Raw genomic sequence first — 561,722 nt, forward strand, 5'->3', positions numbered from 1 at the left:
TGGGAACCTCCATATGCTGCAGGTGCAGCCCTAAAAAGACAAAAGATAACAACAACCAAAAAAAACATGGTGGGAGTTCCCGTCATGGAGCAGTGGTTAAACGAATCTGACTAGGAACCATGAGGTTGCGGGTTCGATCCCTGATCTTGTTCAGTGGGTTGAGGATCTGACGTTGCCGTGAGCTATGGTGTAGGTTGCAGACGCGGCTCAGATCCCACGTTGCTGTGGCTCTGGCATAGGCCAGTGGCTATGGCTCCAATTAGACCCCTAGCCTGGGAACCTCCATATGCCTTGGAAGAGGTCCTAGAAAAGGCAAAAAAAAAAAAAAAAAAAAAAAAATGCCTTTTAAATGTCTTGTTGATGTTGGTTGTAACAGGATTTGCCATGTATCTTTCACCCCTTAATCATCTTTTGGGTTGTCCTTTGAATCTCTACATTTTCTCTAAATGTCCTTGAATGTTAAGGAAGCCTCAAAGGGTCAAGAGTGAGCTCTGAGGAGCTCCCCTGTGCACCTCCATATGATTCACTGTCTGTCTTCCCAGTGGGAAAGTGGACTTGGGGAACAGGCAGTCTGCAGTTGAGGTCCTCATTCTAAACTCAGAGCCCAGCACTCCCTGGGGGTTCCGACTTGGAAGTGTAATCTTGGGCGCACTGCCCTCCGTGCTGTGCCTAATGCTTCACATTCCTGGGACAGTGATTTCTAACTGGCTGTGGAGCTGCTGCCCTGCTTTTTTCTCCAGGGTCCTTGGAGGCTCCTTTTTTCCTGTGCTAGGCTGACAGATAAAATGATCGCTGGGGCATCTGGGGTCATTTCCACTGCTGTGGTTGGAGCTGTGAACCCAGGCTGTGTCAGAGAAGACTTGCTTAAGTATAAATGAACCTGTCAGAGCTGAACCCAAGGTCCCAGGGTCATCTGCAGAGGAGAGGTGGAACTCCTCCATCAGTGCCTGCTCCCTCTCCCCCTTGAGAAATCTAAACCAACTTGACATTGAAATGGGGTGGTAAATCGGGAGTGGGTGTGGTTTAGGGGAAGCAGCATCTGTCCCTGGTGACATGGGAGGCCTGAGAGAGTGGTCTGAACAGACCTGAAGTCTGATTTCACTGTGACGTCTGGACAAGTGACTCAACCTCTGAGCCTGTTTCCAGCTATAAAATGAGGAGAGATAAACCTACCAAATAAGGTTCCTTCAGGCGTTTAAGTGAGGCAGCACTCAATCCCATCTCCTAATTTCTGTGACAGAGGACGCAAGAAGATAGGATGGGTGTGTGCTTGATGCAGGAGAGGGAGGAGATCGAAAAGAGAAGGTGATAAGAGCTATATCTGTACACCATGGCTAAGCAGTGACAAGAATACAGAGAGGTGTAAATGCCAAGGTGGGAGATGAGAAGAAGGAGATTGGGAAAAAAGCCTGGGCTGGAAATGAAGTATGCTTGTCCTGAGCTTCTGGGAGCTCAGCATGACAACCAGCTTCTCCAACACGCTTCCCCTTTTAAGATGGTGATCCACAGAGCTAGCAGGCCTTATTGAGCTGGATATGCAAGAGTAATAATAGTAATACCATTATCGAGCCAGACTGGGGAGTAGGTTCTGTCCCTGCCACACCAAAGTGTTTCTGAGAAGAGTCGAGAGCCCAGGAGTTGGTCCATATCCTTCCTCCACCATTCACTCCTTTTGTACTGTCTCTCCAATGAGATGGTAAACTCTTGTCTCCCCTAGCATAGTGCCCTGAACTTTGGTGTTTAGTAACCATTCAAGCAAAAGCAAGTGCATTATTCTGGAACATCAAGTGCATCTTCTCCTATTCATTAAGTGTTGCCACTGACCTAAAAGTTCTTTCCAAGACAAGTCTGGAGAGCTCCCTGGGAGGAGGAGGGTGCTGAATGTGAGAGAGTCCTATAGGTCTGTTGCTTCCTGCCACAAAATAATTGGGCTACAAAATGTCAATTTATTAAAAAATAGGACACTGTGGCTATTCCCATTTTACAATTGAAGAAGGTGAGGGTCAAAGAGGTCACAGATCTTTGTATACGGACTCCTGGCTTAGTGCTCTTCACTCCCCTGACCCAGAAATCTGCCTCCTGGCCAACTGATGGGCCGAGTTCCCCCGAGCAGGGCTTGGGTCGGGAGGACCCCCGCCATCCATCATTCTGCATGCGCATCCCGAGCACCTGCAGTGATTTGCAGAGACCTGGTGAGTGCTGGCTGTGAGAGAGCAGAGACCGGGTGAACACGGTCAGATTCCCCGGGAGGGAAAGCTGACAGGCATTTTATGGAGCTCCTTTGGTGCCTGGCACTTTGCTGGGCACCGTAACGCCTGTTACATGGGAGGAGGCGTCCTTACCCCTATTTCTACCCTGAGAGAGAGAAAGTAACCATTTTACTGAAAAGCCAAGAACCACTGGGAGTGGCGAGGAAGGGCGGGGCCAGCTCCTCAGTTTAAGGTGGTGGGCTTGGGTCGGAACGCCCGAGGCAGCAGTGCCCACATGGGGGCAGCGGTGCGGACCGGCGGGCGGTGGAGGGGCCCCAGACCTGCACCCCTGCCCAAGGGCTTCGGGGAGGGCGGGGAAGGGGCGGCATCCGGCGCTCCAGGGGCGGGTTCCTTCGGAGCAGGCTCCGCCTCCAGGAGCGCGGGTTTAAAAGGAGGGAAGGCGCGCACCAAGGACTGGAGCTGCGGCCAAGTGCACCTGAGCAGAGGTTGCGGCCGGGGCCCAGCCATGACCCTGCGGGCTAGGGGCGCTCGGCTGCTGGGCGGCCTCCTGTTCTTCACTCTGCTCGCTGCCGGCGCCGCCCCGCTCAGCTGGGATCTCCCGGAGCCTCGCAGCCGAGCCGGCAAGATCCGAGTGCACCCGCGAGGCAATCTCTGGGCCACCGGTAAGTCTTCGGGGACCAGGCAAGCGCATCCCATCCTGCCCTGACCCTATTTAAAAATCTCTGGCCTCTCCTCAGCTAGGGACACTAGTGCCCAGGCTAATGGGGACCCTGGAACTCATCTAGTCTAACAAGTGGGGAACTTGAGACTCAGACAGGTCAGTGACTTGGCTAAGATCACTCACTCATCCAGTTTAAAGCAGAGCTGGGGCTGGATCCTAGATCTGCCTGCCAGCCTGTGCCCCTTCTCTTAGACAAGTTTCCACTGAATCCTCTAGCCTCTGGTGGGTCCCCTCTGCATCTTCACCTCCCAGACCGCTCTTGTTCTCCACTTCTGCCGTCTCCCTGTCCCTCTTCTATGCAGGCAGCACAATTGGCAGAGTTTCTTCCGGCCCTGGGCCATTCCACCCTCCTTCCAGCTGTGCCATCTCCTCCACACCCCCTCCACCTGTTGCCACCACCCAGGGTCTCTGGCTTCTTGGTATCGTGGAGCAGGAAGGTTGTGTATCTTCCTGCCATGAGAACTGAAAGGTGGGAGAGATGGGGAACTTTCCCACTGCAGAAGGATCCTTGTTTTGTGACTTCCTTGTGTCTCGGTACCTACTTTCTAGGTCACTTCATGGGCAAGAAGAGTCTGGAGCCCCCCAATCCATCCCTACTGGGGACAACGCACCACATCTCTCTGAGGGACCAGAGACTGCAGCTGAGTCATGATCTGCTCAGGATCCTCCTGCAAAAGAAAGCTCTGGGCTTGAGCCTCAGCGGCCCAGCATCTCACACCCCGGTGAGCCAGCCACCCCACCCCCACCCCACCCCCCGCGCGCCCCGCCCCACCTCAGGCCCAGGAGAGGCTCAGCCACTCATATCCAGCATTGGGCTTAGGGTTTGAGTGCCCAGCCTGGGTGTGATAGGCCCAGGAAAGTCAGGGATCCCAGGCTCTCCTTGTGATCCAGAGCTCAAAGGGAGAGGATTCCCAAGAAAGGAAGCTGACCTTCCCAGCAAACCCCACGGAACAAAAAGTAGGGGAAGATGTTTCCTCACCCATTGCCCAGTCTAAAGTCACAGCCTGGGATCATCCAGCTTCTTTGCAGCAGGATCCGCACCTCCCCCACAATCTACGCAGACTTGCCTCACCCCACCTGTCTATCTTTGCTGTGCCCTGTATGTGCTTGTATGGACCCTGAGGCCCAGAGAAGGGATGAAGAGAATTAGACAGCAGCCAAGATAGAGTCTAGACCTTCCCAGTCTCTCATCTGCCTCAGTGACCAATGGCAGGTCACTCAACCCTAGCACTCTTGACCTTCTGGGCTGGACAGTTCTTTGTTGCAGGGGTTGTCCTGTGCCTTGCAGGAGGTTCAGCAGCATCCTTGGTCTCTATGCATTAGAGTATCCTCTTTCTCCCTCCCCAGTTATGACAATGAAAAATGCCTCCAGGGGAGTTCCCGCTGTGGCGCAGCAGACAAGAATCTGACTAGGAACCATGAGGCTGTGGGTTCGATTCCTGGCCTCGCTCAGTGGGTTAAGGATCCAGCATTGCCATGAGCTGTGGTGTAGGTCGCAGATGCAACTCAGATCTGGTGTTGCTGTAGCTGTGGCATAGGCTGGCAGCTGTAGCTCCAATTCGACCCTTAGCCTGGGAACCTCAATGTACCGTGGGTGTGGCCTTAAAAAGAAAAAAAGAAAAGAAAAATGCCTCCGGACATTGCCAGAGGTTTTCTGGTGAAGGGACAGGGAAGGGAGGCAAAAATCACCCTTGGTTGTAAACCACTGACCTATGGGGCTCAAGGCCCCAAAGTTGGAGCCAAGCCAGCCTTAGTATCCATCCAAGTTCCTCTATTCTCTACTCCTGGTTCTCTCCCCATCCGTTTGCCGTGTGAAGAAGCCTGTGGTGTGGTAGAATGTGGGCTCTGGTGAAAGCATGCAGGCTCGTAATCTAGCTACTTAGTAGCTGTCTAACCTTAGAAATATTTAGCCTTTCAAAACCTCATCATCCTCATCCATAAAATGGAAACAACAGTGCCCATATCCCTTTAAATGAGACCGTTTATGTCACATGCTCAGCATGATGCCTAAGACATAGAAAGCGCTTTAGTAAGCAGGAGATATTACCAGTCTGTGAGCTCCCTGGCAGCACCTGTGACCGACTTAACTTTGTGTTCCCTACTGTGTGCCTAGCATACAGTATGTACATTTTGAAAGAAAGGAGGGGCATTCCCTAGAGAAGGTCCATCCCCAGCCCCGGTCAACCACCTGATGACCAGAACCATCAGCTCCTGGAGACCTCAGATGTAAGGGCCAGGAGCTTGGACTGGCCAAGTCTGAAGGAAGATCATGTTCCCTCTGGGACCACTGGTTTTGAAGGCCTGAAACAAGAAGTCTAACTGGAGAATCTCAGAGGAAGCAGTGCCTAGCCCTCAGGGATGAGACTTTAGCAGCAAGGTCCAGGGCAGAGCTGGAAGCAGGGGAGTCAAAACACTGAGACTGGCCCAGGGCCAGGCATGGTACTTGGACCTGACTTCTATGATCTTTGACTATCACGATCACTTGTGAGGTTGAGGGTTTTTGTTTGTTTGTTTGTCTTTTTCCCTTTTCTAGGGCCGCTCCCACGGCATAAGGAGGTTCCCAGGCTAGGGGTCTAATCGGAGCTGTAGCCACCGGCCTACGCCAGAGCCACAGCAGCAACTCGGGATCCAAGGTGCATCTTCGACCTACACCACAGCTCATGGCAACGCTGGATCCTTAACTCACTGAGCGAGGCCAGGGATAGAACCCGAGACCTCATGGTTCCTAGTCGGATTCGTTCACCACTGTGCCACAATGGGAACTCTGAAGTTGAGGTTCTTATACTCAGAAAACCACTTCCCTGACCCTTCCAAGAGCCTACCTCCGCCTACCTCCGTGGATGCCTAGATTTAGGAATGGCAGGATGCCCCTAACATTTTCCCCCTCTGCCCAGGTCAATTACTCTGTATGTTCCCCTTCAGTACAGGAGGCTGCTGGTGCAAACGCTGGAGAAGTGATGCCACGAATCAGGAAGACTCCACAACATGGCTTAGGCTGTGCACCCCAGAGAAGGCTCTGAATGGGACCCTGGTGGTCCCATCTGGATGTAAATCATGGGCTTAAATATCTGTAACTCCATTACTGTGATTTCTGGTTGAGTTGCCAGGAATATCACCAATGCAGATGCAAATGACGTCCCTGCTGTATGTCTTGCTTCCCTGTTGAAGTTGTGAATAAAATCCTGCTCTTTACATAGACTGTCTAGTCCTCTCCTTCTAGCCATGTTTGAGGGATCAGTAGGGGAGGGGGACTGGAGGACCCGGTGTTCCGTGGGATGGGGCTGACCCCAAAGAGCCCAGAACACCAAATGACACTAGCCTAACACTGACTCTGGACTCCTCCTCATTCACTCATTCAGCAGATACTCAAGGCCCGCTATAAGCTAGGACCTGTGCCAGGAGCTTTTCTGTTCTTGCGTCTGCCACCTACTGGCAGAGGTTAAGAGGCTTCTGTTTCCCTCCTGTGAAAGGAAGTTGCCTACACTACAGGATAGGGCTTTGCTTACCCCTTCTGATTTCACTCTCATGCTACGCTTTGACGGGAGTGCCCAGCGCACACTCAGGAGATCTGAGTTGGGATCCAGACTCCAATGTCCCCTTACTCTCTTCTCTGGCATTGTGGGGTTGCCAGTTAGTGATAAAAATACAGGACATCCAGTTATCGTCGAACTTCGTATATAATATCCTAAATATTGCAGGAGAATACTTAAAATATTATTCATTGTTTACCTAAAATTCGCATTTAACTGGGCGTCCTGTATTTTATCTGGCTTTTTCCAACGATCTGCACAACCCGGTCATAAAACGGGCGGGTATATGGTCCCTCAGACCCCGCCTGGAACTGACATCTTGGAAATCCCTGGCTTTATGTCACTTTTCTGGGAGATTTTACACGGAGAATCGCGGACCTAGCCTGGCAAGCGCACCCCCGCAAGCGCGCAGCAGCGCTAAGACATGTCTAGGGTCCCCTGGCATGAGACCCGCCCCCGATCAGAGCAAGCCGCGCCCACTTCTCGCGAGATGGCTGCCCCTGCCCAGGAAGGTTCAGAAGCGGAAGTGCGGTACCGGAAGCAACAGTTGCCATGGATCCCGCGGAGGACTGGCTGGTGGAATCTTTACGCTTGTAAGTCGTGTGGGCCTGGGGACGTGGAATCCGTGCCTGAAGCTGGCCTAGGGGCGGATGGGCGCGGGGTGGGGCGCGAAGAGAATCTTGGTGTGGGGCGGGACGGATGCGCATGGGCCTGGGCTCCCCCATCTGGGAAATGGCACCTTCTGGTGTGTGCAAATTTTGTGAAGTACTCGTAGGAGCAGTGCTTGTGAAGGATAATAACATAAGTGATTGTTTATTTTGCTCCAGACTCTGCGTTCAATCTTAAAAATTATCTCATTGGAGTTACCGTTGTGGCGCGGCGGAAACGAACCCGACTAGTATCCATGAGGATGCGGGTTCAATCCCAGGCCCGGCTCAGTGGGTTAAGGATCTGGCGTTGCCTTGACCTGTGGTGCAGGTCGAAGACAGGGCTCGGATTCCGCGTTGCTGTGGCTGTGGTGAAGGCCAGCAGCTGTAGCTCCGATTGGACCCCTAGCCTGGGAACTTCCATATGCAGCCTTTAAAAAAAGGAAAAAAAATTATCTCATTGATTCCTCATATCAACCCTGGGAAGCCTGGGTACTTTGGGAGTTGCATTTTACAGATGAGGACAAAGCCAGGGAAATTTGACTGGTCTGTTCCCATTCACACAGAGGGTAAAAAGTGTAACAAGACTCCATCCAGTTCTGCCTGATTCCAGAGCCAGGTCCCCAACCACCAAACCATGCTGCCATCTCGGAGTTCTTTAACAGTTGTAAAAGTGCCATGCATCGCGTGACCTTGTGTCCCTATCATGCAGGTACCAGGATTTCCATGAATTCGACCTCTCGGGAGCCACTCGAGTCCTTGAATGGATTGGTGACAAAGGTGATATGTCCTGCATGACCCTGAAAGAAAGAATCCCATTCCTCAAGTCTGAACTCAGGGGCTCAGCCCAGAAGGATCCAATCACTCTTCTGGGAGCTTGAGAGCCTCTCGGTCACTTGTAGCAATTTCATGCCCCATCAGCATTTAATATTCCTCCTTTCGTTGTTGTTGTTATGGTATCGCTTTACTTTTTTAATTAAAAAAGGCAATATAAGATTATTTTTTAAATTCTCTGCAAACTGCCCACAATCCCACTGCAAATGTTCTTACAGAACATTTTCCTCTTCCCTCCTTCAGATATATTTTGTTAATATTCCTCTTATTAATATAAGATCTAGATCTCGTCCATCCCCCAATACAAGGCTTCATACCAATAGCAAAGGAGTTTATGTTTTCTTTGGAGAATTTGGCAAAGAGTCTAGACCCAGTCATGGACCAGAATATTTCCAACAGTTTGTCACAGCTACTTCTGCTTCTTTTTCCAGGAATCTTGGTTGCTGGCTATGAAAGCCTGAAAAAAAATGAGATTCTTCATCTGATATTACCTCTCAGACTTTCTGTAAAAGAAAACCAGGTAACTTGAAATATATATGGGCCATACCCATGGCATATGGAAGTTCCCAGGCTAGGTGTCGAATGGGAGCTGTAGCTACCGGACCACATCATAGCCACAGCAACACAAGATCCTTAACTCACTGAGCAAGGCTCAGGATCGAACCCACAACCTCATGGTTCCTAGTCGGATTAATTTCCATTGCACCACGATGGGAATTCCTACTTCTACTTATTTATTAAACTTTTACAAAGCTCCTATTGTCTACTAAATATTGTCCTGGATACTAGCGAGAGACTAGAAGTACTGGACCTGCCCCTGTAATCCAATACAGGGAGGGAAATATGGATAGAAATAAGTGCTCCTGTGATTTGCAGAGGGCTACTAGAGCAAGAAGTCAATTATACTTTATCAAAAATAGACTTAGGGTGGAGTTCCCGTCGTGGTGCAGTGGTTAACGAATCAGACTAGGAACCATGAGGTTGCGGGTTCAATCCCTGGCCTTGCCCAGTGGGTTGGGGATCTGGTGTTGCCGTGAGCTGTGGGTAGGTTGCGGACTCGGCTTGGATCCTCTGTTGCTGTGGCTCTGGCATAGACCAGCAGCTATAGCTCCAATTAGACCCCTAGCCTGGGAACATCCATTTGCCGCAGGAGCAGCCCTAGAAAAGGCAAAAGACAAAAAAAAAAAAAAAAAAAAAAAAAATAGACTTAGGGAGCCATTAGGGTACAGAGAATGGTTGAAACCTTAGGATGGTTAAGATCACCTAGGATGAACGTGTAGTGTGTAAGGAGTAAGGAGAAGATGGCTAAAGACAGAACCTCAGAAAATACATTTAAGGAATGGGTAGAGAAGATGAACCTACAGGCAATACTAAGAAGGAACAGTCTTTTTTCTAAAAGTTTTTATTATAGTTGATTTACAATGTTCTTTCAGTTTCTGCTGTACAGTACTGTGCCCCAATTATACATATATATACACATTTTTTTCTCCTATTATTAAGAAGGAATAGTCTTTGAAGTAGGAGGAGTCTCAGAAAAGGCCAGAGTTTCAGAAGCCAAGAGAAAAGAATGTCAGGAAGAGAAGAGGGGAGTTCCCGTTGTGGTGCAGTGGAAATGAATCCGACTAGGAACCAAGAGGTTGTGGGTTCGATCCCTGGCCTCACTCAGTGGGTTAAGGATCTGGCATTGCTGTGGCTGTAGTGTAGCCCACAGCTGTAGCTCCGATTCGACTCCTAGCCTAGGAACTTCCATATGCCGAAAATGTGGCCCTAAAAAGCAAAAAAAAGAAGAGTTGGTGGTTCCTGTTGTGTTGCAGCAGAAATAAATCCAACTAGGATCCATGAGGATGCAGGTTTGATCCCTGGCCTTGCCCAGTGGGTTGGGGATCTGGCGTGAGCTGTGGTGTAGGTCGTAGTCGCGGCTCAGATCCCACGTGGCTGTGGCTGTGGCTGTGGTGTAGGCCAGCAGCTGTAGCTCCGATTAGACCCCTAGCCTGGGAACCTCCGTGTGCCGCAGGTGCGGCCCTAAGAAGACAAAAGACAAAAAAAAAAAAGGAGGAAGAAGAGTTGCCTAATGTTGCCTGTAATGGCGTAATGTTGCTATAAAGTCCCTCAGACTCCTCAGCTAGGTCAGTCTGGCCTTTGTTGCCTTGGGTAAATTTCCTTCCTAGTGCTCTTATCTCCCTCAACCCCATCACTCAAACTTGACCCAGGAGTTCACTCAAATTGGGCCTAGTGAAAGGTTAGGAGAGAGGTTTTGGATGTGCAGGACAGAAGGAAGCTGTCTACGTAGGTGGCCGAGACCAACATTTACAAACAGCACCCTGAGGCCCTGCCCAGAGAAGCATCTTTGCCATCTGAGCGGCTCCCATGGCTTCCTGCAGGGCTGGGGTGTCACTCCTTACTTAGAGCTCATCCAAAACATTCTTCTCGAGAGCAGCCCCTATCTGATTGGCCACCCCTTTGTATTTTAGGGTTTATTCCCTGAAAGAGATTTCAAGGTACGCCATGGAGGATTTTCAGACAGGTCTGTCTTTGATCTGAAGCACGTGCCAGACACCAGGTATGGTCAGCTCTGTGACCCAGACCTTCCACTCAGGATGGAGTGGCTAGAAATATCACAGCTATCCTTCCTCTTTATCACCACTCCTCCCCCAGCCCCCTCAGCCCGCGGCCACATGGGAGCACCCGCACACACGGAGATCTGGAAGGCAAAGACCCCATCGCTCAGTGGCTTCACGGCCCTCACGAACCTTTTTGTTATTGTAACCTACGGGTTGCTGAAGTTGTCCAGGGAATAGACACAGAGTAGAAGGGATGCTTTTAGTTTCTCAAAGAGCCGATGGCGGGTAGTTGGGATTAACAGCTCAGCTGGCAGAGGCTGAGAGCCTCTGGTCAGGGTTATGTGTTCAGGGTTTCTGCTGGGTCCTCTAGGTCACACCATGCCCCGTGGAAGCCAGGGCTCAGTCCCATGACCCTCTGTGAGCTGTGGGCCTGTCCCTAAAGGGGAGTGAGCTACTCCTCATCTGTTAAACAAGGGTGACTGGTCTTGATGATTCTTCCATTCAAGAAGCTCTCCTAATATGGGGAGATTCAGAATCCCAAGCTGAGTAGGCTGGAGAGGTTGAGGGGAATGTGGGTTGAGATTTCTTCTCCATCCTGACTAGGTTGCTGGTGACCAGTGGCCTTCCTGGTTGTTACCTGCAGGTGTGGCAAGTCGCTGAGGACAGTGGTGAGTGACTTTGACTTGGTGGGGGTTGGGGTTGTAGGAAAGCCTGTTACTCCCATACCCCCCAGTCCCAATCCAAGCCAGTTAAGATGTAGACTCAGAGCCAGGTGGGAATTAAAATGCAGTATCTACTTTTTTTTCAGGGCCACACCTGCAGCATATGGAGGTTCCCAGGCTGGGGGTCAGTCGGAGCTGCAGCTGCCGGCCTGCACCACAGCCACAGCAATGTGGGATCCAAGCCGCATCTGTGACCTACACCACAGTTCATGGCAACGCCAGATCCTTAACCCACTGAGCAAGGCCAGGGATCGAACCCGTGTCCTCGTGGATACTAGTCAGGTTGTTACTGCTGAACCGCAATGGGAACTCCTCACTATAAATCAGTTTTAGAACATTTTTATGACCCAGTAAGATCCCTCATGCCAGTTACTATTAATTCTCATGCCCACACCCTGCCCTAATCTATTTCTGTTGTATAATAGATTTGCCTTTTCTGGATATTTCGTGTCTTTGAAGTCATACAGTATGTGGTCTCTTGTATCTGGCTGCTTTCACTGAGCATAAAACTTATGAGGTCCCCATGTCATATAGTGTCGTAACATGTATTAGCGGTGTATTCCTTTTTGTGGCTGAGCGGTATTCATTCCATCGTGTGGATGTACCACATTTGTCTATCTGTTCACCAGGTGATGGATCTCATTTTGGTTGTTATGAATAATGCAGCTAAGAATACACGTGGACATAGGGTTTTATTTTGCTTGGATAGGCATTAGGAGTGAAATTGCTGGATCATCTGGTAAATTTAGGTTTGTTTATCTCGTTTTTAATTTTTATGGCTGCACCCATGGCGTATGGAAGTTCCCAAGCCAGGAATTGAATCCAGGCTATGCCACAGCTGTGGCAATGCCACATCCTTTAACCCACTGCACCAGGCTGGGGACCAAACCCACACCTCTGCAGCGACCCGAGCCACTGCAGTTGGATTCTTAACCTGTGAACCACAACGGGAACTCCATGTGTTTGATTTTTTTTTTTTTTAAATCCAAACTATTTTCCAGAATAGCTTCATCTTTTACATTCCTGCCAGTAATGTCTGAGAGTTCTTATTTCTCCATGTCCTCACCAACATTTGTTATTGTTTGTCTTTTTTATTAAAGCCGTCCTAATGGATGAAATTGTATATTACGTGGCTTTCATTTGCAGTTCCTTAATGAATAATAATGTCGAGCATCTTTGCTATTCCTATACCTTTGGTGAAATGCCTATTCAAATATCATGAGGGTTTTTGGTTGTTTTGTTTTTTTTCCCCTGTAGCAAGCTGAGATAACATGCTGTCACAAGCCCCTTGATAATGTAATTTCACTGCACTTTTTTTTTTTTTTTTTTTTGGTCTTTTTAGGGCCACTCCTGCAGCATATGAAGTTTCCAGGCTAGGGGTCGAATTGGAGCTGTAGCCACTGGCCTATACCACAGCTCACAGCAACGCCAGATCCTTAACCCACTGAGCAAGGCCAGGGATGGAACCTGCATCCTCACATAAGCTAGTCAGATTCGTTTCCCCTGAGCCATGACAGGAACTCCTCACTGTACATTTTCATGATACTTGTTCAGATTAAACAACAATCTGTAAGATGCAACAGTAATATTGAATGAATATTATATTCCAGTCACTGTACTAATGACTTTCTGTGTGTGATCTTGTTAAATTCTGAGGACAAACTGTCCAAGAGAGGCTAACCTGTTCAAAGTCACAAAGATGGTAACAGAACCAATACCGAAATCCGATCCTACCTCAGAGTCTGCTTATGACCATGCCTGGTGGTAACTATATAGTTGTTGGATAATAATAATTGCTCTTAGGAGTTCCCATCGTGACTCAGTGATTAACGAACCCGACTAGTATCCACGAGGACGTGAGTTCGATCCCCGGCCTTGCTCAGTGGGTTAAGAATCTGGTGTTGCTGTGGCTCTGCTATAGGCTGGCAGCTGCAGCTCCAATTCACCCCCTAGCCTGGGAACCTCCATATGCTGTGGGTGCAGCCCCAAAAACAAAATAATAATAATAATAATTGATCTCAGTATTGTATGTAGAGGCTCTGAAAAAAAAGGTGTTTTAGGGCATTTACTGACTGGCACATAGTCTCTGGCACCATTTTGCTTAGAGCTGGTTCCCGGAGATAAGCTCTACTTATGAAAGGACATATAATAGTTATTATTGCTATTATTATTACTAATATTTGTAGCAGTTGCTAGCATTTCAATCAACAAATATTCATTGAATGCTTCTGATATTTCAAGCATTGGGCAAGTGTTACAAATACATAAGTGTTCCTTGCTTTTGGTGCTTATATTTTATCAAATATTTTGCCTATTTATTTTTTGGCCATGCCCGCAGCATGTAGGAAGTTCCTGGGCCAGGGATTGAACCTGTGCCCTGTGCCACAGCATTGACCCAAGGCACAGTAGTGACAGCACCAGGTCCTTAGCCCTCTAGGCCACCAGGGAACTCTCTGCCCATTTTTTGATTGGCTATTTTGTCTTTAGAGTGATAAGTGTTCTTTATACATTCTGAATACAAGTTATTTGTTGGGTATGGGTTTTGCTAATATTTTCTCCTAGTCTCTTATTTTCTTTTCATTTTCTATATAGTGGCCTTTGAAGCAGAAAAGTTTTAAATTTTGTTAAGATGTTTTATTATTTCTTTTAGGAATTGTGCTTTTTGTGTCATATCTAAGAAGTCTACCTAATCCATAGATTTTCTCCTGTGTTTTTTTTTTTCTAAAAGTTATATTGTTTCAGCTCCAGCATTTAAGTGTATGGTCTCTTCAGAGGCAGCCTTTGTGTATGGTATGAGGGAAGGGCCTAAGGGCATCTTTTTTTTTTTTTTTTTTTTGCTTTTTTAGGGCCGCACCTGCAGCATATGTAAGTTCCCAGGCTAGGGGTTGAATCAGAGCTGTAGCTGCTGACCTGTGCCACAGCTCATGGCAATGCCGGATCCTTAACCCATTGAGCAAAGCCAGGGATTGAACCCGCATCCTCATGGATGCCAGCTGGATTCATTTCTGTTGCATCACAACAGGAATTCCCCTAAGTTCATCTTTTTACAGATGATTATCTGGTTGCCCCAGCACCATTTTTCAAAAGGCCTAACCTTTCTTCACTAATCTGCCGTGGTGTCTTCATGAGAAATCAGTTGACCATGAATATAAGGATTTATTTCTGGACTCTGGGTTCTGTTCCCATGATCTCTGTGTCTGTCTTTAGGCAGGTAACTTATAATTGTTTTTTATCTTCCTCTAATAATAGGCTGTGTGGGGCAGCAATGGTTTAAAGATGAAGGGGCGCCCTGGAGCTGCCTTTTGTCCTGACAGTGCCTGGGGAACCAGCTGCCATACAGAACCTGTAGCCCCGGGTCTAGCAGAGCTGGTCCCAAGGAGACTTGCTCTGACACTCATGCGAATGTAGGAAATCAAATGGTTATCTTCTACATTATTAGCATAGAATGTTCCAGGGTCTGGGAAAGGCCGACCAGCTGTTTTTCTTAGGTGCCTAAAAGCATGGCCTTATCTTGGTGAATTTTCCAAGGTTCAAGTTTGACCCCCAGCTTTGGTGTTATAGAAAGCTGATTTTTGTCAGCACACCCAGAACAAATCTAATCTGCTTACAGGGGCAGGTGCTCACCAGATTCGCAGGACCGCCGTATAAACCAGAGTGCAGTTTTATTAGTTTATAATGAAAAAAATAAGTATTCCTAAAAGTGGAGTATTCCAGATGCTTATTCTTTCCCTGTAGAAGACCTAACAGAAGCAAAGGCTGCAGATAAACCTAACCACAGCAAGAAGAATCAGGTCAGAGGGTTCCCAGTTGTGTTTCCATTCTCTTGGGCAGTGAGCATGACTGGTGGAGGTGTGGCTCCTGAGCTTAGATGCCGTCCAGGGCCCTGGGGCAGGGTCTCTGGCCTCTCCTTTCAGCTCTGGGGCTGAGAAAGATCTCAGCTGAGTGTCACCTGAGGCTTCCTCTTTGAAGTTAGGCCTTCAGTCTGGAGTGGCTCTGCCCTGACAGTGTTTCCATTGCCTTTGGGGCTGAACAGCCCCCTCTTATTTGCTCAGTGCAGTGGGTCTGGAGCCTTATGACTCCTTTTTTTTTTTTTTTTTTTGTCTTTTTGTCTTTTCTAGGGCCGCTTCCCACAGCATATGGAGCTTCCCAGCCTAGGGGTCTAATCGGTGCTGTAGATGCTGGCCTACACCAGAGCCACAGCAACGTGGGATCCGAGCCGCATCTGCAACCTATACCACAGTTCATTGCAACGCCGGATCCTTAACCCACTGAGCGAGGCCACGGATCAAACCCACAACCTCATGGTTTCTAGTCAGATTCACTAACCACTGCGCCACGACGGGAACCCCAGGAGCCTTCTGACTCCTTAAAGGGTGTGCCTACCCCTGCTCTAACCCTGCTCTCGGTTTAATCTTCAAATAACCTTCTTTTACTGACCAGTTCTTGAAGTGCCTTCTAGTATCTTTTGCTCTGATTTCGTAGTATTACTCTTCAGTTGCAGGCTGGTTTGGTAAAGGTGTGTGGAGTCCCGAGAGGGGACATTTTACCACTGACAAGAGGGAGGAGGAAGAACCTGCATTTCTTGCCTGTTGTATCAATGGAGCAACTCCAGTCAGGAGCTCTGAAGTCTTTGGTTTCTACTGCATCTTTTTTCTTTTTTCTTTTTTTTTTTTTTTTGGTCTTTTATCCTTTTAGGGCCACACCTGCAGCACATGGAGGTTCCCAGGCTAGGGGTCAAATGGGAGCTGTAGCCACCGGCCTATGCTAGAGTCACAGCAACGCAGGATTCAAGCTGCATCTGCAACCTACACCACAGCACACAGCAACGCCGGACCCTTAACCCAGTGAGCAAGGCCAGCGATCGAACCTTCAACCTCGTGGTTCCTATTTGGATTCATTAACCACTGAGCCATGACGGGAACTCCTGAAATAGGCCTTCTCTGGGACTCCTCCTTCCCCCTGTCAGAGGACTAATCGCATCTGAGAATCCCCCCTGTCTCAGGGTCCTCAGGGTCTTTGGAAGGGGAGGAGGGAGCCCCTGAGTGGGGCCCAGGAGAGTCAGGCAAGCTCTGACGGGTGGCTCCAATCCCAGCCTCATTGGCGCCCCCTGGGGACAGGCTGGTCCTGAGGCTCAGTTGTTGGGTCACCTCTGACCTCCGCAGCTCCTGGGGTAAAGCAGTTAAAAGTTCAGCAAGTCTGGAGTAAGTGCCCGTGAGAGCCTGTGGCTTTGGCAGCAGTACTCCAGGGGCCTCGGCAGCCGTCCTCTCTGCCTCCTTGTATGCAGTCTGTGTCCAGGGAACCAGCTGCCACAGGCTTGCTTGATAAGCCATGTTCGTCTTCCTTCCCTCATCCATCCCTTCCTCAGTCTGACATTTATCTCTCCATTAGAATTTAAAAATACATAGATTTGGAGTTCCCATCATGGCTCTGTGGAAATGAATCTGACTAGCATCCATGAGGATGCAGATTCGATCCCTGGCCTCGATCAGTGGGTTAAGGATCTCATGTTGCTGTGAGCTGTGGTGTAGGTCACAGACATGGCTTGGATCCCTCGTTTGTGGCTGTGGTGTAAGCTGACAGATGTAACTCTGATTTGACCCTTAGCCTGGGAACCTCCATATGCCCTGGGTGCAGCCCTGAAAAAGCAAAAAAAAAAAAAAAGAAAGAAAGAAAAACAAAAGAAAAATAGTGACTGGGAGGAACAGATCAATAGAAAGCAAGAATGTCATTTTTAAAAAAATATTTAGATTTCCATCTTCTTCCTTTTTTTTTTTTTTTTTTTGCCACATCTGAGGCATGCAGAAGTTCTTGGGTCAGGGATAGAACCCGCACCATAGCAGTGACTGGAGCTGCTGCAGTGACAATGCTGGATCCTTAACCCACTGAGCCACAAAGGAACTCCTCCTCCCCATTTTCTCTAGAGAGTATAGAAACCAAATAGGGACCCCCCTCTTGGAGCAAGAAAATACAAAGTGGAAAATATGCTTCTCCTTTAAGTTGTTTGTTCAGTAAACTACTTGAACTATGTTATAAATGTAGAATGCAGAGATGAGAACCTGCCTTCTCTCCAAGCAGGCTGAGAGAGAAAAAGCTAAAACCTCATTTAACTTAGTCAACTACATGCCAGTAAATTTTATTTTTAAAAAATAAAATAGGAGTTCCCCTCGTGGCTCAGCAGTAACAAACCTGACTAGTAACCATGAGAATGTGGGTTCGATCCCTGGCTTCATTCAGCAGGTTAAGGATCGCGTATTGCCATGAGCTGTGGTGTAGGCCGGTGGCTACAGCTCCAGATTTGACCCATAGTCTAGGAAGCTCTGTATGCCATGGATGTGGCCTAAAAAGACCAAAAGCGAAAGAGAGACATAATGGCTGATGCAAGACAGTGCTGATTTGTTAAATAAAATAAAATAATAATAAAATTTAAAAGTGAAGTTAATATATAATTGCAAAAATAAAATATAATTTGCTTTAACTTGAGGTCAAGTACATATAATCAGTATAAAAAAAGACATGGATTTCTTGCCCAAGTTATGTTTTTTTTTAAATTTTATAGCATTTTTTATTACTCAATTACATTTATAGTTGTACAATGATCATCACAACCCAATTTTACAGCATTTCCATCCCAAACCCTCAGCACATCCCCCTACCCCCTAACCTGTCTCATTTGGAAACTAAAAGTTTTTCAAAGTCTGTGAGTCAGTATCTGTTCTGCAAAGAAGTTCATTGTGTCCTTTATTTATTTATTTATTTACTTACTTACTTATTTATTTATTTATCTTTTTGCCTTTTCTAGGGCCTCTTGTGAGGCATGTGGAGGTTCCCAGGATAGGGGTCTAATCAGAGCTGTAGCCGTCAGCCTATGCCAGAGCCACGGCAACACGGAATCCGAGCTGCATCTGCAACCTACACCACAGCTCATGGCAACGCCAGATCCTTAACCCACTGAGCGAGGCCAGGGATGGAACCTGCAACTTCATGGTTCCTAGTCGGATTCATTAACCACTGAGCCATGAACGGGAACTCCATTGTGTCCTTTTTTTAGATTACACATGTAAGTGATAGCATTTGATGCTGGTCTCACTGTCTGACTGACTTCACTTAACATGATAATTTCTAGGTCCATTCATGTTGCTGCAAATGCAGTTACCTCTTTCCTTTTAATGGCTGAGTAATATTCCACTGTGTATATGTACCACTTCTTTTTGTGTGTGTGTGTGTTTGTCTTTTTAGGGCTGCACCTGTGGCATATGGAGGTTCCCTGGCTAGTGGTCTAATCGAAGCTACAGCTGCTGGCCTACACCACAGCTCACAGCAATGCCAGATTCTTAACCCACTGAGCGAGGCCAGGGATCAAACCTGCAACCTCATGGTTCCTAATCAAATTTGTTTCCACTGCACCACGACGGGAACTCCAGTACCACATCTTGATCCATTCCTCTGTTGGTGGACATTTAGGTTGTTTCCATGTCTTGGCTATTGTATATAGTGCTGCAGTGAACGCTGGAGTACACGTGTCTTTTCGAGTCATGGTTTTCTCTGGATAGATGCCCGGGAGTGGGCCAATTTATATTTGAAGACAAAGACATCTGTGTCGTAATCCTTACATGTTAGGCTTCAGCAAGTCGCTTGAGGTCATGGAACATGTTTTTGAGGAAATGATATTTGTTCATGAATAGATTCGTTCCTGTTATTTTCACTTAAGGCATAAACAACATCATCAGTGTGTTCTTTCCTTTTTCTCTGCCTTTGTTTGTTCTCCATGAAACTATAAAAAGCCAGGACTGCTTTCGGCTTTTTTGAAATGGCTGCAGTGATTCATTTTCTCCCATGTGCACGACAGTTCATCATAAGACAAATTATAAAGAAATTAGAGCACGTCTGACAGTTCCGCAAATGTGAACAGAATGCAGAGTGTTTGTGTCTCCACATCCTCTCCTGCCCGCTGTCAGCTCCTTTTCTCCCCTGGCCTTCTGGCCGGCCTCCCCCAGGTAAGGTTGCAAACCAGCATCAACATTCTAGACTTCAGCCTCTTCCACTTGCCCCCCAGATGTCATTAAAGCTGTCAGCACCATCGATGCACATGAGAAGGAGGGACATCCCTGGCCCAGGCTGGCCATCTTCTCGTCTCCGGCGCCTGGGGTCCTCCACGGGGCGAGGCTTAGCAGCCTGAAGGTGGTGGACCTGGAGTCGCACAAGAGCACATACACCTCAGGTACCATGGCCCCTTGGTGGCTCGTCCAGCCAGTGTCCACCTCCCAGCCCCACTCAGCCATGCTGGAAACAAAACCCCACCCTGTGTGCCAGAGGCTGGGGAAGCAGGATGAGGGAGGGCCAGGCCTGGACTCCAGGGCCCCTGTTCTGGCTTGGGGGTGGCAGGTCCTGGGACCAGCACACAGCCAGCTGAGTGGTTCATTTTGCCTGGGGCTAGGGGGGAGCTTCTCGGACGAAGGGACTTGTGACCCGCCAGCCCGACCAAATCACCAGCCCCATGTGACTGCAGCAGTTTCTCTTTTGCCCCATTGTCCAGGTATTAGCGAGGATGAGCTGCTGAGTAGCCTGCAGGTCCTGGATGCAAACACCTTTGCCTTCTGCTGCACCTCAGGCCGCCTGGGCCTTGTTGACACCCGCCAGAAGTGGGCCCCATCAGAGAACCTCAGGCCCAGCCCTGGGTCCGCTGGAGGGAGGTGGTATGCAGAAGTCGGCGGCCGGGGCCCTGGGCCTCGCATCGCCAGCCTTGGCTCGGACGGGCAGCTCTGTCTTCTTGACCTGCGGGATCTCAGCCAGCCTGTGAGCTCAGTCCAGTGCCCAGTGTCCACACCCAGCCCTGACCCAGAGCTGCTGCGAGTGACTTGGGCTCCAGGCCTAGACAACTGCTTGGCTATCTCAGGTACTGCTGAGCAGGATCTCGTGTCTGTCTTTGGATCTGTCTCTCCCAGGGTACTCTAGGGTGCTCAGGAAGGGGCCTGTAGCCCCACAATAAATCTGGCCTAAGAGGTTAAAGTAGCTTGGAAATGCTCCAGTGTAGCTCTCCAGGTCCTTCAGTGCTGGCTCTTCCCCATCCGGCTACCAAACTTCCATACCTTGGCGGCAGGCCTTTCTGTCCCAGCAGAAATTCAATTCTGAGGTTGGTCAAGAGGCCTAGAACAGCCATGGGGTGCAGCAGGCAGGGGTGATAGGACCTCAGGGGTGCGTCTCAGTCCACTCGCTTTCAAAAGTAGAGCAAGCCAGCTAAGTCAGCAGGCTTCTGGGTCTGGCCTGGCAGCATCTAGCTGAATGAGGGTATTGAATGAAGTATCAAAAAGCCAACGGAAGGATCCTCTGAGAGGGGGAGAGGTTTTTTTATTTTTTATTATTATTATTGGCCACCCCAAGGCATATGGAGTTCCCAGGCCAGGGATCAGACCCAAGCCGCAGTTGCAACCTACACCACAGCTGTGGCAATGCACTGTGCTGGGCCCGGAATCGAACCTGCATCACAGCGCTCCCAAGATACTGTTGATCCTGTTGGGCCACAGTGGGAACTCCTAGAGGGGGAGAGGTAGAAAGAATAGTTGAGAGAGCAGGAAAGATCATTAGTAATAGCAGGATCCAGATGAGAAGAACCAAGCTTGGCTATTCCTCCTTAAAGGTTCCTGCTTCCCCATCAAATAGGAGACACGGCCATCTGTTGAGAGGGACATCTGTTGAGAGGGACTCAGTACAGAGGGATTAGAAATTTGGGGGCAAGTGGAAAGGGTTTGAGATGTCCCTTAAGGGAGTTCTCATTGTGGCTCGGCGGTTTAAGAACCCAACTAGTATCCGTGAGGATGCAGGTTCCACCCCTGGCCTCACCCAGTGGGTTAAGGATCCAGCATTGCCATGAGCTGTGGTGTAAGTTGGCAGCTCTGATCTGGTGTTGCTGTGGCTTTGGTGGAGGCTGGCAGCTGCAGCTCTGATTCGACCCCAGCCCAGGAACCTCCATATGCCAGAAGTGTGGCCCTTAAGAAAAGGAAAAAAAGTCTCTTAAAGCTCAGTTTCTTGGGGAAAATAACAGTACCTGCTTCATGCAGCTGTGAGGACTAAAAGAGTGAATGCAGGATTAGCCTCGGGCCTGGCACATAGCAGATGGCTGACAGGTGCTCACCGTCCCCTGCCCCATAGTGTCATCAGCTGCCGACACTGAGGCTGGATGTTACATGCTCTGTCGTTGGCCTTTAAATATCTCATTACTATTTGATTTTTTTATCCTGTAGCCAGTTTGGGTTCCATAGAGCAAATTATGAAAATTACTCCAGGGATTCAGTGTCAGTGCTCCCTTTTCTTCTTTTTCCTCAGGTTTTTTTGTTTTGTTTTTAATGATTTTTATTTTTTCCTTCCTCAGGTTTTGATGGGACGGTCCAGGTCTATGATGTCACGTCTTGGAATGGAGTGGGGGGCCAAGTGGAACCTCTCTTCACTCACAGAGGTCACATCTTCCTAGATGACAGTGGCGTAGACACTGCTCCACTGGTCACCACCCATACCTGGCACCCCTGCAAACCAAGGACTTTGCTGTCGGCAGCAAGTGATGCCTCACTGCACGTGTGGGACTGGGTGGACCTCCGTGCTTCGCACTGACACGAGCATCTTTCCACCCGGGCCCTGGGAAGAGGAGGTGCTGCTGGATAGCAAGGATTCAAGTGACCACAGGGCCCTGTTCCAGCTGAGTGGCCATGGGCAAGTTAACCAGCCTCCTGGCCCCACTTTCTTTCTTTGTAAAATGAGATTGGTCATCAACTGTCTGGCAGGGTTGTTGGGAAAGTTAGAAGTAACATATTTAAAAATAATGGGTAGGGTGCATGGCACAATACATGTTTGGTGGCTACTGTTAGATCTGGGAGCCCCGTTTCCCTCAAGTTTTACCCCTGTCTGTATTCACAATATCATACAATCTAAAGAGTTAGTGAATGTAAACAGGTCCTGTGATTTTTTTTTTTTTTTTTTTTTTTTTTTTTTTTGTCTTTTTGCCTTTTCTAGGGCCTCTCCTGTGGCATATGGAGGTTCCCAGAATAGGGGTCAACTCGGAGCTGTAGCCGCCGGCCTAAGCCAGAGCCACAGCAACGAGGGATCCGAGCCACGTCTGCGACCCACACCACAGCTCACGGCAACGCCGGATCGTTAACCTACTGAGCAAGGGCAGGGACCGAACCCGCAACCTCATGGTTCCTAGTCGGATTTGTTAACCACTGAGCCATGACGGGAACTCCTGTGAATTTTTTAAAGAACTAAAAATGGGCAAATGAACATGAAAAGTCAACCCCAGTGGCAGTAAAGGAAATAGTTAAGATTATGCCATTTTTGCCTACTAAATGTCAAATTTTAAAACATCTTTGGAGTTCTCTGGTGGTGCATCAGGTTAAGATCTGACATTGTCACTACTGTGGTGCAGGTTTGATCCCTGGCCTGGGAACTTCTGCATGCCACAGGCATGGCCGAAAAGAGAAAAATAAATAAATAAAACATTTTTGCTCTCAACAGCTGATAGAGGTTACAAGGTACACAGTTCAGAAGGCACAAAGGAACAGCATGGTTCTTTATCCCAGTTGTGTGATGAACTGTTGTGTAGTTGAAGCATAATTTATATATCCAGGCTCCTGTTAAATGGCAATTAAAATTTTCTAATCTTTTTCAGTAATATGTACAACTTTTGTATCCATGACATTTCTAAAAATAAAATTCTGGGAGTTCCCCTTGTGGCTCAGTGGTAATGAACTCAACTAGTATCGTGAGGATGCAGATCCAATCCCTGGCCTCACTCAGTGGGTTAAGGATCTAACATTGCTGCAAGGTGCAGCATGGGTAGAGAAGCAGATTGGATCCCATGTGGCTGTGGCTGTGGCTGTGGCACAGGCCAGGAGCTGTGTCTCTAATTTGACCCCTCCTTTGGGAACTTCCATATGCCGCAGGTGGGGCCCTAAAAAAAAAACTATATATATATATTTAAATAAATATATTGGAGTTCCTGTCATGACTCAGTGGTTAGTGAACCCAGCTAGCATCCATGAGGACACAGGTTCAATCCCTGGCCTCACTTGGTGGGTTAAGGATCTGGCGTTGCCATGAGCTGTGGTGTAGGTCGCAGATACAGCTCGGATCTGGTGTTGCTGTGGCTGTGGCACAGGCTGGTGGCTACAGTTCCGATTCGACCCCCTATATGTATAGTATGTGTGTGTGTAGATATAGATATATAAAATTGCTGAGGCAGAGGATGTGTGCATTTTTAGTGTTTATAAATACTGTCCAAATGCCCTCTGTGGAGATTGTGCCACATTATGACAGCAATAGTAATGATCTGTTTCTCTTACCTTAACAGCAGTCCCTTTAGTGGCTTTTTTACTTGTGCCAGTCTGATAAATAAAAAAATCATTATTTGTACTTTTAGTCTGCATTTCTCTTATGTGCGAAGTTGAGACTCTTCATATATTTAAAAGTTTGGGGCGGCTGTTTTTAAAGGTGCTAACAGCCAAGGTGGGGACATGGGCATCCTCACCAGTAACACCTGCGGCGCTGGGCCTTCAGGCAGAGACTGGCCTCCCTACCCCGGGCTCTCACTGGAACCCGACTCTCCCCAGGGTGGTACTTTCCCATCCCTGGGCCTGTAGCAAACATGAAAGTGAATCTGCATCCTGCTGCATAGAATTTCTTTCTTTTCCTTTTTTTTTTTTTTTTTTTTTTTTTGGCATCTTAGGGCTGCATTTGCGGCATGTGGATGTTCCCAGGCTAGGGGTCGAATTGGAGCTGTAGCCGCCAGCCTAGGTCACAGCCACAGCAACACAGGATCTGAGTTGTGTCTGCAACCTTCACCACAGCTCACAGCAACGCCAGATCCTTAACCCACTGAGCAAGGCCAGGGATCCAATCCACATCCTCACGGTTCCTAGTCAGATTCACTAACCACTGCGCCATGACAGGAACTCCCGGGAGGGATGTCATTATGTGGTGTCTGAAGGAGGAGGCAAGGGAAGGAAAGCCCTAAAGAAGGTGCTGGCTGGGTGTGACCAGAGCCCAGGAATGGGCCTCCTGGTGGGAAGTGAGCACAGTAATCCTGTCTGGCTGGGGCTGGGCTGTGGGCAGGGGCTGCCTAGCAGGTGCCGAGACAGTAGAGGAAACGGCTGCAGACTGCAGAAGTACAGAGGAAGAAACCCCAGACTTCTCTCCTTCAGATATCCTGCCTGTACCATGGACCAAACCTGTCAGGAGCTTGTCACTAAGAGAGCCTGGGAAACGCAGTGAGCAGGGGGCAGACCTGGGATGGATCTGGGGACACACAGGCAAATGACAGCCGAACTTCTATAAATTAAGCAAGAAAAAGGAAAAGAAATGATTAAAGAAAACAGAACAAGGCTGTCACAACAGATCTGGAAAACAAATATTAAAAGACTGTGCACAGGAGTTCCCTTGTGGTGCAGTGGGTTATGGATTTGTCACTGCAGTGGCTTGGGTTGCTGCTGTGGGGGTTCCACCCCTGGCCTGGGAACTTCCAAATGCTGCAGGTGAAACCGAAAAAAAAAGAAGAAAAACAATAGTGAGCACAATGATGTTGATTTGAAAATCTTAAGATAGTTAATTTTCTTGAAAATATACATTAATGATTGAACCTGCATTTTCATGGATAGTTGGGTTCTTAACCCACTGAACCATAATGGGTACTCCTCAAAATGCTTTTTTCAGAATTGACACCTTCTACAGGAAGGAAATCCTGGGGTTCTTTCAGCAATCCCAGGAAGATGTCCCAGAGAAACTCTAAAGAAGCCCAAAGAGAACCAGGTATTCACGTTGACATCTGCGCAGGAGCCGCTCTGGTTCAGCTGTGGGCAGGGAAAGTGGAAGCAGAGAACATTCAGGAACTGTTTCGGCCTCAATTCAAAATTCAAGAGAAAGATGAAGCAGCTATTTGGAGAGGAGGAAAGAAGAGGAAGCAAGAAACCCAGCAAATAGCAACATAGAGAACGGGAGTAATTTTTTTTTTTTTTTTCGGCTGCACCTGCGGCACATGGAAGTTCCTGAGCCAGGGGTTGAACCTGCTTCACAGCAACAACCCGAGCTGCTGCAGTGACGATACTGAAACCTTAACCCTCTGTGCCAAAGTGGGAACTCCCAAGAACATGAGTAACTCAATTTGGGGCAGCTCTTGCACGTGCGTGCTCAGAAGGGTGTGTTCCAGAACAGGACGTGTCCAGGTGAGAAAGGAGTCACTGGGCCAGAGGAGGAGACGTGTCTGGGGGGTGAAGGACCACCTTAAAGGCCGTGTCCTCAGGAGCTCAGCCCCTGTCCCTTCTCTGGAGCTGCCGGTCACTCTTCAATTCCTCTGAAAGGGTGAGTCAGCCACCCCCACCTGGCCACAGGTGGTTGCCCCAGGGAGAGACACGTGACCCAGGTGAACCCACACAACTCCATTTGGGACTCGAACCTGGTATCTTTTAATTAAAAGACACACCTGGTCTTGGGACTTCACAAAGCTCAGGGTGGAATTATTCAGAGCTACACACTCCACAGACAGAATGTGGTCTGTCACAAAAGGTGACAGTGGCCCTGAAACATGGGGTGGTTAGTTTTTAGGGGCTGGGTAATTTCACAGGCTAATAAGTGAGAGGATTATTCCACCACTTAGGGGGAAGGGGCAGGATTTCCAGGAATTGGGCTACCGCCAACTTTCCCCTTTTATGGTCCGCCTCGGAACTGTCACACGCTGGTGGCGTGTCACTTAGCTAATGCGTTACAATGAGCGTATAATGAGGCTCAGGGTCCTCTGGAAGCCAAATCTTCTGCCGTCTTGGGCCTAGTTGGTTCTAACCGGTTTCTGTCATGTCCTTAACAACCACCACCTGCTTCCTTCCCTCCTGTTTCACAGGGACCTGGATCCCTTCCCTGGGATGAGCCCGTCGGAACTGCTCTCAGAGAATTTGAACCACAGGCCAGCAAGGAGAAAGGAGTCAGCGCCAAGGTCAGCTCCATGGAGGTAGGGCTGGGTGTCTGGAGAGCAGAATAAGGGTCTGTGGAAGGAGTCATGCCACAGAGATGGGCACGAGTGGAAAAAAAGCAGAGGTGAGAAAGAAACTGGGTGGCCAGAGGGCACAGCACAGGCGGAATGAGGAATGAAACAAGAACAGGCCCTCCCATGTGTCTTTGTGGTTTGTGTGCTGCTCTGGATTCATTTCAGGGTAACCAGTCAGTGAGTGGCTTAGATCTTCTCTGCCTAGTGGTACCCTTAGACCTGGGCAAAATGGATGCCAAGAAGTAAACGAGACTCAAAAGGACAAATACATGATTCCACCTAAAATAAGCCAATTCAGAGAGACAGAAAACAAAATGGTGCTCGCCAGGGTTGGGGGAGGTGGGAGTGGGAAGTTACAGTTTAATGGGTACAGAGTTTAACTGGGATGATAAAAAAAAGTTCTGGGAGTTCCTGTTGAAGCTCAGTGGTAACAAATCCAACTGGTATCCATGAGGATGTGGATTCAATCCCTGGCCTCACTCAGTGGGTTAAGGATCCGGTGTTGCCATGAACTGTGGTGTAGATCACAGACACAGCTCAGATCTGGCATTGCTGTGGCTGTGGCGTAGGCCAGTAGCTGTACTCTGATTCAACCCCTAGCCTGGGAACCTCCATATGCCTCAGATGTGGCCCTAAAAAGAAAAAAAAAAAAAAAAAAAGCCCTGGAATTGGGCAGTGGTGATAGTTGCACAGAGTGTAAATGTACTTAATGTCCCTGAATTATAACACTTAAAAGTGGTTAAAATGGTAAATTTTTTTCTTTGGCAGCGCCTGAGACATGCTGATGTTCCCAGGCCAGGGATTGAACCCATGCTACAGCTGTAACCAGAACCACAGCAGTGACAGTCTGGATCCTCAACCTACTGAACCACAAGGGAACTCCCTAAAATGGTAACTTTTATGTAATGTGTATTTTATCACAACTCTTTTTAAAGCGGATGCCAGGACTCTGTGCTTAGAGGACCTTGCCCCACTCCAATCCTCCTCCTGCTGTGTGAGGAGAGGTAAAGGGAGCAGGTCATGCTCTCCGAGGGTGGAGGAAAGGTACCCAAGCAGGTAAGTGGCTCTACTCTGGGCTGGGTCGGCTGCGAGGCCTGGGCCGTGCTCACCAGGCAGGGGCCTTTGCAAGTCATATCCGACCTGTTATACTCTTTGCAGACATCAGTCTCACACAAGCATCACACAGTCTCACACAAGACATCAGTCTCCAGCCTGGGGTTTAGAGTCTAGTGATAAATTTGATTAAAATGTCTCTCCCTTTGACCATTCCGCTCACAGGACTCACTTAGGATACATTTATTTAATGGAATGATATATTAGCATCAGCTTTGGCTAAGCAGGATTGGTGCCCTGAAACCCAGCTGAGGTGTTTCTTGCTATTTGTAAAAGAATGAGGACCAATATTTTTGCTTGAGTGTCTCTGATAAAAATTTTGCAGTGCATAATGTGTGTCATCCATCTACTGAAACTTTCATAATAACATAAGTGAATTTCATGCCTTCCCACTTATAAATTTCATTATTATTTTTTTCTTGAGGGATTTCCAAGTAAACGGCTTCCAAAAGCCACTCTGCTTGTCTGGTTCAGACACTCTGGAGCCATAATTGTGAGTCTGAATTGAGTTAAAAGAGCCTCCAGAGTTAGTTCATGCTTAGGTCATGCTGAGTACAGTGGTAGACAAAAAGGTAAATCAAAATACTTTTCAGGGGTTCCCGTTCAACAGGACTGGTGGCTTAGGAGTGCTGGGGTGCGGGTGTGATTCTCAGCCCGGCACAGTGGGTTAAGGATCCAGCATTGCCACCACTGTGGCTTAGATTGCAGCTATGGTTTAGATCTGAAAACTGGCCTGGAAATTCCATATGCCAAAAACTAAAAATAAATAAATAAATAAATAAATAAATCACTTCTGAGCAAGAGAATGGATGACTCCAATTTCAAATCCAAAGTTAGAACACTGTAGGAGTTCCCGTTGCGGTGCAGCAGAAACGAATCTGACTAGGAACCATGAGGTTGCAGGTTTGGTCCCTGGCCTTGATCAGTGGGTTAAGGATCTGGCACTGCCATGAGCTGTGACATAGGTCGCAGCCACGGCTTGGATCCTATGTTGCTGTGGCTGTGGTGGAGGCTGGCAGCTGCAGCTCTGATTTGACCCCTAGCCTGGGAACTTTCATATGCCCCGAGTGTGGCCCTACAAAAAAAAAAAAAATTGAGGACACTGTAAATATTATCGTATTACATTTGGTTCACAGGGAAATATATCAATGTGACTTCTCTCCACATTTGACTCACTGTTGTGAGTGTTCCATGTAGGGGTACTGACAGCAAACCATCTAGCATGTCACATCTAAGGACAGTAAAATCCACAGGAAATATTTTCTTTTTTTTTTTTTTTGCTATTTCTTGGGCCGCTCCCATGGCATATGGAGGTTCCCAGGCTAGGGATCGAATCGGAGCTGTAGCCGCCGGCCTACGCCAGAGCTACAGCAACTCAGGATCTGAGCCGCGTCTGCAACCTACATCACAGCTCACAACACCGGATCGTTAACGCACTGAGCAAGGGCAGGGACCGAACTCGCCACCTCATGGTTCCTAGTCGGATTCGTTAACCACTGCACCACGACGGGAACTCCTACAGGAAATATTTTCAATCTCTAGCTCAATTTTCCATTACTTTGGTAAAATCCATAGGAAATATCTTTGATCTCCAACTCAATTTCCCATTACTTTGCTAAGAGGAAAAATACATGTGAGATGAAGTCATATGGATATTATATTTGAATCTTCTGGGTCCATTCCAAAGAAGGTATGGTGGCAAATACTCTAAAAGGGAAGCTGGTTATTTCTCAAGTCTTTTTATGATGCAGCGCCACATTACAGTGTGATGAATTTCCATTTAAGCCTTTCTCATTGAAAAGAGTGAAATGATTGAAAACAGTCCATATTGGATTTATTTCCTGGCTGTACAAAGAATGCTAAACTCAAATTTCTGGGCTGTCTCTTTGAAAACCATTCCTAAAAATGGGCTCTTTGAAAAGTCTCCTCAATGGCAGCAGACTGACATCCTTTGACGGGATTCTCTTTTGGGAAAGGAGCTAATGGGCAGAGCCACCTCTCTGTGGACAAGGGAGGCGACCAGGCCAGATAATAAGCAGGCTGTCTTTCTGTCAGTGTTTATCAAGGCTTCCCCACGTGCAAGAAGACACTGCTCTGTGTGCTGGAGATGCACGGACAGGAGGCTTGCTATGATGGCTCGACGGCAGTTCTTAAAAGAAAATGCAAAGTATGTCTTCAATAATGGCCACCACATGTAAAGTCCACAACCCAGTGAAATGACTCCTTTTGACAGACGCTTATTTTGATGAGTTCTTTTATGTTTTTGTTTTGTTTTGTCTTTTTGCCATTTCTTGGGCCGCTCCCGCGGCATATGGAGGTTCCAAGGCTAGGGGTCAAATCGGAGCTGGAGCCGCCAGCCTAAGCCAGAGCCATGGCAATGCGGGATCTGAGCCACATCTGCAACCTATACCACAATGCCAGATCCTTAACCACTGAGCAAGGCCAGGGACTGAACCCGCAACCTCATGGTTCTAGTCAGATTCGTTAACCACTGAGCCACCACGGGAACTCCTCTTTTATGTTTTGTTTTTTTTTTTAAACTCACTACTTCATATTTTATATATCTACTTAGATAAAACTGTACTATGTGCAGACAGTGCTTTGTTTTATAATTGATGGGTTTCTGGAAAATTGTGGGAAATACTTTATTTTTGTCTTTTTATGGCCACACTTGTGGTATATGGAAGGTCCTAGGCTAGGGGTCCAATTGGAGCTGTAGCCGCCAGCCTACACCACAACCATAGCAATGCCAGATCCGAGATGTGTCTTCGACCTACACCACAGCTCACGGCAACACTGGATCCTTAACCCACTGAGTGAGGCCAGGGATCGAACCCACAACCTCATTGTTCCTAGTTGGATTCGTTTCAGCTGTGCCATGATGGGAACTCCAGTTTTGTTTTGTTTTATTTTTTTGGTGAAATACTTTAAATCAATCATACAGATGACATCATTTCAAGAGGAAGAGACTGTGTTCCATTTATTTCCCAGCACCATTTGCTCTGTATGTCAGAGCTCCTTCAAGGACTCTGCTTCTGCAGAGATGCTGCTCATGGCCTCACCCATGAGGACATCTGAGCACAGACGGGAACCAGCACACTTGTCAGAGGCAGGTCATATAGGGAGAGGTAAGCCCTCCACCCTGGAGTCTTCTTGACAATGCCATGGTTCTCAGTAACTGAGCTGGACACAGTTACAAACAGAGAAGACTTTACCCACTTCACCATCTTGGTTCATGACCTCTAGACCTGCTCTCACATTTTTAGGATACGGTAGAAATCCTGCAAAGTCGGGGTTGGCAATCTAGAGAAATTCAGTTGTGCAAAAATTCACCTTCGGTTGAATCATGAGATTGCTAATTTGTTTGTTTCTTTTGCTGCCACACCCTTAGCAGGTGGAAGTTCCAGGGCCAGGGGTTGAATCCGAGCTGGAACTGTGACACCACAGCTGCTGCAACGCTGGATCCTTAACCTACGGAGCCCGGCCAGGGATTGAAGAGAGACAAGCCAGATCATTAATCTACTGTGCCACAGTGGGGACTCCTGAGCTTGCTAGTTTTACAGACCAAAAAAATGGCATCTCACACGGTTCAGTCTAACATGCTGAGAGGAAGAGAAGGTTATGGCTTAGAAAGTCAATTGCTAATATTGATCTCCCCTCTTTTTCTCTCCTCCAAATAACACAGTAGAATGCTTTCCTCTCAGGTAAGGCTGCATAAGTCTTAAGAAAGGCCATGTGAGGAAATGCAGACCATTTCTGGGCTCCGATCCTCCCATACGGAGAACAGGGAAAGACCTTTAAAGATGTATATAGTGAATAAATAATCCTCATCTAGCTGCACAGAGGACACAGCTCAGCAGCTGCTGGTTCTACAGCCGACCTGACCACCATTAATGCTGTCAGCACAGGAGCACAGGAGGGCAGAGCTTGCCAAGCCATGAAAATTAAGGCACAGAATCACAGCGAAGACACACTGACATGGTGACACAGTCAAATTCAGAAGTAGTCTCTGGGGAGTTCCCATTGTGGCTCAGCGGATTAAGAACCCGACTAGGATCCACAAGGATGCAGGTTCGATCCCTGGCCTCACTCAGTGGGTTGAGGATCCAGCATTGCCGTGAGCTGTGGTGTAGGGTGCAGACGCTGCTCAGATCCTGAGTTTCTGTGGCTGTGGTGTAGGCCAGTGGCTACAGCTCCAATTCCGCCCTTAGCCTGGGAACCTCCATATGCCCGGGGTGTGGCGCTAAAAAGACGAAAAACAGAAATCGTCATCTCTGAATCCCCTGGAAATTAGCTTCCATTTTAACGGCCTGGCCTAGAAAGCCCCGAGGAGTATTTCACAATCCGAATGTGTATTTATGAGAAATAAATTCAGCCTGTTGGGCAGAGACCTGAATTCTCTCTCCATCTCCTGTGGGGGTCATGGTACGGAACACAAACCCCTTTGGAGGAGGATTCCAGTGTTTTCAGACCTGATGCTTGAAAGACACGCGTGTTCTCCGACGTGCACTAAAACGTGAGCAGTTGTTGAGTTGCCTCCCGCATGCCGCACAGTCCCAGGGTTTCTCCCCACGTGGCTTCTCTGGTGAAGAATAAGACCTGAGCTCTGACCAAGGCCTTTCCCACACTCCCCGCACCTGCAGGGGCTCTCCCTTGGGGATTTGCCCCTGGGTACGAGGTGTGAGCAGTCACTGAAACTTGCCCACGCTCCAGACATCCACAGGGTTTCTCTCGTGATGGCCGGGGAGGGTGGAACTCTTATTTTTTTTTCCTGATGACTTTTATTTTTTCCATTATAGCTGGTTTACAGTGCTCTGAGGGTGGAACTCTTACTGAACCTTTTCCCACAGTCAGGGCACCGGCGGGGTGTTTGCCAGTGTGCGTTCACCAGTGTGCCCCGAAGTGCGAGCTGCTGGTGAAACGCTCTCCACACTCACCACACTTAGGGGGTTTCTCTCCCGTGTGGATTCTCTGATGCGTAATAAGGCTGGAGCTCTGGCTGAAGCTTCTCCAGCGCTCCCCACACTTACAGCGCGTCTCCCCAGTATGGAGGTGGGCTAATCTGAGGACAGCTAAGTGGGAACTCAGGCTGAAACGTTTCCCACAGGCACAGCAGATACTGGGTTTTTCGCCAACATGGGTTCCCTGAGGACAGGAGAGAGGGACTCTTGTCCATTGTCTAAGGCCATTTCCCATTGCGTCTCTGCCCCATATTCACTTCCCCCATCTTTCCTCCAGCAAAGGTATTGGGAAAGGTCCATTTTGGATCTTCCTAACAACACTCCGGGTAGCTCTGCTTCCTCCGAAATGTCCTGGCTTGAATTCTCCTCATTCTGTCCTTGCTTCAAGATCTGAAAGAATGAAATGAAACTGCAAATGTACATTTTTTTTTTTTGTCTTTTTAGGGCCACACCCAAGGCATATGGAAGTTCCAGGCTAGGGGTTGAATTGGAGCTGTAGCTGCTACCCTATACCACAGTTGCAGCAACGCCAGATCCAAGCCACATCTGCAACCTACACTATAGCTTGAGACCATGCCGGATCCTTAACCCACTGAGCGAGGCCAGGGATCAAATCTGCATCCTCAAGGATACTAGTCGTATTTGTAATCTGCTGAGCCCTAACAGGAACTTCCCCATTTTCTGGTTTCAGAAGGACACAGTGTGAAAGAGATCCTTACTGGACACTTAAAAACAGGTTATTGATGATGACAGACAGAACACAGTCAATTTTCCATTAACCAGGAACAAATAAGCTGGGATATGACTGAGCCATGGTTCAGGCCAGCAGACTCCCAGCCTCACTCACTCCACCAGCTTCTAAGTAGGAAGGTCAGGTGGAGAAAACCCATCGACAGGATCCAGGCCCCACTCCTCCCTCTTCAATCAGAGCAGCTCTGCCTCTGCGCTTGGCTCCCGTCTCCTCCCATCACCTATGCACTGGCAGTTGGTACTAAAAGCCACGTTTCTCTTCCTGATAGTGCTCTCTGGGCAGAGGGACGTGCCTTAGGATAATCTGCAGGGCTTTCTCCAACCCCTTCCTTATGAGTGGGAGGAACGCCTCTCTGATTAACACAGAGCTGGCCCACACGGCTCAGGAGATCAGCAGTATAGGCTCTGTCCCTGCAGGACAAGGCTGTGGTTGTCCAGTGCTGCTGGGGACTCAGCTCTGGAGGCTGGTATTAGGAAGCTTACTGTAGCCACACAGCCAGACATGTCCTCCAACAGCGCCAGCAATGAGAAAGCTGCCATTTCCATCTCAGCATCTGACTGTCTCCCTCCACCGGTCTAGAACCTGAGCGGGAGAACAATGCTATTTATCAGATCCCCTGAAATTCCAACAAAATGACTGAGCCCTGCCTTGGAGGGAAGCTCATCTTAACCATGAGAAAATTCATGCTTCCAATAATTTAAGGTTGACTGCAGGTCTAACTTGGGGTCATCCATGCTCCCTTTTTCTACTAACCTGTTCAGTGATGGCTAATGATAACTACAATTCAGATAGAACTTTAAGAAGGGGGAGTTCTCGTCACGGCTCAGTGGGTAATGAACCCGACCAGGATCCATGAGGACATGGGTTCAATTCCTGGCCTTGCTCAGTGGGTTAAGGATCAGGCACTGTCGTGAGCTGTGGTGTAGGTTGGAGACACAGCTTGGATCCCGTGTTGCTGTGGCTGTGGCTGTGGTGTAGGCCAGCAACTACAGCTCTGATTCGACCCCTAGTCTGGGAACCTCCCTGTGCCACAGGTGCGGCCCTAAAAAGCAAAAATAAAAATAAAAAAAGAGAGAAAAAAAAGAAATTTAAGAAGGGAATCGTAAACACTAGTACTCTCTATATCTATATGATCCAAGGTAACAAAGGGACCAGGCCTGCCTGAGTGTGACCTGCTTCTCTTCTTCTCTCAGCTCCTGTGGTTTTGGCACCACAGAACAATAGCCCAGGAAGGCCAAGTGCCTGGGTTCCCACCAAGCCTTGCTCAGTGCTCATCCACGTTCAGAATTCCAGGGCTGACTTCTCTATTGGGGGCATATTGGCTTTCACTTGCTTCCACTCATTTCCCACCTGCACAGGAAGTCTTCCAAATCTCCTCGGGATCCTGGAGACTGTCATTCCAGAGTTCTTTGCTTCTCCCCAGACTCGAAAGCCCATCTGGCAGGGGAACTGGGAGTCCTGCTCAAGGACGAGCGAGGAGAGACATGGGGTCCTTAGGTAATGCGCCTTCTGTCCTCATATCTGCACGTGGCAGGTGGGATGAGAAAGGAAGGTCCCAGAAGGTCTAGTTTTCAGAAGAAAAAGCTTAGTTATTAACTCCAAAAATTTGCCCCTTTAGAGAACAGGGCAATGTGCTTCTGTATTTTAACAATAACTGCAAACACTGTAACAGCCCAGGGAGCTAGACATGGTCACTGTGTGCATTTTGCAGAGGAGAAAGTGGAAGCTCAGGGTGTGTAACCAAAGTACCAGGAACAGACAAATCTTCAAAGCCACAGACTGTTGGATATGATACACACAAGAGTTCACATCTACAGGGACTTTTTTTTTTTTTTTTTTTTGCCACAGCATGCAGCAGCTTGATACGGGATCTCAGTTCCTAGACCAGGGATTGAACCCCAGGCCATAGTGGTGAAAGCGCCAAATCCTAACCACTAGGAGCTCCCATTGTGGCTCGGCAGAAAGGAATCTGACTAGCATGCATGAGAACGCAGGTTCCATCCCTGGCCTTGCTCTGTAGATTAAGGATCCTGCGTTGCCATGAGCTATGGTGTAGGTCACAGATGTGGCTTGGATCCTGTGTTGCTGTGGCTGTGGGGTAGGCTGGCAGCTACAGCTCTAATTTGATCCCTAGCCTGGGAACCTCCATTCACTGCAGGTGCAGTCCTAAAAAGCAAAAAAAAATTTTTAAATATAAATAGGAGTTCCCATCGTGGCGCAGTGGTTAAAGAATCTGACTAGGAACCATGAGGTTGCAGGTTCGATCCCTGGCCTTGCTCAGTGGGTTAACGATCTGGCGTTGCCGTGAGCTATGGTGTAGGCTGCAGACGTGGCTCAGATCCCACGTTGCTGTGGTTCTGGCGTAGGCCGGCAGCTACAGTTCCGATTGGACCCCTAGCCTGGGAACCTCCATATGCCGCAGGAGCGGCCCAAGAAATGGCAAAAAGACAAAAAATAATAAATAAATAAAAATATAAATAAATAAAAGCAGGCTGGGAGATTCCTTTGCTATCCAGCAGAGCTAGACCCTCAAAAAGTTGCCTTGGACTGTTGGTTTCTAACAATACTTGATGATAGGACATAACTAGTATTCCTCCACAGAAATCAACAATTTTCCTCCTGACAAGGCCATTCCAGGTACAGACCAGTGACAGCAGAGTGACGGCTCGTAAGCCTGTCTCCTGATTCCTGGTCCCCGTCTTCCCACAGGACTGCTTCCCCACTATTTCGAGGCACATGTGGGGAGGGGGGCTTACCACTGGGATTCTCCTCCAAGCCTGGGGGCCAAGACTCCTGGGCTCCCCTTGGGGTTCCATCATTTCACTACCATCCCTGTCCCTGCTTTCTGGTTCTCTCTGGAGACTCCTCTAATCCACAGAATGCCTCCTGCCACCTCCAAGATGTCAGGTGATGGCAAAGGTCCAGGGACTCATCAGGGCATCCACCTCATCACCGAAGGGGCAGGTGCCTGGGGTGTGGGTGCTCCTGACTTTGCGGTACTTGGTCTGGAGGATTTTGAACTGGTAGAGATACTGTTCCAGGGTCTGTAGGAAACCACGTTCCCGCAGCCGCACAGCCACAATCCGGTACACCCGGCAGTTCCAATGGCAGGTGCAGTTTTTCATGAATCCAGGAATCACTGAGAATTCCCAAAAAAGTTTTGGTTTCCTCATCGCCCCAGTGCACCCCTGCCATCTCTCATCCTCCGGGCCCTGCTCTCCAGCCCATCCTGGGTCTTGGCTTTTCTCAAGACAGGCACCTGGCCAGGCTCGACTCTCCCCTGACCCACCGGGGAGTCTCTCACACTCTCCTCTCCAGAGCACGGAAGATCTGGGCTCTGTGGTTTTGCCTCCTGCAACATGTGGAAGCTCACATCCGGTCTGTGGGTTGGAAAATCTGTTTGCAGGGAGACAAGACATAATGTTGGTGGTGAATCAGATCCCACCCACTCCATATGCCAGAAGGGGAGATACTAACTTTTTTAAAAGTCTAAGGGGGAAGTTCCCATTGTGGCTCAGTGGTAATGAACTTGACCAGTATCTATAAAGACTAGTATCTATCTCTGGCCTCGCTCAGTGGGTTAAGGATCCAGTGTTGCCATGAGCTGTGGTGTAGGTCACCGATGTGGCTTGGATCCCGTGTTGCTGTGGCTGTGGTGTAGGCCAGCAGCTGTAGCTCTGATTCCACCCCTAGCCTGGGAACTTCCATATGCCGTGGTAACGGCCCTAAAAATAAAAATTAAATTAAAAACAAAAGGTCTAAGGGGATTCTTGGGAAGGCTCAGTGAAAGTAATATTAAGGACTGTGAGGGAACAAAATGAAAAAAATCAGGGGAGCTCCTGTTGTGGCTCAGTGGTAATGGACCCAACTAGAATCCATGAGGATGCGGGTTCAATTCCTGGCCTTGCTCAGTGGGTTAAGGATCCCAAGTTGCCGTGGCTGAGGCATAGGTTGGCAGCTGCAGCTCCGACTCAACCCCTAGCTTGGGAACTTCCATATGCCACAGCCCTTTAAAAAAAAAGAAGAAGAAAAAATTCAGGCCCAAATTCATCTGTCCATGTTCATCCATCCTGTAACAGGTAAAATTCAGGCACCTGCCAAAGCTTTTACTGACCTTCCTGTAACACAATATCCTTTCTGGACTCTGGTAACTCATCCTTGACAGCACTGACTATGGTATTAGATTTTCAAGTGGGACTGAAGAAAGGAATGCACTTGAAAAATTAAAGCCCTAAGGATCTGGAGTGGTGAATACTATAAAAACGCAACAGCTAATTTTGATTCAAAGGAAAAGGCCATTCTTACCTAGTGAGGCCCCATCTGCAGATCTCTCCCAACTTATTTCCAGGTGGTTCCTCTAGCAAGGTTCCAGCTGCCTCTGTGCCTTCTGGGGGACATGCACAGCCACACTGCCAAGTGTCACCAACTCCTGAGAAAACATGCCACCCCTGCTCAAAACACAGTGCCTTAGGGCAAAATGCCACGGTACTGCACTAGTCAGAGGGCAGGTGACAAACCACACTTAGAAGAAACTAAAAAGTGAGTTTCTTTTGGCTTTTATTTATTTATTTATTTTTGTCTTTTGTTCTTTTAGGGCCTCGCCCGCAGCATATGGAGGTTCCCAGGCTAGGAGTCGAATCGGAGCTGTAGTCACCAGCCTACTCCAGAGCCACAGCAATGCCAAATCTGAGCTGTGTCTGCAACCTACACCACAGTTCACGGCAACGTTGGATCCTTAACCCACTGAGCAGGCCAGGGATCGAACCCACAACCTCATGGTTCCTAGTCAGATTCATTTCCACTGAGCCATGACAGGAACTCCTCTTTTGGCTTTTAAATGCAAGAAGCAAGGGAAGGGCGGGGAAGAGAAAGCAAAGGAAAAACTAAGCTACCAGTTATGGGAAACCCAGGCAGTGCACTGGAAACTTCACAGCTGCTCATAGCTACAGTTAGGATGTGGAAGTGCTGGGATTTGAACTCAGAACTCTTGAATCTGAAGCTTTTGTTTTTCTCCCACTACACAATCCTGCATACCACAAGGGCAAGATCCAGATACAGAAAAAGGAGTTCCCTTTGTGGCTCAGCAGCAAACAGTATCCATGAAGATGTGGGTTCAATCTCTGGCCCTGCTCAGTGGGTTAAGGATCTCGTGTTGCCGTGAGCTGTGGTGTAGGTCGGCAGCTGTAGCTCCGATTCAACTCCTAGCCTGGGAACTTCCATGTGCCGAGAATGCAGCCCTAAAAAGACAGGGGGAAAAAAAAAGAGGCAGATATGGAAAGGAATAATGATTACTTTTAAGACAAAACAACTCGAAGAAAAGAATGCCTTTAATACATCCAACTCCTCAATCCCTCAGCTGTGGCGCTGTCTTACACAAGGAAGGAGACCGGGTAACAATTCATAGGGTGGTGACATTTTGGAGCATGATGTATGAAGTTACTGGGCCTCCCTGCTGGGTAAAATTCCTTTGAAATTTCTGCTAGGCAAGAGAATTGGTTGCAGAGTGTCCCACTTGGTGATCTGAGTAAGAGCAAAGGCTGGCCCACCTGGGAGCTGCTCATGGGCCCCTGATCACCACTGTTCTTCACAGAAAGACCCAGAGCCTGAGGGTCAGGCAGGCCTGGGGAGAGAGAAAGGAGCCATGAGAGGCAAGGCTTCTCGACTCCTCTCAGGGACCAGCCCAGCTGGGTTTGGAAACAGAAGAGTCTTCCTTCTCTTCGGGTCTGCCTTGTTCCATTAAAAAATGGTTGGTGAAAAGCCAAATCAACACATTTCTATCTTTATTCTTTTTTTTTTTTTTTTTGCCTTTTCTAGGGCCACTCCATGGCATACGGAGGTTCCTAGGCTAGGGGTCTAATTGGAGCTGTAGCCGCCCGCCTACACCACAGCCACACCAACGCCAAATCCGAGCCGCATCTGTGACCTACATCACAGTGCACAGCAACGCCGGATCCTTAACCCACTGAGCAAGGCCAGGGATCAAACCTGTAACCTCATGGTTCCTAGTTGGATTCGTTAACCACTGCACCACAATGGGAACTCCTCAACACATTTCTTTTTTTTTTTTTTTTTTTTTTTTTTTTTGTCTTTTTGCTATTTCTTTGGGCCGCTCCTACGGCATATGGAGGTTCCCAGGCTAGGGGTCGAATCGGAGCTGTAGCCACCAGCCTACGCCAGAGCCACAGCAACGCAGGATCCGAGCTGCATCTGCAACCTACACCACAGCTCATGGCAACGCCAGATCGTTAACCCACTGAGCAAGGGCAGGGACCGAACCCTCAACCTCATGGTTCCTAGTCGGATTCGTTAACCACTGCGCCACGACGGGAACTCCTCAACACATTTCTAAAAGAAGAGTTCCAGGGAGTGCCTGTCGTGGCTCAGTGGTTAATGAACCCGACTAGTAACCATGAGGATGCGGGTTCCATCCCTGGCCTTGCTCAGTGGGTTAAGGATCTGGCGTTGCCGTGATCTGTGGTGTACGTCGCAGACGCAGCTCGGATTCCATGTTGCTGTGGCTGTGGTGTAGGCCAGTGGCTACAGCTCTGATTCAATCCCTAGAAGAGTTTCAGATTTTTCTCTTCCATATCCATCCAGGTTACTGACTGTCAGAGTTTTATGATTTCATTCTGCAGGGGTTTTTTGTTGTTGTTGTTTTTGTTTGTTTGTTTGGCCACCCCACAGCATATGGAGTTCCTGGGGCCAAGAATCAGATCTGAGCCGCAGTTGTGATTTACACTGCAGCTGCGGCAATGCTGGATCCTTTATTTCTTTATTTTTGTCTTTTGTCTTTTTAGGGCGGCACTCTCAGCATATGGAGGTTCTCAGGCTAGGGGTCAAGCCAGAGCCACAGCAATGCCAGATCTGAGCCATGTCTGCAACCTACACCACAGCTCATGGCAACGCCAGATCCTTAACCCACTGAGCGAGGCCAGGAATTGAACCCGCATCCTCATGGACACTAGTTAGGTTCGTATCCACTGTGCCACTGCGGGAACTCCTAATTTTGATAACACATGTGAATCATCTGAATTGGTCTGGGGACACCCACCTGTCTTGAGAATTACTCTGCTCCAGTGTAGCCCTACCTGTGCCTTTCCTACCAAGCAGGCTTAAAATTGTTACCCACACCTTGTGTACTAGGACTAGCAGTGCCTCATTCTCAACAGGAGCCACAGGCTCTGCTGCGTAGTTTTACAAAACATGCCAACCAAAGCCCTTCTTCCTTTTGGAGGGGCCTGTGGTCAGCCTCAGCTCATTACCACATCCTCCGAGGGGAAGGCGCTGTACCCTCTACCCCACTTCCTGCAGTCGGAAGGGGTTTCACATTCTCCCCACGGAAGGGTCCCTTCTCTCTCCCCACACTGTTGCTGCTTACTGATCTTGTGGAAGGGTCCGAGTTTCACTTTGGGATTGTGGATCATCTGGTCTTCTGGTTCTGACTGTGAGATCGCCACCACTGCCTGGAACAGACACATGGAAGAGATGCATGCTTCAGATGAAGGCTTAAGGGAACCCAGTACTGATCCTGAGGGTTCCTCCTCCTCTGATAGTACCTCCCGCCCCTGTTCAAGGACCGGAAGTGGTCAAAATTCTGTAGGCACTAAAAGTTAATCATCTCAAGCCACAAAGAAGCAAGAAGGGAACTCAGTCTTAGGTGACCCACAGAAGGGGCAGTAGAAGTGTGGAGGTGTGGAAGACTCCATAGAGGTTAAGATCTAAGAATTTAGGCCCACTTCAATCTGGCCACTCGGCTCTCCTAGGGCTGCTTTTGTCAACCCCTAGGAAAACTTACAACAGAGAGAGCAAGCAACGAAGCAGCTATTTTGCAACAGAACCCAGAGGTTCAACAATGTCAATAAAGACCAGTGAAGTCCCTTGCTTCAGGCTAGCTGCTGCTGATGAATGAGAGCTGTTCTCCAATGAGAAAATAGTTTGTATGGGCTCCTCCTGGATCAGAGTAGTGCTCAAGCTATTTTAAGCAAATCTCGTTTAATAATGGGGACCAACACTCAGAGCAACCAATGTTGCAGATTCTCTAAAGAGTGAGTCTGAAAAATGGACAGTTGCAGCTATTAGGCCCACGGAATAAGCAAATTCCACTTTGACTCAAACAGCAGTCTGCACATCACTCACTGCGGGCACCTTAAGGTAGCTCTGTCTCTCAGATTCCTCTGTTCTAACTACTCAGAACTAAGTTCCCATATCTCACCTGCCGCTCCTGTCTTCCAGGTTCTTCCTGCCAATCTTCCACCAGGGCAGATTCCTGCCTCCTCTCCACTCTGTGGATGCTTTTATCTAACCCAGATCTAGATCTCCTGGGGAAGGACAGGAACTGTTCCAGGACTAGCAAGTCCAGGAACTGCTCTTTCATACACTTCTCTGGTCTCAGCCATTGATGATAGAACTCCAGGTGTTGAGGGCCTCCCGGGGTCCAGATGCTTCTTGATAGTGAAAATACCAAAAGCGCTGGCACGTCTCAGGTCCAGGGTCATGCCTTTGAAGGAAAACTTTCTGTTCCCAGTGGGAATCTTCGGGCTTCACTCTTTGAAGCTCTTCTTGTACTTGAGGAGTCTGGATTTGGGGAGCCACAGCTATAGCCATTGTTCAGATCAGAAAAGACCTGTGCATTGTGCTCTTAAGTTCAAACCTCTTCTTTTACCTCAATGGGGAGCCGCCTTCAGATAGGAGTCTAAGTAGAACTTGAAATTCTAGAGCCAGAAACATACAGTACAGAGTGAACTCTAGTGACCATCCCAAGTGTTAGCCCAGTGGGATTGAGGTGAAGAAAAGAGCCTTCCTGTTCCTCTCTCCTTATGTCCTGATGCCCATGGAGTCTGGTCCTCTGTGACTAGGGAGGCAGCTCCAGAAATTTGACAGGAGGAGTCAAGGACTGGTGGTCTGGTTGGAGAGCAATGGAGCTTGGTGTGTTTGCCTATCAATTTCCTTAACACGGAGATAATACCAATTAACACGCACTGAAGAATGAAGATGGGCTGGCGGAGATAATAAGGGCAATAAACCCCCCACTGTCCCAAGCCACTGGTCTTCAGAGTGTTGCAAAGTGTGTGCAGTCCAAGAAGGACAGCGCACACAAGGTAGCAGCACCTTGGAGAGCAGCGCCTGGGTGGGTGCCCTGCTCTAAGGCTCAGAGATTCAATTGCTCCAACTCTTCTCTGGCTGGGTTTCAGATGTGGGCGGGCCCTCTCAGGATTCCTCAGCCCTGGCGTCAAAACTCTCTCCCAAACAGGGAGATTTACTCAGGTTAAAGTAAATTTTGTACTCAGTAAAGATTGTACTCAGATTTAAGTACAAGGATAATAAGATCACAGACGCACAGATGTCACAGTTGGAAGTAAAGAGATACTGAGGCTTCAGTTCCCTCAAAGCTGAGGCATTCACGGCTCAGAGACCCTCCACGACCTTGCCCAAGGTCACGAGGCTGGCAGGAAATGGGCAGTGGCTCAGTCTGGTGACACTGTTCTGGGTGTCTGGCACGAAGAGCATGACTTACACTGAAACGCTACTCTGCTCCGCGGACGACCTCCTCTGGAAGCTTTATGGGGGTAAACGCGGGCCCTGGGGACGGGGTCGTCCCCACCGGGCCGGGTGGGCTGTGAAATGGGCTCTACAAGCAGGAGGGGCGCATCCTGCCCCCGGGTCCGCTCGCGGGGAGGCGGGGCCTGGCTCGAAGTGGGGTCACAGCCACCTGGCGAGGGCGGCCCGGGCCCGAGGTGAGACCCACTCCCGCCCGCCGGGGCCCTGTGACCACTGGAGGCCCGACTCCGCGGTACCTTCTCTGTGACCACGCAAGGCCTCAACACTATACTCCCACCCGGAACCCAGACCCCGGGTCTGAGCCTTCGGATAGTCACCAAACAACGGAAGCGGAAACACAAGCCCCAGAAGGACTCTGGCTTGGACGGACTACATTTCCCATGGGCCTCCGCCAGCGCCTGCAGACTGACGGCAGCATTAACCAATAATATATGGGGAGGCTTCGGCGCCTGTTTTAGACGAATCATTGACGATGGGTGGGACTTTAGCACCAGCTGGTTGGGGGGGGTGGAGCCAAACTTATAATAGACCCAGGTGGAGTGATTGTAAGTGGTCCTGTCTCGCCTCTCCCATCCCTAAGGGAATTAGGGGAAGTGACCACCTCTCGCCCTATGTGGCCCCGGGGACCACTGAGAGAGAGGGCCCTTTTCCAAAGCGTTATCCCTTGCAGCTGAAAGAGGGTGTTTATCCCTGTTAAGCCCTGTTTATCCCTATTATACAGGTTAATAAACCCAGGCAGCTTGGACCTCAGGTCTTTCTTACAGTGGCACTGAGACTCCAGTTCAGATCTTTTGCCACTTAAAGTACTTTTCTAGCATAGTTGCCCACTGTGGTAATACTTCACCACTATCCTTCCCCTTGCCCAACATACACACGTGCTTCCTCACTTCCTGCGAGCACGGTCCTGGGTGATTCAAGATGAATGTCACTGAAATCAATTGTGGAGCATCGACTTTAGGCCAAGCAAAACAATCTCTCCTCTGAAGGAGTGCAATCTCTCAGAGGATGCATTTTCTAAAATGAGATGACGAGCAACTCAAATAACTCCAATGCAGGGTGATAAGTGCCAAGTGGAGGGGCCTTCAAAGTAAATGACACAGAGTAAGTACTGGGGAGCAACTGGGAGAGTCCAGGAGGGAAGGAGGTGAACCCTCAGTGAAAGGGAGCAGGAAACTACACTTTACCTTTGCATATTTTATCTGGCTTGGTTCTGATAACAAATTTTGCATAGAAGGTCTCACTCCCTATTTAGCAGACTAAAGGTCGAAAATTTAACGTAAAGTGGATTAAGCTGCAATCTCCTTCCCAGGAGAGGCAGCTGTGATGGGGAGAGGGAAGGACAGGACAAGAGGTGCTCTCTACAAAGTCCTAAATCCAGTTGCAAGTCTGAGCCATGGAGATTTCTTCTAGCTTCTTGTTCTTAAGAGTTCCGAGAGGGTTAATGAGGAAATCTCAGGTCAGCACTTTCAGCATGCACAAATATCTAGCTTTCAAACCAGCCCAGCCCAGAAGTTCCACAGAGCTGCCGCAGGAACCTGTGAAGTGGGGCAAAGACCCAGCTCAGGAGAGAGCCTTGTTTGGGTTCTCACCATTGAGTCACCAGAGCATCTGTTTTTTACATGTTTTCTATTGTAAGGTTTCACTTGAAAAAGTGGTTCCACTGTTAAAAAAGGAAAATTGAAAATTAATAATCCAAGCCCATGCCCCATTCCCTTAACTTGGGGATCTTCCGTGCCAATGGAACTTGCACTGGAAGCAAAATCAAGCCTGGAAAGTGTAGCCCCAACACAACTCATGTCACCTTCACCATCAACACCACATCCAGTACTCCAAAGAAGACCTGTATACGTTCCCTTGAGCTGTGAGCCGCACTCCCCAAGGACTGGGACTAGAGTCTACAAAGATGAGATGTTTTCTCAGTTGCAGCTTCCTGGGCCCTCAGAAGACAGTTGGTCTCAGAAACCTAAAAAGATCCATTTTGGGTGAAAATGAAGCAGGAGATAGATGGGTCTCAGACAACTGTAATCTGTTCCCTATGGACAGATAACTTCAAGATAAAAACTGCATCCTGCTTGGATAAAAGACAGAGACCATCTATTTCTCTTTCTTGAGATCAGGGAGACCTCTGGAACTACACACTCGCAAAAGTTTTCTCAGGGTCAGAGGGAGGGGCACCGGATCGCTGTAGCACATCCTGTCAACCTCCCAGAGACCCCTGTGCTAAAATACATCCTAAGGGCAGGGCCAGGTCAGGCCAAAGCCAAATGAAGGAAGACAACTGATTAGAGGAAGCCCGGGAGAACTGCCCCCATAGGAGTGATTTACTTATTTATTTTTAGGGCCACGCCACCATAAATGGAGGTTCCCAGGCTAACCGATCTGAGCCTCCGTCTGCGACCTACACCACAGCTCACTGCAACACTGGATCCTCAAGCCACTGAATGAGGCCAGGGATCGAACCTGCGTCCTCATGGATACTAGTAGGGTTCGTTTCTGCTTAGACACAAGGGGAACTCCCCCCACAGGAGTGATTTAAAGGACCTCTAAAGCATATGTGGCTCTCTTCCTCTTTTGCTCTCTTTCTCTCTCCCTTCCACCCCCCATGCCTGTGCCTGTTTCTTCTCCACACCGATCCTCTCTTTCTTCTTTCTTTAAACAAACACGTAATTGTCGCCTGTGGGACTTCAAGGCTTCTTCATGGACATAAAACTCAAAAAGCCTCCCGGTGAGATAATATCAGCCCACCTGTCCCACTGTAATTGTTACAATGTTCCTTAGGACCTCCTTACCCCAGCAACTTGGTCTACTCCTTCCTGTCCCCCACTAGAAAAGGTATAGGGGCAACATATTCCTCCAACCAACCAGCAAGTGTATCCAAAGACCCCACTCTTCCCCACTCAACCAGCAGGTCAACAGGTGTATGGCAAGACCACGCCTCACACTCCTTTGTCTTTGGGCTATAAAAACAGACATGACCACGAGCCCAGGGCTGGCTCTCCTGATTATCAGGAAGTCGGCCCACTATGTTACAGTGTCTCTTGCCTAATAAACTTGTCTTTTCTACACCTTGGATTAAATCCAGCAAATTCTTTTTCCACCTGCGTGCAGAGACCACAACACTACCCTGTCTCTTTGCCGAATTCTTTCTCCAAAGGGACAAAGTTCTGGGGACCTACATTAAGTGGTCAGAGTTCAGCATTCTCACCCGACAGCTACCTGAGAACAAAAGCAGGTTCCGTCTTAGGTCCAAGTTAGCAATATTACCATCGAGAACAGGAGTTCAGTGTCCACTGCCACACAGCGTGACGTCCCTCCTCTTCCCAGCAGCCTCTGGAAGGGGCAGAGCAAGCACCCCGGCCTCAGCTTAGCAGGTGAGGAAGAGGAGGCCTCCAGAAGCACTCTGCCCCAGTCTCGCTGCTAGGTAGCGGCACAGGTGTGTCTAGAACCAGCCTGGCAGGCCTCTTTGGCTCCCCACACCCTCTCCACTACTCCACACACTAGGACCAGGCGGGAAACAAGCAGGAGCTGGTGACATGGAAGGGCGGCACCACATGGGACAACTGAGAGGTAACAGTTAGGAGGGTGGTTACAGCAAGAGTGTGGTTTCTAGATCACCGATATGTTCTTAAAAACATGGCACAGGAGTTCCCATGCTGGCAGCAGAAAACAAATCTGACCAGCATCCATGAGGACACAGGTTCAATCCTTGGCCTCACTCAGTGGGTTAAGGATCCAGTGTTGCCGTGAGCTGTGGTGTAGGTCGCAGACATGGCTCGGATCTGGCACTGCCCTGGCTGTGGTGTAGGCCAGCAGATGCAGCTCCAATTCGACCCCTAGCCTGGGAACATCCATATGCTGCGGGTGTGGCCCTAAAAAGACAAAAATAAATAAATAAATAAAATAATAAAAAACATGGCACAGGGCAGTTTACAAGCTGTAAGGAGACAAGGGTTTTTGTTTTGTTTTGTTTTTAAATGGCTGCACCTGCAGCATATGGATGTTTCTGCGCCAGAGATCCAAGCTGCACCTGTGACCTACGCTGATCCTTTAACCCACTGCACCCGGCTGGGAATAGAACTCACACCTCTGCAGCGACCCAAACTGCTACAGTTGGATTCTTAACCCACTGTGCCACATCAGGAACTCCAGACACAAAGATTTTAAGATGAAGGAAATAAGCTTGTTCTCCAAGAATTCAACTAATTACAGCCACACATGCTGAGAGGAGACCAATGCCTCCTAAGCCCACTGGATTTAACTCCAACTTAACCAGTGATACTAACCTATCTGCAGAGGGGGCGTGTTCAGCAGGGAAACCCGAAAAGAGTTAAGGAAGCAATCTTGGGCTCTGAGTGGACACCACAGCGGGTGGGGAATAGAAAGGCACTTTTTTTGTTTTGTTTTGTTTTTGTCTTTTTAGGGTCGCACCTGCGGCATATAGAGGTTCCCAGGCTAGGAGTCAAATCGGAGCTGTAGCCACTGGCCTATGCCACAACCACACCAACGCCAGATCCGAGCCACGTCTGTGACCTACACCACAGCTCATGGTAACACTGGATCCTTAACCCACTGAGAGAGGCCAGGGATCAAACCCACGACCTCATGTTTCCTAGTCAGATCCATTTCCACTGTGCCACTACAGGAACTCCCACTTTGTTTATTTTGCTTTTTACGGCCGCACTGCGGCATATGGAAGTTCACAAGCTAGGGGTCAAATTGGAGCTGTAGCTGCCAGCCTACACCACAGCCACATCAATGCCAGATCCGAGGTCTGCGACCTACACCACAGCTCACGGCAATACCAGATCCCCGACCCACTGAGCGAGGCCAGGGATCAAACCCGCATCCTCATGGATACTAGTCAGATTCGTTTCTGCTGCACCACAATGGGACCTACCTAGAGGGGACTCTGAAGTGCAGCATTCGTCACCTGATGGGGATGTGCCACATGAACCCTTTATTTCACTCTGTGCTCGCCAGCCACCATCTGGCCACAAAGCCACCATTTCAGTCACTGGAGACCAGGAATAAGGGGTGCTCTGAAAGTGGCTTGGGATAGGAGATCCCCACTGTAAATGAATAATAATTGGGGTTCTGGGATATTGATCCCTTGGAAATTTAGTGACCAGGAATCTTCCACTCAGTGTCCAGTTATCTCTGGGTGTCTGCACCAGAAAACCTGGGGACTGGAACTCGTGTGTGATAAATCTGCCAAGAAGTGCTAGCCCCTGAAGCATTCTGGCAGGCTTCTGGCTGGACACAGTGTAAACAAACAGCAGAGACACCGTGCCTGCCAAGACCTGTGACCTGTGAGGGGCCCGGGCAAAGTGTTGCCTTGGAGCCAGACCCTCCTCCCAGCAGCCATTCTTCTACAGCTGCCCCAGGTCCGTGCACACGTGGAAAATTCTGAGTTGGGACACTGGCAAGAGCGAGCAGGAGAGAGGGAGGCAGGGGTGGGTAGGCCCTGGAGCCACAGCTTCTGCTATGCCAGAGGCATGAGCTCAGTTGCACCAGTGATTGGGTGGAAGGCCAAAGGGAACTAGCCATCAGGCCTTCCTCTCCACCAGGCTCTCAGTCTTCTATCTCAAAGTTTGACCTTCATCCATGCAATTCTACTTCCACTTCCTCTATGGCCATGGCTATTTCATCAAGCCAAGAGGATGAGAGAAAGTCTCTAATATTCTATGCAGACATTTGAAATGGCTTAACGGGGCCAGACAGCAGGAAGGTTAAAAAGACTTTGCATTTGACAAACTCCAGGTCTGTCTATGGGAGACTGCAGGTGAGGCAAGACCAGCACACACCTGCCCAACTCCCTGGTTATGAGACAGGGCTCCCATCGGGGGATAAAGGGTTGGGGAGGATGACCGCCAGGCACATGCAAGGAAGGACCATTTACAGTTGTGGACTGTGATGCTAGGTAGGGAGAAGACTAAAAGGAGTAACCAATATGCTGGGGGGTTTTCTTGAGGGGGAAGGGGGTTCAGGCTGTACTTGTGGCATGCAGAAGGTCTGGGGCCAGGGATCAAACCCGCACCACAGCAGTGACAACACCAAATCCTTAACCCGCTGAGCCACCAGAGAACTCCCCAATACGTCCTTTTTATTTGCATATTTTGTGTTTCTTTCCATGTTTTCCTTAGGTGTTTCTCATGCCTTTAATAAGGCAGTTGGGTTAACTGACTTCAGCAGTAGAGCTGCTAAGCATCAGGTACTGCCTACTTACTGAACTTCTAAGATTCCACTTCCTCAGTGGGATTCGTACCTACCTCAAAGGGCTGTTGTCAAGATTGAGACAGGAGTTCCCGTTGTGGCTCAGTGGAAATGAATCCAACTAGTATCCATGAGGATGCAGGTTTGATCCCCGGATTAAGTGGGTTAAGGATCTGGCATGGCCATGAGCTGTGGTGCGGGGCGCAGATGTGGCTCAGATCTCAAGTTGCTGTGGTTGTGGTGTAGGCTGGCAGCTGCAGCTCCAATTCGACCCCTGGCCTGGGAACTTCCATGTGCCACAGGTGCGGCCCTGAAAAGCAAAAAAAAAAAAAGACAGGCATGTAGAGAGCCGAGCACAGTGCCTGTGCAGAGTAACAGTTCTATAAATTGTTACTCTAAGTGATCATAGCTTAGTGTCAACCAGAAACGCAACCCCAAAAGGAAGTAAAATTCCACGGGTAACAAGAGGAACACTCACTATGATCCGCCTCAAACTGCAAACTCTCTATTAAAAGAGAAGGTGTGTGGTTAGCAGCACGTGTGTATTGACCCACGATGGTCCAGCTTCCAACATTCCATCTGCCACAGCACAACCTGCAGAGCAGGGTCAGGTGGAGACAAAGTACTGACCAGGAGGGGACCTGACAGGGGACGTCTGGGGCGTTGCCACGTTGTTTTTTTTGACAAGGGTGCTGGTGACACAGGTGTGTACAGTTTGTAAAAACTTTACGAGCTGTACACTTTTGTGCTCTCATCTGTTATATTTCAACAAAGAGGTGAAAACGAGAGCAACCTTCTCAGGATACAGGCATATGGATACCCTGAGATTAAAAGGGTTAAGAGTGAGATAAATTCTCTACACTTCACTGCTTGCCCAGAGAAGAGAAATAGATGGTGCACTACAGACTCAGCTACAAGAAGGAAGATGCATGATCTTTCACCAGCTTTTGATAATCTGTGACATTTTGAAAGTAAAAGTTGGAGTTCCCGTCATGGCTCAGTAGTAACGCACCCAACTAGTATCCTTGAGGATGTGGGTTTGATCCCTGGCCCCGTTAGTCAGTTAAGGATCTGGTATTGCCGTTAGCTGTGGTGTAGGCCGGTCCTGGCCTGGAAACTTCTATCTGCTGCAGGTATGGCTCTAAAAAGACAAAATGAACAAAAAACAAACAAAAAAGAAAGTGAAAGCTTTTTCATTAGGATTCTGGCTGGTTGATTTTTGCTTTTTGGCTGTGCCTGCAGCATGTGGAAGTTTGGGCCAGGGATAGAACCCTTGCCACGGCAGTGAGCCGGGCCACAGCAGTGACAATGCTGGATTCTCAACCTGAGGCGTCACAAGAGAACGCCTGGTTGGTTGGTTTTTATAAACGTGTCTCCATTGACCAAGACCAATAAATTGTACCTGAGGTGAAAAGGAACTGAAGTTAAAACTAACAATCATCTTATCAAAAGGAAGCGTAAGAAACCTAACCCATTTTCCAGGTCAGAATTTCGGGCTCCAATACAATGAGACACCAAGGTCAAATGTTTTCACTGACATGTGGAATCTGAAAAAAAGGACAGACTGAACTTCTTTGCAGAACAGATGCTGACTCACAGACATTGAAAAGCTTATGGTCTCTGGAGGAGACAGTTTGGGGGGTGGGGGGATGTGCTTGGGCTGTGGGATGGAAATCCTGTGACAATGGATTGTGATGATCATTATACAACTACAGATGTGATAAATTCATTTGAGTAATAAAAAAAACAATAAAAAATTAAAAAATTAAAAAAAGAATTTCAGGCTCCATCTGCCTCTTGCATGCCTCTCTGGAGAGAACCCAATTGGCAAATATTTACTGAGTTCCTATCACATGCCAGGCCCTGCTCTGGGTGTAGAAGTTGGAGTTTGGAACCTCAGTATGGGTGTGAACCCAACAGCTCAAAGAGGGACAGGGCAGAATCATGTAACAGGTCAATGCCATGAGAGTGACAGGCAATGACGTCAGAGAGCTCACGTTGCGGCAGGCATGGTCATGTCCGCCAGGCAAGTGCAGGGAAGGCCTCGTGACAGGGGTGGTACCCACGCTGAGTCTTCCAAGATGTGCAGGTGTGTCCTAGGCAGGCAGGGAGGTACAGCATTCCAGAAGAGGAGCAGAGTGGACAGACAGATGGGGAAAGGCTCAGTGGGGCACACTGAGGGGAGCTGCCAGGGGGCAAGGATGGTCAAGGGCAAGGCCAGGTATGAATGTGAGGTTCCAGAGAGACCCCCCTCAGGAAGGCCTTATTTGTCCTCCAAGGAGTGTGGCCTTCTGTGGGTGATGGGAGATCCCCCAAGGGCTTAAGCTAGGACATGACAGGCTCAGTTCTGCGTTGTGGAAGAACGCTCACTCTGGCTACAACACAGAGGATGGAGTAGCTGGAAGCAGTGCCAGAGGGAGCTTGGGGCACCAGTAAGGGGGTTTTGCAGTTGTCGGGCAAGGGTTTGAACTATGCCAGGGGAGTTGGGGCTTGATTCCCGAATGGCTAAGAATCTGTAGGGCTTGGTTCCCAAATGGCCCTAGGGGATTTGAGGGAGGAAAGAATCTTGGATGACCCCAGGTTTTTCACTTGGGTGACACTGAGTGACATTGGTGGTGCTACTCACAAGGATGAAATACACCTGTCAACCAGCACCCTGATCAAGGGAGGCAGGTGGTGGCCTTAGGTTCTGGACATGCAAATTTGAGACACCAGGAACCAGAGTAGCAGGTGAGTAAGTTGCAAGAAGAAGTCAGTAGAGGAAATCAGGAGAGGAGATAGCTGATTAGCAAGGTCCTGAGTCCTGGAGGGAGGTGGAGGCAAGCAATAGGTAGAGATAGATTTACCCTTAAACTGAAAGCATGGAGTTCCTTGGTGACCTAATGGGTTAAAGACCCAGTGCTGTCACTGCTATGGCTTGGATCACTGCTCTGGTGCAGGTTCAATCCCTGACCCAGGAACTTCTCCATGCTGTGAGTATGGCCAAAAAACCAAAACCAAAAGCACAGCTCTAGGCTGAGCCCAGAGGCAAAGAAGTGAGTGGCTTTATATACAGGAGTTTGCTGGTCTGGGGTTGGGATGCTGAGGCCACATCTGGCAGGTTGAAGGTTCTTAGAGGTGAGCAGAGCCTGGGAGCGAGCATGGGTCTGAGGACCACAGGGTACCAGGTGGCCATAGTGGGACCTGGGAGAGGAAACTGACCAAAGTCACATAAAAGACTTGCTGAGGTGGGCCTGGGGGCCACGATAAGGATAAATTCTATTTTTTAAAAAAATTTACTGTAGGTTTTTAATTGTGCTACAGCTGTTTCCATCAACTTGGAAACAAATTGGTAACAAAAACTCAGTCCCTAAATACAGGTACCTTTAAGGGGAAATAGACTTTGTTACAGAGACACAGGTGTAATTCAGTTTGGTGCAAAGATGTGGCAGTAGTAGACCTGCCAGGAGTTCCCTCCGTGGCTTGGCAGTTAAAGAACCCGACTAGGACCCATGAGGATGTGGGTTCAATCCCTGGACTCGCTCAGTGGGTTAAGGATCTGGTGTTGCCATGAGCTCTGGTGTAGGTCACATACATGGCTGGCACCTGGTTGCTGTGGCTGTGGTATAGGCTGGCAGCTGTAGCTCTGATTCAACCCCCTAGCCTGGGAACTTCCACGTGCGGTGGGTGTGGCCCTAAAAAGAAAAAAAGAAGTAGATCTGCCAAGGAGGCTGGGGCTTCTTGATATTTTCTAGGGGAAGAAGGCAGTGCTCTTCCATCCAACACCATCCAACATATCCAGCGTGAGGACCCCTCCTTGCCTCTGCAGACCCACTCTAGGTGCAAGTGGGACAGAAAGTGATGAACTCTCAACCTTTCTAGAACCACCATTTGTTATTTTCCCAACCTGGTTCCAGCCTAATTCCGCAATTCCAGCTAATCTTATTTCCTTTTTTTAAGGATATTTTGTGTTTCTAGCAGGTAAGGAAGAATGAAAAAGAATTTAGTTAGAATGGTTTTAAGAGTTTAATATAAACTCCCCCCCCTTTTTTTTTCATCTTTTTAGGGCTGCACCCACAGCATATGGAGGTTCCCAGGCTAGGAGTTAAATCGGAGCTGCAGCTGCCGGCCTACACAACAGCCACAGCAACGTAGGATCTGAGCTGAGTCTGTGACCTACATCACAGCAATGCCGGATCCTTAACCCACTGAGTGAGGCCAGGGATCTAACCTGCATTCTCATGCTTACTAGTCAGATTCATTTTCACTGGGCCATAAGGGAACTCCTCAATTCCCCTTTCAAGTTGAGACTTAAAGAGAGGGCCAGTATCCTCTTTAACCCAAGTTCCAGAATTGGCAGTCACCTAGGAAACCAACCCATGTACTCTCCCTTATGGGCAGGACGGCTCTTGTATCCTCCCAGACAGATGGGAATCTGCCTCCTAGTAAAATGGCATGAAGTCGGGTCATGGGACTTCCTGTTCACAACCTTTCCCCAGTACCCAGGTCTTCAGTAAAGTCTTGCCAAGGAGTGAGGAATGCAATCAGTGATGGAGATTTCGTAGCCTGTGTGGTTTGGTATAACAACTGCCACTTCCTTATGTCAGTTGATTTTGGATACAGACGATCCTCCTTGGGAGACCATTTGGCACCTTAGCCAAAGCTGCCGCTCCAAGTGCCGTTTGACACATAGGATGCAGAGTTAGCAAAGGGCAGTGGAGAGGCATGTACACTGGTCATGCACACAAGACAGGGTTCACCCGAGGGTGTGCTCTGTGAAGCATGTGGTTTTCTTTTCCTGTATGTCTTGGATCACTTCCAGCCTGGGGCAGGAGGTGGATGGGGTGGGGAAATGAAATGTGGGTTGACTAATAATCAAGTTCAAGTTTTGTTTGTTTTTTGTGTGTGTGTTGCTTGTTTGTTTTTAATGGTTGCACCCACAGCATATGGAAGTTCCAGGGCCAGGGACTGAATCCAAGTGGCGGCTGCAGCCTACCCTGCAGCTGTAGCAATGCCAGATCCTTTAGCCCACCGTGCCAGGTGGGGGATCAAACCTCTGCAGCCACCCGAGCCACTGCAGTTGGATTCTTAACTCACTGTGCCACAGCGGGAACTCCAAGTTCAGGTTTTTAACACATGTGAAAAGACAGACTGAAGAGAAGAATGGGACTCTACTTTATTAGGCAAAATGGAGCATCCACCTGTAAGAACCAAGGTGCCTTCTGAGGGCAGGCCCCATGCATAGGAGAGAAAAGCCTTATTTACCCTCCTCTTCCCTCCTAACCCCTTCACCTGCTATCATCCCCCGTCTTTACTGTTTCACGGCTCAAAGACTCAAGAACAAAGCCCTGGTGGCATCACAAGATCAAGTGCAATGTGTATAGGATAACTCTGAAGCCCAAATCTCTCCAGGGGACAGATGATGTGTCCTGCTTAAAAACAATGTTCTCTGTATACAAATGCTACCAGAATTCTAGATGTGCACATAGAAGATAAAAATCTAAGAACAGGGGAATGACAAGTGAACAGAACAAAGAATATGGGCTGTGTATTGGCGGGGTGGGGGGTAAAGACACAAGGCCACCCTGAAGAGTGTGGAACTGTTTCACCTTTGATGAGACAGAAATACAGTCCATTGGGGGGAGGCAGCTTGGTGGGGGATGGGGGGTGGGGGCTCTGACTTCATCTGATACTCACAATAGGAAACCCTGAAAGAATAAGTGGGACACCCCTCCCCGTCCCCCCACAGCCAACTTACCCCAGGATGGTAAGCAGAGGCAAGATCAAACACATACAGCTCCTCCGTTTATGCCTTTCCTGGCAGGCCCTGCACAACCCATATCAATGGAAAGGTTCCGGGACACTGGTTCCGGGCCAGACTCCCTCGTGTCTCTCGGTGTTCCTGATGCTTTCTAGAACTAGAAAAGGGCTTTACCGTCACGTGGATGACTCAGAACTGGAAAAGCCCCTCCACTTTCCCCCGAAATCAAAGCCCCGGACAGGAGGGCAGGAAGAGCCGTTTCTGCCATGGCAGGGGACAGGGGAGGCAGCAGCTCGGGTAAAGGCATCTTAGCCCAGTGAGTGGCCGTGGAACCACCCCACCACCACACCAGCAGATTTCTGGTATTTCTCGGAAATGTGGGCCATGCTGTCTTCTATTCCACATGAGGAAACAGTTCCCCCTGGGTTCTACCAAAGAGGAAAGGAGGCACAGAGGGTCAGGAGAGAGGGAGCCAGTCAGCTTGAGAAATGTCAAGAGTCAAAGAGTGAAAGCCCCAGCTTTCCCACCTTCCACTCCTATGCTCTGTCCTCGGGGTCTGCCTCTGACCACTATGATGACCACGATGGGATCCTAGAAGTGAGGATGAACAGGGGTAGGATTCTGGAAAAAAAAACCCCACAAGCCTTTGGGAAGAATGCGGGCACTGTGGCAAGTCCCTCTCTCAGGCCAGTCCCCTAGCTTTCCCTCTCCGCCCCTTCAGTAAAGCTTCTCCTTCATGTGAGTCCTCTGATGGGTAATGAAATTGGAGCTGTTGCTGAAGCCTTTGCCGCACTCGGGGCATTTGTAGGGCTTCTCCCCCGTGTGGATTCGCTGGTGTATGATGAGGACTGAGTTCCAGCTGAAGCCCTTCCCACACTCGGGACACCTGTACGGCTTGTCCCCCAAGTGGGCCCTCTGGTGCATGACCAGGATGGAGCCCCGGCTGAAGCTCTTGCCGCACATGAGGCATTTGTAGGGCTTCTCGCCCGTGTGGGTCCGCTGGTGCACCACCAGCTGCGAGCGCTGGCTGAAGCCCTTCCCGCACTCGCTGCATTTGTAGGGCTTCTCGCCCGTGTGGATCCGCTGGTGCTTGATGAGGTTGGAGCTCCAGCTAAAGCTCTCCCCGCACGTCAGGCACTCGTAGGGCTTCTCCCCCGTGTGCATCCCCTGGTGCGCGATCAGGCTGGAGCTCTGGCTGAAGCTCTTGCCGCACTCGCCGCACTTGTAGGGCTTTTCCACCAGGTGCGTCCGCCGGTGCGTGGCCAGGTTGGAGCTGCGGCTGAAGCTCTTGCCGCACTCACCGCACTGGTAGGGTTTCTCTCCCGTGTGAGTTCTCCGGTGGGTGATGAGCGCCGAGCTCTGGCTGAACCTCTGCCCGCAGTCGGGACACTTGTAGGGCTTCTCCCCTGTGTGGATCCTCTGATGCCTGATGAGGTTGGAGTTGTAACTGAAGCTTTCGCCACATTCTTTGCACTCGTAGGGCTTTTCGCCCGTGTGGATGCCCTGATGCGTGTTGAGGCTGGACCGGTTCCCGAAGCTCTTCCCGCACTCGGGGCACGAGTAGGGCTTCTCCCCTGTGTGAGTCCGCTGGTGGGCGATGAGGTTGGGGCTCCGGCTGAAACTCTTGCCGCACTCCGCGCACTGAAAGGGCTTCTCCCCCGTGTGGATCCTCTGGTGGGTGATGAGGTTGGCGCTCCGGCTGAAGCTCTTCCCGCAGTCCCGGCACTTGTACGGCTTCTCCCCCGTGTGAGTAGTCTGGTGTCTACTGAAGTTGGAACCATCGCTAAAGCTCTTTCCGCACTCGTCGCATTTGTAGTATTTCTCTCCCGTGTGGGTCCGCTCGTGCGTGATGAGGTGGGACTTCCGGCTGAAGGTTTTCCCACACTGGGGACATTCATAGGGCTTCTCACCCAGGTAGGTGCCCTGAAGGCCTATGAGCTGCCCAGCCTCCCTGCCCTGGGGTGGCACCTCCCCACGGGCCCCCCGGGGGGCACGTCCCCGGGCCCCCCGGGAGCCACAGTGTCTCTCCAGGTCACTTTCCCAGTCAGCCTGTGGGATGCCTCCCCCATCAGGCAATTCTGAGAACACCACATGTGATTCCACATCCTCAAAGATATCTTGGTTAGAGTTCTCCCCGTTTTCACTCTGGATCTCAAAATCTGGAACAATGAAGACAAACGTGCAGTTTATACTCAACTTTCTACAATGACGAGAAAAGGAAGCCAAAGGGGAAATTAAAAAAAAAAATTAAACTTCTAGGGAAAATAAGGAGGCTAGAGAACCCTGAAAACTTTTTTTTTTTTAAAGAGAGGTTTGTTTCCTTCTAATCTGTTACCCAATTGGTTAGGCCTCCCCTCTTTGTGGTGATCACCCAAAATTTCTAAGTCTTAGAGATATAGGTTCTGTGTCTCTACCTGTTTCTCCACTGGGAAATGAGGTCAAGTGGAAATGTGAAAATCCTCATCAAAGGAAAGCCACAGGCTATATAATCTCCAGTACTCACCAAGCTGCCTGATACTTAGCATGTGCTCAGTTAAATTTTTTTAAATTGAAGTGTAGTTGATTTACAGTATTGTGTCAGTTTCAGGTGTATTGAATAGTGATTATTTTTTTTTTTTAAAGATTCTACACAAGCGATTATCATATATTGGTCTTTGGCTGGCACCATTTAGCATGATAATATCTAGGTCCATCTATGTTGCTGGGAATGGCATTATTTCATTCTTTTTTTAATAGCTAAATAATATTCCATTGCTTGTGTGTGTGTGTGTATCTCATCTTTATCCATGATCGGTCAATGGGCACTTAGGTTGCTTCCATGTCTTGGCTATTGTAAACAATGCTGTGATGAACACCAGGGTGCATGTAGCTTTTCAGATTATAGTTTTCTCTGGTGCTCAACTAAATTTGATGAATGAATGAATGAGTTTCTTATTGGTGCCACAGAATCTTCCCTAAAGCTCAGTCTCCTTTCAAATAGAGCTTATACAATAATTTTGTGCATTAAAATACATCTTGGAGTTCCCACTGTGGCACAGTGGGTTGACAGTCTGACTGCAGTGGCTCAGGTCACGAGTTCGATACCTGGACCTTGTGCAGTGAGTTAAAGGATGGTGTTGCTGCAGCTGTGGCGCAGGTCACAACTGTGGCTCAAATTCAATCCCTGGCCCAGAAACTTCCATGTGTCTTGAATATTGCCATAGAAAGGTCTAGTGTTTATAATCATATTCGCTTTTAAGTAAGACAGACAAGGTGACAAGGCACCTGCCATAAGGACTCCATCTGCAGTGGGAACCTACAGATAGACCTCTTGTCAGTAAGACAAAATACCTACCTTCCAGAGACTTGTCAAACTTTCTACCTAGCAAACATTTGGGTGAAACAAATCATGAGAGAGGACTACTGGAAGAATATGCATTCCCTTCCTTAAATGAGAGACTCTGAAGTCTATCCCAGGGAGTTCCCATTGTGGCTCAGTGGTAAAGAACCTGACTAGGATTCATGAGGATGTGGGTTCGATCCCCGGCCTTGCTCAGTGGGTTAAGGATCCGGCACTGCCGTGAGCTGTGGTGTAGGTTGTAGACATGGCTTGAATCCAGCGTTACTGTGGCTGTGGCCTAGGCCAGCAGCTACAGCTCCAATTCGACCTCTAGCCTGGGAACTTCCATATGCTATGGGCGTGCCTAAAAAAATAAAGTCTACCCTGGGATTAAGCCAGAACATCGGAGAGCTGTGAGCCTGGATCACACTATTCTGATGCCAGCAGAACTGTGTTCACTGAACTGCCTGTTGGTTTAATGGCCCTGGCTCACATGGATGAACATCTAAGAAGTGTCATTAGAACTTAATGGCTGTCAGGAACATTAATGCTACCAGGAAATTGTTGATGACATTGTTTATACCTTGTAATGTCCTCTTGATCAGCCAGAGGAGGGAATTTCACTCTGATGGAAATACCAAAAGGAACTGTTCTCCTGAATAATCTGTGTCTGCATCAGGCCCTGAGTGTGGCTCCCTTGTTGCCTTGCCTGCTTGGAAGCTTGGAGTCAAAAGCTCAGAGTAGGATTGGTGTAGGCCGGAAGCAACAGCTCCGATTAGACCCCTAGCCTGGGAACCTCTGTATGCCTTGGGTGCAGCCCTAAAAGGACAAAAGACAAAAGACAAAAAAAAAAAAAAAGGGTCAGAGCAGGAATACTGGATATTTTTACAGCATGCTATTTGTGTGTGTGTGTTTTTTTTTCTTTTAGGGCCATAACCACAGCACATGGAGGTTTCCAGGCTAGGGGTCAAATCAGAGGTATAGCTGCCAGCCTATACCACAGGAACACAGGATCTGAACTACGTTTGTGACCCACACTGCAGCTCACAGCAATGTTAGATCCTTAACCCACTGAGCAAGGCCAGGGATCAAACCTGCCACCTCATGGTTACTAATCAGATTCATTTCCGCTGTGCCACAACAGGAACTCCAATTTGTGTTCTTTCATTTCATTTTTTTCCCCCCAAGATTTTCTTCTTTTCTATAATTTCTTTGTGTTCTATTTCTGTAAGGTATCTTCAACCCTTTTTTAAAACTGTAGCATATACAGAAGTCAATGCTTTCATTAATAAAGATGATAGCCTTATTATTATAAGACCTAACATCAGATATCAGACCTCCTGAGAAAGTAGTTCCATCCATAATAATAATTAGCAGAGTTATTACAAAGTCCTAGTGACATTTCCATGGTTAATGCTGATTAACTATTTGAGGTTAGGTGCTCAATTCACTGATTATTAGTCTCTATAAGTTAAAGTAAATTTCCATGTATACACAGGATAAAACGTGGCATGTGTCTCTCAGGTAGGACTTAGGTTCTGCTCATGCCTTTAATCAATATAAGATCGTATTTAAACTTGCAAATAAGCAAATTTACATTTCATGCTCACACTAACATATATGCTGCTGGGAATCTGCGGTCCTCCGGCCCCCCTCCCATAGATCTCCAGGGGATGGAGGTCAGCATGAGGGGCACCAGCAAGCTCCAGCTTGGCTAGGGCCAGGGATTCTGTGCTTCCTTCATGCCCTACAAGGCTGTTCTTTTGCAAATTTCTAGCATAGAGCTCTGCAGTCGTATCTCTTCTTTTTTTTTTTTTTTTTTTTTGGTCTTTTCTAGGGCCGCACCCGCAGCATGTGGAGGTTCCCAGGCTAGGGGTCTAATTGGAGCTGTAGCTGCCCAGCCTACGCCACAGCCACAGCAACGCAGGATCCGAGCCAAGTCTACAACCTACACCACAGCTCAACACCAGATCCTTAGCCCACTGAGTGAGGCCAGGGATCGAACCCGCAACCTCAATGTTCCTAGTCGGATTTGTTAACCACCGAGCCCCGACAGGAACTCCCATATCTCTTCTATAAGGACCTCCAGACTGAGGCCCTGATTCATTTTCTTCAGGCTAACATGACTCCAAACCCTTTTGTGATGACTTCAATAGTTGTTCTCTTCTGAATAGGGACAACAGTTAATGAGATTTTTCACCTTAAATCAGAAGAACTGCTATGTTCCTGGCTGAGCTCAGAAGGAGCAGAAAGAAAACAACAACAAAAAGTCAAATTTTGTTTTCAGTGAGATTAGAAGGAGATGAATTTGCAGGCAACAAAATACACATAAGGACTTCCAAAACTAGCAGAGACTGGCAGAAGCCAATGAGGGAAAAAGTGAAGAGAACAGCTTGGAAAGTAGGAGGCGGGGGGTGGGGGTGGGGTGCTGGGATGGGGGCATGCAGGCAGTGTATCTCAAAAAGCTCAGGCAGAAAATAAGTTCCTGCGGGTCAGGGGCTCACCCTCAAGGGCACGGGTGCATTTGGGGACCGGGGTAAGTCTGTGGTTTAGAGAAGCAAGGGAGGTAAGGCTACAATTAGAATCATAAGGATGAGCCATGTACGCAGGAAGCTTTCTGTTTTCTTTTCTTTCTTTTTTTTTTTTTTTTTTTTTTTTGTCTTTTTGCCTTTTCTAGGGCCGCACTCGCAGCTCATGGAGGTTCCCAGGCTAGGGGTCCAATCAGAGCTGCAGCCGCTGGCCTACACCAGAGCCACAGCAACGCGGGATCCGAGCCGCGTCTGCGACCTACACCACAGCTCATGGCAACACTGGATCCTTAACCCACTAAGCAAGGCCAGGGATCGAACCCACAACCCCATGGCTCCCAGTCGGATTCGTCAACCACTGTGCCACGATGGGAACTCCCACTTTCTGTTTCTATAAAGCAGAGGAGAGACCCTTGACTCCCACACACGAATAATGGGAAGTACTGCTATTGAGAACTGTGACCACTTTTCATCCCTACAAAATGTTAAGTGAAGCAACCACTTCTATGAGGGAAGACCCAAAGTAGTTGATGAAGAGACAATAGAAAGAGAGGAAATTCGAGCTGGGAAGAAGGGAACAAATCCAGAGAAACGAGGACAAGATGGGGAGGAACACAAACGAAAACAGGCGCCTTGGAAACACAGGAAGAGGAAAGGAGAACGCGAGAAAAGCAATGACGGGAGATGGAAACAAAGATGGACTATGGATTTTCCATTGTGGCTCAGTAGTAATGAACCCAGCTAGCATCAATGAGGATGTGGGTTTGATCCCTGGCCTTACTCAGTGGGTTAAGGATCCGGTGCTGCTGCGAGCTGTGGTGCAGGTTGCAGATGTGGCTCGGATCTGGTGTTGCTGTGGCTGTGGCATAGGCCAGCAGCTCTGGCTCTGATTCGACCCCTAGCCTGGGAAACTCCATATGCCACAGGTGCAGCCATAAAAAGAAAAAAAAAAAGTGGAAAAAAAAAAAGAATGAAGGACTAAAGAGGATGATAGAGGAGTTTCCTTGTGGCACAGCAGCTTAAGAATCCAGCGTTGTCACTGCTGTGGCGAGGATTCAATCCCTGGCCTAGGAACTTCCACGTGCTGTAGGCACAGCCAAAAAAAAAAAAAAAAAAAAAAAAAAAAAAAGGAAAAAAGACAGAGAGACAGAGGGAATGACAGAAATCAAAGTGAGACAAAAGGAGAATCAATACATATACAACTAGAGTTGTCAAAAAAGGACACTAAACCAAAGGAGTAGAACAAATCCTTGAAATACAAAATAGACACTGTACACAGAAAGGTACACTGTGTGCCAAGGAATACTAACCCAGGGTGGTTAATAATGAGAAGGTACAAAGCAAAAAGCTGGCATCACTTATATGAGGGAGGAGAAGCAAATGGTTTCAGATTTCTCTCCAGTAACATTCAACACCCACAGAGAGTGCAGCAGGAGCTACCAGACATGCAAGAAGAGAATAAGCATGCCAAGGGTTTTATGTTCAGCAAAGCTGTCCTTCAAGTATAAAGTTTACAGGCCAAGAGCTTTGAAGATACACAAATTTGCAGAATATTGTTCCTATGGTCCTTCCTGAGAAAACTATTAGGAGAGGAATTTCAGTCAACTACGAGATAAGGCAAATTCTAGAGCAAAAGGACTGGAGCTGAACACTTGATAAATTCAACTTTAGAACGTCTAGAACCGCTGTGATGAACATATAAGGGAAAAGAATCTGAAAAAGGATACATATTTAAAGAATACATATTTATATATAAAAAGCTGAATCACTACTTGCCCACCTGAAACTAACATGACATGGTAAATCAACTATACTTCAATAAAAAATAAAAAATAGAACAACTGTAGCGATTAGGGTGATATAAGAATGTAGATGTAGAATTTCTACAGCGATGTAGAAATGACATCCTAACCGAGATTGGGGTTGCAGGAAAGAAGGTGGGATGTAGGATATATTTGTTGACTGTCTCATCTGTATACCTGGGAATTCAAAGAACTGCCATTCAAAATTGGCAGTTCCTGTCGTGGCTTAGTGGGTTAAGGACCCAGCATTGCCATGAGCTGTGGTGTAGGTCAAAGATGTGGCTTGGATCCAGTGTGGCTGTGCCTGTGGCGGAGGCCTGCAGGGGCAGCTCTGATTCGACCCCTAGCCTGAGAACATCCATATGCCATGGATGTGGCCATAAAAAGAAAACATTTTTAAATAAAAAACAAAATTGGCAAGTTATACTCATATAACTGAAGTATAGGAGTCTTAAATGGTATAAGATAAACATTAGTGTAGATAAGATTACTGATGGAACTAGGGGAGTAGGGAGGCAGGCAACTACTTCTGTCCGATGTTAAAGCAAATTGTAAAATCTCAATCAGTAAAACATTAATAGATAATCAGACCAATGAAACAAAACCAAAACTCCAGACTCAATACACAGGCGAACTCAGAATGTTATACATGTGAATTCCAAATTTAATACAAGTGGCACATGAATAGACAGATCGGTGGAACAGAACAAATAATCTATATGACCATGGGAATTTAATGTTAATGTGTGATAAGGGTGGCCTCTCATATCCATGGAAAAAAGACACCACATTCCATAAATGATGCTAGACCTAGAAAATTTCAGGTGGACCCCTACTAGGACAAAGCTCAAAGAGATCAAAAGTTTTAAAGGGAAAAAAATCAGTATTGAACTATTAGACAAAAATACAATAGAGGCACTCCCACTGTGGCTCAGCAGTAATGAACCCAACTAGTATCTATGAGGATGTGGGTTTGATCTCTGGCCTTACTCAGTGGGTTAAGGATCCGGCGTTGCTGTGAGCTGTGGTGTAGGTCACAGATGTGGCTCCGATCTGGCGTTGCTGTGGCTGTGGCGTAGGCCGGCAGCTGTAGCTCTGATTTGACCCCTAGCCTTCGAACTTCCATATGCCGTGGGTGTGGCCCTAAAAAGACAAAAAACAAAGAGAATTTCTGTCATTTGGGGGCCTTTAAATGTGATACGTCATAATTTGTGTGACTATCTTCTATTATCTCATTGCAGAGGCCCCTCTGGGCAGAATCCAGACCCAATAATGCCCTCACTGTCTGCTGCTTAAGGACCAGTCCTATCCTCCTTTATGTAGACAAAGATGCCAAGACTTACACTCCAAAGACCAAATGGAGGCCGAAAGTTCTTTTAAGGTTGACCTCTGACAACACAGAGGCACAGGAGCCATTCTAAAGGACAGGAAAGAGTACCCATCAGGCTTTCTCCCTTAACAACGACCTCCAAAAGAAGTCACTGAATGGGGAAGGATGAAGAAGCCTGGCCCCTTCCAAGCTCCTCCTCAAGAAAGGCTGACACTGGTGAAATCAAGAGTACAGAGTACACTCAACCGCAGCCAATTTCCTCCTTTTTTGTTTTTTTTTGTTTTGTTTTGGGTTTTTTTTTTTTTTTTTTTTTTTTTTTTTTTGCTATTTCTTGGGCCACTCCCACGGCATATGGAGGGTCCCAGGCTAGGGGTTGAATCGGAGCTGTAGCCACCGGCCTACGCCAGAGCCACAGCAACACTGGATCCAAGCCGCGTCTGCAACCTACACTACAGCTCACAGCAACGCCAGATCGTTAACCCACTGAGCAAGGGCAGGGACCGAACCCGCAATCTCATGTTTCCTAGTCGGATTCGTTAACCACTGCGCCACGATGGGAACTCCTCCCTCCTTTTTTTGGTGGGTAGTCAATTAAGAAAGTGAAAACTCAGAAGCTGGTGTGGCCAGATACAAGAGGAATATCTTCATCAGTATGCAATGAGTAGAGATAGGATAAGAAGGTAGGAACTGGGAATTTTCTTTAGAAAGGAACTTCACCAGGAGTTCCCTGGTGGCTCAGTGGGTTAAGGACCCAGTGTTGTCAATGCTGTGGCACGGGTTTGATCCCTGGCCTGGGAACTACTACATACTGAGGGTGTGCCAAAAAAAAAAAAAAAAAAAAAGAACTTCATCTGTAGAAATAGTGTTTGCTACATCAAGATAAGTATATTTTGTCACTGAATGCAGGGAGACAGGCTTCTGAGGAAGCCAGCTTGTGCAAGTGGTAAGAAGGCTCAGATCTCTGGTAGAGGAAACTCAGAGATGAGTCAGGCATTAAGGAAATAGAGAAAGAAGGGGTCTCATTTTCTAAATGTCTTGATCACCTCCAAGACTCTGTGGCAGGGAAAAAGTTCCCTTATCTACACAGAGACTTCAATTTTTTTTTAAACTTTTTTTAAGGGCCGTACCCACAGCACATGGAAGTTCCCAGGCTAGGGGTCAAATCAGAGCTACAGCTACCAGCATACACCACAGCCACAGTAATGCGGGATCTGAGCTCCGACTGCAACCTACACCATAGCTCATAGAAACGCCGGATCCTGAACCCACTGAACGAAGCCAGGGATCGAACCCGCGTCCTCATGGATACTAGTCTGGTTCGTTACCATTGAGCCACAGGGGAACTCCTACACAGAGACTTTGAGCCAAGGGTTTTGCACTGTGCAGTATAGTTTAAAAGATGATGACATATACTCATCTTATGTGTATACATATATTATAAGTATACATAATATATACTCTTTATTCAGATTGTTATTTTCAGACAGTGTAAGTATTGTGAAGGAAGTAAAATAGGGTGAAGAGCGAGCAAGCAGGGGTGCCGTCAGAGTCTACAAAGACAGCTCTTCTCAGAAGGTAACACTGGGTGAAGATGGGAATGCTGTTCTAACTGATTGTGCAATTGTCTATATGATACCAATCTACTTTATTCATTCACATGCTCCACTGTAAGCTCAATTAACAAGCTTGTTCCTTTTGGGTAGAAGACTTAATTATCCACTTACTCATAGAAAGAGCCATCTATACTTGACTGAGATTAACTTCAGGTTTTAGAAAGTATAAACAGATTGTCAACAGATTGTTTACATTTTTGTTTGCCACAGGATTTTTTTTTTTTTTTTTTTTGTCTTTTTGCCTTTTCTGGGGCCCCTTCCGCGGCATATGGAGGTTCCCAGGCTAGGGGTCTAATCCCAGCTGTAGCCACCGGCCTACGCCAGAGCCAGGGCAACGCGGGATCCGAGCCGCATCTGCAACCTATACCACAGCTCACGGCAACGCCAGATCCTTAACCCACTGAGCAAGGCCAGGGATCGAATCCACATCCTCTTGGTTCCTAGTCGGATTCGTTAACCACTGCGCCACGACGAGAAATCCTATAGATCAGGATTTTGACTCTTCTGCTACACTGCAATACTTCCTCCCAGACTGTACAGTATCTTTGAACTTTGTTCACAGTATCTTTTTTATATAAAACACTTTTTTCCCCTGTTTCCTTGAGTTCGATTTAGCTTTGAAGATTTCTTATTTAAAATTAAGAAGTCCTAGATATATTTCCCTGTGCTGTCTAGTCACTTATGATAGAACATGATGGAGGATAATGTGAGAAAAAGAATGTATATACATGTGTGACTGGGTCACTTTGCTGTACGGTAGAATTGACAGAACACTGTAAACCAACTATCAGGGAAAAAATAAAAATCATTTAAAAAAATTAAGAAGGTCTATCCCACTGCAAGATTGCAACAATATTCTTATAGGTGACTCCAGATTTTTCACAGTAGAGTTCTATAATTTATCTGGAATTTATTTCTGTGTAACTTAGGAAGCATGGATCTATTTCTGTGTAAGTTACAAGGTAGGGATCCAATTTTAGTTTTTCCAAAATGGTTAAGCCCGCTGACCAAATACCATTCACTGAGTGGTTCCTAACTGCCAGAGGACCCTTACTGGTTAGTAGACAATTGTGGCTTAGTCTAAACCAACGGTTTCTGTATTTCCTGCCCTCGACATGGACTCTAGACTCCTGTGCACAGCACAGTCCCGTGGATTTCACAGGGCACACGTGTCCCCCTGCCTGGCCCTTCTCTCCCATGCTAGAAAGCATATCAGAATAAGTGTGAGGAAGATTCATGTCAATATGGGGATAAAACCTGAGTCTGCTGTAATTTATTTATAATGATGAGATAACTGGTCACAAACTTTGGCACTTTTTTTTTTTTTTTGACTTTCTGCCATTTCTTGGGCCGCTCCCGTAGCATATGGAGGTTCCCAGGCTAGGGGTCGAATCGGAGCTGGAGCCACCGGCCTACGCCAGAGCCACAGCAATGCCAGATCCAAGCCGCATCTGTAGCCTACACCACAGCTCACGGCAACACCGGATCCTTAACCCACTGAGCAAGGCCAGGGATCGAACCCACAACCTCATGGTTCCTAGTCAGATTCATTAACCACTGTGCCACGACGGGAACTCCAACTTTGGCACTTTAATGTGCATTAGACTCAGAATTCTTATAAGGCTCCTCCCACCTGATTGTGACATAACGCTGTGTCTCAACACCACAGTCAGACCACTGGTCTACAATGTAGAAGTGGAGTTCCCACTGTAGCTCAGTGGTAATGAACCTGACTAGTATCCATAAGGACACAGGTTTGATTCCTGACCTCGCTCCGTGGTATTGCCGTGTGCTATGGTGTAGGTCACAGATGCAGCTTGGATCCCAAGTTTCTGTGGCTGTGGCAGAGGCTGGCAGCTGCAGCTCCGATTCAACCCCTAGTCTGGGAACCTCCATGTGCTGCAAATACAGCCCTAAAAAAAAATAAAATAAAATGCAGAAATGATTCTGTAATTCTGATACAGCTGATGCCCAAGTGGGATTCTCCCCATCTGGCTGCTGCCCTGGCAAGCCTGGTGGGAACCTGATAGCACCTGAGTGACTGGCAGAACTCTGACTTCTTGAAAGATGAACTGGTGATGAAAACAGCAAGGAGCTGTTATCACTTTAAATGAATGACCGCCAAACATTTTACAATTCTAATGTTCCATCTCTCTCAGCGTTATGTATGGTATACACCACAAATATTTTTTTTTTTTTTTTTTGCCTTTTTGTCTTTTTGTTGTTGTTGTTGTTGTTGTTGCTATTTCTTGGGCCGCTCCCGCGGCATATGGAGGTTCCCAGGCTAGGGGTCGAATCGGAGCTGTAGCCACCGGCCTATGCCAGAGCCACAGCAACGCAGGATCCGAGCCGCGTCTGCAACCTACACCACAGCTCACGGCAACGCCGGATCGTTAACCCACTGAGCAAGGGCAGGGACCGAACCCGCAACCTCATGGTTCCTAGTCAGATTCGTTAACCACTGCGCCACCACGGGAACTCCCACCACAAATATTTAAGCGAATTAAAAGGGATTGTTTTGAACTTGACAATTGTAGCTTTAAAGACATATGCCTTTACAAGCCTGCAACACTCTCCAATCCCATTCTCATTAAGAAAAAGGACTGTTATTTGTTATCTGTCATTGAGGGAGCACTTTGCTGAGGCAGCAAGGTCAAGATAGGTAAGCTGCTGCTTATGTCCACCAAGAACCAGATGTGTCACTGGGGATGGCGGGACAGCTCAGCTGTGACTCTTCACCTCACCTGTTGGACAAGAGTGGGTTTGAAGTCACTTGGTGTTTGAAGGAGATCTTGTTAAATTCTGCTACGGTTTTTTTTTTTTTTTTTTTTTTGCTTTTTAGGAAGGCATATGGAAGTTCTCAGGCTAGGGGTTGAATCAGAGCTACAGCTGGGGGCCTACACCACAGCCACGGCAATGCCAGATCCGAGCTGAGTCTGTGACCTACAATACAGCTCATGGCAATACCAGATCCTTAACCCACTGAGCGAGGCCAGGTATTGAACCCACAACCTCATGGTTTCTAGTCGGATTTGTTTCCACTGTGCCATGACGGGAACTCTGAGCCATGGTGCTGCATCTTAGAACCACCAGCTTTCAAAACTCCCTCACTGGGCCACACCCCAAGCCAAGTAAATCAGAAAATCAGAGTCTCTGGGAATAGGATCCAAGACCCCCTTGATTCTGATGTGTGGCCAAGTCTGAGAACCAGAGGTCTAGTGCTATGGTTCTCAAAGTGGAGACGGAATCAGGATTGGCTGCAGGGCTTGTTAACCCCACTGGCTGGACCCTGCCCCCAGAGTTTCTGGTTCAGTAGGTCTGAAGGGGGACCCAGGAATTTCATTCTTAACACAGTTCCACATGAGACTGACAATGCTGGCACAGGGACCCCACAATGCACTAATGGTTAAGGACTTACATGTCAGGAATTTATCGATTTTAAGCCCCATGATTTTCCCTATGCTCCCCCTTGATGGCCAGTTTTTCTTCTTTTTTTTTTTTTTTTGCTTTTTAGGGCTGCACCTGCGGCATATGGAAGTTCCCAGGCTAAGGGTCAAGTCAGAGCTATAGCTGCCAGCCTACACCACAGCCACAGCAACGCCAGATTCAAGCCATGTCTGTGACCTACACCACAGCTCACGGGCAACATCGGATCCTTAATCCACTGGGCGAGGCCAGGAATTGAACCCACATCCTCATGAATCCTAGTTGGGTTTGTTAACTACTGAGCCACGAAGGGAATTCCCGGCAGCAGTTTCTTTCTCAGGTGATGGGGCTTCTATGAGATAAAATCAATCTGTTGGGAGAGGAATATTTCCCTTTTCACCCTGACGCTGCAACCACACTGGTCTGGGATTATCTGGCAGATGCCACTGTAGCATGAGCCCCCTGGTCTCCAAGTTCTAAGGGTATTTTTCTGCTTGCTTCTTACAGAAAGTTAGTTAAATCAGAGAACAGTTTTGGGGAAAAGCTGTCTCAACTCTAATGACTACACTTTCTGAACCAAAAATTGGGTCACATAACTTGAGAAATGACTCTTGGCCCCAGGGTCCAGGCCTCTTAGGGAAAAGATATGAGACATTCTGAGAGGTATGGCTTGGCTGCCAGCTATTGGCATTTTGAGATACTTTGATGCTTTACAAGGACAAAGTTTTGTTTTGTTCTTTTTTTTTAGGGCTGCACCCACAGCGTATGGGAGGGTACCAGGTCAATTCGGGGTGGCAGCTGCCAGCCTACACCACAGCCACAGCAATACAGGATTCAAGCCATGTCTTTGACCTACACCACAGCTCACGGCAACACTGGATCCTTAATTCACTGAGCAAGGCCAGGGATCAAACCCGAGTCCTCATGGATACTAGCCAGGTTCGTTACAGCTGAGCCACAATGGGAACTCCTAGGACAAAGATTTTTATATCCAGGATTGCCCTGGAAAATTTGGGTTGCCATTTCCCAAATCACCAGGAAAAAATGGAAGTGTATGGAGTTTTTCATGAGTAATTTGTAACAAGAAACAGAGATAACTGGTGCTCTTCATGAGTGGTCTTTCAATAGGCCTGTGAGATGCAGGCTGAAAACACAGCTGCCAGACATGAACTCTGTGGGCCAATCTCATCTAAGCGAAAGAGCGCATCACTGGACGGATGATCTCTACCGGACCAGTAATGCCCTACTGAGGCTTCCAAGTCCAGCCTGCAACAAGTCCATTTTCTCTGGCGTTTGCACCCTGGGGTGCTTCCAAGACCAGCTCCTCAGGGCAGATGCGGCTTGAATCTGGCATTGCTGTGGCTATGGTGTAGGTTGGCAGCTACAGCTCTGATTTGACGCCTAGCCTGGGAACCTCTATATGTTGAGGGGGCAGCCCTAAAAAGACAAAAAAAAAAACAACAACAACAACATTATTATTATTAATGCATAATAATAATAATTAAAAGCATAAGTATGATAATATTCATCGAGTTTGCTAAATATAAGCAAAGGATTAACATGGAGCTTCCAAGAGTGAAAACCTAAGAGTAGGTGCTCTTTTGCTGGACTAAGCTGCCTGGCTCACCTACTGGTCTGAGAATTCTCCCAGGTCTAAGCTGCAATCTTATCTCTTCTTCCTTTCTAGATTTTGAAGTGCCCCTGGCTGTGTTCTGCCAAATTTGGGCTTGACCCACTATTTTGTTTTAAAATGAAAGCTTGGGAGTTCCCGTTGTGGCTCAGCGGTTAACGAATCTGACTAGGAACCATGAGGTTGCGGGTTCGATCCCTGGCCTTGCTCAGTGGGTTAAAGATCCGGCGTTGCCATGAGCTGTGGTGTAGGTTGCAGACACGGCTCGGATCCCGCACTGCTGTGACTGTGGCGTAGGCTGGTGGCTACAGCTCCGATTCAACCCCTAGCCTGGGAACCTCATATGCCGTAGGAGCAGCCCAAGAAATGGCAAAAAGACAAAAAAACAAGAAACAAAAATGAAAGCTTAGGAGTTTCTGCTATGGCACAATGGGATCAGCAGCATCTCTGCAGGTTTGATCCCTAGCCTGGCACAATGGGTTAAAGAATCTGGCATTGATGCCGCTTTGGCATAGGTCACAACTGTGGCTTGGATCTGATCCCTGGCCCGGGAACTCCATATGCTGTGAGGTGGCCAAAAAAGAAAAAAAGGGGGGGGGGCAGTTTAGCTTGGCTTTCTCAAGGAAAGGCAGATAAGTCTGGCATGAAGCAGCTGTCTGCCTCCTTCATGTACCCAGCAGATGAACTGCTCCGCACCTGCACGGAGGCAGGAAGGATTCATTTCCTCATCCCAACAATACTTACTGGGTCCACTATGTGCAGGGCATTGTGCCAGGTGCTGTGAGAGGTTTAAAGAGAAGAAAGAAAAAAAAAAAAGACAGGTTCTTTGACTTTGGGGATATTATAGGTTCCTAAAAGAAAGAAGACAAGTCTTCATATAAATAGAAAACAAGATGCAGTATGATAAAAAGTCAAAACAAGAAGGAGAATCCGAATGTTCTCGGGGAGATGACTTCTGGCAGAGGTCGTCAGAGATGCTCTTAGGTGGAAGAGGAGACAGGAAAGAGGAGCTGGCAGTAAGGACAGCTTTATGGAGCAGGACTCCAAAGTCAGGAACTCAAAGACAACCAAGATTTTATCACATAGGGATGCACAAGGCCATTCCACATCAAAATTCAGGAGCACAGGTGGCTGCTGGAAAGTACAGGCTGTGTTCAAAAAAACAGCAAGATCTGGTCTGAATGGAACAAAGAGCTGTGGCAAGTGGTGAGTCAGGGGAGGACCAGCCAGGGGCTGTCTGGGCCACAGGCTGCAAGCAGAACAAACCAATCCTGCTTGATGTGGAGACACTGGGAAACTCAAGAAAACATTTGAGCAGGACAGTGCCTGACCACTAGGGGAGGAGTGGAACAGCTGCAATGAAGGGGAAGGGGCTGAAGGCAGGTTCCCTTTGCAGGCTGCTGCAAGACATCAGGTGAAATACAGAGAGCCTGAGTGAAGGCGGGGTATGGGGATGAAAACGTCCATGGGAAATGCAAAGAGAGATGAGCTTTACCACGTTAACCCATTAATTCATATCCCATCTCAACTGGAATCACAAGATATTTTAACTGTGAGCACCTAGAGGTGCCTGCTAGTCAAATATTAAACAACTGCTGTCTAACCAGGCCTTGAAATGCCCTGTGGTGGAAAAGTGCGGCCAAAGGTCCTGAGCTGGACAAACAGACTAGAGGTCAAGCGGTCTTATGTTGAGTAAACGTTTTGAGAAGGGATGGAGTTAACTGCAGAGGTTTCTCTTGAGCAATCACAAGGAAGGTCGGGAGCATGGGTTAAACAAATGCAAACCAACAAAGACAGCAATCAGGGCCCTGACAAACCCACTCAGTCTGGGACATTCCTCATCTGAGATGTCCCATGGAAGATGAATGGCACAAGGCCCCTCCAGCAAGCCAGACAGGGAGGGCTGGCACGGTGGGGAGCCTGTCATTGCCTCAGAGACACCAGATGAGACCTGCAGCCCTCCAGGCCTCTGCCCTCTCTTTGGTGTCTGATCCTGAGGTTCACTACAAACTCGCTACATCCATCAGGAGAAAAGTAAAGGTTTTTAATAGGTTGAGAGGTTTTTGCTTTTTTAAGTAGGAAGAATAAAAGTAAAAGTTATTTTTCAGGGTGAAGAAAATCGGGTACTTTGCTTAAAACAAAACCTGGGATCTACCAAACACAAACTCAGCAAACAGGCTGAGTTTGAATCCCGGCTCCATCACTAACCAGCTGTGTGACCTCAAGGAGGAGCTTGAACTTCCATTTCCACATCTGTAAAATGATGGATCCTTGCTAGCTCATGGGATTGTCAGTGAGATGGACATGGAGGTGCTCAGGGCAGTGCTGGGCTCACAGCAGGCCCCCCAAGACCCTTTATTCACATCTCACAAGTCCCTGGGCATTGTCACAATTCTGCCCCCAAACTACCTGCCCTTTCCAGCCTCTGAAACCTCCAGACTAGATGCCTCTGAGTTTGTCATCTTAGTCCTCATCAACATCCCCCCCCTTTTTTTTGCTTTGCTTTGTAGGGCCATATCCACGGCACATGGACATTCCCAGGCTAGGGGTCCAATCAGAGCTGCAGCTGCTGGCCTACACCACAGTCACAGCAATGCCAGATCCTTAACCCACTGAGCGAGGCCAGGGATCAAACCCATGTCCTCATAGATACTAGCTGGGTCTGTTACCGCTGAGCCATCATGGGAACTCCAGTATCAGTCCTATCTCACACGTGCCCAATCTCCGCCCCTGCCATCCCCAACTCAGCTCCACCCCCATCACTGCCCGCCCAGCGCCCAGCGTATAGGCGGCTTCCTGGCTGCTCTCCTACCTCCAGCCTCTTCCTACTCTAATCAAACCTGCATCCTGTTGCTAAACCCAGCTTCCTCTCATGCCCTTCGGGTTCTAATTTAGAACCTGCTGAGGCCAAAGACATTCAGTCCAAAACTCCACCCACCTTTCCCCTAGACTTTACTTCCGCCACCTCCTAAAGACACACTCTGCTAGAGTTCCCTGGTGGCCTGGTGGTTAAGGATCTGGTGTTGTCACTGCTGCAGGCATGGGTTCAGTCCCTGGCCCGGGAACTTCCCCATGCTGCAGGCACAGCCAAACACAACAACGACAACAAAAAAAGGCCAAACCAAAACAAAAAACACTTTCCACTCCCATCAGCTAGGCTCCCTTACTGTTACCCAAACCATCCTACGCTGGCCCACCCTTCCGAGCCTCTGCTTAGCATAGCTCCGCTGGGGTGCCACACCCTTCCCTGCCCTGCGCCCTCCCAAAACCTGCTCCAGCTTCGACACCTGCTCAGGCTTCACGTCCTCCAAGAAGCCTTCTCTGACTTCTCCTCTCCTCTCCCCACTCCTTTCCCTGATCTTCACAGTTCTCATCAGCAAAAAGGTAGCCATCACTTCCCACGAGTCCTGAAACAGTCCTAGGGACCCAGGTAGGTCCCAATATCTGGTGATAGGGAGTCCAATTGACAAGTGAAGACCAGAATGGAGGCAGAGCAGTCAAGTGGCATGTGTGGACCCCACAACGTATTAATAACACAAGAGATGTTATATTTTGTATATATGTATATGTATATATGTATAAATATAAATATATGTATATATTTTTAGGACCGCACCCTTGGCATATGCAAGTTCCTAGGCTAGGGGTCAAATTAGAGCTACAGCCGCCAGCCTATACCACAGCCACATCAACATGGGATCCGAGCCGCATCCGCAACCTACACTGCAGCTCACAGCAATGCCAGATCCTTAACCCACAGGGTGACGCCAGGAACTAAACCTGTGCCCTCATCGATACTAGTTGGGTTTGTTTCCACTATACCACAATGAGAACTCCAAGAGACAAATACATCAACTGTTGCAAAAAGAGCACTCAAGTTTGGAATTAATCTTTTTTTTTTTTTTTTTTTTTTTGTCTTTTTAGGACCGCACCCACAGCATATGGAGGTTCCCAAGCTAGGGGTCTAATTAGAGCTATAGCTGCCGGCCTACACCACAGCAACTCAGGATTCGAGCCACGTCTGCAACCCACACCACAGCTCACGGCAATGCCAGATCCTTAATCCACTGAGCGAGACCAAGGATCGAACCTGCAACCTCGTGGTTCCTAGCTGGATTTGTTTTCGCTACACCACTATGGGAACTCCAAAAATAATCACTTTTTTAAGAAAAAAGGACTTTTTTTTTTTTAACTGCTAGAATGTAAATATTTAGATGTTTATTGTACAACAGGGTGAAAGTGCCAAGGAGTGATTTTTGGGGTCTTCAGCCCCTGCCCCTACAAAACTCCATCACTTTCCCAACCATTCTAAAGAAACACAGAAGTAAAAAGTGTGTTAACTAAATGCAGCTTCATGAGTAGACCTCTTAAGCCACTCTTATCCTGAGATCCTGGGACTGTCACTGCACATAACCAGGGCACTGTGGGATGACAATGTGCTGACTGCCTGCAGACAGAGTAGAGGGGTGGGGCTGACCCAAACTCAGTCCTGGTATCACCTTCTCCTCCTCCGCAAACACCACACTCCTCCATCTCAGAGGGGCGCTCCCACTCCCTCCCTATGAGGTTCCGCATCTCACCACTGTCCCGAAGAGTCTGGGTCAGGTCTTCCACCAGGGCCACCGCCTCCTCGCTGCTTTCGGGGCGGTGCTCTTGCAGCCAGGCCTGAATCTCCTTTGGCAGCATGGTCAGCATTTGCTCCTTGGTGTGGACTTCTGGCCTCAGCCAGCGCCGACAGAGCTCTCGAAGACGGCCAAGGGCACCCTGAGGCCCTCCGGCCCCCTCCTCGTGGGGGCTGCCCTTGCCAGCACTCTGGGCGAAGGGCTCGGAATCAGGGCCGTCCTCCTGCAGCACAGCTTCCTGCACCCAGGAGTCATCCTCCAGGATCATGGTAGCAACCTCCTCTTCCTGCTCGTCTTCCTCTTGAGGCACCTGGACTAAGGGGCTCAGAGGATTGGTTACTCTCGGTACCTCTGAGGCCATCATCCACGTTCTCTGGGGAATCACTCAGGCTTCTAACCTTGACCTTCAGTCTTCTCCAGCCCAGCTCTCTGAGAAGATAGATCCCTCCTCAAATTTCAATAAGGTGTCTGGCTAAGAATGAGAAAGAGAACTAGAATCAATACGCAATCTGTCCTAAAGCAATCTAACTCATAGCGGCCCAGAACAGGTCACCAAGTGATTCATACATCCGCAAGTCAATAGAAGTTTCCTGACCTTCTAAAAGGAAAAATGGCTTATTCCTGAGAATACCTCTATAACACAGGAAGTTAAGAAGAATCACAAGCACAAAAAATACAGTATTTTTCTTTCCCAAAGATGAAAGCATGAGCATCAGAAATTCACAGTCCTCCCACGAACCCAGGACTGACTTATCTTGCCCTAAGTCAGTTCAGACTTACTGCAGAGAGGGTGACCTTGCCCTAACATACAACTCAATCACACAACCTCACTGACCACCTAATAAGTTGAGATAATAACACCCAGCCTTCTTATCTGAAGGGGTCATCTGAAGGATTAGCAATGGTTCAAATGTCAAGGCACTTTGAGCCTCACTGGAAGGAAGGCAATTATCTCAATTGCTTTATTACCATATTTTATTTTATTTTTTATTACCATATTTTAAACCATGAAGTTTTAAAATGGTCATACTCTTAGATCCGGCCTTGGCCCTTCAGGAATTTATTTTTTTTAATCATCTTTGCAAACAGAAATTTGTTTGAAGGATGCACAACCATAACATTGTTTCTAAAAACAAACCCCAAAGAAAACACCTGACACCTTAAGAATCCAGCAACAGGAGAAGAGTTAATAAATTATGACACATGCATACAGTAAAATGTATTAAAAACTATGCTGGAGTTCCCGTCGTGGCGCAGTGGTTAACGAATCCGACTAGGAACAATGAGGTTGTGGGTTCGATCCCTGCCCTTGCTCAGTGGGTTAACGATCCGGCGTTGCCAGTGAGCTGTGGTGTAGGTTGCAGACGCGGCTCGGATCCAGCGTTGCTGTGGCTCTGGCATAGGCCGGTGGCTACAGCTCCGATTCAACCCCTAGCCTGGGAACCTCCATATGCCACGGGAGCGGCCCAAGAAATAGCAACAACGACAAAAAGACAAAAAAAAAAAAAAAAAAAAAAAAAAAAAAACTATGCTGATGTAATAATGACTACTTTTAGGGCTTTGGGAGGGTAACTGAGAGGGGTGTTTCAAAGAAGCTAGAAATGTTCCAGATCTTGATTTGACAATGGTTGCATAAGCGTGTACATATTAAAGATCTGTGCACTCTGCTGTATGTATTTTAAAATATTTTTAAAATTATGCTCCACAAGAATTATTAATCATTAATGATTTAAGATAATCCTCATAATATAAAATAAATGGATTAAAAACAAACCTGGCAAGGCAGAAAAACCAGACACAGTATGACCCCAATTCCTTTTAGAAAAGAACATATATACACAAGGAAAAAAATATGTATAGAAATTCTACAAAACGTTGACAGCAGTGAAACTACAAATTCTTTAAAATAAAGACTAAAAGGCAAAAGTTATTTTTAAAAATCATCACATCATAAATATTCAGATAACGCTCCTCCTCCCCCAAGAAAAGAAAATAGGGAAGGAAAAAGTTTTTTAAAAGAAAAAGAAAAGCTAGTGGAAACACCGAAGATCTCAATGTGCATTTACCAACTGGCGAGAAGAAACACAGGTATAACACCACTCTTTAATCTGGGAGCCCGGGAAACCGTTTTTAATCAGTTTAATTCGCTGCTTGACCCGGAGCAAGACACGCCCCCTCTGAAGCTCAGTTTCCCCATCCGTAAAATGAGGGGCTGCGCGGGATCGCGTCCAATGTGCCTTCCAAACCCTGCGACCAAGGCTGGACGTTCAAAGAGCTCACTGATAGGGAGAAGAGTCCACATCTCGTCGGTCTCTCAGCGGACCCCGCGCCTAAACCGGGACAGCTGGGCGCGCGGGACGCGGACAGCGCCCCCAACGCCCCTCCCCCAGCAGGGCTGCCCGCACTGGCTCCAGGCCCGTTATTCCCTCGCCTCGGGCTACTTCCTCGGCCGCGTGGCTCCAGCCCTGTCTCTCCGGGCTCACCTCTCCAGAGACCAGATCCTGCTCCTGCAGTCCCTCCGCGCGCAAAAGCGCCCCCGGGCACTGCCCGGCCCCTCCGGAGTTGCGGCGGCTCAAGCCCGAGGGGCACCGAGAACAATGGACGGGAGAGGCCTGCCCCCCACCGCGCTCATTGGCCACCGAGAACGGCCCCTGGAAACTCTCCTTTTCTACTGGCGGATCCGGGCCCAGCCGGGTGGCGGGAGGGAGACTGGGCCGAAGGCATTGTGGGAGATGTAGTCCACCTGGCAGACGCCCGACCCCGCCAAGGAACGGAGTTTGGGCTTGATAGCCTGCGCTGTGCGGGAGGGCCAGTGGCGGGACAAGCGGTTGACTGCAAGTCAGGCAACCTAGTGTGGACCAGAGCTGTGACCCGGGACAGGTCATTTCACTTCTTTAAGTCTTCCAGTTGTCTGCAAAAAAGGAAAGTTGGATGGAAGAGAACTGTGAACTGTGAACTGTGTGGCAAGTAGTATTGTAAGGCCCCTCGACGGCCGAAAGCAGTGCTTGAGCTGGAAAGGAATCTTCACCAGAGAAACCCCTTCTTGTGAGGCCGGCGCCCCTCCCCCAACTTGCAGATCTACTCTCGCACCTGGCTGTTGCACACCCCTTTGTTCCTGCGTCTGGAGGAAAGCCCTGTCTCGCCTCTTCTGCCGCGCACCTCCGATTCTTTCTTCATCTCCTTTTGTGTGGAACCTGCTTAGGCAGAGACACCGCCCGTGGCACACCTGCTCCATGTCTCCATTTTAGTACCTATCCCAGTGTTACTTATTGTTAATCTCAGCACTGGGAGGTGAGAATGGGAGATTAGCCTCTATTGTGATGTTCCCACGGTTGGCGCTCTTGAAGAATGGCTGCTCCATCACCATATGACAACAGGTGAGTAACTAACTGCCTGGAAACCCAAGGGGAAAATATAAGAATGAAGAGAAAGACAGTAATGGTTTGTGATAGAACAATCTGGTGTTTTTGTACAGAACAATTTTTGGGGGCACCCACAATCAAGTGACTGCATTTAATTTTCATTTAAATTTCACGTTCATGAAAATTTAATGTTCATTTCATGAGTGTTTGAGAAATGTTTCATGATTATTAGTGGGTTTTTTTTTTTTTTTTTTTGTCTTTTTTCTATTTCTTTGGGCCGCTCCCTCGGCATATGGAGGTTCCCAGGCTAGGGGTTGAATCGGAGCTGTAGCCACCGGCCTACGCCAGAGCCACAGCAACGCAGGATCCGAGCCGCGTCTGCAACCTACACCACAGCTCACGGCAACGCCAGATCGTTAACCCACTGAGCAAGGGCAGGGACCGAACCCACAACCTCATTGTTCCTAGTCGGATTCGTTAACCACTGCGCCAGGACGGGAACTCCTATCTTCCAATTTTTTTAATGGAATATACTCATAAACGCTCTTAGTATATTAAGAAAATGGTTTTTTGTCACAAAAGTTGCTATTATTTTTCTCAGTTTACTGTTCCCTTTTTGCTGTTTTTTTACATGTCTATGCTCTCCAAATTGTCAGTCTTGTCTTTTCATAGCTTCTGAATTTTTTGTCACTCTTAGAAAGTTTTTTGCACTACTCCGAAGATTATTTGAATTTCACGAATTTTTCACTAACTAACCTCTTGAACTAATTTAAGTATAAAGATGCAAAGCGAGGTTCAGCAGTTGAGTGCTGCATACTTGGTAGGATAGCATCTTAATTAGCCCAAAGTGACTACATGCAAACAGCACCACCTCCAGGCTGGCCTGAGAAGTCTGCACTGAGATCCTGGATGCAGAATTCCCAGCCACGATCTCTCCAATGACTAGCATTCCTAGACAACAAGATCTCCAAAATGATTGAGGATGATAATTCTTGGACACGATCCTGTATTAACAAAAATTTGTTTTTCCACTTTTCCATTCGCACTGGGAATGGAATTTACACAAAAGGGAAAATATTTGTTTGGTTGGGGTGGGAGGTTAGGGGGTCGGATATAGCCGAAAGCTCCCAGCAGCCTAAGAGTTCCTTTTCCTCTGCTCCTATCCCAAGCCAACCCATGACCACAAGAAACTGGCACTATGTTGTCACAGGAGAATCCTGGAACTGGCCATGTCTGTCCTCTGCCTTATTCTCTGAGAAGTCGGCCCTGGCCAATGTCAGCTTCCCCCTTATTGAGATAGAGAGCAAATCACATTTAAAACAAATTCCTTGTTGCCATTGTGGTTCAGAGGGTTAAGGACCTGACATTGTCTCTGTGAGATTTCAGGTTCGACCCCCAGCCTTGCTCAGTGGGTTAAGGATCCAGCATTGCCATAAACTGTGGCATAGGTCACAGATGCAGCTTGGATCTGGTGTTGCTGTGGCTGTGATGTAGGCCGGCAACTGCAGCTCCAATTCCACCTCTAGCCTGGGAACTTCCATATGCCTTAGGTTCGGCCCTAAAAGAAAAAAGAAAAAAAAAAAAAAAAAAAAGACCAATCCCTGGCATAATGGTCCTGGTACCCAAGCCAGTGCCCTAAGACCAGCTTGGGACAGTGAGCGAGCCCAGACACAGCCCAGTTCAGCGAATAGGGTTGCTCCTCCAAATGATGACAGAGGCTCTGATCTACTAGTGAGCACTCTTGGTTCGAAGCGTCAAAGGACTATTCCAGTTAATTTAAAAGGAACTTATTGAAAGAATGTCAGGGAGCTTACAGAGTACATGGGAGCTGAACCATCAAGCTTGAAAATAGTTAAGGACTAGAGTTCCCTGGTGGTTCATCGTTAAGAAGCGGTATTGTCACTGCTGTGGCTCAGGTTGCTACTATGGCTTGGGTTTAACCCCTGGCCTGGGAACTTCCATATGCCATGGATGTGGCCAAAAAAAAGAGGAAATAGTTAAGGACCAAGAAAAAGAGTAAGGCCCCCTAAAACCACAGCAGCAATCTCTTAGCAGAAACAACCGGGTCTGCCCACCCCAGAAGCCCTGGTGATGCTCCAGCCATCTCTGTTTGTCTGCCTTCTTCTCAAGGTTCCAAGACAAGGGAAAGTGCTTTTGGTTGAGTCTATCAAGCCTGCTCCCTGGACCCACCAGGATGAGGGGGGATTGGATAGAGCTCCTAGATTTCCCTACTAATAACCCCCACAAAGGTAAGTTCTCCAATCTGGAGATTGAAGGCCTCCGGGAAAAACTGGACAGAAACCGCATGTGTCACTACTTGTCTTTAGATGCTGAGCAAGAAGGAAACGCCCCAAGGAATGCTCAGCCTCAGGCCTTTGGGGAGCTCCCAGCTGATCTCAAGGTGATGGGGATGATAAAGATGGGGACGGGCAGATCCTGCTTTCCAGTCACCTCATCACCGTCAGGGCCCACAGCATCTGAGCAGATGAGCCCCCGCATTGAGGCAGGGGGGCCTTTGGGCCTTGAGGATGCAGGAAGGAACTCCCCCTCGCCAAGACCCCCATCATTGCTTAATCCAATCTACTTCCTCAATGACAGAACACGGTTGTACGAAAGGTGTGTCCCATTTTTGCTAATTATACCCCAGAGCCTGGCCACTGAGTGTGATTAGGAAAAGGGACAGTGTTGTAGGCATACCCGTCATGGCTCAGCTGCTAAAGAACCTGACGAGTATCCATGAGGACAAGTGTTGGATCCTTGGTCTCGCTCAGTGGGTTACAGATCTGGCGTTGCCGTGAGCTGTGGTGTAGGTTGCAGACAAGGCTCGGATTTGGCATTGCTGTGGCTATGGCCTAGGCTGGTGGCTACAGCTCCAGTTGGATCCCTAGCCTGGGAACCTCCATTTGCCTAAAAAAAATAAAATAAAATAAAAAAGGGACGGTGTTGTAGGATGCTGTAAGACCAGCCTAAAGAGAAGCGAAGGACTAAAGAGGGGCTTCATCATAGGAGTGACCAGACAGCAAGAGAAGCTGGAGAACAGGGTCAGGGAGATGTTTATTTTACAGAAGGAAGAGTGAACTGGCCCAGGAAGTGTCACTGAACAATTATGAAATTAAGCAAGTACATGACACATACCCTTGTGAAAAGAAGAGCTAGAGTGGGATTTCTTTTTAGAATGGAATTTTTTTTTATCCCCCAAGATCAGTATCATTTCCTGTTTTGTTGTTGTTGTTGTTTGTTTATTTGTTTTTAATAAATAGTTTGCATTTAGTGTGGCAGAGGGACACCCTTTGAACCTCATGTTGTCCCTTGGGGATTCGGGCTTTTCTCCTTCTCTGCTGGCCTGTGCTGGTCTGAGCTCCTCTGGCCCCCTTTGTGCCAAGGAGGAAAAATTTACAACCTCCGGCCAGTTCCCATGCCCTGTTCTGAACTGCTCTATTCAAGGATATTTCTGGGAAGACCAAGTGTGCTCTGGGCTGGACCAAATGACTCTGGAGGCAGCCTTAGTGTGGGAAGTGCTTGCCAAGACACAGAGGCACGCGTCACGCCAGGGGTGGCTTGAGAGGGAGGGGTGTTTTCGAGATCTAGCTCCATAATCTTCAGTGTCTCCCAAGCTAATACAAGTAAAGACTAATTATAAAAATAGAAAGAGGCGTTCCTGTTGTGGCTTAGCGGGTTAAGAACCCAACATAGTGTCCATAAGGATGCGGGTTTGATCCTTAGCCTCGCTCAGTGGGTTAAGGATGGGGCCTTGACACAAACTGTGGCGTAAGTTGCAGATGCCGCTTGGATCTGGGGTGATGCCGTGGCTGGGATGTAGGCTGGCAGCTGCAGCTCTGATTCCATCCCTAGCTGGGGAATTTCCATATGCCACAGGTGTGGCCATAAAAAGAGAGAAAAAAAAAAAAAAAAGGAATAAAATGTGGCTTAGGATCCAGCATTGTCACTGTTGTGGCACAGGTTCAATCCCTGGTCCAGAAACATGCTGTGGACACAGCCAAACAAACAAAAAAGAAGTAGGTCAGAGTTCCTATTGTGGCTCAGGATTGAGAACCTGAGTAATATCCATGAGGATGGCAAGCCATGGCCTCACTCAGTGGGTTAAGGACCTAGCGTTGCCATGAGCTGTGGCATAGGTTGCAGATGTGGCTTGGATCCAGTGCTGCTGTGGCTGCGGTATAGGCTGGCAGCTGCAGCTCCTATTTGACCCATAGTCTGGGAACTTCCATATACCTCAGGTGGGGTTGTGAAAAGAAAAAAAAAAAAGAAAAAGAAAAAATTTAAATATGTGCATGTTTGTACACACCACACACACACACAGTCCCTAGGCTGCTTAGTTCTTAGGCAAAAAAATTATCCCTAGAATATTTAGTTGACTATTGGAAACAGATAAAAAAAGGTTTTTTTTTGGAAGCCTCTAGTAAAAGGCATGCAAAAGAGGCTATAGAGCCTAATTTGCCTGTCAAATCAGATTACTGCTTCTAAAATAGTCCTTTACAAAATGATCAAAGTCGCTAACTATGAAATTTACTGAGCCCCATGACCTGGGAGGTAGAGACATCCCCAGGGAGTGATTTGGTGCCATAGACTTTCCCCTAACGGGCTTTTTTTTTTTTTTTTGTCTTTTTGTCTTTTGCCTTTTCTAGGGCCGCTCCTTCGGCATATGGAGGTTCCCAGGCTAGGGGTCTAATCAGAGCTGTAGCCGCCGGCCTACACCAGAGCCACAGCAACACGGGATCTGAGCCGCATCTGTGACCTACACTACAGCTCACGGCAACGCCAGATCCTTAACCCACTGAGCAAGGCCAGGGACCGAACCGGCAACCTCATGGTTCCTAGTCGGACTCGTTAACCACTGCGCCATGACAGGAACTCCTCCCCTAATGGGCTTTTACTATAGCATTTCACATGATTTACACACATACACACACACACACACACACACACACCTTGAATTTTTTTAAATTCTAAAACTAATGCATTCAGAAGTCAGAAGGAAAAATAAAGATGTATTTGAACACACAAAATTAAAAACATCTGCAAAGCGTAATAGGCCATAAATGAAGTCAAAAAAGAAATGGCAAAGTGGAGGAAATGTTTCTAACATGTGTGACAAACCAAGGGTTAAAGGTTAATTTCTCTTTTCTTTTTTTTGGCAGTGCCCACGGCATGTGGAAGCTCCCAGGCCAGGAATGGAACCTGCACTAAAACAGCAACCTGAGTCACTGCAATAACAATGCTGGATCCTTAACTCACTGTGCCACAAGGGAACTCCAAGGGTTAATTTCTAATTTACTATGGGTTTATACAAATGAGTATGAAAAAGACTGAGAACTCAATAGGAAAGTGGGTAAAGGATAAGGATAAAAATAGGCAGGTCACAGAGAGAGAGAGAGAGAGGGAGGGAATTCCCCTTGCGGCTCAGCAGTAACAAACCCAGCATATATCCATGAAGACTCAGGTTTAATCCCTGGCCTTGCTCAGTGGGTTAAGGATCTGGCATTGCTGTGAGCTTCGGTGTAGGTTGCAGATGCAGCTCGAATCCTCCATTGCTGTGGCTGTGGTGTAGGCCGGCGACTACAGCTCTGATTGGACCTCTAGCCTGGGAACTTCCATATGCCACATGTGGCCCTAAAAAAACCAAAAAAAAAAAAAGGGGGGGGGAGAGGAAACTCTCAACCCCACCAATAATTTTTCAAATGCAAATCAAATATAAATGCCATTTTCTGCTATGGTATTGGCAATTTAAGATTTTTTAAAATCAAATAGTTGATTTACAGTGTTCTGTCACTTTCTGCTATATAGCAAAGTGGCCCAGGGCAAAAAAAAATTAAGTGTCATAATACACAGTAGTGTTGACAGTGAGGAAAATAATTCACTCTCCTACTGTTCGTGGTAGTATAAATTGGTGCAGTCATTTTGGAAGGATAACCAGTAATTTCTGTTGCTAGGAATATAGCCTATAGATATTTTAAAATGTCAAGATATTTATAAGAAATATTTATAACAAAAATGTGAGATAATTTCAATTTTTTTGGCACGTGGAAGTTCCTGGACTAGGGATCAAACCCATGCCACAGCAGTGACCCTAGCCACAGTAGTGACAATGCTGGATCCTTTAACTGCTAAGCCACCAGGGAACTCTGAAGTAATTTAAATTTTTATAGATAGACACCTAGATAAATAATGTATGGAACATATTTCCTTGGAATTCTATTCGCTTTTTAAAAATGAGGTTGATCTCTATCTGCTAATATAGAAAGATCTCCAGGTGGGTGAAAAAGCAAGGTGTAAAATGGTATGCATATAGTATGATGTATTTTGTGAAAAGAAATTTAATATATATGCCAAGAGATAACCTAATAAATTTTTCTTTTTGCCTACATGAGAAAGTGTGAATGGTGATTAGATTTACCAAGAGGTACTAAAAAATAGGATCGAGATTTTTTTACTTTTAATGTTATACTTTCCTAAAATGTTTAACATTTTACCACGTGTGTGCCTTTATTTTTTAATAATAATAATGTTGAGGAATTTTTTGCTGTTTCCTCTTAAAACTTTTTGTATTAAAAAAAAAAAAAAGGGACTTCCCGTTGTGGCTAGGTGGTTAATGAGTCTGACTAGGAACCATGAGGTTGCGGGTTCAATCCCTGGCCTTGTCCAGTGGGTTAAGGATCTGGTATTGCTGTGAGCTGTGGTGTAGGTCACAGACAAGGCTTGGATCTGGCGTGGTTGTGGCTCTGGCGTAGGCTGGCAGCAACAGCTCTGATTTGACCCCTAGCCTGGGAACCTCCATATGCCATGGGAGCAGCTCTAGAAAAGGCAAAAAGACCAAAGGAAAAAAAAAAAAAGATTGAACAAGGAGTTCCCGTCGTGGTGTACTGGAAACAAATCCAACTAGGAACAATGAGATTGCGGGTTCGATCCCTGGCCTCGCTCAGCGGGTTAAGGATCCGGTGTAGGTCACAGACGTGGCTTGGATTTGGCTTTGCTGTGGCTGGCAGCAACAGCTCTGATTAGACCCCTACCCTGGGAACCTCCATATGCCACAGGTTCAGCCCTAAAAAGGACAAAAAGACAAAAAAAAAAAAAAAAAAAAAAGGCAATAGGAATTTTCATTCATTCTGGTGGGAATGCAAAATAGTAGAGCTATTTTGGAAGATGGTTTGGTGGTTTCTTAAAAAACTAAACATAGTCTAGGAGTTCCCATCATGGCTCAGTGATTAACAAACTTGACTAGTATCCATGAGGATTTGGGTTCAATCCCTGGCCTTGCTCAGTGGGTTAAGGATCCAGTATTACCATGACATGGGGTATAGGTTGCAGATGTGGCTCGGATCTGGCATTGCTGTGGCTATGGCTTAGGTCAGCAGCTACAGCTCCAATTCAACCCCTAGCCTGGGAACCTCCATATGCCTCGAGTGCAGCCCTAAAAAGACAAAAGACAAAAAAACAAAAAACAAAAAAAAAAAAAAAACCCTGAACTTAGTTTTACCATATGATCCATCAATCACACTCTTTGGTATTTACCCAAAGGAGTTGAAAACTTAGGTCCACCATAAAAACCTGCCCAGAGATGTTTATAGCAACTTCATTCATAATTGCCCAAACTTGGAAGCAACCAAGATGTCCTTCAGTAAGTGGGTGGATAAATAAGCTGTGGTCCATCCAGACAATGGGATCTGATTCAACACGAAAAAGAAATGAGCTATCGAGCCAGGGAAAGAAACAGAGGAGCCTTAAGTGCATATTATTAAGTGAAAGAAGCCAATTTGAAAAGGTTACATACTGTGTTATTCCAACTATATGACAGTCTGGAAAAGGCAAAACTATGGAGAGAGTAAAAAAGATCAGTGGTTGCCTGAGCCTGGGGCCAGGGAGGACAGGAAGGGATGACTAGGTGGCGCACGGAAGATTTTTAGGGCAGTGAAAAGCCTCTATATGGTATTATAATGAGGGACACATGTCATTAAACATTTCTCCAAACTCCTAGGACATGCAGCACCATGAGTGAACTTGAAGGTAAATTTTGGGCTTTGGTGATTATGATGTGTCCTTTCGCTACTTATAACAAATGTACCACTTTAGTGGGGGGATGTTGATAATGGGAGAGGTTGTGCACATGGCGGGGTAGAGGATGTACAGGAAATCTTTGTACCTTCCTTTTAATTTTGCTGTGAACTTAAAACTGCTCTTAAAAAAATTGTCTTCAAAAACAAAAATAATTTAAAAGTCATAGTAGCTCATTGTACAACTACAGGTGTGATAAATTCATTGAGTAATAAAAAAAGAAAAATAAATAAATAAAAGTCATAGTAGTATACCATTGTACACCCTTTAGGAGAAAAAGATATTTCTATCAGAACAGAACAAAAAAACAGTAAAGGGATATATGCTTACTGTTGAAATTTGGAAAATACAGAAAAATTTTAAAAGGTAATAAAAACATGTATAATCTCAGCCTCAGTGTAACCTGTTATCACTGTGGTGGATTTCCTTTCATTCTTTTTTCTGTGCATATGAATGTGGCCAATAGGAAGTGTCCACAACAATCAGGATGCTTTTAAATTTTTCCGAAGTAAATGAAACTAAAACTAGTTCTAGCTTCTAACTACTGAATTAACCAATTCCCTACTTCTTGGAGCTTCCCCTTCTCCTGGACTGCTCAGGACCCTGGGGTTTGTGTAAACCCACAAAGGAATCCTATGGACACCTTCCTTCATCAGTGGGAGAAAAGCCTAAAGAGCCCAGAGTCCGGATGGTGGCTGTTTCTGCAATTGCTCTTCATCACCACAAGGTGTCACTCTCCGACGCCCCTGCACCGAAAAATTGCGGTAACATTGTAGGCCAGTCCTTCAGACTTAGGCCTGTTAGGTGCTTCCACTCCCTTAGCACCAGGAGGCTTTTACTATTTCCCAAGGCCTCATGCTTGGTGCCCAACCTTTTCAGGCCCCACCAGTTTCAGTGTATTGCTTAATTTTTAATTTTATTCATAATATTTTTGATGTCTACAAGTTTTCTCAAGTTGTAATTATTTTAAGATTAAAAGAATATTTTTAACTGAGGTAAAATTTATATGCAATGAAATACACAGATCTTTTTCTTTATCTTTTTAGGGATGCACTCACAGCATATGGAGGTTCCCAGGCTAGGGGTGAAATTGGAGCTGTAGCTGCTGGCCTACACCACAGCTCACAGCAATGCCGAATCGTTAACCCACTGAGTAAGGCCAGGGATCGAACCTGCGTTCTCATGTATGCTATCCAGATTCATTTCCACTGAGCCACGATGTTGCTGTGGCTCTGGCATAGGCTGGCAGCTCTAGCTCCGATTAGACCCCTAACCTGGGAACCTCCATATACTGAGGATAAGGCCCTCAAAAGACTATATATATATATATATATATATGTTGTTCAGTAACAGAATGATTAGGAGTTCCCTTGTGGCTCAGCAGGTTAAGGATCCAGCCTTGTCATTGCAGTGGCCCAGGTTGCTATTGTGGCCCAGGTTCAGCCCCTGGCCTGGGAACTTCCACATGCCACAGGCATAGCCAAAAAAAAAAAAAAGGTGATTAAATTCATTATGGCGGAGGCATATTGTTTAATTCTAAGTACAGTCCATTCTTATTACTTACAGTATTTTAAAAAGAGACCATAGGATCTCTCTGGTAGCTCATCAGGTTAAACATCCAGTGTTGTCATTGCAGCGGCTCAGGTTACTGCTGTGGTGTGACTTCCATCCCTGTCCCAGGAACTTCACAGCCCATGCGTGTGGCCAAAAAAAAAAAAAAAAAGACAGAGAGAGAGAGAAAGAGAGACCATAGGCCCAAAATTGAGTCACTTGTGCTAAGCCCACATCACCAACCAAAACTTCATACTTAACCTAATTGCAATTTCAATCTCCCACAGGAATGTCAGCTTAACCAGTCAGGTTTAAGAATTTCATTAATTCTTGGAATTTCCTGGTCAACAGTAGTGAGCTAATCCGCCTGATAGACCTTTTCCATCCCCCAGAGAAAGATGATTCATCCACTTTTTTTCTTTTTCTCTGCCCCACTTTTGTCTACAAAAACTTTTCTTTTTTTGCAGCTCTTTGGTGCTCTTTTCTCTCTGCAGGACGGGATGCTGCTTGATTCACAAAACGTTAAATAAAACCAATGTGATGATCTCTCTCTCTTTTTTTTTTTCCCTCGTACAACTGCACCCGCAGGATATGGAGGTTCCTAGACTAACAGTCTAATCGGAGCTGTAGCTACTGGCCTACACCACAGCCACAGCAGCTCCAGATCCGAGCCACGTCTGCAATCTACACCACAGCTCATGGCAATGCCGGATCCTTAACCCACTGAGCGAGGCCAGGGATTGAACCTGCAACCTCATGGTTCCTAGTCAGATTCGTTTCCACTGCCCCATGACGAGAACTCCGTGATCATCTCTTAACAACATTTATTGTGTTCTGTAAAGTCATCACAAACCTGAATTAGAAAAACCAGAACCATTACTCCGAGAGCAAATAGAGAGTTAGGTTCCTAGGAGCCTCTAGTCACATTTTCGACAACGAATCCGCATATACCTTTGTTTTACATGTGTTTCTATTTAAAGACACTTTGTTTAACATATATCTCTTACAAATAAATTGATTGCGTAGTCTTTCAATGATTTAAAGACAGGGCTTTGGAAGCTCTTTGTGTTCTATGGGTTTATTTGCCACTGTCCTTATAAAAACAAGCCAGCTTCATCAGCATTGTGAACCTGCTCTTCCACATAACCCTTTTCCAGTATAACATTTAGCAGGTATTTTTAAAATTCTTCCATAGCCTCTTGATCTGCAAAACCAGCCTTGCCTGGAAATTTAACATTTTTCATTCCCTTAGTGCTTTTTGAAATGTTTCAGTCGGTCAGCACTCACTGAAAGGATTTTTCTCTTGACTCAGTGTGACTGTAAATTTGCCTTTCGAGCCTCACAACAATGCTGTCAGCTGTGCCTGTCATCTCACGAATCTACAAATTTAGCCACTTGTCTATCTTTTCCATAGCTTCATCACACACCGTAATTGTTATTTTGGCACTTTCCGGGGCAGCCTCAGTACAGATCAGCCGATTTCCTCTTCCTTTTTCTAGGTACAAGGCTTTGTTGACTCATTAACACAGAACTCACAGCCAAGGGCACCATGACTCATGCCTGAAGGAAGCTTATCTAACTTACTTGTTTTCTCCATAAGGCACATTCCAGCCTTCTTGACCCTATGAACACTAGGAAGCACTACTGCACTACTCTTGGGAGCCATTTAAAAAGCGAAATTGGAGTTCCCATTGTGGCTGAGTGGTTAACGAATCTGACTAGGAACCACGAGGTTGAGGGTTCCATCCCTGGCCTCAACCAGTGGGTTAAGGATCCGACATTGCCATGAGCTGTGGTGTAGGTTGCAGACGAGGCTTGGATCCCGCATTGCTGTGGCTGTGGTGTAGGCCAGCAGCTTCCGCTTGGATTAGACCCCTAGCCTGGGGGACCTCCATATGCCATGGGTGTGGCCCTAGAAAAGACAAAAAGATTAAAAAAAAAAAAAATCAACAACAAAAATCACAAAAATACAAAAAATGTGGCATTAAATAGACCACACAGACACTCATTTGCAGTATGAGAGCTAAAGCAGGAAGGCAGAGAATGGCCTTGTTCAACCTCAGCTGGGAACATGTTTGTTAAGCACGTTAAGTGTGTTAAGCATGTGCTTTGTTAAGCAACTCAATTTTTTTGCAGCTCTGTACGTGTCCACAAATGACCCCAGAAGTGCCATGAATATTGATTTGGGGGTTAGAAATTTTCAAGAGTAGGCAAATTCACAAATATGGCATCCGCAGCTGAGGATGGATTGTGCCTAGTAAAAAGAATATGACAGGTGTTCCCTGGTGGTTCTGTGGGTTAAGAATCTAACATTGTCACTGCTGTGGCTCCAGTCACTGCTGTGGCGTGGGTTCAAACCTTAACCCGGGAGCTTCCGCATGCCATTGGCATGGCCAAAAAATAAAATAAAAAATAAAAAAAAAAGAGAGATTAGTATGTATTTGCACACCAGGATGCCTGCGATTCATTTTTAAGTGGAAAAAAGAGAGTTACAGAATACCACGTATAAAGGTGAAAAAAGAGAATGCTTCTAAGGGCCATGTAGGTAGCTAAAATAGTGAGGTGGGCTGGGGGAAGGCATCTGAGAAGAGCGGGGAGTAGAGAGCTCATCCCACCTGCAGGGGGCAGCCCGCTGCTCAGCGCTGGTCAACTGTTTCCAGGCAGAAGTGTGGGTCCAGTGATGCCTTATCGTCCAGGTTTTTAAGATTCTCAGGAAATATCCCAATTTAAGATGTTGGCAACTAATTCAAAAGTTTAAAAATTCTATGTGGGTCAAACAAAACCCAGTACGTCCTCCAGTGTGTGGTAGTATTTATGAGAAAAGCACACATGTAAATAGGAAAAAGTCTGAATGAATACACATCCACCAGGCCATTCACGGAAAAGAATAGTGTTGAAGGCAGGGGTTAGGTCTTCATCTTTTCTGTATTGTTTGAGACCTTGGTCATGAAAGGATAGTTATGTATTATCTACCTTTTTTTTTTTTTTTTTTTTTTGCTTTTTATGGCTGCACTTGCAGCCTATGGAGGTTCCCCGGCTAGGGGTCACATTGGAGCTGCAGCTGCCAAGGTCACATTGGAGCTGCAGCTGCCAGCCTACACCACAGCCACAGCAACGTGTGATCTAAGCCGCTTTTGCAATCTACACCACAGCTCCTGGCAATGCCAGATACTTAACCTACTGCTCAAGACCAGGAATTGAACCTGCATCCTCATGGATACTAGTCAGGTTTGTTACTACTGAGCCACAGTGGGAACTCCCTGTATTATCTGCTTTAAAAGGGAAAAAAGAGCCCTATGGATTGAAAGAGTGAAGGGTATTATTTGTAGGGCCCCCAAGGTTGGGCAATATTAATGTCCTCTGCCATGAATTGCAAAGATTATATTTCTAACTTGTTTTTTAAGTTACCATTGTTTTGCTTTTGTTGTTGTTGTTGTCTTTTTAGGGCCACACCCATGGCATATGGAAGTTCCCAGGCTAGGAGTTAAATCAAAGCCACAGCTGCTGGCCTACGACACAGCCACAGCAATGTGGGATCTGAGCTGCGTCTGTAACCAACACCACAGCTCATGACAATGCCAAATCCTTAAGCCACTGAGTGAGGCCAAGTATCAAACCTGAGTCCTCATGGATTCTAGTCAGGTTCGTTACTGCTGAGCCATGATGGGAACTTCCAGAGTAGTTTTTAGGGGTTTTCCAGGATGTGGGATATTCACTGCTAAAACTGGGAAAAATCCAGGCAAATCAGAATGAGTTGTGCCCCCCCCAGATTTTAGAGTTAGATTTGGTTTTGAATCCTGGCTCAGCTGCTATAGCTGTGTGACCCTGGGCAAGTCACTTTATCTCTTACACTTCAGTTTCCTCCTTGTAAAATGAGAATAATAGTTCCCACCTCATAGACTGAGATAACTACTTCGCACTCAGAGAATTAGGCAATTAAGTAATAATACATATGGTTAAGAAACAGAAATAAAATGAACAGTGAAAAATTGTCTCATTCCTCCCTCTGTCCCTCAGGATGCAGGCCACCAGTGCTCCCCAGAAGTAACCACTCATCACAGTCTCTTTTTTTTTTTTTTTTTTCGTCTTTTTGCCTTTTCTAGGGTCCCACCCACGGCATATGGAGGTTCCCAGGCTAGGGGTCTAATTGGAGCTGTAGCCGTCCGCCTACACCACAGCCACAGCAACTCAGGATCCAAGCCACATCTGTGACCTACACCACAGCTCACGGCAACGCCGGATCCTTAACCCACTGAGCAAGGCCAGGGATCGAACCCACAACCTCATGGTTCCTAGTCGGATTTGTTAACCACTGAGCCACGACGGGAACTCCTCATCACAGTTTCTTGTGTATCAATCCAGAAGTAGTCTGTGAATTACATGAGGATGTATACAGATCCTTTTTTAAAAATATAAATATTAGTAGAGTACACATTCTGTTCTGCTGAGAGCTATTTTTTTCTTTTTTTATTTTTTTTGTCTTTTGTCTTTTTAGGGCCACACTTAAAAAGGGATCAAACCCTTGTCCTTGTGCATAGTAGTCAGGTCCATTAACCACTGAGCCACAACAGGAACTCCCTTTTCCCTTTTTTTTTTTTTTTCATGTAATACTATATCTCGGAAGACATTCCACATCAGGACATTGAGATCTATCTTGTTATTTTTAATGATTACATAGTATTTCCTGGCCCAAGGATTGATTTATTTGTTTATTTATTTTGCTTTTTTTTAGGGCCTCACCCGTTGCATATGGAGGTTCCCAGGCTAGGGGTCAAATCAGAGCTACAGCTGCCAGCCTGCACCACAGCCACAGCAACACAGGATTCAAGCCACAACTCATGGCAATGCCAGACCTTTAACCCACTGAGTGAGGCCAGGGATCAAACCTGAAACCTCATGGTTCTTAGTCGGATTCGTTTCTGCTGTGCCACACAGGAACTCCTATTTATTTGTTTTTAAATAATTTTTTTTTTCTGTTTGCTAGGGCTGTACCCTCAGCATATGGAGCTTCCCAGGCTAGGGGTCAAATCAGAGCTGTAGCTGCCGGCCTACACCACAGCCACAGCAATGCCAGATCTGAGCCACATCTGCGACCTACACCACAGCTCACAGCTACGCCGGATCCTTAACCCACTGAGCAAGGCCAGGGATCGAACCCACATCCTCATGGATCCTAGTCGGGTTAGTTAACTGCTGAGCCATGATGGGAACTCCCTGGGGATTTATAATTCATTTAGCTGGTCTTCTATTGATTAACATTAAGGTTGTTTCTGATCTTTTATTAATATAAACATTATGACAAACAATATGGGTACATCTTTGTGCACATTCATAAAGGTGTCTGTAGGATAAATTCCTGGATATAGAATTGCTGAGTCAACAGAGCCATTATCATTAATTATTATTGCTATTATTAATTTCTAAGTCAGATGTTGGATCCACTCTTCCATTCTAAAGGCAGATAGTAGCTGTACCTAAGCATAGAGATCTATGTCTAGTGCCTTTTGTAAGAAGTCATTAAGTCCTTGGAGTTCGAGTCATGGCACAGAGGAAACAAATCCAACTAGGAACCATGAGGACCTGGGTTTGACCCCTGGCCTCACTCAGTGGGTTGAGGATCCGGTGTTGCCGCGAGCTGTGGTGTAGGTTGCAGACGAAGCTTGGATCTGGTGTGGCTGTGGCTGTGGCGAAGGCTGGCAGCTGTAGCTCCGATTGGACCCCTAGCCTGGGAATCTCCATCTGCCGAGGAACCATTAAGTCCTGGTGCTGATGCCTTGGAAAATTCTAGAATGCCTCTGCTACTTCTCCTCTCCTTTCACACCCCGCTTCTTTCCCTGTTCACATTGGCACATGACTCCATTCCCACAGAATTCCTCAGCTCCATCACTCAACTCATGTTGAGATGGTCTCTCCGCCTTAGTTCCTTAGAAAAACAGAGCTTGAGGCAATGTTTATATACTAGCACTTTATGGGCATCTAAATGCCAAGGAAGCAGGAGTGAAGGGAAAAGGGAGTAAAGGAATGAGGAAGAGCTAATATAAGAGCACACATTACTGTGCTGGCTACTGCTTTTGCTTCCTGGGAATCACAGGACATCTTTGAGAAGCCAGATAAAGCGTCTGCATCTCTGATCGGTTTGTGGGACGGGGGCAGGGGACACGTGTAAGGGAGGGCAAGGACGAGGGATGAATTTATCTATCGGTTGCCATCTCCCACTGGTCAAAGTTTGCCCCTCATTGTGTCAATTCCTCCTCTTTTATGAGTTGAGCAGCCCTACCTGAGTAGGCAGCCACAGAGAAAGCTAGAACCCAAGACAGCAGTGGCAGCCTCTGTGGTCAATGCCAGCCTGCAGGGTGAGTCAGTGTGCATCCATGGACTTTGCGGTGGTCCACTGAGTCCCTTACATCAGCAGCAATAGGGAACCCACATGGCAGAGGATAGAAGCATAGATGCTGGTACAAGGCCAGGGCGCTGTTGCTTTATGACCTCATGTCACATGAGGGAACTTGGGGCAGCCACCGCAAAGGAGTTAATTGCTAGCCTTCCGGCCAGAAACCAAGGCAAGTGCCAGACCTGTGACTGCATGTAACCTGAGAGTGGTACCCATGGGGACATTGCTATATTTCACTGACTCTGAGAAGCACATTTATTCCCTTTTAGCATCATTGAAATCAGGATGCATCTTTCAACTGACCACACGTCAGAGTATAATTTGGAGGTGTTTGTTTGTTTCTTTGGCCTCACCCATGGCATGTGTAATTTCCCAGGCCAGGGATCAAACCAACACCCCAGTTGTGGTCTGCACGACACAGCTGCGGCAACACCAGATCCTTAACCCACTGCACCACAAGGGAATTTCCCGTAATTGGCAGTTTTATTCCCTTTCTGGGTGGCACATAAGTGGCAGGTTAGATGAAATATATTAATTTCTTTAGGCTGATGTGTAGCAACATGTCCCTTGATATCTCGGGCCCAGAAATGTTCTCACAAAAGAGGCATTCTCATCTCTTATGGGAAAGACCCATAACAAGGAAGAGCAATTAGTGAATTCATATTTCCACTGTTGATAATAAACATTCCTTACAGTTAATATGACCATTTGTAGTTTATAAGTATAAGTGCCTGAAAATGTTTGCTAAGGTCAAGTTCAGGCTGTGAAACAAAAGTTCTTTCATGTGTTCATGATGAGTAATGGCTTTAATGAAGGCAGAACTCCATGCTAAAGATTAATGAATACTTCACTAGCCTTGACAAAACAAGTGTAACAGCATGATTCCACTCTTTTTTTTTTTTAAAGTGTGTATGTGTATGAGTGTGTTTAACCAGTGTGTTTATACTAATATCCTAAATTGTGATGCTTTAAAGTGTGGTCTTTAGCATCTAAATCCTCAGTACTCAAAGTACGGTCCTTAAACCAGCAGTGTTGGGCAATATCCGGGAACTTGCTAGAAGTGCCAAATTTCAGGTCCTATCTAGACCTGCTGAATCAGAATATGTTTTTAAAATGCAAGCTCCCAGGAGTTCCCTGTTGGTGCAACAGGTTAAAGATCCAGTGTTGTCTCTGCTGTGGCATAGGTTGCTGCTGTGGTGTGGGTTCAATCCCTAGGCTGGGAACTTCTGCCTGGGAACCTCGGGCACAGTCAAAAAATAAAAAATAAAAATAAAATAAAATGCAAACTGCCACACCAGCTGCTGTGTGGATAAACAAAATATGGTAAATCCACACAATGGAATATTATTCAGCCATAGAAAGCAATGAAGTATTGATACATGCTATGATGTGGATAAACTTTGAAAACATTATGCTAAGGGAAAGAAACCAGACACAAAAGGCCATGTAGGCCACATATTGTATGATCCCATTCATATTAAATGTCCAGGATAGGCAAATCCATAAGACAGAAGGTAGATTAGTGTTTGCTTAGGGAATGGGAGAGGGGAGGCATTGGGGGTCCCTGCTAATGGGTAAGGTGTTTTTTTTCTTTTTCTTTTCTTTTCTTTTTTTTGTTTCTTTTTTCTTTTCCTTTTTTTTTTTTTTTTTTTGCTTTTTAGGGCCACAGCCACAGCACATAGAAGTTCCCAGGCTAGGGGTCCAATTGGAGCTATAGGGGCTGACCTACGCCACAGCCACAGCAACGTGAGATCCGAGCCTCATCTGCAACCTACAGCACATCTCGTGGCAACACCAGATCCTTAACCCACTGAGAAAGGCCAGAGATCAAACCCGAATCCTCATGGATACTGGTCAGGTTCATTAACACTGAGCTACGACAGGAACTCCCTAAGGGGTTTCTTTTTGAGGTGGTGGAAATGTTCTGAAATTAGGTTGCTCAACATTGTGAATATACTAAAAACCACTGTGTTGTACACTTAAATCTGTGAACATTATGTTACATGAACTTTATCCCCAAAAAGTTTTTCAAATGAAGCCTAGGGAGTTCCCATCATGGCTCAGTGGTTAGCAAACCCGACTAGTATCCATGAGGATGTGGGTTCAATTCCTGGCCCTGCTCAGTGGGTTAAGGATCCAGCATTGCCTTGAACTGTGGTGTAGGTCGAAGATGAGGCTTGGATCCTGCGATGCTATGGCTGTGGTGTTAGGCTGGCAGCTACAGCCCTGATTCAACCCCTAGCCTGGGAACCTCCATATGCCACGAGTGCAGCCCTAAAAAGACAAAAGACCAAAAAAAAAAAAAAAAAAAAAAGAAGAAGAAGAAGAAGAAGAAAAAGCCAAATATAGCACATTGCCTGAAACCTTTTAAAAAAAAAAAAAAACTATGGAGTTCCCATTGTGGCTCAGTTGTAACGAGTCCGACTAATATCCTTGAAGATGAGGGTTTGACACCTGGCCTAGCTCAGTGGGTTATGAATCCAGCATTGCCTTGAGCTGTGGTGTAGGTCACAGATATGGCTTGGAACCTGCGTTGCTGTGGTTGTGTCATAGGCTGGCAGCTGAAGCTCCAATTAGACCCCTAGCCTGGGAACTTCCATATGCCTCAGGTGTGGCCCTAAAAAAAAAAAAAAAAAAAAAAATCATGTATTTTTTAAAAGGAGTTCTCTGGTGGCCTAGCAATTAAGGATCTGGCAGTGTCACTGCTATGGCATGGGTTCCTGTGCTGGGACCTTACACACGCTGCAGGCACAGTCAAAAAAAAAAAAAAAGAAAAAAGAAAAATCATATATTGCTTTCTTTTTTCCTCCCTGCAGTCTGGGAAAAGAAAATGCTGCTTCAATCCTTAGAAATGCCATCCCATACTTATTGTTCCACAAATAATGCAACTTAAAAATCTTTGAGGGTTTTTGTTTTGTTTTTGTTTTTGTTTTTGTCTTTTTAGGTCTTCACCCTTGGCATATGGAAGTTCTCAGGCTAGAGGTTGAATCAGAGCTGCAACTGCCAGCCTACACCACAACCACAGCACCTCAGGATCTGAGCTGCATCTGCAACCCACACCACAGCCCACGGCAATGCCAGATCCTTAACCCACTGAGCAAGGCCAGGGATCGAACCCACGTCCTCATGGATACTGGTCAGGTTCATTACCACTGAGCCACAGTGGGAACACCTGAGATTTATTTTGGATCATCCACATAAGTGAATGTAAAGTTCACTTACATGTAAATTGAATGCTGGCATTAATGTCATGGAAGGAAAAATGATCAAAACATTAAAGATGTTTAAAAGTGGAAAATATAAAAAACAAACAAACAAAAAAAAAAAACCCTTGCTCCCCAGGTTATTCATATGAGTGCTCAAGTTTGAGAGTGTTGCTCTAAATCCCATCTCCTTGACTACAAGACCTCAGTGTCCTTCCCCACCCTCACCCAGAAAACTCTTCCTTTTTTTCCCTTGGAATCCCCAGATGTGGCACTATTTCATTTGTTTTGCTCAATCCACATCCTCCTCACTGCTCCTGGACTGTCCGAAGCGGCCCTGAGTCAGATGGCTGCTCCACCAGGCAGCATCACTGTCACCACGGGTTAGGAGAGGACTCTCACCCCCCGCCCCCCAGGTCTTGGTTGCGTGTGTCCTGAAGAGCCCTGCCAGTGGCCAAGGTCAGGATCAGCCTCTGTTGAACACACTTCTCTCACTCTGCTGTCATGTGGTGGCAGAAGAAATAAGGCAGATGCCAGACACTTCCCTAAATTGTCTTCTTCTCTTCTCCTCCCCCAGCACCACTACATCAAAAATCTCCTCTTTCCTCCTTTGAATAAAAAAGGAAAAGACATCAGATACCCACATACTTAAGAAGAAATGGAGTAGGGAAAGGAAGGAAGGAGTTTCCTCTTCTCCCCAGAAATGTCTGAACTCTAGCTACGGCCCAGCCAAAATTTTCTATCACACATCACACCACACACACACACACACACACACACACAAACACACGTAAATATGCCGTAATAAATTAACAGTGGTTTTTTTAAGTGGGTGGTAGGATTTCTATTTCTAGTTTTTCAAAAATGAACGAATGCCTATTACTTAGATACTCATTAAAATAAATAAAAGCATTTTGTTAGAGGAAATAAGAAACTCCCCATGGTGATAGAATATGTGATTTCAACATGCATATTTATTTATTTATTTATTTTATTTTTTTAGGTATTTCTTTTTTAATTACTCAATGAATTTTTTTACATTTATAGTTGTACAACAATCATCACAACCAAATTTTATAGCATTTCCATCCCAAACCCTCAGTGCGCCCCTCCCCCCCATCCTGTCTCATTTGGAAACCATAAGTTTTTCAAAGTCTGTGAGTCAGTATCTTCAACATGCATAGTTAAATAGAGAATTTCTGTCTTGCAAAACTAGCCTCTGAGGGTCACAAAGACTTCCTCATATGGTTCACAGCACACAGAAAAGTCTTTTATAAGGGATGTTGGATTACCAGAGCCAGGAAATGAAATTGGTTCCCAGATCTTGGCAGGAGGTGGTGGGGAGGCCCTCTAGAAATCTCAGGCCTCATTCCAAGTGGGGACATGCTGAACTCCATCTTCTGTAAAGACAGGTTCTTAAAGAACCACCTCATTGTTATACCAATTGGTGATAATCCCCACCTGATCCTTTTTATCACGTAGACCTAAGCATTAGATGCTTTGTTTTGAATCTCTAACAAGAAGTTGAAATGGTTAATTATCCTGGAAATGATTCAGCCTAAAAGGACTTAAAATAATTTTGCTATTTGTTATTATTAACAAGCATGGAAGTTGCTCATCTTGCTTCTCATTTTATTGCCTTTTATGTGAGTTATCCAAACTTTTTTCACTAAGTTTAGATGGGTTATTCTAAAATATGGCATTAAAACTGGAGTTCCTGTCATGGCTCAGGGGAAATGAATCCGACTAGGAACCATGAGGTTGCAGGTTCGGATCCTGGCCTCGCTCATGGAATGCCAGAGCATTGCCATGAGCTGTGGTGTAGGCCACAGACGCAGCTCAGATCTGGCATTGCTGTGGCTGTGGTATAAGCTGGCAGCTGTGGCTCCGATTAGACTCCTAACCTGGGAACCTCCATATGCCATGGGTGTGGCCCTGAAAAGCAAGAAATAAAAATAAAAATAAATGATAAAAATAATGTGTTCATTAAGGGATATTTAAAATACAGATCGGCAAAATGTATTTCTGTGTGTGTGTGTGTGTGTGTGTGTCTGTGTATGTATGTTATGATTAGGTACTTTTTAAAAATAGAAATGAGGAGATCCCATCGTGCGGCAGTGGTTAACGAATCCGACTAGGAACCACGAGGTTGCGGGTTCGGTCCCTGCCCTTGCTCAGTGGGTTAAGGATCCGGCGTTGCCGTGAGCTGTGGTGTAGGTTGCAGACGCAGCTCGGATCCCGCATTGCTGTGGCTCTGGCGTAGGCTGGTGGCTACAGCTCCGATTCGACCCCTAGCCTGGGAACCTCCACATGCCGCAGGAGTGGCCCAAAGAAATAGCAAAAAGACCAAAAAAAATAAAAATAAAAATAGAAATGATTCATTAATGGGGAATTTTAAATTTTTGAGTGCCTGAACTTTACCTCTCCAGCTAACTTACTCTGGAATATTTGGAGTTTCCGTCGTGTTTCATTGGTATCGAACCTGACTGATATCCACGAGGATGTGGGTTCGATCCCTGGCCTCACTCAGTGGGTTAAGGATCCAGCATTGCCATGAGTTGTGGTGTAGGTCACAGACGTGGCTTGGATCCCACGTTCCTGTGGCTGCGGCGTAGGCCAGCAGATATAGCTCTGATTTGACCCCCAGCCTGGGAACTTCCATATGTCGCGGGTGCAGCCCTAAAAAAGCAAAGAGAGAGGGAGAGAGAAAGGAATATTTATTGACTCATAAAACAAGCCTAAGAAAAGTCAAGGTTATTTCTGGCCTCAGTGACCAAAGACCCAAATATTCTCAGGACCGTCTCCGGGCTTCTGCTCTCTGCTTCCCTCTCTCTGTGTTTACCTCATTCTCTCAGACTACAGAGCGGCTGGTGGGAAACAGCTGCTGGTAGCCTGCAACTCCTCATCTTATTTTCATCTCCAGGGAGGAAAACGTCTTTTCCCTTTGGTTCCAGCTTAAAACGTCCTAGGGAAAGTCCGTGTCAGGCGTAGCTTGGGTTACCCACACACTTCCTGACAAATTGTCACACGCAAGGTGGCCTTGTTCTGCGATGGCCTCAGTGTTGGTCAATTGCCACCTCTAATCCAAACCCTGGGACCGAGGGAGGGCCACATAATCAGATGACAGTTCCCATCTGAGCCCCTGGGAGCTGTTTTCTAAAGAAAGATCATGTGTCATTTCCCATGGAAGGACACTGTGCTGGTAGACAGATGACACCTAGTCTCTATGTACGAATGGGATTGTATTTCAGTAATTGTTTCACCACTCAAAAAAAATTTATTTTTCCATGTTCTGCAACATAATTTCAGTGATAATCGCATTTAATGGCAGAATAGTATTCTATTCTGGAACACAGACGTGATGATTGGAAGTGACCAGGAAGGCAAGAGGCTCACACTAGGGACCACAGAACAGGAAGGCAGAGGACCCCTGGGCCCTTGATGTCATCCCAGAGTTACTGCACAGCCCAGTTCTGCCTGCTTCTATACTTCTCCATACATGAGAAAAATAATCCCTGATTTGGCTGAACCACAGTGATTCTCTTACACATGGCCAAGTGCAGTTCCTTATTGAGGTAATTTATACCCATTAAAAGTAGGTCAAATGGCTGTGGTGTAGGCTGGCAGCTGTAGCTCCGATTGGACCCCTAGCCTGGGAACTTCCATATACTGCAGGTTCAGCCGTAAAAAGAAAAAAAAAAAAAAAAAGTAAGTCAGGAAATTTATCATCACTAAGGGGGATGGGGAGTGATGATAAGAACCCCTGGGAGGTTGAAAGGGAAGCTAAAATAAAGGAAATTGTAGCCTGTTTATTTTCCCAAATGTTAAGGGAAAGTGACCCTAGGGCATCCCTGAGTCAATAGCAGGGTGGAAATGGCAGCTACAGCTGAAAAGAGCAGGCGGAGGGTTAGAGGTGTACCCAAGGCTTCCTTGATGCTATGTAGCGTGAAGGGTTCCAGAAGTCCCTAAAAGCTCCCAGTGACGGAGTAGGGGCAGCAGAAGTTGCAGCTAGGAAGCCCCCCCAAAGAGTCACTGTGTGGCCAAGGCTTCTGAGTAGTAGCTAAAGAAGCCACTAGACAAAGACCACCCAGCTTGGGTGGGTCAGGAGGGAAAATGACAGGTACAGAGGATAAAGCAGAGATCTGGTAAGGTGAGCTGCACCTCGAGTGGAGTGAGCTGGAGCCCCTGGAGACGGTCAGCTTCGCTTGCACCTAAATAACGTCTTGGAGGAAGTTCCCTTGTGGTGCAGCAGTTTAAGGATCCAGCGTTGCCGCACTTGTGGCTCAGGTTGCAACTGTAGTATGATGGGTTCAATCCCTGGCCTGGGAACTTCCACACGCCACAGGTGGGGCCAATAAATAAATAAACAGGAGTTCCTATTGTGGCTCAGGGGTAATGAACCCGACTGGTATCCATGAGGATTAGAGTTCAATCCCTGGCCCCACTCAGTGGGTCAAGGATCCAGTGTTGCTGTGAGCTGTAGTGTATGTGGCAAATGCGGCTTGGATCTGGTATTGCTATGGCTGTGGTGTAGGCTGGCAGCTGTAGCTCCGATTTGACTCCTGGCCAGGGAACTTCCATATGACATGGTTGCAGCCCTAAAGAGACAATAAATAAATAAATAAATAAACAAACAAATAAATAAAATCTTGGAAGGAGTGAGTGGAGGAAAGACCTTTGCAAGAGACAGCTCTTACAGGGAGTCTGAACTCCAAATTGAGGAAGATTTACCCAAAGTAGATTGTTTTTTAAACCCAAAGAGACTTGTTATTTTTATCTAGTAAGTTGAAGAACTGCTCAGTGAAGAGGATCTCCTGAGGAATCTAAGTTGGTTATGGAGACTTTTTTTTTTTTTAATTTTGTACATCTGGCTCATAGTATATGCACCGTGACTGCCCCCCTCCCAGTTTCCCATACATATAGATCCCCACTGTAAGTCTCCTTAACGAGGTGTCACAGGAGTTTGACAGAATATCTCCCAAGGAACATGTCCTAAAATCTGCTTTAGATCTGGGAGAGCCAGCCACAATGATTCCTGCCTCCTCCTGGTCATGTCCTGTGTAGTCCTCACCCTGTTCCAGGGTTGGTCTGGGTGACCACGAGCCTGTGGCAAAGGGGGTGGTGGATCACTTCCAAGATTAGGGTAGTTTCTGTTCCTATCTCTCTTAGATCACTCACTCTGGGGAAACCAGCCCCATGCTAGGAAGAGAGGCCTCCATATGAGGAAACAGCCATATGAGTGATTTTGGAAGCAGATCCAGCTCCAGGCGAGCCTTCAGATAATTGCAACCTCAAACAAGATCTAGACTGAAGGAGAGACCTTCAATTAGAGACACTCCACTAAGGTTGTTCTACATTCCTAACTCACAGGAACTGTGAGATAATAATGTTTGCTGTTTTAAACTACTAGGTTTGAGGATAATTTGTTAAGTAGCAGTAGTTAACCAATATACTCCCTCTCCTAAAAATTTCCATTACAGCACCTGCCGAAAATCTTTCTCTCTTTTCATTACCCATGAAGTCCTTACACAATTTCTCTCCCGTTCTCCACTTTTTCCTCTCTGCCAAACTCTCAAGCACCCAAATTCCAACAGGTCATGGTCCTCTCTCCACGTGGCCACCTAAGGTACATGGTCTTATTTCCTCTACTGACTTCTCCTGCAGAGGCCAAGCTTCTCTGCTCCCAATACCCACCTTCTCTCCACACACCTGATGATGGTGAATAAAAGACTGGGGCAGACACGGGAACAACCTAAATGTTCATCAACAAATGAATAGATAAAGATGTGGTACATATATACAATGGAATACTACTCAGCCATAAAAAAGAACAAATTAGAATCAATGCCATTTACAGCAACTTGGATACAACTAGAGACTCTCATATTAAGTGAAGTAAGTCAGAAAGAGAAAGACATATACATATGATATCACTTATATGAGAAATCTAAAATAGGACACAAATGAACTTATCTACAAACCAGAAACAGACTCACAGATATGGAGAACAGACCTGTGGCTTCCAAGGGGGAGAGGAAAGGAAGTGGGATGGATAGTAGATGCAAACTATTATATTTAGAATGCATAAGCAATGAGGTCCAACTATATAGCACAGGGAACTATATTCAATATCCTGAGATAAACCATAATGGAAAAGAATATGAAAAAGAATATATGTATGTATAACTGAATCACTTTGTTGTACAGCAGAAATTGACACATCATAAATCAACTTTGCTTAAAAAAAAAAAAGGCCAGGGCAAAAGAAACAAGCGGTGTGGGGGTGGGGAGGGGCGGCAGGAGATAACTGTCAGCCAAATTCTGTGATTCTTCATTCATCCTCCCTCCACTCTTCCTGCTTATTGGTTGAAGAGCTACAGAACTCCCACCCATGGCAGAACACCGGAAAGACTCCTAAGAGGACTTGAGATGCCTTTGACTCCCTAGGGCCTGCTAAACTATGTTCTGGTCACATGAGGCCTGGAAACCTCAAGCTTTTCTGGATGTTCCTTGCTCTTCCTGCTAAGCAAAACCAGATATTAGTCTATAGGAGACAGAATTCCCCAAACTGCTGTTGTGGTTATCTTGCAGATGTCTAAATTATGTAGTAAATGCTAACCAAGATGCCCCTGGTTATATGAGCAAAAGGAGAAAAGACAAAATATTACTTCGTATTTTAGTCTTTTGTAGATTATCTCCTCTGTTGGACTGTGAACGTCATGAAAGCAAGAATCATGTGGAATTCATGTGGGTAACCACAGTGCCAGAACAGTCTTGAGTACAGAACATTACTGATGAAAATTCGTTAGAAGATGCACCATACATGTTTGTTGAAGAAATGGTTGAATTAGCATCAGAGTCTTCCGCATTAGCCCATTGGCTGGTAATTCTAAGCTTTTTACAGTCCATCACAAAATATACTTTCCTTTTTTAAATTGCAGTAAATCAACAGAGTAGACAGGCATATTTTTTTGATGGTAAGGAAAGTCTTCCATTATTGGCTAGACATCCCCCACCCCCTCAAAGTGAATACGGGCTCTCAGGTGAGATCCAGGAGTCTCCACAGTTTGGAACCTAATACCACATTTCCTAGAATACTTGACACTCTCGCTGGCCTCCTCTGGCCATTAACAGGTGTACTGACCAATGGAAAGGGGATATGCCTGGCAACTGTGCTAAGAGAAGGAAGCTGATGGTCTGTTTTCCACTAACGGTTCCTGATGGGGTTTGTTATGCCCAGTCCGAGTTGGCCTGGAACTTGTAAAGAGGCAGACACCATTCAGGCCATGGCCGCCGCGGGGTAGGGGGAGAGAGGGACCCGGCGGAGGAGGCTGCACAGCAAGGCCGAATCGACGAGCTGCTCCGCGCTCTGGAAGGTCTAGGTGCCAGAGCGCGGGCGATGCAGAAATTGGTACAAGGCTGCTCTGCGATAGTCAGGTGAGGCCCGGAGGTTCGAATCTCAGATCCCTCTCTGGATGTACGGTCTTTGGATCCCCTTCTTAGCTCTGAAGAGGCGGTTCCAGCGGCCGGGCAGCTCGGGAACTGGGTGTTAACACTTGTCACCGCAGGGAATTGGGCGTCCCGGTACTCGCAGTTCTTTGGGACTACGTCTCCCAAAAGACTCAGCTGTGATTGACAGCTCTAACAGCCTATGGACGAGGAATACCTCTCGTCCCAGAAACCGAGAAGCCAATGGAAAAAGGACAGGGGCGGTGTTTTCCGGCTGCTGGCTGTCCAGCCCAGAGTCCCACCTGTGTCCCCACAGCCCTGTCACGAGTCCCGGTCGGGTTCTGGGCGGCACCGCCACGGCGTTGCTGACCAGTTTGGCTTGGCGGTGGAGGACCCTCCCTTCGTGCTCCATCCTCGGCTGGGTCTCTGGGTGGTGAGTGAGCCGGGGAAGGAGATCACTGCGGCTGCCGCTCGTGCGATGCTGAGGGACGTGGATAGGGCTTGCCCGCCGCCCCGCCAACGCCCCTGCGGGATCCCCCCGGTTGCCTTTCGGAGCCCGCGGGTCTTGCTGAGGACTGGGGAGAGGTAGCCGCGGTTTTCTCCGCCTGCATCTGGAGAGCTCATACTCTTAATTTTTTGCTCCTTGTGGCTGGTCCCCTGGTTTCAGCTTAGTTTTGCGACCCTCTGACCGCTGCACCCAGATTGGGGCCTGCAGCACGGAGGGAGGAGAATGGGTGTCAGCCCTACCCATGTGGTCATGTTCCTATTAATAAACCCAGTGAACAAACTGGTGCTTCTCACAATGGCACTTAGTCACCGCACCTCCGAGCTCTAGGTCCTTGAGGTCACTCTCAAAAGGGGGCAGGGGCAAGAGACTGGGTGGGAAATCGGGTTTCTCTAGCTCTGGCTAAGAACTCTCACCCGCTCAATCCTGCTGTCTCCTGCAGGTGGGCCCTTCTGTTGGGTTTTATAATGGATATAGAAATAAAATTTCAAAACTCATAACAGTTTTCACTTCCTAATGACTTTATTTTAATTTGTTAAGGTTTTAAGCCAGAGAGATGAAAGGTATTACCTAAGGTTTTTAGGTTGTTAAAAATCCAGTACTTGATAAGTGACCAATAATAAATGCATAAATGTTTCCATGAAAAGTGGTTTTGTGTGTACCCGAGTAGTAGCCAGGTTCTTTGGTGAGACAAAGATGTGAAACTTCTTCATACCATTCTGGTCCATCCTCCACTGAAATGCAGAATTCTTTGTAGCAGGTTCAGCTGGATGACTTGTATTTGTTTCTATTGGAAACTCTTTTTTAAGTGGGAAAACAAACAAGTATTATCACATGTCTTTGTCACCCCTAATCTTACAACATATTAGCTACTCAATAAATTACTGATTTGTCCAGTAACCTGACCATCTCCCCCCAAATAATTTTTTCATAATACTTATGATCATTTTATTAGTGTGTTAATGGTTGTTTTTAGCCCCCAAGTATTTTGTTTTGTCCTTATCCTCATTGAATTTCACTTAATTTTACAGCTTGTCCATATTGTTTTTTTCATTTTAAATACATGTCCTTTTAAGTTCCATTTCTGACTGCATTAAACCTTGAAATAGAGTGGTACCTAGGGCAATTCCCTTTGAGCTTCTGCATAGTCTGTTCCCTGAGGTTGACATCAAATCTACAAGCCACGAAAAGTCAGCTATTCTAACTGATATAAGTATAATTAAAACCGCAGTTTCCTACTTAGACGAGGAAAATGTAGTTGGAGAGAGTTCAAAACTTTCCAGAAATCAAGTTATACCTGCACATTCTCTCCTCTGTTTATCTTGTCCATCATGGACAATTTATTCCTCAAAAAATTAATGTCTCCAAAGACTGAAGTTTCCATAGATGTGTTTGGGAGGCTCAGGCTTCACTTGGCGATGAGCAAGTTGGTTAAGGGAAAGATGATGTAAAAACAGAGAAAGAAAAGCAACACTTCTGTGGTTGACAGCACACAGAGCTATTCTGGCCTGGGGAGGGGGGTTGGTTGGATATGTTGCATGGCTGTAGTGTCTGTCTTATGATTTTGAGACAGTGGTGAGAATATCTAAAGAGCTACTGATACATACTGAGGTCTCTTGCTTTAGGAACTGATGACGCTCAGTGATGTGGCTGGGAACTTCAGGGAAGAGTGGGTTACCTGGCCACTGCTTAGAGAGTCCTCTTCGGGGATACTACCCTGCACAGTTAGAAGAATGGGCTCTCAATGGGTAAGAATACTACTCTCCTTTAGACTTAGATATCTTGAGCAGGCCCAGATCTGAGTGGTCTCTAGGGATGCTGGTCTCTTAGAGTTCCAGATCTCTGTAAGAGTAATTGTTGCCTCCCTGGCAGAAAAGGAATGACTTCCATTTTTATGGCACTTAGTAATTTGCAGATCTCTTTGATATTTATTGTTTTATTGATATTTTGCCATTCCCCCTTTGATATATATGTTTTCATCCTCCTTTTCCAGCTTAGGACCCTGAGACTCATAAGTGGCAGAGATGAGAGTCCAATCCAGGTCTTTGTGGAAAGGGGGGAGCTCTCCTCATAGGTTTTTTTTTTTCCCCTGTCACTTAAAAACAAAACAAAACAAAACGAAAACAGGAGTTCCCACCGTGGCTTAATGGTTAACGAACCTGACTAGTATCCATGAAGACAAGAGTTTGATTCCTGGCCTCGCTCAGTGGGTTAAGGATCTAGCATTGCCATGAGCTGTGGTGTAGGTCGAAGACACTGCTCGGATCTGGCGTTGCTGTGGCTGTGGCAACCCCTGGTAGTTGACCCCTAGCCTGGGAACCTCTATAAAGACAAAAAAAAAAACAAAAACAAAACCAAAAAACCGCCAGAGCTCTTTCTAAAATACCATGGCTTCCCCTTCTCCCTGCTTTACTTCATGTCTATTACACAAGTAACATTTTGTAATTGACACGTTTTCTTCATACTCATTGAAGAAAAAGACAAGCAAAATGAAAACCAAAGTCATTCATCCTACTGCTGAAGGATTATGATCCTTCCAGTCATTTTCTTAAGCATATACGCAATTAAGAAAATAAAAATAAATAAATTTAAAAAAGGAGTTCCTGTCATGGTGTAGTGGAAATGAATCCGACTAGGAACCATGAGGTTTCAGGTTTGATCCCTGGCCTTGCTAGTGGGTTAACGATCCCGCGTTGCGGTGAGCTGTGGTGTAGGTTTGCAGATGTGGCTCGGATCTGGTGTGGCTGTGGCTGTGGCAAAGGCCTGCGGCTGTAGTTTCCTTTAGACCCCACCTCCGTATGCCGGGGGTACGGCCCTAAAGGAAAAGAAGAAACCTGGGATCATACCAAATTTTTCAATTGCACATTTTATTTTCTTAAACATTGTATTATGAATATATTTGACAACAATAAATATCTTTCTGGGAGTTCCCGTCGTGGCACAGTGGTTAATGAATCCGACTAGGAACCATGAGGTTGCGGGTTTGATCCCTGGCCTTGCTCAGTATGTTAAGGATCTGGTGTTGCCATGAGCTGTGGTGTAGGTTGCAGACGTGGCTCGGATCCCGTGTTGCTGTAGCTCTAGTGTAGGCCGGTGGCTACAGCTCTGATTAGACCCCTAGCCTGGGAACCTCCATATGCTGCGGGAGCGGCCCAAGAAATGGCAGAAAAACAAAAAAAAATTTTTTTTAATTAAAAAAATAAAAAATGAACCATCTTTCTGTATATTACTTAAAATGACAACTTAGTATTTTGTTGTATAGAATACAGTAATTTACATTAAATTGAACCATATATGTGGGGTTTTTTTTGCCACATCCTTGGCATGCAGAAGTTCCTGAGCCAGGGGTGGAGCCCATGCTACAGTAGCAACTCCAGCCATTACAGTGACAATGCTGGATCCTTGACCTGCTGCATAGGTGGCCATTTTTTGACAATTTTTTACCTATAAAATGGCAATTTCATATGGCTCGATCAAAAGTAATTATTTTTTGAGGGACATGTAGGTCATTTCAAATTTTTACCGGTATTGTGATGAACATCTCTTAGCTAATTGTCTTTTTAAAAGTCTTGTTTATTTTATTTTATTTTATTTTTTTTCAGGGCCGTACCTGTGGTATATGGAGGTTCCCAGACTAGGGGTCGAATTGGAGCTATAGGTGCCAGCCTACTCCACAGCCACAGCAACAGAGGATCTAAGCCGAGTCTGCAACCTACACCACAGCTCATGGCAATGCCGGATCCTTAACCCACTGAGCAAGGCTGGGGATCCAACCTGAGTCCTTATGGATGCTAGTTGGATTCGTCTCCACCGAGCCACAATGGGTACTCCAGAAGTCTTGTTTATTGAAGTGTAATTAGTTAATAATTAGCTAATACACCTTTTGCATAACTTTCTTCTCCTTCTTCTTTTTTAACTTTTTTCATTTCCTTTGAATTCCCAGAATTAGAATTGCTGGGCCAGAGAATAGATACATTTCTAAGGTCTTTGGTGTTTTTGTTAAATATCTTCCAAAATGATTGAATCAATTTATTTAGTTATGTGAGCATTATATGAAAGTGTCCATTTCTTCATATTCTATCTATCATGTGGGTATTATAATCTATGAGTCCGGGTAAAATAATAGTGATAGCTAACATTTATTGAGGGCTTATCACTTAATCCTTACAACTCTCACAACAACTCTGTAAGGTAAGTCTTATCATTATCCCTATTTTATACATGAAGACACTGACAGAAACACAGAGAGTTTAAGTAACTTTCCTGAGGTCACACAGCTAGTAAGAGGAAGGGTTAGGATTCAAACTCAGGCAATATGACTCTTTTTTGTTGTTGTTGTTAATTTTTATTGTTACCAAGTTACTGCCCCCCACCACACACGCACACCACAGGGAGACAAGCCAAGCCAATGATAGCACCTGATGGCAACAAAAAAGACATCAGATAACAGTCCATCACGGTGACAGGGGAAACTTCAAGGATGGTCAGAGTGATGGAAAGTGTTGGTTATCACTATTTTAAATTCATCTTTGAACAAGATTTGTCATGCATACAAAAGTTGCATCAAATAAATCATTTGTTTCAAAGAAATACATCTATTTTCCCCTTTCAGCACTGAATTTAAAAAATAAATAAAAACAGTAGATATTTTTACCCACATCTGGTTCCTATATTAACCACATGTAATCAAATCAATTATTTAGTGGTTCATTAGCAAAGAGTGTTTTTTCCCTTCCACAATGAAACATCTCCACATGTTCAGATCAGCAAGCAGATATCACAAGAATATAATAATTCTACCCAGGAAAGACATCCCCCTTACTCAAAGGGATCCGGTTCTGCCCCCACAGTCTGCAGTTTGCCACTGGAAAATCTCACTATCAGCCTTTTGGGGGAGGCTGGGGGTACTGACTCCTGGGAACTAGGTCTCCTGATGCTCTTGGACCTACAGTGAAAAAATGTGTGCTGGGGACTGGAGTGTAAGGACCCCATCCTGCTGGGCTGGAGAGTGCGGAGGCGGGGCCATGTGTGTGGTCAGGCAATATGACTCTTGAGTTTGCATTCTTCTTCACTATATTGTCTGTGTCTCATTGTTGTAATTTGAATTTCTTGGCATAATGGTGAGGTTAGGCTGCTTTTATTTTTTTATTTTTGTGAACCTGTTCATGTCCTTTTCCTTTTTTTGCTTTCCCTAAGGCAGTGTTTATCTTTTTTCTCATGACTGTATTGACTGCTGCCCTTCTGGGAAAATGTAAAAACCAAACATTATAGTTAACTTCCTTGATTCTTTCCAAGGGTGAGGTCATGACAGCTTTGTTTCTGATAAAATTATCTCTCCACATGGGTTTAGCCTTGTGCCTTCAGAAATGAGTTATTGTGCTTATTCTAGAGTTTCTATCACTCAATCTAAATGTTTTTTTTGGCCTCACGCGTGGCATGTGGAAGTTCCTGAGCCAGGGATTGAACCCGTGCCACAGCAGTAACCCAAGCTGCTGTGGTAACAATGCCAGATCCTTTAACCCACTGTGCCATGGGAGAATATATACATATATATATATATATATATATATATATATATATATATATTTTTTTTTTTTTTTTTAAATGGGAGGAAAATAGCTTTTTCTCAGCCTCCTGGGAAGATCACCCTGTTTATCGATTCATTGTGGCTGCTGCCCCCTTTTCTTTACTTTTTAGGACCACACCCATGGTACATGGAGGTTCCCAGGCTGGGGGTCACATAGGAGCTGTAGCTGCTGGCCTACACCACAACCACAGCAACACCAGATCCAAGCCATATCTGCAACCTACACCATAGCTCACAGCAATGCCAGATCCTCAACCCACTGAGCAAGGCCAGGGATTGAACCTGCGTCCTCATGGATACTAGTCATGTTCATTCACTGCTGAGCCATGAAGGGAACTCCATGGCTGCCCTTTTAACGAGACCAAACACATGTTAGAGTTTTGCTGGGTGTTCTCCTCTACCCAGGGAAGAAGGAGGGCTTGCATTTTGATCAGGCCTTGTGTGATTGGCTCAAATTAACATCCTGTGTTCGCTTTCCTTGTAGGATTTCTAGACCAAGTGTAATTTCCCATCTGGAGCAGAAAGAAGAGCCATGGATTTTACCACTCCAAAATTTTGAGGCGAGCAAGATCCAAAGGGAAAGTCACACAGGTGAGATGTGTTACCTGATGGGCAGAAATCTAGCATTTCAGCCCTTGCCTATCTTCTTCTTTTTTTTTTTTTTTTTGTCTTTTTGCCATTTATTGGGCTGCTCTCGCGGCATATGGAGGTTCCCAGGCTAGGGGTCTAACCAGAGCTGTAGCCACCGGCCTACGTCAGAGCCACAGCAACGCGGGATCCGAGCCACGTCTGCAACCTACACCACAGCTCACGGCAACGCCGGATCTTTAACCCACTGAGCAAGGCCAGCGATCGAACCCGCAACCTCATGGTTCCTAGTCGTACTCGTTAACCACTGCCACGACGGGAACTCCCCTTTGTTTATCTTTTTTAGATTTTTTTACTTTTTAGGGCCACACCCCCGGCATATGGAAGTTCCCAGGCTAGGGGTCAAATCGGAGCCGCAGCTGCCAGCCTACACCACGGCTCACAGCAATGCCAGATCCTTAACCCACTGAGCGAGGCCAGGGATTGAACCCAAAACCTTGGGGTTCCTAGTCAGATTCGTTTCCACTGTGACACGGCAGGAACTCCTCAGCCCTTGTTTAAATGAGGAATTTGGAATGCTGCCCTAGACTTCGGCTCTTACTAATGGAAGTTTAAATTTGAGTTTTTGGCAAGTTAGTAACTGACCAAATATAGCTTTCATCCTAAGTAAATATTTCATAGTCTAGAACATCTTTGAAAGAAGTTGCCCAATTTCAATAATATGTGGTATACTCTTGAAGGATAGCCAGGTCACTCAAGATTCATCTGACCATCTCAAAATAAAAGGGCTGCGAAATTTACGTGTTCCATACGCTCAATGATCTTCAATGAACTTTTCACAAAGTCAAAATGAGAGTCATCAAATTCACTGTGGTCTGTTGCCAGAACACAAATTTTAATCTTTCTCGCTGCTTTCGGATGATCTTTCCTGATAAGCGATAACTTTATTCTCTGTTACTGCTGTTAATTTTTCAGACTTTAAGAATCAGGTCGTAAAACTCAATCAGGACATCATCTCTGAAACGGCAGAACCAGGTGGAACATCCACGGAAAGGGCCAATAAAGATATTTCTCATATGCCTATTTGGGGAGGCAATTGGGAGAGGGGTCTTAAATTCGAAGGGCAGCATGGAACCCTTCCAGGAGAGGGCCGGCAGGAGCCCTTTTCACAGGAGAAGGAATTAAACAACCTCCTGGAAGGATATATAGGAAAGAAGCCCATGTGTACAGAATGTGGAAAGAGCTTTAACCAGAGCTCCTATCTCATAAGACACCTAAGAACTCATACTGGCGAGAGGCCTTATACATGCATGGAGTGTGGGAAAAGCTTCAAGCAGAGTTCAGACCTTGTCACTCACCGCAGAACACACACGGGAGAGAAACCCTACCAGTGCAATGGATGTGAGAAAAAATTCAGCGACAGCTCAACCCTCATCAAACATCAGAGAACCCACACAGGGGAGAGACCCCATGAGTGCCCTGAGTGTGGGAAGACTTTTGGACGGAAGCCACACCTCACAATGCACCGACGAACCCATACAGGAGAGAAGCCCTACACGTGCCTCGAGTGTCATAAGAGCTTTAGTCGTAGCTCAAATTTCATCACCCATCAGAGGACCCACACGGGAGTGAAGCCTTATCGGTGCAAGGACTGTGGTGAGCATTTCAGCCAGAGCTCGGATTTGATTAAACACCAGCGAACCCACACGGGGGAAAGGCCCTTTCAATGCCCGGAGTGCGGGAAGGGCTTTAGAGATAGTTCTCATTTTGGAGCTCACATGAGCACGCACTCGGGAGAAAGGCCTTTCAGTTGTCCTTACTGCCACAAAAGTTTCAATCAGAGCTCGCATCTGGTCACGCACCAGAGGACACACACCGGTGAGAGGCCTTTTAAGTGTGACGGCTGTGGGAAAGGATTTGCCGACAGCTCTGCCCTCATTAAGCACCAGCGGATCCACACGGGAGAAAGACCCTATAAATGTGATGAGTGTGGGAAGAGCTTCAGTCAGAGCTCTCACTTCATTACCCACCAACGAATCCACTTAGGAGACAGACCATACTGCTGTCCTGAGTGTGGCAAAACCTTCAACCAGCACTCCCACTTTCTCACACACCAGAGAACACACACAGGAGAAAAACCATTTCGCTGTAGTCAGTGTGACAAGAGCTTCCGACAGAAAGCACATCTTTTATGCCATCAAAACACCCACTTGATCTAATAAATAGTCTTTAGTGGCTCTGCTGCTCCCTTCCAGATTTCCATCAATATTACCTTCAAGTTTTCCAGAGAGAGAAAATCTGCACTTAGGCATCAGAGGCTCGAGGGGGGCCTGATCTGTTTGCTTTTTTCCATGCTTTAATGGTAAGGGTAAACCTTTAGGGTCCAAATAATATTCTGAACCTAAAAGGCATTCCTTCAGGATTTTTGACTGACTCTTAGGGAAATGTGAGTTTACTGGTTGATGCCTTGTTACTGAAAAAGAAGGGAGATAAATGTAGTTGCATTACCATCCTTCATGTCAATCCTGAGTCTTATTTACTATAATGCCTGGCCCTTAAAAGATATTCATTATAGGGTTGGTTGCTTTTATCATCTTTATTATTCAACAAGGAATTTATTAGTGCATCCCCACAAGCCCGGAACTTGCAAGCAATCAGACTGGAGGTAGGAGATTTGGGGTGTGAATGCATAGATTTAAAAAAACAGAAGGAGTTCCCATTGTGGCTCAGTGGAAATGAATCTGACTAGGAACCATGAGGTTGCGGGTTCAATCCCTGGCCTCCCTCAATGGGTTGAGGATCTGGCATTGCCATGAGCTGTGGTGCAGGTCACAGACGTGGCTTGGATCTGGCATTGCTGTGGCTGTGGGGTAGGCCGGCGGCTACAGCTCCGATTGGACCCGCTAGCCTGGGAAACTCCATGTGCTTTGGGTGCAGCCCTAAAAAGACAAAAGACAAAAAAAACCCCAAAACAGAAAATGCTCTCCTAATCCAGTTCTATGCAGGCATTAGTCACCAGATGTCTCATTGCCATGACAAGACAGAATTATTGTAGGGGATGTCTGCAGTCCTGTGACTTCGAGGCTGAAGGAATTTCAGGAGCTCTTTGTACAGCAGTGTACGGGGGCACTGCCTCTGGAGGTTCTGAGGCACAGAACATACCCAGTGATGAACAAGCCACGGGGACCTGGAAAAGGACTGTAGGACTATATAAGCAAAATTTCTGACAATGTTAAATGATATCGCAGGGATCCTTCCTGGCGTTTAGCTGAGGGAAATAATTCTTGTTTTCTCAGGTGCTGGATCATTGGACCTTTAGATTTAAGTTACTGCCATTCTCTGATCCTTTTAGTGTCATTTGTTTTACTCACTCGTACAGTCCTCTATTTGATTGAAAGAAACTGAGGGAAAGCTGCGTGTTGGAAGGAATACCTACCTCATTGAGAAGGTGAGATGTTTTGAGTCTTGGTCCTGACCCCTCATTTGGCCAGACGTTCACCTTCTCACAGGCCCTACCTTACCTGCCTCACAAGGTTGTGAGGATCTAATACACATATGTGAAGACACGAACACACGCAAGCACTTTGTTGTTAAACTATAACATGTAATATCTCTAAAGTTAAATGTTAGACTGTTGTTGCTAATGCCTTTTTTTCCAGAGAACTCTGGCTAATATTTCTCCAGGTGTCCTGTTCTCTCTCATATTGAGGGACATCTTTTTTACCTACCGAAAACCTAAGGCCTTTGGAGTTCCCGTCATGGCACAGCGGAAAGGAATCCAACTAGGAACCATGAGGTTTCGGGTTCAATTCCTGGCCTTGCTCAGTGGGTTGAGGATCCGGCGTTGCTGTGAGCCGTGGTGTAGGCTGGCAACTGTAGCTCTGATTAGGCCTCTAGCCTGGGAACCTCTATATGCTTCAGGTGTGGCCCTAAAAAAGCCAAAAAAAAAAAGGAAAAGAAAACCTAAGGCCTTCAAATGCTAAACCACTTGTTTGTGGGTCACAGAGTTAATGGTGTGTCTGGGGTGTGTTGGAGCATCTCTGAGACATCAAAGGACTGAAAGACCTGTATAATGTCCATCAGATCACTCTGAATTTGGAAATGGTGGAGGGATGTAGCCTAAGTTCCTGAGAGTTTATGGGGTCCTGTGCTGGGAGTCCTTGATCCTCATGGAGTAAGAGGCAAGGGCTAAGGACAGATGTAAGTGGTTAGGGAAGCAGCAGGGAGTTTAACACTCTGGAGAGAAAAGTGTGGACTGAAGGCTTTTTCTTTCAAGCCTTCCTATGTCAATACAGACTTAATACATTGGCCTTGGAACGCTAGTTCTCTTCTATTATGTGGAATCCCATCTGAGGGCTGTAGCTCGTGGGGAATAGAACTCAGCTGATAACCTAAATTCCCTCTTTAATAAGATGATGAAGGAAAAAAAAATTATCTAGTGCTGTGAGTTCTCTTTTTTTTTTTTTTTTTGCTTTTTTTAGAGCCACTCTGGTGGCATATGGAAGTTCCCAGGCTATGGGTCCGCCAGCCTACTCCAGAGCCACATCTGCAACCTACACCACAGCTCACGGCAATGCTGGATCCTTAACCCACTGAGTGAGGCCAGGGATCAAACCTGCATCCTCATGGATACTAGTCAGGTTGGTTTCCACTGAGCCACAAAAGGAACTCCAGTGCTGTGAGTTCTTACAATATGAGCCCAGACTGGTTGCATTGTCATTACCTGGGAACTTGTTAGAAATGCAAATTCTAAGCCCCTACCTGAGACTTATTGAAATGGAAACTCTGGGGCAGGGGACGAGGTGGCAATATGTGTTTCTTTTTTCCTTTTTTTTTTTTTTTTTTGCCACACAACCCAGGGCATGTGGAAGTTCCCGGGCCAGGGATTGAACCCAAGACACAGCAGCGACTTGAGCTGATGCAGTGACAATGCTGGATCTTTAACTTGCTGCTCCACAAGAGAACTCCTGCAGATTTTTTTTTTTAAAGGAATGGTATATGTATGTCTGTTTGAATCGTACCAGTGGTCCTGAGGGAATCAGTCCAAAACAAAACCCCTCACGTATTGCATTGTTCTAAATTAAATATGATCAGTATGTTAAATGACAAATCATGTGTAAAAATCAGATGAGATGATAAGGGAAAGGCTGACAGGCAGAGCTACGGGGTAATTCATGTGAAATCCAGGGGTACCATCTCTGCAGGAGTGGAAGTGTTTTGGCTGGAGGGGGAGGGGGAGGATGTGGAACGTGAAAGATAGGGGTTGATGCTGATCTTCCTCAGAAGTGACATTTTGAGAATTTTGCCCTGGATTAATGTGAAATGTCCTAGAAGAGCGTCCCATGAGAAGGAGCCAGTTAGAGAACAGAAAGACACAAAACGGCATTATTAGCACAGGCAGACATAATCCTCATCCCAGCTAGGAATGTGATGTGTGCTCATTGAGAGCGACCCCTGATTCAGGAGGCAGAGTGTGGAGGCAGCACAGAACCAGGGGTCAGAAGAGCCAGCCTCTGCTTTGGGTATGGTTACTTACTAGCCAACTGTTTTTGGACAGGTCAGTTGATCCCTCTAGGCATCAGTCTACCCGAGAAATCAGAAAAAAAATCTGTCTGCACTTCACGAACTGGGGGCTCTCACAGGCCTCAGGACTGTCCACATTGTGAGCAGACTCTTCCACGTGGGCAGCTTCACGCTCTGAGCAGATGAAGCCGGTAGTCTACAGCCTGGATCCCTCAGAGATCCCAAGGCTCCAGCCCCCTGCCATCTCAACTTCCTACTAGCATTTAACAGACACAGGTCCCTGGCTTGTAACATCTATTGTGTCTTTTTCTATCACCTTGTTTCTCATGTTGTACAGATATGTCTACCTTATAAGATGTGAGCTCTTTTTTTTTTTTTTTTTTTTTTTTTTTTCCTTTAGGGCCACACATGCAGTATATGGAGGTTCCCAGGCTAGGAGTCGAGTCAGAGCTACAGCTGCCAGCCTACACCACCGACACAGGAACGTGGGATCTGAGCCAAGTTTGTGAACTACACCGCAGCTCACGGCAATGCCGGGTCCTTACTCCACTGATCGAGGCCAGGGATCAAACCCACATTCTCATGGGTATCCATGAGGGTTTGTTACCACTGAGCTACAATGGGGATGCCGTGAGCTCTGGACAGGTGATGTGTGACTCGCTTTGTGGCACTGACACCTGCTTCCTACCCCACCCTCCGCCATGAGCAGGGAATACTTAAATGGTATTAGTAAGAGCTGAGGTCACTGACTTTCCGCAGTTTCCTCTATTTCTACCCTATGGTGGGCCATTAGCTTCTTGCACATTCTCCACACTTCCTCTCTCCCTCACTTCAAAATCCACGTCACCACCAAGCCCTGTCCACTTTACCCCTCAGATTGCTCTCAACCCTGTATATCAACCACTCCATCTCCACCATCACTCGCTAGTCCCAAATGACCCCACCTCCCTGAATTCCTGCAGTGGCCTCCTAACTGATCTCCTAGATTTTATTTTTGCTCTAATTTTTCCTTGCAGAAGGCAGTGATTTTTTAAAACCCTAAATTTAATCACATCACCTATATGCTTAAAAATGGCAGTTCCCCATTGCTGTAGGATAAGACTCTAATCTTTATCCAGACCGTACAAGGCTGCTCACTTCAGTTTGAGCCACCTTCCAGCAGCTTCCTTTTTTTTTTTTTTTGTCTTTTTTGTCTTTTCTAGGGCCACACCCACAGCATATGAGGTTCCCGGGCTAGGGGTCGAATCGGAGCTATAGCCGCCGGCCTTTGTGGGCAGATCCTTAACCCACTGAGTGAGGCCAGGGATCGAACCTGCAACCTCATGGTTCCTAGTTGGATTCGTTAACCACTGAACCACAATGGGAACTCCCCAGCATCTTCTGATATCACCTTCCCTCTCACTCCCTGTGCTTCAGCCCACTTGCATTCTCTCTGTTCCTTGATCCCACCAAGGTCCTTCACACCTTAGAGCCTTGGTACTGTTGGCTCTGTTCAGAATGTCCCTCATCCTGATCTTTGCTTAGGCTCCTATTTGACAACCAGGTTTCGGCCTAAATCTCACCTCTTAAGAGAGACTTTCCCATCTAAATTAATTCTTGGGAGTTCCTGTTATGGCTCAGTGTTAACAAACCCAACTAGTATCCATGAGGACTCGGGTTTGGTCTCTGGCCCCGATCAGTTGGTTAAGGATCTGGTGTTTCCATGAGGTCACACAATCTCCAATTTGACTGCTAGCTTGGGAACTTTCATATGCCTAGGATTCAGCCCTAAAAAAGAAAAAAAAATAAAAATAAAATAAATAAATAAATAAATAGGAGTTCCCATCATGGTGCAGCGGAAATGAATCCGACCAGGAACCATGAGATTTCAGGTTTGATCCCTGGTCTTTCTCATTGGATTAGGGATCCAGCGTTGCCAGGAACTGTGGTGTAGTTCACAGATGCAGCTCGGATCTGGCATTGCTATGGCTGTGGCGTAGACTGGCAGCTGTGGTTAACAAATCTGACTAGGAACCATGGGGTTGCGGGTTCGATCCCTGGCCTTGCTCAGTGGGTTGAGGATCTGGTGTTACCGTGAGCTGTGGTGTAGGTCAAAGATGTGGCTCAGATCCTGTGTTGCTGTGGCTGCGGTGTAGGCCTGCGGCTTCAGCTCTGATTAGACCCCTAGCCTGGGAACCTCCATATGCCATGGATGTGGCCCTAGAAAAGACAAAAGGACAAAATAAATAAATAAATTAGTTCTTCTCCCCAACAGTCACTCTCTATCACATTATCCTCTTTTATTTTCATCAAAGTCCTTACAGCAGTCTGATATTTTCTCGTTTACTTATTTGTTTGGGTAAACTTCATGGTGGGGGGACGAGGGGCTATTTCTCCTGTTTATCATTCTTTACCTGACACCTAAAACAGTGCCTGGCAGGTAGCAGATGCTCAGTCAGTGTTCACTGGATGAATCAATGAATGCACACCCACAGGCAAGGAACTCATGCTGAAAAAGCCACAGTGTGAGGTGAAGCTGGACAGGTAAGTGAGAGTCACAGCAAGGAAGCTCTTAGTTGCGAGACCAAATTTGGATATTATTCTCTGGAGAGTGGAGGGTCTGTCACTGATGGTTTTCTAGTAGAGGAGAGACACCATCAGCATCTCAGGAAGTTTGATTTAGCAGCCATGTGTATTCCAGAGAGAAATTAAAGGCACTGATTCAATACATGTCATAAAGGGCTTAGCACAGTGTCTGGCACACAGTAAGTCTCCAATAATTGATGTCATCAGCAAATGCCATAACAGGCCTGGGGAGATACAGAAAAAAATACAGGAAAATAAAACCTTTCTGCTTCAAAATAATTCTTCCTAAAGCCTATTGTCACATTCCTTTCCTCCCCCTTTTGTCAAACTTCTATTAATATGTGTTGTGTTCTCAGGCTATCATGTCGAGGCTCTTTTAATTGGGCTTCCCACCTCCAGCCTGCCTCCAGCTTAGATCTCTCTTTCCCCCTTGTTTCCTGTATTTTGCTGCTGCCAAGTCACATAGCTTCTGCCCCCACACTGTATCTCTCTCTCCCTCTTTTTAATTGTAAAAGTACCACATGCTTTCTGTAAAATGTTCCAAAAAACACAAAAGCACCCAAAGGAGAGGAAAAAAAAAAAAAAAAAGGAAACATCTTGTCTGTCTTTTGCTCATTTCTTCCCCTCACTCCCCAGATTTCAACTCTGTAATAGTCTGGTATGCCATTTTTTTTTTTCTCTTTAGGGCTGCACCTGCAGCACATGGAGCTTCCCAGGCTCGGGGTCTAATCAGAGCTACAGCTGCCAGCCTACACCACAGCCACAGCAATGCAGGATCCGAGCCGTGTCTTCGACCTACACCACGGCTCATGGCAACACCAGATCCTTAACCCGCTGAGCAAGGCCAGGGATCAAACCCGAAATATCATGGTTCCTAGTTGGATTCGTTTCCACTGTGCTAAGATGGGAACTCCCTGGCATGCCAAATCTTGTACCTAGCCCCTCTTTTCCATCCCCACTCCATCACATGAACTAAAGGGATGGTTTTCCATCTCATCTCTTTGACTTTTCCCTTCAGTTCAGCTCAACAAACATTTATTGAGCGCCATACAAGTCCTACGCCAGACGCCTGAGGTATAAAGACAAAACAGTGAAAGAGGGCCACATTTAAAAGCTGTTGGACTTCAGGCAAGTTACCTACTCTCTCTGACCCTTATTTCCTTATCTGTAAAATAAGAATAAGCCCAGTACCCTCTTCATTGGGTTTGGTGAGGATTAATGAGATGATACATAGAAAACTCTTTTCATAGTAGCTGGTACATTGTATCTGTTCTGTAAATGTCAATGACAACAATAATAATGATGATAATCTTTGCTTTGGAGTTTATAGTTTTTGTTTTTGTGGGTTTTTTTTCCCTGTCTTTTTGTCTTTTTAGGGCTGCACTCATGGCATATGGAGGTTCCCAGGCTAGGGGTGTAATCGGAGCTGTAGCCACCAGCCTACACCACAGCCACAGCAATGCCAGATCCTTGACCCACTGAGCAAGGCCAGGGATCAAACCACAACCTCATGGTTTCTAGTTGGATTTGTTTCCACTGTGCCACGATGGGACCTCCAAAGAGTTTATAGTTTAATGAGGAAACTTGAAGAATAAGAATTATCTAGGTGAAGATAGATGGGAAAATATTTTTGAAAAAGGGCTTAAATGAAATTAGCAGGTAGAAGTAGAGAGTTGAAAGACCAAAAAGAGCTTGGACTTGTCTAAGAAGTTCTCAAAGTGAGCCAAGGACAACCTGCATTAGTCCTACCTGGGGTCTTTCTTTTTTGGCTGCCCTGCAGCCTATGGAGTTCCTGGGCCAGCAGTTTGCTACCTATGCCAGAGCTGCAGCAATGAGGGCTCCTTAACCCACTATGCCAGGCCAGGATTGAACGTGTGTCCCAATGCTCCAGAGTGGGAACTCCTGGGGTGCTTGTTTAAAATGCAGATTTAGGAGTTCCCATGTGGCTCAGTGGAAATGAATCTGACTAGCATCCATGAGGTCGCAGCTTCGATCCCTGTCCTTGCTCAGTGGGATAAAGATCTGGCATTGCCGTGAACTATGGTGTAGGCTGCAGATGTGGCTCAGATCTAGAATAGCTGTGGCTATGGTGTAGACCAGTGGCTACAGCTCTGATTGGATCCCTAGCATGGGAACCTCAATATGCTGCGGGTGTGGCCCTAAAAAGACAAAAAAAAAAAGTGCAGATTTAGTGGCCCCACCTCTAGAAAATTTGGTAAATTCACAGTGGAATTGAATACATCAGGAAAAATGAACAAACAACAGTTATATGCATTAACACAGATAAGCCTCAAAAACTCAATACTGAATGCAAAAATGACACAAAACAAATACAGTAAGAGTGAAAATACGATAAAGATTAAAACAGGCAAAACCAAACTTTTTTTGGTTTTTGCTTAAGCAATAAGGACACAAACTGTAATGAAAAGCAAAGGATTTGTCAATATAAAATTCAGGGTAGAGGTTAACTGAAGAAGGATGCTAAGTTTTCTGAAGCTGGTACTGAGTGCACAGATTTTTTTAATTTATTTTTTTGGTCTTTTTTTAAGGCCGCACCAGAAGCATATGGAGGTTCCCAGGCTAGGGGCTGAATCAGAGCTGTAGACGATGGCCACAGCCACGGCAACACCAGATCCAACAGCAACAGCTCATGGAAATACTGGATCCTTAACCCACTGATGAGGCCAGGGATCAAACCTGTGTCCTCATGGATACTAGTCAGATTTGTTTCTGCTAAGCCATGACAGGAACTCTGGGATTTTCTTTTTATTATAATTCTTTAAATTCATATGGATCACTTATTAATTTAAATTATTTGAGGGGGGCAATACCCACAGCATGTGGAAATTCCCTGGCCAGGAACTGAAACTGAGCTACAGCAGCAACCCCAGCCACAGCAGCGACAATGCCAAGTCCTTAACTACTGGGGGACTCCTACATATTTTTTTCTTATAGGATATTTTGCAAGAAAAAAAGAAAATAGGAAAACAGAATACTCTTTCAGAAACTGACTTTCTCCACTTTTTATTTATTTATTTATTTATTTATTTATTTATTTATTTATTTTTGTCTTTTTGCTATTTCTTGGGCCGCTCCCACGGCATATGGAGGTTCCCAGGCTAAGGGTCTAATCGGAGCTGTAGTCTCTGGCCTACGCCAGAGCCACAGCAACTCGGGATCCGAGCCGCGTCTGCAACCTACACCACAGCTCACGGCAACGCCGGATCATTAACCCACTGAGCAAGCGCAGGGACCGAACCCACAACCTCATGGTTCCTAGTCAGATTCATTAACTACTGCACCACGACAGGAACTCCCCACTTTCTCCACTTTAATCTCATAGAGTTGAATTATACTAAAAAAGGAAAAAAAAAAAAAAAAAAAAGATGATTCAAATGCCTGGGTCTGAACAGACACCAGGCCAAACCTCTCTATTCCTTCTCAGTCAGGTACTCACACTGTCTCATTTTTCCTTCAGCTAAAAAATACCCCCTCCCTTTATGAATGTCAATTAGTACAAACAAGTGTCCAGAAGATTACAAGCCTACCTCCTATAAACAACCAAACTGCGACCCCCTCTCTGAATGGAGGATGCCTTGGTACCCTAATAGTGCCTCTTTTTTCTCTCTCAGAAGAAAAGTTTCCACATTTTAGATTATTTCCACAGGGTGTGAACATTTTGACAGCTCTTGTTACTTGCTGCCCAATCGTTTTCCAAGAGAACTGTACCAGTTTACAAGGCTACTAAGCCATAAATGACTGCCAGGTTCACCACGCCCGCATCCTTAAAAAACACGTTTTTGCTAATTTAATAGAGGTGATTCTTATATATTGTTTTAATTTGCATTTCTTTATCAGTGAAGCGGAACTTTTTTTTCATATGTTAGTGTCTTTATTTCTTCTGTCGTTTGTCTCTGTGTACTTAGGGTATAGGATCAGAATCAAAGAACTTCAACTACCTAACTTTGAGGAAGTCATTGACTTTTTTCCAGCTTCTTTCCCTTCCCCTCCCTGCTTTATTACTTTTTCGCTTCATGAGTTATACGTGTTCATTTGAGAAATATCAGAAAATATAATTATGCCAACAAGAAAGGTAAAATCACCAATTATCCCACCTTCCAGAGACAAGCACTGCTGTTTACTGTACAGCCTTCTTTACTTTTTTTACTAACAAAATTATTCATAAACATGTCACCTCACTTTTCTGAGCTTGTTTCCTCATCTATAAAAAGGGAATACTTGTCTCTCAAGTTGATAATTAAATGAGCTGGTGTATGTAAAAGTGATTTATAAGGTGCAGGATGGTATACAAATACAAGTCGCTGTACTCATGACATAAAATATCCTTTACTCTACCAAATAGAATGATGACGCTTTGTTCCCTGAATGTAGCCTGCCCTCTCCAGTACATTCTTCTCTCTAGAATGCCTTTCTGCCCCAATTCTTCTGACTAAACAAGTATCCACTACATTAAAAAAAATTCAATATGTAAGATATACGAATGGTATAAAGAGTAGAGCAAAGAACAACCATGTACCTACCGTACAGCTTAAGAAATTTAGAATAAAATAAAAGGAGTTCCTGCTGTGGTGCAACAGGATCTGCAGAGTCTTGGGAGCGCTGGGATGCAGGTTTAATCCCCTACCTGGCACAGTGGGTTAAGGATCCTGCATTGCCACAGCTGCAGCTTAGATCACAGCTGTGGCTGGGATCAGATCCCTGGCCTGGGAACTCCATATGCCAAGGGTACAGCCAAAAAAGAATAAATACATAAAATAAAATAAAACAAAAATCTATCTTTACCCTTTAAAAAAAAAGAGAGATCTGGTGTTGTCACTGTAGCAGCCAGCTTGCAGCTGTGGCGATGGGTTAGATCCCTGGCCTGGGAACTTCCACATGCCTTAGGGTGCAGCCAAAAATAAGTAAGTTAATTAATTGATTAACATCTGGAATCTGATAACTGAAAAAAGTGTAGTTGATTTTCAATGTTGTGCTAAGTTCTGCTGTACAGCAAAGTGGCTTGGCTATACACATATATACACTTCTAAAAATGCTTCTTTCTTTTATGATTTAGCCCAGGCAACTGGATGTACCTCCCTTTGCTATAGTAGAACCTTGTTGTCTATCCATCCTAAATGTACTTGTTTGCATCTACTAACCCCAAACTCCCAGTCCCTTCTCCCTCCCCTCTTTATATGTATTCATATGGAAATAATGATATATATCCCTAAGCAATGTATAATATCAGTTTGCATAAACTTGTTTAAATTGTATATGAGTGAGTATTCAAGACAAGCATTCTACAGTCCCCCTGCCCATGTTATGTTTGTGATATTCATCCATGTTATTATGTATTTGTAATTGATTTCCTTGCTTTAATATTCAGTATATAATCACACCACAATTCATCTGTTTTCCTGATGACGGCCATTAGGTCATTTCTGGGTTTTGCTGTCACAGGTGTTTCTGAGTATTTTGGCACATCCCCTTGGGTGCATGTGTAGGAGTGTTTCTGGGTATACGTACCTAGAAGTGGAATTCTGAGGTCACAGGGTGAGTACATCTTTAGCTAGATAGTGCCAAATTATTCTCCAAAGTGGTTGTGCTAATTTCCATTCTCACGAAGTGCCTAAATATTTCCTTTACTCTTCTTTATTGTCAACCCTTTGTTTTATTAGTCTCTTGGATTTTTCCAATCTAATGGGTATTAAAGAACATCTCATCATGGTTTTAACATGAGTTTCCCTGATTAGGGAAGTTGAACAACTTTTACGAGTTTATATGCCGATTGTACTGCCATTTCAGTGAATTCTATGTTCATAAAGTATCCATCTTTAAATCCACTTTTAAAATGCTCTCTCTCCAGGAAATAATTCCAGGTCTCCCTTATCAAGCAGATGGGATCTCCTTTGGATCTCTATAATCCCTTGCATATCTTGGATTTCACTCACTTTTGACTTTTTTTTTTTTTTTTTTTTTTTTTTTGCGTTTTAGAGCCACACCAGGCATATGGAAGTTCCCAGGCTAAGGGCTGAATCATAGCTGCAGCTGCCGGCCTATACCACAGCCATAGCAATGCAGGATTGAGCGTCACCTGCAATCTTTTTTTTTTTTTTTTTTGTCTTTTTGCCTTTTCTAGGGCCGCTCCCGAGGCATAAGGAGATTCCCAAGCTATGGGTCTAATCGGAGCTGTAGCCGCCAGCCTACGTCAGAGCCACAGCAATGCGAGATCTGAGCTGCATTTGCAACCTACACCACAGCTCACGGCAACACCAGATCCTTAACCCACTGAGCAAGGCCAGGGATGGAACCCACACCCTCATGGATACTAGGTGGGTTTGTTACTGCTGAGACACAAAACTCCACTTTTTTACTTCATCTCGTACTGTCATTTGTGTCCTTGTCTAAAGGGCAGGGAATATGTTTCATTCAACTTTATGACCTCATCAGTACCTAGTAAAAAGTAAACATTTCATAAATCTTTGTTCAATCAAATCATACTCCTTCCCTGCTTATAAAATCTTAAACAGTTTCCTGTTGTCTACGGGGAGAGTCGAATCTCCTTAGTGTAGAACTTAAGTCCCTCACAGACTTTGGCCACAACTTTCCTTTCCTCACTCTTCTCCTGGTGTGACCCTGCCTTCTGCCCCAGATACTAGATTCTTTGTCCACAATGAAGTCCCAGAAGCTAACTCAAATGGTTAGCTTCTCTCCTTGCACTCAGCATGACAGGTTTGATCCCACCTCTTTTAGCTGCCCATCAGATTATTTAAGAGAAAATCTAGGGATCCTTAAGTTAGAAGTTTGCCTTTTTTCCTGAGCAGGGAGTTTTCCCTGAATCTGTCATATGTATACCAAGAGTACATACATTTCTTTATCCTGGTGACTTGTTTCAGTGGAAGAAAACCCAGAGCACTTAACTTCAGCACCTTAGCCTTGAGTCTAGGCCCAGACACAGCCTGTCCTACCTCTTCAGAGTCAGAGGCATATCACGAACAGAATATACGTAGACATGCCCAACCCACATTGTATCTCCCCAACTGATTCAATTTAATTCAGTAAACATGTATTATATACCTATTACATCCATGCTTAGTCCAAGGTGCTAGGGATACAGGTATAAACACAACAATTCTCTCAAGGAGCACATAGAGTAGTTGAGAGAGACAGACAAACAGATACATAGTTTCAGTACAAAGAAGAATATGGGGGCCACAGAAGGTCTAAGCTTGAGAGTCAAGGAAGACTCCCTGGAGGTGTTGTCTATTGGGCAGTTGGTGCATAAACGAGTAGATGACCACAAGGCAGGACCTTGAAATTAACCTTTCTTTACGTTCACATGTGAATTCTGCCATACAAGACATTCTGATACATGGGAATGATTCCACTGAACTGAACATGATTGATACTTATGATTTAGAAAGCCCATCTCTGTATTGCGAGGAAGGAATTTGAACCTGGCCATCTTCCTACCAGACTGGATATGGGTCTGACCCATGAGGAACATGGCTGCATATGTGTGTGTCTCTCCCATTTTTGGGTGATAGTTTACATATCTTTGGATTCTTCACATTCTTCTCCATTGCCCTGTTCTGTAAATACAAATGGTAGTAGAAATGCCCCTAGTTTGTCTGTAATCTCATGAGATACCCAGGAATATCTTCCACACTCTCCTTCTGGAGGTGCCCATAGGAAAGTGCCATGCCACAAAAGACGTGAGCATTCTGCCAAGTGCATGCCAATCTTTTTTTTTTTTTTTTAATTTTTTTTTTTTTTGTGTGTGTGTTTCGTCTTTTTGTTGTTGTTGTTGTTGTTGTTGTTGCTATTTCTTGGGCCGCTCCCGCGGCATATGGAGGTTCCCAGGCCAGGGGTTGAATCGGAGCTGTAGCCACCGGCCTACGCCAGAGCCACAGCAACGCGGGATCCGAGCCGCGTCTGCAACCTACACCACAGCTCACGGCAACGCCGGATCGTTAACCCACTGAGCAAGGGCAGCGATCGAACCCGCAACCTCATGGTTCCTAGTCGGATTCGTTAACCACTGCGCCATGACGGGAACTCCTTTTTTTTTTTTATTTTTATTTTTTTGTCTTTTGTCTTTTTTTTTGTTGTTGTTGCATACCAATCTTAAAATGCATACGTGACAAAGGAAGAGAGTATTTATAATGCCTCTCACCAAAAGTGTCTACTGATTCCCCAAGCAGCAACCCTTTGTACCAAAGGAAAGAGAAGGTCATACCCCCTGTAAGGATGGGACATCTTCTCAAAGAGGTACTGTGTGGACTTTTTTTTTTTTTTTTTTTTTTAGGGCCGAACCTGTGGCATATGGAGATTCCCAGGCTAGGGGTCTAATCAGAGCTACAGCTGCCGGCCTACACCACAGTCACAGCAATGCAGGATCCAAGCCACGTCTGCAGCCTGCACCACAGCTCACAGAAACACCAGATCCTTAACCCACTGAGCAAGGCCAGGGAGCAAGCCCGCAACCTCATGGTTTCTAGTAGGATTTGTTTCCACTGAGCCACAACGGCAACTCCTGCTTGGACTTTTCGAAGCATCATGTGGCCTCTGCTCTTTTTTTTCTTTAATATATATATATAATGATTTTTATTTTTTCCATTATAGCTGGTTTACAGTGTTCTGTCAATTTTAGAAGGCTGGAATGACATGAGCTAGGAAGTAAGCAGGGCACACACACACACACACACACACACACACACACACACGCCCATACATCATACATTTTCACAATTTCCTGACTTTGTTTACACTGTTTCTCCAACTTGTGCTTTCTCACCCTTTCCCCTGCTGTTCCCTGGAAGGCTTACTTAAATGACACCCATTCTAGGAAATCATCATATATCATCTAGTAAAAATCATTTGTTCTCTGACTGGTGCTACCTCTTCTGTCTTGATGTCTGAAGAGCTCCTTGGGAGTTGCTTTGTTGTATCTGTGCATCATTTCCTTTGACAGATGGGGCTTCACAAATCTTTCAGCTTGGCTCACGAGGTGGCCACTACCACGGACTAGGATGGGCACATCCACACACAGCAGTGTTCATATATATACACAGGCTTTGGGTCAAACGCAATTTGAATCCTGGCTATGTCACTAAGTATGTGTGTAATCTTTGGAAAATTAGTTTGCCTTTCTGAGTCTCAGTTTTCTCATCCTTAAATTGGAGAATTTTAGTATAATTGACCCTCGAATAACTCTCAGGTTAATCTTCATGCAATTTTTTTCTTTTTTGGCTGCACCCACGGCATGTAAAATTTCCTGGGGAGTTCCTGCTGTGGCGCAGTGGAAATAAACCCGACTAGTGTCTTATGAGGGTGTAGGTTTGATCCCTGGCCTCTCTCAGTGGGTTAAGGGTCCAATGTTGCAGTGAACTGTGGTGTAGGTTGCCGATGCGGCTCAGACCCTGCGTTGCTGTAGCTGTGGCGTAGGCCAGTGGCTACAGCTCTGATTCCACCCCTAGGCCAGGGATTGAACTGTGCTGCCACAGAGACAATGCCAGGTCTTTAACCTGCTGCTCCACAGTGGGAATTCCACTCTTCATGTAATGTACAGTTGGCCCTTTGTTTTTTTTTTTGTTTTTTTTTTGTCTTTTTGTCTTTTTTTGTCTTTTGTTGTTGTTGTTGCTATTTCTTGGGCCGCTCCCGCGGCATATGGAGGTTCCCAGGCTAGGGGTCGAATCGGAGCTGTAGCCACCGGCCTACGCCAGAGCCACAGCAACGCGGGATCCGAGCCGCGTCTGCAACCTACACCACAGCTCACGGCAACGCCGGATCGTTAACCCACTGAACAAGGGCAGGGACCGAACCTGCAACCTCATGGTTCCTAGTCGGATTTGTTAACCACTGTGCCACGACGGGAACTCCCCAGTTGGCCCTTTGTATCCCCGGTTCCTCCATATCTGAGGGTTCAACCAATCACCAACCATGTAGTTCTGTGGTATTTATTATTGAAAAATATCCACATGTAAATGGATCTATGCATTTCAAACCCATGTTGTTCAAGGGTTAACTGCAGCCTGCCTCATACACCTGTTGTGAAGAGCAAAAAGGTAAGGCACATCAAACATTTAGAACTGGACCCGAAGGGCACTCATTACAAGTTGCCTTTTGTTACCGATAAGCTATTGTCATCCTTGTAGATGTCTAAGTGTCATGCCATGACGGGATCCTACTCATGCAGGCTTGTTTCAGGATCCTGTCCCTTGAAGGAATGGCTTGTTTAGTCCTCTTTTCTCCATACTTTGATCTGGACACCTCCTGAGCTCATGGTTCCTAAAATTACTTTTTTTTCCTTTTTAGGGCTGCACTTGTGGCATATGGAAGTTCCCAGGCTAGGGGTCGAATTGGAGCTGCAGCTGCTAGGCTATGCCACAGCCACAGCAACTCAGGATCAGAGCCATGTAACGTCTGCAAGCTACACCGCAGCTCACGGCAATGCCGGATCCTTTACACACTGATCGAGGCCAGGGATCAAACTGACATCCTCATGGATCCTAGTTGGGTTCATTACTGCTGAACCACAATGGGAACTCCCCTAACATGACTCTTGATGTGTCTTTGTATCGCCCTTTGGCTATAGCTTTGAGACTGTAGTAATGCCTTGTGGCTTATTCTAACCCCAGCCAGGAAACCAAGGCCCCAACTCCTTTCTGGGCTGACTTCCTGGCTCTCTTCTGCAACTTCTGAGCCTATTGTTGTCAGCTATCCCTACACCAGGCCACAGGTGTGCAGCAATGTTTGTTGAAAGGTTTCCAGAGTCTATTAGGCATGTGCAAGAAGTGAATGAATACCTTCTCATTGATATGATGTCTATAAATGTGAGCTGGTGTTGAAAACTTATTTGCCAGTGATTTTTCTTTTCTTTTCACGGATATGCCTGGGGCATATGGATGTTCCCAGGCTAGGGGAACAGCACAGCCACAGCAAGGTGGGACACCAGCCTCATCTGCTACTACGCACCAGTTTGCAGCCACACTGGATTCCTAACCCACTGAATGAGGCCTGGGATTGAACCCAAGTCCTCACAAACACTATGTCAGGTTCTTAACCTGCTAAGCCAGAATGGGAGCTCCCGGAATGGTTATTTGCCAGAGATTTTAGAATCAGAAAGATCTAGGCTTGATTCTCAATTCTGAATCTTTGGAGTTCCTGTCCTGGCTGGAGTTCCCATCGTGGTTCAGTGGAAACGAATTTGACTAGTATCCATGAGGATGCAGGTTCGATACTTGGCCTTGCTCAGTGGGTTAAAGATCCAGTGTTGCGGTGAGCTGTGGTGTAGGTCTCAGACCCGGCTTGGGTCCTGCCTTGCTGTGGCTGTGGTTGTAGGCCAGCGGCTCTAGCTCTGATTTAACCCTAGCTTAGGAACCTCCATATACCTTGGTTGTGGCCCTAAAAAGACCAAAAAACCCCCCAAAACAAAACAAAACAAAAACCTAATTCTGAATCTTACAACCTTTAACAAAGTTCCTAACTTCTCTGTGCCTATTTCCTCATTTATAAAATGGGAATAACTATCTCTTTGTCATAGGGTTATTGTGAGGATTAAATGAGACAATATATATAAAATAACTAGCATGTTTTGGAGCATGCTGAACAGTTGGTAAATGGTTGCAATTATACACAGCTAAAAATTTTGCTTCTTTCTGAAAAACCATGAAGTCAAAATGTCAAAAGTCAAAATACCTAGCGCAAAATATGCTCAGATACAAGGTCCAGGATATCTGAATACTTGAAGTACAAGGCAAAACAAATTTTCTTCACATGAAAATGTAAAGAAGAGTTAAACAGTGATAAATAATACTTAAAGCTTAATGAAGATAGAAATTGGCTTTTAACAGAGACCCACATCATGGTATTCTGTTATTGGCTATATGTTGTCTCCTTTGTTCTAGCTCTAGCCTTAGTTTACTTAATCAGATTGTTTAGTCTATAGGAAGACAGAGAAAGGAGGTCAGAGACTGCATAGATCAAATAGAGTACTCACTTTATTAATGGTTACATCTGCTCAAAAGGCTCACTCACTATAAGGAGATGGTCTTGTCGGAGGATTAGGGTGTACAGCTAGCTCATAGTTCTTTTTTTTTTTTTTTTTTTTTTTTTTTGTCTTTTCTAGGGCCGCACCCGCGGCATATGGAGGTTCCCAGCCTAGGGGTCTAATCAGAGCTGTAGCCACTGGCTTACGCCACAGCCACAGCAATGCCAGATCCTTAACCCACTGAGTGAGGCCAGGGATCGAACCTGCAACCTCATGGATCCTAGTTGGATTCGTTAACCACTGAGCCACGACGGGAACTCCTCATAGTTCTTTTAATGCAAAATTTTATAATCAGCAGGTTTGGCAATACTACCAAATAAGGGGAACCACCTTATTCCCCTCTGCATACACCCAAATGTCCCTGGGCCTGTGTATTAGTTTTCTGTTGATGTCTGAGCAAGCTTGACTGGATTCTTTGCTCAAGGTCTTACAAGACCAAAGTAAAAATGTCCACTGGACTAGGCTCTTATCTTGAGGATCTTGGGAAGAATCCACTCCCAAGCTCATTTAGGTTGTTGACAGAATCAAAGTTTCTTGCATTTATAGATTTAAGATCTCCGTTTTCTTGCTGGCTTTTGGTCAGGGGTCACTCTCAGCTCCTCAAGGATGCTTTCCAGTCCTTTCCACGTGCCCTCTCACTCCATCTTTAAAGCTGGCAATGTTCCATCAAATACTTTCAGCCCTTTGAGTGTCTTTGACTTCTGCTCACAGCTAAAGAAACTCTCTTCTTTTAAAGGGCTCATGTGATTTCCTGGATAATCTCCCTATCTATTTTTTTCAGTCATACTTATAGCAGGCAGAAATTCCTGGGCCTGGGATTGAACCCATGTCACAGCAGTAACCAGAGCCACAGTGATGACAATGTTGGATCCTTAATCCTCTGAGCCATCAGGAAACTCCTAGTCTATCTTAAGATCAATTGATTAGTAACCTTAATTACACCTGCAAGGTCTCTTCAAAATAGTACCTCGATTAGTGTTCGAATGGATAACCAGGGACAGAATCTTGGGCAACAAGCTTAGAAAACTGCCTACCACAGCATAGCCACAACCCCCCTGCCCCCCAAAAGGCAATCCCTCAAAGTCCTTGACATTTGATCTTTAAGAGTGCTGAGAAGCTATAGCCTCAAAATTTTCAGCCTCTTCTATGAGATGCTGAGATGCTGGTATCCAGAGCCCTATATGTATTCATACAAGACAAGGGACCAAATCAAACTGTTATTGTCTGTCCTAGGGAATCCATTCTTTTGTAAAATTTTTCCTTCTTTCTTTCTTTCTTTCTTTCTTTCTTTCTTTCTTTCTTTCTTTCTTTCTTTCTTTCTTTCTTTCTTTCTTTTTTCTTTCTTTCTCTTTCTTTCTTTCTCTCTCTTTCTTTCTTTCTTTCTTTCTTTCTTTCTTTCTTTCTTTCTTTCCTTTTTTTTTGGCTTTTTTAGGGCTGCACTGGTGGCATATGGAGTTTCCCAGCCTAGGGGTCCAATCGGAGCTGTTGCTACCAGCCTATGCCACAGCCACAGCAATGCTGGATCCAAGCCTCATCTGTGACCTACACCACAGCTCATGGCAATGCTGGATCCTAACCCACTAAGCAAGGTCAGGGATGGAACCCACATCCTCATGGATGCTAGTCGGGTTTGTTAACTGCTGAGCCATGATGGAAATCCCTCTTCCAGAAAATTTCTATATGAACTATATAAAAAGTAAATCTTAAAATTCCAACAGTAAGGATGCTACATTTGTTAACTATTCACACTGAGTTTATTCACCCAAATTTCTATCTTTGAGATGTTAATGATCTGTCTGGAAAGACGGACAGGTAAATAACTAATTGTAATTCTATGAGTTAAGTGCTGTAATAGAGCTATGTAAAGGTACACAATTCCTAGAATTGAAGACACTTTTGATTGTGTGGTGTGCAAATTCCAACAGCTTTTTGAGAACAATTATCAAATGTGTATATTTTAAAAATCTTTATTGACCATAGAGTACATTAATCACTGGGGTTATTTACTAGCCTCTTCTCTAAATCAAAGTTGGAGCCAAGCTTTTTGTGAAGAGGCTAACTCCATTTGGGACCACTTAGCCATTCCAAAAGCATGAATTTGTCATCAGTTTTAGTTCTGAAAGTTCTCTGACATTTCCTGAGAAATTAGTTAAATTAACATATCTGCCATGACAATTATATTACTTTCCCATCTACTTCTCCACCTGGCAGCTGGCTAGTTTCTTTTAATACTGATTATAAGTCTGTCCTTAAAAAAAAAAAAAGAAAAGAAAAACCAAACCACCAAAAAAAACAAAAAACAACCTAACTGGGAGTTCCCATCGTGGCTCAGTGGAAAAGAATCTGACTAGTATTCATGAGGGCACAGGTTCCATCCCTGGCCTTGCTCAGTGGGTTAAGGATCTGGTGTTGCTGTGAGCTGTGGTGTAGGTTGCAACACTGCTCAGATCCTACATTGCTGTGGCTGTGGCATAAACCTGCAGCTGTAGCTCAAATTCGACCCCTACCCTGGGAACCTCCATACGCCCAGGGATACAGCCCTAAAAAGACAATACATAAATAAATGAGGCTGTCCTGATTTCAGAAGTATTAAAATGTGGAAAAACTTGGTACTTATTTTTGAAGACATATGGTTTCTAAGAGCTATGGGAAATAAATGAGGAAGTGATTAATTTTGCTTAGGGAGGAGGTGACATTTGAGTCGAGGCTGGGAAGTTGAGTAGGAGTTTCCCAGGCAGATAAGAGGCTAAAAGTTATTCAAGGCCAAGAGAAATCTCTATTATGGTGCTTATCTGAAGCTATTCTGTCAGTATTGCTCCACTCCCATGAGTCTAAATTCCTTGAGGTCACGAACCAATTCTATCTCCAAAATGGCCCACCAGGTCATAATTTTGCCATTTAGTTTTTGTTTTTTCATTTCTTATTTACTAGCTTTATTCATATATATACTTATTAACAAAATAGTATTTTGATTAGCTCATTGTAGAAAACTTGATAAATACAAAGAAGCAAATAAACACATCCCCTATAAATCCACTGTAATTCCCCATTTGGAGAAACCGCTGTAAATATATTGGTGTGTATGCTTCAAGCCTTTTTTTCTGTTCATATATACATCTAAATCGGTCTACCTATACCTTTTTTTTTGCCATGTTCTTGGCATGAGGAGGTTCCCAGGCCAAGGATCTAACTCATGCCACAGTAGTGACCTGAGCCATAGCAATAACAAGGCGGGATCCTTAACCTGCTACGCCACCAGGAAACTCCAACCTATACTATATTTTAAAACTATACTATACTTTAAAACTACCTATACTTTTTTTTTTTTTTTTTTTTGTCTTTTTGCTATTTCTTGGGCCGCTCCCGCGGCATATGGAGGTTCCCAGGCTAGGGGTCCAATCGGAGCTGTAGCCACCGGCCTACGCCAGAGCCACAGCAACGCGGGATCCGAGCCGCGTCTGCAACCTACACCACAGCTCACGGCAACGCCGGATCGTTAACCCACTGAACAAGGGCAGGGACCGAACCTGCAACCTCATGGTTCCTAGTCGGATTCGTTAACCACTGTGCCACGACGGGAACTCCTACCTATACTTTTAAAACAAAAGTGGTATCATAAGTGGGATGGACTTGGAATTTGGGGTTCATAGATACAAACTATTACATTTAGAATGGATAGACAATAAGGTCCTACTGTATAGCACAGGGAACTATATCCAATCTCCTGGGATAGACCATGATGGAAAATAATAAAAATTTATATAAAAAAGGATTGTATGTATATGTATGACTGAGTCACTTTGCTGTACAGCAGAAATTGGCACAACATTGAACATCAACTATAATTTTGAAAATATCAAATCACTGTATTGTAAAAAAAAAAAAAGGGAGCGAAAGATCTCTATGGAAATGCAAACTTGACCACAAAAAAGTAGTATCATAATATATTTATTAGTTGATAGTATTATTTTCTCTTAACTATCATATTAAAAATCATTGTTGGAGTTCCTGTTGTGGCTCAGCAGAAATGAATCTGACTAGTATCTATAAGGATGCAGCTTCCATCCTTGGCCCCCATGATGGGTGGGGGGGTTCAGTGTTGCCGTGAGCTGTGATGTAGGTTGACTATGTGACTCAGATTCCACGTTGCTGTGGCTGTGGGGTAGGCTGGCAGCTGCAGCTCTGATTTGACCGCTAGCCTGGGAACTTCCATATGCCTCAGGTGCTGCCCTAAAAATAAAAACAAACAAACAAACAAACAAACAAACCTTGTTTGTCTACATACACTCCCATGGAAGGAAAAAATGCCAGCTTCCAATTTTCTATTTTTATTTGGCTGATCTCCTAACCCCAGCTAATTGAGCTAGAGGCTTGGCATCTGATCCAAGGACAGCCCACCTGTAGGCAGTCAGAGACATACTCATGGGGTGAAAAGATGAACTGGGCCAATCAGATTTCACTGGATAATGCAATTGAGCAACATATCCTCAGTAGAGCTGATGCTGTAAGGATGCCAAAGTCTTGCCTCAAACAAAAGCCAGAGTTGTGAGAGGGCAGAAGATATTAGAATGGAGGAAGCTGGTTGTCAAAGAGAGGAGGGCAGAGCAGACCTGTGTAAAAGCAGGGATGCCCAGGCGGAGAGAGTCATGCCTTCAAGCTTCTGTTAATGCTGCTTTTTCTTGCTCCAGTTTCAGTCTATACATATATTTATTATAAATGCCTCTCTTCTAGACTTTTCCCACTAAAATAAAAAGAGTAGGTCACTATTCCTTTTTTTTTTTTTTTTTTGTCTTTTTGGCTTTTCTAGGGCAGCTCCCTCGGCATATGGAGGTTCCCAGACCAGGGGTCAAATCAGAGCTTTTGCTGCTGGCCTACGCCTGCGCCACAGCAACGCTGGATCCAAGCTAAGTCTGCGACCTACACCACGGCTCATGGCAACACCGGATCCTTAATCCACTAAGCAAGGCCAGGGATCGAACCCCGAAACCTCATGGTTCCTAGTCAGATTCATTAACCACTGCACCACGATGGGAACTCCTAGATCTCTGTTCCTTGTCAAACCTTTTCAGAACCACAAATCATCGCTCTTATGGCTGTATAACATTCCATCGTTTGGAGGTGCCATAACAGAGTAAAAAACAATACCCCTCCCTGCCCCCCAGGGATGGGCATTTAAGGCATTTCCAATGAGCAGCTTCATTACTAATTTTTGCATATTAAAAGATAACTTTGTTATGATACATTCCAAGAAGTGAAATTGTTTGAATGATGGCTGCATAATGCAAAGTTGGACTTCAGAAAGATTGTCCAACCAGAAGCGTCTTTCACCCTTTTGCCAATACTATCAATTAAAAAACCAAACCGTTACCACTCTTATGCCAGTTATATCCTTAATGTGCATTTCTATGAAACTTGTGTTTATTGATCTGGCATGTGGGTTCGGTCATTAGACAGACCTGGGTTTGAGCTCTGCCTCTTGCTATGTGTTCTACTTAATTCTCCATTTTCTCATCGTGGAGATAAGAATAGTTCTTTTTTTTTTTTTGTCTTTTTGCTATTTCTTTGGGCCACTTCTGCGGCGTATGGAAGTTCCCAGGCTAGGGGTCTAATCGGAGCTGTAGTCGCTGGCCTATGCCAGAGCCACAGCAACGCGGGATCCGAGCCGCGTCTGCAACCTACACCACAGCTCACGGCAACACCGGATCGTTAACCCACTAAGCATGAGCAGGGACCGAACCCGCAACCTCATGGTTCCTAGTCAGATTCATTAACCACTGCGCCACGACGGGAACTCCAGAATAGTTCGTTATAGGATCATTATAAGGCTCAGATGAGAAAATAAATACAAAACAGAGTCCAGTAAAGCCTCAGTACATCTCAGTTATTATAGCTATGCAGAATGACTTAATTTGTAACCATGAGATAAAGCTGTGTGAGACATCTGAAACTCAGTGGGATATTAATTTAAATACCTGTTAGAAATACAGGGTCCTAGAAATAAGAAAGAATGAAAGAGCCCATTCGTTTTACAACCTTTATGATTCAAGAGAAAGTACATTTACGTATTTGAATTTTATCCATTGAAAAGCTCTTTTGAATGAAAATAAGAACATATATATGTATTTTAAAGGCCAAGAAATATAAAATAAAATCAAAAGATAAGCTGGGTAGGACTCGCATATTTCTAAGAGTAGTCAGAAGAGGTAATGAGTTTTGAAGTCCATGGCATAATATAAAAAGGGGCTCAAAATGACAGTTGGTACAGTGAGAAGAATGGCTCTGAAAATCTGCAGCTCCAGAACTTATGTTTGGCAGAAATCTCTGATCAAAAGTAGTCTTAGTTAACTAGGCTGAAACTGTCTTTCTTAGCAGCTCTGTGTCTTTCAACTCAGACGCTTTAGAACTAAGCACTAAGTTTTTTCTTGGACAAAAACTATGGGATTAATATGTGGAATTTAGAAGAAATGTGTGCTTATTTCACATTTAATGCACTTGCGATGTTTAAGAAAGTTTGTCTTGTTTGGCTTATTATTATAATAAACTTATTAAATTTAAAAATGAGTTATAATAATTATATAATTGTTATATTACTATAATTCTTATTTTAAATAAAATTGAGTTAGCTTCAGACTTAAGATCTTGAGTTGGAATTTTACCAAGTTTACAAATGGAACTGGGTCATCTAAGAAAACTGAAGATTCATTATATTTGTATGTTTATTTCATTTATAGGGATTATTAAGGCTTGAAAAGATTCTAGGCTAAACAATTGAAGAAATTAAAAAGACAAGCTAATAAATTAAGTTTATAGACATAATTTTAAATGTTGGAAGATGTTGAATTAACTGTTTGTGAATGGGACCAAAAATCATTCAAAGTTTTTGAAAAGTGATTGGTAAAATATGCCAATATGGCAATATGACTTATAAACAGAATAAAATTTGTATGGTAAACTTAAGAGCTTAAGCACTAATTTCTGATTTTGTAATAAACTTTTGCCTGTTTTTCAATGAGGGTATTTTGTTTTCATAGGTTTTCAAGTATCTCACTTTAATATTTTGAAGGAAGAGTGGATAAACTAAAAATTGCTTGAGCAAAAAGCCCGGGGCCAGGTTGTGAAGTAGCTTATTTGGCATGCTAAGGAAGTTGGACCACATCCTGAAGGGAGTATTAGCAAAAGACTATAAAATGGAGGAACACGGCCGTGTTTGCACTTTAGAAAGAACAGGGAGTTGGTTGGCATGAGGGAAAACAGAGGTGATGACAATCTAAACAATGTAATCACAGTAGTGATGGAGACAAAATCAAGACACTTCAGAAAAAAATACCGATTGCCTGTAGGGCGTGAACCAAGCGCGAAGTTTCGACTGAGAACTGAGCACCATTAACAGATTTTAACAGGAGGAGGGTCAGTGTTTGACACGTTTAAAATGTTCGTGGGCTTCACAGGTTAAAATGTCCATTACACAGCGGAAAACGATGAGCCAGGGCTTCTAGAAAGTCTGGTCTGAGAATTACATTTAGAGTTCCTTAGCATTTTAAGGTGAGCGTGGATAAAGCGGGCAAAGAAAAAACAGAAGAGGGCTGAGCACAAAATTCCGTTGAATTCCAATATTTTCAGGGCAGGCCACAAGTTGCAAGGGAAGAGGCATCCCTAAAAGAGGCAAAGAGTGCCCTAAAAAGAACTTGCAAAGAATAGTGGCAAGGAAACTAAGGGAAGGAAGTCTGGACAATTCTCCTGCTCTAGCATCCACTTCTCAAATACTTAGGGGAGTTAAGCAGTTCAAATCTGGCGACTGCTGGCGAATCTGGGAGAAGACTGAGTCAGACTGCCAGACTGTGCAGCCCCTTAAGGCAGTTTGGGTCTTGCCTCTGTTCACAACAACACGCTGAGCCACTTCAAAGGAGGCCTTCCCTGAGCACTCGGGTGCAGAAGAGTTTGGCTAGGCAAGCAGGAGAAGGAGGGTGCCCACATTTTTTATTTCAAGCTACCGACACTGGTGGCCTTTTTGTAGGAGGTGCGGTTGGGGCGGCGGCCGGCGAGGGCAGGGATCCAGAACGGGTCGGGGCCTTGTCAGTGGAGCGGAGCTGACAGCAAGATTGGCGGGCAGGCTCCACCTTCTTCCTTCCGCCTCTTGAGGGCGTAGCGGGCGCAGGGCGGGGGCTAGTGGAGGCGTTGGGAGGGTCAGGCCCCGCCTCCTTTCGCTCACTCTGGTCAGCGCGGCAAGGCGGGGCCGCTGGGGCGGGGCCTGCGGGTGGGGCCGGCGGTGTGGGGCGTGGCCTTCGGGTGGGGCCGGTGGCGTGGGGCGGGGCCTGCGGGACCAGGGCAGCCCGCGCACTGTGCAGGAGCAGCAGCCGCCGCCGCCCTCGCCTCCAAGGTTTTGCTGCTTCCTGAGCAGAGACCCGGGCTCGGCCGCCATGTCCGCCACGGACGAAGTTGACGGACTGGGCGTGGCTCGGCCACACTATGGCTGTGAGTGCGGGCTCCGCAGCGCGGGGGTCTCGGGGCCGGGCTCGCTGCTTCCGAGGCGCCGTTTACCCGGGGGCTCGCTGGGCGGGTGGGGCAGGGTGGCTGTGGGCCGCGCGTACCCGGAAGAGCCGGTGTCGCGGGGTGGCGGACGGCAAGGACCCTAACCCGCGCCCCCTCGGTCTCCGAGGCGGCGGCGGGGGGGACCCAGGCGACCTCCCCGCCTTCTCCCGGGCGCTGCGGCTGGAGGGCCCCACCCAGCGCCTCCCGCTACTCAGCTTGGCCAAGATTGGGGAGACGGCCTAGGGTGAGGTGGCAGGAGGACGGGGCAGGGCGTGTCCCAGGGACCGGAGACGCGGGCTCTGCACGGGCGTAGTGAGAAGGTGCTGCCCGAGTGCTGCCTGCGAGGTAGACTCAGGGTCCAGACCTGCCCGGCCCCAGGCTAGCTGAAAGGTGCGGTCTTGGGCAGGTCACTTCAGCTTTCTCGGGATCCCTCTGCAGGATTTCAAAAGTGGAGGGGAAAAAACCCCAAACCTCCGACTTCCTCATTTTCCGAACCTCATTTTCTGTACCTGTCCCACTGAACTGCGGGCGGATTAGTTACCACTGGGCAAAGGAGAGGCCTTTGGAGTCTGGAGGTTTTCGATTTTATTTTATATTCTATGAATAATGTTGTGTTTTCAGATACTTTCACTCAACAGTTATATACGACGAGGTATTGTGTCACGTTGGTGACAAAGATGAGTAAGACCAGACCCTGCCTTGAAAGAATGTTTTTATCAGAGAGACAGGCAGGTGTACTATCTAATGATAATAAGGAGTGATAGAGATGCCCTGCACCAGCTGGACTTACACTATAAGGTGGGGGTGGGGGAGGGGCCTGGGGAAGGCAGGAGGAACCCAGAGAGGACTTTTGAACAGAGCCCTGCAGGATGCTGTGCGTTTTGACAGGGCAGGGTGGGGCCTGAGACGTGACCTGAAGAGGAAGAGTGTGAACTAAGGTATTGACGAGCAGAAGAGCCCTGTGCGGGTTGGGAACTGAGCGGTGTGGAGTGCACAGTGGTAGGGGGAGGGGAGGGAGAGGAGTTTCCCAAAGCAGTCCGGCTAAACTGGGACAGGCATTGAATGCCAACCCCAGGAATTTGGAGTTTATTCCATATCCTGGGTGCCCATAAAGGGAAGCAGATTCCTTTGAAGTTAAGCTCATAGGCTTTTGAGACAGACTGGGTGTGAATCCAGGCCCCACCATTTAGAAGCCATGGGGCTAAGATCACCCAGCCTCACTTTCCTCATTTGTAAAATGGGAGTGATAATCACAGGATTGTTGTGGGGCTTCCCTAAGAGAATGCATGTAAAATGCAGATCACAATTACACCACTTAGTTTCTCAATGACTGCTGGCTGTAATTATTAATACAAGAGGGAAAAACATGAAGAGCTCTGGATTTAGAAGGAGTCTGGCGGATAGACCAGCACAGATTTGGACCAAAATCTCAAGTCAGTATTTTTCAAGTCACCCTGAAATTTAGTACATGTTCATAATATTGTAGTTTTAAACAAAGATTAGGATGCATATGGTCGAACTCTGTGGTTCCTGTCTTAGGAAAGTCCCTGTAGGATGCCTGGCTGTGCACACATTACCCTGACTCTAGGTGGCTAGCAGGAATTTGATGCTGTGGCATTCTTTTATCACTCAGGAAGGGTACAGATTCTTGTGCTGACCTTCTTTCTTTCATGTTCTAGCTGTCCTGGATAATGAGAGACTTACTGCAGAGGAGATGGATGAAAGGAGACGTCAAAATGTGGCTTATGAGTACCTGTGTCATTTGGAAGAAGCAAAGAGGTAAAGATTGGCTGGCTGGAGAGAAGATTGGGAGAAGGGAGCTGATAATGGTGTGAACAAAAATAAAGATCTCTGGGTATGTTGTAGATGTGCCTGTAGGAGGCTGGTAGTTGGAAGAAATAAGTAAGTATAGATAGGATAGGGTATTTTTCTTTGTTTCTTTTTTTTTTGTCTTTTTGCCTTTTCTTGGGCTGCTCCCATGGCATATGGAGGTCCCCAGGCTAGGGGTCTAATCGGAGCTGTTGCTGCCAGCCTACGCCACAGCCACAGCAACAGCAACGTGGGATCTGAGCCTTACCTTTGACCTACACCACAGCTCATGGCAATGCCAGATCCTCAACCCACTGAGCAAGGCCAGGGATTGAACCGCAACCCCATGGTTCCTAGTCGGATTTGTTAACTATTGAGCCACGATGGGAACTCCGAGGATACGGTATTTTTCACAGGAGCAAGTAGCCTTCATGGCACTTTATCATGAAACAATCTGATGGGCACATACGTATCCTAAAAATTTCCATATTTGTGTTTTGCAGTTTTATGCTTATGGTGCATGTTTTGGGCACTACCAGCTCTAGGGGAGAAATAGCATTTTTAAGATTTGAAGTTTTTGGCCTTACCATTTCACTGGTTCTTCACCGGTTTTGTTTTATATATGAATTGGGTCTCTTCTCCCCTTGGTAGTGCTCTGGGTATAGGTCCATCCATTTGGCAATATTCAAAGGCTGTTTACCAAGGGCAATGTCCTCTGCATTCTTTGTGAAGTAAATGTACAACTGCTGTTTTCCTTTTTCACATGCTCCAAGACCTTGTGGTCTTATTCTTAAAAGTGTGGATTTGCTGTCAGTGGTTCATTTCTTTTGTTCTGGTGCTTAAGTTTCTTTCAAGGCCCCAGGGTAGACAGATGTAATTACAGATCATGTACCCTATAAGTGAGCTTTGGTAGAGAAGGCCAGCAAGGGATAGTGGGAGGTTTTTGTTGTTAAGTCTAATGAAAATCAAGGATGTTTCAAACAGTGCTAATAAACAAGAGTGTTTTTGTCTTATTTTGTCTTTTTAATCCTAAATATCTTAAAACGCTGCAGGAAAGTCCAGAGAACAATACAACAAAATCCATGTATTTCAAAACACGCAGATGTTAGCCCTTCAGATTTTTCCATTTTTCTCTCAAAAGACACAATTGGAGTTCCCTTTGCACCCTTTCCTGGTCCCAGTCCCCTCAGTTCCATTCCTGGAGGTACCACTAACATGCATTTGATGCATCTTTTTGAATCCAGGCTTCTTTTCTGAGCTTACAGTCCTTCCATTAGACTGGGGGCGGGTTGTGAGGGGATTAGTGGTGATTTAGGTGGAGAGAATGATAATAGCACTTGTTTCTCTAAATAGAAGGTTAGACCCTAGGAGCTGAATATGTTGTTAGAAACGGGGATGTTTCTCATACAAGGTTTGTAAGGGTCCTGTGAGCAAAAATATTAAGTCTTTTGCTACTTAATCTGTGGACTAGATAAAGTCCACAGTTTGGAAGGTAAAGAATTTGAAAGCTGCAGCTGATGTGAGAGGCCATCTTGTGCTCTGTGAAGTCTTGGTGTCTTTGTTGCGGTGACCTGGGAGTGAGAGAGAAGGTCCTCACCCTGCCTAAAGCATATCTATTTTTTTGGCTTTTTGCCATTTCTTGGGCCGCTTCCGCGGCATAAGGAGTTTCCCAGGCTAGGGGTCGAATCGGAGCTGTAGCCACAGCAACTCTGGATCTGAGCCGCGTCTGCGACCTACACCACAGCTCACGGCAATGCCAGATCCTTAACCCACTGAGCAAGGCCAGGGATGGAACCCGCAACCTCATGGTTCCTAGTCGGATTCGTTAACCACTGCTCCACGACGGGAACTCCAAGCATTTCTATTTTTAATAATAGATTTCCACAGTAAAATTTCCTTTCTACAGAGGGTATCCTGACTAACATCTCCTTGCTACCACTAATAGTTCCGTTTCTAATCTATTTCAACCATCCTATTTCAGCAAGTAAACTGAGGCCTGCCTTTTCATAGTCTACTATAGTTTTCTTGATTGAAGAATAGCTGTCAACATTTTATACAATGGTTTTTTTTTTTTAGTCTTTTTTAGGGCTGTACCTGTGGCATATATGGAGTTCCCAGGCTGGGGGGTCAAATTGGAGCTGTAGCTGCGGCCTACACCACAGTCACAGCAACGCCAGATCCAAGCCGCATCTGCAATCTACGCCACAGCTCACGCCAATGCCAGATCCTTAACCTTGAGCAAGGCCAGGGATTGAACCTGCGACCCTCATGGATACTAGTCAGATTCTTTTCCGTTGAGCCACAGCAGGAACTCCCAGTATAGTGGTTCTTAACTGGGGTTATACGTTAGAATCACCTGGGGAACTTTAAAAAAAAAAATAGACCCAGAATCTCTGGGTCTTGCCACAGAGATTCTGGTATAGTAGATCTGGGCTGGAAGGTCTAGATACCTGTATATTTTATTTGTTTACTCATTCATTTATTTATTTTTAAAATTATAGTTGATTTATGATTGCCTCCATAAAATAAACCTTGTATAATTTCTGCTGTACAAAGTGATCCAGTTATACATTTATGTACTTTTTTCCCCACATTATCCTCCATCCTGTTCCATTGTTAAATGATTAGATATAGTTCCCTGTGCTCTACAGCAGGATCTCATTGCTTATCCATTCTAAATGCAATAGTTTGCATCTACCTGTATGGTTTTTTTTTTTTTTGTCTTTTTGCCATTTCTTGGGCTGCTCCCTCGGCATATGGAGGTTCCCATGCTAGGGGTCTAATCGGAGCTGTAGCCGCCAGCCTCCGCCAGAGCCACAGCAACGCAGGATCGGAGCCGCGTCTGCAACCTACACCACAGCTCACTGCAACGCCGGACCCTTAACCCACTGAGCAAGGCCAGGGATCAAACCCGCAACCTCATGGTTCCTAGTCGGATTCGCTAACCACTGCGCCACGACAGGAACTCCCCTACCTGTATATTTTAAATGCGTTTAGTGGTTCCGATGGTCCCATTTCTCACCTGCCCCTCCCCCCACTCTCACCCAGTAGAGAAACAAGATTTAAAACATTTTTGGAACTCTACCTTATGCTGGGTTATGATAGCCTGAATAGGATGGTTCTCTTCATCATGTTTCCTTCAAGTGCTGTACTAGAAAGGTCGTTCATTTCCGTCTCCTCTAGAGCATGTTCCTTGCTGTCAGGTATAAAAATTTTTTGCCCAGAATAGAAATGGAGCCTATTTCTTTTAAAATCCATCCAGGGCAGTCCACAGTCCCCTGGGACTAAAAAAGTTGGGTGCTTTTGCATACTTAGGAAGTGACTAAGGCAGTGAGACATTTATGACTTATTTTTTATACTTTGCGTTTTGGCCTTGCATTGAGGAAATTGTGCCTGGTTTATTTTATGGAGGCAATCATAAAATCCGGATGCAGTGTTTTTGTTTTTGTTTAAGGCTTTGATTAGAAAATCAACTGGGGAAGCACCTATTTAGACTTTACAACCAGAGTGGGCTAGAACAAGAAGCCAAGGAATGTCATGCTGAGAAAAGAAGAGGGGGATTCCTCCTGGCCACCTGATGTGGCCACTGCCACTCTAAGAAGTATTGGAGGTGTACCACAGCCAGATCACATGCTCTTCCTTATTAGCTGGGGCTTCAGCACCCAGTCATGTCTCCTACCCTGGTGAGCTGCACTGTACCTTGTGTGCTGCTGGGTCCCCCTTTCCTCTCTAGCACAAGTCCATTTTGCCTTTTTGGATTGGCCCCATCTCATTTCCTTCATAACCTCCACCCCTCCCAAGTTGGAGGAGTCCCAAGGTTTGGAATTTATACCAGTTCCAAAGCCAGGAAGAAAGATCAGAGAGCTCCTAGGGAGAAAAGGTTCCCCTCTTTAGTTCTATTTATAATACTGCTACTCCTCCCACTGAAAGCTCCACCTTCTAGCACAGTGGCCCCATTGTGCGTCCTAGGCCACTCCATTTTCTCTGTACCTGTAACAGAGCCCTTACGTGGGAAGAGAGGAGAGTGTGGAGAAAAAGAGCATATAAATGTGTGCAGACAGGGAGTGTAAGTAAGAGTGTAAATAGAGAAATGAGAGTGTGCTCTGGTGTGAGTTTCTGTTTCCCCAAAAGGTCAAGTGGGAAAGTTTAGGAGTGATTCCGTAAAAATATGCACTGGGAGTGGTTGGGAAATAGAAAATGCAGATATTCTGCTTTTCTTTATCGTTTGAAGAGTAGCTTTAATATGGAAGTTAAGTTAGTCTAATGAAATATCATCTAAAGCTTCAGGGTTTTAAGCTAAGGGCTGCAGAGCAGACCAAGAACTTATAAGCAGGATATCTTAAATTATGTATTTATGTTTAAATATGAGTTTATTTTTATCCTTTGGTCCTTTCTGATTGGGCTTTATGTTTGGGCTAAGGAGCAGTTGTATTATAGAGAGGAATGGCATTTTCACTCAGTTGAAGGAGGCGAGGTTTAAATATGTGAGGCGTGGTAGGTGCCCAGGTCTTGGACAAGAGGAAGTAATAGATCAGCAGGTTCAGGTGAAAAGAACCAAGAAAAGACCATAACAGGTAGAGCAGGACAGGGCAGTCTGCAGGTGAGGAGAATTTATGTGTATTATTAGAAATGGAAAAAAATTCAGTTAAAGGTCCTAGTAGGAAGGTGAATTCCAGCACCCCCCAAATTTGACAATTTAGGATTCCTTCTTTCAGAGGCTGGCTAGTGTGCCTCTTTGAGCCTGTTATGGGCCACCTTCCTTCTGCTCAGTGTCCAGACCCCAGCTCAAGGGGCTGGACACATCCCCCTTATAGAAGGGAAAGTGAGGGCTAGGGCTGACTGGAGACTGTCAGAAACCACGTGATATTGACAAGCAGTTAGCACTAAATAGAGGCGCTTTACCTTCTGTAATTTAGGGGAATTAAAAAAGTATCTTGGAAAGAAATCATGGAAACAAATTCCCTTTTGTGCACATGTCTTTGTTACTGGCATCAAATGCTTTCCAGGATGGGCTCTTCAGATCTCTTTCCCTTTAAGTGGGGTCAGAATTCCAGTAACATCTGGATATATCCAGACTGGCACACCGTGATCATGAAAAGAGACGTTAAAGACATTTAACTAGAAGCTTGCCTACCAGCTCCCATAATTCTCAAATGGAGGAATATTGCTTAAAGATCGAGGAGGATCATTTTTAGGAGCTTGACTCAAAAGTTTCCTTTTACAGATGAGAAAACTAATTTAATTGCTTCATGAGATCCAGTGTGGTTAGTAAACATAGCTTTTTAATGGTACTTTGGGATTACAAGCTGGATGCATTTATGTATTTATGATTATCAAGGAGAAATATGGGGTGGGACTTATTTTTAACTTTTAAAATGGTGACAAAGATGACAATCTTTTTTTCTGCAACTTGCCTTAGTGCAGCTGCTTTGGACAGACTCCATGGTAAGAAGTGGGTTGTGTTTAAAAGTGATAAAAATGATTCAAACTAAGAGTGCTTTTTCACTTTGTAATAATGTTACAAACGGGAGGATTAGTTCCTAGTATGGCCATGAGAAGCTATCCTACAGTGTAGCTGGGACACTTAGCAAAATTTACAGTTAAGAAATGTGGAGACGGAGTTCCCGTCGTGGCGCAGTGGTTAACGAATCCGACTAGGAACCATGAGGTTGCGGGTTCGATCCCTGCCCTTGCTCAGTGGGTTAACGATCCGGCGTTGCCGTGAGCTGTGGTGTAGGTTGCAGACACGGCTCGGATCCCGCGTTGCTGTGGCTCTGGCGTAGGCCGGTGGCTACAGCTCCGATTCAACCCCTAGCCTGGGAACCTCCATATGCCGCGGGAGCGGCCCAAGAAATAGCAACAATAACAACAACAACAACAAAAAGACAAAAGACAAAAAAAAAAAAAAAAAGAAATGTGGAGAGTAATATGGTATACATGAGGCAGTCAACTAGTTAGTAGCTCTCCTAATTACTAACAAAAGTCACATGGCTATAAAACTTTAGTGAAACAAATTTTAAAAGCCTGAATAAAACGTCTTTGAAAATCCTGACTGTTGAGGTATATGAAGTGTAAAGAACAAAGACTTTCAGTTTTGGCAGGTGTGAGTTCTGATTTTGGTTTTGCAAGTTGCTTAACCTTAAGTAGTATAGCCTAAATTTGTACTTTGCAGAATGGAGATACTGTGCATCTTAGAGAGTAACTGTGAAGGTTAAGCACCTGGCACAGTGTCTGAAATACAGTAGGCACCCCATAAATGTATCTTTATCCTGGTCCTTGGGGCAAGAGCAGATTTTATATGAAGATGATGAGGCATGTGTAAAGTTTTCTGGGGAATTTTCTGGATACTTTCAAGGTCCTAAAGGTTGGTAGCTTTAGTTTTTTCACTTCAGATTTAAGCTCTTGTCTGAAAGGAAACACCAGAAACAGAGAATACCTCTGGGGATTGGAGGGTGCGAGAAGACTTTTCCTTTTTACTTACTGCTTTTCCTTATATTTAAAAATGTGGGAGGTCCTGTCCTGACTCAGTGGAAATGAATCTGACTAGTATCCATGAGGATGCAGTTTCCATCCCTGACTTTGCTCAGTGGGATCCAGCATTGCCATGAGCTGTGGTGAAGTTTGCAAATGTGGCTCGGATCTGGCATTGCTGTGGCTGTGGTGTAGGCCGGCGGCTACAGCTCTGATTTGACCCCTAGCTTGGGAACCTCCATGTGCCACAGGTACAGCCCTAAAACGACCAATAAAATAAAATAAAAATAAAAACATGCTTTTTAGGAGTTCCTGTTGTAGCTCAGCAGTTAACAAACCCGATTAGCATCCATGAGGATGTGGGTTCGATCCCTCACCTCATTTGGTGGGTTAAGGATCTGGCGTTGCTGTGAGCTGTGGTGTAGGCTGCAGACGAGGCTCAGATCTTGCATCGCTGTGGCTGGGAACTTCCATAATACTGTGGGTACGACCCTTAAAAAAAAAAAAAAATGCTTTTTACAACGATCATGAATGTTATAATAAAGAAAAAAGGAATAGAATAAGGAAACAGAAAAACTGTCCAAGTATATAACTTTTAGAGATAATCACAAATTTAGATTTTTAAATTGCTGTATTGTCATCTTAATTTTCAGTTGATAAATGATAATGTCTATCATTTATTTAGGCTTATCCCAAAAGTTATATTGCTTTGATTTCTGGAAGAATTAAACATTTCCCCATATTTGCTTACTGTTTTTTTATTTTATTATGCAAATTGTTGATGAGGTATGTCTGTCTTCTAGGGTCATGATGTTGACTTTCATGAGCTCTCTTATGAGTCTCAACCTGTCTTATTGCTACATTTTCTCTTGATTTTCCATTTTATTTGTTACAGTACAGAAGTTTTAAATTTTATGCAGTTTGTGTTAATCTTTCTCTGTGTAATTTCTTCTATCTATCTAGATAGTTTAATTTCTGTAAAAACCTTGCTAAAATTTGAAGTTTTATATTCTGTTAGCTTTTGATTTAGTTATTGAATTTTTAAAGCATCTTAGTCTTTAAAATTCCATGGTGTTTCTAAATTATTCTGATATACTTAAAAATAGTCTTTCAGAGTTCCCTTGTGTCTTAGTAGGTTAAGGATCCAGCTTGTCACTGCTGTAGCTCAGGTCACTGCTGTGGCGTGGCTTCAGTCCGTGGCCCAGGAATTTGCACATGCCACGGGCATGGCCAAAAAGAGGGGGAAAAAATCTACTACTTATTAGCATTTGATAACTACTAAGTCAAGTATTGAATTGCACATAGTTTTATTTTCAGACCTTTTATTCTGTTATGGCGAACTGTTTTTTCATTTTTCTTGAAAGAATGTGTTATTTCATTTTCTTGTACTTGCTATTGAGAAACAATGTTTGATTTTTAGCTCCAAGACAAGTAGCCTTTTTAAAATTCATTTTCACTATTTGAAACTTGTAAAATTCTTGTTTTTTGAAGTTTACCCCGTGTTTCATATTAGAGTTGATATAGGCTTACCTGTAAAGTGGACACTCTTCTTATTTATTTTTTTGTTTATTTTAGCTTTAGGAAATTGTTATGCTTTTAATAATTGGTTCTGATTCATTAGTTCTGTCTTGGGGAGTGGTGCCTCTTGGTAGGTTAGATCTGTACATTGTTTTATGGCTGATCTTCCTTTTGTGCATTAAGTCAGCATTCTAGATATGTGTTACATATATATTTCCTGTTTCACTAACTTGATTTTCTGCCTTCTTGATTTTTTTCCTTTGTTCTGTTAATGCTAGTTTCTTTGTCTTTTTACAGTTTTCGTTTTGAACTAACTCCTTTTTCCCTCTCTACTCTTGTTAATAGATCAAGTGTTCTCTGAATATTTCATGAAGAAAAGTGTGACACCTATAGGATCCTATCAGGTGGAAAAAAGGAGCTTGTAGCCAAGAGAGTTATTTACTTATTTTCCATTTACTTATTTTTCAGTAAGTTTTGGAGTGAATATGACTACAGGAGATCAGTATTAACTGGATTGCCCATCAGTCAAAGTTAGGAAAGTCTGGTTGGGCTAAGTAGATCATTAATTTGACCTGACGTATATTTCTTTTGGTCTTAGATATCTAAGCAATATATGTGTTTATATATTTTGATGTTGCCAGTTGAAAAAAAAAATACTTGAGGACCTAAGTTGTCTTGTTCTAGGGATGTGATTTTCTGGCTTTGCATGATGATCTGTCTCTGTTTATAATTCGTTCTCTTTCACAGTTTAGCAATTAGGGATACCTGTTGATAGCAGGACCTGTTTTAAACATTTTAAAGCCATGCAGTATTTGATTGACGCGCTGTTGTTTCCACCTAGGGCTGCTGAATAAACCCGTTCACAGGAAGTGTTTGTGTAAGAAAGTGCTGGTAGGCAAAGTGAGACCATCCGGAAGTGATTCATAAGACTGGGGTTGTTTGTTTAATTCCGGACTTGGTTGCCTAGAGACCATATCTTTGAGCTAGCTGAGTGAAGTGCTACTTCAGTGCAGAGCTCCCCATTGCCTTGCCTTTTACCTGATCAAATCAGGACTCTTCCATTTGATTTTTCTTCTGGAAGAGCTTCTGGTAATCTGATTGATGCCTGTGCTTTTGCAGTGTGTGAATCAAAAAATATTAAGTATATGAATGAGGAGTTCCTGCTGTGGCGCAGTGGGATTGGAGGCATCTTGGGAGTGCTGGGACGCAGACTGTATCCCCAATCGGGCACAGCGGGTTAAGGATCTGGTGTTGCCCCAGCTTCAGCTTAGGTCGCAACTGAAGCTCGGATCTGATCCCTGGTCCCAGAACTCCAGCTTGGATCTGGTGTTGCTGTGGCTGTGGTGTAGGCCAGCAGTTGCACCTTGATTCTACCCCCAGCCTGGGATCTTCCATGTGCCGCACCTGTGGCCCTAAGAAGCAAAAAAAAGAGAGAGAGAGAGAACAATGCTTACGTAAAGTTTGAATGTTTAACATTTTTTTTACTCTTGTAATTGTTGGCAAGAATTAATTTATTTTTCAATTAGGTATATTATTATGGAAACCTCAAAACCTCAAATACAACAGCTAAGAGGAGGCAAAACAGAACAAAAGCCCCCAAACCATAAACCAACCCTGCAGTTTGCAAGAGCATTATGATATGCATTGTTTCCTGTCTGCCCTAAGATCAGTGTCCTCCTGCTTTCTCCCTCTCCATCATCCTCATCATCAGTACCATTTACTGAGCACTTAGCAAGTACCAGGCACTGTGCTAAGCACCTTATATGCATTGTCTAATTAGCTATTCTAGAAGTCCCATGAGGTGCTTTCTTATCTACATTTAACAAAAAAGAAAGGAAAGCTCAGAGAGGTTGACTCACCCATCTCTTAAGTGGTAGATCTAGATTTCAGACTTGGTGAGGACTCCAAAGCCCTTGCTGTTCCCCAGATTAGTCTGTCACTGCAGTACTTACTATTTCTGCTTTTAAAAATAATAATGACAGCAACAGTAATTACCAATAATTAAGCAGAACGATCATGTACTTTATATGCAGCATTACTCTGCAATATGCATTTTTTTTTTTTTATTTTAAAGAGGGAGAAACTGACTTAGTATCACGTTTTGAGGTCATGTAACTGTCTGTGGAATTAAAGCCCAGACCAGTTTGACACCATTGCTACTGCTGTCAACTTCTCCAGGCACCGAAGGGACATTTAATACCAAAATTAAGTCAGGTAGATTCCAGAGACATTTAACAATTGCTTAGCTGTCAAGTGGGTGAGGGAACATGAGCTATTTCCTGCTTTTTATTGCAGGATCTCTTTTCCTTGCCATTCTGCCTATGCATGAAGGCAGTTCTCTGAATGGTCTCATGTATTTTTGCAGCTAACAAATTGTTGGACGCCCTTCTTAACTTTTTCTTACTGCAGAGCTAAAGATGGTGATAGATAAGTAACTGTTAACTGTTGATTGATGAAAAATTTGTGCATGAATCCTTCCAAGAAATACAGTAAATATAAAATCCAAGTTAAGTGATTTGTTATAGGAGTCTAGAAACATGACTGGTCTGTGATATATGTGTATATTAACTTTTTTGACCTGAGTCCTGCTCACTGAGACCGTCTCCTGGAATTGAAAATGGATGAAGAGATCATATGGTTACATATAGTGACTCTGGGGAGACTAAAGAGTGCCTGATTGGTTTTCTTCTTTATAACCTGGCACCTACTTTTGATTAAACTTACAAAATCTTTGCTTCTTCCCAGTTGCTTGTTTTTTAACTAGTGACCTCATGCAGACAGGAGTGGCAAATTGGATTGGAAATTGCCTTGGATTGTTTGGCAAGAATTGTACTTTTTGGTGTTGTGGGTGGAGGAAAGTCCTGTCTGAAGACTTCTATTTCTTCTTTACTCTGAATACCTTCCTGTTGACTCATTGGAAATCATAACGAAAAGCAGAAGGAGCGTTGGAGAGGCAGCTGCCAGGCCAGAGCTTGGCTTCTTTTGGGGCAGATGTTTGGGGACTGAGAGAACTCTGGCTTTAAGAAAAATTGCAAGACTTTAGTAGAAGGAAATGCTATTATTTTGATAGGTATTGTCCATAAGGTAGAAAGTATCAGCCTGTTATTAGAGATCATTAATCAGCAACATAAAAAACTAAAAATATTCTCGCTCGCTCTTTTTTTTTTTTTTTTTGTCTTTTTGTCTTTTTTTTAGGGCCGCACCTGGTGCATATGGAGTTTCCCAGGCTAGGAGTCGAATTGGAGCTATAGCTGCCAGCCTATGCCAGGGCCACAGCAACGCCAGATCCGAGCTGTGTCTGCGACCTGCACCACAGCTCACGGCAACGCCGGATCCTTAACCCACTGAGCAAGGCTAGGGATCAAACCCACAACCTCATGGTTATTAGTCGGGTTCGTTAACCACTGAGCCACTATGGGAACTCCTAAAAATATTTGCTTGACTAGGATTAATTAGTATTCCTAAAAATAGCAGCAGAGGAACTGAAGTATGAAAAGAGGGAATGGGGCAAAATTAGAAAATTGAAAAGAAGGAAAAAAACTATGATCATTAAATTAGAAAAATGATATAGGAGTTCCCGTCGTGGAGCAGTGGTTAATGAGTCTGACTAGGAACCATGAGGCTGCCGGTTCGATCCCTGCCCTTGCTCAGTGGGTTAACAATCCAGTATTGCCGTGAGCTGTGGTGTAGGTGGCAGACGAGGCTCGGATCCCGCGTTGCTGTGTCTCTGGTGTAGGCCAGCGGCTACAGCTCCGATTAGACCCCTAGCCTAGGAACCTCCATATGCCTCGGGATCGGCCCAAGAAATGGCAGAAAGAAAAAAAAAAAAAAGATATAAAAATAAATTTTCGGAGTTCCCATTGTGGCGCAGTGGTTAATGAATCCGACTAGGAACCATGAGGTTGTGGGTCGATCCCTGGCCTTGCTCAGTGGGTTAATGATCCGGCGTTGCCGTGAGCTGTGGTGTAGGTTGCAGATGCGGCTTGGATCCTTCGTTGCTGTGGCTCTGGCTTAGGCCGGTGGCTACAGCTCCAATTCGACCCCTAGCCTGGGAACCTCCATATGCCTCAGGAGTGGCTCAAGAAAAAATGCAAAAAGACAAAAAAATAATAATAATAATAAAATAAAATAAATAAATTTTAAATAGAAAAAGTATCATAGTATAGTAGATCATTTTATTACAAATAACATATCTCAGATGACCTTTAAAATTTTTTTTATTAAAGTATACTTGATTTGCAATGTCAGATGACCTGTAAAACAGATAAAAGTAGACAAAAGTTACTTAGTTGCTTACCATTTACATGACTGTTATAACAAAATATTTTTCCGCCCTGAAGACATAATACTGTGTCATTACTTTGGACAGTGTTTTTTATTTTTGCTTTTTTTTTGCTTTTCAGGGCTGCACCTGTGGCCTGTGGAAGTTTCCAGGCTAGGGGTCGAATCAGAGCTACAGCTGCTGGCCTGCAGCACAGCTAAAGCAATGCAGGATCCTTAACCCACTAAGCGAGGCCAGGGATTGAACCCAGGTCCTCATGGGTACTAGTTTGGTTCGTTACCGCTGAGCCACAACGGGAACTCCTGGACAGTGCTTCTTAATCATTCAGAGTTTGAAGAGGTGGTGCTTGACAACAGCTTGACTTTGGGGATTTTCCTTTAAAAACTCAGGAATAACCACAAAAATGTTTTTAGACAGATTTAGTCTTAGTTTTTTTTAATTAAAACTTTTTCCCTTTATCATTTAAAAAATAGATAATATGCGGACATGATACTTAATTCAGAGGCTCTTCCCCGCAGACAGCCCCAAAACAAACAGCCCCCCCCCCCCCCGCAGACAGCCCAAAACAAACAGCACCCCCCCCCCCCCCCCCGCCCCAGTCCTGTTTCCCAGCCACCCAAATTTCCCGACTGGAATCACTATTACGATTGTGTGTCCTTCCAGAGAGAGTCCATGCATATGAATACAAATTGCATTTGTTTCTTTGTGTAGCTAGCACTATACATTCTGCTTTGTATCTTGTAGCATATTCCAGGTGAATACATTATAATGCTTCATTTTTTTCCTTTCACAGTTACATAGTTTTTCAGTGCAAAGGTTTAGCCTGTCAGTGGAGTTTTTACTCTTTTTTTTTTTTTTTTTGTCTTTTGTCTTTTTTGGTGGTTGTTGTTGTTATTGTTGCTATTTCTTGGGCCGCTCCCACAGCATATGGAGGTTCCCAGGCTAGGGGTCGAATCGGAGCTGTAGCCACCGGCCTACGCCAGAGCCACAGCAATGCGGGATCCGAGCCGCGTCTGCAATCTACACCACAGCTCACGGCAACGCCGGATCGTTAACCCACTGACCAAGGGCAGGGACCGAACCCGCAACCTCATGGTTCCTAGTCGGATTCGTTAACCACTGCGCCACGACGGGAACTCCTGGAGTTTTTACTCTTATAGTGTTATAGTTAGCATACAGTCTGCCCTCTTGCACTTATGAGTAGTGTAGGATAAATTTCTAAAAGTAGAATTTCTAAGTCAACAGGAATATATACATTTAATATTGTCAACTTGCTCTCTCTGGAGGTTGTACCAGTTTATATATCCATCAATCTATGAGACGGCTCCCTTCCCTATGATTTCACTAACCTAGAGTATCATATATTTTTTTTCATATTTGTGAATTTCATAGGTGAAAATGGTATTTTGATTATTGTTTAATTTTCAGATTATCTTATTCTGAGTGAAGCTGAACATCTTTACATATGTTTAAAACAATTTGTATTTCCTTTTCTGTCAATTGTTTTGGCAGAATCCTTTGCTCATTTTTCTATTATGTTATTGGTCTTATCCATATAAGAACTTTTTTTTTGCTTTTTAGGGCTACACTGCGGTGTATGGAGGTTCCCAGGCTAAGGGTCTAATCGGAGCTGTAGCTGCCTGCCTACACCACAGCCACAGCAATGCCAGATCCGAGCCAAGCAGGTCTGCGACCTACACCACAGCTCAAGGCAACGCTGGATCTTTAACCCACTGAGCGAAGCCAGGGATCGAACCTGCAACCTCATGGTTCCTAGTTGGATTCATTTCTGCTGCGCCCTGATGGGAACTCCAAAACTCTTTTATATTGAGGAGGTCAATCCTTTGGATGCCATACATGTAGGAAATAATTATTCCAGCTTATCTTTTAACTTTTGCTTTTAAGGTGTTTAAAATAATTTAGAGTTTTAAACCATATTTGATTTCACTGATCCTTTATTTTTAGCTTTGGAACTTTGTATCATTTTAAGAGAGATCTTATCTGTACTGAGATTATACAAAAACATTCCCCCAGGCTTTCTTCTAGTATTTTTAGGATGTAAAGAATTTTAACATTTGACCCTTTGATCCATTTGGAATTTATTTTTTTGTGAGGAATGAAGTAGAGCTTTTTTTTCTTTTTTTCTTTAGATGATGTTGGGTAGTGTCTTTAATATTGAGCATCAGCAAAGGCTCTCTTAGGAAACGTACTCTGGAGTTTGCCATACTCTCTGGTCTTAACTTTTTTTTTTCCAGAACAAAGCAGCTTCAACTTTTGAGCTTTTTGAAACATGTGGCTTAAGTATCCTTTTAGAAAAGTCAGCTAGAAGTTTCCAGAGTGCTTTCAAGCAAGTTGTATTATGTTAAAGAGATTAATAGTATAATGAAGTTGACATTGAGAGAACAGGTTTTGGATTAACAGCTTTGACATATGCACTGTGAAGAAATGAATAAACTTGTCAAACTAACATAATATATTCTTTGTGGTAAAGGAGAGTATAGTTTTGAAGAACTTTGAAATCTGTGTAGCTTACTCCTGTATCACTATTTTTCGAGGTGTGTTCTATTAATGTCACATTAAGGAGGAATTTGGTGGTCAAATGTGTTTCAGAAATAATTGGATTAAAACAAGTGCGACAGATTATTTAACCGATGGGCTATTTAGACTATCAGGGGCTGTAAATTCTGAATCTCCAAGGGAGAGGGTAGTATAAGCAATATTCCTCGAACCTAGTTTATTATCAGACTCTTTCCTCAAAGATCATCTTTCTCAGGACTAGTGTTCCAGGGTCTTCTTGTGTGGGAAACACTATTCTCTATCAGAATAGTGGATTTGAGAGGCTATTTCAGTAAGAATTTGAAATCTGTTCATGGTCAGTTCTTAACTGTTTTTTGTTTTATTTGTAGTTTCTTTCCTTTCTCCATTGAATTCCCATATTCTTGGTTTATAGAGCTTAAATTAAAGCCATTAGGAGTTCCCATTGTGGCACAGCGGAAACGAATCCGACTAGGAATCATGAGGTTGTGGGTTTGATCCCTGGCCTCCCTCAGTGGGTTAGGGATCCGGCGTTGCCATGAGCTGTGGTGTAGGTCACAGACATGGCTAGGATCTGGCATTGCTGTAGCTGTGGCATAGGCTGGCAGCAACATCTCCGATTAGACCCCTAGCCTGGGAACCTCCATATGCTGTGGGTACAGCCCTGAAAAGACAAAAAGGACCAAAAAAAAAAAAAATTAAAGCCATTATTGTACTGATTGTGTAGGTATAGTTGCTGAACTATCACCAGTTATCTTTAAGACATTGTGAAGCACAGGAGTGTGGTTTTTAAAAAAGAGGGATTGCAAATGTACTTGTTATTAAAAAGGAGAAGATATCACAAATTCTAGTCTAGTGAACTAGTCTCTGGCAAAATTCCATTGCATATATTTTGTGAAATAGATGGCTTATGAGCACTTGGTGAGAAAAGAAGGGATTCTTTGGAGTCAACCAGGATTCCCTGAGGAAGGCCCTGTCACAGTAGCATCATTGCCTTTTGGTCAGGGTCACCAGATTGGTGAATCAGAGAAAGGGAGTAATGTCTGGATTTCGGTAAGGCATTTAAAAGTATGTCTTGTGATACTTTTGCAGACAGATTGGATAAATATGGACTTCATGGTAATGTAATTAAGATTTGTAGCCAGTTGAGTAAATCATATTCAAAAAGACCTGCTAGATGAGTGACTGCTTACTGGGTGTGGGGTTCCTTTTTGAGTGGTGAACATTTTCTGGAGTTAGGTAGTCATGGTGGTTGCACAACATTATGAATACACTAAAAACCACTGAATTGCATACTTTAAAAAGGTTTAAAATAGTAGATTTATGTTTTATAAATTTTATCTCAGGAGCTCCCTCATAACTCTGCAGGTTAAGGATCTGGTGTTATAACTGTTGTGGCTCTGGTTACATCCACGGATCAGGTTGAATCCCTGGCCTGGGAACTTCTGCATGCCTTTGGTGTGGCCAAAAAAAGTTTTTTAGCTTAAAAAAGGAGCTGCTAGGTTTTCTTACTTCCTTCCTTCCTTTCTTTCTTTTTTTTTTTTGTCTTTTTAGGGCCATACCCACAGCATATGGAGACTCCCGGGCTACGGATCGAATCGGAGCTATAACTGCAACATCAGATTTGAGCCACATCTTCGACCTGCACCATAGCTCATGGCAATGCCAGATCCTTAACACACTGAGCTAGGCCAGGGATTGAACCCCCATCCTCATGGATACTACTCAGATTTGTTTCTGCTGAGCCACAATGGAAACTCTGAGCTGCTAGGTTTTTAACTCAAAAGAGTTCTTCAAGGCATGTTACATGTAAAACATTTGCATTGGTACTTATGAATCCATATACCATCAGTGGTATATGGATCAAACTTCTTTTGTGTGGTTGGGATGGTTAAATAGACTGCATGACATAGTTTGCTTTCAGAAGAACTTGACTCTAATGATGAGATTCAATAGTGATAAATGTGACATCCTGCATTAGGATTCAAAAACTGAAGTGTCTAAATACAGAATAGAGAGAGAAGTAGCATTAGTGGGAATAGGATTAGTGGGAAAATAGGATGAATCAAACCATAAGATGTTTATTAACTCACTAATAGAAATGTGGTATATGCAGCAAAGGAAGAGATGGTTCCATTGTCATTGGAACTGATCAGAGCCTGGTTTTCAGTTCCGGAGGCTATGCTTTCAGAGGAACCTTGATGGTCTAGAGCAGGGGTCATAGGTGTGTGGTGGGATTCTTTCACACCCACAGCAGGTGCTGCTAATAGTTCAGAATCCTTACCTGAGGAAGCATTCCCAATTAGTGGGTGTCCATCCACTAGTTGAGACTTGGTTATTGCTCCAGGCCTAGAGCATATTGGATGAGCATGACCAGGATTAAAAAGGGTCTATAGATGATGATGTGTGAAGAATAATTGAAAAGACCGAGATTATTTAATATGGAAACAAGATTTAGAGCGAATCAGAATCTCAGATCAGTCTCTCATCCAGTATAGGAATTCATTCAACTGTTAACATTTTGCCTATATTTTAAAATTCCTAAGAAATGGAGGAGGGTTTCAGTTTATCATGTGTGGTACCGAAGGAACAGAACTAGGCAATGGAAATCTACTTAATATGAGGAAAAACTTTATAGCAATAAGAAATTTACAAAAAAATTTCTCCAAAGCTTGCTTTGGGAAAACCCACGTTGCAGAGATTTTCAAGCACAGACTGCATAATAGTTAATGGAAGATTATGTTCTAACCTAAGTGCTTTCTCAAGTTACTTAAAACGGTTTTTTGTTTTTATTTTTTGTCTGCCTCCATGATGGCATGTGGAAGTTTCCAGGCCAGGGATTGAACCCAAGCCTACAGCTGTAACCAAAATCATAGCAGTGACAACACCAGATCCTTAACCCACTGTGCCATGAAGGAACTCCTTAAAATAGTTTTTATTTATTGTATTATTAAAAGAGTATTTTTAAATTTTTAAAATTTATTTTTATTAAAGTATAATTGATTTATAGTGTTGTGTCAATTTCTGCTGTAGTGATCCAGTCATGCTATCTTCCATTATGTTCTCTCCCAGGAGATTGGATATAGTTCCCTGTGATTGAACATAGTAGGACCTCATTGCTTATTCATTCTAAAAGTAATAGTTTGCGTCTATTAATCCCAAACTCTCAGTCCATCCCACTCCCTCCCCCTTGTCAACCACAAGTCTGTTCTCTATGTCTGTGAGTGTTTTCTGTTTTGTAGATAGGTTCATTTGTGCCATATTTTAGAATCCACATATAAGTGATATCATAGGGTATTTGTCCTTCTCTTTCTGACTTAGTTCACTTAGTATGAGAGTTTCTAGTTGCATCCATGTTCCCACAAATGGCATTATTTCATTCCTTTTTAATGGCTGAGTTGTATATATGTACCACATCTTCTTAGTCCATTCATCTGTTGGAGATTTTTATTTTGAATGATTTGATACTATTCCATTGCTCTTTTTTTTTTTCTGACTTGCCAAAAAAAGTTGGAGAAAACACCTCCAATACAGTAAAGCAGGTAAAAAATGTTTTAGTACCTCTGTTTTTTAGGTCTCTTTAGTGGAACTAGAGAAGATGTGAAAGTATAACCCAGTCCTGCCCTTATGGGGCTTACAGATTAATTGGACAGACAGGGCATAACCATTTGAAAAGTTACTCAGCATCAGAGGATGAAAAATCTAATGTCACAAGGCAATATAGATTGCCAAGGAAATGATGCAAACCGCTCATTTTTGAGGGTTTAGCTAAGGGAAAGATTATTTTATGGCTGAGTTTTGAAATATAGTCTGAAATTATATGGGTGAAAAGGGAAGGCATAACAATATGTGTATTTGTCTTGTTCTTGTGTCCTCCTTTGGAGGTGAGACTGTCATTTTCTACTTCTTGGTATCCAACGGCACCTCCTTCCACAGTGCTTTCCCCAAAGCAGATGCCTAGAATATCAGTCAGTTGAATTGGTGCAAAGTTGTGTGGAATGTTGGGGCTGTGTGGTTGAGAGAGTTTCAGTATTGATGGTGATGAGCGTTTAGGGTAATTTCTTTTTCTTTTATTACTTGGTTGTAGTTGAGACCAGGATTTTGGTCCTTAAGAAAGAAGAGTTTGTGTCATTCAGCTTCAAATTAAATCAGAAAAGGATTCCACTCTTTTACTTTAATAACAAAAAGAGGTAAAGAGATACAAAGTGCCATAAGAAAGCTTTGAGGAAGTCTGGAGGAAGAAGAGATTATTTCCAGTGGTAGATTATGGAAGAATTCATGGAAGAGGTGATTTTTGGAAGTAGCATTTGAATTGTCAGAGATGGGTGGGCTGATCAAAAGTTTTACCCACCTTCATTCCTAGTAGACATCTTCGTCCCTAGCTTCTCATATCACAACTCGATGACCTCTAATTTCTCTACAAACTCCCTCAATTTTTCTGGCCCTAACAAATTTATCCCATCTCATTTAACATGCCGACTTGACCTCCTTCCCTGTAGCAACAGGAGAACTATTTTTCTTCCTTTTTCTTCTCTCTGTGGGCTGCATCCTATCCCTTCTTGTCTTCTAGGATTCTTATCTGCTATTATTTTCTTAACTATAACTTGAACTTTATCCTGACAATTCGGTCTCTTTAGCACATAAACATCATCACCCATTCAAGATATATTCCCTTAATCCTAGACCCTTGCCTGGTTATTGTCCCTTCTTTTCTCCTTCAAGGAAAACTTGTCTTTATTCCCTCTATCCACTGTTTTATCTTAACTCTTGTGGGGGTGATTCATGGGCCCTGCTTTCCCTCGCTGAAATCTTTCTTGCACAGATCTCCAGTGACTTAATTGCTGTGCCCATTGGAAAACTTTCAGTACTTATCTTACTTAATCTCTGCAGCACATGACACTCTTATCTATTCACCTCCTGAGGTTTTCTTCCTTTTTAACTATCTTTTTATTTATTATTTTTTTGCTTTTCACTGTTCTATTATACTTCATTCATCAAGTACATGTTGAATATCTATATATATCAGGCACTGATTTGGTGCTGGGCATGCAGCATCCATTATTATTATTTTAAATTATTATTTCCGTAGATCCCAAAGTGGCTCAGTGGTTAACGAATCTGACTAGGAACCATGAGGTTGCGGGTTCGATCCCTGCCCTTGCTCAGTGGGTTAACAATCCGGCGTTGCCGTGAGCTGTGGTGTGGGTTGCAGACGCAGCTCGGATTCCACGTTGCTGTAGCTCTGGTATAGGCCTGCGGCTACAGCTCCGATTCAACTCCTAGCCTGGGAACCTCCATATACTGCAGGAGCGGTCTAGCAATGGCAAAAAGACAAAAAGACAAAAAGACAAAAAAAAAAAAATTATTTCCCCAATACAATTTTTTTTCTACTGTACAGCATGGTGACCCAGTTAAACATACATGTACACATTCTATTTTCGCACATTATCATGCTCCATCATAAATGACTAGACATAGTTCCCAGGGCTACACAGCAGGATCTCATTGTTAATCCATTCCAAAGGCAATAGTTTGTACCTATTAACCCTAAGCTCCCCAACCACCCCACTCCCTCCCCCTCCCCCTTGGCAACCACAAGTCTATTCTCCAAGTCCATGATTTTCTTTTCTGTGGAAAGGTTCAATTGTGCCTCATATTAGATTCCAGATATAGGTGATATCATATGGTATTTGTCTTTCTCTTTCTGACTTCACTCAGTATGAGAATCTCTAGTTCCATCCATGTTGCTGGAAGTGGCATTATTTTGTTCTTTTTTTTTTTTTTTTTTTTTTGTCTTTTTGCCTTTTCTTGAGTGCTCCTGCAGCATATGGAGGTTCCCAGGCTAGGGGTCTAATCGGAACTGTAGCCACCAGCCTACATCACAGCCACAGCAACGCGAGATCCGAGCCATGTCTGCGACCTACACCATAGCTCATGGCAATGCTGATCCTTAACGCACTGAGCAAGGCCAGGGATCGAACCTGCAACCTCATGGTTCCTAGTTGGATTCATTTCCACTGTGCCACAATGGGAACTCCTATTTCGTTCTTTTTTAATGGCTGAGTAGCATTCCATTGTGTATATATACTACATCTTCCCAATCCAATCGTCTGTTGATGGACATTTGGGTTGTTTCCATGTCTTGGCTATTGTGAATAGAGCTGCAGTGAACATGTGGGTGCATGTGTCTTTTTTAAGGAATATTTTGTCCAGGTATATGCCCAAGAGTGGGATTCCTGGGTCATATGGTAGTTCTATGTATAGATTTCTAAGGTATCTCCATACTGATCTCCATAGTGGTTGTACAACTATCTTTTTATACTTTTAAAATTTTGACCTGTGTAGATATATTGCCTATATAAGAAAACAAATCCATGCGGTACCTCCTTTAGGAAGCTTATCTGGACACCCACTCTTACCCTAGGTCCTAGTTAGATACCCGTCTCTTGTGTCTCTATAGCCTATACACCCCACCCTGGCCCATATATTTTTATTGTAGCTTTTCACAATATGTTGTAAGTGCTTTATATTTTTCTCTTCCCTAATTTACTGTAGGCTTAGAGGGCAAGGGCTATGTCCTCAATGATTATCATAGTTAATCCCACTTCCTGACATGTTCTCACTAAAGACTAGATCTGGAAAATTAATTTTTTGGCATATTTCTTGCTCTACAGGCTTTCTTTGTTTCCCCGGGCTCTAGCAGCTGTGGCATTTGGCAGTGACTCAGAGAATTGTTTTTTGCAAAGGAATACGTACCTGTTTTCCACCTAGTTGGGGACGCTCACCTTTTCTCTCCTCAAGATCTGCTCACATCCAGCAGTTGTGAGCAGATAAAGGCTTAGACTTTTTTTTTTTTTTTTGTCTTTTTGCCATTTCTTGGACCGCTCCCACGGCATATGGAGGTTCCCAGGCTAGGGGTCTAATCGGAGCGGTAGCTGCCAGCCCACGCCAGAGCCACAGCAACATGGGATCCGAGCCACGTCTGCGACCTACACCACAGCTCACGGCAACGCCGGATTGTTAACCCACTGAGCAAGGGCAGGGATCGAACCCGCAACCTCATGGTTCCTAGTCAGATTCGTTAACCACTGCGCCACGACGGGAACTCCAAGGCTTAGACTTTAACTCACTTTGAAAAAAAAATTTTTTTCCCCGTTTAGGGTTAAAGGGTCTTTCATGCTTCTTGATATGGTAGAGAGGGATGGGATGGATTGACCGTGGTAATGTCTCACTAGGCTCTGCACGTGAAGACTTGGTCTGGGAGTAAGTTAATCCTGTTTACCCAGGGACCTTTTTTTAAAAACTTCATTGAAGTGTAATTTATGTATCATAAAATTCTCTCATTTTAAAATGTAACTCAGGAGTTCCCGTCATGGCGCAGTGGTTAACGAATCCAACTAGGAACCATGAGGTTGTGGGTTCAATTCCTGGCCTTGCTCAGTGGGTTAACGATCTGGCGTTGCCGTGAGCTGTGGTGTAGGTTGCAGACGTGGCTCGGATCCAGCATTGCTGTGGCTCTGGCGTAGGCCGGTGGCTACAGCTCCGATTGGACCCCTAGCCTGGGAACCTCCATATGCCGCAGGAGCGGCCCAAGAAATAGCAACAACAACAACAAAAGACAAAAAGACAAAAAAAAAAAAAAAATGTAACTCAATGATTTTTAGTAATTTTACCAAGTGGTACAGCCATCATCATAGTCTAGTTTCTACCACTCTAGCAAGACCAGGGACTCTTTTTAAATATGATAGCAATTAGACATTTAATTTTGGCAAATAAATTTGACATACTTTATCCAACTCAGCAGGGTGAGATGATTTGCTTGGGAGGGTCTCTATTTGGTAACAAGAAGCACAGAGGTTAAATAAGTTGCTTAAGATGAAGAAAAAAAAATTCCCTTCCATTTCTCATTTATTCCTATAACTGTTCAGATTGACTTAATCATACTCAGAAGCTTCTTGTAAAACAGATTCTATCAAGATTTCCATTTTGGAGTTCCCTGGTAGCCTAGTGGTTGAGGATTCAGAGTTGTCACAGATGTGGCACGGGTTTGATCCCTGGTCTGGGAACTTCTGTATGCCGGGGATGTGACCAAAAAAAAGTTTGTTTGTTTGTTTTTAATGTATCTAGGATTTGTTTTAAAAAAATTTCTCATTTTGCTTGTATGGCTTGAAAGAACTAGCCTTTATCATTTCTTGCCTGAATTTCTGCCACTCTTTCTTTGGTACTTCCTCACCCTGTGTAGTCTCCCCTCCTTATCCATTCTGCTTAGAGGGATCTTTTAAATCAGATCTGATTACTTCCTTCCCATTTCAGATCCTTCAAAGGGTCTGTACATTCTCTTCCCTTGGCTTGACATGTTCTCCCCTGTCAACACACACACACACACACTTCAAGACCTAACACACACACACACACACACACACACACACACACACACCCACACACCCTTCAAGACCTAAATGCCATTTTCTCTGGGAAACCAGCCCTAATTCCTCTCCCTTGTCATGTGCTGGGGAATGCTTTATTGAATATTGTACACCTTTTTCTCAAGACTTAGTCTTACCACACGATGTTGCAAACACTAGGCTGTTTCTAGTCCTCAGATGTGTTACTGGCTAGTAAAATCCTTAATAATGAGAGACGGCCCAACTTGGGGACTTTTAGCAGTGAGTAACGCTGGCATGAGGGGGCATTTGGTCTGCAAGCTGGGTGTGGTGCCCGCAGAGCTGCTCCTGGAGGAACTGAATCTCGGTGGTTTGGAGTAGTCAGTTCCGGCATTGGTGTGTTCCTCTTCTGTATTGCACAGAGCTGGGAAACCACTGAGGTCATGTGCTCTGCAGAACTTGTTCAACTGGTTTCCTCTTCACAGACCCCTAATTCAGATTCCCACCCCGATTCTTTTCTCCATATGCTCTTGGTCTGGGCTTGTCTTAAGGCTTACCACACTAGGATTCTCTCAAGAGTCGTTTCTTTGTCTTGCTGAGTGGTGGAATGGGTAGGGCTGAGTCTATGCTCCCTTTGACAAATGTTATCAGTGAGACAAGGTAGACAGATATTACGCAAGTTACTGAGTGTCAGACTGTAGAGGCAGGTTTATTTCTGGGACCTAGCTGTCCCACACATACATAAACACATGTTGTTTAGAGCCTATCAGTGCCTCGTATAGGTTATCTCAGTTAATCTTAACAGCAATCTGCTGAGAGTAGGTGCTGCTCCTAATCCTGTTTTACAGACAGGAAACTGAAGCTCAGAGAGGTTAGTTAGATATCATTGTTGCTCATTCTTATTTCCTTCCCTCTTTTCTCAAGGAAGAAGCAGGTATGTTCCTCTCCATAGCTGACTGCCTACTGTGTTCTTCAGAACCTTATTATTATTTTTTTAATTCCCTATTTCTTGTGTCTTTAGTCCCTCATTCTTTTCTTGCAGGGTGCAAATGTGTGCCTGTTATTCAATTATTTAAAAAAAGAGACAGAGACACACCTTCCCTTAGATTGTGAGGCCAGGGATCAAACCCGCATCCATGTGGGTACTAGTTGGGTTCTTAACTTGCTGAGCTACAACAGGAACTCCTAGATTTCTTTAAAAACTCTACATTTGCTGTCTCTAGTTGCCCAGTTGTAGTTACTCTTTTGGTTTTAGTAATCTGATCCTCCTTCCTCACTGCTCCACTGAGACTCCCCCACTGGGGTCCCAGAAGACTTTTCTTCCTTATTTGCTGCCCATCCCTCCACAGCATTTGAAGTTGAAGTTGACCTCTCCTAGCTTCCTAAAAATTTTTTCTTCCTTGATTGCCATCATGTGATTCTTTCATAGTTCTCATTTTACCGTAGTAAACTGTTCTTTCTCTGTAATATTTGCCTCTGAATTTTGGGTATTTTCTAAGGCCAACATTAACATTTTTCTGTGCAGTCTTTCTCTAGTGAGTTCATCAACTCCTGTGGCACCGCTTTTCAAATCTGGGTCTCCAACCTGGTCTCTCTCCTGAGTTTTTCAGACTTACATTTCTAACGGCTTGCAGAATGTCTTTACCTGGATGTCTCATTGGCTTTTCAAGCTAAACATGTTTCAGGCATGAATTTATCATTTTGGCCTCCTTCTCCTGGTGCTCCCAGCCTTGTTTAATGACATCATCTTTTAGCCATCCATGCCACAAGTCACCAAGTCATCTTTTAAAACAACTTTTTTTTTCCTTATGTAGAAGTTTTTGCAAGTTTGCTATAGAGGGTACATGTTGCCAGATTTTCTTCTGGAACAGTGTGAGAATGTGGAGTTTCCCCACATACTGCACAATAAGTTATAACATTCTTTTTTTTTTTTTTTTTTTTCCTTTTTTTCTTTTTTTCTTTTTAGGGCCACACCCGAGGCATCTGGAGGTTCCTGGGCTAGGGGTCCAATCGGAGCTACAGTTGCTGGTCTACACCACAGCCACAGCAACTAAGCATCCGAGCCACATCTGGGATCTATACCACAGCTCACGGCAGCACTGGATCCCTAACCCACTGAGCGACACCAGGGATGGAACTGATATCTTCATGGATCCTAGTCAGGTTTGTTAGCTGATGAGCTACAAAGGGAACTCCAATTATATCATTTTTTTTTTTTTATCTTTGCCAGTCTCATAGCTGAAAATAGTGTTATTGTTACTTTAATTTGCATTCCTTTGATTAGTAGTGAGATTGAGAACTTTTCCTATAATTACTTAGTATTTATATTCTTTTGTGACTTGCCTGTTTGTGCTTCTAGTACATTTTCCTAGGGAAATATTTGTCATTTTATTTATTTCAAGCATTAAAATATCTACATGTACACACAAAGATTATGGGACATTATTAGCTCCTTGTTGTGTGTTGCAAAAATTTCCTCCTATTTATCCAATTTATTTCCCTCTTTTTATTGTTTAAAATGATTTCTGCCTCCACAATACTTTTTATTTTTTCCTTATTTTTTTTTCTTTTTTGGCTGCCCTGCGGCATATGGAGTTCCCAGGCCAGGGATCAGATCCGAGCTGCAGTTTTTTTTTGTTTTTGTTTTTTTTTGTCTTTTTGCCATTTCTTGGACCGCTCCCACGGCACATGGAGGTTCCCAGGCTTGGGGTCGAATCGGAGCTGTAGCTACCAGCCTACGCCAGAGCCACAGCAATGCGGGATCTGAGCCGTGTCTGCGACCTACACCACAGCTCACGGCAACGCCGGATCCTTAACCCACTGAGCAAGGCCAGGGACTGAACCAGCAACCTCATGGTTCCTCGTCAAATTTGTTAACCACTGCGCCACGATGGGAACTCCCCAAGCTGCAGTTTTGGCTACACTGCAGCAGTGCTAGACCCTTAACCTGGATGTTGAACCTGCATCTTCGTGCTGCAGAGATGCCACTAATCCTCTTGCACCATAGTGGGAACTCTGTCCACCGGCTTTTTTGGAAAGGCCTTTCTCATTTCAAGAGTATACAACCATTCATTTATATTTTTTCCTCCTCTTTTTTTTTTTTTTTTGTTTTTATTTTTAAATTATTTATTTTTTTCTTTTTAGGGCCATACCTGTGGCATATGGAAGTTCTCAGGCTTGGGGCTGAATCGGAGCTGTAGCTGCCAGGCTACATTACAGCCACAGCAATGCAGGATCCGAGCTGCATCTGTGACCTATACTCCTGCTTGCAGCATTGCCAGATCCTCAACCCACTGAGCAAGGCCAGGGATCAAACCCGCATTCTTACAGACATTATGTTGAGTTCTTAACCTGCTGAGCCACAGCTTCTTTTTATGTTTTTAAATCTCTAATCTACTTGATGTTTAATGTCAGTAGCAAAATGTGAGGTCAGGAGCTAACTCTGCTTTTTCTATTTTTTCTTTTCCTATTGTCTGTTAACTCTTCATCTTCCCTAGTGTCCTTCTGACCCCCACTCCCAGCCATCTAACAGATTGTCAGATGGGGTCAGTTCTTCCTTTGAAATTACTCATTTTTCTTTCTTTCTCTTTTTTTTTTTTTTTTTTGCCTTTTTTTAAGGGCCACACCCACGGCATATGGAGGTTCCCAGGCTAGGGGTCCAGTCGGAGCTGCAGCTGCCTGCCTACACCAGAGCCACAACAATGCAGGATCTGAGCCATGTCTGCAACCTACACCACAGCTCTTGACAATGCCAGATCCTTAACCCACTGAGTAAGGCCAGGGATGGAACTCATGTCCTCATGGATGCTAGTTGGGTTTGTTAACCTCTGAACTACGACAGGAACTCTCATTTTTCTTTCTTTCTTTCACCGTTGTCCTAGTTGAAGACCTTATTATCTCTCTCACCTGGATTCCTGAAGTAGTTGCCTAATATTTCTCTCGAATCTGTCTTCCCTGCTCTTGTCCTAGTTACTGTGTTAATCGTTATATATGATCAAGCCACTTTTCTGTTGGAAAACTTTTGTGGTTCCCATTGCCTGCAGATTAAAATTCTAATATTCTGGGAGTGTCCTGGTAGCCTAACAGTTAAGGATCTGGTGTTGTCACTGCTGTGGCTTGGGTCACTGCTCTGGCGTGAGTTTGATTCCTGGCCCGGGAACTTCCCCATGCCTGGGGTTACAGCTAAAAAATAAAAAATGAAATAAAATTCTAACATTCCAGATACCACCCCCCCACTCCTCTACCGTAATGATTTGTCATTCCCTAAATAAGCCTTGTTTTCATGTCTTTTTGCTCTTTTTTATGCTGTCTCCATTATCTTAAATGTCTTTTTCCTATTTTCACCTCTCCAAATAAAATTTATCTTACAAAGTCTAGCTAGTAATTTAAGCATCTCTGTTCCCATAGAGTGATCTCCAGGTATTCAGCACATTTTATGTCACTGATAAGTGTCGCACAGAGTGATCCATTAGAAATGTCTCCTGGAGTTCCCATTGTGGCGCGTTGGAGATGAATCCGACTAGGAACCATAAGGTTGAGGGTTTGATCCCTGGCCTCGATCAGTGGGTTAAGGATCTGGCGTTGTCCTGAGCTGTGGTGTAGGTCGCAGATGTGGCTTGGATCTTGCGTTGCTGTGGCTGTGGTGTAGGCTGGCAGCTGTAGCTCTGATTGGACCCCTAGCCTGGTTACCTCCATGTGCTGCAGGTGCAGCCCCCCTCCCCCCAAAAAAAGAAAAAAAAAAGAAACATTTCCTATGAATGAATATGTAGCTGTCGGAGTAGAATTTTTTTTTTTTTTTGGAAAATTGCTTGAAAATAGATATAAAACAAAGCTTTTTCAACATAGGTTAAATATGAAAGGTATATCAGGACTATTTATAAGAATTATTATGCAAATAAAGATAGGCTTTTATATGCACACTCATTTTTCACACTACTGTGTCACCTTCAATGTTTAATGTTAATAGGCCTCTCTCGGTACTTGAGGTCATGTGATGTAGTTTAGGGTGCTTCAGGAAGCCCAGCTTCAGAATGTGAGCTTTTATTAGTGAGTATTAAGTAGGTGGTAGCTGTTATTATTTCTGAAGGAGGCAATATATTGTAGCAATTGAGTTTAGGCTTTAGAATTATACCAACTTGGGTTCAGGTGTGAGCTTAGCCTTTTACTAATGGAGTAATCTTGGACAGGTTGTTTTACTTTGAGGAGCCCCTGGTTTTCTTGTCAGTAAAATAGGAATAATGTGACTACTTACCTTATGGGGTTTTTGCAAGGATCAAGTGAGATGATGCATGTGAAGTATTTAGCTTAATATCTGCCAAGTGGTCTTTTAGTGTTATTTATATTGAAAACAAATCACTCCAATGTTACTGTTTTCCTCTTTGATAGTTGTATTTCAGATCAAATATCACTTAACATTTTTAAAAATAGTTTTTATTTGAGTAAGATTTGTTAAAGCAGTTCTGGGGTTGAACTTGAGGAGAACTTTTTGTGAGAGGAAGGACTCAGGACCCTAGTTTCCATTTCCTTCGTGTGAGAGTTTTGTTGCTGAGTTCTATTTGTGGCCATGGCTTGTCCTGATCACAGATATGGTGTGCTGATGTCACCACTTGGTATCATATTCTCAGAACTTTTTTTTTTTTTAAGTGACTTATGTGTTAAAACTTTTGTGCTTGTCAGAGTTCCCGTCGTGGCAGCGGAAAAGAATCCAACTAGGAACCAATGGTTGGCGTTGCAGGTTTGATCCTTGGCCTCGCTCAGTGAGTTAAGGATCTGGTGTTGCCGTGAGCTGTGGTGTAAGTCGCAGACGTGGTTCGGATCCCACATTGCTGTGGCTGTGGTGTAGGCCAGCAGCTGTAGCTTCAATTCAACCCCTAGCCTGGGAACCTCCTCCATATGCAGCGGGCATGGCCCTTAAAAGCAAAACAAAAACAAAAACAAAAAACCCAAAAAACAAAAGCAAACAAACAAAAAAACACTTTCGTGTTTGTAGAAACATTTGTTCTTGAAGAAAAAAATTTAAAACTCCACATTGTTGCTAAGGTGATTTTCTGAAACCCACAGATCTGATCAGGTCACCTCCCACTTAAAACCCTTCAGTGTCTCTCATGACAAGGGTGAAGGAAAGGTTTCTTAGCATGACAGACAGGCCTTGCACCATCCAGCCTGATCATCTTTTTCCATCTTCACCTCCCATTGTTCCTCATACTTTCCCTTCCAGCAATGGCAGTGCTGGCGACTGGCCTGGTTTTCTCAGGTCTCCCTGCCTTTGTTCATAGTATTTCTTCTGTTTGGAGGCCTTCTTTGCCTTGGCCATTTAGTTAACTGATCATTCTTTAAAACCCATCAGTATTTGTAGATGATGTGGAACTGGAGGAGAAATTAATATTTTGGATATTAGACTCAGGGTCCGCCAAAGATGTTGGCATTCAGAATAATGGGCTGAATCAAACATGAAGAAATACAATAGATATGAGTGCAAATAATGGTTCTAATATGGAATTGTAGAGAGAGGGCTTAGCAGCTATGTATTTAGGAGAAAATATTAAGAACCTCTGTTGATTCTAAGGGTGTTATAAAATAATTTGAGACTTTGTCTGTGGTTGTGGAGTGTTCGGAATGAAGTTCAGGCCAGCCAAACCACACCTGAGACACAGTGTTCAGAGGTGAGTGAGAAAGAGGCGAGGGGAGTCATGTCAGACACTCTAGTAGTACCTGCTAATGTTCTGAGTGCTCACTCTCTTTCAGGCCCTGTCCTTAACGCTTTGTGTTATCTCTTTTAATCCTCACAGTGGTCTTAGGAGGTAGGTGCTTTTCTTCCTCCCTTTTTATGAAGAGTACTTGATGGAACTGGAATCATTTTAATGTGTCAGCATGTGACTCATCATATGAGGGGAAAGGAGGAAAAGCACAAATATTTTAAAAATATGTAGCCAAGCACTGTGCTAATTAGCACTGCATTATAGGTGTAATCTTGTTTAATCCTCAACAACAGACCTATTTGGAAAATACTGTTATTCACTTTTAACCAACGAAGACACTGGCTGAGTGATTTGCTATCTTGATAACTAACAGAGACAGGATGTAAATTTAGGTCTTTTAAGGTCCCTAGTCAGTGCTTATTTTTAATTCCATATGTTGTCTTGCTTCAGAAGGCACCTTAGGGTGCCAGTGGGGAACTGGTGCTGGCTTAATAAAAAACTTTCTGGCTACCAGAATCCAGAAATGAAATGGGTTAACTTGAATATGTGATTCCATGTCAGCATCAGTGTTCAGGGTCAGCTTACATTGTGATTTGGCCGAGATGTTTTGGGAGCATTCAGACACTGAGATGGGGAAAGGAGTGGTAGATGAGAGGGAAGTAGAGGAGTTGGGATAGACTGGGAGTGATTCTTTGTTTGTTTGTTTATTTGTTTGTTTGTTTTTGCTGTGCCTGTGGCAAGTGGAAGTTCCTGGACCGGGGATCAACCCCCCCCACAGCAGTGACTTGAGCCATGACAGTGACAATGCTGGATCCTTAACCCTCTGAGCCACAAGAGAATTCCTGGAAGATCTTTAATGAGCTTCCAACTATGAAATTCTATGGATATATGAAAGTTTTAAACATGAGAATTGATAACATGAGAATTGTATTGGCGAATGACTTTTGTGCATAGATTGATTTTTTTTTTTTTTTTTTTTTTTTTTTTTTGTCTTTTGTCTTTTGTTGTTGTTGTTGTTGTTGCTATTTCTTGGGCAGCTCCCGCGGCATATGGAGGTTCCCAGGCTAGGGGTTGAATCGGAGCTGTAGCCACCGGCCCACGCCAGAGCCACAGCAACGCGGGATCCAAGCCACGTCTGCAACCTACACCACAGCTCACGGCAACGCCGGATCGTTAACCCACTGAGCAAGGGCAGGGACCGAACCCGCAACCTCATGGTTCCTAGTCGGATTCGTTAACCACTGAGCCACGACAGGAACTCCTGATTTATTTTTTAATGTCAGCTTTATCAAGGTATAAATAGCATATGAAATTGTAAGATATTTGAAGTAAGTATGTTATGGTGATTAGATGTATGTATACATTATGAAGGGGTTCCCTCCATCTAGTTAGTTAACATATCCATCACCTCACATATTTATCTTTTTTATTTTTTTGGTGTAAGAACATTTAAGTTCTACTCTTAGTAAATTTCAATTATACAATACTGTTATCAACTATAGTCACTGTTTTACCTTAGATCCTCAGATCTTACTCATCTTTTTTTTTTTAAATGTTTTCAACCTTATTAGAAAGTTTATAGATTTTTATTTAGTTTAAAACAGAGGTACTACCAAATTCAATCTGCTTACCTGCTGATAAGGATTTTAGTTTTTGTTTGTTTTTTTCTTTTTAGGGCCTCACCTCTGGCATATGGAAGTTCCCAGGTTAGGGGTCAAATGGGAGCTATAGCTACCGGCCTATACCACAGCCACAGCAACGCAGGATCTGAGCCTTGTCTGTGACTTATGCCACAGCTCACAATAATGCCAGATCCTTAACCCAATGAATGAGGCCAAGGATCGAACCTGCATCCTCATGGATCCTAGTTGGGTTTGTTAAAGGCTGAGCCATGAAGGGAATTCCCAGATCTTCCTCATCTTATAGCTGAAAGTTTGTATCCTCTCACTACTTTCCCTACCCGCTACCCCTGGCAACCACTAAAAATTTGGCTTTTTTTTTTAGATTCCAATATAGGTGATACCATGTAGTATTTGTCTTTCTTGGTATGGTTTATTTCACTTGGCATAATGCCCTCAAGGTCCATCCATATTGTCACAAATGGCAGGATTTCCTTTCTCATGGCTGAGTAATATTTCTTTGTATGCACATGCAATGACTTTATTCATTTATCCATTTATGGTCAGTTAGGTTGTTTCCATATCTTGTCTGCTATGAATAATGCTGTAAAGAACATGAGAGTGCAGATATAGCTTGACTGTCCTGTTTTCATTTCCTTTGGCTATACAGTCATCCCTCCATAGCCATAGGTTCAGCATCTGTGGATTCAACCAACTGTGGATTGAAAATATTCAGGGAAAAAAATGATTCCACAAAGTTCCAAAAAGTAAAATTTGAATTTGCAGTCTGACATCATCTATTTAAATAGCATGTACATTGTATTTATAACTATTTACATCATATTAGGTGTTATAAGTAAGCTACAGATCATTTGAAGTATATAGGAGGGTGTGTTTAGGTTGTATGGACACACTATGACATTTTATATATGGGACTTGAGCATCCTTGGATTTTGGTGCCCATTCACCTGGAACCATCCCATGCTGATAACCAGGGGTGACTGTATACCCAGAAGTGGGATTGCTGGATGATATGGCAGTTCTATTTTTAATTTTTTGAGGAATCTCCATATTGCCTCCACAGTGGCTGTGCCAATTTGCATTCCCATTGTCAACTGGGAGAAAAAAGGAAAACCTAAAAATTGAGAATTGTATTTTATTTGATGGACTTGATGAAGACTTACACCCAGGAGGCAGCCTCTCAGATAGCTCTGTAGGACTGATCTGAAGCGGTAAGGGAGGAGCAAGGACAAATAGGGGTTTTGAAAAATACCCAAGTAGTGAACATCAAAAGATTACTGCTATTTAAAGAGAACCAGACATCTTAAGTTAATGAATTTAGTGCTTTTCTACGTATGGGAAGATGCAAGGGTTTATTGAAATTATTCCTTTGATATGCACCTAATCTAGGGCCAGTATCTCCTATTTTCTCTATCCTCAATCTCCTCAAGTTGTACGGTTGGGGGTGGCTGCAGAGGCTGATGGCTCGGTGGCAGGTAACCTGTTTTTCTCCTTCCTCAGTTCCCCTCAGGGTATAAGTCAGGGGTGGCTGCAGTGGCTGATGGCTCCATGGCCTCAACATTCTTTGTTTACTGAAGTGGTAGGTGATGTTCTTTGTCCACACCACCAGCGGTACACAAGGGTTCCCTTTTCTTCACGTCCTCACCAACACTTGTTTTCTTGATAATAGCTATTCTAACAGGTGTGAGGTGATAGCTCATTGTGGTTTTGATTTGCATTTCCCTGATGATTTAATGATGTTGAGTATCTTTATGTGCCTTTTGGCCATTTGTATGTCTTCTTTGGAAAATTTATCTATCCAGTTCCTTTGCCCATTTAAAAATTGGATTGCTTGGAAGTTTGTTTGTTTGTTTTTCTGTTTTGTGAGTTCCTCATATATTTTGGATGTTAACCCCTTATCAGATATGATTTGCAAATATTTTCTGTCACCTTTTCATTTTGCTGTAGTTTCTTTTTCTTTTCAGAACCCTTTTAGTTTGATATAGTCTTCTTTGTTTATTTTTGCTTTTGATGCCTCTGCTTTTGGTAACAAATCAGAAAAATCATCTCCACAATGGATGTCAGGGTCCTTTCCTCTGTGTTGTTTTTTTTTTTTCTTTTTTCTTTTTTCTTTTTTCTTTTTTAGGGCCACACCTGCAGCATATGGAGTTTTCCAGGCTAGGTGTCGAATCAGAGCTGAAGCCACCGGCCTACGCACAGCCGCAGCAACGCGGGATCCAAGCCACGTCTGTGACCTACACCACAGCTCACGGCAACACCGGATCCTTAACACACTGAGTGGGGCCAGGAATTAAACCCGCAATCTCATGGTTCCCAGTCGGATTCATTTCTGCTATTCCACGACGGGAACTTTCCCCTGTGTTTTCTTAAAGGGGTTTATTGTCTTGCATTCAAGTCTTTAATCCATTTCAGGTTGATTTTCATGTCTGGTTTAAGATAGGAATCAATGCAAAGATTTATTTTTTAATGTATTTATAAAGTTAAATGCTCAAATTTTATAAGGAGGCTTTGTATCTTAAGTTGAGAATGATGGGTAGGCTTAACAGTTAAATTTTTTAAAGCCCTATTAAGTGGACTGAACATGGAGAGATACCAACCTTTTTCCTGCATGTAATATCTGAAACTTTGTCCTGTTTAGATGGCTCTGGGGAGTTCAGCCCGATTAGGCTTCTGGGGTGATGTGGTAAGAGCAACAGTGGTACAGTAAGGATTCTAAACTGGGAAATCAGGGTCCTCTTATCCCACCTTTGCCACTAGCTAGCAGGTAACCTTGGATAGGCCTTACTCTTATTTGTAAAATGAGAGGGTTGCGCAGATAGGTACAGCCTCTGGGTAAGCATTTGGGCAAGACAATGTTTTGTTTTGGAGTTACACTTCTAAGATCTCTCCAAAGGAATTAATTATAGGTACAGAAGAACATTGTGTACAAAGACCTTCCTTGCACAATTATTCTATGATTGAAAACATTCAGAAGTGGAGTTCCCATCGTGGCTCAGTGGTTAACGAATCCAACTAACAACCACGAGGTGGTGGGTTCAATCCTTGGCCTCGCTCAGTGGGTTAAGGATCTGGCGTTGCTGTGAACTGTGGCGTAGGCCGGCAGCTACAGCTCCGATTAGACCCCTAGCCTGGGAACCTCCACAGGAGTGGCCCTAGGAAAGGCAAAAAGACAAAAAAAAAAAAAAATTCAGAAGTGATATAAATGTCCAACATAGGTGACTGTTTAAGCACTTGGTAGAATTTTAACATAACTTAGAGTCTTCATGAACTATATGATAACATGAAAAATATTCATAAAATATTGAGAACTGTTTTGTAATGTTCTTTAATGGATATGTGTTGCACTGGGGGGAAAACCCCAAAGAGATTTGACCTGGAAGTACATTTGGTTCCTCACCGTCACATTTTGTGGTTCTCTGAGTTAGTGGCAGAAGGGGAATCTCAGGTGTGTTACAGAGGACAGGAGGGTTTGTTGTACCTTCTTGGAGTTAGAGTAGAATCCAAACTTCTCTTAAGATTAAAAATTATAGTAATACAGCACCCTATGTAATGCTCTTAATTTTTCAAAGCAGTTTCGTCCTAATTAAACTTTTTTGGGGGGGAGGGGCTATATCCTCTGCATGTGGAAGTTCCTGGGCCACAGATTGAACCCATGCCACAGCAGTGACAATGCTGACTCCTTAACCACTAAACCACCAGGGAGCTCCTAACTAACTTTAGTCTTATAAACAAACCAGGTGATACTCTGTTGTGGAGCAGAGCTTAGTTAGAATGGAGGATGTGCCACATCTGGTAACTGGAGGGCAGTTTGGGGCTTGGCAGTTGTTTAGAGACACTTTGCTTCGACTCTTTCTTCTAGCTCTGCCTCTCTACTGATTCTTTTTCATCAGATCAAAGTTGGCTTTTCTTCTGGCCTGACATGTGTGTGATATCCAGGGTATTCTACTACACTGTAGAAAACTTGTCATCAGTCAGGACTCTTCTGGCGTAGCTGGACAAGAGAAGGCAAAGATGAGGGATTAGGGGAGATGTGATTCTGGTCCCTTGTTTTCTTCTGATTTTAGACTAGTGATCTTAGAGGAGAACCTAAACAAGCCTGGTAGCTGCCTCTAATTCAAGGCAAAACCACTGCTGTGCTGTTTTTTTTTTTTTTTTTTTTTAAAGGTTCTTACTTTTTATATTATAGTTGATTTTCAATGTTCTGTCAATTTCAGTTGTACAGCAGAGTGACCCAATCATGCATATGTATGTGCATTCTTTTTCTCACATTATCCTCCATCATGTTCCATCACAAGTGACAAGATATAGTTCCTTGTGTTACACAGCAGAATCCCATTGCTTATCCACTCCCAAATGCTATAGTTTGCATCTACTAACCCCAAACCCCCAGTCCATCCCCCCCCCCTTGGCAGCCACAAGTCTGTTCTCCAAGTCCATGGGTTTGTTTTTTTTTTTTTTTTTTTTTTTGGTCTTTTTGCCATTTCTTGGGCCACTCCCGCGGCATATGGAGGTTCCCAGGCTAGGGGTCGAATCGGAGCTGTAGCTGCCAGCCTACGCCAGAGCCATAGCAACGTGGGATCCGAGCCGAGTCTGTGACCTACACCACAGCTCATGGCAACGCCAGATTGTCAACCCACTGAGCAAGGGCAGGGATCGAACCCGCAACCTCATGGTTCCTAGTCGGATTCGTTAACCACTGCGCCATGACAGGAACTCCGGGTTTGTTTCTTTTAACAGTGCTGTGCTGTTAATCCATGATCTTTCCCTTGTGTTCACCTCATTTTCAGAGAAAAATAAGTAACTTTTTCTTCATACTAATATGTGATAAAGGACTGGTTTTGGCTTAGAATTGTTCTGTGTTTGTTCCTGTTAATGAGAATGCAAGTTAGACTGTCCCCTGAGAGCTGGGGTTGCCAGGAGCTATTTGCTGTATCCTTTCTATCAGTAAAATATTGGAGGAATGGTCGTATGAGATGTGTTCTTAGACTACGGCTGTTTCCCATACCATTGACCTACGTTCTTTTTCACATTGCCATTCTGGTCTTTAGGCTCTTGAAGGAGTACAGTTTGGACTTTGTAGCTTTTACAAATTGGTATCTAATTTAGTTACTATGGCAGTTCTTCTGGAAAATTCATCTGTTTCTTCTTTTTCCCCTTATGATATACCAGTTCTACTACCTAAAAGAAAAGCCGGAGGAGAAAAATGTGTTGTCATTGGGTATAGGAAATAACCAGAAAATTCTCTAGCAACATTCATCTATCCAGCCTGTATTTTTTTATTTTTATATTTTATTTTTATTATTATTTTTTTATGGCCACACCTGTTGCATATGGAAGTTCCCAGGCTAGGGGTCAAATCAGAGCCACAGTTTGCAGCCTAAGCCACAGCCACAGCTGCTCAGGAGCTGTATCTATGACCTGTGGTGCCGCAGCTTGCAGCAATGCCAGGTCCTTAACCCACTGAGTGAGGCCAAGGATAGAACCTGCGTCCTCATGGATACTAGTCGTGTTCTTAACCCACTGAGCTGCAATGGGAACTCCCAGACTGTACTTTTTTTTTTTTTGAGTACATACTATGTGTAAGACAGTCACAGAGCAGCTTTAGAAGTAGAATAGATTTGAAAGTGAGGTTGAGTAACTATTATATAGAGCTTGAAGAAAATTGTTGCTTATTTTTTAAAAGATTCTGAGTGGTAATCTCAGTTTGAAAAGATAGAATTAATATGAGAAATTTTATTCTGAATTATGAAAGTAATAATTTTTAAAAGTATGATACCTTCAAGCTCTATTGTAGGTCTTTCAGGTAAGTTTACTAATATAAATATTTATACAGAAACACTTATAAGTGAAATTATAAATACATTTACATATGATTTGGCCTGTTTTTCTATTGCATATTAGTGTTTTCTTATAATTTTTCAAGGATGCCTGTGCGTGTATGTATAAAGTATATGGCATATTTAAATGTTTCTTCCAGTTTTATTTGTCTTAATATAAACTTCTGTGTATCAGTGAACATTATAAGTATTTCCTTCTTATGTTGTCCTACCCTATTTGGCAGTTACTCCAGAATGTCGTATGTTTGAATGTTTTTTTTTGTTTGTTTGATTTTTCAAAGATTTATCATCAGTGAAACAGACCAGGCATCATTCAGTGGGTTTGCCTTTTTGTTTTTTTCCCCCAAGTATGGTGAAGAGTGTGGGGATAACAGAAGCCTTGTAAAATTGTAGTAGAGTAATTTTAAATTAGGAGGTTTTAACTGAGATCAATGAAATCTCTGAAATTATATATTAAATGTATAAATATATATATTTATACATTTGGGGGGGTTATCTGTAGCTTTCCTTAGATAATCAAATGATTCTGTGACTGAAGAGAAGTTTAAAACTATTACCCTAAATGATTTTTTAGTTACCTGTGTTTTTGTTCATAGAAAATATTTGCAAATAATCTTTGCTTTGTTTTATCTTGGGGTTCCCTGAAAATCTTGTGAGAGGTGTTCTAGGGGAACAATATAGTTTTCTTTTCCTTTACAACTTCCTCTCCCCTCTAAAAAAAACACTTAAGAATTCATTTTTAGGAGTTCCCGTCATGGCGCAGTGGTTAACGAATCTGACTAGGAACCATGAGGTTGCGGGTTCGGTCCCTGCCCTTGCTCAGTGGGTTAACGATCCGGCGTTGCTGTGAGCTCTGGTGTAGGTTGCAGACGCGGCTCGGATCCTGCGTTGCTGTGGCTCTGGCATAGGCTAGTGGCTACAGCTCCAATTCCACCATATGCTGCAGGAGCGGCCCAAGAAATAGCAAAAAAAAGACAAAAAAAAAAAAAAAAAAAAAAAAGGAATTCATTTTTACTGCTTCCATTGGAGTTTCCTTCAGCATTTTAGGTGAGATGATTGACTATTTTGGTAACCCCAAAACAACTTTAAAATCTGAACCTAGGAATTCACTGTGGATGCTGAATTCTCAAACCAGAAAAGAACATCAGCTACAAATTTAAGTTTCTGAGCAGATGGTGTCTTTAGTTACAAATGGTTTTTCTTAGGTGTTCTTGAGGAACCACCGAAGGAGTGAGGGAGGGAGTAGGGGTCATGAGGCAATTAGGACCTGGGGAGCCAGTTGGCGCTCTTGCTGCAGGAGAGGAGAGTAGGGTAGAGAAGAGAGTGGCATTTATACAGCTTCCTGCCTCTGAGATCTGACTGGGCCAGGACAAGAATATGTGTGAAACTGAATCTTTTTTTTTTTTTTTTTTTTTTTTTGTCTTTATGCCTTTTCTAGGGCTGATTCCCATGGCATATGGAGGTTCCCAGGCTAGGGGTGGAATCGGAGCTGTAGCCGCTAGCCTATGCCAGAGCCACAGCAACGCTGGATCCAAGCGATGTCTGCGACCTACACCACAGCTCACGGCAACGCTGGATCCTTAACCCACTGAGCAAGGCCAGGGATCGAACCTGCAACCTCATGGTTCCTAGTCAGATTCGTTAACCACTGAGCTACGACAGGAACTCCTGAAACTGAATCTTAAAAGAGTATTTCTTATGTTCAATTTAAACTTCTCCAAGGAAAATAGGTTAAGGTTGAAACCTCTAAGGAAGAGGTCTGACCTTCTCTCTCTTTTCTCATCTGCAGGTGGATGGAAGCATGCCTTGGGGAAGATCTGCCTCCCACCACAGAACTGGAAGAGGGGCTTAGGAATGGGGTCTACCTTGCCAAACTAGGAAACTTCTTCTCCCCCAAAGTGGTGTCCCTGAAGAAGATCTATGACCGAGAACAGACCAGATACAAGGTGAGTCCTTCCTAGCTTCGTGCTTAAATATCTGTAAACTTGAGAGAGAAGGTTAGCATACTTTATTCTGTGAAAGAGTTATTGAGAAATATGTATAAGTGTGTTTGTTCCGACAAAATAAAGTACCTGACAGAATGGAGAAAATAGTGCAAAGTCAAGATACAGTAATAAAAGAACTTCAGCTGTATGTATTTCTGGCTCAATTCTAATGAGTACTTTGTATCTAGAATTTTCATGGTCCTTAATGAATTTCTTTATTTCCTAGAAGGTAGAGGAAGTAACTTGGGGAACTGCTACTTTACATCTAATTTTTTTTTTTTGGCTGCATCTTCAGCATGTGGAAGTTCCCGGGCCAGGGATAGAACCTGCGCTGCACTTGTGGCCTGCGCCTCAGCTGTGGTGATAATGCCAGATCCTTAATCTGCTACGCCACAAGAGGATGTCTACTCTAAATCTAATGTTAACCAAGCACTGAGATTTGTTGACAAATTGAAAGCAATAGCAACTTTGGGGGGAAAAAATCACCTCATGATATTAAAGTTCAAGATAATATGGGAAAGTCATCTGATTTCAGGAAAATTGAGATAAGTGAAATAGTTTGATTCTTGTGGCCCAGGGCCCTCAAAAAGAAGACTGCTTTAATTAAGCTGGGAGGTTGATGAGGACCAAATTCCATTGTCTGCAGAGCTTCTGTGGGGAAGCTCTTTCCTAAGGACTCTTATCTGAATAAGGATGAGTTTAAAAGATAGTGGAAGATTTCGAAACCAAGAGCAAATGCAAGAGGGGTCAACCATAATTGGGCCAGAGCTCAGAATGAGTTAAGGACGAAGGCAGAATTAAAAGAGATTTTTGTTTCATGTTTAAATTCAAAGAAAAACAAAGAGAGTGTAGGTCTTAAGCCAAAATGAACACCCTAAACAGAAACTTTTCTTCATCAGAAAGCAGAGGCTTATGTATTGAGTTTTATTTTTTATTTTTATTTTTTTGCTTTTTAGGACCACACCTGCAGCATATGGACATTCCCAGGCTAGGGGTTGAATCAGAGCTGTAGCTGCCGGCCTCCTCCACAACCATAGCAATGCCAGATCATCAACCCACTGAGCAAGACCAGGGATCAAACCCTCGTCTTCGTGGTTACTAGTTGGGTTCATTAACCACTGAGCCATGATGGAAACTCCATATTGAGTTTTAAATAAGTGGTTATTCTCTCTCTCTCTTTTTTTTTTTTTGTCTTTTGTCTTTGTTGTTGTTGTTGTTGTTGTTGCTATTTCTTGGGCCGCTCCCTCGGCATATGGAGGTTCCCAGGCTAGGGGTTGAATCGGAGCTGTAGCCACCGGCCTACGCCAGAGCCACAGCAACGTGGGATCTGAGCCGCGTCTGCAACCTACACCACAGCTCACGGCAACGCCGGATCGTTAACCCACTGAGCAAGGGCAGGGACCGAACCCACAACCTCATGGTTCCTAGTCGGATTCGTTAACCACTGCGCCACGATGGGAACTCCTCTTTTTTTTTTTTTTTTTAGCTTTTTTGCTTTTAAGGGCCTCACCTGCAGCATATGGAGATTACCAGGCTAGGGGTTGAATTAGAGCTACAGCTGCCGGCCTATGCCACAGCCACAGCAATGCCAGATCCGAGCCATGTCTGTGAACTACACCACAGCTCACGGCAACATGGGATCCTTAACCCACTGAACAAGGCTAGGGATCGGACCCACAACCTCATGGTTCCCAGTCGGATTCATATCTGCTGTGCCACGTTGGGAACTCCTAAGTGGTTGTTCTGAAGACACCTCCCGTGCTGTTCTGTGGAGAGTCTACAAAATGTGTGGCAGAACAGGCAGACATCAAAGAGGAGTGGATACTGCCGCAACAGTAAAAATAGTAGCCCACCCCCTACCCCTCTTGAAAGTGAGCCTTCCCTCAAAATAACAGGCGTAGAGGTTTAAGGAGGGATATTTAAAGTTGGTATGAAAAAACCCTTATTTGGGGAGTCTTCTGCCTGCCAGACACCATACTGAGTGCTGTATGTACATTTTCTCAGTTAATCTTTCCATCATAGAGTGCTGTTAAAGTTGGGGAAACTCAGACTCAAATGCATCCCCATTAGATGGCTGAGTCAGGTGTTGAATCCAAGATAATTGAATTTCAGTGACTGTGGCGATGTTGAGCACAGGACCCGGAGGATTCTGCAAATGGTTCTCTGTTTTTGTTTGGTTTTTTTTTTTTTTTGGCTGAGCCACATCAATGACAACACCGGATCCTTAACTCACTAGGCCACCCAGGAATTCCTTCCAAATGGTCCTGAAATGAGAAGAGCTAAGATGCGGATTTGGCTTTTTGGGATTAGAATATGAACATAATGTTACTGATAGACTTTAAGCGGACCATGTAAAGTATCACAGGGCAACTTTTATGAGGAGTTTTCATTGAGTATTTGCTTCAGTATCACCAACAGTGCCTAATGGTCTTTTGTTTGTTCTAGGCAACTGGCCTCCACTTTAGACACACTGATAATGTGATTCAGTGGTTGAATGCCATGGGTGAGATTGGATTGCCTAAGGTAATTTACGTGATATTCCTAGTTCTGGGTTAATTCTGGCTATTTTGGCATACTGGTTCCCATTCTACCTGTAAAATGATTCTCAACTGATTGATTCTTTGGTGATTTTTTTCCTTTTAATATGAAAAGATCTCTTTCTTCAGTGTGTTTAGGGAAGTAACTTTGTTCTTTTTCTCTTATATATATTTCTCATCTCTGCTTCACTTTACCCTAGAAAAATTCCCTATGATATTATTATTTTTACTATACCATATTGTAAACATTAAAATTCACATACTGTGACATTCACCATTTTAAAAGGTATATATAATTCAGTGGTTTTTAACTGGTTGACAGAGTTGCTACGTTCATATTTGATTCTAGGAAACATGAAAGAGCTACATAATAACCAAATCTGTAAGGAGTTTGAAGCATTATTTTATTTTTCAAAGAGTAGATGCAATGTAATAATCTTTACTTCTTACATCTAGTTTTGGTGACGACTGTAATTTTTGGTTTCTTTTTCTGACTGTTTTATTGAGGTGTAATTGATTACAGAGGAACCACACATATTTAGACAACTCGATGAGTTTGGAAAGATGACTGTAGTTTTGATATGAGAGTGTGCATCCTTGAACATTTTGCCAAGAATTTATTTAGTGCTGCTCTTAGTGCAGTTGCCATCTCTAAGTGTTGAGCTGCACCTCACAGGCCTGCAAGCCTTATAGTTCCCCCCTGCTTGACATTGAGGGAAAAGCCCAGAGCCAGCAACAGAGACGTCACTGGTTTATGGGGTAGGGAATCTTACATGTCCAAAGCAAGGCCCTGGAGTGATGCCCCACTGTGGATGATGGATGGCAGGAACGGCAGGCAGAACACGGCCTCACTCTTTGCTACCGTGGGGGCAGTATACCAGTAATGGGAGAATTGACGTCAGTTTGGCTCATCAGTTACTGGGGAAGCAGCAGAGGGGCTTTTCCCTCATGGCCCCCAGGCAGCTGTCTCCCCTTTAAATAAGCTATCGTAGTGGAGCCATGCTGATCTAAAGATTAGAACAATCACTAGCACGCACTGATCAGGTTCTGTAATTAAGAGGGAAGGCCACGCATGTGAGGAGGGTGTAGGTGAAGCAGGGACTAGTTGAACAGATGTACAGAGAGCAAGAAAACAGCCATCTCAGGGGGCCTGACCATGTGTCCAGCTACCTAGTCTTACCTTGAAGCCATAGAGGCCATGATGTAATGTCAGTCTTAGAGCCATGGTCAGCTTTCCCCCCTCCCACTCCATATCCTTTGACCTAAGAATTCTACTTCTAGGAACTTATCTCTCCCCTACCCCACTGAAAAAGAAAAAGAAGCAGAAAAAATTGGATAAGCACAAAAAGATATATATGTAAGGATTTTTTCAGCATGGCTTATGGTAGAAAAACTTGAGTTTTTAAGCCATTAAGAAGGGATAATGTCAGCCTTTGTTGACAAAGGAAGTTGTCTGTGATGTGTAAGTCAAAACAAAACAAAAATAAGCTAAGATTTTAAGAGTTTGTGTCTGGCTAAGATGAGATCACTATTGTTGTCTAAAAATAAAGTGAGTATTCTTGGGGAAAACCTGCAAGGAGAAATTGTTTTCATTTCTATGTGATCGGTGAAGGGGAGGTTTTTATTTTCTTTATACTTTCTTGTGGAATCTAAATTTTTGTAACCAAAAAAAAAAAAAAAAAAGATTAAAAATAAGTGAGACATGGAGTATCAGAAAATGGCTAAAACCAAAGGGGAATGAACATTTGGCATTTAGCAGAGTGCTCTGCTCACTTTTGCATACATACCTGTTGAAGTGAGTTAAATTCAGAGCTAAGTCTTTGCAGAAGACTAGCTTTTGTCCTCTTTTTTTCAGAGCAGAGTGCTGAAGTTCTGTTCCTTGCAGTGGTATGTTTGAGAATTAAGCCCCTACAAATGTCAGAAATGCAGTGCAATAAGTTCTTACAGCTACTTGGCCTTTCTGTGCACCTGTAACCTCCTGTTCCTGTTTTGTATGTAGTATGCCCAATGGGCAATGATGATTTCACCTCTTTTGAATGGATACGAAGAGCTTTGTTAATATTTGCTGTTGCTAATAGTATTGCTACTATGAAATGCCTTTTTAATCATTTATTTTTATTACCTTTTTTTGTTTACTAGCAGTCGTGCATTGTTCTGCTCCACAATCTCAGCAAACATACAATTTCCCAAAGGCTCTCAGGAACAATAGGATTATTATAACTGTCAGTCTTGAATTGTCTGCTCTATATGATTGAAGTCCAGAACTCTTCTGAGTAATGTAGACTAAAGATGCTTAGCCTGAAAATGTGTTGTAGTCCATAAGATAATGTGTGATCTATAAATGACATGTATAGTATTTATTGGGATGTCTTCCCTAATCTCTTTATGTGGCACCTAGAGATTAATTATAGAAATTTAACATGCTAATATTTTTGGATTTTGTCCATTTGACTCTTTATTATAATTGGTGCTGTTGGCCAACTCCTCCATGAGAGGTTATTCTGATTTGTAAAGTTGTTTTTAATCTTCAGCTATTCTACCTTCTATATCCTAGTGGTGGGCCTTCTTTAAGTTACAGTTCTTATTTTAGCTACATTCTCTCATTTTCATGGTTTCAGTTGTTTTGAAGGCTCTTTGCTATAAGATAAACACAGTGTCCTCAATTGGCTGTCGGACATATCTTCTTGGATAGCTTTCTATCTTCTATAATTTCGCATGTCAAAACTAAACCTACCTCAGGAGTTCCTGTTGTGGCTCAGCGGTAATGAACCTGACTAGTATCCATGAAGGATGCAGTTTCTATCCCTGGCCTCGCTCAGTGGGTTAAGGATCCGGCACTGCCGTGAGCTGTGGTGTAGGTCGCAGTTGCAGCTCGGATCCCATTATTGCTGTGGCTGTGGTGTAGGCTGGCAGCTGTAGCTCCAATTCCACCCCTAGCTGGGAACTTCTATATGCCACATGCCCTAAGGAAAAAAAAAAAAAGTAAAAAACTAAACATGCCTTTCCCCTCATGTGAACTTAGCCTCCTCTATAATAAGTAGTACCATGTCATCATTTTTCCAGTCATTCAGTCTCAAAACCTTGGAGTTACCTTGGGCTCCTAAATGCAGTCATTCCCCAAGCCTCCTCAGTTATTTGAAATGTCTCTTTTATCTGTTGAAGCAGCCTCCCAGCTTGCCTTTTTAGCTTCAGTCTCTTTGCTATTCGGTATATCCTGTGTCCTGTCTCCAGTCAGATCTTCCTGAGGCTCTCGTTTTAGCCTTGGCTCCAAACCTAGGACTTCTCTAAGGCCTGCATATCAAGTTCATACTTTTTCTACTTTTAAGGTCCTCCTGATCTCAGTTCCGTCCTACCTGCCTAAGCTTATTTTTCAATTACCTTCTAAAATGTATTTTGTACTAATTTTGGGAAAAGCGATGGACTTTGATCATGATTTTCACCTTTCAGGAGAAGACATTTCAATCTTAGAATTTGAAAAATAATCCAAAAAGATGATTCTGTTACATGCATCTCTCTTGTTGGGGTGGGGGAGTGCAATTCTTTCTCATTGGGAGTCATAGGTATTGTGGAGGAAACAAGCATAAAAGCAAGTAATTAATGTGTTAAATGCTAAATAGAGTTAGATACAAAGTGCTGTAGTATTCTTCTCACTGCCTTAGTTAAGGCCTTTTATTGCTGATCCAAATTCTTCTAATCACCTCATAATTCAGTCTCACTTCTCTAATCCACTGTTACCCTCTCTCTCTCTAAATTACAGATCGAGTTGTGTGTTCAGCACATTACCATGACACTAGGTCTTGAAATTCAAGGCTGTTCTCCATTTAAACCTACCCTGTCCTATCCTACCTCATTCATTGATTCACTAAGTATAGAGCTCCTTCCATGACCTTGACTCTGGGGTTGGCATTGACGATAGAGCTGTGAACAACATAGACCTGGTCCTTGCTTTCAGGTGACTTAGAGTCCATTGGAGAAGCCAAATTACAGCACACATAACTGATTAATTGTAGTTAGTGCTTCCAAGGAAAATGACCCATCTCTCATTTCCATACGCATCCTCTATTCTTCCTACTTCATCTGTGTATCTTTCCACTTCCCCTCAAGCATTTATAACTCATTTTAATATTTTGTAGCTTTTTCAACATCTAATAGTGGTGATTTACACATTCTGAAGCACATAGTAGATATTCGTTGTTATTATTACTCTGTCTAGGCATGGAGATAGTAACTAGGAAGATTGCAGTCCTTCAGAGCCTAGTACCCTTGCCAGTGATTTAAGCTGGATAGGAACTTGGGTTTCGTTTGCCCAGGTCTGTGTCTGCAGTAAGTAAATCACTTTCACACACTTAATTGAAATGCAGTGTGCTGACCAAATAAGGCTTTTCCACATGGTGCTTTTCATTGTGTAGTGTAGCATTCTATTCCTTACATTACTTATGATGAAATGTCTGTTCACCCTAATGAAGTTATTTGCCAAATGCCAATAATATTTTTCTGTCTGAAGTTTTACTTGTATTATTGATGATGGTGAATGATTAAATGGATCCTAGTGGGTGGATACTTAACTCTACTTTTTTTATTTCCCCTTAGATTTTTTACCCAGAAACTACAGACATCTATGATCGAAAGAACATGCCAAGATGTATCTACTGTATCCATGCACTTAGGTAATCAGATTTTCCTGGTAAAATAAGCAGTAGATAATGGATTAGTAGTTGTCAGAGATAGAGATTTGGGAGTGGGCAAGTGGGTGAAGGTGGTCAAAAGGTACAAGCTTCCAGTTATAAAATAAGTCCTGGGACTACAGTTAATAACACTGGATTAGTATTTGAAAGTGGCTAAGAGAGTAGATCTTAAAAGTTCTTATCACAAGAAGGAAAATTGTTAACTGTACGTAGTGATGGATCTTAACTAGACTTATGGTGATCATATTATTGTATACCTGGAACTAATATTATATGTCAGTTATATCTCAGTGTTTAAAAAAATATATTTAAGAGTTACATCTGAATTGGAGTGTAGCTTTTTGTCCAGGGTGTAATGAAAAAGTTTTTACATTTGCTTCAGAATTTTCAGATAGAATAAGGCACTATTATCTTAACAAAATAGGGAGAAACAGCTGGTTTTTCTAGGGAGTAGGGAGAAGGGATTTATTTATTCCTATAATAATAGAAAATTTTGCTCTAAAAACATAGTGCAATCTTTCATTATTGATCTAGGGTTTCTGTGAACTCTGCAGTTCTCTTGGGATATAGTCTGTTTCTTTTTAATTAAAATTGCTTAAAAATGATAAAAACTATATCCATTTGAAAACTTTTATTGCTTACCATTTTGATTCAACCGATAAACTGAATTACAAAATACTGTCTTGATACTTTTTGGTATAAATTTAGGCAACATCTTCAGATAACACCAGTAAATATCAAATGGTTGGTTGATAATTTATTTAGTTGTCTGGGTTCTTTTTTTTTTTAGGGCCACGCCTGTGACATATGAAAGTTCCCAGGCTAGTTAGGGGTCGAATGGAGCTAGAGTTGCTGGCCTATACAACAGCCACAGCAGCACCAGATCCGAGCTGCATCTGTGACCTACACCACAGCTCCCGTCAACACCAGATTCTTAACCCACTGAGTGAGGCCAGGGATTGAACCCGCATCCTCATGGATACTAGTCGGGTTCATTTCCACTGAGCCACAGTGGGAGCTCCCATTATTTAGTTGTCTAGGTTCTTGACAAGCCATTTGTTCATTAAATAATTTTATGCCTATGCAAACATAATAAATAGGAACTGAACAGGGTGTAATTTTTTCACAGTTTCATAGTAAATTTGGGAGATAACTTAATTTCAGATCCCCAGCTCTTAGAATCAGCAAAGTACTACATTGGAGGGAGGAGGGGATATCTGGAGGGAAGGTGGAGTGGGAGGGAAGTAGGTGCTACTGGTCTAGCATTTCAGAGTATGCAAATTTACTTGATGGCCACAAGACTAAAGCAGAAGGTAGGGGAAGTGAGTGTGAGAAGACATGAGTGTGCGGTTTCTTTGCTTGGGCCGCTCTTTTTATATAGCATCCTATATATATGTATACTTAATAAATGTTAATTATATATTTGAATGTATGTATAATATTAACCCATAAGAATCCTGTCGTCTCCAGTTTCGTGATCAATTGTGTGCTGGGTCCTTGGTATCACTAGAGTCAACGTGAAACCCACAAAGGAATGAATATAACTGAGGACTAATAGATCTCTTGTTCGGACTAATGCATTCACCTCTTTGGAGGGTTCCCTCTCTAGGCTGTTTCCCTTCTGGTCCATCTGTCATGCTTGTCATCTTTCCCAAACAGCTATAATCACATTGGGTACTTCATAAAATGTTTTGATGGCTCCTTTCTAATCTCACCTCCAGCTATTACCTCCTGTTGACCTATGCTCTAATATTTTCAGTAAATGAGAGGCCATGTGCTCTCGTGCAGTTGGTTATGCTGTTTCCTCTGCCAAAGTGCCTTTTTCTCCCTGGTTTAACCTATACTCTTCGCCAGTACCCCTCAGGATGCTACCTCTTCATTAATATCCTCTCTTTTTCTCTCTGGGAGGGAATTAGCTACTTACCATCTGTGTACTCCTTTAGCATTTTGTAACATACCTCTTCAATATAGTGCTTGTTACATTGTACTCTGGTTACTATTTGTTCTTAAAGCTTGCTTTTTTTTTTTTTTTTTTGTGGACTTGCAGGCAAGAACTGTTTCCTTGTTCTTTATCTTTGTGTCTATAGTACTTAGATGCCTAGCATATAATCACAATAAATGTGTCCAAATTATACATCGTAACAAATCTTCCCCTTCCTCCAACTTAAGGGGATATTTTATTCCCTATAAATAAAAAAGGAAATGGTAGTTTCTCTTCCTCAGACAGCTCTTCATGTTTGTCTCTACTTATCCAGTCCTTTTGCTCAGTTTCCATCTTCTTGGTGAAGTTTCTCCAGTGACTTCAGCTCATTCCTTTGTCTAAACTCCTAGAGTTTTTTTTAAGTTATATATTGCTTCTTTCGTATATTTAATCTTTTCTCCCTATTACATTTATTAGCATTGTAGGTCAGAAGTCATTTCTCCCCCCCCCCCCCTCGCCAAGGTGCATAGCATAATGTTGGACAAACAGTGGTAACATGAGAATTTTTAAAAAATTGTTTAGGAATAGGTGATGTATAGGGAATTTTCAGAATGTATCAATTTCAAATGCGTATGTCTGAGCCAAAATCAGATTAATTCTGAGTATCGTGATTGGCTTAGTGTTCTGTGAGTTCTGTCTCTGTTGATAACCTTGCAAAGGCTGTACCTACCATGGGTATCTGAACTTGGTAGGCACAGAAACTAAGTTGGCAGAATTTCTCTGTGCTAGTTCTGCAGCACTACTCTCTGCAACATAGCCAGGGCCCAGGCCCTCTCATTCTCTAAAGAGAGACTGAAGCATTAACTGCCTTTCTAATGATGGCGTCAGAGTGAGAAAGGGAGGAAGCCTGCTATTGTTCTCCATTTCTCTTCAATATACAGTTTGTGCTTAGGAAGTTTATACTTTCTGGTCAGTGATTTATGATTTCTTCCTCCCTCGCGGTGTTTTTCCTAAAGGCTGGGTTGGCAACACCTGATAATATGTAGGAAGTGCTTCTACCTGCTTGAGCCTCTTCTTTCCCTTTACATAACAGTGTTCAAGGCAGGCTCTTTACGCCACTCTCTTGGGCTAGCCCCTTTCCTTTTTGGATTAACAGTTTCAGAGAAGCATTATTTCCTGCTGTCTTTTTTTTTTTTTTTTTTTTTTTTTTTTAAGTCTTGACCGGCATTATTCCGGATAGTCACTGTACTTGAGTCATACTAAATTACTCTTGTAGTTTACATTTCACCCTCAGATAAGACCTCAGTTCTCCATTATTCTGAATATATATGTGTATTTCCTTTCCATTTCCTCTGATATTTTATCTTTCTAAGAATCGGTTTTGGGACTAAATAGGCCCAAATTCCTTTATTCCACATTTGAAAATATCCTAAAAGCTCTGAAAGTTGAGTTTAGGTTTAGTTCAGACTCTATTATTAGCAAAATCTGATCAGTATTAATTGAGGTTACTTGGAATGTTTATCTGCTTAATATGATTATTCATGTGTCTCTGTAGGAAAATAATGAATTTGATTAGGGCTCTGCCCCAAAGCTTGCTGGGTGCTTTATAATACTACATAGACAATAAAACCTTTTATAATATCTGAGAAGTCCTAAATTCATATTTGCCCAAAGAATTTAGGTAAGGGATGTGGGCCTGTACTAGATTCTGTTTCCTAATCAACTGCTGTATTTAAAAGAATTTATTAGTAATCATTGAGGTTAGCATAGTGATTCTTTTCATGGGTTGTTCTGCAGTCAGTAAAGATGGAATCCAGATAGGCTAACACAACCTCTTTTCTCCCATTGCTATAAATAGAGAAATATTTATTATAGAAATATTTATTATACAGCTTAAATAGAGAAAAAGAAAGAAAAGAAAAAGGAATTTAAGCTCAATTACAGACTGTTATGGGTACCTAACAGTTTATTTGCAAAGGCTGACCTGAGAGACTAGCAACAAAGATTGAAAGTTATGTTTCAGTTTCACCTGTTAGGATTTTTAAATTTCAGCTGTCAAGATTTTTAAGTTTGAGTTGTGAGGTTAAGTACTTTTGATTCTGGGGAAGAGGATCCAAGTGGCCATTATGATTCCATTTATAACTTCAGAATATCCTTAAAATATTCCTAGTAATTAAAATGAGATAAAAGGGAAATGGTGCCCACCTGCTTTCTGCTTACCTTCTCTGCTTTTTATCACAGGTAGTGATATCATTGTAACACCTCTAATTTGCCTAAAGACACTAAAAGACATTAAACACCAACTCACTCTTTTTGGGGCTCTGAAAGTGACATGCTCAAGCTTTTGTTAAAGTGTGGCAGTCACTTTTCTGTTTTAAAATAGGAATAAAAGGGAAGAAGCTTCTGGAGATAATTTTTTTCCCAATTTAGATTGCAGCTGCAACAAATTTTATGTGGGAAAATATATAAGGAAACATATTATATGTATAGAAGGTAATTAGCTATTTGGCTTTGGGAACTTTATTGAATGGATATAAAATCTTTGGAGAGAGGAACTTTATATATTTCCATTTTGAGCATTTTATTCCAAGGAAAATTCTCTAATCATATAAATATGATTTGTATCTGTTTATCTCAGAAAATAATCAAATTTACTCTGGGTGTATTTCAGAATACCTGATTCTTTTAAATTGTACATTTGGGTTTATTATATACAGTTGGAGTTCTTATAAGTTCTGTGAGTGCAGTTTGCATGATACATATTTGTATTTGGATGATATTGAGGTTTATAGATTATTTTCAAAAACTGTAGGCCACTCTATTGAGTTTCTGTGATTTGTTTTTTAGATAATTTTTATTTCCTCCCTCATTGCTAGGCTGTCTGTGTTTTGTGCCTATTCATCCCTGTGGAATGCCCTTCTGATCTCTTCTAATTTACTGAGTCTGACTTCCTAGAGCCTTAGATTCCAGTTAACCTAACTCAGATTTACAGACATCTGTCCATCTGTCTATGAGCTATTGATTAACGGTTATTAATAGATGCTAGGCCCCGGGTAGCATTGGTAAACAAGACTTTTACTGTCCCTGCCTTCATGGAGCGTAGAGTCCAGGAGATTTTTATTTAAAAAGTAAAGATTTTTAATTTATACTTTTTTATTTAAAACTCTTTTAAAGTACCCAAATTAAATTTTTCCATCAGTAATATGAATTCAGCTTAAGTGTGTCTGAATCATTTTCATGAGATTTTCTGAAATGTCTTGTTACTTAAATATTTGATCACAGGAAGGTAAACGGAAGTGAAGAGACTTGGCTTATATTCATTATATCAACATTTGATCACACGTTGGACTTGTGCCAGAACTGGGATTTGAAACTTGTGCCTGCTGATTCCCAGTTCTGTGCTTTTTGCATTACATCATGTGACTTTTTAGGACCTCGTAGTTAGGTGAAACTAGAAAAAGGCTCTGGGGTGAAGTATTGTAACTGCAGAGTGGAATATGGTAGAGTACTGGGGGGTCTCTGTGTTCAGAATGTTTCTGTTCTTTATGCTGATGTTCCCCTTTGAACTAAGAGCCTCCGCGAGTTTCAGTTGGGAGGCCTAACTCTTTTGCATATTTTATTTTCTAGTTTGTACCTGTTCAAACTAGGCCTGGCTCCTCAGATTCAAGACCTATATGGAAAGGTTGACTTCACAGGTAAGAAGTTACAGACTTGGCAGGAAATGCTTGATTTATGTGGAAATAGCCTGGAGAGTCAAGAATACCAATCTTAAAGATGTTGGGCTTTAAAAACACTGTACCAACAGAGACAAAAAAGTACAAGCAAGTTGCTTCTCCTGGTGTGGTGGAAAGAACACTAACCTTGAAATTTCAGGCTCTGTTCTCTCAGTTATGACATAGTTTTCTTGTATGTGGATTAGAATAATAACATACAGTATATAAAGTAATAAAATATGTCAACATCTAACATTAACTGTTCATGTATGGTGGGGAAACTTTATAACAGTTTTTCCCCTTCCCTTCCAGTGAGCACCAACTGCAGGCAAAGGAAGGGAAGTGAGGTGATACAAAGATGACAGTTTACTAATTTTAAAACTTTAGCTTATTTGGGTGGCTGTTTCTCTGTGTATTTGCTGCAGTTCATATGCTTGAAGAGATAGGGGCTTGGGGAGTGAAAGAACAGTGGTAAAATTAGGTGTAAGATAGATTCAAATCTTTCGAACCAGTGATTATTTTGTAGGCCTGGGAATTTAAAAAACTGATAATATAAGTTTTATCAGTGATATTTTTCCTTCCAGGGAAGTTGTTTCCTAGACTTGGGGCAAGGGCCAAACCTTACTTGTTGTTTTCTTTATCATTTGGCTTCTTGCCTTGGAAATGAAATTATTTCATAGTAGCTTGTGACTTAGATTGTAAGGACTGAGATGGCTTGTGATTCACTTGTTCACGCTCCCTTGAAAGCTGCTCCATTCATCAAGAGGGGAAAGGAAAAGCTGCTCTGATCTTAAGTCCGTTATCAGAAATGCCAGAAGTAGCAGTTTTGAAAAACTGTTTTCTGTAGAGTCATTTTCAAGTTATAGTTATTTTCGATGCTCTCGATAATACTAGTATTAGTTACTGTGCCTATTGAGTGCATGTTATGTGCCAGGTATCATGTTAAGTGCTTTCAATATATTATCTTATTTAAATTATTATCTACCCTAAGAGGTAGATATCATTTTATCCAGTGCATTTTATAGTTGAGGAATCTGTTTCCTTCTCTGAGGTTTTTTTGTTTTGTTTTGTTTTGTTTTTTGTCTTTTTGCCTTTTCTAGGGCTGCTCCCACAGCATATGGAGGTTCCCAGGCTAAGGGTCTAATCGGAGCTGTAGCCACCAGCCTATGCCACAGCCAGAGCAACGCGGGATCCGAGCCGCGTTTGCGACCTACACCATAGCTCATGGCAATGCCGGATCCTTAACCCACTGAGCAAGGCCAGGGATGGAACCTGCAACCTCATGGTTCCTAGTCGGATTCGTTAACCACTGCGCCACGACGGGAACTCCTTCTCTGAGTTTTTGAAAGGTGTTCAACTTGTTTGTTTGGGTCTTAATTCTTTCCTGTAGAAGAAGAAATCAACAACATGAAGATTGAACTGGAAAAGTATGGGATTCAGATGCCTGCCTTCAGCAAGATCGGGGGCATTCTGGCTAATGAACTGTCAGTGGATGAAGCTGCATGTAAGAAAAAAGAAATTTTGTGGGTTCAGTTGGGGTTGTTGCTACCACTTTCAGGCATTAATACTATAATGATGGTCTTGGACATTAGGAATTTTGCTAGCAAGTTTTAAACACTGCTATACAGTCTTCTATGCTATTGTTATTTGGAAATAAGTGATTTCAATTAAAATAAAAGCACTACCCAGCTATAACAGAAAAAATAAAAATCACTTATTAAAAAAGTAAATAAAATAAAAGTACTACAAAGTGAATTCTACATTTCAGTGACCTGTTGAATTTCTTACTTTTTGATGATTTTTACATGATGATTAAGGGTGAACATTTCCATGACAAATGTTCAAATGCTCCTTACTAAGTCTCTTAAGGATATTTCCCTGAGAGATTCCAGTCTCAGCATTTCAGACTTGGATCACAGGCAAAGCTGTAGCTTTGTGCAAAAAGTCTGGGCTTGCAAGATCTGGGGAGCCATTCTTCTAACCCCAGTCATTTCTCTGTCTGTGAAAAGGAGCTTCTCTCTGTAATAGAGGGTGGCAGTATTGTTCTGAATGTGAGTAATACACCCATTACTTTGTATAACCTCAGTGTTCTATGTTTTGAAATTTTTTTTAGTACATGCTGCCGTTATTGCTATTAATGAAGCCATTGATCATAGAATTCCAGCTGACACGTTTACAGCTTTGAAAAACCCCAATGCCATGCTTGTGAATCTTGAAGAGCCTTTGGCTTCCACTTACCAGGATGTACTTTACCAGGCCAAGCAGGACAAAATGACAAATGCTAAAAACAGGGTAAAAATGGAACATTGTTCTTCCTGATTTGTATTCTTTCATTGTTTGATATGACACTTACAAAATCAGTTTTATTGAGGTAAATTTACATACAATAAAATTGGTTCATTTTAAGTGTACAGTTTGATGGGTTTTGACAAATGTATACACATATGTAACCATCACCCCCAAAATTTCCATGTCACCTTCACAGTCAGTTTCTGCTGTTCCCCACTTCCTACCCGTGACCATGGCAACCACTAATCTGTTTTCTCTTACTGTGGTTTACTTTTAAAGAATTTTATATGAATGAAATGGAGTTACCCAATATGTAGTCTTTTGGTACTAGATTCCATTTTTGGACCTACTTTCTTCTTAAATTTTGTGCAACCCATTGAGGGGCTCTACTCTCTGGATCCTGGATGTGTCCATTTTTTTTTTTTTTTTTTTTAGGGCCTCACTTGCAGCATATGGAAGTTCCCAGGCTAGGGGTTAAATCAGAGCTGCAACTGCCAGCCTATACCACAGCCACAGCAACCCCAGATCTGAGCTGCATCTTAAACCTGTGCCACAGCTCACAGTTACACCGGATCCTTAACCAGCTGAGTGGGGCCAGGGATCCAACCTGTGTCCTCATGGATACTAGCCACAGTGGAAACTCTGGATGTGTCCATTCTGCTCAGGTCTGGGGCAAGGATGCAGGTTCATAAGTGAGCAGGGCAGACTTCACCAGTACCTCCCTTTCTTGCCCCACTCTGGAAGAACCCCTGGGTTTGACCTTTGCAGAAGGATTTGCTCTCTGTTTTTAGTTAAAATTGTGTAGCATTCCACTTTGTCCTTTACCAAGGATTTTTAAGCTACACCCTTACTTGCTCTAGGTTCTGTCTTCAAGGGGGAGGAGCCCAAATGTATTTCTTTGGTCTTCTTCAAGACTGAGCTAATTTAATTATACTTTTTACTCACCTTCAGACAGAAAGCTCTGAGAGAGAAAGGGACGTCTATGAAGAGCTGCTCACTCAAGCTGAAATTCAAGGCAATATAAACAAAGTCAATAGTAAGTATGTCCCCATGTCAGGCACCTAAGGGAATGTTACAGGATAATGTGACTGTTGATCTGTTCTTGGACCAATGACCTCATTTAAGTTTATTTCAGACATTCAAGGATTTGCTTAGGAACAGTTGCCTAAATGAACAAAAAATGGTAAATATGCAGTCGTTCTTAAGCAAATCCAGTGGGCTACCATTGTCCTCAGGCAGGCCCCTTACTCCTCCATCTGCTCATCTGTTGTAAGTTCCAGACTGATGTTTTTGGCTACAGTTTTACTGTTTTCATATTTTTTTAGACACCTGAAAAAAACTCTGAATAGAGATTTTGTTTTCCTATTTTTACAGTAATAATAGTTCTGTTTTTCTTTTAAAGAGTAATACGAGTTATCCAGAAATAGACAACAAACAAAAAATTAGAGCCCCATCACCTAGAATTACCACTATTGATATTTTTAAATATCCTTCAAAACATATATTTAAACAAAAATGAGATTATACTGTTCATATTGATCTTGTGTGTTACACACCTTTGAGAAATTAATTTCTTGAAAACGTCATTTTCATTTTGTCACTCTTCTGCAAAGGAACCTTCATTAATTCCTTATTACTTGCCAGACAAAATGCAGATCCCTAACCTAGTGGAGTTCATTATGGAGTATTTTACGAACACAACTCTCAATAGAAACTCATGTGCCAAATTTTCTCCCATATTCATTGTGCTCTTCTCATAACTCATGAAGAGTAGCTCTGGGAGTTCCTTTGTGGCTCAGTGGGTTAAGGATCTGGCATTGTCACTGCTGTGGCACTGGTTACAGCTATGGCACGGGTTCCATCCCTGGCCTGGGAACTTCCACATGCTGCTGGTGTGGCCAAAAAAAGAAAAAGGTTGACTCCTGAGTGGTCAGACCTGGAATTTGATCTCTTGCCCCTGTATTAATAGCTGTGGGAATTAGGCACCTGTGGCATAGAGTCATTATTCAAATGATGAGATAATGTATGTAAATTACCTAGTATTTAGTAAGCATCCAATAAACAGTATTATTATCACTTGTGTTAATCGTGTAATTTTACCACTGTGATGCCCTCATGCCTCATGTCTTACCTCACCCACATCATACCCATCATTCAAGGTTTAGCCCGCTTCTCACCTCCATGCCTGTTCTAGCTTACAGTAGCCTGGGAATGCACCCTAGCCTGGGGATCTCCATGTGCCACAGGTGCGGCCCTAAAAAGCAATAATAATAATAATAATAATAATGACTGATTGTATATTCCAAGTATGCTTGCCTTTCACATCTCCTACAGGCTTTATTTGCTAAGCTGCACAATTTTGTATTTAATTATGATTGTCTTACATTGCTTGCTTTTTGTTTGTGACATCTTTATAAACATAGAATTTACTTATGAGTTCTGCTTCTTTTCAAACCCTCATAATTCCTAGCATAGGGATAGACATACCAGAAGAACTAAAAACGCTTATTTGATTCGTCCAAACTTGATCTTATCTTGCTCAAGATGATGATGATGATGATGATGATGATGATGATAATTGGTGTCCTCTCTGCTTATTTGAAGATCGCAGTTTCTAACTTGAATACTCGGAACAGCTGGAGAGAATTTATAAGATTTTGCCAATTCCGTATGATAATGAGATCCAAATCCTAACCAAGAGTCTTTGTATTCTGTTCCGTTCTGGTTCATTTAGGAAAATGACTTTCTGAACAGAGTAATAGTTCGTTCAGCGTGGGTGATTTGTGCTATATCCGTATGAATACCACTTAAGTCAGCAAGCGTAAACTAGAATGTCCTTGAACTTACTCTCTGTGTGAGAAGAAAGTCCAGCACATTTCCTGTTGCATACTGTGCATACAGTACTCTTTTTAATTTCCTAAGGGATTTTTCCCTACTGTGCTGTTTGGGATTTTATAGCCTTTTTAGCTTTACCTGGCTAATTATATGAGAGTCAGTTGTAAACGTATAAGGAAAGAACTATATATATATATATTGAAAGTATTCCATGCGTACTGTTCTCACATGGCCAGAGGAGCAAAATAGTAAAATTCCCTCAAATAGCTTTCAATATAGTGAGGAAGGTAGTCCAGTGACTAATTTTATGACAACTTGATTAGAACAATACAGTGAGTAATTTCAGTGCAGCCAAAGGTGTGTGAAGTATAATCACAAGACAATGAGAACTTCTGCTGCAGGTTTATATGTGCACCTTCACAGGGATTCTTAAGGTAGATAAGAAGGTGAGGATAAGGCACAGTTCCCCATAAAGGGACAGTCTTAATACTAGAGAATGCCTGAGAAAAGGGAAATTTGTAAGCTAGGAAGATAGGAGGCTTTATGTCCCAGGAATCATCTGAATGTAATTATAAATAAGAATCTTTCTCTAGGGCTTGAGAACCAGTAGGGAAGCCCTTAACCCTGCCCCAGAAGAAAGCTGCAGGCCAAAGAGTTAAAATGAGAAAAAGTTTTTATTTTACTTTTTGTTAAGTAGAATAAAAATTAGAGTTAGGTAATTAAAACGTAGCGGGAGAAAGTATTTCAATAATGTTCTAAACTTTTTCATCTTTATAGTACAAATGTTAGTAAATGTTCATTTAAGTATTTACATATTTAGTTAAGTATACATTTATGTTTCTAATAAAAGCATGATTGACTCCATACCTTTGCAGATAGGTAGTCTGAGATTCTGCCTTGTATACCTGGAGGAAGCCTGGATATTATCAATATTGCATTTATTTTCTGTCCTCCACTAGTACAAAAGCTCCCTGAGGAGGGAGAAAACCTGTCTGTTTTGTACACAGTTCCATCTGCAGCAGGTGTGTGGTCCATGTTGAAAAATGCTTGGTTAGTTGGCTGATGGCCACAGAAGCCTGCAGCCATGATTCAAGGAGCTGCTCACCACCTTCGTGTGGTGATCAGTGAGTAAAATGATAGGGGAGAATGTCGGGAAGAAGAGAATAGTCTCTTAGAAATCTAATCTTTGTATCCTTTTACTTCTTGGTGTTATTTATTGTTCTACTCTTCCCCATTGTCTAGTTTGACACTTCATTTTCTCTTGGGATATTTTGTTTTCTTTCTAACAGTTTACATTAATCCATCCATCTTCCTCCCTCCCTTCCTTCATTTTTTTAACCAATGAAAACGTTTTAAATTGATTTGTACTACTGTGTCCCAAATAGTTTGGTTTTTTTAGTATTCTGTTATTGATTTGTTTTGCTACTTTGGTGATAAAATCAGGTGCTGATCCCTGGGTGGAGTGTGGGAGGGAGAACTATTATTTTCTCTTCTAAAAATAGAAACTGAAAATAATAGCAATAATTATGACTTTCCAGTGGCTGTCATTTCTGAAATGAGAAGAACTTTAGCAGTATGTTATTTTACAATATACAGAGTGTTTTCATGTCTATGATTTCGTTTAATCTTAACAACCCTATGAGGAAGTTATCATTATTATCATTTTCAGATGAAGGAAAGTATGCATTTTTACTGTCAGATGATGTATTAAGAGACCTTGTGTGACCTCAGGTCCTGTGACTAGAAGTGGAGAATACTGAGGGGGCATAGAGAGCCCTTTCCACTCTACGTGATCAGACCAGCCTTGCTGTCTGGGCACGGACTGCCTTGGGCAGAGGGTGTTCAGGAGGTGCCAGGATAGTGAAGGGATTCAGAATGATGCTGTATAAGAAATAGCTGAAGGAACTAGGGCTCTCTAGTCAGGAGTAGACTGTCACAGGGAAAGGGGGAGTTGGGTGTATTCAGGTAGCAACTCTAAGGGTGAGAGCTTTAACAATATTTATTTTGGAAACAAAATTGTCCAAAGATGTAGTGAGTTGCTGTGGGAAATACCTTCTCCTGTGTAATGGTTTAGCCTGGACAATGACTTGGCATTTTAGAAGGAATTTACCCATGTATCATTGGTGTCTTGTATGTTGCTACCCGTGTTGGTGCCAAACTGTCTGCATCTAGGAGCTTTTAAGTAGGCCTGGGATGTGGTCCAAGAACCTGTTAAAATCTGAACACCCTGGGAACCCCTGGACTTGATGACGTCAAGGTTCTCTTCCAACCCCAAGGTCTTATGCTTCTGTAACACTCCAGAGTAAAGGCTGTCTGAATTATATTTCCCCAATCTAGAACTGAGATTGGTTTGGGGGAAGAAAAAACATTCTAGGCTAAAAGATTAGCATGTTTTTTTCTTAAGCTTTTGATTTTTTTCCTCCTTAGTGATTGCTGCATTAGCAAATGTAGACCAGGCTTTGGAGCAGGGGTCTGCACTGGCCTTGTTCAAAATTCTGCAGTCCCCAGCTCTGGGCCTTCGAGGACTGCAGCAGCAGAACAGTGACTGGTACCTCAAGCAGCTCCTGAGTGACAGACAGCAGAAGAGAGAGGTAAAAGTATCCTGCATTGCACCTGCAAAGGTTTATGTATATCCGTTTGAATCATCGCATGCTACTGTGTAAATCTTTACGGGGCTTTTTCCCCCTAGATTAACTTTTTCCCCTGCATATACATGAGGTTGTTTAACATCCTCAGGTAAAGTATACATTGACTTCAGCTCTTTTGTTTTTAGAGTTGTAAATTCTCTTTTAAAATGAGTATTGTCTACCCTCTGAATCTGACCACCCCTTCACTTGAGGTCCCTTGAATTGCTAACTAAAAGCCGTTAGGGAAAACCTGAATTTTTACATTCTTACTTCAGGAATTTCCACTTAAAAAAACAAACTTCCTCACTAGTGTCTTCAGGCCGACACTGAGAAAGTACTTAATGTGCAGTAAGAGTAGACTGTGTGGGATTGTACTCTGTGTTTTTTTTTTTTTTTTTTTTTTTTGGTCATTTTCTAAATAAGGACAAGTATACATCTTACAGATTGCTAGCATTGGCCAGAATAAGCAGCATTAATGTGCTGATGTTTCTTATAAACATTTTATCTCAGAACATTTTGATGCTTTTTACAAAATATTTTTTAAAATGTGCTGGTACCTGGAGAGTCACTCTACCCCAGATCTGACACAGGCATTTGGCTCCAGCTCGGGCTGCCGCTTTGGCTGCCTATCGCCTGAAGCCATCGCTGTGCCTGTGGCTCTCTGTCGCTAGTGACTGCTCCTGAGAAGCGAGCACTGTGAGGTCTGGAGGCACATGGGCAGGAGTCATCTTTACCTAAATGTCTTTTGCTTTTCTCAGAGCGGCCAGGCCGAGCCCCTGCAAAAAGAGGAGCTACAGTCCGGAGTGGATGCTGGAAACATTGCTGCCCAGCAGTATCAGAGAAGTAAGAGTCCTCTCAGCTGGTGTCCCCTGAAATACTGAGTAGGGGAGGAAGAGTGGCTTGATGTCATTGAGGGATCTGAGGTCCCATTCTGTCACTCCTCATCCCACCCAAGCCTATTAGCCAGGTACCTTTTTGGTGGCAGTAGTGTTCCTCCAGTTTCAATGTGTAACAGGAGTCATCGTAGGCACACTTTGACCAGGAAGCACAACGTGCTTGCATGGTTGGTTAGGGAAACACCTGGAGGAGGTGAGGCTCTGGAGGTGAGACTTAAGGGACTGCTAAGATTTGGATGGTGAGAGAGGAGAGAGAAGGATCTTCCTAATACAGGGCATCAGAGCGAAAGGAATTGGGAGCAGAAGGATGGAAAGTGACAGATGTATTTAAGGAACAGTGATTGGAATAAAATTTTTGTAGATATTTTAGGCTGAATTATGTAAGATAAAGGTTTGGAAAGATCGAGGAAAGCTTTGAATGGCAGCTTAATAAGCTGGTATTTTATCTGCTGAGCTGCAGGGGAAGGTTCCTTTGGGTAGAGCCTAGTGGTGGCACGCAAGACGATTGTGGAGTGGAAACGGGTGAGGAGAAGAGGAGGCTGTATTTTACACAGATTTATTGAGTTGTAGTTCACATACTGTACAGTTCACTCTCATACAAAGGAGGCTGCTTTTAAAGATGAAAGATCTACTTGAAATGTCATGGCTAATAGTTTATACATAGAGTGTAACTTTCTTCTGTGAAAATTGCCATCTACTTCCTGTTGGGGCTCTCGAAGCCAGCCCCCTTCCTGACTTCTGCTTTCTGCCCAGGATTGGCAGCAGTGGCAGCAATTAATGCTGCCATCCAAAAGGGAGTTGCCGAGAAGACTGTTCTGGAACTAATGAATCCCGAAGCCCAGCTGCCCCAGGTGTACCCGTTTGCTGCCGAGCTTTATCAGAAGGAGCTGGCTACCCTGCAGCAACAGAGTCCTGAGGTAAGTTAACTGGATCTGTGTGGTTTGTGAGCAAAGTGGGGTATACCTGACTTTAATACCTATTTCTTGGCAGAGTTAGGTAGAACTTTTATTTATTGATTTTTTTTTTTTTTTTTTTTAACCACAAACTTAGACTCCTTATGGCTTTATTAAACTTGTGATCTCCCTTGGTATTCCAGAATGCCTTTCCTTACGCTTTCCCCCACCGCCTTCCTTTCTGTGCAGCATAGCCTCACCCATCCCGAGCTCTCTGTTGCGGTGGAGATGTTGTCATCAGTGGCCTTGATCAACAGGGCGCTGGAGTCTGGAGACATGAATACAGTGTGGAGACAGCTGAGCAGTTCAGTTACAGGCCTCACAAATATTGAAGAAGAAAACTATCAGAGGTGGGTGCCCAAGTGATGGATTGAATACATTAGGTAGCTGTCCCTTCTGGTGTTTGTGTGCCAAGTCTTTTTTTTTTTTTTTTTTTTTTGCTTTTTAGGGTCACAGCCATGGCATAAGGATGTTCCTAAGCTAGGGGTCGAATTGGAGCTACAGCTGCCAGCCGTAGCCACGTGGGATCTGAGCCTCATCTGTGACCTACACCACAGCACACAGCAACACCGGATTCTTAACCCACTCAGCGAAGCTAGGGATCGAACCCACAACCTCATGGTTACTAGTCAGATTAATTTCCTTGGTGCCACAATGGGAACTCCAACACTCTTATTTTCTTTGCAGGCATTGTGACTTAGTATGATCATCTTTTTTTTTTTTTTTTCTGTTTTGATTCATTTTATTTTTTATCATGCTGAGGAATTTGTAGTAAATTACAGATATCATAACATTCCACTCCTAAATTTATTTAAGACAATGAGGATATTTATTATACAGCCGCAATAACACTGTCTTATACCCTGACAAAATCAACAGTACCTCCCGAATACTTTCTAAACCTAGTCCAGTTTCCACACTTCTGCATTTGTTCCCAAACTGTTCTTTTCAGCCATGCAAATCAGGACCATGTGTTAACATCTGACTGTTGTGTCCCTTTGGTATCTTTTAATCTAGCATTGTCCCTTTCTTTATGACACTGACTTGTTAAGGAGATAGGGCCAGTGTCCTATAAAATGGCCCATCTTCAGTTCCGGTTTCTTAATATTTGGTTTATTCCTATAAATTGGAAATTAGGTCTAAAGGCTTTTTAAGATTCAATTAAGTATTTTTGGTGATGTGTGTTTCATATTTTCTCATATCAAGAGCCATATAAAATCTACTCTAATACTAAGTGAAGTAAGTCAGAAAGAAAAAGACAAATGCCATATGATTTCACTTATATCTGGAAACTAATATATGGCACAAATGAATCTTTCCACGGAAAAGAAAATCCTGAACAAGGAGAACAGACTTGTGGTTGCTAAGAGGGAGGGTGAGGGAGTGGGATGGACTGGGAATTTGGGGTTAATAGATGCAACCTGTTGCCTTTGGAATGGATAAGCAATGGGATCCTGTTCTCTTGCACTGGGAACTATGTCGGGGCACTTATGATGGAGCATGATAATGGGAGAAAAAAGAATGAATACATGTATGTGTGACTGGGTCACTTTGCTGTGCAGTAAAAAATTGACTACTGTAAACCAGCTATAATGGAAAAAATAAAAATCATTATAAAAGAAAAAAGAAAAAAAAGAGGCATATAAAATCTGCCTATCCCCACCATTAGAGATATGAAGATTGATCCTTGGATTAGGGAGACAGCTAATCCCACTATCATATACTTGTGCTTTTCCCTTATCACCAGAGCGTAATTTTTGATGCACCTTTCGTGCCATCAAATTGTCCAGTTTCCCATTAATGATTCACCTAATATTTTTCACCCCAAGTGATAATCCCTGCCTAAATCTATACTTTTGGGAAGAGTTGCTGAATGGTGATTTGTTGATCTATCATTCCTTCTAGGTTTATTAGCTGGTGTATGGCCTTGTTTTCTTGTCTTTAGAGGAATTGCTTGAACTGCTGCCTCTGATTCTAGAGTTGGTCTTACCTGAAGTTTAGAATAGGCTGTTAAGTATAAATGATATCCTTGCATTTTTACACTTTATCCAGGGTAACTCTTCGGCCCCAAAGCTGACCTCCAGAATACATTAGACTGTTGGGGGTATCTTAGCTGTCTGTGTTTCGTGGATCCTTTGCCCCCACATCTTCTCGTTGCTGTCCTCTGAAAGGATCCTAAAGGTTCCTTTTCTTATGTTGTACTTCATTATCTCTTTTGTTGGGGGAATGGCGCAGGTATCTCGATGAATTGATGAAACTGAAAGCTCAGGCACATGCAGAAAATAATGAATTTATTACGTGGAATGACATCCAAGCTTGCGTGGACCATGTGAATCTGGTGGTGCAGGAGGAACACGAGAGTGAGTAATCTACTTCCTATCCCCCCAATAATGTCACAAGTACAAATAGTGTGATTCTGTAAGCTGGTTCTAAACGCTACTCCTGGGAGGATTTTTGGAAATTGGAAAAAAAAAAATTATCTATCAATCTCAAAAAGCTGCTGTCGTGTATTGTTTTCAAAACACCAGACAATTGCTCTTAAGTATATAATAACTAAATTTTTCAGGAGGTAACTTGAACATGATCTTTTATTTTTATTTATTTACTTATTTATTTTTTGTCTTTTTAGGGCTGCACCCGTGGCATATGAAGGTTCCCAGGCTAGGGGTCAAATTGGAGCTGTAGCCCCTGGCCTTCACCACAGCCACAGCAATGCGGGATCCAAGCCGTGTCTGCTACCTACACCACAGCTCACGGCAAGCCAGATCCTTAACCCACTGAGTGAGGCCAGGGATCAAACCCGTGTCCTCTTGGATGCTAGTTGGGTTTGTTAACCACAGACCCACAACGGGAACTCCAAACACGATCTTTTATTTTTTTATTTTTTTGCTTTTTAGGGCAGCACCCAAAGCATAAGGAGGTTCCTAGGCTAGGGGTCAAATTGTAGTTATAGTTGCCGGCCTATACCACAGCAACAGCAGTTCCAAGCCATATCTTCGACCTACACCACAGCTCACCGCAACACCAGATCCTTAACCCACTGAGTGAGGCCAGGGATCGAACCTGCAACTTCATGGTTCCTAGTTGGATTCGTTTCTGCTGAGCCACAAAGGGAACTCTGATCTTTGATTCTTAAATGCTGTTATAACAAGTAGTTCTGACACTCACTACCTGGAGTTGGATCGTATTGCCCAGATTGAGGGTACAGTCCTCCCAGGACTCCTCTCACTTCAGACAGCAGCCTTAATCTCTGGAGTTCCCAGGTCACCACACTTCCAAGAAACTGGCTAGGTATTCGGGGTGCTCTCTTCCCCCTCAGATTCAAGAGTTGGCTAGAATGACTTATAGAACTCAGAAAAGCGCTATACCTATGATTATAGTTTTATTACAAAGAATACAAATCAGGACTAGTCAAAAGAAGAGAAGAGTTGAGCAATGTCTGGTAGAGTCTTAAATTGGAAGCTTCTGTATCCTTAGGGTATGGTACCCTCCCAGCCCATGGATGTGTATCACAACCAGGGAAGCTTACCTCAGCTTTGGGTACCAGGAGTTTTTATTGAGCCTTCATTACATACAAATACTGATTGAATTATTGGTCAGTTAGTTGAACTCGATTTCTAGTTCGCCTCCCCTCCCTGGGGAGGCTATCTGATATCCTGATGACATGGGGCTCAAAGCCCCAGTCTTCTAATCACACAGTTGGTCTTTCCAAGATGACCAGCCCTGCCTCAGAACTCTAGGGCCCACCAGGGGTTACCTGATTGGTAAACTCAGGTGTGGTCCTAAGGGCCCACTGTGAATAACAGAGATACTCCTGTCAGTTGGGAAATTCCAAGGGTTTAGAGGCTTCCCTTTCTGGAAACCAGGGACGAAGACCAGCCAGTTTTTTATTATACAATAGAGTCTTTACAAAAGTCGTAGTCCAGCTGCCTAAGATTCTTGAGGAGTTAACATTTCTAGTTTAAATTAGTATTTCCAGAGTTCCCGCTGTGGCCCAGTGGGTTAATGATAAGGCTTGTCTCTAAAGAGGCACCAGTTCAATCCCTGGCCCTGTGCAGTGGGTTAAGAATCTAAGTGTTGCTACAGCTGTGGTATACGTAGGTCACAGCCCTGGCTCAGATTTGATCCTTGGCCCAGGAACTTCCGTATGCCATGGGGGCAGCCAAAAAAGAAAAAAATAATAATTGATAAGTAAAAATAGTGTTTCCTATGAGAAATAGTGATTTAGTGGGAATAGTTTTGCTTTGGAGTGGGAAGCCCTGAGTTTTGATTCTCTGTCTGCCACTTGTTTGTTTTGTGATCTTAGATCTCTAAGGCTCACCTTTTTAAAATGAAAATGGTGAGCTAGGTGACTTTTAATATCCCTGGACCTCTTGACTTTTTATGAATCAAGAATGTTTTTGATCACACACTGGAATACACTTGAAAGCTATCCTATAAGGCCAGTCTCATCAAAATCCTCATCACTCTTAAGTTAGAGCAATTAACAAAACAAAAGGACCTGAGCTCTCAATAGGAATATGAACACAAGGGAGTTGACGTAGATGAAACAAACACTAAATTTAAAGAAAAAAAATGTAACTGCTGCTTAATATTATGAATGATAGTTATGGTTTGAATCATGATTACTCTTGAGTAGAGGATTTCTGATCACCCAGTGTGTTTAAGGACTGATTTATTTAAATAATTTCTTAATTAAAAAAAATAACTTTTTGTCCATTCCTATTTAGGAATTTTAGCCATTGGCTTAATTAACGAAGCCCTGGATGAAGGTGATGCCCAAAAGACTCTGCAGGCCCTGCAGACTCCTGCAGCTAAACTTGAGGGGGTCCTCGCAGAAGTGGCCCAGCATTATCAGGACACACTAATCAGGGCAAAGAGGGAGAAAGCCCAGGTGAGTGGCACAGAATTGTTCCTTTCTGTTCAGAAAACTTCATCCCTCCTAGAACCGAGATAGAGGTAGGGGTATTCACTCAATGGCTTCCTCCTGAGCATCCTTAGATTCAGAGCATTGGAGGTCCACACAGCATGAGAGACAAATATTCTACCCTCCAGAAGCTTATGCTCTTTTACACATTTGGGTTTTTTGGTTCATTGTTGTCATTGATGTAGACACATCTCTGAGTCTCTTGTTTTGGTTTTGGTTTGTTTGTTTGACCATGCCTGTAGCATGTGGAAATTCCTGGGCCAGATATCAAACCTGCGCCACAGCAGTAATAGTACCAGATCCTTAACCACTAGGCCAACAGGAAGCTCCTCTTATGTCTCTTTAAATATTTTTTTTAATATGCACTTACATCCACTATTTTTTCAGCTTTTTTGAGGTATAATTGGCAAGTAAAATTGTAAGCTATTTAAAATCTGAAGCATGACGATCTGATACATGCTAACTCATCTGTCATCTTACATGTGTATATTTACTCTTTGTTTTTTTTTGTTTTTTTTTTGTCTTTTTGTCCTTTTTTGTTGTTGTTGTTGTTATTGTTGCTATTTCTTGGGCCGCTCCCGCGGCATATGGAGGTTCCCAGGCTAGGGGTTGAATCGGAGCTGTAGCCACCGGCCTACGCCAGAGCCACAGCAACGCTGGATCCGAGCCGTGTTTGCAACCTACACCACAGCTCACAGCAACGCCGGATCCTTAACCCACTGAGCAAGGGCAGGGATCGAACCCGAAACCTCATGGTTCCTAGTCGGATTCGTTAACCACTGCGCCACGACGGGAACTCCTACTCTTTGTTTTTGATGAGAGCGTTTAAGTTCTACCCTCTTAGCAGATTTCAGTTATGCATTACAGTGTTATGAACTTGGCTCACCATGTTATACATTAGCTCTTCAGAACTTAGTCATCTTTTATTTTTTTGGCTGCACTTGTGGCATGAAGAAGTTCCAGGGTCAGGGATTGAGCACATGCCATAGGAGTGACAATGCTGGCTCCTTAACCAATAGGCCAGAAGGAAACTCCTCTTATGTCTCTTAAAAAATAAATTCTGTATTGAAATATATGGTCCAGAAAAATGCTTAAATTATATAAGTATATGGTGGTATAAATGTTTGGAAGAGAGCGTATTTATGTAATCGGTGCTCAGATTATAAAAAGCATTAACAGAAACTGCTTAGATCCCCTTCCATCCTTTTTCACTCCCCCCAGTCTAATGTTAACCATTATCCTAATTTCTAACACTGAAGTTGATTATTTTGTCTGATTTTAAACTGCATGTGAGTGAGATCATACATTATATATTGTGTCTGGCTTCTCTTGACCAGCATAATTCATGCATGTGGTTGCCCACAGCAGTAGTTGATTCACTCTCGTTGTTGAGCACCATCTCTTTTGTGGTTATATATTCTATTATTGGTGAATTCTGGTTGTTTCTCACTTGGTGGCTATTGCAAATAGTGCTGCTGTGAATATCCTAGTATATGTCTTTTGGTAAATATATATACATTTATATTAGGTATTCATTTACAAATGGAATTTGTGGGTCATAGAGAATGTATATGTTAAGCTTTAGTAGATAATGTCATAACTTTTTTTAAAATAATGGCTTTATTGAGATGTTATTCACATACTGTACATCTCACTATCTATAGTATACAATTCAGTGGTTTTCCATCTGTTCACAGAGTTGTGCAACCATCACCACAATCCATTTTAGAACACTTTCATCACTCCAGAAAGAAACCTCGTACCCATTAGTAGTCACTCCTCATTTCCCTCAATCTCTCCAGCCCTAGGTCACCGTCAGTCTACTTTCTGTTAATGGATTTGTCTATTTTGTGACTGGCTTCTTTCACTTAGCTTGGTTTATCCAAGCTGTAGCATATATTAGTATTTTCTTTTTATTGTTGAATACTATTCCACTGTGTGGCTATATCACATTTTATTTATCTATTCATGAGTTGATGGTCATGTTTCTACTGCATGGCTATTAGGAATAACGCTGCTATAAGTTTTCCAAAGTAATTGTAACACAAACCCACCTTCTAAAAAGCTCGTTTTGCCTTTCAGCTAATTTGTTGAGGAAGTGGACAAGATTTATGTTTTTTTTTTTTTAGTCCTCTTGCTGAATAGTAAGTTGCCGTGTATTTAGTAGGCCATCAGATATTTGTTCTGTGATTAAAGTATAATGAACATCTCTTTTTTTCTGCATTGTGATCCATCTCCTTTTAAGTTCCTTCTAACTAACAACAATTGGATAAGGACGACCACAGCTTTCTTTTCTGACTTACAAGATCCCTACAATGAGATTCTTGCAGCAAGGGGACGAACTAAAAGTGATTCTTAATTCAAGGGGTCAGATACTTTCTAGGAAGCCAAAGTTAGTAAAACAGACCAGGCCTTTTGTGTTACTGGAGCTTTTGTCCACTGACACTCTTGCTGGGCTCTAAGTTGGGTTCTGGGGAAGAGCTGTGGGTAATATAATGTTGATAGATCTCCTCTGGTTCCTTTGTCATTGCTGTGAACTAACCATGTAAATGTAACAAGTACCAGGTTCCTTTTAAGAGGTTCATTATTATGCATGTTGATCCTATGGTAAGGGTTGAATTGCAACTCCCATTTTGTAGCTAAAAACATTAACTAGTTTTACTTACTCAGGTGAGAAGCAGTTGGCTGTGGAGAAGCTGTAAATTGCAGTCTGTCTTTGGACCTCCCAGACTTGACTGATCACTAGAACACTTGAAAAGTCATTTTTAAAATACAGCTTCCTGGAGTTCCCGTTGTGGCGCAGTGGTTAACGAATCCGACTAGGAACCATGAGGTTGCGGGTTTGGTCCCTGCCCTTGCTCAGTGGGTTAAGGATCCGGCGTTGCTGTGAGCTGTGGTGTAGGTTGCAGACTCGGCTCGGATCCCGCGTTGCTGTGGCTCTGGTGTAGGCCGGTGGCTACAGCTCCGATTCGACGCCTAGCCTGGGAACCTCCATATGCTGCAGGAGTGGCCCAAGAAATAGCAAAAAAAAGACAAAAAAAAAAAAAAAAAAGATAAAATAAAATAAAATACAGCTTCCTGGAGTTCCCTAATAGCTCAGTGGGTTCAGGATCCAGTGTTGTCACTGCTGTGGCTCAGGTTGCTGCTGTGGCACAGGTTTGATCACCCTGGCCCAGGAACTTTCACATGCTACAGGTGCAGCCAAAAACAAAAAAACAAAAAAAACCCGAAAAACCAACCAACAAACATAAACAACCAGATTCTTAAGCTTTTTTTTTTTTAAATCTATTTAGAGCCACACCAGTGGCATATGGAGGTTCTTAGGCTAGGGGTCTAATAGGAGCTGTAGCCGCCGGCCTATACCACAGCCACAGCAATGCCAGATTCGAGCAGCATTCTTGACCTACACCACAGCTCATGGCAATGCCAGATCCTTAACCCACTGAGCAAGGCCAGGGATGGAACCTGCAACCTCATGGTTCCTAGTTGGATTCGTTAACCACTGAGCCACGATAGGAACTCCAGATTCTTAAGCTTTAACTCTATTTCTGCTGATTCAGAATCTCTATTCTGAAGCCTGGCTGCAATGATTCTGTGTAGGCCAGTTGTGGTAGTATTTTTTGCTGCCTTATTATTAGTCCAGAAGGAGTCTTATATCTGACTGACAGAGGAATGGGCTTTGAAAGACTAAGGTAGGTCTGAGTTCATGTCTAAAAAAGGAAAGTTAGAGTGAGGATATAACTTGTACCTGTTCTCACACATGTGATAGGCCTGGCTGCTCCTTTTGTTTGGGTCATGGGAGTTAAAGTTTTAGAGGATGTGACTAGAGTTTTAAGCATTTCCTTTGGCTGTGAAATAACTTTTCAGAGTTTATCAAAGGCAGAGGAAGGGTAGAGTTAGAGGAAAATTAACTTAGCACTGCCAGGTGTAACTGTCTTTTTTTAAGCCTCGGCTCAGCTTCTAAGTTCCTCTTGGGAGTAGTTATAAAAATAATCTTTTGAGTTCCAAATTTAGCAAGTGAAAGATCTTAATTTAAATTTGGTCTGTTTTTCTTGTAATATCTTTGTGTTTGGTTTTGGTATCACAGTAATAATGTCCTCGTAGAATGAATTGAGAAGTGCTCCTTCCTCTTTTATGTTTTAGAAGAGTTTGTAAAGGGTTGATATTAGTTCTTCTTTAAACATTTGGTAGAATTCACTAGTGAAGTCATTTGGTCCTGCATCTTTGGTTTGGTTGTTTTTGTGGGATGCGTTTTGGTTACTGATTCCATCTCTATATTTGTTACAGATCTGTTCAGCTGTTCTTCAAATAAAATGCTTCTTTCTCTTTTTCCTTGCCTTCTGGGAATTCCATTATGCCTATATTGGTGTTATTGATGGTAACCATAGGTCTCTGAGGCTTTGTTCATTTTTCTTCATTCTTTTTTATTACTGTTCTTTAGACTTAAACTGGATAATTTTGATTGACCTACCTTCAAGTTGCTGATTCTTTCTTCTTGCTCAAGTGTGCTGAATTTTTCATTTCAGTTATTGTATTTTCAACTCTGTAAATTTTTTTTTTTTTTTTTGTCTTTTTGCTATTTCTTTGGGCCGCTCCCGCGGCATATGGAGGTTCCCAGGCTAGGGGTCAAATTGGAGCTGTAGCCACCGGCCTACGCCAGAGCCACAGCAACGCAGGATCCAAGCCGCGTCTGCAACCTACACCACAGCTCACGGCAACGCCAGATCCTTAACCCACTGAGCAAGGGCAGGGACCGAACCCGCAACCTCATGGTTCCTAGTCGGATTCGTTAACCACTGCGCCACGACGGGAACTCCTCCTCAACTCTGTAATTTAATCTGGTTCTTAAAATACATACAAAATTTTTTTTTCTTTATTTGGTGAGGCATTGTTCTCATACTTTCCTTAAGTTCTTTATATGCGATTTCTTTTAGTTCTTGGAACATATTTAAGATAGCTGATTTAAGTCTTTGCTTAAAAGTTCAATTTGAACAATTTCTGTTGTCTGCTTTTTTGTCCTGTTTGGACCATACTTTTTTGTTTACATGTCTTGTAATTTTTGGCTGAAAGCTGGACATTTTAATATAATGAAAAAGTCAGATTCTACCCCCTCCTTAGGTTATCCCTGTTTGTTTCTCATGTAATTTGTTTAGTGATTTTCAGTCCTGCCAAATCTGTATTCTTTGGCTTGTGTGTCTACTGAAGTCCCTGTTTGGTTAGCTAGTGGTCAGCTAATGATTAGACAGAAATTTCCTAAAGTGCCTAGAACCACTAAAGCTCCCGGCCTCTGCTGAGGACTTTTGTGTGTGTTGGGGTATGCCCTCAACACTCAGCCAGTTTATAGTTTTGCTTTAGCCTTCACTTCATGCTTGCCCAGAGCCTCAAGGTCAGCCAGAGGAGAAAGCTTACAGCCTTATCACATCTTTTCTGAGCATGTGCACAGCCCACACATGCACTATGACCTTCTAGATTCCCATCCCAGGAATTCATCAGAGCTTTTCAAAGATGTCTGTGGATATTTCTTCTTTAACTTGCCCTTTTCAACTTTCAGGTTAGCCTATTATTTGCCTAAATTTTTACCCACTGCCCCAGATATCTGTGATGTGAAATAATTACTGTTTTGGACAAATGACTGTAAAGAAGAGGCTGTTTGCATTGGGCAAGCTCTAAGTCAGGTCAAATAAGGACAGCCTAGCTGTGTTCTCCCAGGGAACCACCTAACAGGTCAACTAATGTCAGTTCCCTGGGACTAGATAAGGCTTTGAAGGAGGTAGGGGTGTATGGGGTGGAGAACGGGGTGGGGGTAGGTTGGGCACAGAGCACTGACGGGAATAGAGTAAAGTGCTACAGAGCTCGTTGTTCTCAGTTCTTAACTGCAGCCACCTCATTGGTGCCTTGGCAAATTATATTTACATCAAGCAGTCTTGATGGATTTTTGAGCTATTATTTATCCCAGTTGCTATTAGCTCAAGCCTCAGGAGCACTTTTACTTTTGTTGGATCTGCCAAAATTACCTCAAACATGACACAACCCGGTCACTTTAAAACCCAAGGTGCCTCTCCTTTTCTGGACAAAAAGACTCCACTTCTATTTCACCTCTGTCCCTAGTATTCTGCTCAAATGGCTAGAGAGGCTTTTGTTGGCCATGCTGAGGAAATGAATCACCATTTATTATGTTTCTGCGTGAAAAATGTGTTCTTAAGTTTCCAACAACTGATTGATTTTAACTTTGAGGTTTCAGAATATAAGCCAGTGACAAGTTTAGATTGACTATAGTGACTCCTGGTTTACATGTGATAAAATCTTGGTAGTCTTGGAGTTCCTGTCGTGGCTCAGTGGTTAACGAATCCGACTAGGAACCATGAGGTTGCAGGTTCGATCCCTGGCCTTGCTTAGTGGGTTAAGGATCCGGCATTGCCATGAGCTGTGGTGTAGGTCGCAGACACAGCTTGGTTCTGGTGTTGCTGTGGCTGTAGCGTAGGCCGGTGGCTACAGCTCTGATTAGACCCCTAGCCTGGGAACCTCCATATGCCGTGGGAGCGTCCTTGAAACACCAAAAAGCCAAAAAAAAAAAAAAAAAAATCTTGCTAGTCTTAAAAACAGTTCAATATTCCTTTGGATATTGTTGGCAAAGGCTCTTTCTAAAAAGTGTTGCATATTCATATACATGCTGTGGTTCTTGTCACAGTATTTAAGTCTGTGGGCCCCTTCCCTGTTTGGACCTTTTGTCCCTTCTACCTGCTCTTGTCCTCCTGAATGAATTGAATTCATCTTCCTAAATCTTCTACTACATCGGAGGCATTTCTCTTCTGCGTTTTACCAGTTTTTTGGTTCCCAGTTTCTTCCAGTTGATGATTCCATGTGTCTTATATGACAGTGAGGAATTAATTAGCTCACATGGCAGAGCACTCACGTAGCACATGTCTTGTATGTTTGAAACTTCTTTCTCTAATTGAGTCTCGGAAGCCACCATAGTGACATGTACTCCAATTTCATGATTCTAATATTGTTTTGCTTTTAATGGTTTGTAGGAAACTCAGGATGAGTCAGCTGTGTTGTGGTTGGATGAAATTCAGGGTGGAATCTGGCAGTCCAACAAAGACACCCAGGAAGCACAGAAGTGTACGTATCAGTTGTTTTTGTTTTTCTGATGGAGAGTAGGGGTGGCGAGGTGCTCCATATCTCAGTACTCAGCTGATCAGGACAGAGAGATGTAGGGGGAACAGGTTGCCAGCAGGTGCATCTAGATGCTTCCTAAACTATTCCAGTAACAGTTCTCTTCTGGGATAGTTGCCTTAGGAATCTTTGCCATTAACGAAGCAGTGGACAGTGGCGATGTTAGCAGAACATTGAGTGCCCTTCGTTCCCCTGATGTCGGCTTGTATGGCGTCATCCCTGAATGTGGTCAGACTTACCAGAGTGACCTTGCTGAAGCCAAGAAGAAAAAACTGGCAGCAGGTGAGTTATGGGTAAATAAAGTTGTGCCCTGAAAGTAAGGACTTAAACATATGACTGTTCAGATGGAGAGGAAAGGGGCAAGCTGTGGGGAAGGGTACTTTGGAAGTATAGCATTAGGTTTATTTTAAAACCCAAGGAGATAATATTCCTATTTTTGAAATTTTTCTTTTTTCCCCCCTTGAGGACAGCTGTGTCCAAAAGGTCAATTTTCTGAAAATGTTTTTTTCATGGGGTGTTAGTGGTTTTGATTACCTAAGCTTATGGACAGTTAAAAGCAATTTATCTTCAAAAAGAGGGGAATAAAGATTTTTCACCCTATTTCATGGCCCTCCCTTTAAAAAAAAATTAGCTAGAGAGGCTGAAGGGTTACATGTATTTTATCGGAATGGTTTTCTGACACACAAACATCTTAACTTAGGTGTGGGCTTTGGAAGGAACAAAGGCAGTCACGGTTAATTTCTGTATTTGGACTTTGTAGGTATTGTTTTTTAATGTGGATGTGAATGGGCTAAATGAGACCTTACGAAGTCATAGTTTAAGAGGGACTTAGGATGCCCCTTTGCTCTCATAGACCCAAGGGACAGGTTTTTGGAATTGTTTAGATTGTTAAACCTGACTGGAATAATCCTGTAACATTAGACACATGAATGTGGAGAATGCGGCTCTGGGCGTCTTTTATCTTTCCCTTATCTTCTGTCAGGAGATAATAACAGCAAGTGGGTGAAGCACTGGGTGAAAGGTGGATATTATTATTACCACAATCTGGAGACCCAGGAAGGAGGATGGGATGAACCCCCAGACTTCGTGCAAAATTTTATGCAGCTTTCTCGGGAGGAGATCCAGGTAGGTCACATTTCTCCACAAGAAGACACTGAGAGACAGTACCTGAATGTTATTAGTTAAGAGAAATATTAGCAGGAATAAGGCATGTGGTCAGAAGCCCTAGACTAAAATTTAAGCCTACGTAACTAATTTAGAGTGGTTTTTTTTTTTCCTAGGGGGAGTGTCTTAGGCCTAAATTGGTAAAACATCTGGATTATAAAATTAAGTCAGATAAATTGTGTTCTTATTAAAGAAAACTCGGATATTCCAGCAAAGAAGAAAAATGAAGAGTTGTTCTGATTCCTCATTAAATGCAACTACTCAGTCTTTCCCAATTTATAATTTTAATCTCTTTTCTGAATATTTCACAAATTCCAAACTTTGCTGTATTAGAATATAACTTGCAGAGTTCCTATTGTGGCTCATCAGGTTGAAAACCCTACCTGGTCTCCGTGAGGATGAGGTTTGATCCCTGGCCTTGCTCAGTGGGTTAAGAATCCCATTGCTACAAGCTGTGGGGTCGGTCATAGATGTGGCTCGGAGCTGGTGTGGCTGTGGCTGTGGCTAGGCCTGAAGCTACAGCTCTGATTTGACCCCTAGCCTGGGCACTTCCATACACTGCAGATGCAGCCATAAAAAGAAAAAAAAAGCAAAACCAAAAGAATATAACCTACACTTTCACATAAAAATAGTTTTTTTTGGAGTTCCTGTTGTGGCTCAGTGGTTAACGAATCCGACTAGGAACCATGAAGTTGCTGGTTCAGTCCCTGGCCTTGCTCAGTGGGTTAAGGATCTGGCGTTGCCGTGAGCTATGGTGTAGGTCACAGACACGGCTCGGATCCCGGATTGCTGTGGCTCTGGTGTAGGCTGGCAGCTGTAGCTCCAATTAGACCCCTAGCCTGGGAACCACCATATGCCACGAGAGTGGCCCAAGAAATGGCAAAAAGACCCCCCCCCAAAAAATAGCTTTTTTTTTTGTCTTTTTAGGACTGCAAACACAGCATATGGAAGTTCCCAGGCTAGGGGTCAAACTGGAGCTACAGCTGCCAGCCTACACCATAGCCACAGCAACCCCAGATCCGAGTCGCGTCTTCGACCTACACCACATGTGTCCTCAATGTTCCTAGTCAGATTTGTTTCTGCTGCACCACAACAAGAACTCCATGGCTTCCATTCTCAAAGTCACGTTATCATCCAGAAGGACAGCAGGCAGGAAGTAGGAAGAAGGGAAAGAAAACAAAACAGGCATGATGCCAGCTGTCGGTCTCTCTCAAAGAATGTTCCTAAAGGTCTTACCAAGCTGCTTCTGCTTGCATCACACGAGCCCTCCCCAGCTCAGAGAGTCTTAACTGCACATGTTCTTGCCCAGAAGGAAAAATCAATGCTCTGATACCAAGGACAAGGGGGATCAGGGACATTACATTAGGTGGGTAACTAGGTGTTCTCACCAGCCATTCTCACTGCTCCTGCCCTTACTCAAGCCCAGGTGGTCTCTCACTTGGATTACGACAACATCGTTCTGATTCACCCACTCATGCTAATCTGTCAGTTACTCTGCTAACAGTGCTGCTTTTCTCAAAGTAAATCTGATAGTTTTATTCCTGTTTGGAAGTTTGCTGGTTCCCAGTACTTGTAGTAACAGTCCAAACACTGTAGGTTACTTCTCAAGAAGTCTGACCACTCCCCTGCAGGGCTCTCCTCTGTGGTGGTTGGGGCTCTGGCCTTGTGGTTGGCACCTGTCATGCTGTCTTCTTGTCAGTAATGGCTCCAGATCAGCAAGCACAGTTCTGGCTCAGTCAGTGTTGAGTGGATGAGTAAATGAAGAAAATAACCAATGAGGTAAAAGAAGATAAGTTTTTTGTTGATGACTTTTTTGGGGGTGTGAAGACACCTTGGCCTTGAAAAATAAGACCTGAAGTCTTCATTCCTGTTTCTTGGCTAAAGATCTGCTATAGACTTGGAAAGCAGTGAGTGTGAGTTTGTGCACTCTGGATGATACTGTGTTAAAACTCCTGTCCATTCTCATCTTTGCATGTCTTCTCACGTGACCGATGGTTTTTCAGAGTTCCATCTCTGGGGTGACTGCTGCGTATAACCGGGAACAGCTCTGGCTGGCCAACGAAGGCTTGATCACCAGGCTGCAGGCTTGCTGCCGGGGATACCTGGTTCGACAGGAATTCCGATCCAGGATGAATTTCCTGAAAAAACAAATCCCTGCCATCACTTGCATTCAGGTATTTCAGAGCCTCTTATGCCGACAGCACTTTGGCTTCTAGAGCAGGATAATAAACAGTCGGCTCCTCGGATCAGATGTCCGAGTGTATTTTTTGCCTTCTGACCTCTTAGTCTCTCCCTTCTTCTGAAACCACTTCCTCTGTTAACCATTGTAATCACCGTGTGCTTAGTGGTGTTTAGCGGTGAGCCATCCAGCTCAGTGGCAATTTTTCTTGGGCACTTCATTGTCTTCTAAAGCTGTTCCTTTGTATCAGATTTGAACACTGGGAGAAGCAACTGTGATTTTGCTTCAATGACACGGTAGCACGATGTCACAGAGAGAATTCTGAGCCAGGAGTTAGGGCTCTACCGCTGCCAGGTAGTGGTGGGCCTCTTCCCTAAGTTGGTTTCCTCCTCTATGAAAGGGATACCTATATTTTATCTTCTCTTCCTCACCTGATTTGTTGTGAGGAGCCAGTAACAAAGTCCATGTGGACACACTTTGTGCTCACAGCAGGGAGGTAGAAGTTAGCCAGCGTCCTCTCCTGGGGGAAGAACAGTCCACCCTCCCTCCCCAACCCTGGTGGACACAGTCCTTTTTAAAGCTGCTCTTGGATAACATTTCGAGTCGAGATTATTTAACTACCTCTGACCCTTAAGAAATAATGTGTCGACTGTAATATTTGATGGTTTCAGTCGCAGTGGAGAGGATACAAGCAGAAGAAGGCGTACCAAGATCGCTTAGCCTACCTGCGCTCCCATAAAGATGAAGTTATAAAGGTACGTGGCAGGATGTCTCAACGCGGGACGTGAGTATGACACCTGTTGAGATGCAGGGGCTTTCCTAATTTCCAGCATCTCTCTTCCTTTTTCATAGATTCAGTCCCTGGCAAGGATGCATCAAGCTAGAAAGCGCTATAGAGATCGCCTGCAGTACTTCCGAGACCACGTGAGTACCCCTGGGTAATAAGGACCAACAGCATCAGTTTTGCTGTGTTCATGGTGAACAAGTGAACAGAGGAATTTCTTCTGTTTTGTTCCTTAGATAAATGACATTATCAAAATCCAGGCTTTCATTCGGGCAAACAAAGCTCGTGATGACTACAAGACTCTCAGTGAGTAACTGGCTCGGCAGAGAAGAGTTGAGGCCATCAGGTTCTGTGTATTCTCCACGGATCTCTTTTCTTGTCCTGCAGGCAAGGCTTGGGGGGTAGGGTGCTGCTTGTGACTGAAGCCCCTTTGCTAACCTGTGGCTGGATGTCTTGTGGCTTGCCATGTGCACCTTCCACATAACAACCTAGCAGTAGCATGACTGGGAAGACTGCACTTGGTGTCTGTCTTTGCACATCTCAAAAATAAACAGATGTCTTACATGTGAATAGAGGTTTTTTTTTTTTTTTAAGACAATGCTGATGTTTTCCAAGACACGGAACTTTTTTTTAGCAATTCCATTCTTCATCTGACACATGCTTTCTTTCTGTCAGTCAATGCTGAGGATCCTCCAATGATTGTAGTCCGAAAATTTGTCCACCTGCTCGACCAGAGTGACCAGGATTTTCAGGAGGAGCTTGATCTCATGAAGATGCGGGAAGAGGTCATTACCCTCATTCGTTCTAACCAACAGCTGGAGAATGACCTCAATCTCATGGATATCAAAATTGGACTGCTAGTGAAAAATAAAATTACACTGCAGGTATGGTCCAGTGCCAGCAGGGGCCTTGGGACATTTTTTCCTACCTGGTACCCCCACCTCCCTCTTTATGACCGGAGTGGCTGGCTTTCTTCTCTGCTAATGCCGTAGGTTTTTTCAAAGTTATATAGGAAATGAAATGATTTAATAGCAAAATTTTAAATAGAGAAAAATAGATAAAAATCATCCCGTGATTCTACCACCCCAATAATCATTTTGTATCCTACATTCTTATTTAATGTAGAGGATGAGGTACTTTCTCTATGTGAAGTCATCATAAATATTGTTTTTAATGGCAATATAATAATTCATCAGGAAATAGTCTATGTTTTACCTCTTTTTTCTAGATGATTTGACATTTTCAAATTTTTATTATTACAAAATAACACTGCAGTGAAAGTTTCAATGCATGCATAACTTTTATTGTATTTAAGACTTTGTAAGATAGATTCCTGGAAGTTGGTTTCCTGAATCAGTGGACATTTTTATGGTACAGTTTCTTTATAGGAAGATGAAAGTAGAAATAGATTTGATTGATATACGGAAAGTAGAATATGATGTAGTGATTATAAAATATTTAACGGGTCAGTTCCCATTGTGGTTCATCAGGTTAAGAACCCAACATAGTATCCATGAGGACACACATTCCATCCCTGGCCTCGCTCAGTGGGTTAAGTATCTGGTGTTGCTTTAAGTTGCGGTGTAGGTCTCAGATGCAGCTGGGATCCCTTGTTGCTGTGGCTGTGGTGTGGGCCAGCAGCTGCAGCTCCAGTTCGACCTGGGAACTTCGATATGTCACACATGCAGCTGTAAAACGAAAAAAAAAAAAGAAAAAGAATTTTTAATGTGGATCTGTCAGTGCAGTAGACCTTCAGAAGAGAGTTTTTAGGTGCTAAAAGACCTTATTTCCATAGTGACTGGAGTTTCATCTTTAAAAGCTATTTTTATTTATGTATATGTGTTTGTTTATAGGATGTGGTTTCCCACAGTAAAAAACTTACCAAAAAAAATAAGGAACAGTTGTCTGATATGATGATGCTAAATAAACAAAAGGGAGGTCTCAAGGCTTTGAGCAAAGAGAAGAGAGAGAAATTGGAAGCATATCAACACCTGTTTTATTTACTGCAGGTGAGTGGCTCCTGGAATTATTATTACAAAATGTAAGTTAATTTACTTTTCCACAAGAAAACCTTATGCATAGGTCTCGATGGAAGTCTTACTGGTTTTCGCTAAGGGGGAGAGCAAAGAGATGTCTTATTTTTTTTGATTATTCAGGTACATTTAGTCTTTTGGGCTGAAAACTCGTGAATGTTTGTGTCATCTTCTGTATTATCTACAAGTTATCTCGTGGTTTTATTTCAGACCAACCCCACCTATCTGGCAAAGCTGATTTTTCAGATGCCCCAGAACAAGTCCACCAAGTTCATGGACTCTGTAATCTTTACACTCTACAACTATGCATCCAACCAGCGAGAGGAGTACCTGCTCCTACGGCTCTTTAAGACAGCACTACAGGAGGAAATCAAGTACGAACAGAGTTCTACGGAGCATCGGGCCCTTCCCACTAGCTCACACGCTCAGAGTCTGAGAGTCAGGCCTGCCCGTGGCTTTTCGTGGTCTCAGCACCATGAAGTGTGTGAAATACTTACTCAAAAGAAGCATCTACCAGAGTTTCTGTCATGGCACAGCAGAAACGAATCTGACTAGGAACCATGAGGTTGCCAGTTTGATCCCTGGCCTTGCTCAGTGGGTTAAGGATCCGGCGTTGCCGTGAGCTGTGGTGTAGGTCACAGACATGGCTTGGATCCAGCGTTAGCTCCGATTAGACCCCTAGCCTGGGAACCTCTATATGCCATGGGTGCGGGCCTAAAAAAAAAAAAAAAAAGAGGACAAAAGATGAAAATAAATAAATAAATAAAAGAAGCATCTACCTTTTAAAATGTAATAACAGGAACTCCTGCTGTGGTGCAGTGGGTTAAGAATCTGACTGAAGTGGCTAGGGTCACGGCGGAGGCTTATTCAATCCCCAGCCCCCACCCTGGTGCAGTGAGTTAAAGGATCCAGTGTTGCCACATTTGTGGGCATAGGTTGTGGCTGCAGCTCAGATTCAGTCCATGGCCTGGGAACTTCCATATGCCACAAATGCGGCCATAAAATAAATAAAATAAAAGTGTAATAGTATATATTGTACACTAATACAAATGAATTATACTATACACTAATAGAAACTAATATATGCTAAGTGTAAAATAATATAGGAGTTCCCTGGTGGCCTAGTGGTTTAAGAATCCAGCGTCACTGCTGCTGTGACATGGGTTCTGTCCCTGGTGTGGGAACTTTTTCATGCCGTGGGTGCAGACAAAAAAAACTTGTCTAATGCTAATTAAATTTTATCTAAATGTTTGCTCTGTATTGGCTATTGTGCTCAGGGATAAAGGAATAAACAATTCCAATACAGTCTTTCCTTTAAAAAAAAAAAAAGAACTAGTATAAACACTAATATAAAGTGTCACTTTCTGGGGAGGTAATAGGATAAGAGATTTGCTAAATTAATTTTAGGAACATTCTGTATTAAGATAGACTTTTAAGTTTATACGATTTTTATTTTTTCCATTATAGTTGATTTACAGTCAATTTCTACTGTACAGTAATGTGAGCCAGTCATACATATATATATATATCCATATATATATCCATATATATATTCTTTTTCTTACATTATCCTCCATCACATTCCATCACAAGTGACTAGATATAGTTCCCTGTGCTGTACAGCAAGACAGAATTTTTCAAAGCTGATCTAAACATGAAGATTTCACATTTTTAGCTAATACAAGACCTGCTCATGTTCCTATGATTGCTATATGGCAGGAAGACGCTGTGTTCAGATGAATGTTGGGGGTGTTTCTAGAGAAAGAGCATGTATGCCTTTGCTTCTAGCTGTTTCTGCTTTTAGCAGACGGGATCTTTAAGGAGGAAGAATCTTGATTTGAATTTGTGTCACGTTTTATAGGTCAAAAGTAGATCAGATTCAAGAGATTGTGACTGGAAATCCTACGGTTATTAAGATGGTCGTGAGTTTCAACCGCGGTGCTCGGGGCCAGAATGCGCTGCGGCAGATCCTGGCCCCGGTGGTGAAGGAGATTATGGACGACAAGTCTCTCAACATCAAAACTGACCCTGTGGATATTTACAAATCTTGGGTTAATCAGATGGAGTCTCAGACAGGAGAGGCAAGGTATGAGAACCACACCTTTTTCTTTCATGTTTTTCTTATTTTTCTCTCTCTTTTTAAAGCAGTTAATGTTTCTGTGATTTATAAATTAATAATTGTTCAAATAGCTTTTCCTTGGAAACTCCTTTAAAGAGTTGACCTGGTGGTCTCTTCACTTATTTAGCACATGTTTATTGAGTATCTCTTGTGTGCCAGATACTGTGTTAGATACACACATAATAACACGATAATGAATGAGACATACAGTGATGAATGAAACAGCCATGCTTCCCGCCCTCTGTTCAGTGTTTATTTTGTGGGTGAGATGACACCCAGGTACACAAGAATAAAGCCACAGACTGAGGGAGGTTTTGTAGGGAACCTCCCTACAAAGAGGGAGCCGCTTAGAATGGTTGGGGAGAGCCTCCCTGAGAAGATGAAATGTAGCCGAGGCCTGAAAGATACGTCAGGGCCAGCCTTGCTGCAAGCTGGGTGCGGAGTCTTCATGTCTGAATTCTCTCAGCTGGAAGGAGCTAGGAGAGTCTAGGAACTGGAAGGACACTGGTATTGCTTGAGATGGGGTTGGATGGAAAGACTGCACAGATCTGAGTTTTGCTGTGCTTCATTAAAGGACGAGGCGACGGCCTGGGCAGATGATGGAACACTGAGAGTTAGACTAACGAAACTGACATAATTCAGGAGAGTTCTGTGCCAGGGCCTTAGTTTACCGCCACCGTTGGCACATCTAACCAAAAGTGTGTCGGTAGAGTATGAGTACTGCTGGGAAAATATAGTTCCTACAGCCAGAATGTTTAACATGTCTTTATGCAGTTTGGTGAGGACAGAGAAGGGTGAGAAGACATGTGAGCAATTTAGTCTATGGTGGTTTTTTCCTTGTTGTTGCAGAGTAAGGTTAGATCATGCATGATGCTCTCTGGAGCTTAAGTGGAGTAGCTGTCTCTGTGTGATTGCTACTCAGCTCAGTCTGTGGGCCAGTAACTGGAAATCATCAGTGGCATTAAGCACACTGTACTGACGTTTTTTTTCCATAGGAAGACCTTCTCGGTGAAGGAGGCAGTGTGTTGATGATATTCTGGCTCAGGCTCCTTATCCCGTCTTGGTATAAGGATTGCTGCACAGAGACTGGCCCATGGGTTACATCACTCTGGTTTCCAGATACCTGGACGCCAGGCAAAGGGAAGAGATTACTTGGTTAGAGAACAGAACATTCTGCTGACTCCTAAAGGGCTTAACTCCCCTCTTGGGAATCATTTGGCACAATGATTTGGTTCTTAGTAATAGGTAAGCCTGTCACCAGGAGGCCGAGCATTGCTGAGTATGATGGAAAATCCATTTTTGTTTTGACCTGCACATCTGAGGCCCACATCCTGGAATATGTTCTGTCAACTGCAGTACCTGACTGGGAAGGTCTGCCTGCAACCCAGGGCATCCCTAGATGACAGCCCTAGGCACACTGGCTCAAAGGTCCTGAGATATTTCCTCTGACGGTCCATGAGTCAGTCAGTTATAGGTCAAAATTCTAGGCAGTATTTCAAGATTTTTTTCTTTTATCTGTCTATCAGAAGGTAGAGTCTTATTTTGCTTTCATAAAATGGAAATTGATTTCAACACCTTTTTTTTTGATAACTGGGAAGTGTGGTGGGAGCCCAGCCATCATGTCCACATTCTTGAGCTTCGGTCATCAAACACATAGCAAACTGGGACTTCATCACCCTTTGGGAATGTTCACCTCTAAATTCTTAGAAATTTAATATTCTCTTCTCTGACTGCATCTATTGTGTTTGGCACTTTATTCCCTTTGCTCATTACTAGTTTTTTAAAATTGTCACGTAGGAGTTCCCATCATGGCTCAGCGCAAACAAACCTAATATGTGTGAGGATATGGGTTTGATCCCTGGCCTTGCTCAGTGGGTTAAGGATCCAGTGTTGCCATGAGCTGTGGTGTAGGTCGCAGACGAAGCTTGGATCTGGTGTTGCTGTGGCTGTGGTGTAGGCTGGCATCTGTAGCTCCGATTCGACCCTTAGCCTGGGAACTTCCATATGCTGCACCTGCAGCCCTAAAAAAAAAAAAAAATTAAGAAATAAAAAATTAAAAAAATAAAACTCTCACATATACGTAAGGTTGTAAATTTTACTTATGTAAAAGATGTGTAGCATGTAACTTAAATGTAATAAAATATATACTGCCTTTATTATAATTTCATATAGCCAGTTGTTTCAAACAGAATGCTTTTGTTAATTTCTGCTGACTCCTTATGTTCATAGTATTTCAGCCACCATATGACACATGGAGTTGTATCCATATCTGCCGGTATCATTTTCCTATTCCTTCGAATTACCACAGAGCTTAAAACAGCAGAAGTTTATTCTCTCACAGTTTGGGATCAGGAAGATCAGAAATCCGAAATCGGTATCACAGAGCTCAAATCAAGGTGTCGCAGGGTCATGCTCCCACGAGAGGTTCTCGCCTCCTCCAGCTTCTGGTGGCTGTTGTCATTCCTGGGCTTGCGGCTCCAGTCCGCTCCAGTCCCTGCTCTGTGGTCACATCATCTCCTCTCTGTGTGTTGCACAGTCCCCTCCACCTCGCTCTTATTAGGACACTTGTGATTGGATTTAGGCCACCAAGGTGATCATTACTACCTTTTGACCTTGTTGAAAGTACCAGACCTGGATCCTGAATTTCATGTTTGTCTTTCAGCTCCTCCTGTTCTTATTTCCTTTCTCATTTAGCCTGGGCGCAGTGTTCCAGCACATCTCCTATTCTCTTGCCAGTTTCTTCAGGCTTAGTGCCCTCTCCTCGAGTGATCTTATCAGCTCCTCTGGCTTCAGTTCCTATATATAGCTGTCACCTCCTTCATTAACACCCAAAGGGTCAGTAAGTCCCATTGACTGTGCTCCTTAATGTCTCTCAGGTCTGTGTCCTTGGTTCTCACTGCTGCATCCTTGTTCATGCCCTCATCATTTCTTAATCAGACTGTGGCACTAATCTTGCAGCTCCTTCATCTGTGACTGTCCATCTTTAATTCATTTCCAGTGGTGGGCCAGTACTATCACCCCCAAAATTCAGATCTCTTATTAATGGTTCTCCCTGGCTCCTAGGAAAGTCCAGACTTCTTAACATTATGTAATAGAGAGAGCCCTCTACGACCTGGCCGCTTTTGCACCCTTATTTCTCCGTTCTCTCCCCTTTTTTGCATTTGACCTTCCTTCCTAGAAGACCTTTCTTCTCCCTTTCTCCTGAGTTCATATGTCCCTTCCTTATGGAGGTCTTCTTTCATTCGTCCTGAGTAGAGGAAGGTGGCACTGTGGCACCATGGTACCTCTGGTCAGTGTCTTATTTGTAGCACTGTGGGTTTCCAGATACTTATTTGTGTGTGTCTCCCACCAGACTGTAAGAGACTCAAGAAGCTCTCATGTCTCTAGTACCTTTTATCCCAAGTGCCTGTCTTAGTGCCTGGCAGTAGTTCCAGGCACCCAATTCACAGTTGCAAACCTGAGCCCCAATTCTTGCCCCACTGTTTACCAGCTCTTTGACCAGAAGAAGCTCACTTAATCCCTCTGGGTCTTTCTGTTTAGGAAAGTCTTGCTTCAGGCTCTTCCTGGCTGTTAGTCTAACATGGTTGGGGATCATTTCTCCTTTTCCAGCAAACTGCCCTATGATGTGACCCCAGAACAGGCTCTGGCTCATGAAGAAGTCAGGACACGGCTAGACAACTCCATCAGGAACATGCGGGCTGTGACAGACAAGTTCCTCGCAGCCATCATCAGCTCTGTGGACAAAATCCCGTGAGTGCCATCAGCTGTGATCCCAAATAGCCCCCAGCATTAGTGGCCCTCTGCTCCCTGGCCCTTCTCACTAAGTTTTGTCCATCCCACAGTTACGGGATGCGCTTCATTGCCAAAGTGCTGAAGGACTCATTACATGAGAAATTCCCCGATGCTGGTGAGGATGAGCTGCTGAAGGTAAGACTCCGAAAGCTGGCACATTCTCGCCCTTCCAATAATAGCCCTTTGAGGAAAGGTTACAAGACCAGGCCTGACCTTAGACCTTTAGTAAGTGCCTAAGCATAGATTTTGTCAGTTTTGAAAGCGATTATAAATAGTACCTGTGTTAAATGATACCTGTCCTAGTTCCCATGTAGTTTGTATATTGTTCGAATGGCACACAGACATCACACAAGTAGAGAAGACAGATTTTCTTAAGATAAACTTCTTTGAGTCCTGTCTTTTCGCTGAAGAATTGCTCCCTCTGCTGGTGGCGAGGTGAATGGTAGCAAGCACCATTGTTTCTGCTAAGGCTGTTGCTGGTAATTCTTTCTTACTCAGCTATGCTCCCTCCTCTTTTTTTTGTTTTTTTTCCTTTAATCTGAAAGCTTTTTTTCTTCTCTCCTAGTTCTGTGCTTTCCTACACTGAGGCCTCGATTCTAGACTTTCTGTTCAGGTGAATTAATTTTATTTTTTTCTGAATGAAACTCTAGGGGAAGTGCGACTGTCCCTGAATTCTTCTGTGGAAGAGATGTGTGTTGAGTGACTTTAATTTCAGAGGCATGAACTTGTCTGCCTTTGAAGTCTGCAGCATGAGGATGATGGGGGTTGGACGTGCTGTGCTGATTAAGTCATGTTTAAGGATGTATTTTTAGCTGTGTTTGTTAGTTTCTTAGAATGAAAGCCCAGCTACATAAAAGTGAAAAGTGCATGTGGTTGACAGCAGCCTTATTTGCTGCCCTATTATATGTGAACAAAGAATGCCCTAAAAGGCTCAATAACAGACCTTGAGTCTATCATTTTTACCTTCTGAACCTGCTCTTTCATTGTTGTGATTTTGAGTTCCGTTCTCATTCACTTTTTTCCCTGCAGCCAGCCAGGGGATGTTCGGCCATTTTAGTTTCAGGGCTTGAGAGAAAATGTGTGTGCATGTGTGCGTAGTGTTTGCTTTTTCCTCACAGGACCCCATTTTCTGGTTTCCTTTGCTAGCAAAGTCATTTATGGTTTACTCGCGGGAGTGGTTTTTAATACCCATTTCTTTTTCCTCTGTTCCTAGATTATTGGTAACTTGCTTTACTATCGATACATGAATCCAGCCATTGTTGCTCCCGATGCCTTTGATATCATTGACCTGTCAGCAGGAGGCCAGCTCACCACAGACCAACGCCGAAATCTTGGCTCCATTGCAAAGATGCTGCAGCACGCAGCTTCCAATAAGATGTTTCTGGGAGATAATGCTCACTTAAGCATCATTAATGAATATCTTTCCCAGTCCTACCAGAAATTCAGGTAGGAGGAAAGGAACAAGGCACTCAAAAGATTCTGTGGGTGTGTTTCTGACTCTGAGGGGAAAGACAAAGTTAAACTCCACATCCAGCATGCTCTGAACTCCAGGGTGGTAGGATATATGTTTCCTGGGCTCACAGCTCCAGATGAAAAGGATGTCTGAGCCATTAAGATATATTCCTGGGCAATAGACAGTCCTTAATGTAAAAAAACAACGGTCTGCATTAGACATGTGTCACTCCGTAATCAGAGAAGAACTGGAGAGCACTCTTAATGTGTGTAAATTGAACACTGGCTTGTGAGTTCAGGGTGCTGCCTTAGAAAGTTGCTTCTGCTGACCGCTAAGGTCTTGGAGAACTTTGAGGTTTGAAATCATGGTTGAGCAGCTCTTGTGGATAGAACTAAAACAACGCGGAGAGAGGACCAGCGTCCCAAGGCTGTCGGGCACAGCAGACAGCCACAGTTTCTCTGGCGTTAACTGGCCTGGCTGGCTTCTGTCTGAACTCACTGCTCCAGAGGCTTGTGGGATGTCCCCTCTCCAGCTTCTCACACGTGTCACTTTTGGGGCCTGGCTCCTGTGCTTATTTTCAGACGGTTTTTCCAAACTGCTTGTGATGTCCCAGAGCTTCAGGATAAATTTAATGTGGATGAGTATTCTGATTTAGTGACCCTCACCAAGCCTGTGATCTACATTTCCATTGGCGAAATCATCAACACCCACACTGTAAGCATTTTGCTTTAATTACTTAATTTCATCGCTCTGTCTTAATTGCCTTCTCTGGCTACTGCTTGCCATCTCTGGAAGCCCAATATCATACCATCCTTTGATCTTTCTGATATCGCATCTACCTGTTGTTTATCCTCCTTGGCTCATTATTCTTAACATTCTTGAAGTGGCCCCTAGGCCACCTGCAACTGCCTCAGAATCATCTGGGCTGGTTATTAAGAAGGAAGTTTCCTGAACCCCACCGCAGGCCAGCTGGATCAGAATCCCCATGGGTGGGCTTCAGAATCTCCATTGTGACCCCTCTTGTAGTGACTTGATAAAATACTCTTTTTACTGCTCCTTCTTTTTACCCTGGCCCTTTGTGTTACTTTTCTAACACGCTCTAGAATTCTAGGGTTTTTCTCTGAGTCACCTTAGAGTGGATTTTTCTTGTAGGTGCTTTTTTTTTTTTCCTTTCCTAATTTTTTTTTTTTTTTTTTCTTTTTAGGGCCGCACCTGCAGCATATGAAAGTTCCTGGGCTCGGGGTCGAATAAGAGCTACAGCTTCCGGCCTACGCCACAGCCACAGCCACGTGGGATCTGAGCCGCGTCTGCGACCTACACCACAGCTCATGGCAACGCTGGATCCTTAACCCACTGAGCGAGGCCAGGGATGGAACCCATATCCACATGGATCCTAATTGGGATCGTTAACCCCTGAGCCACGAGCAGAACTCCATTTCCTAATTTTTATAATTCATTCCTTTCCCCTTTGGTGGCATATAGAGCAGGAAATGAGGAACTATATAAAAAGTAAATGAAATGTCAGGTATTTTCACTTCTGATGTCACCTGGGATAATAGCATCTTAAAGGCTTTGCTGAATGCCACTGAGATAATGATAATGCTAATCAAGTGCATTTTTCTCTGGATTAAAACATATACTGAAACATTAAGAAGAAGTATGAATGTGAGTCATTTGAACTGGTTGTAGGGTACATTCATGACTTTGGATTTTAAAGCCTGAGAATTTCATTGTTCCTTTATAGGGCACGTTTAAATCCTTCAGGAATTCACTGGCGGCCTAGCAGTTAAGGATCCAACATTGTCACTGCTGTGGCTTAGGTCACTGCTGTGGCTCAGGTTCCATTCTGGGCCTGAGAATTTCTGCATGCCACAGCCGTGGTAAAAACAAGCAAACAAAATCACCTTTATATCTGTAAGGGTGAGAGAATACCAGTGTTTCCTCTTTATACATTGTAACATATATCACTCATCACAGGCCACAAGTTGCTTTCTCTATTACACTGTTTATTTGGGTTAGTTTGTTAACGATTGGTTTCTCAGTTCCCTGAACGGGAGAATTTTTTTTTAACCTCACCTCTTCTGTGCTGGTAGGCTGGGGATGGGGGCCAGTGGGTTGAGTGTGTGCGTGGAATTGATCTCTGGCTGTTCGATGCAGCTCCTGTTAGATCACCAGGACGCCATTGCCCCAGAGCACAATGATCCGATCCATGAGCTGCTGGATGATCTTGGCGAGGTGCCCACCATCGAGTCCCTGATAGGTAAATTCCCACTAAGTGCCTGGAAGCTGAGAGGGGAATTGGGCAGGAGGGCCATAAGTGTCCCTTCCTCTTTTTCTGCACTGTCCAAGCTCTGAATATACAACAGGGAAGAAAACAGATGTGATCCCTGTCTGTTAGGAGCTGAAGTCCAGTGGAGGAGACTCATTTCAAGTCCATATATACATATAGTCATGTAACGAGAAATAATAAGTCCTTTAAAGGAAATGAATAGAGAATTTTGAGAAAGAACTATGACAGTGTTCAAATGACTTGTTAAACATTTGTTAAATTATTTTATTTTTTATTTTATTTTTATTTATTCATTTATTTTGCTTTTTAGAGCCGCACCTGCTGCACATGGAGGTTCCCAGGCTAGGGGTCCAGTTGGAGCTATAGCTGCTGGCCTACACCACGGCAACGCCAGATCCAAGCCGTGTCTGTGACCTACACCACAGCTCACAGCAACGCTGGAGCTTTATCCCACTGAGCGAAGCCAGGGATCAAACCTGAAACCTCATGATTCCTAGTCAGATTTGTTTCTGCTGCACCATGATGGGAAGGTCCTATTAAATTATTTTAACATGGCTCCTTTGCCTTTTTCATTGGGCAAAATATTTTATTTCTCAGTAAAAGGTGTCCTTGCCACAGTGTACATATTGGCTTATTCAACTATCTTAACTTATCTTTTGGTTGAGTTATCGTCTCCTCTCCTTACTGTATTGATTGTTTCTGCTCTCCCAAAACTTTAGGAGAAGGCTCTGGCAACGTAAATGACCCAAATAAGGAGGCACTGGCTAAGACAGAAGTCTCTCTCACACTGACCAACAAGTTTGACGTGCCTGGGGATGAGAATGCAGAAATGGACGCTCGGACCATCTTGCTGAAGTGAGTATTGGAAGCAGGAGGGGTGGAAGAAATGGAACCCGGTGAAACTTGTATCCCTGGGTCTTGGTGAACGAGTGAGTCCTCTTGTTCATGCCAAAAATGATCATCTTAGCCATTTAAGTGTTTGATATAATTCTGATCACCTCATGTATTATACTTGGCAGAGGACTTACCTTATTTTACCTCATCTTATCTGCTAATAAGATTGTGAAATGAATTAGCATCTTGGAAGTCCTGACATTGGTACCCACTCAGTTATAGTTGCGTGAATAAGCCTGGGGCCTTGCATATCTTGCGTTAGAGCTGCCCAGTGGGACTCTGAGGTGCTGGCGTTCTCTCCTACTGAGGTCCATCCAGGGAAAGTAGAACACCTGCTGATGTTTAAGTGCTTCCCACATCTCCTTTCAGCACAAAACGTTTAATTGTGGATGTCATCCGGTTCCAGCCAGGAGAGACCTTGACTGAAATCCTAGAAACACCAGCCACCAGTGAACAGGTAAAATTTAGGGGTTAAAAGTATACCATCGAAAGGTGGCTAGGTTCTTCTGTGATAGGCACATGGCAGGGGTGAGGAGGTGGTGAGAGGTGGGTCTGGAGGTAACTTGAGACTGGTGGTGGTTAGGGCTTATCGAGAAGGTTGTTGGTTCCTAAATCCAGAGGTGGATGTTTCTAGGGCACAGACCTCACTGACACGTGTGTAGTCCCTGCGTGCATGTGTGTGTCTGTGTGTGGCGGGGGGGGGGGTTGGTGAGGTGGGGGGAATATCCATAGCATATGGAAGTTCCCAGGCTAGGGGTTAAATTGGAGCTATAGCTGCCAGCCACAGCTACAGCCACGCTGGATCTGGGCCTCGTCTGTGACCTACACCACAGCTCACGGCAACACCAGATCCGTGACACTCTGAGCAAGGCCAGGGATTGGACCCATGTCCTCATGGATACTAGCTGGATTCATTTCCACTGGGCCACAACGGGAACTCCCCATGTGTGTTTTAATTTTACCCGAGGCAGAATCAGTGAGTCTTCCCAATAATTTATTGAAGATTATATAGTTCAGATTTTGTTAAGTGTCTTGGTAGATAAAAGTATAGACTGTGTCTCCTAAGTTCAGTGAACTCATGATCTAGTTGGAGACACATGAGGTACATGCCCCAAACAATTAGAAGACCATCAAAGATTCACTGTGGTATTAGCTCTAAAAATGCTTGAAGTTAAGGAAAGAGGCCAGTGAGGAGCAAAGCGTCAGGAAGGTGTGGGACTTGAACCAGACGTACAAAGAACGGCAGCACCTGAGTGTGCATTGCAAGAGGGACATTCAGAGAGGGGAGTCCATGTGAACAGAGACACGAGGGCTGGAAGAGCATGATGTGACCAGACCTGCGTATCTGGTGTGAAGACGTAGGTAAAGTGAGTAGGAGAAGTTAAACATGAGGACAGACTATGTAGAGCCCAAAACTTAGACAGGAATTTGGCACCAGAGAAGTAAAAGAGTAAAGGGCCTTTGTAACCTTTGGAAACATTTGATATTGATTGACTTGGCAGTGCCATGGGAGCAGATGGTAGATGCATCATCGTAGCTGTGTGATAAGGTCCCAGGCCCAGTTGGTTGAGGGGTGGCATAGCAGTAGGGGGGAAGATGAGTCCCTTCATATTGAAGACTTCTGTTCCGTGTCTGCAAAATGTGAAAAGTAAATCAAGTCATTCCTTTTCAAATTTTGAGCATGGGAATCCTTTTCAAAGCCCAGTATATAAAGCAGGTAAAATTGGAGCTCCTCTGGTGGCACCAGGAATGGGGCCCTTGGAAGCCTGCCCTCTAGGACTCATGGTACCTCTGGGAAACCCTTAAGGTTGCACAGAGGACTGTTTGAAAACTGCTACTGTACATGGATTGTCAGCTTTTAGATGCTATGGTTGATTACTCATGCGATGTGCATGAGAGGAACGAAAAGAGTCATAGCCAATAACTGCGGCTCTTTCAACCTGGAAGGAAATTTAAAGGAAGAAGGAGGAGCTGGTCTTTCCTGAGAACCTGCTGTTAGTTTGATGCTCTCACCGTGTTCTCTCCTGCCGCCTTTGCACTGTCCCTTTGAGTCTTTTCATCTTCGTTTTACAGGTGATGAAACTAAGACCCCTAGAGGTTAAATAACTTGCCCAAGGTCATTCACTTGTAGTGGCAGAACCAAACCTGGATCTAATTCTGACTCCACAGTTTGTGCTGTTTGCATTATATGATAAAGAGTAGTCTTGACATTAGAAGAAAAGGGAATATTGGGAAAGGAATTGCTCCAGGTTGGGAAAAACTACACATTTGAACTATAAGCCTTTCCAAATGTGAACATCCCCAGTACAAACAGTTCAAGATATGGTACCAGAACCACAGGCTGGGGTCTGTTAGCATAGAGGTAATCATGGAAGCTTTGAGTGAGAACAGTTACAGAGAAATGACCGTGGGTCACTTGGAGGTACAAACCCTGCTAGGGGCAAGGAAAAAGTGCAGAAAAGATGATAAAGGCAACAGCTAAGAAGAAGCAATGGATGTGGGTGGGGGAATGGCAATGAAAATTGGTGATGAGAGCTGCATATGTGGAAGCCAGGTTGCGAGGAATCAAAGAGAAAAGTGCTGAACCAGTGGAACAGCAAGTGTAGATCATTTATTGGGTGGGAATGTAATGGATAAACATTGGTTGGTGACTAGGAGAAAGATCAGATAGGAGGGTCTTTTTAAGATCCTGGCATTTGTAGCACGTTTGAAAGCAGAGGGAAGACTTGAGCTGGGATGAATTAGCAAGAACACGGACCACTGGTGTGGCATTGGTGTGGTTGTAACATTCATCAGGCTGGGTTTCAAGTAAAACCAAATGATTCCCATGTCTCAAATGTGATCGGGAAAAAACAAAGGATTTTACATCCAGTAGAGCCCAGTCTCCTGATTATACCTCAGAGTCCAGGAAAGAAGCCCTCAGAAGCCGTGTGACTTCATAGATGTATCACTTCTGGGTGAAAAGAGAGCTGCCCGTTTCATGCTCTTTCTCTGTCAGTTGTCAAAGGGGTCAGTTTGTTCCCCCTCCACCCGCGTTTCGAGAATGGAGTTTGGTGTGGACTAGTGGAACCCCTGCCACAGTCTTCTCTTTCTCTCTGTAGGAAGCGGAACATCAGAGGGCCATGCAGAGACGTGCTATTCGTGATGCCAAAACTCCTGACAAGATGAAAAAGTCAAAATCTGTAAAGGAAGACAGCAACCTCACTCTCCAGGAGAAGAAGGAGAAGATCCAGTCGGGCTTGAAGAAGCTCACGGAGCTTGGCACCGTGGACCCAAAGAACAGATACCAGGAGCTGATCAACGACATTGCCAAGGTACACACTGGGGGATAGCAGTGGCCCAGCCATGTCAAAAGCTGTCTCAGAGGCTTGTGAGGAGACAGAGCAGTTCAGATGACGAGATGTGTTTGGTTCATGGGCAGATTAGATTCTCTGTTCTGGAGAATCGTTTCTGACTCATCCAACATGAAGTCCTCACCTGCCTTTGATGGTTTATTCCATGGCCCAGATCAGTAGGGGGAAGACCCTAATTAGAGCTTTCCGTGTCTCAGTTTGTCTTTGGCCTTAAAGAATTCTTCCAGATCTTTTAAATGATTACTGTAAAATATATATTCCCATCAAGTTGATCATCAAAGCCTTGATTTGTGTGAATGCTTCTCAAGTAAGGGAATCTGGTGCAGGCTGAGGGGCAGGCGTTCTCTGCTGTTGCCCTGAGAACATAACATGCACCACGAGAAGCTTGGTGATTGTTACATCAGAGTTAGCTTTCTGGAGTTCCCCAGTGGCCCAATGGATTAATAATCCAGTACTGTCACTGCTGTGGCCTGGTTCGATCCCTGGCCTGGGAACTTCTGCATGCCACCGGCATGCCCCACCCGCAAATTATACTTTTTTCTCTCTCCTGACAACATATTTAAGAGGTTTAAACCAGCTTTGCAAATCAATTCTGAGAATGTAGAGGGCTTTAGAAGTAAGTTTCACTACATCTAGGAAATAGAAAAGGGGGAAAAGAATTGATGAGATCTGAATTTCTTTGTTAATTTTTGAACATAAATTGTGTCTATTAAGAATGTTTGGTCTAGACAACTGAACAGACCGATCACTAGAAATGAAATTGAAGAGGTCATAAAATCACTCCCTACAAATAAAAGTCCAGGACCAGATGGCTTCACAGGTGAATTTTATCAAACATATAAAGAGGAATTGGTGCCCATCCTCCTTAAACTCTTTCAAAAGGTTGAAGAAGAAGGAATACTCCCAAAGACATTCTATGAGGCCACCATCACCCTCATTCCAAAACCAGACAGAGATACCACCAAAAAAGAAAATTATCGCCCAATATCATTGATGAACATAGATGCAAAAATTCTCAACAAAATCTTAGCCAACCGAATCCAACAACATATCAAAAAAATTATACACCATGACCAGGTTGGGTTCATCCCAGGTTCACAAGGATGGTTCAACATACGCAAATCAATCAGCATCATACACCACATTAACAAAAAAAAGGTCAAAAATCATATGATCATCTCAATAGACGCAGAAAAAGCATTTGACAAAGTTCAACATCCATTCATGATCAAGATCCTCACCAAAGTGGGTATAGAAGGAACATTCCTGAACATAATCAAAGCCATTTATGATAAACCCACAGCAAATATAATCCTCAATGGGGAAAAACTTAAAGCCTTCTCACTCAAATCTGGAACAAGACAGGGATGCCCATTCTCACCACTGCTCTTCAACATAGTTTTGGAAGTCCTAGCCACAGCAATTAGACAAACAAAAGAAATCAAAGGCATCCATATAGGAAGAGAAGAGATCAAACTGTCACTGTATGCAGATGATATGATACTATACCTAGAAAACCCTAAGGACTCAACCCCAAAACTCCTTGAACTGATTAATAAATTCAGCAAAGTGGCAGGATATAAGATTAACATTCAGAAGTCAGTTGCATTTCTGTATACCAGCAATGAAACATTAGAAAAGGAATACAAAAAAATGATACCTTTTAAAATTGTACCTCACAAAATCAAATACCTCGGAATACACCTGACCAAAGAGGTAAAGGACCTATATGCCGAGAACTATAAAACCTTAATCAAAGAAATCAAAGAAGATGTAAAGAAATGGAAAGATATTCCATGTTCCTGGATTGGGAAAATCAATATTGTAAAAATGGCCATACTACCCAAAGCAATCTACAGATTCAATGCAATCCCTATCAAATTACCCATGACATTGTTCACAGAACTAGAACAAACAATCCAAACATTTATATGGAACCACAAAAGACCCAGAATCGCCAAAGCAATCCTGAGAAACAAAAACCAAGCAGGAGGCATAACTCTCCCAGACTTGAAGAAATACTACAAAGCCACAGTCATCAAAACAGTGTGGTACTGGTATCAAAACAGACAGACAGACCAATGGAACAGAATAGAGAATCCGGAAATAAACCCTGACACCTATGGTCAATTAATCTTTGACAAGGGAGGCAAGAACATAAAATGGGAAAAGGAAAGTCTATTCAGCAAGCATTGCTGGGAAACCTGGACAGCTGCATGCAAAGCAATGAAACTAGAACACACCCTCACACCATGCACAAAAATAAACTCCAAATGGCTGAAAGACTTAAATATACGACAGGATACCATCAAACTCCTAGAAGAAAACATAGGCAAAACACTCTCGGACATCAACATCATGAATATTTTCTCAGGTCAGTCTCCCAAAGCAATAGAAATTAGAGCAAAAATAAACCCATGGGACCTCATCAAACTGAAAAGCTTTTGCACAGCAAAGGAAACCCAAAAGAAAACAAAAAGACAACTTACAGAATGGGAGAAAACAGTTTCAAATGATGCAACTGACAAGGGCTTAATCTCTAGAATATATAAGCAATTTATACAACTCAACAGCAAAAAAACCAATCAATCAATGGAAAAATGGGCAAAAGACCTGAATAGACATTTCTCCAAAGAAGACATACAGATGGCCAACAAACACATGAAAAAATGCTCAACATCGCTGATTATAAGAGAAATGCAAATCAAAACTACCATGAGATACCACCTCACACCAGTCAGAATGGCCATCATTAATAAATCCACAAATAACAAGTGCTGGAGGGGCTATGGAGAAAAGGGAACCCTCCTGCACTGCTGGTGGGAATGTAAACTGGTACAGCCACTATGGAGAACAGTCTGGAGATACCTTAGAAATCTATACATAGAACTTCCATATGACCCTGCAATCCCATTCTTGGGCATCTATCCGGACAAAGCTCTACTTAAAAGAGACACATGCACCCGCATGTTCATTGCAGCCCTATTCACAATAGCCAGGACATGGAAACAATCCAAATGTCCATTGACAGATGATTGGATTCGGAAGATGTGGTATATATACACAATGGAATACTACTCAGCCATAAAAAAGGATGACATAATGCCATTTGCAGCAACATGGATGGAACTAGAGAATCTCATCCTGAGTGAAATGAGCCAGAAAGACAAAGACAAATACCATATGATATCACTTATAACTGGAATCTAATATCCAGCACAAATGAACATCTCCTCAGAAAAGAAAATCATGGACTTGGAGAAGAGACTTGTGGTTGCCTGATGGGAGGGGGAGGGAGTGGGAGGGATCGGGAGCTTGGGCTTATCAGACACAACCTAGAATAGATTTACAAGGAGATCCTGCTGAATAGCATTGAGAACTATGTCTAGATACTCATGTCACAACAGAAGAAATGGTGGGGGAAAAAACTGTAACTGCAATGTATACATCTAAGGATAACCTGACCCCCTTGCTGTACAGTGGGAAAATAAAAAATAAAAAAAAAAAAAAAAGAATGTTTGGCCTAGGGATTTCCCACTGTGGTACAGCAGAAACAAATCCAACTAATATCTGTGAGGATGCGGGTTCGATCCCTGGCCTCACTCAGTGGGTCAGGGATCTGGAGCTGCTATGAGCTGTGGTGTAGGACACAGACATGGTTTGGATCCCATGTTGCTGTGGTTGTGGTGTAGGCCGGCAGCTGCAACTCTGATTCAATCCCTAACTTGGGGACTTCCATATGCCACGGGTGCAGCCCTGAAAAGCAAAAAAAAAAAAAAAAAAAAGTGTGTGGTCTGGGAGTTCCTGTTGTGGCTCAGCAGGTTAATCTGACTAGTGTGCATGAAGATACTGGTTTGATCCCTGGCCTTGCTCAGTGGGTTAAGGATCTGGCATTGCCACAAGCTTCGGCATAGGTCGCAGATGCGGCTTAGATCTGGCTTTGCTGTGGCTGTGGTGTGGGCCGACAGCCACAGCTCTGATTCCACTCCTAGTCTGGGAGCTTCCATATGCCACGGGTGTGGCCCTAAAAAGACAAAAGAAAAAGAATGTGTGGCCTGGAGTTCCCAAGTGGCCTAGTGGTTAAAGATCCGGTGTTGTCACTGCTATGGTGCAGGTTTGATCCCTGGTCCAGGAACTTCTGTGTGCTGTGGGCTCAGCCAAAAATAAACAAACAAACAAGTATGGGTGTGAGTCAAAGGATCCGGCATTGCCATAGCTGTGGTTTGGATTCAGTCCCTGGCTGGGGAACTTCTATATGCTGCAAGTAGGGCCATTAAATAAAAGAAGAATGTGTGGTCAAGCAAGGCAGAGTTAAGCAAGGCTTGGTTCTAGTGTTCCTGAATCAAGAAGCACATGATACCTATCATTACTTTCCTAATTTTAATAATTATATTTCAGGATATTCGGAATCAGCGGAGATACCGACAGAGGAGAAAGGCTGAACTAGTGAAGCTGCAGCAAACGTACGCTGCTTTGAACTCTAAGGCAACCTTTTATGGAGAACAAGTGGATTACTATAAAAGCTACATCAAAACCTGCTTGGATAATTTAGCCAGCAAGGGCAAGTGAGTATTTTTTTTTTTTTTTTAAAGAATCAGTGTTGGGGGGAAAAGATGTAGAAGCAACTGAAATGACGTTAAATTTTTTTACTTCAGACACACTGGATCTATTTATTGCATCTGTCCTTTATTTTGCTTCTAATTGTTTGTATAATTTCCTAGTTCTGTTTGTTACAGTCTGATATAAATAAATAATGTGTGTTGGGGAGGAGGTTCAAGGATGCTTATTTCTAAGCATGCCATGTTCCAAAATACCTTCTTGGCCCTAGAAAGTAAAGAATCTTGGAAAGGGATCATTTAGTGGTTCCTCAACCAGGAAGTGCCTCAAAAATCACTTAAGGGATATTAGGAGCAATTCACTTTCCTGGCCTCTATACTTCCTGGGCACAGGCTCCCAGACCATGATTTGTTCTCAGCTGCCAAGAAAAGTCTAAAATGCAGCCTTTTTGGTGCTGGCCACAAACCATCAGCCTGCCTGGTTTACAAGGAGAGAAACTGAAAATCCAGAGAGGCGAAGTGGTTAAGCACAGGTCCTACTTATTAAAAGTGATAGTAAACTTTTCATCTTAAATATTTTCAAACCCCAGAAGGGCTGAATGAATAGAACGCTGAACATCCATATACCTGTCGCCTAGATTCACCTGTATTTAACACTTTGCCACATCAGCTTCCTCTCTCTCTAGCTTGCTTGCTCTTCCATCTGTGCTTTTTCTCTCCCTCCCTGAAAACTTCCTCGAGTAAGGGAGAGCTGATGTGAAAACCCAACTTGCAGAGTTGGCTCCTGTGTCCTTTTAAAATGTCTCCATCGTTCTTTTAGCACCTCTTGACTTTGTGGCATAATATGTTTCTGGTTCAATTTGTACTTTCCCTCCCTAAATTTGGATTTAGCTATTTTTCCAAGCATCCCTGGTTCCTTTTAATGAAAAACGGTATTTAGAAACCAAGATCTAGGCACTAGATGTGCTCATTGCCACACAGACATCATTGTTTCAGGCCTTCTAAGCGGACAGAGCTATGTTCTTTCTTTTTTGATGGCTTGGTGGTATTCCATTGTATAGGTAACTATAAGTGCTTAATTCTCCATTGTTGAGTATTTACATTATTTCCAATTATCATAAAAAATTCTGTAACAAATAACTTCTTGTACATATTTTGCAAATATAGGCATGTTTTGGAAGATAAATTTCTATAAATGTAATTGCTGGGTCAAAATTTTGTACAGTTGTGATTTTGATAGATATTTCAGTTGCCAGCCTTAGGGATTATTCTCTTATACACAACTACCAGCTTTTCTGTCCCACTTCTTTGAGACCCTCCCCTTGAGAGTACCAGGTCTCTTCTCACTCGTTTCTTTTCTTTGCTTATTTTTCTTACCACTTCTTGCTTTGGGTATCCCAATAGCCTTCCAACATCTATTTCTTTTTCCTTGCTCACATTCCTCTATAATTGCTATGCTGGCTCAAACTCTTTTAAAAATTACATATTCTAGGAATGCCCTAGTGGCTTAGCACGTTAGGATCTAGTGTTGTCACTGCTGTGGCCCAGGTTCGATCCCTGGCCCAGGAACTGCCACATGCTGCAGGCATGACCAAAAAAAAAAAAGTTAAAAAAAATGATGTATTCTAAGACATTTTTATTTTTTTTCTGCACAGCCAAGAGGCTTAGAGTCATTCCCCTGGGGTTCAGTACAATTCCCTCAGGCTGGCATTAAAAGCCCTCACACTTACTTTCACTTACTTTAGATGCTTAGGTTCTAGGGGGGACATAGAAGGATTAAGATATTGTTGCATTCATGGTGTGTCCTCAAATATAATTTAAATCAAAGTAAAAGCAACGGAGTAATGTTTCTCTGTTTTGCAGAGATGTTGCTTTGTCAAATCCTAGCATTTATTTGCCATTCTAGAACTGGCTTGTTTCTTAGGCTTGTGTATGGGAAGTTTGTTTGCTGATCTCATATCCTTGAATTATCAACAAAGATTCATAATTGATAGTTATTTATGGAAAGTGACATGATGTGATTTTTTACAGGGTCTCCAAAAAGCCTAGGGAAATGAAAGGAAAGAAAAGCAAAAAGATTTCTCTAAAATATACAGCAGCAAGACTACATGAAAAAGGAGTTCTTTTGGAAATTGAGGATCTCCAAGTGAATCAGTGAGTATTTATGTTTTTATTGTTTTATATATTGATTTTTAAATTTATGCATTTGTCATATCTTTATCTTATTGACTTTGTTTCTCTGGATAATCATTTTTATATTTTATGTGTATAATTAATTATGTGCAGAATTTGGCCTAATATGCAGTTAATTTGTCTCTCATGGAAAAGAAGGTATTTCTTTTCCTTGTTTGTGGAACATTTGTCTTGGGACATTTTACTTTTCCTTTTTAAAGCAGGAAGCCATTCCTTCCATTTATTTCTGTGTCCAAACTAAGAATAAATAAGACGGATGAGAAGAGCAGTGCCCTGCATTTCACCTGAGGCTAGGAACCTGGGACTTAGCTCATCTTCTTGGTTTTACTTTTTTTTTTTTTTTTTTTTGTCTTTTTTTGTCTTTTTGTCTTTTGTTGTTGTTGTTGTTGTTGTTGCTATTTCTTGGGCCGCTCCCGCGGCATATGGAGGTTCCCAGGCTAGGGGTTGAATCGGAGCTGTAGCCACTGGCCTACGCCAGAGCCACAGCAACGCGGGATCCGAGCCGTGTCTGCAACCTACACCACAGCTCACGGCAACGCCGGATCGTTAACCCACTGAGCAAGGGCAAGGACCGAACCCGCAACCTCATGGTTCCTAGTCGGATTCGTTAACCACTGCGCCACGACGGGAACTCTTGGTTTTACTTTTTACATTATCACACATGTGTTATCACACATGTGATAACACCTTTATCTGTAAACCTTTGTTTTTTTATGGTGGATGCTTAAAAATGTAATTTCTAGTCAGAATATTAAAAAAATGTTTGTTGTACAAAAACACAAAACATAAAATTTACCATCTTAACTATTTTTTACAGTGTACAGTTCAACAGTGTTAAATATATTCTTATGGTTGTACAAAAGAGCTCCAGAACTTTTCCATCTAACAAAACTGAAACTGTGCCCTTCAGACATAGTTTAAAGCCCCAGCCCTGGGCAACCAACATTCTCTTCTCTGTTTCTATGAATTTCACTCCTCTAGGTGCCCCATAGAGGTGGACCCACACACTGTGTAAGGTCACTTTTCTTTCTGTGGTTCCTTCACTTTTAGCGTGATATCCTCTCAAGGTCCATCCATGTTATAACCTGTGACAGATTTCCTGCCTTTTTAAGGCTGGCTAATTTCCCATTGTATACATGGCAATGGGAATGTTTTGAGACCCTACTTTGAATTCTTTTAGATATATACCCAGAAGCGAGATTGCTGGATCATATGATGGTTCTATTTTTTATTTGTTTGTTTGTTTGTTTAGGAACTGCCATACTGTTTTCCATAGCAGTTGGGGGAAAAAAAAGTAATAAAATAAAGTATTTTCTTTATTTTATTAACTAAATAAAACAAAGTATTTTCTAGGAGTGTCTGAGAAGTGTGTGAAAGCGCTTACCTCACTACTTCTTTGCTGTCATTGAATAGTAAAACAAGTTTTGATGTTTTTGAATCAGTGCATTAAAAATGGTAGTATTTTAAAATTTTGCATTTTTTAAAATTCCAGGTTTTTTCTTTTTTGGTGTATGTGTGTTTAAATGTGGCTTATTATCTATATTTTCTCTGGTCACTTTTTCATTCGGGAACCTTGGTCTTTTGGGATTATTTTTTTAGTTGAGCACTTTATGCATTTTTCAAATCTGTTTCATAATATTTACCATCTCCTCCCTTCTTTTTGTCATTATTTGCCACTACTGTTCAAGTGCCTACCATTATTTTGACTCTCTCACTACTTTTTTTTTTCCTTTTTTTTAGGACCACACCCACGGCATATGGAGGTTCCCAGGCTAAGGGTCTAATCGGAGCTGTAGCCACCAGCCTATACCAGAGCCACAGTGACGTGGAGTATGAGCTGTATCTGTGACCTACTCCACAGTTCACGGCAACACTGGATCCTTAACGCACTGAGCAAGGCCAGGGATCGAACCCTCAACCTCATGGTTCCTCGTCAGATTTGTTAACCACTGTGCCACAGCGAGAACTCCCTCTCACTACTTTTTAATTTGCTACTATGAGTTTAGAAACTAAATGGCAAACCAAACCAGTTAAAATAAAGTTATTTACCACATAAAAAAATATCTTTATAACCTGTGAGGATTTCCTTTTGGACAAAATGCATGCATTTTAGTGCATGGCTATTGTGACCTCTCTTTTAGCTTCTGAGTGGCCTCTTTTGCATCCTTCATGGTTCTCAGCTCTGTTCACAGTAGATCAGTTTGCTCCATAGCTGAGTTCTGCAGATCTGGGAATCTGATTTTGATCACTGGAACAACACATCCCCACTTTTTCCTGGTGCCATAAAATTTCTGGGCTTGTAACACGCTAAGGATGAGTGATACTTTGGTAGTACTCAGTATGTTTATATCCCCAGAACCTACTCCCTCCAGAAGACCTCCTCTCTAGGTTCTTTCGTTCTGATCCCCCCTTTTGTTTACTTATTTCTTCCATTCCTCAAACATGCATGTATTCAGGGAGTTCCCATTGTGGCTCAGGGGTTATCGGACCCCACTAGTATCCATTAGGACATTGGTTCAATCCCTGGCTTCGCTCAATGGGTTGAGGATCCAGCATTGCCATGAGCTGTGGTGTCGTTTGCAGATGTGGCTTGGATCTGGTGTGGCTGTGGCTGTGGTTGGTGTAGGCCAGCAGCTACTGCTCCAATTCAACCCCTAGTCTGGGAACTTCCATATGCCGTGGGCACGGCCCTAAAAAGACCAAAAAAAAAAAAAAAAAAAAAAGCATGTATTCAAACGTCCATCTTTTCTGCCCCTTTCTAGCCCAGTTTCCTCCTGATTCTGCTTTTATCACTAGGTTTCAGCAGTGGCCACATGGAAGGCCAAGAGCTTTTCTGACCCCATTCCTTCAGATGCCATGCATTGGCGGCCTTCCTCGATGGCTCCTCTTTCTGAGAAAGCAAGCGCTCCTGGGAGAGGATGCCACTCTTCCATCCAAATCCCAAGCAGATGGTACTTAGGGTAGCGATCCCACACCGCCACACCCACAGGGGTACTTTGCACCTTTATTTTGTACCCTTGTCACTCAGAGACGCTGTTCATCTCCTTTCCGTGTTTCAGAGAATAATTTTCATACGAGAAGATAAAAATCATACTCTTGTGATGTCATGTTTCAACAGGTTTAAAAATGTTATCTTTGAAATCAGTCCAACAGAAGAAGTTGGAGACTTTGAAGTGAAAGCCAAATTCATGGGAGTCCAAATGGAGACGTTTATGTTACACTATCAGGTGGGTTTGCACCAGGTAAAACCAAAAGCTCTGTGCATGCGGTTGTCGTGTTCTTGTTGAGGGAGAAGGGGATGAAAAGGAGACCCGCGTGGGGAAAGCCGTCCGCATCCCACAGTGAGGAGTTCTGTGTCTGTGTGGTCTGTACAGGCTTTTGCAGCTGTGTAAGCCTTCCAAAAGCTTAGCTAAAGCATCTTAGCATTGTCTCTAAATTGAGCCAATACCTTGGACTGGAACAAAATGCTTAGGTACAAATCTTTACTCTTCAAAATTGTAAGCCTTCTCAGTAGCTTGAAATCCGCCCCCCCCTGTTTTGATTTGATGTAAGAGCTTAAAGGTGTATTTCTGACAGCTGTATGTAAATTGCCTCTTTGTAAACCGAATCCCATTTTAAATTCCAAACCAACTCTGCAGTGAATCACCTTGTAACATAATTATCCCTAATTTTTATTTTGAAATATCTCCGTATTTTTGGCATTAAAGAATATCAGGGCACTGAGAGGATTCCTGGGTGATGTCCAGCCTCCATTAGTTGTGTGTATAAGGTGCTTCATCGCTGGGGCCGTCTCATCCCTCCCACTGCTGCACACAGCTGTGCCCCTGGGCGGGGTCTCTGAACATGCATTTGGGCTCTTGCACACATTGCCCTCCCTAAATTGGAGGCTCTCCCTCCCATCCCCCTGCTCCTTTCTTCCTCCATCATTTATTGAGGACTTTCATGTGTCCTCCCGCCCCTAGAGCTTCTCCCACCAGCCAAGCCACAGTTGGTTTCTCCTTCGCCTCCCTAGCCTCTAGAGACAGCCTTTGCCTCCCTAGCCTCTAGAGACAGCCTCCGTTCACCATCAGTGTGGGCTTGTTTTCCTCTCAGCTTCCAAACTACAAGCTCCTTAAGGACAGGTAGTATTTCTTTGTTTCCTTCTCAATGCCTAGTAGATCCTCAAAACACGGATGTAAAATGATTGTGTGATGCACATGGCTAACTCAAGTCCTCACCCAGAAAGGATCCTATTATTCTTTCGATTTCACCAGATTTGTGAGGCCCTGTACAGTCTGCCTCAGGTAGCATGTTTCTCCACGCACAAATTCATTAACTCTGGACTGACTGCCAGGTGCAAGGTGTGATGTAAGGCCCAGGTGATACACCAGGGTCCTTGTCCTCATGGAGCTGCTAGGATTTTTCCAAAAGATGAATCAGTTGACCTTTGGGGATCCCTTCAAGCCCTTTGACTCTTGCTTTCTCATCACTTCTCTTCCAGAGTTTAGGGGTGAGACCACTCAGATTGCCTCAGTTTGTTCTGGGTGGCAGGGAAAGCAGGGCCTTTGCAGTCAGATCCAGATTCACTACATCCATTTGTGAACTGTTGGGCAGGTCTTTTAATATCTCAGAGCCTCAGTTGCCTCGTCTTTAAATTTGGCATAAACACACCCTGTAGGATTTTTGACAGGACTTAAAAAGACACTATATAAGGTGCTTCCACATTGTGGAGCACATAGCAGGCACCTAAAAAAAGTTTCTCCTCTCCTTCCCCTTGCGTTCAGAATATAAACGCTTTCTCATTTGAAATAGAAATTAATACTCCAGTAGACAGTGCTGAGACAGCATTACTGGCCTCGTCTTGTTTTCGGTGGTTAGTGTATTTCCTCACGGATCGAAATGTCTCACCTTGTCCAGGTGACATATCACTTAGCCTGGGCAGTGGGCAGGCAGTCCACAGCTGGGGCCTTGTCTCTCACCCCGGTGCACATCTGGCACACCGGGCCTGCCTCATTCCTCCTGCATCCCTCTCTACATCATGTCTTTCCTTTTCTTGCGGCACAGACCTGATTAACCATCAGAATGTTTTTTTGGAACAGGACCTGCTGCAGCTACAGTATGAAGGAGTTGCCGTCATGAAATTATTTGATAGAGCTAAAGTAAATGTCAACCTTCTGATCTTCCTTCTCAACAAAAAGTTCTACGGGAAGTAATCGCTCACCTGCTGCCAGCCCAGAAGGATGAAGAAAGAAGTGCCTCGTGGCTACCTTTCTAGGGTCCTTCTTTACTCCTAGGAAGCAAAGACCCAGCCCACACCAGTGCCTTGACTGGATACACCCCCAGTCCACGTGTTTAACTCTGCCCGCTGCATGGGACATTCGTTGCCCTTTTTTCATAGTGAAATTATATTTCAGGCTTAGTCTGACCCTTATTCCTTCCTTTTCTTCTGTCACTTAGGAAAGAGGGGGAATCCCCCTGACTCTCTCGTGTTGTTACAGTCATAGAGGTTGCTTTACTATATTGTAAGCTTTGGTGTTTGTTTTAATTAGCAGTAGGGATGGTGGGATTGGAATTCTTGTCATTTAGAAGTGGAAGCTATTAGCACCAGTGACCCACATACGTAGCAGACACACAATTAAAATGTCAGATTATCCTTAGTTCTAAGGTTGTCATTTAAAAGTGAAGTTCCTTTGTGTTTCTGTCCCATCGGTAAAATTGAAGGATATGGGGGGTCATTGGTTCTCTTCCATCCCGTTTTCCTTTCTGGGCAGGAGCCTAACACAAATCACGGTTCTGTGTTCAAAGAAAGCGTTTCTAGAACAGGGGAATGAATTGTTTTCCCACTCACCATTAAATTCTGGCAGCTCTGTTAGTGTAACTCTCTCATCAGTGGGTGGGAGAGTGCCCTTGAGAGAATTGAGCTATTTAGGCAGATTCGGAAAGGTCTGAGGCACCTCTTGTTCGTGGAGGCTGCGTGTTTGGGACGGTGCAGAGATTGACGAGGTTCAGGAAGACAGTCCACTCCATCCCCATGGCAAAGGAATGGGTTAGCCCTAGCATAGAATGTAATTGTTTTCAAAACTGTTTTATATCTTAAGAGTGCCTTATTAAAGTGTAGATTTATTTCTTAAAATGTGGGTGATAGGAAATTTAAAGATTTATATAATGCTGCAAAAGCCTTTAGAATACTGTAAGAAAAGGGTTTTTAAAAATTGGCTTATCTGTATATCTGAACTCTTAAAACTTTCTTATAGCCAAAACACTAGGATTTATCTGCAGGATTGCAGAGAGAGCTAATCCTGCCTTAAATAGACCGAAACAAAAACAAAACCAGCCAATGATACACTTGCTGTTAAAATCTATTTTCCCCCATTTCTTTTACTTTTCTCTTGCTGCCCACACTGTGCCTTTAGGAGCTCCAGGTTTTTGTTTTGTTTTGTTTTGTTTTGTTTTAAATTTAGTTGCAAACAATCCAGTTCTAAACATTGGACTTGGGAAGCTGTCATTCTTAGATTAAAAGTCATGTACTTTTTTTTTTTTTTTTTTTTTTAAAAACAAACCTCTTTTTATCCAGGAAAATACATTGGAATCATGCTACTGGGCCTCCATTTTCTCTGATGTTTTGGTTCAGTATTCTCTTATCTTTAAACTAACACTTAAAAAATCTACTGATGTATATTTAAAGCTAATAAACTGTTTCATTAATAACAAATCATGTGATGTGTCCCTATTACCAATGTCAATATTGGCGATGTGTTTTTCACGGGAGACTGTTTACTCCGTCAGGTCCGCGGGTGCAGATAGATGTCAGAGCTGCAGGCATCTGCACACTCCAGCAGCCCACAGGCAAGTGGAGAGGTGAGGTGTGGAGGGCCGCAGCAGGGGTCTCCGCTCCCCTGACCTTGTTTTTTGTTGTATTCTGGAAGACCATTTTTTAGTAAATATTTTCCTCAGATTCAAAGAAGAGACCATTCCAAGTAGCACTGCCTCCAAAACTGAGACCAAGCAGAGTGTCAACTCTTTTACCTTCAAAGATGATCCTCATCCCAAATGCACGTTGGGCCCCAAAGGCCACATTCATGAGAGACGATGAGTAAAGGTTACAGCTCCTCTAATAAAATAGGACGTTTCAATTATCTGTAAGGATTTTAGTTCCCTTGACACCACTTGTAAAATAGCACAAAATGCACTTCAGGAATTTTGATGGTGACTGTGTAGAATTACGGTTTTAACGGCATTTAAGATGCCAGGACGAACTCGAGCCATGGGCGTTGAGACCTTGTAGCTCTTAATCATCTTAATTTATTAGCTATAGCATTCTCTGTCTCACCTCTCCCCTTTGACCTTCTCTGCCACCAGCCACCACGACATTTACCATGAATTTACTTCCTCTCAAGAATTTGGACTGCCCGACAGATTTTTGCTGCACACAATTGCCTTTGTATCTCTGGATGAAATAAAAGGTCATTTGTTCGTGTTTGTGTTTATTTTTCTCAGTTTCATTGTTAGCAGTTCCTGCAAAACAGTTTTGATTAGAGTGAGATTTAATAATTGAAAACCACAACAAAAAACAACCCCTTCCTAGTTCTTTTTTGAAGGAACAAAGGCAGTTTTCAACTTGTGAGTTTAGCCTTTTTATCTTTTTTTTTTTTTTTTTTTTGGCTGCACCTATGACATGGAATTTCCCAGGCCAGGGATCTAATCCAAGCCGAAGCTGTGACCTATGCTACATCTGTGGTAATGAAGTGCTGGATCCTTAACCTGCTGCACCACAGCAGGAACGCTAAGCCTTTTTTTTTTTTTTTTTAATGGCTGCACCCACAGCATATATGGATGTTCCCAGGCTAGGGGTGGAATTGGAGCTGTAGCTGCCAGCCTACACCACAGCCACAGCAACATGGGATACGAGCCTTGTCTGCGACCTGCACTACAGCTCAAAGCAACACTGGATCCTTAACCACTGAGTGAAGCCAGGGATCAAACCCGAATTCTCACAGATAACTAGTTGGGTTCTTAACCCACTGAGCCACAAGGAGAACTCCAAAGCCTTTTTAAATGTAAAATGCTTAGAGTAGCCTCAACTTAAAGAGAATGAGAGAGGGGGGAAACAATGTCACTTAGTTCTTTTTTTAATCACCCAAAAATGTTAAAATTATTGGTGGACATTTCAATGTCACTTAGTTCTAAATGGCTGGAATTTTCACATTACAGCAGCATTTAATGTTTTATGACAGCGCCTTAGGTCACAGTATGCCCCTCAGGGGACTTCTGTGTGTTATACACAGGTCACCAGAAAAGGGTAGGGGAAGTTAATATGGGAAAAGTAAACAACAAGAGGGAGAAAAAAATTGGCTTCCCCAAGGGGCAGCCTTACTTAAAAATACAAATACCAGGAGTTCCCTGGTGGCCTACCAGGTTAAGGAACTGCTGTGGCCTGGGAACTAATGCATGGTGAGGGCACAGCCCAAAAACAAATAAATATAGAGGCATCCTGTTGTGTTTGTAAACTGGCCAGGCTATATTGGAAAAGCAGTGACAATATGAAATAAGGAGAAAACAGAATAATTCTAAAGTAAACGTACGTGAAAACTTGGAGGTGACGGTTTGTGTGGGTGGCTGGAGATGACACCACACGCCTCTGAGCAAGAGTGAGGCGGTAAGAACCTGGGCCTTCCTGGCAGTGGACCCTTGTGGAAGTTTGCAGCCCCCCCACAAGCCTATTTCCTCATTCTGAACTGGGGAGATGTCATCTGGTACATGTGTCACTGAAACCTGAAATATATTTTAACAACTTAAGTTCCACTTTGTCCTGCAAAGAAATTAAGGGAGTTAGGAAGGTGCTTATTAAGTATAATTAGGAAACCAGGACAAGAGGAAAATAAAAGCAAGACAGATGGTCCCTGGAGCGTTGACGGCAGGCTGTCAATGCCTGGCGTCCCCACGCTTCTGGCTGGGTAGCCACCTCCTCGGTGCTGCAAACACTTAGCGTTCTATAAAGCGGGGAAAAGACTATGCTCCTCCCCACATTTTAAATTTGATGTCTAAATTTTTTTATGTTGAAGTTGAAAAGTGTATAATTGCCAACATACTGTGATTTTCCAGCCAAAAATTACCTCACTCTGAAAGGTATCCAAGGGGACCCCCTATTTGAACAGGCACAAGAACGAGAAACTCTTTGTCCATTGGAAATGTTGTCTTTTTCCTCTTTAAACTCATGTTTCTATTCCACTTCCCTCAGAATTTTATCCTAATGTAATACATTTTTTTTTTTTTTACCTCCCTCTAGCTGATTTCAATCTTGAGGCCATTGGTCACCGAATGTAGAGTTGGGGAAAGATGCTAACAATCAGCTCTCATGAGCTAGTGCTAAACTACTGATTTTATTCCAGGAATAATAGGGAGCAATTGACGGATTTTAAAAAGAGCAAAAAAAACGATCAGATTTGGGCTTTGGAAATGTAAAGGATGGATGAGACTAAGGAGGCAAAAGTCAAGACAGGTTGTGCTAGTAAATCAAGGATAATATAAAAAATAAAAATCTTCCAAAAAAAAAAAAAAAAAAGAAAAGACAGGTTGTGCTAGACAGCTCCTGTTTGTCACTCCAGATCTGCTCTCCACACTCCCTCTCCTCTGTGCCCGGGGAAGCTGGCCACAGTCTGCATCACTGTCCCCCTCCAGCTGCGGGTTGGGTTTGGCCAATGACAGGCACCACAAGGAGAGTAGAGTCTAAAAGAAAGTGAGGGCCAAAACAAAAAGAAAGGAGTTCCCAGATGGCCTAGCAGTTAAGGATCTGACACTGTCACTGCTGTGGCGTGGGTTCAATCCCTGGTCCAGGGACTTCTGCATGCTGTGAGTGTGCAACAAAAACAATTAAAGAAGGTGAGGTTAGGATTCCTTCTACATGTCTTTCTGAATTGGCTGCCTCTCCTGACCAAAGGCCAGAGCTTCTATCAGGTTGCTCTCTTCACATAACCACCTTCTCCCTGTTACAGGGAGCAGTTCCTCCCCAAGCCCCTTCAGGCTCAGAGCGCTAATGATTCCTGCTGTAACTGGCCCCAGGGGTACTGCAATATCCGTAAACCTGGTCCTGTTTCTTTATTAACTTTTCTTCCCAAATTCCCAGTTTGACTGTGCCACCTGTTTCCTGCTGGGACCCTGACTGACAAATAAGTAGACAAATTAAGATCTCAATTAGGGAGAGACTTGGGGGTCTGAACTGGCTAGTAGGTGTTAGGATGAGAAGAGGTGGGTGAATTCAAGAGATATTTAGGAAGTAGCGGTAATTTACTGGATGTTGGAAGAGAAGAGTGGACCTTTGTAGGACATGGGGCCAGCAGGTACTCCTCAAGGAAATACTCCATGATCAAGAAGGTTCAGGATGTGCTATAGTCCATCATTCTACGTGGAAGCCCCAACACATATGAACATATTAAAAAAGCTCTGAGAAGTCCCCACTGTGGCTCAGTGGTAACAAACACGACTAGTATCAATGAGGATGTGGGTTCAATCCCTGGACCTGATCATTGGGTTAAGGATCCCGTGTTGCCATGAACTGTGGTGTAGGTCGTAGACATGGCTCAGATCCCATGTTGCTGTGGCTGTGGTGTAGGCTGGCAGCTACAGCTCCAATTCCACCCCTAGCCTGGGAATTTCCATATGCCACAGATGTGGCCCTAAAAAGACAAAAACATTAAAATAAAAATAAATAAAATTAAAAAGCTTTGAGAAGTCCCATAGTCAAGAGACCAACTTAACTTTATACAGTCTAGCTTTCCCTAAGTGTACTTGAGTATGTAACCCCATGCCACCTACATTTCAGGGAGCCTCTCTCAGCATCTATAAAACTCATGTTCCATGGAACACACTGTGAAATTCTGAAGAAAAGGCTAGAATAGAACCTAATTTTAAGCTTTCATTAACTATTACTTAGGAAACAAAAAACTATGTCATGTTTTCTAAAAAATTTTGGATTCCATTCAACAACTTGAGTTTGGTGGTATTATTTGCAAAACACTTTTAGCCTTAAATTGGAGAAATTTATTCTAAAATTGCCCTGGAGTTCCCACTGTGGCACAGTGGGTTAAGGATCTGGCATTGCAGCAGCTGTGGCATAGGTCATAGCCATAGCTCAGATATGATCCCTGACCTGGGAACTTCTATATGCCACAGGTGTGGCAAAGAAAAAAAAGAAAGAAAGAAAGAAAAAGAAAAAAGAAAAAATTGTCCCTATTTGTCTAGAAAACAAATTTGCTATGACTATGTAAAAATGTGTAGTGGATAAACTTACTATACTTGCTCACAGTCACTGGCCTTTATTTCTGGAGAAAAACATCCCTGGTTCCTATAGGTACAGTGGCACCAAAATCTAGAGGTGAGGGAAAATCTGGAGGTATGGGTTGAAAAAGCACATAATTGAAAGAATTATGTAATAGAAATTAAAGGATAATTCCTCTCATAAAAAGCCAATCAGAAAGACTAGCCTCCAAAAATAAAAAGAACCAGTGCCCAAACACTCTTTTCCATGAAAAGAAACCAGAACTACTTAGAGAAATGTCTGGTTCTCAGGCTGGGAAGAAAAAGTACAAGAAGGCCAGAGTATCTTGTTGTGCCCAGAAAGGAAAAAAAATACAAAAAAGTTGATGAAGACTATTAAAAAGACACAGAAACCTGTTTAAATGTTAAATCTGGGGTAATTTAAATACAAAACCAATAATGGTAATGGATTATAACCTAGTGGATAAAACAAGAATTCAAGGGAAAAGACAAGGATTGTCAATGGATGCTAGGACTAGGTGGGTGCACATTTACGGAATAATGAGATATTTATATAATCTCAGAGTATCTCTCTTCAAGTGTTGCATTGGTTACTAATGGAAAAAATAGAAACTTTGCAGTGGGGAAACCTGGCAGATCATCTTAACTAAACGATCTAAGCTTAACATCAGTAATAGGACAAGTTGACATCATGTGTCTCCTGACTGATAAATGGACACAGCATTGCTCCTGTGCTATTCCTACCCAAAAACGCATCATCTGAAGCTAATCATGAGGACATAGAAGACAAACCCTAAGGTTCTTTACCTAAGGGACATTCCACAAAATAACTGTCCTGTCACTTCAAACGCTTCAAAGTTTGATTACTTTGAAACTCTTCAAAGTCATGATAAAAACTGAACACCTGTTCCAGATTAAAGGACACTAAAGAGACATGACAACGGAATATTGAGAGTGATCTTAGATTTTCTTTTGCCATAATATTATATATTGGAAGTTCCTGGGCCAGGGATTGAATCAGAGCCACAGTTGTGACTGAGGGACCTCTAACCCACTGTGCCAAGCTGGGGATTGAACCTGCTCCCTCCACAGTGATCCAAGCTGCTGCAGTCAGATTCTTAACCCACTATGCCCCAGCAGGAGCTCTCTGATTCCATTCTTTGTGTGTGTGTGTGTCTTTTTAAAAAGGGCCGCACCCACAGCATATGGTGGTTCCCAGGCTAGGGGTCAAATTGGAGCTGTAGCTGCCAACTTATACCACAGCCACAGCAACAACGTGGGATCTGAGCCACGTCTGCGACTTACACCACAGCTCAGGGCAATGATGGATCCTTAACCCTTGTCTTCATGGATGCTAGTCATGTTCGTTAACCACTAAGCCATGACAGGAACTCCTGATTCCATTCTTTTTTTTTTTTTTTTTTTTTTTTGTCTCTTTGTCTTTTTGCCTTTTCTAGGGCCGCTCCCGCGGCATATGGAAGTTCCCAGGCTAGGGGTCCAATCGGAGCTGTAGCCACCGGCCTGCGCCAGAGCCACAGCAATGCAGGATCCAAGCTGCATCTGCAACTTACACCACGGCTCACAGCAATGCCGGGTCCTTAACCCACTAAGCAAGGCCAGGGACCAAACCTGAAACCTTGGGCTCCTAGTTGGATTCGTTAACTACTGTGCCACGACGGGAAATCCCTGATTCCATTCTCAATGGCAACATTTCTTAAGGCTTGACCTGTAAACTCCCTATATCAAAACTACCCTCTATGATTTTGATCTTTTATGGGCCCTAAGCATTCCTGGACACTCTGGCTGGTTACACCACAAATACAAAGCTCTGATCATGCTTCACTGGGCCATTTCTCAGAGCTGTGTTTGCAGCAAGCCACTTGGAGGGATGAGGCCAGGTCTTCTGGATCAAGGAGCAAGTTTGTTCCTCTCCTGTAACAGAACCCTTGCATGAGTAGACAGCCATCTGGGCCCTTCTGCATCAACCCTGTGGGACTCAGTGGGCAAGAGGATTTGATGCCTATGCTTGTTGCTGTGCAGTGTCTCTGACCCAGGAATCTCATGCCTCCTGCCAGCACTCATGAAGTAGTAACAGGTTAAGGTACTAGTTTGTAAGTAGGGTAAAATCCCAGCCTGAAAGGGTAAACTCTACCATAGCAAAAGTGAACAAGGAAGCTTGATTATCTCTGGCTGGGCTCTGGGAAGTGGGGTGGGGAGCCCCTTGAGAAAGCCCAAACTTGGCCCTTCATGGGTTTAGGGTCCAAAATCTACAGTCTATATATAATAAAATTCTAACGTCTAGTAATTGATTCCCTTGCAGCTTATGGAACAAAATAGATCATATTCCCAACTACTCAGGATACCCATGGGATAAAATAATCAAGCGTTCCTAAAGATGAAAACATGATTAGAAACATTAGGAAACAGTCTACCATAAATAAGAGCCAGCAAATACAACAAACAGGATTAGAGTCCTCCAAATTTGAAATGAGAGAAATACATGCTGAAAGAGAATATAAAATTGGTATAAACAGGAGTTCCCATCATGGCGCAGTGGTTAACAAATCCGACCAGGAACCATGAGGTTGCAGGTTTGATCCCTGGCCTTGCTCAGTGGGTTAACGATCCGGTGTTGCCGTGAGCTGTGTAGGTTGCAGATGCGCTTGGATCCCGTGTTGCTGTGGCTCTGGCATAGGCTGGCGGCTACAGCTCTGATTAGACCCCTAGCCTGGGAACCTCCATATGCCACGGGAGCAGCCCAAGAAATGGGAAAAAGACCAAAAAAAAAAAAAATTAGTATAAACAAAAGCATAAAAGAAGGAATAAAAAATAAGAACAGGACTCTGAGTAAATGAGTAGGCAGATTTGAAAAAGAACTAAATTGAGTTTACAGATGGAAAAATATAGTTCTTGAAGAAGAAAAAACTTGATGGATAAGTTAAACAGCAGATTAGACACAGCTGAGAGGAGAAGTTAATAAAGTGGAAGATAGATCTGATGAAATTACCTGGAATATAGTACAAAAATAAAGAGTGGAAGAATATGAAAAGGAAGTAAAAAGACATGAAGAATAGAATGGAAATGTTTAATATGCATCTAACTGAACTTACAGAGGGAAAGAACAAAGAATGGGGAGAAGAAGCAATATTTAAAGAGATTTTAGAAAAATTTCTTGAACATTTGAAAGACATGTAGCAGAGTCTTCCAGTTGTTCTCTAGTAGCTGTTCTCCTGGTGTCTCAAAGTAATGCACCACAAAGTGATGTCCCAGAGCAGGCATCCTCAGCATCACCTGAGAACCTGTTAAAAATGCAAATTCTCCCTACTATCCAAGATATATTGAGTCAGAAACCCAAAGGTTTCTGAGCTCAGAAGAATTTGAGCCTCAAAAGGTGCTCAGCTATCTGTGTATTAACAAGCTCCCCAGTGATTGGGATGGGTGCTAAAATTTGAGAGCCACTGTTCTATTGCCCTAGAGTCTTGATTTTTAGTTGGACACATGTTTACTTTGTATCTAGGTGTGGCCATGTAACTAAGTTCTATTCAATGTGGTGGATATAGAAGGAAGTTCATGTAGCAACTTCGGAGAACCTCTCTTAAGAGACAAAACCGGGCTCTGTACACATCTCCCTTTCTTTTCACCCTCCTATGCTGCTTAGAATGTTAATGTTTTCATCTTGCATCTTGACATTGAGGGCGTGAATGGCAGCACAACAAGACAATACTTAACTTTTACACAAGAGAGAAATAATTTTTTTTTTTTTTTTTTGCTTTTTAGGGGTGAACCTGCAGCACATGGGAGTTCCTAAGCTAGGGGTCAAATTGGAGCTGCGGCTGCTGGCCTACACCACAGCCACAGCAACTCGGGATCCAGACCACATCTGCGACCTACACCACAGCTCATGGCAATGCCTGATCCTTAACCCACTTATCGAGGCCAGGGATCAGACCCACGTCCTCATGGATGCTAGTCGAGTTCGTTACCACCGAGCCACAGTGGGAACTTCCTACTTTCATTTTTTTAAGGATACTTCTTGGGAGGTTTTCTGTTACAGCTAAATCCAATCAGAAATGGTACAATTATTCAGAATGAAATAGACTGAGTTCCAAACAAGAAAACAAAACAAAACAAAACAAAACAAAAAATCCATATCTCAACATACTGTTACAAAACTACAAAGTAGTGCAGAAAAGGAGACAGATTATCTACAAAGGAAAAGAAATTAAGCTAAGAGCAACAGCGACAAAAGAGACTGGAAGACCACATAAAGTACTCAAAGTTCTGAGATCGATCTGAAAATAGCTGATAGTCACAGATAGTGAGCAATTTTCTTACAGTCTTTATGAAGAATGAAAAGGTATGAGAACGACTTAGACCAGGGGTCAGCAAGCAATTGCAAAGTGGGTCAAATCTGTCCCTCTGTCTCTCGTTGTAAATAAAGTTGTATTAGAACACAGCTGTGTCCATTTATTTCTGTGTTGACTGTGGCTGCTTTCATGATACAATGGCAAAGGTGAGTAGCTACAAGGAGATAAGACAAGATGCCCTGCAAAACATAAAATGTTGATTATCTGGATCTTTACAGGAAAAAAGTTTTCCAATCCCTGACTTACCAATCCCAGCAACTGGAAAACTTTTTTCCTGTAAAGGTCCAGATAGTCTCAGTGAGGGTGGATTCCCAGTGTCTTCCTTCTATTTCTCTTAGAGGGATGCTCAGATGGTAGCAGCAGTGGTCAACAGGACTGAGAGAAGCACATGGGGAAGTGACTTTGCCACTCTGCAAGCGAGGTCACCTGGATTCTGAGACTGGGTTCACAGTCCTGAAATTTGTGGTGTGTCCAGCTTATGCAATCTCTCCTTGCCCATGCCTTAACTTTTAACTTTTATCCAGTCAGGGGCTTTCCTGTGGCCCCACACATGTGGACCGATGGTAACTGACAAAGCAGAGCATAAAAAGCTGAAACCAAAGTGCATGAGAACCAGGGCAGAGGGGAAAAACTCATAAGAAGCAAGATGATTTGGAGTTTTCATTGCGGCTCAGCCGACTGGTCTCCAGGAGGATGCAGGTTAGATCCCTGGCCTCACTCAGTAAGTTAAGGATCTGGCATTGCTGTGAGCTGCAGTGTAGGTCGCAGACATGGCTCAGATCCCGCATTGCTGGATCCCGCATTGCTGTGGCTGTGGTGTAGGCTGGCAGCTGTAGCTCCGATTAGGGCCTCTAGCCTGGGACCGAGGCACCAGAGGAGGGGAAGGGTAGAGCTGCAAATACAAACACTGGTCAAAAGCAGGTACAAGGAGCAGTCAGACGCCCAGATCCCCTCCCCGATGTTCAAAGTAAGATGGTGACTCCTTTCCACCATGACTGTAGATGGGAGGTTAACTCTGGGGAAATGGAGCCAGAGCAGTTCTGGAGTTAGGATGAGGCAGAGAAAAGGCTGGGAGTGAGGTGCCATCTGAACACCAAGAGGTTAAGATCAAGTCAACACACATCAAAGACTGAGATCCTTAGCTCTTTTTTTCCCACGAGACTCTCAGAATCCCAACAGCTTATTTATGCTCCTGGATAGTCAACTGGAAGATTCCTTAGGCAGGGGAAACTGACCTGCCCAAGAAAAAAAAAACAAAAACAAAACCAAAAAACCTCCTCAAATCCTAGGGATGTTGTTATTTGCGGAACATGAAATGAAAATTCTGGGTCTCTGTCCCACTATCCCACAGTGAGCTCTCTAAGCCTCACACATGCACAGAGCTGTTTAAAAATAAATGATATTTGTCTTTCTCCTGATTTTACTAGTACTATATATTCATACATAATGAATTGCATATAATTTAGAAATGTTTTACACATTTCTTGGAGTTCTTGTCGTGGCACAGCAGAAGTGAATCTGACTAGGAACCATGAGGTTTCAGGTTCGATCCCTGGCCTTGCTCAGTGGGTTAAGGATCCAGCATTGCCGTAAGCTGTGGTGTAAGATTGCAGACACGGCTCGGATCTGATGCAACTGTGGCTGTGGTGTAGGCCGGCAGCTGCAGCTCTGATTGGACCCCTAGCCTGGGAATCTCCATATGTGGCAGGGTGGCCCTAAAAAGCAAAAAAAAAAAAAAAAAAAGAGAGAGAGAGAGAAAGGTTTACACATTTCTAAAGTGCAACATCCTCAAAGACAACAATTATTAAACCATCTCTCTATATGTTTACAAAATTTTTTCAATTTAAGTATAGCAAGTTCTGTTTCACTTCTTGAAAAAAAAAAGAAGGCCAAAATAACCAGGCTTTAAGCAAAATTGATGCTTCTCTCTCAGCCATGTTATAGTTCAGAAGCAGTCTAGTGCTCATATTGTGGCTCCACAGGGCTGGGAACTCAGGTACCTTTGCTACCATCGTTCTGACACTCTCAACACATCATTTGCATCTAATGGTCTAAGAGCTGCTCCTGATCTAGTTCCCAGATCCATACACCAGCCAGTGAGAAGAAGAAAAAGGCCATTCTCTTTTTCTTTCTTTCTTTCTTTTTTTTTTTTTTTTTGTTGTTGTTGTTGTTATAGTTGCTATTTCTTGGGCCGCTCCCGCGGCATATGGAGGTTCCCAGGCTAGGGGTTGAATCGGAGCTGTAGCCACCGGCCTACGCCAGAGCCACAGCAACGCTGGATCCGAGCCGCGTCTGCAACCTACACCACAGCTCACGGCAACGCCGGATCGTTAACCCACTGAGCAAGGGCAGGGACCGAACCCGCAACCTCATGGTTTCTAGTCGGATTCGTTAACCACTGCGCCACGACGGGAACTCCTATTCTCTTTTTCTTATTTAAGGGCATGAGCCCCAAAATACCTGTATTTTTTCTGGAAACATCTGTTGGGCAGAACACAACACATGACCATACCTATTTGCAAGGGCGAATGGGAAATGCAGTCTCTATTTTTTTATTTTGTTGTCTTTTTAGGGCCGCACCCACGGCATATGGAGGTTCCCAGGTTAGGGGTCAAATCAGAGCTGCAGCTGCTGGCCTATATCACAGCCACAGCAACGCTGGATCTGAGCTGAGTCTGAGAACTACACCAAAACTCATGGCAACGCCAGATCACTAACCCACTAAGCAAGGCCAGGAATGAACCTGCATCCTCACGGATGCCAGTCAGATTCATTTCCTCTGAGCCACAATGGGAACTCTGGGACATGTAGCCTTTAGCTGACATTAGCTGGCAGTAAAATCCCAGTATATCTTTTAATAAAGGAAGGAGGGGAGACGGAATATTGAGAGACCATTTGCAACCTATACCACCGAATATATAAAAATACTTATTTAAAAATATTTTAGGAATTCCTATTGTGGCACAGTGGGTTGAGAATCCAATTGCAGCGGCTCAGGTTGCTATGGAGATGCAGGTTCGATCCCTGGCCAGCGAGGTGGGTTAAAGGGTCTGGTGTTGCCACAGCTTCTGTGCAGGTCACAGCTGCAGTTTGGATTCAATCCCTGGCCTAGGAACTTCCACATGCCGTGGGTGAGGCCCCCCAGATTTCTGGAAACACGTGTTTCTGTTGTGGCTCAGGGGTAATGAACTGGCTAGTATCCATGAAGACTTGTGCTTGATCCCTGGCCTTGCTCAGTGGGTCGGGGATCTGGCATTGCCATGAGCTGTGGTGTACGCCGCAGACACAGCCTGGATCCCTCGTTGCTGTGGCTGTGGTGTAGGCTGGCAGCTACAGCTCCAATTTGACCCCTATCCTGGGAATCTCCATAGGCTGAGAATGTGGCCCTAAAAATCAAAGAAAGAAGGAAAGAAAGAAGGAAGGAAGGAAGGAAAGAAGGAAGGAAGGAAAGAAAGAAAGGTTGATTCAGAAATCAGGAAGAGCATTTAGAAATTAAAAACACAATCACAGAAATAAAAGTTCACCACAAGGGTTGAGACTGAGCGACAAAGTCAAGAAACTTTATCAGGAAATAGAATGACAACAAAAGACAAAGAAATAGAAAACAGGAGAGAAAAGATGAGAAAGTTAGAAGAGCAATCTAGGGGATCCATGAACTGACCAACAAAATTTTCAGAAAGAACAAAGGAAGTAAAGAGAAGAAAACTCTCAAAAAGATAAAGACAATTTTCCAGAACTGAAGGTTATGAGAGTCCAGTTTCCACAAACATACCCAACGCCAGCACAGTCAACAAGCACAAAAGCCCTACACCGAGGCACATCATCATAAAATATTGGAACACTAAGCCTTCAGAGAAAGGGGAGGGGGGTTGAAACGAAAATAAATAAACAGTAACAGCCCTCAAAAAACCAGGTCACCTACAAAGGAAAGGGAAACAGAATGTGAGTGGCCTTCCCAACAGCAACACTGTAAGTGAGGAAACAGTGAAGCAACACATTCAAAGAACTAAATGAAAAGGATTTCCGATGAAGATGACTATTCTTAGCCAAAAGTCCCAACAAGTCTGGGGTGGGGGGGGGGGGGAGTTAAAACACCTGCATATGTACAGTCTCAAAAATATGATATTTTATGTATTCTTTCTTTCCCAGGAAACTATCAGAGAATGTCTTGCACTAATATGAAGGTGTACACAAGAGGCCAACTTGGGATGCAGGCAGCAGACGTCAGAAGATAGGAGATGTCAGAAGAAAGGAGAATGGAACCCTTGGGATGATGGGAGGAGAGCCAGCAGCTAGCAGGGCAGCAGGCCTGGAGAGCCAAGAACAGGCAGTCCAGGATGGGGCAAGAGGGCAGAGTGCTCCAGGAGAGAGGTCTTCCCGCTCACCCCAAACTGACCATTCATAGGTTCAATAATGACTTTCACAGTTCAGGGAACTTTATTTTTTAAGGCCACACCTGTGGCATATGAAGGTTCCCGGGCTAGGGGTTGAATCGCAGCCTGCCGGCCTACACCACAGCCACAGCAACGCCAGATCTCAGCCACATCTTCGACCTACACCGTAGCTCAAGGCAACGCTGGATCCTTAACCCACTGAGCAAGGCCAGGGATTGAACCTGTGTCCTCATGGATACTAGTCGGATTTGTTTCCACTGAGCCACAGATGGGAACTTCCTAGAAAAAAGACTCTTAGGGGCACCAGAAGAGGGGAGGGACAAGGCTAAAAATCCAAATTTTATAAAATCAGAAAAGCATTTTTAATGAGTTGAGAGGAATCTAAGCAAATAAAAGATGAACTCAGAAAAATTCTGTAAAAACAGAACTATAGTTGGCTGTGTAAACATTTAATGATGACTTACCGAAAATTATATAACTACATTGAACGTGAGCAGGGACAATCATATTTTTTTGTTGGGGACACAAAAGAGCCAAAGTATCCTTTCCTATAACAGAAAATGAATTGTTAACATCTAAAATTGAAAAATAGGAGTTCCCATCATGACTCAGTGGTTAATGAATCCGACTGGGAACCATGAGGTTGTGGGTTTGATCCCTGGCCTTGCTCAGTGGGTTGAGAATCTGGCATTGCCGTGAGCTGTGGTATAGGTTGCAGATGCAGCTCGGATCAGGTGTGGCTGTGGCTCTAGTGCAGGCCAGTGGCTATGGCTCCGACTAGACCCCTAGCCTGGAAACCACCATATGCCTGGGTGTGGCCCTAAAAAGACCGAAAAAAAAAAAAAAGAAAAGAAAAGAAAAAAAGAAAAAGAATCACAAAACATTAGGAAAAACTTATTTACAGTGGGAATTAGGACTTATTTTAAAAGTATAGGCCTTGTAAAACTATTGTTAAACAAGGCATATGTATTTATTTGATCGAAAAATTAAATTGAAAATGATCAGATCAACCATAGTAAGAATACAAGTAGGATGTATTCTTCCAAATTAGGGGAAATATGGAAATAAAAAACAGTCATTCCATGTAACAGAATGTGGATACTACAGTTACAAGTACATTTCCTAAATGTTACTGCATCTAGGACTCTGTATCCAATTTGGCACTTCAAATCAAAGGTTCTCTTATTTGATAGGGAAGGTGGCAGTGAAGCTGAGTCTGTGTATGTGCTGTTTCTATTGGTGGGGACTGTGGTGGAGGTTTTCTGGCAGTGGTTCTTAGCACATGGTTCATAAGGGGCAAGTGTAGCGACAGCTCTCTAATTCAGCAAGTGGCTTCCAAATTTTAGAAGAGGCGGTGGCTCTTTTGCTGGATTGGTTTTGCAGCATGGCTGTCAAGGTCATTCCTGAACTGTTCAACCCAGAGTCAGCTTCCTTGGCCCTCCAAACAAGTCCTTAAAGCCATTTTATACTCTATAATAAATCCATTTGTACTTAAACTATCTAGAATGAATTCTGTTCTCTGAAACAGAACCAAATGTAACAGGAAAGCAGAAAATAAAAAAAAGATGCAGAAAAAGCATGTGTAAATCATAGCAAATAGTTCCCGTTGTGGAGCTGCAGAAACGAATCCGACTAGTAACCAGAAGGTTGCCGGTTTGATCCCTGGGCTTGATCAGTGGGTTGAGGATCTTGAGTTGTTGTGAGCTGTGGTGTAGGTTGAAAACACAGCTCGGATCCCACGTTGCTGTGGCTGTGGTGTAGGTCGGCAGCTATAGCTCTGATTCCACCCCTAGCTTGGAGACTTCCATGTGCCTCCGGTGGGCCTCTAAAAAGAAAAAAAAAAAAAAATCATACCAAATAAAATAGAAGAATTAAATCCAATTATAATTAATACAACAAGCTAACCTAGAGATTAGCTGATAAAGATATGCTCTCATATTACATTTTCTAAGAAAATCTGAGACATGAAAAACAGGTAAAATCCTACACAGTAGTTAAATGAATCAACACAAACGAATCTTTAAAACAATGGTAAATGAAAAAAGTTGCAAAAGATAATTCAGCATGATGTCATTTTTGTAAAGTTTAACCCCCATATTTGGTATCTGCAGTTTGTGGATCCATACATTATATGCAATAAAAGTGTAAAAACATGAATGTGAATGATATGCACCAAATTGAGCCCAGCGACAATCTCACAATCTCTACGGAGGAAGGAGAAATAATAAGGGCGGGGTTTTAATTCTGAAGAATTTTATACTTTAATGAATACCAAGTGAATGAAGCAAAATGTTTTGATATATTTAATCTTGATAGCGGAGGGCGTGGGTGTTGTTAATATCATTTTCTGCACTCTTCGGTGTGTCCCTAATGTTTCCTAACTTACAAAAAGCAGACACACTCTCAGAGCTGTCTGCACATCAGGAGAGGGAGGAGAACCCTTGAGGCTGACCGGCTGGGTATCCACGGGGAGTTGACACCTGGCCGGAGCTGGAGTTTGCAGAAGCCACGGAAACTGAAAATGCCATCCCCGCCTGGGGGTGAGGGGTGAAGAGGGTGCCCCCGGGCGGGGATGGCATCTCCAGTTCACGCAACTCGGGGAGATGGTCTTAAAAACCGAGATGCAGATTTAGTAACTTTTTCTCGGGTGGGCCTGAGGAGACTGTCAGCGACACACATCGAGGGAGGAAGCGGGCTGGGAGGCGGAGGACGGAGGACAGACATTAGGCCCCACGGTGTGGGAACTGAGGGAGAAACTGCTCAAGCGTAGGTCGCCCGGTTTTCACGCCCTGAAGGAAATCATCATAACGGGGGGGGGGGGGGAACGGGTGAGAAGGGTGTTAAAACTCTGTTCTAAAATTGCACTATAAATGCAAAGGCCGGGATGTCCCCACCCCGGAGCGTTTCAGTAAAATGGTACCCGAGCTGCTCCCTCACGTCGGATCCGTTTTGCTCGGCGGTCTGGGCTTTCCGCTGTGTCTGCGCAGCGGGTTGCGAGCGCAGCTCAGGACGCCGGGGAAAGCCCTCCCGCTGCGGGCGCGGGGCCGGGCAGCGGGCGCGGGGCCGGGCGGCGGGCGGGCCGCGCCGAGGGCGGGGCGGGGCCGGGCGCGCGGGGGCGGACCTCGGCGCGCTCCCGGCCGCTCGCTGGCGGTGGGGCCGCGGCGGCTCCTCTGCCGGGTCGCGCCGGAGGACGGGCTTCGGGCGGCGGCCCGGGCGGCCTGTGGACTGACCGGTGGGCCGAGGTGCAGGCCCCGCACCCGCCGTCTCCCCTCTTACCGGCCGCGGGCCCGCGCCATGGCTGCTTCGCCCGGCTCGGGCAGCGCCAACCCGCGGAAGTTCAGCGAGAAGATTGCGCTGCACACGCAGCGGCAGGCCGAGGAGACGCGGGCCTTCGAGCAGCTCATGACCGACCTCACCCTGTCGCGGGTGAGGGCCCGGGCCGGCGCGGGCGGGGGCGGCCACGGCCGCGGGCGGGCCCCGCGCGGCGGGTGAGAGGTCGCGGGGCCCAGGCGATGGCGGGGCCCGGCGGGGGCCGCGCCCGGGGAGCGGAGCCCAGGAGCGTGGCCGGCGCAGCCGCGGCCTCCGCGCTTCTCCGCCTTCCGACACCCGCTAGCCGTTCGCGATCGGCGTGGAGGTGGGAGGGTTGCGGGGCCGAGTGCGCGGGGAGATGGGAAGGGGCCGAGCCGGGGAGGGCGGGCCGCCGAGTGAAGGCGGCCTGAGGGGGAGGGTGCCCGGGAGCCCCGAGAGGAAATCACAAACAGCTCGGAGGCGGGCAGTGCGGCTTCTCACTGCTCCGAACATCCACCGGCCTCGAGCCCTTCTGGCTGCTCGGCGTGGAGGGCCCGAGGGTCCCACCCACTCCTTCGGGAAAGCTCCGCTCGCCAGGAGATCCAGGGCCCGCCCCGGGCTGCTCTGGGGTCTGTCTGGGTCCCGAGAGGTGACTCCGGGTCGAGTGTGGGGCTTTGCTACTCTCAACTCCTTGGAGGTGCTTTATCGGTCCGGTTTACTGAATTCAGCTCCCATATTTCATGACAACTGGCAAGGTGCACAACGTTGTTGCCGACTGAGGAGGGTCTCAGAGGAGTGAGTAAAGCGCCAGCCGGGACAAACACCCGGCGAGGTTAGGTAACTGTGGAGTGAGGCAGTGGAGGATGGAGAGCCTGCAGGAGTGTCGGCGTAGGGCTGTAGGGAAGGAGGGTCAGCGTGATCCTGAATGCTGACCTTGAAGGACCATCAGCAGGATGGGGGAGGTTATGTAGAGGCGGGGGCGGGGCGGGAGCAGCCTGAAGGAGGGCTGAGAGCAGAGTGGCAAACTGGTGGTCCCTGGCTCGCTGCGCTGCAGACGCGTTACTTTTGGGCCAGAAGAGTTTGGGAGGACTTCATGGATCTGTTGCCAGAATTGGGAGGTTTTCGTAGAAATCAAAACTGGAGGTTTTAATGTAAAAATCGAAATTTCTTTCTATTTTAAACAGTTATATACATTTCAAGTCGGGAGACCTAATTTCCCATATGACAGCCATTGGCTGGAGCTTGGTGGCGGCTGCCCCCGCAAATGGAGTGCTCATTCTCTAGCTGGCCACAGTTCGCACCAGGCCCTGTCGTGACTCCCTCATCCCCAGTGCTGAGGCTAGGTGTCACTTGCCATTTATCATTTTTAAAAAAGTTTTATTGTTGTATAGTTGACTTACAGTGTTGTGTTAGTTTCAGGTGTACGGTGGAGGGAATCAGTTATCATCTCTGATATCTGAAGAGTGAATCAGTTATCATATACACATATCCATTCTTTTTCAGATTCTTTTCCTGTGGTTATTACAGAGTACTGAGTAGATTTGCCTGTTCTATAAGTAGGTCCTTGTTACTTATCTATTTTATATATAGTAGTGTGTATATGTTGGTCCTAACCTCCTAATTTATCCCTACCCCCCCCATCATTTCCCCTTTGGTAACCTTAAGTTTGGTTTCGAAATCTTTGAGCCTGTTTCTGTTTCGTATTATTTTTTTTTAGATTCCATATAGTAGTGATCTCAGATAATATTTGTCTTTATCTGACTGACTTCACTTAGTATGATAATCTCTAGGTCCATCTATGTGGCTGCAAATATTTTGTTCTTTTTCATGGCCGGGTAATATTCCATTGTATCATATTTTTTTGATGGTGTTTCCTTTTAGTGAAGTTAAGGGGAAAGTGAAGTATTCCTTATGCCTACATTTCTATCATGAGAAAAAAAATACATAGGTAAAAAAGACTGAGGACTTATAAAGAAATTTTTTTTCTCATGCTCCAGCTGGCTTTACTCATTTATTACCTGCCTGGTATCCACAGGCATTTGCATTTGTGACCTTGGTTAGATTCAGGGATGAGCATGACAAGCTCAGAGCACATTGATGAGAATGAGTGAAAGTTGAGGATTTAATGCAACTTTGTGCGTTAAGTATGTGAAGTGTACATATAGAAATACATGAATGCTACATGTCCATATATCTAGAGTTGATCTAATTTCTCATCTAGTTCAAGAATCCCCTTTAAAGCGTCCTGAACAGATGAGGCCATGAGTAATGTACAGATTTTTAAAGGCAGAACATTTCCACAGATCCTGTGTTCATTGAAATGAGTTGATTATGTTACTCAAATATGTTCAGTCATAAATTTGTATATAAGGTCCTTTGCTTATAGCTGTGATACAACCGTAAACTAAAACACAGGTACCAAATAAACCAAAGTTACAAGTGCAATAAATTCAAATGGACAGTAATTTAATGTGCTAAGTGCCATTTTGCTGAGCCGAATTGAGGCTCTTAGTGTGAATCTAGTGCTAAACCCTATAGCTCAGTTCTCTTGAGCTTAGCAAGCCTTATCAACTGTGCCCCCATGGTAACCCGATTGGACCACCACTTTTCACTATTCTAATTACTATAAAATTCTGATGTCATTCTGGCCCTCACCTTGTACAGGGCATTATTTACATGTTAATTCTGCCTGTGTTCTTTTTTCCTCTACCAATTGCAAGTAAAATAATAAGTGCTACTTGTCTACCCTGTGTTCATAAACACAAAGGCTAATAATAAGTAAATTTTCCCAGTGGTGTAAGTTCATTTAAAATTACAAGGGTAATTTTCATAATGAAATCACAAAACTGAAAGACTTCTCACAGAGAACTCAGGTCCCCAAGCATGTGTCTGTGAACCTCCAGGGTCCAAAGATTCCCAGATGGGGAAGAATCCATCTAGTTCATTCTTGGTAACCAGATGGAAGATAGGACTGACTTTCCACTACCAGCCCATGGCAGACAAGCTTATGGATGGGACAGACATCACCATCAATCTAGGTACTCTTTCCTTTCTGAATCTCTGTTGGGCTTCAAGTCTTTCTCTGCATACTCAGAGCCAGTCCTTGAGATGTAGAGTTAAATCCTCTGTGCTTAGTAGGTGGGATAGGCTAGATCATGCAGAATTCTTCACTCTAGCTTTAGGGGCTCAGCCTTATCACAAAGCAGTGGAAAATTTTTGAGAAGAGAATGTCAGGAGGATTACTTCGGTGGTGGTACCTGGGATGATAAGGAGAGGGAAGAAAGTGGAGGCAGATATGCCTGAAAAGAGTCTGTTCCTTTGTTCATTCATTAATTTGTTGGTACTTGAGTGCCCAGTGGGGGATGTGCGTGTGTGTCGGAGTGGGGGAGGGTAAGAGTGGGGATGGGCGGGGGGAGGTGAAGATAAGTTGCTTTCAGAGATCTTATTCATTTGTTTAGCAAATACTTTTTGACTCTCTAGTGTGAGCTGGAGGTTAGGATGGACACTGGGACGCTCATAGATTTCAGGGTTTAATGGGGAAGACATTCATTTGACAAGTAAGGATATATTTTGATGAATATTTCAAAAGGGGACACAGATGGAGCTCAGGAGCATAAGGTGGGGAGTCCTCACCTCTCCTGATGGCCCAAAGGATCAGAGAGAGTGAGGAAGGCTTTTGAGGGTATATGCTTTTGTGTGGAGGGAGGGAGAATGTTTTAGGCACAGGGAACCAAGGTTCACCAAGGGCCTCAGGTAAGTTGACTGTAGAGACAGGATTTAGGACTTGATCCTAAGAACAATGAAAGGTCGTTGAAGGGGTTGAACTGGGGGAGATTTGCATTTTAAAAGAATGCACTGAGGGTTTGGGATGGAATTGCTATAAAATTTGGTTGTGATGATTGTAGTACCACTATAAATGTAATAAAATTCTTTGAGTTAAAAAAAAAAAATAAAAGAATGCCTCCAGCTCCACAAAGTAGGATAGATCGGAGAAGGAGGTAGCAGAGAAATTGTTTGGAGTCTAGGAGCTGTGATGATAGCATTGACAAGGGTGGTAGCACAGGGAGGCAGAGAGGTGAACAGATTTGAGGTGGAGAGGACCAGACTTGGTGAATGGATGAGGGACGTGAGAGAGAGGGAGGACTGCGGGATGATCCTGGTGCTCCAGTAGCAGAGGGAGCACTGGCAGGAGCAAGGTGGAACAGGCTCAGTGTCAGGAGGTGCTGCGTTCAAGGTGTCTGCGGAGCAGGCAGATAGTTGTGTATGTGTGGTCCTGGAGCTCAGGAGGGAAGACAAGGCTAGTGATGTACATATGGGAGTCTTTGGTGTATAACAGCAGGAGTGGATTCGGCTGCCTAGGAAGAATCTCTAGAACCCATCTTACACGTTGGTCACCCAAATTCTAATTTAGCCCTCTGGTATTTTTTTTTTTTTTTTGAGGGGAGGGGCCAGTTTTTTAAAATTAGGGCCAACAATGTCTATTGATATTTTTACCTTAAAATCTGGACTCTGGCTTCTTTTGAAAAAATGGGATCATCTCGGAGTTCCCATGGTGGCACAGAGGAAGTGAATCTGACTAGGAACCATGAGATTGTGGGTTCGATCCCTGGCCTCGCTCAGTGGGTTAAGGATCTGGCGTTGCTGTGAGCTGTGGTGTAGGCTGGCAGCTACAGCTCCAATTCGACCCCTAGCCTGGGAACCTCCATATGCCGCAGGAGCGGCCCTAAAAAGACAAAAGGAAAAGAAAAAAGAAAAATGAGATCATCTAACAACACTTACCCTACATTCCTGCATGACAGTGATTGCCTGAAGTGGAGTAGTGGCTGCCTCCCCTTCAGTTTGTCACCGGCCCCATCACTCCCATGGTTTTCTCATAGTGATTCTAGCCCCTTTCACTCACTCACCTTCCTGATGTCACGCTGGTCGGCATTTGAATTGGAACCCCTGCTATAGAATGAAGTGCAAAAAGGGTCTAGGAGGAGCCCCAGGAGCTCCATTATTTACAGGGGAGGTAGAGGAGAAGGAGCCAGCAAAGAAGACTGAAGAGCAACCAGAGAGGCAGGAGAAAAGCCAGGAGGATTGTGGGTAAGAGGAAGGAATGTGGACCCGCTGAGCCCAGTGCAGCTGCCTCGGTCCGAGGTGATAAGGATGCATCCTTTGGTCTAGTCCTGTCTTGGTGACAGCCACTGCATCCACGGGGTGCTGGGTGGATGGGGTTGTGAGGCTTGGAGGACTTGCATGGAGGAAATTGGGACAGGGTGGGGCACTTGTTGAAGAAGTTTGGCTTTGAAGGAGAACTTGCAGTGTGGAGAAACTACAGGATAAATAGCACATCAGTCCGAAGTGTTAATTTCGCCTGACCCTTTGGGAAAAACCATGGCTTTTATATTAAACAATAGATACTTTACGGAGTAGTGAGGCCTCTGAGAGAGGACTAGAGAGATTAGATTTAGGCTAAATTATCTCTTTGCCAGGCACTGTGCTGATCATCTTACATTCGTTATCTCATGTAGTCTCACAATAACCCTATGGAATGTGTATCTAGAATGTTCCTTGCTTTGCAGAAGAGCAAACTGAGACTTGAAATGTACCTGGCTGGTTGCGTGACTGGTCAGTGGCAGAGCTGGGGTTTGAGCATGGTTGTCACACACAAGGTCTATATGCTCGGCTACTTTTTTCTTCCATAGGGGTATCTAATTGTACCAGCAGCATTTGTTGAAAACCCTTTTCTGTCCCCATTAAATTGCTATGGCACTTTTGTAAAAAATCAATTGGCCATATGGATATGGGTCTATTTTTCTTCCCCCTCTTTGGTAATTTTATGGGTCTATTTTTGGATCTTTTTGTTGTTCTGTTGGTCTGTACATCTCTCTTTTTTTAATTTTTAAAATGATTTTTATTTTTTTCCATTATAGTTGGTTTACAGAACCAACTCTCTTTTTAAGATCTCTCTTTTTTTTTTTTTTAAGATCGATCCATGGACTATGATAGCTTTATACTAAGTCTTGAAATGATGTACCTTAAAGCTTCCATCTGTGCTTTTTAAAAAATGTTTTGGGTACTGTAGGTCATCCACATATCCATAAATTTTAGAATTGTTTTGTCATTTTCTGTGAAAAGGTCTGCTAGGCTTTTGCTTGGGATTATAAGACTTTTTCAACAAGGAATTAGACTTAAGTCTCATTTTATATAGACATTGAAGGAAATTCCACCATGGTGTGTGACTATAGGCCACAGGTGCTAACTCAAGGTACCAGGTGAGGCAGGTGAGGAACATGAGTGGAGAGGCCTGGAATGAGATGATAAAAGGGTAGCTGATCTCAGGCCAGAGTGAAGGAATGACAGGATACAGGAGGGACTTGGGCAAATAGGAGAACCCAAACCTTGTCTAAGGGGGCTGCCACTTCTTAGCTCCATGCATGGTTGCCATGCAAGAATATGTGTTCAGTGTTTCAATCAAGGGAAATGGAAATGCAGCTTTTTATGCATTCTTGAAAATTTAAGATTTAAAACACTGGATGGGTCAGTATCATGTGGCTCAAACAGGACTCTCTGGGCTAAACGTGGCCTATGGCTTACCAGTCTGTGACGTCCGCCTTGGGCTAGTCATTCTTTGGCCCTCGTTCTCCTCATCAACTAGTATCCATGAGGACGCAGGTTTGACCCCTGGCCTTGCTCAGTGGGTTAAGGATCCAGCATTGCTGTGGCTGTGGTGTAAGCTGCCAGCTCAGCTCCAATTCGACCCCTAGCCTGGGAACCTCCATATGCCGCAGGTGTGGCTTTTCAACATTAAAAAAAAAAAAAAAAGTGTCAGAATTACTCAAGGGTTTAGGAGGTGGTTGAGGATATCAACAATAATAATATTTTGAGAGGCTGTCCATCAGACTTTTACATGTTACACACCCCGCTGTCCTGTCTGTTCTCTGTGTTAATCCTCATGTCACCTTTGTGAAGTTGCTGAATAATTTGCCGAAGCTCTTGGGAGCCCCAGGTTACAAAATCAGGTCTCCCATTCCAAATCCAATGCTCTTTTTACTGTAGCGCAACAGTCCTTGAAGATTCTAGAAACGGGCACTTTGGTGGGGACAGCAGGGATGGGAGAACACGAGAGAGCCTCGGGCTGAGTTGAAGGCAGGTCTCTAGCTAGATTTAGAACTTATCTTGGTTGAAGTGTCAAGGCTTTTGGGTCAGAGTTCAAGCCTCTCTGAGACTTCCCTGAAGGTAGGAACTTTGGCACACATTCATTCTTACTAAGCCAGTGCCTGGCACAGTACTTGTCACCAGTTACAAGTTTTTATGTAAGTGAATAAGTGGATGGATTGATGGAAGAATCAAAGGCTTTAGATCAGGGGTGGCGGGGTGGGGCTGAGAATTTTGTCCGGAGAATTTTAAGAACAGGGAGCAAAATGCTTCTGAGTGAGAATGCTAAGGTCAAAGGCTGAGACTTGATGCTTCTAACTTAACTGATGGATGAGGAAAGCTCACCAGGGCCTCCTTCTCCTGTTTGACTCTCAGATCTGGATTTTGATTAATAGATTATAACTGTTTCCCAGGGCAATATGTTTGAGAAATCACATACCGTGGGTATGAGGAAGCTGCCAAAGGGTTTTTTTATGCCTTAAAAATCTTCCAAACAGGTACAAGTTCTTATCTTGGGGGATGTGTATTGGAAATACGGAATGATAGGATGTCTGGACTTCTCTCAGCGGGGTGCTACGGGTAGGGGAGGAGGTAAAGATGAGTCAAGACTGGACATAATTCATCATTGTTGGAGCTGGAAGACGAGGAGGTGGGGTCTCACTGTACTCATCTCTATTTTGTATGTATTGGAAAAAGCTCATAGTAAATGTAAAAACAAAGCAAAATAGGAGAGCTTCCTAGGCTCAGCGATGGTTTTGGTTCCCCAAACTTCACTTCTCTTGGAGCTTTGAATCGTATGATCATTGAGGGAGGGAGAAGTGGGACAAAGGAATGTGGCAGAAACAAGAATGTAGGTTTTGAGCCTGTCATCGCTGGGCCTCCTCCAGCTGTGTGGCCTTGGGCACATCTCTGAACTTCCCCAAGTCTGGGTCTCCAGGTTTGTAAAAGCAGAGTCACGTGGTCTCCCTTAGTGGTTGTTAAGAAGGGTAGAGATAAAGTGGGCGGAGCTTCTGAGGGCAGCTTCTGGCTCATCTTAGGGGCTGGTATCTAATAGTTTCTATTATTATCAGACGGAGACGGAGAGTAATGAAAGGGGAAGAAGCTGCGATAGGGTTCCCACCTAGCTTTTCTTCCCTACATGAATTACAAGTGCCAAGGGTTATATAACCACAGAAGTAATTTATTATTTCAGAAACAGAACTCTTAAAGACCAAATTGGACCACTTTCGGGTTTACAAGAACTGTAAGCAGTTTACTGCCTTTTGAAAAATGAAGCAAGTAAGAACTTACAGAAGAAAAGCATATTAAAACAGCAGGGTACCATTTTATACCTGTCAAATCGGCCTTCTTCTTTACCCCAATTAGGAATAACATCCCCTGTTACTGAGTTTTTGGTGAAACTGTTTTCTCATATATTCATTGGTATACCCTTTGGGAAAACATTTTGGCAGTGTGTCTTGAGAGCCATCAAAAGGCCCAAACCCAGAGACTTAGTAATCACTCTTTGGAATGTCTTCTAAGGAGGTAATTCAGAAGAAAAAAGTTAGGTAGCCATTGAAAGTGATTGTGTAATATCATAGAAAAAAGTTATGCTGTAAGCATGCAGGATTATACCTATATTCTGTCCACCACACTGCAGTTCTTCCGCATAAGTGTTAACTGAGACCGGAAAAGGGAGCACAGGCAATGTGTTACAGTCATGGACAGTGGCTTGGTCTTTTTTAAGAAATTCTTTTATTGGAGTTCCCGTCGTGGCGCAGTGGTTAACGAATCCGACTAGGAACCATGAGGTTTGCGGGTTCGGTCCCTGCCCTTGCTCAGTGGGTTAAGGATCCGGCATTGCCGTGAGCTGTGGTGTAGGTTGCAGACGCCGCTCGGATCCAGCGTTGCTGTGGCTCTGGCGTAGGCCGGTGGCTACGGCTCCGATTAGACCCCTAGCCTGGGAATCTCCATATGCCGCGGGAGTGGCTTAAGAAATAGCAAAAAGACAAAAAAAAAAAAAAGAAATTCTTTTATTGCTGGAGTTCCCATCCTGGCTGCCCGATGGGTCCATGAAGATGTGTGTTCGATCCCTGGCCTCGCTGAGTGGGTAAAGGATCCAGCGTTGCCGTGATCTGTGGTGTAGGTTGCAGACAGCATTGCTGTGTTGCTGTGACTGTGGTGTAAGCTGGCAGCTGTAGCTCCAATTCCACCCCTAGCCTGGGAACTTCCATATGCCACTGGTGCAGCCCTAAAAGGCCAAAAAAAAAAAAAAGAAAAAAGAAATTATTTTGTTGATTTTATTGCTGTTAAAGATTGTGTCTGCACGCCTACCCACACACACAGACACACACGTACACGTACGTACGTGCGCACACAGACAGACAGACAGACACACACACACACACAGACAGACACACATTCAAAGACCTCCCTGTCATGGCCGGGATATTTAGAACATGTGTAAATTCTTTCCAGAAATGCACTAATAAAAAACCCAGGAAGCACTGGAAACATGAAGATTTTTTTTTGTTTTTTGTTTATTTCTGAAGGTTTTAAGAAGAGAAGAAATCGAAACCAAGACTTTCACTCTTGAGCCATTTTACTGCGGAACACCATACTTTGATGCTTCTTTCAGATCTTTGCCGTCATCTCTCATCAGCTTTGAAATCTCTCTCTCCCCAGGTTCAATTTCAGAAGCTTCAACAACTACGCCTTACACAGTACCACGGAGGGTCCTTACCCAACGTGAGCCAGCTGCGGAGCAGTGCCCCTGACTTTCAGGTACCTGTGAAACTTAACTTTCTTCAAGCTGAGTGGAGTGTAAAAAGATAGGCCACACATTTCCCTTGGAAAGATGAAGATAAACTGGGCTTAGATATAATTCAGTCCTCTTTGGAGAAGTCCATTGTTCTTTTTCCTAGTTGCTGCATGGTAAGACAATGTTATTGCACAGTTGGTCTAAGGCAGCGCTGTCTAATGAAAATATAATGTGTGCCATGTCTGTAATTTATACTTTTCTAGCAGCCACATTAAAGGAAAAGAAAGCCATGTCATTAATTTTAATATTAAATAATTACTTGACCCAATATATTCAAGATACTATTATTTCAACATATAATCAGTATAAAAACATCGATGAGATCACATTTTTTTTGCATCTTCTTTGATTGAAATCAGATGTGTATTTTACACTTAAAGCACATCTTAATTTGTACCAGTTATGTTTCACTACCTTCATGTGGCTAGTTTGTATCGTATTGGACAGCACAGATCTGTATTGCATTTAGATTAGTGCAGTGTCACAGATGCTTCAGTCATTCATATTAGTGAAGAGTCTTGTTCAAAACAATGTGGAATTAGTGATTCAGACAATGGTGTTTGATACCGTTGTAAAGATCTAAATGAGATTTACACATCCTAGTCTCTGAAAAATTAGGCGTCTGACATTCTGATTACATAGTTTAAGATTTGGGGTTAAATCTGAGATATAAACTTTAAGGTGAAGTGTATCTTTGTTCATTTGGATGCCTCTTCATTTTAAAACTACTCTCTCCTTTTTTTTTTTTTTTTTTTTTTTTTTGGTCTTTTTTTTTAGAGCCATGCCCTGGCATATGGAGGTTCCCAGGCTAGGGTTCAAATTGGAGCTGTAGCCGCTGGCCTACACTGTAGCCACAGCAACACCAGATCCAAGCTTAGTCTGTGACCTACACCACAGTTCACGGCAACACTGGATGCTCAACCCACCGAGCAAGGCCAGGGATCGAACCCGTGTCCTCATGGTTCCTAGTCAGATTCGTTTCTGCTGAGCCACCATGGGAACTCCACACTCTGGTCTTTCTTTGCTGTGAGATCAGGTTCATTTGTTTGATGATGTCCCATAAAAGAAAAGTATTCCTTAAATGGAAACTTCCATTTGAGAGTGCTGATAGGAACTCTTAAATATAATATGATTAGAAAAAGCACTATGTGAGTATGTTTGTACCTTATTACACTGGAATCTTGTCTTTAATATAATGAATTGGAATCCTATATTAGAAACTTCTCTTTATAGCTCAAACTCTCCTACATATTGGCCTCTGTCCAAATAAAGCAGATCTCTGTTTTATACTGGATTTCATCCTTCAGAAAATAGTACGTTGTCAAGGTATGCTGTGTTTGAGATGCTGATTTTGTGGTACTTTCCTTTAGAGGAATACGGAATTTGCTGTAGTAAATAGGATGCAGTGATAGTCCCTGGATTTCCTAGGATTCTTTCTTGGGGTGCTTTTAAAAGTTTGAAATAGTCACAGTCTTACAGAAAAGTTGAAAGTACAGTGAAAGTAATTTTTTTTTCTTTCCCTGTGCTGACCTGATGCCCTATCTAACCTCAAACACTTCACTATTAGTATTTCCTGCAAGCAAGGACATTGTTCTGCATGACCTAAACAGAGCCATCAAAATCAGGAAATTGACAGTGATGCGTTACCATTTGATCCTGAGACCCATTTAAGTTTCCCCAGATGTCCCATTACTGGCATCTGTAGAGCACATACATTGACTTTAGTCTCCTTCAGTCTAGAATAATTTTTCAGTCTTTTTTTTTTTTTTTTTTTTTTTTTTTTTTTTTTTTTTTTTTTTTGTTGTTGTTGTTGCTATCTCTTGGGCCGCTTCTGCGGCATATGGAGGTTCCCAGGCTAGGGGTTGAATCGGAGCTGTAGCCACTGGCCTACGCCAGAGCCACAGCAACGCAGGATCCGAGCCGCGTCTGCAACCTACACCACAGCTCACGGCAACGCCGGATCGTTAACCCACTGAGCAAGGGCAGGGACCGAACCCGCAACCTCATGGTTCCTAGTCGGATTCGTTAACCACTGCGCCACGACGGGAACTCCCAGTCTTTTATTTTTGACATTAAAAAATTATTTTTGACTTTCAGTTCCTTGCCACCTGTGAAGGTCACAGGGCAATTACTGTGTAGAATATCTGTCAGTTCAGATTTGTCTGCTGTTTTTTTTTTTTTTTCCCCCCCAGGATTAGATTCAGATTATGCGCCTTTGGCAGGAATAGCCAAAGTAGTACTGATATTGTATCCCATTAAGCAGGTGATTTTTCATTTTCCTGATTACCTTTTTTTTTTTTTTCTTTTTAGGGCCACACCTGCAGCATATCGAAGTTCCCAGGCTAGGGATTGAATTGGTGCTGTGGCTGCTGGCAATGCTGGATCCAAGCTGCATCTGCAACCTACACTGTAGCTTGTGGCAATGCCAGACCCTCAACCTACTGAGCAAGGTCAGGGATCCAACTCGCATCATCACGGACACTATGTCGATTTCTTAACCTGCTAAGCCACAATGGGAACTCTTCATGTTCACTTTTATCACTTAATTAAGGTAGTTTTTGTCAGTCTTCTCCACTCTAAAGCTACTCTTCTCCTTTGTTAATTATACATACTTTGTGAGGAGATACTTTATCCTGATTCTCCTCAACTTTCAATTTGTGCATGTCTTTATTTCTATGCATATGGTTTTATGATTTCTTATTTTATTCAGTGGGTTATGATCTATAACTAGTACTGTTATTTTGACCCTCACATTATCCTGATTCGGCCAGTAGGAACCCCCTCCCAGGATTTTTGTTAAACTGATAAAAAAAAGAGAATCCCAGAGGCATAGAATTTTTTTTTTGAGCAAACATTTTTGAGGAGTAATGTACATAAATTGCAATTGACCTTTTTTAGATTTATGGTTTTGGGTTGTGTAATTACCACCACAATCAAGATATAGAACAATTTTATCATCCTTAAGAAGTTTCCTTAATATTCTTTTGTAATCTCTTTCCACCTCCCTCTGGAACCACCGATCTGTAGTTTTGCCTTTTTCAGCGTGTCCTGTAAATGGATTCAAAAGTATGTTGATGGAGTTCCAATTGTGGCATAGTGGAAGCAATTTCGCCTAGGAACCATGAGGTTGTGGGTTTGATCACTGGCCTCGATCAGTGGGTTAAGGATCTGTCTGGTGTTGCTGTCAGCTGTGGTGTAGGTGACAGACTGAGGCTTGGATCCCATGTTGCTGTGGCTGTGGTGCAGGCTGGTGGCTGTAGCTCCAATTTGACCCCTAGCCTGGGAACCTCCATATGCTGCGGGTGTGGCCCTAAAAAGACAAAAGACCAAAAAAAAAAAAAAAAAAGGTATATAGTTGTTTGAGTTCTTCTTTCACTTAGCATATTGCATTTGAGACTCCTCCATGTTGTGGCCACAAACTGGGTGGCTTAAAACAAGTTTCTCTCCCACTTCTGAGGCTGGGAGTCTGAAGTCAAGGTGTCTCCGTGCTCTCTGGAGACTCTAGGGAAGAACTCTTCCTGGTTGCGTCCTTGCGTCGTGTTGGCTGCCACGGGCCCTGGCGTCCATTGGCTTGTAGCTGTCACTCCACTTTCTGCCTCCATTGCACGTGACCTCCTTTTCTGTTTGTCTATGTCTCTGTGTCCCAGTCTCCCCCTCCCTTCTCTTAGAAAGACACCAGCCATTGCATTTGGGGCCCACCGTACTCCAGTGTGACGTCATGTTAACTTGTTTACACCTGCAAAGATTCTCCTCAAATAAAGTCACATTCCCAGGTATTTGGTGTTGAGACTTGAGCACATATTTTGGGGAGAACATGATTCAGCCCATGACAGTGCAGTTATCAGTAGTTCATTCTTTTTATTCCCGAGAGGTCCTTGACTGGCAGTACTATAATTCATTTATCCCTTCATCACTTAATGGGCATTTAGATTGTTCCAATAAAGAGAATCACAGCCAGTTTCTGTGTAAACGCCTAGTGGGGGAACTGCCGGATCATACGGTAAGTATGTATTTCACTTTGTAAGAGACTGCCAGACTGTTTGACAATGTGGCCCTGCCATCTCATTTCCACCAGCAATGTGTAAGGGTTCCAGTGACTCTGCATTCTCTCCTTGGTATCTCAGTTGTTTTTTTTAATTGTGGTCACACACACACACACACACACACACACACACCATAAAATTTATCATCTTAACTATTTTTGAGTGTACAGTTCAGTAGTGTTAAGTATATCTACATTATTGTGCAACTCATCTCCTGAATTTTTTCATCTTATAAAACTGAAACTTCATACTCATTAAACAACAGCTTCCTATTCGCTCATTCCCCAGCCGCTGGCAACCACAGTCCACTTTCTGTCTCTATGAATTTGACTACGCTAGGTACCTTATGTAAGTGGAGTCACGCAATGCTTGTCTTTTTGTGACTGGCTGATTTCATCTAGCATGATGTCCTCAAGGCTCATCCATGTTGTAGCAGGTGACAGGCTTTCCTTCCTCTTTAAGGCTGAATAATACTTCATTGTATATATATGCCACATTTGTTTATCCATTCATCCATGGATGGACACTTGGGTTGCTTCCACAATTTGGCTGTTGTGAATAATGCTGTTATGAACATGGGTGAGATCCTGCCTTCAATTCTTTTTGATACATACCCAGGAGAGGAATTGCCGGATCCTATGGGAATTCTGTTTTTAATGTTTGAAGAACGCCCATGCTGTTTTCCACAATGGCTGTACCATTTTATATTCCTGCCAGCAGTATGCAAGTGTTCCAGTTTCTCCATGTTATTATTTTGTTTTATTTGTTTCATTGGTTCTGTTTGTTTGTTTTGTTTTGTTTGATAGAGTAGTCATCCCAATGGGTGTGAGGTGGTGATGTGTCAGTTTAAAGGCTGTGATCATGCTGGTACATGTTTAGTGGTATCCTGTGGCATTTTTTTGTTTTATGTCCTTTTGTCTTTTTAGGGCCATACCCTCGGCCATTCCCAGGCTAGGGGTCTAATTGGAACTGTAGCCGCAGGCCTACGCCACAGCCACAGCAACGCCAGATCCTTAACCCACTGAGCGAGGCCAGAGTTTGAACCCTCAACCTCATGGTTCCTAGTCGGATTCGAGAGCCACAACGGGAACTCCTTGGTATCCTGTGGCTTTAATTTGCATCTTCCTGATGACTAATGATGTTGAGCATCTTTTTAATGCTTATTTGCCACTCTTCTTTGGATAAGTATCTGTTTTTTTTTTTTTTTTTTTTTGTCTTTTTGCCTTTTCTAGGGCCGCTCCTGCGGCATATGGAGATTCCCAGGCTAGGGGTCTAATCGGAGCTGTAGCCGCCAGCCTACACCAGAGGCACAGCAACTCAGAATCCGAGCCTTGTCTGCAACCTATGCCACAGCTCACGGCAACGCCAGATCCTTAACCCACTGATCGAGGCCAGGGATCAAACCTGTAACCTCATGGTTCCTGGTTGGATTTGTTAACCACTGCTCCACAACGGGAACTCCTGGATAAGTATCTGTTTAAATCTTCTGCCCAGTTTTTAAATTGAGTGTTTATTTTCTAATTATTGAATTGTAAGAGTTCTTGATTTTTTTTTTTTCTTAGGGTCACACCTGTAGCATATGTAGGTTCCCAGGCTAGGGGTCGAATCAGAGCCGAAGCCACCAGCCAGCACCACAGTCGCAGCAACTTGGGATCCGAATCTTGTCTGCAACCTATACCACAGCCCACGGAAAAGCCAGATCCTTAACCCACTGAGCGAGGCCAGGGCTCGAACCCACATCCTCATGGATGCTAGTCGGGTTCGTTAACTGCTGAGCCACGGCGATGAGAACTCCTCTTGATGTGTTTTGGATATCTGCATCAGATATGTATTTTGCAAATGTTTTATCCTAGTCTGTGGCTTATATTTTCATTTTCTTTTTTGTTGTTGTTGTTGTTGTTGTTGTTGTTGTTTTTGTTGCTATTTCTTGGGCCGCTCCCACGGCATATGGAGGTTCCCAGGCTAGGGGTCAAATCAGAGCTGTAGCCACTGGCCTACGCCAGAGCCACAGCAACGCGGGATCCGAGCCGCGTCTGCAGCCTACACCACAGCTCACGGCAATGCCGGATCGTCAACCCACTGAGCAAGGGCAGGGACCGAACCCGCAACCTCATGATTCCTAGTCGGATTCGTTAACCACTGCGCCACGACGGGAACTCCTATATTTTCATTTTCTTAAAGAGCAGGAGTTTTACATTTTGATGAGGTCCAATTTACCAATTATGTTCTTTTGTGATTTGTGCCTTTTATGTTTTGTGTCTAAGAAGTCTTTGCTTAACTCAAGGTCACAAAGTTTTTTCCTATGTGTTCATTTAGAAGTTTTATAGTTTTAGCTTTTACAGTTAGGTGCAATTTTTATTTATTTATTTATTTATATTTATTTATTGTCTTTTTGCCTTTTCTAGGGCTGCTCCCACAGCATATGGAGATTCCCAGGCTAGGGGTCAAATTGGAGCTGCAGCTGCCAGCCAATACCACAGCCACAGCAACGCAGGATCTGAGCTGAGTCTGCGACCTACACCACAGCTCACGGCAACACTGGATCCTTAACCCACTGAGCAAGGCCAGGGATCGAACCCGCCACCTCGTGGTTTCCAGTCGGATTCGTTAACTGCTGTGCCACGACGGGGACTCTACTTGTGTGTAATTTCAAGTTAACTTTTTTATGTGATGCAAAGTATGGGTTGGAGGACCACTCTTTTTGCATATGGATGTTGAATTGTTCTAGTGCCATTTATTGAGAAGATTTTCTTTTCCCTATTGCCTTAGCACTTTTTTTTTTTTTAAAAGCGTTTACAGGTATGTTTTATTTTATTTCATTTGCTTCTTAGGGCCACACCTGCAGCATGTGGAAGTTCCCAGGCTAGGGGTCAAATTGGAGCTGCAGCCGCCGGCCTACACCACAGCCACAGCAATGCGGGATCTGAGCGGAGTCTGTGACCTACACTACAACTCACAGCAACACAGGATCCTTAACCCACTGAGGGAGGCCAGGGATCAAACCTGCATCCTCATGGATCCTAGTTGGGTTCATTAACTGCTGAGCCACAAAGGGAACTCCACTTTGGCACCTTTGACCACATATGTGTGGGTCTGTTTCTGAACTCAGTTCTTCTGCTCCGTCGATCTCTGTGCCTGTCATTTTGCTGTGTCACATTGTCTCAACTGCTCTATCTTTATATGGAGGCTTGGAATCAGGTAGCAAGTGTCCTTCACCTTTGTGCTTTTTCAAAGTTGATTTGCTTATTTTAGTTTCTTTGTTTATCTGTAGAATTTTAGACTCAGCTTGTTGATTTGTACAGAAAACCCTGCTGGGATTTTATTTTATTTTATTTTTTTGTCTTTTTGCCTTTTGAGGGCTGCTCCCGAGGCATATGGAGGTTCCCAGGCTAGGGGTCAAGTGGGAGCTGTAGCCACCAGCCTACACCAGAGCCACAACAATGTGGGATCCAAGCCACGTCTGGAACCTACCCCCAGCTCACTCAATGCCAGATCCTTAACCCACTGAGCAAGGCCAGGAATTGAACCCGCAACCTCATGGTTCCTAGTCGAATTCGTTCACCACTGAGCCACAATGGGAACTCCCCTGCTGGGATTTTAAATGGGGTTGCACTGAATCTGTAATCAGGTTGGGAAAAATCTGACATCTTAATACTGAGTTTTCTAATCCGTGAACATGGTACAGAAGCAGAAATTTTGATTCAAGTTAAGTTGCTTATAATTACTTATTTAAACACAATCTGCTTCTTTTAGGTCATTTTAGAGTTTACAAAATATTTTCACATCTATTATTCTACTCGATCTTTCATATGTTAGTAGCATAACACTGTGTTAATATTGAGTAAAGACCAATTTTCTATTCCAGTGGAGGATCTAAAAGCACATTCTTTTCCTCTAACCCATTGGGCCCTTATTCAGAGAACACAAACTTATCAGATGAGTAAACCAAAGGAAGCTTTTCAGGCTGCCTTCTCATAATCCTTAGCAAGAGGCAGGCCATCAGTCAGAGGCAGCTAGGGATACAGCCCTCCTCTCTCTAGGCAGGACCAGGCACATGAACACTGAAGGCAGAGAGAGGAAGTGGGCATTATCTGCTTCTCTGAGGGCTCGGACTGTCTCTTCTGGTTCTTCCGTTCTTGAGCCTATTCGGGCCTGCAAAACTGCAAGAGCACCTGCTGGCTGTGCAGCCTGATTGGCAGGCAGCTACAGAGAGAGGGACAGAGGGCGTGTCTTTGTACACCTCTGTCTGGGTCCGGCTTCAGCCTCTCATTGTAGAACCCACCCTCCTTTCCAATGCTAGCTGTAAAAACTAATCGCACTTTTTACTTTTCTGACTACCAACAAAAGCGATTTAACAAAAGTGTGCCATCTTGTTTATAACTGAAGTTTTACAAGTTCTCACTAATTTAGGGAGCAATCTAGTGGCCAAAGGAAGAAAGCCCTGTTGCAAGGCAGTAAAGACCTGGATGACCAGATCCAGAATGGTGATTTTTCTGAGACCCCTGGCCAATACAAGTGGGTATAATGAGGCCTAGAGTAGGCATAGCAAGTCTGTAAGAGAAACAAAACTTAAAGATTTTGAGTCTTTGACTCCGAGTTCAATGTTAATGGCTTTCCTTTGCTGCATTTCCTTTAAATTTTTTTATAAGATTCTTTTAAAAATGATTGGCTAAAGATATATCTGTTCAATTCAAACAAATGAAAAACATAAGTAGGAATATTAACCTCAAAATATTACTACTAAAAATAGCTAACATTTTGTGAGTGTGTCCTGTGTGCCGGACACTGCATTAAGCTCACTATATAGTTACTTAATTTTCGCAAAAACCCATTGGGATTGGATATGTATTTGGTAGTTGTCAGAGCCATTATTTACACAGCAACAAATTGCAAAAAGCAAAAACGAGTAAAATGATGGGAATTCCTGTTGTGGTGCAGTGGAAACGAATCCAACTAGGAACCATGAGGTCTTGGGTTTGATCTGTGGCCTCCCTCAGTGGGTTAAGGATCCGGTGTTGCCATGAGCTGTGGTGTAGGTTGCAGACATGGCTCGGATCTGGCATGGCTGTGGCTGTGGTGTAGGCTGGCAGCTGTAGCTCCAATTTGACCCCTAGCCTGGGAACCTCCATATGCTGTGGGTGCAGCCCTGAAAAGACAAAAAAAAAAAAAAAAAAAAAGAAAGAAAGAAAAATGAAAATTAAAAAAAAAAAGGTACCATCATGATGATTGCAAGCACCATCGCTCTCTGCAGTCCCAGTGCACCTCTCAGAGCTCTTCCAGGCCCTGGTCCTCCCCAGTGCGGGCCGTGAGGGCCTCACCAGGGAGAAGGGGCAGCAGAAGCAGGTTCGGACAGAGGGTGGAGATCTGTGCACTCAGCACACAGCTCAGGGCCCCCTCCGAGCTTTAAGGAGCTGAATTCCAAGAAGATGAGAAGCTAGTATAGTGAGACAAGAGAACCTGCTTCTCCCTGAATATCCGGAAGCTAATGCAGCTTATGTAGGGCCGGATGGTGAGGTGACAGGGCACCTCTTCCTGATGGAAGAGCTGAGCTTCCCTGACGCTCCCTGGACAGCCTGGTGTTAAAGGACCCCAGGCCCTTCAGTTCCCCCTCCCACTGAGCCTCCTCCGACCACCTGCAGAATTCTCCTACCCGCATCTCTCCATCACAATAATAAAAGTCACGTATTAGAGTTGTTGTGAGCATCTAATGAATGCAGGATAAATGCAGAAGCGCTTTGGAAACTGTAAAGTGCTAAGCACCCATCAGTTATCAACACAAACAGTGCTCAGGAACAAATTTTAAAGTAGGAAGTTGGTATTTATCATTTTCTACTTTTTTTTTCTCCCTGTGCTCTTCTCCTTTCCATCCCGCCACAATGTGTGCTGTCTGGTATGGTCGTCACTAGCCATATTTAAATCTTTAAGATGAAATGAAATCGGAGTCCCCTCTCTGGCACTCTAGGTTAAGAATCCAACTGTAGCGGTTCAGATCCCTGCAAAGGTGCAGGTTCCATCCCCCAGCCCAGCGCAGTGGGTTAAGGGGTCTGGCACTGCCGCAGAAGAGGCTTGGATGCAGTCTGTGGCCCAGGAACTTCTATATGTCATGGGTGTGGCCATAAAAAGGAAAAAAAAAAGGATGAAATGAAATGAAAGTTTCAGTTTCTCTGTCATACAAGCCGCAGTTCAAGTGCTCTGGAGCCCTGTGTGGCTACTCGAGCATTCGGCACTCTCACACAGCGCCCAAGTCCCCATTTCAGCACTGGCTTAAGCCTTCACCTGCCCCTAAAGTCCTCTCCCTCCTTTCCTTCATCAGCTAGTCAGATTTCTTTTTTTTTTTTTTTTTGTCTTTTTTTGCTATTTCTTTGGGCCGCTCCCGTGGCATATGGAGGTTCCCAGGCTAGGGGTCTATTGGAGTTGTAGCCCGGGGCCTACGCCAGAGCCACAGCAACGCCAGATCCGAGCTGCATCTGCAACCTACACCACAGCCCACGGCAACGCCAGATCATTAACCCACTGAGCAAGGGCAGGGACCGAACCCGCAACCTCATGGTTCCTAGTCGGATTCGTTAACAACTGTGCCACTACGGGAACTCCAGATTTCTTTTTTCTTTCTTTCTTTTTTTTTTTTTTTTTTTTTTGTCTTGTTTTTTTAGGGTTGCACCTGAGGCTCATGGAAGTTCCCAGGCTAGGGCTCTAATCGGAGCTACAGCTGCCAGCATATACCCCAGCCACAGCAATGCCAGGTCCAAGCCGAGCCTTCGACCCACACCACAGCTCATGGCAACGCTGGATCCTTAACCCGCTGATCGAGGCCAAGGATCAAACCCGCAACCTCATGGTTCCTAGTTGGATTCGTTTCTGCTGTGCCACGATGGGAACTCCAGCTAGTCAGATTTCTGTGTCTTGGCTAAAGCACTTGTTTGGATTACAAGAAAAGTGTTCTGATTAAATTTCACTAAAAAATTATAGGATCGTCCTAGAGGTTATCTTACTAAGTAAGTCAGAACAAGCCAAATACCGTATGATATCAGTCATCCATGGAATCTAAAGTATGACACACATGAATTTATTTACAGGGCAGAAACAGACTCACAGGCATAGAAAACCAATTTTTGGTTACCAGAGGGGAAAAGAGGTGGGAAAGGGGTAAATTAGGAGTTTGGGATTACAACTACTGTATATCACATAGATAAACAACAAGGTCCCACTGGATAGCACAGGGAACTAGAGTCAATATTCTATAAGCAACCATAAAGGAAAAGAATATATATGTGTATATGTTTAGCTCAGTCACTTTACTGTTCCCCTGAAACTAGTACAGCAGTACCAGCCAACTATACCTCAATTTAAAAAATAAATAAATAAAAAATTTCAACCTCCACTTCCCTACTCTGAGGCACCTGCATTTCAAACGAGGATGCCTGCAAAATCAAATCTCCACTTGGCAGAATTCCCCACAATAAATGGTGGAAGTTAACCTGGAAGACTGTGTAGTTTTCTAAATCTCATCCAGAAGCCCAAGGTCACTGCCATGTCTCATTATATCTAATAGTATTTGGCAGTGACCTTGGGCTTCTGGATGAGATTTAGAAAACTACACTTACAAATTATTTTAGCATGCATTATTTCTAGGAAAGATTCTCACTGATTGCTAATATCTATCTTATGATACATCCTAGTTTCTTTTTCAGAGAGTGATATTTTTCTGACTTTGTCCCTAAACTGGGTTGAGGAGTTTGTACCTCCAAAACTAGGTGCACTTTGCAACTGTTATTTTTTTTATTTTTATTTTTTTACTATCAATCTCTGTGTTTAATTTGCTTCCTGGTTTGCCTTTGATTTTGACTTCCAGTGGGATGTTCTTCTCTTCTGCCTTAGGAAATAGAAGCACAGAAAGTTAGGGACTTACTTAATAGCTTTGGAATGTGCCTCTGTCCCAGAATAGGAACTGTGACCAAGAATATGGTTGTCATATTTTTAATACAGATTTGAGTAGTACTTTTCCCCCTTCCTTTGTATCTAACCATACATGTTGAATAGAAAACTTATATAGAGCGAAAGAGAAAAGTAGACAACTCATGAATCTCTAGTCGTTGGGAATTATACAAGGGGCAAGGTAACACTGGCCCTACACACTGAATTAGGAGCATCTGCATCCCTGAGAACTTGAACAAGAGACCTGGCACGTTGACCCTTTCATTCTGCCTTTCAGGCACTCCCAATTGTTCATACGATGGTGGGTCAGGACTAGCATGGAGACTCCAAATAATGCTTTCAAGACTGAAGTGCATTTCATTCATTTAAATTTTGTATATGCCAAAAAAGTGGAAAGAGACGAGAACTTGTCCTGAGAAGTCCATCCATAGGATAAAACCAGTGGTCTGTTTGAAAAGAAATACTGAGAGGACTGCAGTGTACATTTTGCTCTCAAAGAAGAGCTTTAGCTCAGTACAGAGGCTGCATAGTATGATGGCCAAAAGGTCAGACTCTGCATCACATCTGGCCTCTGCCACCTTTCAGCTGGGTGACCTGGGACAAATCATTTAGTATCTGAGCCTCAGTTTCCCCACCTGTAAAGTGAGGATGGTAGTAATGCTGATATCAGGGTTTTGTCACGAGAGAATGAATGAGTTCATATATATATATATATGAAACACTTGCCTGGCACGTTAGAGGTCTCTCCTCTTGTCATCAGTGCCCCCCACCCCACCGCTACCACCACTGTAATAACTGCTAGCACCACCTCTGTTGCCGCCTCTAGCCACTACTGCCTCCTGGGCTTTGGCATCAGCCTGAGTTGAGTTCTAGCTCTGCTACCATTTAACTCCTCGTCTGCATTTGTCAAATAGGAGTGTTAATAGTGTCCTTCCCAGGGTCCTGGTGAAGATGACACCGGGATGATGTGTGTGGGGGGCTCTGTGCCCACACCTGGAGCCATCAGCAGCTTGTTGCTGTGGCATCGTTACTGCTGCAGCTCTCAGCCAAGGTGTCACCCACCACAGAGTGCCGGGCTCCGTGGTGCATTGCGTCACAAGTAATTTGTTCTTATTAATAAGCTGCCAATGCTTGAGAATTATTTCCAAAGGTAATTGGAGCTAAGTCAAGGTGATCCCCACGTAGCATTGCTGCTCGCTTCCCTTTTGAAATGTGGAAGGGTGCCTGGGGGGTGGGGCCACCCTGGGTACACCTGCTGCTTTCTTGCAGCTGAAAGTTGAGTGCTTCGTGTGAGGCAGAAAGCAAGTGTGAGACATGTAGGTCTGGGGGTGTTGTCCTTTCTGCCACAGAAGGTACTGTTCGCAATCTCCCACATTCATGCCCCTCCACATGGCAGACCTCTGTTCCTGCTGCTTGTCAGACCAAGTGCCACGGTCCCCAGCCCAGCCACTCTTATGCTATCCAAACATATGTAGATAGTAGGATAGTACTTGTTTTGACTGTTACAATCTCTTTCCTTATATGTGAAACTGCTCCTGTGACTTGCCCCGACTTTATCCATTAATAAATATCTACTGAGTGCCTGTTAGGAGTAAGCTAATATTGGGCTTACAAAGATAACGTAGAGAATATCCATTTAAGATCTTATAAGAAGTTTGAGAGACAGGTTGTGTACACAAGAACTGTAGCAGGAAAACATTGGCTCTAGTGTTCTTTTTCTATTTTAGCGTTCATTTTTAAACTTTTTTATTTAGGAGAAGTACTATATTGTGTCTTCATTATAAAAGTAATGCATGTTCATTGTGTAAAATTTGGATAATATGTTAAAAAAGGAACAAAAATTTTCCATATTTCAACAACTAGAAATTACCATTTTAAGCTTTCTTTTTTCCTCCCTTTTTATGGCTGTACCCATGGCATATGGAAGTTCCCATGCCAGGAATTGAATTTGAGCTACACCTGTGACCTACACCAGATCCTTTAACTCATTGTGTTGGGCCAGGGATCAAACCCGTACCTCTGCAGTAACCTGAGCTGCTGCAGGCAGATTCTTAACCCACTGCACCATGGCAGGAAATGCACCATTTTAATGTTTTCAGTTATTTAAGTTATTTTTCACGTGTATTTTTTTTGGTAGCACCTGAGGCATGTGGAATTTCCTGGGCCAGGGATTGAACCTGTGCTGTAGCAGCAACCAGAGCTGTTGCCATGACAACGCCGGATCGTTAATCCCCTGTGCCACAAGGGACCTCCTCATGCATCATTTTTATAGGTAATTCTCCATGTTTATACACTTTTAAAAAAATTTCAGCTATGGAGTTGCCATTGTGGCTTGTTGTTAAGAACCCGACTAGTATCCATAAGGATGCAAGTTCAATCCCTGGCTCTGCTCAGTGGGTTAAGGATCTGGCATAGCTGTGAGCTGCAGTTGTAGGTCACGGATGCAGCTTGGATTGGCATTGCTGTGGCTGTGGCTGTGGTAGAGGCCACGAGCTTCAGCTCAGATTCGACCCCTGGCTTGGGAACTTCCATATGCCGCAGATGCAGCCTTAAAAAGATGGAAAAAATTCAACTATTATATATTCATTATTTCCCTAAGTTATTAAGATGCTTTATAAGTATAATTTTAATAACTAAGTAATATCTTAATCACAGATGACTTCTCATTGATAACTGCTCCGCCTCTATATTGGATATTTTGGTTGATTCTGATTTAAACATCTTTTGAGTCATCTGTGTCTCTTATCACAGATTCTCATAGGTAGAATTATTCACAGAGTAGAAATACCTGTAAGATGATTAATACGTGTGGCTTTGCGAGTTTTGCAAAGATGTTTAACCTCGCAAAAATTTTGACTCCGATGTGAACATTTGTTGCCTTAATATTTGTTACCTCAGGTTCTCAGCCTTTGTAGAGCTGACATCCCAAGTGTTGACTACTGAAGAATGACTCCAAAGTTCATGGCTTGAGTAGTTTGCATATTGACTGAAGCACAAAATGTAATCACACGAACCTTGAGGCTGGTGTGCAGATTGGGTCCCTTGGCTAGTAAGTGACCAAGGCTGCCCTGCACGTGTTTCACTGGGGCTTCATGGTGCTGTCTGCAATATCTCTTGTATATTGCTTTTATTTTATTTTATTTAAAAAATTTTTATAATGATTTTTATTTTTTCCATCATAGTTTATATTGCTTTTAAAACATTATTTTTTTTAACACACAGAGAACCTTTGTGAAAACTAAAATGGTCATTAATTTATGTCGTACACGTAGGCGTAGAAAAATCTGACTGTCGGAGAAATCTGACTAAGGAAAAAATGAGGAGTTCCCATCATGGCGCAGCAGAAATGAATCCGACTAGGAACCATGAGGTTGCAGGTTCGGTCCCTGGCCTTGCTCAGTGGGTTGGGGATCTGGCATTGCTGTGAGCTGTGGTGTGTGTCGCAGACGCGGCTCGTATCCTGCATGGCTGTGGCTGTGGTGTAGGCCGACGGCTACAGCTGTGATTGGACCCCTAGCCTGGGAACCTCCATATGCCACGGGTGCAGCCCTAAAAAGACAAAAAAAAAAAAAAAAAGAAAAAGAAAAAATAAAAAAATGAATTTGCACAGCTATTTCCCTATTAGAAAATTGAAGATTTACTTTCTCATTGGTTTGCTACTATGTGTTAACCTGTCACTTCTAGAAAATAAGTACAATTTTGTTTTTGGTGCCAAGCGAAGAAATTATTCTCTTTATAGTAAGTCATAAAATGGTTGTATGTCTATTTGTCATAAAATATGAAAAGAAATACATTAATGAAGTCATCAGACAATGAGCTGCACAGATATGTCCCTCTTTGTTTTAATTTTAAAAGAAGTTCTTTGTATTTTGGTGGAAGTGTCTTACATTCTAGCTGGGAGAGAAAGGGATTAGAAAGCAGTTTAATCAATGTCTAGGAGTCAGAGAACACACTGAGGAAAAGAGGCGTTGCTTAAACCAGTCACACGTTAATCTCCACTTGACTTTGTACTTTTCAGTGGAACCACCCACCCTCCAGCTCCTAACACCACAATCTCGAGCAGTTTCCCCACTTTGTTTGAACTGCTCCCCTGTCTCTCTTTTTGGTGACAGGAAGGTGGTGGTAGCTACAGTTGCTTCCTGCCTGGTCCCCAAAACATTTCTTGCTTTATTTCGCAGGCCCTTGGCAAACGAGCACCCCCAACTCTTCTGATCGCAGGACCTGCCTCGCCCCCCCGCCTCCCGACTAAGGTCTCAGACACTTGCAAAGCCTAGGGGGGGGGGAGGGGCTCTCGAAGGGACTCCTATTTCTGCACACCTGGGGCTTTCATATAGTGACCTGATCTTGTGGCCCTGCCCAGTAGGTTAAAGGCCTAGACTCAGTCTGCAATATGCCAATATCACCTGGATGATATGGCTGCAGGCAGAGATGGAGTCAGGTCTGTCTGGTTTCTGGCTTCTGGTGGGGCCTTCTTCCCCAGGCTCCAGAGGCCACATGACCCCTGACTAGCCAGCCTCTTGCTGTCTCTAAATCCCAGCTGGAGCTGAGCAGAGGGCCTGAGACTGCCTCACACACTGTAATTTGGCTTCAAATCACCATTGTTGGCCTTGCGCCTCAGCTTTGATAACTGGACTCTTGTCTGCTTCTGGGTGCCAGAATCCCATGGTAACCTGCCTTGTATCCCTGCGCCTTGTTTTTGTCAACCTCCCTCCCAGAGACTGAAGTCCTGCCCTGAAACAGTGACCAAGGCACTTTCCTGAGGTCAGCCACCCATTCGGTCTTTCTGCTCGGATTCCAGAGTGCCCCAGATTTCTCGTTGTCCCGCAGTGCCTACAGTCAGGAAGCCTCTGTTCTGGATACTTATCTCAGCAAATGGCCACTCTGTTCTTCCAGTTAACTCAGGCCAAAACCTTGCAGTCATCCCTAACTCCTCCCATTCTCTCACCTCCCACATCTGAGCCTTCAGCAAATCCTTGGTTCTATGTTAAAAATATATCCAGCATCTGGAGAAAGACAAACACCATGTGATACCATTTATATCTGGAATCTAATATATGACACAAATGAACCTCTCTGCAGAAAAGAAACAAACTCATGGACATGGAGAACAGACTTGTGGTTCCAAGAGGGAGGGGGAAGGAGTAGGAGGGCCTGGGATTGGGGGTTAGTAGATGCAAACTGTAGCATTTGGAATGGGTAAGCAATGAGATGCTGTATAGCACAGGGAACTATATCTGATCGCTTGTGATGGAACATGATAGAGGATAATGTGAAAAAAAAGAATGTATATGGATGTATGGCTGTGTCACTTTGCTATGCAGCAGAAATTGACAGAACATCGTAAATCAGCTAAAATAAAAAATTGATATATGTGTGTGTGTATATACATATATATATATCCAGAATCTAACTACCCAGGTCTGAACCACTGTGGTGTCTCTGCCCCAAATTCTTGCCAAGAGCCTCTGGATTTGTGTCCTGGCTTCGGCTTTCACCCTTTTCAGTTTTTCTCAACACTGCCATCTGAGTGATCCTTTTCAAAGATGAACCAAATTATATCACTTCTCTTTTCAGAATCCTCCCTCAGCCTCCCATCTCTCAGCGTAAACCCAAATGCCAGTGCAGTCCCAGCCCCGTAAGGCCTGCTACCTCTCTACTCTTACCTGGTATACCCTTTGCTCTTACCTGTGTAGTATCCTTTCTCGCTCACTCGCTCCACTCTGGCCACCCTGGCTTTTTTCTCTGCTCCTTGGACCCTTTCTAGGATCTCACTGGCAGGAATGCTCTTCCTCCAGATGTCTTAGTGGCTTTCTTCCTCACTTCTCTTAGCTCTTTAATCAAGTATCTCCTTTTTGGTGAGGCGCTCCCTCTTTTCTTTCTTTCTTTTTTTTTTTTTTTTGCTTTTTTAGGGCTGCACCTGCAGCATATGGAGGTTCCCAGGCTAGGGGTCCAGTTGGAGCTGTAGCCACCGGCCTACAAACAGCCATAGTGATGTGGGATCCGAGCCATGTCTTTGACCTACACCACAGCTCACAGCAACACCAGATCCTCAACCCGCTGAGCGAGGCCAGGGATTGAATCCACAACCTCATGGTTGCTAGTCAGGCTCACTAACCACTGAGCCATGACGGGAACTCCAGGCCCTCCCTCTTTAAAATCACAACTTCACATCCTCTTTCCTGCTTCATTTTTTTTCTCCTTCTCACTATCTCAACATACTATATATTTCTCTTTATTTATCTTATTTATATTCTGTTTCCTCCATTGGAATGTAAGCCCCATGAGATCAAGGGCACTTTGGTTCACTGCTGGTTTTTGAGTCTGGAACAGTGGCTGGCCAGGGTGTGAATTCATTAAATATTTGCTGAATGAATGAATCGGGTAGTTGAGTATTTGCCGTGTGTCAGCACTGTTCCCAGCACTTTATTGCATTACCTCATTTAATTCTCAAAATAACCTTATGTGATGGTACTTTTGTGAGTCCCATTTTGCTAGTGAGAAAACTGAGTCTTTTTTTTTTTTTTTTTTTTTTTTGGTGTTTTTTTTTTTTGCTATTTCTTTGGGCTGCTTCCTCGGCACATGGAGGTCCCCAGGCTAGGGGTCTAATCGGAGCTGTAGCCGTTGGCCTACACCAGGGCCACAGCAACGCGGGATTCGAGCCGCGTCTGCGACCTACACCACAGCTCACGGCAACGCTGGATCGTTAACCCACTGAGCAAGGCCAGGGATCGAACCCGAAACCTCATGGTTCCTAGTCGGATTCGTTAACCACTGCGCCATGACGGGAACTCCAGAAAACTGAGTCTTATTATAATAAGAGAGGTTAATTGACTTGATGAAGAGAATCCAAGCAACTATACAAATAATTAGATAGAGCATCATGTTAGAACAAACATAGATTTTTAAATTAGACAAATCCACATTTTGCTCCCAGCTCTGTCAGTTATTGGTTAGGTTAAAAATTCCTTAAGTTTCAGTTTCCTTAATTATAAACTATGGACAATGGTTCTACCTCTCAGGTAGAAGGATTGCATGAGATCATAGATAAGTTATTTTTGTTTATATTTTCCTGATTCAGTAGTCAACAAGGTTGATATTTTTTTCACATATTTATTGGCCACTCAGATTTCTTCCGGAATTTCCTATTTATAAACTTTGCCTAGTTTTCTTTCTTTTCTTTTTTCTTTGTTTCTTGTCAAGTTGCAGGAGTTCTTTGAATCTTAGGTATATACATTGTCCTCTGTGTTGGCAAATAATTTTCCTCACAGTGTCGTTTGCCTTTTTTTTTTTTTTTTTTTTTGCCACATCCATGGCATGCAGAAGTTCCTGGACCAGGGATCAAACCTATGCCACAGCAGTGACAGGGCCAGATCTTTAATCTGCTGAGCCATGAGGGAACACCTATCATTTGTCTTTTTTTTTTTTTTTTTTTTGTCTTTCTTTTTTTGGCCATACCCATGGCATATGGAAGTTCCCAGGCTAGAGATTGAATCTGAGCCAGAGCTGTGACAACACTGGATACTTAACGCACTGTGCCACGCCAGGGATTGAACCTGCATCACCTCAGAGACAAGCCGGATTCTTAACCTGCTGTGCCGCAGCAGGAACTCCTCATTTGTCTTTTGATAATGTGTTGGAAACTTCCTTAATTCATATAAATGCATACCTCAGTGTATACATACTCTCTGAGATATATATACTGTGAATTCAGTTGTGAATTCAGTTTCAGACAACTGCAATAAAGCAAATATCAAAATAAAGTGAGTCACACAAATTTTTTGTTTCCAAGTGCACATACAAGTTATTTATACACTATATTGTAGTCTATTAAGTATCAATGTGCACACATTAATTAAAAAATACTTTGGGGAGTTCCCATCATAGCACAATGGAAATGAATCCGACTAGGAACCATGAGGTTGTGGGTTCAATCCCTGGCCTTGATCAGTGGGTTAAGGATCCGTCGTTGCCCCAAGCTGTGGTGTAGATTGCAGGCACAGCTCGGATCTGGCATTGTTGTGGCTCTGGTGTAGGCCAGCAGCAGCGGCTCCAATTGAACCCCTAGCCTGGGAACCTCCATGTGCTGTGGGTGTGGCCCTAAAAAAAGACAAAGGAAAAAAAAAAAAAAGATACTTTGGAAGTTCCCATCATGGTATAGCAGAAATGAATCTGACTAGTATCTATGGGGATGCAGGTTTGATCTCTGGCCTTGCTCAGTGGGTTAAGGATCCAGCATTGCACAGAGCTGTGGTATAGGTTGCAGAGGTGGCTCGGATCTTGCATTGCTGTGGCTGTAGCAGCTATAGCTCTGATTCCACCCCAAGCCTGAAAATTTCCATGTGCCTTGAGTGCAGCTCTAAAAAGACAAAAACAAAAAAACAAAACAAACAAACAAACAAAAAACAGCTTTGCAGTTCCCTGGTGGCTCAGTGGGTTAAGGGTCTGGTGTCACTGCTGTGGCATGGGTTCATTTCCTGGCCTGGGAACTTCTGTATGCTACAGATGTGGCCAAAAAAAAAAAAAAACAACAACAAAAAAAACCCAAACAAAACAACTCTATTGCTAAAAAATGCTCACCATTTTCTGAGTCTTTTGCATGTGGTCATCTTTTTGCTTATGGAGGGTCTCGCCTCCATGTTGATGGCTGCAGTTTGATCAGGATGATAGTTGCTGAAGGCGGGGGTGGCTGTGGCAATGTCTTAAAATAAGATAGCAATGAAGTTTGCTACATGGATTGACACTTCCTTTCATGAATGGTTTCTCTGTAGCAGGCAAGGCTGTTTGATAACATTTTGCTCACAGTAGAACTTTCAAAGTTGGAGTCAGTTGTCTCAAACTCTGCTGCTATTTTATCAACTAAGTTTATGTACTACTCCAAATCCTGTGTTGTCATTTCAACAGCCTTCGCAGCATCTTTACCAGGAGTGGACTCCATCTCAAGAAACCTCTTTCTTTGCTCATCCGTATGAAGCAACTTCTATTAGTTTTATCATGAGATGGCAGCAATTCAGTTATATCTGCTAGCTCCACTTCTGATTCTTGTTCTCTTGCCTTTTCCACCTTATCTGCAGTTACTTCCTCCACTAAAGTCTAGAATCCCTCAGAGTCGTCCTGGAGGGTTGAGATCAACTTTTTTTTTTTTTTTTTTTTTTTTGTCTTTTTTGCTATTTCTTGGACCGCTCCCACGGCACATGGAGGTTCCCAGGCTAGGGGTCCAATCGGAGCTGTAGACACCGGCCTATGCCAGAGCCACAGCAACGCAGGATCCGAGCCGCGTCTGCAACCTACACCACAGCTCACGGCAACGCCGGATTGTTAACCCACTGAGCAAGGGCAGGGATCGAACCCTCAACCTCATGGTTCCTAGTCGGATTTGTTAACCACTGCGCCACGACGGGAACTCCTGTTTTTTTTTTTTTTTTTTTGAGATTAACTTCTTTTAATGTTGCTCTTTTGACCTCTTCCCATGAATCATGAATGTTCTTTTTATTTATTTATTTATTTTTTGGTCTTTTTTTTTGTCTTTTAGGCTGCACCTGAGGCATATGGAGGTTCCTGTTTGGGGTCCAATCAGAACTGTAGCCAGCAGTCTACGCCACAGCCACAGCAATGCGAGATCCGAGCCACCACTACCTACACCGCAGCTCACGGCAGTGCCAGATCCTTAACCCACTGAGCGAGGCAAGGGATCAAACCTGAGTCCTCATGGATGCTAGTCGGGTTCGCTAACCACTGAGCCATGATAGGAACTCCAAATCATGAATGTTCTTAATGGCACTAGAATCGTGAATCTTTTCCAGCAGGTTTTCAACTGACTTTTGTTCAGATCCTTCAGAGGAATCACTGTCTCTAGCAGCCGTAGCCTTACGAAGTATACGTCTTAAAATAATAAGACTTAAAAGTTGAAATTATTCCTTGATCCATGGGCTGCAGAGTGGCTCTATGTTAGCAGGCATGAAAATAGCATTAGTCTAATGCATCTCCGTCAGAGCTCTTGGGTGCCTTGTCAATGAGCAGGAAAACCTTACTGAATGGAATCTTTTTTTCTGAGTAGTAGGTCTCTACAGTGGGGTTAAAATATTCAGCAAACATGTTGCCAACAGATGTGCTGTCCCCCAGGCTTTGTTGTTCCATTTAGAGCCCACAGGCAGAGTAAATTTAGCATAATTCTTAAGGGCCCTAGAATTCCCAGAATGGTAAGTGAGTGTTGGCTTCAGCTGAAAGTTTCCAGCTGCATTGACCCCTAATAGGAAAGTTAGCTTGTCCTTTGAAGCTTTGAAGCCAGGCATTGACTTCTCCTCTCTAGCTGTGAAAGTCCTAGATGGCATCTTCCAATAGAAGGCTGTTCCATCTGCGTTGAAAATCTGTGGCCACCTTTGTTAATGATCTTAGCTAGATCTTCGGGATAACTTGCTGGCGCTTCTCCATCAACACTGCTGCTTTACTTTGCTCTTTCATGTTATGAAGATGGCTTCTTACCTTAAACCTCCTGAACCAACGTCTGCTAGTTTCAGACCTTTCTTCTGCATCATCCTCACCTCTCTCAGCCTTCATAGAATTGGAGAGTTAGGGCCTTACTCTGGATTAGGCTTTGGCTTAACATAATGTTGTGACTGGTTTGATCTTTTATCCAGACCACTCAGACTTTCTCCATGTCAGCAACAGGGCTGTTTCCCTCTCTGAACATTCATGTGTTCACTGGGATAGCACTTCTGATTTCCTTCAGGAACTTTTCCTTTGCATTTACAACTTAGCTACCTGTTTGGTGCAAGAGGCCTAAATTTCTGTCCCTCCTGGCTTTCGTCATGCCTTCCTCCCTGAGCTTGATCATTTCTAGTTTTTGATTTAAAGTAAGAGATGTGTGACTCTTCCTTTCACTTGATCACTTAGGGGTTATTAATTGACCTCACTTCAATGTTGTTGTGTCTCAGAGAATAGTGAGGCTGAGGAGAGAGAGAGATGGGGGAACGGCTGGTTGGTGGAGCAGTCAGAAGACACTCACATACTGCTTACATTTATTGTCTTCTATGGGCATGGCCTGTGGTGCCCCATACCAGTTACAATAATGGGACTCCCATGGTGGCTCAGAGGTTGACGAACCCAACTGTTATCCATGAGGATGTGGGTTTGACCCCTTGCCTCACTCAGTTGGTGCAGGATCTGGAGTTGCCCAGATCTCTGGTGTAGGTAGTAGACGTGGCTCAGATCCCGCCGTGTTGTGGCCGACAGCTGTGGCTCTGATTGGACCCCTAGCCTGGGAACTTCCATATGCTGCAGGTGTGGCCCTAAAAAGCAACAACAACAACAACAAAACCCAATTTCAATAGTGACATCACTGATCACAGATCACCGCAGCAAATACACTAATAATGAAAAAGTTTGACGTATTGTGAAAATTACTAAAATGTGACATAGAGATGAAGTGAGCAAATACTGTTGGCAAAATGGTGCCAGTGGACTTGCTCCATGCAAGGTTCCTACAAATCTTCAATTTATAAAAAAACACATCTGCAAAGCGTAGTGAAACCACGTGTATCTGTAGTTAGAGGTCCAGTGTTAGTGATTGATCAAACCAGTAAGAATACAGATTTATTCATTCAGCATATATTTACTGAGTGCTAGAACTTCATGGCATGGTCATTCAGTTAGGACAGCTCTGAATCCTGACTTTCAATTTGTGATGGTGGCTCTCAGCTTCAGTTTTAGCAGATCCTTGAAAGAAAATGTGTGTTCTCAGAGTCAAGTAGACCCCAAACACTTCCCAGACCTCAGCCACATAATCAGAAATTTCACAAGAGCCCTGGAATTTGTGGTCGTGGCTCCAAATGATCAGGCAGACCGTGTCTGTTCTCTCCCTGCAACTCCGCCTCGTTAATGGAGCAGATGGGAGACTGCCCTATGAGACTTGCCCTGTGGGGTGTGCGCCAAAAGCAGCCTCAGAAACTAGATGCATCCTTCAGGCGGTCAGAACCTGGGAGGCTCTTCTGCAAATATGGGACATGTTATCAGGCCACCAGCTGTGCAAGTCCTCAAAGGCCTGGGCAGTGTGGCAGTGGGGACTAAGAGCAGCAATCAGATGCCGCCTGCCCAGCCTGCAGGTCCAGTGTCTCTGAATAGCATATGTCCTGAGAACGAGCTATGACCAGGTTTCACCCTCTGGTCCAGGTTAATTTTGTGGAGACATCTCACACAAGAACTTTTTTTTAAGCCCCTTGGGGGTTCCGCAGAATGGGTCTCTCAGAAACCTTTAATAGCGCAGAAGTAAGTGCTTGTTTTGAAAAAGCAGCTTCAGTAAATCTCTTCCATAAACTTCTACAACCTGCCATCCAGTGCATCGACATAAACACAGTTTTCATGCTCTGCTTCACTATCTCAGCATGTGGTCAAGAGTGCAGTCCTGGGAGTCAGACTGGGGTTGTCATCACCAGTTTCACCACTAACTAGCGTTGGGATTTTAGACAAGATCCCTAACCTCTCTGTGCCTCAGCTCACTCATCTGAGACGTGGCTACTGAGTAAAACCTAATGGAACATTGTTGTGAGGATTTCATTCACATATCTCTAGGACAATGCCCAACACATAGTTATTGCTCGAGAAATGTTGCAAAGTTCCTGGTGCAAACTCTCTTATTGGATGAAATACTAGAAGCTCGGCCTAGTGCTCTAATTTGACTTCAATATATTGTTGGTCTTATTTCTCTCTCTTTCATTGCAAGTACCCTATATAGGGCTAGTGAACTACGTTTTTGCTATTTATATAAAGCCACTTAAATTCCAGGCAGGCTAGTTATGTCCTATTCATTCTTCACTGACGAGATGGAAAGACTTTTTGCTGAAAGTCTTCACTGGCTCATCCTGTGGTCAGCCAGGCTGTGTTTTGATCCCCTGACCCAGTGCAGCTTCCAGGAAAGGCAGAAGGAAGACAGACCTGAGTGGGGGCAGAGCCAGCACCCAGGCAGGGCCCTGGTCTCCTGATTACCTCATGCTGATTTCATGTTAATCCGTTCAAACCACATTAAGATGAAATAATCCTCTTACTTTTCTCCTGCAATTCAGCCTCTGAGTGCCAGATCATACAGAGAGATGGAGAAGAGGCACTGCATTTAGAGCACTGATTGTCTCTCCCTAAACTTTTACGTTCTCACATTTTGGGGCATTAAAAACAGCCAAAGTTTTGTTCTGATTCCCTGCAAAGTTCCAGCATAGTCAGGAGTCAGAATGGGTCCCTGTGTTATGAAACAGCCAGTTTTTACACTTTAGACTTTAAAAATGAAGGTTTAGTTGTTTATGTTTACTTTGGATGTTTTCCAAGAGTCAGATTCAAGACTCTACCCCTGATGCAAGGTCCCATAGTGGTTTTCCCATTCAAAGGCAGTAGTCTGTGCGTCAAGGAATTCCCTGGATATGGAAATTGGCTGCCTTGGTAACAGCTAGTTAACTAACATCTTAGCCCAACCTTTAGGGAACGTGAGTTCAGAAAGCTCTCCCCATCCATTTTCTCTTGCTTTGGAGGCAGTTACCATGGTAACCACCTTCTTTTTTTTTTTTTTTAATGGACACACCTGGAAGTCCCAGGCTAGGGGGTCGAATCAGAGCTGCAGCTGCCAGCCACAGCCACAGCAGTGCCAGATCTGAGCCATGTCTGAGACCTACACCTCAGCTCACGGCAACACCGTATCCTTAACCCACTGAGCGAGGCCAGGGATCAAACCTGCATCCTTGTGAATACTAGTCGGGTTCTTAACCCACTGAGCCACAGGGAGAACTCCAGTAACCACCTTTTTTAATGCTAGTTTGCTTGAGTACAAGGGGGAAAAACACTTCCCCACAGACAGTCATTAGATAGAAGGTTAACAGTGGTGAGAAGAGTACAAGCAGTTTCTGAATACCTGACTATTTGGGTACCTTGTGTTGTTTAATCCTCACATCAGCCCTCTGAGATAAGTATCATTATCCCCATCTTGCCGGTGCTTAAACAGTAACATGCCCAGAGTCACACAAGCGGTAAATGATGGAGACAGGATTCAAACTCAAGTTTATTTTTCTCAGGCTTTTGCTCTTATTTTGCAAATTCAGTAGTATGGACAAAGTCAGTTCATTTTCAGTTAGGAAAATGTTTCATTCTTTCTTTTTCTCAGTCTTGGTAGTCTTGGGGTCTTTTTCTAGTCCCCTGGGGCCATCAGATGCCCAGTCGAATATGACTTTCTCTTGGTTCCTTCTCTTAGATTGTTTGTTCGCTTGTCAGCCACCCGAGAAATCTTTTTGCCAGTTTAATCCTACTTTCAGTCCTTTCCTTGACTGAGTATGATATCTGTCCTTGGGTTAATCTTTTTTTTTTTTTTTTTTTTTTTTTTTTTTTGTCTTTTTGCCTTTTCTAGGCCCGCACTCTCAGCTTATGGAGGTTCCCAGGCTAGGGGTCAAATTGGAGCTGTAGCCACCGGCCTACGCCAGAGCCAGAGCCACGTCTGCGACCTATTCCACAGCTCACGGCAACCCACTGAGCTGTGATCCTTAACCCACCGAGCGAGGCCAGGGCTCGAACCTGGGTCCTCATGGATGCTAGTCAGATTTGTTTCCGGTGAGCCACAATGGGAGCGCCTGTCCTTGGGTTAATCGTAACTGAACAGAGATTTTCACACCGGAACTTGGTCGGGAAAGGCTAGAGCTGGGAGGCTAGAGCCAGGTCAAGGGGGGAGGCATCAGGTAACAGGAAAGAGTGAGACCAGGAAGGCAGGCAGGGTCCAAACGATCAAAGAGCTAGTGAGGATGGGGAGGGTGGTCCCCCAGAGCAGATGGGGCCCCACAGGCTGTGACTCTTTCCCTGCTGCCGAGGCTGCTGAGTCCGCCAGGACGCCTGTGGCCTAAAGGAGCTCAGGGACTTGTTGTTGAATTAGAGGCCATCCTTATCTCTTCTCACTATCTCTCACCCACCCTCTTGTCATTCATGAAATTGCTCAAGACATGCTTTCTACTAGTCTGTGCCTGTTCAGCCTCTAAACAGTTTGAGGGGTTAATTTAGAATTAATTAATTGAGAACTATCATTCAGAAGGTTTGAAGCAGCTTGTATGTTAAAATGTAACTCAAAATGAAGCAGAGAGCAGGCTATTAGAAGGATAACATTTAAGGGAAGCAAAGCATACCCTTGACTGGGCTTCCGCCAGTAACGATGACTGTAATTTGGAACACAGGTCTTTCTGTGAAGACTGCTTGCCCTGGCAGATGAAGCAGAAGTCTTAGAACCAGGATAGGCCCTGTAGCTCTTTTGATGCAACACTCTTGCATTATAGGTGAGAAAATTGTGAGCAGGAAAAATTAGATGATCAGCTTAATGGTTCTCATCTAGTAAGTAGCTGATACTTGCAGCAAATCATACTTACTTCATTCTGGAGTTTTTCAGCCACTGCATACCAACTGTTTGTTTGTTTGTTTGTTTTGCTTTTTAGGGCCACACCTGTGGCATATGGAAGCTCCCAGGTCAGGGGCCGAATTGGAGCTGCAGCCACTGGCCTACACCACAGCCACAGCAATGCAGGATCCAAGCTGCATCTTCGATCTACACCACACCTCATGGCAACGCTGGATCCTTAACCCACTGAGCGAGGCCAGGGATCGAACCCGCCACCTCATGGTTCCTAGTCAGATTCATTAACCACTGAGCCACAACGGGAACTCCCCCCACTGTGTTTCTGAACGCAGTGCAAAAGATTTGCTCCTCCCACCCTCAGTCCTTTTTCCTCCCTTCCTTTCAAACAAGAATACTACTGTTTGTACCTTAGTGCTGCCACTTCTACCACTACCTCTGCTGGGGGAAAAGGTACCGCATTTGAATCAGGCATCAGGCACTCTTGCAAAGTGCTTTGCATATATGATTTACTCTTCCCAGTGACCCCAGGAGTAGGAACGGTTACCGTCTAGTTACAGAGGAACAGCGGAGGCTAAGAAGGATCAATTAAGCAGCTTCCCTGGATCCCAGTCGTAAACAGTAGAGCCCGATTCCAAGTCGTGGCTCTTTGATCGTGGCACTCGTGCTCAGAACCCCTCGCCATCCTCCTGGCAGTGTTTAGTTCTTTTGTTGGATTCCTAAAACAGAACTGTTTTCTCTGAATGCAGAAGTTGAAACCTGTTGAGGAAATTTAACCAGAGTATTTCTTGAAGAAAAAAGAAACCATTTCCTGATTTCTTCATTTGTTAACCGTGTGATGTCATCGGGGCTGGGCCGATCTGCCCTCTTGCCTTTACACACACGGATGGCATGCGATTGTTCTGTAGGAACTTCTGAGGCTGTTTAGGGGGCCAGATGCTTAACCTTCCCCTTTGATTCTCTCTGCCCCTCATCTGGCCCTTGACGTCTCGCCATCCCAGCCACTGGGGAAAGCTAGATGTCAGAGGCCCCAGGTCTCGTCCCCATGGTGACGGTAGACATGCTTTTCTTGACTCTGACCTGCTTTGACTATAAACCTTGTCTTGCCCCGTATCAAAACCTTGGCTCTGAAATCCTGATTTTCAAGCCCCCTCTGACCCTCTGGACTTGTTTGTATTTGTCATGGATAGAAAAATCAGGGACTGGGAAATTCACCCAGCAAAGAAATCTTTGGGAGCAAGTTTGACACTATGAGCAATGCCATGTGCAGTAACACAGTAAGGAGAGACCACGGGCAGAAGGGGTCGGCGTATGGACTCAGGCTTTAGACAGTTTGAGTTGAAAGCCTGCCTCCCCTGTTGCCAAGCTTGGCACCCAAGAGCGTAAGCTTCCTAAGCCTCGGTTTCCTTATCCCGAAGATGGGGTAACACCAGTACCGTCTCACAGGGCTGTCATGAGAGGAAATGAGATGACATACATGAAGCATCCAGCACTGTGCCTGGAGTGGTGTAAGTGCCAGTGGAGGTTAATTATAATCAAAGGAATTCAGCCTTTTTGCTCATTAAATTAGGAAAAAATTAGCGTTCATACTGAATTTTGGTGAGGGAGTAATTCAATTGTCCTTTTATGCATTATTACAGACATTGTAGATTTATATACCTCTTTTTGAAAGCAGTTTAAGAATATGTATGAAATGGGAGTTCCCTCATGGCTCAGCAGTTAAGGCACCCAACTAGGAACCATGAGGTTGCAGGTTCAATCCCTGGCCTCGCTCAGTGGGTTAAGGATCAGGCATTGCTGTGAGCTGTGGTGTAGGTTGCAGACGTGGCTCAAATCTGGCATTGCTGTGTCTGTGGTGTAGGCTGGCAGCTGTAGCTCCAATTTGACTCCTAGCCTGGGAACCTCCATATGCTGTGGGTGCAGCCCTAAAAAGCAAAAAAAAAAAAAAAAAAAAAAAAAAAGCAAAAAAAGAAAATATATGAAGTGTTAAGATATTCATATTCTTTGTTGAATTCTACTTTGGGGACTCTATCCTAAGAAAGTAATCTCAGGTATGAAAAGAAAATTTTAGACCTAATAATGCTGCCGTATTATTTATCATAGTGAATAATTGACTGGGTAAAACATGATACATCTGCTCAGCACAGTTTAAAACTATGAATGTAATTACTCTGTAGCTACATGGAAAACTGCTTATGTTACCATATTAAGGAAACAATTTAAAAGGAGGTACAAAATTGTATGCACTGATGGTTATAGGAGTATATGAAGTTTCCACATGGCTCCTGGGACATAGCTGGTTTGTCCTCTGGGTCTTTTTGACACTGCCACTGTGACACTAGTTTTTCGGTTTTGTCTTTTGTCTTTTTATTTTATTTGTTTATTTATTTATTTACTTTTTAGGGCCACACCTGCAGCTTATGGAGGTTTCCAGGCTAGGGGTCTAATCAGAGCTGTCGCCAACAGCCTGCACCACAGCCACAGCAACATGGGATCTGAGCTGTGTCTTCGACCTACACCACAGCTCATGGCAACGCCAGATCCTTAACCCACTGAACGAGGCCAGGGATTGAACCTGCAACCTCATGGTTCCTAGTCGGATTTGTTTCCGCTGCGCCACAGTGGGAATTCCTGGCTTTTGTCTTTTCAGTGTGGCTGGAAAAAAAAAAAAAAAAAAAAAGTCAGGTAATGAGCAAAACATAGAAACCAATCTCATGCCTGGGCGCTGTCCCCCGTTGTCAGTTTCTAATCTCAGGCCAGGGGTTAGGGATGCAGGGTAGTGAGGGATGAGGCAGGGTCCTGAGATGCTCTAGGGAGTCACTTGCGTCTTCTGTGGATTTCTTCTCAAATTCTCGAATTTCTCTTTGCAGACCTGGGTAGGGCGGTGGGGAGCGCTGTCAGGACCTCAGTGTGGGCTTTTACTCTTTGACTTCACCACTCTCGGGAGCATCTCAGTGAAACTCCTAACAACTCCTTCAGCCACACGTACACTATATGGATATTTTAACACTTCTTTATAGTGATTATTTGGGGGAAGGAATAATAATTTTTTAGAAGTTAACCAGGTAGGCTGTAAATGAAATTATTGCTTATTTTAAAATTAAAAAAATAGTAAAGTAGTAAAGCAAACAGTAAGAATTTTTTTTTTTTTTTTTTGTCTTTTTGCCTTTTCCAGGGCTGCTCCCGTGGCATATGGAGGTTCCTAGGCTAGTGGTCTAATCGGAGCTGTAGCCACTGGCCTATGCCACAGCCGCAGCAACGTGGGATTCGAGCTGCATCTGTAACCTATACCACAGCTCACAGCAATGCCGGATCCTTAACCCACTGAGCAAGGCCAGGGATCAAACCTGCAACCTCATGGTTCCTAGTCGGATTCAATAACCACTAAGCCATGACAAACTCCAAGAATTTTTAAATTAAAAAAAAATAGTAATCCATCCTCATAAGAGTTCAAACAATCCAGTAATTTACAGGGGTACAAAGTAAAAGTTCCTGAGAGGTAGGTTACTGATGAGAAAGGGTCTGGAATGTGTGTGCGCTCTCTCTCTCTCTCTCTCTCTTTTTTTTTTTTTTTTTTTTTTTTTTTTGGTCTTTTTAGGGCTGAACCTGCAGCATATGGAAGTTCCCAGGCTAGGGGTCAAATTGGAGCTGCAGCTGCCAGCCTCCACCACAGCCAAAATGCAGGATCTGAGCCAGGTCACAGCAGGGCTGGATCCTTCACCTGCTGAGCAAGGCCAGGGATTGAACCCGAGTCCCCATGGATGCTAGTTGGGGTCATTACCACAGAGCCACAGTGGGAATGTGTGTGGTCTCTTGTACACGTTACTTGATTATAAAAACAGCAAACTTTACTTTGGCTGATAAAAGCCTCATGTTTTGACAGTGTGCAGCAAAACATTCCCTGACCAAAATGTCTGTGTGTCAGAAGAGTTGTCAAAATGTCTAGCTTGGGGATACAGCTGTGAAAAAAACACACACAGGGAACAAAAACACTGGGTGAAACAGAGGTGGTGTTTGGACAGTAGGATTATAATTCCACCTCCCCTCTTCGTGTTCCTAAATTGGCTGTGATGTGGTTATGTTTCTTTTGTAGTGGAAGTCCAGTTTGACAGATACGTGTTAGATGCTGTCCACGTGTTAAACCTCATGCTTGACGCTGGAGGTAGGATAGCGACCCACGCAGGCATGGTCACTGCGTGGAGGAACTTCAGTCCAGCGGGAAAAGTGAATGATTTTACGAGTCATTATGAGACTGTGTGATAAACCCAGGGCAAGCAGGTTCAGCGAGCAGCTGGAACACGTCCGAGTGGCGCCTAATCCAGACTAGGGGTGGCGGTGGGGGCGCCAGGGAAGGCTTCCTGGAGGAAAAAAACTGCGCAGGGACTAGAGGGCTGCATGACTGAAGGTTGCAGTGGGGTGTTCCAAGCAAAAGAAACAGCCCTTGGCAAAGCGTGCAGGCAAGAGAAAGCGTGTCCTGTTTGAGGAACTGGAGGTTTTGTGAGACTGGGACATAGATGGAGTGTGAAGTGGGGGTGGTGAGAGACGAGGCTAGAGCATGAAACAGGAACCAGATCGTGAAGGATTTTACTTTCTTTTTAAGGGATTCAGATTTTGTCCTAAAGGTACTGCAGCGATACTGGAGGAATGTCTACTCACTTGCCTGCTTGCTCACTTATTTACCCTTCCAAATTAATTTTTATGTGAAATAAACATGGATTTGTTATATAAAAACACAAATAAAATAGAACTATATAAAATGAAAAGCAAAAGTCCCCCTTTCCCTCCATCATACCCTCTCCCAGCCTAAGACCCTGAGGTCCATATGGCCAAGGATTGCTTTTATAGCCTCCCAGAAGTTTTCTATGTATGTGTAAGCATATATTGTGTGTGCAAGTGTGTGTGTGTGTATATGCTTTCCCCTTACACAAACGGAACCACGCCGTACTCAATCATTCCCACCTTAAAAACAGAACTTGAATGTCTCGGACACCTTTCCGTATCAGTTCATGAAAAAACATAAATAATTAAAAACCCATAACATGAAATTTACAGTCTTTACCTTTTTTTTTTTTTTTCTTTTTTTGGCTGCATCATAGATGTTAACACAGCGATTCCCTCATTTACTTAACCAGTCTCTTGCTGGGGGCCACTTAGATCGTCTAAGTTTTGACTATTATTACAAAGCAAAACGGCAGTGAACATTCTTGTTCTATATGTCTTTGGGTATTTATGTACGGGTATCTGTAGGAGATGTTTCTAGAAGTAAAATAGCTGGGTTACGAGGGTTTGTACATTTATAATTAAGGTAGCTGTTACTGAATTAGTCCCTGTAAAGGCAGTTACACCTTCTGCTCCCACCAGCTTTATGAGCGTGTCTCTTTCTTCCTATTGTCTGCCCTATGGGATATACCTACTTTAAAAAAAAAGGTGGTAAATAATTAAAAACCCATAACATGAAGTTTACCATCTTTACTTTTTTTTTTCCTTCTTTTTTGGCTGCCCCACGGCATATGGAATTCCCAGGCCAGAGATCAGATCTGTGCCACAGTTGTAGCCTACACCACGGCTAGAGCAAAGCCAGATCCTTTAACCCGCTGCGCCAAACGAGGGATGCAGCCTGCATCCTGGCACTGCAGAGACACCGCCAATCCCATTGCACCACAGTGGGAACTGGCATCTTTACCATTTTAAACCATATAGTTCAGTAATGTTAATTGTATTTGCATTGTTGGGCAACCAATCTCCAGAACTTTTTCATCTTGCGAAATAAGTTACAACTTCCCATTTACCCCTCCCTCCAGCCCTTGGTAACCACCATTCTACTTCTCTTGCTGTGAATTTGACCCCTCGAAGTACCTCGTATTAGTAAAATCATACAGCATTTGTGTCTTTGTGACTGGCTTATTTCATTTAGCATAATGTCCTCTAGGTTCACTCATGCTGTGGCATGTGACAGGATTTCCTTTTTACAGGCTGAATAGTATTCCTTTGTAGTATGTACCACATTGTGTTTACTCACTCATTTGTGGAAGGACAGTCATGTTGCTTCCACATCTTGACTATTATGAATGATGTTCTATGAACATAGGTATGCAAATACCTCTTTGAAATCCTGCTCTCAATTCATTTTGATATACTCTTAGAATTGGGATGCTGGATCATATGGTAATTCTAGTTTATGTTTTGGGGAACAGCCATACTGTCTTCCATACTGTCTATACCATTTTACATTCCTGCCAACAATGTACAAGAGTTCTAATTTCTCCATATCCACTCCAACCCTTATTTCCTGTGTTTTTGGTAGGAGCCATCCTAACGTATGTGAGATGATATCTCATTGTAGTTGATTTGCGTTTCTATTGAAATGTGATGTTGAACATCTTTTCATGTGCTTATTGGACATTTGTGTGTTATCTTTGGAGAAATGTCTTTTCAAGTTATCTCCATCTTTTTAATATTTGCTAATCTCGTGTAAAAAAATGGCATCGCATTGTTTTAATTGGGATTTCTTTAATTATGAGTGAAATTTATTCCTTCATTCAACAGATTAATATTGAGTGGCCTCTACCTGTTTGGCACTGTTCTAAGTTGCTGAGGACATAACACAAAAGACAGGTTGACTATCTCTTCCTGTGTCTTTGACCATTTGTATTTTCTATTCTGTAGACTATGTTTTTAAGCATTTTGCTTATTTTTCTATTGAATACTTTATTGGTTTTTAAGACCTCTTTATTATATATTAAGGAAATTGGTTTTTTGTATATTAGATTTCTTTCACTGCGTAACAAATTACCATGAGCTTAGAGGCTTAAAACAACATGCATTTTATTATCTGACAGTTTCTGTAGGTCAGAAGTCTGGTTATAGCTCATCGGAGTTTTTTTTACTTCAGAGTCTCACCAGGCTGCAGTTCAGCTATTGGCTAATCCGATGGGCTCATCGGTGGCTAAACTGAGAATGTGCTTCCAGGCTCCCTTGGGTCATTGGCAGAATTTATTTCCTTGTGGTTGCAGCACTGAGGCACCTTACCGGGGACTCCCCTCAGCATCTACAGGCCACCCACACTTCCTTGCCACGTGGGCTTTTCCAACCACGGCCACTGTCTTCATGGTAGCTCATTTCCACCCGGCCAGTGAGGAGGAGTCTCTCTTGCACCTCCGCTAGCAAGACAGGAGTCTTATAAATATCAGAACAGAATCCCTCCATTGCCATATCCTACTGGGTAGAAAAAAGTCGCAGGTCCTGCCCACCCTCCGGGGCAGGGGAGTACACACCTTGCGAACACTGGGAGGTGGGGCTCCTGGGGGACACCTTAGCGTCTGTCCACCACAATCTGCCGTATGTATTCCACATATTTTCTCCACGTAGTAAATTTTATTTGTTTGGCAGTTTTCTACTCTGATTTTTAGGAGACAAATGTATTGGTCTTTACATAGCTTCTTTGTTATAACTTGTGTTTAGAATGGTCTTTATCACTTCAAGTTTTCTCAAGTCCCCTGTTCACCTGTACTATATTCTAATACTATTATTACTTGGGATTGATGATGCTGTGAGCCTTGAGCAGAGAGCCCACTCTTTTTCTTCTATGGCCAACCTGTTGTCTCAATTCTTTTTTTTTTTTTGTCTTATTAGAGCCGCACCCGAGGCATATGGAGGTTCCCAGGCTAGGAGTTGAATCAGAGCTACAGCTGCCGGCCTCCACCACAGCCACGGCAACGCCAGGTCCAAGCCTCGTCTGCAACCTACACTGCAGCTCACAGCAACACTGGATCCTTAACCCACTGAGCAAGACCAGGGATCACACCCATATCCACATGGATACTAGTTGGGTTTGTTACCACTAAGCCACAATGGCAACTCCCTCAATTCTTGAATAATTTATTTTTTATATGATTCTCTTTTTTAAAAATAATTTTTATTTTTTCCATTATAGCTGTTTTACAGTGTTCCATCAATTTTCTACTGTACAGTGAAGTTGACCCAGTCATATGTACATATATACATTTCTTTTTTCTCACATTATCCTCCATCATGTTCCATCATAAGTGACTAGATAGAGTTCCCTGTGCTCTACAGCAGGATCTCATTGCTTATCCACATATGATTCTTTTTTTTTTTGTTTTGTTGCATTGGTATGGCTGCCCATTTCCTCTGTTCATTTCCACATCAGTCTAGTTACTGTGGCTTTATAATACGGTTTTCTATTTAATTTTAGCTGTTTTTTAATATATATGTATATATAGGTATATTATGAAAAAAATATATATGTTCATGTGGCTCAAGATTAAATAGAATCAGAAGAGTGCAGTGAAAATATCTCTTTCATCTCTGTCCTTGTCACCCAGGTCACTCCCCTCAGACAATCAATGTTACCATGTTTGTTTGCTCTTTGAGGGGTGTGTTATGTAGTATCAGCAAATGTGAATATATAATCCACTTTATACCACCCACTTACCCATATGGTAGCCAACCATAAACATTTCTGTACCTTGGATCTTTTACTAGTGTATTTGGGAGATCTTTCCATATCAGCTCACCAAGAGCATCCTCTTTCTTGTTTTTTTTTTTGTTTGTTTGTTTGTTTTTTCAAGTGGACAGGATTCTGTTGTATAGATTTACCATAATTTATTCAACTAATTCTCCATTGATGAACATTTATTTACAGACTTTTAAAAAACAGACAGGGGGTTTTCCATGTGGCTCAGCAATAATGAACCTGACTAGTATCCATGAGGACTCAGGTTCTGTCCGAGAACTCTGGTTCTATCCCTGGCCTTGCTCAGTGGGTTAAGGATACGGTGTTGCCATGAGCTCTGGTGTAGGTTACAGACGTGGGTTGGATCCTGCGTTGCTGTGGCTGTGGTATAGGACAGCAGCTGTAGCTCTGATTTGACCCCTAGCCTGGGAACTTTCATATGCCGCACATGTGGCCCTAAGAAGCAATAAACAAATAAATAATATACAAATTGCAGTTCCTGTTATGGCTCAACAGGTTAAGGACCTGATGCTGTCTCTTGAGGATATGGGTTTGATCCCTAGCCTCACTCACTAGGTTAAGAATCCAGCTTTGCCACAAGCTGTGGCATAGGTCACAGAGGCAGCTCAGATCTGGCGTGGCTGTGGCTGTGGTGTAGGCCTCAGCTGCAGCTCCAGTTTCACCCCTGGCTCAGGAACTTCCATATGCCACAGGTGCAGCCATAAAAAGAAAAAAAATATAAAAACTAAGTCGCAATGAACAACCTTCTACATATATCATTTTATACACATGAAAATATAGCTTCAAGAAAGATTTCTAGAAGTGGAATTGCTGGGGCAATGAGTATATACATTTATAGTTTGGATAAGTAGTCTCAGTTTGCCCACCATAGAAGTTGTACCAATTTACATCCCTACCTGCTACCTATGCACATGCCTGTTTGCCCACATCCTTCTCAACTCAGTATTTTATCAGACTGATCTTTGTCAGTCATATAGATGCAAAATCATGTTTCTGTGTACTTTTAAATTACATTTCTCTTATGATGAGGTGCATTTTTCTATGTTTATGGATTATGTATTATCTTTACTGCGAACAAACTGTTCATATATTTTTTTGTCCTTAATTCTTTTTTTTCTTTTTATGGCCACACCTGTGGCATATGGATGTTCCTGGGCCAGGGCTTGAATTGGAGCTGCAGCTGCCAGCCTATGCCACAGCCATAGCAACATTGGATCCAAGCCACATCTGCAACCAATGCCACAGCTTGCACCAATGCTGGATACTTAACCCACTGAGCGAGGCCAGGGATCAAACCCACATCCTCACAGACAACTATGTTGGGTTCTTAGCCTGTTGAGTCACAACTGGAACTTCTCTAATTCTTTAGGGTGATTGATTTTTTTTTTTTTTTTTGCCACACCCACAGCATGTGGAAGTTCCTGGGCCAGGGATCAAACCTGCACCACAGCAGAGACCTGAGCCACTGCAGTGACAACACTGGATCCTTAACCCACTCTGCCACAAGGGAACTCCCAGTTAGTCTTTTTCTTATTGATTTTTTTTCCTTTTTTGGCTGCCTCATGGCATATGAAGTTCATAGGCCAGGGGCCGAATGCAAGCCAGAATTGTGACCTACGCCACAGCTTTGGCAATGATGGATCCTTAACCTACTGCACCAAGCCGAGGATCAAACCTGTATCCCGGCCACTGCAGAGACACTGTTGATCCCATTGTGCTACAGTAGGAACTCCATCTTATTGATTTTTTTTGGAGCTCTTTACGTATTAAAAAAAAATTAGTTAAAAAAAAAAGGTAAGGGAGTTCCCGTCGTGGCGCAGTGGTTAATGAATCCGACTAGGAACCATGAGGTTGCGGGTTTGGTCCCTGCCCTTGCTCAGTGGGTTAACGATCCAGCGTTGCCGTGAGCTGTGGTGTAGGTTGCAGACACGGCTCGGATCCTGCGTTGCTGTGGCTCTGGCGTAGGCCGGTGGCTGCAGCTCCGATTCAACCCCTAGCCTGGGAACCTCCATATGCCGCGGGAGCAGCCCAAGAAATAGCAACAACAACAACAGCAACAACAAAAAAAGACAAAAGACCAAAAAAAAAAAAAAAAAAAAAAAAAAAAGGTAAGGAGCTCCTTCCATGGCTCAGAAGTTATCAAACCCAACTAGGATCCATAAGGATTTGGGTTCGATCCCTGGGCTCTCTCAGCGAGGTAAGGATCTGGTGTTGCCATGAGCTGTGGTGCAGGTCACAGATGTGGCTTGGATCTGGTATTGCTGGGGCTGTGGTGTAGGCTGGCAGCTGTAGGTCTGATTTAACCCCTAGCCTGGGAACTTCCATATGCTGCAGGAGTGGCCCTAAAAAGCAAAAAAAAAAAAAAAAAAGTAACTGTTCCCTGAAGACCTGGCTGTTAAGGACTTGGTGTTGTCACTGCTGTGGCTCAGGTTACTGCTTCAGCTCAGCTTCGATCCCTGGTCTGGGAATCTGTATGTCTCAGGTGCGGCCAAAAAAAGAGTGGATATTTATCTGTTGTGAGTTGTAAATATTTTCCCAGGTTTTTTTTGTTTTTTTGTATTTTTTCTTTTTTGGCTGCCCCACAACATATGGAGTTTCCAGGTCAGGGATCAGAGCTGAACCTAAGCTGCAGCTGTGGCAACACCAGATCCTTAACTGGCTGTGCTGGTCGGGATGGAACCTGTGTCCCTGGTCTCCAGAGATGCTGCCATCCCATTGCATCACAGTGGGAACTCTGATTTTCCCAGTTTCCCATTTATCTTTTGACTTTTTTTATGATGGTTTTCTTTTCTCCCATGCAGACATTTACATTTTTTATGCATCATAATTTAATGTTTTTCAGTGGCTCCTAGGTTTTTGTAAAAAGTCTCCTTCTCTTTGTTTCCTGTAATACTTCGTGCTTTCATTTTTAGATTTAAAATCTTTGATCCATCAGGAGCTTATGCTAATGCAAGGTGTGTAGTGTGGCTCTGACTTAATTTTTTTTTTTTTAGTTTGCTATCCAGTTGTCCCTATACTGTGTACTAAATAATCATCTTTTTTTCCAGTAATTTAAAATGCCGCCTTTATCATATGTCCCCACATGTGTTTGATTACATTTTGAAATATTCTGTTCTCTTTTATTGATTTATGTGTCTATTCACACAGCAGAATCACACGCTGTTTTAACTGATTACTGTAGCTTTATATCCCATTTTAAAATTCTGGTACGGTTCACTCTCATGCTTCTTTTCAGTGATTTTTCCAGGCTATTCTTGCATGTTTATTTTTCCAGGTGAACTTTACAGTAGGCTTGTTAGGATCTATTTTTAAAAACCCTATCATTAATGGGTTTTATGCAGCTGAATGATGTGATCAGATTTGTGTTTTTAGGAAGATTACTCTGGCTACATTGTGGAAACTAGGTTGAAAGAAACAAGATTGGAGTTCCCGTCGTGGCGCAGTGGTTAACGAATCCGACTAGGAACCATGAGGTTGCGGCTTCGATCCCTGCCCTTGCTCAGTGGGTTAACGATCCAGCGTTGCCGTGAGCTGTGGTGTAGGTTGCAGACTCGGCTCGGATCCCGCGTTGCTGTGGCTCTGGCGTAGGCTGGTGGCTATAGCTCCAATTCAACCCCTAGCCTGGGAACCTCCATATGCCGCGGGAGCGGCCTAAGAAATAGCAACAATAACAACAACAACAACAACAAAAGATAAAAAGACAAAAAAAAAAAAAAAAAAAAAAAAGAAACAAGATTAGAGGCAAAGAGGAGTTCCCATCGTGGCGCAGCAGAAACAATCCAACTAGGAACCATGAGGCTGCGGGTTCGATCCCTGGCCTCGCTCAGTGGGTCAAGGATCTGGCGTTGCCATGAGCTGTGGTGTAGGTCGCAGATGCAGCTCAGATCTGGCATTGCTGTGGCTGTGGTGTAGGCCGGGGCTATAGCTCCAATTAGACCCCTAGCCTGGGAACCTCCATATGCCACAGGTGTGGCCCTAAAAATACAAAAAGACAAAAGAAAAAAAAGGTTAGAGGCAAAAAGACCAATTACAAGGCTGTTGCAGTAATCCTGGGGAGTGGGTAGAGGGGAAATTGAGGATGGTAGTGGGTTTGAGAGGCGTTTGGAAGGTCAGAGTGACCAGACTTGGCCTTGCCTAGGGGGAAGTGCTCAAGGAGGACCCCAGGCTTCCAGGGCTAGGCTGTGGGGGATGCTGTTCCCAGATTCAAAACACAGAGACAGAGACAGAGCTGGTGTGGGAGGAAAGTGACAAATTTGGTTCTGAGATGCTGAGTTTGAAATGCCTCAGGCCGTCCTCCTAGAGGAGTTGTCCTATGGGGTTTTTTTTGGGGGGGGGCAGGCGGGGGTGCTGTACCTGAGGCATATGGAGGTTGCCAGGCTAGGGCTTGAATTGGAGCTGCAGCTGCCAGCCACAGCAACGCAGGATCCAAGCCGTATCTGCAACCTACACCACAGCTCACGGCAAAGCCGGATCCTTAACCCACTGAGTGGAGCCAGGGATCAAACCCTCATCTTCATGGATTGCAGTCGGGTTCATTACTGCTGAGCCACAACAGTAACTCCAGTCCTATGGGATGTTGAACTCCAAGTCTAAAGCTTTGGTAAGAGGTCTGTGCTGTATGACGGAGCCCCGAAGAAGCCCAGCACTTAAAGGATGGTCAGAAAGTTCAGGGGCCGGCATGGAAGACTGGAAAGAAATACCCAGAGTGGCAGGAGGAAGACGGGAGAGCATGGAGTCGTAGAAGCCAGGAGAGGAACGTTTTCAAAAGAGAAGAAATAGCCAAGAATTTGAGATGCTTCTAAGAGGTCAAGTAACTTAAGAGCTGAAAAAATCCAGTTGGATTTAGTAACAAGGGAAGTCCATGGTTATTGTGGGGGAGAGAAATTTCACTGGAGTGAAGGAGAAGAGGGCTGGGGGTGGGGGACACTGAGAGTTGAGGTGGTGGTTGAGGCGACTCCTTCATCAAGAAGCTTGGCTGTGAAGAGGAGAAGGGACCCAGAAGAATGGAGCCTCAGGCTATATTTCAAACCCCACCCACACCCTCACACAGGATAAGCCTGGCTGTGGTTAGAGATGAGAGGGAGCCAGTGGAGGGGAAGAGGGTTGTGATCCCAGGCTTCGAGGACCTGAGATGGATACAAGGGCTTAGAGAAGGTGGCCAGCATCAGCTGTCTGGAAGGGAGTAATCCAGTTATCAACTCGGTGTATGTTCTCTGACGGTTTCTACTTTTACTTTGGTTGAGTTTTCCAATATTTTTATTTGGCTGTTTTACTTTTTCTTTTTAGGGCCGCACCTGCAGCATATGGAAGTTCCCAGGCTAGAGGTCAAATCGGAGCTGCCACTGCTGGCCTATGCCACAGTCACAGCAGTGCCAGATCTGAGCAGCGCAAGTGAAGCCAGGGTTTGAACCTGCATCAGGTGACACAGGCTGAGGGCTCAGTCCTACAAGACTGCCCCCCTCCGCACTTCAGACACCCATCACAAGTCTAGGTCCCCAGGTTACCTACAACTCTGTCCAACGTGGCTACAAATCAGAGATGCCCATGAACTCCTCTTCCTTTGGAGTCAATTAATATGATAGAACTGCTCACAGAACCCAGGGAATGACTTACTTATCTTTACCAGTTGATTAGAAAAGAGTATGATCAAGGAGTTCCCGATGTGGCATAATAGTGTTGATGGTATCTCTGCAGTGCCAGGATGCAGGTTCGATCCCCAGCCCAGCACGGTGGGTTAAAGAGCTGTGGCGTAGGTTGCAACCGTGGCTCAGATCCGATGCCTGGCCCAGGAACTCCATATGCCACAGGGGGCCAAAAAAGAAAGAAAGAAGCACAAGAATAGGATAAAGGATACAGATGAACATCCAGATGTAAGAGGTACAGAGAGCCAGGCCTGTGGGAAGGGCACAGCTTCCATGCCCTCCAGAGCACACCACTCCCTTCTCAGCTCCGTGTGTTCACCCACCCAAGCGTTCTCCAGACCCTGTCCTTTGGGGGTTTTATGGAGGTTTCGTTCCATAAACACGGATGATTAAATCATTGGCCACTGGCGATTAATTCAACTTCGGGTCCCTCTCCCCTCCATGGTGGCGCCGATGGGGGCTCTGAAAGTTGCAACCCTCTCATCACAGGGTTGGTCCTCCTGACATCCAGGCCCTACCCTTAGGTGTGTTCCAGAAGTCACCTAATTACCAGAGACACCTTTGCTGCTCTCTCTCTTAGGAAATTTCAAAGGCTTTAGAAGCTTTGTACCAGAAATGGGGAGGAAGACCAGATATACTCTTATTAAAAATCACAGGGGAAGTTCCCGTCATGGCTCAATGGTTAACGAACTCAACCAGTATCCACGAGAGCACGGGTTTGATCCCTGGCCTCACTCAGTGGGTTAAGGATCCAGCATTGCCGTGAGCTGCAGCACGAAAATGACGCTGGAGTCCTGAGTTGCTGTGGCTCTGGTGGAGGCCGGTGGTTTCAGCTCCAATTGGACCCCTAGCCTGGGAACCTCCATATGCCACAGGCACAGCCCTAAAAAGACAAAAGAATTTTTTAAAAAAATCACAAGACCACAACTATAAGCTGGCTTCTAGGGCAGGGAAAGGAGATGGGGGCAGTCGTTATCCTGACACAGGCAGAAGTCTCACACTGGTTTTCCCCTTCCCAGCTGTGGCACATCCCAGGGACACTTAACCCTATGACTTTTCGTTCTCTCCATTACCATAAATAATTTCCAGAAATGCCAAAATTTTTCAAAAAACATCAATGCTTTTCCCAAGAATAAACAAGTTGAACTACACAGAAAGTGAAAAAAATATTTTTAGCATTTTTCAGTATGTTTCTTGGTGGCTTTAGAGGAACTATCCGAATTATTGCATTAATCTGCATCACACTGGAAACGTTTTACTTTTAATCTCTAGGTTTATATTCCATGCTGATTGCCCTCCTCCACTCTAGAGCAGCAGATGAAATATAGTCACCTCGAAACTTGGAAATCCCAAATTCCCTACTGATAACTTTCCATATCCATTTTTCAGTGCACCAGGTAATGTAGTTCTTTAGGGCTGTGTTAATGGCGCCTAATCTGAGTCAGCCGAACCTTATCTTTGGGGCAATTGAGGAAGCCGATTGGTCCCTGTTTCTTTTTCTGGGTTCTCCCTGGTAGGAACCCATCCAGGGAGCTGACAGGGCTTCAGATCTTTAGCTTTATCAGCTGTATCACCTGCTGCTCGGCAGCTCCCAGGGCCCTTTTGGGCAGGGCTCTGGGGTCAAAATAGGACACCCCTCCCCACTCCCTCTTCCTGGAAGTGAGGCCACCTGAGCTTGTACAGGCAGGCTTACCTCCCCAGCCACAGGCTGGAGCTGGAGAAGGGCCTACCTTCCTCGTAGGTAGCCCCGCTCTTGGGAAGCAAGAAACAGTAGGTAGCACATTCCCCCATCCGAAGGAATGGCCGGGTTCAGGATAGCAGCTCTCACCAGCTCATGTCTGAATGTTTTTTTTTTCCTCTCTCCCCTGTCTGTAGGCAGGGAGAGTGGGGCACTTGCAGATGAGAAGAAAAGCCTTCCTCCGCAGGACCCCTGCCAGTTTTTTTTTTTTTTCGGGGGGAGGGGTTGTCTTTTTATGGCCGCATGTGTGGCATATGGAAGATCCCAGGCTAAGGGTCGAATTGGAGCTGCAGCTACCAGCCTATACCACAGCCACAGCAACACCAGATCTGAGCTGCATCTGTGACCTACACCACAGCTCACGGCAATGCCAGATCCTTAACCTACTGAGTGAGGCCAGGGATTGAACCTGCATCCTCATGGATACAAGTCAGATTCGTTTCCGCCGAGCCACGAAGGGAACTCCCAGCCCTGCCAGTTTTTATGTTAGATGACAAAAGGAATGAATGCCAGACCAACTTAACTCAGAGGCTCCGAACAAGCAGTCAGGCTCATTTGCTGTTTTAACTCAAGTTGAACGGAGAATCTGGTCCCACATTCCAGTCCTTCCACTTTTGGTAGCTTGGTTCCTCATGGAGAAGGAGGAATTTTTAGAAACCTCTCATGTGGGCAGATTTCCCCCAAGAGATCCCCCCAAGGACAGTGCACAGCTCAGCCTCAGGGAAAACATACCGGAAGCAGAGCTGTATGAAAAAGGAGTGGCCTGCCTGGGAAAGTCATGGGTTCCCATCTCCCCCGGTGGGGGGTGGGGGGGTCCAGCAGAGGCTGGATGGCCACGGACTGGTTGACTAGAAGGGCATAACTAACTCTTGTGACTGACTGCAGGAGTCCAGCAGGAACAGGACACTGTGTGCCCCTCTTCATGAGCACGTGGTCAGATGAGGAAGAGGACCCAAGGCTCTTTTAAATCAAAAACAGGATGTACATTTTGCTTTTGTTTTTTTAAAACTCAATATGCTTTATTTGGAATTGCCATGTGCTGTTATATCTAACTCAGTATTCCATATTATTTGGTTTCCTCTAGAAACATTTTCTTTTATAATTCTTTTCTAGTTCCTTTGTGGAAGTATATACTTGTTTTGTCCTTTTAAAGTCATGCAAAAAAAAATTTCAGTAATAATTTTTGTAGACCATATGGTAAACCACTTAGCTTTCATCTCTCTCTCTCTCTTTTTTTTCTTTTTTGAATATCTATAGACGTTATGGGAGGTTAAAGCACCCTTAATTTATTATAGTGTCACAATTTTAATTTTTAAAATTAAACCTTTTACTTGAAAATTTAAATTACCCCAAAGAGAGAATAGAATAATAAGACTCCCTTATACCCATCACCAGTTTTAGTAATATTTTCCCATTTTATTGAGATATGATTGACACCTAACATTGTATTAGTTTAAGCATATGTATCAGTGTGTATGTATGATTTGCTATATGTATATACTGAAAAATGGTTACTACAATAAGCATAGGTAACATCCATCACCACAGTTACAGATTTTTTTTTTTTTGCGCTGTTGATAAGAACTTTGAGAGAGTTCCCGTCGTGGCGCAGTGGTTAACGAATCCGACTAGGAACCATGAGGTTGCGGGTTCGATCCCTGCCCTTGCTCAGTGGGTTAAGGATCCGGCGTTGCCGTGAGCTGTGGTGTAGGTTGCAGACGTGGCTCGGATCCCGTGTTGCTGTGGCTCTGGCGTAGGCCGGTGGCTACAGCTCCGATTAGACCCCTAGCCTGGGAAACCTCCATATACCGTGGGAGCGGCCCAAGAAATAGCAAAAAAAGACAAAAAAAAAAAAAAAAAAAAAAGAATTTTGAAGATCTACTCTCATAGCAACTTTCAAATATATAATATGATATTAGCTCTAATTTCCGTGCTGGACATTATATCCCAGAATTTGTTTCTCTTAAAACTTCAGGTTTGTACCTTTTGACCACCTTCATCCATTTCCCTCAGTAATTTTCAATACTTTGTCAGTTTTGTTTATCATCCCCCCCCTTTTTTTTATTCCAAATTACAGATCTCTTTTACACTCAGTGTAGTGCCTTGCCAGGTCTAATGGCAGTGGTATATCTGGCGTGGTTTGGGGCACGGCGAGACTGAAGGGAGGGGGGAGAAGGAGGTCCCTGCCAGGATGGGACTATTCCTCACCTCCATCTCCTGTGGTAGGAGAGGCAGTTGAGGGGGTGAAGCCAGGCTCAGGTGCTTTGACTCCTTTCCTGCTGGACCTAAAGTACCTACCTACCCCACTGACCTCTGAAGACACTGTCGGCCTTACTCTACTGGCCAGTTGCTTTCCTGTTCAGCCTACCTCCAGGCCAGGCTCCTGCTGCCCTGCCCTATCACTGCTCAGGTCTTAGCTTTTACAACAAACTAATTCCTCCCCTCCATAGTTCCTTTCCATCATTCTGTCATCACATAAGAATCCAATCAGGAGTTCCCAGTGTGGCTCAGTGGAAATGAATCTGACCAGCATCCATGAGGATGCAGGTTTGATCACCGGCCTCGCTCAGTGGGATAAGCACTGCCGTGAGCTATGGTGTAGGTCGCAGGTGTGGCTCGAATCTGGCGTTGCTGTGGCTGCGGTATAAGCTGGCAACTGTAGCTCCGATTCGACCCCTAGTCTGGGAACCTCCATATGCCTCAGGTACGGCCCTAAAAAGCCCCCCCCCCCCAAAAGAGCCAATCAGCTTCTTCTAGAAAAAAATCAGTGGACAGAACCCAATTTACCCAGAACTAATTTCTCAAGCTGTGATCATATTAGCAGCTGAAAGGGAGCTACACTCAACAGAAGGCCTGTCTTTCCACCAGACATTGCACGAGGCAGGAAGGTGGGGCTGGGAGTGGACAGTTTCGAACCTCTCCCTCTGTGTGGGCTTGTGTGGCATTTCCATTTTATAAGGTAGAATTAAAATGCTTCTTTTAACCCCAAGGAAATGAATTAATAGCCTCTTCTTTGTCATGGGCAGGTCTTCCTGACTCCCACCCTTCAACCCGGGACCCAAAGGAGCTGTAGCTGGAATGGTCTCCAGTTGGGCTCCCAATAGAGGCACGGTTGTCCCTTTGTTAGACTTACCCTGCGGTACAAGAGGAGACCCATCACATCTTCCATTAACTGTAGCCTGATATAAATCAAAAGCCTGCAAGCTCAAAGAATCTGCCTTACTTGCTGCCCTTGTAACTCTCCACTCTTCCCTCCAGAGAAATTTCCTCGGCACCAGGGGCCAGTCTTTCACACATTTACCAGGAACGACAGAAGAGCTAAGCAGCATTCTGGGCAGGCTGGAGGTCCTGCAGAGCAAAATAGTGAGTGCAAGTGTGACCTCAGGGCTCAGCATTAAGTCACCGTGTTTCCCCCCAGTCTCCTATCCCACCTAAGCTTTCCTGGGGAGCAAGGAAACAGATGGGAGCTCAGATATATAGAGAAATTGAGAATGATTGAGGTAGCATTTTAATTCTGTAGGAGGAAGCATGGGATGGTCAATAATAAATAGGCTTGGGACTTACAGCTAACCTTTTATGAAATAGGAAGTTAGCCACCTGCCCCAACGAGGCTACTGGATTCAATATCAAGTTGGAGGCATTGCCGTAAGCTGTGGTGTAGGTTGCAGATGTGGCTCGAATCTGCAGATATGGCTTGAATCACAGCCACAGCAACGCCAGATCCAAGCCATGTCTGCTGTTTATACCAGAAGATAGCCAGATACCTCAGCAGGGTTGCTATGCTTTAGTTGAATCTGGGGTCTTCAGTAGATTTATGAGAACATAATAAAATTTTATCTGCAAAGTTTCCGGAGAAATCTTTTTAACTTTTTTTCTGAATATGTCAGCAGAAGTCCACTTACAATCTCAGAAATAACTGGTTTCATGTGGGCCACCTAGCAGAGGAAGAAAATGGCGAGGTGAAGAGAACTCGCAAAGACACTCGGTAGAACTTTTTACGATGTAAGAACATACTTGGGCTTTTTATTAGCATTTAGAAATCTATATTTCACCTTGAGGGAATTTGCAAATTGCATTTCTCCCGCTTTTAACAGCATTGTATAGAAATACATGCGCATAAGCTAGAATTGGTTTTGCTGCAATTAAAAAAGTGTGGCTTGGTCATTCATGTATAAAGAACACACTATAGCATATTGCACCTCGAATAATGATAATCTTCTTTGAGTTGGCAGCAAACAACTTCCCAGTTCTCAGACCTCAGCTCATTTGATGACTAAACATGGGCTTCGTAGGAATCTGCTTGCGGCTCATTAGTCATGTGAGAAAGATTTGGGGTTTCTAATTAACCACAGACTTAATGACATGCCAGCCATGTGGTCTGTCTGCCAGAAGAATCAATGCAAACGTGGGTCACATTGATAGATTGATAGTGCCTACTCAGAGGAAGGGGTCTTCCTCCCCAGGACAGGTAAGAAGTCCAGTGCCCGCCACGTTCAGCCATTCACCCCAGGCTGTAGCTTTCAGAGGTGATGGGAAGTAGCAGTCGATGGTGTTGCATGTAAAGATACGTGCCTGGGGTCTCAGTCCTCTGAGAATGTGCTCCCCTCTGCCCTGGGCCTGGAAATCCACAGGGCGGCTGCTGCTGCTGCTTTTTTTTTTTTTTTTTTTTTTTTTTTAGGGCCGTACCCACAGCAAATGGAAATTCCCAGGCTAGGGGTCAAATGAGAGTTGCAGCTGCTAGCCTACACCACAGCCCCAGCAACACCAGATCTGAGCCACGTCTGCAACCCACACCATAGCCCACGGCAATGCCGGATCCTTAACCCACTGATCAAGGCCAGGGATCGAACCCGCATCCTCATGTATACTAGTCGGGTTTGTTACTGCTGAGCCATGACAGGAGCTCCCCACAGTGCTGCTTCTTTTGTGTTTCATCTCAGAAAGAGTTCTTCTATCAGCATTAGCCGTGTCACTGCCACCGCAGTACCTACAAACCTGTAACCAGTTTGCGATCTACGTAGAGATACTTTCAGAAACAGTCAGGGCGTTCCTGTCGTGGCGAAGCGGAAATGAATCCGACTAGGAACCATGAGGTTGCGGGTTCGATCTCTGGCCTCGTTCAGTGGGTTAAGGATCCACCGTTGCTGTCAGCTGTGGTGTAGGTCACAGACTCGGCTTGGATCTGACATTGCCCTGGCTGTGGCGTAGGTCTGTAGCAACAGCTCTGATTTCACCCCTAGCCTGGGAACCTCCATATGCCGGGGTGCAACCCTAAAAAAGACAAAAAGACAAAAACAAAAACAAAAAAACCCAGGAACAGTCAGGAGTGTGCAGTTTGGCAAAGTGGGGAGAGTCTGAGCCCAGGGCTATCTGCAAATGGGCAGATGGGTGCCTAGTGGAGATCGGGGTGCTTGGAGATTACTGTGGGAGGCTCTGAATGCTGCAGGAGACCCTAACAGCGATGCCAGTCCTGCTGTCCACAGAACGGCTCTGCAGAGTGGCCTCACCTTTAATAAGGTGCTTCCCAGTGTCCTGCCACCTGGACGTCCATCCTCCTTCTGATGCCCAAGGTAGCAGTGTATTGGTCTGCTTGGGCCTCCCTAACAGAATACCACAGACTGGGTGCTTTAAACAACAGAAATTTATTTTCTCATAGTGCTGGAGGCTGGAAAATTTAAAGTCGAGGTGTTGGTTGTGTTGGTTTCTATTGCGGACTCTTCCTGGCTTTGCAGATGGTGCCTGCCTGCTGTGTCCTCACACGGCCTCTCATCTGTGTGCGTGTCTTCCTGGTGTCTCTTCCTCTTCTTATAAGGACACCAGTCCTATTGGATGAGAGCCTACCTTGTGACCTCATTCAACCTTAATGACTTCCTTGAAGGCCCCATCTCTAAATACAATCACACCGGGGGTTAGGGCTTTAACCTATGAATTTGGGGGGGCACAATTAAGTCCGTAACACCCAGTATCCTTGGGACAAGGTGGCTTTCACAGACATAATCTAATTTTGTTTTCTCAACAAGCCTGTAAGGAAGTTATCAAGTCATCATTTCCACTTGACAGATAAAGAAGATGAAGTAACTTTTTTTTTTTTAATTTGCTTTTTAGGGCTGCACCTGTGGCATATGGAAGTAACTTGTTAGTAAGTGGAGGATTCTCAACTGAGACTGTTTCTTTGATCCAAATAACGTGTTTTTTTAAACTGCATCATGGAGTGTGGGCCTTACAAGCATTAAAAATGAGATATTGTACACTTACTGAATTCCTAACTACAAGGATTACATGAAATATGGAAGATTATTTACAAAATGCAAAGATTGCTTATGAAAATATTAAGCTCAGAAAGCAGATCACAAAAATATATGTGCTGTTGGTACAATCATGTAAAAACTATGGCTAAAACTTGAAAAGAAACAGAAAAAATGAAGTGCTTGGCCCTTAGGGTTGCAGGGTTATATTTCTTTTTTGTAAGAAAGTTGGCTTAAGAAGTACATTTTTACTTAAATTTTTCTGTAGTTCCTGCCATGTCTCAGCAGTAACGAACCCAACTAGTATCCATGAGGATGTGGGTTCAATCCCCGGCCCCGCTCAGTGGGTTAAGGATCCGGTGTTGCCATGAGCTGTGGTGTAGGTTGCAGACATGGCTTGAATCTGGTGTTGCTGTGGCTATAGCCTAGGCTGGCAGCTGCAGCTCCGATTCGCCATCTAGCCTGGGAACTTCCATATAACCAAAAAAAAAAAAAAAAAAAAAATTTCTTTTTCAGCCACACTGGGAAATGGAATATGGAATTTTTGATATGTGGATATTTCCAGGCCAGGGATCAAATCCAAGCTGCAGCTTCAACCTACACCACAGCTGCGGCAACATCAGATCCTTAACCCATTGTGTTGGGTTGGGAATTGAACCCATGCTGCCTCAGAGACAACACCAGGTTCTTAACCCCCTGCACCAAAGCAGGAACTCCATGAAATAAATTTTTAAGTAACAGAATTTTAGCTCTTAGCAGGGAAGAGATTGGAAGTTGGTGGAAACAGGAGAATCACATGTCTATCCCTAGCTTTTCAGGATCCAGAGTCTTAGGCTGTCTACCAAATGCCCTAGTGTTTAACAGACTCCACTGTGAAGCCTGCTTCCATCCCAGCTTCCCCAACTGAACCGCTCTAACTGTTTTGATGAGCAGGACAGCTCCCTGTGAACGGAAAAGGCTAAAGCCAAATAGTTTGGAAGAATATCAGCTACTGCAGAGGCAGAGAAGTGATGTTTATGTTGCAAGGAGGAAGAGAAGAAAATATCAAATTGAAGCAGAGGTGATCCCCTGAACTGAGACCAAGTAGTAATACGGGATCTGCGCCAGGAGGGGTTAAGGGAAAAGAGGCGAGTATAAATAGAAAACACAGGGAGTTCCCTTCATGGCTCAGTGGTTAACAAACCTGACTAGGATCCACGAGGGTGCGGGTTCGATCCCTGGCCTCACTCAGTGGGTTGGGGATCCGGCGTTGCTGTGAACCATGGTGTGGGTCACAGACCCCAAGTGGCTCAGATGGTGTGGGTCACAGACCCCAAGTGGCTCAGATCCCAAGTTGCTGTGGCTGTGGCTGGCAGCTGCGGCTCCGATTGGACCCCTGGCCTGGGAACTTCCATATGCCGCAGGTGTGGCCCTAAAAAGCAAGATAGATAGATAGATAGATAGATAGATAGATAGATAGATAGATAGATAGATAGAAAGAAAGAAATGTAGATGGATGGGTAGAAAGAAAGAAAGAAAAGAAAGAAATGTAGATGGATGGAAAGAAAGAAAGAAAGGGAGAAAGAGAAAGAAAAAAAAGGAAAGAGGGAAAAGAAAGAAAGAAAGAAAGAGAAAAAGAAAAAGAAAGAGAATACATGTGCGGTAGGAAGCCTGGAAGACATTCCAAGAGCTTTCCACTTTTTGGAACCCCTTCTAAAGGCCCTCAGCCCCCACCGCTGAGGGCTGGCCTCTGGGAGCCAGTTTGGGGAGCAGTTGTGCTCTGACTGCAAGATAAATATGTTGTGTTTTCAAGTACCTTTAACATGATCGTGATTACATTACCAGAGAGTTCTCCCTTTTCTTTTGACCTGGAACAAAGTCATCCGGCTCTAAAAACTTATGGCTACTGTGTAAATAAGTTCTGGCCAAGTGTGCTGTGGGCGTTCACCCCCTTAATTAACAGAGGTGCTTCAGTGCATCCCTCCCGAGAATGCTGTGCCCTGTTGTCCGAGGTCAACAGCCAGCTCCCCAGTCACAAGGGATGGTTTTCTTCCAGACCAGAGGTCGTTCCTCACTGAGATAAGATGTCTTTATTTTAGGAGTTAATAGATTTAGAGTATAGAGTTAGAACTGTGTGACTTAATTAGCCCAGATGTTTTATCAGCCCACTCAGGAGAAATAGAAGCAATCTCCCAAATCTAATAAGGGAAAACCTGTGTGTTTAACAATGAAAAATTAGCGACTGCTTCTTAGCTAAAACACACTCCCCTATAAAGACCTACTCGTCATAGGATCCTTTTCATAGTAAGTTGGCTGTTTGGCATATGATTCAATATATGTGCAAGAAAATCCATTTTCATATATTTCACATCTTGGCATAATATTGTATACACCTTGCCCTGTTACGTGAGATGTAATGGTCTAGCCTCGTATTTGCTTTTTGCCAATTAAAAAGGTTGCCTTGTATGATGCCAAACTCAAAAGTGTAAAGGATGGGGAGTTCCCATCATGGCTCAGTGGAAACTAGCATCCATGAGGACGCAGGTTCCATCCCTGGCCTCGCTCAGTGGGTTAAGGATCCAGCATTGCTGTGAGCTGTGGTGTAGGTCGCAGACACAGCTCGGATCTGGCGTTGCTCTGGCTGTGGCGTAGGCTGGCAGCTATAGCTCCAATTGGACCCCTAGTCTGGGGACCTCCATATGTTGCAGGTTCAGTCTTAAAAAAACAAAACAAAACAAAACAAAAGTGAAGAGTGTACTCCAGCCCTCTCTAACAAAAGATTTTGGGTTTACTGACCATGGATTTGTCTTGAGTCTGTTTATATTTTCATTTGTGCCATTTGAGGGAATAATGAGTTGCTTGTTTTCCATTTGTACTGAGGTAAAGTTCTTTTTTCCCTCCTAGACTCAGGGCTCACAAACGTCTAACGTAAGAAGTCCTTAAAGGGATCTGGTGTCCCACTTGCACAGAGCAGCTACTCTCATTGTCACCCGCTATTGCCACGTGGGGATTTGGGACCAGTGTGGTCAGGATGTTCAGATTTTTCACTAGAAGCCCCAAACGTGAATTTTTAAGCATGGTTGGTTCAATCAAAAATTCGAAAAGACGCTGTAGAGTACAAGGAGTCCCCAGTCTGCAGTCTCATTTTATTTCTGGATGCCCCGTCCGTGTTATGCACACGGGACAGTTTGTTCCTGTCCTAACTACACCTCTTACATCTCACGGGCGCCTGCTAGTTCCTGGTATCTGATGTACCAATCCGTAATCTAATTGTGACAACTTTATTTTTAATTTAAAAAATTTTTTTGTCTTTCGTCTTTTTAGGGCTGCACCTGTGGCATATGAGGGTCCCAGGCTAGGGGTCGAATCAGAACTACAGCTGCCGGCCTACACCACAGCCACAGCAACACGGGATCCAAGCTGTATCTGTGACCTACACCACAGCTCACGGCAACGCCTGATCCTCAGCCCATTGAGTGAGGCCTTGGATGGAACCTGCAACCTCATGGTTAATAGTCGGGTTCGTTAACCGCTGAGCCACAGACGGGAACTCCTAATTGTGACAACTTTAAATGTGTCATTCTTTCAGCTTTCATCTTCACTAAAGACTATTTTTATTTATTTATTTATTTATTTTTGTCTTTTTAGGGCCAAATCTGCGGCATATGGAAGTTCCCAGGCTAGGGGTCAAATCGGAGTTAACAGCCAACAGCAACAAAGGATCCGAGCCACATCTGTGACCTACACAGCTCACGGCAACGCCGGATACTTAAGCCACTGAACGAGGCCAGGGATCAAACCCACAACCTCATGGTTCCTAGTTGGGTTCATTCCCCCTGAGCCACACTGGGAACTCCACTAAAGACTATTTTATTTTATTTTTTATTTTTTATTTTTATGTCTTTTTACCTTTTCTAGGGCCGCTTCCGTGGCATATGGAGATTCCCAAGCTAGGGGTCGAATCGGAGCTGTAGCCGCCACCCTACGCCACAGCCACAGCAATGCAGGATCCAAGCTGCGTCTGCAACCTACACCACAGCTCACGGCAACGCCAGATCCTTAACCCACTGAGCAAGGCCAGGGATCGAACCCGCAATCTCATGGTTCCTACTCGGATTCGTTAACCACTGTGCGCCACGACGGGAACTCCACAATCCTATAATTGTGTAGAATCTGCTCCATGTGCTGCATTTTATTTATCTTAACTCAAGGCGCAGTCAGAGACATCAGTAAAATTATAAAGTCGGTCTTTTCATCTGTTGCTCTCATCAGTTGGCTGCTCTTAAGGGTGAGTGGTGATGTCCCAGTCACAGACCACCTCTTCTCCCTTCTCTCCGCAGCCGGCGTTCCACCCAGCTGACAGCGTGCGGGGAACCCGCCACCATGGGCTGGTGGAGAGGCCATCCCGGACCCGCTTCCACCCCCTCCACCGCCGGTCTGGAGACAAGCCAGGACGACAGATATCCTTTTCATTTTCTGAGGAGAGTGCAAGTTTTGCAAGGTTTGAAAGCTTTTCAGGGTTTGTCTTCCCAGCAGTCCCTCTTTGGCCTCACAGATCTTCATTTATCTGATGAACAGAGGCAGGAAAGCTAAGTGAGTTGGAAAACCAGAAACATCTCTGCAACTAAAAATTGGAGGTGTTTACTTTATGAAAGAATCGATAAAGTTCAGTTAAACGAAGTAACTGAACATAATATGTAATTCAGCCCCATCGCAAGCCTTTCTCAGCCTTTTCTTTAGAAATCAGCCAAGTCAGAACTAAACCTGACTTCGAATCAGGTTAGACAGAGTTAATGTATCCAGCTAAAACAGACATACGGACAGGTGCTTTATTTTTTATTTCTGTTGAGCCCCTGACCTGCTGCTAGAACGTACAGAAGAAATTCTACATAATTTTCTATGGAGTTTCAAACTCAATAAATGACAACTGAAATGGAAAGCTGGTATTTAGGAAAATTCTCATGTAATGATACAACAAATCCTATGCTGTTAAGTAGGAATAAAGAAAATGGGGAGTTCCCTTCGTGGTTCAGCAGTAACGAATCTGACTGGCATCCATGAGGACACAGGTTCCATCCCTGGCCTTGCTCAGTGGGTTAAGGATCCAGCATTGCTGTGAGCTGTGGTGTAGGTTGCAGACACAGCTTGAATCTGGTATTCCTTTGGCTGTGGCGTAGGCCGGCAGCTGTAACTCCGATTCGACCCCTAGCCTTGGAACCTCCATATGTCGCGAATGCAGCCCTAAAAAGCAAAGGAGATTGTGAATTCATCTGACAGTTTTATTTGTGGCCCAGAGTGGGGTGTGCTGCTGCGTGGCTTGCATGGTGCTCAGGGCTTTGGGGACAGACCTGAGCTGGATTTTGTGGGAGGGGACCCAGAATAAGTGTGCCGGCAGGGCCTGCACTCTCACTTCACTCTTCTCGCCCACAGGGGTGGAGGGAGACGAGAAAGGCGGGGTGAGTCCTGTGCAGAGCTGAATTCCTGGCAGTGATGGTGGAGTTGGCTTCCCCAGCCTAGAAACCAGGAAGTGGGGGAGGGCACTCATGTTTACTGAGCACCTACCCGGGCCAGGCCTTGTGCTGGGCAACTCACACGTCACTTGGTCCTCAAAACTCACTGAGCAGTTTACTTTTTTAACCCCCATTTTCCACTGTGGAAACTGAGTTATCAAAGTAACTTGCCCAAGATTCCACTGCTGAGGTTGGAGGGGCCCAGGCTCAGCCCTGGCCAGGCTGACCACCACACCCCCAACCCCAGGCCTGGGCCCCTCCCTCCCTCCAGCGCTCTGCCATTCCCAGGACCGAGGGCTTCAGAGAGACCCCAGGGGAGGACTTGAGGGGATGCACAGAGAGGAGATCTCTGCTTTTCTTGCCCTGGGGCTGCTTGAAATTTGACATCTGTCTGGGGACAGTAGCGACCCCAGTGCATAGTTACTTTTCCTCTCTTCCATCCCCTGGGACACGCCACCTGATCCACCGAGATACCTCGACTTCTCATCTTGTGTATGATGTGACTATTTTCAGGGAAAGTGGAAATGATAACTGGGATTCCAGCTCCTTTTTGGGAGGCGAGAATTCTTCGAGGTGGTGCATTAAACCACCAATGCACCCCTCAAATTCCTTTCTGGAACGTGTAATAATGTTTACATAGATTGCAAAAGAGAAAAGGATAATTGAGGCAATTCTTCAGCTAATTCACACATGTGGGCATAGAGAAGTACATGGAACCATTGTCTAAATTGCTTGGAATTTTCAAGTAAAAGTGTGTCTCTTTGCTTGATGTAACATTATATCTTTTTCTAGCTTCTCAATTCCTTCTTTCTCATGTAGGTGTTCTCTCTAAATATTATAATACACACAGATATCGTTATAACTACCTCCCATCTTTTTTCACCGCACGGGTAGTCTAAATATATGTATATACTCACAGCTTTTTTAACCAGGGGAATCTCTAGAAGAGGAGGAGATGGAAGAAAAGCAGAGCGAACATATTTCTCCACTTAAAAGCAGTGAGTGTCTGGTACCATTTAGACACTAGAGGTCTGAGGGCAGACATAATATAGTCCCTGCCCTCAGGGTGCTTATATTCAGGGCACAGGCAGCCAGGGGAGCATGTGGTCTCAGCTCACGCTCAGCTTATAGTTCAGGGTTGAGATAGCTTAGGGGCTGTGCGAGCTCACAGGAGGGCAGCCTGAACCAGTGCTGGGGGCACGGAGAAGCCCTCCTCAAGGAAAATCTGAGGCTTGAAGGATCGGTGACACATGAAGGGATATGTGTTTATTTATTTACAGATACTCACAGAGCCCCTTCCCCACACAAGGTACTATTCTAGGCACTGGGGGCTCAGTGGTGAATGAGACAGATGCGTCCCTGCCTTCTTGAGTTTACAGTCCTGTGGGAGGTGACAGACAGTAAACAGGTAATAAAAATGAAGGGGGGGGGGGAGGGAGTTCCCGTTGTGGCTCAGCGGTTAACGAACCTGACTCGCATCCATGAGGCCACAGGTTCAATCCCTGGCCTCACTCAGTGGGTTGAGGATCCAGTGTGGCCGTGAACTGTGGTGTAGGTCACAGATGCGGCTTCAGATCTGGCATGGCTGTGGCAGTGGTATGGGCTGGCAGCTACAGCTCCGATTCGGACCCCTAGCCTGGGAACCTCCATATGCAGGTGGTTGTAGGTGATGAACAGGGAGGAAGACAGCCAGGGAGGGAGCGTTTCAGGGGAGGGGCATTGCTCTGCAAAGTGCTGGAGGGGAGACTTCACTGTGTGTTCCGGGGCTCTGTCTCTTTTCAGGTAGTAAATCCTCAGGTATAACCTGACCATGTACACGGGTCAACTCGTGAGAGCAGCAGCCAAGCAGATCAGCTCCTAAGGGCAGGAGAAGCGAGAGCCAGATACCTATACAGATAAATGAAAGTTGTTCATCAGTCAGTACGAGTCTGATTCACAGACCACGGGGCATCTCTCCTAAGCACTGACTGGGGTCCTGGGACTGAACATCTGCAGAGTCCACAGGGTTCTTCAGCGTAGGCCTGCCCATTAATAACCTGCGAGCCTCTTTTGAGGAATGACGGAGCTCCTAGTAAAATACAAAAGTGGGATGATTAATACATTCAGGAGAGCTTGGGGGAAGCCGGCTGTAATTCCATCTTTCCTTTCATGCTCTGCACTCATTCGATTTTGAAATAATTTGCTCAAAACAGTTGCCTTTCACACCAGTCTGTTACCTCCTTAATACAGTTTTATCATTTGAAGGTATCAGCACTGGTCTGAATCTTGGTTAGAACCAAGCAAAACTCCATGTTCCCAATTCTCTTCTTCCCACCTGTTTCTTGGCTTGGGTGTTATTTTGGAATGGGAGCACTGGCTTAGACAAGGCTTTGGTCCTGTGATCCAGTGATCCCCAATAAAATGAGCATTGTAATAGTGTGGGCAGCCACAAGCAGTACAGCTGAGGCCCCAGGGCATTCCTTCCGCAGTGGGTGGCAGTCGTTGCAGGGAAGGCTGGTACAGTGGGTTCTGCTGGTGGCAGGAGTGGCAGTCACAAGCAGAGACCAGGACCCTGCATAGCCAAGCTCTAACCTAGGGCTGCATTCAAGGCAGAGAGAGGCACTGCCTGGTCCCTGGACTTGACAGCTCAGCCTTCCTGCAGCTGCTCGTGTCTTCAGTAGCCCTTCTCACACGTGAGTCTTCAGGGGCAGCGAACATATATCCCAAATACCAGCTCGTTTGAATTTCTGAACTACTAGCATAAATTTACAGCAAATGTAATATTACCTCATACCTGTGGGTAATATGTTGAAGAAAGAAGGGGACACACTGAAGAATCATAGGAAATGCCTTCCTCTAAGAGAGATGTGTTTTTAGAAAGAGAGAAGAACAGATGTTTAGGAGTTCCCATTGTGGCTCAACAGAAACGAATCTGACTAGTAACCGTGAGGTCGCAGGTTCGATCCCTGGCCTCACTCAGTGGGTTAAGGATCCGGCACTGCCATGAGCTGAGGCGTAGGACACAGATGCAGCTCGGATCCCGCGTTGCTGTGGCTGTGGGCTAGGCTGGCAGCTGCAGCTCCAATTTGACCCCTAGTCTGGGAACTTCCATATGTCACAGGTGCGACCCTAAAAAAAAAAAGAAGAAAAATAAACCACAAATATTTAGAAATTCTCTGATTTACATTCCCAACGAGGTTTGAGAGTAGCATGAATAGTCATGAAGAGATACCTTAAGACCTTGCCTCTTTGGAATAGGCCTTGCTTTGATTCTTTTCACACAATGAGATGAAAATTTTCGGACATTAGTTTATGGAACCCTGTCTCTGAAATGCATGGCCTATTGTATTGAGAAACAGGATTTCTCTGCCGCTTCTTGAAGCTTCACAGTTTATATTAGCGCTGTGAGAAGCCTGGCAGTTAAGAAACTTCTTCTCCTTAACCCAGGGCTTCCACAATTTATTTGGTCACAAAAACTGATTTTTACCTAACATTCATTAGAGAGTTCCATCTCAAAGGAGAAGCAAATGCTGGTTTTCAGCATTTTAAGGGGAAAATATTCAGACTTCTAAAATCCACATGCTCCCTATTTGTGTGTGCTCAGGGAAACAGGAGGATGTTTTTATATATACAAGGACTCAAAAAGACCCCACTCCTGATGGAAATCCTGTGAAATTAGATTGTTATGATCATTATACAACTACAGATGTGATAAATTCATTTGAGTAATAAAGAAAAAAGACCCCACTCTTGTGTACCTCCCTTCATGTTTGGCTGTAAGATGTATCATAGCAGGACACGGTTGGAAGTAAAAGGACAGGAGGGAGGAGACAGATGGTGGAGACATGGTTGAGAAATTAGGAATGAATCAAACTGTGACCAGTTTTACTTTTTTTTGCTTTTTAGGGCTGCACCCACGGCATATGGAGGTGCCCAGGCTGGGGGTCAAATCGGAGTTCCAGCTGCTGGCCACAGCCACAGCAACACGGGGTCCGAGCCGCATCTGGGACCTACACCACAGCTCATGGAAACACCGGATCCTCAACCCACTGAGTGAGGCCAGAGATCAGACCCACAACCTCATGGTTCCTAGTCAGATTCGTTTCCACTGCACCACGATGGGAACTCCCAGTTTTACATATTAAGACTGACTCTGGCACTCATCTTGGTGCATGGGTTCCCTGAGGCAGACCTGGAGTTGACTTACCCCACCAGCTATGTGCAAGATCGAGGACCTGCCCCACAAACTCTGTCCCTGGTAGAACACAGAGCTCCAGAGGGTAGGAGAAAAAATGACCACCTCCAGGCTGTTTAGAAGGCAATTCCTGCGCCCTGCCCCAGGCGCCCTTAGCACCTGCGAACAGGAGGCCCAAAGAAGAACCTGGCTGTGTTCACCTGTCAAGAGCAGGCAACGCAAGAAAGAGACAGAGTGGGGTTTGTTTGGAGCTTCCGAGGCTCAATGACCCCACGCGTGGGGAAATGGGCCGGCAGATGTCCTGTCTGATCAGCATGAGGGCTACGCCCCTTCCTTTGGGCAGAGTGGGTGAGAACTCTTCCTCTGACACTCCCCGAGCTGAGAAGGAGGCCCTCGTCAGTGGACTGAGGCAGGAATGGGAGAAGGATTTTCCTTTCCAGAACTGCAGGGACCTGGGGAGAGGGAGAATGGGCTGGGATGGCTGGGATTTCCACCTGGAGCACCTGGGTGTGTGGCGCCCTCCGTTAAATGCAATGGACCACAGAAGTGCAGAAGAGAGGGAGGTGATGGGTTCGGTTTTAGGTAGAACTTGAGGTCCTTCTGATGGAGAAACTGAGTAGACAGTTGGAAGTGCCACTTTGGAGTTCATGAGCACTATTGGGAGCTGCAGGTATGGATTTAGGAGTTGCTGGGCTCTGGGTGATAGTTGGAACCTAAGGCACAGGCAGTGCCAACCAAGTCGAGCCTGGGGGACAGGGGTGAGGCTGGCGCTCAGAGTCTCCAAAGGTGCTCTTCCCATAGTGTCCGTGCCTCCCGCCCTCTCCTTCTCTGTGTGGTACCCGGTGACACTGAGGCCCTTCTCCCCACCCTGTCCTTTCACGAGCAGTGTGAGCAGATGTGAGCTGAGAGGTTTCGGGGCTGCAGAACTCCGGGGCCATTAGGATTGAAGACAGAAAAGGAGCTGAAAAAGAGTGCATGGAGCTAACTGAAAATGTCCATTAGAATGTGGGAAGTTTTTTGGCTTAGGTTTAACTAAGGTGGTAACGGGTAAGGAGCTGGTCTGGCTTATTAAAAACCCCGTCACCGATGCTGCTCTTCTGTTTGCTAGGAATTAGCAGGCACTCTAGAAATGTTGGTTAATTAAATGGAAATTCACATTTACAAATAAGAGTATTTTTTCTGTCTTCAGGATGTTCTTTAGGACATAGCAGCGTCGTGGGGAACTTAAAGCCCCCTGAACACAGTTTTCTGACATCCTCAGAAGAACACATCGTTTCTAGGTTTTCTTCCGTTGAGTTTAAGGTACTGACATGAGTGGTTACTAACTCGAGCGGTTCTCTTGATGCTGATGGTTCTTGGATTTTAAAATATCCATTGGAGTTCCCATTGCGGCTCAATGGTTAACGAATCTGACTAAGAACCATGAGGTTGTGGGTTCGATCCCTGGCCTCGCTCAGTGGGTTAAGGATCCAGCATTGCCGTGAGCTGTGGTGTAGGTCGCAGACGCATCTCAGATCCCGTGTTGCTGTGGCTCTGGTGTGGGCTGGTGGCTACAACTCTAATTAGACCCCTAGCCTGGGAACCTCCACATGCCGTGAGTGCGGCCCTAGAAAAGATAGAAAGACAATAAATAAGTAAATAAATAAATAAATAAATAATCCATTAAATGAGATATGAATGGTAAGAATTGAGAGCTCAGAGGTCACACCTTTTAACTTCTGATGCCTCAGCCTCGTCACATTAAAGCTTCAGGAATTTACTTCATTTCCATGTTGTTAACATCAGAAAGGCTAACATGCCAACTGTAACCTCACCATTGGAATAACTGATATTCAATTGTTGCATTGCTATTACACCACTGCATTCTTTTCCCTTTTTTTGGCGGGGGCGGGGGGGGGGGGTGACGACTGAGGCATATGGAGGTTCCCAGGTGAGGGGTCAAATCAGAGCTGTAGCTGCCAGCCTCTGCCACAGCCACAGCAACACCAGATCCGAGCCGCATCTGGGATCTACACCACAGCTCACAGCAACGCTGGATCGTTCAGGGATGGAACCCACATCCTCATGGATACTAGTCGGATTCATTTCCGCTGCACCACACCAGGAATTCCTACACCCCTGCATTCTAATTTGTATTACCAGTTCCAGACAAGTGGACTTAATGACTTTGAGAGCGGCAGTGTCCTGAGAGAAGTGGTAAACTGTATTTCATGAAATTCAGCTTTTCTGGACAGAGATTCTTCAAACTCTGCAAGAACAAAAAAGGCTCAAAGCCTCCTCCGTGACGGCTCTTCCAGCAGAGATGCTGCTGTACTTCCTCCCTCCTTCTTATTTCTTTATCCCTGTTTCCTCCTGTCTCCTGCTGTGGGCTCTTCTAATCTGTACTTTGCATACGTGAGGCCTGCTAGTTAATATTGAAGAAATGCCTGGTGTCTCTTTTGGAAATATGTTTAATTGTATTGACCAAGATTCAGATTAAGAAATAAGGTAACTAGACGTGACAAAACAAACACACAGGAAGTGAAACTTGTGATCATAGTGCTTCTCCTGGCAGAGGAAATATTTCATAAGCACTCATCAGTTGCCCTGTTTTACTAACTCGAGATTCTGTCAGCCTAGTTTCTTTCTGCATCAAGGCCCCCATTTCCTCCTGAGCCCTCGCTGATGATGGCTTCTTTTGTACAGAATCATTCAGTGTTTTTTTAGCAGGAGAATGATCTGATTTAAAATGTTTTAAGAAGGCTTTTCTGTGGGTATTCATTAACTAAATTAACCAAAACGGCTCCACTGCCCTCAGCATGTGTAGCGTAGCCTCGCATTTGTGTCTCCATTTCATCTGGAATATGTCCTAAGGCAGGCGAGACCCAGCGAAGAGATCATAGAATTTATAAAACGGGGCCCCGACAACCCAAGGAAGTTAACGTTTCTCCACAGACCCAACACAGCTCTCTTTTGGTTGTAAGGAACAGGAACCCTCCACTTGAAAAAAAGGGGCAATTTATTGGCTCACTAGATCCAGGGGTTCGTACAGTAGCACTGAGACTGTGTATCCATGAGGTGCCACCTCTGAATTGACTTCCAGGGAGAGAAACCCAGGTCCACATGGTCCTCAACGCAGGGCATTCCTTTTTTTCTCCCCTTTGTTTCATGAGCCCATCCCTGAACCCATCCGAGGGAGATAAGTCGCCTCGACTGGAAATACTGGGACCCGGAGGCCTACACAGAATGACAGCCTTCCCAGGTTTCAGGTCAGCGTGGAGGCAGTTCTTAAAAGTAAGAGCTGTTGGGCAGGCAAAAAAAAAAAAAAAAAAAAAAATTAGAAACACCTCACATGTGTCATGCAAAGATGGCCCTGGTTTGAAGATAGAAGAGTAGACTTTTCCAGAGGAAGTCGATAAGAGAAAGGAGGGAGGAAGAGCTCTCGAGTGTAGAGATAGAGATAAGAACGAACACCTCGGTCACTGAAACTCCCCACGATTCCAGTTCTTAACTCTGCATCAACTTTCCGTTCATTGTATTTTTCCTTTATTAAAAATTCTACTTTGATGGTAGTGCGTTTGGAGCTACTTATGCTTCGCAGCCCCTGGATGAGAGCTGGCCGAGGTAAGCAAGCCGGATGTGATGGGCATGTGCTCTGTTGGAATGGTTTCCCTTTATTTTATCCACCTTGAATGTTGTAGAAATGTCTCATCTAAAGCACAGACTCTTGTTTTCTCTTAATAAAACTTAAGTCTTTGCAGGTATAATCATAGGCTTCATATGAACGTCTAAAATGAAAAGTTATTTAAATAAATCTATATTTTCACTTTAAAGACCAAATAGAAGCACATTTGGAATACCTTTACCATCACAATACTGTGATGTGGTATTCTTCTATTTGGATATATAAGATGTCTTGGTAAAGCTACTGAAAGGGACAGAGGCTTTAGCAAGCTCCTAAAACTGTAATTTGTGCAGTGAATTTGATTTAGAGTCTCTTCGAGTATATGAGGAGTATATGAGTATATGAGGAGTATATGAGTATATATATATGAGTATATATATATGAGTATATAATGAGTATATATATGAGTATATATATGAGTATATGAGGAGTATATGAGGAGTATGTGAGGAATATACATCCCCCAAAATTGAGGGTTTTTTTGAATATGGAGGGTGACAAAAGATAAAATTAACTGAAAAGAGTGCTACATTCAGTGGATACGTGATCTCATTTTCAGATCACGTAGTCAGACTTAGGAGGCATTTGTTCTGATTTGTTTTTGTTTTTTGTCTTTTTAGGGTTGCACCCACAGCATCTGGAAGTTCCCAGGCTAGGGGTTGAATTGAAGCTATAGCTGCTGCTTTTCTATACCACAGCCACAGCAGCACCAGATCCTGGGCCCACTGAGTGAGGCCAGGGATCGAACCTGCATCCTCACTGGGTTCGTTTCTGCTGAGCCACAACGGGAACTCCCACCCTTTGAAATGTACATATCGAAAAAGTTTAGCTCTCTGGGTTGAGGTCTGCTTTCCATCCATTCTCTGGGCAAGTACTGACAGTACTTCCAGCAGGTGATGTGGTTAGGACCTAGGAAAGGTGGGTATGAAGATGGTAATAGCTGGCTCCTACCTCAAGTTGGTTTTCAGCTACCCTCAAGAATCTTGGGATCCATGATTGTAGGATAAACACAATGTTTTATTTTAAATCATAAGACAATATATCCAAACTGAGATTTTAAAAATTGGTATCCAAGAAAAATTGTTTTATGCTTTCCAGAGCATAAGGATTAGTTAGATTAATATTTTCATAAACTGGGTTACTGTAACAGTTATAATCCTCTTTATCGGAGATTTATCTGTATGGGAATGCAAAATTCCTTTTTTCTTGTCTTTTTTTTTTTTTTTTTCCTGCTTTTAGGACTTCACCTGCTTCATATGGAGATTCCCAGGCTAGGGGTCTCATTGGAACTGCATCTGCCAGCCTACACCACAGCTCATAGCAATGCCAGATCCTCAACCTACTGAGCAAGGCCAGGGATCGAACCCGCAACAGTTCCTAGTTGATTCGTTTCTGCTGCGCCACAACGGGAACTTCTAGGGTAGAGCGTTTTGAAGTGATTTTCCTCAGGCTGTACAGCCAGGTGACAAGAAGAGCCAGTTTTCAAAACCTGGGCTAGAGGTTCTCCTTTGCTCCCTGTGGACTGAACTCCTTTTGTGTTTATGTTGTTGTGTCTGGTTTTTAAAGGCAGCAGCCTCCTTGGAAGGAAGAGAAGCACCCTGGGTTCCGGCTAACATCTGCACTCAACAGGTATTTGGCTTGTTTCCTAGTAGACATCAACTTTAAAGAAAACCAATCGCCTTGATTGTCCCGATGTTTTTTTTATATGGCATCCATTTGCCAGGGCATGTTTATATCAGTTGTGTTTATATGAAGTGGTTAAAAAAAAAAAAAATCAACCCAAATCTCCCACCATATCCTGAACGTCTGCTCAGGGCAGTGTAGCCATGTGAGAACATGATCGGAGTGGATGTCAGGCTTGGCCTCTTCCTCTGTGCCCTTGAGCAAGTTATTAACTTCTCTATGCCTCAGTTTACTCTTCTGGAAAAGGGAGATAGCAGTACCTATATCAAGGGATGGTTGCAAGGATTAAATAAGATATTAAACATGGGATGCGTAAGTATTCAGTAAACATTCAGTATTAAATGATTGCTTTGCACTGGACCCCAGTGGTAAGTGTTCTACATAGGTTACGTTTTTCAATCCTCATAACATCCTACAAGAATGAATATTATTTTCTGCTTTAAGAGAGTATAAATGGCTTGTCCAAGGCCTCTTAGCTAATATGTGGAAAAACTGGGATTTTTTAAAAAAAATGTTTTAGTACAAAAAATTTTTTGGGGGAGGATGGTTAATTGTTTGTTTGTTTTCTGGCTGTGCTTGAGGCATGCAAAAGTTCCTGGGCCAGGGATCAAACCCTCGCCACAGCAGTGACAACACTGAATCCTTAACCACTGGGGTGCCAAGGAACTCCTTTAGTGTAAAATTTTAACATTCGCAAAAAGAATTGTAAGAACTCTGAGAATGGGGAGTTCTGCTCGTGGCGCAGCAGAAACGAATCTGACTAGGAACCATGAGGGTGTGGGTTGGATCCCTGGCCTTGCTCAGCAGGCTAGGGATCCACCGTTGCTGTGAGCTGTGGTGTAGATCACAGATGCGGCTCAGATCCTGCATTGCTATGGCTGTAGGCTGGCAGCTGCAGCTCCAATTGGACCCCTAGCCTGGGAACCTCCATATGCTGAAGGTGCGGCCCTTAAAAAAAAAAAAAAAAGAATTCAGTGTATGCATCCTGCAGCTTCAGTCTCTGTCAGCATTTAGTCTCAACCCTTGACCCTCCCACGTTTATTCCACCATCAGCCAGAAATTTCACCTCTAAATATCACTAATAGTATAAGGCTGATAAGAACCTCTAGGAGTTCCCACTATGGTGCAACAGAATCTACAGTGTCTTGGGAGCACTGGAACTCAGGTTCAGTCCCCAGCCCGGCATGCTGGTTTAAGGATCTGGCATTGCCGCAGCTGTGGCTTAGGTCACAGATCTGATCCCTGGCCTGGAAACTTCATGTGCCGCAGGGCAGCCAAAAAAAAAAAAAAAAAAAAAAAAAAGAAAAGAAAAGAAAGAAAAAAAGAACCTAAAAAAAACAAATGAAAAACCTACAATACCATTATTACACTTAACAAAATTAGCAGTAATTCCTAATATATCTAATACCTAGTTTCTATTAAGATTTTCCCAGTTGTCTCTCTGCGTTTGACTGATACTCTCTTGAGCCTCTTTGAATCTGCAAAGGATCTGGAATCTGAACCCAGAGCTCTCTGATCCCAGAGTCCATGCTCTTCCCAGGGCTTCAGGCAGGTTCAGAACTGTGTCTCCCCTGTCTGAACCCATAACAGCCACGGTACAGTCAGGCCATGTAGCTTAACAACTGCATGAGGCCATCACCTGAAACAGACAGGCTAAGTTGAAGTCTCTCCCAGGTTATTTTTATGGCAGATGGTTTGACCCTTAGATGAAATATATAAATAATCATCTCCTGGAGTTGAAGCTATGTATGAATGGAAGCTGTCTGGGAGAATTTCAGAAATTTGCTATAAATCCCTGATGCCAAACTTTTTGTCTTAAGATTCCTTTGCAATCTTAAAAACCACTGAAGCTCGGAAACAGTATTTGTTTACGTGGGTATATTTACTGCTATTTAGCTATTGATACTGGAAATTAAGTTGAGAGATTTATAGAAGATACTGGTTCATGCCCTTAGAAATAACAAACTAACAATAATAAACTCATATCAGCATAAATAATATCTTGTTTTAAGAAGCACAGTTATACTTTCTGAAACACAAAAAAATGTACTGCAAAGTGTGGCCATGCTGCACCCTTTACAAATCTCTTGAAGATGGCCAGCTTCTCCACTGTGCATTCAGGCCGCGGTGACACCACATGGCACATAGGCTGCTGGCAAAGTGCTGTGCCCATGAGAGAGCCAGAGTGAAAGGGCCAAGAAGACCTTAGTATTATCTTGAAAGTCGTCTCAACCTTGCATTCTCTCTGAAAGGGTTGGCGAATCATGCTATGGGTGATCCTTCATATAGGAGCAGTTGTTCTGAGATGACCTAGTGCAGCGGCAGAAAATATATTGGCCCACAGCCATCTTCTGAGTTGCAAGGGAAAAAATGGGAAGTTTCTTACAGGAAGCCGTAAATCCGAGGTCTACCTTGTTGAAACCTTTCATTACACCACTAGCTTCGAAGTGTAAGATCACACAAGTACCAATGAAAATCTTTGGCGTGTGGGCCACCCTCGAGGCCGTTACTGATGTGACGGACTTCAGGTAGGTCCAAGCCCCGCCTTTTATGGATGATTGTCAATCGGTTATTCTTGCCTTCTCTCCTGTTGGTCATTTTCAGCAAAGAATATTGCATTTTCACTAAGGAAAAACGGATTTTCAGCCAGACTCTCTCCTCCCCCCCCTTAGGACCAATTCTGATTCTGCTCTTCACACAAGTGCTCTGAGCACCAAGGCCCAGGACCCCTATGGAGGAGGGGGCCAGTCGGCCTGGCCCGCCTCATACATGGGTAAGACACGCAGGCCCACTGCCATCAGCGTCTGCGCCTTCTCATGCTGCCCCGTGGGGACCAGGAGAGAGAAGCTTAAACCGTGCGCACGTGTATTTTCCGGGTTTGTCATCTTCAGGGAAAAGCTCCTGGCAGAGGAGATGTGTGTCCTCTCGGTGAAGGGAGATGGAGCTTGTCTTCTGCCTCTTCCTCTGCACATTCTCTTTTGGCATCTCTGGGCCCCCAAGCTTCCTCTCCTGCATCCCGTCCCATTTTCAGGCCATCGTCCTTTTGACAGGGACTCATTATAACTTTCTAACTGATCTCTTAGTTCCAGTTTCTACATCCTCCCAATCCAATTTTATGTTGGGTTCTCTGAAAGTCCTTCTTTCCATCCAGAAGCTGGAGAAATTGAGAAATAAAAGCAGAAGTGACAGATGGAGGTGAAGTCCACCTTTATTCCTGACAAGAGGAAGTGGCTTCTTGCCGAGGGTCTGTGCCTATTATGACTGAGCCCTGGAAGGAAGTCAGCTCCCCGAGCAGGACTAGCCCAGGGCGGCCCCCACGGAGGAGGGCTGAGGTCAGCCCACAGGCCAGGGCCAGCCTGCTGTCCGAGGGGAGGCACACCCTGGGCAGGAGAAGCGGGAGCTGGGCTGCAGCCGGCACTGCCTGCCCACTGATCCCCACTTTGCCATCTCCCTGGGGCCAGAGTGAGAAAAGGGCTGGAGAGAAGCCAGGAGCTCCCAGGAGTGGGAAAAAGATTTATGCCAGCTTCTTCCAGGATGAACCCAAATCTGATCATATTACTCTCTTGCTGAAAATCTCATTTCCACTCACTCACCTCCTGGAGAGAGTCTGAACCTCTCAGTTTGGAGTGACCACAGCTCCAGGCTCTGGCCACCTATCTTCCTTTTCTCCTCACTCACCAGCTCCCCCGACCCCCGCAGGTCTGTGAACCACCCGGGGTTCTACCAGTGTTTCATCCTGTCCTCATCGCTTCCTCTCTTAACTTACTCCCGACCCGCGCCCTCAGCTTGGTCCCCACGTGTCTGGAGCCATCTTTGACCTTCCTCCCTGTGCCCGCTCAGAACTTCCATCCTTCTAACCTCCAGCAGCTGCTACCTGTAGAGGGCCGTCTCGGCACCTGTGACACCTGACTGCTTTCTCATGGATGTGCTTCTCTCCTTCTGCTCCATGTAGATCTCTCGCAGCTCAGCCTCTTATCGATCTCACCCTCCAGCATGGGCCTGGCCCAGAGGAGCCTCCAGTGAGGGAGAAGAGTGGAGAAATGACTCAATGGTTTATGTGTACAGAGCACACTCTAGTTGCTAACATCTAACCTGATGTGAAACAAGTCTGGTTCACTGAGACACATTCTAAGCCTGCCTTTGTGAGGTTTATAATCTACTAGGAACAATGGTCCTGGATTACCCGTTCCATATGCAGAATGACCTGTCCACAAACAGGGCTCTGTGTTTGGTCTTGAAACAGGGCAGCAAATAAATCTCTGGCCACGATGATTAGCTTTTATGCTTTTCTCTGTTTTTTTTCTTTTTAGGCCCACCCCTTCTGCACATGGAGGTTCCCAGGCCAGGGGTCGAACTGGAGCCAAAGTTGCTGGCCTACACCACAGCTACAGCAATGCAAAATCTGAGCTGCATCTGTGACCTACACCACAGCTCATGGCAACACCAGATCCTTAACCTACTGAGCGAGGCCAGGGATCAACCCTCATCCTCATGGATCTTAGTCAGGTTTCTTACTGCTGAGCCACAATGGGAACTCCTGGTTTTCTTTACTTTTTAGATGATTTAAAGCCTAAATAGTCTCCGTTCCTTCTGAGAAGAAAATTCTGGGTCTTCTTTCCTTGCCTGTAGAGAGCATGGGATTTTAATAATCCCTGTATTTGTTGTAATAATGCTGTATTTGTTCCCTTGGTGCAATTCAGAGAAGCTGTATTTTCCCAGTTTGTAAAGTATGGGAGCTTTGAGAATTGGTCAGGGTGGTCCAGCTATGTTCGCACACATGGGAATATGATAGTAAAGCTGGCAGTTGTTTTGGAATTGGATATGGGTCCACTGGGTCCACTGCTCACTGCTTAGAGAAGTAGGACATATGGGAAGATGGAAGTTTAGCTTCCGTATGGGTAGAGAGGTAGGTAGAGTATAGGAATATATAGGCCTAAAAAAGGCAGAGACTGTGATCTCACTGGCAGCGTGTCTCACTGGCAGACACATGCTGCCAGTGAGTGAAGCAAGATCTTAGTCTCCCTGGATCGAGAGGGGACCAGACTGATGGGTGTTTATCTGGAACCCCAAATAAAGAGCTGCATTCTTGCCTCTGCCATTCCTTAATTTGTGTTGCTGTCTCTTTAAAGTTTATGCTTCTCTAGAAAGGGTCAAAGGCCTAGAGAGAACACGGAAATCATAGGTAACTTAAGTAAGATTTTCGAGGCCTGCATGCAGTGAGAAAAAAAAAATTAAGAAAGTGATGAGTTGAGTCAGAGTCCCTCTGAGGGAAGAAGTGAGAAATGTCAGAAGGTGTGACTGAAGATGAATAAGAAAAGCAAAAGAGGAGTTCCCGTCGTGGTGCAGTGGTAAACGAATCCGACTAGGAACCATGAGGTTGCAGGTTCGATCCCTGGCCTTGCTCAGTGGGTTAAGGATCCAGCATTGCTGTGGCTGTGGCGTAGGCCAGCAGCTACAGCTCTGATTAGACCCCTAGCCTGGGAACCTCCATATGCCATGGGAGGGGCCCTAGAAAAGGCAAAAAAAAAAAAAAAAAAAAAAGAATAAGAAAAGCAAAAGAATGTAGATGTTGATCGGGTAGTGGAACCAGGAGAAAAGCAGAAAGAAAGAGATCCAAGAGCAGAATTCCTGGGTTGTCTTGAGAATCATGATGGTCCCTCCTTTTCACATTGGCAGTTAGAGGTTGTTGGGCCCCCGTATCTGACAACCGGGGAAGGTGGGCCGACCTCCAGCTTGAATGTCTGAATCGTGTGCCCGCTTCTGCACAGTTGCCATGCAAGTCTAGCAGAACTCAGAAACACATCCATATTTGGATGTGTTTACATGGGAAAGCCAGTGTGTTTAAAATATTATTCAAGTCTCCAAGGATAGGAATTATTTCTGGAGAATTATATTTGTTGGTGGGGAGCTATTTTAAATAGTTTCATGTATTTTCCCCCTGTAATTCATTAAAGTTTTTCATTTTCTTTCCTTTTGGACTTTAAAAATATCGACTAGCTTTGCAAAAAGGTATTTCTTATCCTAGGACCAACCAAATAAAGTCAAGATTTAAAAAGTGATGGGAAAATATAATTGTAGACCAGTGTTAGGCTCCATAGCAGAAGCAATAACTGCTCTTTCCCTGGGAATCTTTCCTGAGCGTAATGAGGTAGCCTCCACTAATGTTCCCACTGTGATTGGGGTTTTTTTTGTTTGTTTTTTTTTTTTTTTTGGTTCTGAGCAGATGATCAGGAAGCATCTGCCCACAGCTTAACGACATGAGCAATAAACTATGATACATTCGTGAGCAGAGGTTTGTGTCCCAAGAAAACTAAAGCCATTAGACTGATACACGGTTAGTAGTTTTCATAATGGTTATTGAGTTTTAGGGCAATTAGGCATTCATGGTAAGGAGTTGATGTAAATGAGAGAAATAAACTTTGATGCCACCAGACAAGATTTTTATAATTTCCCTCTTCTTGTTTAATTATCCAGAATTTATAAAGAGAAATGTTGATCATTTCCCTGGCAGCATGTGCAGTTTAATTAGCATTTCTCTCTCTCCCTCTCTCTCTCTTTCTCTCTCTCTCTCTCTCTCTCTCTCTCTCTCTCTCTCTCTCACACACACACACACACACACACACACACACAGCCTGCCGAGTAAGCACGAGGGTGCCCTGTATCATTTGCCCTGTCTCAGAGCCTAGGACCGTCCCTAACTCCCCTCTGTGCATCATCAGTTAGTGGGGGAGGGGCAGGGGTGGTCCCTGTCCTTCCAGGGAGGACTCTAGAGCTAAGAGCAGGGGAGGGCATGATCGTTGTCTTCTTTGCAAACAGAGCTGCAAATGCCAAGTATCCCATCTCAGTATCTGCAGTACCTTTGAGAACCTCAGCCCTGAGCTCCTCCGTGGAAACTGTGCCTTGGCCTTCAGTGACCTTGCCACAGGCAATACATTTGACCAGCATAGTTAAAACAGTTTAAAATGCAAATAACTCTGAAAGAAGCCAGCCTATTAAAGACGCTTGATTGTACGGATAGGAGGGAGAGGAGGATGGCAAAGGCATTCCTGATCTGAGGAGGGGCAAGGAGGGGAGTTCCCCTGTGGCTCACTGGTAATGAACCTGACTAGTATCCGTGAGGACTCGGGTTTGATCCCTGGCCTCGATCAGTGGGTTAAGGATCTAGCGTTGCCGTGAGCTGTGGTGTAGGCTGCAGACACAGCTCGGATCCTGTGTTGCCCCGCGTTGCTGTGGCTGTGGCGTAGGCCAGCTGCTGCAGCTCCAATTCGACCCCTAGCCTGGGAACTTCCATATGCCATGGGTGTGGCCCTAAAAAAATAAACTAAAGAGGGGCAAGAAGGTCAACTAGATGACGGTGACATGATGTCAGGAGGGCCCAGAAGGGGGAGGCTGAAGCACCAGAGGCTTCTTGAAGGCCACACTCTGGTTAAGGGAACTGCTTCTTGCCTCCGCCTCTATTCAGTAAATCAAGACTGTGCTAGGACTTATTTTAGCTCCTTCAGGCATGGAAGTGGGGAGAGCAGACATGGTCTGGCTTACTTTTAGGAGGTCACTCCTCAGTGACCTTAGTGACCGCTAAGTGACCACTAAGTGACTTCAGTGGCTCTAAGACCACAAGGTCTCTTGGAACACAGAAGCAGCCTTAGTCAGTGGTATGCCACCCCTGTGGGACTGATAGGAGTTTCCTCTGTTTCTAGACATCCAGACACAATTCATTCCTTTTTATTTTTATCCCTTTATTTGTAGTTGTATCATATGATATTTTTTTATCCAGTAGTAAAAATCCGGGCTTGGATACTTAGCCACACACTAGCTTGGTGCTAATGTATCAGTTACTGCCACCACCATCCTTCTGGTTACCTAAACTCCAAACCTGGAGTTGGTTGTCTTACTTGAATCCCGTACCCCTCACAACCACTCAGTAGCCACATCCTCTTCCTGCTGTCCCCAGAGTGTCTTCGCTGTCCCTGAAGTTAGAGCAATAGGATGTACTCTTTTCTGCTGCCTCTTTTCTGTCCTCACTGCCAGTACCCACCCCGCTTCTCCCCCTCTTGCCTGGGCTGTTAGAGTGGTTTCCACTTGGTCCCCCTGCCTTTAGCATTTCTCCTTTCCATCCATCTCATGCTCTGCCATGAAAACATTCTCTCTCAAGCTTAGCTTTCATCGTGTCATTTGTCTAAGCAAAGCCTTCTATCCCCCGCGTCAGTGCCAAATTACTGGCTGATGGCTTCAATCCAACCTCATCTCCTCTTCTGTCCATCTTGAGCTCCCTCAGACTACACTGTTCTCTGCCCCTGCTGTACACCCCCTTCGCCCCCATCTTTACACTGGGGCATCCCCTTCATCCTCACTCCTGAGTGTCTAAATCCCTCCAGGTGCAGGAAGTTGGACATTCTGAAGGCACATAGGCCAGAGTTCTGAACTTAATAGCTGTGTGATTTGGGGGGGCTGATAATAGCACCTGCCTCGCTGAGTTGCTGTGGGGAAGACCTGAGATCATCTAAGTGCCTGGTGCATGGTGAGGGAACGGTCACATTGGCTCCTATTATTGTTATTAGTGCCTAACTCAGGTGCCACCTCCTGCAGGAAGCCTTCCCTCTGTTCCAGTCTGACAGAGAGGGTGGCACTAGTAGGATATTACAGGGGGGGTCTGTTTGCCACTCAGGCACTTCCACAGGTAGCCCTCAATTGAGTCTTGAAGTGCCAGGAACAGGTCAGACTTACTAATTAAAATGAAAACTGACCATCCCCATTAAATCCAGAGTGACTGGTGGCTTAGTGAGAAGGAGATGCTTCATACCATCTAGACTGCTGTGTAAAAACTTAGTTTTTTATCTGTGATAGAGAAATCACTTTTTAGTGACCCGCATGGTCAAGTTCCCCACATGAGGGTCCTAGGGACGCCAAAGTATGAATTGGAAACTCCTCACCCTCCTTTCGACAGTGCTGATTGTAGCACCACACCCCTCGTCTCTCTGCATGTTATCTTCACACTGCCTGTCTTGAGTCTGTGTTTTAGATTGTAATTAAGCTGTGGACTCGTCCATGTCCCTCCAAGAGACCACCTGCCGTGAAGGCCTCTGAGGTGATTATTAAAAGTGTAGATCCCTGGGGCCCATTCTCCGCCTCTAAATCAAAAACTGTGGGGCTGGGGCCCAGGAATCTGCATTTTAGCAAGCTTACTCAAGTAGTCTCTGTGTGTACTAAATAAAGTTCTAAATCACTAACTTGCATTCTGTTCCCGTGGGCCTAAGGGAACTTCTGTCTTTATGAGTGTACTTAGTTTTTAATTTTAGTGCTTCTGGGGGAGTCTCAGTATTGCCCACCCCCTGGGCATCACTAAAATCTTCCGCCTGTGTTAGACTTTGCTTCCTTCCACATTCTGTCTCCTCACCTACATGGTGAGGCCCGGCCACACCTAGCAGTCTGTGCAGGACCTTAATTATGTTGAGTGAATAATTATTACACATTAAGTTTTCTAGACTACTCAGGTTAGCTTGTAGATTAAGCTTATTCAGAAACATTTAAAGTTGAAGTAACCTATAGTTAAAGGCTTAGAACTTAGAAATCTGTTCCTGATTTTATACTGAATACTCACATGGTACATTTGATTGCTCCAAGGAGAATGCTAACGGATAATAACATCCTTGGCACAATGCTTCGGTTTTAGTTTAAAGCAATAGGATATACTCTGCTTGTCTTCTGCAATATTTTTATGGATTAAAAATACTGTATTCGTTCAAAATTTATTGTAAGTCAAATTTTTAAAACTCTGTGAATAGCTATCACATACACTGTTTAAACTGAGTGAGACTCTGGGTAACTTTCTTTCTAAAATGACTCTTTTCAAAAAGTATAAATAACAGTATACAGCCTGGACCCTCCAGTTTGTTCCTCTGAACACTTGCGGTGAGTGTGAAATAGTGAAGTAGACCTTTTTAAGTTACCTCCTCTTCCCCCCTGTTAAAGCATTTGGAAAAAGAGTTTTGATCTGTATACTTCTTTGTGATTTGGATAGAGGTTCTCAGACTTTGTAAACTGTTCTTTCAGGACAGAGGCAGTAAAAAAATTTAAGATAATTTTGAAGAAAAGTAGATAGGCACCAACTTTAAACTTAGCCATATCTATTTTAATTGTAGTGTAAATATAAATATGAATGCATTTTGGATGAATATCAGTGTACCAAAATTGCCTTGGAATTTTCAAAATCCTATTTTGAATCAGAAAGCCTTACTAATTCATGAAAAAGTAAAAATGAAAGCACCACATAAAAAAATTTTTCCCCCCTTTTCCCACTAGGTTTCTGTGATGGTGAGAATGATGTCCACGGGGAAGGTATGGATTGATTTCACCTACCTGTGCTGAGTGGGATACTGACTATAGTAAATCATAACGTTCTTGCAACATCTGCGCTGATACTCATCTTTTCAGGACTTAGCAAAATGATGACAGCTGCTGACTGGTTTACTTCTCTGAGATGCTCCATAAAATTAAGGCTGGCTATGATCAAGGCCACGAGAAAGGAAACGTGTGGTTAGATTACAAAGGCTCCTCATCAGCTGAGTCCCCACAGCCCCACAGTCACAAGATTGTGCAGGGAAGCAAAAGTTGTAATCACATGAAAATATTAATGAGTTGGTCACATAGGCCATTAGTTGTTCCACTGTCCTTCCTTCCTCAGCTGTCTTTCTCTGCCTGTTTAGAAACTTTTATGAGTCAGTAATTGACAGATATAAACAAAGTGAGGAAAATGCAAATTGATTGCAAAATGAAATTGCAGACCTTGCAGAAGTTAATGAGTTTCATAAAGCCGATTAGAGTCATGTTGGAGATCTACTAAATGACAAGCCACTGACAGATGAGGGTCTGACACCTGTTTTCTTTTCCCTAAAATTTTTGTTTGTTTGTTTGTTTCTTTCTTTCTTTCTTTTTTGGCTGTTTTTTGTCTTTTAGGGCTGTACTCGAAGCATATGGAGGTTCCCAGGCTAGGGGTCGAATCGGACTTGTAGCCGACAGCCTGCACCACAGCTCATGGCAACGCCAGATCCTTAACCCACTGAGTGAGGCCAGGGATCGAACCCAAGTCCTCATGGATGCTAGTCGGGTTTGTTAACTGCTGAGTCATGACAGGAACTCCTCTTTTCCCTAAAATTTTATAATCTGAAACTTAATTTTCATAATCCAGAGGTGAACAACTAAACTAGGTTTATGTATCACAGAGATCAGGACTTATGGGGAATATGATAAATGATAAATGAGGAGGCCCAATTCTCTTTCATTATCTTATATGCTCATTTCTGGGCAAGCCATTTTAGGCCATGAACAAAATCATGAAAAGTTGAAACAGCAATAAATATCTGATCCACTAAGAAATAAAGAAGTGGCTTCAAGATTGTTTGTAGTCCCCAGTGAGTTCTTTGAAGAATTCCCAACCGGTCTTAGATATGAAAGGAAACTAAAAACAATGATGAACGGCTGTAAGGAAACAGTCCCCTTTAAGGTGTCAAAGTACACTCCAGCCATATTCCTGTGACCCAGTTCTTAGGAGAAGTAGCCTTGAGTCATGAAGCCACCTCGCACAGCCCTTAAAACTTTTCCTATCATCTAATGGGATCTTTCAGAGCCATTTTTTATTCTGGAGTCATTGTATTGCTTTATAAAGGCTCTCAAAACTATTATTCCCATCTCTGCATTGAGAGAGGGCTGTAGGGTCAGGTACTGTTTTAAGCACTGCTCAGCAGGGAGTAAAAGAAAGGTCCTGCCCTCATGGAGCTGACCTTTCTGAAGCAGTTGACATTAACAGTTAGACAAGGTAATATTTGAAGAAAAGGAAGCCCAGCAAGGATGTTGACAAAATAAGCTTTTCAAAAGAGAGTGGTTTGAAAGTCAGGATTAAGGCAGACACCTGGGATCATTGATAAAGCCTAGAACATTTGAGGAGAAATAACTGCTGTTGAGTGGGTTAACTGTGAGGTGTGTTGCATCATTCTCAGAATTTACTCTCAGATTTCAGGCTCTAAGTGGCTTCCCTCTGGGGACCGCTTTCCTTCAGGAAACAGGCCAACCAGGGTGAGGTGAAGACAGGACAGTGGTGTGAGTCACATTGGAGCCTGCCCAGTCACCGGAACCTAACAGCATATGTAGTTCTGAGCAGTCACCCATCACTCTAATGAAACCCCTTACACAACAGCTCCCTTATTTCTGTCTTTTTTTTTTTTTTTGTCTTTTCCAGGGGTGCACCCACGGCATATGGAGGTTCCAAGGCTAGAGGTCGAATCAGAGCTGTAGCCGCCGGCCTACACCACAGCCATGGCTATGCAGGATCAGAGCTGCGTCTGCGACCTATACCACAGCTCACGGCAATGTCGGATCCTTAACTCGCTGAGGTCAGGGATCAAACCCGCAACCTCATGGTTCCTAGTCAGATTCGTTAACCACTGAGCCATGACGGGAACTCCATCTCCCTTATTTCTTGAGGGCTGGCCCTTGTCTTCTTGTCTCTCTCTGAGAACAAAGTTTTCCTTGTTTTAGGGCTCAGCACTCCCGTTTTACCTGGCAGGATGCTAAAGCAGAAAGCCCAGGATTGGTCCCCAGTACAGAGCCAGGCTGATTCACAGCATCGAAGAGCCAGGACAGGGCCCTTCGGGGGCCCAGCCTCCGTCCCGAGTTCTGAAGTCCTCCTTACCCCACTCCCACCCCCTGACCAGTAGCTTCACTGCCACCACCTCTTCCATACAACACTCCTCTGTTACCTTCCTTGTTTCATCTCGCCTTGACCTTTGTGGGTCTCTCCCCATCCCTTTTCTCCCATTCACTCCTCCCCAGGTTTGCAGGCCCGCCCTGACCTGGCCTGGCCTTGACCCTCCGACCCCTCTCCTGTACTCACCCTACACTCCAGTGGGAAAGAGTGGCTCTGCTCCGTGGTCGTCCACCACCTCCCCTCTCTCCAGGCCTTTGCTATTTTTCCCTCTCCAGGAATGCCCATTTCCTGTGTCCCTAAAGGGCTCCCCTCAGCACACGGGCTCTTCCTGGTCTGCCCAGGAGCAGCCTGGGCCCTTCGCGCTCCTGGGCCTCCCCCGCCCCCTTCTCCTTCCGGCCATGGGGATTCAGATGCTACCCTTTCCCTCCACTAGAGGTAAGGTCCTCAAAGGCCAAGTCCATGTCTTACTCATCTTTGCAGCCCCCACTGCCATGCTCAAAACACCTTCCCTGTGGACAGTCAGTAGATGTGCATTAAATCAATCATTTTTGCAAAGATATCTTGTTCGGCTGTCTTCTAACGCAGTGAATGTGCTTCTTCTCCCCTTCAGGCGTGTCCTTCCCCAGCCCGTTGAAGGAAGAGAATCTGTTAAATGTTCCCAAGCCGCTGCCAAAACAGCTGTGGGAGACCAAGGAGGTGGGTGGGCAGCACTTGGCTGTGTCTGTTGTCACCGAATATTTGCACTTCAGAGGTCATCTTCAAACCCTGCAGAGGAGAGAACAAGGAACGAGGGGAAAGGCAGAGCAGATGTCTGGGGACGGAAATAAGAAGAATCTACTAGGGAACGATGGTCCAAATGAAAATGATCACAGTTGTGTTGAGACATTAGTCCAGGGATCTCTTGTCTTTCTCGTTTTCACATAACTTGACTCATCCAGAAAAGCCTGTTGGTCCCTCATGTCTCATTTGTATTACTAGAAGCACTGAGACCTGGTTACAAGTCAGAGGCAGATGTTTCTGTTTTGTAGCCCACACCTTCCACCAGTCACCAGCTTCTATTCAGAATTCACCAGCTATTCCTTTCTGTAAGCAAGACCATTCGACCCGAGTCCTCTGGAAGCCAGTAAGGAAGTCCTCTGTTTAATGGTTTCCAAGAGCCTTTGAGTGTTTGTCCCTGTCTCACCATGATTCTCTCTGTAAACTCACCTGTGTGGAAGGGAAGATAGTCCCACACAGTACCTAAGCTGGCTTCTCATAGAGCATGTGTCGCCTTTGAAAGAAAACAGTGCATCTGCCCCAGCCCTGAGATGTGCTGCCGTAATTGCTTGTATCGTCTCATACTCGACCCTCCCCACCCATTCTGGCTACCCCTGGTCCAGCTCCAGTGTCTTTCCCCAAGTCTACCAAAGTCCTCATTAGCATTAGGGTAGGCTTGAAAGACCTTTTGTAAAAGCAGGATGTTTTGATGTTTAATCTTTGGGAAGGGGGGATGTGAAACATGATTTAAAATTCACATATTTAAACTCAGGAGAAGCAGCCCATGTCTTTTTGGCTGTGGGAGGCATAGATGGTTTTGGAGGCTTTTATCAGGGGACAACTATATCTTCCCACAAGGGGGGCAGTGGCACCCACTCTTCCCCGAGTACCAGGGACTCCTCTCTATGGGAAGAGGTGTTCATTTCTTAGTTCTAATGGATTTGCATTTCTCCATAAATCATTTCTGGGAGAAGAAGAGTTGAGTCAATAGGTTCATTCATTTTTTTCCCCAGCATATATTTATTGAGCACCCATTGCCAGGCATCCTAGGTGCAGGGATACAGCAATAAGCAAAATAAAAATTTCTCTACACCCTCCCCCGGAGCTTAGATTCTAATTGAAGTATTTATTTTCTTCTGACATTAATATTCTCTTTCTTAGGAGTTCCCGTCATGGCGCAGTGGTTAACGAATCCGACTAGGAACCATGAGGTTGCGGGTTCGATCCCCGGCCTTGCTCAGTGGGTTAAGGATCCGGCGTTGCCGTGAGCTGTGGTGTAGGTTGCAGACGCGGCTCGGATCCTGCGTTGCTGTGGCTCTGGTGTAGCCGGTGGCTACAGCTCCAATTGGACCCCTAGCCTGGGAATCTCCATATGCTGCGGGAGCAGCCCAAGAAATAGCAAAAAGACAAAAAAAAAAAAAAAAAAAAAATCCTCTTTCTTCACCGCGTTTTTTTTTTTTTTTCCCCTTTCCTCTCAGGCCAATTGGAAAATGAATATTTATTTAAAAGCTCTCTATGGAAAATATTGTCTTTTTGTAAGAAAATAATATTCGTCTAGAAGATAAATTAAGAAAGCATCAGAGTTCTTTGGTGGCTCAGGAAGTTAAGGATCCAGCGTTGCAGCTGCTGTAGCTTGGGTTCAGTCCCTGGTATGGGAACCTCTGCATGCTGTAGCTGCGAACAAAAAACAAAATAAAATGAAAGCCTCAAACTAAGAAAATTTATTAATATTATGCCTCCCCTTTGCCTGGAAAAGTTTAGTCAAAATTTAAATGGCTGCTTTGTAAGGATGCTATTTATATGTGCCGGCTCTCACTTCCATTAACTGGAGCTCCAATATACTTGCAAAGACACCTCTGAAAAACTTGAATTCGGCTTTTCAATGAGTAAGCCCGGATTTCCGTGTCTCTCCCCAGATCCAGTCCCTGTCAGGACGCCCTCGATCCTGTGACGTTGGAGGTGGCAGGTAAGTGACATCCTCTCAGTTCATGGCTTAGAGGTTTTCCCAAAAGGAAAGTCCTTGTTCATCAGAGAGGTCTGAGAAACTTTTATAGAGGTTGAATTTTCATAAGAACGGCTCTCTTTTGGTTCTCGTATTTCATTTGTTTAGTAGCATTCCATAACCACAACAGCAAGTAAAACTGCTGGAACTACATTGAGAGTAGCTCAACTGCCCCTCAGTGGACACCCAGCTCCACCGGAAGAGGCAGAAGGTGCAGGTATGGCACCTGGCAACTTGGTGACACAGAGGTTGGCCAAGCCAGTTTCTGCAAACGTACTGAATGCCCTAGAACTCCACACTGAAAGGGGAGAAATTTCATGTCATGTACATTTTACCACTATTTCAAAAATTAATGGGAGATGAATAACTGGGAAATTTTGCAATATAAAACGTTTCTGTGGAATAATTAATTAACGTATTTAGGAGGGTTTGGCTTTCTCCCAGAAAGCTTTGAACCAGCTCACAAAAATCAGTACAGGACTAAAAGATTAAGAGGTTCCCCAGGAATTTAAGACCAAGGAAGACCACGGAGAGGACAGAGACAATGAAGGCAACACATTGACAGACAGGAGGCGTGACGTTACACGTGACAGGAGGCAGGACGTGAGGCGTGGCATGGGACGTGACATGAGGTGTGGGTGAGGCAGGATGGGAGACATGGTGTGTGGTGTGACGTGAAGCGTGGTGTGGGACGGAGGGGTGAGGCATGACGTGAGACGTGGCACGAGGCGGGATGTGAGACGTGGCGGGAGGCGTGGTGCGGAACGTGACGCAAGCGAGGCGTGACGTGAGATGTGATGTGGGGCGATGGGAAGTGAGACGTAAAGGCGGAGCCTGCGGCGTCTGGGATGGCACAGGTGGCTGATGCGAGGCTGAGCCCGTCGTTCTTGCCGCTGTGACCCTGGGAGGCCTCTCTCCCGCGGGTCTTCACAGAGAGGACCGACCCCTGAGGACGCCCTCAAGGGCGCTGCTGGTGGCTGTGGACCCCGCATCCCTCAGAGCTGCCCCGTAGGCCTGGAACCCAAACCTGCTCAGGCCCAGAACACATGGCCTGAAAACGAGACCCTTGCCGGATGTCGCCAAATACAAGCCATATGTTGGAGGATCTGGCCGCCCTTCCTTATCATTTCGCTAATCATGCCTTCCATGCAGTGAGTTCCCGGCATTCCCTGCTGAGGAGCTGGAGTGCAGGCATTCTTTTTTGACTCCTTAAATGTAAACCCCTGTGATTAACAACCTGCTGAGCCGAGATGAGGGTCCATCCCTTTGGAAAGTCAGAAAGCCTGCCAGTTCACGTGCCGGGTAGACGACCCGCACCCCTGGGGTGGAGGATGTCCCCACAGCCAGGGCTGAGATTCTTCTCAACCTGTTTGGGCTCAATCCTCAGACAGGTACGTGCTCAAGGCCCTGAGGGTCTGTCTGCATTACAGAATGGGACTGCAGTGCTTTAAACCCCTGTCCCCACCTCCAAGAGCTTTGAAGCAGGTCTTTCTCTTTTTTTGTTTTTTGTTTTTTTGTTTTTTGTTTGTTTTTTGGGGCCGCACCCAGGGCATGTGGAGGTTCCCAGGCTAGGGGTCCAATTTAGCTACAGCCGGTAGCCTACACCATAGCCACAGCAACACCAGATCCGAGCCACGTCTGCGACTTATACCACAGCTCATGGCAACGCCAGATCCTTAACCCACTGAGGGAGGCCAGGGATTCGTTTCCGTGGCACCACGACAGGAACTCCATGAAGCAGGTGTTTCTTAAATAAGGAAAGTTGCTTTTTTGCTTTTATGTTAGAGGCAGAATTCTATTGAGTGATTCCTATTCATTCAGGTATTTTTTGACCCCGTAATTCTAGGCACTGGGGAGAGTAGTGAACAAAACACATCAAAGTCCCTGCTTTCAAAGAGCTAACGCTCTAGGGGAACGACGTAGGCAAAGACAATTAAGCGAATAAGTATATGTCATGTGCTGGTGAATGCGATAAAGAGAAAGGCAGCAAAGAAAGGAGATAGGCAACACTGGATGGCCGGGAGGGCTTTTGCTAGGATGGCCTGTGACCAGAATCTGGGATGAAGTAAAGGGACGGGCAGAGGGAACCTCAATGACAAGGACCCCGAGAGTACGAAGGTGGGTGTAGCCTGACTGAGAGTAAGGTCTGAGTTACTGGAGAGTTTTGAACCAGGGAGAATGATTAGCTGCCTTAGAATATCACTCACCTCACATCTTAGAGGTGTCTGTAGCAGGTCACAGCTGTATTTGGAAAGTTAGAATTTGCATTCCTCTCAACTAGAGAGAAATTGTCTTGAATGTCACTGACCATCTGAGTCACGTTGATTGCCGTTATCTTCTTCATCCTGGCTCTGTGCCACAAGACATGGTTTCTGCCATCCCTCTTCCTCCCTCTGCCCTCTTTGCCACCTGAGCACCCAGGGAGCCTTCTTCTCAGAGACCCCATCTGTCCTCATTGGGAGCAGCTCTGGGTTCTCAAGTTTATCTCCTACTCTTTGGCTTTTAGCCCTGCAAACAGGTTTTAAAAAATTATTTCTCATGTTCTTTTCCATTACAGATAATCACAGGATGTTGAATGTAGTTCCCTGCGCTATAGAGTAGGACCTTCTTGTTTATCTAGCCTATATATAGTTTGCCTCTGCTAATCCCAAACTCCCAATCCTTCTCTCCCCCCCCCCGCCACCCCCTTGGCAACCACATGTCTGTTCCGTACATCTGTGAGTCTGTCTGCTATCAGTTTTCTACATTCAGGCACCTGAGATACCACATTCAGTTTTCCTACAACCAAAATTATCCTTTCTCACCCATCAGATTGCATACTTTTCCTGAGTCCCCATTTCATTTCAAGTCTCCACAGTTATCCCAGCCCTACTTTTACCAAGAAAAGAGAGGCCATCAGGAATGAATGTTCAGCTGCCCGCTTGCCATCCTTTTTTTTCCCATAGTCTCAGAGACTCGGGTGTCCCTCTGATTCAAGGCCGTGTCCCAGGCCCTTTCTGAGGCCTCTCTCTCTCCTGCTTATCCTTCCCTTTCCCGTGTTTTCAGCCTTTCCCTCTCTACTAAGTTTTGTCTCTGTGTTTAAATGTACTTAAGGATCCTGCACTAAAAAGTCCTTCCATGACCCTGCATTCCATTGTAGTTACTTCTTTCTCATTTCTAGAATTCTCAGCCATGCTTTTTGAAAGAATATTTACTCTTGAGACTCCCTTACTGCTTGTCCATGTCTCAGCCCTCTGTGGCCTGGCTTCCACCCCCACCGTTCCAGTGGAACTGCCCTCACGAGGCATCCCATGACGTCTTCCCGTATTACAGAAACTCAGTGTCTAAAACAGAACTCGTTACCTTACCCATACCACCTACCCTTGTCCCCAGTCTACTCATACACCTCCGTGTTCCCTGTCCTGGTGGGGGTGGTTCCACCAGTCCCCAAGCCAGAAAATCAGGAGTCATTCCCGCATGCTTTCTGAAATATCTCTAGACTCCCTCCCTGTCTCTCCACCTCCTTGCTCTCCTTACATCTGGTTTGACTCTTCAGCGGCATCATAACTCACCTCTCCACCTCCAGGCTCTGCTCCTTTCGCCCTGCCCCCCCCCCCCCAGCCTATCATCGTAAGGATGATTGTGTCTTTTCCCTGCTCTCAACCTTCCACTGGCTTCTCGTCATCAGTGTGCTGGTTTAAGGCTCATGTGCTTTCTGCCTGTTCCTCCGGTCCCATCTCCCATTACCTCTCCTAAACTTGACCTTCCTGGCGAAGTTCCTAGGGCCTGCTCTGTGGCTCCATGTCTCTCTGCTTTGCCTGTGCTGGGAACTCTACCAGAAATAGCTTTTCTGTCAGATCACCTGAATTCTTTGGCCTCCAAACTCAGCTGAGACATTCTGTAGGAAGCCCCCTCCAGCCTCCTGGTCACTCCTTCCACACCTTGTACCGTCAGGTTATGTCATTTCACTGCTGAATTGTATTATGTTGCAGGTTATTTTCTTTATGGCACTAGCCTCCTGCTTTGCCTGAGTGTCTTGAGGCCTTAAAGCTGGTGGCTGGCACTTGGCCTGGCTCTACTGCCGTGTGCTGTATGATACAGTGTTTTCCATCAAATTCATTATCTTCCCACGTTCCTGGCTAATGGCACCTTCACTTCTAACTAGCTGTCCCTCTCTCTCCCTCTGCTCCCTTAGGCCATCCTCCACGCTAACCACAGTGGCATTTCCAAAATGTTCTTTTCAAGGTTGAACCTCGGCTCCCTGTCTCCTGCCATCCCTGATCCAGACTCTTCAGAACAACTTGTCTTCTTGCCCTTGTTTTCTCACTCACCTGCCTCTCCCATCTCGTCTCCCCCCCACACACCCCTTTTCCACTCTGCTTTGGCCGTGCCATAAACACACAGTCGTGTACTTCATCAGGCCTTCCCCTCACCGTCTATCCTGCTTCTGCATTCCCAGTGTTACTTTTATCAGACCTGGCCCAGTAGGCTTCCTACAATACCGCGGCTGCTTGCCTTACCAGTGTGTCTCGGGCCTGCTGGTGAACCCCAAGAGCAGGGCCCCTCAGACCTGTGCTAGGCTGCACCCCCGTGGAGTAAGGAGTCCAAGGGGCTGCCTGGGAACCTACACCCTGGCCTGAGAGGGTGGCCAAGGGCATGTGGAGTGTGGCCAGAGCTGGGCCCCTAGGCTGGGATAGCCACGTGCACGCCCTGCAGTGCAGAATAGGGCTGGAGGAGAGTTGGTTGAGGGACACTGAGGGTTGGGACCACCCCTGTGTCTGTTCCAGCGCCAAACTCCAAGGAAAATTCTAAACTTGAATCTGGCCTTCCAGGCTCTTAATGTAGGTACAGTTGATCAGGACAGAACATAATTCCCTTGAAGGTTTGTTGATTTGACTTATAACTTTTAAAAACGTAGACAGGTGGTATGCAGGCCTCCATTTGTGCTCTTGCTCCAGGCCTGCGGATGTCAGGGATGGGCCTGACCGTGAGTGTGCACACGTTACTCACTCACACCTCCAGTGCTTGGCCTAGTGCCTGGGCGTAGGGTGACCATCCAACAGTTTCTGACAAATGAATGGTAACGTCTCTCGCTTTAAGGTATATGAAAACTGTATTGAAAAAAATACTTCTTGGAAGGTATCTGGTTGATATAGAGATAATTTGGGGGGGGGTAGGAAAGATAATTTAGAAATGTAAAAAAAAGAACCCCTTAAGTAACAAAGCAGTGTCTTACGTTTTATATAATGCTTTGTAATCTTCAAAGCTCTTTTGCAACAATCTAATCTCGTCTCAGAAAATATTCCTGTGACGTGGACATAGATGACATCCTTAGTCTGACTTAGCAGATAAGCAGATTGCACTGCCGAGAGGTTAAGCGAAGAATGCAAGTTCTCAGAATGAGGAAGCGGCAGAGTCCACACGAGGACCTAGATCTTTGATGCCCACTGCTTTCATGTAATAAGGAAAAATATCATACATGTCCTATCCCCCAGCAGCCAAATGCATTTTAGAAAGTAATACTTCTCTTTCTTTTTTCAGTGCTTTTCCACACAACGGTCAAAACATAGGCCTCTCACCCTTTCTGGGAACCCTAAACACTGGGGGATCATTGCCAGATCTAACCAACCTCCACTACTCAGCACCCCTGCCAGCCTCCCTGGACACCAGTGACCACCTCTTTGGTAGTATGAGTGTGGGGAATAGTGTGGGCAACCTTCCTGCTGCCATGACTCACCTGGGCATAAGAAGCTCTTCTGGTAAGTAGTCTCTGCTCCATAAGGCTCTTGCCTGGGTCCCCTGGTAGCTTAGCTGTAGGCACTACAGTTAAGGTGGCATGTTAGTAAATCATCGAATGAGAGTGACTGCTGCTGAGTTAGAGATAACAGCTTACTTGCTCTGGTAGCTCTCAACCCTGCTGACATATCACTTTGGCGATTCTCTTTCTGCTGGATTTGATGAGCTCTGGAGCAGCTCTGCTAAACCCCATTCTTCATTGTCTCCACCAGCCCATATGTTCTGGGGGCTTAGAGAATAAGATGTGAGAGTCAGGAAGTAAGTGTCCGATCTGTTCTTTGTTAGCTGAACAATGTTTGTGGCTCTTATCCACTCATGATATTAATAATGATAATTGTCTCTCTGGAGCCCTCCAACTTCCCATTGGATTTCAAAGGAGAATATTTTAGAAAATTTACAGTGGCTACAAGGAAAATATGTATCATTGATAGCTAAGTATATTAAATAGAAATCTACCATAGTTGAAAATCATTGGTTCAGATTTTCAGAAGTGCTTCAAGCTCTATTAAAAGCTGCCCACGTGCGATTGGGGTGTTTGTGTATGAGTTTGAGTGCCTGCTGCTCCCTCCCCTTGTTGAAACAGGACTACATTTGCTTAAACCCCAACAGATGTTTTCGTCAGTGTCTAGGGCAGGTATCAATCCCTCTCATTCCCAGTGCTGTACTACAGCCCCTGGCCCTAAGGGTTCTAGAAATGGTGGCATGGACCATTTCCTTTAGAAAGGATCCTTGGCGATGGGGTCTCAGGGAAGGAAGTGCTTGCTGGTTTACACCCTGGGTTCAACAAGACTTGTACGTGCAGAGCAGAACTTGCCATTCAAATGAAAGCGCGGTCACCTGCAAGGTTCTCTGATGATTATCGTGATACCTCCTGCCACCATCATGCTATGTAACTTTAGGTGTGAAGGGTTCATTTCAGAGACCACCTTTATTTGGGGGAGGGTGTCATTTTAGTATCCTGCTTCTTTGTTTATGTGACCTTGGTAAAGCCTCTGAACAAAGACATCCAAGGTCACATGAGTAAATCAGTATGGGCATTTAGCTCCCTTGGGTCTTGGGGAAGCTGGTGTTCTCCAGCACAGCCTCCACCTTTGCTTCGGCTGAAAATCTTGTGTTTAATCATTGGCTGTTATTTTTCTTAAACAAGCATTATTTTGTCCAGAATATGTCAGAAGCAGTGCTGAAGTTTCTATGCGCTCCTTAAAATGCATGGTATGCAAAGTTGCACATATATTTTTAAAGATGTTTTTGCTTTCTTTCTGAATGAGTGGGTTTTTTTTTTAAGTCTAAATCTGTATTTTTAGCTCTATTTTTAATTCTTATTTGAGCCAGCCGAATCTCTGACCTTTTCATGGGGAGTTGAGTGGTGAGATAACTACTTAAGAGTTTTATCAGAGACAACTTTCCTACCTTTTAAAAATCACTTGCCACTAATAATGCTTTCTTTTGTCATTTCTTCATTTCCATAATTTTAATCTAACCTCCACTTTTTATCAATGTGAAAACACACAGTTCTGCTCACCCAGCTGCTTGGTACAAGAATGGTGGGCTGAGCTCTGAGTCATGGGGATCACCCACTGAGACACAGCAGCAGCAGCAGCAGCAGCATTCACTCATGGAGTGAAGCCACTCTGCCAGGCCCCCCACCAGGTGCCAGGGAGCCATCAGGGCATGGGACAGGGGTCCCTGGCCTCTTTGAGGTTGTGTCCTTATAGGCTGTGCCATGGAAGTGCCTTTCTTAAACCCTCTTGCTGAAAATCACTACCTTCCCCTGCAAATAAAACAAAGTACCAGCAGAAATTTCCTTTTCCCTGAATTGGAATAGACTGTAATAAACAATTTCTCAGGAGCCAGAAAGACAAAAAGAAAGGAACCCTGGGGCAGGAGACATGGGTCAGTGTCCCTTCCTGTGATTCTCCTGAGCTGAGGGTATTTAAAGAGCCCACTGAGGCAGCTCCCTAAGAGCCACCACTCTCAGTAAAAGGGTATTTTCCAAAGGTGGCAGAGGGTCCTGGCTGTGCACCTGGAACAGATGCATTCAGGGCCCTACACAGAATTGCTTATACAATTCCTGAGGCCTATTCCTTGGGTTGGAGCAGTGCCTCCCCCTGCTTACCTAGTCCTGCCCTCCCAGCGGTTGTATGCACAGGATCTTATCTGTCTCATCCTGATGGCACTTCTTAGTCTGAGTGTGTCTTTTCCTTGCTCTTGGTACCATTTTCATTGGAGAGCTGCCCAGAGCTCCTTCTCACACAGAATAATCATCAAATACAAACAGTAGGGAGCTAAGTTTTCTTTAATCTTTGGAAAACAAAAGATTCGGCCTGAAATTATGACAAGTAACTTGTGAATTGTTCTGTTTTCTAGGTCTCCAGAGTTCTCGAAGCAACCCTTCCATCCAGGCCACGCTCAATAAGACAGCGCTTTCCTCTTCCCTCAATAGCCACCCACAGGCATCCGCTCCCAGCGCCTCTGCCCTTCACCCTTCACTCCGCCTCTTCTCCCTCAGCAACCCATCTCTTTCCACCACAAACCTGAGCGGCCCCTCTCGGCGTAGGCAGCCTCCTGTCAGCCCCCTCACACTTTCTCCTGGCCCTGAAGCACATCAAGGTTTCAGCAGACAGCTCTCTTCAACCAGCCCACTGAACCCATATCCTGCCTCACAGGTAAAAGCAAACAAACTGAAACTGACTGAAGCATATAGGAATTGGCCTGGGTCCTCACACCAGCCATTGTCCACAAGGTCTCCAATGCAGTCAGTTCTCACTTCTATGTAAAATTAAAGAATTCAGGATGCACTAATGCTTTTCTGATAGCAGATTTGTTGTATTGATTGCTCTTAGGCAAACACTGAACAGTTTGCAGTATTAACTCATGAAGTTGGGGGTTAGAAGAAAGGGTAGGGTGTAGAGGATATAGTCCAGGTAAGTCTAAGATAGCTGGGATTTTAAATTTGGTGTGGAAAATCAATAATTGACTCTCTGAAAAAAAGGGGGGGTTCCCACTGTAGCTCAGTGGGTTAAGGACCTGGTGTTGCCACAGCTGTGGTGTAGGTTGCAGCTGCAGCTCAGATTTGATTCCTGGCCTGGGAACTTCCATATGCTGCAGGTGCAGCCAAAAAAAAAAAGGACTCTATGAGTACTTTAAGCCATAAAGGAAAGCTGAGGAAGACATTTAAGTACCTTCCTGAGGCTTTGATATTGGATTAGACCTCCTCCCTAAGTATGATGACAGATTGAAGAAACAGTGCCTCTGGAGTTCCCTGGTGGCTCAGCAGGTTAAGGACCTGGCACTTGTGCTGTCCAAGCTATGGCTGGGGTTGCTGCTGTGGCATGGGTTCAATTCATGGCCCTGGGATTTCTGCACGCTGCAAGTGCAGCCAAAAAAAAAAAGAGAGAGAGAGAGAAAGAAAGGATGCTTCTATTGTTGCTGAAACACTAGGTACAATAGGGATTATATATGTATAAAAGAACCTGAAGAAGTCTGTTTAGAAAGAGGTACATTTTGAAGACTGTTACAGAAATTTAGGGTGGAAACATCATATTTTGACTTGTTGACTTTGTTTTTATTCTAAGATCTTAGGGTGGTTCTCCTTACCACGGTCATCAATGAATATGTTTTTAACCTGTTGGTCACTCCCTAGATACATTATAACATAGCTTACTCACCACTTCACTATAAATGAGTAATGATTTAGCACGAAAGAGCTGACAGAACACAACGGAAGGAGTTAGCAGATCCAGTTATTAGTCATTCTTTACCAATTATGAACTACGAGAGCTTCATTATATGAGTAATCCCTTTCGGGAGAGGGTAAGAGGATATTTCATAATCTTTTTTTTTTTTTAATGGTTCTTTTTCTATTATTGGATTGCCTTTAATTCTACATTGCAGATTATTTTATAGGATATAAAAATATTACTTTTGCTTTCTAGCTACATTTTAAGGAGACTGTAGGGATAGAGAGCATCCTTTTTCAGATGTTTTCATTTTTTGCTTAATATTTAGATTTTTTTTTTAAATCAATGTCACATTACTTGTGCACATAGTTTAAAAAGTCCCAATAGTTCTAAAGGGCTTGTTATGAAATAACAGTGTCTTCCCTTCCTCACAGCCATATTTCTCAGTGCCTGGAGATGGCTGCTTTCCACTATTTTAGCCAATCTCTTTGGTATAACAGTGTTATTTCATGCTTATTTTGTTCTAGATTTTTAGTATTAGGTATTATTGAATGACATCCGACATGAAAGATTAGGATTTAGTTCTCTTTCAACTCTCCCAGCCCTCTTACCCGGCAACACCTCCCCCCACCCCCCATGCATATTTCCTTCTCACTCTCCTCAGCTTAACAGTGTGGTTCAGTACAGTTTTGGTTAGAGCAGTGCTCAGTGTTTTCATGGTTATAATAATGCAATCAGAGTTGAATTATAGTGTTTACTATGAAATAACAAAACGAACATCTTTTTCTCCTGGGAGTTAATAAACGTCTTACTTGTTTCTTAGTCTGGTTTTACTCTGTGTGTATTACTTACTCAGTCCTAAACTCTCGGGATTGGGTCGATCTCTCAATACAGTTAAAAACAAATCTGCCGACAGCTTTATAAGAGTACATGTGACCTGGCATGACTTAAATGGATCTTCCTTCTGCGCACCATTTAGCTAATAATTGACCAAGTATAGAATTCAAAATCGCAATAATTTCTCTGGAAATTTTGAAGGTATTAATCCATTACCTTTTGTTTCTAGAGTCGTTGAGAAATCCAGTGCCATTCTGATTAATACTTGGAGTGAAAACTCCTTTTCTTCCTCAAGCTTGTAGGATCTTTTTGTTCCTGCTGTTATGAAACTTCAAGATGATGTGGCTTGATAAGAATCTGACTATTTGATGGATTTCTTCAACCTGGAAATTCATTTCCCTCATTTCTGGGAAATTTTCCTTAATTATTTCTTTGATGATTTCTTCTCCTCAGTTTCCCCTGTTCTCTCTTGAATGTATTAGTATTGGACAGCTACTTTTTTTCTCATTTTTTTATTTTTTCCTCCCTTCTTTTCTATCTCTTTTTTTCCCCCGGCTTTCTGGACGTTTCTCAGCATTATCTTCAACCCTTATGCTGAGGGTCTCATTTCTGCTCTCATACTTTTAAATTGCCAAGAATGTTTTGTTGTTGTTATTCTCTGAATATTCCTTTTTTATAGCATAAAACTTACTCCATAGATGCAATATCATCTTTGATCTTTCTGGGATTTTTAGTGGTAATTTTTGTTTCAGTTTCCTTTATTTTTTGTTATAGAGATTTTTCCAAATTGCATTAGAAGTAGAGAACATAATATAATGAATTCTTCCATACCCACCATCCACCCTCAATAATTACGAACATTTTTGTAATCTTGTTTTATCCATATCCCTACTTTAAAAAAATGCATATAGAGGTACATATTACAAGTGTTTTAACATGTATTTATAACAGATAAGAGTGTGTGTGTGTATGTGTGTTTAGGACTGCACCCACAACATATGGAGGTTCTCAGGCTAGGGGTCGAATTGGAGCTGTAGCTGCCGGCCCACATCACAGCCACAGCAACACAGGATCCGAGCCATGTCTGCGACCTACACCACAGCTCACAGCAACACCGGATCCTTAACTCACTGAGCCAGGCCAGGGATCAAACCTGCATCCTCATGAATACTAGTCAGATTTGTTTCTGCTGAGCCATGACAGGAACTCCTTTTTTTTTTTTTTTTTTTTTTTAACAGATAAAGGTTTTTTAATAGCCCTAAATATTATAATGACAATTTTGTTTTTCATGACCGCTACTCCCTCCCTAGATTTCTCCAAGTTTCTTTTCTCTGTCTTCGGTCCCTGGCTTTCATTCAGATGCTTTCCTCATGGTCTGGTGATCCTTGTCACTCTGCTCATATTTAAGAACAGGACACACACACACCAAAACTGACTGGAAGCTCTGCGTGGCCGGGTGGGCTTGTTGTGTCTGGTCTTCACTGCAGAGTGATCTAGCTCAGCCATTTCCTTGGGGAAATGCAATTTTCTCCTAGGCTGGTCAGATCCCCATAGGGTACCATCCTGACCTTGCACCTGGTCTGTGCCAGGATTCCAGCTCTCGGAGGGCTGAGCTGGGAAAGAGGTGGAGGACACAGGATTCGATGGTGAACGTCCTCCTGAACCCAGTGTTTTCAGTAGCGCCTCGCCTCCTAGGGCCTGGCGCACCTCGTCCAGAGATCCTGAGCTGCCCTGTCTAGAGATAGCCCTCAGTCTCCATCCAGGCAAGGGCTCCTGGAGTCTGCCTGCTGCCCACCTAAACTTTGTCGAGAGCCTTCTGGCTTAGCTCCACCTTCACCTGCTGCAGCCCGTTGCCTCAGTTCCAGACCCTGTTAGGGATTCTGTGATGATGTAAGTCAGATTGCCTCTTGCTTGTCCCCGCTGCCAGCAAAGCATTTGGCTCTCTCAGCTCTGCTCAGCCAGCTACTGCGCGGCCATCTGCTTTTCATTTTCCAAATTTTGTTGCCATTTTCTTCTCTCCTATTATCTTCATCCTCGTGTTGTTTGTTATTGTTTTAGCGTTGTTTATTAATGTTTATTGTTGTTTAGTGTTGTTTCAGGGTTTTAGTAGAGTTTTGGGAGATAGCAGAGCTAAATGCCTTTTCCAGTCTTCCATTTTTAACCAGGAGTGATGGCTTTAAAAAGACAAGCACAATTTCAACTGAGAAAACTGAAAGGAAACTGGTTAAATTGGCTGAGTTTTGTTTTGTTTGTTTTTTAAGACAATAGAAATTGTCATTGCCTGGAAAATGCTTCGTGGGGAAGTGAGATTTGAAATATGCTTTGAAGGAGCAGAACTAGGCTTCTCAGAGAGTGGTGTAGACTACCAGCGTGAAGAAAATCTCAGGGTTTTTCCTCACTTTGACATTCCTAATCAGAAAGGACTTGCTCCTAGAACCTATAAGAAATAGCTGGTGGCTTTGTCTTTCAGATGGCGTCCTCAGATCGAAGTCCACTCTCCTTCCTGCCCACAGAAGCCCAAGCCCAGGTGTCCCCCCCACCCCCTTACCCCACACCCCAGGACCTCCCCCAGCCTCTGCTGCAGCAGCCCCGGGCCCAGGAGCCGCCTGCTCAGCAGCCCCAGGCAGCCTCCTCGCTGCCCCAGTCGGACTTCCAGCTCCTCCCAGCCCAGGTGAGTCCCACAGGTCCTCAGGATGGGAGGAGACGCTTGTGTTGCCCTGGGTTCCAGGCTAAATGGTCTCTCCTTGTGCCTGAAGGGCTCATCTTTGACCAGCTTCTTCCCAGATGTGAGCTTCGACCAGCCGTCCATGAGGCCAGGCCCAGCCTTCACTCAGCAGGTGAGTGACCCCCGGGGCCTGTCCCTTCCTTGGATTGAGAGCAGCCACGGTCAGGCTGCTCTGTGCATGGAACCCACGCTGAACAGACCGTGTACAGCACTCCTCTGACCAGGTGTGCTCAACGGCCCAGAGAGCCTGGCATTACCCTGAGCCCTAGAATGCTGCTGCTTGCTGCCTTATTCAGCATCAGGCCTCACCAGGGGACCTGTGGGAACAAGTGGTAGAAGGCTTGAGATGGCAGCCTAGCCATAGACTCGCAGGTCATTCATACTGGAAGGAGCCGTAGCAATCCCCAAATCTACCAGCTGAGACATAGGGCGGTGCTTTGTCCTGTGGAGCGGCTGTGCTCTGCACAGGGTGTGGCCTCCTGGGGGTGCCACCGGGCAGGGCTCCTTCTCCAGGATGCTTGCATTCAGCCATGTACTTTTGCTTTTTAGTTTCTACCTAATACTTTTTATGTGTGTGTCTTTTTAGGGCCACACTTGCAGTATATGGAAATTCCCAGGCTAGGGGTTGAACAGAGCTGCAGCTGCCAGCCTCCCAGTCGCATCTGCAGCTTACACCACAGCTCACCACTGAGCGAGGCCAGGGATCGAACCTGCGTCCTCATGGACATTAGTCGGGTTCGTTTCTGCTGAGCCACAATGGGAACTCCCATACTGACCATTTTTAATATCCCTAGATTTTATAGTATTCAATAATTATGGTTTGGGCTCCAAGACATAATAAGGAGAGAGGGAAGAGCAATTTCCAAAACTTAATAATAACAGTAAAATAAATAAAGACAGAGATATATTCTGGGAGTTCTCTTGTGGTGCAGCTGGTTAAGGATCCAGCATTGTCACTCCAGTGGCTCAGGTTGCTGCTGTGGCCCGGGTTGGATCGCTGGCCCAGGCACTAAGACAGATCTTTCCTGAGTAGGCCATAAGGAAGCCTCAGGGTAGGAACCAATAGTCTTTTTTGTTTGTTTGTTTGTTTTCTTGGGTTTTTTTTTTGCCATTTCTTGGGCCGCTTCCGCGGCATATGGAGGTTCCCAGGCTAGGGGTCTAATCGGAGCTGTAGCCTCTGGTCTACACCAGAGCCTACAGCTACGTGGGATCCAAGCCGAGTCTGCAACCTACACCACAGCTCACGGCAATACCGGATCCTTAACCCACTGAGCAAGGCCAGGGATCGAACCCACAACCTCATGGTTCTTAGTCGGATTCGTTAACCACTGAGCCACGACGGGAACTCCGGGAACCAATAGTCTTTGCTTCACCATTTTCTGAAGAAACCATTTCAGTCTAGGTGAGCCAGTCTCTCTGAAAAATGATAGAAACCTACTGTTAAGAGATTTTAAAAAATGGTTTAAAAATTAACTTCAGGAGTTTCTGTCTTGGCTTAGTGGTTAACGAACCTGACTGGTATCCATGAGAATGCGGGTTCCATCCCTGGCCTCACTGAGTGGGTTAAGGATCCAGCGTTTGCCATGAGCCATGGTGTAGGTCGCAGATGTGGTTTGGATCCCGTGTTGCTGTGGCTGTGGTGTAGGCCTGTGACTACAGCTCTGATTCAACCCCTAGCTTGGGAACCTCCATATATACCTTGGGTGCAGCCCTAAAGAAACAAAAAAAATTGATTTCAGGAACGGCATTTAAAATAGGCCCTAGTTCTAACCCATCCTCATAGAGGCTTTCTCATAGAGAGGGGCTTGCCTGTGGTTCCTCTCTCTGAATAAGAGAAGGAGAGGGTTCTACTTTCTTGTTTTTCTAGAACCCAAAGAGGGAAGGAGCCCATTACTTCCTTGACTTATAGATAGAGCCTTTGAAGTGTTCCCACAGACAGTGATTTCCAAAGGCGTCAATGTGCTGAGCCCAGGGGGCCGTGGCCAGCGGCATCACCTGGGATGGCAGAGTGGGCTGGGCAGTGTGCGTACCCCCAGCGTGGTTCCCAGGGACTCCTCCTGCACCCCGGCGTCCCCTTGCCTGAGCAGAAAGTTCTGTGTAGGCTGTCGCAGCAGCAGCGCACTCTGGGATCGTGGAGAGAAAGGGCCGTGAGGCAGTTTCATGTCTTCCCTTATAATGTGACCTTTGGTGCTTCCAGGTGCCCCTGGTACAACAAGGTGCCCGAGAGCCACAGGACTCCTTTCATTTGAGACCAAACCTGTATTCCAACTGCGGGAATTTCCCAAACACCAGCCTGACAGGTGAGTGTGGGCCACCTCTCAGCTGCTTTATTTTTCTGTGTGTCCACAGATGCCACTGAGAGATCTGTTTCTCCACAGATGCCACTGAGAGATCATTTAAAGGACTTGTCATTATACAAAGCACAATTGAACATCCCCCCCACTCTTCCCCCCCCCCCTTCAGCTTTACCTTTTTGAGTTGCAGATGTCCAGCCCCAGAGCCTGGGAAGCAGTGGGGAAAGGGCCTGGAGACCTGAGCCTTTTCTGAGCTACTTAGTTTTCAGTGATTGACAGTTGGTCAAGGGAGAAAAACCTGCCAAAGTGGAAGTTATGGAACTCCCTGAAAATAGATTCCAGAGTAGAACTGTAGGCCTGGGAGTGGTTGGAACACAGGTGATCACTGTTCTGCTCAGGAAGACGACAGGAATGGCATTTGAGGGTTGTCATCAGTTGTGTCCTCTTTGTGGCCTGGGCCTCACCCCTCCTAATCCATGCTGTTTTCCCCTCCTGCTGCTCTTTCCAGAAGACTCGAGCACCAGCCTGTTCAAAGACCTCAGCAGTGCTCTGGCAGGCATGCCCGAGGTCAGCCTGAACGTGGACACTCCATTTCCACTGGAGGAAGAGCTCCAGATCGAACCCCTGAGCCTGGACGGACTCAACATGTTAAGTGATTCCAGCATGGGCCTGCTCGACCCGTCTGTGGAAGAGACGTTTCGAGCTGACCGACTGTGAACAGAAGGGAACCGAGCAGGAGAACTTATTTCTGAAACAGCTAAAATAGCACGGACTAGAACGGAGCCAGCAACACCCCTGGGCTTTAGGTATCTTGGGCTTCTGACGTGGAAGGAACCAATTGCCGGGCTCCCGGCTTGCAGGCGAGGTCCCTCTTGTTGGCTGCACCTTATTCTAGGCCACAGAGCTGGGCGCCTGCCCTCAGGCCTGCGGCTTGGGTCCTATGGCTGCAGGTGTGCTATTCTGGGGCTTCCAATGAATCAGTTATTACTGCAGTCATTACAGCCTCTCGTTGACCATCTAGTTGGTCACGTAAAAGTAGGAAAGATAACCAGTGGGCTCAGTAGCACTGTGTAGTGCCCGGAACCACTGATCTCCGTCAACACTGAAGCAAGGACCCGGAGCAGGGGACAGGCAGGGGTCACAGGCCCTGGGGAGTCAGCTCCGAATCCAGCAGCAGTACCACCGCCCCACGATGCCTCCTCTGACCCAGCCGTTGTGCCTCAGCACCGCTGGGCAGTGGCAAGCTGTTCCAGGGCAGGGCAGAGGGCCAGGGCTCTCCCAGAGGACTCGGTTCCAACACCAAGAAGGATTTTTACCCCAAGTCCAAAGACAGGCTTGAGTTAAGCAAACTGAATTCTAATTTGTCTCCTCCCGGTTTGCAATCTCTTTTCTGCTGCTTCAGTACACTTTTTCCTATGGACAAGAGGAAAAGGAAGACTATTTTATTCAGTCACTGAAGAAAAAAAAAAAAAATCCCCTGGTCCCAGATGAACCTGAAGAGAACAGTGCTTCTTGGTGGCTGGGGAAGAGAGAGGGGGCTACAGTTGTCTCACAGGCACACGCCATCCTCCGACAGCTCCAGACAGACAGGCCTCCTCTCCACAGACCAGCTGGAGGAAGCGGCTGGGGCTCTAAATCTGACCTCCCCGGCCCCCAGCAGCTGAGCAGCAGCGGAGGGAAGCTGTTTCTCTGTGGAATGGAAGTGTGAATGTCACCCCACCAGACCTAAGCTCCTCGAGGGCAGGGCCTGTGCCTTATTCCTCCCCAAGACCTAACAAGTGCCTGGCACCGAGCAGGTGCTACAGAACTGTGCCCTGCACACACATGCACGCACGCACACATGAATGAGTGGCGCCGGAATGAGTGAGCCTACCTTGCTGTAGGCAGTCTAGTTTTCACTGTCCTAGTCCTTACCAGATCTCTCGGAGCTTCAGCGTTTCTAACACTCATGCCTGTGGTTAAGCATGCACTTTAATATGCTTTTAACACTAGGTGACCAGATCTCCAGTTACTGCACGCACACCCTGTCGTCCTTGAGAGTATGCAGGTATAGGTGGAACCTGTCTTCTGAGTGCATCCAGAATAGCTGAGCAAACCGAGGCTGCCCACGTGCCAGGACCTCAGGAGTCCTAGCCACTGCAAAAGACCCTCCCTCTCAGACCTGTGTTTTGCTTTGGAAGAGATCCCTTCTAGGAATTCCCACTGTGGCTCAGGATGCTTAAGGACTCAGGTTCAATCCCTGGCCTCGCTTAGTGGGTTAAGGATCCGGCGTTGCCGTGAGCTGTGGTGTAGGTCGCAGACACGGCTCGGATCTGGTGTTGCTGTGGCTGTGGCGTAGGCTGGTGGCTGCAGCTCTGATTAGACCCCTAGCCTGGGAAACTCCATATGCCGTGGGAGTGGCCCTAAAAAGACAAAAGAGAGAGGTCCCTTCTCTGAAGTTGCAGAGAGTCTAGAATAAAATGAAGGCCTCAGTGATGACACCATCGCTAATAATCAGTACCTTAGCATAAAGTGGTATTGCTGGATTTCCACCATTGCCTGCCTCGTCTAACTTAGTCTATGCTGGCCCCTAACTCCCTAATGGGTGGGTTTGAAGGCCCTGGGGGAGGAGTCTGGGCAGGCCTGGGAAGACAGGACAGGGGTGGGGAGGGCAGGCACATGGAAGGAGAGAGAGATGCCAGAGCCTTGGCCCTGACAGCCCTGCCCTTCCAGGAGGCACCAGGGTTGTTGCCAGGGGTAGGGGCGCTCCAGATGGCTCCCCCCAGAGAAGCAAGGCCGTGCCCCATAGCTCTGAATCTGGCAGGTGTGCCTGGCAGTAGGAGGGCTCTGTCACAGGATCCTGGGCTGTTACCCTTCCAGACCCTGTCCTAGTTCCTTCTGTCTTCAAGGGGGAGTCCCTTCCCTCCAGTCTCTAGATAACCTGAGGGTCAGCACTCCATTTTCACTGTGAAGCCCAAGTCTTCCTGCCTCGCATTCGCCTGAACCACCCCCCCGCCTCCCTGGCTAATGAATCAGGAAGTCAAGACAGAGCCCTCCTGCCTGAGCTCTGGCTCGGGGTTGGGGGGGCCGGAGGCAGTGGGTCACCCCTTTAAAGCCTCACTTCCAGTTAAACTTCCAGATGCCTTTATATCTGACATCGCGGAGCCAGTAACGTGCTGTTAAAGTAAAAGGGCCTCTCATTCCGTACAGCGCCCGGTGTGCTGAAAGAGGCTGAAGCCTGGCTGCCTTTCCTGTGTCAGAGGCCCCCCAAATCTGATTTGGCCTCATCGACAGGGAGCAGTGCTGATGCTGTGAAGGTTTTTGAAAAAAGAAGGTCCCAGGATAACCTGCTCTTTACACAATGCCTTACCCATGGGGATTGCTGGTGTCAGGGCCCCAACTCCCTCTACACAGCAGCCCGGCCTCACAGCTGGAGACCCCGAAACCTACAGGACAAAGAGCGCTCCCCCTCGGCCTTCGCCAGGGACTCGTGGAAATGGAGGCTCCCAGGAAAAGTGACTTGTGTGTGGAGTATGATGATGACAATAAGGCTTAGCACTGAACTCAGTTTGTCCTTAGGTCCATCCGTCCCTTGTTGTCCTGTGAAAAGGTTTTATACATTATGCATTATTCAGCCCACCTTACTTACATGGTGTCGCCCTGACCTTCAGTGGGCAAATCTGTGCTCACTGCTGTCTTTGCAACAAACCAGGTGTCCTTTGTGTGGGAAGTGGCTGCAGACTTCATGGTAAACTATGTTTTCAATATTTAGTTTTTCACAAGAACTTGACCGTTGTATTGCTCTCATTTACTAGCAGTTAAACAGCATAGACTAAACACCTCTCTGTGTGTTTTTTTTTCCCCCTTCTGTACGGTTGTGGCTTTTAGAACACGCGGTGTCAGGAGAAACTTGATGTCAAGGTCAATATGAATTCTTCTCTGTCGTGTTTCATTTCTCCTAAGTCTGCTGTATATTACCTGAGCGGAAATGTTGTGTATTCCAGTCCATTTGCATATTTGAAGCCGTTTCCAACTCTGACTCTGATCGTCTCTTCTGATTCACACATAGACGGTTCCGAGCATGTTTCTTCCACTGCTTCGTGATGGAACCATCACAGCAACTAATCAGACTTCCCGCCAGTGTCCTAGTTCCCAGGTCCCCCTTGTTAAACAATATTTAAAGATTGGAATTTGTATAAAGTAGCTTCCAAGTTTTATAATGCATCATTTTACATCTTTCATAATTAAAAGCAGCACAATAAGCTTGTATGTGCATTTGGTGTTTTTCTTCAGCCTTGGGTGAGATGAACGGGTAGAAAGCCCCACTCTCTCCACTCAGCCTGCAGGTAGAGATTTCTGGTCTGTGGCCCAGCAGATCCACTCTCCCCTTGTCGGGTGTTCGTAACACAGGCTGCCGTGCCCGGTCCGGAGAGAGGTTCACTGAGAAGCAGACAGTTCTTTAGAAGGCATGTGTACCCAGACAGGGCATTGTGGCAGGGCTCAGGACAGGGCCGGCACCCCTTCCAGACCCTGCGCCCGCCGTCCCCGGAAACCCCTATCCTTCTCTTCCCCTCAGTGACTCTGCTGTCCTCTACTGATCTTGAGCCCTTTCCCCCACTTCACCATGGGCTCAGGCTCTGTTTTCTACCCCCAGCCTCCCTCCCCATGTCCTGACAGGGTTGATAGGCCCAGCCCATCCAACCGCAGACGGCCTCAGAGGCCTTCAGAGACCTGCTTCCTCAGCCGCACCCAGGGCCTGCCCTAAAGGTGACTCTTCTGAAATCCTACTCAGAAATCCCATCTCTGACTCCAACTTCTTGAGCCACTATTTCTAGTGCAAATACACCCTGTTCTTTGACCCCACTGAGAAGTCCGGCCCTCAGTCCGCCTCTTCTCTGCTGGGGTTCCTTCCTTCCCCAGTCTAGCCCATTGGTCAGAGACCTTCATGACAACCCACCAGCTCTCCTGCTTGGACACTTGGTATGTCTCTGTCACACACTGTCCATTAACTGTCTCCTCTCCTGCCACCCAGGGGCACTCCAGACCTCTGTTCTCCTCAAGACCCCATCAGGCCTTCTCACAACCAGAAATTCCAGGCCTTGGGGGATGGGGGTGGGGGGTTCCCTCAGCATCCCTCCTGCTCCCACTTGCTCCCCACTCCATCCCCTTTCCTGGTAAACTTGCCCAAATCTCTGCCCATCCTTGCCCTCAGCATCCTCCTCCTCCCCAGTGGCGCTTCCCCATCAGCCTATGCATAGTCTCCTCCTCGCTGAAAACAGAATGAAGCATACTCTCCTTACCCACGACCCTGCCCCCTCCCTCAGCTCCCTCTGGCCTGTCGGTCCTCCTCCTCAGCCCTTGTGGCCAAGCCCTGTGGCCACTCCCCCACACCCAAATCCTCCCTCTGGCTCCAGGAAATCCTTTCCCTCTTGTTCTCACAGGTCACATCCATCTCCTATGTGTACCCTCCTCTGCTGCCACCTTTCCTCGCAGATCACCTGTCTCCAGGCCACCACCTCCAAGTGGATACCCCATCCGGCCTCCTGCCCTGCCTGTCAGCTCAGGCCACCCACCCGGCCACCTGCTGCACCATCGGCACAGATCTGTGCACACCGGTGAGCCTTCATTTCACCTTGACATCAGCCCTCCCTCCCCACAGGGCTCTAAACCCTGCGAGGATAGGGCCGTGCCTGTCTACTTGAATTCTGCATCTCTGGTACCCAGCAGGTAGTAGGTGCTCAATAAATACATTCAAACTGCTATTATCCACCCATTCTGATCACGGCCTCCAAATAGAGCAATCTGGAGGGCAAGCCCTTCCATGCTGCCCTCCTCCTCCCCCCCAGACCCAGCCTGAGTCCCCTCTCAGCCCCTATTCTCTCTCTCCTGAACCTTCCACTTCCCCTCTGGCTCCCTCCTCATTTCTGGCCCACTAGGCAGCCCCTCCCTCCCCTCAGAAACTAGCAGAGTTGGAGTTCCCCTTGTGGCGCAGCGGAAACGAATCTGACCAGTATCCATGAGAACTTGGTTTCCATCCCTGGCCTTGCTCAGTGAGTTAGGATCTGGCGTTGCCAGATGTAGTAGTATTTCGCATATGCAGCTCCGATCCTGTGTTGCCGTGGCTGTGGTATAGGCCAGCAACTGCAGCTCCGATTGGACCTCTAGCCTAGGAACTTCCATATGCCGCAGGTGTGGCCCTAAAAAGCAAAGCAAAGCAAAACAAAACAAATTAGCAGAGTGAGAGATTTTACTTTTATCTTTATGTGACCCAGTGTTCTCTTAAAATGAACAATTAGCACCCTATTTCATAGCATTGCAATGAACTCATATAATTAACACACTTGGAATTGTGCTCAGGACATCATAAACAATAAGTGTCAATTATTGTAAGTATTATTTGTTGCACAAATATGCTTCCCTTTCAAGGGATACACAAATCTTTACAAGAACTGAATGTGTATAATGCTTGCTTTGAAAACCCAAATCTTAGCATGTGGGGGAGTGTCTTAAATGGGTCATATTTAGGGCCTGTCCACCAAATGAGAGCTTTACCATTTGCAAGTATAGAAATTCTAGCGAGCTACACGGGCCTGTGTGCACATGTGGACACTAGATGGAGCTGAGACATAAGAGTGGCTGCTAGGACCTAGAGCCAGCCCATAGTGCCACCTGCCTTGTCCTCTCTTGGGTGGGCGGCAGTGTTGGTTAGGAACGGAATCCTAGGAAGAAGTCTCTCTAGTGACCGCTCTACTGTGGATGCTCAGACCGTGCCCATCACACGTCCCTCCCAGCAGCCGGGAAGTGAGGCAGACTCAGGATGACTTCTTGGGTTTATGGAGGAGCAGGCAGGCTCAGAGCAACGCAGAGTCACTTGGCCGCACATGGGGCTCAGACCCTGAGGGCCGGTGGGCCTCTCCACCCGCGCAGCACTGACTCCCAGGAAAGCTCAAAATTGGGCGCCCGGAGCCCCGCGCCCTGCCTCAACCCCTAGGAAGGGGAGGAAGCAGCAGCGGGAGGGGAGGGCGGTGTTTTCCCTTATCCAGACATGTATTTTTAATTTTTTAAACAAAAGTCTTGCTTTTATAATTCAGTGCACGCATAATATAAGAAATTCAAGTAACACTAAAGAGCACACAAAAAAGGAAATTTTCAAGTGGTCCAGAAAGCCAGTACCCCCTGAAATATCCATGAATGGCCACATCTTTCTAGGCACCCATTCAGAGAAAAAGGTGGGTAGAAGGATGGAAATTTTTACAAAAAAGGGCTCACACAGTACATGCTCTTTATTTTCCTTTTTTCTTCCTTTTTTTTTTTTTTCTTCTTTTTTTTCCTTTTTAGGGCCACACCTGCGGTATACGGAAGTTCCCAGGCTAGGAGTCCAATTGGAGATGCAGCTGCCAGCCTACACCACAGCCACAGAAACCCTGAATCCAAGCCTCATCTGTGACCTACACCACAGCTCATGGCAGCACTGGATCCTTAACCCCCTGAGCAAGACAAGGGATGGAACCCGCATCCTCCTGTATGCTAGTCGGGTTCGTTACCACTGAGACACAACAGGGAACTCCCAGTACATGCTCTTTTTGGAAAAGAGTCTGTAACAAAAAGAAGAAGCCTAAATGGAACTAAAGAAATTGCAAATAATTAAAAGGAAAGAAAACTATCCAGAGATGGAACGTATGCTTTAAATATGTTTCAGCTGTAGATGGCATCTCTTGACAGCCTGTGATTTCGGGATGAGGAAATGAGCTCACCCACTTCCTATCTCCTCCCCCCTCCCAAATGCTGTGAGTTCTTATTTTTACATTGTCAAGGTTTGTACTACTTGCATCCTGTCCTGTAACCATCCTTCCCACCATTGTTTGGCCCCCTTTCTGTGTATGCGTGGGTCCCTGCTCCCTGCCAGTCCTTTTAGAGAGTCTCCCAGTCCTCCATTCCTGAGTTCTTTCTCTTTATGTATTTATTTATTTATTTTGCTTTTTAGGGCCACACCCTTGGCATATGGAGGCTCCCAGGCTAGGGGTCCAATCGGAGCTGTAGCCACCAGCCTACACCACAGCAATACAGGATCCGAGCCGCATCTGCGACCTACACCACAGCTCATGGCAATGCCGAATCCTTAACCCACTGAGTGAGAACAGGGATCGAACCCACAACGTCATGGTTCCTAGTCAGAGTCATTTCCGCTGAGCCACAATGGGAACTCCCTGAGTTCTTTGTTTTGATTCACCTTATGTCTGCCTTGACCTTGTTCCCAGGTACTCTATTCAGGAAGGGCTGTGGTGGTCACAGCCAAGGGCCGTGGTTTCTTGGAGCAAAGTTGATGACCTCAACTCCAAAAAAGGGGGTGGGCAGGCTATAAAATTGGCTGATTTAGGCCCAGGGAAACTGGCATGAATCCCCAGCGCAGGAAGCAGCACTAACACGTTCCAGTACATCTCCTTGCTGAAAACTGCGTCTTCAGCTCGTATTTGTTAGCACATAGTTGAAGTCTTAGAATTTGAAAATAAAGAAAATGACTGGGGAAAGGGGGCTGGAGAATATTGTGTTCAAAGAAAGGACACAGCTGATTTCTGGCTCAGGGGGCCTCTATGACCAGGCTACCACCACTACCCTAACAGCCCCCCAACCCCCCTCCCCACATACATGTCATCCCTTTGACAGCAATGGCCCATCCCATCTTTACTTGGAAATGTACAACTTCTCCTTTAAGGCCTAGGTCAAATGACACCTCCTCTGTGAAGCCTTTTGTGAGGTCTGTGTTATGGCTTAGCAAATATGTACTTCTCTGCCCTTGTACTTGGGGAATTGTTTACCTCCAGGCCCCTTTGCTCTTGGGCTCTGCCGTGTGACTTGCTTCAGCTGGTGACGTGTTGGAGGACAAGACCTGGAGCACAGCCTTGGCATGGGCTGGCGGCTTAGTCCCCCCACTCACAATTCTGCCATTGCCATGAGCACATCTTCCCTTGTGAGACCCAGAGGTTCCAGGAGAAAGAGAGGCAGGGGACACTTCAGCCTAACCCACCCCCGAGAACCAGTCTAGCCAGGCCCAGCTGAGATGAACGGGGCTGCCCCAATCGGTGTGCAGACAGGTGAGCCAGAAATAAATGCTTATAACAGGAAGCTGTTGAATTATGGGACCATTTGTTATGCAGCATTCTTGTGACAATGGGTGACTGATACACATTGTTTGTTCATGTCCTCTTTTGTGCTTGAGTTGCACTTTGTCCCTACCACTTTACTTACTAACTGTAGGGCTGATTTTGTTGCCCTTAACCTTGGAAGAAAGCACTGTCTCATTCACTTTTGATTCCTCTGTGCCCAACCAGATGGCACCCAATATCATCCTCTTCCTCTGCACCCCTCTGGGACAGCCCAGTCCAAGTGGAGATCCCACACCTCTGCTCCCAGGATTCACCTGCCAGTATGAACAAGATTCAAAAGCCCTAAGCTTCAGTATCCACTCTTGGGGAGGACACCTGGGGCAGGGGATGCATAGCTGCTTTCCCAGCCAGGTAATGTATGAAAACAGGGAAAAGACCCTCTCAGTAGATGTAAGGGGGGTGGGAACAAGGAGAAAGCTGAGCTCTTTGTCCAAATATAAACCAAGAGCCTTGGGGTATGGAAATCTCAGAAGGCTTCCTTGCAAAGTGCCCAAGTGCCCAGGGGGCAGTGAGGGTGCTGTCACTAACATCATATGGGCCCCCTGTCAGAATGAGCTCTGGGAGCCATAGTTCTGGGACAGGGAGGGCAGCTGTGGACTGGGTTTTCCAAAGACTGCCCATCAGCCTCTTGCTATGATAATCTTGGTTCTACCCAGCTAGTTTCCTTAAAATTTATCACCCAAACCAGTGATATTTAAACACTTTCGTAAGTGAATAATTTTTTGTGTGACTGAATATTAACAATCGCTTTTGTGAGTGTTAATAGTTGTGCCAGGACAACCGGTCAGCCTGTGTATAGGAGCAGGGCCTGCTCAGGGGCCAAGGGCCCAGGCCCTGGAGTTAGAGAGATGGGCTTCACATCTGCCTCCGCTCTTCCTGGCTGTGAAGACAGGGCCAGCCAGTGGCCTCCGCGTCCTTCCGTTTTCTGATCTATAAATAGGGATGATGCTGCCCACTTCACGGGTCGTGCCCGCCCCGTGGTGAGCACTTCCTAAATGTTAGGTATCACTTTCACTGTCATTCTTGTTACTAAATGGGTCCTTTCTTGCTAGACCTCAGAAATACAACAAAGGGACTTGTTGAGAAGACAAGCCCAGCCTTTGAAAGGCAATGCACAGAGAAGGCCTGTGGTGCCTCCACCCTCCTCCCTGAGGAACTAGTGTGATGACTGGTCTGACCAGGACGCCAGCAGCCAAACACAGATCTTCTGGAGGCACCTGCCTTTCCTGGCTCAGGAGCCCCAGGCCTAGCCTCAGATGACGCCTATTCTTGATCAGCTCAAAACCTGGCCTTGTAAGTGCTGAATCTTCCTCAACTGCTGTTTGTAAGGCAAGCCCTGCACGCTGCCTGGGGGCCTATTTTACTGGGTGCAGGAGGAGCCATGCAAACTGGAAGCTGCTGGGCTCCTCCCCTCCAAGAAGCCAGGCCAGCAGACAGGCTTCCCTGGCGAGGCTTCCTTGACCTAGCTGGCCAGTCAGATGTGCCCTCCCTGGAAGGTAAAGCTTGAATGGGGGAGACTCGGGAGTCTAGGGGTGGGGGTGGGGGTGGGGTCTCACTGAAAGGAGCCACATTAAAGGCAGTGCCTTGGCCATTATCCTGCCATCAGGAGGCCAGGCTGTTCCGCGTTTCTCCCAGCCTGTGTGCCACCCCGGTAACTTTTCCTAAGTCTCCTGGAGCCAATAGCTGCTTCAGCTCGCCAGCTTGTGAGGCTGTGCTTGCCCGCAAATCTCTGCAACTCTGTCCCTTGCCCGGGCCCTGCTGTCTGGGCTGCCGTGACTAGACTCTGCCTTGGCTTTCGGGTCAGGCAGTGGCCGTGGGAGCCAGTGAGAAGTGCCACTTTCAGCTCCATGTTCTTCCTGAAGAGAGGACTCCCTGGGCTTGCTCCGGGGACTTCCGCTGTTACCCTGGCACACACCTCTAGCCAGCTGCCCACAGGGCTGTTTAATCACTCCCCCACCCCTGCCCCGCCAGGGGGCCTGAGAATCAGGACTCCTGATGGCAAAGCCAGCGAATGCTGGTTCTGCAGAATGCTGCTAGGGGATGCGCACAGCAGCACCCTTGCACGCCGAGGGTACCGGCTGCTTCAACATGGTGTGGAGCTGTCCCCAGTGAAGAACAGACTTCCCAGAGGTGCCAGCCTACCTCCAAGGGCTTGATGCATTACTGAGCATTGCTCAAACGTGCTTGACCCCTGAGTCCTTTCTGTTGGTACCACCTTGTGAGGCTGATGTTCTGGGAAGCACACTGGGAGAAGCCTGGGGACAGGCAGGGATGGATGAGGGAAGGATGCAGGAGAGACTTCGACTTTGAAAGGACCAAAGAAGGAGAAGGGAAAGGATGGAGCCAAAAGAGGAAAAGCGAACAAGAAAAGGATAAGGAGGCATCCAGCACTTTCAACGTGGGAGATCCCAGGGCCTGAGAGAAGCCTCTAACTAATCCATGAATATTATTATTACATCTATTGATGTCTACAAGTCAGTCCATTTTTTTTTTTTTTTTTTTTTTTACCTTTTCTTGAGCCGCTGGGCCACGACTGGAACTCCTATTTTTTTTTTTTTTTTCAATTCAAAAATATCTCCTTTGGAGGAGTTCCCGTTGTGGCGCAGTGGTTAACGAATCCGACTAGGAACCATGAGGTTGCGGGTTCGGTCCCTGCCCTTGCTCAGTGGGTTAAGGATCTGGTGTTGCCATGAGCTGTGGTGTAGGTCGAAGACGCGGCTCAGGCTCAGATCCCGCATTGCTGTGGCTGTGGTGTAGGCCAGCAGCTACAGCTCCAATTCGACCCCTAGCCTGGGAACCTCCATATGCCGCGGGAAGCGGCCCTAGAAAAGGCAAAAAGACAAAAAAAAAAAAAAAAAAAAAAAAAAGTCTCCACTGGAGTTCCTGTTGTGGCTCAGTGGGTTAAGAACTTGACTAGTATCCATGAGGATGTGGGTTCGATCCCTGGCCTCACTCAGCAGGTTAAGGATCCCGCTGACCTTTGCCGTGAGCTAAAATAATCATTTTACCAAATTATTTTGGGCCTGAAACTTGGAGAAAATAAAATTTAAAACCAGAAGAAACAAGAGAAATCAGTTATATGATTAGGTAAGAATTAATGGTAGAGAGATTGAATCAAGATGGCGCTTGAGCGCCTGTTCCGACCCAAGCAAAAAATATATGTTTTTTTTTTTTTTTAATTGGAATTCCCACTGTGGTGCAATGGAAGCAGACTAGTATCCATGAGGATGCGGGTTCAATCCCTGTCCTCCTTCAGTGGGTTGGGAATCCACCGCTGCCGTGAGCTGTGGTGTAAGTCGAAGATGTGGCTCGGATCCTGCGTTGCTGTGGTTGTTGTGTAGGCTGGCAGCTGCAGCTCTGATTTGGCCCCTAGCCTGGGAACCTCCATATGCCTCAGGTGCAGCCCTAAAAAGAAAAAAAATAAAAATAAAAAAAGAGAGAGAGAGACTTTTATCCATAAGTCTGACAGCCAACAGAAAAACCAGGGTGAAAATATTATTAGGCAGCTCACAGAGAAAGACATACGAATAACTAATACCCATATGAAAAGATCCTGGATCTCACTCATAATGAAACAAAGACTAATTAGAACAATGAGAAACAAATTGTTCACGATGGACAAAGATTTGAAAAGATCTCCGACACTCAGGGTTGGTGAGGGTGTGGGGAAATGCCTTCCACACTGTTGACTGTGTGTAAATTGGTACCACTTTTCTGGAGGACAATTTGACATCAGCTGTCAAACAGAATTATTTAGCTACTGAAAGAAAATAGGGCAAAAAATTTTTTTTGTTTGGTTTTCTTGGAGTGGGGAGAACTTTCCTAAGTAAAACAAAAATCCTAAAAGGGAAAAGTGGACAGACCCGACCTCATAAAAGTTTAAAGCTTCGGTAGGGCTAGAGACCATATCAAAGATGAAAGTCAGGAGTGTCTGTGGTGGCTCAGCAGTTAATGAACCCGACTAGGATCCATGAGGATGTGGGTTCGATCCCTGGCCTCGATCAGTGGGTTAAGGATCTGGTGTTGCCATGAGCTGTGGTGTAGGTCGAAGATGCATCTTGGATCTGGCATTGCTGTGGCTGTGGTGGAGGCCGGCAGCTGTAGCTTCGATTTGACCCCTAGTCCGGGAACCTCCCTATGCTGCAGGGGTGGCCCTAAAAAGACAAAAGGAAAGAAATGGATAACAGACAAAGGATAGACATTAAGTGCATAAACACCCTAAAATACACAGACTCTCAAAGGATGAAGCTTTATTTTCTACTATATAAATGGTCAAAGGACAAGAACAGGCAATTCATAGGAGAGAAAACTCAAATGGCTGCTAGTTGAGAGATGGCATTTATGCTCAGTAAGGATCAGAGAAATGTACGTTTTAAAACTAGTAATATCTAAAGGTGGCAAGAAGAAAGGAATCCCCCTCTATACTGTGGGCTCTCAGTGCCGGTACAGCCTTTTGAAGGACCATGGGGAGAACCCATCAGCCAGTAAGATGTGCAGATAAACTGGGATTCTCTCCTTTAGAAATACTTACTCAATGGAACATGGACACGTGAACAAGCATGCTCATCACAGAACTATTTGTATTAGAGAAAATCTAAAGATAATCTAAGTAATCAGTGAGTAGGAAGAAGTAAGAGAGGTTCACTTTTAATAGTTTTGTATTGCTTGAACTGTTTCTATCGTGTATTTGTTACTTTTATTCTGTTGTTGTTTTGTTTTGTTTGTTTGTTTTGCTTTTTAGGGATGAACCCCTGAACCCGTGGCATATGGAGGCTCGCAGACTAGGGGTCGAGTTGGAGCTGTAGCTGCTGGCCTACACCACAGCCTCAGCAACACAGGATCTGAGCCCTGTCTTCGACCTACACCATAGCTCACGGCAATGTGGGAACTGAGCAAGGCCAGGGATTGAACCCATGACCTCATGGATGACTAGTGGGGTTCTTAACCCACTGAGGCACAATGAGAACGCCTATTCTTTTTTTAAAAAAATCTGTAGTTGATTTACATAATTATATTATTTTCAACAAAAATAAAAAATAAAAATAAGGAGTTCCCATAGTGACATAGCAGAAACGAATCTGACTAGGAACCATGAGGTTGTGGGTTTGATCCCTGGCCTCAGTGGGTTAAGGATCTGGCGTTGCTGTGGCTGTGGTGTAGACCAGCAGCTACAGCTTCAACTTGACCCCTAGCCTGGGAACTTCCATATGCCACAGGTACAGCCCTAAAAAGACAAAAGACTAAAATCAAATAAAAAATAAAAATATTATTTTCAGGTGTTTAATGTAGTAATTCAGTACTTTTACAGATTACACTCCATTAAAAATTATTATGAATACTGGCTATAATTCCAGGATAATCTTGTTGCTAGTATTCTTTAAATTAAGGCCAAAGGTGGGGGGAATGCTATGAGTCAGATTTTCAGAAAATTATTTAGAGTAAGCTGAAATTCCAGCACCACCTACTCCTAAATGCCATTAAAATGTCCTTGAAATCAACCCCAGTAAACTCTCAGGCACAGCCAGAACATAAAAAGAAGGAGCAGAGCTTAGAATCTGAATCTGTATAATCTAGCCCTTCCTAATGGGAAGAGATTCAGAAGTGGGGTCCCTTCACACAGCCTTGAGCCCACATGGCTGGAGAGACTGATGAGCAGTGAGTATGTGGAGGGAAGGCAGCTCCTGCCGCCGGCCGATACCCAGTGCCCACATCTGAGCTGAGCTCTCTGCCCAGCCCTCAGAGAGGAAACCAGGGACACAGCCCAAACCCCCAGCCTCAGGTCAGGAACTGCTCTGAGTGGAACTGGGAAGAGAGGTCGCCCCATCAGCTCACGGGCTGGGACATTTACAGTAAGGACACCGCCTTGGAAACTCAGGAGAACAACCTGGATGCAGGAGCAGCCAAGCTGGGTTGCAGATCTTTCCTCTGTCCTCCTCCTCTTGGCATGAGTGACTCAGCCCTCCCAAGGTGCTGGCTCCACTGCTGGCTCTCCTCCACTCCTGCTTCTACCTCCTCTCTGTGGGCTGATACCTAAAAACGACCAAAGCATGGGCACCTGCCAAGCGGAACAGACACCAGCTGTAACAGTGGAGAGGAGTAGCCCAAACTTAGTGGCCTGGAACAACAAATATTTACAATCAAGAAGTCGGAGCTGCTTTGTTGGGTGGTCCTGGCTCAGGGCCTCTTGTGAACTTGTAGCCAGTGGTCAATGGGAGTTGTAGTCATTGAAGGCTTGACCAGGGCTGGAGGATCTGCTTCCAGGATGTCTCACTTGTGGGCTGTGAGCAGGAGGCCTCAGTGCCTCATCAGGGGGCATCTCCACAGGGCTGCTTGAGTGTCCTCACAACATGGCGGCTGGCTTCTCCAGACGGAATGGCACAAAAGAGCAAGGCAAAGTCATGGTGTCTTTGGTGACCCAGCCTTGAGAGTCACCCTCTCATTTCTGCCATATCTTAGGGGCTACATAGATCAGCTGTATTCTGTATGAGAGAGACTATACAACCATGTAAACAGCAGGGGGTGAGGCTTGTTGGAGGGAGGATTCTCCCAGGAAGGAGGCTGGGTATCACAGTACCCTATTACTCCCTCAGAATAAAATACAAATGCCCGGCCTTTGGCCTGAAAAGCCTGGCATGAACTGGCCCCTATCTACTGTCCAGTCTCATCCTGTCCTTCTTTTTAAGCAGGTTTTAAGTAGGGAGTGATAGGGTACTGTGGTACCCTCTTAGAATAAAATACAAATGCCTGGCCTTCAGCCTGAAAAGGCTGGCATGAACTGTCCAGTCTCATTCCGTCCTTCTTTACCCACTAAACACGATAACCTTCCCTCTGTCCCTCAGCTTCCCAAGTTCATCCTTTATATTTGCTGTGCCCTCTGCCTAGAAGTCTCCTTACCCAGATCTTTGCATGGCTGGTCCCTTCTCATCTTTCAGGTCTCAGCTCGGATGTTACCTCCTCAGCCAGGCTTCCCCGACCACCTCGTCAAAAATAGCTCCTGCCCTAGCCTGTCACTCTCTTTCTCACATCACCTTGTGGTCTTTTGGGTTTGGTTTGGTTTGGTTTTTGTTCGCTGTTACAAATCTGTAGATACTACATGAATGATGATACGGAATTTGCATTTTATGGTCTGCCAGTATGATGCATTTACACACACGCACAGTTTCAAGGTCAGCTCCGGTTCCTTAGGAGATGCTCATTCACATCACTTTGCGTTAATTTTTTCCTAGCACTGACCTCTATCTGAAATTATCTTGTTTACTGGATTATTGCCCTTCTCCCTTCATGTCCCAGCAAGCGTCCTTGTTTACAAGCAGCAGTCTCCTCTCTAGATGGTTAAAACCAAAGGAATTTGATAAAGGTTACTGGGGACCTCGTAACATCTCCAGAAAGGCAGAGAACTAGGCAGCGAGGCCATCTGTGGGGATAACCCCCACTGCACTAACACCACTTTCCCTGGTGCAGGGGGGCACTTGAAGATGGACACCCCCAATGGGGTGGCTACCGCTTCCTCCTCTGAGATCCAGATGGATCTGCTCTCCTCCTCTCCAGAGAAGATGCCTTAGCACTGGCTCCTCAGGGACCCTTAACCTCATGCAGGTGCATCTGGCTGGAGGTGTCTTAAGTGGCATGTCTGCCCCATCTGCAGGTGAGGCTGGGAAGGGATCTGGCTTCCACCTTGGGGAGGTGTGAGTCCATTGGGTGGAGGAATTCTCAAAGTGTAGGAAGCGTGTTCGTTGGTGTGGGGAAGCCAAAGTGAGCTGATGACATATATCCTCCACTATCTACCCCCCTTAGTTACTGGACCTCATCATCAACCCTTCTCCCATAATTGATCTTACAAACCACAGCAGAACCCAGGAGAAAGCTGAGAGCTGTGTCTCAAAAAGAGAAGAATTCCTTGAAAAGAGGATTCATGGCTTCACTCCAAAACTCAGGGCTTTCTGTTATCCTCTGACCGCCTCGCTCACGGATCTATTCCTTGCTTGCCTAGAGCTGCCCCTGGGTGAGTGCTCTGAGAGCAGGGACCTTGTTCATCTCTCCATCCTCAGAACCCAGAACAGTGCCCGGCCCACCAGAGGTACTGGAAAGGTTGAGTTACTGAGTTGTGTCCATGAATTGTCCCCTCCCACAGTGAATAGGGCTGACCTGTGTGACTAGTAAGGAAGGGCGGAAGTGACAGTGACTTTCAAACCTCAGCCTCCATGGCTAACAGCCTCCTTTGGCTCTTCCAGCTTCAGGTTTCAGAGAAGGAGAATCCGATTGGCTCATGTTGCCTATTTGTACCATGTCATAGATCATTAGGGGGCCTATAAACTGGGGGCTTTGGGGTGAGGTGTCTGCCCGCTTTGGTCGTCCGAAGGGGCTGATGGCCACCCAGACACTGCAGTTAACAAACAACAAGGGGGTCCCTTTACATGGATTTGAAAATCTCCATGTAAGACTTTCTCCCATAGAGTCAGAAATACTCATGAAAACCCCTTAAATTACCCCTAAATTTCTCTACTGTATAGGACTGTCTACTGAAAACCTAGTTCAGCCAGTTTTCCTTTCCAAGTAGGAAGAGGTGGCTGTTTATTTGGTTGCCTGCGGATGAAGTAGCTGGTTTACCTGATGGTCTTGTTGGATGAAAAATCCCATCTTCAGGAGTTCCCGTCATGGTGCGGTGGTTAATGAATCCGACTAGGAACCGTGAGGTTGCAGGTTCGATCCCTGCCCTTGCTCAGTGAGTTAAGGATCTGGTGTTGCTGTGAGCTGTGGTGTAGGTTGCAGACGCAGCTCTGATCCTGCGTTGCCATGGCTCTGGTGTAGGCCAGTGGCTACAGCTCAGATTAGACCCCTAGGCTGGGAACCTCCATATGCCATGGGAGCAACCCTAGAAAAGGCAAAAAGAAAGAAAGAAAGAAAGAAAGAAAGAAAGATCCCATTTTCAGAGTTCCTGTTGTGGCTCAGCGGTTAACGAACCTGACTAGCATCTATGAGGATTGGGGTTCAATCCCTGGCCTCCATCAGTGGTTAAGGATCCGGCGTTGCCATGAGCTGTGGTGTAGGTTGCAGCCTCGGCTTGGATCCTGTGGCGTAGACCAGCGGCTACAGCTCAGATTCTACCCCTAGCCTGGGAACCTCCATATGTCGAAGGTGCAGACCTAAAAAGACAAAAAGAAAAAGAAAAGCCCATCTTTAGACAGAGAGTCACAATGAGATGCTCGCATGTACAGCACTGGGCCTCGAGGCTCGTGGAGAGACCCATAGGTCCCCATCACATCTCCCATCTCTGCTCCTTGCAGGTCATACACTCTCTGAGTAGAATGGGAGGCAGAATCTCCAACCCTATTTAAATTGTCCTCTCTCGTCCCCTCCCCTCCTCTCCTTTCTTGGGTGGCAGGGGGTTGGGGGGCACACCTGCAGCATTCAGAAGTTCCCAGGGAGTTCCCGTCATGGTTCAGTGGTTAATGAATCCGACTAGGAACCATGAGGTTGCGGGTTTGATCCCTGGTCTTGCTCAGTGGGTTAAGGATCCAGTGTTGCGGTGTTGCGGTGAGCTGTGGTGTAGGTCACAGACGCAGCTCGGATCCCACATTGCTGTGGCTGTGGCGTAGGCCGGTGGCTACAGCTCCGATTAGACCCTTAGCCTGGGAACCTCCCTATGCCTCAGGAGCTGCTCAAGAAAAAAGGCAAAAAGGCAAAAAAAAAAGAAGTTCCCAGTCCAGGGTTGGAACCTGCACCACGGCAATGATCCACACCACTGCAGTGAAAATGCTAGATCCTTAACCACTAGGCCACTGGGAACCCCTTTCACCTCCCTTTTGTTTGTTTGGGGTTTTTGTTTTGTTTTGTTTTTGTCTTTTTAGGGCCACATCCACAGCATATGGAAGTTCCCAGGCTAGGGGTCCAATTGGAGCTGTAGCCACCGGCCTACACCACAGCCACAGCAATGTGGGATCTGAGCCACGTCTGCGACCTATACCACATCTCATGGCAATGCCAGATCCTTAACCCACTGAACAAAGCCAGGGATCAAACCCTCGTCCTCATGGTTCCTAGTCAGATTCGTTTCCGGTCTGCCACAAGGGAAAGTCCCGCTTTCACCTCCCTTTTGAACACATGTGTGCTACAAGGTTTAGTGATTAAAAAAAAAATAATAATCCACTTGCTCTTATTGGATTTGCACATGAATGGCAATGAAGTCTGAATATGAAAGGAAAAAAATCAATCTGATCCCAGTGAGGAAGCCCTGAGCACAGAAATGAAAGAAGAAAGCAGTGAAATTGTACTGATAATCCTCGTCTCTGAAAAGGATCTCTCGCGTGGACTGAAAGAAGATTTTAGAAAACAGCTATTACCTATTCTCAGGGCAATCAGACGAGGACAAGGCAGGTCAAGTGGCTGCCTTGTTGTGTTAGCTTGTCGCTGGAAGCTGCGATTAACAGGTTTCGAGGAGACTGGCTTGTTAGATGAGGTGGGCAAGGGAAACCTATGTGGCAAATGGGGGAAATTAATGGAGAGACGGAAGGAAAGCTGGGGGGACTGGTAGACATTTAGGATAAAGTGTGCAGAGTTAATGTAGGGGAAAAATCCCTCAAGTTTCTAAATAAATTAATGGAGCAGAATCAATCATCAAAACTTTGCTTTCTCTATTCCTCTCTCTCCCACCCTGCCCACTCCCCACTCCTCACTCTCACACACACACAGACACACACGAACATACACAAACACACACATACACAAAAACATACACACACAGACACACACATTCACATGAACACACACATATACACACATACAGACACACATACACGAACATACAGACACACACACAAACATACACAGACACACACAGACACACACACAGACACATACATACACACACATTCATATACACAGACACATATACACACAAAAATACACACACAAACACAGACACACACATACACACAAACATGCACACACATACACACGTGTACACGTACACACACACACACACACACACACACGGCAGAGTTTTTTCTGTTGGCTTCACTACTGTTTCCCCAGAACTTAAAATCGTGCCTAGCACATAGTCAGCCCTTAATATTTGCTACATAAATTGTTATAGTGAACCGAGATGGTTCTCTTGTACGAGTTAAAATGAGAAGCCAACTCGACCCTAAGATACATCCTGGTGAAATTCTTTAACCTGGTGGAAAAATAAAGACTTCTCTCAAATTTTAAGTGGAGAATGCAAAGTCAGATGACTTCCAAAATTTTTGATGATCAGGACAGCTTTGAACTTCACATGGCAACGGTCATTGCCTGAGACGACAGAGTGAAAACTAGAATCCTTGGGGGAAGAGGCCCCCCCAGGACCCCTGAAGCCAGGAAGACAATCAAAGGAAATCTTGGAACTGGAAACTCAAGAAAATGGCCTCTTTGGCAGAACTCGGAGACTAAAGGACATCCAAAGAGGGACCTCTTTGTCACTCCATTGATGTCCATGGCACACCTTCTGTGGGCTGCCTACTCCTTCTTCTGGGCCTGGGGTTTAGTGGGAAGAGGCAGCCTGTCAACAAACATTCGAAGGAACAATTGAATCAGCACTGGGAGAGCAGGGTTTGCTCTGCGGCCTTAACTGGGTGGGGCTGGTGGGGCTGGAAGCCTCAGCGCTCCTCACAGAGCAGCTGTGGAGGTTGCAGCCCAGCCCACTGCTGGCAACTGCAGCTCTGGGACACAGTGGGCCCCTTGGCCCTGGGTAGTGGCCAGAAGGACAGTCTTCCCAGACCCTGCATCCCTCTGCACAGCCGGGGTGGGCTTGGGCGGGACACCTGACTCTGCAGCATGGAGGGAAGGACACAGGGAGCAGCAGGGGGGAAAGATGGCCATGGCCTTCAGAGCCCAACCCAGCATGTTTGCTGTGATGAGAAGAGGGCCAGTGCCCTCGGTCACATCCCCGCGGCTCCCACCCTTGTGAGCTCAACCCTGGAGCCACCTCTAGCCCCCTGCCCTAAGCCAGACCAGAAGGGACCCAGCTCACTCCCACTTCCTCCTAAGCCTCGGCAGCTCACCCGCGTGACAGGAATGGGGCCACCGGAGTCCATCTGGAATGGGGGAGACCCTGAAGCCTAGAACCTCAGCCTCATGTTCTCTTTCCTTCCACTCCTGGGGCCCGGTTACATCCACGAACACTGTGTGTGTCCCTTGTCCATTCTTTCAACTGGATTTATTGGGTACCTACTATGCACTGCAAACTGGCCGGCAGAGCAGTCTCAGAACCTGCGGCTGTGGGACTTTTACGCCGCAGGGACGACCAGGCAGAGCACTCCAGGGCTCCACTGTTGCCGACTCTCTCAAGCTCCAGAAGAACCACCTTGAACACACACCCAACCAATGCACAGTAAGAAGGCAGGCAGTACTTTCTGTACCTTGGGAACAAAAATAAAACCCAGTCACTTAAGTGTCACTCCTACGGCAGCAGTGACTTAATGACTGAAGTAGAGGAAAAAATACCGTTGTCTGAACAGAGACATATTTAGCGAGTTTTGTGATACTGACTGACGTTCTTAATTCCCATCCCTTTGGGGGAAAAAAAAAAGCGCTTGTGTGCCCCTCCCCCCAAAAGGATAAAAATAAATTACCAGAGCAGACACACAACAGCAGCCTCACTCCCTTCTGTCCCAAGCTCTGTCTGGTGACTGAATCACCCAGATGTCCAACTCGGAGAAAGGGAGAGGAGAAATGGTAATTTACCCCCTGGGCAGAGGAGCAGCCAGGATGCAGGTGGGGGCACCGAGGGTGCCATCTCCCTGCCCCTTGGTCACCCAGGCTATGCTCTGTCTCTGTCATCTTTTTTCTTCATGTCCATGTCCTTCCATCGCTCTGCTGCTTGGGCTCTGTTTCCTGGCCTCTGCTGACTTCTGCCTGATGACCTGTATCTCCCAGAACAGAAAAGCTTGGAAGTCATCGTAGCTCAGCAGTCACAAGCCCGGCTAGTACCTATGAGGATTCAGCTTCGATCCCTGGCATCGCTCAGTAGGTTAAGGATCTGGTGTTGCCGTGAGCTGGGGTGTAGGCTGAAAAGGTATCCCGTGTTGCTGTGGCTGTGATGTAGGCCAGCAGCTAACGCTCCAATTGGACCCCTAGCCTGGGAACTTCCATAAGCCTTGGATGTGGCCCTAAAAATACAAAAAAAAAAAAAAAAAAAAAAAAGAACATGAGGTCTCCTCTGCTTCCCAGGGTATCTGCTGTCTCACCTCTGCTGAAACATGGTTGGTCTTTTCACGACCCTAGACTTTGGTGCCTATCCTAACTGACCCTGCTCTAGGTCACTCAATTTCTAATCCCCAGGGCAAGGAGGTCAATCAGCTCAGCCTCCAGAGCTTCCTCTGGGTCAGCCACCTCTCTGTTCTGTGGCTCTGTGTGTGTGTGCACGTGTACATGTCTAAGCGGAGCTCATGAGAGTTCTCAGATAAAAAGGCAAACTCTGGGGACCCACCTCAAAAAAATTCTTCTCCATGACAAACTTCACAGAATGAGGTGTTCCTGGAAAGCCGTGGGGCAGATCCCAAATGGCATATGCTCCCGCTTGTAGATTTTATAGATACATAAATTCCTAAGGCTTAAGACATATTTCACATGTGACTGTGAAATGAGACAGTGAAAATACATCCCTGTTCTACACGATTCAGCCTGAAAGGTTTTCTTTTCTTTTCTTTTTTTTTTTTTTTTTTTTTTTTTGGCTTTTTAGGGCTGTACCTGCGGCATATGGACGTTCCCAGCCCAGGGGTCGAATCAGAGCTACAGCTGCCAGCCTACACCACAGTTCACAGCAACACCAGATCCTTAACCCACTGAGCAAGGCCAGGGATCGAACCCACGTCCTCATGGATCCTAGTCAGATTCGTTACCGCTGAGCCACAAAGGGAACTCCTGAAAGGTTTTCTAAATGCAGGAGGTTTGCGTTAGCATCTTCATGCAGCCTCTTCCTAATTTGAAGATACTATAAATACATACCATGCATTGACATTGCTGGAAATCTGTATAAAAACTTGGCCCGGAAAAGATCTAACCAAAATATGCAGTTTCCTTGGTTTAAACCAGCCAAGACTGTGTGCGAAAAATTCTACACATTGTCAGAGACAGCTCTGTGAATGGAGTTTTTCCCTCCGTGCTTTATCAAGACCTCCTCACGTCTCTGCGAAGGGCCAGGAAGGCACACCTTCAGCTGGGAGAAAACATCTCAAAAAAAAAAAAAAAAAGCAAAAAGGCAGCTCGTTCCTGTTGGTAGGTTTCAGGCAATACAGCCGGGGCGGGTGGTGGGGGTGTCTCCAGCTTCTTCTAGATTCTGAGTGCTGAATAAACTACACAAAGGAGAGATCTTCTCTGCAGCAACTACATACAGCAAAATTCTCTCCCCCTGAATCACAGAGACATTAATGGTTGTTTAAGCGGCTGTTTCTCATTCAAGGCATTTGGCGGTTCTCTCTTGTTTCCCAGGAATTTCTTGAAGCCATGCTTTGTCTAGTTTCAAATTAGGCAGTGAGAATGCCAGGGATGGGCTGGGGCCAGGGTCTGCCCCCCTAGCTGAACAGAGAGGCTCTGATTTGGGCCTTTGTTCCTTATTTCCCTAATTTAATTTTGACTCCAGCAGTTGTATGATAAACATTGGTTAACTAGCAACAGTATCCTACTCTAAGCCTGCAAAATTCGAACTCTTAAGTCAGTTCTTTTGGTATCTGCCTCCCTAATTTTCAAAATATGTTTATGTGCTTGTTGACTGACTTTTTTTTCTGTCTTTTTAGGGCTGCACCTGCGGCATATGGAAGTTCCTGGGCTAGGGGTTGAGTTGGAGCTGCAGCTGCCGGCCTGCACCGCAACTATAGCAGCGCCCCATCCGAGCAGCAATGCCGGATCCTTAACCCACTGAGCCACGCCTGGAATCGAACCTGCACTCTCACAGAGATTACGTCAGGTTCTCAACCCATTGAGCCACCATGGAAACTCCTGACTTTTCGGTTTGAACCATTCTCCACTGATTTCCAACCTCCTACCAAAGGTGAGATGAAGCCCTACACACTCCTCCAAACCCACCTTTTCCCTCCTTTCTTCCCAAGACAGTCCGTCATGATTTTCACTAAATCACTAGTATTTATATGATTATGACTGCGGAAGATGTTATTAATACCGTGTTTGTCATGGGTAGGGCCCCTAACTCCAAGCGGGGGTCAGAGAAGGATAAAAGTGAGGCTTGGGAGGTCCCGCTGTGACCCAAAGGGATCTGCAGTGTCTAGGGAGCAGTGGGATGCAGGTTTGATCCCCCGACTGGCACAGTGGGTTAAGGATCTGGTGATGCTGCAGCTATAGCTTAGGTGGCAACTGTGGCTCGGAATTGATTCCTGGCCCAGGAACTCTGTAGGCAGCGGGGCAGCCAAAAAAGGGAAATAAAATGAGCGAGACTTTAAGATGAGGCCAAAGATATCGAGGGGACAGGAGAGCCTGGGCAGAGGTGCACAGGCCCCAGAGAGCGGGGGCGGGGGGGGGTAGCCCCACCCACTGGGGAAGCCGACAGAGCGGAAAGGGCTGGAATGAGGGGTGGGGGGTGCAGGATAGGGAGCAGAGGGAGATGTGCTGGGATGTCAGCAGGCTGGGGGAGCCACTGGGGACTTTGATGCCGAGTGGGGCTGGGATCAGATGTGCACTTTAGTGAGAGGCCAGTGGCTGTCCTGTGAGGTTGGATGGAAGGGGTGTGCCCAGAAGCAGTTTATCCAGGCAAGGGGTGGCATTGGCCTTTGGAGGAAGCAGGCTGGGCGGCTGGAAAGGCCAATCATGAGAGCAAAGGAGAAGCTGGCTTAGACAGGAGGGTGATGATTTCACGTTTGGGTATATTGAGGTCAAGGTACCTACAGGCTGTGCGGGTCTGGAGCTAGAAGAAAAAGAGCAGGCCTGGAACAAGCTGGATAAATACTTTTTTTGTTAAGAGTGGGCTCCACAGAGTTCCCGTCATGGCTCAGCTGTAACGAATCTGACTAGGATCAATCCCTGGCCTTGCTCAGTGGGTTAAGGGTCTGGCATTGCTGTGAGCTGTGGTGTAGTTCACAGATGATGCTTGGATCTGGTGTGGCTGTGGCTGTGGCGTAGCTGCAGCTCTCAGTTGACCCCTAACCTAGGAACTTCCATATGCTGCAGGTGTGGCCCTAAAAAGAAAGAAAGAAAAAAAAAAGGGAGCAGCCCAGAATGTCGAGTGGCACTGGGAAGCCCAGAATGCTAACGCGTGACTAGATCCCACTGGATGGAGTGACAACGGAGGTGGTAAAGCCCCAGGGAGAGCTGCTTCCGTGGTGCTGAAACACAGCAGATGTTGGACTGAAGAGCAGATGAGGAGAGGATGGGAGACAGAGACAATAAAGCACAGAGGGTAGACAATGCTTTCCAGAAACTTGGCTTTCAAAGATGCTCCAGGAGCCCGGGAGTTAAATTCTCCTCCAAAGGTTTGTTTTCACCCTGTAATACCACCAGACAGCTATATTGTTTTCTTCTCTTTCTGGGGGGAAAAAAATTGATAAGCAAAGCAAATCGTGACTCTTTAAGTTGCAAAGTCTCACCCAAATCTGTTTCCCTTTCACACAAAGAAACATTTTTCATCTTTAGTACAAAATGGAGTGTTTTCCAAAATTCCTGGGGAAAGTCTCGTCCCCAAATTGTGCCCATGACTGAACAGAGAGGAGCCTGCCTTGATGGGGAAATGGCACTTTGATCGGAAGGTGTTCTTGCTAGAACCCCCTCCCTCTGAAACAGGTTGATGGGTTGTAGACCCTCGAGGGGCAGCTCCTCCAAAAGAGCTGGGGGACCCTATTCTCCTGGGATCTTTTTAATTTTTTTCCAGTCCATCAAGAAGACTGAAACCTGTGTGGTAACAACCAGATCTGCATGATGCTGTTGAACAGACCCTTCTAGGTTTCTTATTGTCTAGATAGTTCCACCCCATTTCTTATTTTTTTTAATTTTTAAAAATTCATCAGTATTTTATTTATTTTTTAAACAGTGCTTTATTTTTTTCCCCCCTCTTTGGCTGTGCCAGTGGCATGCGGAAGTTCCCCAGCCAGGGAATGAAGCCATAGTATAGCAGGGAAAATGCTGGTGCTCAACTGCCAAGCCACCAGGGAACTCCCAAATCTTTTTTTTTTTTTTTTTTTTTTTTTAGGGCCACACCTGAGGCATATGGAAGTTCCCAGGCTAGGGGTCAAATCAGAGCTGCAGCTGCCGGCCTACATCACAGCCACAGCAATGTGGGATCCAAGCCACGTCTGCGACCTACACCACAGCTCATGGCAATGCCAGATCCTTAACCCACTGAACAAAGCCAGGGATTGAACCCAAATTCTCATGGATACTAGTCAGATTCATTTCCTCTATGCCACAATGGGAACTCCCTCATTTCTTATTTTAACAGAAGTAAAAATTAGGCTGATCGTTGAGAAAGGAGCTCCCTCTTGCTTAGGTAGAAGGGGAGCAGAGAGATTGAAAGTAGCAGGAGAGAGAGATGGAGGCAGGGGGATAGTTTAATGGGAAGGACCTGAGCTTGTTTAAAGGCTGATGAGAGGAGATCTCTTGTGACACAGCAGGCTAAGGATCTGGTGTTGACCCAAGCCAGTGCAGTGGTGTGGATTTGATCCCTGGCTCCAGGAACTTCCAGCATGCCACCAGTGCAGCCTGAAATAACATATAACAGCATAACATAACATAACATCTCATGAGAAGCACATAGCTCAGAGGAAAGAGGCTAAAGACAATGGAGGTACTTCTTGGTTTTGAAGCTCCAGAACCAGCAGGAGAGGATGGATTGAGAGCTCAGGAGGAGGGCCTGGCCTTAGAGAGCAGAGTATGGGTGGGGTGTAGAGGTCAGTGAGCAGGTGAGGAGAGGAGAATAGGAGGTGGAAAGAAGTCCCATGTGAAGCGTGCCCTGCTCTGAGCATCCAGGAGGAAGCGTGTGCTCAGAGCAGTGGCAGGGAGATGCGGGGAGAGAGAGTTTGGAAAAGCTGGTGTGTGCAAAGGAATCAAGAGCTGACCCAGGAGGCATGGTGGGGTGTCATGCTAGGGACTGGGGGCCACAGCATCCATGGCCCCTTCTTCCACGGCGGTAGCAGGTTTAATGGTCGTCCAAGGACCAGAAACAAGGGTTGGGATTTTGTGTCTGTTCATTTGCTTAGTTTCTCCCCAGCTCGGCCACGTCCACCTTTCCAGATCTACCACGAGAAGCCCCTCTTTCTGACAGAGACCGGTGTCTGCAACTCGAGCCGTGCCCATCAAATATGGACCTGGTCCTCTGCACCGAGGGCAACTTGCCCAGGACTCTGCACCCACGTGCAGAGGTTCCAGCACTATCGATGGCCCATTTTGCAAGGCGCCACGACTCAGGGCTTCGCTGGGAGGGAAGCAGGATGCTTGGCTCCACCACAGTGCAGGGAGTTCTGCTTCACACGCTAGCGGTAATATTCATGTACACCGACTTTTGGGGTGTTTTCATCTTTTTTACAAAGCTTTTATCAAACACAATATACAAAAAAGCATAAATAATGCAAAACACCCACATCCCTATCACCCAGTGTAAGGAGAACAAAACAACACGAAACAAACAACCACACTAAGCCCCAGAGGGTTTCTTTCTTTCTGTCTTGTCTTTTTTTTTTTTGTCTTTTTGTCTTTTTGCCTTTTCTAGGGCCACCCCTGCAGCATATGGAGGTTCCCAGGCTAGGAGTCTAATCGGAGCTGTAGCCACCAGCCTACACCACAGCCATAGCAACACCAGATCCTTAACCCACTGAGCAAGGCCAGGGATCAAACCTGCAACCTCACGGTTCCTAGTCAGATTCGTTAACCACTGCGCCATGACGGGAACTCCTGTCTGTCATTTTTTAGGGCCTTACATGTGGTATATGGAAGTTCCCAGGCTAGGAGTCCAATCGGAGCTGCAGCTGCCAGCCTCCACCTCAGCCACAGCAATGCCAGACCCCAGCCTCGTCTGTGACCTACACCACAGTTCACAGCAATGCAGATTTTTAACCTGCCTCCTCATGGATAGTAGTCGGGTTTGCTACTGCTGAGCCATGATGGGAACTCCCCAGAGGGTTCCTCTCTGACTGCATCCCTTCCCCCTGCCTCGGGGCACCTGCTACCTGGCAGTTGGGCTGTGTCCTTCCCACGCCTCCCACCGCGACCACCCAGAAAGCACTGCTGTCTCTGATGCGTCACATTGCTGGTAGGAGAAGGGGCTGCATCGCAGCATTGCTGTGACAAATAGGAAGAGAAATTGTGGAAGTAACAAAACAGCCTTTAGAGCTAGAAATAGAGCAGAGACCAGAAGCTCTCTTTCTGTCACTGACACAGAAGCTCTGACACAAGGAGTGACGAGTTCAGGGAGTGGCCGTCTGAGGGCGCAGACACCTATGAGTGGACAACCCACAGGACAATGACAGAGTTAGGGGGCCTGGTCAAGGATGTTCCAATATCCGGGTGAAGGGGGGGAGTTAACCGTTTAATAGCAGAGCCAAGTGCAGCAGAGTGGCTTTTTAGAACTGGTTCAGGATAATCTGACTAGTCAGGAGCACGAAGTCCATTCTGAGCTGAGGGCTTAGTTTTTCCTCACGCGTCAATGTTCAGATGGTTCTACCCACCAGGCTCACACTGGGATCAGGAAAACAACATCAAAGTCCTATTGGATTGTTGGGCCGTCTTGGAGCCCTTCCTAGGGGACAGATGAGCGAAAGGCTGTTAGTTGACATTTAACTGAAGTTCCACATTTGTCAGCATCTCCTTGCAAGATGTCCATGTCAGCCTGGAACTGGACCGGACTTGGCGGCCCGAGGGCTGCCTGTCCTCCAGGCGGTGCTGCCAGCACTCGCCCCCATCCCAGGCTGGGCACAGGTCACCTGCTTGTATTGTGAGGCCAACTGCCCAAACTCCTACCGAGGAGCTTTTCTGCTTTTTCAGAGAAGTTTTCTGCTCCACACTTCTCTCTCCTCTCTTTGGTCTTGGCATGGGTCACGTGGTCTACAAGTCAGCTCGAGCTGCCGTAACAAAATCCCACAGACCGGGTGCCTGCAATGAAGGAAGTTTCTTTTCTCACAGTTCTGGAGGCTCGAAGTCCAAGATCCAGGTGCCAGCAAGGTAGGTTTCATTCTGAGGCCTCTTTTCTCAGCTTGTAGATAACCGCCCTCTGTACTCATAGGGCTTCTTCTTTGTGTGTGCAGGGAGCTCCAAGTCTCCTCTGATAAGGGCACCAATTCTATCAGATTAGGGCCTCACCCCTACGATTTCATTTAACCCTAATTACATTTTTTTTTTTTTTTTAGGGCCACACCCGAAGCCTATGGAAGTTCCCAGGCTAGGGGTCCAAATGGGAGCTACCAATGCCACAGCCACAGTAACGCCGGATCCTTAACCCACTGAGCGGGGCCAGGGATCGAACCCATGTGCTCATGTATCCTAGTTGGGTTTGTTATTGCTGAGCCACAACAGGAACTCCCTCCTCTTTTTTCATATAAGCACTTAGTGCTATGAGAATACAGGTCTTTGATGACTTTCCTGACAAACAGGTTAAGTCTCATCTGAGGCCAGCCTAAATCCAGACCACTGATTCTCAACTCTGACTGCACACTAGAACCACCTGGTGAGCTTCTAAACATAACTAGCCTGGGCCACACCATAGGCCAGTTGAATCTAAATCTCTGGGAATGAGCTCCACTACAACTAGTTGTCAAAACTTGCCAGGGGAGTCTGTGGAGCAGCTGGGATTGGGAATCACCATGCTAGGCCAGTGTTTCCCAAATGGTGATAAAGGAGGTTCTATTTTTCTTTCTTTCTTCTTTAGTCTTTTTAGGGCCACACCCACAGCACATGGAAGTTCCCAGGCTAGGGGTCGAATTGGAGCTGCAACTGCCAGCCTACACCACAGACACAGCAAGGCCAGATCTGCGACCTACACCACAGCTTGTGGCAACACTGGATCCTTAACCCACTGACCAAGGCCAGGGATGAACCTGCATCCTCATGGATACTAGTTGGGTTCTTAACCCGCTGAGCCACAGTGGGAACTCCTAGGCAGTTTTGCTTTTCATTCTCAGTTTTATATTTCTATTATCCCATTGACTAATACTTTTGTAACATACAATAAAAATGAATCATGTGGTTTCTAGAAGTTTCTCTTATAAAAAGTGGTGTTTCCATTGCCACTTAAATGCAGGTATTCTGATTATTCTTTATCATTACCAACAATGGAGGGGAGTTCCCTGGTGGCTCATCAGGTTAAGGACCTGTCATTGTCACTGCTGAGGTGCAGGTTCAATCCCTGGCCAGGGAACTTCTGCATGCTGTGGGCATGGCCAAATAAAATGAAATAAAGTAAAACAATGGAGGAAGGGAAGTTTGTAGAAAGATGATGTATGGTCAGGCCACTCAAGATGGCTGTTCTCTTGCTCTCTGCATTCCCTGCTTGACCAGTCCCTGCTTCTCCTAGACCCTACTCACGACTATCCAATATTCTTAATCATAGGGCTTAATCATGTAACTGCCTACATGCTCGCCCCCTGCCCCAGCTGCTGGTTTCCCTGGTAACTGATGAGCCAACCTGACGTCATTTCCCCCTATAACTAGTAGCCTCTTTCTCTCCGCTGAGCAGGGATGATTGTTGCTATGTCCTACTTGCTGTCTGCTGTACACGGTGGTATGTAAGACCCCCTATCCAATAACCACTCATGTGTCTGTCACTGGCTCTGGGCTCTCTCTGCAGTCTCGCAGCTGGGCCATTACAAGACTTGCAGGCCTGCAGGGTGCAGCCCAATAGACAATCTTGCAATCTTGCTTTACCGATGTTGTTCTCTCTCATGGTGGACCAGGAACAGCCTGTGGATCATTCAAATTCATGCACTGTCTAGCTCCCTTGAGTATGTGTCAATAACTTCTTTCCATTCTTTAAACTTCCTTGAGTTGGATTTTCAGTTATAAGAGGAAGATTCCAGCTGAAGCACCTTCCCGTAGAGTTATTCATCTATTCTGTAATCATCTGTTCACACATTATTCTCTTTTTCTCACTCTTTCCCACGTGAGAGCTGCAACCATCCCAGGGTATGTGTATGGCTATGGTTTGTTTGGTGATGACTGTGTGACCTCTGTGGACCCAAACTGTGGCTCACTTTCCAAAGCAGCTTTAATATGGGAGCTTAGCCAAGGTGATACAAACTTCTTTTGCTCCATTGTTGATAAACCTTGGTATTGTCATTTTTCTTTGTATTAAGAAGCAAAAGAAATATGATTTTTTAAGACAAGGAAACCTTTAACAGCTGCATGATTACAGATATGAATTTTTGCATATTTGCATTATTCTCTTTTGTTTTTTAGGGCCACACCTGCAGTGTATGGAAATTCCCAGGCTAGCGGTCAAATCAGAGCTGCAGCTGCCAGTCTGTATGTACCACAGCCACAGCAATACCAGATCCAAGCTGTGTCTGTGACCTACACCAGCAGCTCATAGAAACGCTAGATCCTTAGCCCACTGAACAAGGCCAGTAAACAAACCCAAATCCTCATGGATGCTTATCGGGTTCTTAACCTGCCCAGCCACAACGGGAACTCCTGCATTATTCCTTTCGATGCTCAAATCATCCCATGTTTGACCCCAGAGAGCCTCTTCAGGTTGGCTCCTGTGTCCTTTTAGTCTGACCCCATAGTCTCTGATACCTTCTTTGCTATCTGTTGCAGCCCTGAAACAGCCATTTCTCAGGCACCCTGGTTCTTTCCGGTGGAGAATGATATTAGAGACTATGATCTAGGTAAGATATAGACACTTTTTAAACACAAATTATGTGCTCTTTCAAAAGATCTATTTTTAACCATACTAGTGGTCTTTTTATTAAGTCAGTTAATGACCTGAAGTCAAGTCACGTGGGACTTAGGATCAGTTTGGATTAAAGCAGATTCTTAACCTCAGTGCTATCAACATTTGGAGCTGGGAAATTCTTTGCTGTGAAGACTGTCCTGAGCCCTGTAGGATGTTTAGCAGAATCCCTGGCCTCTATGCTCTAGATCCCAGTGGCACCCTCTTAGCTGTGACAACCAAAAATGTCTCCAGACATTGCTTGGGGTGACAAAATCATCCCCCATTAAGAACCACTGGATGGCCTCTGGGCTTCTGTGGAAAACATCCAGGGATAGACTGGAGAGGATCTGGCCCCGGAGCAGCATCCACGACAGCTTCCTGCCCCCATTTCCCCACGTGTCTATTGGGACCATGGCTTCAGGATAAAACAGCAGGTTGTGGGAAGCAATCTGACCTGCAAAGACTCATGGGCGGGAACGTGAGGAGCAGACATTACATCATGGGCAGCGCCGCACCGAAGCCACATGTCGGGTTTTGCTCACTTTGCTGAGACCATACAGCCTCTGATTGAATTGACTTGAGTCCTGAAGATTGCTCAAACTCTCGCGTTCCCACCAGGCCTCTTTTTAATGTCAGCCTGGTTTAAGATCTTTCATTTTACTGTCACCAAGAGAAAGTCCCATTTAATACATACCAGATGCTGAGTGAGCCGTCATGAATCAATACAACATCGTCCAAAAACCACCAAAATGAATCATCAGGACAAACAGGACTTTTTCCTCCCTACAAAACAGTGACTAAGATCGTGTTCTGCCCTTTGAGGGAAAAAAAAAAAATATTCAAGATTAAGCCAAGACTTGGGGCTCTGCTTGTGTTAACACACGTGTCCGTGGGCGTGAAATGGTTAAATTGCATGTTCCCCAGCAAGACAGCATGTGAGGCCTGCAGCTGAGCCACACAGAGGCTGGTGAGAGGAGAGACTTCTTCACCTCAGGGACTTATACAGACTGGGGAGCAGTGACACCCTGAAATTGTTATGCAACCTTGTGTTTCCATCGGCGGCAAGGGGATCTGAGGCTCAGAGTTTAGGAGTTTCTATAATGGAGAAGGGGGCTCTTGGGAACTGTGGGAGGGGGCTTCCAGGAAACAAGCATCCAGAATCTTCCCCCAACAGAGCAGAGGAGATCCAGAACCTCGTTTCGTTAGCCCTGCCTCTGCTCTCCATACTCAGGGAACAGTACTGGGATTACCTATGAGAATCAGACACAGGGGTCTGTAGCCCCTTGGCTGGGAGGGCACTGGGCCCACCTGTGCACTCTCTCCTGGGATGCCGATCCTTGAATGGAGAGAAGCAAAACCAGAAAAGAGGGAGCTCCCTCTTGGTGCAGTGGGTGAAGGATCTGGCGTTGTTACTGCTGTGGTATGGGTTCAATCCTGACCTGGGAACTGCCACATACCATGGGCGCAGCCAAAATAATAAATAAATAAAAGGCAGGCGTTCTTCTGTGGTGTGGCAGGTTAAGGATCCAGTGTCGTCACTGCAGTGGGGCAGGTTTGACCCCTGGCCCAGGAATTTCCACATGCCACCAGCATGGTCAAAAAATTAAAAAAAAAAAAAAAAAAAAGGCAGAGAAGAGGTGGGGGCTGACCCATCCCCGTAGAGGCTGGGCAAGACTTATCAATCAGTTCCCACTTCTGGTCCCCAAGGCCTCCCTGGTTCCTGGTTCCTCCCAGGTTTCAGCCTGGGTTCTTCGACTTCCTCCTTGACTTTGGGAGGGGCTCCACATCCTTCCAATGGATTTCTTTTGCGGCCAGCTTAGTGTCTCTTGCCTGCCATCACAGCACTATCCCCGATGGAAGAGGCACTGAGAGATGCCCGTCCCACATCCATATCTCACAGACCCGTGGCAGGAGCGCCAGGGACACGGGGAGCAGAGCCAGCGCGATGACATTTACAAGGTGCAAGTCAGAAAGTCTCCTCTCTGTGAAGGAAAAATGGAGCAAAATAAATAAAATAGAATAAAGGAGTTCTGTTGTGGCTCAGCCGAAATGAATTCCACTAGTAACCATGAAGTTTCGGGTTCGATCCCTGGCCTTGCTCAATGAGTTAAGGATCTGGCGTTGCTGTGAGCTATGGTGTAGGTTGCAGAAGCAGCTTGGATCGGCGTTGTTATGGCTATCGTGTAGGCCAGCGGCTGTAGCTCTGATTGGACCCCTTACCCTGGGAACATCCATATGCTGTGGGTGCGGCTCTAAAAAGCAATAATAATAATAATAATAATAATAAAGGAAAAATGGGCACAATGGAGGCCGAGAGCACCCAGAAGTGACTCTGTCAGCACTGAGGAAGGAACTGGATTATCAGTGTGGGCCCGTGAAAGATGCCAAAGTCGGCCTGGTGGACAGCTAAGACCTACAGCAACAAAAGGTGGGACTCTTCACAGAGCGCCTCAGTGCCACTCCAGGTTTCAGCAGTGCTCCAGGCAGGAGCCTGGGAACACAGGCTCTGCCCAGGGACTGCTGGGTGGCCCCCAGGAATCCGTCCGGGCTGTGCCTCTGGAGCCTTTCTCTTACCTGTTGTTTGGCAACCCAACTATGTGTCACCCAGCTCCTCCCACTCTTACAATTACTATTTCTTTTTTCTTCTCTTTGGGGCCACACCTGCGGCATATGATTCCCAGGCTAAGTGGAGAGTCGGAGCTGCAGCTGTGGATCTACACCACAGCCACAGCCGTGCCAGATCTGAGCCCTGTCTGCAACCTACACCACAGCTCACAGCAACACCAGATCCTTAACCCACTGATCGAGGCCAGGGATCGAACTCGCATCCTCAGACTGCCATATGGGAACTTCTTCTGACTTCCCAGTGCCAACCCTATACCGCCCTCCCCTCTAACCTGTGCATTGTAGCTGCATCCCTGGCCTCTGCCCACTAGAGGAGCCCTGCTAGGAGCGCCCCCTAGTCCTGGCAATCAAACACGTCTTCACACAGTGCCCCGCAGGGTACAAATTCACCTGGGGGAGATCTATTGATCCAGACCCACTTCTGGTTGCTCCATCTCAAACCTGTAGCCCACATCGATCCACAGGAAGTGCATACCTAGGGCCAACATCCACCTGCCTCTCAAGAAAAGCATGTTGGGCATTCCCTTCTTGGCTCAGTGGTAAACGAACCTGACTAGGATCCATGAGGTTGAGGGTTCAATCCCTGGCCTCGCTCATCGGGTTAAGGATCCAGGGTTGCCGTGAGCTGTGGTAAAGGTCGCAGACGCGGCTTGGGTCCTACGTTGCTTTGGCTGTGGTGTAGGCTGGCAGCTGCAGCTCTGATTTGGCTCCAGCCTGGGAGCTTCCATATGCCTTGAGTGCAGCCCTAAAAAAGCCAAAAAAAAAAGCATGTTGTGGAAGCCCAGCCACCGACAGACAGCCACAGCCTCTCCTGTAGTCTTCCTCTCCTGCGCCTCCGACACCCTCATGCCTCCCTGGATCTAGGGGCCGCCCCCGCTCAGCTGATGTGGGAAAATTGGAAGCACATGCTCCCTTCTCTCCACAGTATCAGCCTCTCCTCCAGAAATCTCTTTCACAATTACTGGTCCTCTCGGGCTTTGCATCCATCCTCTTCATAAGCTGGAGGTGGGCGGTCAAGGCGGTGACTCAGAACCAGCTCTCAGACACTTCATTCCCGGCCCTGCTTAGGTGGCCTAGCGTCCCACGTAGGGCTGGGGGGCGGCTGCCGCCCTCAGGCAACTGTGAGCAGAAAGGGCTTTAGGCACATTCACGCGTTCTTTCCCCGTGTCGCCACCCTTCTTCCCGGATCCTTTCTCACTCCGGTCTAGTCAACCTCTCTCTCTGGGTAGGAACCTCTCCACTGACATTTAAACATGTTTAGGAGTTCCCGTCGTGGCTCAGTGGTTAACAAACCTGACTCCCATCCATGAGGTTTCGGTTCGATCCCTGGCCTCGCTCAGTGTGTGAAGGATCTGGTGTTGCCGTGAGCTGTGGTGTAGGTGGCGGATGCAGCTTGGTTCCTGAATGTGGTGGCTGTGGTGTAGGCCGGCAGCTGTAGCTCCTATTGGAACTGTAGCCTGGGAACCTCCATATGCTGCGGGTGTGGCCCTAAAAAGCAAATAATAATAATAATAATAATAATAAATAAATGTTTAAATCGCTCCCCCCAAAAAAGACTGGGGGGATGCGCTGGGGGTTTGGGATGGAAATGCTATAAAACTGGATTGTGATGATCATTGTGCAACTATAAATGTGATAAATTCATTGAGTAATAATAAAAAAAAAAAAAGACCAACTGCTTTGACCACAAAGCTCCTTGCAGCCACCATCCTAATTCTCTCCTCCCCTTCAAAGCCCAGCTTGGGAGGAAGCTGTCGACACCCACCATCTCCCCTTCCTCACCTCCCACTCTTTTCGGTCTGGCTTCCACCCTCATCTGTCCCCTGAAACACCTCTCCCCAGCATAGTCAGTGATCTCTGCAGAGCTGAGCTGAGGCCGGAGAGCAGGAGGCCAGCCTGACCCCACTGGGGACGCTGGCCATGGGAGCAACAGCAGGAGGCGGGGACAATTGGTGCTACCCGCTTGGCATTCCCCGGGGTTGTGCGCAGAAACTGCAGATGAGAGAGCAGAACTTCTGAGCCATTCCAGAAAGAATATCTGGCCTTGAATCCTTGTGAATGCGCCACCACCTCCTTGACCACATTCCTTCAATCATTCCATTTTTTTTAAAAAAACATGTGGCCACATTCACAGCATATGGAAGGTCCCTGGCCAGAGATCGAACCAGAACTGTTGCAGAGACAACGCTGAGTAGTTATGCCATAAGCCACAGGGGGAGTCGTATTCATTCAATCTTTTTTTTTTTTTTTTTTTTTGGTCTTTTTTAGGGCCACACCCACAGCATAAGGAAGTTCCCAGGCTAGGGGTCAAATCGGAGCTGTAGCCACTGACCACAGTTCACGGCAATGCCAGATCTTTAACCCACTGAGTGGGGCCAGGGATAGAACCCATGTCCTCATAGATCCTAGTTGGGTTTGTTACGGCTGAGCCACAATGGGAACTCCCTATTCCTTCACTCTTTATTGAGTGCAGCTCGAGCTGAGCCTGGAGGTGGGCACTTGCTGTATACGTTGTGAAGGACCCAGGCAGGTCTTCTACCCTCATGGAGCTCCCCATCTACTCGGGGAAGTAGGAATGGGAGTTGTGAAAATACACAGTGACCACCTAGATCTTTTATAGAGGAAAGGTACCTGACCTCACTGGAAGGTCTGAAAAGAGAATTTGAAGCTGAGATCTGACTGTTAGCTAGGGATTGGCTAGTCCAGGAGGGAGGGGGAGGAGGGGGTGATAAGGGAAGGGGTAGGGAAAAGACAAAAGTAAGTAAGTAAGTAAATAAATAAATAAATAAAGGCTTTCCCGTCGTGGCGCAGTGATTAATGAATCTGACTAGGAACCATGAGGTTGCAGGTTCGATCCCTGGCCTCACTCAGTGGGTTAAGGAACCGGCATTGCTGTGGCTGTGGTGTAGGCCAGCAGCAGTAGCTCCAATTAAACCCCTAGCCTGGGAGCTTCCATATGCCACAGGTGCCGCCCTAAAAAGACAAAAAGACCAATCAATCAATCAATCAATCAAGGGGAAAGGAGTAAGAGCAGTGTTTCCCCCGGGAGACAGGGGTTCCAGAGGTGGAGGAGACAGGCAGGGGGTGGAAGGAGGGGGTGAGAGGCACAGGAGATTGTTATCCTGGCCCATAGTCTCAGCACTGTGCCCCCTGTGCCCCCCGCGCAACCCCCCCCCCCCGCTTTTTCATTCTGTGGGCCTTCAGCACCCTCTGGCCCTCTCATCTGGTTAACCCTTTTTCCCCCTTCCTCCCAGGGCTCTGTGCTTCATGGCCTACTCCTGCCTGTCCCTCCTGTAATCGAAATCTAAATTGGAGGTTCCACAGAGTTCTACCTGGGCCTAACTCTCGTCCCCACCCTTCTTCCTTTTTCTTTTTTCTTTTTTTGGGCTGCACCCACAGCATATGGACGTTCCCAGTAGGGGTCCAATCGGAGCTATAGCTCCCATTCTACACCACTGGCAGCTGGCAGCCACAGCCACGCCAGATCCGAGCCACATCTGCAACCCACACCACAGCTTTCGGTAATGCCCAGATCCTTAACCCACTGGGCAAGGCCAGGGATCCGACCCTAGTCCTCGTGGATACTAGTCGGGCTCATTACCGCTGAGCCACGACAGGAACTTCCCCCACCCTTCCTCCCTGACTCTGTCTCCCGGTTTTACAGACTACCACCCCTAACAGATCTCCAGCCTCTGCACACTCTCCGTGAGCCAGGTTTCTAGTGCCACTCGCCCAATGATCCTCTCCACGCAGATGTCCTGCCACCATCTCAAACACAGTGGACTGTAATTAGAAAACGTTGTCTCGCTTTTGTTGAAAGAAACATGGAAATATAATACAACATTGTCATTTTTCTCGTCCTTGATTAACAAGGGGTCGACTAAGACAAAGAATCTTAACAGAGCATGAGCATTCGACCAAGACTACAGAAACATGGTGCCGCTGGTGAGTCCTGGAAAACCTTTATTATTATATTTTTTAATCTTTTTTTTTTTTTTTTGTCTTTTTAGGGCCGCACCCATGGCACACGGAGGTTCCCAGGCTAGGGGTCGAATCGGAGCTGTAGCTGCCGGCCTACGCCACAGCCACAGCAACGCAGGATCTGAGCCAAGTCTGCGACTTACACCACAGCTCACGGCAACACCAGATCCTTAACCCACTGAGCGTGGTCAGGGATCAAACCGAAACCTCATGGTTCCTAGTCGGATTCACTAACCACTGAGCCATGACAGGAACTCCCCTTTCTTTATGAGGATAAGGAAACTCAAATTAACAAAGAGCTTTGATTAGCTGATTAATCAAGTTGGAGTGAGCTCCCATAAAGCTAAATTTAACCATGCCCTGCTCTGTATCCCAAACTGCAGACCTCCTCTTTTATGATTTCTTGCAACTCAGTGTAATTTGATTGTTGACTGGGCGATGGGTATGAATACACTATTCTTCTGTGTATGTTTAAAATTTTGCATAATAAAAACCTAAAAGAAGGGAGTTCCCTGGTGGCTCAGTGGGTTAGGGACCCAGCTTTGTCACTGCTGTGGCTCTGGGAACTTCTGCACACTTGGGGCATGGCCAAAAACAAACAACCTAGAAAATAAATAGCATCTCTCCCTTAAAAAATAGCATCTCTCCTGTCGTGGCTCAGCAGTAGCAAACCCGACTGGCGTCCCATGAGGATGCGGGTGGTTCGATCCCTGGCCTCACTGTGTGTTGGGGATTCTGTGTTGCTGTGGCTGTTGTGTAGACCTGCAGCTCCAATTAGACCCCTAGCCTGGGAACTTCCATATGCTGCAAATGTGGCCCTAAAAAGCAAAACAAATAAACAAAAAAAAAGCTAGTCTGCCTTAATTTGTGGTTAGTGCTTATCTGAATGTAATCCTTAACCTCCTGGCTTGAGAGAATTGCCTGGATTGAACGTGATTTTTGCAGGAAATTGTAATATGAAACATAACTGTGCACTGAAGTTGCGAATGACATCATCAATGAATTATTTTTTCCTGTGCTCCTTTTCTTTGTTCTTCTAACCATATGTGTATATAAATGTGTGTGTGTGTGTGCATGCTCGGAGAATTTCTGTGCAGAGAGGAAGTGGTTCAATCTGCTTGTCTCAGAGCAGCTGTTGGCTTTTAGAATAAAGAAGTGACTGCCTCGTTTCTGATTCAGATGCAACATGAGATTTGCTTTTATCCACGACTAAATTTAAACGCTTGTCTTCTCCCCCTGCAAAACTAAATCCTCTTCCCCATAACCCTGCCGAAAAAACTTGGCTTCACAATAGTGTTTAGGTTAAAGCTGCAAGGGGAGTTTAAGTGTTGAGTGCAAGAAACGTCAAGGAGAGAGCGCAAACTGGCGTGGGAACCTGCTGCAGCTCAGAAAACTGCGTAAGACAAAGACTGCACAGCCTCTATGGGCACCTAGGTTAGAGCGGCTGTGCCCCAAAGCCCAGCTGGTTCAGGGCATCGCAGTGATGCATCTAAGGACTCAGCCCTCCCATTTCTTCAACCATAACTTTTATTCCTTCCTCCACCTTCCCGACCTCTGTCTTCGTTTCAGAAGAAAAAGACAATCTCTCTTGACCAACATCTGAATCGTTCAATATTATCAGTTTGCACATTTCACCCACTTTGTGTAAATTTTTATTTTGATGTAATTTCAAACATACAGAAAACCTGTAAAAAACAGTGTAAGGAACCACAGTATAGGCTTTACCCTGGTCCCACTTTTATTTTCCTTCCCTTTCTCTTTCTTGCTAAGTCTTGCCAGAGTTTATCAATTTTATTAATGTTTTCAAAGAACCAACTTTTGGCTTTCTCTGTTTTTTGTTGGTTTTCTCTTTCACTGGTTTTTGCTCCTGTTTTACTAATTCGCTTTCTTTCTGTTACTTTAGATTTAAAAGAAGTTTATATTAAAGTGTAGTTGATTTACAACGTTGTGTACCTGTTACTTTGGATTTAAATTTCTTCTTTTTCTAGCTACTTGAGGTCGAAAGTTAATTATTGATCAAAACTTTTCTTCTTCTACAATATATGCATTTAAAGATACAAATTTCCCTCTAGACATAGCTTTACCCACACCCCACATATTTTGCTATGTTGTGTTATCATTATCTTTCAGTTCAAGATATTTTAAAATTTCCCTTGTGGTTTTCTTTGACTCATAAAATGTTTAGTAGTGTGTTGTTTAATTTCCAAATACTTGGGGCTTTTCTAGATTTCTTTTACAACCTTGCCAGGACCAAGATATCATATACTCAGCCTCCAGACTGTGAAAAAAATAAATTTCTGTTGTTTAAGCCACTCAGTTGAGGGTATATTGCTATGGCAGCCCTAGAAAATAAATGATGCATATTTAGCATTTTAGATCTTCTTGATGGATTGACCCTTTAATCAATATGAAATTTTTCTCTTTATATCTGGTGGTATGCCACATCTTGAAGCCTACTTTTTCTGATGTTAACATGAACCTACCAGCTTTCTTGTGTGTTATTATTTTTTTGTATTGTATTATCTATATCTGTATTATGTATTTTTCCATCTTTTTGCTTTATCTGTGTCTAAATATTCAAAGTGTGTTTCTTAAGACAGAATAGATTTGGGTCATTTTTATCCAATTTACTAATCTTTGCCATAATTATTGATATGGTTTGATTTAAATCTGTCATCTTTCTGTTTGTTTTATATGTGTCCCACCCATTTTTTTGTCTTTCTGTTCCTTCTTTTGTGCCTTAAGTTAATCAAATATTTTTAGTAGTTCATTTTATTTCCTCTCTTTGTTTCTTAGCTTCACTTTTCTATATAATATTATCAGTTTAGCTCTAGGGGATTACACTATGTGCGTGTGTGCGCGTGCATGTGTGTGTGTGTGTTTGTATTTTTAGGGCCATACCCACAGCAGATGGAATTTCCCAGGCTAGGGGTCAAATCTGAGCTGCTACAACGGCTACAGCAATGCCAGATCCAAGCCACATCTGCGACCTAAACCATAGCTCACGGCAATGCCAGATCCTTAACCCACTGAGCGAGGCTGGGAATCAAACCAGTGTCCTCATGGATAGTAGTTGAGTTGGTTACTGCTGAGCCACGATGGTCACTCCAACAATACATATTCCTTTTTTTTTTTTTTTTTTTTTTTTGTCTTTTTGCCTTTTCTAGGGCTGTGCCTGCAGCATATGGAGGTTCCCAGGCTAGGGGTCTAATCAGAGCTCTAGCCGCCATCCTACACCAGAGCCACAGCAACGGAGGATCCGAGCCATGTCTGCAACCTACACCACAGCTCACGGCAACGCTGGATCCTTAACCCATTGAGCGAGGCCAGGGATCGAACCCAAGTCCTCATGGATACTAGTCGGGTTTGTTAACCACTGAGTCATGACAGGAACTCCTACATATTCTTAATTCATCATGTTACACTTAGAATTTGTTTATACCAATTCCCATAAAATATATTACCTAAATAGAGAATAATTCAGTTACCCTCCCTATCCTTGTACCTAACTATAGTAATATATTTTACTTTTACCAGTTTTAAACCATATGATAAAGTAGTATTATTATTACTTTAAACCTTGTGTTGGAGTTCCCGTCGTGGCACAGGGGAAATGAATCCAACTAGGAACCACGAGGTTGCAGATTCAATCCCTAGCCTCACTCAGTGGGTTAAGGATCCAGCATTGTGAGCTGTGGTGTAGGTCGCAGACACATCTTGGATCTGGTGTTGCTGTGGCTGTGGTGTAGGCCGGCAGCTGTAGCTCCGATTAGACCCCTAGCCTGGGAACCTCCTCCATATGCTGCAAGTGTGGCCTTAAAAAGCCAAAAAAACAAAAAACAAAAAACAAAAAAAACTTGTCTTTTAAAAGAATTATAAGAAAAAAATACAGTCTTTTATAGTTACCCATATATGATGCTTTTCATTCCTTCTTGTAGATCCAAGTTTTATCTGATAGCCTTATGCTTCAGCTTCATGAACTGCTAAGGATGAGCTCTCTCAGTTTTTGCTTATCTGAAAGTGTCTATATTCCATGTCATGGCTTCTGGGAACTATGGGGAGCCAACAAGAAAAGATGCACAAGTTCTTAGCATGTTGGTATGTCAGTCAAAGTGTGTTTTCTCTTTCTGGTGAGATGATGACTGAGAAAATTATAGTTCTAGCTAATGAGGGACCAATAGTTCAAGAAACACTGGGTTTTTGAATTTTAATTTTTTTTATTAAAATATAGTTGATTTAGGAGTTCCCATCATGGCACAGCAGAAGCCAATCCAACTAGGAACCATGAGGTTGTGGGTTTGATCCCTGGCCTCGCTCAGTGGGTTAAGAATCTGGTGTTGCTGTGGTTGTGGTGTAGGCTGGCAGGTAGCTCCGATTAGACCCCCTAGCCTGGGAACCTCCATATGCCGAAGGTGCGGCCCTAAAAAGCCACAAAAAAAGTATAGTTGATTTCCAATGTTGTGTTAGTTTCAAGAGTATAGCAAAGTGATTCCGTTATACATATACCAACTCTTTTTCAGATTATTTTCCCATATAGGTTATTACAGAATATTGAGGTGTTCCCATTGTGGCTCAGTGGGTTAAGACACAGTGTCCATGAGGATGCCAGTTGGATACCTGGCCTCGCTCAGTGGGTTAGGGATCCGACATTGCCGTTAGCTGTGGTGTAGGTTGCAGACACTGCTTGGATCCAGCATTGTGTGCCTGTGGTGGAGGCCGGCAGCTGCAGCTCCAATTCAACCCATAGCCTGAGAACTTCCATATGCCACAGGTATAGCTGTATAAAGAAAAAAGATAGAAAAAAGAAACAATATTGAGTAGGATTCCTTGCGATTAGAGAAACTGGGTTTTTAAAAAGTTGTTTGGAGGAGCAAAATAGCTTTGTTTTGGAGTTGCCAATCTTCAACTGACTGGGAAGTTAAAACAAAGACCCAGGCCCATTCCATAGCAATCAAGAAGGACAATCACAACCGACAACCCCTGTGACTGCTCCCCATGAAGCCAAATGACTGCAGTGGGCATCTCCCTGGCAGCTCTGTTTCTTTGTCGGGAGCAAAGCTATAAGCACCATTACCCTGTGTGCGCTGAAGCAGTATTCTCTTTGCAATAACGGATTCAAAGCCAAAGGCTCCTTTCAGCAATGTTTCAGCGAAGTTTTTTACTAGTAAACTTTGATGTGTATCCCAACTTTCGGCCATACATGGGCAGCATGGCTTATTAGGGATGATTGATGATTGGTTTCCTAGGTTAGGTTCCTAAAAGCACCTACTGAGATAGGAGTCAGGTGCACATGATTTATTAAGGAAGTGCTTCAGGGAGCACAGAAAGGAAAGAAGCCAGCAAAGAAAGGATGTTGGCCAGGCCCCAACCTCAGCCTGATCCAGAGGGGAGTCCCGAAGGGGAAATTATAACCTTAACGTTTATCCCTCCTCAAACAAGGGACCTGGGCTTTTGAACTCCTGCACCTGTCAGTAGCCATGGACCCAGCGGGGAGGGGCACACAAACTCTCAGGCAATTCCAGCTCCTTTTGTGTGCTGGTGTGCCACGAGTGAGTAGCCCTGTGGCCCAAGGGAGAGCCTCTGAACAAAGGCAGTTACAGGCCATTGGAACCAAGGGCACAGAGGCTGGAGGAGGACAAAACAGAAATGGTGAAAGACTCTGTGATACTGTGATTTATAATACTCTGTAGTATTATAAGTATATATACTCCTTAGTGTTATAAGTATATACCATTTTATTTAATTTTTTTTCCCATGATAGCTGGTTTACAGTGTTCTGTCACTTTTCTACTGTGCAGCAAGGTGATCCAGTCACACACACATGTATACATTCCTTTTTCTCACATTATCATGCTCCATCATAAGTGACCAGATAGAGTTCCCAGTGCTACACAGCAGGATCTCACTGCTTATCCTTTCCAAAGGCAGTAGTTTGCATCTGTTAACTCCAAATTCCCAGTCCATCCCACTCCCTCCCCATTATAATATTTTATATATTTTTTATATACGCTATAGTCTATAGTATTATAAATATATAGCATTTTTATATATGCTATAGTCTATAGTATTATAACTATATAACATATATTTTATATAGACTATACTCTATAGTATAAACACATAACATTATATATATTTATATATTATACTCTATAGTATTATAAACATATATATGTATATTTTTTAGATCTATACTATAGTCTATAGTATTATATATATATAAATTTGGTTTTTGTCACTATTCCTGACACAGAGCTCCTAAAAATTCTTGGGATGTCCTATGGGATCAGAGCAATAAAGATGTTTTTTAAAGTTATGTTAATGAGGTGACTTGGGGAGGGGCAGTCTTGTAGGATTTAATCCTAACCTATCATTATCTAACTCCAGATAAGTAGTAACAGAATTGAGTTGTATTATAAGACACACAGCTGGTGTGAGAGAATTTCTCAGTGTATGGAAAAAAAAAAAGCACACATTGGTATTCAAATCAAAATTTGAGGCATCCCAGGGCTTATAGGCAAAGTGCCAAAGGCATTTGCTAATGGTAGGACACTTACCAATGGAAGGCCTTGACATACTCAAAAAAACCCCAAAAAATCCTTTGCACTACCTTAGTAGAATGTTTTTTCTTTCTTTCTTTTTTTTTTTTTTTTTTTTTTTTTTTTTTTGCTTTTTTAGGGCCGCACTTGCAGCATATGGAAGTTCCCAGGCTAAAGGTCAAATCGGAGCTACAACCGCTGGCCTATATCAGAGCCACAGCAGCTCAGTATCTGAGCTGTGTCTGTGACATATACCACAGCTCACAGCAAAGTGGATCCTTAACCCACTGAGTGAGGTCAGGGATCGAACCCTCATCCTCATGGATCATGGTTGGGCTCATTAACCGCTGAGCCACGAAGGGAACACCTAGTAGAATGTCATTTAATTACATGATGGGTGCCTCTGGGAGCATAGGGGAAAACTTCATGGGCCAACCCATTAATATTTCAAGATGGAAAAGCCTTATCTTTGATAACTATGCATCTTACATTTGCAAAAATGAAGGGCAAGATTTAAGCCACTTGATTTAGGTTTCTGTGCATATCTTGGTCAATTTAGTTTTCTAAATCCTATTTTGTCATTTTATCCCCTTGCTTAATGACAGTGAAAGTCACATAAAATTCTTGCTATTTCTGAGACTTCACGACTTCCGTTCCAGTTTGACCTATAAAGTGTGTGTCCCATTATATTAGAGGACAAAGGTATTTCAAATCTGTATTTCAAAACTTTTCATAGCTCTTTGATAGCATATTTTGCATATGGTGGTATTTCTATATATCCTGTCAACAGTTCAAATTTCTTCATCTGGATGAAATTAAACAGAATAATCCTGTTGTGGATTGTGCCTTCCACTAGATGCTTAAAAAGTAGCAGGTGTGACAGTGCTATGATCCACAATGGAGCATGTTGAGACACATAATAACTTTTATTAGACTTCCTTTAGGGCACCCCCTCCCTTACTCATGTGAGCCATCCTACAGATCATGTGAGCAGAGTGAAGATTCTTGAGCGCCACCAAGTGGCCATCTGGGGAATACCTAAGGTGCTTGGGCTGAAGATCATTTGGGACCTCTACAGATTTCTCCCTAAATTTGGAGCTTGGTTTTGAGGCAGAGCAACATTCAAGGAAGTTAAAGTTGTCAGAGGAGCCTAGATGATGGGTGAGTAAAATAAAGCCATGGCCTAAGAAGAGAGAATGATTGCAGTAGCCAAAGTAGTTTCACCTGCAGCATCTCATAGCTTGTTTAGAAGATAGTTGTAAGGCATGAAAAGTCTAATGGACTAGATTGGGGACTTATATCTCTCTATTTTTTTCCAGTTGGCCATAAAGACGAACAACCCACAAGTCAGCTGGAACCAATAAAAATATTGGCAGATTTATGTAAAGCGTATGTATTTTGATGAAAGCAATCGGTTCATCAACTATGCAGCTGTCAGACACCAAAGGGAAACATTACCTCATAAACACTGAAACCAATGAACAGATCCATCTGTGTAAAAGATGACAGTAAGATGTCTTTGAGGCCAGCCTAGCTTCAGTCAAGTGATAGTAACCACATCAGTTGAAAACCCAATGTATCAGTCAGGGTATTGGCAGAAAAGACATGGTGTGCTCAGAAGGGGACGCTTCAGAGAGGCTAATGGAGGGATAATTTACAAAATATGCACAGGGTTCAGGGAACTAACTGGCAACAGAGGAAAGCTACTCCCATGCCTGAGAGGGCAAAGGGGAGGAGGGGTTATTAGAACCTCGGAAATATGGCCTTGGTCAAAGAACACAGTCCCTATTGAACCATGGCTTGGCTCTCTCCTCCTGCCTTTTGACCCACTGCTGCTGTATGCCATTGACCAATTCCACCTCTCAATTCACAGAGAGGAGTGGAGAGTGACTCTAGAGGGCCAAGCTGGAAAAAGTCTGGTATACAACTTTAAAAATTTTAAGAGTATTTTATTTAACCAGACTTCCTGAGGCATAGCATCTCCATGGTTGGTATATTCAGAGATGTCAGGGAAGACCCAAAGTCCTTCCATCTTCCTCCTCGGCCCTTCTCAGGCTAGATTCTGTCACAAGAAGGCAGCTGAAGCTACAGGTGCCACACTCAGGCCCAAGGATGATCAGCAAAAGAGAATGACTCTGTGGGAGCCTCTTTTGGGAAGTGAAGAAACTTTTCTCAGAAGCCTCCCCAGGAGAGGTTTCCCTATGTCTCATTGGCAGAACTGTATCCGTATTGAACCAATCCCCATCCAGGGGAGTGGTACCCAGCTAATTGAGATTTGCACCTGACCTGAATTGTGTCAGTCTCTTGGGGAGGAGGGATGTGTATAGACATCTGCATGAAATCGATATTCTGTTAACAAAAAAGAGGGGAGGAAGGTCATGTGAAGGCAAATGGACATGTGCAAAAACGGTAAGACAGGAGTTCCCGTCATGGCTCACTGGTTAACGAATCCGACTAGGAACCATGAGGTTGAGGATTTGATCTCTGGCCTTGCTCAGTGGGTTAAGGATCCAGTGTTGCCGTGAGCTGTGGTGTAGGCAGCAGACGCGGCTCAGATCCCGCGTTGCTGTGGCTCTGGCGTATGCCGGCAGCTGCAGCTCTGATTAGACCCCTAGCCTGGGACCCTCCATATGCCATGGGAGCAGCCCTAGAAAAGGCAAAAAGACAAAAAAAAAAATAGTAAGACAGTTATGAGGTTTTTAGTCTGTTGGAGTTGGAAGTGAAGATGCTGGATTTACTTGGGGGCAATGTGTAGGGGTAATATGACCAGCCAAGGTGAGTAAAATTTAATACTAACGTCCTCGGACAGTAGATAAGAATTGTCTTCTGGCTTTTAGAGTGATACACCCGCAGTGGAGGAGCCCCCTCCCCATTTAGAGGGTGGCCAAGACAAAACTAGAAGAAGACTCCAACAAGATAGATGTTATGGCCACAGAACACAAGTTGAAGGCACGTCTGGTGCTACCAATTGCAAAGAGAATTATCATAGGCAGTAGGGAGTTGTCTCCATTAGTGTTTGTACAACAAAAGTGAACATTGCTTCTTGTTTTCACCTTGTCCATGGCAGGCAGAATTTCCCAGGCCAGGGATCAAACCCGTGCCCCAGCAGTGACTTGAGCCCCAGCAGTGACAGTGCCAGATCCTCAATCCACTGGGCCTCTAGGGAATTCCAAAAAGAATTTTTTTTTGTCTTTTTATGGCCACACCTGCAGTATATGGAGATGCCCCAGCCACAGCAACACCAGATCTGAGCTGTGTCTGAGACCAACACCACCGCTCCCAGCAACGCCAGATCCTTAACCCACTGAGTGAGGCCAGGGATATATCTTCATCCTCATGGATACTAGTCAGATTCGTTTCTGCTGAGCCACGGGAACTCTGAAATATTGCTTTTTCATGGCAGGAAAGAGTCAGGCGCTTACTAGAATCGAGGGTCCCTAACGCCAGGGCTGACGGGACTTGTTTAAGGAAAGAAAAAGCCTTTTAGATTTTAAGACCTGGGTAATCACTTCACATTGTTAGCTCGAATTTGATGCAATAGAGGTTTTATACTTGAAGAATAATTTGATATACACAATCGGCAAAAGCCAGACCAGAACAAGAAGGTATCCATTTGTGAAATTGTGGTGAGCCCAGGTCCCTTGAGAATGGCTACTTCCCTGGAAGAAAATGAGTATCGCTTTTTTACTGATTTGTCATGTCCAACTCATGGGTGTGGGACAGGCATAATTATAATTTATTTTAGAGGCTTCGTGGCCCTTGAAGGCACAAGAAGAAAGGGAGATTAAGAAATCTCATTGGGGGCCTTTTAGCGAGGAGGAGGCCAACAGAAGGCTGTTAACATATTGGATGAGAACAGTTTCCAGGAAATGTTATGTTATTGAAATCACTTTTAAGAATTAGTACAGGAGTTGCAGGCTGAAACTGCAGATTCCACAGGCACATCTAGATTCATTCCCTCTAAAACTCCTACTAAAACCCTAACAAAGTGATTTTTTTTTTTCTTTTTTAGCTGCCCTATGGCATTTGGAGTTCCCAGGCCAGGGATCAGATCTGAGCTGCAGTTGCAATCTGCCACAGCTGCAGCAATGCCAAATCCTTTAACCTACTGTGCCAGGCTGGGTATTGAACCTGCATCCTGGTGCCGCAGAGATCCTGCTGATCCCATTGCACCACAGTGGGAACCCCATGAAGTGATTTTTTAAAAAATTATTATTATCTACAACGATGAGAACAGAGGAGACAGCAGTAACAACATTTTGGAAACTAGAGAGCATAAGAGAAATAGTGACTTTAGGAAGATCGGGAGTTCCCGTCATGGCGCAGTGGAAATGAATCCAACTAGAAACCATGAGGTTGCGGGTTCGATCCCTGGCTTTGCTCAGTGGGTTAAAGATCCAGCGTTGCCATGAGCTGTGGTGCAGGTCACAGATGCAGCTCGGATCTGGCGTTGCTGTGGCTATGGTGTAGAACAGTGGCTGCAGCTCTGATTTGACCCCTAGCCTGGGAACCTCTGTATGCCACAGCTGTGGCCCTAAAAAGACAAAAACAAAACAAAAAATCAAAGGTGAGACAGTTCCTAGGCCAGTAGTGACAAAGGTTCAAAACAACCCAGTTTATACCACAAAATCCTCAAACAGCACAGCCACTGACAGAACCAGATATCTCTGGAATCAGGAGTAAAAGAGCATATCAAATAATGAGGACTGAATAAAAGCAGTTTGAAAGCAGTTAGGTCCCTTGATCCCCTAACCCCTTGAATACCTTTGGGCTTGGTTTCCCATTACTTCACTCATTATGGCCATGTTTTCTTCTAATTCTTTGAACACATTTTCTTTTAGGTTTTTGAACATCTGATTTCCTTAAAGTTTTTGCTAAATCCAACATCTGGACTTTCTTGAGGTCAGTTTCTATTTATTCTTTATCATTTTTACTACGGGACACATTTCTTTGGGGTTTTTTGTTGTTGTTGTTGTTTTTTGTTTTTTTGCATATGTAGGAATTTTAGATTGTTTAATGGACACTGTGGAGGATACACTGTAGAGACTCTAGATTCTCTTACCTGCTGGACTTCTGTTTTATTCTCAGCTCTGTAGCAGCCTCTCTCTGGGAAGCCTCGGGTGGTCTTCCCCTATACAGGTGCGTCCCAGTTTTCAGCCAAGGACTCATGGGGGACCTCCCACATCAATTGCTGCCTCCCACTCGGGCAGTAACATCCTCTCTAGGGCCATGACCTGTAGATTGCAGCTGCTTCAGCAGCCCCAAATTCTCATTTCAGCCTCTACAACACAGTAAGTCATCCCGACTCTGCTAGGATTCCAGCTTGCTGTGCTACAGTTGGAAAACTGTTCCCTAGCAGTGAGCCAAAATGACTTTGGGGTACATCTCATGAGTCCCCCCTTCTCTCAAGGATCATGGTCACTCACTGCCTAAGTTCCAAGGCATAAAGGTGATTGCTCATACCTTTTGTCCAGTGTTATGGTTGTTTAGGGCAGGAAGGCTAATCTTGTACCAAGGATTACATCATAGCTGGAACTTTTACCTTTTATTTCTTTCTGATTTACTTTTATTTCTTTCTGTTATCCTCTCTTCCCCTCCCCTTCAGCCATGGAAGCCAGTTCTGTGTTTATTGACTCAGAGAGAGATGAAGTTGTAATGTAAATAGAAAACAATTGTCCAAAGACAATAGTTCCCCCAAAATAGCTCTGAAAACCTAAGCCTATTAAAAAGGTAGGTTTCTCAGAATTCCCATCATGGCTCAGTGGTAATGAACCCAACTGGTATCCACAAGGATGCAGATTCAATCCCTGGCCTCTCTCAGTGGGTTAGGGATCCAGCATTGCCATGAGCCAGCAGCTGCAGCTCCAATTTGATCCCTAGCCTGGGAACCTCCATATGCCACAGGTACGGCCCTAAAAAGCAAAAAAAAAAAAAAAAAAAAAAAAATGGAAGGTAGGGTTCTCTAAGGAGACTGGATAAAAGCCCCTTAAGCAGCAGGAAAGAGAAAGGGGAATTTGTTTGTGATAGCAGTGATGAAGTGGGTCCCAGAAGCGTCTCAGCAAGCATGATCAAGGAGCTGGCACTACTGTCTAAGCTGTCCAGGCAAAGCCATGTCACGAGCAGCCTCTCCAAGATTTCCATGCCCTTGTTTGGCACTGAAGCAGCAGCAAGATTTCTACAGCCCCCAGACTGGGAATGGAAGTTGAGGAGAGAGTCCACAGACCTGAAGAAGGCACAGGAGCAAGAAACCTTTTTGTGACTGAAAAGGAAGGATGATAAGGACCCAAACACTCTTCAACCCACACCTTGGCACAATGGGAGCCCCTAGAAATTAGACACCATCCAGCAGAAAGGAAAGAACCCTCAAATTGTGAGATTAATTTGCTATCACTCTAACTCAAAGCATAAATTGTTATATGAAAATAAAATACTAGGAGTTCCCGTCGTGGCACAGCAGAAGCGAATCCGACTAGGAACCATGAGGTTGTGGGTTCAATCTCCGGCCTCACTCAATGGGTTACGGATCTGGTGTTGCCATGAGCTTTGGTGTAGGTCATAGACGAGGCTTGGATCTTGTGTGGCTATAGCTCTGATTTAACCCCTAGCCTGGGAACGTCCATATGCCTCAGGTGCAGCCCTAAAAACAAACAAAAAAAAAACTATTTATTGCTCACCTGAGTTAGTAAACTGAGACTCCTGCTGTAATTTCTTTTTCTTTTTCTTTTTTTTTGTCTTTTGTCTTTTCAGGACCGCATGCGTGGCATATGGATAATGCCACCCAGGCCAGGGGTCTAATTGGAGCTACAGCTGCCAGCCTACGCCAGAGCCGCAGCAACGCGAGATCTGAGCCACATCTGTGACCTACACCACAGCTCATGGCAATACCGGATCCTTGACTCACTGAGGGAGGCCAGGGATCAAACCTGCATCCTCATGGATCCTAGTTGGATTCGTTTCCACTGCGCCATGATGGGAACTCCAACTCCTGCCGTAATTGTAAAGGGCACCCTCATGATGATTGTACAGAAAACTTTAATCCATTATCTCATGGAAGCTCGTCTCACTTAATGCAAGTTCATTACCTCATCCTCCCTCTGATGATGCTTCTGACATGCAGATGCACCTGCCTGAGGAAAACTGATGATCAAGATGTACACGTACCCTGTATGTTGTTACGCTTTAGCCTAATGCCTAATGCCACTTAATCCTCATACTGAAGCTATGAGACATGTGCTATCACCTCCTTTTTATAAATGTGGAAACTGAAGTCCAGAGTTCCACAGTGAGTGTGGTTTTTTAGATTCGAACTCACCAGAATCCTTGTTTTATGTTACTCGAAATCTGTGGGAGAAAACTAGATCCAGGAGCCCAATAGGAGCATCTGCAATATGCTTTACAGAGTGAGTTTACTGACAGTTTAAATCAACAAATTCCTTTGGATGGGCGACAACAAACATTCTGAAATGAAATGAACAATCTTCTTGGCTAAATATTGTATTCTGGGGAGACATTAAACAAGAGCTTTGGAGTTAACATTGTTCTTCCTTTATCTTTCTGTACTTTAGTTTGGCCCGTCTTCAAGTTTACTCATCTCCTGCCTCTGCTATGTCTAGTCTGCTGCTTAGCCCATCTGAATTCTTCATTTCAGATATTACGTCTGTAATTCTAGAATGTTCATTTAGTTTTTATATATTCTAATTCTCTCTTTTTTTGATGTCCAATTTTGGAGGTTTTTGTCCAGATTTTCATTTTTCCATTATAGTTGATTTACAGTTAATTCTCTCTTGAAATGCCACACCTTGTCACTATGTTATTCATTGTTCCTACTCTTTTCTTTAACATATTGAGATGATTAAAGTCCTTGACATCCAAATCAGATGTGGATCTGCTTCTATTATCTCATTTTTTCCTCTTGATGATCGGTCACATTGTCCTGTTGTATTAGTTTCCTATTGCTGCTATAGCAAATTACGAATTTGGAGGTCTAAGCCAACACAGATGTATTAGCTTACAGTTCCAGAGATCAGAAGTACAAAATCAGTTTCGGTGGGCTAAAGTCAAGGTGTCAGCAGGGCTGGTTCGTTCTGCAGGCTGTAGGCAAGAATCTTTTTCCTTGCCTTTTCCAGCCTCTAAAGGCCACCTGCATTCTTTGGCTTGTGACCTTTTCTTCACGAAACTCCAACTTCTCATTTCCATCCTTACCTCTACTGACCGTGACCTTCCTGCCTCCCTTTCATAAGGAGCCTTGTGATTTTATTGGGCCCACCTGGACAAGCCAGGTTGCTCTCTCCATCTCAAAACCCTTAATCACATCTGCAAAGTCCCCACCGTCACAGGTTCCAGGAATTAGGACAGCCTCATCCTTGGGAGGCCGTTGTTCAGTCTACTACACCTGCTTTTTGCCATGACTTGCAATTTTTTTTATCGTATGCCAAATATTGTATATAAAAGAATCACAGATGTTGAAGTTTAATCATATTTTCCCCTGGAGGGTTTACTTAGCCTTTGTTAGATGATGTATCTTAAAGGGATGGTATTTCAATCCAATCAGGAATTGAGCTGAGTTAGAGTGAGCTGCACCTGCAGCTAGACTCAGGCCATTTTAGTTGTCTTGGCTTTTATTTATTTATTTATTTTTTTGCTTTGTTTTTTCCGGATCACACCCGTGGCATCTGGAGGTTCCCAGGCTAGGGCTAGAATTGGAGCCACAGCTGCCAGCCTAGGCCACAGCCACAGCAATGCAGGATGCGAGCCATGTCTGCAACCTACGCCACAGCTCACAGCAATGCCAGACCCTTAACCCACTGAGCAAGGCCAGGGATTGAATCCACATCCTCATGGATACTAGTAGGTTTCGTTATAGCTGAGCAGTACTCCTGTTTTTAGTTATCTTGAGACTGAGACCTTCTCCCCAGTGAGACTCCACCTTCCAGACACCAAGAGATCTTATGCTGTCTTTCCAGCCCAGGCCCCCAGGCAGGCTCGTTCCCCTCCCTGCCCCCATCACCACCACTCCCAGTCAACCCCAACACTCAGCAAATATCCCATAGGAAAAAAGAGCCTCACACCTAGATTCTAGTCTCTAATGGTAACCTGGGTGACCTCAACAGCTCAGTACAAACCAAGCCCAATCTTCAGCCTATGCCCAGATTTCCCAAATGACCCAGGGGAAAAAAAAAGACCAACAATCTAATCTCAGCTCACCTAGGAGGAGCTCTTCCTTTTCTGCTTCCACTGCTCTCTAACGTCTTTTAAAATACGATTTGTGTGAGTTCCTGTCATGGCTCAGTGGTAATGAACCTGACTAGTATCCATGAGGGCACGGGTTTGATCCCTGGCCTCACTCAGTGGGTTAAGGATCCGGTGTTGCCATTGAGTGGTGGTGCAGGTTGCAGATGCAGCTCAGACCTGGTGTTGCTGTGGCTGTGGTGTAGGCTGGCAGCTGTAGCTCCAATTCAATCCCTAGTCTGGGAATTTCCATATGCTGTGGTGTGGCCCTAAAAAGACAAAATAAATAAATAAATAAAACAAAATATCATTTTGTAACTTATCCTTTTTTTCTTGGTTGTTGCAGCAAGAATGACAACCTACTGATACTAAATCCTATCCAGAAGCAAAAGTTCTTTATGAATAACAATGAATATTCTGGGAAGAACTTCGTAGTTACACTGGATAGCTCAGAAAGCTTCTTGCACCTTCTCAGCAAACATAACATAAGACAGACTATGCATAACTTTAAATCTTATTATCATCTTTCTATCTACCTGGTCTCTTGTCAATGCTGTTTACTCTGCTCTCAGGTGGTTAGGAGTGCAAATCACTTCTCTTACTAACATGTTCTTTAAAAATTCAATGTATTTGGTGTTCCTAAGGTGTATAAAATACCATTGCAACCTCTTTTTTTTGTATTTTTAAAATTCTGTCATTAATACTCTGAATAGGTGGCAATCTCAAATGTACAAATGTCAAAAGATATAAAGAGTATAGAGTGAAATCTTTTCTATGACTCCTCCCTTCCACCCACTTTCCATTCTCCAACAGGTATCCATGATTACTATTTTCTTACTTATCAGAAAAGTTTAAATGCATATGCAGGTAGATACATATAAACACAGCTTTTCTATACCAACAGTAGCCTCCTTCTACATAAATGCTATGCTTGCTATTTTGCACTTTGTTTTTTGTTTTTTGTTTTGTTTTTTTTTTTGGCATGAAAAGGAATTTGTCAGCCTGTGTAATTAAAAAGCCCATGGCCGATGGCACTGCAGGATCCAGGCCCTCAGACAATCATGTCAGGACCCAGCTTCTTTCCCAGTCTTGTCTGCATTTTCCTCTGTGGTGGCTTTATTCTCAACTTGGCACCCATCCATCTTCCACATGGCGCTTCCCTACCAGTCCCAGCTTCAGGTTGAAAACCCCACCAGAGAAGGCATGCCTGCCATGTTCCCCATAAATCCTAGCAAAAGTCCTTGCGAGCACTCTCATTGGACTAGCTGGAATCATGGCCCATTTCAGAACCAACCACCGAGGCCAGCCTGGGGGGGATGTGCTGATTGGCCAGGCCCAAGTCACATGACCACCTCCGGAGCCCTCGGTTGGAGAAGCTGATCCCACAATGGTGTGAGTCACATGGGCAGAGAGTTGGGAAGGGGTGGCTCTCCAGAGGGACGTCAAGGTGCTGTGAGCAGATCCTCTGCAGGTGAAAACAGCAGCTATCTATCGCAAAAGGTGTGGTTTTGCTGTCTTTGTTTTTTTCTGTTGTTTTTTGGGTTTTTTTTTTTTTTTTTTTTTTTTGGCTCTTTCATGCCTGGAAGCTGCTAGTTTATGCCTAACCCGTATGTAGCTAAAGTTACACATGGCCCCTGGCACTGGCCAATTGGCAATGGCCAAGGTGGAGCGGGGCCGCTCTGTGTTTTCTTAGATTCTGTATTTGTTTATTTGACCTCTATTAACTTTAGGGCCAAACGAACAGCCAAACCTGTTTACATCTCTCCTGTGATCCTGCTTTCTCAAGACTGTCAAGTCATATCACACACCCTCCAGTGAATCCCAGTCCTTTCCTACAACCACTTCCTTTATCTGATCCCACATTCCTTGTCAATATTTCCTCTGCCCTAAATCAACCTAGGGCCAGGTACCAGATGTCTAGGGCCAGCCCCCATGCCCCAGATCCTGCTGGAATTATTTAGACCGGAGTGTATCAGGTAAATACTTGAGAGGGGAAAACAGTGGGGGAAATAGTCAGGGACAAACAGGAGACAAAACAAAGATGGGTGGAGGGGACACTTTATCAATCAGAAAATAGAGCCATTCAGCTGCTCTAAAAGCTTTTGTTTAAGGGGAGAAACGTGGGGAATGTCGAGAAGGGACAAATGAGGCCTCTGTCTAGAAACACGCCAGCCCCTCTCTTTCCTCTTACAGCCAAAGACAGACAGAAACTAAAACTCACTGGCCTCAGGCAGCTAAAAGCCTAAAATGGGAGAAAAAAGGGTTGGCATGGAAAAAAAGAAAACAAGCAAAACCCTAGTTACAGGGGGAGAAAAATAAACCATAACTAAATATGTCAAATTTAATATTTTAAAATATATTTTAACATTAATACATAATACATAATGTTATGTGTGTATATATGATACCTAACTAAATTACAACTGAGGTCCTTAATTTGACTCAACTGGAAATCCAAAATTTCTACACAAAAATGTACATATTAATTAGGAGTTCTCTTGTGGCACAGTGGGTTAAGGATCCTGTGTTGTTGTTCAGGTTGGAGCCCAGGTGCAGCTGGGAAAAAAAAAGTTTATAACAAAAAGATTAAAAGGTTGCTGATTGGCTTTTGTGCATCTGCAACCTAGATTCTAAATTAGCATTTGTTAAAATGTACCCACGGAAAAACTATATGGGACTTAAATCTGGGGTTCAAATTATGGTTATACCTGGGCGTCTCACTAAATTTAAACATTGTACCATCTGTAATCTTAGAAAAGTAACTACGTATAAAATAGAGAAAAAAAAATAGCTTTTAACTACAGCCTTGCCAAGAGTTTCCCATAGTTGTGATACCCATTGCTCTAAAAATATCTCATATTGGGCACACACACTCTAAAACAGTGAATACTAAATTAAAATTAAATCTTTGGCACTTGCAAATTGGCTTGATACAATGGGACTCCATGGATCCCTTAGTTAAAATAGTTAATATGGCCCAATATAAGTTAAAATCGGGCCTTCAAGGATTAAAACTTATTATATGAAACCTAATTAATGAAGTGATTGTCCCCACTGCTTCTCCATTTGAAAGTCCAACTTAAAAAAAAAAAAAAAAATGGAGTTCCTGTAATGGTTCAGCAGAAACGAATCCTACTAGGAAGCATGAGGTTTTGGGTTTGATCCCTGGCCTTTCTCAGTGGGTTAAGGATCCGGCATTGCCATGAGCTGTGGTGTAGTTTGCAGACGTGGCTCTGATCTGGCATTGCTGTGCCTGTGGCTGTGGTGTAGGCCGGTGGCTTCAGCTCCACTTGGACCCCTAGCCTGGGAACCTCCATATGCCATGGGTGTGACCCTAAAAGAAAAAAAAAAAAAAAAAAAAAAAAAGCCCAACTTTGCGTGTTCTTTTTTTTCTTTTTTCTTTTTTTTTCCTTTTTAGGGCTGCAACTGGGGCATATGGAAGTTCCCAGATTTGGAGTTGAATTGGAGCTGCAGCCGCTGGCCTACACCACAGCCACAGCAATGCGGGATTTGAGCGGAGTCTGTGACCTACACTACAGCTCACAGCAACGCAGGATCCTTAACCTGCTGAGGGAGGCCAGGGATCGAACCCATGTCCTCATGGATACTAGCTGGGTTCATTACCACTGAGCCACAATGGGAACTCCTGCTAGTTCTCAAACATGGAAAAAGTAAAGGATGCTGTACTAGTTAGCTTGGGTTGTTGTAAAAAAATACCACAGACTGGGTGACTTAACAGAAAATTATTTTCTCAAAGTTCTAAGGCTGGGAAGTTCAAGAACAAGGTGCTGGCTGATTCCATTTCCCTTGAGGCCTCTCTTCCTGGCTTGGAGACAGCAGCCTCCTCATTGCAGCTTTACCTGCCTTCCCTCAGGTAGAGCAGAGGAGATCTCTCCCTTCTTCTTCTTCTTCTTCTTCTTCTTCTTCTTCTTCTTCTTCTTCTTCTTCTTCTTCTTCTTCTTCTTCTTCTTCTTCTTCTTATATTGTCACCAGTCCTTCTGGATTAGGGGCCCACCCTTATACCCTATTTGCCTTCATAAAGGCCCTAACTCCAAGTACAGTGACCTTGTAGGTTATGGCTTCAGCATGTAAATTTTGGCAAGACACAGACATTTGGTCCAAAACCGGTGCCTCGTGGTGGATTTGACAACTTGAATGCTCTAGTCCTATCCATTAAGGCCCCCAAACCCAATATCCAATGTTATTATGATTATCATTATTATTTTCCTTTTTAGGGCTGCACCTGTGGCATATGGAAGTTCCCAAGCTAGGGGTCAAATCAGAGCTGCAGCTGCCGGCCTACAGTACAGCCACAGCAATGGGGGATCTGAGACTTCCCTGCAACCTACACTGCAGTTCACAGCAACCCTGGATCCCTGCACCCTGAACGAGGCCAGGGATCAAATTCACATCCTCATGGATGCTAGTCAGATTCCTTTCTCCTGCACCACAGCAGGAACTTCCAATATCCAAGGTTGTTAAAATGACTGGCTGTACACAACTAATAAATATTTTTCTCTTATAAATTTGGCTATCTTCTTCTTGCATGCCTATTTTAACAGCATTTTAGCTGAAGTTTGCCTGCACCTCTAAAAGGACCAAGATACCTTTTCCAGGCATGGGGCACTTTTATGGATTTGCCACCACATACAGTCTTTGCAACAAGATCTTCACTGTGTTCACCTTTCTCCAGGAGCAGAGGTATGCATTATACTGAAGACATCCTCCTCCAAGGAGACTCATTTGACACACTCTTTATGGACATATAAGTCCAACATTTTTAGTGCTTTTTGGGTCCAGCGGCAATATATTCCTCATTTACAAATTTCACTCTGGAATTAAAATCAGCAGGCACTTCCATTAGTGCCCTCAGAAAGTCCTTCACTGTAGAGTCTTTGGCAACATCTTCTCTTGTATCCTGGCACCTCTAGACCATTTTTGATGGCCAAGTTCCTGTGATGCAAGATACTGCCCATCTGAGCCTTATGCTGTACACTGTTATGACAGCACAGAATAGACTACACAATGGGCTCTCCTGGAAACAGGGGCTCTCACAGACCCTGAGACTGTGACACTGTACACAACTACCCATTATGCTTTGTGTCATGGAAACTACATCCCACAGGTTCAGTACAGAGTTCTTCCTCAAACAGGATGGAACCAAACCACTGGCATATTCCATCTGCACAGGGGGCAGCTTCCCATGTCTTCTGTCCCTTGCCAGATGCCATGGTGCTGAAGGATTTCACACCTCTCTAAGACCCCTTGGCTCCATAAGAAGCCCCATGGGATTAGCTGCATGAACAGCAATGTGAGTTCATAGACAATATGAATGGCACAGCTAATCATCATATAGGATGGAGCTCCATGGAATGTTGCTGCTTTCCATCCCTTAACCAGGATGTCCCTCATAAAGGATGGGACCCAGAGGTCAACACACTTGACCAAACTTCAGGCAATCATCTCCATACTGGATTCTCTGGTCAACATATTGTCCCACCTTCACATTTATTATAAACAATTTGACTATTATCTAAAAGCTGTTACCTTTAATGTAAAGGATTCTGGGAATCTCTTACCTCATAGATACCCAAAATATAAATCAAAATCATATATGTCTCTATAGGTACTGAGGCCACAATACAAGGCCCTCTTGGGACCCTCCTTATTCCCTTCGGGGTCACAGACATTGCTGTAGTAACTAAGACATACATTTCACTTTTCAAAATACACAGCACTGGCCTCTTAGAAAAAGCATCCAATAGAATTTCATAGGACCTGAATAGCCAGTTTAACTGAGAGACTCAATGGTCTCCTCAAAAAACTCCTTTTTCTAAAAATAATTTTTATTATTTCCATTATAGCTGGTTTACAGTCTTCTGTCAGTTTTCTAGAGTACAGCAAAGTGGCCCAGTCACACATACGTATATACATTCTTTTTCTCACATTATCCTCCATCATGCTCCATCACAAGTGACTAGATATAGATATAGTTTCCAGTGCTCTACAGCAGGATCTCATTGCTTATCCATTCCAATAGTTTGCATCTATTAACCCCAGACTCCCAGTCCACCCTACTCCCTCCCCCTCTTCCTTGGCAACCATGAGTCTGTTCTCCAAGTCCCTGAATTTCTTTTCTGTGGAAAGTTTCATTTGTGCCATATATTAGATTCCAGATATAAGTCATATCATATGGTATTTGTCTTTTTCTTTCTGACATACTTCATTTAGTATGAGAGTCTCTAGTTCCATCTATGTTGCTGCAAATGGCATTATTTTGTTCTTTTTATGGCTGAGTAGTATTCCACTGTGTATATATACCACATCTTCTTAATCCATTCATCTGTCAATGGACACTTAGGTTCAAACAACTCCTTTTAAGATTCCAGGCCAGAAAATAAGCCTTGAAACGAGACTCTATGTTGCCTTAACCTATCTTTACAAATTCTCAATCCTGTCTCTATCCCATAGGCACTAGAGGCCAGATCAAGGCTGATCCTCCTCTGGAACCCATTAACCATAGATTGTCCCATGGGCCAAGTAGCTGCTTACCTAATATGGGACCCAAGTGAACCTAAACTTTCACTCTAAGCAAAGCTAAAAACAAGTGCAACTGTATACTATTCTGTTGATTATCACTTGGGGCACTTTCATTGGTTTACAATCAGGAGGCAGACTCCAAGTAAGCCACTGCTTTGACCAAGCGTGACAAATGCTAAGACCCACATTAACCTGGGTAGATACCCACTTAAAAAGGATACAAGTCACATATCTCAGATGACACTGCCCTGACCCCTACAGATGCCATCACCCCAAGACCTCACCTTTGGAAATGATTTGTCCTCCTGTGCCAGAGCTGCCTTTACCTGAGCACTGAAAACCTCCACCCCAGAGATGCCAGGACCGCCACTCCTAAGGCACAGATTGGACATAGGACAGTTTTCCTTCTTTCTTTTTTGGGCTAGGGGTCAAATTGAAGCTGTAGCTGCAGCCTATGCCACAGCCACAGCAACACCAGATCCTTAACCCATTGAGCAAGGCCAGGGATTAGACCCATATCTTGACAGAGACAACATCAGGTCCTTAACCTGCAGAACCACAATGGGAACTCTGGACACAGGACAGTTTTGTTTTTCTTCCTCTGATATTAGATATTCCATTATGTTTCTGAGCTGGCTGTCTGGTTTGCCTGTGACCCTGGTACATCCCTTGCTCTCTGCCACCACCTATGTGCCTAAATTCTGATGCCTAAAGGGAAACCTGGTCAAGGTTACTACTAACTGTGCCGTTATAAAAATTATTGGAGGAGTTCCCGTTGTGGCACAGCAGAAGCGAATCCAACTGGTATCCATGAGGATGTGGGTTCGATCCCTGGCCTCGTTCAGTGGGTTAAGGATCCAGCGTTGCTGTAAGCTGTGGTGTAGGTTGCAGACGCGGCTTGGATCTGGCGTTGCTGTGGCTGTGGTATAAGCTGGCAGCTCAACTCTAATTCGACCCTTAGCCTGGGAATCTCCATATGCTATGGGTGCGGCCCTAAAAAAAACAAAAAATAAATAAATAAAAGATAGAAACTTTTGGAGATGGTTACTTTCCCCAGAAGGCACCTGCCTCATGTCAGCCAACCTCCTGACCCACTGGAGAGAGGACCACTCACTCCTCGGTGCCGTCACCTACTGTCGCCTACTTGTGCTCCACGTCTTCAGCCATGAGCTCTTCTCCGTGATGGTTACAGACAATACCACTCATCACTACATATACTTTGCTAAATTATCAGCTCATATCCTCCAACAGCATAACTGCCTGACCCAAGAAACATACGTACACATTATTATCATCCATACTTTTAACATACGACTCCACCAAAGTATTGTTGTCTTGTTAGAGACTGCTTGCAAAACGCCGCATAAACAGAAAACCTAGTTGTGGGCTAACTGAGAAGCCCTCCTTACACTTTCACCCGTATTCTACCTTTCTACTTTCATAATAAAATGTTTCCTTTGTTGTTTAGGGCAACATATGCCCTAGTCCCTGAACATCTCCTTATCATCACCCCAGAGTTTCCTTAACATGATGCCAAAGAGCCACAGGGCCAGTTGGTTCGTGTTTTCTTAGATTGTGTATTTGTCCTTTTGATGTCTATTAACCATAGGGTCAAATTAATAACCAAAAGTTGTTTACATCTCCCCTGCAATCTTGCTTTCGTGAGCATGGATGTCATATAACAAACTCTCCAACCAATCCCAGGTCTGTTTCCACAGCCACCTCCTTTAACTAATCCCACATGCCATGCCAAGATTTTCCCTGTCCTAAATCAACCCAGCGCCTTGTACCAGACATATAGGAAAAGCCCTTTTGCCTGAGGTTCAAAAGAATTATTTAAACTAGCTAATCATGGAGTTCCTGTCATGGCTCAGTGGTTAACAAATCTGACTAGGAACCATGAGGCTGCAGGTTTGATCCCTGGCCTCACTCAGTGGGTTAAGGATCTGACGTTGCCGTGAGCTGTGGTGTAGGTTGCAGAAGGCTTGGATCTGGTGTTGCTGTGGCTGTGGTGTAGGCCGGCAGCTGCAGCTCCGATTCGACCCCTAGCCTGGGAACCTCCATATGCCACAGGTGCAGCCCTAGAAAATACCAAAAAAAAAAAAAAAAAAAAAAACCACCAAAAAACCTAATCATTAGCTATTTTCCCTGATATAGCTTCTCTTTCCTGCAGAAACCCCAGGAAAGCCTCTGACTTAGACTTTCCCCTTGCTCCTTTCTGCCTCCTGACCAAGCCTGGTGCTTCTCCATGTGGCCCCAGGTAATGTGCCTCCTTGTCTCAGGAAATGTAAGCAATAAATTCTTTCAAAGGAATCACTTCTTTCCATGCCATTACTCTGTCACTTCCATAAATTAAAATTCTGCAGTTATAATTGAGTCAGGAGTTGCCACTACTGAGTTCTCAGACCTGGAACACCACCAGCCTTGTGCACATGTCTGAGTCTGTGTGTGTGTTGAAGTGTACGTAACATAAAATTTACTATTTAACCATTTCTAGATGTATGGTTCAGTGTTATTAATCACATTTGCATTGTTGTGCAACCACCACCATTCTCCATCTCCAGAATTTTCCATCACTCCAAACAGAAACATTACCTATTACCCCCCCCTCACCTCAAAATCCTAGGCACCACTGTTCTAGTTTCTCCCTCTGAATTATAGGTGTCTCACATAGTGGAATCAAAAACTATTTGTCCTTTTGTGACTGGCTTATTTCATTTAGCCTAATGTCTTCAGAGTTCATTCTTGTTGTGGTATATATCAGAATCCTTAATGTACGGAGCAAGACCAGGGATCAAATCTGCATCCTCATGGACACTAGTCAGGCTCGTTACCACTGAGCCACAACAGGAACTTCCAAGGATAGATCTTTTTATAAACTAACAGTGTTGTTCCTTATCTCAAAGACAATGAAAGGTATGGAGCCCTTATAGAATCAGATATCCCATAAAGGTGTTCTAGAAAACACCTCATTTTTTACTGGATACTCTGTAATGGTTTTTAGAACATCACGAAGTTTTTCAGTTTTTCTCTACATTACACAGTAAGAAAAGAGGAGGAACTACTGGTACACAAACATAGATGAAGCTCACAGATATTATATTCAGCAAAAAAAAAAAAAAGACAAAAAGGAATATACGCTGTATGATCCCACTGATCCTAGGTTACCTCTGGGGGCAGAGACAGACGCCACAAAGGAAGCTCCCCAAGGGAATCTTATGGGGTGCTGGAAATGGTACAGATCTTGATTTGGGTGATGGAGGTACATATGTAAAAGCATATATAAAATCACTGATTTTACTTAAGATTAGTACACAAATACTAATATGTCCCACTCGTCCTTTTAACAATTGCCATTTGCCTTCAGAGTGAAAACCAAACTGAGGTCTGGTATCTGTTTCCTCTCATTGTGTCATTTCCCTCTATTCCTCTTTTCTTGACAGCTTCTGAAAAGTACCTCGGGTTGTCTTTCCAGTCTCATGGCCTTTGCCTTCAAGTCACACGTGTTATTTATCTCTCAGGTGTCAGGACGCCCTCTGAAAACCTTACTTAACCCTGCAAATCTGCCCTCTTAGGTGCCTCCATAACAGGAGTCAGCATTATTACCGCTTGTGTTGTCATGATAAAGTGCACAAGTGTCTGCCTTTTCAAAAGCTATCTAAAAGACTCTGTGTTCCATGAACACTCCAGGGTGTAGTAGAATGCCTGGCACTAAACAAGGCCACAAAATTGAAGGACAGTGAAGAAGAAAAAAGTAAAAGGAGAATTCAGGCACTGTGTGGTCAAGGCAATTTCAGCTGACTGTCACCCCTCATTGAGTTCTGAGGGAGGATCCCTTTGATTCTAAATGTTAGCGGTAAATGATTTACATCTTGTTCTTTGTCCCTATCCTGCTTCCTATTTGGCCATTTTGCTATTAAAAGTCTGCCTAATTTACACTGCTTTTGCTTTTTCCTATAGAGAGTAACCTAACAATGATGTGCTTTGTTTGGCTGCATCATTTAGTTTTCTTTTTGTAACATTTTTATTCAATTTTTTTTTTTTTTTTTTTTTTGGTCTTTTTCTAGGGCCGCACCTGGGGCATATGGACATTCCCAGGCTAAGGGTGCATTCGGAGCTACAGCTGCCAGCCACAGCCACAGCCACAGCAATGGGGGATCTGAGCCATGTCTGCGACCTACACCACAGCTCACGGCATCTTGCGATCCTTAACCCACTGAGCGAGGCCAGGCATGGAACTGGCAACCTCATGGTTCCTAGTTGGATTTGTTAACCACCGAGCCACGAGGGGAACTGTGTAACATTTTTAAAATGGCAGTTTTCACACACAAAATAGGAACAAAAGTAAGATCTGGCATCACAAGGACCACAGTACCCTGTGAGAACAATCAGCAGGAACCTCAGTGTGGGTTGTCACCCAAGTACTGCACGTGTCCCTGGAGTCATCTGCTTGACACCCCTTTCGACATCATCAATTTCCAGAGCATAGACAGGGCAGAGGCCAGCGTTACTATGCAGTTGGAGAGGAGACAGCCAAAGCCCCAGAATCAAAGAGAGCTGGCCAAAACCTTGTCCTGGCCTGTGGGAAGTGGCAAATCTCAGGCTCTCCTTAAACTCTGGGGTTTTCAGTCCCTCCAAAGTCTGGTCCAAGGCACCTGTTTTATTTTCAGCCTTTACCAACACTGTGGGACACACTGAAAAACAAAGAACCGCCCCCTCCTTCCCCAGCCCTGGAAGCCAGGGAGTTTAACCGCGGTCACCTGACCTCGCGTTCCCGGCTCTGATTGGACTTTGGAAATACGTGTCTCTCTCCGCCCCAGCAGCCCAAGCGGGGCGGGGACAGGTGCCACGGGGCGACGGTATTGGTCGGCTTCTTCAGGACGCAGCCAATCGGAATCTGCCGACCTCAGGCGCGAAGTGAGCTGGCGCGCTGCGCGGGGGCTGCGGCGGCGCGGGGAGTTTGGATCCTGGTTCCGCCCGCTCCGACCTTGTGGGAGAGGTGAGTGTGGTCCCGTACTTTGCAGGTTCGCCTGGCCCAGTCCCATTTTCGGCCACCTGGCCCGGGGGTGGAGAAGAAGCCCTCGCTGGTTCCTCCAGTTGCCCGACCCGGTCCGGCTAGGCCTGCTGAGTCCACTTTTCCCGGGAGCAGCCTGTGAGGAAAGCACAGACGCACGTGGGTTCTTAGAGTGGGAAACAGAGGCTCGCGGGCGGCGGAGAGCTTTACCAGGGTGTCCCAGGGCGTTGTGGCAGAGCCGGCCTAGCACCCCTTATGTTCTCGTTTATGTACTCCAGTGCCTCCCCTGATGCCAGGCCCAGTGCAGTCACTACCCTGATCTCTGGCACTATCCCCGTTTACCTCTCGAGAGAAAACTAAAACTCTTCTATTTTTTCTATAGCCTTCCACAGTCATGGGCCAGGCTATGGTATTTTGAGTGTCTTCTATGTGCCACGTTCATGGCACCCCCTTTATCTTTGTGTGTGTGTGTGTGTGTGTGTGTCTTTTCTGTCTTTTTAGGGCGGCACCCGCGGCCTACAGAGATTCCCAGGCTAGGGGTCTAATCGGAGCTGTGGCCGCCGGCCTACGCCACTGCCACAGCAACACCAGATCCAAGCCGCCTCTACTACCTACACCACAGCTCATGGCAACGCCAGATCCTTAACCCACTGAACGAGGCTAGGGATCGAACCCGCGACCTCATGGTTCCTAGTCAGATTCGTTTCAGCTGTGCCACGACGGGAACTCTGGCACCCCTGTATCTTAACAATTGTAGTTTAACAATACCCCAGCAAAGGGAAATGGTTAAGGACTTGGGCTGTATCAGGTTGCCTGGGTTCGAGTCCCGGCTCTTTCGAGTACTAGCTCAGTGACGATTCAACTGTTACTTAAAGTGCCTTGGTTTCCTTCTGTCATTTGAGAGAAAGGACCTATTCTTCATTCTGGAGTTTTTGTTAGTATCGAACGACTTAATACTTGTAGTAAGTGCTTCAAAGAGTACTTGGTATATGCATAATAATGGTTCTGTTACCACCATCCAGAGAAGCAGACGATTGTTCTCATTTTAGGCGTGGAGACTCTATCCCAAAGAAGCATCTGATGGTTGAGTTCCCGTCGTGGCGCAGTGGTTAACGAATCCGACTAGGAACCATGGGGTTGCGGGTTTTGTCCCTGCCCTTGCTCAGTGGGTTAACGATCCGGCGTTGCCGTCAGCTGTGGTGTAGGTTTCAGACGCGCGGCTCGGATCCCGAGTTGCTGTGGCTCTGGCGTAGGCCGGTGGCTACAGCTCCTATTGGACCCCTAGCCTGGGAACCTCCATATGCCGCGGGAGCTGCCCAAGAAATAACAAAAAAAGACAAAAAAAAAAAAAAAAAAAAAAAAGAAGCATCTGATGGTTAAATGCTAGAGATAAGATTTGAACTACGTACTGCCTGACTCCAAAACATCTTACACGACGTGATTTCTCCTGTACACCTTAGGTGCCCTTAGGTTACTTGGAACTTTGAACGCCTAAATGGAGCCTGAGATGGAGCAAGGTGCCTGACAGCTCCTGGTGCTACCAGCGTGGATAAATAACACTCCTGTGCCTCTGTCAAGATTAAGAGGCAGAAATGAGGGAGACTGGGTGAGAAACCAGAAATTGGAGATGGGGAGAGGCAGAGTATTCTGTGTGAAGAATAGTAAATGGAATTAAATTGAACCAACATTTAGTTAGCCAGGCTGCTGTGAGAACGTAGCTTATAGTCTAGTAGGAGGAAATGAAATTTCTGGATCTTGAGTCCTTTTTGTTTTGTTTTGTTCTGTTTTGTTTAGGCCCACACCTGCGGCATATAGAGGTTCCCAGGCTAGGGGTCATTTTGGAGCTGTAAAGGCTGGCCTCTGCCACAGCAACGAGGGATCTGAGCCTCCTCTGTGACCTACACCACAGCTCAGGGCAACACCGGATCTTTAAAACCCACTGAGCAAGGCCAGGGATTGAACCCGCATCCTCATGGATATTAGATTCGTTTCCACTGAGCCACGATGGGGAACTCCTTGAGTTCTTTGCAGTGTCAGTCCCTGTGATAATCACCTTATACCTCCCAGTAACCAGGAGTGGTAGCCTTTATTTTACCAATGAAGAAACCCAGAGCGTAAAAATTGGGCAGACACCATAATCTAGTGTTGTAAAAGAACAATACACAGGGGAATTAGACACATCCAGTTTAGGTAGTCACTGTTACTGTCCATGAGGAGAGATAGAAGGGAAGGAAATAAGGGGAGTAAGATTTTAAATATATCTGAAATCTCTTAAGCTTTTAAAAAAGAAGTGGGATGGAGTTTAACTTCTTAAATTTGATTAGTGGGTACCTGGGTATCTATTTCATGTTCTTTTCTAAATGTTTGATATATTTAAAGTTAAAAAGAATATATATAATATACAATTAAATATGAACATCTTAAATATAATAATAGTTAAATATACATATTTATTTTTTTATAATTTATTTTAAATGTAACACATTACATTCTATTGAAGTATAGTTGATTTGCAATATTGTGTTAGTTTCAGATGTATAGCGTAGTGATTCAGCATTTTTGCAGATTATACTCCATTAAAAGTTATTTCAAGATGATGACTAATGCGCTGTTCAAAGTCAGAAAGAGACAAAAATCCATATGATATCACTTTAAGTGGAGTTTAAAATGTGACGCAAATAAATTTATCTACGAAACAGAAACAGACTCACAGACATAGAGAATTGTGGTTGCAGGGTGGGAGAGGGATAGACTGGGAATTTAGGATTGGCAGATGCAAACAATTATGTGTAGGATAGATACACAACAAGGAACTACTGTGTAGCACAAGGAACTGTATTCAACTATATCCTGTAATAAGCCATACTGGGAAAATATAGAAAAGAAATATATATATATATTTCACTTTTGCTGTCTATCAGAAACTAACAGCATTGTAAATCAACCATACCTCAATAAAATAAATTTAAAAATATATATATCCTTGTTACTTATCTAGTTTATACATAGTTTGTTAATACCATACCCCTAATTTGTTTCTCCCCTTTGATAACCTTCCTTCAATAGTTTGTCTATATCTGTGAGTCTTTTACTGTATGCACATGCATTTGTTTGTATTATTTTTTAGATTTCACATCATAAGTGATATCATACAGTATTTGTCTTTGATTTATTTCACTAAGCATAGTATTCTCTATGTCCACCCATGTTACACCAAATGGCTTTCATTCTTTTTTATGGCTGAGTCATATTCCTTTGTATACATACACCACTTCTTTTTTATCCATTCACCTGTCTGGTGGGCACTTGGGTTGCTTCCATGTCTTAGCTATTGTAAATAGTGCTGCTTATGAACATTAGGGTTCATGTATCTTTTTAAATTGGTATTTTCATTTTTTCTGGATGTATATCCAGGAATGGAATTGCTATCATATGGTAGTTCTGTTTTTAGGTTTTGGGTTTTTTTCCTGACTATTCCCACAGCACATGGACATTCCTGAGCCAGGAATCAAACCTGCATCATAGCAGCAACCCCAAGCTGCTGCAGTGACAACACTAGATCCTTAACCCACTGCATCACAAGGGAACTCCTGTTTTTATTTTTTGAGGAACCTCCATATTGTTTTCCATAGTGGCTGTATCCTGTCAATGGTGTACAAGAGTTCCCTTTTCTCCACTTCCTCTCCAAAATGTTATTTGTAGGCTTTTTGATGACAGCCATTCTAGTAGATGTGAGGTGATATCTTACAGTTGTTTTGATTTGCATTTCTCTGATAATTAACAGTGTTGAGCATCTTTTCATGTGCTTGTATGTCTCCTTTGGAAAAAATGTCTATTCAGGTCTTCTGCCCATTTTTTTACTGGGTTTTTTGTCTACCCAGCACCACTTGTTGAAGAGACTGTCTTTTCTCCATCGTATGTATGTTCTTGCCTCCTTTGTTATAGGTTAATTGAGCATAGGTGTGTGGTTTTATTTCTGGGCTCTCTACTCTGTTTTGTTGATCTCTGTGTGTGTTTTTGTGCCGATATCATGCTGTTTTGATTACTGTAGCTTTGTAGTATAGTCTGAAGCCTGAAAGAGCCTTGGTTTTTTCCTCAAGGTTGCTTTGGCAATTCAAGGTCTTTTGGTTCCATATGAATTTTAAAATTATTTGTTCTAATTATGTGAAAAATGTGGATATTTTGATAAGAAGTGTGTTAAATCTGTAGATTGCTTTGGATTATGATCTCTGTGTTCCTTTTAAGGGAAGAAAGGACAGAACAAAGAGGTCCAAGGTAATTGCAGGATTTGGGGAGCTAAATGCCAAAAGCCTCTGTGGGTCTCCATCGCCTTTAGCATGATACATGAGGACTTAACCACCTGCTATTCTACCTTTTACAACCTTCACCCTGTCTGGAATGTTCCAGTTGTGCTTCAAGGTCCATTTCAGTGATCTTTGAAAAGCTGCTCTATGATTTTCCTGAGTTTTACCTTCATCTGGGAAGCCATAAGACCTACCCCATTTCATGTAATTATTTATTGACATGTCTATTATATCATGCTGGTCTAGAAGCTCACTGAGGGGAGTAATTAGGTCTTGCTCATCTGTGTTCTCAGGTACCTCCTGTGATCTCTGGCATAGAGTGGAAAATACAAGTCGAAATCACCTAAAGGGAGTTCTTGGAGTTAGGACATGGGGACTTTTTTCTCTAGCATAGTAAGGAACTTTCGAATTTACTTTATCTGAAAAGTCCTCTATTGTTGTTGTTTTTCTTTTTTTCTTTCTTTCTTTTTTTTTTACAGCAGCACCCACAGCATGTGGAAGTTCCCAGACTAGGGGTCACATCAGAGCCACAGCTTTAGGCCTGTGCCAAAGCCACAGCAACACCTGTGGCTGAGCCACATTTGTAACATATACCGCAACTTGCAGCAATGCCTGATCCTCACTGAGCAAGGCTAGGGATTGCACTCACATCCTCATGGAAACCAGTCAGGTTCCTAACCCGCTGAGCCACAAGGGAACTCCTAAAAAAGTCCTTTCTCTCTTTTTTTTTTTTTTTTTGCTTTTTAGGGCCACACCCGCGGCATATGGATGTTCCCAGGCTGGGGATCAAATCAGAGCTGCAGCTGGCGGCCTATACCACACCAACTAGGGATCCGAGCCAGGTCTTCAACCTACACCACAGCTCATGGCAATGCTGGACCCTCAATCCACTGAGCAAGGCCAGGGGTCAAACCTGTGTCCTCATGGATACTAGTCAGATTTGGTAACTGCTGGACCATGACAGGAACTCCAAAAGTCCTCTCTCTTAATGAAACATATTCTCAGTGTCAAGAAAAATATTGCAGTCTTGGAAACACTTCACCCATTTTTATTTTTTCATGAAATTTAAATGTAAAATTTTCCAAATTTTGGCCATACAGATTTCTTAGATAGCTGTAACTCTAATGTGCTCATAATTTAGTGGATTTTTTTCAATTTTAAATTAACCCTTGTAGTTTCTCAGTCTTCATGGTTGTCATTTATCTTGTAAATTATCACAGTATTTCACTTTTCTTCTTGGTTTAACAGGTGTGAAATGTTGCTTCATGCTATTAATTATTAGAAAAGTTGAACATTTTTCCATAAGATTATTTTGTGTGTGTATATTTTGGTGAACTGTGTGTTTATATTCCCTGATCATATGTTCATAGGAACTTTATGTGTTATTAATATTAATCCTTTGGGGATTTTTTGGGGTTTTTTTGTTTGTTTTGTTTTTTTGTCTTTTTGCTATTTCTTGGGCCACTCCCGAGGCATATGGAGGTCCCCAGGCTAGGGGTCTAATTGGAGCTGTAGCCACTGGCCTATGCCAGAGCCATAGCAACGCAGGATCTGAGCCTCAATTGCAACCTACACCACAGCTCATGGCAATGCCAGGTCCTTAACCCACTGAGCAAGGCCAAGGATCGAACCCACAACCTCATGGTTCCTAGTCGGATTTGTTAACCACTGAGCCACAAAGGGAACTCCTGTGTGTGTTCTTATACATATGTCCTGGTGCACATGTTCCTACATTTGTATTTAAGTAAATGTAGGACTGTTGGGTCAGAGTATGTGCATTTCACTTTCTGATATAGTGCCATGTTGTTTTCAGAAGTAGTTGCAGTCCTACCAGTGTATTAGGCTTGCCATTGCCTCACACCCTTTCTAATATTTGGTGTTGTGTTTTTGATTTTTGTCTAATGGATATATATTTTTTTTCTTAGGTTTTAATAACCTGGATTTTTAGTGAAGTTGAGCACCTTGTTTGTATGTTTGTTTTAAGAGCCTCTTTAAGTTTTCTGTCTTTTCTATGGAGCTGTTGTTTTCTTATTTTGTAAGAGTTATTTTTTTATATTCCACATAATAGTTAATTTGTTATATATGTATATATAGATGTATATGTATTGCAGATATCCTCTACTCTGTGGCTTTTAAAATGGATTTAATATAATTGTAGTCAGCTATTTTAAAACACATTTTATTGTGAAATAACATATTTCATACAGAAATGTGCAAGGAAAATCTATATAAGCTGTGCAGGAATGAGTTAACATAGGAGGCCTGAGACTTATCTTTAGAAAGACCTGCTTACAAAATTGGCCCTTGGCAGGTGTCTGGGAACTTGGCTTTTGAAACCTTTCATAAGCTGATAAGATTGTTTTGCCCACCTGGGGCACTAACACTTGCTTTCATTCTGAGAATCTGGAATTTTGGTGTTAAAGAGTTCCTATATGACCAGCCCTGGATAAAAACCGTAGACAGTGTATCTGTAGTGAGTTTCCTAGGGCAGAAATACGGCACACACATAGCTGCACTTTCCTCGAGAGAGAATGTGCTGTCCTGGGAGGCAGAGAGCAAAGGAAGCCGACACATGGGTTCTTGCAGACTGATTCATCTTTTCTCCTTGCTGATCTGGCGAGGTGTCCTTACTGTCTGTTGCTGTAATAAAACTTAGCTGTCAGTAGGACTGTATGCCAAGTCCTGGAAGTTGTTCATCACTGAACATGAGGGAGTGGTCTCTGGGGATGGCAGAAACAGCAGCTTAATGACATTTATCAAAGCAAACACCTATGTCCCAGGTAAGAAATAGAACATTGCTAAAACCCTTAGAAGCCTCTTGTCTGCTGCTATCTCATCCTCTACCCCAAAGATAACTATTATCCTAACTTTTGTGCTAATCAGTACCTTGCTTTCTTTTATATTCAGGTGTCTCAAGTCTTAGTGCTATTTTAAGCTAGTTGGCACACAAAAGAGTATTAATTAAAATGTAATTCAATTTTCTAATCTTTTTTTTTTTTTTTTTTTTTTTTGTCTTTTTGCCATTTCTTGGGCCACTCCCAAGGCATATGGAGGTTCCCAGGCTAGGGGTCGAATTGGAGCTATAGCCACTGGCTTATGCCAGAGCCACAGCAACTCGGGATCCAAACTGCGTCTGCAGCCTACACCACAGCTCACGGCAACGCCGGATCCTTAACCCATTGAGCAAGGGCAGGGATCGAACCGCAACCTCATGGTTCCTAGTTGGATTCGTTAACCACTGCACTGCGATGGGAACTCCTCTAATCTTTTTCTTGTTAGTCCTTTTTGTTTCTTGGTTGAGCAATCTTTTTTTTTTTTTTTTTTTTTTTTTTTGCTATTTAGGGCTGTACTTGTGGCATATGGAAGTTTCCAGGTGAGGGGTCAAATCTGGGCTTCAGCTGTAGGCCTGTGCCACAGCTTGCAGCAATGCTAAATCCTTAACCCACTGAATGAGGCCAGGGAGGAACCTACATCCTCATGGACAGTAGTCAGGTTCCTAACCCGCTGAGCCATAATGGGAACTCCTGAGAAATCTCTCGGAAGTTAGGAAATTATTCTTCTGTAGTATTTTCCAGAAAATTTATTGTTTTGCCCTTTACATGTAGATCTGCAGTTCACTTGAAAGTGATTAATGTGCATGGAGTGAAGTAGGGTTTAAATTTAATTTCTTCCCCATGTAGATATCTAATGTCGCAGCACCATTTACTAAGAAGACTCCTTCCCTAGTGCTCTCTAGTGCCACTTTTGTCATAAATTAAGTGTCTGTACGTTGGCTTGCTTGTTCCACTGGTCTGTTTGCCTGTCCTTACATCAATATCTCATTGCTTTTAAAGATTTTTAGTTAAGTCCTTTTATGTCTGTCAGAGCAAGTTTTCTCATCTTGTAGTTCTTTAGTAGTATATTGACTATTTTTAGAATTTTGCATCTCCATATAAATTTTACACTCAGTTATTAAGTTCTTCCAGGGGGGAAAAATAAAATTTGGATTGGAGTTGCCTGAAGTTATAGATCAATTTGGGAAGAATTGGCGTCTTGATAATATTGTCTTCCAGTCATGACTATGGTTCACATATTTGTCTTTTTCCTTAATTTCTTTTAATTATTTATAATTTTTTGAATAGTCATGGAGATAGTTTGGTAGATTTACTATTTTTAATATTTAAATTTGTATGCCATTGTGAGTGGTAAGTTTTCTGAAATTTTATTTTCTAAATATTGCTGGTATATAAAAATATAATTAATTTTTGTTATTATTTTTTAATAGTTATTTCCCCAACACAGTTTTTTTTCTACTGTTACACATACATGTACACATTCTATTTTCTCACATTATCCTGCTCCATCGTAAGTGACTAGACATAGTTCCCAGGGCTACACAGCAGGATCTCATTGCTCATCCATTCCAAAGGCAATAGTTTGTATCAATCCCAAGCTCCCAAATTACCCTACTCCCTCCCCCTCGGCAACCACAAATCTATTCTCCAAGTCCGTGATGTTCTTTTCTGTGGGAGGAAGGTTCACTTATGCCTTCTATTAGATTCCAGATACAAGTGATATCATATGGTGTCTGTCTCTCTCTTTCTGACTTACTTCACTCAGTGTGAGAGTTTCTAGTTCCATCCATGTTGCTGCAAATGGCATTATTTCGTTCTGTAGAATTAATTTTTATGTATTGATCTCATATCCAGCAGTCTCCCTAAACTCACTGCACTAGTTTTCTGCTGTAGCAGATTACCACAAATTCAGTGGCTGAAAACAGCACAGATTTATTATCTTACAGTTCTATAGCTGCAAAGTTGAATGAGTCTCACTGGGGTAAATTCAAGGTATTGGTAAGGCTGCGTGCCTTTCTGGAAGCTCTGGGAAAGAATCTGCTTCCTTTGCCCTTCACAGCCTCTTGAGCCTCCATTAATCTGAAGATACTTTTAGTTGTTCTGTATACAAATTGTATCACTTGTTAATGTTAATGTTCTTGCTTCTTTCCTGTTCTTGTACCTTTTATGTACTGTTCTTGCCTTCCTGCTCTGGCTTAAGCTTCCAGGGCATATCATATGGAAGTAAGGAGGGTAGGCATCCTTGTACTGCTCCTGATCTAAAATGATAAGCTTTCTGGAAGTTTCTATTGTGGCCCAGCAGTAACGAGCCCGACTAGTATCCATGAGGACACGGGTTTGATCCCTGGCCTTGCTCAGCAGGTTAAGGATCTAGTGTGCTGTGAGCTGTGGTGTAGGCCGGCCCCTGTAGCAATGATTCAACCCCTAGCCTGGGAACTTCCATATGCCACAGGTGCAGCCCTTTACTAGAAAGCAAAAAAATGAAATGAAATGAAAGCTTTCTAAATTTCATCTTACTGGAGGTTTGTTAATTTTTAAATTATGTATCGCCTTTGTAGGATTAGGGAAGTTCCCTATTATTGCTTATTTGATAAGAGTTTTCATCATGATTGTATTTCATTGTGAATGCATAGTTGATTTTATTATTCTGCAGCTCTTGAGAAAAATCATGATTTTTCTGCTTTAATAATTTATCAAACTATATTAATTGATTTTTTAAAAGGTTACCAATCATGATTCCTGAGACAATACAACTTGGACATAGTATATTTTATACATGGCTGGATTTGGTTTGGTAACATATTGTTTGGGATTTTTTTGTAGCTACATTTATGCATAAGAATTGGCCTATAGTTTTTCACTGCCTTTGCAGAATTTTGTACCAAAATTATGCTAGCGTCATAGAGTGAATTGGGAGGTTGGGTCTTTCTGTACTTTGGAATCATTCATAAAATTGGAATTTTAAATAAATTTTAAATTTAAAAACTGGGATACTGTCATAATTGCTCAGAAGAATTAACCAGCTCTCTACTGTTGATGCTATCTTTATAGGTAGATTTTTAACCACAGATTTTTTTTTTTTAAACTGGCTATAAAGGCTGTTAGGTTTTCTATTTCTTTTTATATGAGTTTTGATAAGTAACTTCGTAAAGAAATTTGCCCCTTTTGTCTAACTTTTAAATTTTATTAACACAGTTGTTTGTGACAACCTATTACTGTATTTTAACGTCTCTAGTATATGTAGTTAATTTTCTTCCTTTAGTCCTGATATTGACTTATTTGTATCTTTTCTCTTGTTTTTAATAAGTCTTTTCACAGAACAAACTTGGTTTATTGATTCTATTATATGTGTATCATTTTAGCTCTTTATAATTTCCTTTTTTTTCTGTTCTCTTTGGGCTTATTTTGTTTTTCATTTCCACGTGAAAAAGATATGAGAGATACTTTCTGTTCATTCATTTTCATCTGTCTTTTCTCATAATTAAGGCTGTATATTTCCCTGTAATTACTTCTTTTTTTTTTTTGCTTTTTTTTTTTTTTTTTTGCTTTTTAAGGCTGCACCTGTAGCATGTGGAAGTTCCCAGGCTAGGGGTTGATTCAGAACTACAGCTGCCAGCCTACACCACGGCCACAGCAACACGGGGTCCAAGCTTTATATGTGATGTACAGCACAGCTCATGGCAATCAATGCCTGATCCCCAACCCACTGAGCAAGGCCAAGGATCAAACCCACATCTTCATGGGTACTAGTCAGGTTTCTTTCTGCTGCACCACAACGGGAACTCCTGTAATTATTTCTTTAGTTGCACTTCACAAGTTTTTTATATGTAGACTCATTATTGTTCAGTTCAGAAATATATTCTAATGTGCACTCTGTAATCTTATTTGATCTATGGGGTTTTTTTTGTTTTTTGTTTTTTGTCTTTTTGCTATTTCTTTGGGCCACTCCCGCGGAATATGGAGATTCCCAGGCTAGGGGTTGAATCCGAGCTGTAGCCACCAGCCTACGCCAGAGCCACAGCAACGCGGGATCCGAGCCGCGTCTGCCACAGCTCACAGCAACCCACTGAGCAAGGGCAGGGACCGAACCCGCAACCTCATGGTTCCTAGTCGGATTCGTTAACCACTGCGCCATGACGGGAACTCCTGATCTATGGTTTTTAAAAGAAGTATATTTCTTTATTTCCAAACATGAGGATTTTCTAGATCCATCTCTCTTTCCCTCATTTTTTTTTTTTTTTTTTTTTGCTTGAAAAATTAGGAGCTCCTGTCGTGGCTCAGTGGTTAATGAATCTGACTAGGAATCATGAGGTTGTGGGTTCAATCCCTGGCCTCGCACAGTTGGTTAAGGATCTGGCATTGCTGTGAGCTGTGGTGTAGGTCGCAGATGTGTCTTGGATCTGGTGTTGCTGTGGCTCTGGTGCTCCAATTAGACCCCTAGCCTGGGAACCTCCATATACTGCGGGTGTAGCCCTAGAAAAGACCAAAATAAAATAAAATAAAAAAATAAAACCTATGGAAAGGTAGCAGGATTAGTCCAGTAATAATATATCTTCTCAGGTGTGCATTTTACATCCATAAAAATGGCTCAGGAGTTCCCATCGTGGCGCAGCGGAAATGAATCTGACTAGAAACCATGAGGTTGCGGGTTTGATCCCTGGCCTTGCTCCGTGGGTTAAGGATCTGGTGTTGCCGTGAGCTGTGGTGTAGGTCGCAGACTTGGCTCGGATCTAGTGTTGCTGTGGCTGTGGTGTAGGCTGGCAGCTGTAGTAGCTCTGATTAGCCTCCTAGCCTGGGAACCTCCATATGCCATGGATGTGGCCCTAAAAAGCAAAAAAAAAAAAAAAAAAAAAAAGCCTCATATTAATCAACCTTAAAAATAAAATATCCTGGAGCTCCTGTTGGGGCTCAGCAGTAACAAATCCAACTAGTATCATGAGGATGTGGGTTTGATCCTGGCCTTGCTTGGTTGAGGATCTGGCATTGCTATGGCTGTGGTGTAGGTCGGCAGCTGTAACTCTGATTCCACCTCTAGCCTGGGAATTTCCATATGCCACAGGTGCAGCCATAAAAGAAAAAAAAATCCAACTTCAGTGGCTCTGGTTGTGATGGAGGCATAAGTTTGATCCTGGCCAGCGGAGTGAGCTAAAGGATCCAGAGTTGCAGCTTGGATTCAGTTCCTGGCTTGGGAACTTCCATATGCCATGGGTGCAGCCCTTAAACAACAAAAGAAAGAAACAATTTGAGCATCAATGTAAATAATGACAGTAATGGATTACAACCCACTGAATAAATTAAGAATCTCTATTGATAGAAGTTCCAGGCCAAGGATCAAATCCGAGTCCTTTGGTGGCAAAACTTCAACCTTTGCCACCACTGTGGCAACATGAGATCCTTAACTCACCTCACCAGGTGGGGGATGAAACCAGTGCTGCTACAGAGACAAGCTGGATCATTAACCCACTGGGCCACAGTAGGAACCCCCCACATTCACTTTTGGAATAACTTCATCAGCCCAGAGAAACTTCATACCCCTAGCCATCACCCCTCAATCTAACCAGCAGCCCTTGCCCCAGTCAGTCATTAATCCTGCTCTCTATAGGTTTGCTTATCCAACTATAATATTCCAAGTTTCATCATTATTGTAGCATTTATCAGTACTATTTTCTTGAATCTGAGGATTCGTGTCTCTTTCATTCTGGAAACTTCCCAGCTGTTACCATTTCAAATATTCTGTCCCAAGTTCTCCTCTTTTTCTGTAACTAGATTCCTAAGCTAGATTTATGTCAAACTTTCTTACTTTAGCTTCCATATCTTTTAACTTCTCATATTTTCCATGTGTTTTCTTTTTTCTGTGTATACATCTATTAAGTCAGAAACTATGAAGGCTCTTAAAATTTACCCTGCTTCTAATCTGACAAGTTAGCTTCTTACAGATATTTATACAAACACACACACACTTACACGTGTACTGCCAGGACGCAAGACCCCTGGTCAGAAATACGGTTGATTTATCACAGGAATATCTCACACCTACTCCCTGTACTCTGACTCCCACAAGGTGATGTGATGAGGGCTAGATGATACATGTGCATACAATTGAGTGCGTCATGGGGAAGGACCCCCCAAATTCAGAGACTCTGAGAACTGGCACATCTGCACTTCTTTCCAAAGAGATTACTTTCTACTTTCAAATGTAGGTGAGAGGGGAAGAGGCCTTGAGGTTTATAATGCTGAATGTAGGGCAAGGTCTCCAGGGAGAGAAAAGAAAGGGTTTCCTCTTAACTACTGTGAGACATCTCTGGAGGGGTAACTCCAGGTCTTTCCAAAGGAATACAGTATCTCTAGGTGCTGAGACCATTTGCTGCTTAACATGTCCTTTGCTCAGAAGGCTTGGCCTGTGTAGGAATGTGAGAAATCCTTGGAGACAGATCCTGGACACTTACTTCTGATTCTCCCCTGTTTGCTAGTTATCTCTTTAGCTGTGTATAGTCCATAGTCTACTGGTAAATCCACCTGCTGAATTCTGAATTTTGGTTATTGTATCTTTCATCCCCAGCAGTTTGGTTGGCAAGGTCAAATTTATAGTTTTCTGTTTACTGCAGGTATTTCCAAGCTTTGCCTTTATTTTTGTAAACATAAGTTTAATTGCCTTATCTGATGTCTGATACTGTTTGACTGTTTCTGTTACAACTAGTTCTCATTCCTGGTACCTAGTTTCCTTGTGTGCTTAGCTATTTTTGTCTGTGCTTGCTCCATTGTCTTGTTGTGGAAACTATTTAAGGCCTAAGATCAGGGATAATCCTCCAGAGACATTTTTGCATTTGCTTCTGCCAGGTGTCTTGGAGTTAGAACTACTTTAATCTAAATTCATGACTTGAATTTTTTTTTTTTTGATTATGTAGGTAATAAAAATTGTTTTGAGCAGTTTCTGTCGTGGCTCAGCAGAAATGAATCTGACTAGCAACCATGAAGATGTAGGTTCGATCCCTGGCCTTGATCAGTGGGTTAAGGATCTGGTATGGCTGTGGCTGTGGCATAGGCCAGCAGCTACAGCTCTGATTCGACCCCTAGCCTGGAAACCTCCATATGCTGTGGGTTCAGCCCTGAAAAGCAATAATAATAATAATAATAATAATAATAGTGTTGATGGGCGTTCCCGTTGTGGCGCAGCAGAAACAAATCTTACTCAGAATCGTGAGGTTGTGGGTTCGACCCCAGCCTTGCTCAGTGGGTTAAGGATCTGGCATGGCTGTGAGCTGTGGTGTAGGTCACAGATTCAGCTAGGATCTGGCGTTCTGTGGCTCTGGCATAGGCCGGCAGCTACAGCTCTGATTAGACCCCTAGCCTGGGAACCTGCATATGCCATGGGTGCGGCCCTAAAAAGACAAAAAATAATATAATAATAATAATTGTGTTGAGGTGATTTGGGGGCTTGTGGTTTCATTTAACTTCCTGTAAGAGACTTAGGATATTTAATAATTTCTTATTTTATCCAGCAATAATCTAGAGCAATTGTCAACAAGGCTTTTCTGTAAAGGGCTAGATAGCAAATATTTCAGGCTTTGCAGACTAGACATTCTCTGTTGTAATTACCTACTGGGTGCTTAAAGCAACCATCGGAAGTCTGTGAGCAAATGGGCATGGTTGTGTTTCAGTAAAACTTTTATTTTCAAAAATGGGCTGCAGGCCAGATTTGGCCTATGACTCATAGTTTCCCAACTCCTGATCTAAAATATATTGCTTACTGATTATTCCAATAACATTTGTTAAATATTGATTATTTTCCCTAGTTTGTTATGTGTCTCTCATTACATATTAAACATTATATTTTGGAGCTAGGTTTTTCTTTTTTAAAGGTGAGTACCATGCCATTTAAATTACTGTTCCATTTAATATGATTATAATATTTCTAATGCTAGTTTCCACCCCATTGCTATTTAATACGCTTGTCTCGTGCTTTTGTCAAGTGAATTTTTTTATTTTTTTTAATCTTATAATTAATGATTTTTATTTTTTCCATTATAGCTGGTTTACAGTGTTCTTTTAATTTTCTATTGTACAGCAAGGTGATCCAGTCACACATATATGTATATATTATTTTTTCTCACATTATCATGCTCCATTATAAGTGACTAGATATAGCTCCCAGTGCTACACAGCAGAATCTCATTGCTTATCCATTCCAAAGGCAGTAGTTTGCATCTATTAACCCCAAATTCCCAATCCATCCCACCCTCTCCCCCTCAGCAACCACAAGTCTGTTCTCCATGTCCATGAGTTTCTTTTCTGTGGAAAGGTTCATTTGTGCCGTATATTAGATTCCAGATATAAGTGATATCATATGGTATTTGTCTTTCTCTTTTTGACTTACTTCATTTAATATGAGAGTCTCTAGTTCCATCCATGTTGCTGCAAATGGCATTATTTTGTTCTTTTTTATGGCTAAGTAGTATTCCTGTGTGTGTGCGCGCCACATCTTTTTTTTTTTTTTTTTTTTGTCTCTCTTTTGAGGGCCACACCCACAGCATATGGAAATTCTCAGGCTGGGGATCTAATTGGAGCTGTAGCTGCTGACCTATGCCACAGCCGCACCAGATCTGAGCCGCATCTGTGACCTACACCACAGCTTATGGCAACACTGGATCCTCAACTCACTGAGTGAGGCCAAGGATTGAATCCACAACCTCATGGTTTCTAGTTGAATCTGTTCTGTTGCGCCACAATGGGAACTCCTATACCACATCTTCTTAATCTAGTCATCTGTTGATGGACATTAGGTTGTTTGCATGTCTTGGCTATTGTGAATAGTGCTTCAGTGAACATGAGGGTGCATGCGTCTTTTGCAAGGAAAGTTTTGTCTGAATATATGCCTAAGAGTGGGGTTGCTGGGTCATATGGTAGTTCTATATTTAGTTTTCTGAGGTACCTCCATCTGTTCTCCATAGTGGTTGTACTAATTTACATTCCCACCAACAGTGCAGGAGGTTTTCCTCTTCTCCACACCCTCTCCAGCATGTTATTTATGTACTTAATGATGGCCATGGTTGTTTTGATTTGCATTTCTCTAATAATCAGTGATGTTGAGCATTTTTTCATGTGCTTCTTGGCCATCTGTATATCTTCCTTTGGAGAAATGTCTATTCAGGTCTTCTGCCCATTTTTCCATTGGGTCGTTGGCTTTTTTGCTCTTGAGTTGTATAAGTTGTTTATATATTTTAGAGATTAAGCCCTTGTCAATTGCATCATTTGAAACTATTTTCTCCCATTCTGTAAATTGTCTTTTTGTTTGTTTTTATGGTTTCCTTTGCTTTGCAAAAGCTTGTCAGTTTGATTAGGTCCCATTGGTTTATTTTTGCTTTTATTTCTGTTGCTTTGGGAGACTGACCTGAGAAAACATTTGTAAGGTTGATGTCAGAGAATGTTTTGCCTGTTCTCTTCTAGGAGTTTGATGGTGTCTTGTTTTACCTTTAAGTCTTTAAGCCATTTTGAGTTTATTTTTGTGAACGGTGTGAGAGTGTGTTCCAGTTTCATCGATTTACATGTGGCTGTGCAGTTTTCCCAGCACCACTTGCTGAGAAGACTATCTTTTTCCCATTTTATAGTCTTGCCTCCTTTGTTGAAGATTAATGGACCATAGGTGACTGGGTTTATTTCCGGGCTCTCTATTCTGTTCCATTGGTCTGTATGTCTGTTTTGGTACCAGTACCACACTGTCTTGATTATTGTGGCTCTGTAATATTGCCTGAAGTCTGGGAGAGTTATGCCTCCTGCTTGGTTTTTGTTCCTCAGGATTGCTTTGGCAATTCTGGGTCTTTTGTGGTTCCATATAAATTTTTGGATTGTTTGTTCTAGTTCTGTGAAAAATGTCATGGGTAATTTGATAGGGATTGCATTGAATCTGTAGATTGCTTTGGGTAGTATGGCCATTTTTACAATAGTAATTTTTCCAATCCATGAACATGGAATATCTTTGTATTTCTTTATGTCTTCTTTAATTTCCTTGATTAATGTTTTATAGTTCTCTGCATATAAGTCTTTCACCTCCCTGGTCAGATTTATTCCAAGGTATTTGATTTTTTGGGGTGCAATTTTAAAAGATAATGTATTTTTGTGTTCCTTTTTTTTTTTTTTTTTTTTTTTAATTGTCTTTTTGCCATTTTTCTTGGGCCGCTCCTGCGGCATATGGAGGTTCCTAGGCTAGAGGTCAAATCCAAGCTGTAGCCGCCGGCCTACGCCAGAGCCACAGCGGCCTACGCCAGAGCCACAGCAACGTGGGATCTGAGCCGTGTCTGCAACCTACACCACAGCTCACTGCAATGCCAGATCCTTAACCCACTGAGCAAGGCCAGGGATCGAACCCGCAACCTCATGGTTCCTAGTCGGATTCGTTAACCACTGAGCCACCATGGGAATTCCTTTTGTGTTCCTTTTTTAGTATTTCATTGTTTGTATACAGAAATGAGACTGATTTCTGAATTTTAATCTTATATCCTGCTACTTTGCTAAATATGTTGATCAGTTCGAGTAGTGTTTGGGTTGAGTCCTTAGAGTTTTCTATATTATTATCATGTCATCTGCATACAGTGACAGTTTTACCTCTTCTTTTCCATTTTGAATATCTTTTATTTCTTTTGTTTTTCTGATTGCTGTGGCTAGGACTTCCAATACTATTGAATGAAAGTTGTGAGAGTGGGCATCCTTGTTTTGTTCCAGATTTTAGTGGGGTGGCTTTCAGTTTTTCTCCATTGAGTATTATATTTGCTGTGTGTTTGTTGTAAATGGCTTTTATTATGTTAACGTATGTTCCCTCTATACCCACTTTTGTGGGAGTGTTTATCATGAATAGACGTTGGACTTTTTCAAATGCTTTTTCTGCATCTATTGAGATGATCTCGTAGTTTTTGACTTTTCTTTTGTTGATGGGGTGTATGATGTTGATTGATTTCCATATGTTGAACCATCCTTGTGAACCCGGGATGAATCTCACTTGGTTGTGGTGTATGATCTTTTTTACATGTTGTTGGATTCAGTTAGCTAAAATTTTGTTGAGAATTTTTGCGTCTATTGTCAAATGAATTGTAGAAGTGTTTTTGTTGGGTGTTGTGAAATATCCTTTTGGTGTTTTAATTGGAATTTTGTTAAATTCACATTAATTTATAAAGAACCATTATCTTTGTGATATTTGAACCTTTCATTTAAGAACATGAACTATTTCTCTATCCATATCTTTCTTTATTTCCCCCAGTAATATTTGGTCATTTTTTTTTTATATCATGAAGATGTATGGCTTTTGTTAGGTTGATTGGTAGTCATTTAATATATTTCATTGCTCTCGTTATTCAATGCTTTTTAAAAATTGTATTTTCTAGTTAGTTATTACTACTATATGGGAATACATTTGACTTTTGTGGATTTATATTTATCTTTTATTTACCCACTTTACTGAAGTTTTAATTATCTGTTGTTATGACTGATCTTCTTGGGATTGTGTAGGTATATAATCAAATTGTCTACGTGTAATGATATTCTCATCTCTTCTAAGTATTTCCCTTTTTTGAATATTTTTGCATTGGCAAGAGTGTCCAACATTAGAGAGAAAATAAGATAACAGTCTCATTTTTGCTCCTATTTTTAATGGAATCCCCCCATTGTAAAATATAAGATGTTGTATTGGGTCTTGATTTTTAAGTACTTCAAATATTATGTTTTAATGTATCTATTAGAAATTACTTGAGGAATTCCCATTGTGGCTCAGTGGTAACGAACCCAACTAGGATCCATGAGGATGCGGGTTTGATCCCTGGCCTCACTCAGTGGGTTAAGGATCCAGTGCGCCCGTGTGCTGTGGTGCAGGTCACAGACTTGGCTCTGACCTGGTGTTGCTGTGGCTGTGGCATAGGCCGGTAGCTGCAGCTCCAATTCAACCCCTACCCTTACTCTGGGAACTTCATATGCCACAGGTACAGCTCTAAAAAGCAAAAAAAAAAAAAAAAAAAAAAAAGACTTGAGTTTGACAGATGCCGTTTCAAATATGCATTGATAATACATACTATGTGATTCCATATATGTGAATCAAAAAGTTCAAGAATAGGAGTTCCTGCTGTGGTGCAGTGGGTTAAGAACTGACTGCAGCAGCTTGGGTGGTTGTGAAAAGTGCCGGTTTGATTCCTCTGGCCTGGCACAGTGGGTTAAAGGATCCAGCATTGCCATAGCTGTAGCCTAGGATGCAGCTGCGGCTCAGATTAAGTCCCTGGCCCAGGATCTTCCATATGCTGTAGGTACTGCCGTTAGAAAAAAAGTTCAAAGGAGTTCCCGTCGTGGCGCAGGGGTTAACGAATCCGACTAGGAACCATGAGGTTGCGGGTTCGGTCCCTGCCCTTGCTCAGTGGGTTAATGATCCGGCGTTGCCGTGAGCTGTGGTGTAGGTTGCAGATGCGGCTCGGATGCTGCGTTGCTGTGGCTGTGGTGTAGGCCAGTGGCTACAGCTGCGATTCGACCCCTAGCCTGGGAACCTCCACATGCCGTGGGAGCGGCCCAAAGAAATAGCAAAAAGACAAAAAAAAAAAAAAAAAAAAAAAAAAAAAAAAAAAGTTCAAGAATAGACAAAACTAATTTACAGTGGTAAAGTCAGATAGTGGTTACATCTGGAGTGTATTAACTGAGAAAGCATATTGAAGTGCTAGAAATGCAGCTTTTTTAAAATTTATTTATCTTTTTGGTCTTTTTAGGGCCACACCTGCACCATATGGAGGTTCCCAGGCTAGGGATCGAATTGAAGCTATAGCCGCCAGCCTACGCCAGAGCCACAGCAACGCAGATCCGAGCTGCATCTGCAACCTACACCACAGCTCATGGCAATGATGGATCCTTAACCCACTGAGTGAGGCCAGGGATCAAACCCGAGTCCTCATGGATGCTAGTCGGGTTCGTTTACTGCTGAGCCACAATGGGAACTCCATAGAAATGTACCTTGATTTGAATGTTTATACCGTTATATACTTAGGTAAAAGTATCAAGACATATGCTTAAGATCAGAGAAGTAGTCAGAGGTAATTCTGTTTATTACTGTAAGTGTGACATTTTTCTTGCTTAGCCACTTGTAGGATTTTTCTTTTAAGTATTTCCTTTTAGTTCGGTTTCATAAGACTACTTCTTAGTGTCATAATCTGGTTGGCAAATAAAGGTCTTCTCAGTTTCCAGCCTAAATTCTTGTTATTTGTTCAAGACACTGTTGAGATAGGACTCCTTTAAGCATTTACTCTTTGCATTTGGTTTCTTTTACTGCTTTAAGATGTCTCATTTGCTGGATATACTTTTTATATTCCAGCCCTGGATTATTATCATTCTCTCATAACTTCTTTTCACTGATTTATTTGTTCTTTCTTTATGTGGATATGGCTTTCTAATTTGTTTTGTTCAATAAATTTTTTACAGTGTTCATTCAGCTTTTTACTTATTTATATTATTTTGCAGTGGCATGATAACTCTATGCATGTGAAAGAAAATTTTAATAAAGTTTCTAAATTATACTTGTGATTTTTGTGTTAAGTCTAATTCAGAGGTTTATTCTTTGAGGTTTTCTGGATTCTCATTGCTTTGTTCTTCCTCTTTTTGTATTGTGAAACCTTTCATTAGTCTCTATTTATTTTCCATTTATTTCTCTCTCTCTCTCTTTTTTTTTTTTTTTGGTCTTTTCTAGGGCTGTACCCACGGCATATAGAGGTTCCTGGGCTAGGGGTCCAATCGGAACTGTAGCTGCCAGTCTATACCACAGCCACAGCAACGTGGGATCCGACCCTTGTCTGCAACCTACACCACAAATCATGGCAACGCCAGATCCTTAACCCACTGAGCGAGGCCAGGCATCGAACCCACAACCTCATTGTTCCTAGTTGGATTTGTTAACCACTGTGCCACGATGGGAACTCCTTCTTTTAATTTTATATCAGTGATCTCTCCTGTTGATGAACAATGTCTTGGGTCAGACAATTTTATTGATATTTTTTGCTTCTCAGTACTCACCAACTTCTTAAAAGCATTCCCATTGAAGGATATTGAGTAAGAAAACTGTATATTTGCTACCATGTTTTGGACTATGACTAGAGGATACCACTCTGAAGACTAAACCAAAGAGCAGTGTAGCTTCAAAGTAGGAAAGGGTCTCCAGGGTTAAGGTTGACTACATGCTAACTGTGAGTCTGTAATGTATCACTACAGTTATGAAATACTTAATCAAACATATGTAATATTGAGATGGCTAAATATACATATCAAACCATGCTAATGGTTTGATAATGTTACAGATCTCTATTAGAATATCATGACTAGTTTTGACCCCAAAATAAATAAAATATAAAAAATTTGTCGAAGGATGCGATAGGAACAACAAAAACTTAGAAGGAATGTGAGAAAATGTTAAGTAATGATACCATAGGCTAGTTTGTCCTGCTTTGTGTCTTAAGACTGAAGGTCTATGTGCCTCTGCCTCCATGTCAGCCATCTAATTGGTTGAGGTTGAAATTCTGAGAGAACTGAAGTGTGACTTCACTCTATCATTTATCCTGTGAAAAACTTCCATATTCGACAGGACCTTGGACAGAGCATACCAGTGAAAGGTCAGTGCTTTTAAACTGGATGCAAAGTATGGAGGTGCCTTTGGACATGCAGGGACTGTGGTCTTAAAATATTCTCCACTTAAAAAAAAAAAAAAATTAAAAATTGGAGTTCTGACTGTGATGCCGTGGGTTTAGAAACCAACTGTAGTAGCTCTGGTCTCTGCAGAGGCCTGGGTTTGATCTCCGGCCTGGTGCAGTGGGTTAAAGGATCTGGTGTTGCTACAGCTGCAGTGTAGGTAGCACCTGTGGCTTGGATTCAGTTCCTGACCTGAGAACTTCCATAAAAATTTTTTTTTAAAAATCAAGGCTCTTTGGGAAAATGGCTGATGCTGAGTCTGGGGCAAAAAAAATGCACAAGATAAGTCTGGGGTATCTTTTCATTCCAGATAGTAAGGAAGCTCTCAAAGACTACTAAGTTTGTGTGAAAGAACTGAAGAGTCAACTTGAAAAGGCTCCAACTAGTCAAACATGAAACAGTTTGAGAATCAATAAAAATGATAACTGGGAGTTCCCATCATGGCGCAGTGGTTAACGAATCCGACTAGGAACCATGAGGTCGGGGGTTCGATCCCTGGCCTTGCTCAGTGGGTTAAGGATCCGGCATTGCCGTGAGTTGTGGTGTAGGTTGCAGACACGGCTCAGATCCCACGTTGCTGTGACTCTGGTGTAGGCCGGAGTCTACAGCTTGGATTCGACCCCTAGCCTGGGAACCTCCATATGCCGTGGGAGTGGCCCAAGAAACGGCAAAAATACAAAAAAAAAAAAAAAAAAAAAAAAGATAACTGTATTGGATTGAAACATACCTAATATGTTTAATCCATGAGTTTATAATAATACTGAAAGAAAGAATTGACCACCACTAGAGCTTGTTAGAGAATGAACCCATTATTTTGAAAACTAATAAAGGAAAAGAATCTAACATTTATCCCATCCTTTCCTTTTCAGTTGACTACTGCATAACAAAATAGTAGATCAGAGAACATTTCTCTTGATAGAAGTATTTCAGCTAATAAATGAAGAAGAAATAACAACATTAAAATATCACTGTTTCGGGAGGTTGACTTCTAGAATGGTGAAGTGAGGATTTTGTGATGTGTGTATGGGTGATGGGCATGTAGGAGTTCATTACCCTTCTGTCCACTTAGTTTTCTTTTGTCTGTGCCCACGGCATGTGGAAATTCCCGGGCCAGGGATCAAACCTGCACCACAGCAGGGACAACACCATATCTTTAACCCGTTGAGCCACCAGGGAACCCCCCCTTATGTTTATTTTGATAACAACTTTATCAAAATAAAGTGTATGAATTAGCTATTTTACCTAAAGCATTTTAAAGAGTTAGAAGAGGCAGAAATCCTTTTTTCTTCTGGAGAAAGTAGAACAAAATCTATATCAAAATCATCATCATCAGGCTCAACAAATGGAGATTTCTCAGTTGAATGTAATTCTCTTTCTTCCAAGTTTTTTTTCTTTTCACTATTATCTAAAGTAAAACAGTATTTTTTACGTATTTAACATTTTTTTATTAAAGTGTAGTTAATATACAATGCTGTGTCAATTCCTTGATGTACAGCAGATTAAACCAGTCGTGTGTGTGTGTGTGTGTGTGTGTGTGTATACACACACACACACTCTTTTTCTCATATTATCTTCCATCATGTTCCGTCCTTAGAAATTGGATATCGTTCCCTGTGCTGTGCAGTAGGATCTCATTGCTTATACACCTCAAATGTACTAGTTTGTGTCTGCTAACCCCAGACTCCCGGTCTGTCCCACTGCCTCCACCTCAGCAGCCACAAGTCTGTTCTTTGTGTCTGTGAGTCTGTTTCTGTTTCGTAGACAGGTTCCTTTGTGCCACATTTTAGATTCCACATATAAGTGATATCATGTTATTTGTCCTTCTCTTTCTGACTTCACATAGTGTGAGAGTCTTTCGTTCTATCCATGTTACTGCAAATGGCATTATTTTGCTCTTCTTTACGGCTAAGTAGTATTCCATTGTGTACATGTACCACATCTTAAACCGTTCTTCTGTCAATGAACATTTAGGTTGTTGCCATGTCTTGGCTATTGTGAATAATGCCACAGTGAACATAGAGGTGCATGTATCTTTTTGTTTTTTATCTTTTTGAATTATAGTTTTGTCTGGATGTATGCCCAGGAGTGGGATTACTGGATGATATGGTAGTTCTTCATTTAGTTTTCTGAGGACCCTCCATACTGTTTTCCATAATGGTTGTACCAATTTACATTTCCACCAACAATGTAGGCGTGTTCCCTTCTCTCCATACCCTCTTCAGCATTTGTTATTATTTTTTGCTTTTTAGGGCCACACCCATGGCATATGGAGGTTCCCAGGCTAGGGGTCTAATTGGAGCTACAGCTGCTGGCCTACACCACAGCCCATGGCAACACCGGATCCCCAACCCACTGATCGAGGCCAGGGATCGAACCTGCAACCTCATGGTTCCTAGTTGATATCGTTTCTGCTGAGCCACAACAGGAACACTATAGACTTATTACTGATAGCCATACTGACTGGTGTGAGGTGGGACTTCACTGATTTGTATTTCTCTAATAATTAGTGATGTTGAGCAGTTTCTCATGTGCCTGCTGGCCATCCATGTGTCTTCTTGGAGAAATGTCTATTTAGATCTTCTGCCCATTTTTCAATTGGGTTGTTTGGTTTGTTGTTGTTGAGTTGTATAAGTTGTTCGTATATTTTGGAGATTAAGCCCTTGTCAGCTGGATCATTTGCAACTATTTTCTCCCATTCCATAGGTTATCTTTTCTTTTTTTTTTTATGGTTTCCTTTGCTGTGCAAAAACTTGTAAGTTTGATCTGGTCCCATGGTTTATTTTTGTTTTCATCTCTATTGCTGTGGGAGACTGACCTAAGAAAACATCTGTACGTTGTCAGAGAATGTTTTGCCTATGTTCTCTTCTAGGAGTTTTATGGTGTCTTGTCTTATGTTTAAGTCTTTAAGCCATTTTGAGTTTATTTTTGTGCATGGTGTGAAGGTGTGTAAAACATAGGTTATTTCTATTTTTATTTTTATTTATTTATTTATTTATTTATTTTGTCTTTTTGTCTTTTTGTCTTTTTGCCATTTCTGGGGCCGCTCCTGCGGCATATGGAGGTTCCCAAGCTAGGGGTCGAATTGGAGCTGTAGCTGCTGGCCTACGCCAGAGCCACAGCAACACGGGATGCGAGCCGCATCTGCCATCTACACCACAGCTCACAGCAACGCCGGATCCTTAACCCACTGAGCAAGGCCAGGGATCGAACCTGTGACCTCATGGTTCCTAGTCGGATTCGTTAACCACTGAGCCACAACGGGAACTCCCATAGGTTATTTTTAGTAATTAATGTGTGGAATATGATTTATGTAAAACTTCATATTTCTGTGGACATTATCTGTTGTTAACCCTTCTTCCTAAGATACTTGACATAAACTAAAAGGAGGTCTCTGGTAAAGATAGAATGGGAAGGAGGGAGTTCCCATCATGGCTCAGTGGAAATGAATCTGACTAGTATCCATGAGGACTCAGGTTCGATCCCTGGCCTTGCTCAGTTGGGTAGGGAGCCAATGTTGCCGTGAGCTGTGGTGTAGGCCGGCAGCTACAGCTCTGATTAGACCCCTAGCCTGGGAACCTCCATATGCCATGGGTATGGCCCTATACAGACAAAAATAAAATAACTTTTAAGGGAAATGCAGGTGAAAGTAAAATACATTAAAAAAAAAAAAAGAAAGAAAGAAAGAAAAAGAATGGGAAAGGGCCTTGAAACTCTCAGCTCAAATGAGAATTGTTTATACCCATAAAGTCTGGCTATCCTGTCTTCCTTTAGCCCCAGTAATTTCAGGGTGCCTTAAGCAACACATTATCCCAAGCAGTAGCTCAGCAGTATCACAATTTGTTACACAGGGGATGTAAATATGCTTGACAAAAGTATTCTTTCAGGTTGAAGCTAGGTAATTAGGAAGCATGGTATCTTGCTAGTAAACCATGGCTTTCGTTGGTGCTGCTTTTCCTTCTTTTCCCGATTTTTCCCTTGGGCAGAGAATTCAGTTACTCCTTTGTTCTTTGGGTTTTCGGTATACTTTGATCATTTTCTCCCACCTTTCTCACCATCTGACTTCCGTTTATTCTTCAAGCCTAGGCCAGGCCCCATTTTTTCTGCAAGCCTTTTCCTAATAAGCCCTTCCTTAACGTCTTTTGTGCTTATTTTAGCATTGGGGAAAAACCAGGTCATTTTGTTTAAGGCTATTTAAGTGAGCCTCAGTTAAAGATTATAGATTTCAAATATCACAGTTGTAAATGTCAGAACAGTTTTTTGACCAAAAAAAAAAAAAGCCTCATTTACTCTGAGCATAGTTAGAGCAGTGCTTCACACACATACACCCCCACAACTGAATATATATTGTAATTGATGCATATTTTTTCCCCTCACTTTTTAGGATCATGGCTGCTATTCCTCAGAATAATCTACAGGAGCAACTGGAACGTCATTCAGCCAGAAAACTTAATAATAAATTAAGTCTTTCAAAACCAAAATCTTCGTAAGTATTTTGGTTGGTTTGCTTTCGTATGGGCATTAACTCACAAGTAAAATATCTTCTTTCAACCCTCTCATCATACGGTTGAGGAAATGAGGCTGAGTGAGTCAGGGATTTTCCCACTTTGCAGATTAATAGTAGAGCAAGTGTTAGCAACACCAGGTAATAAATTGTTCAGCACTTTTGCGCAGTTGCTGGCACATGATATTTGCTCGGTATTTGTTGAATGGATGAATAATGGATCTTGTAAATTTGGGCAAATAGGGGTTTTTTTTGTTTTGCTTTGGGGGTTATTTTTTAGCTTTCATTTTTATTTATTGATAGATTTATTTTTGCTTTTTAGTGCCAAACCCATGTCATATGGGATGTTCCCAGGCTAGGGGGTGGAATCGGAGCTACAGCTGTCAGCCTACACCACAGCTCATGGCAACGCTGACCCGCTGAGCAAAGCCGGGGATCAAACCCGCTCCCTCATGGATACTAGTCAGATTAGTTTCTGCTGCACCACAACTGGAACTCCCAAATCGGTTTTTTAAAATATTTTAATATAACTTTACATCCTTTTCAATAACAGTTTATAAGGAAACTGTAATCCTCTAGTTCTGTTCTTTCCTCCACGCTCTAGTCCAAAGTCCTAACAATACCTAGTAATTTATAGCCTTTATAGTTCCCTTATCAGGTTCTAGATGCCATTTTGGGTGCTTGACTTTAAAGTAACTGTTGAGTTCCCATTGTCGCACATCAGAAACAAATCCAACTAGAATCCATGAGGATGCAGGTTTGATCCCTGGCCCCGCTCAGTGGGTTAAAAATCCTGTGTTGCCATGAGCTGTGGTGTAGACTGCAGACGCAGCTCGGATCCTGTGTTGCTGTGGCTGTGGTGTAGGCTGGCAGCTGTAGCTGATTCAACACCTAGCCTGGGAACTTCCATATACCACTGGTACAGCCCTAAAAAGACAAAAAAAAAGTCAAAGTTCCCATTGTGGTTCAGTGGTTAACGAACCCAACTAGCATCCATGAGGACGAAGGTTTGATACCTGGCCTCACTCAGTGGGTTAAGGATCCAGAGTTGCTGTGAGCTGTGGTGTAGGTCACAGACGTGGCTCAGATCCTGCATTGCTGTGGCTGTGCTGTAGGCTACAGCTCCAATTGGACCCCTAGCCTGGGAACCTCCGTATGGTGCAGGTGTGGCCCTAAAAAGACCAAAAAAAAAAAAAAAAAAAAAAAAAAGTCACTGTACACTGTAGACCTTCATGTCACTAAATCCAGCAGATGTCTGGGACTCTTACCTCTTTGACTTGTCTTTCAGATTTCATCATAGCTAGCAGTGTTTAAATCTTTTCCCCGTAAAAACTTTTATCACAGTAGCAACAAGTAGCCTTGTTGAGTTTCCTCTTTTTCATTATGCTGACCCCTCCCTCTAGAGGGGCTATTAATTAGGAACTACCAGCCTGAGAAATAAAGTAGTGGGTGGGAGTGGCCTGTATACTCTCGAGGCTGAATAATTAGCTTCTGAGTAGGAAGGATCATTGCATACAAAACATAATTTAAATTACCGTACACTTTTTAAAGTCAGAAAATCTTTGCTCATTTGTGATACAGTGAAGGGAGGTTGTTACATAAATTAGTAAAAAAAAAAAAAAAATCGAGTTGTTTTGTATAGTTGCTGGGTTTGTTAAATCCATCTAATTCAGTTTTTTATTTTTCAGAGGTTTCACTTTTAAAAAGAAAGCACCTTCAGCCAAAGACCTATCTATAACTAGTGTGTCAGTAGCAAAAACACCTGTGTTGAGTGACAAAGATGTTAATGTTACTGAGGCCTTTTCCTTCAGTGAACCTTTATCCCACACCACAGATCAGCACAAAAGGATCAATGACTTTAAAAATACTCCAGCCGGACAGCAAACTAAGAGAGTTAGTTCACAACAACCGTTATTACCAGATTTGTCCCAGGTTCCACAGGAAGTTTTGTGTACCAGCCAGAACACACCAGTTATAAAGGAATCCCGTGATGCTACTTTCAAGAAATTAGAATTTAGTTCTTCATCAGATTCTTGTATTACCTTCAATGATTGGGATGATATGGATGACTTTGATACTTCTGGAAATTCAAAAACATTTGTTACACCACTCAGAAACAACTTCGTAAGAGTAAGCACTGCTCAGAAATCAAAAAAATCTAAGAGGAACTTTTTAAAATCACAGTTTGATAAAATAAATACAGTAAAGACTGATTTGATTCCTCCATCCTCTGAGAGCAAGCAGGCATATTTGACTAAGAAACAGAAGGATGATTCAGAATGGTTAAGTAGTGATGTGATTTGCATCGATGATGACGATCCCAATTCCGAAGAGCATATAAATGAAGATACTCAGGAAAATCGCTCCTTAAAAACTCATTTGGAAGAGAAAAGAGGTAAAAATTACTATTTTGTTTCATTTCAATATGTTGATTGTATTGTATTAGTTTATTCAAAGCTAAGCATTGGGAACAGTAGTAAATATGATTTAGCTTTTGTCCTTAGGATATATGGCAGTGTTTATTGAACCATCTGTTGACCATGTTCTTGAGGCAGGACATACTAAGGAAATGAAAGATTTTATTCTGCTAATGAAATTTTTCTATTAACAACAAGGATAATTCTGTGATTTTAAATATGAAGAAATATGTAGAGAATATAATGCTTAGTGAAATAAGTTGGACAGAGAAAGACAAATACTATATGAGAATCACACTGGTATCTGAAAAAATAATAAAAATGAATCTAGGAGTTCCCTTGTGGCACAGTAGGCTAAGGATTTGGCATTGTCACTGCTGCAGTTAGGGTCAGTGCTGTGATGTGTGTTCAGTCCTTGGCCTGGGAACTTGCACCTGTCGCAGGCGTGGCCAAAAAGCAATGGATCTATATACAAATGTGAAACAGACTTAGAGAACAAACTTATAGTTACTAAAAGGGGAGAGGGAGGAAGGAGGGAGAAATTAGGAATATAGGATTAACAAGGTATAAACTACTATACATAAAATAGATAAGCAGTAAGATTTACTATATAGCATAGGGAATTATACCCAGTGTCTAGTAATATCCTATAATATGATCTGCAAAAAAAACCTGAATCACTATAGTGTACACCTGAAATTAACACAATATTGTAAATTAATTATACTTCAATGAAAAGAAAAGAAAAGAAGGTCCGTGGAACAGCTTAATGGTCTACTGACTGGTTGGTAGTAGAATTGGGGCATGTAACTAAATAAGCCTTTGAATTAAAATTCTCTTACGGCTTGCACTACCTGATATTGATGTCTAATATGAGCTAATCAGGCTATTAAAGTATTATAAATTACATTCAAATTGTTTTCTGTTGAGGTCTCATAGTTATTAGATGTCTAGAACTTCATAGCTGGGATTAGCCATATGTGGAGGTGCCCACCTTCTAAAACAGTTGTAAATATGAGACTAATGTTTTTAAACACCAGAATCCCATGAAGGTTCCTGTAGGGGTGAGAGAAAACTCAAAAGTGATTGATACTGAGCAAAACTGTAGCCTAACCAAATGTGTTGCTCTTTGTGAAGAGAAAATATGGTAAGAGGTAAATTAGAGAACAACAGTTTGGCATTGTTTTCCCAATAGCCAATAGAGGCACTGAATCTGGGAGACTTAAATAACTAGAACCCCTCTTTGGTAAAGTAGATTACTTATCAGGCTTACCTGTACTTTACCCTTATTTATTTATTTATTTAGTCTTTTTGTCTCTTTCTAGGACTGCACCCTCGGTATATGGAGGTTCCCAGGCTAGGGGTCTAATCAGAGCTATTCGCCAGCCTACACCACAGCTCACAGCAGCGCGGGATCCGAGCCACATGTGCAACCTACACAACGGCTCACGGCAACACCAGATCCTTAACCCACTGAGTGAGGCCAGGGATTGAACCTGCAGCCTCATGGTTCCTGGTCAGATTCGTTAACCACTGAGCCACAACAGGAACTCCTACCCTTAATTTAAATATGAGTGAAAAATAAAGGAGTTCCTGTTGTGGCGCAGTGGAAAAGAATCCAACTAGAAACCCTGAGGTTTCGGGTTCGATCCCTGGCCTTGCTTAGTGAGTTAAGGAGCCTGCGTGGCCGTGAGCTGTGGTGTAGGTTGCAGATGGGGCTCGAATCCTTAGTTGCTGTGGCTGTGGTGTAGGCCGGCAGCTGTAGCTCTGATTCGACCCCTAGCCTGGGAAACTCCATATGCCACAGATGTGGCCCTGAGAAAAAAAAATTTAAAAAATAGAGAAAGGAAAGTGCTGATACTAAGTATGGGATTCTTCATAAATTAACTGGAGACAATCTCGAAAATCCTTAAGCAAATCATCAGCCTCAATCCAGCATTCCTTGGCCTTAATCCTCTTGACTCACTCACTATTTATGAAGAAACAAGCCAACATTAATATGTGAAAGGAGAGCCTCATAGAGTACAGAGCAGGGGTGGTGTTTGTGACTTTCCTGAAGCATTCACTTTAAAGTGCTCACACCCTGTTCTTTTCTGCCTCATTAATTATTAAAATAACCTATGTTTATCAACTGTTTTAGATAATTGTGAAAAGGAGAAAAGCTTGGAAGAAACAGAATTACATTCAGTTGAGAAATCTTCATGTATTGAGCTCAATGAAGATGATTATGACATAGATTATGTTCCACCTTCTCCAGAAGAAGGAATGACTTCTACCTCTTCATCCTCTTTAAAATGCTCTAGGTAAAACAGCTAATTAATTAATAAACTATTGTTTGTTTCTGGGTTAGCTGAAATAATTTGTTATGTAGTCTCATCTCAAAATTAATTTCATGTTTCTGCACAGTTTCTGTGGTATCCAAATGAAAGTGTCAGAAAAAAATCCCTATTTATTTCATTGTTGGTATTTTAAAGCTGTAAAGTTCCATTATGATTAATTTCATGGAACCTCCAGTTTCATGTAGTTGATTTTGGCCTGTGGAATATAGTCCTAAAAATATTGTATTTCCAAACTCCTGGGCCTGAAATGACTCAAAACTAACACCTTATTGGCAAAGTGACTTAGTAAGAAATGTGTCCCCCTTTTTCGCCTCCTTTAAAAAAAAAAAAAATCCAAATAGAATTGAACATTGTATTTGTCGTTCACTGAATTTTGGTAAATTAGTGACATGATTGTGGAAAGAATAGAGTCCACATAGTTCATTACAAGCTTACAATACTAATAGTCATTGTTAGCTCCATCCTCACCCCAATCTAAATCATAATCCACTTGAGTGGTGGGTTATTTACTATGCTGTTAACCAGTATTTCGATGAGAAACAAATCCCGCTTAGTCTATCCCTATAGACTGTTCAAGGAAGGAAGGAAAGCAGGAAGGAGGTATTCGCCTGCATAACCTAGTTTCTCTGGGTTTTTGTTTTAACAGGTGGGTTGAGATGTTTAAAGAGGCAGGAAAGGTTGAAGCATGATTGTTCTTTGACAACAAAACTGAAAAACTGTAAGAGCTCCCCTCTTCCACTTTCCAGTAGAAATTCAGACAGCATTGTACAAAGTTAAAAACAGAGCAGGACTTCATATAGCATTCATCAGCATTCTCATTGAACAGGTGAAGCTGTTGAGGGAAGTGCAGGAGATGACCGAGGATGCTGCCCTGAATGGCAAATGGGCTAGGATCCAGCGGAGTGTTATTTCACAGCCATCCCATTTCTTGTTGATGGCCCGGCTTTTCTTTGTTTATTAAAAAAGTGTGCATTGCACAGATAACATTGTAACCACGTTAACAGGATACTTACTGGTAGGCTTACAGTTCCAACAAACCAAACTTTTTTTTTTTTGCTTTTTAGGGCCACACCATGACATATGGAAGTTCCCAGGCTAGAGGTCAAATCAGAGCTGCAGCTGCCAGCCTCCACCACAGCCACAGCAACACCAGATCCGAGCCATGTCTGTGACCTACACCACACCTCACAGTAATGCCGGATCCTTAACCCACTGAGTGAGGCCAGGGAACGAACCCTCATCCTCATGGGTCCTAGTCAGGTTTATTGACCTCTGAGCCATCAAGGGAACTCCCAAATATTTTCTTTATGCACATTAAGTTCTTTTATTTTTTTAATTGACATAGAGATGATTTACAGTATAAGTTTCAGGTGTACAGCCTAGTGATTCAGTTATTTTTTCTGATTATACTCCATTACAAGTTGTTTTAAGACATTGAATATAATTCCCTGTGCTATGCAGAAAATCCTTGTTGCTGATCTGTTTATACAGTTTATATCTGCATCCCACACTCCTAATTTGTCCCTTCCCCCTTCCCTATCCACATTGTTTTGTTCCTTCTCGACACGTGTGATTTTTGCATTGCCATAATTTTTCAGTCTGCTTTTTTTTTTTTTTTTTTGTCTTTTTGCTATTTCTTGGGCCGCTCCTGCAGCATATGGAGGTTCCCAGGCTAGGGGTCTAATCGGAGCTGTGGCCACCAGCCTACGCCAGAGCCACAGCAACGCGGGATCCGAGCCGCGTCTGCAACCTACACCACAGCTCACGGCAACACCGGATCGTTAACCCACTGAGCAAGGGCAGGGACCGAACCCGCAACCTCATGGTTCCCAGTCGGATTCGTTAACCACTGCGCCACGACGGGAACTCCTGCATTTTTCTTAACAATATTTTTAACACATTTTCTGTGTTGCTCTAGTCATTGTTTTTAATGGCTCCATAATTTATTGAGTGGTCATACCATAATTTACTTCACCTTGATCTTCAGCAGTTAGAAACTGGTTATTGGAGTTCCCGTCGTGGCGCAGTGGTTAACGAATCCGACTAGGAACCATGAGGTCGCGGGTTCGGTCCCTGCCCTTGCTCAGTGGGTTAAGGATCCGGCGTTGCCGTGAGCTGTGGTGTAGGTTGCAGACGCGGCTCGGATCCCGCGTTGCTGTGGCTCTGGCGTAGGCCGGTGGCTACAGCTCCGATTCAACCCCTAGCCTGGGAACCTCCATATGCCGCGGGAGCGGCCCAAGAAATAGCAACAATAACAACAAAAAAAAAAAAGAGACAGAAACTGGTTATTTCCCAGGTTGTTTACAAGGTAAATTTTCCATTGCAACCTTGTACACATACTTGTCTATATTATAAAACTGAAGTAGAATTTTCACAAATGGTACTTTATGTACAGCGCGCACTTAAATTTTCTATTTTATTTCATTTTAAAGTGCTGGCTGTAACTTCTGAATTAATTTCAGAGGTGTAATGGTCAGATAATATATAACAGAAAAGAGAACATGTTTTTGTATCTCTTGTATTCCTAAACTTCTTTACCTGGCCTTCAAAATCCTCTGTCTTCAGACCGCAAATTACCTTTACAGCTTCATCTCCAATTATGCTCTTAGCCTAAGCTCCAATAGCCTAATGAGATTAAACTGACAATCTGGAAAACATTACAAAAAATATAAGGTGGAAAATTTTTAAGTGAAGTATAATTATATTAACATTTTAAAAAACCAATATAAAACGTAGTCTCTCATCATTTTTGAATTAGTTAGAAGATTGCTTCAAAAAAGTACAGTGGAATTCCCATCATGGCGCAGTGGAAACGAATCCAACTAAGAACCATGAGGTTGCAGGTTTGATCCCTGGCCTCGCTCAGTGGGTTAAGGATCCGGTGTTGCTGTGAGCTGTGGTGTAGGTCGCAGACGTGGCTCGGATCCCACATTGCTATGTCTGTGACGTAGGCTGGCGGCTACAGCTCCAATTAGACCCCTAGCCTGGGAACCTCCATATGCCTCGGGTGCTGCCCTAAAAAGACAAAAGCCAAAAAAAAAAAAAAAGAGAGAGAGAGAGAAAAGTACAGTTGATTCCTGAATATTAGTAAATGGAATTATTCTTTTTTTCTTTCCTTCATTGTCACTTTTCCCATACCCATCATTCAAAATTTCCTCAAATCCTACCTTCTTGGTAAAGCCTTGTCAAGTTTCAGAAAGCATTATCTCTCTTTCTTAAAAAGATATTTATTTATTTATTTGGGGGGGGGCAGGAAGTAACTTGTTTTTTTGTGTTTATTGTTTTTTTTCTCCTCAAAGGAACATGTAATAGTACCCTCTCTTTAACACCCATTTGGTACTAACTTATTTTATTACTTTTAAAGTATTTTATATCCAGTTAGACTGACCATGTTTATATGTGTTAATATTTCTCTTTTTGGGGGGCTGCACCCGTGGCAAATGGAAGTGCCCAGGCTAAGGGTGGAATCAGAGCTTGCACCTGCCAGCCTACACCACAGCTCACAGCGCTGGATCCTTAACTTACTGAGTGAGGCCAGGGATCCAACCCACATCCTCATGGATGCTGAGCCACAATGGGAACTCCTGTGTTAATATTTTTTGTATGAGTTAATTATAGGTACAGATATACATATATACATGGTGGCATAATAAGAAAAGTCTGGATAAATGCTTTGGAATCTCAGAAGAGAGAGACGTTAATAACCACATGCTGAAGAAAGCAGAATCCATTTGGGCTGGGCCTAGAAGTGATTTGGGTAAAACAGATTGAAATGGTGGGTTTTCCAAATTGAGAAAAGAGCAGAGAAAAAAATCCCTAAAGCAGACAGTGCAGGGCTCTTGTGGAGAATGTAAGTGATACAGTGTGATTGGAGCATGGGTTATTGAAAGGTTTTTGAAAGGGCACAATTGGAAATACAGTTGAAAGGGTCTCATGGGTCCAGAAGATGGACAGCTTTGAGGGCCAGCTAAAGAGGTTTTAGAATAGAGGAAAAACAAACATGTTCTCTTTTCTGTTATATTGTGTCAGATCAGTTGTGGGAAATATTAGAGAAAAAGTAGGCATTTGGTCTATTCTGTACTATGATCAGTTTTATATTTTCAAACTTATAGTATGTTGAAAGATCTTGACACCTCCGACAGAAGGGATGGTCTTGGCACATCAGAGGACTTGTCAGAACCTGAGAAAATGACTTCACAGCAACCTAATCCAGAAACCAGCACAAACTGTGAAGGTACAAAAGTGTCTTAGAGATAACACTTTTTTGGCCACCCAGTGGCACTTGGGGTTCCCAGTTTAGGGATCAGATCCGAGCTGAAGTTATAACCTCCGCTGCTTCCGCAGTAAGGCAGGATCCTTTAACCTACTGCGCTGGCCCGGTGATTGAACCTGTGTCCTGGCACTGCAGAGACACCGCTGATCCTGCTGTGCCACAGCAGGAACTCTGATGTCTACTTACTTTTAAAGTAAGATTGTATTCTCAACCCATGACTGTATATATACTATAAGGTGGCGAATTTATAGTTCCTTTTGCTCTAATAGTGAGTCTTCGGTAACAACCAACCACCATGGGTTAACCAGCATTGGCTCAAACAACTCAGAAACCCATAAACTTGTTTTCTCACAAGATGACTTTCTACCAAGTAGCATTTTCAAAATAGAGAATGAATTATTTCTCTTATTGAACCAAAATCTTGTCTTCTTATAACTTTAATCCTGTGGTGAGATGTCTGAAGTGCCTAAGGCTACATCATATTAGGCCTTTCATGTCTTTATAGATACTTGTTTCTAGAGCTTTCTTCCTCCTGGTTCTCCTTGTATATACTCTGGGTTTGGTTCTTGGTGTCCACTTCAAATTGGATACTTTTTGTTTGATTTGTTTCTAATTCGTTTTCTAATTTTCTGTTAAATATCTAGTATAATCTTTTAGCATTATGACCTAGAAAAACAGCTGTCTCCTTTCCTGATAATTTCTACTTCCCAGAGGCTTTTTTAGTCTAGAGATTTCTGCCTTCTATTCTGCAATTGTTTTCTGGCATTATTCCTTCTTATTTTCTTACTTTCCTTTCCCTTTTCCCTTTCACTCTTCCTGAAACTTCTATTGTTTGGCTCTTAGACATCTATTAATTACCTTTTCTATTTTCCGTCTCTTGCTTTTCTGCTTTCTGGGAGATTTCCTCACTTTTATCATTAACTCCTCCATGGCATTTTTCACTTTTATCAAATTAGTTTCCAAGAGCTCTTTTTTATTCTGAGTATTTCTTTCTTTCTTTCTTTTTTTTTTTTTTTTTTTTTTTTGTCTTTTGTCTTTTTAGGGCCACACCCATGGCATATGGAGGTTCCCAGGCTGGAGGTAGAATTGGAGCCGTAGCTGCCAGCCTACACCACAGCCACAGCAGCTCAGGGTCTGAGCCGCGTCTTCGACCTACACCACAGCTCACAGCAATGCCAGATCCTTAACCCACTAAGCGAGGCCAGGGCGAACCCGCAACCTCGTGGTTACTAGTTGGGTTCGTTAACCACTGAGCCAAGACGGGAACTCCTCTCTTGAGTGTTTCTATTCTTGTTTGATGGGTGCTGTTTACAGTGTGTGTGTGTGTGTGTGTGTGTGTGTGTGTGTGTGTGTGTGTGTGTGTACATGCACATGTATAGTGAGCTCTGGGTGTTGTTTCTGTTTTCTGTGAATATCTTTTTGTTTATTTTGGTCTCTGAATTTATCGTTACAGGTGTTCCTCAAATATCTGAGGTCATAGGCATTCTTCTAAGTGCCTTACAATATTAACTAATTTAATCCTCCCCATGATTCTTTAAGGTAGTTTCTGTTATCCCATTTTACAAGTAAGGAAACTGAGGTAGTCACAGTTAGGCAGAAGCAGAACTAGGATTTGAACCTAGCAGTCTTGAGGCTCTTGAGTTTACACTGATAGCCACCACATTATACTGTTTCTTCGCCATTAAGTGTCACTGATGAAATGGTTGGCCAGGACGAGAGCAAGGACAGAGTCCTCATATCCTCCCTCTCAGTCCATTCATCATCACTTCTTGTTCACCTTGTTACAAATCTGCCTTTGGACCATGTTTCTCGGTCTTATCCACAGTGATGCAAAAGATCCGGTCATATGACTTCAGAGGTTCAAGGTCTGAAACACCAAGAGAGGAATCGTATGGGACATTGGCTCTAGAGTGATGCAGGCCAAGAATACAAGGCTGCTTCTTCCCACTCGAGGCTTGTGTGACTGTGGCTAATTAGTTACGCTTCTCTGGCCCTCACTTTCTTCTACTAAAGGAGGAGAATCGTATCTACCTTGCCCAGTAGTTGTCAGAGTTCAAAATAAAACACCCAATGCACTGTAGGCTTTCGAAAAATCTTAGCTATTGTTACCTGCCAGTCTAGTAATCCTTTCAAAGAAGGAAATACGTTAAGATGGCGGGTATATTTTTATGAACTCTTGCTAACTCTGTATAATTATTTCCTCTCCTTTGAGCTCACAAAGCAGCCATTTGATAACATGTTCTAAAATTTTGCCTTGAATTAACTTAAAGATCACCAGCATGTAGCTTTTGGCATTCCCTTTAGAATTTTTTTCAAAATTAGAACAATATTTGCTTGTCTTCACTCTTCCATCAACTCTCCTGTTCATGAGACGCTTCATGTCTCAGTGAGGTTTTCTTTGCAGGTTTCCTTTGTAGTCTGAGGTGTAATCTATCTAGACAAGGAGACTTGAGCTCCTTTCCCTCCTCTCTCTGAGCCTGTCTTGGTTTTCATTTCCTCTGGACCCTTGTTTATTCTCCTCTTTCCAATCCGATTTCCGATCTCCTTGCAGAGAAAACAGATGTCAAACAGCAATTCAGCAAGTCCACTTTACCATTCCATACTTCACGACCCTGCTTGTCAGTCACTAGCAAAAGTCCACACTCCAGAGTCATTCCCACACTGACGCATGCATCCTCTCATTCGTGTCACCCCACCACCGCCACCTCTGTCCTCTGTCCCTTGCCTTCCTGCCCTTTAGACCCTTCAGCTGGCTGCCCTCAGTCAACAATTTCCCAGGCACCTCATTCTCTTCACTGACCATCTCCTGGGAATCTTGCTGCCTCTGCAGCCCACCCAATCTCTTCATTGCTCCCACACACCTTAGGCCGCAGGAGTGGGTAGGCATCTTCCTTGTTTCCCAGGGCTACCCTAACCCGTTTTTTTTCTTTCCTTCATCTATAGCCGCCCCTCCTGTGGCATTCTCTTTCTTAATTATGTAGCTGAAATTTAAAAGTGTGGAGTGGACTGGCTGTATTCAGATGTCTAGGCATTGTTATCAGGAATTTCCCTCTCTCACATCTGCTTTTCTCTCCTCTTTTTCATCCCATCTCTCCCCCACTATCTCTTATTTCCTTGGATCTCTGTATCCTGCTTCCCCTTGTGTTGGCTTTATTTTCAAGCAGTGTTCTCCCATGTGGTGGCAGAGATGGCCACCAGCAGCCTGTCCAGCTTGTTGAAGAGATTCTTTTCCAGTCGGTTCAAGAATTCTTAGACTTAGTCCTCATTGAGCTACCTTAGATCAGCTGAGGCTTTGGGGGTGGTCTCCAGAAAGAGAGTCTAAGTGCTGTGCTTTTATCATTGAATGGAAGCCTGGATGCCCGGGGCGGGGTGGGTGTCTTGCCTGTCTAGACTTTTATGATATGCTTTGTGTGGAAATGGTGAGATTTACACCTAAAGTTAGTAAAAAATGAATAAATAAATAAATTGATAAACTTGTATATCTTACAACATCTTTTGTTACCCTAAGAGAAATATTAAGAATTAATAGGAAATTAAATGATAACATGGTTATGGACTCTCATGATTTAGAGTAAAGACAATCTGATCCAAATTATTTCATAGATAGCTAATGTGTGTTGATATGGTTGTTTATAATCTTGTTTTGAAACTACTTCAGGGAGTTCCAGTCATGGCTCAGCTGTATCCAACTAGTATCCATGAGGATGCATGTTCAGTCCCTGGCCTTGCTCAGTGGGTTAAGGGTCCAGCATTTCTGTGAGCTGTGGTGTAGGTCGCAGACGTGTCTCAGATCCCATGTTGCTGTGGCTGTGGTGTAGGCTTGTTGGAAATTACAATAACTCTGTCTCGGGTCGTCAGTGTCAGAAAGTGAGACACATGGACAAGGAGAAATCTCAACAAGGCTCTTTACTTCTGCAGAAGGGTGCGGGCACTCCAAAAAAAAGTGTGCACGCTGAACAAAGGACCCTCCCCTATTTATCCCTAACGCAGGTGATTTACCTGTCCCCTTCCCATTGGTCGGGCCAGGGCGCACACTCTTCCCCGTTGGCTAATTTGAAACACGTTGTTACTGGGAGAAGAGGGAAAGGGTAGGGGTGGGGGTCACAGGAAAGCATTTCAGCAAAATGGAGTAACCACGATTTCCTTTTTTTTTTTTTTTTTTGTCTTTTGTCTTTTGTCTTTTTTGTTGTTGTTGTTGTTGCTATTTCTTGGGCCGCTCCCGCGGCATATGGAGGTTCCCAGGCTAGGGGTCTAATCAGAGCTGTAGCCACCGGCCTACACCAGAGGCACAGCAAGGCGGGATCCGAGCCGCGTCTGCAACCTACACCACAGCTCACGGCAACGCCAGATCGTTAACCCACTGAGCAAGGGCAGGGACCGAACCCGCAACCTCATGGTTCCTAGTCGGATTCCTTAACCACTGCGCCACGACGGGAACTCCCACGATTTCCTTTGATAGAAGAGACATTATGTTACTTCCCACAGGCTGGCAGCTACAGCTCCAGTTTGACCCCTAGCCTGGGAACCTCCATATGCCACAGGTGTGGCCCTGAAAGACAAAAAAAAAAGAAAGAAAGAAAGAAACTACTTCATGTTTTATATGCGTGCCTTTCAAAATTTTAAATCTTTTTTGTTGTCAAGGAAAAATATTACTTTATAATTAACGTAATTACTTTATAGCTGGACAGATAAATGTACAGCAGCAGCTTATCCGTGTGATGGACCATATCTGTAAATTACTTGATACCATTCCTGATGACAAGCTGAAGGCTTTGGATTGTGGGAATGAACTGCTGCAGCAGCGGGACATGAGGTATCTTGATTTTTCTCCTTCTGGAAAATATCCGATTACGTTTCTATCCCCATTCTAAGTCATAAGCATTATGGGGCAAGATTTCCATTGAATATCATAATTATCACTATGTTTTAAGTTTATTTACCTTTTCAAACTGTTCCTTTAAGCATTTGTATTCAGATTTTTGAGACTGGGGAAAAGAGGCTATATTTGGGCACGGTGTGGCATGGAAGCTAAACAGTGTGGCCTGCCACAGCAGACTACTCGAATGTAATACGGTGTTCTGTGCTCTCTCTTCAGAAGGAAACTCCTTGCTGAAGCAGATTTTAACACATGTGATGCCAGTGCCCTTGCCTTGCTGTGGAGATGCAGGCCTGCTTCACTTGGTAGCCCTGTGGCATCTGTTTCCTCACCTTCTGCATTTCCAAATGGCAATTCCTGTCCTACAGGGAATTCTGTTAAGGAGTTAGCTTTTCCACACTGTCTCTCAAATTCCTTCTCTTCTGGGGAGCATTTGCTGACTACTACCCCAGGAAAGACAGGATTCTCAGCCACCACGAAGACTGTCTTTGAAAGACCTCCATTCAATTCCCATTTACAGAAGTCTTTTGTAAGTAGCAACTGGGCTGAAACCCCAAGGGTAGAAAAAAGAAATGAAAGCTCTTATTTCCCAGGAAATGTTCTTACAAGCACTGCTGTGAAAGATCAGAATAAACACACTACCTCAATAAATGACTTGGAAAGAGAAATCCAGGCATCCTGTGATATTGATAATTTTGACATAGATGACTTTGATGATGATGACGATGACTGGGAAAATATGATGCATAATTTAGCAGCCAGCAAATCTTCCACAGCTGTCTATCAACCTATTAAGGAAGGTCGGCCAGTCAAATCAGTATCAGAAAGGATTTCTTCAGCCAAGACAGACTCTCTTCCAGTGGCATCTACTGCTCAAAATAAAAACTTCTCAGAGTCAATTCACAATTACACTGGTAAGTTTAAAATAAATTGAATGGTTATATTTTATTTGAAAACAAAACTGGTCAAAATAGGAACTATGTGAGAAAAACCATAGCAAATCCTCATTGCCTGAAAACGACATTGTTTCTATGCAAATTTCTGCTGATAATATGAATTACAAATCACAATTTCAAAAGCAAGTTGCTCCTTTGTCTCTGTAGCAGCTGTAGTTTTATAAAATGTGTAATTATAACCTATTGTAGTAAAGCTCTAAAGTCATTACAAATGTGCCTTGCCTTTAAATTAACATTTTTTAGTCTCTAAAACAATAAAGCTCATGAAGGCCAAGTTCGTAATGCTTTTTGGGGGTGGGTAAAAGCAAAGCTGAATTTATGTTAAAAGTGTAATTGTGTGTATTTTTAGAATTCTGGATTGATGAGAACTGATCAATTTATAAAGTAGAGAAACATTAAAATGTAGGGCAGCCTAGGAAAGATAATGAAGTCAGAAATTTCTTATATCAGTCAAATGATTTCTTTTGGTCTAAAATCATTTTATTTCTTTGAGTGCCCACTATGTGCCATGTTCAGTGCACAGGTCCTCAGAGTAGATGGATAACGAAGAGTTCCTGCCCTCTTGGAGCTCACTATTTAAAGAGAAGTTTTTTGGAAGAGTAAAATTAGCCATTGCAAAGACTGCAGAGAAAAGGCAAAATTAATTTTAAAAACTTACATCAGCCTTATAATGTTATCAAAAATTGGGATTTTTTTTTTTAGCTGAATCAAGTTATGTGAGTAAGATTTTGTAAAAGTACAGTCCTCTCTATTTTCGCCATTGATGACTTAATACCACAGAGGTTGTTCTTGCAGTTACGCTGTTGACCTTTAAAATAACCATCAGTGGGTTTATTTTTGCATCATGTTTGATGTGTCATACTTGTGTCAGCAATTATCTTTGAGGCAGTTGAGTGTTGGGGTCAGAGTAACTGCCAGAGCCAACGTGAGCATCTCTTGTTCTCTGTGCTGAGCCAGAGCTGTGACAGCAAGGGTGCAGAACAGGGGGCGGAGTGAGAGACGTTTCGGAAGAAGAATCAGAGGAAGCTGGCATGACTCTGAGGTTTCAGACCCGGTGACTGGGAAAACCAGGACACCAGGAACAGAAATAGGGAAGTCAGGAGGCAGAGGCAGATTTGGAGAAAAGCTGAGGAGGGCTGTCTTAAGGTTTGCTGAGCTTTAAGTGCTGGAAAGTCATTCAGATAGGAATGTCTTGCACACAGTTGGAGGTGCGGGCAGAACTGGAACTTAGGAGGGGGCCAGTCTGGTCTTAAGAAAGAGATCTTGGCATCTGGTACCCATCAGGAATGTTTAAGGTCATAGGACCAAAAGAAGAATGTCTAAAGCCCCCAATCCCAAGTGTGTGATGGATTTTGCCAAATTTAAGGTGCAGGTGGAGGAAACGGAGCTGGAAAAGGGAATTTAAAGCAAGTAGAAAACCAGTGATTGTCTTGAAGGTCAAGAGAGAATAGCAGTGGTAGGTGCTGCAAAAAAAAGTCCAAGAAAGACCTGAGTTTAGCCCTGAGGAGGCTTTGACGCTGGGCAGTGAGGAAACCCCCATCAGCAGTTAAAGGAGACCCACGCTGATGACTTGGCAGGACAAAGGGTAAAAATGCTGAAACTGAGCTGTTACAATAATACCCTGATTTCTCTTAACATTGATTATTTTCTTAGACAAGTCGGAGCAAAATTTAACATCCAGAAATCTGAAACACAAGCATTTCCAAAGTCTTAATTTTCCTCATACAAAAGAAATGATGAAGATTTTTCATAAAAAATTTGGCCTGCATAATTTTAGAACTAATCAGCTTGAGGCGATCAATGCTGCACTGCTTGGTGAAGACTGTTTTATCTTAATGCCCACTGGTATGTATTTTTAGATATGAATTGGCAGGAATCCATTGGCAGATGTTAAATGAATGCCCTTTAATAGAAATAAAAAGAACACCTACACAGTATTTCTATCATTTAGGGACCTCTAAACCTCCGGTGCTGTAGTTGGTAAAGTGTATTATCTCATATCTTCTGCTCTAGTTGTTGACATGATAATGTTTATAGCCCTTTAATACTTTCAACTCAAAGCTCATAGTGTTGAACTGATCTAGGATTTTCCTTTGGGAATTTTTCTTTTTTCTAGTCTAAATTAGCCTGGAACAAGAACAAAAAAATTACTGTCACAGACCGTGACCATTTCTGGCAATTTATTTGGCACAACCTAGTATTGCATGGTGGTTAAAATCGTCAGCTCTGGAGCGATGGCCTGATCTTAAAGCACAGCTCTGCCACTTCTTAACCATGTGGCCTTGAGCAAGCTGCCTCCCTCCCTGAACCCCAGCCTCCTCGTAATAACGAGGGGGTAATAATGAGGTGCCCACTTAGAGCGTTGTGAGGATTAAGGGAAAAGCATTGAGCGTAGTTCTTTCTCATCCTCAGTTTTGAAGAGTTCCAGGACTTTTCTTTGTGCTATTAAAGCTTATAACAGCTGGTCAATGATTTATATTTATCCAGGTAAGAATATTAGATGAGCCCTTGGGATAAGAAGCATGGGGACGTATTGTAAATCCACTGTACTTCAGTTAACAATGAAGAAGGAGCTGCAGCCTGGGGAGTTTGGAGCTTCATTACCTACTTGTAGCCTCCCCTCTGCCTTTCACTCGCCTGGCTGGGACTTCCAGCCATTGGTCGTTGCTATCATCGTTAAGTAATGTTGGCTGGGCATCTGAATTTTTTCATACTGATTTTAAATTTTAGACAGTGTAGTTGGTTTAATCAGCAGCACTTCATCCTTCATTAACTTGTTCCGTCCTGCCTTCTGTGTGGCCTCCAGTTTGGTATTCTAAAGCTGGATGGCACCCTGGCCCTGATCTCGTCCAGCAGGACTTTCTATGATCCTCTAGGGTTTGGGGAGCATTTTTCAGGGTCACGTAGACTCTCAAAGTAATCCTGCTGCATTTAAAATAGTTTCCTGCTCTGATTCTTGCTTTTTGCTGCCATATGTACCTACATAAGATGTCCTAAAAGATAATTTTTACATATTTAAATTGCCCAAATATTTTGGTTCATTCAAATATGGTGTATTTTTGGCATCATGGAGAATATCACTTGGTATCCTATTAGTTAATTACTTTAAATAATGTGACATTGTAACTTTTGCCTTCATGCTCTCAAGATAGAACCTGACAGATTTCTTGTTTTGTCATTTCTTTTAGGAGGTGGTAAAAGTTTGTGTTACCAGCTCCCTGCCTGTGTTTCTTCTGGGGTCACCATTGTCATTTCCCCCTTGAGATCACTTATAGTAGATCAAGTCCAAAAGCTAACTTCCTTGGATGTAAGTTAAAACAAAACACTACCCATTATAATAGAAATACTAATAAAAGCATAATTTAAAAAATATGTTTCTGGAGTTCCCATCGTGGCTCAGAGGTTAACGAACCTGACTGGGATCCATGAGGATATAGGTTAAGGATCCAATGTTGCCATGAGCTGTGGTGTAGGTCATAGACGCGGCTCAGATCTAGCATAGGCCGGCAGCAACAGCTCCGATTGGACCCCTAGCCTGGGAACCTCCATATGCCGCTTGTGCAGTCCTAAAAAGGCAAAAAAGACCAAAAAAAAAAAAAAATAAAGCATGACTGTTATATTAAGTTGTACATTTAAATGCAAGCCTTTGAGAATGCTGGAACAGATAACCTTCTGAAGTTCAATCTGATTTTATTCTAGAAGTACATATTTTAGTAAGAACTTTTAACCTAGATTTTCCTGATGTAAATTTTTTTTTTTTTCTAACATGGAAGGATTTCTTTTTTTTTTTCTTTCTTTCTTTTTTTTTTTTTTTCTACTACTGTCAGATTGGCTTAGTTCTCACTCCCTTAATATCTTGAAATGCATACACATGTGCATGCCCACACACAGATGTCCTTTCTTCTTCTGGCCAAGGTTAAGAAAGTATCCTGAATGCAGTCGACTTAAAATCCTACAGATTGTGATCAAACAGAACTGTTTTTGGGGTTATGAGCCACCATCCCTTAACAGGACCACTGATTTGATTTTTCTTCCAAAGGATGTCTTACGACAGTGATTCAGCCATTCATATTATGGTCTTTTCAGTATCGTTGTGCATTAAAACCCTAAAGATAAATCTACCTAAAAAATATATATATACAGCCATGCATTAGGACTGAAATCTCCTAGATGTTGAATTCATATTTGTCTTACAAATACAAAAAGTTAAGGAAGTAAAGAAAAGAGGGAAAAAGAAAAGGAACTAAACAGTGGAAAGAATATTTGACCTATGATTAACAGGGTTTTTCAAAAATAAACATTGATTTTTTGTTATTTTTATTATGTTGAGATTCTCTTTCCTTTGACAGTTTTGGTATGTGACATATTTATAAAACCTAAGGATAAATGTAAGCTCGAGTCAGATTCATGTCTAAAATTTAAATTGTTTACAACTTTTATTCTTAGATTCCAGCTACATATCTGACAGGTGATAAGACTGACTCCGAAGCTACAAGTATTTACCTCCAGTTATCAAAAAAAGACCCAATTATAAAACTTCTATATGTCACTCCAGAGAAGGTTTGTATTTATATCATTATTTTAAAATACAATATTGAAACTATTTCCGGGAGGAAAAAAAAAAACCAAAAAAACAGTCGAAAGACCTCCTGTGTTTCTCTCCTTTGCTACTCACATAGAATTTTTCACTCTAGTCACCTAAAATATGGAGATTTTCCCTTACATCAGGCAGTTCTCTGTGATACCAGTTGGGTGTCGTGTGGTACAATTTAACTCAATTCTGACTCTGTCTACCCAGAGAGAGTGTCAGATCCCACAGGTTAAGGACTCAGTCTTACGAGATTGGTACCAGTCTGCTTCAGATGCTGGGCCACAGGTTACCCACAACTTCTGTCAGACTTGGCTCCAAATCAGAGGTTCCCATGATCTCCTCCTGCTTGAATTGAGCAACTTGCTAGAACAGCTCACAGATTTCAGGGAGACACTTACTTAACCTTTCCCAGTTCATGAAAGGCGATGATAAAGGACACGGATAAACAGCCAGGTGAGGAGCTACACAGACCTAGGGCCAGGTCTAGGAGCTTCTGTCTCTGTGGGGCTGGGGATGTCAACCCTCAGTATGTGGCTGTGTTTGCCAGCCTAGAGGCTCTCTGAACCCCATACTTTTAGGATTTCACAGAGGCTTCCTCACTTGGGTGTGATCAGTTATTGACTCCATTTCTAGACTGACTCTCCTCTCTAGAGGATGGGGGTGGGACTGAAAGTTCCAAGCTTTTAATCATGGCTTGTTCTTTCTGGTGATCAGGTCCCACCCAGGAGCCCACCCAGAGTTATCTCAATAGAGCAAAAGATGCTCCTAGTACTCTTATCACTTAAGAATTTGCAAGGGTTTCAGGAACCCTGTGCCAGGAACTGGGAGCAGAGACAAGTATGTTTTTCTGTTACCTCATAAAAGCCTACTAGATTACATATATTTTAAATTTTTTACATAATTTATGATGTACAGTTTATTGCAAAAATTCCTGTGTAATGTTCACTGAGAAACCCCAAATGGTCACATTTCACTTGCTCTATTTTTCTTTTAAACATATGAGTAAGTTACAGACATGATATCCTTTTAACCCTAAAAGGATATCACATTTCCTAAAAACAAAGTATTTTCTTGCATAACCTCAGTACAGTTATCAAAATTAGAAAGTATTCATTGGGAGTTTCCGTCGTGGCGCAGTGGTTAACGAATCCGACTAGGAACCATGAGGTTGCGGGTTCGGTCCCTGCCCTTGCTCAGTGGGTTAACGATCCAGCGTTGCCGTGAGTTGTGGTGTAGGTTGCAGACGCGGCTCGGATCCTGCGTTGCTGTGGCTCTGGCGTAGGCCGGTGGCTGCAGCTCCGATTCAACCCCTAGCCTGGGAACCTCCATATGCCGCGGGAGCGGCCCAAGAAATAGCAACAACAACAACAACAAAAGACAAAAAGACAAAAGACAGAAAAAAAAAAAAAAAGTATTCATTGACGTAATTCTGTTACTTTGGGAGTTCTTGTAGTTACGAACCCTACTAGTATCCACGAAAATGCAGGTTCAATCCCTAGCCTCTCTCAGTAGGTTGGGGATCCCACGTTGCAGCGAGCTGTGGTGTATGTCACTCATCCGTCATTGCTGTGGCTGTGATGTAGGCCAGCATCTGCAGCTCTGATTCTACCCTTCTTAGCCTGGGAACCTCCATATGCCATGGTGTAGCCCTAAAAAAAAATTGTTAACCTGTAAACCTTATTCCAGTTTTACCAGTTGTCCCAATAATCCTTTATAGCAAAACAAAATCCTAGATTATGCATTGTATTAATTGTTGTGTCTCTTTAAACAATTTCTGTCTTTTGCGATCTTGACAGTTTTGAAAAGTGAAGGCCAATTGTTTTGAAGACTGTCCCTCCGTTTGAGTTTATGTTTACTCTTTTTTTTTTTTTTTTTTTTTTTTGTCTTTTTTTTTTTTTTGTCTTTTCTAGGGCTGCTTCCCACGGCATATGGAGGTTCCCAGGCTAGGGGTCAAATTGGAGCTGTAGCCGCCGGCCTATGCCAGAGCCACAGCAATGTGGGATCCGAGCCACGTCTGCGACCTACACCACAGCTCATGGCAACACCGGGTCCTTAACCCACTGAGCGAGGCCAGGGATGGAACCCGTAACCTCATGGTTCCTAGTCGGATTCGTTAACCACTGCGCCACGACAGGAACTCCTGTTTACTCTTGATTAGATTTGGGTTCTTCATTTTGAGGGGGATGTAAATTTTTTTGTAACTGTAGGTATCCTGTTGTGGAATAACTGAACTATATAAATATCCTATTACACATCAGACTTTTACCCTAGAGTTTTATTGTCCATTGATAATTCCCCATCAGTTATCATAATGTGTGCCAAATGATGATTTTTTTTAACTTAGTTGGCATTGTGCTGTGCAAGGACAAGCTTTTCCTTTTACCCACATATTTATTTATATCGATATCAAATCAGATTCTTAATTATTCAGTGGGTTATAATTACCATTATGGTTTTTTTTTTTCTTCTTCTTTTTTTTTTTAACAGCTGTACCTGTGGCATATGGAAGTTCCCAGGCCAGGGGTCATATCAGAGTTGCAGCCGTTGGCCACAGCCACAGCCACAATGGATCCAAGCCACATCTGTGACCTACAGCTCATGGCAATGCAAGGTCCTTAACCCACTGAGTGAGGCCAGGGATCAAACCTGCATCCCCACAGACGCTATGTTGGAGTCTTAACCCCCTGAGCCACAACAGGAACTCCCCATCATCTGTTTTGATGTTCTAATTGTCCTAGGTTTAACCAATGGGAAAGCTCCATCAAACTGGCTTTTGTGTCCTTGTTACATATGTCAAGACATAGGGGCCAGGTATGGTCATTGCCACTAGGATGTCATTGCTTCTAGGCCCAGTTATGGACAGAGCTACAAAATGTAAATATATGTACGTGTGTGTGTGTGTGTGTGTGTATTTATATTCCCCCAAACAACACACACAGAGGTAACACACATCAGTAACCTTGCTCCCACTGTAACCGTGTGGTGGCCCCCAGATACCCAGAGGCAGAATAACTCTTAGAACCACTGGCCTAACGCATAACTGTTGGCTAAATGTGGGCGAACAGTCTGAGAGGTCTCATTTGCTGTTTTTCCATTACTTCTAATTCTGTTCATTGATTGAAATCAGAACCAATTTTATTTGGAGGTTTTAAAACAACTTAAGTCACAGTGGGACTTAGAGACAACCCAATCCTTAAGATGATGTGTTTCAGTGTTTTAAAATGTCTGATTGATGCATTTCTGGTCTAGGTCTGTGCAAGTAACAGACTGATTTCTACTCTGGAGAATCTGTACAACAGGAAGCTCTTGGCACGTTTTGTTATTGATGAAGCACATTGTGTCAGTCAGGTAAATACTGTTTTCTGTGTCTTGAAATAGCAATAAATATATACTACCAACAGTGTATGTATTTTCAGAACTGAAGAGAAGAAACATTGAGTGAATTATTCCGCTATTGCACTGAAAAATGAGGTTGTTCTTAATATAGTGAGCAGTGTTTGCTTTATGTAAGGAAGATCCAAATCGTCTGAAAAGCAGTATTTTATTTCCAACTAGTGGGGACATGATTTTCGTCCAGACTACAAAAGAATGAATATGCTGCGCCAGAAGTTTCCCTCTGTTCCAGTGATGGCGCTTACAGCCACTGCCAATCCCAGGGTGCAGAAGGACATCCTCACTCAGCTGAAGATTCTCAGACCTCAGGTGTAAGTTGTTGAAAGTTATTAATTTCAAAGCCTCAGGGCAGTGGCTCCCAGATTGCCACACGTTAGAATCATCTACAGAGCCTTAAAAATCCCAGTGCCCAGGTTGCACCCAGTGCCAATTAGATCAGAATTGGGGAGGTTGGGAGCTAGTATGTTTTTAAAAATCCCCAAGTGATTCCACTGTGCAGCTAGCTCAATTTGGGAACCTAGGGCTTTTCTTCACTCACTGAAGTTAAAACTCGATCCCAGTACCTATTTTGGAAGTAGGGCAACAGTGCTTGGCATACCTGTTAAACCCCGGGATAGTCTCAGTAATAAATCAGCTTTTATTTAGCCAGTCTTAGCTCCCATGTATCCAAGAGTATACATGACGGAGTGAACAGATGACCCTGCTTTGTCGTTTTCCTCTGAAGTCGCACTTGTATCCAGGAACTATGTTTAACGGCTTTGGTGCTTTGTTTTCATCTCAACAGCAAAGTGCTTCTTGTTGCCACCAAATCCATAGTTAATAAGTAACAAAAACTACTATAGGCATTCCCGTTGTGGCTCAGGGGATTAAGAATCCGACTAGTATCCATGAGGGTTCGGGTTCAATCCCTGGCCTCACTCAGTGGATTGGGGATCTGGCATTGTCGTGAGCCATGAGCCATGGTGTAGACCATAGACACAGCTCAAATCCTACATTGCTGTGGCTGTGGTGTAGACCAGCAGTTGTAGCTCCGATTTGACCCCTAACCCGGGAACCTCCGGGTGCCATGGGTGCAGCCCTAAAAAGCGGAAAAAAAGAAAAAGAAAAACCACTATAGAAAGTATCCCCACATATACAGGTTGTACTGAATTATTTTGTGCTCCTACATGACTTTGCAGAGACAGATACATTCTCTGATAGGTTCATTCAGCTCAGATATTTACTTAACAGCTATTGTCTGCTAAAGTTAAAATATTTTTTCCTTCTAATTTATTGGTAGGTGCTTTTAGATTGAGGAATGTCTGAAAGAATAATGACTAATGTATTAGGGTGAATTTTTAAAGCTTTGGTCATTTGGAAATGGGGATAATCTGGCTCTATAAATACTGTAATCAGTAAAAACACCAACAGCATCTCAATGGATTGTGAGAAGAACTAAAAGTGCTGTGTGATGGGTTATGGGTGTGGTGGGGGGAGGTTATGAGCTCAAGATAGCTCCAAAGACCTTTGCAAATTAAACTGGCAATCCTAAGCTCAAGAATTTTAAAGTCCTCAAAATTTTGTGCATGGAATCACAAAATTTAGAATGCGGTATTTGAATTTAATTTAATTTTGCTTCCATAATTAATATGCATTACAACATTATATTTAAGGTGTCTTGTACTTTAAGTTCTAGTGAAGAACCCACATGCTGGAAATTTGCTTCTACCAATACTGTTGTGCTCTTATAAAAGCTTTTTTTAAAAAAAAAAAAAACGGCAGCTAAAAGTTTTTAGCTTTTTTCCATCAATTTATGCCAGATGTAATCTGTTCTTTTATTTTTTAAATTTTTTTATTAAAGTATAATTCATTTACAGTATGGTGTCAATTTCTGCTGTACAGTGATTCAGCCATAAATATACATACACATTCACCTACTGTTCTTTTTGTTGTTGCTTTTTAGAGCCGCACCTGCAGCACATGGAAGTTCCCAGGCTAGGGGTTGAATTGGAGCTGCAGCTGCCGGCCTATCCCACAGCCACAGCAATGCCAGATCAGAGCCATGTCTGCAATCTACACCACAGCTCCCTGCAACGCCAGATCCTTAACCCACTGAGTGAGGCCAGGGATCAGACCCATGTCCTCATGGTTGCTAGTTGGGTTTGTTACCACTGAGCCATGACGGGAACTCCATTACTGTTCTTTTTGATCAGTAGTATTGGTTGCCAAATGCCCATAGCTAAAAGAAATGATATAAATTCAATTTACATTTTAAATAACTTTCTAAAAGTATAGAATTTATCCTTTTTTTTTTTTTCTTTTTTCTTTTTTTTTTTTTCTTTTGAGTAAACCTTGCACGTAGATGTTTAGAGGCAGGCACCTTTAGTATCTTTTCCCAGCAGTGTGAAGGGGAGATCTGTCTGGAAAAGTAAAAGACTATACATTTCCTGGGTCTAGCATGTGGTGCCCTGTGCATACTTGGCACCGAGTAAGAATGAATAATTGGAACATATGGAATAATTTTGGTAAATGTAGGTAAAATATGAAAATTTGAGCAGGTCTGTTGACTCCTTAATATATTTGGACTTCTACATTTGGGAGAATTTAAATCCCTGAGTGCAAGTAAAAGATTTTAATAAACACTTTCTGTTACTTTTTTTTTTCTGATCTTCTTTTCTGACAGTAGGCCCCTTGTTTGGATTAAATTTCCCAGCTACTGCTGTGTCATGGCCTTGGTGAATGTGGGTGTCCCTAGGGTTGAGGTCACAGGCCTGTGCTTCTTTGCCCATTGGTGGGAATATTCATCCTCTTTGGAAAATAGAAAGGTGGAAATAAAATGGATTGACTTCATTCCTTTTCCTTAGGCCCTTAAAATATGAACTGAGCCAATAGAAAAGAGATGGACATTTAGATAGTTAATACAGCACAGTAAGCACTAAATAAATGAGGGCCTGAATGCATGAGTATTTTGTTGTGATCTAATACTTTGTTGTCCAGTAAAGAATCAACGAGTGTATGGAGTTCCTATCGTGGCTCAGCTGAAAGGAACCCAACTAGTATCAGTGAGGTTGCAGGTTCAGTCCCTGGCCTCGCTTGGTGGGTTAAGATTCTGGCGTTGCTGTGAGCTGTGGTGTAGGATCCAAACACGGCTTGGGTCCTGCATTGCTGTGGCTGTGGCATAGGCTGGCAGCTGTACTCCAGTTCGACCCTTAGCCTGGGAACTTCCACATGCCTCGGGTGCAGCCCTAAAAATACAAAAAATAAAAAGAATGTGTACGTATAACTGAACCACTTTGCTGCAGTAGAAATTAACACAATATTGTAAATCAACTACATTTAAATAATTTTTAAAAATTCTTAAGCATAAATTTTGAATGAGAGAGTTCCCTTTGTGGTTCAGCAGTTAACGAACCCGACTAGGATCCATGAGGATGCGGGTTTGATACTTGGCCTGGCTCAGTGGCTTAAGGATTCAGCGTTGCCATGAGCTGTGGTGTTGTGGTGTAGGTTGCAGACGCAGCTTAGATCCTGGGTTGCTGTGGCTGTGGCGTAGGCCGGCAGCTGTAGCTCCAGTTCAACCCCTGGCCTGGGAACCTCCATGAGCCACAGGTGCAGCCCTAAAAAGAAATTTTTTTTTTTGCTTGGAGTGTATAACTTAATGAGAGGACTTTTTCCCAGTTCAATGTCTATGGATGAATCAAGTCAGTTCATATTTCTTATTTTTATAGGTGTATTTTATAGCATTGAGAAATGTCGCTCATATCAACATGCAGATGGGAATGGAAAGCATTTTATTATAGTATTAACACCCAGTTATTTAAATTCCTTCTGATGTATATGCCAAAGTTATATAATCTGTCATCAAAAATTATTTTTAATGATCTGTCAACTGACATCTCAATTAGGTCCTCCAAATTTTGTGAAAAGCAAAGAATTGGAAACCATCTGACTAGCAAAATAAGTCAGATCACTAGTTACTCACTTTACTTTTTCTGGGAAATATACCCTAAAAAATGCTTTACCAAAACTTTTCTAATAACTATTAAATTCTCTTGTTATTCTTTTACTTAAATGAATCCTATAGCCAGTGTATTTGGAGGAGTTAGGGAAATCAAAATGCTATTGGTTTCAGGACACCTTTCCTAATATAGTTTTGACGTATTTTTATTATCTGATATGCTTTTAAATGATAGTTTTGTCAAAACTTTGTAGCTGCCAATTCGCTCTTTCAAACAGTGGGACACTGGAGTTCCCATTGTGGTGCAGTGGTTAACGAATCCGACTAGGAACCATGAGGTTGCAGTTCGATCCCTGGCCTTGCTCAGTGGGTTAAGGATCCGGCGTTGCCTGAGCTGAGGTGTATGTTGCAGACGTGGCTCAGATCCTGCGTTGCTGTGGCTCTGGTGTAGGCCGGTGGCTACAGCTCCGATTAGACCCCTAGCCTGGGAACCTCCATGTGCCGAGGGAGCGGTTCAAGAAATGGCAAAAAGACAAACAAACAAACAATAGGACATAACTACCATATAACCTAGTTGGCAAGGCAAGCTTTCATTGTCAAACCAATTGGCCAAACTAGACTTATTTTCTTACATATAAAAAAAAAATTCTGGGGAGTTCTGTCAGAACTCAGCAGTAATGAACCTGACTAGGACCCATGAGGATGCCGGTTCGATCCCTGGCTTTGTTCAGTGGGTTAAGGATCTGGCATTGCCGTGAGCTGTAGTGTAGGTCTTGGACACGGCTCCAATCCTGCTTTGCTGTGACTGTGATGTAGGCCAGCAGCTGTAGTTCCCATTCGACCCCGAGCCTGGGAACCTCCATATGCCACGAGTGTGCCTTAAAAAGCAAAAATAAAGAATTTAAAATTCTGACTTTGTTTTTCAATTCACGTAAACTACTTAGAGCACACCCTCATGAGAGCTTCTCAGTTCCAAAACCAACAGGAGCTAAACACAAATTGATTTCATTTCCTGACACATCACTTAAAATGACATGAGTTTGACACCCTGGACCTAATAATATTTACTGTTTTCATAGCAGCAACAACAGTACTCCCTTGATGAAGATACTTTGGAATCCAAAGTTTAAACAAAAAAAATTGAGGTATGATTGATGCACCACAAATTTCACCCAGTTAAAGGTTAGAATTTAGTGCATGTTTTCATATTTTCAGAATTGAGCATCCATCCCCTGAATCTAAGTTTAGAACATTTTCATCACCCCAAAAAGAAATCTGGAACTCAGCAGTCACTCCCCGTTCTCTCCTTCTCATCTGCGCCCATCTGCTTCCACTGTTTATGTTCGCACGGGTCACTCACGTTGTAGCATCTTTTGGTACTTAGTTCCTTTTTTGCTGAGTAATCTTCCATTGAATGGGCATCCCACATTTTATTTATCCATTCATCAATTGACATGAGCTCACTCTCACTAGGATATTTAGTAATCCCAAACATCCTGTTTTTCAACAGGCCAAGTAAGATGTGCCACATGTAATGAACTCTGAGAGATTGATAAACTTTTTCATGACAACAAATTGTATGAATTCAGCGGACCCTTGAGCTACACAGATTTAAACACTGTGCAGATCCATTTATGTGCAGGGTTTTTTTCACTAAATATATGCTGCAGTACTACACGATCTGCGGCTGGTTGAATCTGCAGATATGGAAACACATACAGAGGACTGTCTATAAAGTTATGTGCAGATTTTTGATGGTCAGCACTCCAACCCCCAAGGGGCAGCTGTACTACATTTAGTTACTGGTCTGTCTGCTGGAGTTTAGTTAAACAGTCTTTTTGTGGTAGAAATATCTGTCTTGGTTTTATTTCTACTTGAGATTTTTGACTTTATATGCTAATCTCACATTGTGTAATGGTTTTTAATAATTTGGCTGAATTAGTAAACATTTTTTAAGTTTTCGTCAGTTATGTCACAAATCAAAAAAATTTTCACATCATATGCCAGGTGTTCTTAGCAGAAGTTTATTTAGATGTAATCCACATACCATACCGTTCATCTATTCGAAGTGTATGCTTTAATGGTTTTTAGTATAGTCAGAGTTCTGCAGCCTCCCCACAGTCAATTTTTTTCTCTTTTTAGGGCCGCACCAGCAGCATATGGAAGTTTCCAGGCTGGGAGTTGAAGCAGAGCTGCAGCCGCCAGCCTTCGATGCAGCCTCAGCAACACCAGATCCAAGCTGCACCTGCGAACTACACCACAGCTCACGGCAACACCAGATCCATAACCCACTGAGCAAGGCCAGAAATGGAGCCTGTGTCCCCATGGATACTAGTCAGGTTCTTAACACTGAGCCACAACAGTAACTCCCCCACAATCAATTTTAGAATATTTTCATCACCTGCCCCCCCAAATCCCTATATCCATTCATCGTTAATCCCCTTTTCCACTCACACTCCCACCCTCTCCCCCAACCCCACCAGCTCTAGACCACCACTAACCTACTTTCTGTCTATAGATTTACCAGTCTATAGATTGGATATCCCACGTAAGTGGAATCATCTGCTAATGTTGTCCCTTATGACTGGCTTCTTTTACTTAGCATAATGTTTTCAAAGTTTATTGCTGAATAATATTCCATTGAGTGGGTTTACAACACTATTTATCCCTCTGTGAGTAGCAGGGTTGTTTCCATTTTTTGGCTGTTATGAGTAATATACTGCTATGAACATTCATGTACAAGCTTTTGTACATATACCTATGTTTTCATTTCTCTTGAGTATATTGCCAGGAGTGGAATTGTTGGGTCACATGGTAGCTATTTTTTAACTTTTTGAAGAACTGCCAGACTTTTCCAAAGTGGCCACACCATTTTGCATTCCCACCAGTGGTGTACTGGGTTCTGATTCCACTGGCACTTGCTGTTGTTCCTCTTTTTTTTCACCCAAAGGTTCTTTGTTTTGTTTTGTTTTGTTTTTTAGTGCATAAAACATTGTTCTGACATTAAAATATAGGAAAAAGCAATAAAGCCATTCGTGTGTATAATCATTGTGGCATTCCTGTTGGTAGGGGGACTCACACACCATTCCCAGTCTAATCCTAAATCATGTCAAAAGTTTTAAGATTATCTCCATCAGTTGTATTCCTGGACAATTCTTTCTATGTCTTAATTTTATCAGGACTGTGGTTTCCCTTGCTGTGGCAGTGATTGTAAATAATTAACCAAGAATAATCAAATTAGTCTGTGTGTGTATCAAATCTTTTTATCTGTCGCCTTTTTTGCCACAATCTGCTACACATTCGCCTACCATTTCAAGCACTAAAAGAGATCTCTGAGTGTTTGTACGTGTAAATGGCATCTTAAGAGGGATGGTTTCAGCAGTTTGTGTGTGTGCGTGTGTTTGTTTTTTACTTTTTAGGGCTGCATCTTTGGCATATGGAAGTTCCCAGGCTAAGGGTTGAATCAGAGCTGCACCTGCCAGCCTACACCACATCCACAGCAACACGGGACATGAACCATATCTTCGACCTATACCACAGCTCTCGGCAACGCCAGATCCTTAATCCAACTGAGCAAGGCCAGGAATCAAACCTGCATCCTCATGGTTCATAACCCGCCAAGCCACAATGAGAACTCCCTCAAAGTATGTTTTAACAGTAATTTTGTTTTTCTTTTTGGTCTTTTTGCCTTTTCTAGGGCCACGCCCACAGCATATGGAGGTTCCAAGGCTAGGGGTCTAATGGGAGCTGTAGCTGCCAGCCTACACCACAGCCACAGCAACGCTGGATCCGAGCCATGTCTGCCACCTACACCACAGCTCACGACAACACCAGATCCTTAACACACTGAGCAAGGCCAGGGATTGAACCTGCAACCTCATGGTTCCTAGTCAGATTTGGTAACCACTGTGCCACGACGGGAACTCCAATAATTTCATAAGTCTCGGAGAGTAATGCGTTCTATGACAATAGGGATAAAAGAAGCAACTTCATAAAGTGAAAATCATCTTCTCTCCTACCACCTCACTTTCAGTATGTCTGAAATCAGAATATCCCAATAAAGACCAAAATACTTCATTCCTGATGTTATACTTTACTCTTCACACAAAACATTAAACACATAGAGACAACGAAGCCCTACCAAGTGTTTCTGGTACTTGGATTAAAGAAGGTGGAGTTCCTGTTGTGGCTCAGTGGCTCAGCAGATTAAGAATCTGACATGGTGTCAGGATGCGAGTTCGATCAGTGGCCTCACTCAGTGGGTTAAGGATCAAGCATTGCTGCAGACTGTGGTGTAGGCTGGCAGCTGCAGCTTCAGTTCGACCCCCAGCTCAGAAACTTCCATATGCCGAAGGTGCGGCCCTAAAAGAAAAAAAAAAGTTTCACCTGCATGCATACTATATTTCAGTATGTTTTGTTTGATGTGCTGGAGGTGTTTATATCCAGAACAATGCACAGCAATAAAGTTTAGAATGGGTGAAAAGTAAAGTGTGTTTTTAGAAAGTTAGAGTAAGAGGGAAAAAATGAGACAAGAGTAACCAACAGGAATTCTTGACTACAGGCATTCTCAGACTTACTTCTTTTATTTTTTTGTCTTTCTAGGGCCGTGTTCACAGCACATGGAGGTTCCCAGGCTAGGGGTCAAATCGGAGCTATAGTCACTGGCCTACATCACAGCCACAGCCACGCCAGATCCGTTCCTCGTCTGTGACCTACACCAGAGCTCACGGCAATGCCAGATCCTTAACTGGCTGATCGAGGCCAGGAATCAAACCTGCGTCCTTGTGGATGGTAGTCAGATTCGTTTCCACTGAGCCAAGATGGGAACTCCCTCAGACTCATCTTTTAGGGGGAAATACCTGTGAAAACAGAGGACCTGGAAATTGATGTTTTTAAAATTGTCTTTGCTCACGCACCTTGAGAAAGTCTTGGTGAACCCTTAGGGGTATGCATATCCCAACTTTAGACCACTGATCTGAAAGAAGTTGGACTGTGGTTTAGAACTCTGAAAAGAGGTCCAAGCTGAGGGTGAAAGTTGGGACTCGTGAGAATGATGGGGGGGTGCCTTGAGATGGGTCCCTGAAGAAAATAGTATAGGGGAAGAAGAAGAGAAGAGCCGAGCATGGGGTTGTGGGGGGTGCAGTTCTCGCTTATGGATTAAGCAAAGAAAAGAGAAGGAGAGGAAGAAATCAGAGAGGTGAGAGGAACCCCCACGGGAATGTAAAATTGTGAGCGCTAGTAGAGATTTTCGGGAAGGGTCGGCAACACCGTGGAGTGATAGAGAAATAGGAAAACGAGATTTGATAAAAAACCAAAGTGTGTATGGAACAAGGTCAGGAAATTAGTGCTGCCTGTTGCATGGCCTTCTTACCTGTCTGTGCAGCAGTCCCTTCAGGAACACCACTACCATCCACATTAAAGACGTTCTTTAATCCTAAAACTAAATGTTTATCTCACCCATGGCAACAAAACCTGGACCCACCTAGCTTGGATTTAGATACAAAAATACAAAGAATCAAAGATGGTTTTATTGCCCATCCTCCCTCTGTATATAAGCAGCCTCCTCCCTACAGGTTACTGCAATTTATGGTCCTTGTTTCTATTCCTAGGCACTGAGAAGTCTTCATTCTCTAACCTTAATTCATCCCATAGTGTTCTCTCTCCTTCTCCACTGGAGATGCCAGAACCTGGGGCGATTGGAGGGTATCTGCTGGGACAAGGACCCTGTAACATTTCCCTACCCTTCTTCAGATTTGAAAGCTTTGATTGATGGTAGAATGGTAATGGCAAAAGCCAGAATGGAAGTGTTGACATTGGATGCGTGGTTAGTTGGTTGGGAGCATAAGTGTCTTCTGAGAAACTTGCCTTTAGGGGGAAAGGACAGGGTAGGATATAGTGTAGTGGATGGAATATAGGGTGTAGTGGCATATAGGGTCACAAGAAACTTTTTTTGGTTTTAGGATTGGGGGTTCTAGAAGATAAGCAGAGATAAAAGGGAGGAACTCAAAGTTCCCTGGTAGCTCAGTAGGTTAAGGGTCTGGCATGGTCACTGCTGTGGTGTGGTCTGATCCCTGGCCCCAGAAGTTCTGCATGCTGTGGGCATAACCCCCCAAAAAAGGGGGGGGTGGAGAATTCCCAGAAGAGACTAAAACACAAGAGAGGACACAATGGAGAGGACGAGCTCACTAAGGCAGTGGGAGACCTAGCGCAGAAGACTAGCAAAAGAGGAGCACATGTGTCAATCAGAGTCAGGCAAGCCCCCTAGAGGCACAGAGCCAAAGTACATCTGTCCAGTATCAGGAGGCCTGAGCTCCTGCAGCCCTAAACTACTAGCAGCTAGGTCTTCGTGTGCTCGGTCAAATTTTGGGAATGTTTTCTCTATGATTTTCTTTCTTCCTTTCTTTCTTTCTTTCTTCCTTTCTTTCTTTCTTTCTTTCTTTCTTTCTTTCTTTCTTTCTTTCTTTCTTTCTTTCTTTCTTCTTTTCTTTTCTTTTCTTTTCTTTCTCTCTCTCTCTCTCTCTCTCTCTCTCTCTCTCTCTCTCTCTTTCGTCTTTTTAGGGCCATATCCGTAACATTTGAAGTTCCCAGGCTAGGCGTTGACTCGGAACTGCAGCTGCTGGCTTATACCACAGCCACAGCAATGCAGGATCTGAGCCTCGTCTGTGACCTACACTGGATCTTTAACCCCCTGAGCGAGGCCAGGGATCGAACCCTCATCCTCATGAATACTATTCGGGTCCATTACCGCTGAGCCACTATAGGAACTCCCAAGATTTTCTTTTTTTTTTTTTTTTTTTTTTTTTTTTTTTTTTTTGTCTTTTGTCTTTTGTTGTTGTTGCTATTTCTTGGGCCGCTCCCGCGGCATATGGAGGTTCCCAGGCTAGGGGTTGAATCGGAGCTGTAGCCACCGGCCTACGCCAGAGGCACAGCAACGCAGGATCCGAGCCGCGTCTGCAACCTACACCACAGCTCACGGCAACGCCGGATCGTTAACCCACTGAGCAAGGGCAGGGATCAAACCCGCAACCTCATGGTTCCTAGTCGGATTCGTTAACCACTGCGCCACGACGGGAACTCCCCCAAGATTTTCTTAATCAAGTTTGCATTGTGGAGTTCCCATCGTGGCTCTGTGGTTAACGAATCCGACTAGGAACCATGAGGTTGCGGGTTTGGTCCCTGGCCTTGCTCAGTGGGTTAAGGATCTGACATTGCCGTGAGCTGTGGCGTAGGTCACAGATGCGGCTCGGATCCCATGTTGCCGTGGCTCTGGTGTAGGCTGGCGGCAACAGCTCCGATTAAACCTCTAGCCTGGGAACCTCCATATGCTGCAGGCGTGGCCGTAGAAAAGAAAAAAAGTTTGCATTGTGGAAAATCAGCATTTAATTTTTGAAGATGGCTAAACCTATATTTTCTAATAATAACAGAATTTTATGTTTGGGGCTTCTTTTAGGTTTACCATGAGCTTTAACAGACATAATCTAAAATACTATGTGTTACCCAAAAAACCTAAAAAGGTGGCTTTTGATTGCTTAGAATGGATCAGAAAGCATCACCCACGTGAGTACAGCCATGTGATCAATTATGTCTAGAAGTAATAAGTAAGCGTCTTTTTAGTAGCACAGTTGAATATATAAAATTGCATGTTAAACATGTCTCTTCCCATTATGAGAACACTAACTTTCTATTTATAGAGCAGAATATTGCAACTCTTTCAATTCTGGAAATTATAAAATCTCATTTGGTTTGATAACAGTAAACCCTTTGAAAAAAACGTATTAAATTCTCCCTCCTACACACCTATAGTATAATTTGTGGTTTCAGTGTCTTTCCTCTCGCTTCTATCAGCGTATGAATTACACAGAGCCTTCTCCCATGTGTGTTTGCCTTTGAGTTACAGCAACTAAAATAAGATTCTGAAATTCATGGTAGTTGTCCATGTAACCTCTTTTCTATTTTCCATGGGGAATTTTTTTTTAAGCATCTCTATTTCATTTCTTTAATTAGTATACATATTTGTTTGAATAAATCAAATGATGCAAAGATAGACCAAGAAAAAGTCAGTAATTTCCTTTTCCAGTCCCTCCTCTCCCAGCCAGTTAATATAAATAACTTTGTGTATGTATCTGTTTCTTGGGCTCTGCCAAGAGAGAGAACTTTTTCTTTAATACCTTTTATTTGCTGATTTTAGAAATAACCTACAGACAGCAGTAAAACTTAGAAAGCAACAAAAAAGGTAGAATCAAAAAGACAAAAAAAAAAAAAAAAGGTAGAATCAAAAGACAAACCTCACCTCAAGACACTTTACCGTTATCATTTTGGTTTATTTCCTTCCAATAATTTTTGTGTGTATTTTTCTTTGCATTAGCATACTACACATGTAGTGTTTCTACCCTTAACCTATTATATATCTTGAACGTTTTCTCATGTCTTTTTAAGAACCTAGAAAACAGTATATTTCTAAGTTGCATTATGTTTTATTTCATAATTTCCTTTTTAAAAAATTTTTGTTTTTAACTGCTTTTTTTTTTTTTTTGTAATTTTTTTTATTTTTATGCCACACCTGCAGCATGCAGGCACTCCCAGGCTATGGAGTGAACCCAAGACACAGGAGTGACAACACCAGACCCTTAACGCACCGGTCACCAGGGAACTCCTAAACAAAACTTCTTACATAAGTCCTTGGACAACTTTGTTTCTTAGAAGGAAACTGAGTCCAAAGATAGAAGCAAAGCTGGCTTATGCTTTCTACTAAGTTATGTAGGAGTGCCTCCCCATCTTATAGCCAGTGTGAAGTAGAGCCCATGGTTCCTCCAGGTCTACCTAAAATGTCCTTGGGGGAGTTCCCATTGTGGTGCAGTGGAAACGAATCCGACTAGTATCCATGAGAATGCATGTTTGGTCCCCAGTCTTGCTCAGTGGGTTAAGAATCTGGTGTTGCAGTGAGCTGTGGTGTAGGTTATAGACATGGCCCGGATCCCGTGTTGCTGTGACTGTGATGTAGGCTGATGGCTACAGCTCTAATTGAACCCCTAGCCCAGGAATTTCCATATACCACTGGTGCAGCCCTAAAAGGCAAAAAGAAAAAAAGAGCCCTTCGGATGGACAGGATTAAAAGTTAGATCTTATTTCCAGTACATGTGATGACCCTTGCTTTGTATTACCTATGTGATTCTCCTCCAGTCTAAGAAAACCATGGAGGGTCTGCTTATGATTCAGATATTTCTAGGAACCTAATGTACGTTGTGTTGTTATTTATGTTAAAAGTCTGCGTTTCTCAGTACTGTTTTGGTTTCTTGGCAGATGACTCAGGGATAATTTACTGCCTCTCCAGGCGAGAATGTGACACAATGGCTGACACATTACAGAAAGATGGTCTCGCTGCTCTGGCTTATCATGCTGGTCTCAGTGACTCTGCCAGAGATGAAGTACAGCACAAGTGGATTAATCAGGATGGCTGCCAGGTAACATTTTTTTTAAATAAACAAGTAGAGGGGAGTTCCCGTCATGACTCATTAGTTACCAAACCCGACTCATAACCACGAGGTTTCAGGTTCAGTCCCTGGCCTTGCTTAGTGGGTTAAGGATCCCTCATTGCTGTGAGCTGTGGTGTAGGTCACAGATGTGGCTCGGATCCTGAGTGGCTGTGGCATAGGCCAGCAGCTGTAGTTCTGATTCCACCCCTAGCCTGGAAACCTCCATATACCACTGGTGCAGCCCTAAAAAGACAAAAGACAAAAAAAAAAAAAATTTAATAAAAAAAAAGTAAAGGAAAAAATATTTTATAGTATATAAGTCACCTTGCACATGCAGGATGGAAATTGTTTTTATCTAATGATTTTCTCTAATGATAGTAAACATCAAAATAAGACAAATTTAAAACTTCTTTTTTGAAACTCGTAAAGTTGCTTTTTCTTTCTTGAATCAAAATAAAAGCATTTTTATTGTGATACAGTACACATTCAGGAAAATTCATCCTTCCGAAGTTTACAAGTCAGTGGTTTTTAGCATATTCCCAAGGTCGTACAACCATCACCACTATCTGATTTCAGAAAATTTCATCCTGAAAAGAAATCCTATATCCACTCCCAGTCCCTCCTCACCCTCAGTCCTTGCCAACCAACCACTGTTCTGTTAACTACTAATGGTCTATCTTTATAGAGTTTCCTATTCTGGACATTTCATATAAATGGAGTCACACAGAATGTGTTCTCTTACTTAGCATGTTTTCAAGATTTAACCACATTGTAGCATGTCAATAGGTCATTCCTTTTTGTGGCTGGATAATACTCTATTGTATGGATGTACCACAATTTGTTATTCATTCACCAGTTGATACCTATTGGGGTAGTATCCACTTACTGACTATTGTGAATAATGCCTCTGTGAACATTTCTGTACAAGTTTTTGTGTGAACATGTTTTCAGTTCTTCCAAAGCAGTTACAAAATTTTGTATTCCAGAGTTCCCATCGTGGCTCAGCAGTAATGAACCTGACTAGTTTCCATGAGGATGTAGGTTTGATCCCTAGCCTCTCTCAGTGGGTTAAGGATCTGGCATTGCCATGGGCTGTGGTGTAGGTTACAGACGCAGCTCAGATCGCACGTTGCTGTGGCTGCAGTGTAGGCTGGCAGCTGCAGCTCCGATTCAGCCCCTAGCCTGGGAACTTTCATGTACTGTGGGTGCAGTCCTAAGAAGGCCAAAAAAAAAAAAAAAATTGCAGAGTTCCCTTTGTGACTCAGCGGTTAACAAACCCAACTAGGATCCATGAGGATGCAGATTTGATCTCTGGCCTCACTCAGTGAGTTTAGGATCTGGGGTTGCAGTGAGCTGTGGTGTAGGTCGCAGACATGGCTCGGATCTGGCATTTCTGTAGCTGTGGCGCAGGCTGGCAGCTGTAGTTCTGAATCGAACACTAGCCTGGCAACTTACATATGTTGCAGGTGCGGCCCTTAAAAGGAATAAAATAAAATAAAATTGCATTCCTCTTAGCAGTGTATGAGGTTCCAGTGTCTCCACCTCCTCACCAACAGTTACTGTCTTTTTCACTGTATCCATCCTAGTGGACATAAAGTGGTATCTCATTGTGATTTTGATTTGCATTCCCTAATACCTAATGATGTTGAGGATCTATTTCTGAGATGACAAGTTTGTCACCCAAGTGGATCAAGAATGAAGCTGAGAACACTCTAGGCATCCCATACTGTGGCAAATACCAGCCTTGGATAGATCCCTCTATAGATAAGGATGAATTTGAGGAGAATGACTCATGATTTCTTTGTAGCCTATAAAGTTTTTAGCTCACAAAAAGATAAATCATTACATGGAAGATTCAAAACAAAAATATCTCTCAAAATTATTTTCTCAGGGAAAACAAAAGGAAATCTTAGAGGATATCAGCTTAATATCCTCAGAAAGACTTAAGAAGACTTGACTTATTTGAACTAGAAACAGTTTGCTGTAAGAAGATCATAGGCTGAGATGAAGGGAGAAATAAAAATTCAGTTTATACAAATAAGAAAAGGCAAGAAAAAGAAAACAAATGGAATTATATATCAAGGCACAAATGGTTCGACTCAGTGGAGACATTTGAATCAATATTGTGAATAATTTGAGAATGCAAAGCGTAAAAAAAAAATATTTGTTGGCTTCAGGGAGTAGGGGTTCAGTCTGAGGATAATAATGTACCTAGGAAAGAAATCAGAATAGTTGAAGCAGAGTAGTCAAGTGAATTATAAATAAATACATAACAAATTTAAGAGTTGTCTGAAAAATCACTGGGAAAAGCTTAGATGTAGCCATAGTTCAGAACACTTTAATTTACAGAGTTACAAGAAATTATGTTCATGAAGAGAAATAGGTTACTCTACAAAGAATAGAACTTGAGGAAGTCTCACTCAGTTTAAAAAACAGAAGCAGGAGTTCCCATCGTGGCCTAGTGGTTAACGAATCCAACTAGGAACCATGAGGTTGCAGGTTCGATCCCTGGCCTCTCTCAGTGGGTTGAGAATTGGGCATTGCCGTGAGCTGGGGTGTGTGTAGATCACAGATGCGGCTCGGATCTGGTGGTGCTGTGGCTGTGGTGTAGGCCGGCAGTTGCAGCTCTGATTCGACTAAGTTCCATATGCCGTGGGTGTGGCTTTAGAAAAGACAAAAAAAAAAAAAAAGAATTAAAAAACAGAAGCAGACCATCTTCAGAATCAGAAGCGGGAAGGCTGGGACGGAAGAATTCCATACCCACCTCACTGTCATTTATGTTGAAAACAATAGAAAGACTTTTTCAGATATGTAAAAACTCAGAAATACTTCACTGAAGTAACCACTGGTGGCATTCTTCCCAAATTAACATTTAGCTAATCAAAATGCTAGCGTTTTTTTCCTTTGATAATCCTTTCGGAAGTTTGCCTGGAAGAATACTCGAGTGAAAATAATCAAAAGAATTGGGCAAGAAAATACTAATATGTGAACACTGGCTTTGCGTTACATTATAGATAGATCTATGAGACAGAAATCCAGAAATAGACTCGAAAACATGTAAAAACTCTATGATGAGGATATTTAAAATTAATCAGCAAAGGAAGATTATTCAACTAGTGGTACTTTTACCTGATGGGGAGAATTGCTCTGAATCCTCATATCAAAATTAATTACCAGCAAATTAAGGTCCCGATATTTTTAACTGTTTGAACCCTGAGTGAAAGAGAACCTAAGCTTAAAAAGAGCTCGAAAGGAAGCGCTAGAAATGAATAAAAACCTAAACAGCTAAACACTTCTATATCTGTAAATAAAAATTGAAGACAACAGCAGACTAAGAACTTTATCTTCAGCAAATCAAACATAATGAAGAGCTGGTAAAAATTTGATTAAAAAACATGAGTTTCACATAGTAAATTACCCTAGGCTGTCAGAGATGATTGGAGAGGAGGAACTGCAAAGGACTACATAACAAAATTTTTTTTAAGTGTCCTACAACTTCGCTAATAATCAAAGGAATTAAAATTTAAAACAGTGAGAGATCATTTTTACCTCTTGCATATTAACAAAACTTTTATTAACTGTCAGGGGCGATGTTGTAAGAGGCAATTTCCTATAGTACTTATGAGAGCCTTTTGGAAAAACGATATGGCAGACCATATCTAAGAGCTTCAAATCTGAAACTCGGGTGTGTAATTTTCATCAGTGTTTTGTGTTTTTTTGTTGTTTGTTTTTTGTGGGTTTTTTTTTTCTTTTTTCTTTCTTTTTTTCTTTTAAGGGCTGTGCCTACGGCATATGAAAGTTCCCAGGCTAGGGGGTCTAATCCGAGATACAGCCGGCCTACGCCAGGGCCACAGCAACACGGGATCCAAGCCACGTCTGGTCTGCGACCTGCACCACAGCTCATGGCAACGCTGGATCCTTACCCACTGAGAGAGGCCAGGGATCAAGCCCACAACCCCATGGTTCCTAGTTGGATCCGTAGGCCAGCAGCTACAGCTCTGATTTGACCCCTAGCCTGGGAATCTCCATGTGCTGTGGGAGCGGCCCTAGAAAAGGCAAAAAGACCGAAAAAAATTTTTTTTGAATGGAAAACCAACAAGAAAAAAAAGACAAAAGTCAGTTTTTTAAATTCTTTAATTCTTTGTATATAGTATAAATATTCTATAATATACATACATATGTATGTATTTTTATATGTAAAACACTGATGAAATACGTAATTTTTTTAGTCGCTGAGTTTAATATAATCATTTCTGCTTTCAGAGCAGTTAATCCTCACAGTCAAGGTGTAAAAATAGAACCAACCGGACAGCCTTGATTTGTGAGATAGAATAAAGCTTCGTTGTTTTTCTTCGTGAAGAAATGATGGTAGGTGTTCCCTTGGTGGTGCAGTGGGTTAAGGATCTGGCATTTTCACTGTTGTGGCTCAGATCGTAGCTGTGGTGCGGGTTCAATCCCTAGCCCTGGAATTTCCACATGCTATGTGTGCAGCCAGAAAGAAAGAGAGAGGAAGGAATGATGGTAGCCTGAAGTTTTAAAAGCAACACAAAATAAAGAAGGAAGTAACAAGTCAACAAAGCCAGTATTCCCAGTTCTAAGAAATAAAGGCATTCAGAAAGGGTTGGTGTTGTCACCTGATTAGCCTGCAGGCTGCCTCTCAGCCACGTGCTCGCTCGACCTTGGGAGATGTACCCAGGCTTCATGCAAACCTGTGGGCCCGTGGGCTGGCACACCTCGCTCTGCAGCCTTTCCACCTGTTCTCCTACCTCTAGAGGGGTCAGTAGCCTTGCCCTTTCCAAGGATTCGCTTTTGATCAAAGTGCCGTAAATTGAGATGGATGACTGACCTGGACTACAGGCCCCTGGCGTTTCCATCATTGATGAATGTGCCCATCTGCCATCCGTGCTCTCCATAGCCTGCGGTTCCCATCTCTGGTACTCACAGTTACTGAAATCATGTCATTAGCCTCAGTCTGGCTGCCAGATAGTCCACTTGCTTTTGAAATAGTCTTCTTGAAGTAGCAATTCATTTTTTTAGGTGCTAAAAAAAGACTTGCAGCTTTATTTGTATAGTATCATTTTGCCTGGAAATACAGTGTTTTCATCTGGGTTAAATAGTTCCTAAATTTGCAACTGAAATGATCATCTTGAAAATGATTTTTTACTAAAAGCGGATAGATTAAGCTCCTGAAATTTAACTCTCACCTTGCTTCCACTGAGTCATCTGCAGAGGCCAAGACCCACGGTCTCCAGCCTTTTTTTTTATTCCCTAGTATTAGTGACTCTCAGGCTTTTTCCCACATGAGTTTCAATAAAACTTTGATGAGTTTTGACTCTGAAATCAGCTGATGAATCCAGGGAGCTGGTGTTTGATTAGCTGCTGCCTCTGGAAAAACGGATGGCAAGCCCTGGTGCAGGTAAGGGTGCCATTGTTGCTGAATCATTGGAGAAGCTAGCAGCAGTGACCTCTGATAGCTCAAGCTCTGGGAACACCCGGGCTCCTGAGCCACAGCTTTATCAGGGCATCATGGATATTGAGGCTGTGTGAGCAACACCCCCACACCTCCATATTAAAACCAGAGGAGAGCAGACAGTGGCAGCACATCAAGAGACGACTGCTATTGATTCTGGCCCCCTTACGGGATAACACCGAGTCACACGAGCAAGTGCCTGCACACTGAGCCTCTCTTTCCTCCTTACATCTGAACAGAATGGCAAATTATCAATATGAGAATCCCACATTAGTCATGCTCAATAAAGGAACCAAGCGAAGACTCTTGTATAGAGTACATTTTAAAGTAAAATCGAGGATAAAGCTTTTAGAGGGTCTATTATTAAAACGTTCCTTTAAATGCGTTAATGAGCCTAATAGGCTTTTGCTCTTACATCAGGTTATCTGTGCAACAATTGCCTTTGGAATGGGGATTGACAAGCCTGATGTGCGATTTGTGATCCACGCATCCCTCCCTAAATCTGTGGAGGGTTACTACCAAGAATCTGGCAGAGCTGGAAGAGATGGGGAAATCTCGCAGTGCCTGCTCTTTTACACCTACCACGACGTGACCAGACTGAAGAGGCTCATACTGAGTAAGCTGAGCTCCCTCGTGGATGTGTTCTATGCTCAGTCTCATGACTGTCATCTCCTGCAAATGCTGTGCTTTTTGTCCAGTTTTCCTTAAATAGTCTAGAAAAATAGAGGCGCTTATATAGATATAGAAGTTTTCTTTTAGTTCATTTCATGATGAAAGTATTACATGCTTATTATATGAATCTCAAATGATATAGCCATGTTTATGACAGAAAAAATTTCAAACTGTGCCTTGAATACAGTCTGGCCCTAAGAAATAACTCTAGTTACTGATGTCCTCTGTACCCTTCCAGGTACAACTTCATGGATGCTAGTCAGATTTGTTTCCGCCGAGCCATTATGGGAACTCCATAAACTTGCCTGTTTGACACCACTTTTGAATGAACTCTGGCAGAGATGCTGAGCATGGGAAATGGCATTTACCAAGCTCTGTGCCAAGTAACAATCACCATATTTGCTCATAACCACCAGCTTTTGAGATAGAATTAACTTCAGAACGGCTCTGCGACTTGCCCCCAACAGCAGCAGCAGCAGTGGGGGGAAGGGTAGTGATAATGATAACATTTCCTCAGCACTTAGTATATGCTGGAGTCTTAAATGCTTTCCATGTATCACTTCATGTAATCTTCACAACAACCCTACAAGGTCCTGTTATTACTCCCCTCATTTTACAGAAGAGGAGAATGAGATACAGAGCTAGCAAGTGACACAGCCCTGATTGAACCCAGGGTCATTGGATTCCAAAGTCCATGTCCCTTGCACTATACCAAGATGATTCTCAGTGAAAAAATGAAATTTTTAAACTTTGGGTGTCCTTTTTTGTTTTTAAACAGAACCTATATTCGGTCCAAACAGTTTTAATAAGTATTGAAACCCTAAACACTTAAGAGCCATTTGAAAAAAATAATACTCATGAACTAGGAAAAACGTATTTTTATTTCATGTTTAATTTAACCACAATTGCTTGCAAGTAAAAAGTATCTCAGGAGTTCCTGTTTTGGCTTAGTGGTAAGGAACCCGACTAGGATCCATGAGGACGCAGGTTCGACCCTTGGCCACGCTCAGTGGATTAAAGGATCTGGTGTTGCCGTAAGCTGTGGTGTAGGTCACAGACGTGGCTCGGATCTGGCGTTGCTGTGGCTGTGGTGTAGGCGGGAAGCTGTAGCTCCGAGACCCCTAGCTTGGTAACTTCCATATGCTGCAGGTGCGGCCCTAAAAAGACAAAAAAGAGAGAGAGAGAGGAAAGTATCTCAAAAGTGTTTTTCTCACTGTCACCCTCATTTCATGTTGATGTTTCTGGAGGTACTTGTTTTTATCACAGCAACTGCCAAAAACTCATTTGCAATGTCATTGGAAGGGAAGAAGCGCATTATGAACTACCTCAAACTAGTAATTTTTGTGGTGGTCAGCAGATGTCATATGGTATTGCTGTGTTGTCCTTAAATTTAAAACACCCTGGAATTCCTATTGTGGCTCAGCAGTAACAAACCCAACTAAGATCCATGGGGACTTGGGTTTGATCTCTGGCCTCGTTCAGTGGGTTAAGAATCCAGTGTTGCTGTGAGCTGCAGTGTAGGTCACAGACACGGCTTGGATCCAGTGTTGCTATAGCTGTGGCTGTGGTGTAGGACAGAGCTGTTGCTCTGATTTGACCCCTAGCCTGGGAGCAGCCCTAAAAAGCAAAAAAATAAATAAATAAATAAGTAAAGCACCCTGCCAGTACCCCTCTGAGTTCATTGCAGCACCCACCCTGCCCCTCCCCCCAGAAGTCCTTGCACAGTTTCAGAACCACTGGCTTAACCTCTTTGATCCCAAATACTCAGGGAAATGCAAAGCCCACTGCCATAGCTCCATACTCTGCCTGCTTTGGATGTTGGGTTCAGAACATTCTTGTCTGGTAAATATAGTAAATATAATTCAAATATTTATCTTTGGGAATAATGAAGAGGTGCAAAAAATTTTTCCACTACTCCTGACAACCTACATTTATTCCTACAAAATGAAAATTTTGAGGATGGACATAAATATTCAGTTATAACATAGAATGATATCATGTTGACATATAATATTGTGAGTTAAAAATAATAATACTATGAGTAATTTTATTTAATGTTTAAAGTTACATGAATCATCTAAATATTTCTGTGATAGTCTCTTCCATTTTTCTACTCTAATAAGTATGTGTTACTATGTTCTTCATCTCTTTTAGTGGAAAAGGATGGAAACCATCATACGAAAGAGACTCACTTCAATAATTTGTATAGCATGGTACATTACTGTGAAAATATAGCAGAATGCAGGAGAATACAGCTTTTGGCTTACTTTGGTGAAAATGAATTTAATCCTAATTTTTGTAAGAAGTACCCAGATGTTTCTTGTGATAATTGCTGTAAAACAAAGGTAAACCAAGAAAGTTTTAAATTATTTGTAATAAGGAAATTGCCAATAATTTTTTTCTTCTCTTAATTTAGAAAAGTTAGATACAAGTTAGAGTATAGCAAGTGGACCCTAAGGGTTTTAACAAGAGAAAGATGACTTCCTCTATTAACTGGGAATGAAAACATTTTCATAGTAATTCTATGCAATATTCTTATAACTAGAAGCTCTATATATATATACATAATGGACCTATTTTTGTGATTATAGGATATTTTAGAAATACCATTAATCTGTAAATATCCAAAAAGATCCAACATGGGAAAGTAGAGTATTTTACATTCAACTAATTATATTTAAAGATCTCATTCTCAAAAGGGTTAAAACTAGTATACTGTTTTTGAATTGGGATCAACTGATTACTCTGTAAACCGGTTTTTAAAAAACTGTAAAGAATAGTGGCAGTAGCTACAGAATGAGTTTGGTAACCTTGGGAGGTTGTTAAATTCAGTCATTAGATACTTTACTGTGCCTGTCCTGGTAATTCTATGTTTTGTTTTGTTTTTGTTGAGTTTTTTTTTGCTTCTTAGGGCTGCATCCGCAGCATATGGAAGTTCCCAGGCTAGGGGTCGAATTGGAGCTGCAACTGCCGGCCTAAACCAGAGCCACAGCAGCACCAGATCCGAGCAGTGTCTGCTACCTACACCACTAACGTCTTCTGTACTTCACGGTTTACAGAGCATTTTCACAGTTGATAGATTATTTGAAGCATCTGTGTAAGGTGCTGGGGATTCACAGCTGAACATGGTGTAGGCCAGTTCATAGACAGGAGGGGAGGCAGACATGCATGTATTCATATCATTGTGATACTGTGTGATAAGTTACAAAGATAAGCAGTGCTAGCCAGAGCAGAGGGCGATTTACTCTCTCAGGGTGGAATCTGCGGATTCATGGCCATCTCCACCCACTGCACCCCACCCTATAGACAGTGCTAATCAGTTCACTCATTCAACAAATATTTACTGAGTGCCTGCTTTGTGACAGGCGCCGTTCCAGGAATCTGGGATACATCACTGAGCAAAATATAAAGATCCCTGCTCTTGTAGAGCTTTTTTTTTTTTTTGTCTTTTTGCCATTTCTTGGGCCGCTCCCGTGGCACATGGAGGTTTCCAGGCTAGGGGTCGAATCGGAGCTGTAGCCACCGGCCTACGCCAGAGCCACAGCAACGCGGGATCCGAGCCGCGTCTGCAACCTACACTGAAGGTCACGGCCGGATCGAACCCACTGAGCAAGGGCAGGGATCGAACCCACAACCTCATGGTTCCTAGTCGGATTCGTTAACCACTACGCCACGACGGGAACTCCTAGAGCTTTTATTCTAACAGGAGAAGTCTGAATAAAGACAGTAGACATTAGGATTTCCCGTTGTGGCTCAGAGGGTTAAGAACCTGACTAGTATCTGTGAGGATGCAGGGTCAATCCCTGGCCTCACTTAGTGGGTTACGGATCGGGCATTGCTGCAAGTTGTGGCGTAGGTCACAGATGCAGCTCTGATTCGACCCCTCGCCTGGGAACTTCCATATGCCGCAGGTGCAGCCCTAAAAAGAAGGGGGGGGAAAAAAGACAGTATACGTTACAAGTACATGTTTGGGGAAAGAACATTGGTGGAAAGTAGGGCAGTGTAAGGAGTCAGGAATGATGAATGGGATACAGGATGCAGTGGTCCAGGAACGTCTTACTGCAAAGATGAGACCTGAGCAAAAACTTGAAGAAGGGAGTTGGCTGAGCAGCTCTCAAATATGGGTGTTCTTGGCGGAAGCCAAGACCAAAGCCCTGAGGTGGAGGTATGCCTATGTGTTTGAGGGGTAGTGATGGAGCTAATGTGCCTGCAGAGCGCTAATAGTTAGTTGGGGGCCGGTGACAGCCAGCCAGAGCAGTACCTGGAGGGCTGGCTGACCCTCAGCTAAGACCAGAAAGGTTGTTTAGCAGGGAAGATGAGGACTTCAGTTTAGGGTGTCTTGAGTTAGATACATCTTAGATTCAGGAGTTCTGAAAAGATGCTGGTTAATACATACAACTTTGGGAGTGGCTGATATATAATTGAATTTGAAGTCAAGAAAGCAGAAGAAATCTTCAGGGGTTTAAGTTTAGACAGAAGAGGAGAGAACCAAAGACTGAGCTCTGGGACTTGAAGAGGTTGAGATGAGGAAGAACTCAGAAAGGAAATCGGAGAGAGAACACGTACAGTGGGAGGAAAACCAGGGCAACTGATGCAGAAGCCTTTCAGGGAGAAGGGAGTACCATTTGGTCACCCGCAGCTGCCAGGCCACGTCTGTGAGGACCGAGGCCTCACAGCTGGATTTAGTGCCGCAGGAATATGGCACCTGGACTGGACCAGTTTCATTGGAGGGGCAAGGTTGGAGGCAGTGCATGTAGAATATTCTGTCAAGTTTTGCTTCAGGGAAGAACAGGAAAATCAAGAGTAGCTGCCAGGAGAAGTGGAATCAAGAAAAGACAGGAGGGAGTTCCCATCATGGCTCAGTGGTTAACGAATCCGACTAGGAACCATGAGGTTGCAGGTTTGATCCCCAGCCTTGCTCAGTGGGTTAAGGATCTGGCGTTGCCGTGAGCTATGATGTAGGTTGCAGATGCAGCTTGGATCCTGTGTCGCCGTGGCCCTGGCGTAGGCCGGTGGCTACAGCTCCGATTAGACCCCTAGCCTGGGAACCTTCATATGCCACGGATGCAGCTCTAGAAAAGACAAAAAAAGAGAAAGAAAAGACAGGAGAAATAACATACTCGCCTGCTGATAGAAATGTGCCTGCAGGGGATGGAAACAGACGCACAAGAAGGAAGAATTGCTGAAGCAGTGTCCCTGAGTAAGTGAGGGCTTAGGGAGCTAGTGTGGATGAACAAAGAGTGGCTGCAAATAGGAGCTTGGCTAGTTCATCTGTAAAAACAGGAGGAGGGAGTTCCCTGTTGGCCCAGTGGTTGGGGATTTGGCATTGTCACTACTGGGGCACAGTTTTGACCCCTGGCTGCTGCTGTGGGTGTGACATATATATATATATATATATATATATATATGTATATGTATAGCAGGAATAAAGGAGAGACAGTGTGGAGATAAATGTAGGGAAGGAAGTTTCTGAAAGCTGTGTTTTGGTCGTTTCAGTTTCGTCAACAAAGTAGAAGACAAGGTCATCAGTTCACAGGACAGAAGTGGGGAATGACGAGAAAGGAGAAAGTGTGAAATTGTCACACTTTCGAGGGTAAAGGACTAGAGAATAAATATTTTAGGCTCTGTGGGCAGTGTCTGTCACAACTACTCAACTCTGCTCTTTCAGCCCCAAAGTAGACATAAACAATAATTACATTGATTTTCCATGGTTGTGTTCCAATAAAATTGATTTACAGAAATAGCTCATGGGCCATGATTTGCTGACTCCTCCTAACAGAGTGGGGGAGTGATACTCAGCATGTGTCATGATTACCTGGCAGCATTAAGGATCCGTTTGAGCTTGGTGGTCATGTATTGAAAGTGAAAACAGCATGGTTGAGTGTGTTTCTCCGGGAAGTTCAGCTACAAACGGATAGGCATGAAGTGGTGGAGATTTGGATCTAATGTGTTTTGTCAGGCAGTATGACCTGAGAGCCAAGGAGATGAAGGTCTGTGAAAGGTAGTGTTACAATGATTGGTTCTGGAATTTAAGCTGAGATAGGAGAGCGTACGAGGATGACAATCAGTGGATAGCCAGTCCCCATGGATTGTTGGAATCAGAAATCTAGATGGCATGTGTTAGAAAATTAGGAAGTGGTGGTCAGAAAATGGCAGGGTTGCCCTTACTAGTAAGGCTGAGGTAGTGGGTGAGCCCACGCGAGTGAGTGGCTGACATATGTGGAGGGCAGGACCTGTGGAGCACAGGGGATCCCATTGCCCAAGGCCACAGCATGGGGAGATCATCTCTGTGCCCTACATCACCAAGAGTTAAGATAGGAATGATGTCGGCGAGCATGACGGGTACACTCTTTGGTGATGACGCTATACAGAGCCTCAGAATCACTACCAGTTGTTAGTATAGGACAAGAAATCTGTCTGTCTTCCAGAATGTGGCAGATGAACAAGGATCAGAAGGTAGAGAAACTATCTACAGAGGCACAGAAGCATGACTCAGCTTTTGAGAACTGCAGCTGCTTAGTATTGCTACCTTAGAGAACTAGGATTCGATGATAATAAAAGATCATATAGCGATGGGGGCTTTAAAAAGTAGGCAGAGTATGGAGACGGCTGAGGGGAATGAGAAAGGGAACTGACTGGAGATACTAAAAAGGATTGACTGCAGCGCCAGACACAAAGGAGATCAGAACTCAGGTATTTGCATGCTTAGACAATGTTTTTCAACCCAAAGGTCACCATCCAGTAAGGGACAGAGAAGGTAGGAAGGGTTTTTTCAAAAGAATATTTCTACCCAGAGAGTGCCTACAGGTAACTGTCTGTGAAACAGTAATGAAGTGGATATAGTCGAGTGCTAATTGTTCTAGACACAAGGTTAATAAAAGTACTTAGAAAGGAGTGAACATTTGGGAGTTACCATTGTGGTGCAGCATAAACAAATCCAACTAGTATCCACGAGGACACAGGTTCGATCCCTGGCCTCACTCAGTGGGTTAAGGATCCAGCCTTGCTGTGAGCTGTGGTACAGGTCGCAGATGTGGTTCAGATACCATGGATCCCGAGTTGCTGTGGCTGTGGTGTAGGCCAGCGGCTGCATCTCCAGTCCGACCCCTAGCTTGGGAACTTCCACATGCCACATGTGTGGCCCTAAAAAGCAAAAGAAAAGAAAAGATTAAGCATTTGGAACTTTCTTGGGTTTTGGTCTTGATTTTAGTCTACAAATGGTTTTTTGTGGGACTGTTAGAGTTCATATTAAACCCTAGCAGTCTAGGTATCATTAATTATAGCAAAAGGTAATCTCTTTTTATTCATAGGATTATAAGACAAGAGATGTGACTGATGATGTAAAAAATATTGTAAGATTTGTTCAAGAACATAGTTCATCACGAGGAGCAAGAAATATAGGTTCTTCTGGGAGATTTACTATGAATATGCTGGTCGACATTTTCCTGGGTAAGTCATCTGTTTTATTCTTTGAGCTACAGCAATTAAAATAGAACATCTAGGAGTTCCTGTTGTGGCGCAGTGGTTAACGAATCCGACTAGGAACCATGAGGTTGCGGGTTCGGTCCCTGCCCTTGCTCAGTGGGTTAACGATCCGGCGTTGCCGTGAGCTGTGGTGTAGGTCGCAGATGCGGCTCGGATCCCGCGTTGCTGTGGCTCTGGCGTAGGCTGGTGGCTACAGCTCCGATTCGACCCCTAGCCTGGGAACCTCCATATGCTGCAGAGGCGGCCCAAAGAAATAGCAAAAGACAAAAAATAAATAAATAAATAAATAAAATAGAACATCTAAAGAATTAATTACAAGCACATAGGAAAAAAAATCCTTTGTTTTCTTACAGAACTTAAGAATATTAGAATAAAACCTTTTTGAGTAACAAAAGAAAATTAGTTTTTATGATTTATACTGATTATTTTCATAGAATTTGTATAAGTCACAAAGATGAGTTTTCATAAATATAAAGGAAGATAAAACTTACACAATTTCTTTTTTTTTTTTTGTCTTTTTGCCTCTTCTGGGGCTGCACCCGCGGCATATGGAGGTTGCCAGGCTAGGGGTCGAATCAGAGCTGGAGCCACTGGCCTACGCCACAGGCACAGCAATGCCAGACCCAAGCCGCATCTTCAGCCTACACCACAGCTCATGGCAGCACCAGATCCTTAACCCACTGAGCAAGGCCAGGGATCGAACTTGCAACCTCCTGGTTCCTAGTCGGATTCGTTAGCCACTGAGCCACGACGGGAACTCCAAAACTTACACAATTTTATCTGAGTGAATGGAATAAAACTTCTCTGGAAAATTACCCGTTGACTAACTTCCAGTTCAAGATGGTAGCCTAAGCATAAGTATCTGTCGTTTTTTTTTTTTTGGCCGCACTTGTGGCATGCAGAAGTTCCCAAGCCAGGGATCAAGCAAGAGCTGTAGCAGTGACAATGTCAGATCCTTAACCTGCTGAGCCACAGGGGAATTCCAGTATCTATCTTCTTTTTTTCGCTTGAGGTCCTATTAAAATAATAGTAAAAATAAAATAAAATGAGGAATCCTCATTGTGGCTCAGCGATAATGAACCTGACTAGTATCCGTGAGGATTCGGTTTCCATCACTGGCCTCTCTTTTGAGTTAAGGATCTGACATTGCCGTGAGCCGCAGCATAGGTTGCAGACACGGCTTGGATCTGGCTTGGCTGTGGCTGTGGTGTAGGCCAGCAGCTGCAGCTCCAATTGTTCCCCTAGCTTGGAACTTCTATATGCCACAGGTGCAGCCCTAAAGAAAGGAAGAAAGAAAGAAGGGGAAAAAAGGAAGTATAAGTCTGTAATAGCATGGAGAACTGGAAAGAGATCATCAGAAAGGTTTTTAAAATCTTTTCTGAAATGGATGGAAGCATACTGATAAATGGAATGAGATGCATTAAATTGCAATGCAAGATAACGTGTAGGAAAAAGGGCAGAACAATCAAGCAGAACACCATTATCACCAAGCCTTGGACTTGAAGTCTAGACGCCTAGGGGGTGGGAGTCAGTAGCAGAGGAGCCAAAAATAGGAAGGAACAGTTTAAAGAAAGACCACTCACAAAAGAATTGCATGGAATACCAGCCTGCAATTGATTTTAGAACAAAGATAAACTGAGGAGTAGAAAGACAGCTGAGTTGGGGGCTAGAGCTCCTACGTGGCATTTGGGAGCCACCCAGCCCATCTGCCCTAAAGCAGACCTGATTGGCTCTCCCCATTCAGGGGAGGAATTTGGGGGGAAAGAGATCAAGATATAAATAACAGGAAATTCCCCTAAAAAGTTTAACCTAGTCCCTGAAGATTAAGTATAAATAGACAGTCAAGAGAAAGACCAAATAAGTAGTGTGTTTGACCCTAGGAATAAAGACAATTCAGAAAATAGGCAGTTGCCTTGAGGAGAAGGGAAGGGAAATCTTAATATCTTCACAAAGACTTAATAAAATGTTATGGAAAGGAAACAAAAGACTAAGAAAGAGCTGCTAAATTTTTTAAATGACCAAGTAAACTTAGTGGAAAGGTTGGAAGATAAAGTCAAGAAAATCTTCTACCTGACCAAAGTGATATATGGAAAATATGAGAAAATGGCAATTAATTCTTAGGAAATGGAAGATCTGACAAAAAAAAAATTTTTTTGAAATAGAAAATAGAAGCATCAAATCCCCTGATAAAATTTTCCAGAATAGAAGAGTAAAACAGCTTCTGATTAAAATGCCCATTGAGGAAGTTCCATTGTGGCTCAGTAGTAACAAACCTGATTAGTATCTATGAGGATGTGGGTTCAGTTCCTGGCCTCACTCAGTGGGTGAAGGATCCAAAGTTGCTGTGATCTGCAGTATAGGTCACAGACAAAGCTCAGATCTGGCATTGCTGTGGCTGTGGTGTAGGCGGGCAGCTGCAGCTCCAGTTCGACCCCTAGCCTGGGAACTTCCATATTCCATGGGTGCTGCCCTAAAAAGATAAAAAAAAAATTTTTTTAATGCCCACTAAGGCGTTCTCTGGTGGTGCAGCAGGTTAAGTATCTGAAGTTGTCACTGCTTTGCTGCGGGTTCGATGCCCAGCTCAGGAGCTTCCACATGTCGCAGATACGGCCAAAAATAAGTAAACTAAAATAAATAAATAAAATGCCCACTGAATGCCTAATAAGATGCTTTATAAGATGAGATTTAAGAATACCAAGAGTAAAAAAATGTTAGGGTGCATTTCCTCTCCCCTGTTATATTTACTTGTTGGGGGCAGATTAGCGAGAGAAATTTAATCAGGTATGTACGAAGTTCAGAGAAAATGTGACTCAAAGTGGCAGTTAGAATTTGGGGCGTCTATGCCATTTATTTAGTCTTTTTAGGGCCACACCCACGGCATATGGAAGTTACCAGGCTAAGGGTTGAATCAGAGCTGCAGCTGCCAGCCTACACCACAGCCACAGCAACACTGGATCCTTAGCCCACTCACTGATCGAGGCCAGGGATCAAACCCAAATCCTCATGGATACTAGTCGGGTTCACAACCAGCTGAGCCACGGCAGGAACTCCCATGTACCATTTTAATAGGGGGAGGAGAGACAAAAGGGACACTTAAAGGAAAACAAGTGATTTTTTGGAAAGATAAGTAGGCCCTTTGGTGAAACATGGGAGGGAGACAAGATAGTTTTTGTGACCATGTCTGTTTCGGTTTGATGTGGAGACATCTCTTCTCCCGTGAGAGTCTACCTTCTCTGATTGCCCCTGGGGAAGGTTTATGTGACACTTGACTTCTTTCGGATGTCTCTGGTTTTGGCAGATATATTTCAAGAACTCAAATGCCTTCTGCTTAAAATAATTTTTATACCACCGTGGCATATTCTGGACTCCTTCATAGATGATCCAGAAAACTTTGGAAAGAAAAAACTAAAACCAAACTGACATTAGATTACTATCAGCAGCCCTGGAAACTAGAAAGGAAAGAAGGTGATATAAGTCTCCAGCAATATAGAGAAACAATAAGAAATTTTTTTTTTTTTGTTTGATTATTTTTTTTGTTGTTGTTGTTTTGTTGTTTTTAGGGCCACACCTGCGACATATGGAGGTTCCTAGGCTAGGGGTCAAATTGGAGCTGGCCTACGCCAGAGCCACAGCAACACGGGATCTGAGCCTCATCTGCCACCTACACCACAGTTCATGGCAACGCCAGATCCTTAACCCACTGAGCGAGGCCAGGGATCGAACCTGCAACCTTATGGTTCCTAGTCGGATTGTTAACCACTGAGCCACGATGAGAGCTCCAAGAAATGAATTTTTTTAATTGATGGCAGTGAAGAAAACAAATGTTATTTTTCAACAAAAAGAGGAGAAAAGCATTTAGAAACTCCAGGGGAGGGAGTTCCCTGGTGGTCTAGTGGTTAGGAATCCGTGCTTTCAACACTGCAGCCCAGCTTCAGTTCCTGGTCTGGGAACTGAAATCCCATATCAAGCTGTTGCATGCTGCTGGGGGCAGGGGGGAAACTCCAGGGGAAATGTTATGCAAGAGAGCCAAGGTCAAATATGAAACAAAGGAAATGGTTGCACCATTTTGAGTAATTGATAAAAATGTACAGAAAATAATCCGTTTGGTTACAGTAAACATCTGCCTTACAGTTGCACAAGAGTCATGAATTCTAAGTAGAGAAGGAAACTTGCCATAATAAACACAGCTGATTAGTTAACAGTAGTTAGAGTTAACATATGTGGTTAGAGAACAGGACAGGATATAGATGTTAACCTCGATGTAAAAATAAAAGTACAGTAAATAAAAGAAAAGGAGTATATGGACGGACTGGGGTGCTGATGACTTCCTACATTGAGGAGGGAGAGTTGTCAGAAGCTCTGTCTAAAGTTACAAAAATAACTAGCATATACTCTGGTTTCTCTTCATATTGTATAAATCTTTCGCCTTTTACAAAAATAACTAGCAGGAGTTCTCATCGTGGCGCAGTGGTTAACGAATCTGACTAGGAACCATGAGGTTGCGGGTTTGGTCCCTGCCCTTGCTCAGTGGGTTAACGACCCGGCATTGCCGTGAGCTGTGGTGTAGGTTGCAGACGCGGCTCAGATCCCGTGTTGCTGTGGCTCTGGCGTAGGCCGGTGGCTACAGCTCCAATTCGACCCCTAGCCTGGGAACCTCCATATGCCTCGGGAGTGGCCCAAGAAATAGCAAAAAGACCCAAAAAATTAAAAAAATAAATAAATAACTAGCAGATGAAATAATATTATATAACCAGCAAAATTTGAGGTGGGGTAAAGTGAAGGAGGTTGTATAAATGAGATAAGGCCTCATCTTTCATTGTGAAGGGTCAGTAAATAAATGTCAGGTGGAATGTCTGGCCAGTGGAATGACAGCAAGAATTAAGGTTCCTTGTAGAGGTAACCACCAGAGACCTGAAAACAAGCTTTTTCTTTTTTTATCTGCGGCATATGGAGGTTACAGGTTAGTAGTTGAATCAGAGCTGCAGCTGCCGACCTACACCACAGCCACAGCAACACCAGATCTGAACCACATCTGCAACCTACATCACAGCTCATGGCAACGCCTGACCCTTAACCCACCGAGCAAGGCCAGGGGTTGAACCCACGTCCTAATGGATGCTAGTCAGATTTGTTTCCACTGAGCCACAATGGGAACTCTGAAAACAAGCTATTTAAAAAGCGATTGCTGAAATTCCCATTATGGCTCAATGGTAATAAACCCAGCTAGTATCCATGAGGTTCAATTCCTGACCCTGCTCAGTGATTTAAGGATCCGATGGTGCCAGGAGCTATGGCATAGGTCACAGGCGAGGCTTGGATCCCAAGTTGCTGTGGCTGTGGTGTAGGCCAGCAGCTACAGCTCCAATTCAACCCCTAGCCTGGGAACCTCCACAATGCTGTGGGTGTTGCCCTAAAAAACAAACCAAAAAATGTGATTGCCTTGGAGTGAGACTGGAGAGGGGCAAGGTGGAACTGAGAAATCTTGCTTTTAATTATAAACCCTCCTGTACTATATTTTATTTTTTCCCACATACATGTATTACTTTAATTAAAAATTTAGGAGTCCCCGTCATGGCGCAGTGGTTAACGAATCCGACTAGGAACCATGAGGTTGCGGGTTTGGTCGGTCCATGCTCTTGCTCAGTGGGTTAACAATCCGGCGTTGCCGTGAGCTTCAGTGTAGGTTGCAGACGCGGCTCGGATCCTGCGTTGCTGTGGCTCTGGTGTAGGCCGATGGCGACAGCTCCGATTTGACCCCTAGCCTGGGAACCTCCATATGCCGAGGGAGTGGCCCAAGAAATAGCAAAAAAACAAAAAAACAAACAAAAAAAAATCTATAAAACAATAGCCTAGATTGGAATAGGAAGACAGCTTGCTCAGTTTCTCAGCTGTTTCTTCTGGATCTGCACATTCTTCTGGCTAAAGCAGATTTGATTTTTTTTTTTTTTTTTTTTTTTTTTTTTTTGGCCTCTTCTAGGGCCGCTTCCAGGGCATATGGATGTTCCCAGGCTATGGGTCGAATCGGAGCTGTAGCCACTGGCCCACGCCACAGCCACAGCAACACCAGATCCAAGCAGTGTCTGCATCCCACACCACAGCTCACGGCAACACCGGATCCTTAACCCACTCAGCCAGGCCAGGGATCGAACCCGCAACCTCATGGTTCCTAGTCGGATTCGTTAACCACTGCGCCATGATGGGAACTCCCTAAAGCAGCTTTTAATGTTGGTCTTCCCTTTCTTGATTCTTACCGTCTCCTACTTTTGACTCTTTGGGGGACCTGGAGAACAAGGGGTTGCAGATGAAATACGTTATTAAAAGAATGATACCTGGGAATTCCCTGGGGGCTCAGGAATACACATCACTTAAAGGAGGAAAAACTTGAGTCATCCAGCACCTGTGACTGGAAGCCACCTGAAATTTACCATAATGTAATCATTTGGAACTCTTAAAACAGAGCTAAAGCTTTAGAGAAGTAACTGTTAATTCTGATTATAATTAATGTCAAAACCTTCTTAAGTAAAACGTTGTAATAAAATTGTGTTTACAATGAGAACATCAGTAATTACAGCAGCTTGGATGTAAAACCAAGGATCCAGCCCAGGGTAGGGCTCTCGGCCAGCAGGAGGAGGAGGGAACTGTACAGCTTTGTAGAGTTACGCTCTTGTTTTGGAATTTGTGTAGGTTTCATTTGTGAGGGTGACCAAAAGTATGGACTTAAATACTTTGATTGTAAAGGAGTAGCAATTTCCATACAGGACCAGAAATAATATTTATAAAATTAATTGTCAGCATGTTTTGTAACTAGATCAATAATGCAGCTTTCCTAATATAGCACAGTGATATGAAGCTATTAAAGTTTATATAATCTTTTTCTTTGATTTTTTTGCTCTAATATAATTTTATAAGCTAGGGAGTTCCCTTTGTGGTGCAGCAGAAACAAACTGACTAGGAACCATGAGGTTTTGGGTCCGATCCCTGGCCTCGATCAGTGGGTTAAGGATCCAGCGTTGCAGAGAGCTGTGGTGTGAGTTGCAGACGAGGCTCAGATCCTGTGTTGCTGTGGCTGTGGTGTAGGCTGGCAGCTGTTGCTCTGATCCGACCCCTAGCCTGGGAACCTCCATATGCCACAGAGGCTGCCCTAAAAAGAAAGCAAAAATAATAATAATAATTTTCTAAGCTGTAAATGCAACATCTTTAGGATCAACTTAATTTTGCTGCTGTTTTTGGTCAATGCCTCTTACAAAAAGGTGAGGAAAAGTATTATACAGTTATAGAAATTTTAGATTTCTCCTCAGTCTCATTTTCTGGAAATGAGTGTCTATTTGTGTCATAGGTTTTCCTGCAGAATAAATTCTCTATTCCACTTATCCAGACTTGTCCATAAATGACTTTTTTAGCCTTTTCTGTTAGAGTTATGATATACCCACATTTACTAATCCAGTTTCTTGTACTTTCTTACCAGGGAGTAAAAGTGCAAAACTTCAGTCAGGGATATTTGGAAAGGGATCTGCTTATTCACGACACAATGCTGAAAGACTTTTTAAAAAGCTGATACTTGACAAGATTTTGGATGAAGACTTATATATCAATGCCAATGATCAACCAATTGCATATATAATGCTGGGAGATAAAGCCCAGGCTGTACTGAATGGTCATTTAAAGGTATGGTATTTTAAATGTTTGTTTTATTTTATTATCTCACAATGAGAGGACAAAAATACATTACTTTAGATTAAAGATATCTTTTCCAAAGCTTATGGATACTTAATTTATATAGACTATTCTCAGATGAACATACTCCATTCTTCTTAATTTGAAAAGAGATCTTAAAATTGAACCCAAGTAATATCTGTCAAAATGAATTGAGTAGGTTATCATATCAATAAATCATTATTCATTAAGGGAACATTTATCAAAAAGCTCTTCTGGGAATTCCCCATCATGGCGCAACAGAAACAAATCCGACTGGGAATCATGAGGATGCAGGTTCGATCCCTGGCCTCACCCAGTGAGTAGGGGATCTGGCACAGCCAAAGTGGGGGGGGGGAGCCATTCTGTGCTAGGCACTGGAAATAGAAGACAAGAATGTACAGCCCTTGTTCCCAAGGGGCTCGCTCTCTACTTAGAATAACAAATACCCCCAAAATGCAAGCGTTAAATAAAGACTCTGTTCAGATACAAGTGTGCATGCACCCATTCCTGTACTCTCTTTTTCTCTCACAAAGGTAGACTTTATGGAAACGGAAAATTCCAGCAGTGTGAAAAAACAAAAGGCTTTAGTGGCAAAGGTATCTCAGAGGGAAGAGATGGTTAAGAAATGTCTTGGAGAACTTACAGAAGTCTGCAAATCTCTGGGGAAAGTTTTTGGTGTCCATTACTTTAACATCTTCAATACCACCACTCTCAAGAAGCTTGCAGGTTGGTATGAGTGAGTCTTCCGTTTTGTGGCATAAATTAAGGGCCAAAAGTTCATCTTGCTAAGAAACCTTTCAAGAGCGTAAATATGTCTGTCTTTTTTATCTGTGAATTGAAAGCTCAGAGAAATAATTTAAAGTTATTCTTGAGATGAAATACATTCTTTAAGATATATACAGTTCTTTGTTATTCAGCCATTAGACCAGCCATGCTTTTGTTTAATGCTGCGTGTTAGGATATGGATAGTTGTCATCTCTAACACCAGATGTCACTGATGATGTTGTGTGCATTATTTGCCTGCCTTAGGATGTTTGTGTTGTGTGCACATGTCTTTGTAATGGGGAGCTAAGTTCCTTATAAAAAGAGATGGTATTTTATGCTTCTGTGTATCCAGATCTAGCACATTGCTGTCTAAGTATTTTGTGATATGTACTTGTCGATCTGAGTTATTTATTTTCAAGGCTTCAGACAGCTCAACCCAGAACTCTAATAGCAAAGTCCCTGGAAAATAAACTGGTCACGTAGTTGACTGATCAGTGTACGTTACCTTCCACGCTCTTCTTTCACAAAAGCTCTTTTTTTTTTCTTTTTAGGGCTGCACCCAGGGGATATGGAGGTTCCCAGGCTAGGGTTCAAATCAGAGCCGGAGCTGCGGGCCTACACCATAGCCACAGCAATTCAGGATCTAAGCCTTGTCTGAAACCTGCACCAGGGCTCACAGCAACCCCAGATCCTTAACCCACTGAGCGAGGCCAGGGATCGAATTTGTGTCCTCATGGATGCTAGTCAGATTCGTTTCCACTGAGCCACGATGGGAACTCCTTTCACAGAAGCTCTTAATCATCACCTTCTCTCTTTCCCATTCCCGTTCCTGCCACCATAGTTCATTACTGTACTTCATCAACTTTCAGGTACCACATTGTTATTTCATGGACTCCTGAGTGAGAGAAAATCCTGCTAATTAAACTGACACAATGCTTTTATTGAAAGAATTGTTTTTTACTTTTTAGATCTTTATCATATATAACTGTGAGTATATGGAACATGCATGTAATCAAAATAAATTGATTTGGGTATTTGTAAGAGTCACATTCCAAGCCTGACTCTTCTGAATCATGTTTTGACTCCGTTGTCCATGTCTTTGTTTTCCCTCATGTCATCAGGACATGAGCCTTTTTAGCCTGTACTATTTTCCCCAGTATTTTAATCAAAACCTCTGTCACCCATTCTGATTTGAGGGCGGTGTTTTCTTGATGATGACAGGAAGCGTCCACGGAAGGGGTGCACATCTCTCGTAACACCAGTATAACACAGCCTCATCTACTTCTGATACTTCTTTTTTTAGATCCTATAAAGCACTTGGTTGTTGTTTGCAAGAAACTTGGATATTGTTCTTTCCTCCAAGACAGATACTTGCTTGATTAATGCCAAATTTATTCCCCATTATTCCATGCCACACCCATGGCATATGGAAGTTGCCAGGCTAGGGGTCGAATCGGAGCTGTAGCCACTGGCCTATACACCACAGCCACAGCAACAGGGAATCCGAGCCATGTCTGTTACCTACACCACAGCTCACAGCAACGCCGGATCCTTAGCCCACTGAGCGAGGCCAGGGATCAAACCCAAGTCCTCATGGATACTAGTCAGATTCACTTCCACTGAGCCACACCAGGAACCCCACCAATATTTTTTTTTAATCACTTATATGCAGAATCTAAACAGTCCAGTCTATTTGAAGACGTTTCGTTTCATGTGGCGGTTAAACTCAACATGCAGGAGCCAGGCAGTGTACAGGCAGTGACAGCCTCAGGACAGCTGCCATTTGGCCGTCAGCACTTGTAAGACACACCTTGACCTCAGGAATGCTAAAACGTGTCTATCTTAGAATCAAATGAAATCCAGTGTTTTGTTCCTAGGCTGTTAGTGTAGTTTCGTAACTGGCCTCCTTAACTCCAGATATGAAGACAACATACATTTTCATCTTCCAGATACTCTGCTCAAACCACAGCAGCTCTCCTGATAAAGGCCAAATTCTATCTGCATTTCTGCTTGCAGCCCCCCCACACACTTTGTCTTCCACTACCCCTCTCCATAAACCTTCTGGTCTGCCTCTCGGATCTCTTCTTTTCCTCTAAACATAGAAATGCTGTGAGAAGCACAGATTGGAAATCTACCCTTTGCTCAGGTCACATACGAGGGAAGTTTTACTCCCTCACTCCCCGTAGCCAGTACATCAATAAATCCTCCAGACCCAGCCTCCAAAATTTATCAGCATCTTTCTTCTCTCCATCTCCCCTGCTACCGGCAAATTCACTGAATCCTTCCTGGGTCCTGCAATGGCCTCCACCAGGCTCTGGCTTCCTCTCTCTCCCTCACAGTCCATTTTCCATACAGCAGCCAGCATAGTCTTTTAAATATCAGTCTTGTCTAGGCTCAAGACTGATGTGCCTTTTCTGTGCAGAAGACTTTTTTTTTTTTTTTTTTTTTGTCTTTTTAGGGCCGCACCCTCGCGCGGCATATGAAGGTTCCCAGGCTAGGGGTCTAATTGGAGCTACAGCTGCCAGCCTACGCCACAGGCACAGCAATGCCAGACCCAAGCCGCATCTTCAGCCTACACCACAGCTCATGGCAATGCCAGATCCTTAACCCACTGAGCAAGGCCAGGGATCAAACCTGCGTCCTCATGGATACTGGTCAGATTCGTTTCCACTGAGCCACAATGGGAACTCCCTGTGCCGAGGACTCTTAACAGCCTGCTTGTTCAAGTCAGCACACAGGACTGGAGAAAGGACAGGTTTGGGTTGGGCTGGAGGGAGGAAGGAGAATTCAGCCATGGCCGTTCTGGAGTGCAGGGGAGAAGTCGGAGCTGGAAGTACAGATGTGGATGTTTTCTGCAAACAGAAGGATCATCATCTTTGCAGCTAGACGAGTCTTCGTTGTGAGAACACTGGGCCAGATAAAGTCGTGTTAAACCGAGGCACACCGCCCTGGCCCCCGCTCTCCCATGCCCCCCACGGCCTTTGCCGTCTCCATTCTCTGTCCTGACTTAATGCCCCTCTGCTGCTGGAATTGGAGGATGGGCGCCTGCCCTCTGGGCCTGTCTGCTGCCTCTGTTGGCACTAACTGCCTTGTAGAAAATTGGCCCATGTACCCAGTGCTCTGCAGTTAGTTGGCACTTTACAAACATGTGCTGAATTGGTGAATGAGCATAAATTCAGAGGGTTTTCTATGGGTAGTAATTTAAATTTCTAATTTTATGCCCATGCACAGAATCTTTATCTTCTGATCCTGAGGTTTTGCTTCAAATTGATGGTGTTACAGAAGACAAACTGGAAAAATACGGTGCAGAAGTGATTCCAATATTACAGAAATACTCCGAATGGACAGTGCCAGGTTCAGTATGCAGCCAAATACATGTTTTCTGAAAGCCTCTTTTAATGTGAAGCGATGTGTCTCACTGGATTAGAATTATGTGGTTTCGGGGTTGTGTTAATGCTTTTCCTACGCCTTGTCACACAGACGTCCAGTTGTCGGAGTAGACCTCTTCGAGGACACTGGTGCTTAGGCCCCCAGGGCATGCAAGTTACTGAACTTGCCAGTAGGACCCAAAGGAGGCCCCTTGGGCCCAGGAACTGCTGGTTCTGTTAAGGCAAGCACCCAGGGATCTGCCACCATCTCACTGTGTGATCCTTGGCAAGCCACAAATAACCTCTTTGTGCTTCAGTTTCCTTATCTGAGGGAGGAACGTGTTATCTGACAAGCGTGTCTAAAGATAAAGTTCAGAAGTGGAGTTTAAATGTTTTGGAAAAATGGACATGTAATCGGAACACTGGAGAGTCTAACTGTGATTAGCCATTGAAAGAATCTGCCCAGTGAGTGCATCATTAGCGGGCTTCCCAAAGGTCACGCGAGACTTGTCATGCAGCACCTCTAATTAGGCAACTCCTCACTGAGCTGCAGAAAGCATGGGCTCGGGGAGAATGCAAGGACGAAGAAAGATTTCGATGCGGCAGATAGGACAAGTCTTGTACAGGAGTCCTGGGCCTTCCTCCAGCGTATTGCCATGCAGACTAGCCACAGGAAGTGTTTTCCTGTTTGGTAATGGACCTCAGGGGTGGGGCTGGCACTGCTAGGTCCTTCTCAAAGCTGAGGATGAGAAATGAGTGAGCTGTATGTCAGGTTCTCTCTCCCCACAGTCGTTTTTTGTTTTTAGGGTTTTTGTCCATTGACAAAATGCCCAAGAGTTTTCGTTAATTCCTCTGTGTAGTAGTTATTCCTAGAAGCCTTATTTCAAATATGTTGACCTCTTGGTGGGTCATTTGTATACATTTGTTTAGTGTAGTAACTTGTGTGGAAGGGCATTTTGCCCACATAAGACAGGGCTGCTCTGCAGAAACAGCCCCAATCGAGAGAGAGACACTCCTATTCGCCTATTTTGTGCTATCCTCTTAACAGCCATTCAGAGGTGAAAATGAGTAAGGCCTTTTCATTTCCCCAAAATCCCATGGCTGGGATGACAGCTCTTCACCGAGCTGTGCTGCTTCCCCCTGTGCCTTTCCTCCCAGGCGGGGGCTGGCCTGAGGGTGAACCAGGCCAGCCAGGCAGGAAGTATCTTCAGAAAATGAACCTGATCCCTGTTGACTTATGGGAAGATTCCATGCTTTGGGGGCGCCTTAGGTTGCGAATGCCTATAGAAATTACCATCTTCTCTGCAAATGTGTGCTTTCGTACAGACCCATTTCCTGAGTGGTATGTGAAATGTTCACAACTATTATGCAAAGAGTAAAATATCTAGAATTTTCTGACACTCATTTACTATCGTTCAAAGATAAGATGCAGAACATAGTTATGTTTTCATTATACTGGGTAAATTTTTTTAGCATGTGTAAAATGACAAATAAAATTGCCTTTTATTTAGCACTTTATACTTTTCAAAGAGCCTAACAGGATTAACTGCCCAAACAATAACAGGGGTGCAGGCCACAGATTATGGGCTAATAAACCTGACATCTCTAGTCAAGTTAAAGAGCATCATACATTTTCTTAATGAATTCTGACCCCCTTTCTTTAAAAATAAATTGCCATTGACCACTTTGGGACTTTGTGGGGTGGGGGGAGTTGATTTCTGGTGGAGTTGTTGAATCCACGTGGCAGGATTCAGCAGGGAGGCAGCTAGGCATCAGCTGAACTGTGGCCCTGTGCTTTGTATCCACATCTAGGCTGTGACAGCACTTAGACAAGCACAGCGTCACTTAATGTCTGCGTTCTCCTTTTTTAGCTGAGGACAATTCCCCACGGAGAAGCCCCTCCAGCTGCAGAGGCAGTGGAAGAAACGCCCCCGAGGAGTTGGATGAGGAAACACTCATATCTTCTCACTACTTTGCAAATAAAACCAAAAATGAAAGAAAAAGGAAAAGGATACCAGCCTCCCAAAGGTCTAAGAGGAGAAAAACTAGTTTCAGTGGTTCCAAGGCAAAAGGGTAAGTTCTGCCACCTTTTCTGCAGCGTAGAGTAGAAGAGAGAGAAGTTCAAAAGTGCAACTGGGAGTTGCCCTGGTGGCGCAGCAGAAACAAACCGGACAAGCATCCCTGAGGACACAGGTTCAATCCCTGGCCTCACTCAGTGGGCTAAGGATCTGGCATGGCCATGAGCTATGGTGTAAGTTGCAGACGAGGCTCGGATCTGGCATTGCTGTGACTGTGGCATAGGCCGGCAGCTGTAGCTCCGATTCGACCCCTGGCCTGTGAACTTCCATATGCTGCAGGTGCAGCCCTAAAAAGCAAAAAACAAAAGTACGACTGCTCTGGTTTGCTCTGAAGCATTTGTTAAAGTAAGCCATTGTTAAATGTTGCCTCTCCAGTTTGTAAAGTGAGGATTGAGGTTTGACTTGTTTCAGAGTTTTAAAATACCTGCTCTGGGAGTTCCCGTTGTGGCTCAGTGGTTAACGTATCCGGCTAGGAACCATGAGGTTGCGGGTTTGATCCCTGGCCTCACTCAGTGGGTTAAGGATCCAGCGTTTCCATGAGCTGTGGTGTAGGTTGCAGACGCAGCTCAGATCTGGTGTTGCTGTGACTGTGGCATAGGCGGGCAGCTGTAGCTCCGACCCCTAGCCTGTGAACTTCCATATGCCACGGGTGCAACCCTAGAAAAGACAAAAAAAAAAAAGAGAGAGAGAGAAAATAAAATAAAATACCTGCTCTGAAGTTGATTATTACTAAAGTTTTCTAGTTTTTAAAAGCTTCTGGAGTTCCCGTCGTGGCGCAGTGGTTAACGAATCCGACTAGGAACCATGAGATTGCGGGTTCGATCCCTGCCTTTGCTCAGTGGGTTAACGATCCGGTGTTGCCGTGAGCTGTGGTGTAGGTCGCAGATGCGGCTCGGATCCTGAGTTGCTGTGGCTCTGGCGTGGACTGGCAGCTACAGCTCCGAAAAGACCCCTAGCCTGGGAACCTCCATATGCCGCAGGAGCGGCCCAAGAAATGGCAAAAAGACAAAAACAAAAAACAAAACAAAACAAAAACTTCTCCAACTTTGACCTTACCTTAGGGGGAAAAAAATTTTTTTTTTCCCAACAGTTGCTCTTATGAGACTTTTCCACCTTAAAATGCTGTAAATTATATACCAGCTACATAAAGCAAGAGTTTTATTTCATCACTCAGGATTTCAACAGCATTTGCCGCACTGCTTTTATCACTCCACATTCCCTGCTATTCAGTAACCCCCGGGAGAGCCAGCCTCCCAAGCTTTGCAGGGTAGCAGAGAAGAGACCACAAAAGAAAACTCAAAAGGTCAGTCCAGCCGTGCCATCTTCCCTTTCCTGCATCTGCCTGGCCCCTGGGCTGGGCCGCATCTGCTCTGGGGTGCTCCCCGCTCACCAGCGTGGCAGTGTCAGATCCTGGAAATGAGCTGGGCAACATTCTTGTTTCTTCATAATTGCCCTGCTTCTGACAGCCCCTTTTTCCTGTCTTCTACAAGGACATCCTCTGCCCTCGCCCTGAAGGTAAGGTTGGGCAGGATGGAGACCATCCTGTTAGTCTGGAGAGTTTGGCCTCACGTGTCTGCGAATTGTTACAGAAATGCTTATTGCAAAAAAGGGGAAACAGGTCCTCGGTAAACTTGTGCAAGCTCTTGTGTTTTTCTTTTCTTGTTTTTTTAGTGTTTTGTTTTGTTTTGTTTTTGGGGTTTTTTTGCTTTTTAGGGCTGCACCCATGGCATATGGAGGTTCCCAGGCTAGGGGTCCAATCAGAGCTGCATCTGTGACCTACACCACAGCTCATGGCAATACCGGATCCTTAACCCACTGAGCGAGGCCAGGGATTGAACCCGCATCCTCATGGGTACCAGTCAGGTTTGTTACTACTGAGCCAGTAGTACCCATGAGCCACGGGGGGAGCTCCTCTTGTGTTTTTCTTTTGCAGTTTTTCTACCTCTTTTCCTTCTATGTTATAAAAGCCAAAAATTGGATGGGGGAGGAAAAGAAAGGCAAATGTTACCAAATTGTCATTTTCTTATTCAGTCCATAAACAAACACCTTGTGTGTGCTAATCCTTCTGTCAGGGGTCAGAGATTAAAGGCATTAGTAAGTATTCATTTAATTTTGAGGTTTTTATTTTTTATTTTATTTAAACATAAACAAAAAAAAAGCTTCACCCACTTACATTACACCCCACCCTACCCCTGCCTTTGCAACCATCATTGTATTCTCTGCATTTATGAACTTGGTTTAAATAATATATGTATTTAGATTCCACATGCAGGAGAGATCATACAGTGTTTGTTTTTCTCTGTCTGACATACTTCACATAACATAATGCCCTTGAGGTCCGTTCATGTTGTCACAGTGGCAAGATTTCATTCATTTTTACAGGTGAATAATAACTTTTGTGGTTTTTTGTGTGCAAGGGACCAGCAGATGTTCTTCAGTGGGGACGTTTTCTTATTTTCTTCACTGATTCCCCTGTTTGGGGAAATACTCATTTCCTCAGGCGTGCATGCAGCCTAGGAGACCTTAAAAGGCCTCTGGTCCAGCCCCCTGGGGTTTATGACGAGGAAGCAGAGGCCTGGCCTGGGAAAGACTTGTGTGAGGCTGTCCACAGCCTGATCCCAGGCTCACAGCGGGGACTGGACCCTGGCTCACCCAGGCTGCCCAGAGCATTTCCACTGCTGCGCATCGTCTGTGGAGTTTCCTGAAAAAACATCATGATCTTCTCGTTGTCACATGGTAGAACCAAGCAAACCAGGTTTTTGTGTTCGCTGCCATTGGCTCCCTTATTGTTTTCACAAATTTTGTTTATAAAGAGGTAGGCCCTTTCCCCTGTGGCGTAGAGCCAAATCTAGTAAGTAGTAAAACTCACCCTTGAACAAAAGTCAGTACCAGTTGTTGGGTTTTTTTCTCTGCAGCATATGGAAGTTCCCAAGCCAGGGGTCGAGCCACAGCCGCTGTAGAAGCGATGCCTCATAGTTATGCTGCAAGCCACACCGAAAGTCCGAAGCACCAGTTTTGATGCTGGTTTTTAATTAACCCGTGTGTTGACAGTGGGCTTCTTTTCTAATGCCTACTGGCTAAAAGCAGTAAGTTGTGTAACTTTTGCTTTGCCATGCAGTAGCCTCTTTGGTTCTGTGCTGCGTTCTCCTCGTGCCCACTGAGCCACCCTGCAAGGTCGTTTCCCACATGTCCAGGCTGCTCACCTGCCCGAGAGGCTCTGCACAGCCACGGAATACACATGGCTCCTTGCCAGAGTCCTCAACTCTCCACCCCACCCTCCGAGTTTGACATCTTCAGAGGAACGCACAATGAACCTGTTGTGTTCTGGACTCTGAGTGGGAGGGAGATGGATGGCTCTGGTGAAATGGAGGCTGCCGTTGGCAGATTCATTCTGTAAATCAACATAAACAGCAGGTTTTCGCTCGGGGCTTAATTTCTCAGCAGGAAATCAGCATAGGGAAATTTAAGGCTGCTTCTCTGCTGGTTTAGCAGATCTTTGCCAGTTCTGCAGTAAAACTGCCCTCAAGCAAGAGTTCAAAAATGTTGAAAAACCACTTTGCATCCAGCCCCACCAAAATGTTTTCAGCAGATTCGTGGCCCTGATACCCTACGGCCCCTAAATTCACAGATAAGAGGCCATTTGCATGCCCTGGTGCCGGAGAACGAACACTGGGCCTGAATTCAGCCACTGGGCCTGAATTCAGCTGGGTTATGGAGCGGTGGTGGGAAAGGCTTCTGCAGAGCCTGCTGCCTTGCTAGTCTTGTAAACATGCTGGCCCTGTGATTTTTTTTTTTTTTAATTTTTTTACAGTTTATTTGAGGTGGGGGAGAAAAATCTGTTATCTTCTTCAGATCAGTGGGGGAAGTGAGGTGCTAGGAGGACTTTGTGATGGGCTGTGGCAGGGACTTAAAGGCAACGAGTGGGAGGTGAGAGTAGGCAGATCTTGGAGCTTAGACAAGCGAGCCAGCCACTGGCAGCGAGGCCCTGACGGAGATCTGCCAGCCCTGAGCTGCTCCGGGGCCCCCAGGGATCCACATCTGCAGCCTTCCCCGCAGGGGGGGCCCACTCTGCCCCCCACATCTCCACCCACCTGCAGAGATCCCTTGCTCTGGGAGTAATTCCACAGCCTATTGTCCAGGCACTGGGGCCTTAAAACCAGGAATTCTCACTTGCTTTCAGATGGGGGGTGTGGAAGGAGGGGTGGGAGGGAGGGGTCTGGTTATCAGCTGTGAGATGGAAGAGAAGGCACAGGGGGTTAGTCTCAAGTCACAGAATCCTTGACATTTTAGGAATACAAATTTATGACAGATTTGTGTCAAGGGCAGCCTTCCTTTATTCCTTGAATGGCAAAGGAAACTTACCTCACCCAGGGCCCTTCTAGGTCGAAAATGCACAGACATGTATAACCAAGGAAAACTGTAGCTGATACAGCTATTTGCAGGTTAAGAGGCAAAAAGACTGTTCACGTTTGATTTTATTTAACATTTTAATATTCTTTTCTTTGCCACATTTTAGGGGGTCCGGCACAAGCAGAAGGATATCTTCTAAAACTAAACCTTCCAACGTATTTGGATCCCGTTCAGCTTTGCTTGGTTCTCAAGCAGCATCAGGAGCCAGTAGAAAATTGGGGATTATGGCTCCACCAAAGCCTATAAATAGACCGTTTCTTAAGCCTTCGTATGCATTTTCATAACAACCAAATCTCAACATACATAGATCTTAGTTCTTGTTTGTCAGCGTCTGACCATCTGTGAACATAAAGCTGTTAGTTTTGTTCTACCACTTGTAATTTTTACCCATATCTATTAATATTTAAATAAATGCTTGGGGTGACAGTTCTTATTTTTAAAATAAACACTTTCTTTTGAAATGCAAGCATGATTTGCTGCCACTGCAAGCGTTTTGGCCGTTGTTTCTCAGAACATGTAAAGCAGCAGCTGAAGCATCTCAGTGAAAGAAATTCCAGGCACAACGTGAAACACAGAAGCCAAAGGAAAAGACCACATAGGACAGCACGAAACTAAAACTTCGTATGGAAGACGACATAAAGTTCCAACATAAATGACAGAGAAAAAGGGGGAAATACATGACAAAGGATTGCTATCCATGATATACAAAGAGTACCTATAAATCATTAAGTAACAAGAAAGTTCCCATCATGGTGCAGTGGAAACGAATCTGACTAGGAACCGTGAGATTGTGGGTTCAATCCCTGGCATTGCTGTGGCTGTGGTGTATGCCAGCAGCCGCAGCTCCAATTTGACCCCTAACCTGGGAGTCTCCATGTGCTGTGAGCGGGTCCCTAAAAAGACAAAAAAGATATGGGGAGGAAAGAAAAAGACATTTTAGAAAAATGAACAAAGGATGTGAATAGGAGAGGAATGCAAGAGTCAGACATTTCTCTTGAGAACATATTAGATGCCAGCGTCATCCTTGAGGATCAAGACAACTTTTACCTCAAGACCCTCCATGAATAGGCCCATTGGTCCCGTCTTCCAGTGGGATTTTGGCACCATTTTCAGAGTTCTAGTACTTATTTTTTTGGTCTTTTTGCCTTTTCCAGGGCTGCTCCTGCAGCATATGAAGGTTCCCAGGCTAGGGGTCTAATTGGAGCTGTAGCCATCGGCCTACACCACAACTCACGGCAACACCGGATCCTTAACCCTCTGAGCAAGGCCAGGGATCAAACCCACAACCTCATGGTTCCTAGTCGGATTCGCTAACCACTGAGCCACAATGGGAACTCCTCCAGTACTTCATTTTTGCAAACATCTTTTCTTAGCTATACCGTTAGTGACACCTGTTCGGTGTCCCACTTCCCTCCTTGGCCTCTGTCAGGAGGGTGGAGCTGAGGCCAAATGTACTGAAGACCAAGTCGGCGGGAAGCCTTGTGGCCTCGGTCTGGGACTCAGTGCTGAGGCAAACCCTGCACCCTCCCCAAGGGGACGCCCTGGGAGCCACACCCCTACCTCGTCCCTCCCCAACCACCCACCGCCTTGAGCTTTGGGCCCCTCATTTAAAGGAGCCTGGCCAGACAGGAGTCAGCAGAGGGCTGCATGCTATTACCTCAAGGAAACTTCCAGAGCTGATGTTTTCAGAAACCAGCCTTCCAGCAAGCCCTGACTCCAGGGGCCAGAACAGCATACTCAGGGTGAGGAGAGGAAGTGGAGGACGAAGTAGCCAGTCGTCAGGGCTGCTGGGATAAGGTCTCCAGGCATGAAGTCTGCCTGGAGAGTTGGCAGTGCACAAGGGCATCTGGTCACATCCTTCCACCTGCAGTAGCTCCTGCTTTGGGCAGGGGAGGGGCGGGGGGGCAGCCTCCGCACAGAGCTGATGCCACAGACATAGTGTCACTTCCCGGCTCTGACCTCATTTATTCATCCCTTTACTGAGCCTCTTCCTGGACACTGGAGAAAGCTGTCCCCTCAGCAAGCCCTACTCTCTCTGAAGGGTCCTGGGCAGTGGGGAGGACCCGAGGGTAGTGGGTAGAGGGCAAGTTCAAGCTGGGCCTGCACCACCCACACCTGCACCTTTTTTTTTTTTTTTTTTTTTTGGCCACACCCATGCATATGGAAATTACTGGGCCAGGGATTGAATCCAAGCTGCAGCTGCAACCTACACCACAGCTCCAGCAACACCAGATCCTTAACCCACTGCACTGGGCTGGGTATCGAACCTGTGCCACTGCAGAAATGCCACCAGGTCCAGTAGGTCTTCTCACCATGCACTGAAGAGGGCCTTCCTGCAGGAACCAGAGGCCCGGAGACTAGGACTAGCCCAGGGAAATGGCAGAGGCAGGACCCATACCTACCTCTTAAAAAATTCTGGGTTGGTGCAGGCTCTGTTTAGTTTCTCAATTCCCAGGAGCAGCCACAGAAAATGCAGGCCACCTCCTTCAGTTCAGCCCCCAGCCACCTTCCTGGACCCCCACCCTCCGAGAACATTGCTGCGTCCACACTGGGCTATGCCAGGAGATCAGAAGCTCACAGACTTTCCCGGAACCCAGACTGAGATCTCTGGCAGCCAAAGATGCATGGTGGTAGCAAAGCCATCCCAGGCGCTGATAGGAGTCCTCTGTAAGCACAGAAACACCACGCAGGAGAGGTGGGGAAGTGACACGTCCACAAAAGAGCTCCAGCTCAGGACTCCTCACTGGCCCATCCTCCCCAGGTACAAGAAGGCCTAAGGGGGGGAACTAGGGTGCTCACCCTGGCCCCCACCCCTCGGGAGGGCACAGTGAAAATGGTAATCTGACTCTCCAGCCTTCACTGGAGAACAAACCCCCGAGAGCCCACTTTGTGCCCAGGGCCGTTCAGACATTTTGACATAACTTAATTCACTCCTTTAATCCCTCCAGCAGCCCTGGAAGGCAAGCACAGGATATCAGCCTTTTTTATGCAGAAGCCAGAATTGAGAGAGGTTATGTAATTGCCCGAATGCACACAGCTAGGAAAAGGTAGTAAGTAGGGTAACATACTCTTGGTTTGCCCTGAAGAGCTCCAGTTTGCATCTGCTGCCCTGTGTGATAATTAAAACCGCTCCTCTTCATTCTTGAAAGTGCTCCAGTTTAGATGTAAATTATAGGGAATCCAGGTCTGAGCCCTTTCCGTGGACAATCCAATCTCTCCCAGCCCCATTTTTTCCATCCAAAGCCCCAGGGGCCATCTGCTCAAAACTCAAGGCTCCTGGAGCAGGCTCCAGGGACAGAAGCTGCTGAATTATCAGCCAGCACAGCTGAGCTGTGGTTTCTCTGCAGAAGAGGAAGCAGAGGCTGTGGTCCAGGCCCCTTGCTTTTCCTAAGAAACTGCTTTTCCTTCTACTCTAAGCTGCTCTGATCCCCATGGAGTGGGAGGGGGGTATGCTATGCTTAGGAGGCTCCCAGGGTCCTTGCCCTGGCTCTCCTGCTCTGAGCAGCTACTTGGGTTGGCAGTAGGCGTGAACCTCACCCAGCCCTGGCCTACCACACTGGCAGAGGCCTCAGTAGAGGGGCAATGGCCTGGGGGGCCCTTAGGAGAGGCCAGGGTGGAGTACCCAAGAGGCTCCAGCAGCCACTTCTCCCTAGGGGCAGCAGTCACGTTCCCTGCATGGCCTCACACTATTTAGAGGAGCAGGCTGGAGGGACATGCTCAGGGCACCCAAGCCCTGACTGGCCCCCACCACTAGTGCTCCAGGCTATGGGTCAGGCCCCATCAAAAGCTCAGTTTCTGCAGATGTGCAGGGCACCACCAAGCACCCTAGCCCTTTTTTTTTTTTTTTTTTTTTGGCTTTTTAGGACCACAACCTTGGCATTTGGAAGTTCCAGGGCTAGGGGTCAAATAGGACCTGCAGCTGCCTGCCTACACGAGCCACATCTGCAACATACACCACAGCTCACGGCGACGCTAAGTCCTTTACTCACTGCTCCAGGCCAGAGATCAAACCCGCATCCTCACAGATACTACTCAGATTCACTTCTGCACCACAACTGGAACTCCCACCCTGGCCTTTAGAAAGCTCCTGCTTTGCAAAAAGTATTCAGTCTTCTGTTCTTCCCGCCTCTAGAACAGCTTCCCTGTTGGCCAGAGAGAAAGGAGGGAGGGAATAAAATCCCACCGAGGCTGGAGGGGGCTGCTGGGCCCCTGTTCTGGTTACTGGGCTGAGGATAGGACAAGAGAGTAGACAGAAGACTGAACTTGAGTCCACAGAACCCTGGGGAGGGAGGCAGCTCCCAAGCAGGAAGGAAGGCTTGAGGCTGTGTCTCCACTGCCCCTATGTGTGGAGGATGAGGCTTGGGTGTCATCACAGCTCAACTGCATGGCTCCACCATCCCATGGAGGGTCCCATGACCACTGGTGACCACCGGTGGCTGGGATGACCCCTCAGCCCACTCAGGGTGCCAGAGCTCACCAAGCAGGCCTCTGGGGCAGAGCAGAAGGCTCAGGTCCTCGCCTCCCGTCCCGGGGCAGAAGCTGGTGCACTGCCATGGGGAGGGGCGACTGGGCAGCCAGACCCTGCAGCCTTGACTGCTCTCAGGAAACCCCAGCCTGAAAGAAGGCATGTCTGAGATATGAGACACGCGGTCAGAAGAGTCCTGATCACATGCAGTGCCCCCAGGCCTCCTCCTCAGCAAGGGCCCTGGAGCCTCTCCCAACCTGGGGGTGCAGGGAACTCTGTTAACCTCAAGACGGAAGCCTGAACGGCTGCGGTGGCTGTGGTTTGACAAGTAGTGCTGGAGAGCAGGCCGTCCCCTCCCTCAAGCCTGTGGGCTGCACGCGCACACCGCGATGGAGACCACCATCCACTTGTCACCTGCGAGCCCTACGCCCTACCCAGCGGCCCAGCTCCCCTCACATTCGCTGGGTGACCTTTGTGAGCCTTTCTGAGCCTCAATTTCTCATCCGCATGATAAGCAGCAGCTGGCCCTGCCTCTAGAGGCAGTCGTGGGCACCTTCTGATCAGATGTCCCGTAAACCTTTGCTGGTGCAAACACAGAGACTCAGGCATGGCCCTGGCCCTCAGCGAGGTCACAGTAACCGCAAATGGTCACCCCAGGAAAAGGAGACAAGAAGTGGCATCAGGGAATCAGGGTGCTGCGGGACCCCCCTCCCCATGTTCACTTCCCTGCCTGGGGGGCTCAGAAGTGAACATGGAGCCTCGGGGAATGAGTAGGAACTCAGAACAAGAGGAGGAGACAGACCCAGGCGAAGCAGAGGTAAGGGCTGGAGAGGTGATAGAGCCTGGCCTGGGAGTTAAGGACGGGCTGCAGGAGGCGGGAAAGCCAGTGGAGATGGTCCTAGCTGAGGATCGGGGACCTGTCGCCAGGGAAAGCTCTGAAGCAGGAGAGAAACACGATCCAAATTGAGTGTTAGGAAAACTGCTCTGACCACAGGATCAGAAAGGGGTGGCAGCAGGTGAGGCTGGACGCCAGCAGGCAGGAGGCTCTTGCTCATCCAGCAAGAGAAGTAGCAGCTCTCAGGGTAGCAGGTGGCAGGAGTAGACAGAGGCCACTGCCAAAGGGAGGACATGCGGCAGGGCCGGGGCTGCCAACGTGCCCTGAAGACGTCCTAGAGGGAAACCCTTGACACATCAGTGATACCAAAACAGGTCCTACCCTTTCCAGTCAGGAGGATGCTCTGTGGCCTGAGGGGTCAGTTTGTGGCCCCAGTCCAGGCCCCAGGTGGGCCTGAGGGGCCCAGGCTTTCCTGCAATGTATGGGGGGCTGCATGTGTGTGAACCTGACAGTGCTCTGACCTGGCCATGCTGCTTACAAGTAATTCCTCAAAGGCTATACCACCCCCCTACACACACATAAAAAAAGCCAACTCTGTGCTAATTTATTTTTCATATTTAAGAGCATGTGATGAACGCTCTGCTTATTGACCTAGAAAGTCATCCATAGCATGTTTTTGAGGAACCCAGCAGAGTCCTTCTGTTTTGCTATAAATCCCTGCCACTGGGCTGCCCAGCCTGGGACAACGGGTCCCTCATGGGCTGCAGGGAGAGCCATGCCATGAGGTGCAGCGTGCTCAGCAGTAAATGGCTGCTCTTTTTCTTTTTAAGCAAGCTACAGAACAATATTTTTTTAAAAAAAAAAAAAAAGGTTTTTTGTGGGTTTTTTTTTTGTTTTGTTTTGTTTTGTTTTTTTTTTTGCTCTTTAGGTCTGTACCTGAGGCAAAGTGAGGTTCCCAGGCTAGGGGATCAAATCAGAGCTACAGCTGCTGGCCTACACCCCAGCCACAGCAACGCCAGATCCAAGCTGCACCTGCAACCTACACCACAGCTCACGGCAATGCCAGATCCTTAACCCACTAAGCAAGGCCAGGGATCGAACCCACAACTTCATGGTTCCTAGTCGGATTCGTTTCCACTGTGCCACAACGGGAACTCCAAAGATTTTATGTAAAGATCTTATTTGTCACTTTACCTGTGTGTGTGTTTAGAGGGAAAGGGGGGTGGAGAGAAAGAGAGGTTGCTCACCAAAATATTAAGTGGTGGGATTGAGATGGTTTGTGCTTTTCTGAACTGCTTGACCTTGTACAAAAAATCTCTTATCCTTTTTATAATCAGAATAAAGCAAGGGACAGCCACTCAGCCATCTTGGGGTTCAGAAGGGCTGTGGGGTTGGAGCCTCCAGCAGACTAGGAATAAGCTGTGGGACCAGAGAGAGCACCCCTCCCCGGGCAAAGCCCAGGGCCAAGACCAAGCAAAGCCAGCAGGAGGCAATGGAGTTTCACTTAAGCACAGCACAGCCCAGGAAGCTGGGTGGCCACGTGGCCTCTAGGCTGGGATCCCAGGGTCTGGGCCTCCCCAGTGGGGCCACCCTGCCCCCACCTGACCATCTTCCTCACTCTGAGAGGACAAGCACCCTGGGCTGGGTCACCTGCCTAGGTGACAATGGGGAGCCGTGCAGGAACTCTGACTCAAGGAGAGAGTGTCACACAGAGGAAGCAGGCCCAAGGTGGCCTGCACGAACTGCCACCCTGCACCTCCTGCCTCTCCTCCACAGTCCTCAGCTGGTGTCTGCACTGCCACCCCGGATCAGGGTTCTAGCTGGAAGGATCTAGCACATAGCCGGTGCCTAATAACATTTGTTGGATGAACGGGTAAAGGCCCCCTGTGAAGGCATCTGCCTAGACTGCCCACCCCCACGGGGGGATAAGATGGGAGGGTGGGAGCAAGGCCTGGAGCCTCCTACCTCTTGGGTGCTCACTGCCCAGCTGGCACCCCCAGGCCTGTGGAGCTCGGTGGCATAGGGTCACTGGGGTTTCCCCCTTCTTGGCTTCTAGAAGGTGCCTTCCTTACAACTTCACTTACAACTTCTTTTGTGCGTTGCTGGTTTTGGTTATTCGTGTCTTGTTCTCAGAAAGCTAGCTGATTTCCCCATTTAGTGATTTGGAGATGCACCATTTACCATGTGCTAAGATTAGTACAACCACCGGCGTCTGTTGCCAACTCCCCCTTTCTTGCCTGTTTCTGGAGTCCACTCACGTGTGGGGAAGTCTCTGGGAAGGACCGGGATGCAGGGCAGGGTGGGAAGCCAAGCTCCTGTCCTTGCCGCCTGCTCAGGGGAGAGGCAGAAGCTGAGGGCAGTGGTTCCCAAAACCTCAGCATCCCTGGAAGCTGGTTAAAACACAGTTTGATTCAGAAGATCTGGGCTGGGGCCTACGGGTCTGCATTTCTATCAAGCTCCCTGGTGTAGCCGAGGCTGCCAGCCACCCAGGGCCTTCATTTTGAGAACCACTGGCCCCGAACAGAGGCCAGGGCAGTAGGGGTGAGCCCTCAGGGTGAACACAGACCTCAGCAGTACATCTTTTTCTTTTTTTTTTTTCCGGCCACCCCCACGGCATTTGAAATTTCCCCAGGGCCAGGGGTCCAACCTGTGCCACACCTGTAACCAGAGTTATAGCTGTGGCAATACTGGATCCTTAACCTGCTGGGCCACCAGGGAACTCCTGGCATCCCTCTTAAGAGATCCAGCAAGAAGGAAGCAGAAGCAGGAGCGCCATTTCCCACAGGCATTTTACAGAGAGCACCGGAGGTAAAGCAGAACTTAAAAGCGGTAGAGGAATTCCTGTTGTGGCGCAGTGGAAACAAATCTGACTAGTATCCATGAGGTTGCGGGTTTGATCCCTGGCCTCTGCTGTGGCTGTGGTGTGGGCCTACAGCTGCAGCTCTGATTCGACCCCTAGCCTGGGGCACCTCCGTATGCTATGAGCGCGGCCCTAAAAAGCAAAAAAAAAAAAAAAAAAAAAGTGATGGATGAGCTTAAGCTGACATTTCCCAGGCCTTGCCATCCTGTGGGATCAAATGGGGTCATGTTACCAGCCAAATTTTCCTGAGGGCAGAGTTCTGTCTCTGTGCCAAGCCAGACAAATGCCACTTCATGATACACTCTGTCAAGGAGTGACAGAGATAGGGGTTTTGGGGTGCCAGCGTGAGGCTCTCCAGAAAACCATCATTTTGCCATCCACTTAAGGGCCTGCTCTCTGCCTCAACCCTACAGCATCCAAAGTCAAGCCTCAGAACAGGATGGGGCCAGCACCCACACTGCCCCCACCCCCGCCCACCCCACCCCTCGGCTGTGTGTCACCAGTTCATAGGCAGGAAGACCATCAAGTTGTTCTGGAGTCAGAGTGCTTGAGGTCAAAGGCCAGTGGGGTCAGTTTATTGTGTGACCTTGAGTAAGTTACTTAACTTCTCTGGGCCTCAGTGATCATAATAGCAGAATCCTATGAGATAGACTGTTTGGAGGTTTAATGAAATAATCGATGATCAGCATGTAGCCCAGTGCCCAGCGCTCACTGAACATGAGCTATTGTTATTGTAGCATAGACCCACTCTCTGTACTGGTTGTCTGTTGTGTATACCTGTACAGAGGTTGACAAGTGGGGAGTTCCCATTGTGGCTCAGTGGTTAACGAATCCGACTAGTATCCATGAGGACGTGTTTGAGCCCTGGACTTGCTCAGTGGATCTGGCGTTGCCATGAGCTGTGGTGTAGGTTGCAGACGAAGCTCGGATCCCAAGTTGCTGCGGCTGTGGTGTAGGCTGAATTCGACCCCTAAAAAGGGTGCAGCCCTAAAAAGAAAAAAAAATAAAGTTGACAGGTGAATCAACTGGAAGCCATGTTCCCTAAGTAGGCTCAGCCATTCTCAATTCGATTCTTTTATGAAATTGCTCTCTCAAAAAAAGAAGCCTCGGAGTTCCCTAGAGGCTCAGCAGGTTAAGGATCGGGTCTTGTCACCGCTGTGGTGCAGGTTCAATCCCTGGCCCAAAAACTTTGGCATGCCGAGGGCCTGCCCCCCCCAAAAAAAAGCCTCCTTCAAGCACAGACATATCCAGCTAGCCAATCATCATAATCATCCAGATTCTGGGTTCTGGAGATTGGCAAGCAGCACGTCCTAACATAGAAGTTATCGATGCAAACTCTAGGAACCCCTGGAAGATTCAGAGATGGATATTGGAGGGTATATAAACCCTTCAAGTGCATGTACTATTTTTGTATATCTGCAAAGATTTCTGGGAGAAGGGTGACCATGTAAACACATGGTCATAGTGTCCAGCACCCCTTAAAGATTAAGAGACCCTGCCTAAGAGAAGCTGAAGACCTCCCTGGACAGTACAGCCCCTCCCAAGAACACTGCGGCGCCCTGAAACAAAAACCTGGGACAAAGATGGGAGCAGTCCTTGGAGTTCCCGTCGTGGCTCAGTGGTTAACAAATCTGACTAGGAACCATGAGGTTGCGGGCTCAATCCCTGGCCTTGCTCAGTGGGTTAAGGATCTGGCGTTGCCGTGAGCTGTGGTGTAGGTTGCAGACAAGGCTCGGATCTGGCGTTGCTGTGGCTCTGGCGTAGACCAGCGGCTACAGCTCCGATTCGACCCCTAGCCTGGGAACCTCCATATGCCGCGGGAGCGGCCCAAGAAATGGCAAAAACCAAAAAAAAAAAAAAAAAAAAAAAAAAGATGGGAGCAGTCCAGATCTGCATCTCCTTCCCTGAGAGGTAAGCCTTCTCCAAGGTGAGGAGAGAACCACCCTAAAATGGTGAGAGCAAACTAGGAAGGGTAAAACCCCAGGCAACCAAGTCTGAAGACAGTCGTGATGGCACCTGCCTACGTTCTCGCGAGATCAGCCTCCGGGAAGATGGAGTCAGAGGCTCCACCGCAGACGAAGCCAGTGGCGCTCCGCGGGGTGGCCGGGGCAGCCGAGGGATGGGGCGTGGAGGGGCGTACGGAGTCGGTGGTGCTGCTCAGACTGTAACAGTGGACAGAGCTACAGAACCGAACCAGGTAAGCCCGGGCTCCAGGGAGCGAAAGCCCCACGAGCTCTGCACTTCCCTTAGCCCTGCTTCTTCATCTGAAAAACGGGATTCTGTGGTTGGTGGTAGCTTCCTGGCCTGTCCCCTCCCTGGCTTGCTGTCAAGAGCCAAGTAGCCCGTGACTGTGGCCATGTGTTCAAGGTTGCCTCAGCAGCAGCTGCGGCCTGGGCGGTCTGGGTCTGAATCCCGAGTTGGTGCTTCCTCCCTGGGCACTCCTGTGTCCACTAGGGTCCGGATGGTCCTGCCACCGGCGTGTTTCCTGTACCTCCCAGTGTGTGGCAGGCACTGGGCAGCCACCCAGCCACCGTCATGATTCACACACTCCCGGAGACGCACTCCAGGTCAGGGCTGGGAGAGGAGGAGGCGGGGGTTCAGCAAGGAAAGATCAGAAGCGTCCAGGGGAGAAATTAAGTTGCAGCTCTAGGAGTTTCTGCCGTGGCTCAGCGGTAACAAACCCAACTAGTTAGTATCCATGAGGAGGCAGATTCGATCCCTAGCCTCACTCAGTGGGTGAAGGATCTGGCGCTGCCGTGAGCTGTGGTGTAGGTCGAAGACACAGCTAAGATCTGGTGTTGCTGTGGTGTCGGCGGGCAGCTACAGCTCTGATTCGACCCCTAGCCTAGGAATTTCCATATGCGGTGGGTGTGGCCCTAAAAAACAAAATAATAATAATAGTAATAAATTGCAGCTCTATGGAACAATCAGGTTCCTTTTCCCCATCTCCTCACAAAAATACTCCAACAGAATATTTCTTGTTTCCTTGTGGATTGGATCCATTTTGAGCTTCGCTACCAAGAGCCCCTGCTTCTGCAGGAATCAACCCTCCCCACAATCTGAGAGAGGGTCCTGTTGCTCCCAGAGGCAGCTGAGCCTGAAACCAGTCAGGGCCAGGCCCTCATTCTCTGGCCTGATGTCACCTGGCTGGTGGGGCAAGATGAGAACAGGCCAGGGGCTGACAATACCCAGGACAGCCCAAGGGTCCCAGCCTGTCCTCCTGATGGAATGTCAAGCCGCACCACCCAGTCCTGGCCTAAACTGCTTGGGGCAGAAAGGCCCAGCCCAGTGCTAATCCCAGGTTCTCCACCTGTTCTGATTCTGTTTCCTTGCCAGGTCCTGGGCTCATGCCGAGAGCCTGATTTCTGGGAAGTGGAAGAGTAGGGTGAGGCAGGCATGAGGGGCTATGCGGTCACTCCTTCTGGCAGGCTGGGATTGGTGCTGTGCCTCCTGTGGCCACCCTCCCCTCAAGACACTCCTGGTCAAAGTTCCCCAGGGGAAGAGCCACAGTCATACCCCCTCCTCAAGGAGGCTGCTCATGCCACTGGCAAAGACCTTCTTGCCCTTGGAGATGGGCTACCCTGATCCGGAGGCCCCAGATCTGGGGTTGGCATTTCCTGTTCTTCAAACCTGTCTGTTCAGTCCTTTAAACCTGTTGCTGACTTGCTGTGTGACCTTGGGCAAGTCACTTCCCCTCTCTGGGCCTCAGGCTTTACCAATAGAATGAATGATCCAGTCTGCCCACCTACTGGGACATTCCAAAACTGTGAAATGTTCATCACCATGTGATCTTATGTAATCAGAGCCGCATTCCTTTAATTTGACAAAAATGCACATGGTCCCGATGGGTGACTCAGCAGTCCTCAGCTCTGGCCTGGACACCCACGTCGCTTGGGGTGGGGAGGAACAGGTCCTACCCAGACCCACAGAATCAGAGTCTCTGGGCCTCTGGGCCTCTGGGTGGGCAGGACTTAGAGATTTGCATTTTTAAGAGGCCGCCTGGGGAGTCCCCATTGGCCCAGTAGGTTAAGGATCTGGCGATGTCATTGCTGTGGCTTGGGTTGCTGCTGTGGCTCAGATTTGATCCCTGGCCCAGGAGCTTCTGCATCCCATGTGCATGGCCAAAAAAAAAAAAAAAAAAGAAGAAGAAAAAGCTGCCTAGGAGGTCAGACTTTAAAGGGCAGGAGAACCTAGACTCTCGCTACCCCAGTACTTGACAAGATGAGTAATAGCACAGTGGCAACTTGTTTATAAAGAAAATGAGCCAACACACTGAGCAGACAATCTCCACAGCGGTGGCCTTTGGTGCCCTCTGCCCTCATGGATCCTGAGCGGCCAGGGACATGGGAGCAGGACACAGTCCTGGCCAGGCAGAGGGGGCTGGGGTGCAGGGTGTGTAAGAGGCAGCAGGAAACGGAAGGCCTGCACCCTCAGCAAGAGTGGCCTCCGTGGGGGAAGTCTCCCCGCCCACCCCTGCACATTTGAGCTCCTGAAAAGCAGGTTGAAAACCACACAGCTCTCCCAACTGTCCCTCCAAGGGAAGGCAGCCTGGTTCCCCTGTGAGAAGTAGAGGGTCTGCAGGAGATGCTCGAGTTAACTGAGCAAGGTGAAAAGAACACCCAAGGCTACTCTGCCAACTGCCATGAAGAGGCTGGCAATCACTGGAGGGCGTGGCTGGAAGGGGATGGGGCCAAGGATCAGAGGCAGCTTCCCTGAAACTAATAGCTTCAGGACAGGAGTTCCCATCATGGCTCGGCAGAAACGAATCTGAGCAGCATCCATGAGGACACAGGTTCCATCCCTGGCCTCGCTCAGTGGGTTGAGGATCTGGCATTGCTGTGAGCTGTGGTGTAGGCCGGCGGCTACAGCTCTGATTTGACTCCTAGCCTGGGGACCTCCATATGCCATGGATGCAGCCCTAAAAAGACCAGAAAAAAAAAAAAAAAAAAAAAAGCTTCAGAACAGAGAAAAGCTAATGAGAATATGAGTTGGTTATGAAAAAAAAAAAAAAAAAAATAGGCATTCCCCGTTGTGGCACAGTGGAAACGAACATGACTAGTATCCATGAGGATGAGGGTTCAATCCCTGGCCTCACTCAGTGGGTTAAGGGTCTGGCATTGTGGTGACTGTGGTATAGGCTGGCAGCTGCAATTCTGATTCCACCCCTAGCCTGGGAACCTCCACATGCCTTTGGTCTGGACCTAAAATGCAAAAAAAAAAAAAAAAAAAAAAAAAAAAAAGGCACAAAGAAGAGATAACTTTAAAATAGCATCAGGATTAAAAAAATAAATAAATAAAATAAAAATTAAAATAAAAAAATAAAATAGCATCAGGAGATGCAAAAAGAGCTTGAGGAGAGGAGGCGGCCCACTGAGGATCCGAGCAGGACCACTGCACATCTAAAAAACGGCCTCATGACACACTTCAGAGAGAGAAGACCCATAAATTCAAACGATTAGAGAGATGATCATTATGGAACCCCGACCTTCCAGCCTAAGAGGGTGGGAGTCCCTGAAGTAGATTATCCAACAGGTAAAGCAAAACAATATTTAGAGATAGGAGTTCCTGTCGTGGTGCAGTGGAAATGAATCCGACTAGGAACCATGAGGTTGCAGGTTCTATCCCTGGCCTCGCTCAATGGGTTAAGGATCCGGTGTTGCCGTGAGCTGTGGTGTAGGTCGAAGACGAGGCTCGGATCCTACATTGCTGTGTCTGTGGTGTAGGCCGGCGGCTACAGCTCCATTTGACCTGTAGCCTGAGAACCTCCATATGCTTTGGGTACAGCCCTAAAAAGACAAAAGACCAAAAAAAAAAAATTTAGAGAAACTCTCCCTGAGCGAAGGAAGAACCAGTTATGTGGACTCAGAGAGCACAAGAGGAATTCAGACTGATCACCATCAAGGGGAATCTTGATGTCACTTATATTTGGAATCTAATACATGGCACAAATGAACCTTTCCACAGAAAAGAAACTCATGAACTTGGAGAACAGACTTTTGGTTGCCAAGGGGGAGGGAGCAGGATGGATTGGGAACTTGGGGTTAATAGATGCAGACTATTGCCTTTGGAATGGATTAGCAATGAGATCCTGCTGTGTAGCTCTGGAAAGTATGTCTGGTCACTTATGATGGAGCCTGATAATGTGAGAAAATAGAATGTGTACATGTATGTGTAACTGGGTCACCATTCTGGACAGTAGAAAATTAACAGAACACAGTAAACCAGCTATAATGAAAAAAATGAAAATCATTTAAAAAAAGTAATAGATTAAAATAAATCTCATGATAGATTAAAAACAAATCAACCAGGCTTTTTTTGTTTGTGCTTTTTTTGTTGTTGTTTTTTCTTTTTTTAGGGCCACACCTTTGGATATGGAAGTTCCCAGGCTAGGGGTCGAATCAGAGTTGCAGCCACCGACCTATGCTACAGCCATGGCAACTCAGGATCTGAGCTGCATCTGCAATCAACACCATAGCTCAAGGCAACGCTGGATCCTTAACCCACTGAACGAGGCCAGGGATCAAACCTCATCCTCATGGATCCTAATTGAGTTCTTAACCCACTGAGCCACGATGGGAACTCCCAGTCTGGCTTTTTGAAAGGAAAATGAAAATGGAATTGATATGGCTAAGGGAGCTCTAAACTGGCGCTGGAGGCCGCTGAGGAAGTGTGACTTATGGATGCCTCAGCCCACATGGAGTCCTGTCGTCATAACACAGGCATCCAGGACACCTGCCCAGTGTTCCAGAAACTCCAAATAACCTACTAGACCCTCACCCTAAAATAACTCATGACAGCTACACGCTAAGGACAAATTTCCTTTCTGTTGCCTTTGCAGACCTCTTCCCTGGAGCACTTTGTGGATTTTACCCAAGTCTGTGTCTCCCGACCTAAAAGTCTTACAACCCCAAATAAACTCTTATTTGTAGCCTTCAGTAGCTTTTTGGGGTTTTTTTTGGTTTTTCGGTTGACAGCCTCAGATTTTTCCACAGCAGCGTTCAAGACAAGGGAACTGAGTGTTCAGAGTGGTGTGGAAAAGTGGGAAACCAAGAACATTACACCCCAGTGAGGCTGTTTAGATTCACAGACAACACGGAAAGGGTGGAGGAAAATAGCACCCTTGAGCCTTTCTTTAAAGAGAGAGAAAAAAAATTACTCAGCCGTGAAATCTAGCTGTTAAAAGTGTCTGACTCTAGGAGCTGCTCAGTGATAAACAAAGCTGGGTGATATACGTGAGAATGAGAGTTCGAACCCTGGTCTCGCTCAGTGAGTTAAGGATCCGGCGTTGCTGTGAGCTGTGGTCTAGGTCACAGGTGGGGCTCAGATCTGCCATTGCTGTGGCTGTGGTGTAGACCAGCAGCTACAGCTCCAACTTGACCCCTAGCCTGGAAACTTCCGTATGCCTTGGGTGCGGCCCTAAAAAGACAAAAAAGGTGTGTGTGGGGGGGTGTCTGACTCTTATACAATATAAAAGGAACATATCAAAATTTTTATTTAACTCATTATGTAATTAGGGAACAAGGAATATTTTACAACTGGTCCAAAAGAAAAATAGTTCCCGTCGTGGCTCAGTGGTTAATGGATCTGACTAGGAACCATGAGGTTTCAGGTTCGATCCTTGGCCTTGCTCAGTGGGTTAAGAATCTGGTATTGCCATGAGCTCTGGTGTAGGCCGGCAGCTGTAGCTCCAATTAGACCCCTAGCCTGGGAACCTCCATGTGCCGCAGGTACAGCCCTAGAAAAAGACAAAAAAAATAAATAAATAAATAAAAGGAAAAAAGAAAAAGAAAACGACATAATACATATGTAGGCAGATAAGAAATACTGAAATGAATTTACCTACCCGAGCAAAACTGATTCGATGGCCACAGGCAATAGGCAATACATTCCATGGGCCAAAATCCATTTGCTTTTTTTTTTTTTTTGTCTTTGCCATTTCTTGGGCTGCTCCCTTGGCACATGGAGGTTCCCAGGCTAGGGGACGAATCAGAGCTGTAGCTGCCGGCCTACAGCACAGCCACAGCAATGCCAGATCCGAGCCTCATCTGCAACCTACACCACAGCTCACGGCAACACCAGATCCTTAACCCACTGAGCAAGGCCAGGGATTGAACCCACAACCTCATGGTTCCTAGTCGGATTCGTTAACCACTGTGCTACGACGGGAACTCCCATTTGCATTTCTCATGGACAAGCATTGCTATAGGTTTTCTATGACTAAGATTTGCTCAAAGGCTGTGAAAGGCACAAGTCCCTATATATAGAACACTCACCAGTCTTTTTTGCGGGGGGATCCACTTCAAAGTCTTTCACAATTTTTCCCCATTCAATCAAGAGATGACTCCAAATGCAAAAACTCAGGGACACAATGTGCTTAAAGAATGAATGGAGGCATTCCCTTCGTGGCTCAGTGGAAACGAATCCCACCAGGAACCATGAGGTTGCGGGTCTGATCCCTGGCCTCGCTCAGTGGGTTAAGGATCCGGCGTTGCTGTGAGCTGTGGTGTAGGTCGCAGATGCACCTTGAATCCGGCATGGCTGTGGCTGTGCTGTAGGCCAGCAGCTGTAGCTCTGATTTGACCCCTAGCCTGGGAACCTCCATATTCCCAAGGTGTGGCCCTAAAAAAAAAAAAAAAAAAAAAGGGAAGAAAAAGAATGGGATGGAATGGAATATATTTATACAGGACTAAGACAAAATACTAAGAGAATCATGGCTGCAGAGTGTTGCAGACCTTGACAAACTGAAAATATTAGCATCAAAATCAGGAGCTATGGGTAGTAGGGAGGGAGGGTGTGCAGAGGAATTGATCACCTTTTTCATCTCAAGAAGAATTGGAGCCTGCCCAGAGTGAAGGGTTTATTCTTTCTCCCCAAGACTCCAATGTCTTAATGAGTTTCATCATTTTTTTTCCCTTCATGGTGGAGGAATTCATTATCAACTCTCATCTCTGTGGAAAGTAAAAATTTATTTAACATTCAGGAATTTTTTCATTTTCTTTCTGCTAAGCTCAATTACAGTTAAATATTTTCATTTAAAGTATAGCAGGTGCGGTACAGTCTCATGTTTAAAAATTGTTTCGACCTCTTTGCCTTGCTTTCTGCCTGTACGTCTTTGTCTCTCCAAAGTTCTCCGTGTGTAGGTGACATTCACCAAATGTTAACAGTGGCTGTTGGGCTGTATTAAGTAAACAGCCCTGCACCAGGAAATTCTAGGTGCTGGGAATACAAGAGAACAGAACAAATAAAAAGACTGAGCTCAGGGGTTCTTGCTGTGGCTCAGTGAGTTAAGAACCCAGCATAGTGTCCGTGACGATGCAGGTTCAATCCCTGGCCTCACTCAGTGGGTTAAACATCTGGCATTCCCACGAGCTGTGGCATAGGTCACAGAGGCAGTTTGTATCCTGCGTTGCTGTGGCCTTGGGCTAGGCCAGCAACTGCAGCTCTGATTCAACCCCTAGCCTGGGAACGTCTTCATAAAAAGAAAAAAAAAAATCCTGTGCGCAGAAAGCTGGCATTCTAATGGGGGGATGTGTTGTCCCCTCTTTGTACTTTTTGTATTGCTTGCATTGCTGAGAATGCGCCTATACCATTTTTATAAAAACAGTGGTCAAACCTTCACACACCTCAGATGATTCTTCTGAACAGCCAGGGTTGAGAACCACTACATTTTAAGCTATATGAGTCATTAACACTTTAGTATAAATAAGGTTTGAGGAAGACAGTGTGAGGACCCAGAATCTCTGCAGATCCCAACATGGGCACCTGAATCCTGGGAGGAGCTTAAGGGGGAACGGGTCCCCAGGGTCTTCAGCCCCTCTCGGTTGGAAGAACTATTGAGCTTGTCACCTGAGTTCCTCAGCCAGAGGTTCCTGTCCTTAGCCTGGGATCCTAAGCCTGTAGGACAGACTTTATTTTTTGTTGTCGTTGTTTTTGTTTTTTGGGGGCCATGCCCAGATCATGTGAAAGTTGCCAGGGATTGAACTCATGCCACAGCAGCAACCCAAGCCACTGCAATGACAACACTGGATCCTTAATCCTTAACCTGCTGTTCTCACAAGAGAACTCGTGTGAGACAGATTTTAATTCTAGCTGGCACTGGACCTAGGCAGCAGGGGGCCTGGCCCGGCCTTGGTCAATATCTGGGACATGCTTGGCTAAGGCCCTTCTCCCTGTAGCCTTGGGGGCACCCGAACCCCATCTGACTCCACTGCCTCACCTCCCAATCCTCCCTCTTGAGTGGAGCCCTGACCCCATGCTTCTCCATTTGCAGCCTCACTATAGTCACCCTGGCTCAAGGTCCCCTTTCCGGCACCACCCAGCCTTTGCACATGCTTTTCCCTCCATCAGATTCCCCTCCTTCACCCCTCGATCCCAAGACTCATCTCTGACTCACCTCCTGACTCCAAGGTCAGGCCCACTGTGGGCTGTGAGCGCCCCCACCCCAACACCATGGTGTGCGGGTGAGAACAGCCTTGACCTCTTACCAGGGGGTGACCTCAGCCAAGTTCCTTGTCCTTGCTGACTGTTTCCTCTTCTGAAGAATAAGAGCATGGTGAAGTCTTCCTCCTGGGGTCCTTGAAAGGAATCGAAAAGACAACGTGGGGAGTTCCCATCGTGGCTCAGGGGTTAACGAACCCCACTAGTATCCATGAGGATTCAGGTCCAATCCCTGGCCTCACTCAGTGGGTTCAGGGTCTGGCATTGCCGTGAGTTGTGGTGTAGGTTGCAGACGCAGCTTGGCTCCCGCATTGCTGTGGCTGTGGTGTAGGCTGGCAGATGTAGCTCTGATTTGACCCCTAGCCTGGGAACCTCCATGTGCCGCGAGTGCGACCCTAAAAAGACCAAAAAAAAAATTTTTTTTTTAATTTTAAGCTTTATTAAAAGAATAACAACGAGGTATGAGCTTAAAGGAGGAGGGGAAAGCGAAAGAGGGAAATTACCAAGTCAAAAAAGGAAGAAAAATGACAGTTTAATTGGGAGAAAAAAGTCTGACTCTGCTGAGGGGACAGAGTCTCCCTGTGGAGCCAGCTGAGGGTCTATGGGTCCAGGGGGTTGACACAGTCAGACCCCATGGAGGATTCTGTGCCCAGCTGGGTCCCCTGCCTCCAGACTCCGAGGGAACTTCTTTCTCAGATCCCCCGTCTCTTCCAGCTCAGTACCCTGAGTGCCACCCCCCCGCCGCCACGCCGTGGCCACCAGCTCCCACAGAAGTTCCCCCAAATCATTCTATTCATGTAGTGAGCTCGCTGAGCAAATGCAGTTCCAGGGCAAACCCCCAGCACCTGTGGGTGTACTGAGGTCACCCACATCCCGGCAATATGCGGGCGACCTCAGGGCAGGGGGTGAGGGTGACGGATGGGGCTGTCACCCTGTGTTGCCTCATGTGCCTTCTTCTCCCTCAGAAAGTCGTGGCATGACCTCTTCCCCTCTGCAGGGGCGGCCCGACTGCTGTGGGGGTGGCCCAGGGAGCTGAGTGAGCATCCCCAACAGGCACACAAAACATGTGACAGGCAAGGCGAGCGCCTGAGCCTCTGCTGCTCCTGGCCCACGGCTCCCCCTCCTAGCCTTGGGTCTGCACCCTGACTGGTCCCACCGGGTAGAACTTAAGTCATTCTCACCTTTATGGGACACCTTTACCAATCTCAGCAGATCAAGTGCTCACCTTCAAGGGAGGCAAATTGTCACCATTTACAGACTGAGGCAAAGAGCAGAGAATGGGTTGCTCAAGGCCACACAGCTGGGTTTGACAGCGCCGTCCCCCAGCCGCGCCGCCCCCTGCAGGTCTTCCACCTGCTCTTCTGCCCCAGCCCCCGAGGGCTTGATGGCTGGGAGGCTGGGACCGAGTCCCGAGAACTCGGGGGGTGGGGGGGTGGGGGGGTAACTGAGGGAGGCTGCAGGGGGAGGGGGCCCAGCTGAGGCCATTGTGGCAGCCTCTGAGGCTTGGCACGGAGCCCACATCGGCACACAGGAGCTGCCCCCTCCCCGTGAGCCCCCTCTAGGGAACCTCATTCTTTTGTGTGTGTGTGTGTGTTTTTGGTATTTCTTTGGGCCACTCCCGCGGCATATGGAGGTTCCCAGGCTAGGGGTCTAATTGGAGCTGTAGCCACTGGCCTACACCAGAGCCACAGCAACGCGGGATCCCAGCCACGTCTGCAACCTACACCACAGCTCACGGCAACGCCGGATCGTTAACCCACTGAACAAGGGCAGGGACCGAACCTGCAACCTCATGGTTCCTAGTCGGATTCGTTAACCACTGCGCCACGACGGGAACTCCGGGAACCTCATTCTTTTTCCAGGCTTGCAGCCCTCCACTGAAGGCTGCCCAGAATCCTGGTGCCCTCCCCACTGTTGGACATGCAGGTTATTTCTAGTCTTGCTAAGACAAGCAGGGCTCTGAAGCCAAACCCTGTCCTACCTCCCTTTGCCTGTGTGTGTGTGTGTGTGTGTGTGTGGGCTCTCCAAACAGCCCACAGATGGGACACTGGGCCTCACTCCAGCAGGGCCTCTCACCTGGGACAGACCCCAAGCTCACTGCCAAGCCAGCCCATCTCGTCCCACAGAACCAATTCCTCAGAAAGACGGCCCAGGAACCACCAACGGCCTTTCCTCTTGCCAGAGATTTGTTTGGTTGTTTGGTTGGATTTTTTTTTTTCTCTTGGTCAGAGGGCAGTGCTGGGCTCAGCAGCACGAAAGGTTCAGAGCTGGTCTGGGCAGATTGTTATGCAAATCAAACAAGGAAGTAGAGCTTGAGGAGTGAAGGGGTTCCTGCTGGGGTGTCTGCCAGGGCAGTAGGGGACATCAAGATCCCCACCCCCTGCAGAAGACCTGAGGGATTTGGGGAAGGGCAGAGTGACAATCTAGTCCCAGAGAAATGAGGCCAGATGTCGCCCCCAGCCCCTGAGCTCCAACCCCTGGGCTCCTGGGAGGCCCTTGAGTGTCAATATGAGCTCAGAGTCCAGTCTGGTGGGAGTTTGGGGTTAGTAGACACAAACTATTACATTTATTTATGGATTTTTTTCCTTTTTTTGGTCTTCTTAGGGCCACACCCATGGCATATGGAAGTTCCCAGGCTAGAAGTCGAATCACAGCTGCAGCTGCCGGCCTATACCACAGCCACAGCAACACGGGATCTGAGCCTCCTCTGTGACGTACACCAAGCTCAGGGCAACACAGGATCCTTAATCCACTGAGCGAGGCCAGGGATGGAACCCACATCCTCATGGATGCTGGTCGGGCTTGCTAAACACTGAGCCACAACGGGAACCCCTGCATCCTCATGGCTGTCAGATTCAAGTCTGTTGAGCCACGATGGGAACTCCAGGAGGGGTGATTCTAACAAGCATTTGCTGAATCTCCCTGGTTTCAGACACAGAGCATCACATGTCCCCACTCTGTTCTTGGTGAGTTTTGCCTACGTTTGTGCGCATTAAACAAAGTGGCCAAGCCCATTGACCTCCCTGCTGGTGAAGAAGGACGGCTTCAACTGCAAGGTCAGAAGATGTACTGGATCCCACTGAGGAGGTGCGTTCGGTTCCCCGGCAGACACATCAATCAGGAGGCGACCTCGAGCAGCGAAATCCCCCTTCCATGCAAATCAATGCCTGGTGATTGATCACTAGCATGTTTTCATTTTACCCTAACTGCCTCCATCCTCCATGAGTGGGGGGCTGAAAATCCAGCCCATTTCAGGAATTCCCACCATGGTGCAGTGGGTTAAGAATCTGACTACAGGAGTTCCCGTCTTGGCTCAGTGGTTAACAAATCCGACTAGGAACCATGAGGTTCAACCCTGGCCTCACTCAGTGGGTTAAGGATCCAGCGTTGCCATGAACTGTGGTGTAGGTCGCAGACACAGCTTGGGTCTGGCATTGCTATGACTCTGGCGTGGGCCAGCAGCTGTAGCTCCGATTAGACCCCTAGCCTGGAAACCTCCATATGCCGCGGGTACGGCCCTGGAAAGGACCAAAAAAAGACAAAAAAAAAAAAAAAAAGAATCCAACTATAGTAGCTCAGATTCAATCCCTAGCCCGAGATTCCATATTCCATGGGTGTAGGCAAAAAAAAACTCATTTCAGCAGCTCCCAGTGATCTGCTCAGCTGAGGATTAGGGTTGGGCCACCAGCTGCACAATGTCCAGTGCTGAGAGCAAGCCTCTGGGGAGGCCAGAGTACCCCTCTGCTTGGGGAGCCTCTAGCTACCATCTTTATTTTTTTTCTTTAATGCCGCACCCACAGCATATGGAGGTTTCCAGGGTAGGAGGCGAATCAGAGCTGCAGCTGCCAGCCTACACCACAGCCACAGCAACATGGGATCTGAGCCAAGCCGGCAACCTGCATGCACTACAGCTCACGGCAATCCTTAACCCACTGAGCAAGGCCAGGGATTGAACCCATGTCCTCATGGATACATGGATTCATTACCTCTGAGCCACAACGGGAACTCCTGCCATCCTTTTTAAAAGAGGTAAAATCATGACTGTCCCCGCACATATAAAAATGAATGTGGGATTCCTCGTCATGGCTCAGTGGAAATGAGCCCGACTAGTATCCATGAGGACACAGGTTCGATCCCCTGGCCTCGCTCAGTGGGTTAAGGATCCAGTGTTGCTGTGAACTGTGGTGTAGGTCACACACACAGCTCGGATCCGGCTTTGGTGCAGGCTGGCAGCTGTAGCTCTGATTCAGCCTTTAGCCTGGGAGCCTCCATATGCTATGGGTGTGGCCCTAAAAAGACAAAAAAAAAAAAAAAAAAAGTGTGTTAAAGAGTTTATTACACTCCAGAATCAATGGGGGAAACAAGAGATATTGTAATCAGTTCAAAAGAGCATGCAAAGACACGTTTCTGGATTGGAACTATTGAAATTAATGTGGAAATGGAAGCAAAACCGAGGAGGGGAAGTCAGTGATGGAGGACAGGTCAGTTCAGAATCCCCTTGTAGACAGGAATTAGTTTGCATCACTATCATTTACCTACGATTTGCAGGGTTGTAAAATACCCTTCATAGACGGGAATCTGATAATCCTAGGCGTGTCCTGCAGAGTTGAGATAATGCAAAGCTTTTGCACAGATGGACAAAGATTTGCCTGCAGCCCTGACCACCCAACGCCCTTCACTTGGCCTGCTGAGGCCACGGCTCCCCCATGATGCCCTCACTGACTCCCAGATGGAGGTAGGTGCCATCCACTCGGCTCCCTCAGTCCCTGGAACTCCTGATAACACTGTTCTGTCTCCTCCATCAGACTATGAGATTCTTAAAACAGAAGTTGCATCATCTCTGCTTTTCATTGTGCCTGTGAGAACTCAGGAGACATTTGTGGAATGAATGAATGAGAGAGCAAAGGATGGTAGTCCACAGGGCGCCCCCATAAAACAGCACAAGACCCGTGATGCAGCAGTCGAAGGTCAGAAGTGCCGCATGAAAATATGTATTGTTCCAGCTGATCTTCCTGAGGGCATCTCAAAAATAAGGCTCCGAAAGGAAACAAGCTTGGAAATGCTGGGTTAAACATAAATAGATTCTTGGAGTTCTTGTCAGTGGAAACGAATCTGACTAAGAACCATGAGGTGGTGAGTTCAATCCCTGGCCTTGCTCAGTGGGTTAAGGATCTGGTGTTGCCATGAGCGGTGGTGTAGGTCGAAGATATGACTCAGATCTGGCATTGCTGTGGCTGTGGTGTAGACCAGCAGCAACAGCTCTGATTAGACCCCTAGCCTCGGAATCTCCATATACCAAGGGTGTGGCCCTAAAAGGATAAGGACACACACAAAAACAAAAAAACAGAAACAGATTCGTTGCTTTTCCCCTTTTAATCCCAGCACATCTGAGAGCCTTTGATATATCAGAGTGCCTTATGAATCTCTCAGGAAGAGAATGCAATGTTCCAGCATTTTCCACACTTATCTGATGATGAAGCAATTTTTTTAAATGGAGCAATGACAAGGATTCTGGAGAATTCACATTGAGAGAGACACCAATTTAATCCAACCGGTCTGATGGAGTTATTGATACATAAATTATTATCGCCTGGGACAGATTGCTGGCCCCAGCTTCAGTGTCCCTGTGGCCTGGATGTTTTTCATCTATAAAATGGGACTGAAAAGAGAACTCACCTCAGTAATTTGTGAGGGATTAAAGGAGTTACTCTTAGCATAGAGCCTGGAACAGGCCATACTCAATAAATGTGAACCATTATTATTTATAAAAACACCAAGAGCCTCCTGGGTATCCCTCCAGAGTAAACCATGACTCGCAGACACACATGTACTCCGATGTTCATTGCAGCACTCTTTTCACTAGCCAAGACACGGAAACAACCTAAATGTCCATCGACAAAGGAGTGGATCAAGAAGATGTGGTACATATACGCAATGGAATATTACTCAGCCATTAAAATGAATGAAATACCAGCATTTTTAGCAATATGGATGGACCTAGAAATTATCATGCTAAGTGAAGTCAGCCATACAATGAGACACCAATATCAAATGCTTTCACTGACATGTGGAATCTGAAAAAAGGAGAGAATGAACTTCTCTGCAGAACAGATACGACCCACAGACTTTGAAAAACTTATGGTCTCCAAAGGAGACAGTTTGAGGGGTGAGGGGATGCGCTGGGGTTGTGGGATGGACATCCTATAAAATTGGATTGTGATGATCATTGTACAACTACAAATGTAATAAATTCATTGAGTAATAAAAAATAAAAAAAAAACAAACACCAAGAGCCATTTATTGACAGTGCCTCTGCATGATCTCATTGGATCCTCGAAACAAGCCCAAGGCTAGAGGAGGAAGATGAGGCAGACGAGGATAGAACGCTTGGGAGGTGAGGTCACTGGCCTGACGCCTTAAAGCCAGCAAGGAGCCAGCATTCTGGGACGAGGCCGCGAGGCCCCAAAACAAGCTTAGCCGAGAGGGCTTGGCATGAAGTAGCTGCTTAATAAAGACTGGTTTCCCCTTCAGCACCCTCCTTCCTCCTTCCTTTCCACCCAAGAGTCCAGCTGAGCCCCATCATGAAGGTCACCCCTGGCCAAGGTCATGGTGGGATGCACGGTGCTCAGGCCAAGGGCTCCAGGGTTCACAGGCAGCACAGAACCCAGGCTGAAGTCTGGCTTTCCTCCCCAGCTCCAGCTGACACGCTTCCTTCCCTTTCTCTTCCTCATCGTCCCCGCACCTCACCCCCTGGCCCCCAACACATCCCTGTGGTTATTTGGGGCCTCGAGGATCCGGGTCCTTCTCTTTGCTTCAGCCATGCTGGTGGACAGGGCTTTACTCCCAACACGCACAAGGGGCTTAACATTGTTCTTTTTTTTTTTTTTTTTTTGTCTTTTTAAGGCCATACCCGCAGCACTTGGAAGTTCCTAGGCTAGGGGTCCAATCGGAGCTGCAGCCGCTGACCTATACCACAGCCGCAGACACACCAGATCCAAGCTGCATCTGCCACCTATGCACAGCTCACAGCAACACCAGAGCCTTAACCCTCTGAGCGAGGCCAGGGATTGAACCCCCACCCTCATGAACTAGTCGGGTTCATTCCCCTGAGCCACAACGGGAGCTCCCTTAACATCGTTCTTGATTCAGTGAATAAACGAGTGAAGCCTGTACGCTGGGGCTGGAACAGGCCAGCCAGGCCACCTGGGGCTGTCCACAGGCTAAACACAGGCCTGCAGAGCCCCACCCCAGGCCTGGCCCAAAACACAGCCCCAGCTGAAGGCTTGCTCAGAGAAATGACTCAGCTTGAGCGCCCAGATGCAGTTTTCCACGTTTTATGGATTAAAGGTGTTTTCATAACAGCTGGGGCTGATGAGCCAGCAGCAGGCTGTAAACAGCAAAAAACGCCCCGGTCTGAGGCCCCACCCACGAGCAGGGCCTCCCAGACTGTAAGCTTCTCCACGGGGGTGGCGGGACCTCCTTCCTTCATCCTGGAAAATAGCACAGACCGCATCCCTGCCCCAGGACACGGAGTCTCACCCAGGCCACTTCCTTAACTGAGGAGAGAAGTAAGTAGCAGAGTAAGTAAGTAAGTAAGCCTGCAGCCTCAGGACCGGCTCTGTCCTCCCCGGGGCCTCAGGCCTCCCATGGGTCTGGGAGCCTTTGCCATGAGCCACAGTCCTGGGACCAAGAATCCAGGGACTCTGCGATGAGCCGGGGGGGGGGTGGGGAGGTACCACCACTCAGGCAGGGATACGTCCCTCCCTGTCTAGTAATGACCGTCCTCTTTGGGGGAAGTGACACACAGGCTGAAACAACTGATAATGTGAAACAAGAAGGCTGGTGCTTTATGCTCCCTGGGGAGTCAGAAGGAAGGACTGTAGGAGGTGGAGGGGCCCCATCCACCCATTCACACTTGTCTGCTCCCTACTCATTCCTTCCTTCATTTAGACAGTCTTGTGGTTTTTTTTTTTTTTTTTTTGCTTTTTAGGGTCACACTCGCAGCATATGGAGGTTCCCAGTCTAGGGGTCAAATTGGAGCTCCAGCTGCTGGCCTACACCACAGCCACAGCAACACCAGATCCGAGCCATGTCTGTGACCTACACCACAGCTCATGGCAATGCCGGATCCTTAACCCACGGATCAAGGCCAGGGATCAACCCGTATATGCATGGATACTAGGTGGATTCAATTGCCCTGCGCCAAGACAGGAACTCCTAGGCAGTCATTTAACGGAAACTTTCTAAGGGCCCACCTGTCAGCTTCACTCCAGGCTCTCCCATCTCAGCAAATGGCCAAAAAACAAGGAGTCACCCTTGAGCCCCAGATTTTCTGATCATCTGCAAATCCTGTCCGCTTTACCTCCACAACACATCCAACATCAGCCCACTTCCTGGCCAAGCTGTTCACCTCTGGCTTGGATGCAGCAGCCCCCAACTAACTGGATTCCTGACCCTTTGGCCTTGGCCTCTAAAATCCATTCTCCACTTATCAGAGCGACCTTGTCACAGCATCCTTCTAACTCTGCCATTGCAAATCTTCCACTGGGCCCCACCAAATATTACAACTCTGTAAGGAAATTCAGCAGGGCAGCTTTGGCATCAGGCTCTATAGCGATGAAATGAACAGAAGAAGGGCCCAGAGGCAGAATTGTCCATAAATGAGGACTTGCTATATGACAGAAAGGCGTCACCAACCAGTGGGGAAAAGACAGACTTATAAATGGTGTTGGGACAAGTGGTGATCCATATGGGAAAAGTAAAATTAGATCCCTAACTAACACCACACGCACAACTCCAGGTGGATTCCAGGCTTACATGTGAATAACAAAAAATTTTAACACACTTAGAAGAAAATCTAGGAGAATATTTTTATGACCTCGGGGTAAAGAATGATTATAAGTGCACAGATCCATAAAATTTCACAAAGTAAACCCAGCTTTGTACCCTGCACCCACGCCAAGAAACAGGATGGCACCAGCAACTCGAAAAGCCTCCTCGTGACTCTGGCTAGGAAAGAATATCTTACGTGCAAAAAGCATCAGCTGTGAAGGAAAATATAATGAGTCTGATGACATTAACATTCGAATCTTCAGTTCAAACAAAAAATATCATCAACGAGATTAAAAGATATGCCACAATCTGGGAGGAGATATTTGCAATACATACAGCCAGCAGGAGATCCGTTTCCAGAATATATAAAGGATTTCTGCAAATCAAGAAGAACGACACCCAACCCAACAGAAAATTCAGCAGAATTTTTGGAATTTTGTGAACAAATGCCTCCTAGGAAATGCAATCCATGTAGCTGATAATCATATAAGGCTCTACCTTGAAGGTATCAGAGAAATGTAAATTAAAACAGCAACCAGGGAGTTCCCATTGTGGCACAGCGCAAAGGAATATGACTAGCATCCGTGAGATTGTGGGTTCGATCCCTGGCCTTGCCCAGTGGGTTAAGGATCCAGCGTTGCCATGAGCTGTGGTGTAGGTCACAGACGTGACTTGGATCCCGCGTTGCTGTGGCTGTACTGTAGGCTGGCAGCTACAGCTCTGATTCAACCCCTAGCCTGGGAACCTCCATATGTTGCAGGTGAGGCCCTAAACACAAAACAAAACAGAAAACAAAAGCAGCAATGAGATATTATGTCTCACCCATCAAACTGGCAAAAATTAAGAAAGAAAAAAAAGCTTGGGGGAGGGGGAGGGAGTGGGATGGACTGGGAGTCTGGGGTTAATAGATGCAAACTATTGTCTTTGGAGTGGATAAGCAATGAGATCCTGCTGTAGAGCACAGGGAACTCTATCTTGTCACTTGTGCTGGAACATGATGGAGGATAATATGAGAAAAAGAATGTGTGTGTGTGTGTGTGTGTGTGTGTGTGTATGACTGGGTCACATTGCTGTATAGCAGAAATTGACAGAGAACTGTAACTCAAGTATAATGGAAAAAATAAAAATCATAAAAAACAGCACATTTAAGAAAATATAAAAATTGAAATTAAAAAAAGAACACATTTCAATTTTAAAAAAAAGTTGATGCTACCCAATGTGGACCCCATGGCTGGTGGACGAATAGACTAATAAGGCCACCTGGCAGGGACACAATGTGGCACCTTGCCAGGTCAAAGGCGAGCGTATCGGTGACCCAGCTCTCCCTCCCCTGGGTACAGACTCTACATATGAGTGCCCTGCGGGGTGGGGGGGAGGAATATTGGAAAGATCATCAAAGTAGGAGAGAGTCATGCAGTGGAAATGGCCTGACAATTAAAGTAAGCAAAATAAAAGTGAGTTATCAAGTAGATACAGCAAACAGGGCATGTGTGCAAGGTAAGACATGAGTGCTGGGAGCAGAACCAAAACCTTTGGGGGGAGAGAGAGCCCACCTGAAAGCGCTGATGCTGGGGAGAAGAGACACAGGCTGGGCCGTAAGCCCTGCGGAGAATTTATACCCCTAAAAAATGGGAAAAACAGTCATTTTCTTTTTGTCTCACTCAGTTTACAGTTAATAAAAGTACACTCCAAGAAGGGAAATGACTTGCCCCATTGGTGACCAAGCTGAGATGGTAACTGGGCTTCACCTGCAGTTGTGTGTCCTTTCTATAGACCCTTTCTATAGATCCCTCCTCTCCTCCCAGTCCCAGGGCCCCACCTCACAAAGGCTGGACTGGGGCAGTAGCCTCCCCCTTGGGCTCCCTGCCTCTTGTTCTCTGCTCTGCACATGGCCTGAGAGGCTTTCTGAGCCCAGCATCACAGTCACATGGTTCCCCTACTCAAAAAGCATCCACAGCAGCTCACAGCTCCTGGCTAAGTCCAAGCTCTTTTTTGTTGTTGTTGTTGTTGTTGTCTTTTTAGGGTCACACCCACAGCATATGGAAGTTCCCAGGTTAGGGGTTGAATCAGAGCTGCAGCTGCCAGCCACAGACACAGCCACAGCAATGCCAGATCCAAGCCACATCTTCGACCTGCACCACAGCTCACTGCAAGGCCAGCTCCTTAACCCACTGAGCAAGGCCAGGGATCAAACCTGCATCCTCATGGATGCTAGTCAGGTTCTTTCCCACTGAACCACCCTGGGAACTCCAGTCCAAACTCGTAGTGGTCTCCTACTGGAGGGAGTGAAACAACTATTACCAGGTTCACAGATATTGTGAGCCAAGAATTTGGACAAGGCTTAGGGGGGAACAGCTCTTTTCTGCTCCATAACACCTGGGACCTCAGCTGGAAGACTTGAAAGCAGAACCCGAAGGCCCCTTCATTGCCATGGGGTGATTGATGCTGGAGACTGATCAGCAGAGATCCTTGGGCACTGGCTGGAAACTTCTACATGAGGCCCTGCTCTGTGTCCTGGGCTTCCTCACAACATGGCAGATGGAATCAAAGGTAGACAGAGAAGACTCACTATTTTTTTTTTTTTTTTTTTGTCTTTTTGCCATTTTTTTGGGCCGCT

At 44.5% G+C, this 561,722-nt stretch overlaps 9 protein-coding genes and 3 long non-coding RNA genes across 36 annotated transcripts; 9 read left to right on the forward strand and 3 right to left on the reverse strand.

Moving 5' to 3' along the window:
- The first annotated feature begins 2,714 nt into the window (after positions 1-2,714).
- On the forward strand, positions 2,715-6,089 carry NMB (neuromedin B). Its single transcript, NM_001123145.1, has 3 exons — positions 2,715-2,872; positions 3,481-3,653; positions 5,854-6,089. Exons 1-3 carry the CDS (start codon positions 2,716-2,718, stop codon positions 5,887-5,889), a joined length of 366 nt encoding a protein of 121 aa, NP_001116617.1. The 5' UTR covers position 2,715; the 3' UTR covers positions 5,890-6,089.
- Positions 6,090-7,003: 914 nt separating this feature from the next.
- On the forward strand, positions 7,004-23,624 carry WDR73 (WD repeat domain 73). The gene is made up of 8 exons (XM_021098905.2): positions 7,004-7,054; positions 7,821-7,888; positions 8,374-8,462; positions 10,414-10,502; positions 11,107-11,171; positions 19,279-19,443; positions 19,759-20,118; positions 21,592-23,624. The coding sequence occupies exons 1-8, from the start codon at positions 7,014-7,016 to the stop codon at positions 21,825-21,827; spliced, it is 1,113 nt and encodes a 370-aa protein (XP_020954564.1). The 5' UTR covers positions 7,004-7,013; the 3' UTR covers positions 21,828-23,624.
- A 10,870-nt stretch (positions 23,625-34,494) lies between these two features.
- Positions 34,495-54,716, reverse strand: LOC100622996 (zinc finger and SCAN domain-containing protein 20). Its single transcript, XM_084968565.1, is given in 13 exon segments — positions 34,495-34,633; positions 35,826-35,989; positions 35,991-36,183; positions 36,185-36,286; positions 36,288-36,465; positions 37,375-37,456; positions 38,616-38,689; positions 40,448-40,532; positions 41,282-41,332; positions 41,334-41,401; positions 41,404-41,475; positions 41,478-41,780; positions 54,578-54,716. Coding segments are annotated over 11 exon segments (1,206 nt in total). The 5' UTR covers positions 41,674-41,780; positions 54,578-54,716; the 3' UTR covers positions 34,495-34,633; positions 35,826-35,884.
- ZSCAN2 (zinc finger and SCAN domain containing 2) lies at positions 53,972-77,449 on the reverse strand. Of its 4 annotated transcripts, none has more exons than XR_014810406.1 (4): positions 77,334-77,449; positions 74,809-75,318; positions 55,108-56,739; positions 53,972-54,737 (listed from the first exon to the last, which is right to left on the reverse strand). XR_014810406.1 is itself a non-coding variant. In XM_084968526.1 (3 exons), exons 2-3 carry the CDS (start codon positions 75,212-75,214, stop codon positions 55,298-55,300), a joined length of 1,848 nt encoding a protein of 615 aa, XP_084824652.1. In that variant the 5' UTR covers positions 75,215-75,318; positions 77,334-77,449; the 3' UTR covers positions 53,972-55,297. The 4 variants fall into 4 exon arrangements, 2 of the variants coding, with proteins under 2 accessions (XP_084824652.1, XP_084824651.1); XR_014810405.1 differs by having other exon boundaries at positions 74,809-75,322; XM_084968526.1 differs by having other exon boundaries at positions 53,972-56,739.
- LOC146401614 (uncharacterized) lies at positions 77,044-80,461 on the forward strand. The gene is made up of 2 exons (XM_084968559.1): positions 77,044-78,227; positions 80,343-80,461. Exon 1 carries the CDS (start codon positions 77,055-77,057, stop codon positions 77,586-77,588), a length of 534 nt encoding a protein of 177 aa, XP_084824685.1. The 5' UTR covers positions 77,044-77,054; the 3' UTR covers positions 77,589-78,227; positions 80,343-80,461.
- A 24,707-nt stretch (positions 80,462-105,168) lies between these two features.
- Positions 105,169-114,068, forward strand: ZNF774 (zinc finger protein 774). 3 transcript variants are annotated; one of them, XM_021098909.2, is made up of 4 exons: positions 105,169-105,461; positions 107,007-107,129; positions 111,453-111,559; positions 112,532-114,068. In XM_021098909.2, exons 2-4 carry the CDS (start codon positions 107,026-107,028, stop codon positions 113,773-113,775), a joined length of 1,455 nt encoding a protein of 484 aa, XP_020954568.1. In that variant the 5' UTR covers positions 105,169-105,461; positions 107,007-107,025; the 3' UTR covers positions 113,776-114,068. The 3 variants fall into 3 exon arrangements, with proteins under 3 accessions (XP_020954568.1, XP_020954567.1, XP_084824666.1); XM_021098908.2 differs by having other exon boundaries at positions 105,169-105,309; XM_084968540.1 differs by lacking the exon at positions 105,169-105,461 and having other exon boundaries at positions 107,007-107,677; positions 111,110-111,559.
- A 25,967-nt stretch (positions 114,069-140,035) lies between these two features.
- Positions 140,036-249,444, forward strand: IQGAP1 (IQ motif containing GTPase activating protein 1). The gene is made up of 38 exons (XM_021098910.2): positions 140,036-140,168; positions 141,905-142,004; positions 181,189-181,345; positions 183,830-183,907; positions 188,512-188,588; positions 194,155-194,222; positions 195,631-195,744; positions 196,354-196,532; positions 197,481-197,565; positions 201,792-201,955; positions 202,750-202,834; positions 203,641-203,804; positions 204,030-204,190; positions 206,076-206,200; positions 208,571-208,734; positions 215,799-215,889; positions 216,058-216,225; positions 216,926-217,068; positions 219,111-219,281; positions 219,958-220,041; positions 220,139-220,210; positions 220,307-220,376; positions 220,746-220,954; positions 221,924-222,079; positions 222,314-222,477; positions 223,965-224,189; positions 227,832-227,972; positions 228,065-228,149; positions 229,228-229,460; positions 230,049-230,181; positions 231,625-231,727; positions 232,477-232,612; positions 233,021-233,108; positions 235,753-235,965; positions 240,403-240,569; positions 242,592-242,714; positions 245,872-245,980; positions 247,832-249,444. Exons 1-38 carry the CDS (start codon positions 140,114-140,116, stop codon positions 247,943-247,945), a joined length of 4,974 nt encoding a protein of 1,657 aa, XP_020954569.1. The 5' UTR covers positions 140,036-140,113; the 3' UTR covers positions 247,946-249,444.
- On the reverse strand, positions 178,003-185,618 carry LOC146401615 (uncharacterized). Its single transcript, XR_014810434.1, has 2 exons — positions 181,049-185,618; positions 178,003-178,258 (listed from the first exon to the last, which is right to left on the reverse strand). It is a non-coding gene; the product is annotated as an uncharacterized LOC146401615 (long non-coding RNA).
- Positions 249,445-265,902: 16,458 nt separating the features above from the next.
- CRTC3 (CREB regulated transcription coactivator 3) lies at positions 265,903-375,481 on the forward strand. Of its 13 annotated transcripts, none has more exons than XR_014810399.1 (16): positions 265,903-266,193; positions 275,860-275,958; positions 329,776-329,895; positions 338,661-338,722; positions 340,350-340,412; positions 343,139-343,239; positions 350,766-350,801; positions 353,777-353,862; positions 355,839-355,888; positions 361,445-361,662; positions 364,067-364,365; positions 368,687-368,887; positions 368,973-369,053; positions 371,139-371,241; positions 371,744-372,411; positions 373,934-375,481. XR_014810399.1 is itself a non-coding variant. In XM_021098911.2 (15 exons), the coding sequence occupies exons 1-15, from the start codon at positions 266,062-266,064 to the stop codon at positions 371,950-371,952; spliced, it is 1,860 nt and encodes a 619-aa protein (XP_020954570.1). In that variant the 5' UTR covers positions 265,903-266,061; the 3' UTR covers positions 371,953-375,481. The 13 variants fall into 13 exon arrangements, 7 of the variants coding, with proteins under 7 accessions (XP_020954570.1, XP_020954571.1, XP_084824645.1 ...); XR_014810400.1 differs by having other exon boundaries at positions 371,747-372,411; XR_014810401.1 differs by lacking the exon at positions 350,766-350,801.
- Positions 375,482-376,661: 1,180 nt separating this feature from the next.
- Positions 376,662-389,294, forward strand: LOC146401616 (uncharacterized). The gene is made up of 6 exons (XR_014810429.1): positions 376,662-376,829; positions 380,544-380,729; positions 381,431-381,671; positions 387,840-388,023; positions 388,173-388,380; positions 388,933-389,294. It is a non-coding gene; the product is annotated as an uncharacterized LOC146401616 (long non-coding RNA).
- A 12,706-nt stretch (positions 389,295-402,000) lies between these two features.
- On the forward strand, positions 402,001-417,754 carry LOC146401617 (uncharacterized). Of its 3 annotated transcripts, none has more exons than XR_014810431.1 (4): positions 402,001-402,066; positions 403,101-403,171; positions 409,717-409,788; positions 417,683-417,754. It is a non-coding gene; the product is annotated as an uncharacterized LOC146401617 (long non-coding RNA). The 3 variants fall into 3 exon arrangements; XR_014810430.1 differs by lacking the exon at positions 417,683-417,754 and adding an exon at positions 417,345-417,430; XR_014810432.1 differs by lacking the exons at positions 409,717-409,788; positions 417,683-417,754 and adding an exon at positions 403,257-404,710.
- A 19,291-nt stretch (positions 417,755-437,045) lies between these two features.
- On the forward strand, positions 437,046-532,142 carry BLM (BLM RecQ like helicase). 6 transcript variants are annotated; one of them, XM_021097881.2, is made up of 23 exons: positions 437,046-437,130; positions 438,606-438,751; positions 463,359-463,460; positions 465,167-465,873; positions 468,036-468,198; positions 472,347-472,468; positions 477,188-477,320; positions 477,603-478,297; positions 479,993-480,184; positions 481,528-481,646; positions 482,786-482,899; positions 486,180-486,278; positions 486,486-486,634; positions 497,711-497,817; positions 499,561-499,721; positions 505,624-505,819; positions 508,030-508,220; positions 513,186-513,324; positions 520,826-521,025; positions 521,589-521,781; positions 525,052-525,174; positions 527,060-527,261; positions 531,783-532,142. In XM_021097881.2, exons 2-23 carry the CDS (start codon positions 438,738-438,740, stop codon positions 531,958-531,960), a joined length of 4,299 nt encoding a protein of 1,432 aa, XP_020953540.1. In that variant the 5' UTR covers positions 437,046-437,130; positions 438,606-438,737; the 3' UTR covers positions 531,961-532,142.
- The last annotated feature ends 29,580 nt before the right edge of the window (positions 532,143-561,722 follow it).

The sequence above is a fragment of the Sus scrofa genome, chromosome 7, assembly GCF_054392235.1.
Source record: "Sus scrofa isolate SSC_HxYL_T2T_F1_AM1 chromosome 7, Sscrofa_HxYL_maternal_Yorkshire_Landrace_v2.0, whole genome shotgun sequence".
Taxonomy (NCBI): Eukaryota; Metazoa; Chordata; class Mammalia; order Artiodactyla; family Suidae; genus Sus; species Sus scrofa.

Bases quoted from the DNA above. Each gene is read 5' to 3' on its own strand.
- NMB (NM_001123145.1), top strand. From the start codon at position 2,716: ATGACCCTGCGGGCTAGGGGCGCTCGGCTGCTGGGCGGCCTCCTGTTC. The intron at 2,873-3,480 runs GTAAGTCTTCGG...CCTACTTTCTAG, and splicing joins AGGCAATCTCTGGGCCACCG to GTCACTTCATGGGCAAGAAG. The intron at 3,654-5,853 runs GTGAGCCAGCCA...GTTCCCCTTCAG, and splicing joins GCCCAGCATCTCACACCCCG to TACAGGAGGCTGCTGGTGCA.
- BLM (XM_021097881.2), top strand. The intron at 478,298-479,992 runs GTAAGTTTAAAA...TTATTTTCTTAG, and splicing joins GTCAATTCACAATTACACTG to ACAAGTCGGAGCAAAATTTA. The intron at 486,635-497,710 runs GTAAGTTGTTGA...GGCTTCTTTTAG, and splicing joins AAGATTCTCAGACCTCAGGT to GTTTACCATGAGCTTTAACA.
- IQGAP1 (XM_021098910.2), top strand. From the start codon at position 140,114: ATGTCCGCCACGGACGAAGTTGACGGACTGGGCGTGGCTCGGCCACAC. The intron at 220,211-220,306 runs GTGAGTACCCCT...TTTGTTCCTTAG, and splicing joins TGCAGTACTTCCGAGACCAC to ATAAATGACATTATCAAAAT. The intron at 230,182-231,624 runs GTAAGCATTTTG...TGTTCGATGCAG, and splicing joins AAATCATCAACACCCACACT to CTCCTGTTAGATCACCAGGA.
- LOC146401614 (XM_084968559.1), top strand. From the start codon at position 77,055: ATGAGGGGCTGCGCGGGATCGCGTCCAATGTGCCTTCCAAACCCTGCG.
- WDR73 (XM_021098905.2), top strand. From the start codon at position 7,014: ATGGATCCCGCGGAGGACTGGCTGGTGGAATCTTTACGCTT. The intron at 8,463-10,413 runs GTAACTTGAAAT...TTTGTATTTTAG, and splicing joins TTTCTGTAAAAGAAAACCAG to GGTTTATTCCCTGAAAGAGA. The intron at 11,172-19,278 runs GTGAGTGACTTT...CTTGCCCCCCAG, and splicing joins GCAAGTCGCTGAGGACAGTG to ATGTCATTAAAGCTGTCAGC.
- ZSCAN2 (XM_084968526.1), bottom strand. From the start codon at position 75,214: ATGATGGCCTCAGAGGTACCGAGAGTAACCAATCCTCTGAGCCCCTTA. The intron at 56,740-74,808 runs GTGAGATGCGGA...TCATTGTTCCAG, and splicing joins CCAGACTCTTCGGGACAGTG to ATTTTGAGATCCAGAGTGAA.
- CRTC3 (XM_021098911.2), top strand. From the start codon at position 266,062: ATGGCTGCTTCGCCCGGCTCGGGCAGCGCCAACCCGCGGAAGTTCAGC. The intron at 340,413-343,138 runs GTATTTGGCTTG...CCCCCCCCTTAG, and splicing joins CTAACATCTGCACTCAACAG to GACCAATTCTGATTCTGCTC. The intron at 371,242-371,743 runs GTGAGTGTGGGC...TGCTCTTTCCAG, and splicing joins CCCAAACACCAGCCTGACAG to AAGACTCGAGCACCAGCCTG.
- ZNF774 (XM_021098909.2), top strand. From the start codon at position 107,026: ATGTGGCTGGGAACTTCAGGGAAGAGTGGGTTACCTGGCCACTGCTTA. The intron at 107,130-111,452 runs GTAAGAATACTA...CTTTCCTTGTAG, and splicing joins GAAGAATGGGCTCTCAATGG to GATTTCTAGACCAAGTGTAA. The intron at 111,560-112,531 runs GTGAGATGTGTT...TTAATTTTTCAG, and splicing joins CCAAAGGGAAAGTCACACAG to ACTTTAAGAATCAGGTCGTA.